The following is a 562,598-nucleotide window of genomic DNA, read 5'->3' as shown; positions in this document are numbered from 1 at the left end:
ACTTTCTCTATGGGGTAGGATGTCAGTAATTAAAATGAATGTGCTACCAAAAATGTTATTTTTGTTCCAATCAATTCCAATAATCAAAGGGACAGCTATATTTAAGGAGTGGCAGAAAATAATTTCAAGATATATCTGGCAGGGGAAGAAATCAAGAATTAAATTTAAATTGTTAACTGATACTAGAGAAAGAGTGGGATTCGCCTTGCCAGACTTGAAGTTATACTATGAAGCATCTTGCCTCTATTGGTTGAAGGAATGGATGTTGTTAGAAAATACAGATTTGTTGGACTTAGAAGGATTTGATAATAGGTTTGGTTGGCATGCATATTTATGATATGACAAAAGGATTTGGAAACCACATATTCCGAAGATCTCTATATGAAATATGGGATAGGTATAAAAACCTATTAGAATGTAAAACACCATGGTGGTTGTCACCTTTGGAAGCAATGAGTGTAAAAAAGATAAATATGAGTAAAAATTGGGCCACATATGAAAAGTTAGTAAGAGAAGAAGGAAATAATTGGAAAATTAAACCTTATGAAGAGGTAAAAAATATGTAAATGATTGGTTGCCCTATCACCAAATGAAATGTTTAAAGAATATTTAAAGAAACATGGATTTGGTTATACTAAGTCAAAATTTGAAATGGAAATATTAAATAACAATTTTAAAACATTGTCAAAAATGTATAAATTGCTGTTGGAATGGCATTTGAAAGATGAAGAGGTTAAGCTGGTAATGATACATTGGGCCAAAGACTTTGGTTACAATATACAGTAGTATCTCGGGTTACAGAAGCTTCGGGTTACGTGTTTTCAGGTTACAGACCCGCCGAAACCCGGAAGTACCGGAACCGGTTACTTCCAGGTTTCGGTGCTTGTGCATGTGCAGAAGTGCTAAATTGTGTCACGTGCATGTGCAGAAATGGCGCTGCGGGTTGCGAACATGCCTCCCGCACGGATCACGTTCGCAACCCAAGGTTCCACTGTACAGTTAAAGGACTGGGAGAAATTATGGAAAGAAGGAACAAAATTTACTGCATGCAATGCTTTGAAAGAAAATGTAATGAAAGTGATGTATAGATGGTATATTACACCAGTGAAATTAGCTATAATGTATAAAATAAGCAATAAATGTTGGAAATGTAAGGAAAAGGAAGGCACTTTTTATCATCTGTGGTGGGAATGTAAGAAAGTGAAAGGCTTCTGGGAAATGATTTATAATGAGATGAAAAAGATGTTGAAATATACATTTATATAAAAAAACCAGAAGCATTTTTACTTGGTATTGTAGGCACTGACATTAAAAGACAAGAAAAAAAACACCTGTTTTTATATGCAACAACTGCAGCAAGAGTATTATTGGCACAGAAATGGAAGCAGGAAGAACTACCGACGAAAGAGGAATGGCAGATGAAATTGATGGACTACGCAGAATTGGATAAGATGACAGGGAGAATTCAAAACCAGCATGACCAGAAATTCTTGAAAGATTGGAGTAAATAAACCTGTTATCTGAAAGATAACAGTAACCAACTGACTACGCTTGTAGGACCACAAGAAGATTTGTAAGGAGAACTATATGCAATGAAGAGATGAAGTTTGAAAATCATTAGATGCGGTTGATGGAAGTCTCAGGCTAAAATAGCCAAAATGTTGTATAAGATGAGATGATATGAGATGATATATGTTCTGTTTAGAAAATATATGTAAAAACTAATAAAAATGTATATGAAAAAAGAAAGAAAGAAAGAAAGAAAGAGAGAGAGAGAGAGAGAGAGAGAGAGAGAGAGATGACCCATAATCGCCTTTGACTGGACTTAACCATCCAGGAGTCCTTTACCTTTACCTTTTACCCTTAAGTACCCCCCGAAATCCGCACTTGTGCTTGGCTTTTTTATTATTATTGTTGGCTTTTGTTTTCATTTATATAATGAAAATGTCTTAATTGCTTTCAGTGCCATATTTCTAGGAGGAAGTCAGGACACAGAAATACATTGAAAATAGTAAGTTTTGAATCAGCCTTGCCCAGACTTGAAAACGGCACCCTAACTCTGCTATGTTGCACTTGCCACAGAACACCGCAGAATTCTTACAGGAGACAAAAGAATACAGGAAGCCGCCTTATACTGAGTCAGACTATGGGTGCCCACTGGCAGAGGAAGAGGAGTGCGGGGGGGGGGAGCGCATCGCCCCCAGCAGCGCAATCCTGGTGGGGTGCCATCGCGGCTGCCCCCTGCCCCTGGGATGCACACGACACCCCTGCGGACGGCACACCACACCCCTGGGACGCACGCCAGCCCTGCCCCGCCTGCTCTCCGCCCCCTGTTGCCGGAGCATGAAGCTCTGCCACTGTGGGTGGGCGCCTCTCGCTCAGTACTGACATAGGCATGGCAGCAGCTCTCCAGGGTTACAGGCAGTGGCCTCTCCCTGGAGATGCTGGGGATTGAACCTGGGACCTTCTGCATGTAAAGCAGGTGCTCTGCCACCAAGCCATGGTCATTCCCTTGCAATCAAAATGCAGTTGTGCATGCAAAGCTCTCTCTGTGTGGCTGCTCTTGGAAGCTTAAGCTAGAGCACAATGCTGCGGCTAGGCTGGCGATAGGACAAAACTACTGCCAACACATGACATTGTTGTTAACTCCTGTATGGACTTCCCATTTGCTACCAGGCCATGTTCAATTTTTCATTTTTATTTTTTGCACTAGAACCATGTGAAGAACTAGGACTACCAAATCTGCCACTGGTTCAGCTTCCGTGCTCTAAGTGTCTATGGTGGGTGCAGGATTCAACTGTGTGTTGTGCCCCCTCTAGGAAACAGCTCCAGCATCTCCTTTTCCCATACCATGTAATTTTGCTCAGTGGGAGACAATTTCCATGAGGTTTTTAAGCAGAAGTAGGATGGCCATCTGTCATGTAGAATCTAGTCGAGATTCCTGCACTGCAGGGGGTTGAACTAAATGACCCTCAAGGTCCCTTCCAAATCAACAATTCTATGATTTTTTTTCTTTTTCTTTCCAAGTGAATTTTTATTGTTTTCCTTACATATTCTTTTCCAACAAATTGTAATAGCACCATACATTCCCTTTGACTCTGCCGAGTCGCGACCCCCCTCCCTCCCCACAATTGGTATATTTATCCTCTTTCCATCACACACATCATTCTCATATTAGTACTATTATACATTGGAGGTATTATGTCAATCCTGCTAGTGTCTTGACCTCTTTACAATTCTTCTTTAAATATTCAATAAATTTACTCCAGTTATTTTGGTATCTTTGATCTCCCTGGTCCCGGATCCTCCCTGACAGTTTGGCAAGTTCTGCATATTCTGTCAACTTCGCCTGCCACTCCTGAATAGTTGGTATATCTTGTACTTTCCATCTTTGGGCCAGAAGGGTCCTCGCGGCAGCTGTAGCATACATGAACAAATTTTGATCTTCTATTTTAATTTCTGTTCCTATTAAGCCTAATAGACACGCTTCCGGTCTTTTGGGGAAAGTATATCTAAATATTTTTTTGAGTTCATTATAAATTGATTCCCAATTTTTTTTTACCTTATCGCAGGTCCACCACATATGGAAATAATCGCCATCTGCCTTTTTACATTTCCAACATTTTCTATCTTTTTTCCTATACATTTTAGCTAATTTTACTGGCGTCAAATGCCATCTATACATCATTTTTAGCAAGTTTTCCTTTAAAGCCATGCATCCTGTAAATCTCAAACCCTCCTTCCATAATCTTTTCCACGCATCCAATTCAATGTTATGCCCAATATCAACTGCCCATTTTATCACTGATTCCTTTACTTCTTCATCTTTTGTATACCATTCTAGCAATAAACTATACATTCTTGATAAAATTTTATCTTTACAGTCTATTAACTCGATTTGGAATTTCGATTTTTTATCTTCAAACCCATTTCTCTTTTTATCTTCCTTTAATAAGTCACTGATCTGGTGGTATTGCAGCCACCCTGTTAACATCTTTTCAATTTGGTCATATGGTTTGAGCTTTATCCCTTGGTCTGTTTTCCTAGTAATATCCTCATATGTTACTCTTTCCCCTTCCATGTTTACTTTTTTTGTTGTCAGCACCTCAATTGGTGATATCCACCACGGTGTCTTTCTTTCCAGGAGGTTTTTATTCCGATCCCATACTTCATATAAAGATTTCCTGATCACATGGTTTAGAAAACCTTTATGTACCTTTACTTTGTTGTACCATAGGTACGAATGCCAACCTATCTATTGTCGTGGCCCTCTAGATCTAATAGGTCAGTATTTTCTAAAGTCGGCCAATCTTTTAACCATATCAAGCACGAAGCTTCATAATATAAAGTCAGGTCTGGTAAATCAAAACCTCCTCTTTCTTTCTTATCTACTAGTATCTTCATTTTTATCCTTGGCCTTTTCCCCTGCCAGACAAATTTCGCTAAATTTTTTTTGCCAATCCTTAAATTGTCTTATCCCTTTTACCACTGGTATTGCTTGAAATAAAAATAACAGTCTAGGTAGTATATTCATTTTTATCACAGAGATTCTTCCTAATAATGACAATTTTAGTCTGCTCCATATGTCCACATCTTTCTTAATTTCTTTCCATACCACCTCATAGTTGTCCTTGTACAGGTTTATATTTTTTGTTTTCATCCAAATTCCTAAATATTTTATTTTTTTAGCTATCGCGATTCCTGAGTCTACTTGTAATTCTTCCATCTCTTCTTTCTTCAGATTTTTTGCTAGCATTTTCGTCTTGTTTTTGTTGAGTTTAAACCCTGATACCTTCCCAAACTCTTCCATTCTTTTTATTGCCTCTTTCACACTTTGTCTTGGTTCTTCCAACGTTAAGACTAGATCATCTGCGAAGGCTCTTAACTTAAATTCTTTTCGTCCCACCTTAATGCCTCTGACTTCTGATGATTCTCTTAGCCTCTTGTTCAAGACCTCTAGGACTGTAATAAATAGCAAGGGAGACAAAGGACATCCCTGCCTAGTACCTTTAGTTATCTCAAAATTATCTGATATGTTGTTATTAATTATTAACTTTGCTTTTTGGTCCGAATAAATCGTGTCAATACCTCTCAAAAAAATTTCACCAATTCCTAATACTTGTAAGTTTTCTTTCATGAAATGCCAAGAAACATTATCGAACGCTTTTTCCACGTCTATGAACATTAATACTGCCTGTTTCTCATTTCTGACTTCAAGGTATTCAATTATATTTATCAGGTTTCTTATGTTGTCCCTTAGATGCCTCCCCGGCAGAAATTCTATGATTCTATGTTGGTAAGGTGTGTGTGAATGCTGCAGCTCTAAGCATTTGGGTTAGGTGGACTCTCCTTCACTGGAGGCGATTAAGTAGAGGTTGGATGGCCAGCTGTCATGGATTCTTCAGCTGCAATTGCTGCATTGCAGGGGGTTGGACTAGATGACCCCTTGGAGTACCTTCCAACCCTACAATTCTAGGATTCTCTGAAGGGTGGGTTCCCTAGCCCTGCCTTTCCTCTTGTGGGTTTGCAACAAAAGGGGTGGTTTGTGAATGTGTGGGCTCCTTATTTTGCATGAGATCCAGTCTTCAATCAGAGGCGCTGTTGCCACCTGCTGGTAAGCAGAATGGAAAGCAGGCGAGGGGAGTTGGCAGATTGGGAGGGAACCTGGGAAGGAGCCAAAAGCAAGTCAAAGATTACTTCCCTTAGACTTGGGTGGGCAGGCTCCCAGCTTGCAGGATCTATTCTTAATGTTGTTTGCTAGAGTGCCAAGATAAACAAACCTGAGCCAGGTACAAAATAGCACCTCACGCCAAGCAGACGTACACGAATAATTAAAGGAGCAAGGGTGCCCCTCTCTGGACGTACGACGTAATCAGCACAAGCAAACACAGAAGTCCCTTCCCACAAAAATCCATTCCTGGTCCCTCTCCTGTCCCCACCCACAACTCTATTAAACAACTTACCGTGATTTGGTGGTGGAGGTGAGGAAGTTTTTAAAGTTGCTGCTATTTCCCTGATGAATCGGAAATGTTTGCAGTGCTGCTCTAAATTCCCCCAGAGTTCTGCCTGTAGTTTCTGCTCTACATCCGTTTCGCCCAAGAACTCCCATCCTGACTCTGGACCAGCCTTTCTCAATCTCGGGTCCTCAAGTGTTATTGAACTACAGCTCCCACCATCCCTGACAACTGGCCTTGCTGGTTAGGAATGATGGGAGTTGTAGTTGTGTAACATTTGGAGTCCCAGGGCTAATAAAAGCTGCTCTGGACCATGGGCTGTATGATTGGCTGGAGTTGATGGGAGCTGGAGTCCAACATCTGGAGGAAAGCAGGTCAGAGAAGTCTGGGATGGACGCTCTCTGGGCCACAGAGGGGCATATGAGTGAGTGAGGTGTTTTGGACTACAACTCCCATCAGCCCCTGCCAGCATAGCTGGGCTAAATAAGACTGATGAGCTTTGAGAAGGAGCAGCCACCATCTGCCTATGAATATTCTGAACACCAGTGGAGAAATGTTAGGGCTGTGAGATTATATGGCAGCCTGTTGCCCTTGAGTTATTGCTGGGGTGTAACTCCCGATATCCCTGCCCATTGGATATGCTGGCTGGGGCTGATGGGTTTTGGGATTCCAACAACCTCTGGAGACCCACAGGCAGAAATCTGCTCTGAGACAGTGGAAGAGACCACCACAAAAACCAGAGGTTGCCCAAAGATTTGCATGCAGCTCTGGGCAGATTTGCGTGTCTCTGGTAATACAGCTGCAGCTGTTTTTTGCGGGGGACATCCCTGCCCCAGAGTCACCCCACTGAGTGGGAGGAGCTTTCAACCCACTGTGATGGTCCAGCCGGAGAGAGATGCCACAAGCAGAAGGTGCTGGGTCTCCCAACTCCACAATGTATTTTATTTCCTCCACCACCATAACTGCCCCATAACTGCAGCAGTACCTCATTCAATATGTTCAGTTGAAGGCAGACAAGAGAGCAAGCAGCCCAGACCCACCAGCTTCATCTATTTGCCCCTTGGAACCTGGAACCATTTGAAAGCATTGCCCACATCCAACCACCTAGTTTTTATAGGATTAAGAACACAAGAAGAGCCCTGCTGGATGAGGCCCATCTTGTCCAGCATCCTGTTCTCACCATGGCCAGCCAGATGCCCCTATGGGAAACCCACAAGCAGGACCCGAGCACAGAGCCCTCTGCCCTCCTGCAGTTTCCAGCAACTGGGATTCAGAAGCACTGCTGCCTCCAACTTCAGAGGCAGAGCAGAGCAGAGCTTCCATCATGGCTAGTAGCCCTTGGCAGCCTCCTCCTCCTCCTCCTCCATGGATTTGCCCAATCTTCTTTTAAAGCCATCTAGGCTGGTCGCCTCCTGCAGGAGTGAGTTCCATAGTTCAACTATGCATTGCATGAAGGACCTCTTTAAAATCTGTCCCGCATCTTCCAACACTCAGCTTTGTTGGATGTTCACAAGTTCTAGTCTTATGTGCTCTATCCCTTTCCTGTGGATAATTTTATAAAATTCTTTCACGTTGCCTATTACTCGCCTTTTCTCTAAACTAAAACACTGCAGCTTTTCCACAAAGGGTGTCGTCCATGCTGCACCTGCACAAGGCATCAGCTCTCCTTCTCCTTTACATCTTCAGGAGAGGCAGTGGAAGTGCTGGACTGTTGCCTTGTCTTGGTAATGGACTGCATGAAATTCTGATGAGACTGAGGCATTGTTAGTGGGCGGTTCCCTAGACTGGATGGATGGGAGTCTGCCTGCTCTTGAGGAGTATAGATCCCCTTTGAATGAGCACCTACATAGTTTGGGGGTTCTTCTGGATCCTTTCCTGTTGCTTGAGGCTCAAGTGACCCCAGTGATGTGGAGTGCATTCCATCAGCTTTGGTTGTGGCCCAGCTGCATCCCTATCTGGAGAGGGACAGCCTAACTTCTGTTATCTATGCTCTGGTAACCTCTAGGTTGGAATACTGAAACATGTTATACATGTGGCTGCCTCTCAATATGCTTCAGAAACTTCAGCTGGTGCAGAATTTGGCGGCCAGGTCACTCACTGGGGTAAGACGATTTGAGACTACAGTGGTACCTCGGGTTACATACGCTTCAGGTTACAGACTCCGCTAACCCAGAAATATTACCTCGGGTTAAGAACTTTGCTTCAGGATGAGAACAGAAATCGTGCTTCGGCGGTGCGGCGGCAGCAGGAGGCCCCATTAGCTAAAGTGGTGCTTCGGGTTAAGAACAGTTTCAGGTTAAGAACAGACCTCCAGAACGAATTAAGCACTTAACCCGAGGTACCACTGTATTACACTCATCCTGGCCCAACTGCACTGACTGCCAGTTCTATTCCAGGCCCAATTCAAAGTGCTGGTTTTGACCAATAAGGCCTTAGAGGGCTCAGGACCACAATATCTCAAGGACTGTCTCTCTTCATATGAACCAACCCAGACCCTGCGGTCATCATCTGAGGTCTTTCTTTATGTGCCCCTTCCATGAGAGGTCTGGAGGGTGGCAATACTAGAACAGGCCTTTTCTGTGGTGGCTCCCCTCTTTTGAGATGCTCTCCCCAGAAAGACGCACCTGATGCATTCATTACATATCTTTAGGCACCAGGCAGAAACATTTCTTTACTTACATTGATTAACAATTGATGGTCTTTTAAATGTGCTGTCTGTGGGAGGGAGGGAGTTATTGGTTTTTTTCTGTTTTTTTCTGTTCTATTATGTATTTTGTGTTCTTGTTTTGTATTTTTATGTTGTGAACCACTCTGTGCTCTTCTAGTGAAGGGCAGTATGAAAAATTAATAAATAATCGCAGCAATAATAACAACCAGCAGGGGGAGTGCTTGCTCCTCCAAAGTTACTTCGTGGCAGTGGCAAGGATTTTCCACCATTCCAGGTACTGTAGTTGTTTTTAAAAAAACACAACCCAAATCAAAGCAATTTTTCACCTTAAGCAACACATCGTGTCTGTCCCAAACCTGGAGTGATTGCCAGCCCCACATATTAGATCTGGGTGGAGTGGCAGGTAATCTTTCTGCAAGGAAGCCTTATTCCACCTAGTGCAGCCCACGTGTTTGGGACTGTAAACTCCCCCCATCAGCTGAAATGCAACCTTGCCAAGTTGGAATACCTACTTTATGCCATATATTTCACCCATACATATCTTGGAAGGGTCAGGCAAATTGATGGGACATGACAGGATTCTCCCCGAGGAAATCATGCGCTTTAAATAGGTGCTGTGTGATTGTGCTCTCTGAGCTAGTGATTGGGTCCCAAGCCCCCAACCTTCCTTCTCCCCCCTCACCCAATCCAATGCTGTGGTGACCGAACAACAACATCAGCAACCACCCAAGAACCTCCTTGCACATTAGAGTGTGTCTCTGTTCATGAACCCAGCTGATCATTAATTACCTGCTTGAAGCGCTCAGCTCACAGTCCCATCTCCAAATAGCATTACAATTTTTTTTACTGGGGCTGCATGCAACAACCATGTATTTAAAATGCATGACTTCCCTCCAAATAACACTTGGAATTGCTGTTCATTAAGGGTGTTGGGAACTGTAGCTTTCAGAGGAAAATGGAGTTAGTTCTGAGAGAGAGGCAGAGGGGTCTGAGCTGAGTTTTGAATGCAGTAAGCTAACAGCACCTGGGGGTGCAAGGGTGCATCTGAAGAGATGATGTGGGAATAGTCCATTTGCTTTGTTGGAGCAGGAAGAAACTGCTCCCGCTTATGCCAACTGTGTGCATTTGTACAATAGCTTCAGACATTAGAGAACTGGCTTAAGCCTCCAGTAGGCTGCATCTTCCGAACCCAGGTGTGCACTGTGACTGGATCTTCTACACCACTAGGGGGAATAAACACCACAATGCAACGCTAGATGCTAGAACGTCATGGTCGCCAGTGTAGATGGCTCTGGAAGAGGATGAGACAAATTCATGGAGGAGAAGGTTATCAGTGGCTGCTAGCCATGAGGACTATGCTCTGCCTCCGCAACCAGGGGCAGCAAATGCTTCTGAGTACCAGTTGCTGGAAACCACAGGAGGGGAAATGGCTCTTGTGCTTGAATCCTGATTGTGGGCTTCCCACAGGCACCCAGTTGGTCACTGTGGACAGAGGCTGACCTAGGCTCCCTTGTACCCTTAACAAGGAGCTGCCTTGGGGCAGATCTACACTCATTTTTTTAAAAAACCTTAACAAATAGTTAAGGAATGGTTCTGATAACCATATAGCCACCTGACATTCTTTTTCAGTGCTCACAATGCGTTGTTGAAGTGTGACACCAGAGGGTGCTGCAGAGCTATCCTGTACCAGAAACCGGGTAGACCGTGTGGAAACACAAAAGGGGGAAAGCAAAGAGGACTCTTCCTGTCTTGACGTTTTAGAATGACATTTCTAATATTGTTCTAATAACATTTAAAAGGTGAGTGTAGATCTAGCCTTGGTGCCTCCAAAGCCTGTAAAGACCATGGACTAGAAACTTAAGAAGTTTGCTTTTCAGTGCCTTTTGCACTCTGCCAGTGACTTTCTCCACGGCCATTAGGGTCTGCTCTGCTCTTCCTCCTCCTCTTGTCAGTCCATCTTCCTTCCTGCCTTCCTTCCTCATCATCTCTGTTTGCTGCTTTCCCTTCTGCTTCCTCCCTCCCATTTTCCTGCTCCTGTAACTCTTGCCCCTCACAGAAGGAGTGCAAGGATGAACAGGTTTCATAGCCACTGCGAACCAGAGTGGAGAGGCATGTTTTTTGCACACACACCCTGGGCCAAAGCCTAGGTACACCCCCTGACTGTGAAAATAGATTGCTAGACCAAATGGGCCATTGGCCTGATCCAGCAGGCTCTTCTTGCATTCTTCCTCTCAGCCTGGTGCGCTCCAGAGGTTTTGGACTGCAACACCCATTATCCCCCCTGTCCTATGGCCCTAACGATGGTGGGACTCATTGGATTTGTAGTATAAAAGACTGGATTAGAACCACTGCACAAAATGGTTGCATTTATCGGCTGGCTGAAAGATCAGCAAGGAACTCAACCACAAAGCCACCACCCTCTTTGTTTCAGCTCCAAGGCCTGCCCCTCTCTCGTCTCCATTCATAAACCTGCAATTTTAAGAGGCTGAAAAGACAGGCAGCGATTGCTGCCGCCCCAGGGGTTTCCAGAACCAGCAAGTGTTGGGGGTGGGTGGCAATGTGTAGATGGGAGGACTTGGCTTTATGTGCCTGGATTGCTCCGAAAAAGGCATAGGAGGTCCCACAAAGTGAGCAGAACGTAGGTAGAAGCATGGCTTCCAGGACCCAAGCCAGTGACTGGTGGGAGCTGCAGCTGGGATAGCAGGAGCGGAATGGCTAATTAAAAACCAAACAACTCAATGTGATTTTCCTATTTGCTGAAGCATCTTGTGGTTATTACAACAGTGTTTTTTTGGCCCAGCAGGCAGCAGGAAACTTGGAGGGAAGGGAGCAAGCCATCTGGGCTTCAGTGAACACACTCTCACAAGGCCGTGCTGGAGAAAGTGGGGGGGGGGGAAGGCTTTTTTCTCCCCCACAGAACTCGCAAAGGTGCTTCATTTAGCAGCAGAGGAAGAGCTGAGCCGCTTCGGAGGCACAACGCAAGAGATCAGCATAATAAGGAAGGATGGGGAGACAAGTTCAGTTCAGTCCACGTTTTAAATGCAGAGCGACCTAATTCACGCTCCCTGAAACAATACGCAACCCCAAGCACAGCTGCCCTTTGAAATTTGCACTTCCAAATATTGCGCGGCAGCTGTCCAACTAAAAAAAGTGCACATATTTTTAAAAAACACATATATTGGTGAAAATAACCAGCAAGCATGTGTTACACCAGGGGAATGTGCATAAGAAGGGTGCTAAAATGCTGATGAATTTTCATGAGGACTTAAAAATGTGAAAATATGAAAATTAAGACTAGGAAAAATAAAAGAAAATGAGATAAAATGAAACTGACAGATCTGTCCATTCCCCATCCATTCACCAAGGAGGAAGAGGTGGGGATTTTAAGCATGAGTTAGGAGTCCTGACAGAGGCCAATATGACAAGGATCCCAACTGTAAACCAGCCTTTTTTGGAGCATGATAGAGCAGGCACTCCAGGCTGCTACAGACGAAGCTACAAGCAGGCCTGTGAGTTTTGCAGCCACACAAGACAAAGCTGGAAGACAAAGGGCTCTTTGAAGCTCTGACCCTGAACAGGTACACTGAACTGGAATGGGGACCCCAGACCCAAAGGCTGAATGTGGCTGCCTCATTCCTTCCTACCTGGCCTCTGAGACTTTTCACAAGTCCGTGCCCCTCACAAACTCTTTGTCAAGTACTTTCACCTAGCTCAGCTGCAACATGTTCATGAACTGTGATGATGATGATGATTTAAGGCTAAGCAGTGCTTTTCTTCTAGAAAACTGGTGCTGGTCCTCACCATGAGGTTGATACAGTAAATGCCACACTTTAAACCAGTGCTTTTACTTCTAGGGGGGGAAAGTGCCATTACTGCGTACCCTTGAATACCCCCAGAAAAAAGCACTGAGGCTAAGGCGTAAACCCTATACAAATCTGGGATTCCCTAAGACAGCTGGATGACTGTACGCCTCCTTCCAGTAACTCCTGCAGCCAAGTTGGCGACAAACATATACCTCTGCTTCCCTTTGCACCACATCAGCAAGGCAGAGAATGGAAGTCTTATCACGTGGGCAGCCCAGGATCTCCAGACACGCCGCCCAGGCTTGTGCCCCAGGGAGGTCACTTCAGTGCTGCTAATGTGGCGGTTTGACTTCACCGCCAGAGGCGCACTCCATTGTCTCTTGAGAGTCGAGACAGACAGATGCCAAGAACATCACTCAGAATTCAGCTCCCCTGTGTCCAATAGTCCCTAATCCCAGGTAAAGTGATCACGGGATCACAGCTGAACTTGCCAACGCAGCATGTAGTAATGAGGGGCTAGTTTCTGCTTCCACGCTCAGTTCATTTACTCTTGAGTTCTGGGACAGTCCCCCCAACATGCTGTTATTTATTGTTTCCTGGCTTATTAAAGAGATTTTATACCCCACCAGGGCAGAGTATGGCATAAAATAAATTAGGGTTGCCTTATTTTGGGGCAAAGCTGTTGAGCTTTTTTCAGTTTTGCCCAAAGCTGCTGAGCTGCCATACGTCCGGAAATTCCCAGAAAAATTTGTCTATTTCCACTGCAGCATTCCAGATATATCTGGGAAATTCCTGACGTACGGCAGTCCTTATGGAACTGCCAACATATACCGTATTTTTCGCTCTATTGGACGCACTTTCCCCCTCCAAAATTAAGGGGAAATGTGTGTGCGTCCTGTGGAGCGAATGCAGGCTCCTTGGCTTCAGCGATAGCAACGCGAAGCCTCTGAAGCGCAGAGGGAACGCTCCCAGTCCCACCAGGAGATGCTGGGGACTGAACCTGATGCCTTCTGCATGCTAAGCAGTTGTTCTACCACTGAGCTATGGCCCTAGCTCACAATATTGCTGTCAGGATAAAATGGAGAAGGTGGAGGCTGAAGTGTGTATGCTCTGTGGAGGAAAGGTGGGATAGAGGTATAAGAAGGAATAAAGTATGTAAACTAGCCTATAAGGGAATAAACTACAGTATATTTTCAACTTACTCTCCTAATAATTTGTATATAAATTATAAAAGTAGTATATAAATTTTGTTAAATAAAAAAAGAGGAAATGTTCAGACTTTCAAACAGTATGTTATGCCTGAGCCTTCACTGCTGAAACTCCCAACAGCATTTTCATGCTCACAAACACCTGATGAAGGAACCATTGTGACATAACCCATTCAAGCAGAGTGAAGGGGCAACAGGCTGTCAACAGTGGCAGTAGTTGGGAGCTCCCAGATATTAAAAAGCCACAGAAAGTCTTTTCCTACTGCCTGAGGAATTAATCCCTTATTTAACGTCCATAATTGCTGGATTGATTTAACAGGACTGGAGCTAACATTTGCTTGGATTTGGCACCATTGATAGGGAACTGCCTGCTGCGTCCTCCGCTCTGAAGTCACCCTGGTCTTTGGGCCTCCAGCACCTTCTTCAGCATGTCCAACCCATCTAAGAGGCGTATGATACTGGTGTTCCACTGGGTTAGGAAGAAGCCCCTGACAGAGAAGCCGTGCTCTACCATCTCAGCCAGACCTTCTGCCTCTGCACCGGCTTGCAACACTCCTCACATTTCACCCTACTTCACGAGGAGCAAGACACAACCCACTCCGCTCAGGAGGTCCAGCAGGCGCAAGGTGCTGCGATTGCCAAATCTCACCGACCCCAAGTTTTTAAGATCCGTCATTGGCAGCGTTGGCCGGAAGAGAGCCTGCAGGCGTGGCAAGCAAAAGAAGACTCCAGTGGGAACAGGAAAAGGGGTGAGGGCTAGGCTAGAGGCAAGAAGGCCCCAAAGCTATTTGCGGGGTGGGGTTGCTTTGGAAGATGCCTTCTCACAATCTCTACCCTTGAACCACGTAAGGACATAAGAAGTGCCTGCTGGATGAGGCCACATTGGCCTGTCTAGTCCAGCATCCTGTTCTCACAGTGGCCAACCAGAGGCCTGTGGAAACAAGAGCATTCTGTATTCCCTTCCTGCATCTTCCAGCAACTACTGTTCACAAACGTTACTGCCACTGACTGTGGAGGTAGAGCATAGCCATCGTGCCTAGTGGCCATTGATAGCCTTTCCTGCATAAAACCATCCAAGTTGGTGGCCGTCACAGCTTTCTGTGGGATTGAGCTTCCAGAGGGGTAGCTGAGCATGCCTGCTGCAGGAAAAACAGGCATTAAAAGCACATTTCTCCCAAAGAATCCTGGGAACTGCAGTTTGTAAAGGGTGCTACAAATAATAATAATAATCAAGCAGTATTTAAATTCTATGGAATAAATAAAAATCATATGAGTGCCCAACTATTAAAAGCACAGGGCTCCATCCCCTGAAGCCAAGATGGCCTTCTGCACATGCCCAGAGGCTGCCTGTTCTTCTCACTCTTGCCCAGGCCATATATTAGCAGCTGTTTGGAGGCCAATAGGAACTGCTGCCGCAGCAGCAATGGTGGAGGCACCAGCAGAATGCCTTTATGAGCAGCTGCCTGGAGCAGGCTTAGCACGGCTGCACTCCAGCCAGAGCCCATTCCAGACCTCCAGCTGGAAGTTGTGCAACAGCACCTAAAGGTCTGCACTGGAGGCAGTCTGCATTCAGCAGAAGCGCTCGATCTGTTGCAAAGTCATGCAGGGCAACCAAGGAAGCTGCAGCCCAGCTGTTGCAAGGCTTGTCAAAAGTGGGGAGCAGGAGCCAAGGCTTCTGTGGGCAGGGCTGCAGAGGGGTCAGAGAGAATTGGAAGCCCCACGCTGACCCCAGGAAAGGGGATAATAAGCTGTGACGTACAAATCCTTGTGAGGCATTTTCTTGTCTGTGGCATGGTGTTCCTCTTATTTACCTATTCCCTGGGCCGGAATAGGTAAATAAGAGAAACTCTGGGCATGCACAGGATGTGTAGCTCCGCACCTGGCGTCTAGGACTAGATGGTGAGCCTTTGAAGGGACCCTACTAGATAGGCTTGCCATAATTCAAAAAGTGAAAATCCGCACACAAGTTTTTGAGCTATTTTAAAGAAAATTCACCATAACCTACACTTCCTACATGGGTTGCCATATGTCTGGATTTTCCCAGACATTGCAGTGATTTTCACCTGGACACTGTTTCCGATGGGCAAATCCTAGCTACATCCAGGAAATTCTGGACCTATGGCCAACCCTATGCCTAAGACCTGACACTTTTTTTTTAAAATACAAAAAAGAAATTAGTCACTGCTTCAATTGCTTTTTTTTTTTAATAGAAAGTGCAGAGCACAACTTCTCCTGGAATCCATGGCCTCGGACCTGGAAGGTGTCCCCACCCAATTCCTCAAGAGTGAAGAACCACTGAAGGGTTTCTGTTGTGAGAGAGAGGTTCTCTTCGCATGCTCAGATGACCTCTTTTTAGATGACTTCTGCCCCTATTCCTGGACTGGAAGGCTCTGGGGAGAAAACCTGTTTCCGCAGAGGGCAGACCCTTGGCTGTAGTTAGGTCAGCAGGTCAGATGCAGAAGGCGACCTGGGTGGTGGTATCTTTATCGGGTTCAGGCTCAGCCCCCGCCGCCCGGCTCCGCTGGTTAATTAGTTGCCCTCTGTGCTGGGCTTAGCATCCTCTCAGTGCAACCAATTACTGCTGGGATAATTAAATTTAATGCAGCAGTTTGTTATCTAAATGTCTCTAATTGCATCTAAGTGGCAAAGAAATGGGTTTTGGTGCAGCCGCTGCCTGGAGAACTGAGTCCGTAAACCCACTCCCCAAAACACACACACTAACTCTTTGGAGAAGTACCCTCACTGGACTCTTAGGTGGGAGGCTGGTTCAGGCTAGGGCTGCTGGGGGCAGGGAATGGTTTGGATGTGGGTGCCACACAGCAGTGGAGGGGGGAGGGTAACATTATTATTAATTGATTAATTGGCTTTATATTCCACCACGTTCCTCCAACAAACTTGAGGTTGTGTCCATGGTCCCACTGTTGTAAACAAAAATTGCCCTTTTCCCTTATGGGGTATCCAAGAGCCCATATAGAGTCCTTACATAGGTTCCCTATTGGTAGGAGAGAATAACAGAGGCCAACCAGAGAATACTGAGAAGCAAAGCAGCTAGTAAGCCTGATCTTTATTGATCTGTTGCAACAGGGTGCTCCCCTTACCCGCAGGAGAGAGGAGGGACCCAGAAAAATGGCATGCAAGGCCTTATAAAGACTTTTCAAATTCCCATCGTGTAGATCCAGACCACCCCCAGAAACATCATACATACATCACAGAAGGGGTGTAGCCTAAGACCACCCCTCAGATACATCACACCTACATCACAGAAAAGGCAGTCTAAAACAAATTTGAATATTGGTTTTCTCCTACAGAAAGGTAGCCGTATCTGACGAAGTGTGCATGCACACGAAAGCTCATACCAAGAACTAACTTAGTTGGTCTTTAAGGTGCTACTGGAAAGAAATTTTTTTTGTTTGTTTTGGTTTTCTCCTGTTGTTGTTTATCTCCTGTCTGGCAGGTTACTTGATTGGATTGCCTGGGGACCCTGGCCATTCTTTAGTAGTGATAAATACTTAGTTCCTGGGCCAGGTCACAGGCTCACACCCTATTCATATCTTAAATGTGTCCTTAAGACAGGATTTGTGAGGAAAGAGACAATGGGGAGGTTTCCCACTTTGACCTAGCAAAGAAAACATTTGGTCAGTTTAGGAATCAAAAAGGTTCCAGGTTGGCCTTCCTGTGCTGATCTATATATGTGCTTGGTTGGTACATTTATGAACATTACAATATATCTAAGACCATAAAATTCCTATCACACCACAACCTCATTTTATCCCCACAACAACCCTGTGAGGTTTGGTGTGCATTTACCACTAAGGTACTGTCCCTTCCTAAATATGAATGTAAGAGGCCCAAACAACATGTGGCGTGAGTCATGTGCTTGAAACAAATGTGCTTTAATTGGCTGTGTTATGTACTGAGTTGAATAGGATCCAAACTGCAGCAGTCTGATTGGTCCTAGAACAATAGGATCCAAAAGGCAGCAGTCTGATTGGTCCTAGAACAATAGGATTCAGAATGCAGCAGTCTGATGGGTCCTAGAACAATGCAGCAGTATGATTGGTTGGCAGGAACCACCCAATCATGCTCCAGATAGAAGTGAATCCACAACTTGATTGGCTTACAGTAGAATTCCGGAATTAGCCAATCATGTGCAGCCCATTGTGTAAATAATGTATATAAAGCAGATACTTTGAGGGGACTTTCATTCATTCATTCCTCCTCACCACTATGAGCTGAATAAAGAGCATGAAATCACTTTGCGACTCTGAGTATATTTCAGGCTGCTTCCACTTTGGAGAAGTAATGGTGCTTCCCAACCAGAATATTGCCTATTTTGCCCCTGAAGGTGCTTTTTCCTGTCAACAGCACCTCCGGGAACTAAAGGAACCTAGGAGCAGAAAAGTGGTTCAGAAGCCTGATATGGGTTGGGAGCATGTTCCAGATCAGGGCCTCATGGCTAATTTTTCTCCAGAACAAAAGGGAGCATGCAAAGAATGCTTCCAACTAAGATGTGAGTGACAAACATCATATAAATTTTAGCCACAGACTTACCCAGTATGGCCTGATCCTGCCTTCGTCAACCTGTTTTTCCTGGCAGACATTTCGGACTACATCTCCCATCATTCCCTGCCAGCTCTGTTGTGCTAGACCACAGCAGTCCAAACACTGGTGACTTCAAGGTTGGGTTACTGCCATGTAGTAGAATGCTGCAGCAAAATTGCTGACAAGAGTGAGACCCAGTCAATATATAACTCCACTGTTCAGAGATCTGCACCAGCTGCCTATCTGTTACAGGGCCAAATTAAAGGTTTTACCATTATCATATAAAGGCCTCAACAGGTTGGGACCAGCTGACTTGAAGGATCGCCTTAGTTAATATATACCAACTTGAGTACTTTGATCTGTGCAATTAGCACTTTTTTCAAGTGCCACATGACGTTTGATTCAAGAACTGATCCTTTCAGTGTAGCAGAACCAACGTATCCAAAACTTGCCACCAACTGAAACCAGTCAGGCGCCTTTACTGTATTGCTTTCAGCACCTTCTAAAAAACATTTTTATTCAGGCAAGCATATCCAGACATGTAATCTTATGATGTATATTTGTTTTAAAACTGCTGGTTTTATTTATATTTGGATTAAATTCTTGCGTCAATTTTCCAATGGTTGATTTTACTTTTATTTTTTAATGTGCACTGCTGAGAGTTTTTTTGTTGATTAAGTGGCAATTATTGTAAAATAAAATAAAATAAAATAATAAAGCAGTGGATTCAATGCTAGACCACAAAAGGAGTTCAGGGTTGCCAGGCCCTGAATTCTGGTTGGAGTTCTGTGTCTTTTTAACAGCCAAAGGGGAAGCAGAAATCCGACAGGTGAGAATTTCTCCAAGTCAGGTAGAGGGGTTCATCTACTGGGGGAAAAACACTCACCCACTTATTCACTTAGAACAATAGAACTTTCAAACTGCTCATTAGCACCAGGCGAAAACGTTCCTCTTTAGCCAGGCCTTTGGCTGACTGACATCCAATGCCCCTTTAAAATGTGTTGGGGTGGTATTGGGTTGCTCTTGCTTTTATTTTTATTGTGTATTTTATGTTTTTATATTGTGATTTTATCTTGTGAACCAATGAGACCTGCAAGTGCAGGGCGGTATAAAAATTCAATAAATAATAATAATAATAAAAAAATGTGTGAGCAGGGATTATTGTTTTGTTTGTGTTCTTATTTTTATTATGTATTTCATGTGTGTGTGTGTGTGTGTGTATTGTGATTTTATGTTGTGAACCGCCCTGAGATCTACAGATGAAGGGAAGCCTACAAATTCAAGAAATAATAATAATAATAATAATTTCTGCTAAAGGGACATCTGCTCTGCCAGGGGGCGGGGGAGTCAGATTCCATAGTGTCTGTGTCAAAATGAGCTGCTGACAATCCCAGTGGAGTTTAATGCTCCTTACTCTATCCCAGAAAAAACTCTTGTAGCGACAAGCAGACACGGAACCTGGTGTTTCATAAGAACATAAGAAGAGCCTGCTGGATCAGGCCAAGAGCCCATCCAGCCCACCAACCAGATGCCCTAATGGGAAACCTGCAAGCAGAATCTGAGCTCCACAGCTCTCCCCCACCCATTTGTGATTCCCAGCAACTGACATTCAGAGGCACATTAACTCCGATAGTGGAGGTAGAACAAAGCCATTGTGTATCTGGTGGCCATTGACAGCCTAATCCACTTCCTCTGTGTATTTGTCTCACCCTCTTTTAAAGCTGTCCACTTTGGTGGTCACCGGTCCCTTTTGTGGGAGCAAATTCCACAGTTTAACGGTGCTCTTTGTGAAGAAGTGCTCTCTTTTGTCTGTCCTGCATCTCCATGGACTGCAGGGGAAGAAATAGCACAGTCATTGTGCCTTTGAGAGCAAGGTGACCGTGGGATTCTGCAGCCGTGTGTTTGTGTGTGTGTGTGTGTCCGGTATAGAAAGCGGGCCTGGAAGAATCTGCAGGATAGAAGCACCTGCCCCAAGCCCTTGCCCTGCATGCTCATTGCTCCAAAAATAAGCATTTTAGGATCTTAGTCATGATTGCACATTAAAATTCCCTGTCTAGTCACAAAGACACCTTGAAGAGGCAGGAAAAAACCCAATGTCTTCACCACTCTTAAATTGCCATATTGACTGTGAGGCTGTTAAAAGGTTGTTAAGGCTAACTGTTAAGTGATCTTGTATATGCAGATTGTGCATGAAGTGTATGGAGTGTAAAGGGAAGGGGTAGTACCTCTGGTGGGGGACACATTGTGCTCCTTTTGGGGTAGCTTGTCTTTTGGGGTAGTTTGTTCGCCTTTGGTCCCCAACCTGCACTCTGCTCTCACCTGGGGCTCCTAGAAGCTGTTGGCATGAGACAGCGGCCACATCCCAGGAAACGGCTTCAATTGGCCAGCTAAACCAGGCAAGGGGAGCTGATGGGTCTTAAACCATTGGTGAGTTAGGGACTTCCCTTGTATGTGAAGGCAGATTGGATGGAACAAACAAGACCGAGTCCAAAGGTCAAGAAGGTGGTTTCTGCATGTTTTGTAGAGGGAAGTGAGGGACAGATGGGGCTTGTTCACCTGGGAAGGTAGCCCATCTAGCAGAAGGAAAACTCTGATCCTAAACCTCTGCTGCCTTGTGGGATATCTTTGGGAGAAGAAAATGCTCAGGAGTAAACCCTACACAAATCCAAAGTCCCTAAGGCGGTTGGATGACACCTTGTATACCTCCTTCTGGCAACTCTTACACCCAGGCTGGCGCCAAATGTATTGCTCCTCCTTCCTTTGGACAACATCAGTGAGGCCAAAGGGGGTGTGTGGTGGTCTTGTTGTCTGGGCAGCTCACGACCTCCATTCACACTGCCCAGGCTTGTGCCTTGAGGTGATCACTTTGGTGCAGTGAACACAGCGGTTTGAGTTTGATTGTCTCTCAGGATAGACGGATGCCAACAACATTTGCAGATTGACACACACACACACCGTGGGGGGGATGCCCCCTCATCTCAATATCTGCAGAAATGGGGAAGGAGAGTCGCAGCCCAGCAGAAGGTTGGCAGAACCACTAGCTTCTGAGCATTACAGTTGTTATGGCAACTGCATCAGAAATAGTCTGTCAATCCCCATCCAAGTTTGCCTCAGGGCTGGTGGACCACATTACTCACATGGGAGGTAGGGCTCTCCATGCTCAGTGGAAAAGCTTAGCTACTGCCAACCCCCCTCATGTAGGGAGTCCCTTGACATGTGTGGCAGAGGCTCCTGGGAACACCTGCCTGCTGGCGTGGAAATTCTCCATTTCATTGGGATGGCAAGAGGAGGATCCCATGTCAGGGAAAATGCACAGGCCACCTCTAAACAGTGGGAAACAGTCTACTCTCAGAATAAGACACCCACTGGGCCCTTCTGCCTCAGAGAAAATCGGAAGAGTCATGGAGAAGTTGCCAAAAAAATAATGAATGAATGAATAAATGAGGGGACAGGAGAGGGTTGCTGAAGCAGTCATGGCAGAACATTCGAAGAGCTCCCTTGTCATATGAAAGGCGCATCAAGTCAGAAGCTGAGCATTGTATCACCCCCCCATTTCCCCCCACTTTTCTTTCTTCTATCATGGAATGCAAGGCAGCATATGTGTGCTTGCAAAACAGTCTCCCATCCAGACACTGACCAAATTTACACCTGCTTAGCTTCGACACATTGGTTGCAGGTCTTTAGGGCACTGGTCCTCAAGCTTTTTTCTCTGGGCCACACTTTCAGAATAAAAATTTGCTCGGGCCTTGAGAAATTTATCCCTTGATGCTCTGGCTCTCAGTATCACTTGATGCTGTTGCTCTCATCTTGAAAATATTTCTACCCGTATTCTGCAATTTATATATAGATATATGGATAGATAGATAGATACTATACTGTTCTATATTACACAGAAATGTTTAAATGATTCTTTGCTTGTCCTTTAATCTTCCTGCTACACTCGCTATCCTCTGCTACCACACCAGGGTGGCATGCCGCAACCTTGGAGAACCACTGCTTTGGGGTCTGAATGGGGTTGGAGGAACTTGGGTCTTCCTGAGCCAGCAGCACCTCTGCACATGCATGAATATTTGGCAGAATAATGCTTGCTTTTGTAAATAATAATAAAAGAAAGATTCTGGAGTGCAGGAAGCTGCCTTATATAGACTCAGAACATGAGTCTATCTAGAGTGGTGTTACTTACACTGGGTGGCAGCAGCTTACTAGAGTTTCAGACGGGACACTGGAGATGCTGGGGGTTGCACCAGGAACCTTCTGCATGCAAAGCAGAGGTTCAATTGCAAAACTACAGCCTGGCTTCCCATTGGGAACAGAAGAGCAGAAGCAAAGAACTTCTCTGAAGTTTCTCCATAGGTAGCATCCCCACAAAAGGAGTTCGGGAAATGTGCTTATATTTCCTCCACACACTTCTAAGCAACCTTTCAAGACTACGCAGGCTTCTCAAGGCAGCTTGCATTAAATAAGGACAACTTCACAATACGCAGAGAGCTCTGCAAGTGTTGTAAAAATCTAGCTCCAAAATGCTTTGCTCTTTCACAGTTTGTTAATATTAGACTGTTTAGCACATTTCTGGTTGAAGAAGCTGGGCTATTTTCATTGGTTGCCAGATGGGTGAAACCTGGAAGGGCTGTTATTATTAGGTACAAATTGAGTACACACCAGGGACTGGAACGCCTTGCGAGAAAAATAGACGAACACACACAAACCTCCAAGAGGAGTACAGTTAGAGGATACAGAATATCAAGCCAGGGAAGCGGGAAGCATCTCAATATTGTTCACTCCTCCTGCCCTCCAAAGCGACTGAACAATTCTCAGAGCTGGTGGTTGTAGGATCTAAAGAGAAGCGCCAGAGCTCAATGGCAGAGCAGCTGCTTTGCATGCAGAAGGTCCCCAATAGCTGGAGTAGGAACTGGCAATGACCCAGATCCACCCAGTGGCCTGGCTCTTCTTCCCCTTCCCTCTCTTCTGCAATGGAGGACTCCATAACCTGAACTTGTTTCAGAGCTCAGAAGGCCAGCAGCTTCCATTTGAGCTTGTTGTGAATTCCTGCTGGAGGTCCATTGCTTGGTGGCACAGCGTCCTCTTTGCCTGCAGAAGGTCCAGGGTTCAATCCTTACCATCTCGTGTTGGGTCTGGGAGAAACCCTTGCCTGAAACCTGAGAGCTGCTGCCAGTTAGGGTGAACCCAGTGGCCTGGCTCAGGATAAAGCTGTTTCCTGCATTCTCGCCATCTTTCTAGCGGATTCTCAAGGATGCTGCTCCAGGACCAGCCCTCAACCTCAACCTTCAGGCCTCGGTTTGGGTTTTTGGGGCAGGATTTGATGATGAGTCTCCGGATGGAGTGTTGGAAGCTTCCGGAGGTCTGGACCCTTCAGGAGCAATGCTGATGCTTTGTCCTTTTTGTCTTGTTTGCTACCTTTCTGCTTCTGGACTTGACCTGCTTTGGCTGCAAGACCCCCACCCCACCCCACCCGCCCAGTCCGTTTGGGCCAAAGTCGTATGCAGGGACCTCTACCACACAAAGACTAAATTAGGCAGTGCACTTCTTTCTGAGTCCCTGTGCTGCTCTCCCCTCCTCTGCCGAGGCTGCTGCCTCGTGGCTGTGCTGAGAACGTCAGCAATAGCACCTGGATAGAACCACAAGGGTCCTCGCTGAGCTGTTATTTGGGGGGACAGGTGGCTACTGAGAACAGGGCTTCCTTCAGTCAATTGCATCGCCTCTCAATTGGATTTCAAAGAAAGCTCCCCTCCCCCTTTCTGTCCATGCCTGGTGTGCCCTGTGCAATGTAGGCCTCCCTGTTAGGACGCTTTGACCTGTGCATGTTGGAGTGAGGGGTCTGGTGCCCGTGGGTCACCTTGGCAGGTGTAGTGTCCAGCTCCGTGAAGCTGGGAGCTTGTTATTGCTCACTTGTTGTTTGTGGTGGTCTGGCAAGGGCCAACATTGATGCTGAAATCCAGCATCGCCTGAGCTCTGCGAGTGCGGCTTTCTCCCAATTGAAGTGCAGAGTGTTTGAGGACCAGGACATTCGCAGGGAAACCAAAATGCTTGTTTACAAGCTATTGTACTAACAACCTTACTGTATGCTTGTGAAACATGGACCACTTATCAACGCCATCTCCAACTCCTCCAAAGATTCCATCAACGGTGTCTCCAAAAATTTTTACACATCGTTTGGGAAAACAGGTGAACTAATATCAGTGTACTGGAAGAAGCAAAGATCACCAGTGTTGAAGCAATGATTCTTCAACATCAACTTCGTTGGACTGGTCATGCTGTGCAGATGCTGAATGATTGTTTTCCAAAGCAACTACTCTATTCCGAACTTAAAAATGGAAAGCGTAATGCTGGTGGTCAACAAAAGAGGTTTAAAGACTGTATCAAGGCAAATCTAAAAAAAAGTAGTATAAACGCCGACAACTGGGAAACACTGGCCTGCGAGTGCTCCAGTTGGAGAACAGCCTTGACCAAAGGTGTCATGGGCTTTGGAGAAACTTGAACTCAGGACACAAGGGAGAAACGTGCTAAGAGGAAGGCACGCCTGGCAAATTCACACTGTGATCAACTCCTGCCCGGAAACCAATGTCCCCACTGTGGAAGGACGTGTGGGTCCAGAATTGGCCTCCACAGTCACTTACGGACTCACTGTTAAAATCGTGTTTATGGCAGACAATCTTACTCGGCTACGAGGGATCGCCAAAGAAGAAGAAAGAAGAAGGTGGTAACTGGGAGCAGGGCTTCCTTCAATGCACATTCAGTTGATCTCTTCAAATTGGTGCAAGGGGATGTGTGGGGCAGGGGTGCCTACTTGAATAAAATATTAGGGTGGGGCAGGTAAGGCCTGCCCCACATAAGCAATCACAAGATGCAGCACATGCATACCATATGAATGGCAGTGCCCCTCAACCTGGGAGGGGGCAGTCCCCTCAAATATTTTATTGCAGGGACCAAAAGGACCTTGGCCCCTAGGACATGGCTCCTATGGTGTTGGTTAAGACCTGCAGCTCAGCAGTAGAGCTTTTGCTTTGCATGCAGAAGGTCCCAGGTTTGATTCTTAATGGCATCTCCAGACAGGGCTGGAGAGACTCCCATTTCATTTTTTAAAAAAATCTTATTAATTTTTCACAAAAATATGTTTACATATTTTGACATAAACCGTAAATTGCTTTATCTGTTGATCGCCCTTCCCTTCCGTGGTTTCCATATTTACCCTTAAATGCTGCATATTCCGCCTGTACTATTCAATATATCCAATTTAACCTATTTGAATTAGAGAGACTCCTGTCTCAAACCCTGAAGGGCTGCTGCCAGTCAGTGCAGGAAACACTGAACTAGAGGGGCCTATGGGCTTGGAATGAAGGCAGCTTCCTGTCCCAGGAAGTGCCCTTGTAGCAGTGGGTAGTTGGCAGAGCCTGGGGCCTGGGCTGCCCCCAAAACTGCCTGCCTGCAATCCTTTCCCTATCCTGGCCCCCTTGCTCTTGAGAATCAGGGGCCACTCCTTCCGCCCTCTGGGGCTCCCCCTTCCCCAATGCACATAGGCCAGTCCATGCATGTGCAGAGTGTGCACTCGGCTCCCTGCTCTTCCCCCACTCCACGCCATTCGCCCGGTGCAACGGACCATGTGCTCGCTGGGAGAGGACTCAGCCCTCAATTCCTGGTTGCCATGGAAACGCCATTAGAAATTGCATTAAAAAGAAATGAAACCGGGAGCTCCTTGGCTGGGCACGAAAGGAGATCAGGGAAAGAGCATCTGTGCGTGCATGTGCTGAGGGACCCGGGAGCCCCTTTCGCTTGGGCTGATGCAAGAACAGAGGGAGGGAGGGATGCAATGCTTCTGGCCACTGCTCCTAGACAGGCCCAACTGTACATGCCCAGATCCATGCAGAATCACCACGTTTGCTCTCAGGGATGTTTGGTGTAGATGGATCTCTTGCAAGAAAACACAACAGCAGTGGGGCAGCGCTGCTTTACTAAAGTGCAGTAGCTCTACCAGCTGTGGGGCAGGCAGAAAGTCAACAGGTGAAGCTTTGCCCTAGGCTTGAAGGAGTAAAAAATGGGTGGAAGGAGCAATAATGTGGGGTTGCCCCTGGAGTACGTGGCGCAAGGTATCCCCATTATTCTTGTACTTTTATATATTAAAAAAACTTTTAAAAAGATGCTTCCTATTTCTGGGCTTTGTTGTCACCCTCTTGCTGGGCAGTGGTGGTCCTCCTCGATTAGGCTGTTTTTAGAGCATATTGCTCAGTGGCACAGCATCTGTGTGCAGGAAGTCCCAGGGGTTCAATTCCCAATGAAAGCTCCAAGCACAGATGCCCTCTAGGTGGAACCCTGAACAGCCTCTGCAAGGCAGGGCAGGCGATGCTCGCTAGGTGGACCAATTCAGCCTCAGGTGGCTTTCTCTGTTCTCCGTTAAGTCAAAATGGTCTTCTGACCCCCTGACAAGGATGCAGGGCAATTATGGGGAGCAGGAGTTGTTCTCTGGGGGCCCAGATGGACGCTGCTGCACTGCTCCCCCACCCTCTTACCACAACAAAGAGCACGGGGAGCCACGGTCCTCCCTCCCCCACTGCTGTGCCAACCCCCACACCCGCCCCAAGAAGCAGACAGGACAGCAGACAGCTAAAAATACCCCTTCCACTTTATTTGGATTTCTTTTCCTCTGCGCAGGTGATTGACAGGGCCACGTAAATACATTCTCAGCCAGAACCGCTCGCCTGCACCCCACCTTCCGCTGCTGGCTCTGAAAGGTACCCTCTGAAGCGGGACAGGGGGGCAGGTCAGGTCTAGAGCCCTCTTAAATGCCCTCTGCACCCTGCCCCCTGAAGTTGAGTTTGCAGCTTCCGGGGGGGGGGGGCAAACAAGCTGCACCAAACCATCCCGGCTCAGTCCCCATATTCGTGACCCCCGCAGCCCCCCCAGCCTCGGTGTCCATCTGACCCTTGGGCGGTGCTCCTGCCTCTCCCTTAATCCTGCGCAGCCCCCACCCCGCCCCATTGCCACAAGCCGGGCCCAGCTCCTGCTGCCCAATGGCAGGGCTGTGCCGCCTCCACCACAGGACCCCCATTCCCCCCCCAGACCTCCAAGACCCCACCCCACCGAATGTCCAAGCCCTGGTCCAACCATATTTGGGCTGTCTGCACCCCAGTCCCCCGGATCGGCCGGCGGCTGAGTTTCTGCCAGCTCTGTCAGAAGCACCCCCCACCCACCAAACGCAGCCCTCTGTGCCTTCCCCCATGACCTTGAGCACCTGGGTTTTGCAGTGGGCGAGGAAAGCCAATTGTGCGTGAACGCAGCACCCCTGCCATCTCCATGGGCACACTGCATTTACACTGCGCTGCCCTGCAGATCTATTCCCTCCCCCCTGCCCAACCCTCCCAGTTGCTCCTCTCTGTGCCCAGCCTGCCCTTGGCTTCCTCCTTCTCCTGCCCCTAATGCCACTGAGGTCCACTGGCCTGATCCAACCCAAGAAGGCAAGGCGCTGGGGAGGCCAGGATAGGTGTGTCCGGCTGGCATGGAGCATGGAGTGGTTGAGGGGGATGGGAGGGTGGGCTTGGCCAAGCTCCAAAAGGGGTTTGAAAACTACGGGAGGTTTGGCACAGCGGGTGGGGAGGGGAACGGGCCAGGTTGGCCAATGCAATTGGGGGGGGCAGCAGCATGGAGGAGAGGCAGGAGGCGGAAGGAACTAGGTCATCCCTTGGGTGCCTCCAGGCCACAGGTTGGTTGGTTGACACGTACAGGAATGAATGGCTGCGGAAGGGCATATCAAAAGTACAAAAGGACCTGGTGGCCTGCTGGGGGCCACTGCTGCCCCAAGGGAAGTCTGGCTGGTTTCTCGGTTTGGCACAGGTCATTGCTGGCAGGGCCACGGCGGTGGGCAGAGGGAGGCTGCAGCACAGATGGGGTTGGCAGGTGCATGTCTGTGTTTCCCAGTGTATGGGGAGGGGTCTCTCTCTCTTTCTGTGTGTGTGTGTTTGTGTATTTGTGGTGTGTATGTGTGTCTAACTGGCTTTTTTTATATCAAGAACACTTAAGTTTAAAATCTTTACAAAGGACAAAACACGGCGTTTTCCGTTAGTGTTTTAAAGAACTAAAGATCTGCTTAAAAAACGTCTCTTGGAAAGAAACAGACGGACAGGAAAAAAGTTTTCTCCACGACACGAAGGAGAGGTGTGAGGGTTGCGGGGGACGGGGCGGGGGGGAAAGGAGAGCCACCTGGACAGCATCTGTTTGGGCCCAGCACCAAGCGCAGGCTACATATCCAGGACACAGCACTGAGGCTTTGGGCACCGGACTGCACCTGCCCAGGGCTCCCTGGCATGTGGTCCCAAGCCGCTGTCTCGGCATGGCAACTCAGCCCACAAGAGTTGTTTTCCCATGGCACTGACTGGTAAATCTCTAGTGGTAAGGAGGGAATGGCAGGCAGGAGCCACCCCAAGGCCCACAGTTGGGGTTCCCCAGGCAGTGCCCTGTGGCTCTGGGGAGGTGCCGGGAGGGGCCTCCAGCAGGTTCAGAGGGCTCCCCGATCCCCTCCTGCACAGTGTCTGGACTCGGGAGCAGGCGGCTCTGGTCACAGTTTTTGGCCCCCTTCTGCTCGGCCAAGACCCTTGCCGGGCCTCCAGGAGAGTCAAAGCACTTGATACAAACGAAATCCCCAAAGGGCGAGTAGTCCAGGGATGCTCGCCACACCTTGCCGCCACTCCCCCCTCCCCCCGGCAGTGCCAGGTCCGGCGAGGGCGCACGGGGAGTGCACGGGTGCTTGGGGCAGGCTATACCCGGGTGGTGGAGTGTGAGTGCGGGAGCCCAGTACTGCTGAAGCTGGCGGCGAAGGTGTTGTAGGGGTGCAGGGTCTGCAGCCCCACCAGGGAGTTGGGGATCATTGTGATGGTGTTGGGCGTCATGAGCGGGATGTCGTCTGGCGAGCGGCGAAGGGTGAGCGTGTAGTCGGGCAAGGCGGCAAGGCGCAGGGCGTCGTGGGGGGCCTCGCAGTCGCCGTGGTGCGCCTGGTTCGCCTGCAGCGATGGCATCTCCTCCTCTGGGGTGTGACCGATGTCGTTGGTGGCGCTGGCGGCCCGCTGCGGGCTGGGCTGACGGTGCGTGTCCTGCCGGCGCTTGTCCTTGCGGTAGTAGAGGGCGGCGAAGGCCAGGACGTTGAGGAAGAGCAGCGAGGCACCCACGGCGATGGTGACGCTCAGCTCGGTGGAGTAGTCCCGGGGGTTCTCCACCAGCAGGGTCCCCGCCCCGTCCTGCTCCGGGTTCCACTTCTCCTGTGAGCCCTCGCTGGTGTAGGCGGTGGAGATGGCTGGGCGCTTGGTGCTCCAGGCCTTGCTGTTGGGCCGGCGGGTGATGTGGGAGTTCTGGGTAGTGTCGGGCGGCGGCACCTTGGTGGTGGTGGAGGTGTAGTGGAACATGTCATGCAGGTTGTACAGGTGCGGCACCAGGTGCTTCCAGAAGGCAACCTTGGTGGCGCGGTAGTGATCTCGCACCCGCGGCTTGAGGCCGATGTGCAGGTAGAGCTGGTCGCGGGGGTTGTACTTGGACCACGCCACCTCCTCAAAGCGGTTGGCCTTGGTGTGGATGAACTTGGTGTCCTGAGGCACCGGTTTGTTGGGGTCCCTGGAAGTGTGAGAGAAAGAGGGAACACAAAGTCAGCAACGTGACTTTGGACAACATTATTATTATTATTATTAGATTAAATTTATCTACCGCCCTTCATAAATGGATCCCAGGGTTGTTCACAGAATAAAATACAAGCTAAAACACAAGTAGATAATTAAACCAAAACAATAACACACACACCCTCCCACAGATACATTTTAAAAAGACTGTCAGATTTTTATTTATTTATCACATTTATATGGCACTTCTTTCTCCTTGGAACTTCAAGGCAGCGTAGGTGGTGCTCCTTCTCCTCCGCACCTCATCCTCACAACAACCCTGTGAGGTAGGTTAAGGTAAAAGATGCCCAAGGTGGTACCCAGTGAGCTTCACGGCTGAGTGGAGATTCGAACCCTGCCCTCCCAGATCCTAGTCCAACACTACGCCAGCTGGGCCCTCGAGGGAGAAAGAACCACTATGCCAGCTTCAGAGGCCTTAGAAAGACAAGTGGCCTATCCGGGGTAGTTAACACCAAAGCAGAAGCAACAAGGTATTAAAACATAGGCGGTTGATTTAAATGGCAGGCCCTGAAATTCTGGTTCTGTAAATCTGAGCTCAGTCTAGAGCAGGGATGGGGAAACTTTTTCAGGCCATGTTCCTGTCTAGGCAAGCTTCTGAGGAAAACATGCCACTCATGGGTGGGCCAGAGGTGAAGTGGGTGGAGCAACATGTGTAGTTCTAACCTCTGTCCAGTAAGCTGTGCATTCACTTCCCCACCCTCCATCTAAACATGCTTGAGATGCTACCAGAGTTCAAGGACACGTCCCAGCCAATCAGAAGCACTAGGGATGAGAGGGAGGGCCATAGCGGGGTGTGGCCTGGAGAGAGAGTCCCAGGGGCCAGATGGAGAGCCCTGAAGAGCCTCATCTGGGACCAAGATTCCCCACCCCTGGTCTGGCAGATGGAGACGAGGCTTTTCTTGAGGAACCACCTTTTGCTTAGCCTGATGGTTGATCCTTTTTATTCTGTACTGCCCACTCCAGTGGGAAGTGGCCCTTTTTGACTTCAAACCCTTTTAACTGAAGGAGGTAGGGATCAGACCTAGGACCCTCATGCCTACACAGCCTAATGAGCTGCAGCCTTTGTCTCAACCTCCTGCTCCATCACCAAAATCAACCAACCTGTTTAATGCACAACTTTGCACAGGGAGGCAGCATGGCAGGAGATGTCTACAGCTTGCAAGTAACACAGCCCCTGCAACCATTACATATCCCTGTCCTGCACCCCCCTCACCTCTTTTTTTGATTGAGGTTCGTCCACTAGGGAGATGACTGGTACCCCCCACCCACTTGGCCCCTGGGGTGGGAAGGGGTGGTGGTGGAAACCTACCCGGTCTTGGCAAAGTTTGTCCAGTAGGTCATGACCACAGCACTCAGCATGACATCGTTCTTGGAGAAGTTGCAGGGGAAGAGATCAGTGGGCCCGATCATGGGGATCCCGAAGACGTAAGGCACCTCGTCCCCGTGGGCGGCGTCGGACCAGGGCGGCTTCATGAGGCTCTGACAGTGGTGGTAGAAGGCGTAAAAGTACGTGGGGGAGCCATAGCGGGCATGCAGGTCAGCGGTCACCACTGAGGGCTCCACCCACTGGTGGTCGGTGAACAGGGCCACCAGCGTCTTGCGGCGCGTCTCGGGGTTGTCCCGGTCAGCCCAGTCCGTGTACATGAACTTGATGGTCTCACGGAGCGTGTCCTTTCCCTCAGGGTAGCCATACAGGTTGTCCACAAAGTTGGAGACGGAGTAGTCGAAGTCGCTGCCCGAGACACCGTCCTCTGGGTCCACCACGCCCTCCACGAACTTGAGCCCCTCGCCTTGGTTGACGCCCAGCATGATGTCGTAGTTGAGGAACTCGCCCTGTTCCATCAGGATCTCCGGGTCGTCAGGGATGACGTCCCCATCAATGACGGGCCCGAAGGCCACATGGTAGCGTGCCGGCTGGATGTCCTGCTCCACCAGCTCCTTGGCGCTCTTCTGCCGCAGGCAGTCCACCATGTCCACCGTGTCCAGCACGTTGCAGCCAACCTTGTCAGCCAGCAGGCTGGTGTACTTCACTGGCTGGTAGTTGACAGCCCAACTGGAGAGGGCAGAGCCACTCTGGATGATGGCCCTCTGGAAGAGGCCTGCAGGTGGGAGACACAGAGGTGAGCAGAAAAGGCTTGAGCATCAACATCAACCTTCTCTCTCTCTCTCCTGCCTAGGCTGAGGAACCCCTTAGGATGCCGCCCTGCCACAAGTGCTGAAACGGCAGAATTGACTGCTGAATTAAGAGGATGTCATGACAAGAGTGTTTACGGTGGAACAGAAACCCCTGAGGGATCACCTACCAAAATATCAGCAATCTATGAAGTTGTGGGCGGGATTTGGCATACGAGCAGCAGATGAATGAAAGACTGAATGGCAGCGGGGTTTAGATAATGAAAATACATGTGTTATGAAACAGCTTATAAAAAGGAGTATAAACCAAACGTCAGGAAAGGAAGGGTGGTGGAAGTCAAGAAGGAACTTGCATGTTTTTTAAAAAATGTATATGGTGACAAATGCTTTGAAATATTGCTGGAGACTTAATAAAAATGATATATGTACACATACAAACACACAAACAATACGCCACCCTGTTTTCCTGCCCACAAACAATGTGGCAGCCATCAGCCTCTGCGGGAAGCTAGCTCTAAAGGGAGAGAACAGTTGATGCTGCCCTGCGGACCTTTGGCCTCTCCTGAACTATTTCTGGGAAACACAAGAAGCCACAAGACACACCCAACAGCCCCTCTTTCTCTTGCTGGGCTCCAGAAATGGGAAGAAACGGTGCCACTTTCTTCTTAGATGCTGGCCTGGCTGCAGAGTGTGGGGCACCCTGGGGCATTAGCTTAAGCCCCCCCCCCCAGTGTTCACTAACCCATTGCCAGCAGCCTCTGGCGGGATGCTCAGGCAGGGCCATGTGTGGCTCCGTCCTGCCCCGCCCGCCACAATAAGCAGTAAGGGGAGGAGGGTGTTGGCAGCGGCCTCCCTCCTGCAGGCAGGGCTCTTGGAGGCTGCAGGCTGGCGGCTTGGGGGTTAAAGCCCCACACCACTTAACCCTGTGCATCCCACCGGGAGCAGCCCTCGCTTCCTGCCCAGCTGGGCCCCGCTCCGTGCCAATGCCCAGTGGCACAAAGAAGCCTTTTTGCTGGAGGGAACACAAGCGGCAGGGGCGGTGGGGGGGGGTGGCGACAGCAACGCAGAGCCTAGGAAGCAGGCCCACAAAGGGCCTGGGGCTGGCAGAGGAATGCTGGGCTGGGTGCCAAGGCCCCTTCCATGCAGCTTGTCCTCTGAATACAAAAAGGCCCCAGGAAATGGCAGCCTCTGCAGCTGAGACAGGGGGAAGGGGCCAGAGGGCAGCGTTCCCTCTGCGGCGGCAGAAGCACTCAGCGCTTGGCCTGGGCTCCCCAAAAGAGCAATGCCACACAGGGAACCGAGGCCAGGCCTCGTCTCTCTGGATGGAGGAGGGAGAAGCCCCCTGGCTCCCGACCTGGGGAGGGGGGTAGATGTCTATTTATAATCGCACTCTCTCTTGCTGCAAAATATCCTCTCAACCAGCTGCATACCTCGTCAGCGTTAATTGCCTCTTGCCTACATTTTCTGTCGGTATTTTAACAACCGTTGCAAGGGCGCTGCGTCATCGCAAGGCTTATACCAAAGCCTTCCAGGACATCCGCCGAGTGGAGGAGGTCTTGAATCAGCCACTCAAGAGCAGTTGGGCATGCTTGGAAGGCATCCGGGCTCTTGCAAGGCTGGGGCAGCTAAAGAGACCGAGCTACGAGCTGGGGAAAATCCCTGGTTTGAATCTTGCCCCAGCCATGAGAACATGATGAGGGCCTGGCTGCTAGTTTGGGCCAAAGTCCAGCACCCTGACTTCACAGCGGCCAGCTGGGGGTCTCGATTGGAAGCCCATATACCAGGCCTGAGCACAACAGACAGCACTCTCCCCACCTGCAATTCCCAGGTATTCAGAGGCACAGTGCCTCTGACCAAGGGCAAAGAACACAGCCAGATCCTCTGGGATTTGTCTAATCCTCTCTCAAAGCTGTCCAATTGAGTGGCCATCGCTGCATTGCAAGAGAGCAAAACTACATGCTGAACTATATGCTGTGAAGAGTTTTTCCTTTTGTCTCTTCTGAACATTCCAACATTCAGGTTCATGAGCGGCCTCAAGTTCTACGGTCACTGAGAGGGAGGAAAAGACTTCTCATCCTCTCCCCCCCCTTTCACACCAGGTGTAATTGTACACACCTCTGCCATGTCCCCTCTCACTCGTTTTTCTTCTTCTAAACTTATTCACACACCCTCTGTCTTTTTTCTTCTGTAAGCCTCTAGCCACTGTTACACAGTGATAATGATGCTCCTCTACCTTACAGAGGTGTTGTAAGGCAGAGTTTTCCAGACTGTGTGTTGTGACACGTTAGCATGTCAGCTGTAGTGTGCAGGTGTGTTGCACGAACGCTTCCTGCACTGCTGCCGGGGCTGGAAAGGGGTTTGTTTAACTTCCAGTTTGCTAGTGAAACTGAATTACTGAATGATGATGCATGTCTAAAAAGTCTGTCACCAGCATGAAAAGTTTAGAAAGATCTGTTGTAAGGATTACGAAGGGGCCCTTCTCTCAGTCCCACCACCCTTACAGGCATGCTTGGGGGGGACACACACGGGACAGGGCCTCCTTGGTGGTGGCTGCTGCCTGACGACTTCAGAACTCCCTCCTGAGAGACACTAGACTGGCTCCCTCACTGTGGTCCTTCTGCAAGCAGGTGAAGACTTCCTCGTGCCAAGAGGCTTTTGGGAACTGACTGCTTTTAAGAAAAGGGCTGGTGCCATGCTGTTTTTATAGTAATTGCTGGAACACACACACACACACACACACACACACACACACACACAATTTAAACTCTATCAATGTTTAATTTGTTTTTCAATTATTATTTTTTTCTGTGTTTTAGCAGTTCTTATTTTTATCAGTAAACTGCCAGGGAAAAAGGCAGGGAACCCACAGGGACCTCCCTGCAGCATCACAACTGGGTCAGTGGGCATATAAAACCAGTCCAAAACTAGCTTCCTCCCACAGCCCTCATCTGCGGATGCTGCCATCTGGGCTGTGAGTCCTGGAAGACCTGCTGCCTGCCTTGCAGGCCTTTTCTCACCTGGACTGGGAGGCCGGGGCCCGGACTGACTCCAGCTGCAAAAGCTGAGGCTCCTGAAAAGACACTTGGGCTGGGGCATTGTTTAGGGAGTGGGGTTTTTTGGGGGAGGGAGGTGTTATTGCTATTATTTGTATCTTTATTTTAGATCTTGATGCACATGTGAAAATTGTTCAGTTTGGTTATGCATTTTTAAATGTTTTATTTGTTGCTTTTGTTATGTCGCAGCTGTGTATTTTCTTTCATGCTGCAAGCCGCCTTGAACATGGTTTGAACTGTGGAAAAATATACAAATAAAACTACATATGCATGCATGTATGCCATGAGAAGAGGACCCTGGGTCCATTCCTTCTGCTGATCATATCAGCAAAGTCATAGCTACTGTTTGAGGGCTTATTTTTTTAAGAAAAGCAGCAAGTTGAAACTTTGGAAGCCCATTAACAACAGAAGCAAACACACAGACACTTTCCTATCAATGGGGGGCATCCTAGGTGGGCACGTATTCTGACCTATGAACAGATATTCCAGTGCCTTTTCGGGAGGAGGGTGGAATAGGGGGCAGCAGCACTGGGGGAGGGTAGTTGTTTTTAAAAACCCTCCCCCCCACCCCACAGGCCCAATATAAAAACCCACTCTTCCTCCCCTACCAGGAGCTATTATGGAAAACACAATATAAGTATCCGCATCCCCCCCCCAAGAGAACTGCAGGTTTGGCGAAGTGGGGGGGGGTTTAAACCCGGCCGACAGTGGCCGCGGAAGGAGAGGGACCCCCTTCTCACAGGGCTCTATCCTCAGTTGACACATCTCTCTTCCTCAGATACAAACACACAGGCTAGCTCTCTCCCCGTATATGTGTGCACACACACGTGGTTGGTTTTTTGTTGTTGTTTGTGTGTGTGTGTGTGTGTGTGTGTCTGTTTTTAACCAAAGAAAAAGTCACTGGGAGCTCTCATCGCGTCACTGTCTAGTTCTGGCCCCCTGGCACTTAACACGTCTCCCTTTCTCTGTGCTCCCAAACCAACGCCGTTTGTTCACTGTGACTCATCTTGGGCCTTCGCCTTGTTGGATGCAGTCCTGACAGCTTTGTGCTTTCCTTCTCCTTAGTCACATGTACTGCCTCCCGTTTCCTGTAAGTTCTGCTTTTATAAAATCTCCAGGCTGCTAGGAAATCTCCTTGTGCAGCCACATCGATCTGCTGGGGAATCGTTCCAGGTTGTCCTTTGCATCAGCACACCACGAGGGTGTGCCTCTCCCATATTTCCCTTCTGAAGAACTACCAGCCCCCTGCTCCCTCCTTTCCCCTCTTCTGTGCCCAGGGCCAGATTTGCTGGTGTGCTGAAGCTCGTGCTATTGAACTTCACATCCTTCACTTGCCAAGCATCGCCCCCACCCCCAACACACACCCTGCCACCACTGCAGGAAAATACAGAACGATGTGATTTTTATTGACATGTAGGTGATCACATTTCAACCTCTTCTGTATACACATTGGCTGGAACCGGAGGGAGCATTGTGCCTCCTGAATTCAGGTTTGGAAGGTGCTGACAGCCCACTAATTAAAGAGAGGAACCCATAGCCTGCAACCAAGTAGCCACTAATACTGAGCTCCCAGGACAGAGATGAGGGAACTGGGAACCCTCCACATGTTCCTGGACAACATCATGTTTCCTGACCATGGATATTGGTGTTGAGTGACATTTGGAGGGTCCCATCTGTCTTAAGACAGAATGTTCTTGATGACCCGGCCTTGAATCAGCTCTGCCGGTTTCCACGGTCAGTTTACTAACCTCATTCTGCCCAACCTTTGCTTCAGTTGTAAGATACTCTCACTGCAACCTGCCAGCCAGGATTTAGAGTAAGTGAGAGCGTGAAGCCTTTGACCTAATTAAAACTCTTGAGTATTGCATTAGTCAGCCCTACAGGTTTTGTAAAATACAAATAAAAATAAAATATTAAGCAGGTATTTTGTTCACAGCTTCCTTAGTTATGCATGGCAAGCTTCCAGACCTGTTTTACAAGGTCACTTGGAATGGATGGATGGGTTGCTCTGGTTCTTTCCGAAACTGAGCAGAAACATCTCACAACAGACCTGACCTGCTGCAGCTGTTCATTTTAGACTTGAAAAATGCCTCTACAGCACTTTTAACCCCTATCGGCCTTGGCTATTTCATGGGCTATCAAGCTGTTTCCCATCACTGCTGCTGATTTCCCCTTTAGGCCCATTATACAGCCAACATTTCTTTTAGCGTGGCTCCCTCTGGGGCTCAGGAGTTTTGCATGCCTCTGTTCAACTCCTCATGCCTGGTATGAATTTGACCCTGGGCAGGTCCTCAGACCATCTTCAGTCCACCCAACTCCTTTTTTCTTCTTGTCACACGAACAGTTCCCTCTGCCACATTTGAACTCTACCGCCAAACCATTCCACACCAGCAAGAGCTGTGTGTTTTCATTTCTTTGCAAGTGTGCAAAGCACAGCACAGGGCACCAAACTCAGCACCCTGAGAATCATCCTCATTACAGAGGTTTTCTAAGAGAAATATCAAATGTAGAATGCTAACCCTCTTTCCAAACCATTCCAAACAGGAGTTTTTAACTTGGTTAAAATATACTACAAACGTGCAGAAGAACCAGGTGCCTGTAGGAAACCCGCCAGCAGGACCCTGATATTTCTAGCAACTGCTATTCGGAAGCATCACTGCCTCTGACAGTGGAGGCAGAGCAGAGCCATAATGGCTAGTGGCCACTGATGGTCTTATCTTCCACGACTTTGTCTAATCATCTTTGAAAGCCATCCAAGTTGGTAGCTATCCCTGCTTCCTTTGGGAGCAAGTCCTGCAGTTTAACTATGCACTGCACAAAGAAATACTTTGTCTGTCCTCTGCCTCTCACATATACATGTGGATTTGCACTGCTGTACCTATGCAACCTTTCAGATAGATTGCTTGTTAATTTCATTTACCCGTTTCCTGTAAAGCAGAGGAGCAGCTTAGGCACTTCCTGATCCCTCAGTGCCGACACTTTCAGGAGCCTTTGTTACCATGCGCCACTCCTTCGTTCCTTAATCTACTTTGCATTTTGCTTAGATCTCCAAGATCTGGAGCAAGGTGAGCCACACACTTAAGGGCATGGTGCCTCTCAGCACTTGCTGGGTTAAAAATGGGGTTTTGTTCTGAACACCAGGACTGAGCAAAGGCCACTGTATTAACAATAATAACAATAACAATAATTTATTATTATTATTATTATTATATTATTATTATTATTATTATTATTATTATTATTATTATTATTTCTACCCCACCCATCTGGCTGGGTTTCCCCCGCCACTCTGGGCGGCTTTCAACAGAACATTACAAATTTCCACAAAAAAAATATTTTCCTATTTACCCCAAGGTCTCTTTGACAGTCTCATTTTGAGTGGAGGGCACTAATTTTGTGATTGATATTGTTAGAACAATTAGGAGTCCGAAATCCTTGCAAATCGCCCAAACCTCTACAAGTAGAGCCTGATCTGCCGACGCCTATGGTATATCTTTGCAGTCAAGATTATGTGAGCGTTAATTCAGAATTACTTTAACAACAAGAGCAAAGAGGCATACACATACCGGTTAAGCACCCTGGAACCTGCCATTCCAAGAGGAGGTAATGCATCAATGGGAGGTGCACAAAGAATCCTGGGAGCTGCAGCTTACCCCTCACAGAGCTACGGTTCCCAGCACCTTTCACAAACTACAATTCCCAGGATTCCTTGGGTTTGGGTGGAAGTCAAGTGCCTTAAATGTATATGGCGTGTTTGTGCACAGCCATACACAAGGATAAGGAGGGGTGAAAAGCACGGCTTCAGAGGCAGAGAAGCCCAGTAATTTCAGGATGGAGATGGGGGGAAATCCGTTCTCTTTCCAAACCCTTCTCCGACGCACTCCACCTACTTGGCAAACGCAGAACTGGGTGCTGGAATGACGCCGGTCTCTTACCCTCGGAGTGGTGCGACAGCGTGAGCAGGCTGACACAGGAGGCACCAATGCCCGAACCGAAGACAGTGATGCGCAAGGGGTCGCCGCCAAAGAAGGCGATGTTTTCGCTGATCCAACGCAGAGCCTGGATCTGGTCCAGCAACCCATAGTTGCCCTTGGCAGCCTGGTCCCCGGTGCTCAGGAATCCTGCAGGCAAGGTGATAGTAGTAAAATGGGCAGCACTGGCCCCAAGGCAATTCTCGCCTGCCCTTGCCCCTCATGCTACGCACTACAAAGGACAAAGGCCACTGCCATGGGTCCCAGTTTCTCAGCTGCGACTGACCTCTTCCCTCCATCCCCTCTCAGTATTGCGGAGACCCCCCACACTGTGCATTTGAAGCACACCTCCTCACCCTGGCCCAAAGAATCTTGGGGACTTGTCATTTACCCCCACAGAACTGCCATTCTCAGCATGCGTAACAAACTGTAGAGTTACTGGGATTCCTTTGGGTGGTGGAGGAGTTAATGTGCTTTAAATGTACGGTGCATACACAGCCAAGAACAAATGGGTGCAGTCTGCTCTGCATGCGGCTGTGGCTCTTTTGGTGTCTGCCTGTGGCGTACAGCCATTTTGGAGGGCTTGCTTCAGGAACGAGCCACCGTATTTTGGGAGAAGTGATGGTTCGTGCTTGTGTGGGTTCTGGGTCAAAACAAGTCAGCCTCTGTGAGAGGGGGCAGCTAGCAGACCCCCTTGTCTGGGCTCAAGACTTGTCCTCTATTCCCTCACAGCTGACCCAGGCCCCCTCTGCCATCTTGGGCCTGCTGAGGGAATCTAAGGCCTCCAGGCCTTAACTAGGCCAGAGCCTTTCCATACTTTGGCGCACTGAACAAAGCAGTTAGCCTGTTGGGGGAATTTTTATCTGGTTCCTTTTGGATGCTTTTTTCTCTTTTTTTGGAACAATTGATATATTTTATAGACATACTTTCCTGCAAGCCGCTTTTGGGCAACGTTTAGAAAAGCAGCTTTTGGACACTAGTGAGTCAAGTGGGATGTTTTTACTTTTTTGTTTTATACACACCCCCACACCCCGATGAATCTTAATGAGCTAGGTGGGGTTTGTTCTTCTCCCCTGATTTTATGGTGGATATTTCCTTTGGTTTCTGGCCCAGGCCTTCCCTCCCCATGTAGTTATGAATGCTGGGGGATACTTGTTTTTATTTATTTATTGTATATGATATATATCTTAAGAGCAAATGTCTCTAACAAACATTAATTTGCTAGGATGCAAAATGCACAAGCTGACCCTAGTGCTCCTGCTTAGAAGGGCTGCCAACTTACTAAAATCTTCTTTTAAAGTAGCAAATGTATCTTATTTCCAGACAGTGCCCCAGATTACCACACAGGCACCCACAAAATCAGAGATGCAGTTGCCATGAACAGTGCAGAAGAAACAGGTCCTCGGGTGGGGACTTGTTAGGGAGGGTGGCTTGTTTGCTTTTTTGTAGGGCAGACTGAGCTCCAGGGTACAGTGAGCAAGACTCCCTTCGGGAAAAGGGAAGGCCCATATTCAGAATGCAAAGGAACGTGGAAGCCGCCTCAGGTCCCCCAAAAGGTCTAGCAATGCTGCCCCTTTAGCGATCACACATTGCCAGTCCATTTCCAGAGGAGGCTTGGCTGCACCCCAGCGATGGGGACATAGAATACTCCCTCTGGTGCAGCTCATTAGCGGCGCTTGCCAGGCCCCGCAGGAGGGAGGAGGTGAGTAAACACGTTTATTCAATATTTAACCGCAGATCAATATTTGCTCTGTGCTGTGTCAGGATGTGTAAATGAGAAAGAATTCCCAAGCAAGGGACCTAACGCCCTTCTGCACAGCCTGCCGGCCACTGCCACAGCTTCTAGCTTGGAGAGAAATGGAGGGTTTGTGCTGGAGACACGTTGCCCATGGAGAAATGCCCCCACGCCAGCTAGACAGCAGGTATGGGGCAGGGTACCTTCCTCCACCACACCTTTTCAACATGCCTTTGGCACGTAGGTGGAGCAGTTGGGCAGGGGTGGAAGAAGGCAAGAGGGTCCCCTGCCAAGGAAACATCATTGGGGCAATGTCTGCGCCCCTCAAACATTTGGAATAAACACCTGGTCAGACATGCCCTTCCCACCCTTCACAAATATGTACACTGCCAGGAGGTGATGGTGTATTTATTAGTATCGAGGTTGCAAAATGCTCTGGCTGCTAGAAAATTAAGGGCGAGGCATTAGAAACCAACCAACCTAGAAGGGCGGGTGGGATTTTCTTTTGCTCCATCATGCACTAATTTATATGATGTCCCTTTTGTTCTGGAGAGGAAGTCTTATTTTAATTCCCCCCCTTCTTTTCCTTATGCATATCATCTGATGGAATGTTCCTGGTGCAATGTGTTAAAATTGACCATATTTTTGTGGGTATCGGACTGCGATAGAGCTAAGGCTCTAAGCGATAAAAGGTTCAGTTCAATTCGCCAGGCCAGGTCCTGGGGTGGTGGGGGTCAGCATGAAGCATAGCATTTGGGGGGAAGGGGTGGCTACTGAGAAGAAGGCGGGTTTGAACAGTCTTGCTTGTATCCAGGCACCAGCTCCATGCAGAGCAGAACAGGACACTCCCTTCCTCATCCTTGCAAAGTTTGCTCCCTAGATGGAAAGGAGCCTACGAGGATGTGATGGAGATAGGCAAGGACAACTTGCTGAATGGCTGTGGTTGTGGCCATCCACCGATGTGGCTCTCACGGTGTCAAGAGAAGCCACAAGGAAACCAGCATGCCTTTGGCCCAGCAGGGAAGTTGGGTCACCCAGATTCTGACCCACTCTGGTCTTGAAGGCACAGGTCGAAGCATCTCTGCCCATCTAGATCCTCATGGCCTACTGCAGCACCTCTTTCCCCCCTGCCCCCCACAGCACCTCTGCCCCCCTGTGAAGCGGGCCCATTGGATCCATACCCAGCACTCCCACACGGTAGTTGAGGGTGATGACGATGACATTGCCGTAGCTGGCCAGCACGCTGCCGTCAATCATGTTGCCTGTGCCTTCCATGTATGAGCCGCCATGGATGTACACCATCACCGGCTTGGCCCCACTGTCTCGGATGTCTGCAAGGGGGAGAAGCTAGAGACAGGAGTCCGACAGAACCACCTCCTCACCTCCAGCCTCATTGAGCCAATGGGGGGCAGCTCCTGGCACAGGGGTGTGGGGAAAGAGGCCCAGCCCACCCATCTGCATCCAGAGAGACCCCGGGCTGATGCTCAGCCCAATGACTTTTCCAGCAAGGCAGCCAGCATGAGGAAACCCTGAGGACTTAGCAGGACGCACAGCTCAGTTGAGTCTCAAAATGCTGCACTTCCAAAGCCAGACCCAGGATGGAATAGGGCCAGGGGCGGCCGGCACAGGACCAGCGTCCCACCTTGTGAATAAACCATTGTGGTTTGCGTTGCCTCCCCTAGGAGGGGGCATGGGGAGCCAGGAAGGGAAATGGGCAGCCCGCTCCCTCCCCCCAGATTTGTGTGATAAGAGGGTGATTTGAAAGGTGAGATGATTGGGGCCAATAAGGTCTCAGGGCCAGAGGGAGAGGACAGAAAGCAAATACTGCCTCTTCGCTCTGCCAGGGAACCAGCCCTTTCCACAGATGCTGCCAGAATTGGCTTGCACCAGAGTGATCCCACCTTGCTCAGCCTCCATCTTCCTCTCTCTCTCTCTCTCTCTCTCGGTGTGGGTGTTGCTCCTTAAAGACAACACATCCATCACAAGCAAGCTTTGTGCTGGGAAGAGACTTGGGAACGCCTCCTCCCAAAAAGCCCACCCATTCTGCTCTCATGGCCCCATTGCATCCACAACAGCTGTGCCTGACCCAGCTTCACGGAGCTGGACTCTACACCTGCCAAGGTGACCACGGGCACCAGACCCCTCACTCCAACATGCACAGGTCAAAGCGTCCTAACAGGGAGGCCTACATTGCACAGGGCACACCAGGCATGGACAGAAAGGGGGAGGGGAGCTTTCTTTGAAATCCAGTTGAGAGGCGATGCAATTGACTGAAGGAAGCCCTGTTCTCAGTAGCCACCTGTCCCCCCAAATAACAGCTCAGCGAGGACCCTTGTGGTTCTATCCAGGTGCTATTGCTGACGTTCTCAGCACAGCCACGAGGCAGCAGCCTCGGCAGAGGAGGGGAGAGCAGCACAGGGACTCAGAAAGAAGTGCACTGCCTAATTTAGTCTTTGTGTGGTAGAGGTCCCTGCATACGACTTTGGCCCAAACGGACTGGGCGGGTGGGGTGGGGGTCTTGCAGCCAAAGCAGGTCAAGTCCAGAAGCAGAAAGGTAGCAAACAAGACAAAAAGGACAAAGCATCAGCATTGCTCCTGAAGGGTCCAGACCTCCGGAAGCTTCCAACACTCCATCCGGAGACTCATCATCAAATCCTGCCCCAAAAACCCAAACCGAGGCCTGAAGGTTGAGGTTGAGGGCTGGTCCTGGAGCAGCATCCTTGAGAATCCGCTAGAAAGATGGCGAGAATGCAGGAAACAGCTTTATCCTGAGCCAGGCCACTGGGTTCACCCTAACTGGCAGCAGCTCTCAGGTTTCAGGCAAGGGTTTCTCCCAGACCCACCACGAGATGGTAAGGATTGAACCCTGGACCTTCTCCAGGCAAAGAAGACGCTGTGCCACCAAGCAATGGACCTCCAGCAGGAATTCACAACAAGCTCAAATGGAAGCTGCTGGCCTTCTGAGCTCTGAAACAAGTTCAGGTTATGGAGTCCTCCATTGCAGAAGAGAGGGAAGGGGAAGAAAGAAGAGCATTGGCTCCTGGAATGGCTCTCCAAGTCCAGTCCCTGTTTGCTTTTCACAGAAGCTGCCCACCATCATGGATGGCGAAGTTGCTCCATGGGGTTGGTGAAATGACTTATCACAGTGGTGTTTCATGAAGAACTCAGAATTTTGACCCCCTGCTGGGAAAAAAGGCAAGTCTGATAATCAGCTTCCAACATGGGTACAGCTGGGTGAAGGTCGAGTTCATCAGTCTGAAGTGAAGCTACAGGTCCTTGTCAACAGTGGGCATGATCTCAATGCCCGCCCACCCACCCACTTGCCTCCAATATATCATTGCAACACCTCCGAAACCTTCCATGATGCAGAATGCTGTTCATGCCTGGTTTCCATTCTGCTGGTGTCTGGGGGTTACAGACACAGTCTTATGGTGGCTTCGCAGCCTCCAGCTGATGCCTCAGTGCCCTGATAAGGGTGGTGGAAACAGTTGGGAAGTTACCACCTAGAAGGAAACACATAATGCTCCCCAAAGCATTATGAACCCATACGGGGGGAAAGCCGGGAGAGGCGTCTGGAAAATGGTTGAACGTCTCTTGACATTTTCAGCGTACCCAAAGAGTGAACCAATACAATGGGGCTTACAGTGTGTCCCCAGCATGGCAGCTGTTTTGTAAAATTTGGTGCCCATCAAGGAAGACAAGCTTATCCCTTGATTGATTATGGATCAGGAGTGGTGAGTGGCAGGCATGAGTTACCATGTGCTCTTTCAAAGGACCACACCACAAGGTATGCAATGGTATCCAACTTGAGCCTTCCAGATGCTGTGGACTTAAATTCCCACCAGTCCCAACCAGCAGAGCCAATGACCAGGCATAACACCTGGAGGGCACCACCCTGGCTACAGTCTCCCAGACTGGCAACCATTCTGTGGTTATTGCACGGCACATGGGGAAATGTCAGATGGCTACTTGCGACTGTTGGTTCCAGGTTTAGTAGCTTCAGCTGTTGAAAGGTGGCTGCACACACACGCAATTAATTCATGAGTGAGTTCTTCATTGCAATGAATCTGCCAGTGCCCCAAAGAGGTGCACATCTTGCAATTCAGGAGGGGGGCCTGGGATGGCCTGCTGCAGTCTCTGGCTTCTCCATCATCCACTGCATCTACCTGCCCTAAATATAGCCGCTGCCTAAGGACAGCTTCATCCTCCACACCTGCGTGTTGGTGTGAGCATTCCATCTGCTGCAGAGTGATTTGACCTGGACCTTGGGCACATGAAGGTCTGTCCCCATTCCCCCCCCCCCCAGATTCTGCATCTCCTGATCGCTTTGTCTGCCCTCTTGGCAACGGGATGGCTGCGTCCTCAGGATGCCTGCCTGGGTGCAAAAAAGAACAAGTCTCTTTTCAGCAATTTTTTTTGCAACAGTCAGGTGACAATGTCCTCCTGCCCCTGGCAGATGCACATCCCCTTCTGACCAACATGAGAGAGGCTGTTTGCGCCGGAGGGGCTCAATCCTGTTCCCCACCCCTCCAGGTATACTTGCTTTGGGAAAAGATGCTGGCAGGCACAGCTGAGTGGAAGGCTACTCTCCCTCCTCGGGGGGGGGGGGGCAGGTGTCAAGTGTGAGAGAGAGAAACAGAGAGAAAGAGCTGTGAGAGACACGCATTGCTGGTTGCAGGGTGCACAGAGGTTCTTCAGACCTGAGCCTTCTCCTGCGACCACAATACATGCTCCCTGCAACAAGCCAACAGGCAGCAGGCCTTTGGGAGACCAGACCTGCTGAGCAGGAAATCCAAAGGGGACACCTTTTTGTCCAAACAGGAGATTGGCGACAGCTGGTATGTAACATTTATCCCAGCTCACCATGCTACCCACATCGCCAAGTGAGACAAGGTGGGGTTGGGGATGGGGGCAGTGAGCAGGCTCCCATAAGCAACCACACGCCCAGAGCTGGGTGCCCCTTCCATCTCCCTCCTTCACTGCCCCCTGCCTGCCCACCCTGCCCACCTCCTTGGAAGAGGAGGCCGAGGCTCAGAGAGCATCACCACCATGCCCCTCCCATGCAGCTGCTCAGCACAAGGAGACAGAAAGACACACACACAAAAAGAAAAAACCAGCGGGGACTTCCTGGGATGGCAGCAAATGAGGAGCGCGCATGAAAAGGAAAGCGTGAGAGAGAAAGAGAGAAAGAGAGCAGGTTCATGCAGCCACAGCCACCTGGCGCGCACACAAATACCTTCGTCTTCATCCCCGTCATTATCCGCTAAGTCCTCGCCCTGTTTCTTAGCGCTGGAGCCGCCTGGGGGGGACCAAACATGAAGGAGACAGAACAAAAAAAAGGGGGGGGAGAAAATGAAGAGGAGGGTGGGGGGAAGGGAAGAAAAACAAAAAAGGAAGAAAAAGAGAAACAAAAGAAAAAAGAAACAAAAAGAGAATTCAAAAATAGCATGATTGCAGAGAAGGTGGCACGTTACCTGGGTAGCGCTTGGGCTCCACACTAAAAAGCATCTTTTTGCCCCCCACTCTCTCTGACCTCCAAAAGCAGCACTGGGGGGGGGGGGGAGGCAGGGGCTGTCTGGAGCAGTTTCCCTTCCATTTCCAGGTGAGGCAAGAGGCTACTCACAGCAAGGGGAGAAGGGCAAGCAGGGACACCTCCTTCAGGGTGCTCACCTGCCTGCCCTCTTCCAGGCAGGGGATTCTGGAAGTCAGGCCCGAGGAAGGCATGGGAAGAGAGGGGTTGATAGAACCCATGGGGACCCTCCACACTGCGGCTTCAGGTCAGGTACCCGCCTGTTCCCTTCCTTATCCCATGGGGGGCGGGGATGACCCCAGGACTGATGCCCGAGTTTTGGGAGGTACCAGTTCCCTTGGAAAAGTCAGCAACCCTCAAGAGACCAGAGGGGAAGTTGTGGGGGAAGGAGAGAGAACTGCCACAGCTGCCTTTGCCTGGGGAGGCAGCAGTGTTGGGTGGATTTACGGGCAGCAGCATACGTGATCAGTGTATCCCTTGTGATCAGACTCAAGTCACCGGTTGCTTGCACATGGGTGCCAGTGAACAAGAAGGCCCTCACTTGCCCATTGCCAACCACGCTGTACATGCACAATTCCAGTGTGTGTTCATGGGAGGGAAGGAGGGAGGGGAGGAAGAGGTGTGTGCGTGCACATTGGTGTGAGCATGCTCACATGCATGTGGCAGAGGCTGGTGGGGCAGTGGGAAGTCCTAGCAAGGGACAGAGAGGAGCACCCCATCTTCCCCAGGTTCCTGGGGATAAGAGGCTGTGTCCATCTCATCTGGCCAACAACTTGGTTGCTCATGGCAGTAGAGCTTTCTATGAACATATGAAGCTTCCTTGGAGTGTTGATGCACCAAGCCCAATATACCACCTACTCAGACTGGCAGCAGCTCTCCAGGGTATCAGGCACAGAGAGGGCGGGGGGGGGGGGCTTCCCTGTCCTCTTGTTTGATCTTTTCTACTGCAGTTGCCAAAGACTGGGACTTTCTGCATGCAATGCATAGATACAATATTCACCACAGGGAGGGCTCATTTAACTTTTCATCACTTTGCGGGGTGGTGTTGTGGAGGAGGCAGGCAGATTGCTACTTTAGGAGAACTGCAGAGAGGTAGTTCAGCAAGTTACTTCTTCGCCTGGCAAATCACAGGATGGCTCCTAGCAAGTTCACACGCATGGCACCACGGACGCCTTTTATTCTCTAATGCCTGAGCATTCTTCATGCGCTCCAGAAAGCATAAATGAGCCACTTGCTGAATCAAAGACATGTGTTCTAGTATGAGTAGCCCTTTCATTTTTTTTTAAAAATCCCTTATTTTTCACTTCCCTTGTGAATGCACACTCCGGAAAGCCACCTAGCACAGACTACCTTTCTGGTTTCCCTTGTCTGAGGCCAGCTTGGTTTTCCAAATGTAGACAGCCAAGGGCTCTTTGCCTTGCAGGCCCATCACTGGCATGGCTGTCAGGAGACAGCTGGGAACAGAACCTTGGCTGTGTTCATCTTAAAAGTTATTGCTTGCTGGAAAACGGGCAAGCCAAAGGATATGCAGAGAGGGAGCCATGGGCTCATGGAGCAGCCACAAGCAAAAACAAGCCAGCATATTTTTACCCAGAAGAACTAGGTTACCAGTTCAGCTTGCAGGACCCATTATGCTGCTCCCCACCACTGCCTCTAGAAGACAGAAAACCCTGACCTTAACCACCCACACAAGAGCACAGGCTAACAGCCCCAGCCACCTAGCCCTATATCACAGAAGCAATGAGCGACTTTTGTCAATTTGTTTTTCCAAGTTTTCATTTTTGCAATGTTCAGTGCATTGGTATTTCCACATCAGTTTGCAAAAATCTTTGGGGGGAAAGTCCTCATTTATCCTAATGTAAAGATTTTGCAAGCAGTTCCCCCAATGCAACACATTTCTGCATGTTATTTCCAGAAACATATGCATTTTAATGCAGACTTGCCCCTAGTTTCTGCTTCCTTGTGCACCTTTCTTTTGGCTGGAGAACTGCATTTCAATATATGGAAAAGCACAAACTTTGGAGGATAGCAGTGCTTTGGTTTGCCTAGCGTCTTGGGAAGTATGAAGTACACAGGTTTGCTTTACAATGTGAACCAAACTGAATTTATCCCCTCCATTTCTACTCTGCACAGGTGTCACTGTGACTGAGCCACAATTCCCTGGTCAGAGGGGATCACCTGCCTACACACTTTGCAGCAAACCATTCTGATTTTCCAGGCTGCAGGCAAGCTAGCAGCAGAAAAAAAAGGGCTACAGTTAAACTAGTGGCCCTGGGCACCACCATCTCTCTCTGATCTGCTGCAACACAAATGGGCTCCCAATCCCCACCCCCACCCCGGCCAAAGCTGTTGGCAACCTGAAACACTTGCACCACCGCGCAAGGGAATCTGCGTAGAAAAGCGTGAGGCAGGGAGGTAAGAAAGACCCTGCAACGCTGGGGGGCAGGAGATAGGCTGGGGCCAGAACAAAGCCTTGCCTGGACTGAACAAAGCTCCCCTGTCTACAGCCGCAGTTCAGATTCCAGGCCTGCTCTGTTGCCATGGAAACCAAGGCAGAAAGAGACTGCATTTCCCATCAAGGAGCACCAGAGTCCCTCCCGCCTTCCACTCACTCCTATAGGGACCTCCATCCTGCCGGGTCTGGGCACAACATCTACCCATTTCCCCTCCTGTTGTCACCCCCCTCTCCCCTCAAAAGGAACGGACTTTTGGAGACAAGAGGAATCCACGGGAGGTGGTAGCTCCTTGTTCCCGCCACCACTCCTCTCCCTGCATCCCCGCTTGCTGCACGCAGGACGTGGCAGCCTTTGGGGACCCCAGAAGGCCTAGACAATGCACTGCATCATTCCCAAGGCCAACTGCCGGCAGCAGAAAGAGAAAGGCACACTCACGCACCCAGGGACCAGTCTCTGCTGATGGGCTGGGGCTGCTGCTGCTGCTGCCACCACGGAGAGCCAGGCAGAGATGGGAGATGAAGCTTCAGCTGCACCAGGCAGAGGAGACAGGCATGCAGGGGTGAAGGAGGGTAGACAAAAACCAGGGGCCTTGGCAAAAACTTCCCATGGCATCTTCAGCAACAAAGCGTGGCCCAGAGAAACAGCCCTTTTATTTGCAAATGCAGTCAAGAGTTGTAAAGGACATGCCTCCCTACTGTGCTCCAGACTGGGGCCTCAGGAATGGCTCATTACCCCACTGCCCTGAAGTCCCTCTGTGTGTGCAGGTGCATGTTTGCAGCAGAGGGTACTCACCCTCCTATGTACTTGCCAGCCCAGTCCTGAAAGAGGGCGGGGGGGGGGGGAAATGGTGCCACCCGACAGCCCTGGGCATTTCATTGCCTTCATTGGCTAGGTGAGTTCCTTTCTCTGAAGTGGAGAATGCAGCCTCCCTCCCCCACAGCCAGAGAGGGTGGGTGAGGAACAAGTAAAAATGATCCCAGTCATTAGAACATAACAGATCTCTCTACTTACAATCAGAATCAGAAGCATGAGTGTTTGTGTTTGAATGGAAGTGTGAAAGGCTATATTACTTGAAATTACCATCTTGGTTCCTTTGTTTGTGAATGGTGCACAATGGTGAGGCCCTCAACTTGAAATCTCACCACACAGGAGCAAAAACTAAGCAATTCATTGAAATGGCACAGAATCAGGGTTCATTCCAGTTTGCAGACTGATACGCAAGACTTGCGTGTCTCTTAAATAATTTGAAGGTTGTTGTTGTTTCAAGTTAACTTTTACAGAGTAGCCAGGATGTAAGGACTAACAGCAAGGGACGCATGCAGCCTGCTTTAACCAAAGCCTTCTAAACAAGAGGCAAGAGAAATGCAAGATCTCATCTTGAAGAACAGTAAAGGCTGCTGCCAGTGGAATGAAGGGTTTAACACTTTCTCCCTGCATTGCAGTCCTGATCAAAAGCACCCCTCCCACAAGCTGCTTCCCAGGGCCACATTATTCCTGTAAAACAGAGAAGGACATAGACTCCAAAGTGGCAGTCAAGGGACAAGGCCTCATGGATAACATTTCCGGCTGCTAGCTTCAGTCAAGTTTCTGCCCTTCCAGCACCAAAACGGCCAATGCAATTCTACTTCAGCATTAGTCAACAGAAAAGTTAACATTTCTGCAGATGAGCAATCCCCATCTCCTTCTCTCATTGGACTTCCTCTCAACAGACCTATAATTACAGAACCAAAGAACTGTAGAGTTGGAAGGGGCCCCAAGGGTTATCTCATCCAGCCCCCTGCAATGGAGGAATCAAAGAATCCCTGACAGATGGCCATCCAACCGCTGTTTAAAAACCTCCAATGAAGGAGAGACCACTGGCTTCCAAGGGAGTGGGTGCAGCTGTCAAACAGCTCTTACAAGCTCATTCCAGTGAGTCTTTGAGCAAATATGGGAATGCTTGCCCAGCTTGAAACAGTGGACACACCTGCACAGGGGCACACTGGAAGCTGTACCAAAGGGCTAGCACACCTTTCTTCAATGGGGTCTCAGTATTCGTGGCTATGCCTCCAATTTCCCCAGGTGCAGGTGACCTGGGAACCTGGCTGGGCCCATCTGAGATCAACCCCTCTGGAGAAATCACTGGAGTATTTCCACTGACACAGCTGTACTGGATATTTCAGTAGACTCAAGGATCCTGAAGGAGCCAAGTCTTGTTCTTCTGCAAAGTTTGTTTCCTAAGCTTGGCAAACTTTGAGGATAGCAACCTTCTCCCTCCTCCATCTTTTCCTTCAAATTTTGCCTTAAAACCCACCTTTTCTTCAAAGTCTTCAAGCACAATCTCCTTGTTCCCATCCTAGGCTGAGTACACAGACGCTCACATCCACAATGTACATTTAAAGAACTCTTAAATAACTTTAACAGCCCTGGCTTCCCCCAAAGAATCCCAGGAACTGTGGTTTGTTGAAGGTACTGGGAACTGTAGCTCTGCAAGGGGTCTCTCAACAACTCTCGGCACCCTTAGAAAACTAGAGTTCTCAGGATTCTTTGTGGGAAGCCATAATTGTTTAAAGTGATATCACAGTGCTTCAAATGTAACCCTGATATAATGTTATGTTCATTTCCCCACTTTAACCCATGCTCCCTTCCCTTGTTGCTCCTCCTTTGCTGAACATTACAACCACATCCTCCTTGGGGAAAGTGACCTGTTCTCCTATCCTTCGTGATGCACCATGCAAGTTCATTGCGCTGCAACAAAAACGAAGTGCACTTACATGCAGTTTGGGGGACTTTGACAACCTCCCAAGTGGTTTCCCCCTCTTCCACCACCCCAAGTGCTTTAGGTCTCTTGCCATGCATAGAAGGATATGAGCAGAGGACATTTCCAGGGAACTTCATTAGCTGTGGAGCTTCCACATTGACACCCTGGGGACTCAGTTGTGGAATAATGGAAATATATCCTGACAGTATTTTTACTGTTGCATTATCCATCTGGAAGCTGCCGTTCCATTGCTAAAGCTGGGCCAAATGCTTGCCAAGGAAGAAGGGAACAGGGTGTGCAGGCCATTCTGGGGCTTTGTGGATCTATGCCGATTTGGCAAGTGCTTGGAAGACCAGAGATCACTCTGAGGGCCCGTGCTGGGAGCCCCTCCAGGCAGAGCTGGATCTCCCCTCCCTCCCTCCCTGCCAGCCAGCCTTTCCTTGCCCGTTTCTGCACACCTGGAGTTAACGGCCCAGCCAAGGAGCTTCAGGAGGTGAGCCAGAGCTTTGAAGTGGCCATGACAATGTGCCAGCGCTGGCCCCTTGAGAAGCAGCCCTGGTGCCCAAAGAGATGCTGTCTGAATAGCCGGGGCAGGCAGAAGCTGGCGAAGCAAAGTGAGGAGTCCGAAGAGGACCAGGGCAGGGTGAGGAATGAGAGCAAAGGCAGCTTGCCTTGTAAAGTACCAGCTGAGGAAGAGAAGGCCAAGCTCACCGTGGCTCAGGTCAGGACCCCCTCTCAGAGGAGATGCACATGCTGCCTTACCCATCTCTGCCACAGCAGGAAGGAGGGGAGATAAGGAGGAAACCCACCCACCCCCAAAGCGAGGCGTGTTGAGAGGAGGGTCTCTTGGGGGAGCGCGTGAAAGAGAGGAAAGGCAGGGAGGGGGTTGCGGCTGGGTGCCCAGGTGTGTTTGGCAGTGCAGCCCACCAAAGAAACTGGGGGGGGCAGCAGCTCTACACAGGATGCAATGCCAGGACAGAGATGGCACACGGAACAAGGCAGTTCCTATGGCAACCAGAGCCAGTCACGTCCCCCCAGCCGCACACCCAACATACAAAGCTCGGGGCCTGGGGGGGGGGAATGCCAGTGGAGGGGGACAGACTCCATTTTGTATGGCCAAATTTCAAGCAGACCCCTGCCCCCTCTCCGCTTTGCTGCTACGCTGCCCCCCCCAAGCGTGACATCCCTGGTCTGCTGCTGGAGAAGAAGCAGCACGTTTTTTCCAGAGACAGATGCTGTTGGGTGTTTCTCACAGCTCTGCCAGTGGGGAGGGCAAAGGGAACCCCCATATCCGAAGGCCCCTCCCCTCCCCGGATGACAGGCAGCCCACACCTACAGGGCAGCTTTGCATCACTAGGAAGACCAGCCCTGATCAGCGTGGGAAGGGCAAAGGGAGAGAGTGGGGTGTTCCAAGGGGGAGCCGCCTCCCTCCCAACAGAAGATGGACGGACAGAAAGACAGACAGATCCCCTCCCCTGTGAGCTCCAGAGGAGGGCCCTCCCCCTCCCTCCCAGAGAATGAGGAGGGGGGAACGCTGCTGTGGATGGGGCAGGCCAGGCGCCCCTCGCGCTCACTCCCTCTCTCTTGCCTCTCTCTGCGCCCCTCTTGCCAGCCCCGCCCCCCCGGCTCGCTACCTACCTCCTTTCCTACATATTTTCTTGTTGGGTTTTCGGGCGCATTCCTTGGAAATCCGTTTTACTGTAAAATGAATAAAAGACTACAAAATAACAGGAGGCTCCAGCGGACGGCGCAGGCATGCAATCCAGCCTCATTGTAACCCCACCAGTACCCCACCACCCACACCCTGTCCCCCCTCCACCCACAGTCTTTCCCTCCCCCCACCCTTGGGACTGACCGCAGGAGGAAGGAGAGGGGGAAATTCAGGGTGGGGGTTGCTGCTGCTCTGGGAGAAAAACTCTGGAGCCAAGAAAAAGTGAGCTGGGAGGGGGGGAAGAGGGGAGGGCACGCTAAGCAGGAAGCTGCCACCTCACCCATGGGGGGGGAAGGGGTCACCAGCCCTCCCCAGTGCTGCTCTGTACAGACAAAAGCCCCCCCCCCCCGCCCTGCCTTCCCCAATGTCTCTATGGCTGGGCTTCCCCTCCCCTTGTGGTGAGGCTGAAAAAAGGTCCTTTCCATGCTGTGCTACTTACGGTTAGAAGAAGGAGAACCCCCTGGAAAGGAAGGGTTAAAGGAGAAGGGCACCCAGCCTCACCACAAAGGGCCAGGTCCTCTTGCGCTCCCCCCCCCCATGCAAGCCCTTGTCACTAACAGTGGCACCAGAGAGAGCGGGAAGTCCTGTAACTCAGCCTTGGTTTCTGGGGAGTTTCAGAAGCAATGCTGTCCCAGCAAGAAAGAGAAAGAGAGAGAGAGAAAGTAGGAAAGGGAAGAGAGGGAGAAAAAGAGAGACAGTCCCTACTCCCTGCCCTCTGCAGAATAACAGCACATGAAACCTCAGAAAAGGGGGGGGGGAGAGAAAGAGAAAGAGAACAGGAAGGAGGGAAGGACAACCCCAAACCAAACTCAGGGCCGAACTTGGCCGAACCTGGGTGCCCGGGAACCAGCCACTCGCCATGAAGATCTGCAGTCAGCCAGAGAGTTTTCTTTGTTTTTGTTTTGTTGTTGTTGTTGCAACACAAGAGAGGAGGCCGTGATGAGGATGAGGATGCCATGGCAGGAGAGGGGCATGATGGGCAGAGGCACAGCACATATGAGACAGAGAGAAAGGAGTGTACGCGGCAGAGAGAGAGAGAGAGAGAGAGGGAACAGGGAGAAAAAATGTCAGCCAGGAGGAGGGCACAATGCAAGCAGCGTGGGCAGAGAGAAGCATCTCCACAAACAGACAGACATGCGTTGGGCGGCCGGGGAGGGAGGAGCAGGAAGGGAAGGGGGTCAACGCTGGCATGCTGCAACCGCATGAGACCAACCACCGAGAAACAGAGAGCCGCCGCGTCTCCTGGAGGCAACCCCGCTGGGGACTCACCATCCTCAGTGGGGATGTAGATGTTGAGGTACAGGCAGTCCTCATTGGGGTCCTGGATGTAAGTGGCCACAATGTCCAGGTTCGAGGTGAACCAGATGGGCAGCATGATCTCGGGGACGGCTGTGTGGATGTTCTGCGGGCACACCGGGGAGAAGTGTGTGGCGTTGCGGATCCCCGACCAGGAGGGGGGTGGCTCAGGGGGCATGAACCGCTTCTCCCCGATGGGGGGCGCTGCGTAGGGGACCCCCAGGTACTGGTCCACGGGCCCCAGGATCTCGCTGGGCAAGGGCACCCGCACGCCCCGCAGCTTCCCATAGTGCGTGTTGACGGTGGGAGAGTATGCCTGGCTCTCCATCTGCACCACGGCCGAGGCGAAGCTGAGGATCCACAGCGCCAGGCGGGCCTCCCAGCCGGTGGCAACTTCGGTCACTTGCAGAAAGGGGGAAAGGAGCGGTGGGCCTCGGAGGAGTGACCACCACATGGTCTGGGGAGGGTAGCACCGGAAGCCAGGCCTCAAGCAGATTCTTGGGGCTCACAGAACCCCCATGGCAGAGAGGGAAGGTTTTCTGAGAGGGGGTGGGGGGGTGTCGTCCAGAAGCAAGGCGGAGCAAGGCAGGTGGCAGCCAGCGGGTTCGTCTTCAGAGTCCTCGGTGTGCCCACAACGACCTCTCCCTTTTGGCAGGTGCTGCAGCTCCTCCGGTGCTGATGGTTCTGTGAGGAGGAAGAAGAGGAGGACACACAGGAGTTGAATAGCCACGGCCTCGTTGGGGGTGACATCAGGCACTAAACCTGCGCTATATTCCAGCATATTTATAGAACTCGCTTTGAAGTCGTGTGGCAGCTCAAATACAATGCAGATATTAACTGTTAGGGGAAAATAAGTAAAACAGGGTAAGCTGCCATGTGAATGCAGCCTAAGATGCACTCTTGCTGATTATATCCCCAATCATTATACATTGCAGCGATGCCAACCTATCAGGAGGTCCAGGCGCTACAATGAAAGAATTGGGACTTTAGCCTGGTGGCACCTAACATTTGGATCTCCTGGCTGCTTCATATCAGACAGGCACCAGACCCCCTCTGCTGTCTTTTTTGCATCTTACTGAAAACTTTCCTTTTTTCAACAAGCCTTTTAAGTGGAGGCCCGTATCCTAGTCTGCAACCGCATTGGACTTTAAATGGCTTGTGTTTTTATCGTTGATGTTTTTATTGATGCTTCTATAATTTTTTAAAATTGTTAATCGCTTTATAGAATCATAAGAGTTGGAGGGCACCCCCGAGGGTCTTCTGCTCCAACCCACTGCAATGCAGGGATCTCAGCTAGATCACACATGACAGGTGGCCAGCCAATGTCTGCTTTGAGATAAACGAAACGGAACAAGATAAATAAGCAACGATAATTTATAGGTTCCAGGTTGGGTGGTGAGCAAGCTTTCAGAGAAACAAACGCTGCATGCCCCCCAAGGAGTATGCCCCCAGCTCCCTCCACCTACTGAGTGGAAAGGGCAGGGCAATTCTGCTCAGGGCAGAAGAGGTGTAGTCCAAACAGGTTGGCCTGGTCAAGCAGAACAAGCCCTGCAATGGCCGGAGACCACACTACTGCTTTGCCAGCCCAACTTGCCCAGGTGCCTTGAAAAGCCTATTATGGGGCTGGTCGGACCTATATAACTGTTGCCCCAGGCTTGGATCCTTCATCTGAGCAATGTAGCTGTGAGAGGAGGTGCTGAGCCAGGGGTAGGGAGCCTTCCTTTGGGGCTTCAAAGGAACAATCAGGAGGTTAAAATGAGCTCCTGGTTGTCCCTTTGCTGGTCTATGGTGCACTCTCACCCACATATCAGCTGAAGGGTTATGGGAGGTCACAGAAGTGCAGGGGAAGCTGCTTCTCCCTTCCAGGACTGCTCCTTGAATTTCCAGGAAAACCAGAGGTTCAGGTGTTGCTGTGCTTTCAAGCCCGATTGCCAGGACTACAAAGTGCAGTGTGAGGCTGTTTTGAAAGCATTTTGTAAATAGTCCACTAATAGATCATTCCACAGTCTGGCCCTAGCTAGTGGGAGAGACGGATTAGAATAAAAAAAGTAGAAGAGAGGCTTCAGGGTTTTTTGGGTCCAAAAGATCGCATTTTTAAGGTGAAAACGGAAGCATATAAGCAAAAGAATAAGGGTATAGCGACAAAGCATCAAGGTAACAAGTGAGTTAAGCAGCTGATTATGTGCAACAGCAGAGCAAAGATGTGAAGGCAGTTCCTCCTCAAAGTGTCCTAACAAATCCCAGGCTTGCAGGTAAATCGACCCAATAAGCTACAGAAACATATATGCAGGTGGAAAGTCAACAGGGGCGTGGGAGCTATTTTGCACAGAATGTCACATGTACAGTGACCTGTCCGCTGAACAGAAGTTGTGTGTGTGTGTGCTCAGTGCAATGAGCTTCTGGTCTTCAGGGAATGAGATTGTTCCTCCTGAGGCCACCACGGGTGGACGACCTGGAGAAGCTGAGAGAGGCAGAGAGGCTGTTGGGTGAGGCCTCTAGGGTTGTGATGGCTTGTGTCCGGCTCCCACAGTATGACAACTTCCTTGCTGCCATGGAGAACAAGTGACTTGGTGAAGGACAGCATCAACTCAGGTGAAGAAGTTATTATTCCTTAGCAGGGACTCATTCTTTGAGGAGGGGGAGTAAGTCGTTAGCCTCTCATGCCAAGGGTTATCCTCCAGAGGCTGGAGCTTTCCTAGTAATGGAAGGAGCCCACCATTAGGGACACAGGTAGCCTGTGTTTGTGATGGGTGTGCAGATTGCAACGTAACAGGCCTGCCCTAGTTGTAGATGTCATAGGTGATCTAAACAGCCTGGTAGACAGTGCTCAGGAGTAGTGTGTGGTCATGGTCCATGTTAGGGAGTTGGGGAAATGCTAGTTGTGCTGTCCAGGAAGCAAAGTATACACTAGTGGCCAAAATTGTGCAAACCTTTTGGGGAAAGGGTATTTCTGAGGTTTGAAGGCTCACCAACACCACTTTTTTGGAGTAATACCATAACATTATATATCAATGGAAAGATATTTAATGAAGAATGTAATGCAGCAAGTTTTGTTCAATTATCTGTATCCTATCAAAAGTTATAGCCAAATAGCCAGAAAAGGGAGGCACAACTTGCTTAGGTTGATATGCAACAGCTTTCCTTCATTTGAATGTAGCCAATGAGCAGGAGTGTTTAGAGAGCCAATCAGGTGTTATGAGCCAAACCTTGGAAATACATTTTTACCAAAAGGTTTCCACAATTTTGGCCCCTAGAGCAGGCTGCTAGGTAGGAGGTTGGTAGCCAGAACCTTCAGGGTAGCTTTCTCAAGAGTGCTTCTGGTGTTCACGTGCAGAACCAGCTAGACAGGCACAGAGATGCAGTCTCAAAGCATGGATGAGGTGGTGGCATCTGAGGGAGAGGTTAGGATTTGTTAAGTCACTGGGCAATGTGTTCAGATGAAATGGACCTGTGCAAAATAAGATGGGCTCCACTTGAACCAGGACAGAGCCAGGCTGCTGTACTTAAAACCAACAGATTTTAAACTGATTGCAGAGGAAGGTTTGGAACAAATTATCCTCACCCACCCCCAGAATGAACATGAAAGGTTTTGGTGCACCAGGCGCACCTTGAGGTATGGTCCGCAAACAAGAGGTAGCGATGGCCACCAAATCGGATGGCTTTAAAACAAGATCAGATAAGTCCATGGAGAATAAAGCTACCAGTGGCTGTTTGCCACAACAGCTATATGTTCTCCCTCTACCATCATGGGTGGAATGCCTCTGAATACCAGCTGCTAGGGTCCCAAGTGAGGAGAGTGCTGCTGCGCTCTGGTCCTGCTTGAAACCACTATATCAGAATCTCTGCTAGAACAGAGTCAAGGAAGCTATTAGAGGTAAGAAGACGTCCTTCAGAGAAGGGGCATCTTGCCCAAGAGGGAACAAAAGGAATGTGGAATTTGGCAAAAAGAAATGGAGACAGACAATAAGGAGTGCAAAGGAAGATTTCAAGGAGCATATGGCTAAAAATAAAGACTCACAACATAAAAATTATTTAGACACGTTAGTAGCAGGAGACGAGTTAGAGAGGTGGTTGGACCTTCGGATGACACCGGAGTGAAAAGAGTGCTCAAGGAGGAAAATGAGATTTTAGAGAAGCTGAATGAACTCTTTGCATCTGTCTCTACAGTGTAAAATGCACCCTTATTGACAAATTTTAAATTGACAAATCACTGGGTCCAGATGGCATTCACGCAAGAGTTATTTAAGAATTCAGATGTGAATTTGCTGAGCTTCTAACAAAACTTTGTATCTTGTCTTTAAGATCAGCTTCCGCACCTGAGAGAAGTAGCCAATTTAGCATCTGCTCTGGGAAACTGGAGGTATGCATTATTAACGATAGAATCATAAAAAACATAGAAGATCCACTGCACTGAAGCAGACCACTCTCACTAACCTTTTAGAGTTCTTTGATAGCTTCAATAAGCACATAGAGGTGATCCAGTCAACACTGTGTCCTCAGACTTTCAAAAAGCTTTCGATACACTACCTCACCTAAGACTCCTGAGTAAGTTTAGCAGTCATGGGATAAGAGGAGAAGTCCTCTTATGGATCAGTAACTACTTAAGCAAAATGAAGGCACAGAGCAGGAATAAATGGTCATTTCTCCTAATGGAGGGATGTAGAATGCCAAGTCCCCTAAGGATCAACATTGGGACCTGTGCTTTTTAACTTCTTTGTAAATGATCCATGGTTGGGGGTGAGCTATGAGGCGGCATATGTGCTGATGATACCAAATTGTTCAAAGAGGTGGGGTTTTTTGTTTTGTTTCTTGTTTTAACAAAGGGATTGTAAGGAGCTCCAAAATGACCTCTCCAAACTGTGTTGGCAGCAATATGGTAAATGCAGTTCCATGTAAGCAAGGGTAAAATGGTGCACAATGGGGCAACACCCCCCCCCCAAGTTTGAACATACAGGCGTACCTCCGCTTACATATCCCTCTGGATACGTAAACTTCGGGATGCGAACACGGCAAACCCGGAAGTATTTTTCCGGGTTTCGCCCCCTGCGCATGAGCAGAAGTGCTCTACACGCCACACACATGCATAGAAGCGCTAAATGACGCCACACGCATGCGCAGAAGCGGTCCTCTGGTTGCAAATTCCTCGGGATGCAGCCGGACCTCCAGAACGGATCCTGTTTGCAACCGGAGGTACCACTGTACTCTAATCAGGTGCACCAACTCCTAGGGGTGGAGGGGTCTTTGACCCCTCAATATTTGCTGGCAGGGGGCCAGCCCTCCTCGATGTTGAGGGGGCAGAGGACGACAAATGCAGTGCGGTTCAGTGGCTGACTCCTCCTGAGCACAAGAGAGGAAGCCCTGCCACACTGGGCTCTGCACTGGGCCTCCTCCCAATGTCATGTGTACATGACATCATGCACATGCGACACAAGTCAGCCCCCCAGTCTTGGGCACGACACAAATGGTATCTGAACTGGTGGTGAATAAGCAGGAACTGGGGTGACCTTAAAGTCACAGTGGACAACATAGTAAATATGTTGACCCAGTGTGTGGCACTTGCTTAAAAGAAATAGCTTGTTTGGGATTATTAGGAAAGAGATTGAAAATAAGCTGCCGCACTTCTTGTAACTGCTTTTCTGGTTCCCGTCCAAACCGATTTGCTTAAAGGTACATCAGAACTCTCTGTGTTCCCTGCTCCCCATTGTTACCTGGCTGCATGTTAAAGCCTTTGAAGAGCTCTGTCGTTAAACCAATGTCTATTTGTTTAACAAATATGCCACTTTTCACAGAGCTCACTTCTGAGTAGAAAGGTTTGGAATTACCCTGTAAGATTCTTTTAAAAAAGATTCTCAGTTCCTCAATGAAGGCATGAGGAACGGTAGTATTAACACCCCACTCAAATACCTTTCATTAAAAAAAAATCTCCACCTTTCCCTCTCCATCATTATCTGGCTGCATGCTTAAGGCTTTGAATAGTTCTTAAACCAATCTATCTGTTTAGCAAATATGCCACTTTCTCAGAAGTAAGTTGCACAGAATTCAGTGGCACTTCGTTTTTCATAGGCAGGTATGGGGCAGCAGAGCAGAGATCAATGAAGACATTTTCAAGCTTGGCAGATCAGAGCTCAACAATAGAACTGAGATTGCTAACAATGTTTTTTGTGATGGGCTGAGAGGTACCTCTAATGCAGGGGTCCCCAAACTAAGACCCGCGGGCTGGATAAGGCCTGCAGGACTTGTTTATCCGGCCCGCGGCGACCCTCACCGCCTGCTGCCGTCGCCCGCTCTTACCGGTGCTGCGCTGCGTGGCTGCCCACTTCCGGGTCGGAGGAGCATCAGAAATAGCTTGTGCTCCTCCGACCCAGAAGTGTGCCGGAAATAGCATGTGCACATGCATATGGGCATGCGCTCCTCCACCCTCCGGCCCACTGCGTGATCGGCACTGGAGACACTGGCCCGAGGCGCGGTAAGTTTGCTGACCCCTGCTCTAATGCAAACTGCATTTTGGAACTAACCCAGGTGGCATGACAAAAAACCCACAAGCGTTAGCTGAGCACAGACAAGAAACAAGCCCCATCCCCAGCTGGGTATCACAAGTGGGGAGAGGTGCTGTTGCACAGAGGTCCTGCTTTCACACCTCCCATTAGGACATTTGTTTGGCCACTGTGAGAACAGGATGAGGGACTACTAGATAAGTCCTCTTTGGCTGTGATGCAACAGGGCTCTTGTTACGTTCTTATGGCAGTCACGAAGGCCTAAAAACGTTCCCTGCTGACTCTCCTTAAGACAATTTCAGTAGTCTAATTCAGCATCTCTCATGGCTTGGTGGTCTCAGCTCACACATAACACTAAGTTATGACTCATTAAACCTTGGTTTTGTACTATGTGTGGACACTGCCCAGTGGCCTAACCATGGTTTGTTTACTGCCAACAGACGTGACCTGAAGCTGTGGCTTGTTGTTTGCTTATGAACCTTGCTCTGCTTTAACTATGCCCTTCCTTTAACCATGGTTTGTTTGGTGAACCCCCCCGGATGCTCACCAAGCTACAAAGTTCACAGGGCAAGAGTGGCCGGAAAACAAAACAAACTCTAGGGAAACAAGCCATGGTTTGTTTGACCATATAGTTTCTTAAAGAAGCCAGCCTTAGTTTTATGAGCAAACCAGGGGTAGTTTCCAACGGTGCTCAGAATAGACCCATTTAAAACAAGTTTTTAGTGTTTGATGTTGTATTGTGTTTTTATCATTTTTCTGGGAGCCACCCAGGGTAGCTGGGGCAACCCAGTCAAATGGGTGGCATATAAATAATAAGCTGTTATTACTATTGTAATGCATGTAAGTTAGTCATGTCCATTAATTTAAACAAGTTTACAGTGGTACCTCGGGTTACATATGCATCAGGTTACAGACGCTTCAGGTTACAGACTCCGCTAACCCAGAAATAGTATCTCGGGTCAAGAACTTTGCTTCAGGGTGAGAACAGAAATCACGTGGCAGCGGCAGGAGGCCCCATTAGCTAAAGTGGTGCTTCAGGTTAAGAACAGTTTCAGGTTAAGAACGGAGCTCCAGAACGATTTAAGTTCTTAACCCAAGGTACCACTGTATTCTGAGTAGAACCTGCACTGGATACAAACCCAGAGCACTGCTTCTTATTCCGCCTGAGAGTCTATTGCTTTTATTTAAAAATATGTATAGATCACTGTTGATCAGAACACTTTCAAGGCAACCTGCACACAAATAGAAATGCAACTTTTAAACAGTGATAAAAGAAAATACAATACAAAAGTTTCAAAACAACCATAACACTGATATAACCAGGAACAGCACGTACATATCTAGCATGGAAACAAAAGACACTTTTAGCAAATCCGTCAAGCAAAAGGAGTACAGTAAAGCAAAGGGAATAACACTTGTGAGAACAAGTGGCTATTCAAGGCCATTCTGAAATCCTGAAATGTGGCAACTTTACGCAGGTCAGCTAGAAGCGAATTCCAGAGCTGTGGGGTCAAAAAGCCTTCCTATTCCTCTCTGTAAAATGCTTTGAGAGAGACTTGACCTGAAAAGCAACAAGCAATTAACTGGAGTCAATCAATCAATGAACGAATGACCCAGGGGCAAGAGAGATGTATTCTGTACATGCTCATATGCCTTCAGCATAACTCTGTAAGTTTCAGGGCTAATCCTGCCAGCTGAGTTTAAGCCACTATCCAAAGTTTTGCACTAGGCAGAGTTTGCAATGTGTTTGCATGGTTCACAATGTGACGCATGGTTCGCACCAACGAAACTGAATCCATGAGGACTCAAAAGGAAAGCACCGAGGGCTGGAGGGGTCTGACACAACCACAGCTCAGAGCCCCCACAAAAGCAGCTCCTGGTGGGTTCCTACATATCTTATTACCTTGCCTCTAAGTTTTGCACATGGAGGGGTCTCTCCCTAACCCACTATTCTGATCATTATTCCCCTGGATCATTATTACCGAACAAACAGCTTTAGTTACAGGTAGGTAGCTGTGCTGCTCTGCCGTATTCGAAACAAAATAAAAAAAAATTCCTTCCAGTAGCACCTTAGAGACCAAGTAAGTTTGTCACTGGTATGAGCTTTTGTGTGCATGCACACTTCTTCATGAAAGCTCATACCAATAACAAACTTAGTTGGTCCCTAAGGTGCTACTGGAAGAATTTTTGTTTGTTTGTTTCAACAGCTTTAGTGTTCCACAAGGCTAATGCAATTTAAGCACTTGACTGGCTTCACTCAGGTGTCTGAAGGTACAATTAGCATCCTTAACTTCACCTTGGAACCCGCCCAGTACCTCCTTGCTCACCTCCCCTGTCACTCGTTAAATAAGGTTTTTGGCCTGTGTCCTTAGTAAGTCCAAATCTCAGATGCAAACATTATGTTCTTCCGCCTTATATTTTAGATAAAAGCTTCGCCATGCCAGGATTTTTATTTTTTTTATTTTTTTTAAGCTCTCTGAATCTGGCAGTGTGAGATGTGTTCCTGTGAGACTTTGTGCTTTACAGAGATGCCAGCCAGGACATGCAAAGCAGCTCAAGTGACACATCTCAAAGCTTATTAAGTTATATATTTTGGAGCTTGGGCAGGAAAGCATCCATCAGTCTACATCAGACAGTGGCTCACCAGTCCAGAAAATGGAAACTTGGTGCATAGTTTCTTTAGTTTGTAGGAAGAAACTGTTCAAAGGAGTCACTAAAAAGAAAAAAAAGGGGCTTCTGATAGGATAGGTATTTTCACTCTGTGCGAACTTTATCCAACTTACGTCTTCTTGAGTTGGAGTTTTATAGATGGGGAGGGGCTGGGATTTTAAAACCTCTTAAAAACGAACACTGGCCTACCTGCAGTACTGCAGTTGTAGGGCATGCCAAGATAATGCACATGACGTGCACTTGGGGAAAGCACCATATATTGATAGCCAGAGTGGCATAGTGGTGAGTGCTGGGATAGAAACCTAAGAACCTAATAAGAGCCTGCTGGGTCAGGCCAATGACCCATTTAGTCCAGCGTCCTGTTCTCACAGTCGGTGACCAGATGCCTGTGGGAAACCTGCAAACAGGATTTGAGCCCAAGAGCCGCTCTCCCCTCCTGTGGTTTCCAGCAGCTGGTTCTCAGAAGCATTGCTGCCTCCCGCTATGAAGGCACAGCCTGGCCATCAGGGCTAGCAGCCATTGAAAGCCCTCTACCTCCATGAACGTGTCTAATTCTCTGTTAAAGCCACCTAGGCTGGTGGCCATAACTATGCACCACACAAAGTATCCTTTCTTTTATCCACCCTGAATCTTTCAACATTCAGTGTCATTGGATGTCCCCAAGTCCTGTCATTATTCTCTAAACTAAAAAGTTCCAAACACTGCAACCTTCGTTTATAAGAGAGCTGCTCCATCCCCTTGATAATTACGCTTGCCGTTTTCTGAAGCTTGGGAAAGCAGAGAAATCCCCGCTCAACTATGAAGTTCACTAGTTGGCCTTGGGCCAGCTGTTATATCTCAGCCTAACCTACTTCACAGGGTTGTTATGAGGGTAAAATGGAAATGGGGTGGGTGGGAGAACCATTTATGCCACCTTAAACTCCCTGGCAGAAAGACAGACAGAAATGCTGTAATAAAAGAAATCAATAAATAGACAAATAAACATGAATATTATTACTGATGACGATGGCAATGGAGCATGTTCTAGGCCCTGCTATGGGCCCTCGTTATCTGCCAGCTCAACCCCTCCTCTCTGGGAGGCACAACCATCCCTCTCAATACCATGGAAGCAGTGGAACCAGGTCAGTGTGACAACTTCAAGAACAAATACAACAGAAAGTAAACACACCTGCTTTTGGCAGCCCTGGCGATAAGGGGGAGGGGAAATTCATTGATCTGGGAAGACATGGGGTGGTGCAGAGTTTGGATGGGTTGGGGAGGGAGATGCCAGTGAGACAACCAGTCTGCTTAGACCAGCAATGCCAAACCTCACCTACAATCACCCCGAAGCATCTCAGCATCATGCATTGAGCCGCAAGGCAGGTTTCCCCTCACCCCAGACAAGAGCTGCCTTCTGCAAGGAAGCAGGCAAAGGGAAAGAAGGAAGTGCAGGTTGCAGAGAAGGGAAGCAGAGAAATCAGGAAGTCGGGAGAACCCTGATGAAAATGGAAACAGACGCAAAATTTGCTAAAGTTTGATTTCTTGTCCAGCAGAAAAGAAACTATTCCGGTGAACACTGACTGGTATTCGCTGTTGGGGGTGGAGGGGTTAAAGTCCACAAATTATAGGGGGGGGGGTTCCCATTTAAATTGCGTGTCCTTAGCATTGAACTAAACGGCCTTTGCATAGAAAGGAATGGTGTGGAATTAATTACGTCATTCATTACATTAAATGCACAGCTTACATAAATAATTAGGTGAATTACATTAAATAGCAGGCAATGAGATGAATAACGTCGTATTTGGCAGGCACCAAACTGCAGTGGAACAAAACAGTGATGGTTGTGAATGGAAATAGCTGCTGCCTTATATCCCTACGGAGAAATACATGTGGAGAAGTCCACCATCTCTCCTTTGGTGAGGCCGTAAGAGGACGAGGTGGAAGGGCCAAGCCAAACTGCTTAAATTGCGCCCTATGTAGCAGGTGGGGACCACTGTGGACCATACCACGTGAGGCTTCCCCACCGCCACTGCTAGAACAATAATACCATTGTACAAATCTGTGGTGCAAGCCGCACCTGGGATACTGTTCACAGTTCTGGATGCCTCGTCTCAAAAGCAGTAAGGTAGAGCTGGAAATGATTCAGAAAAGGGCAGCCAAAATAATCAGCAGGATGGAGCAGCTCCCCTGTGAGAAAAGATAATAACATTTGAGGCTTTTTTGTTTAGAGAAAAGCAGAGTGAAAGGAGACAGGACAGACGGGCTTATAATTATGTATGTTGCAGAGAAAGTGGATTGGGATAAGATTTTTTTCCTTTTCTCTCTTTACTAATATGAGGGACATCAAGTGAAGCGGGATGTTGGAAGGTTAAAGAAAGAGTCCTTTTTTCACCCAGCAAATAGTTCAAACAACGGCATTCACTCACAAAGGACATAGTGATGTCCACCTACTTGGATGGCTTTAAGCAGTAGACAATTTCATGCAGGACAAGGCTATCAGTGGCTCCTAGCAATGATGGCTTTGCTCTGCCACTGCAGTTGGAGACAATTCTTATGAATGCCGCAGGACGGAAGAATGCTCCTGCGCTTTGGTGCTGTGCCCCTTTGTGCCCAGTAGCCATTTGAGAGCCCTTCATGTGTCACATAATTAAACTGTGGAACTCGCCGCCACAGGAAGCAGTGAAAGTGGCCAACCTTTAAAAGGGGATTTAGATAAATTAATGGAGGCGGCCATGACTATGGTAGCTATGCTCTGCCTCCACTGTTGGAGGTGTTAGGCCTCTGAATCCCTGCTAATGGGAACTGCAGGTTGGGAGAGGGCTGTTGCGCTCGGATTTCCCAAAAGAGGCCCCTGGTTGGCCCCTGTGAGAACAGGGTATTGGGCTGGATGACCCACTGGCCTGACTCAGCAGGCTCTTCCTATGTTCTTGTGAGGGCGCTGAGACACAGGAGACGATGGGAGGAAGACATTAATTTCCTTGAATCCGGCAGATGATTCTTTGGGGAGGGCTCAAAAGGGCTCCGCCAAGCCGCTTCTGAATTACTGGAGCATGAGAAAGTGGCCTGCCGGCTGCAGAGGCAGCTCTGGGCAAGTGGCGCTTGCTCACATCTAGAGTGGCTCCATTGAAAGCAGCAAATGTGGGGTAGCGGAGTGGCCGGGGTGGGGGCGGGGAAGCAGACCCGAGGAGCTTGCGCTGCAATGGAGCCAGGACTGGGCCAGGACGAAACCCAGGGAAGCATGCTCGGTGCTGAGCACCACCATGCCACTGGTGCGAACAGGGTCAGCCAGAGAGGCGAGGAGTGCTTCCAGGCAGAGGGCTGCGGCTGGCCAGGTGGCAGCCCTGCCGACCCAGGTTCAGCATGGTCCAAACAAACCATCCAAATGCTCCATTGTGCACAAGCTGGCAGGAGAGATGCCTCCCAGGGGCCTCCCTCTCTTCCTCTTGTTCAGTGCCTGCACGTGCTCAGAGGCCACAGCCTACAAAGGAGGTAGGGGGACATCTTCCAGCCCCAGAGGCCACATTCCATTGTGGGCAGCCTTCCAGGGGAGGAAGAATGGATTGGACCCTTCCCTATGCATGGGAGGCTACATTGCAGCCACATGCAAAATCCAGAGGTTTCCACATCAACACACCCCTCTCTCCATCTGTCCAGGCATGGCCTTCAGAGACTCCCAGAGTCTGGCAGTGTGGCTACAGAAGCACCAGTTGCCTAGGCCAGTGGTTCTCATGCTGTTTCCTCTGGGCCATGATTTCGGAATAAAAACTTTCTCGCGCCACATTGATTTTTTAATTGGTAAGAAATACATTGGAAAAACAAAAAAGGAGCAACTCCGATCAGGGCTCTATTTATACAACACAGAACACAACTACTTTATTATATGATCACAGAGCATCAGAAAGTATAAAAACAAAGCAGGTTACCTAAGAACATGAACTGCTCCCAAAATATAACTATAAACGAGCCTCTTACGTATGTACCTTAAGTATGTAGACAAACTCAGTGAGAGGTGTGAACTTGCTTTTGCCGGGTGATCTCATTTATACGAGGTCTAATTTGAGACAGTCAAGTTCTCGTCTCCTCATCAACACAAAGGAGCCTTTCTCTTTTCTGATCATTCACATGTTCACAACAAAATGTTTTGGAGAACTGTAGAAGAATAGACAATGCCATTCTCCAGCACTCTGAATGGTGACTGCTCTCATTTTGGGGAAAAATTAATCTCTATCCATATTCTGAAAATAAAAATATTTTCATACTATACTACACTGAAATGTTTAAACATTTATTTGATTGTCCTAGAATCTTCCTGCCACGTTTGCCATCCTCTCCTGCTGCACCCTTTGAGAACCACTGGTCTAGGAAACTGCCCAGCAGGAAACCCCAGTAAGACAGGGCAAGAACTGGGAACAAAGGAAATCTGCCTAATACTAGGCTGAACTATTCATCCCGCTGGCCCAGGACTGTCTGTTCCCCAGGACCTCAGGCAAAGAAGAAAGGTCTTCCCTGGTGCCGGCTGCCTGGAGGTGCAGGGGGTTGAACCTGGGGCCTTCTGCACCCAAAGCAGGTGATCTCAGTGGTGGCTGGTGACCATAGGGACTGGGGGAAAGCAGGGAGGCCGGCTGTAGGGGGAGCTGGAGACAAAGGCAGCCAGAGCCAAATGTGCTCCTCCCTGCTGAGTTCTGCAAGGGCAACACTGGGACCAAGGAGGAGGAAGTGGGCAGGAAGAAAGCAAGTGAGCTTGATGGAATCAAGAGGGAGGCTGGTGAGGCAGTGCTCCGTTTGTCCTAATGGAACAGCTTCCATTGGGTGTGCTGCCCCCAGAGCTATGGTTCCGTCTCCTAGGAAGTTTGCGACACTGAGCCCCAAAACTATTGCTACCATATTGGCACAAATATAAGCCACACCCGAATATAAGCTGTGCCTTTAAAACTTGTGGGGGGGGGGGGAGAGAGAAAAAGAAAAAGAAAAAAATACCCAAATATAAGCCAGTCACTTCCTTGCTGCTTCTGGCTGCATACTAGGTGGTGGTGGTGGTGAGCTGCGTTGTTGGCGGTCTTTCCCCTTCCTTCCTCTCCCCCTTCCTAGCCTTGGGGGAGAGGATGGGGGACTACAGACAGGGCAGGCACCGCTTTGCCATGCTCCTGGCACTGTTTGCCCCGTGCTCCTGGCAGCACACTGTAAGATCGCGAATATAAGCCACACTATAACTTTTCAAGGTCGAAATTTGGCAAAACGTGAGGCTTATATTCAGGCCAATACGGTACAAGGTGACATCTCCACAAGCCAACCTGTTCCAGAGGAGTCTGGTGCAGCAAAATGGCATGTCAGGTTTGCAACTCATTGCTCCTGCCTGTCTCCCACTTGCTCTTCTGTGAGTGCTGCCTGCAGGAACACAGCCACCTTCTTCCAGTCACAGTGGAAGAGGGGGAATCTTGGCTGCACACACCCCATACATTTAAAACATGTACTCCCACCCCCAAGTATCCTGGGGACTGTAGCTGGCTAAGGGAGCTGGGAACTATAGCTCTATGCGGGATAAGCTACAGTTCCTAGGAGTCTCTGGAGGGACATGCTTTAAACACATGGTTGGCATGCAGCCCTGGTGTCACCCTGTAAAGTGAGGGCAATGCTATTTCCCACCTCCCACCCATGAATACGGTAGCAAGTGCAGGTTCCAGCAGCAGCAGCAGCAGCTGGCAAATAGATGGGCTGCTCAAAATGGCGCAAGGGCAGGGGAATGGACTTGTGGAGTATCTGCCCACAATGACGCCATGAGTGCTGTCCAATAGGTGCCAAGGCAGCCAGTCCCCAGGGCAAAAGGTTCTTTCCCGGCAACTACATTTAGCAGTCTTGAGTGCTCAGGAGAGAGGGGGAGATGGTTTCCTGACAATGGGACATCTAGGTGGATTAGGGACAGCAGTGCAGTCTGCTTGGAAGGGAGAAACCACAGAGTCTGTGAAAGCCCCAATAATGTGCCATTGTCTGGTGGTATATCGCAATCATTACTTTGGGAGTGGGGAGGCTGAAAACTGTCGCCCCCATTGTAAGAAGGAGCTGCTTAGTCCGGCCTTCTGATGGATGCCTTTTAAGAGCAGCTACAACCCCCCCCGAAAGATGTTCCTTCTTCAATGCTGTCTTTCCTTAGGTACTTCAGAAAGCCAAAGGCTTTTCCAAACTAATGAATAGCTTTGCACATCTTTCCATCAGGATAGCAGTCCATTTATTTATATTGTGGCTGCATGTAGCCCAAGGTGTTACCACCTCAAAAAACCCACTCCTGTCCCTAATCTCAGCTGGAGGAGTAGCTCCTGGTGAAGAGGCACCAAGCTCTAAAGAAAGGCACAAATTATCAGTGTCCACCTTAATTTCCTTGCTTAAGCAGACTCCCTGCTTAACCTCAAGACACAAGCCCCAGCCTACCACTTCTCTGTTGCTGAGCAAAGCAGCCATTTGGTGCCCTCAGTTAAGATGGCCACCATTTCTTCACAGCCATTGGAGAGCACCCTAGAAGCACTGGATCTCAGCCTTTGCGAAGGCAGTAGGCAAGGAATTGCCCTGAAGGGAATTGCCCTGACATGGCTGAAACTGCAGTCCCACAGAAAGCATGTATGGTCTTTGTTTTAAGACTGCCCGCCTACACAACAAATACACTGTTTTAACTGTGGCACACATCCTACCTTTAAGCACATGGCTTCTTCCAAAGAACCCTGAGGGCTGTAGTTTGTTGAGCATGCTGGAAATTGTAGTTCCATGGGGGGTGTTAAACTACAGTTCCCAAGATTATCTGGGGGAAGCCACATGCTTTAAATGCATGAGCTGCACACAGTGTCTAATGCCTGGGTCAGAAAACCAGCTATGGCCACAATGACAAACAAGCAGTTATGACCAAAAACAAACAAACAAACAAACAAACAAACAAACAAAACCACACACCCCAAATCCCACAGCCCTCTGGGAACAGTTAGCTTACTGATGGCCACGTAATACTGCCTGTGTCCAATGGGGTGGGGGCTGTTTATACAATCAAGAGTCAGACACTTTGATCTTCAAGGGTTATCCTAAGATGGTAGTATCTGACAGCTCCAGAATTTTTTGTCCACATTTATTGCTTGTTTTTACATATTTATATAGTGCTTTTAAGGGGGAGGGTAGTTTTACAACAAGGCAGCTTGCAAAACAGCTAAAAATGATTACAACGAAAAAAGCAACAACAAAACAAGTCAGCCTGCCACAATAAAAATCCTAAAAGGCTTTCCTGACTAAAGCCTCTTGGGTTACCCCCAGCCCTCCTGTTCTGTTGCAGAGCTGTGAGCCTCCCCATAGAAGAAACCAGTCCTCCTTCTGCTTCTGCTTGTCTCACGAAGAATTGCTCTCAAAAGGAAGCTGGGTGATATGGAAGAGTGAGGCTCTGCCCCCCAGAAAATGCCAGCAACCTTTCTGGCATCCTGAATTCTGGTGCCAGTTCTGGCGTTGACGCCAGGCTCAAACGATCCAGAGGCTTCTTACAGACTGCTTATCCAGGAGGCCGACACGGGAACCCCTTTCTGCCAGAATCCCTTCCTGGATCCCTTCAGCCTTGGATCCTTTACCAGACTAAGCCCTTGCCTCTATCCCCACTTCCCCATGGATTAAAAACAAGCAAACACAAAACCCCATCCTGGCTTCAGCAGAGCGGCATCCCCTCTGGTCTTCCACAGTTCTCTGTAGCAGGATGGCAGAGAATCCTACCTTTGTCTCCAAAAGCCTTGGCGCCTGATACATATGGAGCAGCTGCTCATGGGCCACAGTGCCAGCCCTGCCAGGAAGAACCCTGGGCTGAGCAGCAGCAGCAGCAGCTACCCCTTCTCTCTTGGGCTGCTGGCATCCCAGCGACCAGGAATTTCCGACCCTCAGAAATTGCTATTTATTTAATCTGCTAGTCACCTAACAGCTCGGTCGGTAGAGCATGAGGCTCTTAATCTCAGGGTTGTGGGTTCGAGCCCCACCTTGCACACAGGATTCCTGCACTGTAGGGGGTTGGACTAGATGACCCCTTGTGGTCCCTTCCAACTCTACAATTCTAAGATTCTATGAAAAACACGGGGGGTGCGCATCTACTTTGGTGTGTGTTCTACTTTGAGTAGGACTTTGCTGGGTACAACCCATGCATTATTATTTTTTGTAAGAAGGACAAGTGTCAAAATTTAAGCAATCGAATCAATGCATAAAGCACTAAGTTCTGCTGGGTCAGCAAATTAGGGTGAGGAATGGGACAAAGTAGCAACTAGAGTGGCAACAACATCAAGGTTTTCTCATTGAGCAGAGTTTTTAGCAAACAGGAGTGGGGTTTTTTAAGCTATTAACTTGCAGTCCAAAGTGTTACAGTCTGTTCTACTAAATGTGGGAAATTCTCTCTCTCTTTCTCTCTCTCTCTCATAGTCAAAGTGCAAGGTAGGAAACAGTTTTATATTTTCCCAGAACTGACCACTCTCTTTGGGCCAAGATGACCCTCTGCCAACATTCAAAACCCCTGACTGCCTATCTAAATATTTACCTAGGAATACTCAAGTGAAGCAGAAGGTCTTTCTCCCAACAGAATGAGGAAGCTGACAGCTCCCTGCAACTCAGATTTTCAACCAAGAGTCCAGCCCTCAAGATACTACAGATTACTTAGATAAGTAAGAAAGACAGGGAAGAACCTCAGCAACCCTCTCTGTAAGATTTTCAGGAATTACCCCAAAGGTTAAGGCCAGGGGTGGGGAAACTCTGGCTCCCTAGATGCTGGACTACAACTCCCATGTGCCATCATCGCTGATCATTGGCCATGCTGGCTGCAAGGACCTATGGGATTTGAAGTCCAAAAGCATCTGGAGAAGCCCAATAGGTTCCCCATCCCAAGTCTCAACCTTTGGGGTCATCCCTGAAAATCTTACAGGGAGGGTCTCTCCCTACCTGTTGGGTATTTTATTACAATCAAAAAGATATAAATCTCATGAAATAAGTAAATGCTGCTTGGGTTAGACCTTCAGTGTAAAGCAAGGCCCATCTTAGCAAGTCAAACCGTGAGGGAATCTTACTTGAATGGCCCACGACTATCAACCGACGCCTAAGGACATGTTGAACGCTGGCTCTGTCTGCTCCAAGGCACAAGCAAACCTGGCCTTGAACCCTTCTCACAAACAGAGGTGAAGTGGCCCAGGGTCTTGGGGAGTCGTGGATCTGTTCCTATTTCTGCACCATCTCCAGCCCCCTACAGCTGTCCAATCAGCATGAAAGGGGAGCCTTTATAGCTGCTGCAAAGAAGCCTTCACACCCAGAGTGAGAGGAGGCGAGTCAGACACGGAGGATTGGTTCCCGGGGTCATTCCAGGGGAGGCATGTGGCAAGAGCCCCGAGGAGGAATCATTCTGTGTGCTCCAAAGCTGAGGAACACTTCAGTTTCAAGAGTGTGGTGTGCAAGTGCTGTTGCTCATGATGGAACTTCAAGGAAAACACAAGTTAAGGCACTCTGAAAGAAGACACTTGAGCACTTCAAACCATTTGCCCATTGCTGTGCACTAGCTCTAGCAGAAAGGTAGTGCGGAAAAATCTGCCCTGATCACTGCAATGCACCCCTCATTATTATCACTGTATGATTATAAGATTATTGCATAATATTGGGTTGCTGTATAATCTTAGAAGGGGGCATGGCTGTGGCTACCATGAAGGGGGCCTTCACTTCTGAATTTGCCACAAGCAACCTGTACCACTTTAGACCCACGTGATGGATTGCTCCTCCATACAGAACAAGAAAAGCACACCCACTGCAGAATTAGGTGTCAGGAAGGGACCCATATATAGCCTTTCCCCCAACATGCTACTTCTGTTATCTGCATGGGCTTTCTTTGTTTAAGGAAGATGTTAAGGTTATGGTGTGAGGCTCTGCTTGCAGTCTGAAGTGGCAAAGGCCAGAGACATGTTCTGCAAGTTTGTGAACAGTGATAAGAAAGTTCACCCTCCTTCCTCACACAGCAATGGGCACGAGGGGTCCCTTCAGGGCCACCCAGTCCTGTCTCAGCAGAAAACAGAAGACAGAAGAGAATAGAAGCATGGGAGACCTACCTGGATATTCTCTGTCGCCTATTGAGCCCCTGGTCAAGTTAGGAAAGCAAAGCTACTGCTTTATTCCATTAGGAATACTTTGCAATGCAAGGTGAAGACTAACAAAATAAGAGGAGCTATACATTGCACACAGTAGACCTCAGGTCTAATCCCCAGTGACATTTCCAAGTAGGAACAGAAACGACTCGAAGCCCTGGGGAGCCACTGCCAACCAATGTAGACAATATTGAGTGAGGTGGAGCCATGGTCTGACTTAGCGTAAGGCAGCTTCCAATGTCAAAGACATTTGCCTAGAGGAACGATCATAGCTCCGTGACAGAACATCTGCTTTGCATGCAGAATGTTCCAGGTTCAATCCCCAATGGCATCTGCAGGTTGGCCTGGGAGACTCTGAAACCCTGGAGAGCAACTGCCAGTCAGTGCAAACAGCGCCAAGCTTGATGGAGCAATGGGTCTGGTTCACTATCAGGTAGCTTCCTTTGCTCCCGAGAGATCCCCAAAGATCTCACCAACAAATAAAGAACAATAAAAGCTAAGCGGCCTATATGTGATTAGGAGAGGAGCCACAGAAAGTAAGAACAGCAACTTTTGAGCCCTGGTGGACAGAGAGGACCACTCCACCTTCTCAGATGCGGGAGACTAACGTGGTCAGATGTGGGGATGGTAAAAGGAAATCAAGAGCTTCATCCTCGTGTTCAAATTTGTCACTGCAGCCATTGGGGAAGTGGCAGGGAACCCCCAGCCTCAGCAGGACACTCGTGGTGCAAAGAGGCATGAAGGGATCCTGACCGTCTTAGCGGAAGGAAAGACCCACAGCAGCAGCAAGCTTCACCTCCCCCCAAAGGCTTCCCAGAGGTTCCTGCGGCAGCTGCTGCTCCTCCAGCATGACGTAAGGCTCCCCGGGGGAGGCAGGCATTTAGCATGCAGCCAGCAGCCTGCCCAGACTTGGTGTAAAGGCCTAGCGAAAGAGGCCTGCTCTTCACTAGCCACAGGTTGCCTACAAATTGAATTTCACACTTGTGCACCCTTGAACAAAGCCCAGGTTGGCTGGAGGGAGGGTGGTGGAGGTGGCTGAATCAGGCTTTCCTGAGTGGTGCTGGCCTGCATACTCACTGGAGGCCCAGCCTTTCTGCCACCTGCGGTGCCCCTTCCTCTGAACCACAAGCACGCCTTGGCTGACCTGCTACTGGGGAGAGAAAGAACTGGCTGAGTCGCAGGTCTGTTTTAGTGGAGGCTGCAGAAAAACCCACCTCCCATTCAGAAGGTCCCAGGTTCAACCCCCGATGACATCTCCACTTAGGGTCAGGAATGTCCCCCTGGCCTGAAAGCCCCAAGAGCTGCTGTCAGTCAGCAGAGATCACTCACTAGTCTACAACTGGAGGGTAGTAGGCACGGCTTGGTCCGAGGTGGGTCGCAGCAGCAGCAGCAGCAGCATCATTTTCACCATGTAAATATATGGTAAAGAATTGAGAAATGCCACCCCCCATGCATGTTTGTGTTAAAAGTGGGTCCTGGGTTCAAGAAGGTTGAAGGCTACTTGCATAGGCAATGCAGAGCTAGATGGACCAATGGGTATATTCCCATGCTCCCAATTGAATCAGCTCTTCATTTAGAACCATGAGGACTAGAATCTTACTTTCTTTTTAGGTGACGGGCCATAGCTCAGTGGCAGAGCACCTGCTCTACACCGAAAAGGTCCCAGGCTCAGCTCAATCTGTGATGGCATCTCCCGATAAAGCTGGAAAAGCCCCCTGCCCAAAACTCTTTCCCTCTCCCTCACACGGCGGCGCCTCCTCCCTCCCTCCTCCTGGCTTCTCTCCGCCCTGCCTAGAGGAGGAAGGGGGCTGGGCTTTGTTGGTGCCAGCAGCAGCAGCAGCAGTGCTCCAGCGGCCGCCATTTTAAGCAGCCCCTCTCTGGAGCCCTTTCGCGCACCGCTCATCGTCCTGCCGCCACTGCCAGCCCCTGCTGCTCACAAGACACAGGTAAGCAGCCACTGGGGCTTGTGGTGCTCTTGCATCATTTTTTCCCTTCAAAATATAATCTGGCCCCCCACAAGGTCTGAGGGACAGTGGACCAGCCCTCTGCTGAAAAAGTTTGCTGACCCCTGGATAAAAGGGCCTTGGGCCAGGGCCAGGACACCTGCTTTGCCTGCCGAAGGTCCTAAGCTCGATCTCCAGCATCTCCAGGTAGGGCTAGGAAAGACTTGAGAGCTGCTGCCAGCCAGTGTAAACAGTACAGAGATAGATAGACCAATGGCCAGAAGCAGTACAAGGCAGCTTCCCATTCTCTTCCTCCCATGTTTGAACAAACTATAGTTTGTTGAGCTGTTAGGCAAGGTTAAAACCATTCTCTGCCTCCAGAGTAGAACTGCTGAGGGAAGGTGCTCAGTGGCGGAGCATCTGCTTGGCGTGTTTCAGGTCTGAGGTCCAATCCCTGGCATCTCCGGGTAGAGTTGGGAATGTCCCCTGCCTAAAACCCTGGAGAGCCGCTGCCAGTCAGTGTAGGCAGTGTTGAGCCAAAGGTCTGACTCAATAGAAGTCAGGCTCCTAAATTCCAGAGTCTTTCTGTGTAGAGTCTGAGACCAGACATGCCTTATTCCAAGCCCACATTGCACTTTAATAGGAAGCATTTCACAATTTCGGCTGAGACTCATTAAGCGAAGCAGGGAGACGTGTCTGGACCAGCCTTGAGCCATCAGCCAGCGGATGATAAGCATCAGCTTAGCACACCAACATGTGGATAGGACTCAGTGTCCTGATATGCCAAAGGAAGTCGGGCAACTGGCACAGAATCTGTATTCTTGGGGAAACTCGGCTTAAATCTCTCCCTCCAGCAAAAAAAAAAAGGGGGGGAGGAGGTTTCTGGCTTTACATCTGTGAAGCTGCAGATAATGCTGCCCAGTGGCCAATCTGCCTGGTGGCTTCCATCGCTCACTAGCCTCTTTCCTTCCAGCCTCTGTGCCACTCTTGGCCATGAAATCCCAACTCCTGCCAAGGCTCAAATCCTGGTGTCAGAGTCAAGCATGAGAGAAGGGAGAGCTAATGCAAAATGCATGAGTCAACGGATTAGTACGCGAACACGGTATTTCTTTTCACAAGGTGCCAAGCGAATCATCCCCGTGCAGAACACAAGCTGGTCACTGAGTACATCTAAGTCCCTTTCCACCTCTCTCTCCCCAGCAAGCAGCCAGCCCACCTGGGGCAGCCACCTGTACAGATCAGGTGTGGGGACCCCATGGCCCACGAGGCTGAACTGTTGAACTGCAACAGCCACCACCCATCCCTGGCCACAGGCCATGCTTGCTGAGGCTGATGGGAGTTGTAGTTCAGCCAAAGGCTTTCCACACCTGGAGGCAGAGGCTGGTTTAGGTGGCAGCAAACATACTCTGCGTTTCAGTGGCACTTTTCTGCATGTTTCACACACAATCAATCCTAGAGTTGGAAGGGACCATAAGGGTCATCAAGTCCATCCCCCTGCAATGCAGGAATCCTTTTGCCCAATGTGGGGCTCAAACCCACAACAATGAGATTATGTTCTACTGACTGAGCTATCCAACATCGGTTGCTCTCAGTAATCTTTACAACAACCACATAGGGTAGGCAAGCAGCAGCATCCCTACATTGTAGACTGGAGGGCAGAGCTAAGAGGAGAGTACTTTGCCTCCCCAAATCTGGACCCTCCAGATGTTTTGGACAATATTGCTGATCAAGAGTGCTTATTCCAAAACACATCTGGAGGACAGCAAGGTGGGGATAGATAAACTTTTTTTTTTGGCTAAAGTTAGGATCTAAAAATTGTCAGCTCATTTGTATACCTCCACAAATTCCTAATAGGATGTATCCTAATTGTAAACTGTTTAGAGAAGAAATCTTGTGTAAAAAGTGGGGTATAAAATAAAGAGGAACAACCGTTTTTTTGAACTGTGAATAGACTGTCCATCTGAGCAAGTCATTATAAGAACCCTGTAACATCAAACATGTGGTGCCTGATTTTAGCTCACTTTCCTCTTCTCTCCTCATCCCGTTTTTCCTTTTGTGTCAAGTCTTTTTTACACTGCAAGCCTGATGGCGTGCTCCGTGTCATTTTACTGCTTTGCAAGCCACTGTGTGAGCTTTTCCAGCTGAATGCTCTGAATGAAGGAATGAACGAGGGAAGGAATGCTCTCAGCCACTGCAGTTACATCAGTTCTCCTGTGGTGGCTGTTAGTCTGGGCTTATTACCCAGACACTGTAATCTGAGTGCATGAGTGAAACCACTGGCCCAGCTGGCTTGCTACTGGACACTCCGGCCAGCAGAAACCACACATCCCTGCCCCGCCCAGCAAAGTCTCAAGCAATAAAGAGGCACTTCCAGGTCTGCTTTAACTGGAGAGGCATGTCCTCCACCACTGAGCAATGGACCATCCCTGAGAAAACACCTTTGCAATAGCACATCACCACAATAATCCCCACTTTTTGGACCATTTGCAGTGGTGCACAACCATCTCTGCATGTGGCAACTGTGACCATGAGGAGCACCTTAAAGCAACCTCTACATCACACCTGCAAAGCCCTTGCTTCTCTGAGGCAGAGAAATAAGCTATGATCTTTAGCTGAAGACTCTTTGGGTGCATCCTGGGCAGGGCCCTGAGGAGCCACCAGGATCGGTCAATATATGACAAGAGCTTGCGGCTCCTAAGGGGGAGGGGCTCAGTGGCAGAGCACCTACTTTGCATGCAGAAGGTCCCTGGTTTGATCCGCAATGGCATCTCCAGGTAGAGCCGGGAGACAACCCTGCTTGGAACGCTGGAGAGCGGCTGGCAGTCAGTGTAGACAATACAGAGCTAGGCAGACCAATTGTCTGATTCAACACAAGGCAGGTTCCTGTCTCTCCAAGCCGTACCTGCAGATGCCAGGAATAGAGCCCGGGACCATCTGGAAATGCTTCCTCCTCCCCTTCCTGTCCGCCTGAAACCCTGCCCGTCAGCATAGACCATCCTGGACCAGGAGTCTCACTCACCATAAGATGACATCCACAGAGAGTGCTGCTTGTTTATCCGACCAAGGTGGGCCTTTCCTTCTCTGACCAACGAAGCCACAGGCTGCATATTCCAAGACATTTTGGTGGCAGCTTGGTTGGCCTAAGGCGTTGCCCTAACCCTGAACTTTGGAATCTTCCTTATGGGCCAGAGTTGTCCTCCTGCGGTTGATCTGTTTACCATCTAGCCTGAGGAACAGTTCTGAAGAACTCGGAAGTTGGCACACTATTTTGTGATGCTGCGGTTGTCCTAAAAAAAGGGGGGATATTGCTCTGATGGCAAGAGAGTGGTGCAGAGAATAAGCTTTTCTGTTGGAATTGGTCTGGCACCATGCACATCCTCCTGCTGTGGCTCCCGTCCACCCAGATAACCTGGCCCCAAATGCAGACTCCTTCCTACAGCTCTACTAAGGTTCCAAACCTGCTACTGCAGCTGGGAGGAGAAACTTCAAATGATACAACAAACACACTCAGGAGAAGAAGGCTCTTTGAAGTCATGTGGGGTATAACCTGCTGCGGACAGCAGAGAACAATGTATGGGAGGGAATCTCTGGCCCAGGGGCCAAAGGGCTCTCTATCAGGTCCTTGGGGCCTTCTCAAAGGTGCACCTCCCACTTGTCCACAGACCCCATTCCTCCCTGGGCCTGTTCTATATGCATCTTGAGAGCTTTCCCCTGGCCAGAGATGTGCCCTTGAGGTCTGTTCATACCGCTTAGTTGCCTGGATGGAAGACAGGTGTGTGCAGTGCTAGGAACCAGCCAGGTGCCGGGTGATTTTGCGACTGACATGGGTCCACTTGTGACCATGTGGAGCTCTCTGGATGCCAGGCTGGCGACTGGGGGAAGCAAAATGTCACTTAGAGAAGGATCTGAAATATTTTCCTTGAAGCTTGAATTTATTTTGTTCCAAATTGTTTAATTTGATGCTTTAATGTGTTGCAAACCACTTTGAGATCTGCTCTTTAAAATATAAAGCACTATAGAAACGAAATTTATCATAATAATAAACTCCAGGGGGGGGGGAGGTGCCTAGACATTCCATTGTGTGGCCGAGGTTTAAGGTGCCGTTTAGCGATTGAATTATAAACCAGAGTTTCTGAGATTGTGTGTGTGAGAGAGAGAGGGGTGTGTGTGTGTGTAGAAACTTGCCTACTGCACACAATGCTCTACCCGCTTTTGCCTCTGGCCCTGCCCACCGCTGGCATGTGGCCCCTGGAAGGTTGAGGTGAAGGGAACGCGGCCCTCAGGCCAATAGGGAGAATGGTAGGGAAGAGGACTTCAACACTCCGACTGCCTCTGAACATATATAGACTGAGTCACACTGAGGAAGGACTAATAGGAGGAGCGCAGAGGACGCCTTCATCTTCCCCACCTGAAACAAAACATGTCTCTCCGCAGCAGGCTCTGTGACTCTCCAACAGTTTGACTTCACCCACAAAGGCACACTCCTCCATCATCTCCTGAGCTAGACAACTTAAGCCTTAGACTGAGCAGAGCCATGACCAAATCCCCAGAAGGACCCAGGTTACCTTGGGTCAGCTAGTCTCACTCAGCCTAACCTTCCTTATTGCATCGTTGTGAGGAGGAAAGGGGGCTGGGTGAATCATATAGGCTCCCTTGAGCTATTATAGACATGTTATAAATAATGCGGGTGGCGCTGGGGTCTAAACCACAGAGCCTAGGACTTGCCAATCAGAAGGACGGCAGCTCGAATCCCCGCGACCGGGTGAGCTCCCGTTGCTCGGTCCCTGCTCCTGCCATCCTAGCAGTTCGAAAGCATGTCAAAGTGCAAGTAGATAAAGCGGTACCGCTCCGGCGGGAAGGTAAACGGTATTTCCGTGCACTGCTCTGGTTCACAAGAAGTGGCTTAGTCATGCTGGCCACATGACCCGGAAGCTGTACGCCAGCTGCTTTGGCCAATAAAGCGAGATGAGCGCTGCAACCCCAGAGTCGTCCGCAACTGAACCTAATGGTCAGGGGTCCCTTTACCTTTAATAAATAAGAGCAAAGATTTTGGGACCACAGGACCCATGGTAAATGGAGGCACCACCTCCTAAAACCATACCTGGCAGGGAATGTCAATAAAGATGCACACAAACACATACAAATAAACTTTGGGTTTGTTTTGTTTTAACCCCAGAATCTGCTCTCAGGTCCTTTTCATGGTAGTATTCCTTCTGCTGCCAATTTATCCTTTTTTGGAGGAAGTGAGAGAAAACAGGACATTCCAGTTAAGCAAGTAAGACTACAAAAGTCACTGGCCAATAAAAAATACTAACCAACCTGCCCCACTATAGTAGTCATTTGTGGCTTTCCCACAGCTTCAATGAGAAAGGGAGAGGACGAACTCTTTCCACACTTCCAAAAGGTTCTCTGCCAGGGCACTAGAGAGGATCCTTCACTGCCTGTGGCTCAGAGGCAGAGCACCCGCTTTGCATGCAGAATGTCGCATCTCCAGGTAGGGCTGGGAATGTCTTTCGCTTGAAACGCCATAGAGTCGCTGCCGGTCAGTGTTGACAACACTGGGGTAGATGGACCGATGGTCTGACTCAGGATAAGGCAGCTTCCTATATACAGTGGTACCTCGGGTTAAGTACTTAATTCATTCCGGAGTTCCGTTCTTAACCTGAAACTGTTCTTAACCTGAAGCACTACTTTAGCTAATGGGGCCTCCTGCTGCCACTGTGCTGCTGGAGCACAATTTCTGTTCTCATTCTGAAGCAAAGTTCTTAACCCGAGGTAATATTTCTGGGTTAGCGGAGTCTGTAACCTGAAGCGTATGTAGCCTGAAGCGTATGTAACCCGAGGTACCACTGTATAGCTCAGTTGGTAGAGCATAGAATCTTGGAATTGTAGAGGGGGAAGGGACCCTGAAGCCATGGTGGAGGAAGCCACTTGGGTGCCTGGGGTGGGGCGAGCCGCCCATAGGGGTGGGGGCAGGGCCAGATTTGATGATTTAGGTTTGATGATGAAGGTAATGGGGCCCTTTATACGTCCAGCTGTCCTTATCACTTTTTTGTGTTGAATATATGCTGTATGGTCACTGATGGACCTAATAGGTATCTAAAGCCATTTGCACATATAAAAATATGTATTTTATCAAAGTAACTGTTGAACTGAAATACAATTAAGAAGTATATTAATAGTGAAATTCTTTTTAATGTTTTTTTGGGGGGCAGGAGAGTGGGGCCCTAAGCTATAGCTTGTTTAGCTTATACGTAAATCTGGCACTGGGCGGGGTGAGCCACCCATAGGGGTGGGGCGCACTGCGGGGCCTCTGGAGTCTCAGCCGCCCTACAGCTGGAGGAGGCAGCAGGCGGACCATTTGGGCAGCGCAGAGCCTGCACGCGCCCAAGCCACCACATCTCTCCCAGGAGACCCCGCGGTGAGTGCTGCCCAGCATTTTGTCACCCCCCTTAGTGGTGACACCTGGGGTTGCCCGCACCCAGCACACACCCCTTCCTCCACCCCTGCCCTGAGGATCGTCTAGTCCAGGGGTCAGCAAATTTTTTTAGCTGCGGGCCGGTCCACTGTCCCTCAGACCTTGTGGCGGGCAGGAGAAGCGGCATGGGGGGGACTGGAAGAAGAGGCGAGGGGGGCAAGTACTCCTCCCCACCCCCAACTGCTGCACTAACTTTCCCAGGGGCTGCCACTGCCGCCGCCACCACCGCCGTTGCTTCTCGTAGGTCAGCAGAGCGAGCTTTTTCTGGCCACAGGAGCACCAGGGCGGTGGCGGAGGGATGATGAGCAGCACGAAAGGGCTGGTTCCGGAGAGGGGCTGCTTAAAAGGGCGCTCAGCCAGCTCAGCCCAGCCCCCTTCCTCCTCTAGGCAGGGCAGGGAGAAGCCAGGAGGAGGGAGGGAGGAGGCGCCGCCATGGGGGGAATGGAATGGTGCGGGAGGGGGGAGGCGCATCCCAAACAAACAGAACCCCCACGCTGATCCACGGACAGTCCATGGGCCAGATCCTGAAGGCAATTGGGCCTGATCCGGCCCGCGGACCTTAGTTTGCTGACCCCTGGTCTAGTCCAACCTCCTGCAGTGGGAAGAGGGTCAGGGTCGTGTGTTCATGGGTTGTACTAGAGCAGGGCTGTCCAATAGGTGGATCGCAATCTACTGGTCAATCGGGCGGTGTCAACAACTCTGGCTTCCTGGAAAAAGCTCAACAGCTCTGACAATGGGTAGATCACTGGCAGTTTTTTAATACTGTGAGTAGATCGCAGACTCTTGGAAGTTGGACGCCCTTGGACTAGAGGATCCTTGTACAGTCATACCTCGGGTTACAGACGCTTCAGGTTGTGTTTTTTTTTGGGGGGGTTGCGGACTGCCGAAACCCAGAAGTACCAGAACGGGTTATTTCTAGGTTTTGGCAGTCGCGCATGCACAGAAGCACCAAATCGCAACCCGCACGTGCGCAAATGTGCTGCTGCGGGTTGCAAACGTGCATCCCGCACAGATCACGTTCGCAACCCGAGCGTCCACTGTACAGTCATACCTCGGTTTACAGATGCTTCAGGTTGTGCGTTTTCGGGTTGCGCACCACGCCAAACCCAGAAGTACCAGAATGGGTTACTTCCGGGTTTTGGCGCATGCGCAAAAACACTAAATCGTGCTTTGCGCATGCGCAGAAGCGACTAATTGTGCATGCGCAGACGGGGCGCTGCGGGTTGCGAATGTGCCTCCCGCATGGATCACATTCACAACCCGAGCATCCACTGTAGTCCCTTCCAACTCCACAATTCTAGGATTCTATGATTTATAGGCTTATCCCGAGATCATGGCTTGAGTTCAGGCAATCTCCAACCCAAGATTAACCACTGTTTGCTGGGGCCTGATTCAGACCCTTTTCCACTGGCCAGTTGCCTTTTGACTCTCACAGTAACCTCTTTGCGAGTCTGGCCACTTACCTCCATGGACAGATCCTTGGACGAGGGCTATGAAGCCCTAGGCTTAGCACATGCGGTTACTGCTGAAGGATTTTGACTACCAAGCCTTGAACCACATCTAGTTCTCAGCTGATCATCTGTGCTTCTGAACAACACCAGCACAATGCAAACATTGCGACTGGCCTGATCCAGTACAGGAGGCAGCTTATTATAGCAGGAACCATGGGGGAGGGGGTTTATGGGGGAAATCTTCTGGGGTGACTGCAATACCCACTGCCATCAGCAAAGCCTTGTGGCAACAGGGTGTGCATGAGGACAACTGTGTCCCTTTCATCTATACATGTGAACTAGACATAAGCTCCCATTCACTTCCATGGAGCAGGGAGTCAGGCTGCAGCCGGAGAATCTCTTTAATCTCCTTCCCATAGCCTGCTATGCTGATGGTCAAGAGTAGAGACACACACAATCTTCCTGATTGCAGCGCTTTCCCTTCGCTCCAGTTGCATTAGGAAAATGAAAAGGAATTTTGTTTGGAACAAGGAAAAGGAATTGCAAAATGGGAACACCCTCAAAAAAGGGTGTAAATTTTGTACACACACACACACCTACCTCAGGGCTCCATCGAACTCTACAATTCTATGATTCTATGATCCGTGAGGTACCCCGGACCTAAGTTTTTGGATAACTCAGCTGGTTAGAGCATGGTGCTGATAACACCAAGGTTGCAGGTTCGATCCCCATATCGGACAACTGCATATTCCGGCATTTGCAGGGGGTTGGACTAGATGATCCACAGGGTCCCTTCTAGCTCTACAATTCTATGATTCTGTGCCATTCTCATAACTTGCATCTAGATACACCAGTGGGAAGCCTGCACAAAGGACCTAAGAGCTAAGAATCATTCTTTCTGCTTGTGATTCCCAGCAAGCGGAATAAAGTGGTGTGCAGTGGGAGCAGAACAGGACCATTCTGGCCAGTGGTCTTCTGTTCCCCTGTGAATTTTGTCTAAGCCTCTTTTAAGGCCATCCAAACTGGTGGCCATCACTCCCCCCCCCCCCCAGTATCCTGGCAGAGAGGCAGCTGGGAGGCTTCAGCAAGTCCTAGTTCACTGGCGATGCCCACACAGCTGTAAGACAGAGCGGCAGGAGCCCCCTTGTCCAGCCAGCCTTCCTCCATCCTTGCTTCAAGAGAGTCTCAGCAAGAATCTCTACCCAAGCGGAATGAGCCCTTTTCTGACAAACACGTGGGGGGTCAGATCGAAGTTACTAGTCCCTCGGGAGGAGAGAGACACCGACCTAATTCTACAGCACGCTGGAGCATATCTTAACACACACCACAGTGTGCTGGCAAGCATGAAGCCAAGGGTAACTGCTACAGCTAGTCCTATCTGGTCTTCCCTTCAGTTTCACTCCTGAGAAAGGGTCAACCTCCAGGTCTCCAGCGCTGAAATCCGGAGGAGACTGGAACAGCCAGTCGGAGGGGCTGCAAAGTTTCCTGCCCTCTGCTAGAGGGAGGGAGTTGTGTAACCATGGGAACTAGGCCGGAAGGAGGGCCAATCAGGTGCCCTCCAGGTGTTTTGAACTACAGCTTGCAGCCGCCCCAGCCAGCATGCCCTGGGTAGCACAGGAGGGCACCAGGCTGCAAAAGGATGATGGGCAGAGTCGGGCTCACACGGCTCAGCTGCAAGGAGGAGATGCCCCTGCTGGAGCCCGTCCCTCTTTCTCTACAGAAGCCCAACACTGCAGGCTTCCCTTCTGCCACTCCTTCTCTCCTCACCCACCAGGTGAGGGGAGGGTGTGCTCGTCTGCACCAACATACGCACAAACGGAGGCAGGGGTACCTAAGTACCTCAACCAGGATGGGACCGGGAAGGCTCCCAAAGGCAGCCAAGAGGGAGCATAGGAGGAAGGCACTCTCTGCACATGCTCACGGGCCCCTGGCTCTCTTGCGCGCCACTGCAGGGGGAGGCTTCTGCGTGCCAAAGGAGTGCCTGGACCAACCTTGGTACGGATGCACAATCCAATGGCCACACTCCCGTAGGGACATCACCAATGCTACTCTTGCCTCCATAGGGAAAGGCAACTACATACTCCCCAACCTTCCGGAGATTTGGGGGAGGAGGGCCGAGCAGGCCGCCGCTCCCTGAGGGCCCTGTCTGCCAGCTTTGGGCCCCGAGTTCCCACCCCCATTAGTCTGCCCGCTTGCCCCGAGGCCCAGGATCGAGGCCAAAGGGCCGGAAAGCGGCGTCCCAGCAGGCCTGGGCCGCCGCGGCAGCAGGAGGGGTGACGAGGCCTGCTGTCGGGGCTCCCCAAGGAGAAGGGGGGAGGGCGCGCGACGGGGACGCGCAGGGGAGGCTGTGCACCCTCGTGGGCAGGCCCTCCAGCCATAATCATGGCGGATTGGGGCCACCCCACGCGCCAAGCTCCCCCTCCCCCGCAAGCACAAACCTCGATGCCGGCCACCCACCCAGACCCCTTCCTCGGCAACAAGGGGCGGGGAATGAGGGAACGAGCGCCCGGTCACGCGCCCCCAAGGCACAGACACACCGACAACCATCGCCGGTTATAGAAATTTCGGGAGGGGGGGAGGGTGCGCGGAGAGGTGATGGAGACGCGCGCCTGGACCGACAGTTGGATGGACGGGATGGCTCCTGTCCGGGGAAAACCGCCCCCACCCGTGTTTCTACCTCTTATGCCTAAAAAAAAAGAATGGGGGGGGAGGCTCTCCTCTATGCCATCCTCCTCCGCACCGTCTCCATGGCAACGCCACAGAGACCGGTCACAGCAGCAGCAACCCCCCCTCGCTCCTCCGCCACCCCCGCACTTGCTCCCATCCTCCACCCAGACCGACGGACATCGCCCCTGAAATGGAGACGGGAATCGGGGAGAGCGCTCGAAGCTGCCGCTGCAGCTGGAGGGAAGGATTGCGAAGGGGGATTCCCGCTGTCTGCAACCCACCCGGCGGCGCTGGGCGGGTGAGGGGGTGGGGGGAAGCCTTCGCTCTGCCTGTCGGTCCTCCTGCCGTCCGTCCGTCGGTCGGTCCATCTCCCTCCCTCCCTCCTTGCTCGGCCACTCACCCGACGCGCTCCTGCTGCGCTGGGCTGGGGCGAGGAGAAGGAGGCGGTAGCGCGGGGCACCCCGCGGCGGCAGCCATGCCGGGCTAGTCCAGTCCGAGCCGTGGCGAGCGGTGGTGGCTTGGCGGCGGCGCGGGAGGAGGGGCGGCTAGGCGGGCGCGGGAGGGCTCCTGCAACGGCCGCCGTCAGAGCCGCCGAAGTCCCCGCCCCGCACGCGCGTGCCTGCCTCCCCTAGCCAGGCGCCTCGTCGTCGGCGTCTTTTGGTTCTCGCCTCTTCGCCCAGCCGGCCCCGAGAGCGCGCCCGGGCGGAGCACGCGGGAGCGAGGGGCGCGCGCGTGCACGGCGGAGAGGGGGGCGAGGAGGAGAAGGGGCTGCTGGGCCGGTAACCCCTTCACCGCCGCTGCCCGATGATGCAAGGAGGGACCACCTCCCTCTCCCCCAAAAAGGGACCCCCTCTTTTTGAGACTCGCCTTTGCGGGGGGAGGGGCTTGTTTCTAGCAGAGGAGGGTCGTCTGGGCATCTCCCCCTCCCGAGATGCCAACCTCCCCCCAGAGCATCCTATTCCTTTTTGTAGCTCACCTGGAGCACAATTCATGACAGTCTCGCCCACCGCCCGCTTTAGGCTCGGCCTATGACTCTCCCCCATTCCCCCTGCGTCCCATGGTTGAGCAAGCGATTCATATTGTACCGAGGGGTGGGGTGGTTAGGGGGCAAGCAAGTTCCTGCTGTGGAACTCTGAGGCTGCTCCTCCTTCTCCCAGAGCCGCCCCCCAGCCTTGGAGGTGAGTCGCCCACGCAGGACGGGAGGTGGGATGGGCTCTGCCTTTGACTCTGTGGAATCCCCAGCCCCCCAGAAGGCGAACAGACTCTGGTCCTGTGCAGGAAACATGGGGACTCTGTGGGAGAGCACCTGCTTTGCCTGCAGAAGGTCCCAAGTTCAATTCCCTGCAGCATCTCCAGGTAGGCCTGGACATGTCCCCTGCCTGAAACCTCAGAGTTGCTGCCAGTGAGCATAGGCAGTGCTGAGCGAGATGGACCAATGGTCTGACTCAATTTAAGGAGGTTTCCTGCACTCCAATTCTCTCCCTCCCTGGTTTGAGCAAGCTGTAGGTTGTTGAGATGTTCAAACGGGCAAAGCAGAATCAGAAACCACTGCTTAGGAAAGTTGCTCACAGGCAGAGCACCTGCCTTGCATTCAGAAGGCCCACCCTTGGCATTTCCAGGTAGGGCTGGACAAGACCACTTCATGCACACAACAGGTGTACCAAAGGTTTGACTCTGTGCAATGCATCTTCCTAAGTTTCGCCTGAGACTAACTTGGCCATGTGAGAGGGGAGATGTTGCACCCCACATGCAGTGCCACAAGCATAGGCACTGGGCAACATGTGGTGTTCATCCCAATATCTGGGAGGTGTCTAGAATGTCAAGGACGGCCACAGGAAGGTGAGCCAGGGAGCTGCTGGTGCTGCCTGCCCCCCACAACACCTGCCACCTGAGGCATTTACCTTAATGGTAGGGCTGGGCCTGATCCTAGTTATAGAAAGGCAGGAGTCCCATGGGGAACCACTGCAAGAATGTGACTGGGACCTATTCCAGATCAATCATCCATAAATGTGATACCATCTGGTCAGCCACTTTAAAAGTTACTAGTTATTGGCTGTTCCAGAAAGTTTACAAGACTCCACAGCCTCTTGACACCTGGTAGCTGTCTGTTTGGGTGCCCACCTTAGGGGAGTGCTGAGAAGAGCTGGAATGGAACAAGGGTCAAAGTTGGAATGCCTCTTGCCACTGGGTTAATGTAGTGCTGTCGCCCTCTGGTGGCTGACACACAGGTGGTGAGTTACTGGTAGCCTATCTTTCTTGTCCTTGGGTGAGCAAGGTTTAACCTATTGGGTCTCTTGGCTTGAGCCCAAGATAAGGACCTTGTTGTTGGTATCCATCTGTATTGGGAGACAATGGAGTTGCCTTCAGGGGTGAAGTCAAACTGCTAGAGAATCACAGTGCATGTTGTGGCTGCAGAGGCCAGTAACTCATAACTCCTGCCTCCTGCGTTGCCTTTGCTGCATTAACAGCACCAAAATGACCTCTCCAGCGTGCAAGCCTGGGCAGTGTGTCTGGAGGTCCTGGGCAGCCCAGATGACAAGACCAGCCTTGCTGATATGGTTCAAAGGAAAGGAGAGCAAGATGTTTGGCATCAGCTTGGCTGCAGGAGTGCCTGGAAGGAAGTGTACAAGGTGCCATTGAATCAGCTTAGGGACTTTACTCTGAATTTGCATAGGGTTTACTCCTTAGCCTTTTCTTCTCTCAAAGAACTTCTGAGTAGGTAACAATATGGCATTCTTCACATCCAGATGCACTTTGAAAAGTAAAAGATATCTAAAAAGCCAGTGTTCTTGATAGAGGCTCAGAATTAGGAATGCTCAAACACAAGAGGAACCATGCTGGATTAGGCCAAGGACCCATTGGATTCACCCTGCTCCTTCCCCACCATAGAATCATAGAGTTGGAGGATCATCTAGTCCAATCATTTGCAGCTGACCCCTACAGGGATCAAACCTGCAACCTTGGTGTTATCAGCACCACACTGAGCTATCCAGGCTGGATGCCTCGGGGAAGCCCAGAAGCAGGATAGGAGGGCAAAAACACGCTCCCAATGCAACTAGCATTCAGTGATATGTTGTGTCTGATCCTGGTGGTGGTTGTATTCAACCTTCATTATGACCAGTAACCACTAGCCTTGTCCCCCACCATGAATTTGTCTAATATTTCCTTATTGCCAAGAGCCTGATCTTTTGGGGAAGACAGTTTTATTGCATAAGCCTTCCTAATGAACACGGATTGTGCAACCTAAAGTTGCCAGTATGTGAGTGAATCCCACCCCAAAATAGTGACCGTCTGGAAGCACCCTTTGTTTGCTCAGGAGTAAGTCCTATAGAATTCATTGGGGTTTACACCCAGAAAAGTTATGATTGCACCCTAAGCTGGGGGGGGGGACGGACGACGACAAGGCTGTGCATCCTGGAGCATATACAGAAAAATTAAATAATCCTCCCATTGGGGTAAGAAACCACGGAAGGTGTTTGATAAGCTTGGTGCATTTCAGAGTGGGAGAGGAACTCTCTTGACCTTCCTTTTGCCACAACAATCTGGAGAGATTCAAAGTCTGGCACACACTTGGGTGGGGGGCAAGCAAGACCCTGCCGTGTGGCCTCCAAGGGCCCATTTATTCATTTAGACGCTTTCTGTTTTGCTTGTTTAGAATATATTCTATGTAAAAATATCATGCAGCATGCAGAAAACTAAAAAACGTTGCAACACCCACGCGCGCACACCCACCCACCCACACACCATAAATACAAATTACTAACAAATATATGCAGATACTACTTCCTTTGACACACCTGTCCATACAACACTTCTCGGCCTCCTGCCTCTTGCCCGGGGGCCCAAACTAACTCACCATCACTGGCCCTAGCTATTATGATTTTAGGCTTACTTTTATGGCACCAAGGTGGGTGGAACTTCCTGAGGCTGCCCCCAGGCATCTGTTCTCAGAGGAAACTGCATCCCAAGCCCCCACCACCAAGGCAAAGGAATGGACAAATCTGGCCCTGGGGGGAGCATTGGAAGAGTCATTTTGGGTAAACTATCATAGATCCTGTCTAGAGTTTTAAGACAACCGGAGACATAAACCAGTAAGGGAGACTCCACAGAGCACCTCTATTTCGGTTAACAGCCAATTAACCTTCCCTTGTCCATTTTCTGCTGTGTGAATTGAGTTTATTCGGATCTTCCATGAAACCGAGCCTGCACGACCCTCAGCTGAAGAGTGCTGGTTTCTGCCAGCAGTTGCATCAGAAGCAATTGACTCTTTGGAGCAAAGGTTTTCCATTTTTGCCCTGGTGGTGCGTCTTGAGCCACAAACAATACGGCTCAAGCTCCACCAAGGTCAGCCAAGACAACCACTCCCCTGATGAGCAGATCTGCCCTTGCCCTCTCTCAGCTATACCTTCAGTCTGAATGATGCCAAGCTGTCAAAAGGAAAGTGGGAAACGCAAGTGTCCTAAGTTGTCTTTGAAACACATGCAAGGGATGTTAGAAGGGCTGGGGGGGGGGGGCGAAATCTGTCAGAGACAATGCAGTCACAAGGGACAGCTTTGCTCCTGCGGGAGGGCTCACCTTCATCTTCCAAAACAGCAGCTTGACAGCTTTTACTTTGAGGAGATGGCTTACACAGTGGGGCATTTTAGAAAAAGTTCTGCTAAGCCAGCCCTGCAGTGTCAGAGGCAGTATGTCTCCGTATACCAGTTTCTAGGAATCGCACATGGGGAGAGCACCACTGCACTCAGGTCCTGCTTTGGGGCTTCTTGTGAGGGCAGGTGCAGGAGACTTTTGGCCCTCCAGGTGCTGCTGAACTAGAACTCCCACCGGCCTTGCCAGCATGTGCAATGACCAGGGAAGGTGAGTGTTGTAGTTCAGCCACATCTGGAGGGCTACAGGTTATCCACACCTGCATTGGGGCATCTGGTCAGTCCCTGTGAGAACAGGATGCTGGATGGGATGAACCATTGATCTGACAGCACCTCCACCAGTAGCCGGAGAGGAGCAACAGCCGGGACAACTGCAAAGCAGGTAAAACTTTTGCCACCATCTCCCTGCTTTGCTTTGCCACTGCTGCCCCTGAAAGGAGAAAAAAGTCACCAGAAACCCTGGACCCACTCATCACTGATTTAAAGCAGATAGCCTGATGTGAAACTTCTGGGTATGATGGGGAGGCTAAAAGGAGGGGGGGGGGGAGAAAAATGTTGGGTTGACATGATGTTGGTGTAGGGGCTGAGGGTTTTTTATCTGCTAGTTAGTGGGTGGGAGTATTGCTTTGTTTATTGTTTGAGTATTACTATTGTTTTCATCACTGTTTAGGGGACTGGTGTGTTGTGTTCACCCAATACGTTGTATGAAATGTCAACATATCATACAATTTCTTTTTTCCTGTGGTATAATGTATTCACATATATTTTTCTTTAATCTAAGGTGCTTGTAGACCTTCGGGTGACATAAATAAACAAAGCAAAATGTTCCTGTTTAGAAGCCATGTATGTCCTTCTCTGCTGGGGAGCACGAAAGGGCCCCATCCATCTCCACAGGAATCTAGATGTGTACCTGCCATCTGGAATTTTGCCTGCCAGTCACATTTGGGCCAAACATTCCCAGAAAGCTGCAAGGGATAATCATATCCACTCTTCTCCATTCCTCAGGCCAGCACCGGTTTCCTTTGATTGAGAGGGTGCTCCGTAGGGACTTGATCCCTCGTCTCCCAGGTCCTAGTCCAACACTCTAACCTCTGCACTATCACTGGCTCAAATGCTCTAAGAACCAAAAAACAAAGAGGGTGTGTGTGTAGAATGAGGGGGTGATGCTCTTTTGCAGATCTGGCATTTCTCTCATCCCTCTTGCCGTTGAGTTCTGTGGAGCCCTGCTTTTGCCACAGAACAAATGAGAAACACAACAGAACGGTCACATCTGAGAAGCACAGAAGGTGATACTGAGGCGATAGCTTTTTGTCAAACAGACCCTGGACCTTTCAAACCCCTCTGCAAGCATTTTAGCCACATGTAGGTTTTGCTTTTCTATTGTCCACCACACACAGGTGATCAGAGCAAAAAGTAGGCTAGGGGGGAGGCTTGAAGCTTTAACTGTTTCAGCTCCATTTAGAGATGTGACAGAAGCTGGTGTAGAAGAAATGGAAAGATGTTTCTTTCTCTCCCTCAGACTGCTAGAACTCAGCGGGGTAATCCAGTGAGGCTGAATGTTGGACTATTCCAAGTGGATAAAAGGAAGCATTTCTTCACATGGCATGTAGTTAAAATATGGAATTTGCTTCCACAAGATGTAGCAATGGTCACCAGTTTGGACAGCTTTAAAAGAGGATTGGGCAAATCTGTGCAGGGTAAGACTGTCAGTGGCCACTAGCCAAGGTGGGTCCATGCTCAGAGGCTGAATGCCTTTCAGTACCAGTCGCTGGGAATCACAAGAGGGGAGAGTTGCTGCTGCTGCTGCTGCTGCTGCTGCTGCTGCTGCTGCTGCTGCTGCACGATGGTCCTGTCTGTGGACGTCCTACAGGCATCTGGTTAGCCACAGTGAGATCAGGACAGTGGACAAGATGGGCCTTGGTGGCCTGATTCTGCCATTCCTATTTACTGTGTTCTTTGCTCAGATTGTTTTTCCTTTTGGGTGCCTGTGAAGTATATAGCTTTCTTTCTTTCTCCTGACTTGAAAGCAGCCCAGTAACATGGCACCTCTCTTATTTCCTGTCCATTACAAGATTCTGGTCCATTCTCTAAATAAACAAGCTCTACGCATCAAAGAAACCAAAACCCGCTAGCTAGCCAGCCAGTTCTGTCTGGCATTTATATGAAGGAACATGCCTATAAGTTGGAATAGTGGAGTTTTATTTGGGAGTTGGAAGGAGGAGAACACAGACATTTTGGACCTAGAAGGTTTTAACAATGTTTTTGGATGGCATGCATATTTGTGGTACGACAAGGTTAAAGCACATAAAGCATTTAAAAACCATATTGTCAGGAAAGCATTGTTTAATGTCTGGATAAGATACAAAGATTTACTGGAAAATAAAACCCCAAGGTGGTTGTCACCAATGGAAGCGAAGGCTCAGAAAAAGCTCAATATGGAGGCCAAATGGCTGAAATATTGGGAAATATTGGAACAAGAAGGAGACAAACTGAAATTGCAGAGTTTTGAGAAATTAAAAGATAAAGTGCGAGACTGGCTTCATTATTATCAAATAAGAGAGGCCTATAATTTGGATAAAAATATTGGCTTCCAGGTGGAAAAATCAAAATTGGAAACAGAACTGTTAGATCCCAAAACTAAGATACTTTCAAGAATGTATAACTTGCTGTTAAAATGGAATACGCAGGATGAAACGGTTAAATCTGCTATGATCAAATGGGCACAAGATATTGGTCACAACATTATGTTTGCTGACTGGGAACAGTTGTGGACCACCGGTATGAAATTTACGGCATGTAATGCCTTAAGAGAGAATATTATGAAAATGATTTACAGGTGGTACATGATACCAGTCAAGCTTGCAAAAATATATCATTTGCCTGATAATAAATGTTGGAAATGTAAAGAAAATGAAGGTACATTCTTTAACCTTTGGTGGACGTGCCCAAAGATTAAGGCTTTCTGGGAGATGATATATAATGAAATGAAAAAGGTATTTAAATATACCTTCCTGAAGAAACCAGAGGCCTTTCTCCTGGGCATAGTCGGCCAATTGGTGCCAAAGAAGGATAGAACTTTCTTTATGTATGCAACAACAGCAGCAAGAATACTTATTGCAAAGTATTGGAAGACACAAGAGCTACCCACCCTGGAAGAGTGGCAGATGAAGGTGATGGATTATATGGAATTGGCGGAAATGACTGGCAGAATCCGAGACCTGGGAGAAGAGTTGGAAGAAATTTAAAGACTACCTTCAGAAACACTGTAAAATTAATGAATGTTAAAATGATGTTGGACTGAAAATAAGTGGCATTAGCAACAAAGTTAATAAGAATATGCAAAAATGAATTGATAAATGGATGAAAATATAGAGTTATAATATGATAAGATATAGAGTTAAGATAAACGAAAGAGGGTAAGGATTTGCTGATTTGATTATTTAAATGGGAATACAAAAAGGGGAGGTGTGAGGAGGCCAAGGAAACAAGCTAATGAGTTTAAAGTTACTAAAAATGGATTTGTTTTTAATTCTTTTTTATCTATTTGTTTTTTGTATTTTTATTCCTCTTTTTTCTCTTTTATGTATTTTTCTGTGTCTTCTTTTTTGTATCTTTTTCTTTCTATGTGACTTTTTTCTATTTTGTAAACTTTTGTTTTTGTAAAATCTCAATAAATATCTTTAAAAAAAAAAAAGGAAGGAGGGGAAGGCAGCAAACACAGAACCAGTCAGAAGAAACTGAAGCACCCACTTCTGGCAGTCGCTGAGTATGAGAAGAGCAATTCAGAGGAGCTAAATTTATGGACAGAAGTATCTCTGTTAAAGTCTATCTGTATTATAAGGCCCAGGTATAACACCCTAACCCAGAAAATAAAAGTAGATTGCTTTGATGTTGGTGAAATTTAATTCCTAGTTTGGATGAAGCCAATCAGCAGCTCTCCACCTTCTGTCTGGTGCACATAATCTGGGACTCTGCTGTGAGAAGCGCTTTAAACAAAAATAAAGTGAGAGGAAAGTGTCAGGACCTTGGAGAGCACCATCGCACAAGTGGAAAATCTACTACCTTAAAAAGCATAACCAGAAAAGATGTTCTTGCCTTTAGAAGACATCCAATGAAGCTGAATGTTGGAAGATTCCAGACATATAAAAGAAAATGCTTCTTATTTTTATTATTTATTAATTTTTTGTACCACTCTTCATCTGTAGATCTCAGGGCTGTTCACAACATAGAAATACAATATAAAAACACAAAATATATAATATAAACAACAACAAAACACAAACCAGTAAACCCATCCTATCCCACAAACACATATAAAAGGGGTATAAGATGTCAATCAGCCAAAAGCCTGACTGAAGAGGAATGTTTTCAAGTGGTGCCTCATGGTGTATGGAGGTGCCCCTCTTTTCAGCTGAGCTTTCCCCAGCCCTGATTTTTGTGAATGTGCAGGTGTGAAAACCTGGACACTCTACCTCTTCCTAATAGGGTTTCCCCCTGCGCCTCCCTTGTGCCAGTTTAACACTCTTCTGAAACGGGCACCGAGCTTGTGTCCTTCCAGATATAGCTGAACTACAGTTCCCGTCATTCTTCACCATTGATTAGGTTGGCTGCAGCTGATTGGAGCTGGAATCCAGAGACATCCAGATGCCCAGAGATTCTCTGCTGCTGATCTAAGCTAAACATAGCAGGTTCCTCTTTGATCCTTTCCTTCTCCTTCCTTATATCCCACCCACCTTCTCAATTTATCAACATTTCTCCTGAAATGCACTTAACACTGTGTTTCAAAAGGCCTCTCAATGTGCCATGCTGAGTGGAGCAACCCATTTGGCTGCCTCCTGTATCTTAGGTACATTCCACCTGCTAATGCATCCTTAAAGCACATCACCTTCTAATCTCGTGTAAGTGGCTGAGGCCGGCATTGCTCTGCCCTGGCTACTGTTGTTGGTGTGTGTGTGCAGGCATGTGTTTTTGTGAGAGAGGTTTGTATGAACATCAGTTGCGGATCTGATGACATGCTTGAGCCCTGATAATAGCTCTCCATCCCCAAAAGGGTATTTGCTTTCCATTCAGGAATGCCTGGTTTTGGAAGAGACAACCTGACAGGCAGTGAGCAAACCTTGCACAGAAGGCGCAATTCCTCTTCAAAGCCTGCAATTGATGTAGGTGGACGGTGCTGTGTCTGCTGCTGAGGCAGAATCTACTGCAGAGCACAAGGGCCAGAGACAATGATTTATCTGGGGCAGCCAGCTGGGGATAGCAAAACAGCAGAGGCAACTCCATTGGTATTTTGCACCACCAGGAGCTCAGTAGATTGCACACATTACTGCAAATGATCAGGTCAGGAGTCAACAGCAAAATAACCACAATCACCCACAGCCAGCCAGGCTGTGGCATAGACAGAGGGAGAGGAAGGCACCTCCTCCCTGGGTTTCCCATGCATAGGAGAAGGAGGAGACTCCACCGTCACATGTGCTTGAGAACAGGATCTTGGCCAGGTGGCCAGAAGGGGGGTGGCATCAGAAGAGAGACTTTGCTGTTGTCTCAGGGGTCCTGAGCTCTGTAAGCAAAATGCAGCGCACCTGGGCTGCCTGTTACCAGGCCTAAAGGGCCAGGGCTTTGCCAGCTTTCCTCCTCTCCCATCCATCTAGGATGAAAGTCTCTGTGCTAGTTTAAAAGAGTACAGCCTCCATTTGGAGAGTGCCAAATAGCATTCCACATGGCATAACTCCATGTGGGTGGGTGCAGTGTACCTTTGTGGCCTTGCACCAGCGTTGACGTCCCTTTCTCCAGTAAGGGGAGTTGGGCTGAGAGCTGTTGTCCAGGTTTATTGTTCGATTCGATTTAAAAGTGAGGAGCAGCCTGGACAGCCCCTCTCCCCACTCAGCTTTCCCACACATCCATGGCTGGGCCTGCGGGATGGCCAACTTAGCGCTGCCTTGCCTAGTCCCGAATCCTCTGCCTGAATTGCTTTGGAAAACCCCAATCAGGTTGCTTTATGACCTGCCCTGTGGGGGAATCCGGAGCAGCTGCCAAGAGGGAGGCTGGTTTTCTCTCCGCATGCACGTGGGAGCCCCAAGAGATGGCCCTTGCTGAGCTCAAGCAATTCATCCTGATTAGCGGCTGCTATTTGAAGGGATAATTGTTACATAATTATTCTGTGTGCTCAAAACACTGCTGTACATCTGTGGTCCCCAGGCCTTCCCTTGTTCTTTTCCCTGAACTAAACCAAGATTTTCCCCCCCCCCTGCATAGAACAGGGGTCAGAGGAGCCATTCTCTGGGCAGGCATTGTTGGAGAGGTTAGGAACAGGCTGTAGCCCAGTGGTAGAGCATGAGAAGGTCCCGGGTTCAATCTCCAATGGCAATATCCAGGTAGAGCTGGAAATGTTCCATGTCTGAAACCCACAGGAGCTGCTGCCAGTCAGTGAAGACAATGAGTGGAAAGTGCTAAAGCAATTGTTCCATCAGCACATCTTTGCACAATGAAACGTTTCCCCCTCTCTCACCCACCCCTGCTCCCCTTAAATCTGTCTTAAATCCTCAACCCTCTGGATCAGATTGCGGGGACAAGGAATGCATGAGGAAGAGGGACTCCCATTGCACAAGGAGAATCCCTTGCGCTTATGGGACTTATTTGTAGAATACCACCCAGTTTTAAGCTAGATGGACCATTGGTCTATGGCAATGGTTCTCGAAGCGTGTGCCACCCTGGTGTGGCAGGAGAGGGTGGCAAGTGTGGCAGGAAGATTCAAGGACAATCAAAGAAACATTTAAACATTTCAGGGAGTGTAGCGTAGTATAGTATATAAAAAAATCATTTTTAATTGCAGAATATGGATAGATATCTTTGCAAAATGAGAGCAAGAGCATCAAGTGATAGTGAGAACAATCCCAGTTGTGATCCAGAGTTGTTGGTTGAACAGAGTGCAACTCTGAGGGCTTTTCCCAAGCAATCAGAGACAGTGCCTGTGTGCCATCTGTCTTTGCTCTGCCAGGTTCACGCCTCTCCTGATTCTGGGAGTCAAGCAAGAAGGGGAGCTTGTTGCAGCAGGAGTGGGAGACACCTGTGACTCTTCACCAGCTTCTTCACTGCCTTTTGGCCTGCCTCCTCCCACTTTCCTGCTTCAGCTTCTACCTCTGATTCTGGATTTCTGTCTGCCACAGACTCTCTCTGCTCATTAAGCCCTGTTACCCCTTCAGCTTCCAACACCACCTCCCAGTCCTCTCCCTCTGACTACTCATCACCATCCCACCACCACTCCCTGGGCTCTGAGCCTTCTTCTTTTGGGGTTCCCTAGCTAGTTCCTCCCACCATTCCTCTGCATTCAACTAGTCCGTGACACTCATGGAGGGTGCAAAGCAGAGCCAGTGAGGGATGTGGCATGGGGAGGGCTCCCAGGGCCATTTGCCCTCCCCAGGCCTGAGGCACCCTATCTTTGCTGTAGAGGTATAAGGATACCTGGTGCAGACACTTTGCTGGTGCCCATCCGGACTGGAAAGGCAGGGAGCCCAACTGCAGGTAGAACCAGAGCCAGAGATAAGCAAAGCCAGCTCATCCAAGTTTCGTCCTCACCCTCCTGCTCTCTGCTGAGTTCTGCCAGGGCACCACTGAGACTAAGGAGGAGGCGGCTGGCTGAGAGCAGTCTGAAGCTGGTAGTACAGTGCCACCCTCTGCCCTAAATAGGCCAGCTTCCACTGGGTGAAGCTGAGCAGGTCTTGGTGCCTGGATAGGGGACCACCTGGGAGCATCCCCACCTAACCCATTGTATGCTGCCTTGAGGTGCAGAAATGGGAGAAATGTAGGATATAAATGTAACAGTTGTTTGATTTTTCCTTCCGAAAACATGACAAGTCTCTAATTTCATCTGACAATGCTGGAGGCTTTGCTACAGCAATAGCAGCAGGAGCAGGAAGATGCACCACACAATCCAGGAAGATGCCCCATGTTTGTCCTCTTTTCTGGAAAGAAGTGTTGCAGAGCAGGTTCTTTGTCTCATTCTGATGAAGACAGATGCCTCACCCATATTTCTGCATGCTTTCTAGGCATGGATCCAAGTGGTTTTCCATTTGCCCCACCGTCTTCCCCAGGAAAACCCACTCTTTACTGTTGAATCAGAGTAAACACGAACCCGCAGCAAACCCAACTGATGTTTGCTGTGATTCAACAATAAGGAGCCGGTTTCTCCAGGAGGAAGTACCTGGACAAGAGGAAGCATGGGTGAGCCCAGACACTGCTATAAGCTTTAAATTGGATCCTTTTACTTAACAACACCCACCATTATTGGTTACGGCAGCAGAGAGGAAGAACAATGTAAAAGAAGCTAAATTCAGGAAGGCCACACATTAACCATTTAGAGTCTATTCCCTCTCAGTACTAATTAATTAATTAAAAACTGTTGCTTATTCAAGCAAGGTGTGAGCTTACTCTCTCCATGACTTGGACAACTGGGCTATTATTATTATTATTATTGTTATTGTTATTGTTATTGTTATTGTTATTGTTTTGTGGCATGGGTGGTTGTGGAACACAGATTTGAGGCCAAGACCAACATCCCGGGTCTACTTAACCTTGAGCCCAGTTTCTGCAGTGCCAGATCAGAGAAAATGATTGTTATCTCAAGGTATTTGTTGGCCCTTACATTCTTGGCCATGGGTGGCGCTGTGGGTTAAACCGTAGAGCCTAGGGCTTGCCGATCAGAAGGTCGGCGGTTCAAATCCCTGTGACGGGGTGAGCTCCCGTTGCTCGGTCCCTGCTCCTGCCAACCTAGCAGTTGGAAAGCACGTCAAAGTGCAAGTAGATAAATAGGTACTGCACCGGCGGGAAGGTAAATGGTGTTTCCGTGCGCTGCTCTGGTTCGCCAGAAGCGGCTTAGTCATGCCGGCCACATGACCCGGAAGCTGTACACTGGCTCCCTTGGCCAATAAAGCAAGATGAGTGCTGCAACCCCAGAGTCGTTCGTGACTGGACCTAATGGTCAGGGGTCCCTTTACCTTTACATTTTTGGCAGAGGTTAAGTTCCAACAGATATCAGGGTAGTTGAAGTCTCCCATGATGACGATGACTACTATATCTCTCATTTTGGAATGTTTGGTAATCTGTTCTAGGAAGGTATCATCCATGACTTCAGTTTGGCTTAGAGGTCTATAGTAGACCCCACTGAAGTCATTGTTGCTTCCCCCTCCTAAAAATTTTACCCCAGTACTTTCAACATGCCTTCCAAGCTGAAACCCCTCACAGGTGTACACATCCTTTACATTTAATACTATTCCTCCTCCCATCAAGTTTGGTCTTTTTTTTTTGGAATAAATTATACCCCTCAATTACTGCATTCCAGTCATCAGTTGCATCTCACCAGGTTTCAGTAATGCCCATTATGCCTTATTTGCCAACCTGTGTTAAGAGCTCAAGTTCATCTTTATTTCCTATGCTCTGTGCATTAGTACAAAGTGAAACGACGAGTCATTCCCCCTCATTACTTTATGGTCCCCCCCCATTCTTGTGCCACAGTCTCTTGTACATCAATGAAGTGATTATCTCCAGTACTTGGTGCCTGCACCACAGCCTCAGGGTTTAGTTTAAAGCTTTCCTTATTAGTTTAAAGCTTTCCTTATCAGGTTTGTAAGTCTCCTAGCAAATATATGCTTACCAACCACTGAGAGGTACAAGAGCTCCCACACCCGCACACAATTAGGATGTGGGGAGAAACATAGTCTTCAGATGCTCCTGAGTTGAACTCTCCACTCCAAACATCCTGGATCATCTATGCCACTAGCTCATGGGCCCTGCCCTATAACCCAGATGGTTGTTTAGCTGGATCATGACAGCAGCAATGCCCAGAGTCTGGCAGCATATGCCACTCTAGAGCCCCAGCTTGTCTATTACGGAGAGTAGCAACTGGGATGAACAGGCACCCAGAAGGACAAGGAGACAGCTCTGACAGTGGCATGCAAGCAGACTGCTCATCCCCGCTGGCTCTGGCACAAGTAGTGTTTAGCAGCAACTTGGAGAAGATGGGAGTCAAGAGAAAAGAGGCTGGGATCTGTCAGTCCAGCTTAATATAGAAGCTGGCTGGTGCTAACGGACAGGGTACCAGCCCATCCTGACTTGTCTTGGCATAGGTACTCATCCTTTACCCTATGTTTGCCACGTCATAACAAACTGGGATCTGGATGTAAAAAGCAATATGCAGTGGGCTAGTTTAAGAATTCGGCACACATACTGAATATGCGCTCCCTAGTTGAGGACTGGGGCTGATGTCAGTCTTCATCTGCCCCTCCCCGCAAAGAGTTCCTGGTGCCCCTGTCTTTGGCCCACATCCTAAGAAGCCCTATGTCCAAACAAAGGCCTGCCTTTAATATAAGAGCAATATAATATAAGGGGTCTGAACACTCATCCCCCAACACTACTTTCTGGGCACGGCCCAGGATGAAGGAGCAGAACCACTGTATAACAGTGCCCCCAGCTACCAGCTCCTCTAGATGGTCCAGAAGGATATTATGATCAATTGTATCAAAAACCGCTGATAGATCCAGCAGAACTAAGAAACAGCTTTCACCTTTGTCCCTAGCCTACTGGAGATCATCGACCACTGCGACCAAGGCACTTTCAGTCCCATGGTGAGGTCTGAATCCTGATTGGAAGGGATCCAAATGGTCCACATCCTCCAGGCGTGCCTGGAGTTGTTCAGCAATCACCCGCTCAATCACCTTGCCCAAGAATGGAAGATTTGAGACTGGGCAATAGTTGGCCATATTGGCCAGGTCGAAAGATGTTTTTTTAAGAAGCGGTTTAATGACCGCCTCTTTCAGCAGATCTGGGAAGGCTCCATCACAGAGGGAAGCATTCACCACCCCGTAGAGCCCATTGCCCAGCCCTTCCCGGCTTGCTTTTATTAGCCAGGATGGGCAAGGATCAAGGAGACAAGTGGTTGGTTTCACATATCCAAGCAGCCTGTCCACATTCTCAGGAGTAACAGATTGAAATTGATTCTATGCAACTCGACCAGACAGGGCTCTAGCACTCTCCCGCCCTGGTCCTGCTCCCACGGTGGTGTCTGCCTCCTTCCGAATCTGAGTGACTTTATCTGCAAAAATCGTTGCAGGAGATCTTGGGGTCTTTACAAATCCCCAATGGTTAAATTGTAAACCACCTGAAAGAGTCTCCTGCTACTATTTTCTGCAGATGCAGTAGAGACAGTGAAGAAAGTCTTCTTTGCCGTCGCTATCGTCACTTGGTAGGCTCGATGTTGAGCTCTAACCAATTCAGAATGAGTTTTCTGCTACCGGCACTCTAGCCATCTCAGCGATTGTTTCATTGCCCTCAGATCCATGGAAAACCACGGGATTTGTCCGGGCTCCATGCAATTGGAGAGGGTGCTTCGGAGCCAGACAGTTGATAGCCCTGGTTAACTCCACATTCCAGCGGGCCACCAGGGAATCAGCTGAAAGGCCATCAACATGGGATAAAGCATTCCCTACGACTCTCTGGAAACCATTTGGATCCATTAAGTGGCAGGGGCGGACCATCCAAATTGGTCCCACCTCCCTGCAGAGGGGAACGGTCACGGAGAAGTCCAGTTGCACCAGGAAGTGATCTGACCATGGCACTTCTTTTGTTTCACTTTTACTTACTGTCAGATTGCCCACGTCACTAGAGGTGAACACCAGGTCTAAGGCATGTCCGCGACTATGAGTTGGGACAAACTTATTCAGGGACAGCCCCATGGAGGCCATGCTCTCCACAAAGTCCCGAGCGGCCCCTTTGTAAGGTTGTGTCGAAATGGGTGTTAAGGTCCCCTAGGACAACCAAACTAGGTGTCTCCAGGAGAACATCCGCCATGACCTGAAGCGGCTCAGGCAGGGAATCCTTGGTGCAGCAGGGAGGTTGGTACACCAAAAGGAATCCTGCACTGCCCCTATTGCCCAACTTCCAGAACATACACTCAGGGAACTGGGTCTTCCCAATAGGATGCCTGATGCAAGCTAGTGACTTCCTAAAAATCACTGCAATCCCCCCTCCCCGCCCACAAGGCCTGGGTTGCTGTGCATAAGAGAAACCTGGTGGACAAGCAGCAGCTAGGACAGGCCCATCTGCTTCATCCAACCAAGTCTCTGTTACACATGCCAGATCAAGTCCTCCATCCATGCTGTGGTCTTTTGATGAAGGGTACTATATCAATTTTAATAATAATAATAATAATAATAATAATAATAATAATAATAATATAGCATCAAGCAACAGCAACAAATTAGGCCCTGGGTTGGGAAGCTCAGCCTGGCACTGCCCTCCAGCTGTTTTGGAAAGCGACTCCCATTTGTGCTGGCTGAAGCTGATGGGATTTGTAGTCCAGAGCAGCTGGTGAAAGCTGGGAGAGGACACCCAGTTCCTGGAAACCTCAGCTCAGCAAAGCCCTTGTGAAGGATCTGCACAAACTCAAAAAAAGCCAGACGCCGATGGTAGATTTTTTGGCAGCTGTTGCTGGACCGGCCAAAGAGCTGTTAGCTGATCTAGATTAGCTGGCCTGGGATCATTAGCCTAGATTAGCTCTGGTGGGTTGTAGCTGAATCCTGATTAGTTCATCTGTGTTGCTGAAATCCAGATTAGCGTCTCTGGCTTTGTTAGCCCCGATTAAAGCTTTATAGTGGGGCGGGGGCGGGTTTGATACACTCCAGTTACAGATGAAAGCAGGGACCAAAGTGCTGCAAGGAAAGGCAGACAGACCATGGGCTCTCTCTGTGTGTGTCTGCCTCCAAACAGAAGTTTGCTTGGATTGGTGTGGGTCACATGGAACTCAGCCTGCCATCCAACAGGTGAAGTTGCCCTGCAGGTGCGCCAAGACTCTGGTTGTTCTGATTGATCTGTTAAGAGTCCGATAATGATGGCAGAAGAAACACAGACATTGGGGTGGGCGGGGCTTGCCTTGGCTTTTTCCATGCCCTTGCAAAGCCCACTCAACCTGAACATTAGTACATTTGCAAGACCTGTTGCCCAGCCTCAGGACCAGATTTGGAGCCTTTCCCTTTTGACTGAGGAGTGCCCCTTTCCAGGCACCTCCTGAATGTTTTGCCCCTTGGCTCTGCTCTGCTTAAAACATCTCGTGTCACAAAGGCAGGAGGTCACTAACCCCAGTGGAATAGGGTACTTGCCATCCACTGCTAGACTCCATGATCCCTGCCAGCTTCAGGGCTGTTCAGCAACAAATATACCTTGTGCATGGGAGCTCTAAACACCAAGTTTTAGATGTGGCCGGATAGCCAAAGACAGGGTGGAGGTTTCTTTGGAAGCAGGCCAGCCTGATTGTGTGCTTGCTTCTGTGTCCTTTCAAAGTCTGCTCAACCGGTATGCTTACACATAAAAGTATTACAAAGGCACTGCTACAGCCTCCAGAAGCTTTCCTCCAAAGGGAGCTTCATAAAAGGGCCTCTGGATTTCAATTGCTCCAAGGTGAGCAGCACAAAACACTGTTTTCTGCCAAAAAAAATGTTGTATGGGCATACTTGCCCTGTTTTCTTGAAATTGTAGTGATTATTTATAAATTTGCTTTTCTCTCCAAATATAAGTAGTAGCATATGCAGACCCATGTCCTCTCTTGGGGCCATGCACAAGTGGCCACACTTGGCCCCATTACGAAAGGGTGCAGGGGGCTCATCTAGCCCAGAGAAGGCTCTGGGGGAAGAGGCTGGTGTGCTGCAGCCCAGCAGAGGTGGCTGCTCCCAGACCTGGAAGCTGATTGAACAGGACAGGTTGGGAAGTGCACAGGAAGCAGCTCTGCCCAGAGCTGTCCCCCCTCATTAGCAGAGAAGTCTGTCTCTTTCAGCTCTGATCAGGTTTTGTGGGCCCAGCCAGCTCACACGTGGTTTGCACGGAGGGCAGCTCTGCAACCCAAAGCTGCACAATACTTGGAGTTCGGGTGCGGGGGAGAGCATTGCAAGTAGGGGGCAACTGAACCCTCCTGGAAACATTTTGACCTGGAGTTAACACAGCCTCCCCACCCCAATGCTGCATGTAGACTGATATACCCAGGCACCAGTGATTTCAAAGCCATTAGATCAAGAAGCCCTGCAAACCTTCCTCTCACTCAAGCAATAGCTGTGGGCTGTGGCAAGTGCCAGGGAGTGAACAAGCACCTTGTTTAAAGAATTCTACCTTGATCTTCAGTCAAAAAGTTTCCATGCACAGCGGGGGTTCCCAGTGTTTCCCCATCCGCAGGAGCCTCTAAGTTCCCCCTTCCCTTGGGCAAGAGATGGGTACCTTTTTCTCCCTTGGAAAGTACATAGAGCTAAAGAATGAAACTGCAAGAGCGGCACTCCTTCCCACCTCTTCTTCCAGCTCCTGTTCAGAGGGAACAGGGGAGAGAGAAGACGCCCAGCCCTCATTCAAAAATCCAAAAGCCCTGAGGTCTAAAAAGCATGGTGCCCCCTAACCTGTGGGTAACATTACATGTGTGAAGCACCCATACTCCCTCCACTGCAAATGCACCTACAAGTGTGCTACCAGGAAGTGGGCCGGAAGCCTTACAGAAAGGAGAGATTTGAGTTTACCCCGTTCCCCTTGCTCAGTTAACTCATGTGCCCAAGCAGTCAGTGTGTCTCACAAGTCATTCTGTATTTTCAGTTACTAGCAACAGAACGTGGGCCCAGGAGCTGAAGCACAGGGCAGCCAATGCTCTGGCGTTGCCTTATAAATCAAGAGTATAGCCACAGCTCACCCATTCCTTTCCCCACTTTGACAGATATGTATTTTACTGAGGGAACAGCTAGGGAGGTCTCTAATATACAATAGGAGAGAGCCAGAGGTGGTGTAGTGGTCAGATCATCAAACTAGGGACCTGGGGGGCCAGGGCTCAAATCCCCACTTGGCCACAAAGATTTCATTGAGTGACCTTGGGCCATCCTCTATCCCACCCTACCAGGCTGGGGTGGGGATTAAACAAGAGGGGTAGAACCATGTGTGCCACCTTGAGCGCCTTAGAGAAAAAGGTGGGAAAATTTGTAGAATATCTGAAAAGTATATGCGACGAACAAATAATGCTAGTGGGATTTAAAGAGGCTTTGTGAAGTGAGAGGAGTATTGTTAAACAGAAACAGGACAGTAAGGGTAACCCAAAAATGCAATATTAAATTTAGAAAATGTGTAAAAATGGGAAAATATGGATGATTGGCAGAGAAGCTGAGGGAAGTCCAAAAAGTTGAAATTTGTGAAAATTGTTTGATATGGCAAATTTGTATAATGGAAAATTCAATAAAAATTATTAAAAAAAAAAAAGAGAGGAAAAGGTGGGATATACAAACAAACAAACAAAACAAACAAACAAACAAACAAACAAACTGCTTTAAACAAAACAAATGATGACATTTGCTACCCACGTCCGACTGCCTCAAAAAGAATGTCAGAAGTTCCCTTTAAGCGCAAAGTTAAATTCTCAAACCTGCATCAAGTTATGCAAATGTGTAAGCATGCCTTTCGTTTGTGTAATTAAAAGTTGCGGCAGGCTGCCTCTGCGTGTCTGGAGCAGATTGAGGACGGGGGAGGGCGTGTAACACCAAAATGCCGCTTCAGCCCCCGCTGAGGCATGGTGGCGCCAGCCGCCTTTTCGGTTTGCTGGCGGATATCCAGGCACTGAGGAAAGGCAGGAGGGAGATGCCTCAGAGCCTTGCCCCCCCACTACGGACACACGACACGCATCGCCTTCTGGAAAGTACGCTCTCTGTATTTGTTTCAGAACATCTGTGATACAGGGTTTCATCCGGTATAAATAAAGTAGAAAATCTTACAATTCATTTTCGTCATTATTTTAACAAAAATACCAAAAAACTTATTAAACCTGAAATTAAAGGCGGGGAGACTCTAGCAATCACACGGGATTCCAAATCACTGGTAGAAAGGGGAGATCAAAAACACTCGTTCGGCATTATTAACCTTCTCTCTGCCCCGGGTGGCAGGGTGCTGCCGCTGCTGCAGAGCAGGCACCCCAGAGGGCGGTGGGGTGGGGGGCAAGCCGTTGGTGGCCCCAAGCAGACAGAGCCCCCCTCAAGTCCACTGCAAGGCCTCTCTCTTTGCTGGGCCTCAGTACCGTACAAAGGGGTTGCTGTTCTGCTGGGTCTGCGTATCTGTTTGGACCAAAACACAAGAGTTAGAATCTACGGATGAGCTTGCAGGCAAGAGAGATGGGTGGGCAAGAACAGGAGAAACAGGAGGTTTGGCCCTGGTGCTGTGCTCCACATTGCTTGGCTTTCTTTGGAGCAGAAGCGTGGCTGGACTTGAGGGAAGTGGGAGCCACCTAAGCATGTCTTAGCATCAAGGAAACTCCTGAAAGAAGCATTCCAAACACCATTGCTGGGCTACATCTGCTGGGCATCTCTGGCAAAACTAAACAGGTGAGGCTTTTAAGGAATCGCCAGTTCCTCTGAGGCATGAGTGATCACTTTGCTCCACATCCTCCTTCTCCCAGGGGTGTCTGTGTGTGTGTGTGTGTGTGTGTGTGTGTGTGTGTGTGTGTGTAATGCACCCTCACCCACAGCTCTCAATGCTCCAGTCAAGCTGAAGCAGCAGCACTCACCTCCCTCCCTGCAATGCATGGCTCTTCCCCGGCACATGGGCATGCGCGAAAGTGTGAAACCATTCCACAGCCCACAATACGGAGCGCTCAAGAAAGGAATCTTGGGCTGCCCTCCTCTCTGCCACCCCACCCCCACCTCGCCCTGCAGAAACTTCTTTTTGCAAAAGTCATATGTATTCAGTAGGTCAGATCACAGCTGCTTAGCACGCTTCCCTTGCTCAACCCTCACAAGCTAGGGGAAGGTCTCTTTCACACAGGGAAACAAGGGCAGCTCCCTCCTGGGAGCCTGGACTGAAACCAGCCTTGCAAAAAGCTGCAAGCTAGATGAGGGACAGGGCAAGGGGTGAGAAAAACAACCCTCCACCAAGAGACTCTTTCCAAGCTGGGGCTTGACACTCTTACATCTTGGGACTCTTAGCTCCCTGCTGCGTTCAAAGCCTATCTTGTTCTCATGCGCCAGGGTGCCATGCATGGCTGCTGATGCTCAATTGGGGAAGAGAAGCAAGGCAGGGTGGCTGACTAGGGACAGGGTCCTGCCTCCTATCACAGAGGGAGAAGAGGGGCCTTGCTGGAGGGTATTTGTGTAAGAGATCACATTTCCTATGATCTTTGAAGAGAGGGCTTTCTCCTGCACTTTCTTCTCTACAGAGCATCTTGAGCGCCACTTCGCTGTTGGCCAGGAGGACCCTGCTGTACTCTCATGCCTCATTCGCCTCCCCTGCATTCTCCACTAGTGTGGAAGAGGGGGCTGTGCCCAGGGGACTGGGGGAGAAGGGACCTGGGCCTTACTGGAAAGCTGTTGCTGGAGCTGCCGAACCAAAGCTGCCGTCTGCTGCTGCTGCTGAGTCTGCTGGAGGCCTTGTCGCTGGAACTGCACAGAAAGGAGACAGGGAGAGGGGGAGTGAGAGAAAGAACAGATGTTAGAGGCTGGGTGGGAAAGAGGGAGAGGCAGCTGCCCTGGGGAGCTGAAGGGGCAGGGCATACTCACCAGAGGCTGCTGAGGAGGGATCCCCAGACCGGGAGGCTGCCCTTGGGCCTGGGCCTGGGGGACGGTGGGGACCTGGGGCTGCTGCTGGGACTGCTGAGGTGGGGGCTGCGGTTGCTGCTGCTGTGGCTGCTGCTGCTGTTGCTGCAGGGGAGGAGGAAGAAAGGGAAAGAAGTACAGCCTGTTAACAAGGCTGGAAACATCATATTGGCTGTGTTCCTTCTTCCACAGGGGCAGTGGCTGCCTCTGAATACCAGCTGCCGGAAGTGGAGAGGCTGGATGCTGCACCCAGGTCCTGCTTTTGGGTCTTCCCATGGTAATCTGTTTGGTCCCTGTGAGAACAGGATGCTGGGCTAGGTGGGCCTCTGCCCTGATCCAGAAGAGCTTTTTTTCATGGTCCAATGTTTTGCACAGCAAGGTAGGAGATGTGTTTCGTTCTCATAATCTGGGGGAACCTATTGCCTTCCAGCCCCAAACAGCAAGGCCAGTAGCCCTAGATGAGGGGAACTTTTGTTCCCATACCATCTGTGAAGGCTACAGATTCTCCACCCCTGTTCTAATGCGTGGACACAGAATGTTCTCAGCTAGGCTGGGAGCAGTGAAGGGACCAGCACAGGTGTCTGCAACGAGGCTTAGCCAAAAGTCATCCATCCTTCCACTAGTGGTGATGTCCGCTAGCATAGGTGTCTTTGAAGAGAAATTTTAAAAAACCCACACGGATGTTTGGCTCATCCACAGTTGCTTGCCACAGAAGCTTAATGGAGCCTCCAGATGCAAAAGCATTGTACCAGAGGTGCAGGACAAACAGCAGAGGATGGCTCTTCCACTGCCATCTGGTTGGCTGGTCACGGATGATCTGCCAAGGCTGTTCTCAGGTTTTACTGAAGACCTATTACTTCCCAACCCGCCCATCCTCTCACCTTGTCTGCAGCACAACCCTTGGGGAGCTCCGAGGAAGATGTCTGGGAGGAAGGAAGGTAAGGCGAGTTGAGTTGCCCACGCATCATATATTTACTGCACATTTAAAGCACATGCACACCAAGAATCCTTGGAACTGTAGTTTGCCCTTCACAGAGATATAATGCCCAGCACTCTTAACGAACTACAGCTCCCATGATTCTTCTTTTTCGGGGGGGGGGTGCCTTAAATGTATGGTGTGTACCCAACCATTGTGAGGAGTTAATGGGGCAACCACATCCAGACCCTATTGTGCAAAACACCAGCTTGTGTTGTGAAAAAAGCCACCTCAAGGTTTCCACTCAGCTTGAAAACTTTCTTCTGACACCAACCAGGCCCCGTTACTTCACAAGGTCTTGAAGATAAGACAAGAACGAGGACAGTGAGGCACTTGTTTTTTTAAAAGAATGTGAAGAAAGGAAGGAACACGAAGAAAGCAGTTGGGGTCACATGACACACCGAGGGATGATCCCCACTTTGGCAGTTTCTTTGTGAGCACAATCCTAACCAGTCTTTACTCCTCCTTCAGGAATACAAAAATAAAACAAGATGAAATATCAAACACATGCAAAATAAAATGAAATCAAGATGTAATTTCTCGAGTAACAATAGGGAGAAAAGCAAGGAAAAAGATCATGGGTGGGTGTTTCTCTATACAACAACAGAGCAGTCCAGTCACGATTTAAATTCAGAATCATTCTTACAGTGAACAGGAATCAAGTTTTCGACAGATGAACATTATTACGTATAATTTCGGTGGAAATTGCCATTTGTTTTCAATAAGGGACCCAGCTCCCCAGGATTTCAGGAGCGGGGGTATCTCTCCATCTGGAGATGTCACTGGGGAAAGAACTTGGGACCCTCCACATGCAAAACAGATCATTGTTTAAAATTCCCATTGTTCTAGGCGCATTTTGCAACAGGGAATTTCATTAGGGTGAGCTGCTTCTGAGCTCTGGGAGCAGTACTGTGCCCAGTGCTTTTTTCCTTAAAAAATGTTTAGGGGTACTCTCATTCCATCTGAGACTCAGGAAACACCATGACAGGAAATGAGGCCACCACTAGGGGTAGTAATTCACCGTGCTACAGAAAAAAACTAAAAAAATTTAAAACTTTAGTTTCTTCTCTCATTAAATTCACAAAATGTTTAGCGGTATGCATAGCCCTGTGTTCCCCCAGAAAAAAAGCAATGACTGTGCCCATGATTTCAGATTAAAACTGCAGAGTGGAAGGAAAGGAGGACCTTTTTCTGCCTCCCTACTTCCAGCCACTCTCTGAAGACTGGAGAAGAGACCCTCTTAAGAATATTAGGGGGGTGGGCAGGGGAAGGACTAGACCATGTGAAAAATGAACATGATATTTTAGCTGCAGTTCATTAATTTTCAGCTTTGTAGTTTTGTTATAAAAAAGTGTGCCTAGATATTCCATTCAGACATCTGAAGGCAGCCCTGTTTAGGGAAGTTTTTAATGTTTTAATTTGAAGTTTTATTCTCTTTTTAATGTTCTGCTGGAAGCTGCCCAGAGTGGTTGGGGAAACCCAGCCAGATGGGCAGGGCAGAAATGATAAATTATTGTTGCTGTTGCGCCCATAACTTAGGTTTAAGGTGCCATTTAGTTCCTAGCTTTCATATCTCAGTTTCTAACACTGAGCTACAAATTTACTAATTTATAGTGAACAAATCAAAATATTAAAATGGCACGCCCAATGGCTGGTGGGGCATCTGAAAGGAAGAACTGAGCAGAAACAAGAGAGGGAGCCAAGTTGGGCAAGAGGAACATGCAACGCAGGTTGGTGGCAGCTCTGTCCTAATGCTTACCCTCAGCATCTGCTGCTGCTGCTGCTGCTGCCGCAGGTACTGCTGCTGCTGGTCTGGCAGGAGCTGGCTGGGTCGGATCCCTGATGGGACGCCCTGAGCACTCATGTGGTTTAACCCGCTTATCATGGCAGCTTGCTGCATTGACTGATGAGGAAACCTGCAACCAGAAAAAGGGAAGGAGAACGTGGCAGTGTGCCTTGTAGCAACCAAAAGGAAAGGATGCCCCAGTTGGTTTGGAAAGAACTCCCTGTGGCTCTTGGTGGTTAGCAGCGCTATAAGTTCTTCTTCAGGAAATCTCCGTGTTATTCCATGCCAACAGAAATCTCTCCCGGAGGGCAGGCCAGATCCTCACTTCCTCCACCTCCTTCTCCTGCTAGGCCAGGTGTGGGGAACCTCAGGCTCTCTGACATTGCTCATTGACTGCTCCCACTACCTCTGGCCACTTGGCCATGCTTGCTTTTGGGAGTTGCAGCTGCAGAACATCTGGAGGGCCAAAGGTTCCCCACATCTGCCCTAGCCCATTTTGGCAGGCAGGTGGAGCCTGACCTCATCACACACACACATCATTTTATTTGTACACCACCTTTCCATGGTTGATACTAGGGCTGGGCGATATCTGGCTTTCAACATCATGATATATCACCAGCTAAGCATTGTGATATGCTGATAGATCACCAATGTCTGAAATAAGGATGGAGCTATGTAGAGGCATGGGCTGGCTTCACGGTTGTTCTCGCATCGTGATTTTTGCATAGCACATGCGTGCACACACACACACACATCATGATTTGCAATATAATGCCAGGTCAAAAATTATGAAACCGATATCATGATATGGACTTCAAAGTGGTTTTGGAGGATATATCAATATATTGCCCAGCCCTAGTTGAAACCAAGCCCAAGGCGGCTCATGTAATTGTGAATGTAACAAAAATAGTCAGAAACAATAAATAAAACACATCAAAAAAGTGCTGTGACACCAGGTGGCAGCTTCAAAGGGGCTTGCTTTCAGCAAGGATCAGCTGATCTCAGCAGGGCTCACTGTCGGCAAGCCCTGCTTGGAAAGGAATAGCCCGGAGCTCACGTTAACCTCCCCACTTTTTGGCTGTTCTTCCCAAGTGTCCTTACCTACCATTGCACATGGCATCAGGTATGGCCGGAGGAAGAAACAGCCTCGTTTGCCAAGCTGGGACCCCATGCCAGCTCTAATTAGACCAACAAGTTGGGGGTTCCCCACCCATGCTTCATTGCCTTTGGTGAATGGTTCAAAATTCAGCCAAGCAGTCCCTCACCCACCACCCCTGCTTGCAGACCTGGTGCCTGGTCCCAGGAAGTACCTCTGGGCCGCGTTCAGGGCGTGTCCGTAGCCAGGTGCCTGCTGGTGGACATAGCCGCTGGGTCTCTGCATCGGCCTGACAGGGTCGACAAAGGCAGGGTTGGAGCCAGGGTGCGTGTTTTGATAGGTCTGGCTGGAGTAGGTGGGGGGCACCATGGCGCTCGACTGAGAGGGGTGAGGCTGGAGGCCAACATGGGAGACGTAGGGGGTGTAGCCCTGCAAGGAACAAAGTTGCGCGCTTTGTTAAAATCAGAGGGGCTGGGCTCCTTCATGAGGAAGGACAGGACCTAAACTAAACTAATAAACAAGACGGCTGACGGAAACAGGAGACAAGAAAGAGTTGCTTGCCAGCTATTATGATATAAAGTCCTCAACCCCCGTTAGAGTCAGTTTACTTGAAAGGTCACCTTCACTCACAAATGCCCACTCAACTGTTTTGATCAGCAGAACTATCAACTCTACAAGTGCCACATAATGTTTGTTCTGCACTTGTAAAAAAACTAGTCTTTTAGTGTGGGAGCTCTTACACTCTGGAACTCCTTGCCCATTGACACCACACAGGCCCCTTCGCTGTGTTCCTTTCTGTGCCTGCTAGAAATTTGTTGCTTAGGGAAACTTACCCAGACCTGTAAAGCTGACCTGTATTTTAATCTGCAGCTTTAGCTTGCAGTGTAAACTTATAACAGCAATTTTGGTTTTTTAGCAGACAATCTCAATGTACACTTTATACCCTTTGCAAAGCACTTGGACGTTTTGTTTACAGTTTAAGTGGTACACAGATTTTGTTGAATAACAACAGAGTAATATCTAAAAAGGTGTGGTGTCGTGTTTGAAATCTGCCGCATAAGGGGCTGTGGGGTTTGCCCACTATGTCAGCAGAGCGCTGGAGATGCTGACCTCCTGACAGATACGCTGGCAGAGCATACCATCAGGAGGACTGTTCTGCCATCAAAGACATGAGGGCAAAATAGGGGTGGGATGTGAGAGGCACAGAGGTGGGCATGGTGAACTTACTATTTCCGTTTCCTATCCCCTTGCCTCCCCCAACCTGATCCCTCCTTTGTCTCCCTTTCCTTTCCATGAATCTGAAGTAATCCCATTCCTACTCCCCCTTTGATACAGATGATCAAAGTGCATCAAGCAAAGGTTCTGGGCGAGAGTCCCAGTGGGAACTGTGGTGCAGACCCCACACACAGGCCCTGTACCTGCCCAGCCCCATCTTACCTGTGACGGCTGCACAGATCCATAGGCCGGGGCAGGAGCCATCTGGCGCACGGGTGGTTGCCCCAACATTCCTTGGCTCTGCTGGAAAAGCAGCAGAGAGGTGTGGCTAGCAAAGGTGGCCCCAGGGAACCTCCCGCAAGGCAGGGAAGGAAAAGCCCATAGCCTGCTTTGGGTGGAGGCTGTGGGGTGCGGCAGGGTGCCAGAATTTTGGGGAAAGCGGGTCTGAGACTCTGTCGAAGGCCTCTGCCAGCTGCACTCAAACAACCAGGCTTGAATCAAGTTGTGTACTTGAGATAAAGACAGCCTGAGAGATGGCAGAGATGGCCACAAATTCTGCCAGCTTCGGAAATAAGTTAAGAATAATTCATGGAGGTTAAGGCTATCGGTGGCCAACTACTAACCATTGCAGCTGTGTACTTCCACCAGTATCAGAGGCGGTATACCTGCAAACGGCACTCCTTCCTGGATGCAAGGACCCATCCCACACCCAACCTGGACTGCAGGATCACCAAGGCACCAACACTTAAGCCCTGATCCTTTGGTCTAAATGGCAGAGCTAGCTGAAAGGAAGGGGACAGTGTTCTTGATCCCTCTCCCCGTCACTCTAGTTCATGGGCTGGGGTGGGGTGGGGTAGGGTGGCTGAGGGCAGGATCCTTACCAGCTTGGCTTGCAGCTGCTGCCGAAGGAGCTGCCCCTGAGGACCAGGTGGCTGCTGCTGTCTGTAGATGGACGACTTGTAGGAAGGGTCGATTCCCATCATGCCCCCCATGCTCGTGGGCAAGACCCCAGTGTAGGGAGGGCGGCTTGGAACCCGCGTTCCCATTGGCATGCGCATCGGCCGGTAAGAGGTATCTAACCGTGGTCCACCTGAAGCGAGGGAGGAAGATGGGTAACGTTACGGACATGACCACCCCCCTCCTGGACCTGGGTTCTCATAAGGCATAGAGGAAGACGTCGATGAGGTTCAGGGTGCCACCCGCCAAGGGAGGATGCTTCCTTTTCGCCGTTTGAGCTAGAGCATGCAGCCTTAGCCCCCACACCCAGATCTTGGAAGGAAAAGCCACACGGCCTTCTCCTCAACTCTGCAGATGAAGAATGCCATGATGGCCAAGATGATCAAGGGTATGGAAACCAAGCCTTATGAGGAATGGTTGAGGTAGTTGGGAAGTTTTAGCCTGGGAAAGAAGAGACTGAGAGGTCATCTGCAAATACTTAAATGACTGTCCCACATGACAGAGGGAGCAAGCTTGTTTTCTTCTGTTCTGAAGGGTAAGACCTGAACCAATGGCCCTTAGATGTTTTTAAGCAGAGGGTAAGATTGCCGGAAGAAATATCAACAACTCAGATATGCAGATGACACAACCTTGATGGCAGAAAGTGAGGAGGAATTAAAGAACCTTTTATTGAGGGTGAAAGAGGAGAGCGCAAAATATGGTCTGAAGCTCAACATCAAAAAAACGAAGATCATGGCCACTGGTCCCATCACCTCCTGGCAAATAGAAGGGGGAAAATGGAGGCAGTGAGAGATTTTACTTTCTTGGGCTCCATGATCACTGCGGATGGTGACAGCAGCCATGAAATTAAAAGACGCCTGCTTCTTGGGAGAAAAGCAATGACAAACCTAGACAGCATCTTAAAAAGCAGAGACATCACCTTGCCAACAAAAGTCCGTATAGTTAAAGCTATGGTTTTCCCAGTAGTGATGTATGGAAGTGAGAGCTGGACCATAAAGAAGGCTGATCGCTGAAGAATGGATGCTTTTGAATTATGGTGTTGGAGGAGACTCTTGAGAGTCCCATGGACTGCAAGAAGATCAAACCTATCCATTCTGAAAGAAATCAGCCCTGCGTGCTCACTGGAAGATCATGAAGCTGAGGCTCCAATATTTGGCCACCTCATGAGAAGAGAAGACTCCCTGGAAAAGACCCTGATGTTGGGAAAGATGGAGGGCACAAGGAGAAGGGGACGACAGAGGACGAGATGGTTGGACAGTTTTCTTGAAGCTACGAACATGAGTTTGACCAAACTGTGGGAGGTAGTGCCTGGCGTGCTCTGGTCCATGGGGTCACGAAGAGTTGGACACAACTAAACGACTAAACAACAACAACAGATGGCTATCTAGCTAGGGATACTTTAGTTGTGATTCCTGCACTGTAGGAGGTTGGACTAGATGCTCCACGGGGTCCCTTCCAACTCTACAGTTCTAATGTGTACATCCCACAATTCCCAGAAGGTGGGGCTGACTGTGGAAGAAGACCCACTTGCCCTTATAAGCTGGCAGGTGTCTCCTACCTCTTGCTGTGGCAGCATCTCTCTGTGCTGCCTATTTAAGAAAGCCCAGACAGGCCAGACTCACTGGGAGCTCTCCAAGGTGCTGATCTGGTTTACCTGAATCTGTAGGGCTCTCTTGATGCAGCTGCACCTACTGAAACACTGTGGCAGGTGTTGCTTTCAGCCAAGGGCCGCATTCCCTTCTGGGCAACTTTCCAAGGACTGCATGGGATTGGTGGGTGGGGTCAGAGGCAAAAGTGGATGGAGCACAGTTAGGCCAGTTCCACTTTCCCTTTCTATCCTCTATCCTGGCAAGCAAGAACAAAGTTCAAGGTTGTTCGAGCCCTCTCAGGAACTGCTGTGGGCATGATTCCTGCATTGCAGGGGGTGGACTAGAGGACCCTTGGCATTCCTTCCAACTCCACAGTTCTTTGATTCTAAGATTCTGTGACTCAGCTCAGGCAGGCAAAAACACTTGTGGTGCAAAGGTGCACCAGTAATGAATGCTACTTGGGGAGATTTCAGAGGAGATGATAAAGAGACATTTAGGGCTGCATTCAACTCCTGAGCTGTGTCCCCTGAAGAAACAATCCCGGATCCTTGCAAAAGTTTATCTCTCACACACAGCTTAGCTAGATGCCAAAATGCAGAGTCTTAGAATCTGGCACAGATTTTAATCTCATTATTCCACAAAACTTTTCTGCTAACCCTCAAAGTGTGTACTCGGAAGGCAGCAGGCAAACCACCTCCACCACTTCCCCAATTCTGCCCTGACCTTGTGGTTTGGATTGTCTGAAAACTTTTTTAAGCTCTGCAGGATTCGGAATAATGCCTGCTTGGGAGGAGAGGTTGGAGCTCTGGGTTTGTAGGCAAGGACTTGGGTCCAATCTGCTGCTCAGCCACCATTAAATTTGCTGGTTGGCCCTTTGGGACAAGCCACTCTGTCTTGGCTTCATGTGGCTTCTAAAGTGATCACCCCACCCCCCCGAAAAAGACCCAAATCCAACAGCAATAGAATTACTGAAAATGCTAGTGAAATAATAAGCAGCAATTAAAAGGGTTGTGAATAGCACAGCAGGCAGCAGGAGTGAAAAAACCAGACCAGCACTCTGGGGACTAGAAGCCACAATATATACATTTATATGGGTGTGTCAGTGTATGCATGCCTGTCTGCACTTTACACATTGTGGGTGGTAATCAACAATGCTCGACTTTGAAACATACCCATTGAAATTAATGAACCAAAGTTAGACTTCTGTGTGTCTGCCCTGTGTTGGAGTAGCATTAAATGCCACCCAAGGAGCATGCACATTCCTGCAAGGCTACATCGCCCAAACTGAGTGTGAACGTATCAAGTATTCCCAAAGGAACCAGGGTTTGGAACACAAAAGTCACAACTGCAGCATGTACAATATGGGTCCAGACTTAAAACCCAACAGTTCTACGTATCCTGGGCTCCCCATCAGGCTCTGTGCCACCAAAGAACAGGTGCAGAATATCTCCCCTTCCAAGGCAGGATCTGGAATGGGCTGAAGCCCCCCACCCCACTCACAAGTCTTGGCTCACCTGCTGGCAGAGGCTGGTTCTGGGCATAGAGGCCCATTGGAGACTGCCCGTAGGCCAGCCGTGACATGGGGTTCCCCGTCTGATGGTGTAGGAGGTCGGTGGGCATGCCACTTCCATAGGAGACCCCTCGGCCTGTGCTCATCATGTAGTCCTGCAGGGGAAAAGGCTGTGAAAAAGCAACACACACAGCAGGGCAAGCCAAGATTGGCAACAACAAAGAAAAGAGCAAGAGAGAGTATAGCACGCTGCTGGGGAACGCTTCTTTTGCCCCACTGGGCGGTGGGAGTGGGGGGAACTCTGAGAAACTGGGAGCTTGCTTCCCTAAGATACCACCCCATCCAATAACAGCAATGGCAGCAGTAGCAACAACAACGTTATTAGTAGCATTCGTAATTAGTAAGAATATTAATATTAGCAATTAACAGTAGTAGCAATAGCAGTAGCAGGAGTGGTACTAATGACCCACCCTTCACCAGTAGGTCCCAGGGGAGCCTACAAAAAATTATAATTATTATTAGCAGTAGCAGTAGTTATCTGCCTTTCACCAGCAAGTCCCAGAACAACACACACAAATGTACTACTCAGCATTGAAACCTGTTTAAAAACATCACAGTTGCAGGAATAGGTTGACTGCACATAACAGGTGCATATATACTGCATATATAACAACCTGGGTGGCCACTGTCAGAACAGGATGCTGTTGGGCCCCCTGTGGCCTGATCCGGCAGCCAGGCTCATATTGAGTTCTTAAGTGGCTGGGAACTGCTTGGCACCCCAGGAAAAACTGCAACGCCCTCTTACCTCGTTCTTGTTGGCAGGTGGGGGCCTCTTCTTTGTCTTGGTCTTCTTTTTGGGCTCAGTGGCAGAGTTGGTAGGATTCGCACTGGTCTTCTCCACCTTGGTCGGCTCAACAGCCTTCTTCTCTGGCTCTAGGGCGACTGGCGTGGGGGGCTCCTCCTCTTCGGGAGGCAGTGGCAGGGGCTCCAGGTAGTAGCTCCGGGGCTTCGGCTTTAAGTGCGTGTGGTACAGCAGCAGCCTCTGCTGCTCCTCGAAGCGGGACACCTTGCGGTCCACCCGCACCGTCCCGAACCAGCCCCAGGAGAGTGGGGCAGAGTGCTTCACGCCTTCAAAGAGGTCCCAGGGGGAGATTTTCTGCTTGGTGGACACCTGCAGGCCCTGGGGAGGGAGGGAAAGGAAGAAAATGGAAAGCCAGCCAACAGCAGCAGGGACTTATCCTCCTTGGTCCAGGTTCACAGGGCCAGAGGAGAGATGCTACCTTCTCCTTGCTCTCACAAAGCGTTGGAAAGTGACTCCTTTACCTGTGCATACAATCATCAGCACAGATACCTGGGACACCCTCTTGCAGCTGCTGTCCATTTCATCTTTTTTAAAAATATATATATATTTAAACTCATTCCTTATCAGTAACAGGATCCCCAGGTGGGGTACAAAATAAAACACATTAGACCAAACACAGTACAACAATTTCAGAGAGGAATTGGATGGTGGTGGGAAACAACACAGAGGTTGCCCAAGAAAGAAATTATAATACCTGAATATGCAAGTTTGTATTGACTAGGCACCAAAACGAAAACAGCGTGCTGTGCTTGCAAGGGGAGGGCACTCCACCAATGAAGCTGTGGGTGGGGCTACGCACTCACCCACACACCCCTTTCCCACACCACCCTACATACTGAGAAGATGCAACCACACCAGGGCTGGTGGTCAGGGAAGCTACTTGCCTCCTTCTTGAAAATGGAGTCAAAGCCAGCGATCTTGTTGCCTTTGGTGTCAATGAGGGAGCCCTGAGGCTCGCAGGTGATCACGTCCCGAGTCTGCTTGGGCAGGGGCAGCAGCTGCCGCACCTTCTCCAGGCTGTCAGACTGGCGGTCGCCCAGCTCCTTCTGCAGAGAAAGGAAGCCACAGAGAGGGCTGTTGAGAGGCCTGGCCTGCAGGAGCTCCTCCTGGGGCCCCTTTGCACTTCGGTCATCCCTGCTACACGTCAAAATCATCACATCCCACTACACTATGGCTTGGGCCAAAATGCTACTTACTCTGTAAGATGGGACTGTCTGCCTGCCTTTCCGAGGAAAGTGGTGGGGTGCATGGCTTAGCCGAAACTACTTAGCCGAAACTAAGCTGTGCAAAAATAAGCATGCAAGCTTGCTCTGCATCATGTCATTGGGAAAATCCCCTTGCTTTACATCATACAAACAAAGGATGAGGAACTTTTTCTCCCCTCTTGGAGAACATGCTAGTGGCGGGCAGGGTCAGAGGTGGAACAATGAGGTAAACATGAAAGTAAAGGACTCCTGGACAGTTAAGTCCAGTCAAAGGCAACTATGGGTTTGTGGCGCTCATCTCGCTTTCAGGCCGAGGGAGTCAGTGTTTGTCTACAGGCAGTTTTCCAGGTCATGTGGCCAGCAGGACTAAACTGCTTCTGGTGCAACAGAACACCATGACGGAAATCAGAGCGCACGGAAATGCTGTTTGCCTTCCTGCCGCAGCGGTACCTATTTATCTACTTGCACTGGTGTGTTAGGTTGGCAGGAGCTGGGACAGAGCAACAGCTCACCTGTTCACCTTCTGATCAGCAAGCCAAAGAGGCTCAGTGGTTTAGACCACAGTGCCACCCAATGAGTTCAGTTTCTACATTTGTACACTCGGCCAGGTCCTAGGAATAAATATCCCTCTCTCTGCAAGAGGTATTATCATAGTTCAAGCACATCTTCCAGCCAGGCAAAAGCACCCAATGGGTGTGTGAAGCAGGCCAGTAGGGGTTGTGGCAGGGGAGAGCCCCAAGAGCCGGAGGGAAGGGGCACAGAATTCCAAGGTGGGCTCCTACTTACTCGGAGTTTCTTGACCAGGTTCATGTAGGCCCGCTTATTTTCCTCCATGCTGCCCTGTGAGATGCTGGACATATCTGCCGCTAGTGTACCATTGATAAGCACACTCAGCATGTCCAGCACTGTGGTGAAGAGCTCGCTGCCGGGTTAGAGCAAGAGAAAGGGGAGAAGGTCACAGGAGGAAATGGAACTGCAGCTGCTGTTGTCCCAGTCCTAACCTGCATTTCTAAACAGCAGGGAACGCTGCTGTGGCCACCCATGCCAAAACAACCACCACCTTGAGTGCCCTCCTGACGTTAAGACCCAAGGGCAAGGATGCCTCCAAGGGCCGGGAGCCTGCATTCCTTAGGCGCATCCCTTCTTCTCAGGCCCTGCTGAAATGACGGGATGATTTGGCACACACACCTCAGCTCCTCCACTGTCACCCAGTGGCATCAGGGATGAACTCAACAAGGTTCAGGCTGAGTCTGCTGCCTTTCCTGACTCAGCACAATTGATGGAGGAAGTGTGTGTGCGTGCGCACCAAAGCACTCACTTGTTAGACTGCATGTCAACAGTGCCACTGCTGATGATATCCAAGAGGAGCACAGCCCATTCTGTGGTCTGCTGGGTGCTGCGCTGCACCGTGTCAAACATGCCCCCCACCTAAGAATGAGAAGAAGAGGCTGCGTTGGCCCGAAGGAAACACACTTGAAGGATGGCACAATGAGCACAACACCTATAGGGAACCCTGATGGAGAGGGAAGGAGAGGACAAGCACCAAGTGTCCCCACCACGCTGGCACAGTCAAGCCACATTAACTAGAACAGACCCTCCCTAGTTTGTGCAAGGCAGAGGAACAAAGGTGAGTCAGGAGAAAAAGGTTGGGTCCAATCCTCAGGCTTATGGTCCTGCCAGCGGGAGACATTCCTTCTTCTTTTTTTCTGGCAGCACTTTGGAAGCCAGAGGAACTTGTGCCCCACCTCCCCTGGCACTTACCAGATTGAGCCTCAGCTTCAGCGCCTCGTGCATCAGCTGCTTCGCTTTGCAGTCATCCTGGTACTGATCTTCTCGCCAGTTGGTCACAATCTAGGTGGGCAGAGAGGAGACTTGCATCTGGCTAAAGGCCAAGCATGGAGTGTCCAGCCCCACAGCCCCAGATCAGAGCAATGCCACCCTTAACATGCTCCTGTGACTCAATGCATGAAGAACAAAACAGGTGCTCAGGCCTTCTTATGAGCAAGAAAATGACTTCAGGGATGACCGAAGTACCCTCCCTCTTTTTCTTCCTCCCTCCCACAACCACAGCCATTGAACATGCCCTGGGGATTTTGCAGGAAAGGCTTTGGGGCAGTAAGTTCCAGGTTCAATCCCTGGCATCTCTAGGTAGAGCAGGCAATGTCCCCTGCTTGAAACGTTCAAGAGTCACTGCCAGTCAGTGTTGACTGACCAATGGTATAACTTGGTAGAAGGCAGCTTCCTATGTCCCTGGAAACCTGGAGAAATGCCACCAGTCAGTGCGGACAACACTAAGTTAGACAGATCAATGGTGCATGTTCCCTGGAGCCCCTTAGCTTTAACACTCAAGCCACCACCTGTGCTCTTCCCAAGAATCATAGTGGGCGTTGCGGAAAGGGTCCCTTTGCACTTCTGATGTGGCCACAGCAAAGATCTTACCTGCTGAACCTGGCTGTACAAGGAAGTGAGGAGGCCCTCGCGCTGCTCATCCTGGCCTTTCAGGCAGGTCAAGACCAGGGACAGAAAAGGCTGCTGGCTCAGCAGGGACATGCTACAGGTGCACCATGGTGCGAAGAAAGAAAGAGAGAAGGGTTGAGTGATGGCTCCTAAGACAGCCTCCCCAAACCCAGCCTCCTTCTCCTTGGGGCCCCCTCACCTCTTCTGTTTCTGGCGGTCCCGTTCCTTGCGGGATGAGGAGCCCAAATGCTGCCCTTTCTCCAGCTCGTCTCCTGCAGCCTTCAACACGTAGCCTTGCACAGAAGTTGGGAGCTTGGCAATGAGAGGGGCCACCAGCCACACACCTGATCTCTCCAAGGAGCTGGGGAAGGCAGGCAAGAAGAGTTGTGGTCAGCCTCTCCTTATTATTTCCTGCAAGCTTCCTCATTTCCTGCAAATTTCTTTTTTTCCTTACAAACTTCCTTGTTTTTTTGCAGGAATCCCTTCCCACCACTGCCCTGTTCTCCTGTGCCTTTTTGCAGACGCTCACCTGAGGATGGGCTTGGCTTTGGTGCTTGCTGGCACAAAGCTTGTGGAGCTGCAAAGGCTGACGATGCCGTTGCTGGCCGAGTTGGTCTCAGCTGACTGCTGGAACACTTCGATGGTGGCCTTGGCAATGTTCTCCAGGAGGGAGTTCATTTCCTGCTGCAGAGAGGTGAAGCGGAGCTTTTGAGCAGCCAACTTCCTCATTTGCTCCAAAGAAGTCCCCATGCCAAAAAGTCTGTTGCCAGTTGTTCACTCTCCAACTCCCTGCCCCAGGCACTTGCCCCTTCTGAGCTCCCTTTGCAATCACATCTGATGCTGGGGAAGAGCCATAGCTCCGTGGGAGAGCATCTGCTTTGCATGCAGAAAGTCCCAAGTTTGATTCCAAGCATCTTCAGACAGGACTGGGACTCCCTGCCTGAAACCCTGGAGAGTTGCTGCCAGTCAATATAGATAATTACAGCACTAGAAGGACCAAGGGTCTGGATTCAGTATAAGGCAGCTTTCTGTGTTACTATGTTGCTGCAGACAAACATGAGGAGAGTGGCCCTTGAATACCCCCATCATTCCTATGCTATCCCCAAATGTGGCACTGGATGCTTACGTTGTTTGCCGTCTGCTTGATCATGAGCTGCAGCTCAAGCAACGACTGTCGCATTGTCCACTGGTCCAGGTTCTGGAACAAAAACAGACAAGCTGCCCATCACCCACCTGCTTGCTGTGGCAGTAAAACTCACTTACATCTCTACCCCTCCTCTACTTTCCCAGTGCAAGACTGAATTTTTTGGCACTCTTTGCTGTTCCAGAATGAATGAATGAATTATACCCCGCCCATCTGGCTTGGTTTTCCCAGCCACTCTGGGCGGCTTCCAATCGAATATTAAAAACACAATACAGCATTAAACATTAAAAACTTCCCTAAACAGGGCTGCCTTCAGATGTCTTTTAAAATTAGGATAGTTGCTTATTTCCTTGACATCTGATGGAAGGGCATTCCACAGGGCAGGTGCCACTACCAAGAAGGCTCCCTGCCTAGTTCCCTGTAACCTCACTTCTCACAGTGAGGGAACCACCAGAAGGCCCTTAGAGGTGGATCTCAGTGTCTGGGCTGATCAATGGGGGTGGAGACGCTCCTTCAGGTATACAGGACCAAGCCTGTGTAGGGCTTTCAAGGTCAGTACCTACACTTTGAATTGTGCTCGGAAACGTACTGGGAGTCAATGCAGGTCTCTCAGGACCGGAGTTATATGGTCCCAGCAGCCACTCCCAGTCACGGGTCTAACCGCCGCATTCTGGATTAATTGCAGTTTCTGAGTCACCTTCAAATGTAGCCCCATGTTTATTTATTCTTCCAGCTGTCCCATATCCTTCTTTTACACACCCCAAAATGCATCTTCCTTACAAAGCTATGAACAGGGCCATGTTTAAAGGAAGAGGGGCTGGGAGAAATTAATTCTGTGCTGATGCAGGCTGATTGTTAAGTGGCCAACCTCAATTATAGAAGCTAAGCAAAAGTGAATCTATCTAATTATTTTGCACCTTGCTTGCACTAGATTTTTAGGAAGAAGAAGAAAAAAAGAAGTCTCATTTCCCAACCACAGAATATCCTCTTGCTAGCATTTCCCATGTATGCAATTAAACATTCCTGCACCCTAAGGGTCTAGAAAGATTTAACAAAAATTAAAGTGAGAGTCTGCTGAACTTAGCAGTGAATTGTAAAGAGCAAGGCTCTCACTGGAGCTCACACTGCCACGACCTTCAATCACAATGCAGGCTTGCCCTGCAGCCCACTGGGAAGTCCATGTTTAGCAATGCCCCAAGGAAACTGTAGCGGCTTGCACCTGTAAGATGCGCTTGATCCTCTGCCGCTGGGGATTCTCGCCCTCCTCGTTGTCGAGCAGCCGGTGTGGGTAACAGATCAGTTGCATCAGCCTTTGGGCCTGGGTGCTGCTCAGGACAGGATCCTGCAGGTCATTGCTGTCTTCACACAAGGATTTCAAGCACCGCTCACCCACCCACTCCTGCAGGTGGAAGAGAGCATACAGGGGTGACAGTGCCCAACTCAGCCTGGGAGGCCTTGCCTCTGGGACCCACCATCTGAAAAGGCTGGTGCCTCTTGACCAGACCACTTTTGCTGGTCTGCACTGGCTGCTGCTCCATGCACACAACCCTGGCATCTGGACACACAAGCTTCTTGGAGGAGTTTGTTTCAAGGAGGTGGCCATGCTTTGCCGGTCACACTTTACAGTTCTTGCAGCAACCTGCCCTGCCAATCATGTTACCAAAGTCACATGGCACAAGGCAATGAGCAGCCTCTGGCCAGCTGAGTCACAGCTGGACTGCTGTAGAGTGAGCCAAGGCTCCCACACTGGGCCCTTTCTCTTGCACTGTAGAGGGAGACACTCCCTAGAAGAGGTGCTTACTAAAGTCTAAAACTACAGGGCAGGGAAGGAGAAAGGACAGTCTAAGTCTGTGGGAGCTTGAAGTTCACAATACAGTGGTACCTCTGGTTACGAACTTAATTTGTTCTGGAGGTCCGTTCTTAAACTGAAACCATTCTTATCCTGAGGCGCACTTTTGCTAATGGGGCCTCCCGCTGCATGCACGCCTCTGGTGCATGATTTCTGTTCACATCCTGGGGCAAAGTTCGCAGCCAAGAGCAGCTACTTCTGAGTTAGAGGAGCTCATAACCTGAAGCGTTCATAACCAGAAGCGTTCGTAATCAGAGGTACCACTGTAGCGTAATGAAAAGAACAGGACCTTGGATAGCTCCAAGGGCACCTGCTAAGAGAAGCTATTGTAAACATTGTCTCTGCAGGGGGCTGATGTCTAAGGGTCGGCTGACCAGACCTGGAGTGTCTCCCAAGAGCTGCTGACTGCTTGGTTAAAATCATCATCCTCATCGTCGTTAGAGGGCCTTCACCTTATTTTGCAGCCTCTGGCTTCTGTGGAAATCCTCTGAATTTGAGGACAGTGGTAGGGCTCTGTCCATGAGGGCCACAAAGGAAGTGCCAGGGGCAATTCCTAACCCACTGGATGTAGACTGAATATTCCCTCATCTGATTTCTCCTCCAAGGTCTCCAGGTTGTGGGTCTCAATAAGAACAGTCCCCTGGTCCATTCATATTCTGGAACTCAACCATGTCCCCAGAGTTTTCTAAGGCAGGTCAATGAACCCATGGGGACCTCACACAACAAGCCAGAACTCTGACTGAAACCTGTCCACCATCCATGTCTCCATGGAACGGGAGGCAGGAGCAATAGAAGGGCAAACGAAGCTCACTGTGCTCACCTGCTGACAGATGCTCCTCAGGACGTACTTGGCATAAACGTCCAGGCTGGCTGTCTCTATGGAGACCATCCGGCTTGCAGGCTTCTTGTCATCTTCCACAAGATCATCCACCCCGGCCGGATGGGAAAAGCCAGAGCCCTTCAGTTCGGCATCCCCTGCAACCAGGAGCAAGGGTCACCCAGGGCAGAGACCCACATGTAACGGCCACATGTTGCTGTGCCTCTCAGGTGAGGCAGGACTGTGCCCATCTCCTCACGTTCCTGGAGACAGGAACCTACATTCCCCAGGCACATACCCAGTACGAAGACAGCCTTCAACACAGCAAACACGGCTCCGTCCACAATGCGGTTCTGGGAAGCAGCCAGCAGGTGTCGATCGCAGGAAGAGCGGATGCCCACTGACGGCTTGCCTGTAGCAAGGTGACAAGGGAAGGGAAAAGCTCTTGCCATGAACAGACTATGAATACTCCAGATCAAGCTGGGAGACAAAAAGGCACCCAAAGGCAATGCAGTAGCTGGTGAACACAGAGCAGCCAGGATGGTGTCATTGTACAGAACATTTAGCCATTGCTTATTGTTAAAGCCTTGGTGCTTGGGAAAGCTACAGTGATAAAAATTCTGGTCAAGAATGGAGCCTTCAGGACATTGTGAGAAGTGTTTGCTGGCCTCCTCCCTGGGACATTGGGCAGACCTTGGTTTCTTCGTGATCTTTTTGGAAACAGTTATGATAGCCCTGTAAATAAGCCTACAAAGTTACTCTCCTGCTTTTTTAAATTTTTTTGTAAACTGCTTTTGGGTTTTTTCTTGACAAAGCAGTGAATGGAATGGAATGGTGGCCAGACCCAACCACAGTGCTCAAGACACCTGCTGGCTCTCAACCTAAGAGGAGCCCCAAGAAGGGTTCCTATCATGCTTAGCCAGCATGACCAATGGCTAGAGATTATGGAAGCTGGAGTCTGATAACTCTTGGGACTGTCACAGGGTCTGCATCCCAGCAATAAATGGAGACTTCCATTTAGCCATCCCAGCTAGTAGCTACTGTGTAGATATTTAGGGCCATCCAGTGCATTACTGTGGCCACAGGGAGTCACCATAAGGCACCAGAGGCCTGACTGGCCACCAGGGCAAAGGCTGGCTCAGTCAATGTGGGAAGGTGGTTTTGACCAGCCATGAGAAAGAAGGGCAGATGTCACCAGCTGGCCAAGTCAGGAGACACAGCAAGCGAGGAAGCAAGGAAGAGGTGGTAAAAGAGAGTCTGTTTAGGATCAGTTAATGGAGTTAAGGGAAGAACTTGCAGACACCACCCCATGGGGGATGCTCTGCCCCATAGGCTGAAGAGACAACTGTCAGCAGCAACAGGTTGACCATGAAACTGCACAGCAGGAAAGAGGGTTTGGGGAGAGCAGCATCCTCCATCAGGGCAAGAAGAGACACGGAAGAGGAAAAGCCCCAAAGGAGCGATCACTTACTGCTGTCCTGCTGGCAGGGGTTCAGCTGCGGGGTCTTGAAGAGGTGGAGCAAAATCCGGCAGGTCAGGCGGGCTCCGGGCTCCGAGTCCTGCTCGCTGCAAGCTGCAGAAAGGTAAAACCACCAGTGGCAACTGATCTGAGCTGATCCTCTACTTTTCAAGGAGGGTGGGCAGGCCTCCATTTGCAAGGCCCCTTCCTAGGAAGCAGGGTCCCAGCCACTGCAAGCAGGCACTCACCAGCATTGAGCAACGAAGGGATGGCAGCACAGCGGATCAGGTCCTCGAGGAGGAGGCACTGGCGAGCAATGAGGATGGCCACGAACGTGGCAAGGGAGTCATGGAAAGACAAGTCACTCACCTAAGGGGAGGAGAAGGCCACAGCTGAGACTTTTTTAATTAAAAAAAGGTTGCTTCTGTGGAACTGGAATCACTCAAGAGCAATCCACACACAAGACCTCGTCACGCCATAGCCTCAGGCTGGGGAGTATTTATCTTTCTCTTTGTTTCTTTCCCTTTCTTTCTTTTAAATAAAGTTTTATTAAGACTTTTCATAATATAATTAAGAAACAAACTGAGCTAAACAAAAAAGAAACAATAAAAAGAAGGAAAGAGATAAAAGAGAAAGGATTAAAAATTACAAAAAGTCCTCTCTCACCTTAACTTTTGTCCCATAAGAAAAGGTAGCATCCTCCAAGCTCTCACCGGGGAGCATCCCTTTCTTCCCCCAGCCTCTGACCCTGGGATCTCACCTTCCCTGCCTCTCACACAGGGTCCTTTACCAACTGTCTGTCACTTTCACCTGCATGCAGTTCTTACCAAAATATAGTACAAGAGAATGTTAAAGGGAATAATAACAGAATAGAGAGAGAGTAAAAAGGTAAAGAAATGAAAAAAGAAATGTCTTGTGACAGAGATTAAAATTCCTGGGTAAAGCCCTTCAAGCAAATGCAGCACTCCACAGTATATATTTAGCTAGCAGCAGACATAGGAACACAGGAAGCTGCTTCGAACTGAGCCAGACCATTGGTCTATCTCGCTCAGTATTGTTTACACTGGCCAGCAGCTGCTCTCCAGGGTTTCAGGCAGATTCCCTACCAGGAGATGCCAGGATTGAGCCTGTGACCTTCTGTGTGTAAAACAGGTGCCTTTCCTCTTTCTAGCATCCTGTGTATTCCCTTGAGTTGCTCCTCAAGGATTTCACACCCTGACACTTCTCCAGGTACCCTCAGCAGCCTCCATGCACACTCTATCCAGCACAACTCCAATGTCCCCACCCCCATCACAGCCCGGGCCCTGCCCTTACGTCCACATTGCAGAGGAGGTCATTGAAGCCACAAGTCCCGTTGTTGGAGGAGCAGCACAAAGCCTTCAGCACACCCAGCCACTCGGCACTGAGTGACTTGCAGTAGCCCGTCAGTTCAGCGCACAGGATCGCGATGTCGTTGACCCTGCGCAAGGAAAGGCATTGGTGGTGGTAATGAAGGCCCCTGGCCTGAATGGCTTCAAAAGAGGCGATTAAGACATACTAAATGGAGAAGAAACCTAGCAGTGGTAATTTGTGGCGGTCAAATGGCACCTCCACGTGCAGAGGCAGTATACCTCTTAAGAGACCTGCACTTCTTTAGGCAGGTCTGTCCAGAAATGTAGAATGGCTCTTTTGATCTCAGTGTTTTGATCCTAGTTTTAGTTTATCAGTGACTTTTAATTATTTCGGAAAGTATTAAATAATTGTTCTCAACTGGTTTCTTATGGTGAATTTATTGGTTTATTCTTTTTGTAAATCACTTCAAGGCTTTTCCACTTACAATCAAGCAGTATGAAAAGCATCACAATTTAAATTTTTTTTTAAAAAAATGCTATATGCTTCTAGGAGGGAGGCAAAAATGTAGGCAAGGCCTATTGGCTTCATACTTTTCTTCTGAAATGCCTGTTGGCCCCTGTAGGAGAAGGGCTGGTGGGCCGGAAGGCTCTGCTCTAGTCTAGCCCATCCAGAGCTCTTACATCCTGAAAAAGTGTCACTAAGAGGAGAGGTAGCCCAGCCCAGAGGCCCAACCAGCCTAGTCCAGCTCTCACCGATCAGGGTCGTGGTGCCCCACACAAACGTGCATGAGGGCGTTGCACACAAAGCTGTAGCGGTTGGCCGGGTTGTCGGTGAGGCTCTTGCCCAGGTTGGTGTAGGTGAAGTTGTGGGCTGACGGATTCTCGATGGTGTCGATCATGAACAAGGGCTCCCACAGCATGTTTGAGTCGGATGGCTCCACGTTGCAGTAGATGGTGTTCTTCACCTTGGAGCAGAAGTCGCTGGTGGGGAGAAGGAAGGAAGGTGGATGAGGACCTTTTAGGTAGGAGAAACAAAACGCACTTCCCTGCGTCACCTCCCTAGATAGCCAGATGGCGCTCACCTGAACAGCTCTCCAAATTTACTCTTCAGGTGGCTGCAGGAAGTGTAAAGGTCATAGAGGTACGCTAGGATGCAGCGTTCCGCAGAAGATCCGTCGGAGCGGTTCATGCCATGCTTCACCACCCCACACAACCTGAAGGGGCAGAAGAAAGCAGGGTGAAGGAGTGGTGAGAGGGTTGGATTAAGTCAGGGAGGGTTCCAATCCTCCACTTGGTCACCTTGGGGCAAGCCACAGTCTCTCAGCCTAGCCTTCTGTCATCAGCGCACCGCCTCCCCATCACCAGTCTGGTGTATAGGCAGCTATTCCCAGGTCTGTGCTCTATGGAGCACTTGCAGCAACAGAGGGCCACACACCCTCCACCAGTTTATGTATCTTCCCCTAAGGCCTGTGTGCACACAGCCGGAGACTACGCCTGTGTGGAAGCTGCTGCTGCTCTTCCCTCTTCAATCCCCTCCTGGTTCTGGGAGACAATGGTGCAAGAAAGGGCAGCGAAACTCCTAGCCCTTCACTTGCCCAACCTGCCTCTTCCTCCTCTTTTCCTGACCAATCCTGTGTCCTGCCTCCCATCTCCAAAGCTTTCCCTGCCTCTGACTCTTGCCTACTGACTAGTACAGGTCCCCACAAACCACTGCCCCCTTCTCATGACTCCAGCCCCCTTTCCCCTGAGGCACACTCATCAGCAGCCTGCCAGTCCCTGACACGATTGTTGTGAGGATTAAAAGTGGAAGGGAGGGGGAGAAACATGTATGCCACCTCGAGCTCCTTGGAAAAAATGGTGGGATATAAATGTAGCAACAGGTTTACAAATAAAGTGAGAGAAACTGTGATGGAAGGCAGGGTGGTGAGGGGAAACTCAACATGCAGGGGGCAATGCAGGGCATTTCCGGGCATTAAGGATGGGGAGCTGCACCAACAAGAAGCTCTTACGCAATGCAAGGCCCCTGACACCCTTAGAGCAGCAGCTGAGAAGCACTGGATTCCTACCCTTCGAATACTTGAGCCATCTGGTCCTGATTCAGGATAAGGCAGGAATGATAGTGCCGCAACACGGCCACGATGCACAGGCACAGGCTGGTGGTGTAGCTGCCCACCAGGTTAGAGGACTTCAGCAGCAGCTCTGCCTCCACCACACTCAGCTCATTCAGCAGCTGGATTCAACACAAGAAAATGTAATGATTAAAGGAGGCATGTGTGAGTGACACAGCACACTAGCTCACAGACCACCATTCCCAGCCCCTTACAAAAGATGTTTCTGTTTCTGTTGACAGAAATAGGTCAGGAGTTGAAGTTTTCCAAAAGAATACTGAGGGGCTTGGAGATGTAGGTCTGTGGCCCCCTCACCCATGAACTCTCTAAGTAGCCAGTGGCTAGTTCCCCATGGGGCTTTGTGCTCACACAGTCCCTCCTCTCTCCCACATGCTTAAATGAATTACTTTTCCTTTGGGGCAAAGCCACAGTTTCATGTAACACCTGACCCAGGAAGCTGTGACTTGCACAAAGCCTCCAAACAAGGATCACCAACCAGCTGCAAACAACAGCTTGGAATCTTGGGTCTGGAGAACACAATCAAACCAGAGTTTGCAGGCCAGGCATCACAGTGGCAGGTGATGGGCCTTTTAAAGTGAAAATGTATCCAAGTTTTGCTTTTTGTTTTGGTAAATGAAGCCGCGAGATTTATCTCAAGGCAGCTCAGCTTCAAGGTTTGCTGGACTACAACTAGCTAGCAGAGCCAGTGGTCAGGGATGATGTGAACTAAAATCCAAAAACAGGTGGAGACTCAGGTTTGAGAAACATTGTACTAAAGTATCTCCAGTATCAGAGACAGCATGCTCCAGAATAAGTTGCTGGGGAGCACAAGTGAAAAGAGCACTATTGCACTCCTGTCCTGCTTGCAGCATTCTCAAGCGAACCTGGTTCACCACTGTACAATAACATGGTTCTGGGCCCTTGGGCTGACCCAGCAGGGCTCTTCTGGTGTTCCTATGGAACAGAGGAGGGAGAAGCAGACTGGAGAAAGGCAAGAAGCAGACTTCTCTTTTATGAAACACAAAAGGCAGAACATGAGAGGAAAGACAGAGAAGATGCTCTGATCCTGGTTGGTGGGTGGAGACAGCTCACTTGGACGCCTCTCTCCAACTGGACTAACAACAGTAAGGTGCAAACAGTTTGTGTACAGTCATATCTCGGGTTAAATATGCTTCAGGTTGAGCGTTTTCAAGTTACGCTCTGCGGCAACCCAGAAGTAACGGAGTGCGTTACTTCCGGGTTTCACCGCTCGTGCAGACGCTCAAAATGACATAACACGCATGCGCGGAAGCGGCGAAACACAACCCGAGCACATGCGTGTTATGTTCTACTCAGGATGCGAACGGGGCTCTGGAACGGATCCTGTTCGCATCCAGAGGTACCACTGTATTACATGCACTTCCATTTGGTGTGTACAATTTTGTTCTGTCTGTTCATTCTCACTGCTATCCTTTCACTGCTATTGTATTTGGTAACATAAGAAGAGCTCTGCTGCATCACCTGACCATTGGAGATGATGGGAACTGTGAGTCCAACCATGTTTGAAAGACGATTGCTTTCTGCATCCCTGACTTAACCAAGCACAAGGTTTCTGGAAGGGGTGGGGTCAACGCATACAGCAGCAGGACCCAACCAAGTGCCATCCACGTGCCTTGGACCACCATTCGCAACAGCCCAAGCCAGCTGTGCTGATGGATGCAGGTGGAGTTGTAGTCTGAAACATCTAAAGGGTATCAGGCTGGAAAGGCTGCTATAAGGAAGATGGGAGGGAGAGAAATGAAGAGGGGACCGAAGCGGCTTCTATCATCAGCCACCAGCTTCGAGATGCCCACCTGGATGGCGAAGTCGATGAGCCCACTGATGTTGAGCGAGTACTCCATCAGGTCGAAGATGAACTGGACGTGCTGCACCAGGGGCAGGTGGTAGGACATCCCTAAGGCAAAGCTGGTGATCTGCTCTAAGACGTTGCGCGATACCTGGAGTTGGGGAGCAGGGGGTCAACAGCCACCAATTACGAAGCCGCTGCCTTGCATCAAGGCAGCCCATTGGTCCACATCGCCTGGGGTGGGTGGGTGTCAGCCCTGGGGGGGTCCAGATGCAGCCCTCCAGGCCTCTCTGTCTGTCCCGGGCCATGCCCCCTCCCCAGGCCACACCCCTCACTGGCCCTGTTCTGTCCCCTCCTCTAGGGACTTTACCTGGGTGGAATGTGTCCTTGCACTGTGATGGGATCTCTTGCTTGCCTGGATGAAGGATGGAGAGCGGGGTGTGTAGGTGTGTCTGGCCATGCCTACTTTGGCCACACCCACCACTGGCATCAACCCCAAAAAAACTTGCACACAATGGAATATGGCCCATGGCCTGAAGAAGGATCTGCATGCCTGATGTAGCCCAATACTGTCTTCACTGACCGGCAGCAGTTTTCTTTCTTTTTCTCAACATCTGCTGCATGAAACTATAGACCAGAGATGCCAGGGATTGAACCTGGGACCTTCTATGTACATAGCACATGCTCTGCCCCTGAGACACATGTGCCTTTCAGTAATCAGCTGAAAGGCACATGACCAAAGGAGATCCCTGTCCTCACACACAAGGCACACACCTGAGAGGTGACAAGGTGCTGGTCAAAATGAGAAAGGTGTTGGAACTTAGCAAAGATGTCCTCGGCTGTCGGGAAGGCCTCTGGCTTGTTCCGTTTCCTTTTCTGCCCCTCCTCTCCCCCTATACAGAAGGAAGGAAGAAAAACAAAACAAAACCACACGGCTGCTGCTTAGCTTTTGCTTAGAAATGTAAGCCCCACATTTTCCATTTGCATAAACACAAAGAGCAGCTTCAGGAAAACCATAAGCGATACAATGTCAGTAGACAATCAATGTGAAAATGGCAATGAGTTTTGCAATTACTCGTTAAGTACAAAAAGCAGCAGTTTACAGTATGGTAGTTGGGAATTAGAAGCACTGTATATTATTGTGCCCCAAAGAACCTCAGCAAACAGAGTGGTTTTTAACCTGGTGCCCGAAACGTATCTCAGAGAGGGCCCCTGAATATCCTGGAAGATAGCATTCCATAGGCTAGGTGCCTCAAAATAAAAAGCCTCCTCTCCAGGTGTGGCTCACCTAACTTTGCAGGAAGCCTTCAGAGGATGACCTTAGCAGGCTGGCAGATCATCAGTTCATTACCAGGATCAAATGAAGGTGGTCAAATTAGTGTTCAAAGCCCTAAATAATTAGGCCCCAGATATTGGAAAGGCTGCTTCCTTCCCTGGAGACCCTCTCATATGTTAAGATCCTCTTGGTAGCTCCACCACCCTCAGAAGTTTAGGGCATGAAAGCAGCCCAGGAGAGTGTTCACTATCTGTGGCAGCACTTAAGCTATGGAATTCACTCCCCACAGAGGCACATGTAGCATCTTCACAGGACAGCTTCCGTCCCATGCTGAACACGCACCTCTTTATTCTGGCATTCTACGCCTGAGGTGTGTGTTTCTAGGAGCCGCCCTATTCTTTTGACTGTAAATTGCTTTAACTGACTTTAATATCTTGTTTTTACACTGCTGTAATGTGGCCCTGGGACCTTACGTGAAGAAACATAACGCAGGTAAGAAATGTAATAATGGTAACAATAAGATGATAGTGATATTGGAGATGACCATTCAGGTAACCTGGTCACAGGCCACTTGGGTCAAAAGCAGTACTCTGAAGTAGTTCAGGAAGCCATCACAATTATTTCAATACTGACCAAATGTGATCTCACCCACAAGCACTGCCATATTTTGAACACATTGTCCTTTCCAGTGTTCAAAAGAAGCCCCATGTAAAGTGCACGATCCCATAACACAGGGTTTCCCAACTTTGGGACTCCAACTGTTTTTGGACTACAATTTCCATCATCCCTGTCCACTGGTCTTGCTAGGTAGGGATGATGGGAGTTGTAGTCCAACAACAACGGCTGGAGACCCAGGTTTGGGAAAGCCTGCTCTTTGGACACACAGGTGCCCCACAGACCTGTCTCTGCTGTGCTCTTCCTGTTTAACACCTTCAGGATATCTTTGGTTATCTTCTTGATGGCATGCCGTGCCTCATCACGCTGCTTCCCAACACCAAAAAGGACCACCAGCCGCTGGTTGCATTCGTGGCTGCTTGACTCCTCCTGAGATGTAAGAGGTTGGAAGGGATGGGTGTCAGCTGCTGATGCCAGGCGGGGAGGTTTTCCAGCTAACAGTGTTAAGAGGCCCTTGCCTACCTCACAAACCCAGTGAAGCAGGGTGTGGGGGACCTCAAAGACATTTCCCCTAAACCATGCTCACCTACCCCACACCTGATGTCAGGTGCAGTGGGCAGGTACTGGAGTGGCTGCAAAGGGACAACTAGGCAGGAGCAAGGTGCATCTCTACCAGCACTGAAACTGCTGCCAAAATAGAGGGAGAAAACCTCAGCTCTAATGGTCATTTCAATGCAAACAGCTTGGTGCTGCAGCAACAGCAAAGCCCCTTGTAAGGCAGTTCCCAAGCGCCTGACCACCAACTGGCTTCCAGGCGCTTGGGAAGTGCTGCACAATGGACTTCAACAGGGGGTTGCCCAGAGAAAGGTCTGGCCTGCTGAACCAAAAACAGTACTCTTTAGTGCAGGGTTGGTGAACCAAGGCAGAGAACATAAAGAATTTTCATAACGTAGCAGACAGTGGGAAATGCTTTTGAGAAAAACGCAAGAGTTGCTCATAGGAAGGTGCCATGTTGTAAATCGGAACTTTTGTCCACCCAGCCCATGATGGGCCTACTTTGTCCCTCAGCACCTATCTATCTAAAGCCTTTGGCTGAAAATGCCAGCAGTCAGACCTGGGAAGTTCTGCATGCAAAGCACACACTCTGCCACTGAGCTGTGCCCTCTCTCCTAAATCTACATGTATAAAGTAGCTGGCAGAGAAAAGTTTATATGGCACATTGGCCATCTTTGCCACACTGCACCATGCACTAGATCAAGGGTGGGAAAGTTGTGCTGTGCCAGCAGTCAGACCTGGGAAGTTCTGCATGCAAAGCACACACTCTGCCACTGAGCTGTGCCCTCTCTCCTAAATCTACATGTATAAAGTAGCTGGCAGAGAAAAGTTTATATGGCACATTGGCCATCTTTGCCACACTGCACCATGCACTAGATCAAGGGTGGGAAAGTTGTGGCCCAGCGGATGATGCTGGACTTCGATCATCCTTTGCCAGTGGCCATGTTGGCTGCTGGGGCTGCTGGGAGTTGGAGTCCAGCAACATCTGGAGGGCCACAGCCCCCACCCCGCTCCAGATCACAGTCTAAGAAGCTGCCTCCAAGTTTCTACTTTGCAAGTTGTTTCCAAGTCACTCTGAGTTCATGTTTCTGAAAAAAGCAGCTAATAAATATTAATCATAATAAGATGGGTGATAGGTCGCTTTGTTTTGTGTCAGTAGTCGAGCCCTGCAAGTTACCATACTACCTTTTTTAAATGGGGGGACAGCCACATTAATGTTTTTATAAATCAGACAGGGGGCGGGGAGAGGAAGCATGCACAAATTCATGTTCTAACTCAGGGCTTTCACATTTCCTAGAGTCCTCCCACCTTCTTCCGAAAGGTGGGAAAGCACTAACTAGCACACTGTAAGAGCCCTCAAACCTCCTTCCCAAAGTGCCATGCTTACTCGGCTTTGGGAAGGCAGCGCAAGCACGGGGGGGGGGGGCATGTCAAATGTTGAGGGCTGATAAAAGAGGCCTTGAAGGCTGCATGTTGGACCACCCTGTTCTAACCCAGAAAGGTAGCAAAACCCAAATGATGCAGGTCATGGGCAGAGAAGTTTGACAAGCACACAGAAGCAGCTTCTGCAAATGATATCTCCCTCATGTTCTTAAGGATGTAATGAGGGGAAAGTGACAGCATCTCAACTACATGGAAGGCAGTGGTGAGGAGGGAATTAAGTGGTGTCAGGTGGAATATGCAGCTTGTCAAACCCCAGATGGATTTCTGCAGTGCTAAAAGTTGGAGAGGGACTGCTGCAGGCAGAAGCCACCTCAAACACCATACTAAGTGGCCTGTTCCCATCTAGCAATATAAATTTATACACAACAGGTGTCTTCCACCAACAGAAACACAAGACCCAAATTATACACAACCTATTGTTCTTGTTTACATATGAAAAACACACACAACAAAGAATCTACTTAGAGAGCCTTAAGAGGAAAAGTGCCAAACAAGATTTCCTTCACTGTAAATACAATGGTGCACACGACATCAAAACACAACAAGACCTACAAATTCTTGGCAGGATTATCTAAAACAACCATTAAAGGACATTATGAATATGATTTTAAATATGGGCGAGCTGCCAAAATCATGGAAGAATGCTTATATAATTTTGATTCCTAAAAAAAGCATTTGATAACGTCTCCTGCGATTTTATGTTTAAAGTTTTAGAATATATGGGTTGTGGAGACACTTATATAAAAGGAGTTAAGGTAATATATACTGACCAGTCAGCTAAGCTGATGGTATATAGCGTTCTGACTGAGAAGTGTAAAATAACTAAAGGAGCAATACAAGGCTGTCTGTTGTCACCTTTATTGTTTATAATAGTTTTAAAGTTTTGGCGCAAAGAATAAGATGTAATCAAGATTAAAGACGTAAGAGTGGAACAGAGACAATATAAATTAAAAGCATGTGCAGATGATGTGGTGATATCTGTAGAAGAACCAATAGAGTCAATCCTCAAAGTATTATAAGAAATTTTTAAAAATTGACGAAGTAGCAGATTAATAAAGGTAAAACCAAACTCTTGCTTAAAAATATAAAGAAGGAGAGTAAGAACAAATTACAAGATGTATCCAGTTTAAAGATTGAAAGAACGGTTAAATATTTAGGTGCATGGGTAACAGCAAATAATATAAATTTATATAGAGATGATTATTTTAAAAGGTGGTAAGATATTAAAAGAAATTTGCAAATTTAGAACAGAATGAATCTTTCATTATTAGGTAGACTGTAGACCATAAAGATAAATGTGTTGCCCAGAATGTTATTTTTGTTTCAATTGATTTCGGTGATTGGCAGGACAGATTGTTTCAATGTATGGCGAAAAGATATCTCCAAATATATTTGGCAAGGGAAAAAACTGAGAATAAAATATAAAATATTGATAGATGCAAAAGAAAGAGGAGGTTTTTCCCTGCCGGATATGAGATTTTATTATGAGGCATGCTGTCTTTGTTGGTTGAAGGAATGGATGTTAGGAAATTCACATATTTTAGACTTAGAAGGTCATGATAATATTTTTGGCTGGCACGCTTATTTATGGTACAAAAGGTGAGAGTTCATAAAGGATTTACAAATCATATAATTAGGAAAAACTTGTATAGAGTATGGGATAAATACAATAATTTATTAGAGGTAATAAATTAATTTTAAAAATTAAATCAAAAATTTTTTTTAATGGCTCTCACCGCTGGAAGCTATAGTGGTAAAGAAAAATAATATGATAGAAGGGTGGGCAACTTATAGAAAACTATTAAAACAAGAGGGAGGAGAATATAAATTAAAAGAATTTAAGGAATTATCAGGGAAATTAACAACATGGTTACAATATCATCATTTGAATGAAGTATTTAAGAAAGATAAGATACGAGGGTTTGGGGAACAAATATCACAACTGGAGTAAGACCTGTTGGAATATAATGTATAAGGTGTCTAAAATGTATAAAATATTATTGGAATGGGAGACAAAGAATGTGTGTGTAAAATCCGCAATGATACATTGGGCAATAGGTATTGGTCATAATATAGATATGGAAGCATGGGAACAATTGTGGAATATGAATACAGTGGTACTTTGGGTTAAGAACTTAATTCGTTCTGGAGGTCCGTTCTTAACCTGAAACCTTAACCCGAGGTACCACTTTAGCTAATGGGGCCTCCTGCTGCCACTGCCAAACAATTTCTGTTCTCATCCTGAAGCAAAGTTCTTAACCCGAGGTACTATTTCTGGGTTAGAGGAGTCTGTAACCTGAAGCACCTGTAACCTGAAGTGTCTGTAACCCGCGATACCACCGTATAAAATTTACAGCATGTTATGGTTTAAGAGAAAATTATATGAAAATGATATATCGTTGGTATCTAACATCGAGTAAACTGGCAAAAATGTATAAATCTAAATCAATGAAGTGTTGGAAATGCAAAGCGAAAGAAGGTTTTTTTTTTATCGTATGCAGTGGTCTTGTTGTTAGGTTAAAGCTTACTGGGAAATTATAATGAATTGAAAAGGATGTTTAAAATAACGTTTGTAAAAAAAACACCCAGAAGCTTTTCTTTTGGGAATTATAGGAACAGAACTACCCAGACTGTACAGAAATTTATTCATGTATGCGACTACAGTGGCAAGAATGTCACTCGCCCCAAAATTGAAAGAAGTCCCAGGAAAGGAAGAATGGATACAAAAACTTATGGAATATGCAGAAATGGCAAAACTTACTGGAAGAATAATAAATCAAGATAACAAACTTTTTATAAATGAATGGAAACGGTTTATTGAATATATACAGTTAAACTGTAAAAAGATTTAAAAATTGGCAGGATTATTGTAATAACCTGCAGTTTCATAAGAGTATACATTTAGAGTAGATAATTAAATGAGTTTGGATATGCAGAAGATATTAAAAAATAAATTTAAGGAACTGCAGAAAGAGGGGGAAGGAAGTCAAACCTTGAAATGTTAAAATGATTGTAAAATTAATGAAATGTATAAATGTGAAAAGTATAAATATTTTTTTAAAAAAGAAAAGACCTACAAATTCTAATGGAGATTACATTTTTCAAAGTGACACAGGAGAAATCTGAATCCATACTACCTGCATGTTGTATTAGTCACTATATCGGTCAAAGATCTTGTTTATAGAATGTAAGCTGATGTTATCATTAAGTGTATTAAACATTACCGGCTCTCTTTATTCAGACAAGGGGAAGACAAATAGAGAATTATGTTTAATTTTATTTATTTATTGAACTTATATAGCGCCCTATACCCAGAGGTCATTGGGCGGTTCATAGAACAAAATCAAAATATAAAACCACAAAATATATAATCAGAATAAAAACAACCACCCAATAACCCCCCCAAAAAAACCACATTTTGAAAGGGCATAGGATGTCAATCAAATCAACCAACGGCCTGGTTAAAAAGGAACGTTTTTGCCTGGCGCCTAAAGGTGTATAATGAAGGCGCCAGGCGAATTCCCCTGGGGAAAGCATTCAAGATGGGGAGTAAATGCAGAGGAGGCCTGTCCTCATGTTGCCACCCTCCAGATCTCTCAAGGAGGAGGCACATGAAGGAGGGCCTCAGAAGACGATCTCATAGGTTCATATGTAAAAATACCCTTGAGGTATTGCAGTCCTGAGCCATTTAAGGCTTTATAGGTCAAAACTAGCCCTTTGAATTGGGCCTGGAAACTAATTGGTAGCCAGTGCAGTCACTCCAGGATCAGTGTAATATGCTCAAACCGTCTTGCTATGGTGAGCAACCTGGCTGCTGAATTCTGCACTAGCTGAAGTTTCAGCTAGCTGAACAGCAGTAGGCAGTTCATCACCTGCCTATTGCAGCATAACTTATCATCAAAAATAAAAAGTAAAATAGTGGAAATATAACACAGGCAGACTCAGTTTGCAACGTAAGCCGTTTAAAAGCAATTTGACAAGTAAATTTTCTGAAACCAGGGTTATTTTCTAAAAGGGAGGGTTAGTCTTTTTTTTTTTTTAGGTGCCAGACAAAAAACTTTCCTCTATAACCAGGTCTTCGGCCTAGAACTATCAGCAGCCTTGTAGAAGTGGGTGGAATGTTTTTAATGTAGGTGTTGTTGTTTTCTACCCGATGGTTTTAATGTATCTAGTGAGCTTTAATTGTCTGCCTGGTTGGTTGGTTGGAAGTGCTCTGAGTTGTCCTGGGCAAGATAAAGCAACTAACAAATTTAATTAATTAATTTAATTAATTGGCCTGGTTGTGTTGAATATTTGTTTGGAACTCGAGTGGCAAGTTTCTTTTGATTTATGAAAGGTTTTGATTGCAAACTGACATGATGGTATGCAAAAATGAATGTGCTTTGTAGGAAAATTTCATATGGATACCAAACAAGAGGCAAGCTTTCCAGCCTAGCTACAACTTAATTGGAGTTCAGAAGAAATAGCTAACTTCTAGTTCCTTGGGAGTGTGTGTAGTGGAAACTGACTTCACTTGTATTCCACTGTTTAGTAAACATGGTATGCATTTATCTGTAATGTGTTGTTATTCACTGCAGCGTATGCTGTGGGTTTCTCACAACTGATAGCATAATACAGTCATTTTATTTAGAGGAGATTAGGTCTCATGCATCTGATTTCTACTCCTGTTCTCTCCATCCAGAGCAAGCCTTGAGCTGCTTCCTCTCCTACCTGTGGAATAGGGAAGTGCATGGAGTACTGGATATGCCGAGGCTGGTCATAGAGGGACGCCAGCATTCCATCTGCAACTCTGTCCTTCAGGAGAGGCTTGATGTCCTTCTCAAGATCCAGTTTCTCCGGAGAAGGGCTGGCTTTGGACTCGCAGTGCATGGGAGGGGAAAACATCTGGTGGGGGGAGAAGAGAGATGCACACGCAGAAGGCAAGGTGAGGTCACTGAACTAGTTGGAAAGGGGAAGGAAAAAGGCTACCTTCAAAAAAAGCAGTCTCGGAAGGACACCAAAGCAAGGTTGCTATAGTCACGTGGCCAACACACCAAACAGGCCTGTCACTCACTGCATTCATTGAGCACCAGGCAGTGCAGTGGGAGGCGGGAGCCTGGGGTAATCAGCTGGCTTCCAAGGATTCCAACGACTTGCTTCTGTCTCTCCCACTAAACCCACGTTTACGCTGTCAGGGCCACCTGACTCCCTGCACGCAACCCCACTTTGGCTGCCACGAAAAGGTGACTTTGGCTGTGCCAAGCTCTGCCCTCATCCCTGGCTGCCTCTTTGAATACTGAAAAAAAACGGGCATTCAGGGAGCAGAATGCTTATGGGCTGTGCCCTCTCTGCAGCATACCAGGCAGAGGAAACCAAAGGCATGCACTACTCCCCCCCAAACACTGGGGTGGGGGGCACACACCAAAACCCCCCATTATTTTCTGAAGTCAGAAGTATAGGACTTAGAAAGGGGCCTGGCCAGGGCCACCCTGGCAGGTCATACCGAGAAATCTGTCTTCTCCATATCATCAAAAATCACGCTGGAGTTGTGGTCAATGTCCATCTGGCACTCTGACAGGCCCGTGTCCTGGGAGAGACAGGAAACAAGGCGCAGCCATTCAGATCCTAAAAGCCCCACAAGCAAGCCCCAAAGTCCCCTTTTTCTCCTGCACTATCTCCTTCTCTTCCCTGGCCCACACCTCCAGCTTCATGCTGCTGCTCCCTTCCACCTCCTTCCTGTCGTGCTCGTCGGCTGTGTCGTCAAAGGGCGAAGGAGGGCGAGGCCCATGCTCGATGGCCAGGTCCCCGCGGGAGATCAGCGTGCACATGTACATGTTGTGGGAGAAGACGTCGTGCCTGATCAGCTCACAGAACAGCAGGACCAGGTTGAAGAACTCCACCCTCTCGTTCTCGTTGCTGGGGTCGGCTGCCAGGGAAAGGGAGAAGAGCAGGTGAGGAAGCAGCAGTGTAGCCACATTTCCCCAAAGGAAGGGTAAGCAAAGGAGGGCAATGCTTTCCCAACTGCCGCCTCGGGGCCTGCCAGGAGTTGAAGGTGAGAGCCCATACACCAGAGCCCATACTTAGCACGGGAGCCTGGGTGTCCAGGAACTGCATGAGGACGTCCTGAAAGACGGGCGTAACGACTGGCGAGAGGGAACCTGAGGAGATGGAGCCTTTCTCGTCCACCACTTCTGAGTCTCCGCACCTCTGGGCAGAAAGGGATGTGGTTAGTCCCCAGCCCCTCAACCGTCAAAACAAAGACCATCCTGCTTCTGCAGTTTGCTGCCTTTGGATGAAGCAAAACCCTGCCCCAGTAACCGAGGGCTTCACAGCATAGCAACCAGGGTATCTTAACAACATCTGTCTCCTGTATGGGCCTCTCAGCTCTCTAAGGATGTCAGCTGACACCCTGTTCTACATTGCCCAGCCTTCAGAGGTTAGACAGGTGGGCGAGTGGCTGCTTTTTGCACTGCACTCTACACTCTCCCCACTTGTGATTTCCAACAGCTGGTATTCAGAGGTACAGTGCCTCCAGTTTTTTGCGACTATGTTCTCTTCCACCAAGTTATGTTATGTTATGTTGCTATGTTATGTTATGTTTTTGCTTAATTTAAATAGAATTCTATTACCGTTTTTATTCTGGGGATTTTCTAAACAGCCTTTTTTTGTTTTTTTAACAGAAGAGTTGGTTATAATTTTGAAGCAAACAAAGCTACTACCATGGTCGTCCACACAAGAATGACACCAATATCCTGGAGGTGATAACAGAAGCTGTTACTAGCATTTTGTCCAAGGACACCTAGTGAGCTTCAGAGTTACCCCCCAACTCAAACTCTGCATCAAACCTTAATAACCAGGTCTAGGTGGAAGAGTGGGATTTTAAGAGTACTTACCCCAGCTTTTCCCAACCTAGTGCCTTCCAGGACTACAACTCCCATCAGTCCCAGGGACTGATGGAGAGTTGTAGCCCAAACATCTGGAGGACACCAGGTTGTGGGAGGATGCTTTCCCCAAATCACTAGATTCCTTGCAAATTTTTCTTTTCTTCCACCCCTACAAGTTCTCCCTACAGCAAGGGTGGTGAATCTGTAGCTGTCCTGATGCTGTTGGACTGCTGTTAGCCCAAGCCAGAACAGCTAATCAATTATGCATCATGGACATTGTAGTCCAACAACTGCTGCCCGGCCCTGCAGTTGAAAGTGCTCCCGCACTCACCTCCGCTTCAATCTCAGAGTTCCGCTTCTCCAGCAGCTTGGCCACAACCATTGCCCTGTGGCGCCCGGATCGCTTGTGGCTGACAGCCCACTCACACAGAAGGGCCACCACTGCGTCATCATCTGGGGAGATCTGCCAGGAAACAGGTTGAGTAGAGCAGCAGTTCTCAAGCTCCCCTCTGCCCCAGACCAGTTGAAAACTGCTGATGGTCCTAGCGGATCACTTAACGATGTTTTTTTCTGCCTGTTGTAGCAATTGTAATGCACTGTACTAGATGCTGTGTGAGTTCTAACTGCATTTTTATCACTTCTTTTATTTCTTATGTAACAAATTCCACAAACTGTGAACAGTAATGCACGAAAACACAATGTCAGAAACAAAAGAAGCTTCTGTTTATTGCTTCTTCTTCTTTTTATTGTGTTTTGGTGCGTTATAGTTAAATATCAATACAAATATTTAACGCAGACATGCCCCAGACCACCTGAATTAAGCTTGTAGACCACCCACAATTTTGGAACCCCTGGTGCAGGGTATCTAAATGTGCCGGGGGCTGGTGACAGGCTCCGTTTCTGCAGACTGACCATGAAGGGGTTCTGAGGTCCTATAGTTTCAAAGAATCCAAAGAACCCACAGACCCTGTGCTCTCCTCCCACATTGCTCAGAGAGAAAATGCTCTAGTAGAGGCCGAGAGATCAGGCCAGGTCAGGATATAAATTCAGGTCTGCAACACCAGCTGTTGCTTTCCTTCAGTCACAGTGTTAAACAAAGCAAACATTAATGCCAGAAGAGGCCTGCTAGAGTGATCCAAGGTGAGAGGATTATGACTGCTCCTTCCCTCCCCCCCAGAAAAGCAAAACTGCAATTGGCTTACGTTAGAAACCATGCTAAACAACCTAAAGTTACGCACACATACACACAAACAGTTCAAACTCAGTGCCACTCCACTAAAGATAAGCAGAACATTAATGACCAAATGCCTGGGGAAAACAAGAATGTTTTTGTATGGTGCCTCAGAACAGAGAGTGATGATCACTAGCTGCTCCTAACAGACTCCTGCATAAAAGCCTTCAGTCCCTTGCGAAAGCTTCTAGAACAGTTTCATTACTCCAGTTTCTAGACTGACGGTGGTGACTTGCTGAGAAGCAACCTTCCCTTGGCCAACGACTGGACTTTCCCTCCGTTCTTGACCCTGGACTGTACTCTGGCTTTGCTCTCTGGAACATCCTGTAAACAGACTCTGAACGCCTGGCACAACCCTATCTCCTGAAGCAGGTGGCACACACTGCTCCTACACCCAGAGGTTATTGACAGCAGCCACTGACCGACCCCCTCCCACTATTCAGCATCACAAGGTGGTTCCGAGTTCTGGTATTATGGGAAAACGGAGGGAGGGGACAGGAACGGACTTATTTCTACCCACATTCTCTGCACTGTGCATGGCTTTTGTCCTATGTGCTTTGACATTGTGAAGCTGAAACAAGAGGTGGTGAACGCTATGGATTGAACTGGAATCGACGCAACGGACCACGGTCTCTACATGAAACCTGCTTCCAACATTCTCTGGCTGCATACACACTATAGAACTCAACACAAATCTGGAGTGGAGTCCTTAAGACAGTTGGAAGGCACCTTGTACACCTCCTTCCGGCAACTCCAGAGCCCAGCTGGTACCAAAGTTTTGCTCTGCTTTCTTTTGGACCACATCAGTGAGGCTGAGAGGGGTTGTCTTGTCATCTGGTCACCCAGGGCCTTCATTCATGCTGCCCTGGCTTAAGCAATGGGGAGGTCACTTGGGTGCTGCCAACACTGTGGTTTGACTTCACCCCCAGCACACTCCACTGTCTCCCAAGACAGATAGATGCCAACAACAACTATATGCACCCCTCAAGAAAAGGGGGGAATCATGCAAACTGCACTTTACCCCTTACAGAGCTACAATTTTCAGCACCCTTAAAACAACACTTCAAAGGATTCCAAGGGAGTGCCTTATGTGTACGTTGTGTACGCAGCCTCAGCCACACAGACAAAGGGCCAGGGCTCAGTGGCACAGCACCTGCTATACATGCAGAATATCCCAGGTTCAATCTCTGGCATCTCCAGATAGGGCTAGGAATGTCCCCTTCCTGAAACCCTGGAGAGGCATTGCCTATCAATGTGGATGTTACAGTGAGCTAGCTGGAACACTGGGATAAGGAATGCTCTTATTCATATCAGCCCTTTATTCAGAACCATGAGGACTGGAACCTTACTTTATTTTTAAGGGAAGGACCAAAGCTCAGTGCAGGACTCAGAGAACTGCTGGCAGCCAGAGTGGATGATGCTGAACTAGAGGGGTAAAGAGGATTTGACTCTGCAAAGGGCAGCTTCCTATGGTGAGAGAAACTGCAGCTGCTTTGTGCAGTAGTCCTCACCTCGTGGCTGTCTTTGCTCGGTCCTCCCCCGAATATCCTGTTGTACAAGGAATCCAAAGAGTTGCTGAAGTCTGATCTCTCGAAGCTGTGGCTATCTAGCACTTCCAAGGTGTGCAGCACACGGCTTATTGTGAATCCTGGAATGGAAGAGGAAAGCAGAAGAGATACAGAGGCCGTCCTGTGGCAGGTGGCAAACTCTCCTTCCTTGGAAGGTTTTCAAGCAGAGGTTGGGTGTGGCCATCTGTCATGCTCTAGCTGAGATCCCCTGCACTGCAGGGGGTTTGATGACCCTGAGGGGGGTCCCTTTTAACTCTACAATTCTAGAACTCCCCAAGTAGAAGAAAAACAGCCAGGCTGCCTGGAGAGTGAGAGGAAAGGCTCATTAACAACCGGCAGAACAGATAAGAGCACACGCGCAAACACATCAGGGTGTGGGGTGGGGACATGAAGAGCAAACCACTCTTCACGTGGGCAAAGTGTGGCATGCGTTGCAGCATGGCCTACCTGCAGTGGCTTCTTGGCATTTGTCAAAGGACCAGCGCACCTCCACTGCCTGGCCCCGCTCCTTGATCTGCTGCTCAATCTCCCGGAGTCTCGCTCGGACCTGACAAGGAAGGCACGTTGGAGAGGATGTGGTGCAACCCCCAGAAGCACGAGAGGGGCTGCCACCATTTAGCCCCAAACACCCGAGAGGGGACCAAGCAGGGTGAGCCAGGGGTGACAGGGAAAGCCTGGTATGTCTCTCCTGCAGCTGGGCTACTGGCCCAGCAAGCCGTGGGAATCGAGACCGACCGAGATGAGGGGCTCCAGGCCCTGGTGCTCACCTGCTGCTCATTCCGGTCCCTGCTGCTCACCTGCTGCATGAAGCCAGCGCTGACCCCAGGCATGGGCAGGTTGGAGGGGGAGATGGGCAGGTGGTCAAGTGGGGAGCCAGTCTTTATTCGGCTGTCGGTTAGGGAGTAATGCCAGACGAGGGCACTGGGGCAACACAGGACAATGCTCTGAAGAAATACAGTAGAAAGAGGGACTGAGTTCCCTGGAAGGTGGGCAGGCTCCTCTTCCCTGTCCTCCCTCTATTCCATGCTTGCTATAAACATCCTGAAGACTTTGGACCATTTCCCCTTTTGCTCCCTTTTGCCCAGTATTAAAAACTCTCCACAAAGCATCTGGTCCCCACAAACCTGCTGTAACCAGATCCAGGTACATGTTAACTAAAATCATTGCATGTTATTTCTGTTTGCCCTTGCCTTGACCTCTCTCCTCATCTCCCCTGCCGTCTCCTTGTCTTGAACTATAGGCCCCATCCAGCACCTCACATTTAAAGCAGTATTATACCACTTTAAACAGTCACAGCTTCCTCCAAAGAATCCTAGGACCTGTAGTTTGCTAACAGAATTCTTAGGAGACCCCTGCTCTCCTCACAGAGCTACAGTTCTCAAAGTGGTTCATACATCAATCCCTCTTCCCAGGGAAATCTAGGAATTGTAGCTCTGTGTGGGGAGCAGGGGCTCCTAGCAACTCTCAGCACCCTTCGCAAACTACATTTCCCAGGATTCTTTGGGTGGGAGGAAGCCATTACCTGTTTCAAGTGGTATGGCACTGATTTATACATATATAACACAGATGGAATTATATATTGTAAGCCTCCCAGAGTAAGGACTTGTCCTTGATGAAGCACCACGCACACAAATCGGATGAGAATAAATTTGCTTTAAATGTGCCCAGCTTGGTTGTCCCCATTTTGCCTAGTACTGCATTCCATCCCACTCAGGGTGACACAGCCTGGCACTGCTTATTCCTTATTTGCCATCCTGTTAAGGTCAGGAGCCTCTGACCAAGATGGTCAAATGCTGCCTTCCAAGCCTGCATATCTGGCCATGAGAATTCTCCTTAGATTGTTTCACTGATTCAACCCTCCTCCAGTGTCCTTGCCTGGCTAGAATGCATCTTTGGACTCTGGTCATGCCTCCTGCTTGCCTGAATGTAGGATGGAGAGAGGTGTGCAGAAACTAAGCTACTGTACAAAGGTAAAGTTTACATTTATTTCTCCACCCACTTATGCTTTGGCCCTGCTCCTCTGGAAGGTTGCCCAGAAGGGAACGGGTCCCTTCGGCTGAAAAGGGTTCTCTGACAACGTGCTAAAATGATCAAACCAGTAAAAGGGCAAATATCTGTAGGATTTCCCAAAAGTCCCTTCTATGAACAACCCTATTCCACCAGTTGCCTAAACCCTCCTGGACAGTAGATGTGCCCGCTTCCCCACCCCCACCTCCTTAAACCGTCCCATCACTCCATTGACCAGGCATCTGCCTCTACCCTGACTTGCCTGGAGGATGCAGCTTAGCCCATAAACCACAGGGCGGTGCTGTGGGCAATGCAGCAGGTCACCGAACGGACTGGGAGGGGGGTTCCCCGCAGCCGGCTGAGGGGTGGGTGTGGATGGAAGAGCAGGGGTGCTCTGCGCCGTGAGGTGGTGGGCAGGGTGCCCACCAATGCTGTCCAGCAGTATGGCAAGGCGGCGGGTGCAGAAGTAGGCGAGACGCCTGGACAAGTAGGCTGACTGCACGAACTCACCGGAATACTGTTGTGGAGAAAGGAAGGAAGGAAAACTTGTTCATTGCCAGGATGGAGGACCTGCCCCTCTCCATGCAAAGCAGCTCTGGACAAGAAGAGCAACTTCAACCCTGGCCAGACTTTGAAGCCGAGGAGAAGGACCAAGGGGGAGAAGGAGCTTCCACCAGGTCACCACACTGCCAGATACCCTGAAGAAGCAATGGCCCCAGGACCAGGCGTCCCCACACCAGCTGCCTGCATCCCTGGGCAGTTCTCTGACTTCCACCTGCTACTCATCATCTTTGCCAGGGACTACTGGAGTGATTGGGCACGCAGGAGTTTCAGAGTCACTGTCAAAGGGCCTGGCTGGCTACTCAGGAGCAGGGGAAAGTGCATGGAAGCCACATGCCCGGATCAGGGCCCGGTTAGAGCCTCCAGCTCCTACATAAGCTCCAAGTCATAGCTGCTTCACTGATGAAGAAACAACTATCCTCCAGGCTCCAGTCTTCCTGACCTGGTATCAGTCAGTGCAAAAATCTTCCTTCACAACAAACATGCCATGGGCAGCCATGCCAGCAGCCATTCTATCAAGGGAGAGGAAGAGATGGACTCATTGCCAAGGCACAATTGAGATCCCAGCTAGCATTTGACGCCTCTCCCCCATCAGCTGTTTCCATTCAAGCTGGTTATTATGAGTAATTTGTGATTTTAAGAACTGGGGCCCAATACTATTTCCTTCCACTCTTCTCTCCTTGTCCCTTTTTCCTTTCATGCCATGTTTTTCAGACTCTTAAGTCTGCAGGCAGGGAGTGTCCTGCTTGTCGTGGTTGTTGCAGAGGAAGGGGGCAAGCTGACCTGCAACAGAAGGGGAAGAAGCAGCTTCAGGAGTTCATCTTCGCCTGGTCGAATCTTCTCAAAACACTCAAGCACCCAGGTCAGGAACTCGTGTCTATCCAGCATCCCATCCTGGAAGCAAAAAATTAGATCTAAGCAGACCTTTCCCTAGATGGGAGCCAGAGCGTTTGAACCTCTGACAAGAGAAAAGGACAAGTATACTCAAAAGGAGCAGCCACACCCTTTCTCTCACCTGGAACATGAACATAGCTAACTTCTCATTGTAGTCCCACTGCTTCACAGAGTACTCCACTTCCTGGGGCATGAGGCTAGAGGGAGATGCACAGGCCTGTGCCAGCAGCTGCCGATGAAAGTCCGAAATCTTCTGCAGCTGCTCCCACAGGAACTTGGTGATGATCTGCGTCCACTCTGGAAGGAAAGAAAAGCTGCTGGAGAGGTAGAAGGGGCTGGGGCTGGGCCTCAAGGGCTGCAAAGAAAAGCGCACTGACGAGGGGGAATTAAGAAGGGAGTTGTGGGAAGCCAAGGCAAGCTGTGGACTCAAGAGGCTGAGCTGCAGCATCAGAAGCACAAGCTGGTCCTGCCCCAGAAACAGGAGAAATAAATGAGCAGACCTGCTCCTGACCAAAGGTCAAGGACAAGGGTGGGGAGCCTGTGGCACTCCAGATGTTGTTGGACCATCAGCCCCGTCTAGAAAGGCCAGCCATCAAGATGAGGGGAGCTATGGTCCAACTACATGTGGAAGCCACAGGTCCCCCACCTCTGGTCTCAAAGCAAGGGTGGGGAGCCTTTTTCAGCCTGAGGACCACAACCTTCCCAGAGTCACATGCCAGTGGTGGGCGAGGCCAGAGGCATAGTGGACGGAGCAACTAATGTCAACTTTGCCCATGTCCAGTAGGCTTGTTTCTACACACCCACTCCCATCTCTCTCTCTCTCTCTCTCACTCTCTCTCCTCCATTCAGGTAAGAAAGAAGAAGTAACTTTCTCCATCCAGGCAAAGATGCTAGGTCTGCAAAGCAGGCTCAGTGAGGGCTGTGGCCTGGGGAAGGTTTCAGGGGCCAGATAAAGAGGCCTCAGTGCCAGGAGCAGGTCAGCAATAACTCATACAAGTTCAGTGAACTCTTTATTCAAAGAAACAGGTAGCTCAGGAGGCCACGCCTAGTGGGCACAACAACCCTTCCTGGTAGAATTTGAACCTATGAGGCAGTTGTGAGGACTGAAGGTCCCTGCCTTCCTACAGTTCCCTAAGTCTCCTCCTCCCCTGGTTCTTTCTCAAGCAATCTGAGACTCTGTTGTCTTGCCTGTCCTTACTCCACCCTCTTCATACCTTTTCTGGTTCTGGGAAACAAGGGGCAGGGAAGAGCTGGTTGCAGCAGGAGTGGGAGACACCTGTGACTCTTCACCAGTCTGACTCATCTCTGCCTCCTGGCTCCAATCCATGCCAGTTTCCTCTTCTGCCTCTGATTCTGGACTTATCTCTGCCACAGCCTCTTCCTGCTCACTAAACCCTGTTATCTCTTATGCTTCCAACACCTCTTATCCCTCTGACCACTCATCATTGTACCGCCACCAATCTCCTGGCTCTGAGCCTTCTTGTCTGAGGGGTTCCCTTGGGGGTTCCCTAGCTGATGCCTCCCACCGCTCCTCTGCATCCATCCCATCCATAATACCCAGGAACCACATTTGGCCCATGCATGGTCTTGAAGAATAATGACGCGCAACAGCTGGAAGAAGAAGAAATCTCCAAGAAACCCAAGCCTGTCTAGTCCCACACTGCTGTGTGGGTCTAGATGGCATTTGCAATGGGGAGAAGCAGTCCTTACCACTGAATGGATCGATGACATGCCGTTTCTTCACTTTAGTTTCTGTGATGGCTGCATAATAGGCACAGGTCATTTTGATCAGCCAGGCTGCCCTCATCACAGGCACGGTGTACTTTGCTAGGTAACCAAAGACCTCCTCTTTCTTACTGAAGATGGGCACCTGACAGAGGGAGGGTGGAGGGTGAGAGCTGTAATTGGAGAGGGGCTGTCCAGCAACAACAACTGCTGGAGCTGAAGGCAGCTTGCTGGTGGATGCAAAACAAACAGTGCTCCTGTTCTGCCCCAGCTTTGAAAGAAGTTAAAAGTGCTTAAAGTCATGGCGTCCCCCAAAGAATACTAGGAAATGTAGCTTTTTAAGGAGGCTGAGAGTCGTGAGGAAACTCCTATCCCCTTCACAGAACTACAGCTCCCAGACATGCCTGGGAAGAGATTGATTGTTGAACCACTGTGAGAACTGTAGATCTAATAGTGGGGGATAGGGATCTCCTCATCTGCAGTACCCTTAACAAACTACATTCCCCATGATTCTTTGGGGGAAGCCATGACTGTTTAAAGTGATACTGCTTTCCATGTATTGTGTAGATGAGGTCTTTGCTTATAAGGAGAAGGCCATATTTGGAAAGTCAGCATATGACCTGGTGCCACAGCTTCTGCCACAGCCATGGAAATCCCTCCCCAAAAGTTCACCAGCCCTTTCTCTACCAAATTCCATGCCTATCAACTCTTCTGAATCACTCTTGCATCTCCAAACTGTCCCAAATAGTTCCTCTTTATCCTCTTCCCATTCAGCCCCTGAACTCAAGTCTGCTCTTCTTTTCTTTTCTAGCCACTATTCTCGGAGACATCTCTCCTCCCGCCCCAGAAAGGGTCTATCCTAGAGTCACAGCAAGGAGGAGCTTATTTAGCTTCTGGGTCACAGTTCAGCCATCCCTACACTACAACTCCCCCCTCCCCTTCTTCCTAGCAGCCTAAGCTAAAAGAAAAAAGGGGAGGGGGAAGTACCTTTTTAGCCAGGTGAGTGAGGGGCTTGGTCCCAGCCAGATCGTTGAACCAGTTGTTAATAGCACTCTGGGAGCGGGCTGTCACCAGCCAAAAGTTATCCTTCTGGTTCACCTGGGGTTTTCGGCGGCCTGTGTCAGGCAGAGTGTTGCAGCGCAGCTTCTCAGCAATGATGCTGCTAAAGTTTGAACTGATCTGGAAAATGGAAAAGAACGAGGTGGTGGAGCTCCCAAAGAGACCCTGCTGCCCACACTCTGCAAAGACTCACTAGCCACAGCACATTCGGCGTTAATCGTCAGCCACATACTGTCTTCATCTCAGCTATGAAAGCTTCGTGCAGAGGATCCAAGACACACTCTCTCTTTTTCTCTCTCTCTCTCTCTCTCACACACACACATGAACACACAAGGGAAAGATAGCAGAACCATGCTCCCAGACCAAAGGCACTTTCCACCTGTATTGAGAAACTGGTAGGTTACAGGATGCAGACCAAGGTGAGTTTGCAGGGTGTCAAAGCTTGAACGTCACACCTTGTGACCCAGCACAAAGCTTTCATGCACACGCTCACAACAGCTCTCCCGTTTCCGCTGCAAATGACCCACCCCTCTGCAATCAGAACACTGGCTCCAAAATCAGGAGAAGCAGGGGATAGCAAGTACACATGTCATCTGACAGGAACACCCAGTAAATAATAATAATTTAGTAACGTTAAACTGATTTCTGTTTTTCAATGTTTTCAATTTTCTTTAGTGTAAATCGCCTTGAGACAGTTCTTTAGAAGGCAAATTAACAAATAGGGGTGATGATTATATATCCCTAGAGCTCCAGGTAGCTGGTGGATAGCACTGAAGCAAAAGAGTACAATGATCGTAGCTCCAAAAAGCCAGTAGAACACCGAAGCTGAAACACTGATGCTGTTCCACAGGACCCAGCCACAATCACTTAGGAGGCTGCAGCAGGTGCACCTTCAGAACGGTCAAGCCTCTCACCTTGGAAGGATTGAAGTTGACATTTTTGGCAGTGCCATGCTCATCCCCAGAGACAGCCGGCTGGTTGTTGAAACCCTGCTTCACATTGAGAGCTGTCAGCTCATCCTGCAGAAGAAGGGGGGGGAAGCATCTAAGACAAGGTGCTTTGGCAGAATCAATAAGGAACAGTTCTTGTAATCACATATGCAGTGGTGGTCAGTGCCCATTGGGACTGGCAGGGCAGAAGGCATGGAGACCAACAGCAGGCAGAGCCAGAGCCAAAGCTAGGCACAGCCAGAATCAAATGCAGGCAGACTGTAAGTAAGTTGACTGGTTGTGAGAGAGGCAGAAAGATGGGGATTGGCTTGAGGTAAGCTGAGGGCCAGTCTCCACTGCTCTGCTTAAGAAATTATATTAGCAATTATTTTTGTCTGATCCAGCAATGCAGTCCTTGTGATTGCATTTGAAAACATTAGGAACTACAGTTCCAACAGGATAGTCATGATGTCATTTATTTGGGAAGTGGTATTCTGTTTTTCAAAAGCAATGTTTTTCTAAGAAGTCTCACAAAAATAAGATTGTAAAACCAGTATCATTAATATCAAATCAATAAAATCCAGAATTAATAAACTTTCTTTTTAAAAAATCAGAACCTAAAAGAGCATATCTAAATCGCTGCAGCAACCAGCATAATGTCACAAAATCCCAGCACACTAAATAAATTTGAAACAAGAGTTAAGAATAAATGAGCCATCAAATTCTCCTAGTCAAAGGCTGATTGAAGCAAAAATGTCTGTACAGCCTGCCTAGAAAGCAGACATGGAAAGGGCCCAAACATATATCTCTAGGCAGGAAGCTCCATATATTCTGTGTTACAAATCATACTCCCGACAACATGGCATCTATCCAATGAAACTTCACGATACAGAAAGTGTAATAGGTCTATATGAGGCTATTAGCTATGAACATAAAAGCTCTGCTGGCTCAGGCTACTTGCTTATCTAATCATTAGAATGTAGGGAGGTTCTTTCTATACCACATCAAAACATGGGTCCATGCAGCTGAGGACGCTTATCTACACCAGTGTTTCTTAAACATTCTCCCAGCATGGAACACTTGAAAATTGTTGACGGCCTTGGCTGCCCACCTAATGCTTTTTCAGCCTGCTGTAGCAAGTGTAATGAACTGTGCTAGTAGCTGCCCGCTTCTTAGCTGTATTCTTTATCACTTCTTTTATTTCTTATATTGTATTACAACCTGCATCCCACAAAATTCAAATTGCAAACATAACAAAATGGAATGAAAGAAATAAAAGAAGTAATAAAGAATACAATTAAATATCAATGTTTAACGAGGACATGCCAAGGCGTACCTGAATGAAGCTTGTGGGACACAGTGGCCCTGGTCTACACTGACTGGCAGTTTCAGAAGAACTCCTGGGTTTCAGAAGCAGGAATCTCTCCCAGCCCTTCCTGTAAATTGAACCTGGGGCCGTCTAAGCAAATGCTCTATCACAGCCCCCTGCCATCCTCCTCTCAAAGCACCACAACCAAAGGTCCATAGAAAGCCTTAAAGCTGGACCTGGCTGCAGCACTGCCCTAAACCCACTTGTGACCCCCAGCAACTGGTTCCCGGAGGCATGCCGCCCTCCAACAGGTGCTACTTTCTAAGAATGGGGAGCTTCCATGTCCGAGCCTCTATTGGGGGGGGGGAGCTGAAGGAAGAGAGAGGCGGCACAAAGCACCCTCCTTGTGAGCTGCCAGGGGAGGGGGGGCGGCGAGCAGCTGGGGGAAAGCAGCGCACCTGCCTGGCATGCAGTCACAGGTTGCCGATGGGCCAGAAGCTGTGTCCCACCAACACCCCAGCGCTACACACACCAAGCACAGCACACTTTCCCTCTGTCTGCTGCTGAGCTCACTCGGCACCCGGCGTGAGACTCATACTCCCAGGGCCATGGTCTCGAGCCCCACACAGGGCGGAAAAAAACATCCCTGCCTTGGAGGCGACTGGGCGAGATGGCCCTAGTCGGGACCCCTTCCAGCCCTACGATTATGTGACCGGGGCGCGGGGAGGGAAACGCCGGCTTCCTTATAAATCTGGCATGGGGCGGGGGGCAGGCAATGCGAACACAAGGGCCCTTACTCGGCAGGGGGCGGTTTGGATCTCAGGTTAGGGGGGGGTCTCTAATTCCCCGCAGGTGGGTGTGGGGCGAGAGGGAGCCCCCTCCCCAACTGGCCCACAGAGGACATCCTCCCTCCTACGACCCACAGGGGTTGTGCTGCTGACCCACCGCCGCCCCCTCCCCGCCGCCCCCCTCTCCCCACCTCCTTCTGCTTGGGGTCCTGCGGGTACACGTCGGGAGGCCCCAGACGCGGCCGCTTGAGGGGCCGGTGCTCGTAGCTGAGGATCCCGAAAGCCGCCATGGCGAGGGCCGCGGGGGGGCAGCCGGAGCAGCGGGCGGTGGGGGGCAGCGAAGCCCAGCCGGGCCCGCCGAGGGGGGCAGACGCTGGCCCCCGCGACAACAAGGGGCCGGCGGAACTACCCGAGCAGGTCTCGACAGCTGCCGGAAAAGCCCGAGCCCAGCAGGGCTGCCGAGGCGCGGGGATTGTGGGGCTGGTCGGACGAAGTCTTCCGAAGGAAGGAGGCGGAAAGCGACGAGCGGGGCCGGAACGAGGGAGGGCCGGAACCAAAAGGCGGGGGCTGCGGTTGCCAGTGGGGGAGGGGAGAGCACGCCGGCTGCGCAGGCGCAGAAGCTTTCCGAGCAAAAGAGGCCGAAAGCAACGGGGCGGGGCCGGAACGAAGGAGGGCCGGAACCATTGGGTAGCGGCTGAGGTTGCTTGCGGGATGGCGGCGGGGAGGGATGGGGGAAGAGAAGGGAAGCGGAACATCGCGCGGCCACGCGAGGGGACGGTGACGTCAGCGGCCGGAATGAGCCTGGGCGGCGGGGGGGGGGTTGAGCGCAACGTTCTTTTTTCCCCTCTCGCCCTCTCTGGAGGCTACGGAAATCGCCGAGCGAGGACGGAGATGCCGATGCTAAGGAGGCGTTTGCCCCCTGCTGGCTGACTTTGGTCGTTGCAGCAAAACTTGATGGGTCGCGGAAGAGGAGGACCAAATCATTTTAAGTCATTAAAAAAAAAAGTTCATGAATGTAAATTCTGATCAATACAGCATTCTTTTAAAAAAACCAACAACGAAAATGTTAAATAAAATATAAAAAATAAATCTTAGAATGCGTATTCTTTTCTACAACAAGATAGGCGCTATTATACTGAAATAAAAATTTTAAGTTACAGATAGGTAGCCGTGTTGGTCTGCCATAGTCAAAACAAAACAAAAAATTTCTTTCCAGTAGCACCTTAAAGACCAACTAAGTTAGTTCTTGGTATGAGCTTTCGTGTGCATGCACACTTCTTGAGATACACTGAAACAGAAGTTGCCAGATCCTTCTATATAGTGAGAAGGTGGGGAGGGGTATTACTCAGAAGGGTGGTGGGAATGGGTGATTGGCAGATAGCTGTGATGAGCCTGTTGACGACTCTTAACGACTGCAATAGGTCTTACAGGAAAAAGACCTATCTCACCCCTTGCTTTTTCCTGTAAGACCTATTGCAGTCGTTAAGAGTCGTCAACAGGCTCATCACAGCTATCTGCCAATCACCCATTCCCACCACCCTTCTGAGTAATACCCCTCCCCACCTTCTCACTATATAGAAGGATCTGGCAACTTCTGTTTCAGTGTATCTGAAGAAGTGTGCATGCACACGAAAGCTCATACCAAGAACTAACTTAGTTGGTCTTTAAGGTGCTACTGGAAGGAAAAAAAATTTTTTTGTTTTAAAAATTTTAAGGTCTTTTATATATAAATGTTCTGATACGGAAGGGGGGGCATGTCTTCTTCACCTTCTTCTTCGCTACAATATATCAATTTATTTCCAATTGTCAATGTCAAAAGGGACTAAAATTCATAGAAAATCAACGTGCCAATTTGCTCAATTTCTCTAGGACTCCATCACACCTCCCCTGTCCTCCATAATCCCTCAAGCAAGGTGTCAAGACCCTAATCCTGTCAAATCACTCTGCCAAGCCTTTCCTCCAGGAAATGCCAGTACATGGACCATTGTCTTCTCATCGGGATGTGCTTATCTGCGCATATCTCCAGCTCTGCATATTCCCCCCTCCCTCCTCCATATGTTAATCCTGTGTAACCCAACCTCTTCTTAATGTATTCATGATGTAATCTGTGTAACCCAACCTCTTCTTAATGTATTCATGATGTAACTGGGATGTATTTTGCACTGTATTCTGGGACATGGAGGGAAGTTTCAAAAGTTTATGTCACCCCTTTCTCGCTGTTCAATCTCGCCTTGAACCTGTTGCGCAATAAACTTGGATCTTCTGCAGCTTGCTCCTGTCTCTGGCTGAGCTCATTTTCCTCCGCAGGGACCCGTGGACTTAGTCCGACGAGCTGGGTGGCAGAGCAGCCTCGCACCCAGATTTTACCGTAACAGTTCATAAATGTACCAACCAAGCATGTACATAGATATGTGGACCACATGTCTGGAGCAGCACAGGGGGACTGCCCTGAAACCATTTTGACTCCCAAACTGACCAAATGTTTTCTCTGCGTGCAGGGAGGGGGTGAGGGAACCTTCCCATAGTCTCAGGAATTGGGAAATCATCATCTCAAAGGAATGGCCAGACTTCCAGGAAAGGCAATCAGATAAGGCATTATCAGATAACCTGGCAGACAGGAAAAACAACAACATTCAAATTTCTATTGTAGACCGCCTTTTCTGTGGTGTAGGTTTGATGTTTGTGGGGGTGGTCTTGGGTTACACCCCTTCTGTGATGTATGTATGATGTATGGAGGGGTGGTCTTGAACTCCAGGGCAGGGAATTTAAAATGTCTATATAAGGGCAGGCACACCTTTGTTCTGGGTCCTCCGCAGCTCTCCTGTGTGTGAAGGGAGCACCCTGTTGCAACAGTTCAATAAAGATCAGGCTTACGAGCTGCTTTGCTTCTCAGTATTCTCTGGTTGGCCTCTGTTATTTTGTCCTACCGATGGAGAACCTACAAAGGACTCTATAAGGGCTCTTGTGTCCCCCGTAAGGGAATAAGGGCAGATTTTGTTATTACAATACCAAGTCTGCACATCTACCATGAGGGCAGTGGAAGTAAATTGTATTTTATTCCTGTGATCATGATGGCAATTAAGTCAGCTTGTTTTTGTTTCCAACTTACCAGGAACATGGAAGCAGTTGTAAAGCAGGGAATGGCCATGAGTGGGAGCAGGAGACTGAAAAGAGACTGAATGCTAATGCTATAAAATTTTAGGGTGCTCTTACACAGCAGACGCACTTCACAGAAAACCAATCCTTCACCCTTCAAAATTTAGGAAATATTCCCTGAGAAAAGTTACATTTTATTTTAGCACACAGAACAATCCCCCCCCTAAAAAAAAATACAAAACCCTGGCCTATTGGCTTTCCTAATCACTCTAAATATTTCCTCTACAGGAGGAAACATATTGGAGAAGCCTTTCACTATAGTTCTTTCACTTCCAAATCCTGTCTTATGGGCATTTTTTTTGTATGACTAGGGTGGGCCTGTGACCTGGATTCAAGAAATAAGATATTTACCATCTGAAAGGCATGGCCAGGTAATTCAATCAGCAAGCATTATCTGGACCATGGGTCAGCAAACTAAGGTCTGCAGGCCGGATCAGGCCCAATTGCCTTCTGGACCGCGGATGGTCCAGGAATCTCCGCATGGATTGCCAGCACACACGAATTTCCCTCTCCCTCCCGCGGCGGCGCTTTTCTCCTCAGGGACGGAGCAATCTTGTCCCACGCCAGGTGCCATTGACAGCGGGAGTCAACTCACCTGCCTGCCCACCTCAGCAGGGTGGCGCTGTGGAGGGGGCGTGTGATGCCGGCTGCCGCTGCGTTTTCTTCCTGTTCCTCCTCCATCTCTCTCAGTCCGCCCTTCCATCCATCCTTCCTTCCTTCCTTCCTTCCTTCCTTCCTTCCTTCCTTCCTTCCTTCTCCACGCCCTTTTTCTGCGCCCCTTCCTTGCATGCTTTCTTCATTGCCACCTGCCTCCCTCCCTCCTTCATTCCTCCCATGGCATTCAGGTGGGTCATTGCAGTGACCATGGCAGCCGCTTGCAGGTTGGCAGGCAGCTCTGACTTCTTCTCTGCGGTGCCTCTTGGGAAGAAGAAGCATCAGCAGGTGGTGGGTAAAAGCTCCGGCGATGTCCCAGTTCCCCTGCCTCCGTCCGCGGCTCCTCCGCCAGGGCTGCTGCTTCTGTCTTCGCCGGCTAATGCAGCCTCCTGCCCTGCCACAGCGCCTGGCTGGCTGGAGAAGCCCAACTGCGACTACTGGGATGACAACTGGGATAGGTAAAGCGAAGCATCTTCAGTCCTCTTTTCAGACAGGTGAAAATCGTTCATTCCTCCCCCCCCCCAAATATAGTCCAGCCCCCCACAAGATCTGAGGGACAGTGGACTGGCCCCCTGCTGAAAAAGTTTGCTGACCCCTTACCTGGACAGACAGGAGACAAGCCACACTCAAATTTCTGTTGTAGACCTCTTCTTCCTGTGACATGTGTATATTGGGTGGTCTTTTTGGGTGGTCTTCAGTTAAGGGGTTGGGCAATTTTAAAAGTCTTTAAAGGTTCTTGTATACCTTGATCTGAGTCGGGGGTAGGCAACCTAAGGCCCATGGGCCACAAGCGAGTCCCTGTATGCTGTGCTAAACTGGCGAAGTGTGGCATGGGGACTCACTTCCGCGGCGCCAGAAACCGCATCTGTGCAACGCAGATGCCGGAAATCACTGGCGCACATGCTTGTGCAATCTGGCCCATGGAGGGATCTCCGCTGGAGTGAACCGGCCCAGAAGTAAACCTTGCCAACCCTGGATCTGGGTCCTTGAGTGGCGGGGAGGGGACAACAACAAAATAAAGATCTGCCTTGCTTTCACTGGATCCTGCCTCCATCCATTCTTCTCTGACCAGTAATGGACTTAGGGGGACATTGAGTCCCTTGGTGGGGAGTTGGGCTGCAAAAGCCAACCCCAAACTTTTCTAGAATGCTAATCAGATGATTTGTAAATGAGACAATACACATGGCTGTCTAACGGGGAGGGGACTTTTACCACAAAAAATACCACTAGTTTTAGACCAGTGCATACAGAAAGTCATCAGCCTTCTCAACAGCAACTGAATCACAAATCTTCAGGGTTAGAATATGGTGTTTTGATATTCTCTCGGGATTTTAATATGTGTACATATACATACTTTGTTCTCAACAAACAGGCACAGAAAAGGCTGTTACAGTTTGTAGATCCAGTTACAGATAGGTAGCCGTGTTGGTCTGCCATAGTCAAAACAAAAAAAAATTTCTTCCAGTAGCACCTTAAAGACCAACTAAGTTAGTTCTCGGTATGAGCTTTCGTGTGCATGCACACTTCTTCAGATACACATGTATCTGAAGAAGTGTGCATGCACACGAAAGCTCATACCAAGAACTAACACAGTTTGTAGATGTTGCTTTGACCACAGAAATGGTAATTATGGTAAGTATACTATACTGTGAAAACAATATTAAACAATATGTAATAATAAATATTTTCCCCCCATTTATACCCAACCCATCTGTGATGTTTCTATGTTTGCATACTTTATAAAATAAAACTAATTTTGTTTTTAGAGGATGTATTTGTGTGTATTCACAGTGTTACTTGTAGACCCAGTAGGTGGCAGTGTGGTGTAGGGAACTATTTTGACAGCTCATGAAATGACAGAGGATGGAATGTTGACCATGCAAGAGCACGATAAGCAATATATAAAATCACATTTCTCTAGGTACATTTTCTAGTACAAAGAAAACACTTCTCCAAGAGGGTACATAAAAGTATACACTAAAGTACATTTGAATCAAATAATCAAATACATTTGAAAAAAGTGGTTGTTACATTGTTACATTAAGATGCATTCTCTAGGCGATGAACATTCTCTAGTCTAGTCAATGAGAGTGGGGATGAGAATGGGGGGTGGGAATTACATTTAGATAAAAGATACATTTATATACATTCAGGAAAGAGATACAGCATTTAGATCAAAGATACATTTAGAAACGTTCTTGAAGTCAATGAGAAAGATACAACAAAAAAAGATACATTCTTAGTAAACAGCACATTCAGAAATGCGTTTCTTGAAGTCCAAGGCACAGTTTACATTCTTGCAGGATATTAAAGTCGAATAATACATATATTTGATATTGGTAGGGTCATTTTCCTTTATTCGCCTCTCTGACCCTGATTCTCTTACGACGTGGCTGCAGCTACAAGGGAGCATCCATTGTCTCTCCATGGCCACCGCTGCCAGCCCCCTCCCTTGGGCAGTTTGTAGCAGCCGCTGGAGAATGGGTAAGGAGGAGGAAAGGCTGCTGCCCCCCCCCCCGGCCCCGCCAGCTCTGACTGGCAGGCAGAGAGCAAGGCTGCCCTGGGCAGGAAGAAAGAGGGAGTGGTGCAGAAGGAATCTTGATTTTTCGAGGGGAGGGGGAGCTTTTTGTGTCCACATCTAATATTGCCCCTTTCTAAACTTTATTTTGTGTGTGTGTGTGTGTGTGTGTGTGTGTGTGTGTGTGTGTCTTTTTGTACATCGACCAAAGCATAAAATCAGGATTAAGGGGTTTTCTCAGTATGGCGGAGGGCATCTGTGCTATGTCCAGTTGATGTAATGATGGCAGCACTCACTCTTGCTCTGTGGGGAAGGTATCAAAAAATGGGGGGTAAAGGAGGGCTCACCCTCCAACAGTTCTCTGATGAAAATAGGGACGTCTCATTCCATAATGATAACTTTACTATTTAAACCCCACACATCTCACTGGGTTGCCCCAGCCACTCTGGGCAGCTCCCAACATATAAAAAATAATAATAAAACATTAAACATTTTAAAAACCTTCCCTATACAGGTTTGCCTCCAGACGGCTCAGGGGTTGGGTAACTCCATACCCTCAAACATTTCTCTGATGGAAACAGGGACATCCTGGATCCTACACTGAGATCTGCCGCCATGGCCTTCAGCACATCAGAACAAGGTTTAATTTTCCTAATGCAGCCAGAAATTTGTGCAGTGATATCCCTTTTTCCTGTAGTATATGTCACATGAAGATTCCCAGGTGTCCAAGGAAGAAAAATATAGGAAACAGGAAATAAGCAGTCTATTCAAGGTGCTGCTCACTTCCTGGAGATCCACTTTCAGATTTATTTGCAATGCTTTCTGTGCTGTGGCTTGCCAAGATACAAGGACCCCTAGGAAGGAAGTGGCTGCCAGCCTGGACAGATGTCACTTGGAGAAAAGTAACTGAGTGGAGAAGCATTCTGGCTGCTCCTTGAAGAGCTATCCCTAGTCCAATGTGCCCCTGCAGCATCCTGGGGCATGTGTGCAGCCACCCGAGTTTCAGCTCTTGTAATTTAGCCAGTGTTTGGAAAGCGTAATAAGCATCTCTGGATCTAAAGACCACACACACCCCATTTCTGCAAACCTATATTTTATAGGGTCCAATGATGTTTTGATTTGATGGGTGGCTAGTTGGGAGAGAGGAATACCCTGCTTGGGACATAAGAGCACTCTGTGGGTCTAAGACTATGAGGAGCAGGCAGTGTCTTCAGGAACCAGCACCGAAAATGCTCTGAAGGCATCCACTGGATCATGACAGAATCATAGAACTGTAGAGTTGGAAGGGACCCCCCAAGGCCATCTAGTCCAATCCCTCGCAATGGCACATGACTATCCAGCCTTTGTTTAAGACCCTCCAAGAAAGAAGAGTCCACAACCTCTCCCCAGGGAGTCTGTTGCACAGTTGAACAGCTCTTGCTGTCAGGAAGTTCTTCCTGATGTTTAGTTGGTGTTATGTACTGAGCTGAATCCTAGGATCCAGAATGCAGCAGTCTGATTGGTCCGCAGGAGCCACCCAATCCAGCTCCAGGTGGAAGTGAATCAGCGACCTGATTGGCCGTTAGGAACAGCCAGGAATTAGCCAATCACGCGGGGCCCATTGTGTAAATAATGTATATATAGCTAGACGTTTCAGGGAAAGTTTCATTCACTGCTACTACAAGCTGAATAAAGAGCATGGAATTCACACTCGACTCTGAGTATATTTCAGTTGGAATCTCTTTTCTTGTAACTTGAATCAGGTCCTAGTCCTGGACCAGGAGAAAACAAGCATGCTCCCTCTTCCATGTGACAGCCCTTGAGATATTGGAAGATGGCTACCATATCTCCTCTCAGTCTCCTCTTTTTCAGGCTAAACAAACCCAGCTTCCCGTAAGACCTGGTTTCCAGACCCTTTAGCCATCTTGGTCACGATTCACAAGGGGCCCTGAGGTTGAAATTAATCTAATCTAGCCCAGGCTCTACCAGTTCAGCTTCTCAGAAGCCTTTAAGAAACTTTCTGCAAAGTTCAGGGAGTTTCCACAGGAAGGCATCATAAGTATAAATTGAGAATCGCACAGCCCACAGTTGCAGATCAGCTTTGAAATAACCACATCCTGTTGTGCTGAGCACTTGTCTCTGGCAAAGCGGAGGCTGCTAGGAGGGTGATGGAGGCCTCGAGGGAACAAAGGATGTTCCTTGTGCTGGTCCTCCTGTTCTTGGGCCGAACCGAGCAAGCCACAGAGAGTTCTCCACAGCAAGGTAACCCACTCCCTATGGGCTTGGAGCTCGCTACCCCTGCTGTCAGGGATTCTTCAGCTGTGATTTCTGCATTGCAGGGGGTGGGATGAAATGACCCGCTGGGTGCCTTGCGACTCTGAGATTCTATGATTCTAAGAGGACGAATGCAGCAACCTCTAACCCACATTCTATCTGTTCTTCAATACTTTCTGCAATGTTGGGGAACGTCCCCTGAGCTGCAAAAAGCTACATTCAGGTCTTGTCAGTTCTTAAGGCTGTGAATCCATAACTTTCTTTCTTTTGTGTCCATAAACAGCTGTTGCACTTATAATGGTAAAACCACAGGGAAATATTTCCTAAAGATTGCCAGTAGGTGGGGCTGGAATGTCAGGCAAGAACAGGGAATGATTTCCACTTAACAATCACTTTCTTTTTGCCCTCGCTGAGTTGGACATAAAATCAACAGGGTGTCGTCCTTGTCAGTGCTTCTTTTGTAATAATTATAATTATAATAATAATAGTTTAGGGGTACTTTCATTTTGACTCAAAAAAAAATCACCATTTTATAGTTCAAATCGGGGAAAATAAATGCAGTCAATGGACAAAAGTACAAAGATTCATAAAAAAAATTAGGGGTATGAGTACCCCTGCGTACCCCCAGAAAAAAAGCACTGGTTGTTGTTGTTGTTTTGATACAAATGTACACGTCTGGGTTAGGGCTGCCTACATATACATCCCCCCCCCAAGCAGACATCAGAAACAGTACAACGACCTGCCTGATATAAATAAGCAGCAAGTTCCTGCCAGTAGTTGCTGCCATGCCTGAGATCATTTCCTTGCAAGTGAGGAATGAATATTATGTGGCACTTTTTGCAACATACATAAAAGGTTAATATACAAAAATACAATAAATAATGGATGTCCATTGGAACAGTAATTAGCACTAGTATTGTTGAGAACGGCCTTCAGCTAAGTTTTCCTCAGAATGGCCCCACTGAGATTAATGGACCTAACTTAGTCATGTTCATTAATTTCAGTGGGTTCACTCTCAGTAAAACTTAGTTGAAAGTCACCTATTACAGTATTTGTTTCATTTATGAATCATTTATGAATCACTGACTGCGATGCATCTTGAAGCTATTTAACAAATTTTAACAAATTATAAAAAATATGTGTAAAACAATTGCATGTTTAGAAACGGTAAAAACGATTGCCTGTACCATAAAAACAATTTAAAATCCAATGCAGATATCAACTTCTAATTTGTTCATCCACAGTCACCAGTTAAGAAGTAAATATCTCCTTCCCTCTCCCAACCAAAAATGTCCTGGTGTACTTTCCGACAGGACTACCTGATGAAATACAACCAGCTCAGATTGGGTAGCAAAAGTAAAGTGTTCACAAGAACTGTCGGGGTGATGGTGCTGAATATTAGCCATTCCTGAGCACTGGGCAATTTAACCATTTACTTGAAGGATCACCCAGCCCCAGATGGGCCTTCTTCACTGGTTTGATTTGCGGAACTGGCACTGTCGAAAGTGTCACATAAAGTTTGTTCTGCACTTGCAAGAAATTGATTTTTTGGTGTAGCAGCAGCTGCACTCTGGAATCCCTGCCTACTAATACAAGGCACATATCTTTGTTGGATTGTTTTTGATGCCTGCCAAAATCCATTTTTTGCATAGGGAAGCCTACCTGGACATGCAATCTTATTATGCACATTTGATTTTCATAACTGCTGATTTCATCTGTGCTCTGTTGTTTATCAAAAGTTTGGCTAGTGTGGCTTATTGCCTTTTTTTTAACCTAACATTTTCAGGTAAATTGCTTTAGGGCAGGGGTGAGACTAGGCTTTTCTTCACACACCCCCACACATTTGTGTGTACACAAACACACAGGCTGGAAGCCTCAATGGTGCCTCTCTGGAGGCTACACCCGAGGCAAAAATCCTGGCTTGCCACCCCCCACCCTAGCTTGGGGATTATTCTTATTTATTAATTTTAGTTATATATTTATGTTTATAAATAAATGGGCAAACAAATGATCCAGCCCCATTTCAACTGAACTATTGTAGCACCCTGCTTGCGGTTAACGCTTAGCTGGAATGAAATATTCAATGCAGCAATAGAGAAATTAAAATAATAATTTATTTGTCAGACAAATAAATGATAGGCACAGTGGTATATGGTTACCAAAGCTCTGCCTGCCCTCCAGCCCTGATGGCCAGCACTTATATTTCCTCAGCCCAGCCCCCTTGCTCCTCCTTTGGCTGCCTCTGTCCAATCAGCCTGGTTGAAATTCCTATTGGCTGTTTGCTAGAACCAATCATAAAAGATACACCCATTTCCTATTACCTTTTATGGGAGACAAAGAGCTATATTTCCCTCTATCCATAAATGGCAGACAAGTAGCCATATATCTTACATTTGCCTCCACAAGGCACCTTAATTACCAGATCACCTTTTGTCCCTGTTGCCCCTGCATTCCAAAACAAATGGCTAAAACAAATGGCTCGTGGTATTAAGTTCTATCTAAACAGAGATCTTACTATTTACCAACTCTTAATTAGTGTTTTTGCAGCTTGATTGTATTCTGTAATATGTAGGGTCAGTGTAACCTTTGCTCCCAGCCTGTATTTCCTTTTTACAACCTTGAGAAACCTGTCTCCTGCTTCTGCTATAAATCAGGGGGGCCCTTGTCCAGGAGAATAAACAACTGCCAAAGTCCCTAGCCAGCTGGTTTTCTGCCTGGCATGAAACATTTGCAAATCTTTAAGCTCATTTTAAAATACAGGCCTTGATCAGATGCCTCATTCCCCCTTTTAAGCTCAAGGACCTTCATCCCAAGTGTCCTTGATAGCTTGACCTTCATCATGTTCCTGAGGTAAAGCTCTGTATAGGGCCATGATATGAGGTAGAGTTTCATTTGAAATCATCTTGCTAATTGTACTTCTAAAACATGAAATGATACATGGCACCATACATAAAACCATTACTACTACCGTCAAGAAAAACAAGCAAGACAATAGTATCCCTTTGAGTCCTGCAACATTAGGTAACCAATTGATGAGCCATCCCATATCCCATCCTTCCCATATTTGTACTGGGACATGTGCTATACTCTCCATCTTTGTAGCCAACACACGGATTGCCTGGCATGAAACATTTGCAAATCTTTAAGCTCATTTTAAAATACAGGCCTTGATCAGCTGCCTCACTATGTGGCATGGTCTGTGCCTGATGTTGTATGTGTAGAGGTAACTTTGCTGGAGAGCTGTGGACAGGTTTTGTTTCAGGAAGGTTTGGTGGGCAGTGAACACAGCATGGCTTCCTTCAGAGCAGGGCTGGGGTGGGGACTTAGGCCTGGGGTGGGGGGCGAAATGCAGCTCTCTGGGCCTCATGGATATCCCCCCCCCCCCAAAGTCCCAGCTTCCATGAGGCCACATTGCTCACTGGCTTTGCTTCTTGAATGTTTTTGCTTGGCTGGAATGTTTCCTCGATCTCTGAAAATGCCTCTTCCTTCCCTAGATGGGGGAAAAGAGGGAGGGGTGGTAGGGGTGGGGTGTGTGTGTGTGTCTAGAAACCAGCATATTGCAGTATATAAAAGTGAAATCTGACATTCATTGCTCCACCTACTTTTGCCTGTGGCCTGTGGTTCCACCCCTGGCAGAACCGTCCAGACTGCACCCCCAGCCACGGACAAATTAGCTCTTCTTTCCGCCTCTCCTCCAACCCTTCCACCCATTCAATTCACCTTCTATTTAAAACAATTTCTTATAAGGCAATAATTGATATTGATATTTATGAACTTATTTTTAGTCGTTTTTGCACCCCCGCATCGCCTGTGCCCCTGGCGGGGGTCCACCTCACCCCCCCAGCTATGGCCCTGCCTGTGGCCCCACCCACCACTGGGGATTTGGCCCCCAGGGTGTTGTCCTGAATGGAATGTGGCCCTCAGGCTGAAACAAACTTCCCCACCCACATCAAGACTCACTCATGGAAGGTCCTCTCTTGCAGACCTGGAGTGCATCGTCTTCGATTATGAATACATGGACTGTGACTGGGGCAGCAAACAGAAGCCTGCAGGAAACTATTCCCTCTACTACTGGTATGTGCCTTCCTTGCGCCTTGCTTCTCTGCTCTACAGGAACGGCTTTTGTCCAAGCTTCAGCCAATGCACCACCAACCTCTCCCGGCCTTCCTCTTTCTTGGGGAGCTTCTTCCAACCCTGAGTCAGACTACACTGGGGACCAAATTAACAGGACAGCATAAGAAGAGCCCTGCTGGACCCGGTCAGGGGCCCGTCTAGTCCAGCATCCTGTTCTCACAGTGGCCAAGCAAATGCCTGTGGGAAACCAAAAAGCAGGATCTTAGCACAAGAGCAACACTCTCTCCTTCTGTGGCTTCCAGAAACTGGTATTCTGAAACATCACTGCCTCCAACTATGATGCAGTAAAACATAGTCCTCATGGCTAGTAGCCATCAATAGCCGTCTCCTCAATTAATTTGTCCGGTCCTCTTTCAAAGCCATCCAAGTTTTGCTCTTTTCTCTAAACCAAAAAGTCCCAAATGTTGAAACCTTTCCTCAGAGCAAGGATTCCTCACCTGGGAGAGAGAACAACGGCTGCTGGTTCATTGGGGTGAATTGGGCACTGGCCCTCCAACCTCAGTCTACCTATAGCCAGCCCCTATCTGCCTGCCTTATCACATACCATTCCACTATTATTATTATTATTATTATTATTATTATTATTATTACTATTACTATTACTATTACTATTACTATTACTATTATTTTATTTATAGCCCCTCCATATGACTGGGTTTCCCCAGCAACTCTGGGTGGTTTTCAACACCTATAAAAACATAACTAAACATAAAACAACTTCCCTATCTAGGGCTGCCTTCACACGTCTTCTAAAGGTTGTATAGTTCCCTATCTCTTTGGCTTGGCAGTTGTGTAACTCCATACCCTCCAACATTTCTCCAGGGAAAATAGGGATCTCCTAAGGAAAAGTGGGCTATTCCAGGACCAAAGAAGAAACAGGGGTGGCTTCTGTAAATCCGGTACTGTCTCTGGAAAACAGGGACACTTGGAGGGTCGGTTATTACACACAACCACCCCAAGGGGTGGCCCTGCCTGTCAGCTGCCTCCTCTTTAGTCTCAGTGTCAGCTTCTGTGCAACACAGCAGGAAAGAGGGCAGAGACAGAACCAGAACAGTGGGCTCTGCCAGTTACTGCCTCTAGCTCTAGCTCCTGTTGGCCTCCCAGCCTTCTGCCCTAGCACAGACACACACACCCAGGTTAGTTCCTTAGGGTAAATGGGGTTCTGCCCCACCGACACCTGCCCTCATCTCTCTCTTGGAATTTGAGCATCCGTTTTGTAACATTTCCTTGACATCTGACCAGAGGGCGTTCCACAGGGCAGGCACCACTACCAAGAAGGCCCTCTGCCTGGTTCCCTGTAACCTCACTTCTTGCAGTGAGGGAACCACTAGGAGGCCCTCAGAGGTAACGATGGGGGTGGAGACGCTCCTTCAGGTATACTGGGCTGAGGCCGTTTAGGGCTTTAAAGGTCAGCACCAACACTTTGAATTCTGCTCGGAAACGTACTGGGAGCCAGTGTAGGTCTTTCATGACCAGTGTTATATGGTCTTGGCAGCCACTCCCAGTCACCAGTCTAGCTGCCGCATTCTGGATTAGTTGTAGTTTCTGGGTCACCTTCAAGCAGCCTGTCCACATCCTCAGAGGTAACAGATTGGAATTGATCCCATGCAATTTGACTAGACAGGAGTCTAGCACTCTTCCACCCTGGCTCTGCACCCACGGTGGAGTCTACCTTTTTTTGAATCTGAGCTACTTTATCTGCAAAAAAAACCCCCTATCTATGACTTTTAGAAGACATCTGAAGGCAGCCCTGTATCAGGAAATTTTAAATGTCTAATGTTTTACAATTTTTTATGTGCTGTAAGCCACCTAGAGTGGCTGAGGAAACCCAGCCAGATGGGTGTGGTATAAAAAAATATTAATATTAGTATTAGTATTAGTATTCAGAAGCATGTTCCACCTGGGCTAGAAGACAAACAACACAGGGCTGTCCTCAAGGTATTCAGGTTCTGAACTGCAGTTCTCTGATGGTGTTGAAAAGGACTAACCCCAAGCCTCATTTTGTTTAGGTATGACTCTGACAAAGAAAAGCAGTGTGAGATTTACCTCCAGAGTGGTGATATTAACACTGGATGCCGCTTCCGTGAGATTAAACTGTTTAAATACTTTCACATTTATGTCAACACAAGTGACGGTACGAAGGTTTTCCAAAAAGAAATGCAGTTGCAGAACCAAGGTATAGATTTCCTGCTGAGCCAAACCAACTTGTGGGTGTTGGTTTTATAAGTGGGAGCCCTATAGCCCGGGGGTAGGCAACCTAAGGCCCAATCGCCTTCTCAATCCGGTCCACGGATGGTCTGGGAATCAGTGTGTTTTTACATGAGTAGAATGTGTGTTTTTATTTAAAATGCGTCTCTGGGTTATTTGTGGGGCATAGGAATCCGTTCATCCCTCCCCCAAAAATATATAGTCTGGCCCACCACATGGTCTGAGGGATGGTGTACCGGCCCACGGCTGGAAAAGGTTGCTGACCCCTGCTATAGCTGGTGTGTCAGAACGGACTAATTCAGTTCAGTGAAGTTTACTGAATTATCTAAAGATCCCTGAACTATGTAAAGGAGCCCCCTTTAATTGCTGGGTGAATGGAATGTGACTAAATTCATTTGCAGCTAGAACTTTGAACAGTTTCTAAGTTCATCCCCTTACATGTTTTGTTTTTTATAAACTATTAAAGCTCTTTGGGATTCTTTTACTTGAAGAAATGTAATTGTTGGGCAAAAAATTTAAGCATTTAACTGTAGGTGTTTGTTTTTATGTTAGTCTCGTGAGGTTCAGGTCCACACTTGTAACAGTCTTCTTAAGTGTATTTCATCCTTCAGCACAGCACATTGTAATATTCTCTCTCCTCTCTCTCTCTCTCTCTCTCTCTCTCTCTCTCTCTCTCGCCGGGAGTTATTTGGATGACCTCAAACTGTGAACTGGTTATTTTTGTAAAGAAACAAACATGAACAGGAATTAGTTCCTCTTTGGACACGATAGACTTGAATTGATTATTATTTTTCAATGAACTTTCCATGCTCTGCCTGCAACACAGGAGAAAAGAGGCCCAAATTCCTCATCCTGTTCTGCTGGGACTCAGAGCTCTTATCTGCATGATCTTATCTGCATTTTCGGCGCTCAGCCCTGATGAAGAGTCCTCATCCTCCACCCACACTTTCCTTTCTGACCTTCGTTCTAGAGATGTATTATGTTGTTTACTCCCACTTCAGATCAGACCTAAGTCACAAAGGGGGGGCTGGAGACTAAATGCGAGCAGGCTGTCCCTTCTCATTGCCAGAGATTCTGGTTTGTTACAAAATAGATGCCCAAACGCTATGCCTAAATGGGCCCAATAAAGCGCAATTAAATTGCTGTTAAGGCTTTAAGGCAATTGTGCCTTTAATTAAAAGCTTCCTTTTTGCAGGTTCTTCCTTTTTATCAATTCCTGTTCAGTGCAGTTGAGGACTTAATGTTGACGTGCCTCTTAATTGCCTTTAATTTGTAAGCTGGTGTCTCCTGCATAAAGGTAAAGGGACCCCTGACCTTTAGGTCTAGTTGTGGATGACTCTAGTTGCGGTGCTCATCTCGCTTTATTGGCTGAGGGAGCCGGTGTACAACTTCCGGGTCATGTGGCCAGCATGACTAAGCCGCTTCTGGTGAACCAGAGCAGCGCACCGAAGTGCCGTTTACCTTCCCGCCAGAGCGGTACCTATTTATCTACTTGCACTTTGACGTGCTTTCGAACTGCTAGGTTTGCAGGAGCAGGGACCAAGCAATGGGAGCTCACCCTGTCGCGGGGATTCGAATCGCCGACCTTCTGATCAGCAAGCCCTAGGCTCTGTGGTTTAGACCACAGTGCCACCCGTGTCCCACCCATGTCTCCTGCATAGAGGAGGGCAATTTCACATCCAAAGACAATGTCAACAATTTTGTACCTTTCATATATAAAATAATTTCAAATCCAATTCAGAAATAGACTGGGATCCTTTACCACATAAAATGTTCTTTGAGCTGAGAATCCAAAGAAAGGATAAGTAATGGGATCTTCTGATCTTCCAGATCATGCTGTTTCTCATGAGGATGTGGAACTGCTCTGTGACTAGGCTGCAGATTTAGATCAGAGGTTCCCAAACTTATTTGACCTACCACTGACTTTTCGGTGTGTGTGTGTGTGGAAACCCTACCTTCTTTAAGTGAAGAAACAGAAAGATGTAGTGACAAAATTGCGTTCTTTTATGCATCTATATTTCTACCTACATCCTAAGATATAGTAAAGAAAGATGTTGTTATAAATAAGACACCTTGAAGCTTGGAGTTCTAAAATCATTTATTAAAACCAACCATAGTAACATTCACATTGCACACTGAAAATTAAGATAGCAAAGATAATATTGAAAGGCATTGCCCCCATCCCACAATGGTGCCCAACCTAGCAGTGAGGGTCATTACGCAACAGATGAATCATGTACGAATGGTTTTTCAAAATGTTCTCTTCTTTATGCTTCCACGGCCCCCTTATTTTTATTCAATTCCCCCTAATTGCACCCAAGGCTACTGCCTCACCCCTGGATTGTTCCAGTGCCCCCCCCGGGGGGGGTGGCATCACCCACTGATTTAGATCCCGATTTGAGCCAAGGGAGGTAGAGTGGCTGTGGCATATACACTGTTGCATATTCTCCCTCTCGCATATACACAGATTTCCTTTCTCTCTCCTAGTGAAACCCAGTCCACCCATTGACTTCCGCTTTGAGGAGAAGAGCAACAACCAGCTGCTACTGTCTTGGGGTTCAGCCAGCCCCAAAAACCACTGCTTGGAGCATTATATCACGTATAAAAGCAGCAAGGACAAAAAATGGCAGGTACTGGTGTTATCTCAGTTGGGAGGGCTAAGTGCAGATTTGCCTTGACCTTCTGATGTGGAAGCCACAGCCCCCCCCCCCATTATAAAATATTGTTATACGGGGGGTTGGGGGTGGGGTGTGTGGCAAGGATTCCTTCAACTCCTGGGTGCTAGATCCTCCCTATAATTCCTGGTTTTAGTAAAAGTTGGAATTGATTAATTGAAGGTTTGATTAAGCTGTGCCAAACTCTGCTGGATTTGGCTTAGGCATAGTTAGCTGAGTGTGGTTCATTGGAGGAACGAAACCAATAATGGCAGAGTCATTAGCTCCTCAAGAAAGCCATTAGGAGGGTGGAGACTATGCCAAGCAAGGAAGGGTGGGGCCCCTCTTTCAGCTGTGTGTAGTGGGCAGAGAAAAGGGTCAGACATGAATCAGAGGCTGCAGCAATGGAAGGAACAGGACCTGCTTGGGATGTGAATGCTCTGCACTCCCTCCATCTAGGCTCAGGCTGTATATACGAGTAAATAAACCATATACCATAAAGATGCCACAGTCTCCACTGTGTGTCTTTGTCTAAAAGGAAACACAGCCTCTGGTAAGTGCCCCTGGGATCTCACACCACTTGGAGACTGGGGTGGTGTGTGTAACAATACAATTCCTCATTTGGTAAGCGTTTCCCAGTTGTGCTCCTTGCCCAAACTAAATCTTCTCTTTTCTTCAGAGCCCAACTCTCATAGGAACAGATTAATCTCTCCCTTTAGGCTTCTCTCCGTTTCTCATTTTTTCTGTCTAAAGTTCAGCTCTTCACCTTTCCTCAGCAGTGTATGGAGACCCATAGCTGCTTTCAGCGAGATTTCAGGGTGGCCCATGGAATCTTGCAGAGTTCTCATGAGATTTCACAGGGCTCTCATGAGATCACTGGTCAGCAAGGCTTCAGCCAGGGTGCACTCAGGGCGGCACTTTCCTGTTTCACCTCAGGCAGCAAAATGTTCTGGGCCGCCCCTTGTGATGGTGAGTTCCATAGTTGTAACTCTCCTCTCTGTGAAGAGGTGCTTTTATTTTGTCTGTCCTGGACCTTCCAACGTTCAGCTTCACCAGACAGCCCCAAGTTCTAATATTATATGAGAGGAAGAAAAGATGTGTCCTCTGCACTGCATAATCATATAAACTTGTATCGTGTCTTCTCTTGCCAACTATTTCTCTGAACTAAAAAGCCACAAATGTTGAAACCTTTCCTCACAGGGAGTTGCTCCATCCCCTTGATCATTTTACTCAGTTGCGGGGGAAGAGCTGCTGGGTTTCGCATGAGGCTGATTGGGGGAGGCACCAAGGGCGGGAGGGTGCTGCTGCTGCTTTCTGTGCCAGGTGCACATTTACCTCTCCGGCATTCCCTTTCAGGAGGTGAAGACCAATGATATGAAGTACAGCGTAGCCAGTGTGGATCCCAAAAAGCTCTACACGTTCTATGTCAAGTCTAAAGTAAGGTCTGTTTGTGCAACCACAAACTTTTGGAGCGATCCAGCTGGTCCTTTATTCTGGGGGAGAAACACCACCAGCGAAGGTACAGAGGATCTTTCTATTATTGTTGGGCAGTCTGTGTTCTGGTATGATGCTGGAATCCACAGAGGATGAATCAGGTCTAGGAGACCATGGAGAGGGAGTTGTGACTAAACAAGAGTTCGGAGCAGAATGAAGCCTTTTAAACCTCTATATCCAGACTTCCTCCTTGAGGCTTCACCTCCTTGGAGAGAACGGAGAATCCTTGAAGGGCCCAGCCCTCTAGCCAAAATAAGCAAAATAAGCATTGATCAAAATAAGCACTGCTTAGGGCATCAAGGGAAGGGGGGGGCACCAGAGAAATTTTCCATTGCCGGATTTACCATGGACCATATGGTGCAGCTGGAAAAAACAAAAGACTCCCACAATAATGAAAAAAAAACACACACAAAATAATAAAAATAATACTGAAACAATAATAATAGAGGTAATGATATAGATTGATCCTGGGAATGCAACAAAATTAGAGTCTGCTAACTATGGTAGTAAACTGCCACTCGGTCCACTGAGACTTACACGATCGTTCAGAATAGCAGTAACAATGAATTGCACATTTATTCAAAAACCCACTTAAAACTATTTGCTGCAATTAATTCAGCAGAACAGATGAACTTGATCCAGTGATAACGGCTTTTCAAAGTCTGGCAGTCATTTAACAAGAAATCTTAGATGCCACACTGAGTTACTGCTTCATTGCTCAGTCCATTCATAATGCGATGGATGGGCTTGATGAGGGGGTGCCAGTTTCCCAATGCCTGGTTCAAAGCCATAGTAGAATCATAGAATGGTAGAGTTGGAAGGGATAGCTCAGCTGGTAGAGCATGAGACTCTTAATCTCAGGGCTGTGGGTTTGAGCCCCATGTTGGGGAAAAGATTCCTGCATTGCAGGGGGTTGGACTAAAATGACGCTCATGGTCTCTTGAGACTCTGCAATTCTATGATTCTATGCAAGAAAGTCACTTAGCAGGAATCTTAAGCCATCACCTTCCCTGCTACCCCCTGAGTGAGTTGTGCTGGTTGCTGATTTGCTATAGGGTAAGGTTCAAGGCCATTTTCCTGATTCAAAAAGCCCTTAGCAACTTGGTCCCAAAGGACCTTAAAGGCTCACTGATTTCTTACACTCTACTTCAACCACTGAGATCTTCCTGGTGGTTCCAGAAGCCCTGCGCTCTTGTTGGCCTTAGCCAGAGACCAAGCCTTTGGTGTGGCAGGCCATGCCCTGTGGAACTCCCTGCCAATAGAGGTTCAGCAGAAACAATCCCTGCCTTCTTTAAGAAATCCCCTGAAAACTATATTGTTTAGATAAGTCTTTGTAATAAGAATTTCTCTTTTTAACCCACCAGCATTTATTGATGTGTTCAGTGATGCTTTAAGTGACATCTTTCTGAATTTATTATAACTTTGTATGTTGTATATCGCCTTGCTCTATATTTATGGAAGTGCAGATTATAAATCATTTAGTTACCTGGAAACTGAGGTTTCTACAACTAAAATGGATTAAAGTGTCTAGCACAACAAATCCATGTTTTTTCCTTTTGGAAAAAAAATATACCGTATTTTTCTGTGTACAAGACATGGGGTTTTTTAAACCAAAAATTAGGTTTAAAATTGGGGCTCGTCTTATACACGGGTAGTGCTGAGGGGTGTTTTCTTAATTTGGAGTCCCCAAAAATAGGGGGCGTTTTATACATGGGGGGCATCTTCTTGCAGATTGGAAGGTGATTGGGAAATGCATCATAAAGTGAGAAAATTGTTAATGGGAAAATGTCTAAGAGATATAAAGACAGCGCAAGCAAGTCAGGGTGAAAGCAAGATGAGTGATTTTTGCCATATGACTTCCCTGCGAATAAATAGGAATAAATGCTTAATAAAGCCCAGATGTAATCTAACCTCCAAGGAAGCTTTGTGAAAGTGAATCATGACAAATGCTGATTAAACAGGTTGTCTGGAGAAGCCCCTAATGTTGCAGGAAACTGTAGCAGCTGAACTTGCAGATAACTATATATATATATATATAAGCCCTAAACAGGATTGTTCCATAAAAAGAAATATTTATAATCGTTCAACCCTTCCACTCATCTTATAAAATGCAGTTTGAAAAATAATGGGTGGAAGAATTAAAGAGATCTGATATTGCTTGCTTCTCCATGGGGGCGATGAGCTGAGAAAGGTGTAGGGAGGGGGAGGCCTTTTTTCGAGGGGTGTTTCACAAATATAAAAACAACCGCTGTTTCAATTCTAATTCAAAACAGTGGATTCTGAAGGGCTTTTCAAAAGTAAGCAGTACTGCCCTCTACTGGGCACTGCGGGGCCTGCAACTTCTAAGATCCATGTTTGAGATTAAAAGTGCTTCCAGATGCTCTTGTTCATAGAGCTTTTGAGTTTGGTTTGGTTTTGCAAGGAGGTAATAATAATAATAATACTTTTATTATTTGTACCCCACCCATCTGACTAGGGACTCAGCTATACAGCTGCAAATATAATGTTTTAAGTGCATTATACAAATGTGACACTAGGTGGCAATGGTGAGCTTAATGACAAATTCAATGCACTTTAAAAAAAAACAATTTTCACAGCTTTTATATATGTGTGTGTGTCTAGATTCTACCTGGGTTGCCCCAGCCACTCTGGAGGGCTTCCAGCATGTATTAAAACATAATAAAACATTAAAAAACTTCCCTAAATAATAATATAAGTCAAGTTATAAGTCAAGCCACTGCCATCTCAGTCTTTAGGGGAAGGCGAAAACGGTTTTGTTGAGCAAGAGCCCCAAATCAGATTTAATAATTGTGCAACCTGAACTTTGCAGTAGGTGATGGAGTCCCACCTTGAAAGAGTCTGCAAGTGCTCCCAACAAATGACAGATCCCTAGGATGCCTCCTTGCTGGCTGAGTCCCACCTGCAAGCTGCAGCAGTGGGACATGGCCTCCCTTTCTGGAGCAACTGCAGAGAGACACCTCTGTTTCCCCAGCGGCACTTGGCTTTAAGCCAGAACTTAGGCAGGAAAGCTGTGGGACCAGAGTTTTCAGAGGCCTGTATTGCTGTGTTTGATGGGCTACCCAGCCCCTCCAGGAACAACACAGCCTCCAACATTCCTTGGATGAGAATAAGGACATTCTATTCTACATCAGCATCACTGATTGACCATCTTCTCCTGGTCTGGTACAAAAGTTTTTCAAGGATACATACGAAACTGTGGAATTTAGGGGAGCCTGAGGGAAGAAGAAAACCCCCAATCAGTAAATACAACTAGCTAGCAGTGATACTGATGTAGAACAGAAGCTACTTCCCTCTTTTCATCTGAGGAATGTTGGATGGTATGGAACAATGTCCCTCGTCTAGGCAGCTCCAGTGACCTAGGGAAGGTAGGGAGATGCAATGTGAGGCTATTCCTCTTTCTCTGGGCATGCTTTCTAACGCCCAGGCTTGTCTCACTCAGATGACCCTCCTGTCTCAATCTGGATACAGAGAATCATCATCCCTGTAGGTTCTGTCCTCCTCCTGCTTCTCCTCCTCTTGATCCTAATGCGCATGGAGAGGTAAGTTGAGCAATCATACTAGACCCATGGCTGACTTTGCTTTGTGGAACATGGGAGGACAGCCTAGCTGGCAACTGGGAACAACTCACCAGTAAAGACGGTTGGTTTCCCCATGCTTGCTCTCTCATCTCTGTTCTATCCAAAACGGCTCAGAAGGTGAATGATGTTCTGTGACAAGCAAATGTTGGCAACTGAGGGTCATGGATGGCTATCATCCAGATCCCCACGTTTCAGAGGCCATTAGCTGCTAGTGCCTCTGCTGGGAGCCCCGGGATTGGCCTGAACAACTGAGCAGCCTTTCCCAAACCTGATGCCCTCCATATATTTTGGACTACAACTCCCATCATCCCTAGCTAACGCCAGGATGATGGGAGCTGAAGTCTGAAGTATCTAGAAGGCCCCAGTTTGTGGAAGGCCCCAGTGGGGGAACTGACCATGTCATCTGTCATCAAGGACAATCAGCAGCAGCAACAGCAGCTGAACAACAGATGGAGGGGGGTGTACAGTACTTCAGATTTCTTGGCACAGTTTCAAAAGCATTTTAAGAGGAAACAAAAATGAGCCTTACAAAATAATGTGCCACAAAAAACAAATTTCATTTTGAGTGCTTTTGCTGCAGACCAAAGGCTAGTTTAAAAAGAAAAACTGGCCCTTGCAGAGCACTGACTTCACTGCTAGCAGCAGAGAAAAAGGGCTTGTCAGTTTGCTCTGTTGCCACTCAGCCAGAATGATTTTCAGTACACGATGAGGTCACTTTTTCCATACACATCTCATCACAGACTGAAAACCAATCCAGCTCTATGACGGAACACAGTTCACTGAGTGGCCAGGACTGACTTTTATGAATGAGCCCCACAAATAAGGCTGATGTTCTTGGAAAGATCAACAGTGCCACCTTGCTGGGGACGGTCGTTGGTTTGGCTCTCCAGGCAATATTCCCTTAGAGGGAGAACTCTTTGCAATTCTGGGCACTCTACCTAGTATCTCTCAAAACAATAAAGAGAAGACCCCCACCTCTAATCAATTTAACTTCCCCACAGAGTTTGGCTGGTACTGATGCCCAGGATTCCCAACCCCAGGAATAAATTTGAAGATCTTTTTACTGCGCACCAAGGCAATTTCTCGGTAAGAAACTGGGCTATGTAGACTATCCTCTCGAGATAATCTCCCAGGCCAGAAGCCCTGCCCCACATGACTATAACATTGCTAGGAAAGGGGTAAGGGGCATGCCTCTGCCCCAGATATTTTTTTCAGTGCTCCAAGTGTTTCTGAGTGGGCGAATGATTTTGGGAGCAATTTTATTGTGGGTGATCTTGGCTAGGATATTAATTTGGGGAAAACATTAATTTAAGGACACATTACCTATTTATGATTTGGGGAGGTAATTTAAAGGTAAATTGGATTTATTTGGACAGGTTCTGTTGGGAAATCAATTGGGGGAGGGGTTAAAGGAATTAAAATGCACTGTCCCAGGGAGGAGTGAAACTTAAGACGAACATGCCTGTGAACATTTAGATGGGAAATTTGGTAGCTTGCGTTCTGCAACCTTTGAAGTCAGAATTTGCATCTCTGCATAGAGAGATGGCAAAATGCCTGCAGACGACTGACTCGGCCAAGCCTCAGATAACTGGAGGCTCTAAGGCTTGCAGAATCCTAGAGTCTAGTTTTGCAAGGGCACTGTCTGTGCACAACTATATCTCTACATTGTGGGTAGCATAGAAAGGCAGAAGAAGATCAGTGCTTTAGTCTTTTCTGGGCCATCACTTGAGCAAGTGAAGAAACTGCCCAGCCCAGAAGAAAAGCCATGGAGGCAGGCATAGCAGAGTGGGTTACCTCATTCCATTCTCAACATTTTCTTTCCCTGCAGGAATGGGCAGGGGTCTCCAAGGATGCAGTGGAGAGCTTCAAGCCCAACTATCGTGAAAGCATTTGCTGTGTCAGCGAGCTGTTCCCTGGTGGGGGCTATTTACCCATCTGCAACAATGCCATGGGCAAGGCTGGAGGAGTGGCTGGCATTCCTGCAGACCCTACCCTCAAGGTCAACATCGAGTAGGGCCTGTGGAACAGCCACTTGTGGGTCTGTCATGCTCCCTGGCTAGGAGCTTCTGAGGCTATTGCCCGTCTTTTTAGAGAACCTTTTCCCAAAAGCATTGACCCCTTAGAAATCCTTGATCCCTCAGCCAGCCCATCTATAGATACAGCCCTGCCAAGTGTTCTTTTACGTCTGCAGGCTTAGGAACAGGGTTTAAGGTCCTTCTTTCTCCAGCACTTGCCTTTTTCCATCCCTTATCTTTCCTCTGCTTGGCCTCCAAGCTGCTTTTGTTTTCAGTTTAGTTTATTTGGTGGTAACGGCACATTTGCACAGTATGTCCAAAACGCACTCATCACACATTTGAAGCACATAACTTTCCTACAAAAAATACTGGGCACTGTGGTTTCCCCTGCACAGAGCTATACAAACTATAGCTTCCATGATTCTCAAGGGGGAAGTAGTGTGCTTTTACTGTATGTTGTGGATCAACCCCTCTAGCCCTCAGGTACATTGTAGGGTTATCAAGTCTTCCACAGTATACATAATATTCACAATATGCATGCACACAAATTGTGCCTTATGAAGTAAGAATATAACAAAAACAGGTGAATGCTCAGAAGCAATTGGAAAATGCATAGTTTTAACTCTGAATTCATCTTCCCTTTAATCGCTTTGGCCTGGTTTTGATGGCTATGGAGAAGAACTTGGCCACATTTTCTGTACATACCACACATTTAAAGCACATGCTTTCCCTCAAAGAATCCTGGGAACTAGTTTCTTAAGGGAGCTGGGAATTCCAGCTTTTTTGGGGGGGGGGGTCGTAATTACAGTTCCCAGAATTTTTTTTGCAGAAAGCCATGTGCTTTGGATGTGCTTTCGGTTTATAGTGTCTGTGCATCCTTAGGTTTGGAGTTGGCCGTTAAAAAAAGAAAGAGAGAATTCTCCCGAGGCTGTGTATGAACACTGTACCTTTGAAGCACATTCGAAGCTCATTCTTTCCCTCAAAGAATTCTGGGCATTGTAGTTTGTTTAGGGTTACTGGGAGTTGTATCTCTGTGAGGGGTAAACTACAGTGCCAAGAATTCTTTGAGGGAAAGAATATGCTTTGAATGTCCTTTCAAGATATAATGTATAGAGGAATTTATTGAGAAGATAAATTGGGATCTTTTAGTCCTATAAAATATGGAGGATAGAATAACATGTGGGTAAGACACTGACATAGCAGCTTTGGTGAGGGAAAACTCTCAGGCGTCATCTGTTTCTCTTCCAACCCATGAAATTTCTGTTGTCCTTCTTCCTGCTGTGCACTGCTTCTTCTGCTTCCTCTGATGACCATATGCAGACACATCACTATTATGCCTAATAAAAAGGATTGATTTGCCTCATTATTTCTCTCTGGCGCATCCTTACAGTCCTGCTACTCATATAACTATGCAGCCCAGGGTGGCATTAAGGCTGTGTTCACATGTTTACTATCCATCCAGTGCACTCCCACCGCTGGTCAGGGAAGCAATTGTAGGCTGCTGTCTGTCTTGAGAGACAATAGAGTGTGCCTCCGAGTGAGAAGCCAAACGACTGCTTTAGTGACATGAAAGAGACCTCCCTGGAGCACAAGCCTGGGCAGTGGGTATGGAAGTGCCGGGCTGCCCATCAATTGGGCTTGGAGGAGGGTGGGGGAACTTGAATGTGGCCTGAAGAGAAGTCCACTGTTATGTACCAAGCTTGGATCCTAGAACAATAGGTAGGTAGGATCCTAGAATGGAACAACTGATTGGCCTGCAGGAGAAGACCAATCAGGCTCCAGGAGGGAAGCAGAATCAGCCAGACAGACGGGACTCATTGTGTAAATAATGTACATAAAAGCCTAAGGTTTGGGGGACAATTCAATCACTGTTTTACAAGCTGCAATAAAGAGCATGAAATCACTGCAGGACTCCGAGTATATTTCATCCACCCTCTCACCTGCAGGCCATATCTGGTCATGATGATTCTCCAAGTGATGATTCTTTGCTGGCATCACCCACATTCTCCAGATCCACGGCCCCATCCTGCTTGCAAGCAGAGAGCAAATTCAGCTCATGACACTCCTGGATATCTGAAAAACAGGCCAAGAGAGATGTGCATGCAAAAGTTTGAAACAGTTGCTGCAGCAGCCACGGGGAATTCTTAACATGGCCTGGGCAGGGTGACCGAGCAGGCAGGGTCAGCATAGCAAGCAAAGTGAGCAACAGCAAGCTCAGTGAGATTTGCCCACAAGGCCTTGAGTGGAGTTCAGCAGCAATGTGTTACTAACTTCTTTTTTCCACTCTGCTCAGAGCCAGAGGAAGACAGCATCATTCCTGCCCTACAGGAAGGAGTTGCCAACAGCAGAGGTCAACATTTGCTCTTTAAAGTTGTTGCTGGCATCTGTCTGTCTCAAGAGACAATGGAGTGCACCTCCAGGGGTGAAATCAAATTGAAGTGTCCTCCCAGGCCCACAAGTTTGGGCAGTGTCCCAGGCCATCCAGACAACAAGATCCACCTGCCAGCTTCACTGATGTGGTCTAAAGCAAAACAGAGCAATACGTTTGAGACCCGCTTGGCTGCAGGAGTTGCCAGAAGGAGGCGTACAAGGCCCGATCCATCTATCTTAGGGACTCCACTCTGGATTTGTGTAGGGTTTACTCCTGAGCCTTTTCGTCTCCTGAAGGTATCCCACAAGCCAGTGGAGTGGAGGTTTATGAAATATACTCAGAGTCGCAAAGTGACCAATCAGACTGCTGCAGTTTGGATCCTATTCAACTCAGTACATAACACCCCTCCCCTCTAAGTTCCAGTCCTGCCCGGGAGGTCGCATTCATAGTCCTCAAGGTACGCCGGCGGCCTACGTGTGCGTTGCGGCCTGGGGTGTTCCCTGGTCCGGGGTTCAGGTTCTGGCTCGTGTTCCAAGGATGCTGGCTGTGATGGGGCTGTTTGGTCTGGCGCAACCGGCTCGCTCAGTCGTGGTTCTGGTTCCGGTGTCCTTTCGGCCTCACGGGTCCTCTCTGTATTTACTGATTCTGCCTCTCCTGCTTGCCCCTGCTGCTCTATGGGCCTCACTGCCCCACTGTTCCCTTGGGACTCCTCTGACCTGTCCTCCTCCTCCTGGTTTTCTCCCGGGAATCGTCGCCGTATCTGGTCGCAGTGGCGGCGCCAGCATTGCCCCCCATCTGTTAGCACCTCATACAACACGGGGCCAGTGACCCTGGTGACTGTGGCGGGTACCCATGCAGGGCCTGCCCCAAAATTCTTTGCGTACACTGGGTCCTGGGCCTCGAAGGTCCAGGGGTTCCTGCCTTCCCCCACCACTACCTCATCCTGAGCTCTATCGGGGTGAAGGCGGTCCAATCTGATTGCAAGGCGCCGACCCATTAGTAGTTCAGCGGGTCTCCGGCCAGTCGTTGAGCTGGGGGTGCTGTGCTGTGCTAGAAGGAATGTGGCAAGGCGGTACTCCCAATCCCCTTGCGTCATGCGGCGAAGGGTGTCCTTGGTGGTCCGCACCATGCGTTCTGCTTGGCCATTGGTGGCAGGGTGGAATGGCGCCGAACAGATGTGGCAGATGGCGTTCTGCGCTGTGAAGGTTTGGAATTCTCCTGACGTAAATGCAGTCCCGTTGTCTGAGACGAGAGTGTCAGGGAGCCCGTGGGTTGCAAACAGCCTGCGTAGTACTCGGATGGCTGCAGACGTAGAAGTGGACGGTACCAGTGCGACTTCCAGCCATTTGGTGTAGGAGTCCACCACTATGAAGAATGTTTTCCCCTGAAAGGGGCCAGCGAAGTCCACATGCAGGCATGACCATGGTGCTCGGGTGGACTCCCAAGACTGGACTGGGGCTCTTGGGGGATCTGGGCGGGATTCTTGGCAGGCCTGGCAGTGTTTGACCCAGGCCGCTATCTCTCCGTTGATCCCCGGCCACCACACATAACTCCTGGCAAGGGCCTTCATTCTTACTACCCCTGGGTGTGTCTCGTGTAGGGCTGTGAGGACCCTTTTGCGGAGGGGCTGGGGAAAAACGACCCTGCTTCCCCATAACAGGCACCCCTTGTGGGCCGACAGTTCATGTTTGCGGGTTGTGTAGCCGGCGAATTCTGGCCCGGGGCTGCTGCTGGGCCATCCCCTCCACACCCAGTCCAGGACCCGGGAGATGACCCTATCTTTCTTGGAATGGTGTGCAACTTCTTGTGCCTGAATGGGGTGGTCGGGAAGCAGCTCCAGGCTCATAACCTCTTGTGCAGGTGCTGGGTCGGGGCCTGTTTCCGGTAGTGGTAGCCTGCTGAGGGTGTCCGCATGGGCCATCGCCTTCCCAGGGCGGTGAATCAGTGCATACTGGTAGCTGGCAAGGAAAATTGACCACCTGAGGACGCGAGGAGACAGCACTTGGGGGGTCTGCTTTTCGGGGGCAAACAAGCCAAGCAACAGTTTGTGGTCAGTCACCACGGTGAAGGGCCGCCCGTACAAGAAATCATGGAATTTTTTTACTCCCTTCACGATTGCCAGACCCTCCTTGTCGATTTGCGAGTAGTTCCGCTCGGTTGCGTTGAGTGTCTGGGAAAAGTATGCCACCGGTACCTCTCTTCCATCTGGGAGTTGGTGTCCCAGGACAGCGCCAATGCCATAGGGCGAGGCGTCGCATGCTAGCACCACCGGCAGCCTCTCGTCGAAGTGTGCCAAGACTGAGTTTGAGACAAGCAAGTCCTTGACTGCCTGGAATGCGGCCTCCTGGCGCTGACCCCACACCCAAGGGGCCCGCTTGTCCAGGAGTCTGTGTAGGGGCTCCGCTACCGCCACCTTGTGGGGAAGGAAGGAATGGTAAAAGTTCAATAGTCCCAAGAAGGCCTGAAGTTCAGTCTTGTTCTTGGGCACTGGGGCATCACAAATGGCCCGTACTTTGTCCCCAGTCGGGTGGACCCCTTCTGCGTCCACCATAAATCCCAGAAAGTCCACCTGCGGCACTCCTAGTAGACATTTTTCCCGCTTCACCTTGAGACCCGCCGTCTGGAAACGGTGCAGAACGGTGCGGAGGCGGTCCTCAAACTCCTCTGGTGTAGGCCCGGCAATCAACACATCATCGAAGAAGGGGGTGACACCAGGAATCCCTTTAAGTAGAGAGTCCATTAGATTCTGGAATATGCCTGGTGCCACGCTGACACCGAATTGCAGCCGCTTTACCCTGAACGCTCCTCTGTGCGTCACAATCATCTGTGCCTCTGCTGTGGCCTCATCTACTGGCAGCTGTTGATATGCTTGGGCCAAGTCCAGCTTGCCAAAAATTTTCGGCCCAGCCAGGGTGGCAAGGACATGGCTGACCACTGGCACTGGGTATGCATGGGCCGTGAGGGCCTTGTTTATGGTACATTTGTAGTCTGCACAGATGCGGACCGAACCATTAGGCTTGACGGGTGTGACGATTGGGGTTTCCCAGGGGGCATTAGGCACCGGCTCCAGCACTCCTTGCTCCACGAGTCGGTCCAATTCCTCGTCTATATGACAACCGGTATGAAATTTACGGCATGTAATGCCTTAAGAGAGAATATTATGAAAATGATATATAGGTGATACATGACACCAGTCAAGCTTGCAAAAATATATCATTTGCCTGATAATAAATGTTGGAAATGTAAGGAGGTTGAAGGTACATTCTTTCACCTTTGGTGGACGTGCCCAAAGATTAAGGCTTTCTGGGAAATGATTTATAATGAAATGAAAAAGGTATTTAAGTATACCTTCTTGAAGAAACCAGAGGCTTTTCTCTTGGGCATAGTCGGCCATTTGGTGCCAAAGAAGGACAGAACTTTTTTTATGTGTGCTACAACGGCAGCAAGAATACTTATAGCAAAGCACTGGAAGACGCAAGATCTACCCACTCTGGAAGAATGGCAGATGAAGTTGATTGCCTGTATGGGACTGGCAGAAATGACCGGCAGAATCCACGACCAGGGAGAAGAGTCGGCAGAAGAAGATTGGAAGAAATTTAAGGACTATTTACAGAAACATTGCAAAATTAATGAACTTTGAAAGATGCTGGATTGAATTTATGTGGTCTCTAGCTGTTATGATAAAAAGAACTGGGATAAATATTGTTTAAGTTATAAAATTTAAAAAGTTGATTGGAAAATAAGGTGTTAGTTAAAAGGAATGTTAAGAGATTAGGATTTGCTGGATAATCAATTTGAACTAGAAAACAAGAAGGGGAGGTATGAGGAAGTCAAAGAAACATGTTATTGAAAATTGATATTGAAATTGATTTGTTTTTAATATTTTTTTTCTTTTTCTTTTTTGTCTGTATAAAATTGAAAACTCGAATAAATATTTATATATAAAAAAACAATTCCTCGTCTATACGGGGTTTCAGGGTGAACGGGACCCGGCGGGCCTTGAGCCTGACCGGTTGTACTGCGGGGTCAAGCTGTAGAGCAATGGGGGGGCCCGTATACTGTCCCAATTTCCCATCGAAAACCCCCGGAAATTCCTTGCATATGGCGTCCACATCCACTTGTAAGCTCGTGTGGTTCACCCCGGTGATGGCTAGCCCCAGTGGTCCAAACCATGCCAATCCCAATAAGCTAATGTAGGGGCCCTTGACCACAAGCAAGTCCAGTTGCCGCGTCCGCCCTCGGTATTGCACCCTGAAGGTCCCCACCCCCATTGTGGGGACCTTATGTTTCTGGAAGGCCCGGAGGGTGAATGGGGCCGGCCTGAGCTTGGGACCCCCAGTAGGACACAGTTTCCTTAAGGTCCTTGCCGAGATTATGGATAGAGTTGAACCCGTGTCAAGCTCCATGCGGCATGGGGCCCCCTCTATCTGTACCTCTACATAAATTTTCTCTATGTTGGGGTGGGGCAACTGGTATACCTGGAAGTCCGTGAGCTCCGTCGAGTTGCCTTGGTGCGTTGGGCCCCGGGACCTGGGGGTCTTGGATTGGTCATCTGATGCCTGGCATTGGGTGGGCCGAGCCCGACACCCCTGGGCGATGTGTCCCAATTTTCTGCACTGCCTGCACTCTGCGTTGCGGAAACGGCAGGTCCTCCTCTTGTGACTTTCTCCACAGCTTGCACAGTTCCCTCCTTCTCGTCGAGGCAGCTGTGGTATGTGGGCTGCTTGAGTGCGCTGCTGTACTCGGTGCACCTCCTCCCTGTTGGATCCTGAGTCGTCGGTGAGGTCTTCATGGTGGACCCTCGGTTGGGACGGCTGGCTCGGCCGTGCCTCTTGCGTCGACCTCTCGGCAGCTTCCGTTGCCAGGGCCTCCTCCAAAGCGACCTGGAACGTTAGGTTCTTCTTAGCGTAGAGGCGTTGTTGCAGCTTCTCATCCTTCAGGCCACCGACGAGGCGGTCACGAAGCATGTTCTCCAGGTGATTGACTATATGGGACTGGCTGAGATGACTGGCAGAATCCGTGACCAAGGGAAAGAGACGGTGGAAGAAGATTGGAAGAAATTTAAAGTGTATCTTAAGAACTGTTATAAAATTAATGAGTGCTAAAATGTCATGGGTAAGGTAAAACAGAATTGCAGGGACAAATAATTGGGTAAGAGAAAAAGGATTAAATAATTGGGTAAGAGAAAAAGGATTAAAGAAAGTGAATTATAAGTAAGTAAAGTGATAAGTAATTGGATAAGAGGAAAAAGATCAGAAATTGTATTATAAGTATTGAAATTAGGGGTTGCTGGGAAAATTTAAAACAGGGATGCAGAAAAGGGAGGTATGGGGAAGTCGTTGAAACAAGGTTTAAGAAAAAAAGGTTAAGAAATTATACGTGTTTGTATGTTTGTTTGTTTATGTATTGTCTTGTATTGTTTTTTTTAATATGTGTTGGAAAATCAATAAAAAATTTATATTAAGAAAAAAAAAAAACGAAGCATGTTCTCCAGCTCTGAGAAGTTGCAGAACCGGGCGGCTTGGCGGAGAGAGGTCACAAACCCAGTTATGGTTTCCCCAGGGGCTTGCCGCTTTGCGTAGAAGGCATTTCGACGAGTCACCACTGAGGGCTGTGGCGAAAAGTGCCCCTTCAGCTGTTCCATTATTGTTTTGTATGCAAAAGCCTTTGACTGTGTCGACCACAGCAAACTATGGCAAGTTCTTAAAGAAATGGGAGTGCCTGATCACCTCATCTGTCTCCTGAGAAATCTCTATGTGGGACAAGAAGCAACAGTTAGAACTGGATATGGAACAACTGATTGGTTCAAAATTGGGAAAGGCGTACGACAAGGCGTACGACAAGGCTGTATTTTGTCTCCCTGCTTATTTAATTTATACGCAGAATACATCATGCGAAAGGCTGGGCTGGATGAATCCCAAGCTGGAATTAAGATTGCCGGAAGAAATATCAACAACCTCAGATATGCAGATGACACAACCTTGATGGCAGAAAGTGAGGAGGAATTAAAGAACCTTTTAATGAGGGTGAAAGAGGAGAGTGCAAAATATGGTCTGAAGCTCAACATCAAAAAAACGAAGATCATGGCCACTGGTCCCATCACCTCCTGGCAAATAGAAGGGGAAGAAATGGAGGCAGTGAGAGATTTTACTTTCTTGGGCTCCATGATCACTGCAGATGGTGACAGCAGCCACGAAATTAAAAGACGCCTGCTTCTTGGGAGAAGGGCAATGACAGGCCTAGACAGCATCTTGAGAAGTAGAGACGTCACCTTGCCAACAAAGGTCCGTATAGTTAAAGCCATGGTTTTCCCAGTAGTGATGTATGGAAGTGAGAGCTGGACCATAAAGAAGGCTGATCGCCGAAGAATTGATGCTTTTGAATTATGGTGCTGGAGAAGACTCTTGAGAGTCCCATGGACTGCAAGAAGATCAAACCTCTCCATTCTGAAGGAAATCAGCCCTGAGTGCTCACTGGAAGGACAGATTGTGAAGCTGAGGCTCCAGTACTTTGGCCACCTCATGAGAAGAGAAGACTCCCTGGAGAAGACACTGATGCTGGGAAAGATGGAGGGCACAAGGAGAAGGGGGCGACAGAGGATGAGATGGTTGGATAGTGTTTTCGAGGTTACCAGCATGAGTTTGACTAAACTGCGGGAGGTAGTGGAGGACAGAGGTGCCTGGCGTGCTCTGGTCCATGGGGTCACGAAGAGTCGGACACGACTAAACGACTAAACAACAACAACAACATGGAACAGTAGTGACGTCTTCAGGTGCAAGGAGAGCCCGGGCGATTTCAAATGTCTCCTCTCCGCAGACGCTGAAGAATATCGCCCTCTTCTTGGCGTCTTCTTCATCGGTGACCCCTTTGGCTTCTAGGAGGAAGGTGAAATGAGAGGCGTACGCTTCCCAGTCTCCAGATGCTGGGTTGAACGGCGAGAAGCTGCTGTCGGTTGCCATTCTGAGTTCCTTGTGTCCCGGAGCTGAAGCCTGGATACACGGTGAGAGGCAGCGGTGCGGCAGGTGGCGGTGCTGCGGTGCTGTGTGTGGCAGTCAGCTCAGCGGGATCCCATCTTCGTCGCCAGTGAAATATACTGAGAGTCGCAAAGTGATTTCATGCTCTTTATTCAGCTCATAGTGGTGAGGAGGAATGAATGAAATTCCCCTCAAAGCATCTGCTTTATATACATTATTTACACAATGGGCTGCACATGATTGGCTAATTCCGGAATTCTACTGTAAGCCAATCAGGTTGTGGATTCACTTCTATCTGGAGCATGATTGGGTGGTTCCTTCCAACCAATCATACTGCTGCATTGTTCTAGGACCAATCAGACTGCTGCATTCTGAATCCTATTGTTCTAGGACCAATCAGACTGCTGCCTTTTGGATCCTATTGTTCTAGGACCAATCAGACTGCTGCAGTTTGGATCTTATTCAACTCAGTACATAACAGTTTAGGATCTGAGTTTTCACTCTTCTACATCGGTTACCTTCCCTGGTGGACAAGCCCCACCTGCTCCCTTGTTTCCCTCTACAGCATGTGCAAAAACTGCCTTCTTGACCATTGGACCCACGGTTGGTCTGATCAGCTCAGTATACTGGAGCCTGTCTTCGCATGCAGGGAAGTCCCTAACACACCGATGGTTTGACCCACTGACTTCCCTCACCTGGTTTAGCCGGCCAATCAAAGCCATTCCCAGGATTGTGGCTGCTGTCTCATTCTGATAGCTTCTAGGAGCCGCAAGTGAGAGGGTGGGGACCAAAGGGTGGCACACCAGAATATTCTGTATCTATTCCTTTGTTTCTTATGAAATACTGCATCTTGATGTGCCTCCCCTCAAAACTAGCTTCAGTTGAGAAAAAGGAACTACCTAGCTGTGTTTTAAGCCACCAATACATAGGCAGCCTAAGACACATTTCCTTTTCTAGTGGGGATCTCTAGTTGTGATCTTTCCCTGCAGTTAAGAACATTGTCAAATTACATGGGAAGGGCCATAGCTCACCGGTATAACTGCTGGTTTGAGTGCAGAAGGTGCCCTGTCCAATCCTTGGCATCTCCAGGTAGGGCTGAGTGAGGTCCCTGTCTGAAACCTTGGAGAGCTGCTGCCGGTCATAGCAGACAATATTGGACCAATGAGTCTGATTCATTATAAGGCAACTTCCTATGTTCCATTCCTGAGCTTCTGCATCTGGACACATTTTTACCTTTTGAACTGGCTTGTCCTAGATAAATGTCACCACCAGTTTTCACTAATTGAAGAATTGAGGTCAAAATTTATACTGCTGTCCAAAACAGAGGGTTTTGTTTTTTTAATAACTGATTGGATTCTTAACTGTATAGATAACAAACAGAAAATATGAAGTCAACATAGAACATCCCCCCATCTGCCATAAGAAAACAGGAGATCTGGAGCATTGCTCCATATGTAAGGAAGTCATACATCAATGGGAAGGGAGGATAAGTACAAATACAAGAATAGAAGCTGGACCTTGACAGAAGACCATAAGAAGATCATGCAAGCCAAATCGTTCTTGCGGTTTCTCACAGATGTTCTTTTCTGTGATTAGAGGTATACATTGCTACAAAAGTTGGGCGCCACCCCCACCCCGACTCTCTGCCGAGCAGCACCAAGATTTCAGAGGGTTCCAAGCACTCACCCAGGGTCTGTGCTCCTTGGAGAATCATAGAATTGTAGATTTGTAAGGGATCATGAGGGGCATCTAGTCCAACCCCCTGCAATGCAGGAATCTTTTGCCTAACATGGGGCTCGAACCCACAACCCTGAGATTAAGAGCCTCATGCTCTACCAGCTGAGCAATTTGAAGAACTGAAGACACAGCAGAAACTCCTGCTTTAAGAAATATGGTTTATTGACCTATATACACCTTCAGTCTGCATGGAGAGAGTCCAGATCTTACAGCATGGTCCTTTCAAGAGGGGCTTGTACTTCATAGCAGAACAGCACTGGAGTCCAAGTCATCTCTCCTAACCAGACTTCAGCCAACCTTCCCAAAATGGATCTCAGTTTTGGCCTCTTTCTGCTTCTTCCCAGCATACCTTGCTCTGAAGACTCTTTTCCTGTCACCTTTCACCCAGTTACTCTGGGAACCTTCTGTCTGCCCAGGCCCAAGATTCCTCTTAGAAGGGCCATCAACACTTTTTGTCACATTAACTCCTTTACCCCAGGTGAGGCCCTGTCTTTGAAAGAAAGCTTTGCCTGTATTTTCCCTCCAGCCTGCAATCTTCCCTTCAATACTCCATCTAACCAAAATCCTGTTGTTGTTGTTTAGTCGTTTAGTCTGCTGCTGCTGCACTGTGAGTTGGGGAAGGCCGCTCCCTCCTCAGGCTGATTCCACCTGGCCCAGGGGGCGGGGCCCAGACTGACTCACCACTGCCACAGCTTAGGAGACCTCATGAGGCGCTGGGACACCACTGCGGCTGCTGCACCGTGGGGGTTGAGGAAGGCCGCTCCCTCCTGTAGGCCCACTCCACCAGGCCTAGGGGGCGGGGCCCACACTTGCCACGGCTACAGTTTTAAGGACACTGGTGTTGCTGCAGCAAATGTTAAAAATGTTTTTATATATTTTAAAGTGTTTTAAAGGGGTTTTTACTTTTTACTTTGTTGTACCACCGTGAACGGTGGTCTGTATATATGTATTTTTATTTTGTTCCGTTTTATGTTGGTTTGGGGTTGGATAGTGAGTGGGGTGGGGATTTGTTTTGTTGGTACAATTGTTTTTGGTTTGATTTGTTTTTTATTTTGTAAATGGAGGTTGGTTTGAGGCTTGGGATTGCTACCATGGAGGGGCGAGGGAGGTATGGCGGTGGGGGCAGATGTTATAGGCGAAGGGGATTGAGATACGGATATGCTCGTACCCCTTCCAATCTGCGCCCCATCCCGAGGGACGAGGGTAGGGTGAGCAAGGATTACTCACCTCCGTCACTGGTGTTGTGCAATGCCAGGTCTATAGGCAACAAAACCGCCACCCTGCGAGACTTCTTCACCTCGCAGGGGGTTGACCTGGCTTGTGTGATGGAGACCTGGGTGCGCGAAGGGGAAACTGTTACCTTACGAGAGATGGCGCCCCCGGGTTTCTCCGTCCTCCACCAGTCACGGACTGTGGGCCGGGGGGGAGGGGTGGCATTATTAATCCGGGAAGATTGTTCTTTCAGGGCTCTACCATCGCCATCGATTCCCGGCATTGAATGGTGTTGGCCTAGTGTGGGGCTCCGAGGTGAGCTTGGCTGTCTGGCTGGTGTACCGGCCACCTAGCACACCAGCAGCCACCCTGTCAGGCCTGCTGGAGGCGGTGGCCGGCTGGGCCTTGAAGTTCCCTAACCTATTGGTATTGGGGGACTTCAACATCCATGCTGATGCCACTCCCTCCTCACAGGCTCTGGACCTGGTGTCTTCCATGGCGACACTAGGACTCTCCCAGTTTGTTTCGGGCCCCACACATCAAGCAGGCCACACGCTAGATTTGATCTTTGGCGCCAGTATAGATGTGATCTTGTCTCCTTCAATGAAGGTGCCATGGTCTGATCACTACGCTCTGAAAGCCAGGATTGATTTTCCACCCCCACCCTGCTTAGGTGGCGAGCCAATTTGGGCTTGCCCGCAGAGGCTGATGGACCCTGATAGATTCCGTCAGGCCTTGCGGGACCTTGCTCCCCCTGGCGACTCATTGACTGAGCTTGTTGAGGGCTGGAATACCCAGCTCCTGGCAGCCATCGATGAGATCGTACCTAGGCGCCCTCTGCGACCCCGCAGAAACTGGGCTCCCTGGTTTACCGAGGAGCTTCGGAAAATGAAGCGGGACCTCAGACGGCGAGTATGGCGGGGTGCCCGTGACGGAGCCTCAAGAACATCTTATAGGGTTTTTATGAAAACCTACGAGATGGCAGTGAAGGCCGCTAAGAAGTCCTACTTCTCAGCCTCCATTGCCTCCGCTAGCTCTCGCCCGGCGCAATTATTTAGTATAATTAGGTCTTTAACGTCCCTTGAAGGACAGCCAAATTTAAATAACAATTTGACACACAGCTGTGAGGCATTTGCGAACTTTTTTGCGGAGAAGGTCCTGTTGCTCCGCCATGACCTCCCTGCCAATTTGGATACAATAAAGGAACTGGAGGCCCCTCGACTGTCCTTGGGTCCAGTATTGGACCACTTTGACTGGATATCCCCAGCCGATGTGGACAGACTCCCCCGAGCTGGAAAGCCCACCACCTGTCCTCTTGACCCGTGCCCGTCTTGGCTGGTTAGAGCGTGTCCAGACGAGGTGCGGGCCCCCCTGGGTGATAACATCAATTTGTCCCTTGGCACCGGGACATTCCCAGGGGAACTGAAGGAGGCAGTGGTGTGTCCGCTCTTAAAGAAAACATCATTAGATCCCTTAGATCTATCCAATTACCGCCTGGTTTCAAATCTTCCATTCCTGGGTAAGGTGATTGAGAGAGCGGTTGCTGAACAGCTTGGTAGGTTTCTGGATGAAACATTGGCTCTCGATCCATTCCAGTCCGGCTTCTGCGCTGGTCATGGGACCGAGACGGCTCTGGTCGCCCTAACAGATGATCTCCGCAGGCAGCTGGATCGAGGCGGGTCGGGGCTGCTGATTCTTCTAGACCTGTCAGCAGCCTTCGACATGGTCGATCACGAACTCCTAGACCACCGCCTTGCCGACGTGGGGATCCAGGGCACAGTCTTCCAATGGCTGCGCTCGTTTCTCTCTGGTCGGGGACAGAGGGTGGCGCTTGGGGGGGAATTGTCATCGCGCCACTCCTTGGTGTGTGGAGTGCCTCGGTGCGATTCTCTCCCCGATGCTTTTTAACATCTTTATGCGCCCCCTTGCCCAGCTTGTCCAGAGTTTTGGGCTGGGTTGCCATCAGTATGCCGATGACACCCAACTCTATCTGTTGATGGATAGCCATCCTGACTCGGCCCCAGACACACTGACCAGATGTCTGGAAGCTGTGGCTGGATGGTTACGTGGGAGCCGGTTGAAGTTAAATCCTTCGAAGACAGAGGTCCTCTGGCTGGGACGGGACAATATGGGATTGAGGGGGCAACTCCCATCTCTTGCGGGGGTGCAATTAGTGCCAGCATCGTCCGTTAAGAGTTTGGGTGTAATCTTCAATACCTCCCTCTCTATGGAGGCGCAGATTACAGCTATAACAAAGGCGGCATTTTTTCATCTCCGCCAAGCTAAGCAGTTGGCTCCTTATCTCTCTCGCCCTGACCTAGCCACTGTGATCCACGCGACGGTCACCTCCAGACTGGATTATTGTAACTCGCTCTACGTGGGGCTGCCCTTGAGACTGACCCAGAAACTCCAGCGGGTGCAGAATGCTGCGGCGAGACTCCTTATGGGGTCTTCGCTGCGAGATCATATTCATCCGGTACTATACCAGCTGCACTGGCTCCCGGTGGAGTACAGGATCAGGTTTAAGGTGCTGGTTTTAACCTTTAAAGCCCTATACGGCCTAGGACCCTCATACCTATGGGACCGCCTCTCCTGGTATGTCCCACAGAGAAATTTACGGTCTGCAAATAAAAACATCCTGAAGATCCCAGGCCACAGAGAGGTTAGGCTGGCCTCAACTAGAGCCAGGGCTTTCTCGGCCGCGGCTCCAATCTGGTGGAACGCTCTGTCACAAGAGACTAGGGCCCTGCGGGACCTGACATCTTTCCGCAGGGCCTGCAAGACAGAGCTGTTCCACCAGGCCTTTGGTCAGGGCGCAGCCTGACCCCCTCCTCTGGCAATCTGCACAGAATTTTGCTTAATGGTTGCCATAAATTTGATTTTAATTTGATTTTAATTAATTTTATAATGAATGTTTTTAGAATGTTGGATTATTTTGATTGTTGTTAGCCGCCCTGAGCCCAGCTTCGGCTGGGGAGGGCGGGATCTAAATAAAATTTATTATTATTATTATTATTATTATTAGTCATGTCCGACTCTTCGTGACCCCATGGACCAGAGCACGCCAGGCACTCCTGTCTTCCACTGCCTCCCGCAGTTTGGTCAAACTCATGCTGGTAGCTTCGAGAACACTATCCAACCATCTCGTCCTCTGTCGTCCCCTTCTCCTTGTGCCCTCCATCTTTCCCAACATCAGGGTCTTTTCCAGGGAGTCTTCTCTTCTCATGAGGTGGCCAAAGTATTGGAGGCTCAGCTTTAGGATCTGTCCTTCCAGTGAGCACTCAGGGCTGATTTCCTTAAGAATGGATAGGTTTGATCTTCTTGCAGTCCATGGGACTCTCAAGAGTCTCCTCCAGCACCATAATTCAAAAGCATCAATTCTTCGGTGATCAGCCTTCTTTATGGTCCAGCTCTCACTGGGAAAACCATAGCTTTAACTATATGGACCTTTGTTGGCAAGGTGATGTCTCTGCTTTTTAAGATGCTGTCTAGGTTTGTCATTGCTTTTATTCCAAGAAGCAGGCATCTTTTAATTTCGTGGCTGATGTCACCATCTGCAGTGATCATGGAGCCCAAGAAAGTAAAATCTCTCACTGCCTCCATTTCTTCCCCTTCTATTTGCCAGGAGGTGATGGGCCCAGTGGCCATGATCTTAGTTTTTTTGATGTTGAACTTCAGACCATATTTTGTGCTCTCCTCTTTCACCCTCATTAAAAGGTTCTTTAATCCATGAATACTGGTCAATTTCAGTTTCTTCAGCACCAGTAGTTGGTGCATAAACCAAAATCCTACCATTTATCAATTTCTAGGGTTTGGGGGGTGTCCCCCAATATTTAATAATATAACAAGGTCCCACCGTATTGTACTAAAAGGCAGTGGCTGTTCTTTACACTGCCATGAATGTAGATTGTGGGTAATCTTTTCTAAAATTGCATTGCTCCAAATGTTTTTATACGGTGCTTGCAAGGACAGATTGCTCAAAAGTTTGTGTTGTTGTACTACCGTTTGCCTAGCAGCAATAAATAAGAATGTCAAAAAGTTCTTTACAGGAACTACCCTGAGGCAGAGTGAGGCAACTGCCTCAGGTGGCAAATCTTGAGGGGCAATGAGTGGAGAGAGCTCTGTGCATGCATCCCATGCGGCACCTCCTGCACCCAGTAAACTACTAGGCCATTGCCCTTGGGGTGCAACAGGGGCTTTTGTACATGGAATGGGACTGGGAGGAGGAGGCAACTTTTGCCCTTTGCTTCAGGCAGCGAAACCCCTTGGACATTTGAAGGACCCCTGGTTCCTTCAAATGTAAGGATAATATAAACAAATACGGGGAGTAAACAATAGTTTATGTAACTGATGAAGAGCTCTTTCTGGACCAGCGTCCAAAATTTACTTACACCAGGACATTCCACCATAGGTAGAAATAAGTGTCTTTCAGGGCACAGCCTCTCCAACAATTGGGACTGTAGGGTGGGTTGATATATTTTAATTGTGTGGGAGTTCTATACTGAATATTGTTCTGAAATGTCTTGCTCAAATCTGTTTTGTTTTCCATGAACATGTTGCAGATGCATTCAAGAAATGATTCAGTAGCCTGGTTTGCACAAAATGCTGAACTGTAGTTTATTAAGCCATAGTTTAGTGATGTGTGAGCTTTGTGCAGCTTAACTGCCAACAAACCATGAATAGAATCTTGTTTGGTTTTTAACTGTGGCTTAGCATTACATGTGAACCCAGCATTATTATTAACCTTGTTTTGGCTTACCACCCCACCCTAAACACTCACCAAACTACAAATATACTAGGGGTATAGCATTTGGGACAGGAGCCATGGTTTGTCTTATCATCTGCTGGACAACACCTGCTTGATTCATGTTTTGTGACTTAATCAAACCATGGCATAGTGTCATGTGTGAAGAAGGCCAGTGACTTTAGGTCACAACAAGGAGCATTCTGCTGGGAAAACTCAGTCAGTAGAGCATGAGACTCTTAATCCCAGGATTGTGGGTTCAAGCTCCATGATGGACAAAAGATTCCTACATTGCAAGGCGTTGGACTAGATGACCCCTCTGGTCCCTTCCAACAATTCTACAATTCTATGATCTTCATTCTTAGAATCCTAGAATTGTAGCGTTGGAAGGGACCCCAAGTGTCATCTCATTCAACCCCCTACAATGCAGGAATCTCAGCTCAAGCATCCATGACGGATGGCCATCCAGCCGCTGCCTATAAACCTCCAAGGAAGGAGAGTCCACAACCTGCTTCACTGAGCTAAATGGACCAATGATCAGATTCGAGATAAGGCACCTTCTTGCACCCCTAATGCAGTGTGGTCTTGAGCAAAAGGGAAAGCAATAATGTTTACAACTACAAAACCCAGTATACTGTGTAATCATAGAACTGCAGAGTTGGAAGGGGCTCCGAGGGTCATCCAGTCCCGAAATCTCCACACACTGAGCAGCAACTTTGTGTTGCTTTTTGCAGCTGCATTAGTGCCAGCAGCCTCCCTCTCCCCCACATTCTCCTTCCCCTTTCTTACTCTGAGCCATTTCTTGCACCCACTTTAGCCCTGTTGGGCTCCCTCTCTCTGTTGTCCCCTGGCATGGATGTAGCCAAGGGGGGCAGCTGCCCCCCTAGATCCACAGATATTATTGAAAAGCATTGAAAGCATGGGCGGGAAAAGGATTTTTGTTAGGGTGGGACAGGCGTCTTGTTAGGGGGCGCAGAACCTCAGCTGGCTATGTATTTTTATGGATTTGAAAGTACTCAATTATCCAAGGTTCTGCCCCACACAGCAGAAACCTGCCTCTGCAATGACCTATTTACGGGGCATTTTCACTTGTGATTTCTCAAGAACAGCTCAACAACTTTGGCTACACCCCCCCAAAAAAAGCCTGGCTACCCCCATGCCCCTTGGCTTTTTTTGCGTTGTTCTTTGCAGCTGCAAAAAGTGCCAGTGGCCTTCCTCTCTGTGTCCTTCACCCGCTAACTTGAAATTTCTTGTTTTTTGCAGCCACTTTAGCTCCGGTGGCCTATTCCCTCCTTTCTCAATCACTTGTTTCTTTTGCTGCTGCTGCTGCTGCTGCTGCCTCCGCCCAACTTCTCTGCCTTGCTCTAACAAGTGAGGGGTTTGAGAGGTTATCCAGTTGGGTAGGAGACAGCAAGACCAGCCAGGAAGTTTGGGCTACTGTCTGTGCCCCCAGTGACAAGCAGGGGCGTCCAAAGCGTGGGGCGTGGGACAGTCACCCCTATTCACACCCACCTTCCCGGGGCAGCCCTGCATACCCCTGCTAGAGTTGGTCATCTCAGTCTCCTGCCACCGCTCTCTCGGCTGGGACAGGGCAGAGACATAGGAACCTGCATTACACTAAGCTGGACTATTGGTCCCGCTCTAGCCCAGAGCTGCCTGCACTCACCGGCAGAAGCTGCCCAGGGTTTCAGACAGAGGTGTCTCCCAGCCCAACCTGGAGATGCTGGGGACTGAACCGGGAGCCTTCTGCATGCAAAGCAGATGCTCTACTCTTGAGATGCGGCCCTTTGCCACTAATGCCCAATTAGTGCCATTGCCTTCCGTTAAGAGTTTGGTGTAATCCTTGACGCCTCCCTTTCCATGGAGGCACAAGTTACAGCAACAGCCAAGGCGACATTTTTCCACCTTCGCCGCATCAAGCAGTTGGTCCCTTACCTTTCCCGCCCCGACCTGGCGACAGTGATCCATGCAACGGTCATCTCCAGGCTCGACTACTGTAATTCGCTCTACGCGGGGGTGCCCTTGAAGCTGTCCCAGAAACTCCAGCGGGTGCAGGATGCAGCAGCGAGGCTCCTCACGGGGTCTCTGCCATGGGAGCATATTCACCCAGTGCTTTTCCAGCTGCACTGGCTCCCGGTGGAGTACAGGGTCAGATTTAAGGTGCTGCTTTTGACCTTTAAAGCCCTTCACGACCTAGGACCCTCGTACCTACGGGACCACCTCTCCCGGTATGCCCCACTGAGAGCCTCAAGGTCCACATATAGCAACACCCTAGAGGTCCCGGGCCCTAAGGAAGTTAGATTGGCTTCAACCAGAGCCAGGGCCTTTTCAACACTGGCTCCAGCCTGGTGGAACACTCTGCCTCATGAGACCAGGGCCCTGCAGGATCTGATTTCTTTCCGCAGGGCCTGTAAGACAGAGTTGTTCCACCTGGCCTTTGGCTTGGAGCCAATTTGATTCTCTCCCTCTCTTTTTTCTTTTCCTTCTCCTCCTGCGATGAGGCTACATTTTAATATTTTAATGTTTCAATATTTTAATGTTGTATTTTAATTTTGTTTTTAAGTTGTAATCATTCAACTTGTTTTTATTATTGCTTGTAAGCCGCTCTGAGCCCGGCCTTGGCTGGGGAGGGCGGAGTATAAATAAAAAATATTATTATTATTATTATAATTTGCCTACAGCTCAGCTGCTCGTATAGCCAGGGATTATGCTGTGGCCTTGAGCAGGCATACTTAATCCTTCTTGCAGCAGAGGCAGACATGAGGCAGCGCCACAGAGCCCTGCGACTATGACATATGCCTCATGGTAGTTCCTGTAAAGAATGTTTATTGATTTTACAAATACAAAGTGTAACTAAACACAAACTAATAATATAAAGAGATTCTCCAAATCCCGCAGCTTCTCCCCATCCCCTCCATGGAGTCTCCTTTTAAACATCTACAACTGCATATTCATTCGTACTTCAAATTTTACATCGAACCATATTGTCCATAATAATTTTTACACTGCAAGTGAATCAAAATCCTGCTCTTGTTTCCATTTAGGAGTGTGCCAAATTTTAACCTTGCACAAGTTTCTGTTGAAATTTGAAAGACCAAAGTCTGTCTTCCTGCTCACAGATTTTGGATGGTGACTCTCTAAGCAAAACAGTCCAGCTGACTGTTTTTCTTTCCTGATTTGTTTCAGAGATCAGCCATAGCTGCAGATGCCTGCAGAGATTTTAACACCACAGCCTCCCTTACATTGTGTTCCATCATCATCATCACCACCATTATTATTTACATTTATATACCACCTTTATATTCCAAGGATCTCAAGGTGGTTTACATGGTTCATGCTTCCTCCCCATTTCATCCTCACAACAACCCTTTGAGGTAGGTTAGGCTAAGAGATGGTGACTGGCTCAAGGTCACCCAGGGAGCTTCATGTAGGGTTGCCATTTGTCCTCTTTTTCCAGGACATATCCTCTTTTCCAGGGATAAAATTTCTGTCCAGGTGAATTTTTAAAATTTGCCAAAATGTCTCTGGCTATACTTTCTGGATGAGACGTAGACAGGACTTGCTTTCCTCTTCTCTTCTCTTGCTCCCCACCAGCAATAGATCACAGCTTCTGTAGCCTCCATATAGTAAAGGTAAAGGGACCCCTGACCGTTAGGTCCAGTCGTGGCCGACTCTGGGGTTGTGGCGCTCATCTCGCTTTACTGGCCAAGGGAGCCAGCGTACAGCTTCCGGGTCATATGGCCAGCATGACTAAGCCACTTCTGGTGAACCAGAGCAGTGCACAGAAACGCCGTTTACCTTCCCACTGGAGCAGTACCTATTTATCTACTTGCACTTTGACGTGCTTTTGAACTGCTAGGTTGGCAGGAGCAGGGACCGAGCAACGGCAGGAGCAGGGACCGAGCAGCCCCATTGCGGAGACTCGAACCGCCAACCTTCTGATCAGCAAGTCCTAGGCTCTGTGGTTTAACCCACAGCACCACCCGCTTCCCCCTACATATAGTAGGGGTATTTAAAATGAGAGATGTCATAGCGTCCTCTTCTTCACTCTTCAAAATATGGCAACTCTAGCTTCATGGCCAAGTGGGGATTCAAACCCTGTTCTCCCAGGTCCTAGTCCAACACTCTAACCATTACGCCACACTGGCTCTCATTATGAGGTTATTCTGAGGTGTCACAATGGCTCCAGGGCGGTTCAGCTGGTCGAGAGCTGCCCAGCTGAACCAAGGGGATTTGGGGAATGTTTATCTGCGTTAAATATGGAGGTAAGGGGGAACCCAATAGACATGGGTTGTAGGAACAGAGGAAGCTGCCTTATACTGAGCCAGGCCATTGGTCCACCTAGCTCAGATCTGACCACACTAACTGGCAGCAGCTGTCCTGGGTGCTAGTCTGAGATCTCTCCCAGCCTCACCTGGATACAAAACACTGGGGGTTGGGGGAGACTTTCCCATGGAAAGCAGACCAGTGTCTCTTCTAGCCAGTGATGTTTTTTCTGGGGGGAAAGGGTGGGGGAACTCACCACAATGTCTGTTTGTTTGTTTATTGTGGGCCCAGTCACAGTGCCTCTGCCCAGGCAGACAATGATCTGGATTAGAAATGGCCACAACTTTATTGATTAGAGATATAGGTGGGTTTTTGGCTCAGGCATTGGGTGTATGTCTGTTCCAGCCCCCTCTGCCAGAAAAAAAATATATATTTAATTTTTAAACGGTAAGGAAACTCAGTCCACACCCCACTCCCAGGCTCTTGCTATATATATATATAAAACCCCTGGCTGTTGTGGTGCGTGGGCTCAGCTGCTGCCCATAGAAACCATCCTTGGCTCCTCTTCTTGCAGACCAACGACAACTCCTGGCGAACATTAACTGCTCAGTCTTACTCCTAATGCATTACCTGCGCGACAAGGTGGGACTGCACAGGACAGGTGAGATGAGTTCCCAAAGCACAAAGAAAGTCGAGCGGCAAACCCTGCCCAGTTGATGGTCAGGAGGCAACAAAGACTGCTTCCCTTTGGTTGACTGCACTACGGATCCTGCAACAGGTAGTGCTGGGTTGGGGGGGGGGAATGACATGCCATCTTATCTCCAGGTGGAAAATATCCTGTGTCCACACTGCTTGTGACTTCTATGTACCAGAAGTACAAACTCAAAGGAAGACCCTTGGGCTCTGTTGACTAAGGACTAAAAACTGGCCACCCATGAAGGTCCTTAACCCATCCTGTATTGAGAATATGTACTTTGGAACTCCCATTTTCTTTTCAGCTCCTGTGGCAAACTTTCCTGTTTCAACAAGTGGAGATTAATTAATCCAATTTTTATCTGCATTGTACCTGCATTGTACCTATTTTGGATATATAAATTGTTTTAATTGTTTTTAGATATGAAACCCACTATATATTTTGGAAGGCTGTTTGTTCGCTACGCAACTGGATGCCTTTTAAGACATCATAACAGAGCTATAATTCCCAGAACCCTTAATAAAATGCAGTTCCCATGATTATTTTTTGGAGAGGAAGACATGTGGGTGAAATTTCTGAAAAGCAGTGCTTTGTCCTGGATCTTAGGCAAGTCAATCAAAAAAATGCAACCCTACCATATGTTTAAAGCACTTGTATCACTTTAGTGGCCAGGGCTCCCCCCTTAAAGAATTCTGGGAACTGTAGTTTGTTCAGGGTGTTGAGAATTGTTAGGAGACCCCTAATACCCCCACAGGGCTGTAATTCTCAAGAGTTCTCTAGGAATGAAGATTGTTAAAGTCTTTTTTAAAAGAGGAGGAAGAAGAAGAAGAAGAAGAAGAAGGAGAAGAAGAAGAAGAAGAAGAAGAAGAAGAAGAAGAAGAAGAAGAAGGAGAAAATTCTATTAAATATTTTTCATAATACAATAAGATAAAAGAAACTAATCTAAATAAAAACAAAAACAGGGAAACAAAGAAGGAAAATACCAAAAGGAAACCCAAATAGAATAATAGAAAAGAAAATAATAAAATAAAAATAAAAAGGATTTCTAATTTGCTGTCAGCAAGAAATTACTCAAAATATTCATTCTAGAATGGCACCCTACTGATAAAAGGCAATATTTTCCAAGTCTTCTGACCCAAATAGATTAATTCATTTTCCTTTTTACACAAAAAGTCCAAAAGGGCTTCTCTAATTATTATTATTAATAAATATCAGCAATAGTCTTTCTGTATCAAACATATTGATTGTTAAATTATGTGGGAACTGTAGTTCTGTGAGGGAAATAGAGACTTCCTAACAACTCTCAGAACGCTTAACAAACTGCAGTTCCCAGGATCCTTTAGGTCGGGGAAGCCATTACTGTTTTCTGTGCTTTTGAGCCCTCCCTGTCCTAATGGACACTAGTCACCACCAATCCAGTTGCAATCCTTTTCTACTTGCCTGAACCTTTCAGGACTTGGGCACACTTCTGCATTTCCACTAAAGACTTATACTCTGTTTTGCATTTAGCCACATTCTGAATAAATTTGACTATTTGAAATATGTTGCTTTCATTGTTATTGTCTTTAAATGTTTGTAGATCAGGCCCTAGGGGAAATCTGGCAATTAAATAACCACAATTACTTTTTCAAGAGCGTATAATGCAAGACTGAGAACTGGCAACTCCTGGTGTAGTTGTGTTCTGTTGGGGCTGACCCACAACCCTTGACCAAAGGAGGAGAGTGTCGTGGACTTGTTGGAGGCAGAAGAATGGTGGGAGAAACCAGTTGGGGAACCCCCAAGGGAACAGGGCTCAGACCCTAGGGAGTGGTGGTGGGATCACAATGAGTAGACACAGGGAGAAGAGGGGTGAGACTGGGAAGAGCAATTGTCAGAAGCTGAAGAGGAAAGAGGGTTTAGTGAGCAGGGAGAGTCTGTGGCAGAGAGAAGACCAGAAGCAGAGGCTGAAGAGGAGAGAGGCCATGGGGCAGAGATAAATCAGGCTTATGAAGAGTCACAGATGTCCCCCCTCCTGCTGCAACAAGCCCCCATCTCCTCCTGTCTCCTAGCCCCAGAAGAGGGCTGAAATGGGCAGAGCAGCAGCAGACTCCACACAGGTGTAGTCTCTAATTGTTTGGGGAAAGCCCTGGTGAGGAACGGACTTAGATGGCTGTGGGGAGGCAGTGACTTTCTGTCTCAGCAACTGATTTTTATGGGGTAAGACCTACCAGGGATGAGCTACTGTGCTCCTTAGGCCTGACAGCCAAGTCTGTGATGGTCGTGTTTTTGCTAATAAAGAGTTAAGACCAACTTTGAATGCTGTGAATGCTCCTTGACAAAGAAAAAAGTCCCTGCTTACACAGAGGAAAGGAGGTGAACCCACCTACTCCACTGCCCCCCCATATCTCTCTGTTCCCTTTTCAGATCCCATCGACTTGTGTGAAGAGAATGGGACCCTGAAGCTCCTATTCCTAGTCAAGTTTCCAGAAGACAGTGCCAGCAAGTTTCTCACTCCCCGTGTGACCTACTACATATGTAAGGTGGAGCGGGGCGCCCCAGGTACATCCAAGGACTAGGAAGCCCCCCTCCCCCACCTGCACAGCTAGTTCTACAGGTGTAGCCACAGCTTCCTGAAAGTCATTGCTTCCTTGGCTCCAAATATTCCCTTTCTCAAGGGTGTGGGGTCAGACATACGCAGGCTTCCCACTGATAGCACAGCTGGCAGAGCTGTTTCAAAGCAAACCCAGAGAGCTGCCTCTTAAATTGCTGTTGCTTTTTCTTGCCCCATGCAGTCATAAGGTCTAGAAACTTAAAAATGCAACCTGACATTTCCTCTGTGGATCTTGCTATGTTTTCTTGTGTTGTGCTAACTCATCCTTCTCCAACATAAGGAAGTGGCAGGGCATCTGCTTAGCATGCAGAAGGTCCCAGGTTCAATCCCCAGCATCTACAGGCAGTGCTGGAAACACCCCCACCCCCACCCCCAGCCTGAAACCCACCAAACTTCTGAGGAGGAGCTGTGACTCAGTGGCAGTGCATCTCCTTTACATGCAGAAGGTCCCAGGTTCATCTCTAGGTAGGGAATATAGGCAGCCCCAAACCCTGGAGAACCTCTACCAGTCAATTTAGACAATACTGAACTTTATGGACCAATGGATCTGAGTATAAAGGCAGTTTCTTCAGATATCTTCAGATATTTCAGACTGCAAATCCCATCGGTCTCAGTCAGCATGGGCTGTAATCCCAAACCTCTCGGAGGACCCTAGGTAAGGGAGGTTTTATTAGCACCTTGACTCTGCCTGCTGATCTGCTGACAATTCAGCTTTATTTTCTCACTGGCTGTGTTTATTATTATTATTATTATTATTATTATTAATTGGGTCATTTGCCACAGTATATTTTTTATTTTATGGGTTGTTTTGTGTAGCACGAAATGGGGAATTTTAAGGTATGTGTGTGAGTGCCTTAGCTGGCATATGCAAAAGAGCAACAGCCATTTCTTGTGTTTCGTTCAAGGTGCCACTTCCCCACCTCTGATCAGAAAGCTGCTTCTTGACTTACACAATATATTATATTGAGCTATACTGTTAGTATTATCTGCTCTGACCAGAGGTGGCATTCCAGGGTCAACAGCAAAGCTTTCCCCATGACCCTTTACCTGCCATTTAACTAGCAATACCAGGAACTGAACTCGGGACCCCAGGGGACTCTGTCATTCTTTGCATGCAGAAGGTCCCAGGTTCAAACCCCAATAGCAACTCCAGGGCTGAGAGAGACTACCTGTCCAAAACCCTGGAGAGCTGCTGCCAGTCAGAGTAGACAATCCTGAGCTAGATGGACCAATCTGGTATGATGCAACTTCCTTTGTCCTGCATGCTTGGCAGGTGCTCTTATACAGAACTATGGGATCTCCCCACCCTCCCCACCCCATGGACTCTTGCCGGGTACTCCATACCTGTTGTACCTGGTGTCTTCCAGAAACTTGTGGACTACAATTCTTAAGGGAAAAGGCAGTCCAAAGCATCTAGACTTGCCAGACAGATTGGGGAAGGCTGCCTTGTACCCAGGTTTCTGAGATCTTACCTCTTGGGAAAGAGAGCCGGTAGGGGCTGGAGGTTCAAACTCCCACTTGGCCACACAGTCTCTGCCTCTCAACCTCACCTACCTAACAGGGTTATTGTGAGAATTAAATGAGGAGGGGGAGAACTTTCCCAATTAATGCAGCCTGATGGAAGATGGAGAGCCTCCAAGCCATCTGCATCAACCTGGACTGCACCTGGAATGGGATTATCAAGGAATGTAAGGCAGTGGCTTCCCCTTTCTTTATAACTGCGGATGCTTCATGGCAACGCTTTGTGGAACTGGCTTTTCTAATCTTTCAGAGACCACAGAGAAATCTCCCTCCAGCTGGAGCCAGGGCTGCATCTGCCACAATTCTGGATGTGCAGAGCAAAAAAGAGAGCACAGGACAGGGTCCTGAGTGCAGGATTTGGCTTTCTGTGAAACTTGGCTTCCATTAAGGAACAAATTCCTAGCCCCTGTAAAAGCAAAAGATACACTCAGAAATATTTGGATGGTGACGAAATCTCAGAAGCTAGAGGGGTGGCTGAAACAGATAGTAGGTAGACTTTTATTCTTCAGTATCATGCTAGTCTTGAGGGTGAGCCAACTGAGAACTCATGGTGCAAAAGAAATGTGTGTGTTTAATTGGCACAATCTGCAGGTTGTCCAGGGGGCAGGTTAGGGAATGCAGCTGCTCTTGGCACCAAAATATGGCTTGGGTTGGGGTGGAATCTCCCTCTCTTTTCTTTCATTGCGCACCTGCTCCTCCTGTTTATCGTCTTCTCCTAATCTAATTGAAAACATTAAAGAATGCTCATAAGAGGGAAGCAGGACTGTGCCTGCCTGCCTCCCACCCACTCAAGGCTAGTTGGTCCATTGTGTGGGGGAGGTCAGGGCGTTTGTGCAGCCGAGAGCTTTCGCAGTAAACAGCTGCGGCTCTAACCATGTAGCCCTTCCTTACTAATGCCAGCTGTGTCGCTTCCACTGGGCTGCAGGTACAGTCCTCTTCACAGAACAGAACACATGAACTCCCCTCTCGGGTCTTTGTGGCGGTGGATTCTTGCGTCCCTCTGGCATAAAGGGTATATGGCTCTTTCCTTCTTATTGCCCTGCAGAAGGGTGCAGTGCAGACTCAAGAGCTGATTTTGACCATCCTCCTTTGAACTCCTTCCTTGTGTGTTCAGGCAGTTCTCCCTTAGGGACACAACCTTCATGGCGCCTGCCTGGGGAAGTTGTTTCCGGGAACTTTAGTTGTGATTCCTGCATTGAAGGATGTTGGACTAGATGGCCCTTGGGGGGTCCCTTCCAACTTTACAGTTCTATGATTCTATGTATGCTCCCTTGAGCTCCTGGGAGAAGAAGGCAGGATATAAATGCAATAAATAAATATAAAATAAATAAAAGGCAAATGGCAATTAGCTGCAGGCTGGTAGAAATCAGCCGTGAGCATTCTCCTGACTTGTATCTAGGAATGCAGAGCACTCAGCCCAAGTTCCATGTTGCAAATGCATTGCAAAGCGTCAAAGCGAGTAACACAAGGTTCTCTCTTTGCAGGGTCGAAACAAGGAAACAGCTACCGGGCCTTTCACCCTATGTACAAGCACCCTCCAGTAGAATTATTGGGTAGGAACTTGCAGGACTTAAAACTTCTATTCTCAGTGTATCAAAGCGCAACTCTGAAACCTACAAAGTCAGGGCAAGTAAAAGTAGCCCCTTTTACATTTCCTTCCCCTGTGAGCAACACCATATAGGAGAAAGGGGCTAGAAAGATGTTTTTCTCACCCTCTCTCACAGTGAAAAGAGAGGTGCTGGAAATCACCATGAATGCCTCCTTCCTTGCTCTCTTAGAATGGCAATGGCGCCCACCTGGGATGTGCTGGAACCAACATCAGATGGGGGGAAGCCTTGCTCTCTCATATTAAAACTCAGCGGGGTTATGCAATGAAGCCAAATGGTGGGAGATTCAGGACATACAAAAGGAAACAGAGCAGAACTGAACTATGGGACTTTGTACTGTAGGATATACTGCTGGCTGCCAACATGGATGACTTTTAGAGGGTTTTAAACAAGTCTGTGGAGGTTAAAGCTATCAGTGGCTTCCAGCCATGCATTTTCTACAGTGCTGGAGGCAGTGTTCCACTGGATTCCAGTTGCCAAGGATCACAAGTAGCAGGGTTGCTGACTCCTAGGGGCTGAACCCCTTTGACCCCCCCGTATTTGTTAGCAGGGGGCTGAGCCCCCTCAGTATTCATTCAAACATCTTGCATGATATCACAATGCCGTACATGACACCCAGAGGTGATGCTGTCATGCAAGTCGGCAACACTGCAGCTCCTCCTCCTGCTGCTGCTGTGGAGCGGAAGCCCCCCCTGGCCATGGTGGTGGCAGGAGGTACAGGAAATGTCAGCCATGGAAGCTGAGCGATGCCCGGGTGGCATCACCTCTGGGCATCACGTCTGACATCCGGGTGTCATGCAGGACGTTGTGGTGTCACGTAACATCAGCTCACCCAGCGCTTTCCTGAGTCAGCGCACCTGACAAATAGGAGGAACTTGCTGTTGAACTTGCCTCCTGCTTTCAGGCTTTCCCATCAAGGCCTCTGTCTTAACAAAATGTTGGACTAGATAGGCCTTTGGTCTGACCCAGCAACCAGGCTCCTCTAACGTTTATTTGTTTTGTTTCATGAAATTTATATAAAGCGCTCCTTGACTGCCAAACCCAAAAACAAAGGAAACCTCAAAGAAGTTTGCAAGAAAGGAAAGTAAAACAATGAAATTATCTGGAAAAGAAAAAGTCAAAAACAAGAAGTATTTAAATATTTAGTAAGCTAAAAAACCAGGTTATAACACATGTCAGCGTTGCACATGTCTGGGTAGGCTTGCTGAAATAAATTCTTTTTCAGCAGGTGCTGAAAAGGATACAGTGAGGGCAGCTGCCTGATGTCAGTATAGTGCTACCTCAGTTTACGAACTTAATCTGTTCCAGAAGTCCGTTCTTAAACCGAGGTGTGCTTTCCCTAATGAGGCCTCCTGCCGCCGGCGCCCTTCCACCGTTCAGATCCCATTCTTAGACCGAGGTAAAGTTCGCAACCCGGGACACTACTTCCAGTTTTGCGGAGTTTGTGAACCAAATCATTCGTAAGCAGAGCTGTACTTAAACCGAGGTACCACTATAGGCAGGTTATTCCAATGTGTAGCTGTTCTTTTGTCCCTGCAAATCACAGACCCAGGTAGAAGGCAGAACTTTTAGATCTCCAAGTGGTGGTATATTCTAGACAGACTTCAACACCTAGCATCTTTTTTTAAAAAAAATAGAACTGAGGCACTGGGTGTCAGAACAAAGGCCAATCCTACCCCCTTACTTTAGGTCTGAGCAGAAGACTGTTATCTTTACTAGAAATTTCTGTGTGAGCCAGCCAACAATTTCCCCAATACCCTCAGAAACCTGAGAGGCAGAATTGTCAACCACTGGATTAAGAACAAAGCAGGTCCCCCACCAACCATACCAGCCTTAGAAAAGATTTCGATATATGGGCACAGCAGACCTTTTTATCCAATAATACAAGCAAGTTGCATAAGAAAAGGGTAGTTCCATTTGAGGAATACTTCGCCAGGAGAGTGCAGGCAGAAAAAAATAAAATAAAACAAACCTAAATTACCTGTCTCTGATCTTTCCCTCATGTTGAGCACCAATCTCCGAGTGGTGAGAGACTCCAGAGATTCCAGGCGATTACCCAGGGTTCGGTTTGCTGGCAATAAGGGACAGCAGAGACTGTGGTGTCTTTATGGCATATGACTTATTCACACATCTATGCAAGCTGGAGGGGCTCACAGCATTAACACCCCAATAAGGTCTTGCTTCTCCCAGTCACAGCCTTTCTTCAAAATCTCCTCCCACCACCTCCCCAATTTTTAAAGTCAACAACTGAAACAGAGCCTATTGCTATCCTTGTTTTTAGGAAACTCTATAAGGCATGGGTTCCAGGCATATACCCAGGGTTCAGTTTCCTAGGAATGAGGTTCAGCGGAGACTGTGGTGTCATTATGACATATGGCTTATTCACACATATATACAACCTGAGCCTACGCTGGAGGGGCTCACAGCTTAACAACCAAGAAAGTCTTCATTGTCCCAATCACAGCCTTGGATTCCAGGAGAAATCAAGCATGGCTCTCCCTCTCTGGCTTGCGCCTGCTTCTAACTTCCAGCTCTCTCTCACACACAACTCTCCACTCTGGCTTTTGTCTTTCTAACTTAACACCTAGTTGAGGGAGGGCTCCCCACCCATTTGCCCTCTGGCACAGAGCCACTTCCTTTGTTACCTTAAAGACCTATACTTAGGCCATTACCAAGAAGCAGCCTGGCTATTCCAATAATCGAGTCCTTGCTGGTTCCAAGAATAGAACTGACTTGGGCATACAGCCTAACCACCCCTCCCCCACCCTGCCCTGCAAACTCACAACACTCTGCTTTGCTGTAGCCTTCCTTCAAGCCCCAACGAGATCCAAGACTCCTAGATTAGACAATAAACCAACATGCAGTCAGGAAATAGGCAGAAGCCTTGTTCCTTTTTTTACTGGTGGTTTTATATCTCTAGCAGGTCAGGCCAACTTTTATCTTCAATCCAGCCGATCCAAGGCTCTTTAGAGGTATCTCTTATTTTATAACGAACTTCAAAAAAGGGGCAGGGGTGGGGAGCCTCCGCAGCTGGACGGTGTTATGAGAATTAGCCGACTCTCATGTTTGCCTTGGACAGGCTAGCCCAAGAGATAAGCAAGCATCCTAAGGCTACTCATCATTTCTACTTTCCCATACTCTCTTTCCTTTCAGAGCCAGGCCGGCCGTTACCAGTCCCAGCACAGAATCCCAGATTCTGACTCTGGAGAGTTGCTACTCCTAACACCGAGAAAAATCTAGGAGGGACCACCAGGGTTCTTCACCAGCTACCAGAGGGGCAGCAAATGAAGAAAGACTCTGGGTCAAAGATCCCCAGCACACTGTGGCCAGATGTGGCATGCGCTGGAGTTTAGGGCAGATTCGGAGCTACCCAGCTCTGTAAAGAGAGGGAAATAGGCAGAAGAAGTGCATGGTAGCTGTGGGCTGCATCAGGGAGATAAGGAGGATGTTGACAGTGTGCATTCAGAGAAGGGAGACCAAGAGGGATCTGGAATCTGTGAGGGCTCTGGAATCAGAGTCCTTTGAGGGTGTGGGCATGTTAGGCTAAGGGGAGACATGATAGCTGCCATCACGTATTTGAAAGGATGGAAGTTTATAAATCTATGCAAGGCATGGAGAGAGAAGATAGGGGGAAGTTTTTTCCTCCTTCTCTCAAAACACTAGAGCTCATGGTCACTAAGTGAAGCTGATTGCTGGGAGATTTAGGGCAGATCATGGAATCATAGAATTGGAAGGGACTCCAAGCACCATCTAGTCCAACCCCCTGCAATGCAGGAATCTCAGTTAAAGCGTCCATGACAGATGGCCCTCCAATCTCTGCTAAAAACCTCCAAGGATGGAGAGTCCACCACCTCCCAAGGGAGACCATCCCACTGCCGAACAGCTCTTACTGTCAGAAAGTTCTTCCTAATGTTTAGTCAGAATCTCCTTTATCACAGTTTGATGCGTGCCCTCCAAAGCAGAAGAAAACAACCTTGTTCCATCTTCCAGGAAATAGCCCTTGAGATATCTGAGGATAGCTATCATATCTCCTCTCAGTTTCCTCTTTTCCAGGCTAATACCCAGCTCCCTCAACCATCCTGCATAAGGATTGGTTTCCAGACCCTTGATAATCTTAGTCATCCTCCTCTGCACACGTTCCAGCTTCTCAATGTCCTTCTTAAATTGTGGTGCACAAAACTGGACACAGGACTCCAGGTGTGGTCTGACCATGGCAGAATAGACCGAGACTATTACTTCCCTTGATCGGAACACTATACTTCTGTTGAATATAGGCAGACTAGAATACCATCAGCTTTTTTTTTTTTTTGCTCATGTTAAGCTTGTGGTCCACTAAGTCCCCTAGATCCTTTTCACACGTTCTACTGATAAGTCAGGTTTCCCCATCTTATCTTTGTGCAGCTGCCTATTCCTGCCCAAGTGCAGAACCTTAGATTTGTTTCTACTGAAATTCATTTTTTCAGTTTGGACCCAGTTCTCCAATCTGTTAAGGCCACATTGAATCCTTTTTTTCTGCAGCATTAGCTACCCCTCTCAGTTTGGTGTCATCTGCAAATTTGTTGAGGTTGGTCTTAAGCTGACCCTCAATTCCTTTGTCCAAGTCATTTATAAAGATGTTGAGCAACAACAGGCTCAGGACAGTACCGTGTGGCACCCCAATTGTCACTTTTTTCCAGGATGACAAGGAACCATTACTGAGCACTCTTTGGGTTCAGTCAGTCAACCAGTTACAGAACCACCTAGCAGCTACAAATCTACCACATCTAGCCCACATTTTATCAGCTTCTCTGCAAAATATCATGGGGGACTTTGTCAAAAGCCTTCCTGAAATCAATATACACTACATCTTCAGCATTCCCCTGATCCACAGAGTTTGTAACTGCATCAAAAAGAAATAAATAAATGAAATTTGTCTGGCTTAACTTGGTTTTGAGAAGTTAGTAATCACAGCATTCTTTTCTAAGTGCTCACAGACTGACTGTTGAATTATCTGTTCTAGGACCTTCCCTGATATAACATAAAGTACTTATTCACTCAGCACATAGTGGAACTCACTTCCCCAGGAGGTAGTGGTGGCCAGCAATTTGGAGGGTTTTCAAAGAGGATTAGACAAATTAATGGTGGAAAGGGCTTTGAAAGGCTACTCTCCTTAATGGCTGTGCTCTGCCTCCACAGCTGGAGGCAGCAATGCTTCTGGATAGCAGTTGCTGAAAACCACAGGAGGGGAGAGTTGCTCTCTGCTCAGATCCTGCTCCATGGTTTCCCACAAGTATCTGGTTGGCCACTGTGAGAATAGGATGCTGGACTAGATGGGCCATTGGCCTGATCCAGTCATGGAGTAGGCTTGTTCTCTGTTGCTCGGAATGGTCTGGAGATATCTATATCTATATCATCTGTCTGTCTGTCTATCATCTATCTCTGTGGGGTGCAGAAATAATTTGATGGGTAAGAGTGCTGGTTGAAATAATAATGAAACATAGGGTTTATTACTCCTAGTAAACAAATCCATTCTGAGTACAAGCTCCTATGTGGCTGTTATGGAATCATGAGGTCAGCTAAAAGGAAGGTCCAACACTAACACTAACTGAAGCAGCAGCAGAAAGGAAGTTAAGCTGAGAGAGAGAAAACGATCAGCAGAAGGAATCAGTGAGGGTCCGAGCCTCTATCCCACCTCTCTAACTTACTGCAAGCATCATTGCTTTGCACCCAACAAGGCTGGACAGCAAGAGAAACTTCAGAACGATCAGAGCTGTTCAACAACAGGACAGCATGCCTTGGAAGGTGGTGGTTCTCCTTCCCTGGAGGCTTCTGAGCATCTGTCAGGGATACCGTAGTTGTAATCTTGCAACACTGAGCTGGGGTAGGGGTTGGACTTGATGTCCTCCAGGGTCCCTCCCAACTGAGAAGAATGCTATGATTTTCCAGTGAACACCAGGTTGGTCTTAAGCTGACCCTGAACTACTTTTCCACACTGTTCTGCCTCTCCAGTTGCTCACTCAGAGCAGGGGTTGCCTTTTAAGCTCAGCCAGTCACTGTCTCTCCCACAGCCTCAGCCCCCACTTCTGTAAAATGGCACCAGTCGGGATGGTCACATCCACATCGTACCTTGAAAGCACACAACTTCCCCCCAAAGAAACCTGGGAACTCTAGTTTGTTAAGGGTGCTGAGAATTATAGTTCTGAGTGGTGAACTACAGTTCCCAGGATTATTTGGTGGGCACTGCTAAAAATGTATGGAGTGGATGTGGCCCAGCCTCATCAGGGTGGTTGTGAAGCAGAGAACAAGTCTGATTTTTTTAAAAAAATGTTTTGGAAATTGTAATTGCTGCATGCACTGTGACAGGCCATAAAGCTGCGTTTGGGTCGATGGTGCAGCCAGCTGGGCTTTTCAACGCTGCAGCAGAAGGTCCTCTTCCCACTGAGCATCTCTGCTTGCCCTTCAGACTCCTTGCGTAACCAGTGTGACATCCTTGAGAAAAGCCGCCTCAAGATTCTCAAGAGCACAGATGGCAAGAAGCCCCCAACCATGGAATCACTCCTGTCGTGCATGGCAGTAGCAAATCAGATGGTGGTGAGGCACTCATTTTTACCTGGGGGGGGGCAGATCCAGTTCATTTTGGCCCCGTATAGCTTGTCTGACGCAACTCCAGGACTTGCCATGCACATACCCCTCTCTTGTCTAGACTCCATCTAGGCAAGCAAAAGGGCTTGTTTGAGCCAGGTAAAAACACCCAGGGAGGGTGTGAAGCAGGGCTGGTGAGAGGCGTGGCCTGGGGAGAAAGAGGGTGTGTCTGGGCAGGGGTGCAGTGCTAGGGGAGAATTCTGCGGGCTTGACAGAGAGGCCTGGTGCCCTTAGTTTTCTCACCTCTGGTTTAGCATCCTATCTCTTTCCATCTTCAGCACCTTGTAGCCTTTGTGATCTTGCCATGAGGGAGCTAGTCTCCTCCTGCCTCAGGGAATTGCCTTTCTTCCCAGGGGTTGTTGTTGTTTTTAATAAAAAAAAATTCTGGGCAGGGTGGGGTTGACTAAAACGTGTCTTTAACAGTAGCACATGTGCATATATATTAAGGTCCCAGGTATAGTTTGTCACTTCAAACCACTCTGGTATTTTTTATTTATTTGTTACATTTATATCCCACCTTTTCCTCCAGTGAGCTCAAGGTGTTACACGTGATTCTCCCCATTTCATCTTCCCAAAAATCCTGTGAGGTAGGCCATGCTGGAGAAAAGAAATGCATTTCCTTCTCTTGCGTTTGCAGTTAATGGATGTGTTACTTTAAACCACAAGATGACACAGTTTGTTTAGCAATGTGGCCAGCACTTATGTGTAGTCTTTGCTTTGTCTAAGTTAACCCCATCCCTAAATGATGAGCTGTGTTTTGTTTGCTGTTCTCTCCCAACTTGTTGAGACAATATGTCTGTTATTTTCTCTCTCTCATCTACACACATCCAGTAAATAGTTGCAGCATGAATAAAGCCTTTGTACTCCAGAAACTGTGTGATTTTTTTCAACTCAGTTCACCCAAGCTGCAAGGTCTGTTAACAGGTTAGGCTAAGAGATGGGTGCTAGCCAAAGGTCCCCCAGTGAGCTGCGTGGTTTTGGGATTTGAACCCTCCTTTCCCAGGTTTTAGCCTGACACTCTAACCATTATGCCACATTGGTTCTTAACTTTTGAACTTTGGACCCAAAACTTTCCCCCCTGATTTCTCTTTAACTGAGTGAAGAATTGCCTTCTTGACTTTTAAATCAGTGGAGGAGGGCAGGGCTGTTGGAGAGTAGATGGATGCAACCAACAGCCAAGGGAAGGGGAGTCTTCAGCCATGTGCAATAGCAGAGAGAATGGTGGGTGAAAGAGAGTTACTTGTTTGGAGCACTGGGGTGTTGTGGGCACACCCCTGCTTTCACCTGAGAGCCAGTGGTGGCATAGTGGTTAGCGTGTCAGATTAGGACCTGGGAGACCAGGGTTCAAATTCCCACTTGACCACATGAAGCTGACTGGGTGACCTTGGGTTGTTGTTGTGGAGATTAAACGAGAAAGGGGGAACCACGTAAACCACCCTGAGCTCCCTGGATATAAAGTTGAGCTATGGATGGATGGATGGATGTTGGGTTCTTGCCACCTCCTCCTCCTTCAAGGGCCACTGCTGCTGCACCCTAAACTCTGTTGATCTGTGTTTGTCTCCTATGCCCAGGGGAAAGCCAGTGGGAAGTCTGGGGCCAGTTCGTCTGGCGGCCTAGATGATGAGGGCCAGCCTCGTAAGACGACCACAGCAGCCAAAGCCAGATGGGAGATAGGCAAGAAGGATAAGCATCGCTGAGTACCGAAGGTGATGCCCAGAGGGAGCTGCAGCCCACCATCACTGTGAATAAAGGCACCTTTGGACCTGAGTCACCCCTGGCTCCTTCTCTTTGGGGGTGCTGCTGGAGTGCTGGGCGGAATGGGGAGCTGCCCTTTGAAGCAAAGCATGGATTGCAGCTGCATTGTCTGTTGAACCCGTTTTGCATTCAGAGACGGAGCCCTCTTATGTGTGGTTTTTTTTTAAAAAAGGCTGATGTCACCAGGGAGCCTTCTGATTGGAGGCTTCAAAGCGAAGCTGCAGCAGAAAGTGGATCTGCCAGAACACGGTGGGAAGAAACTCCCGGCAAAAGGCACCATTGCAGGCAGGCAGGAAGTTGCAAGGGGCTGGGCTGGCTCATCTGCTCTCTCCTGCCCTGGATGCATGGTCCAGTCTGGCAGCACCTGCATCCTTGGCAAACATTCAGTGGTGATCCTTTCCTTGGTGGCCTAGTCTCTGAGAGCCAGGGTGGCACTGCCCTGCCAGATTCAGCCTGCCTTCAGCCAGGCCCCAACTGCCTGCTCTTTCACTTGTAACTGGTCCAGCCAATGGGTGGCACTGCCCGCCAGTTCCCTCCTACTTGGTCCCAGTGCTGCTCTTGCAGAACCTCAGACGTGAGCAGGATGAGGGGGAAACTGGAAGTAGTTGGCTCTGGCTCCATTTACTGCTTGGGCTCCCTGCCTTTTGCCACGCCAGGTCATCAGGAAAGACATGTAGATAGATGTTGGAGGCTTATGGCATGAGTGTATTGCCATGCCTATGAACATAAGGATATAAGAGCCCTGCTGAATGAGGCCAATGGCCTATCTGGTCCAGCATCCTGTTCTTACATTGGCCAACCAGATGCCTGTGGGACATCTGCAAGCAGCACCCAAGCACTCTCCCTTCCTGAGGTTTCCAGCAACTGGTATAAAGAAGCATTGCTGCCTCCAACTGGGGTGACAGACTGAGCCGACCCACCCATGAGGCAAGCAGCGCACCTGCCTCAGACGACAGAAGCACAAGAGAGGCTTTTCCTGTGTGCCGTGTTGGCACTCTTCCTCTCTTCCTGGCGTTGGGGAAGACAAGTGGCAATGCCACCTGCTGGGATACCTCCCCTCTCAGGTGGAGAAGTCAAGCAGCAGAACTTTGCTGAATGCCCTGGCGCTCTGCAAATTCAGAGAGAGCCAGGGCATTCTGGCAGTGGAACTGGGGTGGGAGGGCATAGCAGGGTGCAGGAATTCCCATTTCGCTTTAGGTGGTGAAATGGGATGGGCTGTCCCTAGTAGCAGAGCAGAGCCATTGTGGCCAGTAGTCCTCAGTAGCCTTCTCCTCCATGAATTTGTCCATTCCTCTTTTAAAGCCATCTGAGTTGGTGGCCATCACTGCTGCCTGTGGAAGGGAGTTTCGTAGGTTAACTATGCGCTGTGGGAGACAAGTTGGGAGACAAAGCTGCATTAGGGTGTGAAACCCAATCAAAGCAGGAGTTCTGTTGGTTTTCTGTCCCTATTTGGGGGAAAACAAGGGTGTATGTACTGATTCATGATGCCCAAAGAGGGGAGCTCAGATCTGAGTCAGTGAAGAAATTCAAAATGGAAATCAACCGCCAAGCTTCTAGATCTGGTTTTTTTAAAGAGATGCCCTGGCTACAAAACAAGGTTCCAAATGATGTTTCACAGTGTGAGAAGCAGAGGAGAATAAAAAAAGGATTTAAATAGCTCTTTTTAAACAGCTAAAGCTAATTTTTGAGTTATTTAAATCTCTTCTGACAGCATGGATGTGTCTGTTCAGGAACCCTGGAAGACTAAAAATGGTTGGGTAAATGGAGTTCATAGAACTGTAGAATTGGACGGACCATGAGGGTCATCTAGTCCAACCCCCTGCAAAGTAGGAATCTTTTGCCCAACATGGGGCTTGAACCCATGGCCGTGAGATTTAAGAGTCACATGCTCTTCCAAGCTATCCCAGCTATTTGTTCATATGGCTGCACGCTTGGGATTTCATTGGCTGCTTCCTAGAGTGTCAATTTCTGTACTTTGTCCCCATCTTTAAAAACAGTTGAAATAAAAATCAAAATAGGAAAAGGAAACTAATGCAGTGTAAGTAATCAGGACAATACCTGCTGTGAATATTGCACACCGAGAGAGAAGAGCCAAGCCATCTGCAACCAGAGGGAATAGACAAAGACATCAGGGCGTGGAGAGAAAAGGCACAAGGAAGTCTATATCACAAGGCAATTCATGATGGCTGCTGCATTAACAGGGTTTAAAGCTCCCTGAACATGTGTGGAGAGGCAGGGTGACGCAATGGTTAGAGTGTTGGACTGTGACTTGGGAGACAAGGTTTTGAATCCGTACTCAGCCATGAAGCTCACTGGGTGACTTTGCGCATAGCCCACTTCACTGGGTTGTTGTGAGGATAAAATGGGGAAGAAGAGAACATTGTATACCACCGTGAGCTCATTGGAGGCAAATGTGGCATATAAACACATTAAATTAAAATCAATCAGTCAATTAATTGGTTAATGCCATGTGTTTCTGCATTGCAGGCAGCTGCTGTGTTGGGGCATTGTGTCTCACTGCAATCTGAATCAGGATAGGCACCTACACCAGTTATCCTGGGGCAGGCTATGAGGGTCAGGGGTGTGCTAGCATTAAATCTTGCAATCGTGCAATGGGTTAGCTCAGGGGCACCTGCTGAGGCCCACATCTCTGCAGTTGGGGGTGCTGTGTCAGTTCCGGGAGCCATAGGAGCAAACTCCTAGAGACCGAGGGGTCTTCACACACACACACACCCCAATAAAATATTTGAGGGCCCCCCAAAGCTGATGGGCATTGCCATTTGAACAGTGTGTGTGACCGTGTCATGTGATCAGTTATGCAGGGTGGGGCTTATTGCCCCCCTCCCCAATATTTTATTCAAGTTGGGCCCCCTACCTGAAACCTCCTGCCCCTCTTTTCCCCTCTTCTTGCTATCACTACTTATTCACAAGCTATGTTTAAGAGTAGACCCACTGAAATTAATGAACCTCAGCTAATTGGGACGATTAATTTCAATGTGTCTGCTATGAGGATGAAAAGCATTAAAACCCAGAGAGAGAATATGAATGGGTAACTGGATCAGGAGGTTAAGAACATGAGAGAAGAAGAGCCTGCTGGGTAAAGGCCAATGGCCCATCTTGTCCAGCACCCTGTTCTTACAGTGGCCAACCAGATGCCTGTGGGAAACCAGCAAGCAGGACTCAAGCACAAGAGCAACTCTCCCCACTTCTGTGGTTTCCAGCAACTGATATTCAGAAGAATTGCTTCCTCCGATTCCATCCTGGCTTCTGGCCATCAATAGTCCTCTCCACTGTAAATTTGTTGCTTCCTCTTTTAAAAGCATCCAAGTTTGTGTCCATTACTGCCTCCTGTGGGAGCAAGTTCCACGGTTTAACTCTTTACTGCATAGAGAAATTCTTCGTTTTATGTGTCCTTAATATTCCCACATTCAGTTTCATTGGATGTCAGTGAGTTCTAGAGTTATGAGGGAGGAAGATAAACTTCCCTCCACTTTTCCCATGCCATGCATAATTTTGCAATCTTACCATGTCACCTCTCACCTTTTCTATAAACTGTCCCAAACACTGTGCAACCTTTCTTCATAGGGGAGTTGCTCCACCCCCTTGATCTTTTCGTTTCACCTTTTATGAACCTTTTCCAGCTCTACAGTATTCTTTTTTATATATATAATATTTTTTATTAATTTTCAATACAAATATACATATAATACCATATCAGAATTTATCACAAATTTTCTCTTTTGGACTTCCTTCAGCTTCTCTGCCAATCATCCGTATTTAATTTTTAATTATGCATTTCCTAAATTTAATATTGCCTTTTAATATACCCTCCCGATCTTATTTTCTTTTTTACAATACTCCTCAAATTTTCACAGAGCTTCTTGAAATCCCATAAGCATTATTTGCTCATCTCATATACTTTTCAGATACTCTACAAATTTTCCCCAGTCCTCGATGAACTTGTGATCTCGTAGATATCTAATCTTCCCAGTTAATTTGTCCAATTCTGCATACTTCATCAGTTTCATTCTCCATTCTTCAAGCGTCGGTAATTTCTCCTGTTTCCATTTTTGGGCCATTAATATTCTCGCCGTTGTTACTGCATATTGGAAAAGTTTGCAATCCTTTCTATTTATTTCATTTCCTACAATTCCTAAAAGAAAAGCCTCTGGTTTCTTTACAAATGTATATTTCAGCATCTTTTTCAATTCATTATATATCATCTCCCAGAAACCTTTCACTTTCTTACAGTCCCACCACATATGGTAAAATGTCCCTTCTTTATCTTTACATTTCCAACACTTATTACATGTTTTAAACATTTTCGCTAATTTTACCGGTGTAATATACCATCTGTATACCATTTTCATTACATTTTCCTTTAACGCAGTACATGCCGTAAATTTTATATTTTCCTTCCATACTTTTACCCAGTCATCAAATTGTATATTATATCCAAAATCTCTGGCCCAATGTATCATAACCGATTTAACTTCCTGATCCTTCGTATACCATTCCAACAGCATTTTATACATTTTTGATAAAATTTTATAATCATTATTTATTATTTCTATTTGAAATTTTGAGTCCTTTTCTGCATATCCATTTTCTTTAAAATCCTTTTTGAACATTTCATTAACTAGGAAGTAATGCAACCAATCATATACATACTTTTTTACTTGTTCATAGGGTTTCATTTTCCATTTTCCTCCTTCTTTGCCTATCAGCTCTCCATATGTAATCCAACTCCCTCTCATATTGATTTTCTTTACACTCATAACCTCTAACGGAGATAACAAGTGTGGAACTCTTGGTTCTAATAGGTTTTTATACCTATCCCATATTTCTATTAGAGATCTCTGGAAAATGTGGTTCTCAAAGCCTTTATGATTTTTCTTCTTCTCACACCATAAATACGCGTGCCATCCAAATCTGTTATCAAATCCTTCTAAATCTAGCAACTCTGTATTTTCTAATTTTATCCATTCTTTCAACCAACAGAGACATGACACTTCATAATATAATTTCAAGTCTGGCAGAGCGAAGCCTCCTCTTTCCTTCACATCTACAGTATTCTTTTTGAGGTGAGGTATCCAGAAATTCACACCGTACTCCAAATGCAGATGCATCAAAGATTTGTATAATGACATTATTATACTGGCAGTTTTATTTTCAGTTCTTTTCCTAATAATCCCTAGCATGGAATTTGCCTTTTTCACAGCTGCCGCACTCTGGGTCAGCAGCTTCACTGAGCTTGCTCAGGGTGAGCACCTGCTTGTGGGTACCTGGCAATGACCTGTAATTCCATTTTTGCATTCAGATGAGGGAATGTTGTTACTTAGGGCACAAAGCTTTTGATGTTTCATCACCAACCAATGGCCTTCATAATGAGCAGAAGGGATTATCTATAATGATATCCATATTCTCTCCTGGTAATCTTTCTAAAACCCAGGGATCCTCCTCTACTCATGCAATTGCCGAAGTGTATTTCTGTGCTAGGTGTCAGAATAAAAAAGGCACTCCCGTAATTTTCCTCCTTTTCCGCTGGGTGGGCAAGTCCTTGGGATTTCTGCGCAGCAGCTCACTTGTGAACAAGGATTGCTGGGATGTTCCTATAGTGGCTTCCTGAGGAATGGAGCAATATTTCCACGTACCCACTACTAAAACCAGTTTGGAATGTCAGAATCCTTTGTGCACGTGCAGAGTTCTGTCATTATACCACAGCCAGCACAGGGGCTCATTGCCCAAACTAGAAACTGTGACACAAACTGTGTCTGTTGTTAGATAGCAATAGTGCTTGTGTCCCTGCCCCCCTAATATAATTTACATTTTTAGAATGCTACCAACAGTAAGGAAAGAAATTGCAGGCAGGTATTCATAACATGAATACACCAGTATCAACTGGTTACAAGCTATGAAAACCATGAATAAAATATTGAGCTCTGTACTGCCTTGTAGGATCCAGCAACCAGATGCACAAATATAGGATTTGGGACATCTGCCTTGTCAGCAGTACATGTGAGAAGGATCTAGACCAGAAGTTTAACATGAGTCAATAGTGTGGTGCAGCAGCAAAAAAGCTAACCCAATTCTAGGCTGATTCAACAGAGGTATAGTGTCTTGATCAAGAGGAAGTAATAGTACCGCTCTACTCTGCCTTGGTCAGACCACACCTGGAGTCCTGTGTCCAATTCTGGGCACCACAATTTACGAAGGATATTGCCAAGCTTGAACATGTACAGAGGAGGGTGACTAAGACGATCAACTCTCTGGAATCCAACTCTGATGCGAGGGATGCTTGAGAAAGTTGGGTATGTTTAGATTGCTAAAAAGAAAACAGAGGAGATACGAGATGCATTTTCAAATATCTGAAGGGCGTCACATGCAAGAGGGAGCAAGCTTGTTTTCCCCTGCTCTGGAGGGTGGGACTCAAACCAGTGGATTCCAGCTACAGGAAAGGAGATTCATCTGGAAGAACTTTCTGACAGTAGGAGCTCTTTGACAGTGGAAGGGACTCCCAGAAGAGGTGGTACGCTCTCCTTCCTAGGAGGTTTTTTAGCAGAGGTTGTGGGGGTATCTGTGTGGAATTATTTAGTTGCGATTTCTGCATTGCAGGGGGTTTGACTAGTTGACCCGTGGAGTCTCTTTCACCTCTACATTTCTATGTTTCTGTCATTCTGCAGGGCTCAGGATTTTGGGGTTGTAGCGGGGGGTGGGGGGAGGAGAAGAAAGTGACTGAGCTCCATATACAGAGTATTTATATCGAATGAGAAATTTTACGGTATGTATACGGCAAACTATTGCAGTAATATACATTGGAGCTATAAACGGAAAAACAAAGAGTGGACCGAATAACCAAAATTGTATTGGTTTTTAAATTTTATTTTATTAATACAAGTGTTCTTGCTATTCTTTACAGGTTACAAGCTTCTGAAGACTTCAGTGGGTTCTCCGAGTAAACCAACAGGTATAGGAGGAAGCTAGCCACATGCACATACACATACAAGCGCGCGCACACACACACGCACGCACGCACACAGAGTAACATACACACATGCACAAAAACACACATGCAAAAATAAGGCGCGACTCCTTTAAGAGCTGTCAAGGAATACCACGCTGGAACCTTGGCCCCGCCCCTTTCACCTAAATAGGCGGGGACAAGGCGCTTGACGGGCAGGTAACTTTCCATTCGGACCCACGTGGTTACGCAAGCCTCCTGCCGCAAGGCTCCCCATGCCCCGCCCCGCCGTCCGGGATAGGCCAGGACTCCTTATTCGGCTCCGCCCCTCTGCAGTGTTTGGACAGCGTTGGGAGGTGGGCCACGCCCCTTCTCCTCTTAACTCCAGCTAGGCTGTCCGGGCTTGTAAGCTTCGCCGGTTGGCCGCGGCTCAGAGTCCGGTAGTGGCCGTATCCATGCAGTGAGGGAGGAAAACCCGGCAGGCCGGTGAAAATGATACTCTGCCCCGCTAGCACGGAACATCCCCGCGGAAAACAGTGCCATAGGCTGCAGGTAAGCGGGAGATCCTCTGAGATGCTGGCAGTGACTGTCTTTGCAGGGCTTAAGGAGACCCCCGAGGGAAAGGGGCGTAGAAGTCCCCTCATTTAAAATCACGCTCACTTCGGGCTCACTTCCCGCTTGCACAGCTTAAATGCTGCAGCAGCGGCACGACCAACAAACTCATTCCACAGACCCTCCGCGCTTGCAAATTCCACCACGTCCGTAGAACAACCTCCCCCGAGGTGGCCGGTTTGGGGCGCTGGCGCCGCGTCCGAAGGGGTTCGTTTAAAAGGGATTCTTGTGGCAGCCGGGTCAGAGGAGGGTGCAATTTCTAGAGTAAGCAAAGAGTTCCAAGCCCCGCCGGCGTTTGCTGGCGAGTCAATCGCGCCGGTCGGATGGGGTGCACACGCCCCCTCCTCCAGTCCACTCCTGACAGCGGGTGAATGCTACGGATCCCCGCTTCTCAAAAGCATGCGAGCCGTTGAAGTTGCAGCCGGAACGTGCGTGTTGTGTCCCCCACCTTCCCCCCACAAAAACCCTGCGGTGGACTTTTTCTCTTTAATTGGGGGGGGGGTCCCTGAACGTCGCGCCCCCAGAGTGCCCTTCCCCCACTTGCTTTGCTTTCTTGGCGTAGCTGAACCTCCTAAGGGCAGGAGAGCCGGGGGCGGGCGTGGGGCGTAGAAGGCTCTCCGCTGCCTCTCAGGATTAGGACCCATCAGGAAACGGGCGTCCGGGGGGAGAGGCATGGTGCTTGCCGCCCTGCTTCTCCCTCCGCTTCTTCACATCCATCCGGAGCGGCTGTTTGTCCGGTGCGTCCCTGGAGCGCAGCCTGTGCGCGTTCGGCCTCCGCCGCTCTCTTTGTCCTAGTCCGGGAGGCAGAGGCAGGGATGCGGGATGCTGCTGCCGCCGCTTCTTCTTCTTTCTCCTCCTCCGCCTCCCCGCGCTGCCAATCAAAGTTGTTTTTCTCTTTTTCCTCCTGCGTTTCGTCGGTGGTGCGGCTAGGGGGCGCTGCGGCCCGCTCGCTGCGGCGGGGGTGGGTGGGTGCATAGATGGATTGGGGGGCGCGCCGGCAGGGAGACAATGGGGCCGCTACCGGGACGGGAGAGTGGGCCGTCACTGGTCCAGCTGCTGCTAAGGCTTCAAGAGGGGGCGTGTTCTTTGGGGTTTCCCCGAGATGTTGCGTTTTGGAAAGCCTTTTTAAAAAGGGAACTCAGGGTTTCTGCACCGCCCTGCAGAGACCACCGCACACTCCCCCATTTTGGTGCTGCTGCTGTCCGTGCTTCTCGTAGTGTTTCACTTTGCTTGGAGGTATAGACCTCTCGCTTCCCCAGGGTGCGCCCCCTTGTTTATAATTCTCCCACTTGAAGATGGAGGTTGGCTGGCTTCTGCGTGTCGGGTGTTTGGGGAGATAGGGGTGGGCGAAGAAGCACCCTGGTAAACTGTGCACCCTGCTCCCCCAAAACACGTATCAGCCTCTCTCTCTGTTCTCGTTGTTGTTGTTGTTCCCTTGATGGTTAATCTGCCACTTGTTCGAAACAATTCTGTAAAATGGTGTTGGGGTGTTTTTCCCCTCCCTTCACATCGGGTTGTAAGTTTTTGTCAGGGTAGGCTCATCGGAATGAATGAACCTAAGTTAGTCAGGGTCATTCATTTTAATGGACTCTTCTCTGAGTAGCACAAGCATTTGTAAGAACCGGTTGGCGTTCATCTGCACCTTGGTTCAAAGAATTTCATCTGTTCCCAAAGCAGAGTGGTGGTGGTCCATCACACTTGCATGCATCTAGCCTGCATCCACACCATACATTTAAAACACATTCCTCCCTCTGCTCCAAAAGGAAAAGGAATGCTGGGAACTGTAGTTTAAGGTGCTGGGAGCTGCAACTCTGAGGGGTGAGTGACAGTTCCCAGGGTTCTCTTTGGGAAGAGGGTGTGCTTTATATGTGTGTTGTATATACAGAAAGAGAGGGCATCTCCAGGACCAATAGCTTACTAGATTACTTACTCATCAGGGAGATGGAGAAGGCGTGTATGGGGGGGGGGAGAGCCTAGACCCCTCCTTTCAGAGCATGTTAAAAATAAAGCAGGAGCTGCAGTGAGCTCCCTCTGAACTGGACTCTGGCACAAGACCCCTGTGACTAACTTGCACAGAACTCTGGTGTGTCCGGACCAGGTGGAGTCTCTGAAGTTCCTGAGGCTCGAAGGCCAGGCTTTGGCACTTCCACTGACCCCACTGCCGCATCACTTCCCGGTGTTGCTTTTTCTAATTTTATTTTAGAGTTCACGAATGTTATTTTAAGGCCCTGTTAGACTCTGAAGGAGTGGGGTACCCCGCCTGGATATGTGAAACTGAGTGATTTTCCACTGTCCCGTCCTCCTTCTCTGCTCTGTCTATTTGCCATGAGTTCCAGCCTCGATGCATATGGGTGAGTGAGGGAGTAGTGGTAGAAGAGCCCCAAAGCCCTGGGTGGGTGGGTGGGTGGGTGGGTCGACTTCCCAGATCTTAAATGGTCTGCACAAGACTTGCCTTAATGTTATCCATAGCTCATTGCAGACTGAGAGGGAGAGTTGTTTGTATTGCTGTACAGGCAAGTGATGCTCTCAGGCACCTGCAATTCATACAGTTTTTGCACTATCTGTTGGGTTAGCTCAAAATCTGTTTATGGGGCTCTGGGTGAGATTTGAGCCTGAGCCTCCCCTGAATGATTATTTAAGTGGGAGGCAGGAGCCCCTCTGGCTTGGAAAGACCAGCTGAATATTTCAGGGGGTAGGCTGGAGGGTAAAATGCATGTGAACCTGGACTTTGAGATACAAGGACTTGTAGGAAGGAGCCCTTCATGGCAGAATCACTGATAACAAATGTCTGCTTTGATTAGTTTGTTCAAGGAAGGTATCCGAGGAACCTTGGCTTTCATTAAAAAAAAAAAGTGGGGAGAAATGAGCTTCTAGTCCTCAATAGGGTGTAAACTGACCTGTGCAGTGATTGGTGAAATTATCTGTAGGGTTTGGGGGCTCAATCTAGTGTCTTCTGATTGGGAGGGAAGAATTCAGTGATACATTTTCCTCTACCTTCACTCTTCCCTAGCAAAAATAGATATATCAGAAATTAGTGCAATTAGACTTAATGGTGTATTGCTTCTACATGGTGGCAAAATAAAACTTTTTTTGTGTCAGCCCCCTTGTATCCTGCTTGTGGGTTTCCTAGTGGTATCTAGCTGGCTGTTGTGAGACACCAAGTGATGGACCCTTGCTCTGGTCCAGCAGCCGGCATGCACTTATTTATAGTCCAGAACTGTGTGCAGCCCTGAACCCACAAAGAAAGTGCCCAATTCTAAGTTTTCTTCTAACACCCAGTCAGCTTCCCAGAGAAGGGCATTTTCTCTTTTCTCAGATGATGGGGACACAGTCTCTTTCCACCGAGACCCCATTGCCCCCTACCATATTAAGCAGCAGATTAAGATGCAGTTGGTTTCTCGGGCCAATGGGAATGACCGTTGCTTAGACTTGCTGTTGGGCTGCTTGATCTTTTGATATTGTGATGCTCGGCTTTCTTTAATAATTTGTTGTGTCTGTCGCTGGTTGTATGCTTCTTGTACTGATTTGTGCATTGCAATGGTGACGCACCTGGGAATCTTTGTGTGGTAGAGCATCTCTGTTGCCTGCAGAAGGTCCCAGGTCCAATTCTGGGTCTCTCCCAGGAGAACTGCAAAAGGCTCTGGTCTGAAACCTTGGGAAATTGTTCCCAGTCAGTGTAGAGAAGGGGTGGGAAACCTTAGGCCAGGGGTCTGGATGTGACCCTCCACTCCTGGTTCTGACCCCTGGAACTCTCCCCATGCTGCTCCCTTCACTGATCTTGCTTCAAATCCAAACTGTTTTGTTTGTTTTTTGCCTAGCTGGAATGTACCCTTGAACTCTCATAATGCTTCTTGGTTTTCTGGATGGAGGATATAGAGGATATTGAGGATTTGGTGAGTGTGTGTAGGATCTAGCCTACCATACAAACGTAAAATTTTCAGTCTTTGCTCCTCTTACTTTTGCTTCTGGCCTCACCCACCTCTGGCATGTGGCCCTTGGGAGATTGCCCAGAAGGGAACGCGGCCCCTGGGCTGCAGAAGGTTCCCATTGCAGAAGATACTGAGCGACATGGACCACTGGTCTGACTCAGTATGAGGCAGCTTCCAACACCCCTACAAGTTTAATCAGTAATAAATGCAACTCCTGCCTTTGAGACACATTGCGTTCCATGAGCTTGCAATTTCACTTTCTCGCTGCACCTGTCAACCTCTTCTTGTTATCACCCTCTTCTCCTGTTCCCAAAAAGAGCAGCGGGGGGACACAAAGCACCTTTCTCATTCTCCTCCTTCCCCTCCCTCCCCTCCCGCTCCCTCCCCAGGTAGCAAAGATGAGTGCTGGTGACAAAGAGAGGACTTCCCACTTGCTCTTTGTGAAAGCCCTGGCTACCCGCGGGTGCCTCGAAGCCATAAGCCAGCAGATGGGATATCACCCGCAATACCTGGACAGTTTCCTCCGGATGCAACACTACCTACTGCACATGGATGGGCCGCTGCCATTCTACTGCCGCCACTACATCGCCATCATGGTGAGTGGGGGGGAGCCAGCCCTCAACGTGGCACCTTTGGCTTAAAAGGCCAGGTGCACTCACACTCCAGGCTCCAGCCAGAGCTTGCTCGGCACCTGCCTGTTGGCACAAGGCAGCCTTTTCCAACCTGTTTGGACTGCATCAGCCCCAGCCAGATTAGGTGTTGTAGTCCAAAACTTCTGGAGTAACCAAAGCTGGTTCCGCTGCCATGCAAACGCTCTGTGTGTGTGTGTGTTTCATTTGTTTGCTACAGCTGTTGGTCTCACTCAGCCCTTTCACCCCACACTTCCTCCATTTTATGCACCAGTTTGCTGTTATTGGTTTGGAGCTGCTCATAACCCTGTGTTGTCTCTTGTCCGTTGGGTCTGGTGTGGGTTTAAGGGAGGAGGCAAAAGCAACAGGGTCTATGAAAGGCAGGGCCAACTTAATTCTAGGCTTTGTACCTGTCTTCCTCCCTATGAGGATAAGAATGAGGAAGCTGGCAGCCAGTGCCACCCTCTGCACTAGTAAAAAAGGCGGACACATGGGGTCTGGTTGAAGGAAAGCTGAGGTTAGGGAGGCAGTGCCCCACCTGTCCTCATGGACCATCCTCTGCTGCCCAGACCTTTATAGCACTTGTGCAGTGCCTTAAGGGTGCTGCACAACTGGGCATACATGCCAGTTGCCTTCTTCCTGCATTGCCTCCAAAATAGCCTCTATATGAAAAGCACATTGCGCTAAGCGCATTGTTCAAGATGCCTGTCCTCATGGGCCAAGCAGAACAGACTCCCTTGGGAGATTGTAGACTCTCCTTCTTTGGAGGTTTTTAAGCAGTGGTTGGGTGCTCATCTGTCTTGGATGCTTGAGCTGAGATTCCTGCATTGCAGAGGGTTGGATGAGATGACCCTCAGGGTCCCTTTCAGCACTACATTTCTATGATTCTGAGTGTATTTAATGTGCCTGTTGCATCTCTTGCAGGCAGCTGCCCGGCACCGGTGTCGATACTTAGTGAATCTACATGCACTGCAGTTCCTGAGGGTGGGTGGTGACCCTCAGTGGCTGAGAGGCTTAGAATACATCCCCCCAAAACTCCAAAGACTCAGCGAGATTAACAAGATCCTGGCACACCAGCCATGGCTCATTGGCAAGGAGCACTTCGAGGTAACACTGTGGGGCTGTGCAGAAGGAATCTAGCAGGGAATGGTGATACGGTTGGGAGTCTCCATTCATCCCCATTGTAAATGCAGCAGAGCCTTTGTGCTCACACCTGCTTCTGCACATGCATTAATAATAATAATTCATTTGACTCAAACTTTTCCATTGCAATACTTTTATTATTTTAATAATATTACTAGGATCATCATTATTAAATCTGTATGCTGCCTAAATTGGCTTTTAAGCAAGTTTACAACTTTAAAACCAACTGCACACAATAAACACACATAATACAAAATACACAATGAAGCAATTCTGTCAAAATGTTAAGATAAATGGCAGCCACAACTGAAATACTGGCAAGCAGGTGTGAAGCCTAACTTAAAACAGGCAGCTGGAATAAATTTAAGGGCACGGATTAAATGAAGCATTCTGACAGCTGTGTGAGAGGTTTTCCGTGTCTGGAATGTGGGGTTCCTGGGAACTGAGGCCACTGGCTGCATTCAGAGGTGATTTTCCCCTTCTGTTGCTTCCCTTTCAGAAGCTGCTGCAGATCAGGGAGGAGAGCTGGTCCCTGGCAGAACTGGTCCATGCTGTTGTGCTCCTTGCCCACTACCATGCACTGGCCAGTTTTGCCTTTGGATGTGGCTGTGAACAAGACTTCCCGCCAGACGGCTTGCTGAAGCTTACACTGCCGGGGAGCCTGTGCTTTTGTGAAGTCAACAATGGCTGCAGCCAGGATGTGTTTCATCACAACCGCAAGAAGGTGCACTTGATGCTCCGGGGGCTGGGAAGGGAGGTTGGGGTATACAGAGAAGTGGGCATGGTGAGAAGGCAGGAATATTCTGTACTTGAAACATGGGATTTGTGGCTCAGTGGTGGAGCATCTGTTTTGCATGCAGAAGGTTGCAGGTTCGATTCCCAGCATCTCTAGGTAGGACTAGAGAAATCCCCGGCCTGAAACCCTGGAGAGCTGCTGCCAGTCAGTGTAGACAATACTGGATGCACCACTGGTCTGACTGATCATCAAGACTGTGGTTGGGTGGGGAGGAGCCCTTCTTGGACTGGGAGCCAGCAAAACTCTTTGGTGTTTTCTCCCCCCCCCCCCCCCGCCGGCCTGCAGTCTATGGATTCCTGTGCGGAGGTGGAGTCTCTACAAGAGCGCATTCACAAGCTGAAAGTGGAGAATGAGGCACGGGAGGAGATGAGAACACCTGAGAGGGAAGAAGGTAATGCCTAAGAAGGGTATTGGATGCTGGTGGATGCCAGTGGTGGCAGCCACTCGTTGGGACTGGTGGGGTGGAAGGCAGGGAGGCCAACAGTAGATGGCACCAGAGCCCATGGCATGGAGAGCCAGCTGCTTCTAGCTTCTACCTCTTCTTCCTCCCTGCTGTGTTTGACAAGGCCAACGCTGAGACCAAGGAGGAGGAAGCTGGCAGGCATTGCCATCATCTGGGCTGGGAAAGCTCAGTCTGTAGAACAAGAGGCTCTTAATTGCAGGGGGTTGGACAAGATGACCCTCATGGTCCCTTCCAACTCTACAATTGTATGGTTCTATGACTGGTAGTGAGCATGATGGCAGGCAGGCAGGTGGGGGCAGCTGTAAACAGACTGAGTTCGGTGGGGCACTGCCTGTTTGCCCACATGGACCAACCTCCATTTAGGTAAGGCTGCAGGAGAACATTCTGGGTGGAGACATTTCTGCATGCAGGGAGTGAATGCAGTACTATCATGCATGCACCCACACCCACACACCCTGCTTTTTCTCCAAGGCCCCTCTCCTTTTCCTTTCAACACAGCTTTCTTATTCTTTTTTCTTTTGCTTATATGTACCTGGCTTCCAGCTTGCAATGGTGAAATTTCTGGCACCACAGACATCTCTTGCTTCATTGAAGACCCCAGTTTTGGGTACCAGGATTTTGCTCAGCTTAATGAGAACCAACCACAGATATTCTGTGTGCAGGTACATGCTTATTACATTTTAATTTGCACAACCTTTTAATATTTCAACCTCTAAGCAGGTTGCACATGTCAGCTGAAACCCACGCAAAAAACTCAAAATTCTGCTTTCCGTACTGCTGCTGCTAATGGTAATAATAATGACAGTGATAAATTCCACATTTTGAGTCCCCTAATTCAGCAACAATGAATTTCATAGCGAAATAAACACAAGTAGTAAAAACCACAAAACATGTGGAATATCAAGACACAGCATCAATCTACAATGCAATTGCAGAATATTTCTAGAAAAAATTCACAAATGTTACAAAGGTGCTGCGTTAAAGTGGCTGTGATTGAGTGGTGATGATCCCCCTGAAAATGTCCTGCACAGTTGCGGGGGACAGAATTGGCACAGAAAGCTTGCTGGTCCTCCCCAGCCTGCATTGGGGGCTGCTGGTGGCACCCTCCCTCTGCCTTTCCTTATCTGTCCTTTCTCTCGACCCACCTTTTTTCTTCTTTTCTTTTTGGCAGGATTACTCCTGGGCAGACCATGGCTTCTCACTGGTGAACAGGCTGTACACTGACATCGGGTTTCTGCTAGACGACAAGTTCCAAAAGGTCCAAAAGCTCCAGAGCTGTGTGCTGGCAAAGCGGCAGGGCTGTGACCCAGCCACGTTCAAGCGCAGCGTGTGGAACTACGTCCACTCCATGTTCGGCATCAGGTAACCACTTCCTTCGCCCGTCTCTCCTGTGCTCTGTGGGGGACCAAGCTCTTGTCCAAAAACACCCCCTGCCTGTCCCTCACCAGTGTGGAACTGGTGCACGGGGGGCTTTAGAAAGCAAGCCAGGCCACATACTGTGCTTAATGCAGGGCTGGATTAACCACTAAGCAAAATAAGCACCTGTTTAGGGCATCGGGGGAAGGGAGGCACCACATAAATTTTCCATTGCTGGATTTACCACCATGGACCATACAGTGCAGCTGAACGAGGTTCCACAAAAAAGCCTCTCACAATAAATGAATAAATCACACACATGCACATGCACACACACACGGTAATAAAATAGCAATAATAGAGATTAATAATATACCGTTATTGTTTATATTCTGAATTAGATATATATGGAGGCACTACAGCCCAGCATGAGGAATCATCCCATTTCTCCCCACTCAGCCTAGTCTCTGCTGCACCCATTTAAAGCAGGACTTGGGGAGGTTTTTTTCAGCCCGACGTAGTGGATGAGGCCTGAGGCAACAGCAGTCTGAGCAATGGATGTGATACTTACCTTCTATAAAGCAGGCTACATTCCGACCACCGGGGAATCTGCCTTGTACCGGAGTCACACCTGTTGGTCCATGTAACTCAGTGTTGGCAACTCTGACTGGGTACAGCTCTCCAGAGTATCAGACAGGGAGTGCAATTCGCAGCCTTACTTGGAGATGCCAGGGAAGTGAGTTTGGGATGTTCTGCATGCAAGGCAGGTTCTCTACCACTGAGCCACAGTCCCAGCTCAAAGCAAAACCCTGAGGTTTCAGTATCCTGCCACACACCCTTTCAAAATCTCCCCCACCCAGGAGAGGCAGTGTAGCTGATCAGGGAGACATGCCAGGCAGGGAAAAGCACCTGAGGAGGGTGCATGCTGCATTCTATGGATCTGGGCAAGATCCCTGCAGGGAAGGATTTGGAGCTTCTGCTTCTGCTGTATGTGTGTGTGTTCAGGAACTGGAGAGCCAGCTGCCTTTCAGAGACAGGAGGGTTTGGACCAGATCATTCTCCTGGGCTCCGGCAAATGTTTTGTTTTAGTTTCCTAAGCTTCAGCTGAGGAGGAAGCAGGCAGAATTCCTGTTCGCCCAGGGCATCTTGGAATCTGGCTTGAAACTGACATGTGTTTAGGGTGAGAGAAACTATTCTGATTGCCAGCTCCTGTGTAACTGCTGTTCCATTCCAGGTATGATGATTACGACTACTCAGAGGTGAACCAGCTCCTGGAACAGACACTCAAGCTCTACATACAAACTGTGACTTGCACCCCAGAGAAGTTGGATCAGGAGACGTTCACACACTTTTGGAAGCAGTTCAAGCACAGCGAAAAGGTTAGAGATAGCAGGATTTGTGAGTGGATGGAGGACAGAGGTGTGGTGGTCCAGGGATTGCAGGGGTTGAAGACCCATTACGGTTTCTACCTCAGGGTCCTGAAGCTGCCCAGTCACATGAAAGGGGAGCTTTTGAGCCACTGAGAAAAGGTCTTCTCTCCCTTTGTACTGACTGGAGCCCATCGGGAGTGAAAGGAGGTGAGTTCAGCCACTGAGGACGGTCTCCCAGGGTCACTCTGGAGGAGGAGCATCAGAAGAACACCAAGGAGAAGTTGTTCTCCATGCTCCAAAGCTGAGCATTTAATAACACTGAAAAAACAAGGTGCTGAAAAAACCGCTTAAATTCAAAAGAAGATACTGGAGCACTCCAAATCATTTGCTTATGTACATGCACAGAAAATAGCAGATCTAGCCGAGAGGCAACACATGGAGATACAATGCATCTCTAATTGCTTTTACTGTATAATGGTAAGATCATTGTATAATCGTAGAAGGGGGTGGGGTGTGTCTGTGTGTGTCTGTGACTATCCTGAAGGGATCCTGGCACTTCTGAATTTGCCACCTTATTGCTGGTGGAGAATGTGTATGTGTCTTGGGCAAAGGGGTATTAGTCTGCTCCTTGGTGATGCCCAGGCTGTATCCATTTTACAGGCAATAGTAACAGCAACAAAACCACATCTCCAATGGTGAATTGTTGAGGGGGGGGGGTGAGATGCCCTCTCTTTTTGGAGCATCATGGTAATGTGGTGCAGGCAGTTCTCGCTCAGCTGATGTTTGCATTCCTCCTCGCTCAGCTGATGTTTGCAGTGAATCCAGAATGCTCCCCCACCAGAAAAAACCCTGTTAGAATGGCAGCTGGGAAATTGTTCTGCCTAAAATATTTGTTTTCTCTCCTTGCCCCACCACTCCAACATACTTGTCAGTTATTAAGATGAGGAAAGAAGATACTGCATTTGAAAATTTTTAAAGGGAAGAGGAAAGTGTGGTGAAATTCTCATCCGTAGGGGGCAGGGGCTTTGTCTTCTGTACTTCACTTCTAAGGTGCCCAAGGCTCTGTGTGTATATTGGTCGTCTCTTCTTTCATTCTACAAACCATCACACTCCAGCAGCTTGAACTCCGCAGCACCCCTGGATGCCCCCATGCCCATTAAAGCCCACAGAGAGACACCACAAGAACTCGCCCTTTGGGGCTTTTTTCAGATTAGGAGGCATGGGCAGCCAGAGAGGCTGCAGAATGATTTGCTGGAAAATAAAACATGCGCAATATACCCCTCTTGCAATGAATAAGCAAGCTCATAACCCAACAGGCACAGTCTGCTAAAGACATCTTTATGAGGCAAAAGGACAGAGCTAGAAAACTTTTGAGAAACTGGAGGAGAGATTCCAGCACAGTGCTGGCCTGACAGAGATTTGGACAAGGAGTGTTACATGCACTTTTTGGTCCCCACCAACATGCAGACCCTGCCCTGCTTTTTAATTGAGTGAGCTTTGCTTATGTGCCCATAGTTCTGTGTGTTCTACTGCCGGCTGTGTTCTTTTTTTTTGCCCTGCAAAATCAGCCACCTGCTTTGCAACCTGAGGATCTAACCACCTTGCTTGGCAAAGACATTAATCTCTGCTGCTGCTGCCTTTTCAAAGAAGTTGGCTGGCCCTGTGTATTTTTAAGACCCTGGGGGAATTGGATGTCCATGAATCATTTTCTGTACCAAATGCCAGGTTGTTAGAGAGTTTTTTTTGGTTTGTTTTTTAAAAAAACTTTTATATCAAGACTGCAGGATTGAGGGCACTGGAGAGAAGGAGGTTGGGTTTCTCTCCTCTCTTCTCTCCCCCAACCCACCCCTTCCTAAGTGAGCAATTTAATGTGTCCCAACACAGGAGGGAGGGATTACAAACAATGGTTTGATTAATTTAATAGGCTGTGCTGATCTTGATTTACCACACTTAATTAAAAGTTGATGTGCTCAACCACTGAGCTTATGGCAGGTCCAATAGCTTAGAGAGCTTGGTGGATAGAGAGTATTATGTACATGCAGAAGGTCCCAGGTTCAATCTACATCTACTGCAGAAGGTTGAGCAGCAAGACTGGGGAAACTGCTCTGCTTGAGGTCTTGGGAGTCTGCTGCTGCCAATGCTGCTGCTCTTGAGAATGCTAGGCTAGATGGACCAGCACTCGAATAACTCTGTACTGGGCAGTTTCATATGTTTCTGTCCAATCACAGTTAATGGTGCAGGAGAGATGTTCTAGAGGTGGGCTGGGTGAACTTGAGAACCCACCTGGATCTGTCCCAAAGCCTCCCTAGTCTAGCACGGTGGCTAACCAGCTGCCTTAATGGGAAGCCCGCAAGCAGATGGTGAAAGCACTCTCTCTAGCAGCAGTTCTCAGCAACTGGAATTCAGAGGCATACGGCCTCCAACTGTAGAGGGAGACAGTAGCCACCATTGGTAGTTTGGTGCTCCAATGAGGTTCTTAAAACACTATAACTTGTGAATGAACTCCAATGGAGATGAATTTTTGAAGATTCAGGATGCATGAAAAATGGAAGAGAACTGTTGAGCTAATGTTCTGTTTGTGTGATTCCCACGGGCATCTTATTGGCCACTGGCCTGCTCCAACAAGCTCACATGTACTTAACCCTTGCCCTGTGGTCCAGTCAGGCTTCTTTCTCCTCTAACCATCCCTTTTTCTTCTGCTCCTTTTTAGGTCCACATGAACCTTCTCATCCTGGAAGCCCGGCTGCAGGCAGAGTTGCTCTACGCCCTTCGAGCCATCACTCAGTACATGGTCTCCTAGAGGGCTGCAGGCGAGCACCCCCTGGACTCTGGCTCATGCACCATGCCATTTCAGCGACTTCAGTTACTTGATAGCTTTCCCTTCCCCTCTTAAGATGTGAAGAGAAAGATGCGCCTTTCCTCCCAGCGGTCCTCTGTTGTCTTGTGCAATTGCTGAGCTCCGAGGATCTGGGAGAAAGTACTGGGTCAGATGGCTGGCTGCGTGCAAGGGTGTTTTCTATCCAACAGCTTTTGGAGCCATTTCTGTCCACACAACCCTTTTGCAGGCAGGTGTGTGCTGCAAAGGGTGTGGAAAGCCACATGGTGGCTAGATGTTTTTAATGGGGATGGGTGGGGTCGTCATTGCAATTCATTGTTGGTCCAGTTGTAGCAGCTCTTACTGAGTTTCTGGCGTCCTTTACAGTATTAGAGGACCCTTTCCTTGCCTTGTGCCATTCCTGCTGCTCATAATTGTGCCAATGTCTTAGCCCACTTTGGGTCTTGGATGTTCTGTCAGTTGGGGTGGTCAGTGGCTTTAAGCCAAACTTGTGGAAAAGATAAGTCCCTGGACTTTGAGGGAAGGACTTTCTTGCTTCCTACTGGTCCAGCAGGGAGGAGGTCTGCAGCAGCCTTCTTTAACCTGGCATGCCCTCTGAATGTTTGCTGTACTACAACTCCCATCATTCCTCTGACTGCTGGCCATATTTACAAGAGCTGATGGGAGTTGGAGTCTAATGATGGTGGGAAAGCACCAGGTGGGCCTGCAGTGCTCCTCCCAGTGAGAGAATTCCACTCCATTACTCTTTCTAGAGTTGCCCTCAATGGTCATTTCCTGGCCTCCACTTCTGCTCTTTTTTATATTCCCAAAGTTATACCAGTTTTGCAGTCTGCCTCCCGGCCACCCCAGCTGTCCCAATTGCTTCCCCTTCCTGATGTCTGATTTCATGGCTGCCTAGAAAGAGGGCTGTGACTCCCCAGCACCTTTTGGCTTTGGTTGTAGCAAAGCTGCAGAGATTCCACAGATTCCCACCTTGCACTCCTGAACACTTTCACTCATTGCCCAAGGTGGGTTTCCTCCAATACGTATCCCCTTGTTTTTTACCCCCTCCCAAGGAGCACAGTCTGATGCTGGGAGCTGGTTCTGGGTGGGCCTCCCTGTAATCTATAAATGCTCTTGCTAAGATTTCCCCACCACCGAGCCAGGAGGGCTGGGGTCCCGTTATAATGCTGGCAAATGCCACTCTGGAAACACAGCAAGCCCACTCTCCTTACTGGCACAAGGCGCTACGGTCACCCTTCATTTGGGCAGTTGTGCATGCTTGTTATATATGTGGAGCACTGTGCACATCCTGCACCTTTTGGGAGACTCTCACTTTGTGCAAGGCAGGATGGTGGGGAGTTTGCGGTGGAGAGATGCTGGTGGAAAGGGACCATTAAGAGCTGAAGACATCAGGGAGGTCAGGAGCTGGCTCAGTGCACACAGCGGCAGCTGACCTGTTTACTGTGTAAATGATTTTTTTGTGGGGGGGGGACAGAACATCATGTGGGAAAGAGAGTAAAAGCCTATTTTTGCTATAAATATACTTGTTCGACACTGCACTGAGTTTTTCTTGTCTTTCTTTGGGGGAGTGATGGAGGGGTGTCTTAAACTGCAGTATGTTGCATGCTGAAAGCCTGGCAAAGACAGCTTTGTTGCTCCTCCCTCTACGGTTGGTGTGGTGTTTTATTTGCAAAAAGTGTTGGCAAAACTTTGCCCTGGAATCCATTTGCGGTGTTGGGACTCCGTTCTGGAAATGCAAGATTAATTTTAAAAAGAGGAGAGAGAAGAGTTTATGTGATGCTGCCACTCTTGAAAGTTGAGTGGGTCTCAGCCTCGTCAATACCTGGATGGGAAATTAGCTTATTAACTGGGGCTGGCAGCCACGGAAGAACTTTGAGTAAAGTGTTTTTGTTGTTCCTCGTAATAAATGCTTTTTGTCCCTTGGCCAGTTCACCCTTATCTTTGGCCATTTTTAATGTCTACTCAAGAAACAATGTAGAAGTGGGGGTGCATCACTAGGAGAAGGCTTGATTGTTGACTCCTGAATGGTGGTGGTAGATTTCTGCCAGGTAATGCAGCATGTCCCCTTTTCCAGAAGAAGGCTTCAGCATTTTGGGATGTAATTCATGGGCATCTGCAAGGATTCTTCTTGGTGGGAAGTAAAATATTTCATATTGGCTAGTTACTCTCCAAAAAATTCAAAAGAATGGCCCTTGTCCATTTCCTTCCCTCATGTCTCAAGTTGTGCAGGTGTTAGGCAACATTTGGAAAACAATATTTATACCCTGCCCATCTAGCTGGGTTTCCCCAGCCACTCTAGGCAGCTTACAGCAAATAGAAAATTGTTTCCTTCAGGGTTGCCTTCAGATGTCCTCTGAAAGGCAGATAGTTGTTTATTTCCTTGACATCTGACGGGAGGGCGTTCCACAGGGCAGGCACCACTGCCAAGAAGGCCCTCTGTCTGGCTCCTTGTAACCTCACTTCTTCCAGTGAGCGAACCACCAGGAGGCCCTCAGAGGTGAACAATGGGGGTGGAGACGTTCCTTCTGGTATACTGGGCTGAGGCCATTTAGGGCTTTAAAGGCCAGCACCAACACTTTGAATTGTGCTCGGAAACGAACTGGGAGCCAATGTAGGTCTTTCAGGACTGGTGTTATATTGTCTCGGTGGCTACTCCCAGTCACCAGTCTAGCTGCCGCATTCTGGATTAGTTGTAGTTTCCAGGTCACCTTCAAAGGTAGCCTCACATAGAGCGCATTGCAGTAGTCCAAGCGGGAGATAACCAGAGCATGCACCACTCTGGCGAGACACTCTCTGGGCAGGTTGGGTCTCAGCCTGTGTACCAGTTGGAGCTGGTAGACAGCTGCCCTGGACACAGAATTGACCTGTGCCTCCATAGATAGCTGTGAGTCCAGAATGACTCCCAGGCTGCGCACCTGGTCCTTCAGGGGCACAGTTTTTGCCCCATTCAGGACCAAAACAAAACAAGAAACCCAAAATTTGAAACTATTTTAAAACATTTAAAAACATGAAGTATTTTTGACATTTGCCCCAACCCCAGAGTTTGTTCTGGTGAGTCTGAGCTCTTCAGCACTTGCAGCAGGGCAATGCCCCTCTGGTCTCCCAGGAGTCTTTGAAGCAGAGCAGAGTGAATCTGGTCCCCACCCCCTAGGCCAGGTGGGAAAGGGCCTTGCAGGGAGTGGTCTTCAGCACTCACAGCTGGGCAACGTACAGTGGAAGCACTACATTTCCACTTTAAACAACCATGGATCCTCCCCCAAGTGTTCTGGGAATTGTAGTTCATTAAGATGCTGAGTGTTGGTAGGAGACCACCAAGGCCCCTCAGGGAGCTACAATTCCCAGAGCAGTTTAACAAATCAATGCCTCTTCCCAGGGAACTCTGGGAACTGTACCTCTGTGTGAGGACTAGGGGGTTTCCAAACAACTATTGGCACCCTTAACAAACTAGAGCTCCCAGGCTTCTCTGGCAGAGGCCATGGCTGTTTAAAGTAGTACCATCAAGTTTTCAATGTATGGTATGAATGTGCCCATTCTCTCCTCTTCCTCTTTCTTCCTCTCCCTCTCTCTCTCTAAATGAAGACAGGGAATCTGGAGATTATAATCCATGTTGGGGATAGAGAAGACCTGCCTCCCATGGCATTCCATCTCTGTGTCTGTTCCACATGGTAGACCATTTGCTAGCTTATTACAAATAAAAAAGGAAGAATACATTTTCCTGTAACATTTTTATTCATACAAATTTTTCTAGGCCCTCTCTTCATCAAAAGGATTCTAGGGTAAAATATATATATATATATATATATATATATATATATATATATATATAGATATAGATATATATACATGAATGAAATTAACCTGTGTATCATAAGTGAGCATAGAAATGAAATACATCAAGGCAAAACAGAATGGAACTCAATTCAAAAATCATCCACTATCTAAAATGCCTAGGAAAACAGAAGGATCTTCACCTGGGCCAGTGCTTCTAATTCCAATGTATGGCTCTTTGTGAAGGTCATTCCAATGCTGGGATAGCCTACCACTACCAAAAGGATGTTCTTGGGATAGGGTCTTTCCAAAAGGCCTTGGAAGATGGGTAAACTGGCATGTGAAGAAGCTCTTTTTCCAGGCATAAATCAGTTCTAAAATAGACATATATATGCCAAATTTGGGTGTGCTTACTTAACCAAAACCATTTTTTAAAAAAGGTAAAGGACCCCTGACAGTTAATTCCAGTTGCGAACGACTCTGGGGTTGCAGTGCTCATCTTACTTTACTGGCCGAGGCAGCTGATATTTGTCCACAGACAGTTTTTCCGGGTCATGCGGCCAGCATGGCTAAGCCGCTTCTGGCGAAGCAGAGCAGCGCATGGAAACACCGTTTACCTTCCCGCTGGAGTGGTACCTATTTATCTACTTGCACTTGATGTGCTTTCGAACTGCAGGAGCAGGGACCGAGCAACGGGAGCTCACCCCGTCGCGGGGTTTCAAACCGCTGACCTTCTGATCAGTAAGCCCTAGGCTCAGTGGTTTAGACCACAGTGCCACCCACATCCAAAACCATGTTTAGCAGCTGCCAAAAACAGAACAGTGAAGTTTCAATGGGCAGGGGGTTCCAAAGTATTCACTACCATGCTGAAGGATAAGCATCAGTCTGTTTAGCTGAACCAGCTGACTTCTCTCCCTTCTGTTAGGAAAAGCCTTTGTAGGTAGGCAAAGTTTGGGCTACCAATGTTCTCTTCATCCCTGCCCCCTATAATTATGTTGACAGATCTCCCCACTAACAACCAAAGCAAGGTTGGTGACAAAATAAAAGTGCTATTCTTGGAAGTTTCTCAAGCCAACCACCTGCCCTGAGGCTGAGAACAACCCAAGCTGCATCTCCTAAATTCCTGGGAGTGATAATCTGCCCTTTCCCACAGGGGCATGATTGCTTCCTTCAACTACTTTGCATTTGTCTGTGATGATGACTAAAAGCTCCTAATGGAGAAGGCCTGCATGTTTCATGCAGCAGTTCCCTATTTTCTAAGGGGCAGAAAATAACACTGTTGAGTATTAATGTGAGTTTGTTACATAGCTAGGCTGGAGATAAAGCCACTCAATGGGAAGGTTTCGGTAAATCTTTAACAAAAAGAGGGCCTGAAAGCAAAACGATTTCCTTAAAGCAGGAAGGAAGAGGTGTGTGGGTGGTGTATATTTTGCTTTAGAAATGTTGATTCAGCATCCAGCATCTCCGTGATTTCCACTGAATGCCAAATATTGATTCTGCTTCTGCTGTCAGAATTTTTTTTTTTTTAAAAAGAACAACACTTCTGCATCAGACCAATGATCAAACTTGGCCTGCAGCCTCTTATTATAATTGCCACCGAGATGTCCATGGAAAGACAAGAAGTATTTCATGAAAGGGGGCAGGATGTCCCTAAAAAACCCAAAAATTGTTGGTTGATTGGGTTGGGTAAAGGAAAAACATAAGATAAAATAAAAAGGAATTCTCTGGATGCCTAAGTACTTTTTTGGTCCAAGTCCTCTTCAGCGAGAGAGCCATAGTAGAGATATAATATCACAAAACATGCAGCAAAGTAAAATATGGAAATATAGCCTGTTAGACCTTTAAAATATCCCCTTCTAGGTTACTTCCAAATTTCCCCACCTCCTTTAGCATAGAAAGAGACCACATGTTTGGTAACTTAAAAATGGCTTACTTACAAACTTTTCAATGGTCAGATTCATGTGCTTTTCCATACAGCAGCAAGACAGGCAGCATAACTTAGGTTCCAAAAATGGTAAATGTTTTTAAATCATTTGTATAATAACACAAAGATGGATTGTTTACACCATGCAGTCTAAGCTTGGAGAATCCAAGCACCTGGTAGACTGTGCTATTTTTTTAAATATAAAAAAGAGGTGCCAGAACTTACCATGAACACCTCCCTTGTTCTCTTAGAATGGCAATGGCACCCACCTGAGAGGTGCCAGAACTGAGTTCTGGTGGGTTCGTGCTGAAAATAAGCCCTGCTGGCAGGGGTCACATGATGGAATGTGGGGGATTGAAGAGTTTGGTTTCGCTTCCTCCCAAGGTGGGGAGAATGACCTCCTTAAACCTGGTAGGACAGCTTACTCTATGGTCTTAACCCCTTCATGCATTAATTAGACTTCAGCATGTTGGTTATATGTATGAGGCTGATTTATCCCACAAAACCTTCACAGCAACGCTGTAAGATAAATTAGACTAGCTCCCAAACCTTTTCAGTCTCACCCCCCTTTGGTTCCATAAACTCACCCCCAATGCCCCATACCATACCTCATAAGAAGCATTATTCAGAATAGCATATTGCACAACCCAGTAAGGAAGTTAATAACGCAATAAAATTCAGAACTGTAACAATTGTTTGCTTATTAAAAATCTAATTAAAACTGTTTAGTTTAATTAAGTCAACAAAACTGATGAACTTAATCCAGTGATATTAGCTTTTCCTGCTACCCCCTTGCCTCATAGCACACATCCCTCCCCCAGCTAATCCCACCACCCACTTTGGGAACCCCTGAGTTGGGCTAAGAGAGATTGACCTGCCCAAGGTCACCCAGACACCTTTGTTAGCAAGTGGGAATGAAACCTGTGTCTACTCAGTTTTAGTCTGCCAAGGTCCCATTTTGAACTTTGGCTGCGTTCACAAGGCAGTTAATTCCACTTCCCTGGTAGTTTCCTTGCTAAATTCCCACATTATATTTGAGATATATGATGTAAAAGCCACTTCTGGAAAAATTCATGGAATCTAGTGCTGCATGCCACCCCCAATCTCCAAGATTTCAGGGGTTCCAGAAGCTTACCCAGCATTCCTGTTTTCTTTTGGAATCAGATGCAGTGGGGACTATGTTGTCTTTCTAATATATGGTTTGTTTACACAAATACAGGGGCATAGTGGGGCGGGGGTGGGGGGAGCATGAACCAGGAGCCCCTACACAGGCACCTCCAGTGCAGCATGGCCCAGTGCTCCTTTCCATGGGCACCACTGCATTGGATGGGGGGGGGGTTGTCCATAAAGGGTTGTGCCAGCTGGCTGGGCTTCCCCCTGAGCAGGCAGGCAGGCAATCAGCTCAGCATAGCCCTGCTTTGCTTTTATGGGGGTGGATTCGCTCTGGCAGCATTGGTGGCGAGGGTATGGGCTGGTGCGGCAGGCTCTTACACACACACACAGTGTGTGTGCCCATATGCGCAGGACCACCAGCAACCAACACTATGCTGCTGCACATCTTTGCAACCTGAGCCTGCAATGGAGAGCTTCACAGCATTGATACCCAAAAGGGTGGTTTTGCTACTGCCTTGGATTCAAACAGAAATCACACATTGCTCTGTTTCTCTTGGTCCTCAGCTTGCAGCTTTGCTTCTAGCTCACATCACTTCACTCTCAGCTCTCAACTTTGTCGTAATCTTCCCATGAGTTGATGGAGAGGACTCCGCTCCACCTTCTTGCACAGAACCTTTTCCTTTGTTCCTTTTAGTGGTCTATCACCACACCAGAAGCCAGCTTGGCTGTTCCAGGAATCTGAAGAGGACTCAGCCATTCATCCTAATCCTCCCCCCAAAACTCATAACATCAGTGTACGTTTAGCACTCATTTCCATATTGCTAGATTCTGGGGGGTAAATCTGCTTTCAGCCCCCTTAACCCAGAAAATGTTGGGAATAAAGCAACAAAGTAACAGTATACCAACATACTGTTGTTTCCTGCTCTTATCATGGGGATCTTATTTGATTCCAGAATCCCTTACGACGTCCCTATTTTCATCGGAGAAATATTGGAGGGTATGGAGTCATCCGACCCCTGAGCTATCTGAAGGCAGCTGTGAATAGGCAATTTTAAAAATGTTTTATTTTATTTTTATACATGTTGGAAGCCACCCAGTCAGATGGGTGGAGTATCAATAGTAAAATAATAATAATAATAATAATAATAATAATAATAATAATAATAATAGAATAGGATGTCCCTATATTCATCAGAGAAACGTTGGAGGGTATGGCAATGTTGTCCAATGATGCTTGTTGTTGTATCACAACAGACCCACTGGTGTGAATGAGAGAGATGGGGACAGGGTGCAGATTTGAACCCAGCCCCCCCCCCCCCGCTTCTGTCGTAATCTGGCCCTTTTACCTTGACACTACAATAATTCTGAGTAAACTGGATACACCCCAATGCCTCACTAGCCTTTATTTTAAGTTTCCTGACTAATCTCCATTCAAGATATATGGATAAATTGATTCCTATCCCCAAACTAACAAACAAAACCACCTTTAGAACACTCAAATGCTTTTAAAAGTTATTTTGGCAACCAGTGGCGTAGCGTGGGAGGGTGCAGGGGGGCCCGGCCGCACCGGGCGCAACATCTGGGGGGGGCGCGCTCCACGGGTTAGGGGGCGCAAAATCCACGGGTTAGGGGGCGCAAATTACTTGCCTTGCCCCGGGTGCTGACAACCCACGCTACGCCACTGTTGGCAACCGTTTCCATGGTAAAATTACAGGTGCCCCATGATACTCATTTGGCATTTGTAAGAAATCAATCTTTTAATGTGGTATCCCTACATTAAATCCTATTTAAACACCCTAGGAGCCAACTCCTAGGGGCTAAGGTCCCTTTATGCCCCCCCCAATAAAATATTTTAGGGGGCTGCTTGGTCCCCCAGAGTTGATGGGCACTGCCATTCAAAGGGTGTGAATGTGCAGCGTCATGTGATCTATTACGTGGGGCGGGGCGTACCTGGGTCTATTTTATTGAAGTTGGCACCCCTGGTAAGTGCTACAAGCACTCTAAAATGTTTGACTTTACCCCCCCGATGGTACACTCTTTCATTGTATCTGAAGGCAGGCAGATGCCAGCAATAAGTGTGGCAGCACCCACACTTTGGAACTCCAGGCCGAGCGAAACATCCCCGTGGCAGTAGTGACATCAGGCGGCAAGCCACCTTCGTTGTGCTCTTTCCGGCTTGTGCTAAAAACATTTTCCGTTAGGCAATCCTATCCAGATACGCTGAATGTTCACACGTTTCAATCTGGTTTTTAGCTCACTGATTTAAAAGAACAAAACACCCGTATATTTAAAATAGTTGTTCTTAAATGTTTTTACTGATAATTTTTATTGTTGTATTCTTTTTGTAAGGTTTTGTGACAATCAAGCCTTACATAAGACCTGAAAAATAAATATGATGCTTGTTTTTTCGCCCCAGGACACAGTCGCTCAACCTCCTCGCTCCCATAAAAGGCACAGGGTATTAATGAAAAACGCGCGTCTTCTTCCTCTTCGCCCCGCCCCCTGCCTTCACCTTGGGACGCGCGCATTGCCATTGGACCGTGTCCATGCACGCGTGGCAAGGCCTGGGCGGCGCTTAGGCAAGCATCTGTTGATCGAATAGTGAGGGAAACACATGGCAGGTACTCGCTAAACTTAGGGCACTGAAGGGGGAAAGTTTTGGGTGGTCACTTTTAGTTATCAAAGGATGCTGGCAGCATCCTGGAGGCGGGACGAAACTGGACACGGCATGGGGTGCGTGTGTCCGGGGCCAGAGCCACGTTTCCTGGCTTCAGAGCCTCCGTCTCCCCGGGCAAAGCATTTGCAGCTCTCGCATCCTCTGCAAAGCCCTGGGATCGAGGTTCGAATGGGTGTTTCCCCGTCTCGTCCCGTAGGTTTGGTGTGCCTGGTATCCAGCGCCCGTGAGTGACGGTCTCTTCGGGAAACGAATCGCAAAAGCGAACGTGGCTGCCCTTTGCGGGGCGTTTGGAAGAGTGACATTTCAGCCCTCATGATTTTCTGGGAGAAAGGGTGGGCAGGGAACACCTCCATCGCTCTTTGGGCGCGTGAACCCCGCCGGCCGGCCGACTGTCCCGCCCAGAAAGTCGGAGCCCGGCCCCTTCGCCCTCCTCCGCCTCTTCCCCGCCCACCCTCCGTCCCTCCGTCCGGACAGGGCGGCCCCTCAAGGCAACGCCACCCGCCCAGCCTCCTCCCCTCTTATCTCGGAGAGCGTAGTGGAGATAACGGCGGGGGCGCCCCCCGCCCGGGCCATGACCAGCCGGAGAGGTAAGAGGGTGCCGGGGGGCGGCGAGTTGTCGTGCCCGGGCCCCTGAGGCGGAAGGGGGCGGCTGTGGTGTGCACTGTGCTCTGTGCTCTCCCCGCTCAAGGCCTCTGGACCCCTTCCGCGGCTAGAGAGTGAATGCCCATGAATGGGGCCGTGTCTTTCCCAAACTTATTGCAAGGCAGTAATTTCCTGCTGTCACCTGAGATGGCACCTTTTGATCTTCCTGGCAGGGCTGGTGTGAAGCTTTCCCGGAGACAAAGTTGTGGGAAACCCTTCTGGGGGCACCCGCCTGGCATCCTGTATGGGGTTGCCTCCAGAATTTCATTGACAGGGTTTCTGTGCATGTTAACAGCTGCACCTCAGGGAGAAGCATTTTCAGCAGGGACAAAGTGCTGGAGTCAAAGGCCCAGAAGCCACTCTCTAACTTTGCTACCTGCTACTGTACAGTAATGTGATTTGCACAGCCAGGCCACGATTACAGCCATTGAAGGCCTTGGCTAAGAGACCTGGGGAGGCTCAGACTTAATAGCATCTGATCATGAGAAGCAAAACCCAATTCTTCCCTATATCTATTCAGTGAAAGTAGAACATTGCTGAAATCTTGGCATTGATAAAAAGACTGCTTATAAATTTATAACCTTTATCAAGTTTACAAAAGTATGGAATTAATGGAGACATTCACCACATTCATAGAGGAATCATTGTACTACAGTATATGCAAAGTCAGAACAGTTTCTATCAAGCTCTTTTGGATGCAAACTTCTCAATTATACTATTAAAATCAGTAACTAAACTTACCAGTAAACTTACGATATCTCTGTTTGAGGGTTGAATAAAATAATTGGTTTACACAAGGTGGAATTGTTGGGTATAATTTTGAATAATGTTTTGAATAATTTTCTATAGCTGTTTCTTTTGCAGTTTATTATTAAAACTCCCCCCATTTTTTTTTTGCAAGAGGCTGATGCCCTCTAGTTTATGAGGCTGTGGGCTCTAGCCTGCTCAGCTCATACATAAATCAGGAACTGTGCACACGCATCCAGGTCTGGGATTGTCACTGCCACTGCAGTGCCCATCAGATTTGTGGACTACAACTCCCATAATCCCTGACCATTGGCCATGCTGTCTGGGGCAAATAGGCGTTGTAGTCCAAAATGTTTAGAGGGCAACACATTGGTTACTCCTGGGATAGAGTCCTGGATTGTAGGTGGTGAAATTCAAATCCATGCTCAGTCCCAAAGGAATAAACCTTTGACCTGCCACTGCCTCTCAGCTGACCTGCCTTGCAAGGCTGTTGTGAGGATATAAAAGGGAGGCTGCTTAAAGAGTGGGGTAAATAATATACCGTATTTTTTGCTCTATAAGATTCACTTTTTCTCTCCTAAAAAGTAAGGGGAAATGTGTGTGTGTCTTATGGAGCGAATGCAGGCTGCGCAGCTATCACAGAAGCCAGAACAGCAAGAGGGATTGCTACTTTCACTGCGCAGCGATCCCTCTTGCTGTTCTGGCTTCTGAGATTCAGAATTTTTTTTTTTACTTGTTTTCCTCCTCCAAAAACTAGGTGCGCCTTGTGGTGTGGTGCGTCTTATAGAGCGAAAAATACGGTAATTAACAACTTCTTGCAGTGCTTCTCTATCCCTGGGCAAGGAGGAGCAATGATCTGACTCAGTCCATTCTCCGAGCAGCCTTGGTCTCTTGTCAAAAAAAATATGTAATGGGCGGCTTAGATGCCCTTTATTTATTTCACAAAACTTACATACCGCTCAGCTGTGATAAAACCTTAGAGTGCTTTACAAAAAGAAGAAAACCATAAAAACCTTAGAGTGCTTTACAAAAAGAAGAAAACCATAGGATTATCAGTAAAGAAAGAAAGAAAAACAGTTGAAAATAAGTGTTTAAAACATTCAGAAAATAATTGAGATCAACAGCAAGCTAAAGAGCAGCTTAAAACACATGTTAACATGTCTGGCTAAGCTTGCCTAAAGAAAAATGTTTTTTACCAGGTGCCAAAAAAAGTACAGCGAAGGCACCTGCTTGATGTCAATAGGCAGGGAGTTCCAACCTGCAGGTGCTGTTGTGCAGAATGAGTATTATGTGGCACCTGCAACAGTCCTAGTTCCCCAGATCGGTGCAGTCGAGTGGGCATTTGTAGGGTAAGGCGATTTCTCTTAAAATAGAATGCCCACCCAGTGCCTGCATGGAACAGAGAAGCAGGGTCCGGGTGACTTAAGGTAAGGGCGTGTGTTTCTGCACTTGGAAAGCCCCTTATATTGCTCTGAACTCATGAAGCCTTCCAAAAGTGTGAACTAGTGTCTTGTGGTACAGGAAGAGGGTGAACCCTTCTGCAAGGGTTCTGGGCAGAGAGGTTGTCCCCCCCTACAGCAAACAGCAGACAGCTGCGGGTGAGTAATAAGTGCTTCCCTAGGATGCACAGCCCATGTATGGCAGGGGACACAATGTGGGTCCCAGCCTAAGAATATCAGAAGAGCCCTGCAACTAGACCTGGCCAAAGGCACGTTTAGTCAAGTATCCTGTTCTCCCAGTAGCCAGAAGGATGCCCCTATAGGAAATCTGCAAGCAGGACCTGAGTGCAACAGCAGCGCTCTCCCTTCTTGTGATTCCTGGCAACTGGTGTTTACACTGTTCAAAATTAGCCAGTCACATTGTGCACCTGCCTTTCAACCACTTGTGACCAAGCGAAGATGCCTAGGTGCCAGGATGGCACCTGATATCTCCACCATCTGGGGATCATCGGATCTGGACTGCTTTCACACACTAATACCCCCATCCCATAGAGAGCTGTCAGTTATATTTTATTTGCACAATTGGGACAAATTCCTGGAACCAAAATGCCTATTTCTGTGCAGCCTGAGCAAGAGCAGTCACCATTAAGAAAAAGAGATCGGAATAAGCCAGTATATATGAGGACTGTGCCTGGATCAAGTGATTCTTCGTCTGTAAGTTCTCAAAGCTCACTAGCCAGAATCAATCACAGTCAGTCCATCATTTGAAAAATAAAACTGCCCCCAGCTGCCCCCAAAATGGCAACTAGATATTCCATTTTGACGACTACAACATCGGTTTAAGGAGCCATTTGGCACCTAACTTATATATCTGAGTTTCTAACACAGTGAAGCATGCTGCCTCCAACCGTGAAGGCAGAGCTTAGCTGTGTTCATTGTCCTCCACTCCACGCAAGTAAAGCACGATCCATAGCCCACTTGAGATTCCATAGCAGGCAAATCAATGCTTATGTGGCTGGCTTTGAAACAGAAAGGTTTGCAAACTCCTGGACTAGAAGAAGGAAATCTCCTAACATCTCCAGCTTTCTTCCTGAGGTGTGGTGGCATGTTGTGAGAAGCGATTGTCTCAGGGTCCTGAGCACTTGCAGACACAGCCCTCTTGTTCTGGGATCTGTACCCCCTGCTGGGAGCAAAAGAGCTACAAGGTCAGAGGATGGGCTCAGCTGCCCTCTTGTCTGACTCCTCCCAGGAGCTGGTACAGACGCCCTTTGTTTTAGGGCTGTCCCTCACAAAGGGAAGCCCCCCTCCGTGCGCTGGTCTGGGGGACAGATGCTTCTTGAGGGCAGCAGAACCCACAGGAGGCTAGGGAGGCATCTGAACTTAGCCGCTTGGTTGATCAGGATCTCTGAGAGCCCTTTTCTAGAGTTGTAAGAAGCTCTTTTGATTTGGGGGGGGGGGACAAAATAAAAGTGAGTGTGTGTTTCAAATTAAAAATGCCAAGTATATCAGAATGAGAGTAAATAGTGAGAGAACTCCAGCCTTCCTATAGCCAGACAGCTAAGGCACTGGCTGGTGGTCTGAGGGGCTCAGAAGGACCCTTCACCAGCCTGACCCAGCAGCAGCTGCTGCTTCTTTGGTGATCCCTTGTAGCCGAGTAAGATTGTCTTCCCTAAACATGGTTTTAACAATGAGTCCGTAAGTGACTGTGGAGGCCAGTTCTGGACCCACATGTCCTTCCACAGTGGGGACATTGGTTCCCGGGCAGGAGTTGATCACGGTGTGGATTTGCCAGGTGTGCCTTCCTCTTAGCACGTTTCTCCCTTGCGTCCTGAGTTCGAGTGTCTCCAAAGCCCATGACACCTTTGGTAAAGGCTGTTCTCCAACTGGAGCACTCGCAGGCCAGTGTTTCCCAGTTGTCGGTGTTTATACTACATTTTTTAAGATTTGCCTTGAGAGAGTCTTTAAACCTCTTTTGTTGACCACCAGCATTACGCGTTCCATTTTTAATTTTGGAATAGAGTAGTTGCTTTGGAAGATGATAATCAGGCATCCGCACAACATGACCAATCCAACGAAGCTGATGTTGAAGAATCATTTCTTCAACACAGGTGATCTTTGCTTCATCCAGTACACTGACCCAGCTGCACTGCTGTTCACCACCCTCCCCATGCTTTTGAGAGGCAGTGTTGCTTTTGGATGGGAGTCAGTCTGAGCCCCCATCCACAGGGGGACTCCCTTCCACAATCTGGTTAGGGCTGTAGATCTGTGGGCCAGATCTGTGGGCCAGATCTGTGACTTCCAAAGGGGGAAAGGCCATAACTGAGTGCTAGAGCCTCTGCTTGGCATGCAGAAGGTCCAGGTTTGATTCCTGATGGCATCTACAGGGAGAGAACCCTGCCTGATATCCAGTAAGTGCTGTCACAACCACACCATGCGTATAAAGCATGTTCAAAGGGCACTTAAAGCGCGTGGCTTTCCCTCAAAGAATCCTGGGAGGTGTAGCTTGTTAAGAGTGATGGGGACTGTAGTTTGGTGAGCAGTTAAACTACATTTCCCATGATTCTTGGGGGTGGGGAGTTGTGTTCTTTAAATGTGCATTGAATGTACAGTGTGGATGCAATGTGGATCCATGGTCTGATTCTGTATAAGGCAGATAAACCAAATAGACCAGCAGTATAAGACTTGGTCTAAGAAAATCCTGTTTGTTTGTTTGTTTGTTTATTGATTGGTTGGTTGGTTTTTAAACAAACAAGCACACACTAGAACCAAGTTGCATGGACTTCACAAACGTGGTTCGTTGTAAGGTGGATATAAAACAGGGTTAGGTGAATTTGTGGAGAAGGGCAGCTGTTGGCTGTGACAGTGAGATGTAACCTTCCTTTCCAAAGGCAGTCTACCTCTGCCCACATAACAGGGGCAAACGATGTCAGCAGTGGGGCATGAGGGGGCGTGGCCTGCTGCCTGGTTAGGGCTGGCAGCACCTGCCTGTGTGCAGGCATTGTGCTTTATAGCTCTGATCCTGTCTTGGCAGACACCCAGCGGGCTGTGGAGATCCTGGCAAGGTACCAGGGGAGTCTGCAGTCCCCGGCGGAGCGGCCTCTGCAAGTCTCCATCGAGAAAGTGGTTCACGTCTTCCAGAGCGAGCTCTTCCAGGCGCTGCTAGGTAAGGGTGCCTTGCAGCTGTACAGAGCCAAAGCACCTGGGCATGCTTTGTGGGCAGATGGGCAGGGGGTGGAGGGCAGAGAGCAGTAGCTGTTTCTGCGCCTCTTGCAGGTCTCCCCGTGCCAGAGCTGTTCGTTACACAGGTGCTCGGATGAGCGGCTTCAGCGATTTGTACACATGATCACAGGGTTCTGCGACCTTCTGTCAAGCTGGCAGGAACTAGAGCGGGCTGTGCTGTCTGAGCAGAGCTTCCTATACAGCTGTTGATGATTTACCTGGCCATAGCCATGCCCCAAATCAAATTTGACTGGCAGGGGAAACATTGGTTCCCCCCCTCCCCCCAGCTGGACTATAGAGCAGCTTTTGCTGACCTGATGTCCTCCAGCTGTGCTGAACTGCAACTTATTTATTTATTGCTCCACATACACCTTCCGTCTCTCTCCCTCCAAGGGGTTCTCCTGCCCTTCATTTAATCCCCACAACAATCCTGTGAGGCTGCGCTAGCATGAGGCAGTGACTGGCCTAAGGTCATCCAGTGAAAGCTTCATGGCCAAGTGAGGGAATTTGCACCGTGGTTTCCAAGGACCTGGTCCAATGCTCTGACCACTGCACCACCACTCTCTCCATCAGCCCCAGCGATGGGAGTTGTAGTCCAACACATCTGGAGGGACCCTGGTTGGCGCTTCCCACGGATCCCCCATGCCCTCGGTTCCATAAATTTATCCCCAATGCCCTCACCCATCCCTCTAAGAATTATTATTCATAATAGCAGCTTGCACGACCCACTGCTGTTGGCATCCCTCTGCCCTGAGAGACAGTGGGGTGTGCCTCTGGGGGTGAAGTCAAACTGCTGCATTAGCAACACCAAAGGGATCTCTCGGCGGTGGGGGGGAGCCTGGGCGGTGTGTCTGGAGGCCCTGGGCTGCTCAGACGACAAGACCCCTCTTAACCTCGTCAATCTGGTTCAAAGGAAAGCAGAGCAAGGTGTTTGACACCCACTTGGCTGCAGGAGTTGCCGGAAGGAGGCCTACAAGGCACCATCCAACCATCTTAGGGACACCATTTGGATTTGTGTAGGGTTTACTCCTTAAGGAAAATAATAGCACAATAATATTTTTAAAAAATGAGAATTAGTTGCATGTTTATTCAAAATCCAATTAAAGCAGTGAGTTTAATTGATTCAGTGGTGCCAGCTTTGCAAATTCTGACACCCAATTAGACCCTGCTCCCCAATATCCTTTTAGCACCCCACTTTGTATTCTGCCTCCAGGGGCCAGTACCACCCGCTTTGGGAGCCACTACTCTGTAGCATCAAATGGCAGCTGCTCTATGTAGGACACAGAACACTGTTGGTCTATGTCCCTCTCCTGCCCTCTGGTAACAAATGCTTGAATTACCTGGGAAATTATTGATCCGACCCTCAAGCCCCACTTCCTTTTTGACTCCCCAGTTTTAGCCATATCCTTCTCCCCACCCCAGTCTTCTTAAAAAACAGTAACCAAGGGGAGTGTCCTAAAAGGTAGGGAAGTAGGTAAGGTGCCATTCATGCTAATAACAGTGTTTGTTATCTTTCATTTTCAAGTGCTTTACACAATTTTAGCTACTGGTAGTACTATCAGCAGCCCTGTAGCATGTCTGTATGGTTGTGAATTCAGGGGGATTGGTCTGCACGATGCCCAAATCTCCTCTTAATTCCTGGGGTCCTGGATCTATCAAGGGTTACAATCTAATGGAGGATTCAATTGTTGGGCTAGTCAGGCAAGGGTCATAGTTGTCATCTAAGTACCTTAAGTACAGTTGGTCATTAGTATAACAAAGAAAATGGCTCTGTGCCAGAGAGCAGATGGGTGGTGTTAAGTTAGAAAGACAAAAGCCAGAGTGGAGAGTTGTGTGTGAGAGAGAGCTGGAAGTTAGAAGCAGGCGCAAGCCAGAGAGGGAGAGCCATGCTTAATTTCTCCTGGAATCCAAGGCTGTGATTGGGACAACGAAGACTTTCTTGGTTGTTAATGCTGTGAGCCCCTCCAGTGTAGGCTCAGGTTATGTATATGTGTGAATAAGCCATATGTCATAAAGACACCACAGTCTCCGCTGAACCTCATTCCTAGGAAACTGAACCCTGGGTATATGCCTGGAACCCATGCTTTATAGAGTTTCCTAAAAACAAGGATAGCAATAGGCTCTGTTTCAGTTGTTGACTTTAAAAATTGGGGAGGTTGTGGGAGGAGATTTTGAAGAAGGTTTTGGTGGACCTGAGCCACATTGGCTTCCCCCAAAGGATTATGGGAGCTGTAGTTTGTTAAGGGTGCTGGGAGTTTTCCGGAGACCCCCTATTCCCCTCAAAGCTACAATTCCACTATGTGTGGTTGGACCATCAATCCCTCTTCACGAGGGACTTGGGAACTGTAGCTTTGCAAGGGGAATAGGGGACCGCCTAAAACCAATCTGCACCCTTAACAAACTACAGGTCCCAGAGTATTTTAGGGGAAGCCATGGTTGTTTAAAGTGGTATTGCCATGCTTCAAATGTATTGTGTGAATGTGGCCCTAGAGCAGGAGGATGGACCTGCACCACTCCCCAATCGTTGGCCTAACATTCTGGGGAGAAAAGGGGCTGACCATTCCCAAAAAGAGGCACACCCTGCTCCCCTAGTTTGCAATGCTGCCCTACGAGACCAGTTGGCATAGCAATAAGAGCTGTCCAGAGCCTATGCCCCCTGGGCAGGATACATGAGGGGGAAGTTTGGGGGATACTAAATGGGATACTGTATGTGGGTTCCTATCCAGTTAATTACCAGGCCAAGGCTTGCTCTGATGGCGTTTCCAGGTGGGAGCCACCTGAAGGAGGGATTCAGCCCTGCCTAGCTCAGTGGGAGCAACCAGCACAAGAGAGCAGGGCATGTCTGGTCGTAGCAAAGCCGCCAGCTGCTGCTGTTGCTGCTTCCACTCAGGAATGTGAGACCCCGGGCCTGCGCACAGAGGAAATGCCTGGGCCTCCACCTCCCCACTGCCTCCTCCTCCTCTCAGCTTTTCCTGGCTGAGCTTGGGTAGCTGCCACGCTGCTCCCATTCCCCTTCAATAGGCACAGTGGTGGTGGTGACAGCGACACACCAGCCAACCGTGATAAGTGAGGGCACATGTCAGGTTCTCTGGGAAGCCCCTGCTTGCTGCCTAGGTGGCTTTCCCACGTGGACTCTGCTGCTCCAAGAAGATTATCGAAGGCAAATGTGGAAATGGAAGGGCCATATAACTACTTGGGCTTGTGCTGGTGCTTCTGACTAGGTGTGGGAGTATGGAGGAGGGGGCTGGGGAACAGCAGGCACCACACTGAGAATGTGGTGTATGGAGTATTAGGGAAGGGGTAGTACTGCTGGTGGGGGACACATCATGCTCCTTCTGGGGTGGTTTGCCCACTTTTGGTCCCCACCCTGCACTCAGCTCTTAGCTGGGGCTCCCAGAAGCTGTCTGCATGAGACAACGGCCACGCCTCATGAAACTGCTTCAACTGGCTGGCTAAACCAGGTGAGGGGAGCCGATGAGTCTCAAACCCTTGCTGAGTTAGGGGCTTGCCTTGCATGCGAAGACAAGCTTTGGTAGATTGAGCAGATGTGACCAATAGTGGGTCCAACAGTCAAGAAGGCGGTTTGTGCACGTGCCGTGGAGGGAAACTTGGGGCAGGTGGGGCTCATCCACTTGGGAAGGTAGAAAATCCAGAAGGAGGAATACTCTGGTCCTAAACCTCCACTGCCTTGTGGAATATCTTCAGGAGAAGAAAAAGCTAAGAAGCAAACTCTACATAAATCCAGAGTGGAGTCCCTAAGATGGTTGGATGGGGCCTTGTTCGCCTCCTTCTGGCAACTCCTGCAGCCAAGCTGGTGCCAAATGTCTTGTGCTGCTTTCCTTTGAACCACATCAGTGAGGCCGAGAGGGGAGTCTTGTCCTCTGGGCAGCCCAGGACCTCCAGTCACACCACCCAGGCTTGTGCCCTGGAGAGGTCACTTTGGTGCTGCTAATGCAGCAGCTTGACTTCACCGCCGGAGGTGCACTCCATTGTCTCTTGAGACAGATGGATGCCAGCAACAACTTAAAGTGACCTCTTTTGCTGGCAACTCCTTCCTCTAGGGCAGGAATGATTCTGCCTTCCTCTGGCTCTGAGCAGAGCCCCAGGTCTTCCAGATGTGCAAGAGCTGGGAGTGGAAAAGAGAAGTTAGCAATGCATAGCTGTAACCATGAAGTTGGTTGTGTTGCTGCTGAACTTCCTGCCTTGTGGGCAAATCTCACTGAGCTTGCTGTTGCTCACCTTGCTGGCTATGCTGACACTCCTGACTCAGTCACCCTGCCCAGGCCTTGAGTGTTAAGCATCTCCCAAGGCAGCTGCAGCAATTCTGTTTCCTTTTGCATCTACATCTCTCTCGGCCTGTTTTTCAGATATCCAAGAGTGTTATGAGCTGAACTTGCTCTCTGCTTGCAAGCAGGATGGGGCCGTGGATCTGGAGAATGTGGGCGATGCCAGCAAAGAGGGCTACTTCGAGAATCATGACCATAACAGATATGGCCTGCAGGTGAGAGTGTGGGCTTTTGCTAAGGCCCCCTTCAAGTTCCCCCCACCTCCATCCTCCAAGTCCAAGAGTTGGGGAACCCTTTGTGAAAAGACTGTGGCTTCATCATAGAGAACCTGCCTTCTCAGGTTCAACTCCTGCTATCTCAAGGTAGCACTGGGAGAGACCCCAGAGAGCCTCTGCCAATCACTGTTGACAATACTGAGCTTGATGGTCTCACATAGCCTTCTCCTAGGTGTGCTGTTTAAAGAGCATTTATCCTGATAAACTTGAATAAATGTTTGTGGCTTGGTAAGGCAATGTCAGCTATTTAATAATTCTGATGTGTTTGCACAGAGGTTAGATTATATTGCATCAAGGGATTGTTATCCCACACTTTCCTGTCACTTTCCTTACTGCAAAAAAACAAACAAACCAACTTTAATGGTGCAATCTGAACCCTCAGGTGCCTTCTTCAATTCCACCCGAAAACCAGCCTGGGACTGCCCAGCCTGGGAGAAAGCAACTTCCTATGCCAACCTTCAGTCTCAGCGACTGCTTCATGGGACCTACTGAGATGAGCTGCTGTGCTCATGCTCATTAGGCCTGACACTCCAATAAGTCTGTGCAGATTGCATTTTTTTGCAAATGAAGTGTTCACTCCATCTTGCATGGTATTGTTTACTGCCTGCTTGCTCCTGACTACTATATGGACCAGCCATCTAACACTGCATTAGACGGCTTCATTTGTTTCTGTCCAATCACAGTTAAATGATGCAGGAGAGGTGTTCTAGAGGTGGGCTGGGTGAACTTAAGTGCCCTCCTGGATCAGGCCAAAGGCTCCCCCTAGACCAGCATGGTGGTCAACCAGATGCCTTAATGGGAAGCCCAAAAGCAGATGGTGATAGCACTCTCTCCAGCTGCAGTTCTCAACAACTGGTATTCAGAGGCATACGGCCTCCAACTGTAGAGGGAGATAGTAGCCACCATCGGTAGCTTGGTGTTCCACTGGGTTTCACTTTTGTGCATTCTCACATCCCTTTCTCATAGCATTAGGAATTGTGGATATCCAAAGAAACTGAAGATTGGAAGGTTCAGGACAGGCAAAAGGAAGTACAACTTTGTGAAGTGCATAGTTGAACTTTGATCCCACATGAGTCAGTGACAGCCACCAATGTGGGTGGCTTTAAAAGAGGATGAGACAAATTTATGGAGAATAAGACTTAACAGTGGCTTTTGCCACAGTGGCTGTGCCCTGCCTCCACAGCTGGAGGCAGCAATGCTTCTGCATTCCAGCTGCAGGAAACCACATTAGGGGAGAGAGCTCTTGTGTTTGGATCCTGCTTGCAGGTTTCCCACAGGCACCTGGTGGGTCACTGTGAGAACAGGATGCTGCTCTATTTGGGCCACTGACCTGATCTAGCAGGGCTCATTTCACCTTCTTACAAGTATGAGGATCTGAGCCAGGCAAGGTTGCAATTCTCTCTCAGAAGTGAACTCTCTTTCCCTTCCTTCTGGCTGTTTTCCTTTCCTGTGAGCTGGGAACAGAAGGTGCTTGCTGCCAGCTGAGCCCTCTTCCTCTAACAAAGTTGAAATATTTTGTTTTCAGGATGTCAGGTGGCCTATGGTGTAAAGGTTGGAGAATCCCCAGAGCCTTTATTGCAGGGGTGGGAACCATTTTTAATCAAATGACCACATTCTCTTCTGAGTAACCTTCCAGGGGCCACATGCCGGAAGTATGTGGGGCCAGAGGCAAAAGTGGGGGAGGAGGAAGGAATGTAAACCTTACCTTTGTACAGTAGCTGATTTCACAGAATTATAGAATCATATAGTTGGAAGAGACCCAAGAGTCATCTAGTCCAACCCCTTGCAATGCAGGAATCTCAACTCTTGCATTCATGAAAGATGGCCACCTAACCTCTGCTTAAAAGCCTGAAATGAAGAGAGCCCACAGCCTCCCGAGAGAGTCTGATCCACTGTCAAACAGCTCTTGCTGTCAGGAAGTTCTTCCAGATGTTTAGTTGGAATCTCCTTTCATATAGTTTAAATCCGTTGGTTCAGGTCCTACCCTCCACAACAGGAAAAAACAACCTTGCTCCATCTTCCATGGGTCACCCTCCTCTGCCCATATTCCAGCTTGTCAACATCCTTCTGAAATTGTGCTGCCCAAAACTGGACACTGTATTCCAGTGTGGTCTGACAAAGGCAGAATAGAGTGGGACTATGTCTTGCCTAGACCTGGACTCTGTATTTCTGTTGATGCAGCTTAGATTAGCGTTTTTTCTTTCTTTTTTTGGTGCTTCTTCACACTGTTGACTCATGTGAAGCTTGTGATCTACTAAGACCCCTAGATCCCTTTCACATGTGCTACTGGCAAGACAGGCGCCCCCCCCCATCCTCCTCTCTGTCCTCCACCACATCCTCTATTTCAGCGTGTTGTCCTCTCTGTCCTTCATCCAGATGTGCAAGAGGCATCATCAGAGTTCAAGCACACATTCCAGCCAGGCAAAAACAGCCAAGGGGTGTGTGTGCCTGGGGATGCAGTGCAGCTTGGGGAAGACTCCCAAGGCCAGATGGAAAGGTCTGGAGGGTCACATTTGGTCCAGGCTTGAGACTCCCCACCCTTGCTTTATGGGTTTCTCTTTACTCTTCTCCCAAGAGTAAAGAAGTAGCCCTTTCGCTGCTACCCGGCCCCCAACTCCTGGGGAGACTTTTGCCTATAGACGGGCATGGTATCATCATCCTCATAGGTTTTGCAGATTTGTTGTATCTCAAAAGCCTGCAGAACACCTTTGATGAGACGCCAGTACTGAACAAAAGCAATGAGTGCATGCAGTCAGGTTGACCGGGCTGTGTGCACCATTCCACTTGGGAACTTTGCTATCCATCTTTCCAGCCTGAGAGCAATTGGCAAAACAGTCACAGGAGGGCGCTAAAGGAAGCCCTGTGTTTTGTCTCTCTGCCTTGATGATGCTCAGGCTCATACCTCCTTTCTCTCCAGAGGCAAGAATACTGCCCCAAAGGTCCAGACTGTGGACCAGATTAGCCCCTGACTTCGTTTTGGGACCTTGGCCATTAATGATAGCGCAAGCCAACAACCTAGGAGTTGCTTGTCTCTGTTCTCAAGATGCACCTTTTCCATCCTCCTTTGTCTCACTATTGGAATTGGGAGCCTGCTGCCACCCTTGACAGTGAACATTTGTTGTTGTTGTTGTTTAGTCATGTCCGACTCTTCGTGACCCCCTGGACCAGAGCACGCCAGGCACTCCTGTCTTCCAATGCCTCCCTCAGTTTGGTCAGACTCATGTTTGTAGCTTCAAGAACACTGTCCAGCCATCTCGTCCTCTGTCGTCCCCTTCTCCTTGTGCCGTCCATCTTTCCCAACATCAGGGTCTTTTCCAGGGAGTCTTCTCTTCTCATGAGGTGGCCAAAGTATTGGAGCCTCAGCTTCACGATCTGTCCTTCCAGTGAGCACTCAGGGCTGATTTCCTTCAGAATGGAGAGGTTTGATCTTCTTGCAGTCCATGGGACTCTCAAGAGTCTCCTCCAGCACCAGAATTCAAAAGCATCAATTCTTCGGTGATCAGCCTTCTTTATGGTCCAGCTCTCACTTCCATACATCACTACTGGGAAAACCATGGCTTTTACTATACGGACCTTTGTTGAACATATATATGCCCAAACAATCTTAGCTGCTCTACTGTGCTAGGTGGGGCAACTCAGTCAGATAGGCAGCATATAAATAATTTATTATAACTATTACCATTACTATTCTGAGTAGATACCACACAGGACTGTATATCAGTGGTTGGCAGACTTAAGGCTTGCACAATCTGCCACATTTTTTCTTAGAACCACATGATGGTGCCTTGTATGCCTCCTTCCAGCTACTCCTGCAGCCAAGCTGGTGCCAAACCTCTTGCTCTGCTTTCCTTTGGACCACATCAGCAAGGCAGAGAGGGAGGTCTTCTTGTCTGGGCAGCCCAGGACTTCCATACACACTGCCCAGGCTTGCGCCACAGGGAGGTCGCTTTGGTGCTGCTAACACAGCAATTTGACTTCTCCTCTCCATCAAGGTGCACTTTATTATCTCTCAAGACAAACAGATGCCAACAAGGTATGATCTCCCACCCAAAGCCAGGTTCAAAGGCATGCCATTAGAATTATAGAACAGGTTGCCTCTGAGCAAATTCTGTTCCTAGGAATTTGTTTTCAGTACCAGACCTGAACTAAGGTAGGATAAACAGCTTTTTTCTTGCTATGGCTACAGAATCCTTACATATCTAGTGGGATGCAGGTGGCGCTGTGGTCTAAACCACTGAACCTCCTGAACTTGCCAACGGGGTGAGCTCCCATTGCTGTGTCCCAGCTCCTGCCAACCTAGCAGTTCAAAAGCATACCAGTGCAAGTAGATAAATTAGTATCTACTTCTCGCTGAGGTGGGAAGGTATACGGTGTTTCCATGCGCTCTTCCACTCGTCACGGTATCCTGTGCACCAGAAGCGATTTAGTCATGCTGGCCACATGACTCAGAAAAGCTGTGTGCAGACAAATGCCAGCTCAACTCGGCCTGAAAGTGGAGATGAGCGCCACACCCCATAGTCGAATTCATCTGGACTTAACCATCCAGGGGTCCTTTACCTTGGCTTGCATATCTACTATAAATTACCCACAGACTTTCCAGCAGATCCCAAACTACTTTCTGCCCTTCCCTGCTGAAATTATGTATGCCAGGTGAAGTGTGCATAAGGTTGTAACCTTAGGTTGCAGAATCTAGCTTTTCTTCCAAAAAGGTTGAATTCCCCTTCCATTTCCTTCAGGACAACCAATCTTCAGTTAAGAAAAAAGGCAAGTAAGAGGTGACTTTATAGAAATGTATAAGATTACGCATGGCATGAAGAAAGCGGATAGAGAAAACTTTTTCTCCCTATCATGACACTAGACCTCATGGACACCCCATGAAGCTGAATCTTGGAAGATTCAGGATGGATCTTTAGGATGGATCAGAAAGGACTTCTTCAAGCAGCGTAAAGCTAAACTATGGAACTCCCTCCCAAAGGAGGCAGTAATAGCCCCCAGCTTGGATGGCTTTTAAAGAGGACTGGACAGATTGATGGAGGAGAATGCTATCAATAGCTGCTAGCCACGATTCCTATGCTCTGCCTTCATGGTCAGAGGCAGTAATATTTCTGAATGCCGGTCACTGAAACCACAGGAGGGCAGAGGGCTCTTGTGCTCGGGTCCTGCTTGTGGGTTTCCCATTGGGGCATCTGGTTGGCCACTGTGAGAAGAGGATGATGCGCTAGCTGGGCCATTGGCCTGATCCAGAAGGACTCTCCCAGTGGCCTTATACAGGTATGGAAGGAATGTGAAACTGGTTATGCCTATTACAACTTCATCAATGCAGCGGGCGTAGGGGTCTCCTGTTGCATTTAACAGCGTGAGTGAAGACTGCTTGCCCGTGAGGAGCCCACAGCTCAGCCCCGCAGCCATTCCCCTGGCTTGTGTCCTTGAAGAGCCTGGCTTCCCCCCAAATCTGTGACAGCTGCTGGTGTAACATGAGGGCAGCCAGCGCGAAGTCACTGGTGCGTCACGATAACATGTTTCTTTTTAATGCAGCGGAAGCTGCTTCCCTCACCATGGTTTCTGGGCTGCTGCCTGTGCCATCATTGTGTCTCTCTCTTTTCCTGTTTTACATTTCAGGGGAAGCTGCAAGGACGAGAAGCCTGGGGCCAGGACTCAGGGCAGGTACTGCGGCTGGTGAAAGTGAAAGAGAGCAGGACCGAGTTGCTGGCTCAAGTCTGCAGCCTGGTGGTGGGAGTCTGCAGCACCTTGCCCAAGGTGAGGTTCCTTATCATGCTGGGGCAGGGCAGGGCCCAAAGTCTTGGCCACATTTTGTCCATATATTTAATGCTGTATCGTATCACTTTAAATCAGTCATGGCTTCCCCCAATGAATTCTGGTTGCTGTAGTCTGCTAAGGGTGCTGTAAATTGTTAGGAGACCACGTCCCCTTACACAGAGCTACCATTGCCAGGGCGGGCATGATAGAGTTCTGCATGTCAGGGAGAGAATGACTAGAGAATAGTTTGTCTCCCGCTCTCATAACACTAGAACTTGTGACTATCCAGTGAAGCTGAATGTTGGCAGATACAGGACAGATAAACAAAAGTCCTCCTTTATGCAGTGCGTAAAGTATCCCTCTACAGCTCCTGCAGAAACCGCCTTCTTGACCATGCGACCCATTATCAGTCTCATCCACCAGACCCTGTTTTTTGCACGCAGATGAAGTCCCTAACTCACTGAGGGTTTTAAAAAAATTGTTGTTATTATTATTTTTTAAAAATCAGTTATAGAAAATAAAGTAATGAAAGAAGAAGAAGAAAAAATAAAGGGGGAAAGTGCAAAAAATACATTAAGAAAGAGTATAATACACTAAATATACTCAGTTACATTTCCATACATTATTATGTAGATAAATAGATAATATGATTGTCCTAATACATATATGATAATTAATAACCTACTATATTCTGTATAAACTTGTTCCTGATGTCAGTATATTTGTCCAAACAAAGACTTCGTCTGGAAGCAACCATTCATATGTTCTCATGTTATCAATCCATTGGGATCATATCTTTATTCTCCCAGTTCATCAATTCCAGTCTCTTGGCCACTGTTAGGGTGTGTAGAATCCATTTTTGCTGTCCAATTGTCAGCTTCTATACAATAGGTATATAATTGAAAAGAATATTTTCCTCCGAAAATTTCAAAATTGCCCCCACAGTCATATTTACATAGTCCACAATTTTCTCCCCAAACTTAGTGAGTATGGAGCACTGTAAAAACATGTGTTTCAAAGAGGCATTATCCTTATTACAGCTCCACCAAACAGCGACAAGTCTTAGACAAGTCTTTTTTATACAAACATAATGGAGCCAATAAATTCTAAATATTATTTTCTGTTGTGTAAGTCACAATTTAAGATCCGTTGATACCATTGCTACAGAAGCTAAAACGTTTTCCCACTGATTAGGTGGTATTGGACAATCCAATTCTTTATTCCAATCATTTCTTAAAATCTGTATATCAAATTTATTGATAATAAATATCTGTAGAAAGTGATCAGTGGTTTTTTTTAGTTTCAAAAGATTTATCCAATTGTTCCAATATCTCCAGTGTTTCAGAAGCTGAGAAATCTGCTAGTCCAAACACGGCTGTTAGAGGATGTTATAGTGGCAGATACTGCCATTGGGCTTCATCTGATAGATGATATTTATCTCTTACAACTCATGTTCACTCGCATGATTCCTGTTCCTGACCTTGGACAAATGTGCAAATTGGTGCATTTCCCTTTCCTATTTCCAGATCTGACAGAATTCTCTGACATCCCTAGTCTAGATAGACAAATAGCCTGACCTGATGTAAGGCAGTTTTCTGTGCCTTGGAGGGAAGTGTAAGATGGAAGCGCTTCATCTTGGGGGGGTATCATGTAGGACAATACAGACTCCTTGTGCCAGATATATCATGGAAGCAGGCATGCTAAGGCTTGTGTCCTCACTTTTAGATCTCTCTGTGTTGGACCAATGAACCCCTGAGTGGAGAACAAATGTCTTGCACTGGTATCTTTGTGGTGATTTAGTTTCCTAGCAGAAAAATCCATGGAACATCCTTTTTTTGCAACACAAATGGGAGAGAACCAGGGGGGCAGGGGATGTAGGCTGTCATATCCAAGGCTTGCGCAAGAGATGGCCTTGACGGCTACTACTGTGGCTTCTCTGAGTTTTCCAGGCAGCCGTTATTTCTGGGGCATAGTGGAGTGTGTGTGTGTGTTCGTGTGTGAAATCTACATTTTCCCACAGAGACAATTGCGCCCAAGCTTCCTCCTCCCAGACCAGATTTTGGGATAACCATTTCCTGCTTCTCTCATGGCAGAGCTTTGGGGGCTGTTAGAAGGTGGAAGCGTGCTGATATAATAGTGCCTCTGTAACATACAGTGTGCGTTCTGGAGCTGGGGGTGCCTAGTGGAGAGAGCTTTGAGGTTCCTTTGTTTCTTGGGTCAATGGCAGGAGCTAGGGGTTACTCTCACTGTTGGATTGTTAGCATCTGGAAACAGGCCTTTGCTGTAACAGTGCAAAGGACCCACCTTAAGAAGGACATACCTTGACCTCCCACTGGAACACCATGGAATAAAGTGCACCTATGTGTGTTGGACCAGTGGCGTCATGTGCAGTGTCTCCATGTCACGAAAAAGTGACTGTGGTGACAGAGCTGTTGTAACTGAGCAGGTGGTACCATATCACAGACCTCTGCAAAGTTTCTGGTGTTTGCTTACAACAGGGGTAGTGAACCTTGGGGGGGAATGTGACTCTCCAGTCCTCTCTAGGTGGCCCTTGGGACTCTCCCCAGGCCACATGCCCTTTCCTGCCACAAACACCCCCTCAGCCACACCCACCTCCTCAGCCATGCCTCTCAATGGCCTTGCTTTGAGGATATGTGCCTGACTGGAATGCATCGTTGAATTCTGATAATTCCTCTTGCTTGCCTCAATGGAGGATAGTCAGGGCTGTGTGAAGAAATTAGCCTTCTGCACAAAGGTAAATTTTATATGTGTTGCTGCACCCGGTTTTGCATCTGGCTCTGCCCACCACTGGGAGGTAGGCCTGTCAGAAGGGAATGTGGCCCCTGAGCTAAAAAAAGAAGAAGTTCCCCACTCCTTGCTTAGAGGAACAACAACATGGCAGTTTAGATGGATGACAAGAGCAAGCCAGCAGTAACTCACACTGAGCAAACTAGATTTAACTATTCATTAGCAAAACAGGATCTGCACAGGAGTGTCAGGCCTAATGAGTACAGCAACTAAGGTCTTGTCCCCATGAAGCAGTTGCCGGGACTAAAGGTCCCCGCCCCCCTACAGCTGGCTATGTCTCCTCCTTTCCAGGGTTTTCCCCAAGAAATTGGAAACAGCGCCTGCATGCAGCCTTTTCATGCATCTCCTGGTTCTGGGAGACAAGTGGGGAGGGGGAGCTTGACACAGCAGGAGAGGGAGACACCCATGCCTCTTCACCAGCCTGCCTCATCCCTGCCTCTTGGCCTCCCTCCTCCCACTCTTCTGCTTCAGCTTCTGCCTCTGATTCTGGGCGTCAATCTGCCACAGACTTTCCCAGCACACTAAGACCTGCTACCTCTTCCGCTTCTGACACATCCTCTTCCCAGTCTTCTCTCTCTGACCACTTATCTTCATCCCACCACCTGGGCTCTGAGCCTTCTTTCCTTGGGGGTTCCCCAGCTGGTTTCTCCCATCATTCCTCTGTGTCTAACCAGTGTGTAATAATTGAGGAGCCATCTAGATCAGCCCATGTTTTGTCCCAGCTGGGGAGCACTGGTCTAGTCAAGTGGGGCCTAGTCACAGAACACCAGGAACACCAAGAACACCAGGTCACAAATCACTAGCACAAGCTCCAGTTTTAAGAAGCAGAGTCAGCACAAGCATAGGTCGGAGTGCAACTAGGCAAGATCAAAAGCAACAGAGTGTAAGTCCAGATAAGCAAAATCAGGCAAAGCCCCAAGGCAAACAAACGAGGTGGGTAGCACCATGGATAGCTCCAAGCGGCAACCAAAGCAGACTTGAATGTTGGTCCAAGAACCATCAAACTCAAGTCCCATCTACACCAAGTCATTTAAAGCACTGTAGTTTGTCAAGGGCACTGGGAATTGCAGCTCCGTGAGAGGCAAACTACAGTTCCTAGGATTTTGGGGTGGGGGGAAGCCATGTACTTTAAATATGTTTGGTGGAGATTTGACTTATCAATGGCTATTAGCCATGATGGCTATGCTCTGCCTCCTCAGTAAGTGCAGAATACCACTTGCCAGGAGAGTACTGTTTTGCTCAAGTCCTGCTCCTGACTTTCCCACTGGCATCTTGTTGGCCTGAGGATCCCCACTGTCCCTCCCTCCAAGGAGTGAGTTTTCAGAGCTTGTGTGCCTTGTGCACCCATGTGCTCCCTACACCCACTTCGGATAGTGGGCTGAACAGCTTTTCCCATGCTATCGCCCAACAGCTAGGAATCCCAAGCATTCTGTAACTCACAACCCAGCAGAAGAGGCTGTCGCTTTTTTGTTTCATGTGCCAATGCATCAAATCATCCCAGTGCACTTCAAGCATGAAAAAGGTTTTCTCCAGAAGGTCAAATTCACTAGTTAGTGACCATGCAAAGCCATTGTTGGAGTCTTAAAGGCCATTTTGTGGATTTATCTGCTGTGGTTAATGGTCAGCGGTAGATCACTCCTCCCTGCATGTATTTACTTAATCCTTGAAGAAAAAAACTCCCAACGCTTTTACTGCCTTTCCTGGAGTTCCATTCATTAACCATGCATTTCACAAAGTAATGCTTTCTCTGCTAGCAGTTCTGTGGTTGCACTTGTCATGAAGGTAGGGTCGAGCAGGATGGATCCTGAGGGATAAGCCCACCCTAAGTGAGGTTTTTCATCCAGGGACCAGAATTTTGGGGGTGCACAAGGCAAGAATCATTTCAAAATGCCATAGTTCCAAGGGAAGGGTCATGGCTCAAGTGTTAGACCACCTGCTTAAAATGCAGAAAGCCCCTGGTTCAGTCTCTGGCATCTCCAAGGTGGGCAGGCAGAGACCCCTGTCTGAAGCCCTGGGGGAGCCACTTCCAATCAGTGTAGACCCTACTGAGCTAGATGGGCCCTTAAGTCAGCATAAGGCTGACGGTCTGTGTTTCCAACTGGGTTGGAAATCCCTGTTTCTCTGCCAGGTTGGTTTGGCTTTAGGGCAGGGGCAGAAGGAGCGCAATGGCTCTTCTGGTTCAATCTCTGCCATCTCCAGTTAAGCAAAGTTTCAGGTAGCAAATGACGAGGAAGACCTTTCCTTCCCGCCGGCCAGTTTAGGCAGTGCCAGCCTAGATGGGTGGATAAAACCCAGCTTCCTGTGTTCACCTGTGAAGAGGAAAAGGGCTGATCAGATCAGGGGGAGATGGGGCAAGTGAATTGGCACAGGCGTCCTTGGGGGCGGGGGCAGAGGGGCTATACTAGGCCACAAGTGGATCCCCAAAGCGTTGCTGATTCACGTGGGCTTCTCTCCCCTCCTGACATGTTCCTGCTGCTGCCTAGCAACCCAGCTGCTGTCTGCATCAAGCCAGGAGACAGACTGCGGCTGGGCCCAATCTGTGTGCCTGTCCCGGATTTCTTCCTTTTGGGGAGGGGGTGGGGAGAGGAGAAAGGGTAGATTTGGAATCTGGGGCTGCTCTCTCTTAAGGCTTTGGAAGGAGACGAAAGCCCTCAGCTCACAGAGAATTACCATGCTGTGGTAAGCTCATCAAGTCCCCGTGATCACATGGTGCTATTAATTAGAATTATTACTCCTATTAGCCACAGGGTTTTTCTTATTATTATGGGTAACACTGCAGGCGCAGTCCTCAAGGTCTTGCAATATTCTCACTTGAAGCAGAGGCATTTGAATATTGCTGTCGTCATTCATATATAAAAGGAATTTTATATATACATCTTTATTTCTTTATTTTATATGTACCAAAAAGCTTCAGGGGTGGGGAACCACCAAGAGAACCCCCAAAACATCTCAGTGGAGGCGGTGCATGTTCAGAGGGCTCTGAATGCTGACTGTTAGGGAAAACAGGAGGGGAGGTGTCATGGAATGGCATTACCAGAGTGGGAGACTCTCTGCTGCAACATTTTGTTGCAGCTTCCACTTCTATATGCTAATATTGGGTTCCTCCAGGCAACATGTATATTGAGCATTTGTCCGGATTTGCTTGCACAAAGCTTGCATGGAGGTCAGATGTTACCAACTATTTACTGAGCATTCAGTCTGATTTGTTTGTGGGGAAGAGGTTTGATGACAATGCATCAAGCAAATATTCAAGTGCATTTTCCTCTACTGCATTTTCCTCATCACTTTCCTTCCTGCAAAAGATCCAGTTTTCCAAGGGGAAACAGGTTTTGTTGCACAGGGCCACTGAATGAGCATTGATTGCTTCATCTAAATTTGCCTGGATGTGACTGAATCCCAAGATCACCGCAGTCTGGAAGTGACCAGACGTGAGAGCTCCCCCTGGAGGCATTTACGAAAGCATTCTGCCGTGCGCAGAATGATTTAAGAGTGGAGCAAAGTCTGAACCACATGCTCCTGCTGAATATTTATATATAATATTATACACACACATATAATATTATCACATAATCTTAATATAAAATCATAATATCACACAATCATAATACACAATCACACTCATAATACGATATCACACAATGATATCATACATAAAATCGATCACACAGTCATATCATGTAATATGATCATTAGTGAAGGAAACTAACCCCTTCCTGAATCCAGCTACTCCAACAAATGTTGTTGGTGACCAGCATAAAATGGAAGATACTTCCTTTGCCTCTGCCTAAAATTCATTTTGCATTGACCAGCCTGGGTGTGCAGGGTGCGTTGATGAAGGCTATGATATCCAATGATGCTATTATGATTTGATTGTGTATGTGATATTGTGATTGTGTGATAATGTGATGTTGTGATTGTGTGATCGTATGACATTATGATACTGCAAATGACTGTGTGATATTATGATCGTATGATATGACTGCATTATTTATGTGATTTATGATATTATCATATGAACTTGTAAACAGGGGTGTTTGCAAGGGCATTTAGTGAGGGAGTTTGAGGTGGGGACCCAGAGTGCTGTCTAATGGTGCATGTAGGACCAAGATACAGCAGTGTTTAAATGCCTCCAGGGAAATATGCTCCCGTTTGGAACTCTTAGTAACTTCTCTACTTCAAGTAAGAATATCGTAAGACCTAGAGGACTGTGCCTGCAGTCCTACAAATAATAATAATAAAAACCCTGGGTTTCTCAAAGACAAGTCATGCCAGACAAATCTCATTCCTTTTTTTTTTAAATAGAGTTACAAGCTTGGTGGATCAGGGGAATGCTTTGGATGTAGGGTATCTTGATTTCAGTAAGGCATTTGACAAAGTCCCCCATGATATTCTTGTGGAGAAGCTGGTCAAATGTGAGCTGGACAAGGTATCTCTTAGGTGAATTTGTAACTGGTTGGTTGACTGAACCCGAAGAGTTCCTCATCATCCTGGAAAAAAAGGGGCAAGTGGGAATCTGCAGGGGACTGTCCACCCAACCCACACTGTGCCAGTGGCTAGTTGGCTATCTCTCTGCCTTCAGCTGAGTTGGTCTAGTATCCAAATGGTGGTCACAAAGGGCACAAGATAGGAGGTGTTGTGTCCAACAGACATGGCAGTGAGCATGTTCCCAGTGATGCTGGGAAAGGGCTCCTCCTGCATCTCTGACTTGTGTGCATAGAGGAGGGAAGAAAATACCTTTATCCCCAAATCTGTTGACCCCGCCATGAAAAGGAGGCTTGAAGCCATGGTTGTCTAACCCCTGCTGGGGTTTTTTTGCTGTCTACTGCCCCTCTTTGAGCTTTCTAGTCGTTCCACCCCAGTGGCATGGGGCAGAAGTCTCAGATAGTGGCTTAGGAGAATGAGCCCCACCCCCAAAACCCCACAGCATTTCTGGCTTATTACATTTTCAAGCGTGTCAAGTAACGCACAATATTTCATCAAGCTTTGGGGATCCCTGGGCCAAATTGCAAGCTGGAGAAAGACATGGGCACCATCCCTGCTGCCCCCCATGCCAGCAATTACATGGGAAGGGGGGTGCTTTGGGGGTTTTCAAGCCAAAGTTGTTTTTTGGTGGGGGGAGATTTGGGGGAGGGTAGCAGCTAGAGAAGAGGCAGTTATCTCTCTCCTCCTAAATCCCACCCCCACACACCATAAGTCAGCTCTTTATCACTGTAGATGGATTTGGGGAAAGCCTTCTGTTGGCTACAGCAGGCCTCTGTTATTCTGGGCCATCATGCCGGGGCTTCAACTATATCACATCCAGCAGTTACGGTATGTTCTGTGCGCTCAGCAGAGCAGCCATGATGGATCAAGATGGGTGACACTGCAGCATGTCTATGTCTCTCTTGTACAAGCTTGTTTGGTCCTTTGTGGCTGTAGCACTTGGGACTTTTTAGTGTAGATAAAAGGCAAGTAAGAGGCAACATGATAGAAGTTCGTAAAACAAAGCATGGCATGGAGAAGAGTTTCCCTCCCTCTTTCATAACACTAGAACTCACAGACATCCAGTGAAGCTGAATATTGGCAGATTCAGGACGGATCAAATAAAGTCCTTCTTCATGCAGTACAAAGTTAATCCATGAACTCGTTTCCCCAAGAGACAGTGATGGCCGCTAACCTGGACCGCTTCAAAAGAGAAATAGGCAAATTCATGGAGGATGAGAGGGCTATCAATGGCTACTGGCCATGATTGTTATGCCCTGCCTCCATGGTTGGAGGCAGGAATGTTTTCTAATACTAGCAGAAGGGCAGAGTGCTCTTGTGCTCGGTTCCTGCTTGCCAGCTTTCCTTTGAAGCACCCGGGTGGCCTCTGTGAGAGGAGGAATGCTGGGTGCGGAGGGTCATTGGGCTGATCCAACATCTTACAGTTGTGCACATATTTCCTGCTTCCGATAAGGTTCCAGGAGACCTTGACGTTCCAATCCGAGTTGCAGAAAACAGCCCTGTAGCCTAAACAAAGATCTGTGGTTTTTCTTACTCTCCATTCCACCGACTCTCGGATGAGTAAAAATTGAACCTCACTAGGATCCAGTGATCATTTAGGGCATTGATCAGATTTGGCATGGGATGCAGTGGTGTTGATTGACATCACTGCTGCTATTCTATTCTGTTGCAAGTCGCCTGGAAATCTATGGGATCGAGTGACCAACAAGTCTAATACTTTTTTTTTTTATATAATATTTTTATTTTTTCCATATAAACACAACATACATAAACATACAAAGACAAAAACAGAACAAAAAACATGTATCATTTCATGTCCTAATTTCTTATACCTTTCTTCCCCGACTTCCTCATGCCTCCCTTTTCTGTATTCCAAATTCTTATCGATTGTTCAGCAAATCTTCCCTTATTTTAATTTAAATTTAGACTAGTCTTCCTTATTCTCCTTGTCTTAACCATAGCTAATAGTAACCATTTACTTTCCAGTCCAGCATCATCCTAACTTTCATTAATTTTGTAATATTTCTTTAAATAGTCTTTAAATTTTTTCCATTCTTCTTGCGCTGCTTCTCTTCCCTGGTTTCGGATTCTGCTCGTCATTTCTGCCAAACCCATGTAGTCTATCACCTTCATCTGCCATTCTTCCAGTGTGGGTAGCTCTTGCGTCTTCCAGTACTTCGCAATGAGTATTCTAGCTGCTGTTGTAGCATACATAAAGAAAGTTATATCCGTCTTTAACACCCCTTGGCCGACAATACCCAAGAGAAAGGCCTCTGGTTTCTTGGGGAAAGTATATTTAAATACCTTTTTAAGTTCATTATAGATCATTTCCCAGAATACCTTAATCTTCGGGCAAGTCCACCAAAGATGAAAAAATGTACCTTCAGTTTCTTTACATTTCCAACATTTATTGTCAGGCAAATGGTAAATCTTTGCAAGCTTGACTGGGGTTATGTACCACCTATATATCATTTTCATAATGTTTTCTCTTAAGGCATTACATGCCGTAAATTTCATCCCGGTGGTCCACAACTTTTCCCAATCAGCAAACAAAATATTATGACCAATGTCCTGAGCCCATTTAATCATGGCCGATTTAACCGTTTCATCTTGTGTATTCCATTTCAGCAGCAAATTGTACATTTTTGACAAATTCTTAGTACTGGGTTCTAACAGTTCTGTCTCCAATTTTGATTTTTCCACCTGGAAGCCAATTTTACTGTCCAGTTTAAACGCCTCATTTATTTGGTGATAGTGCAACCAGTCTCTCACCTTCCCTTTTAATTTCTCAAAACTCTGCAATCTCAGTTTGTCCCCTTCCTTTTCCAAAATTTCCCAGTATCTTGGCCACTTGGACTCCATATTTAACTTTTTAACTGCCTTAGCTTCCATTGGCGACAGCCACCTTGGAGTTTTATTTTCCAGCAAATCTTTATATCTAACCCAGACATTTAATAGTGCTTTTCTGACAATATGATTTTTAAAACTTTTATGTGCTTTAACCTTGTCATACCACAAATATGCATGCCACCCAACAACAAGTCTAATACTAATGATATCAATAATATTAATATTTCTTACAAGCCTAACTTCAACAAGATTGAAGAGCAGTGAGGACAGCACTCTATGGGTGCCATGGAAGGCTCATATGCCCCACATTATCAACCCATGCAATGCATCACCTAGTGAATCCAGAGTAAAAAAATGGCCCAGCTGCATCCATGTTATCAGAGGGCCCTGGTCAGTGTCAGCAATGAACCGGTCCAGGCCTCCCTTGCTGCCTCCCTTACACCTGAGGAGCCTCATCTCAGTGGTAGGTGATGATAACGACCACTCCTTACGTGCATTTATGCCAAGAAATGGGGAGATGAGAGAGTAAGAGCAGGTCCTCTTTACACTGCTTTTCTGGAAATAACAGCACATAATGGTTGGGTGCTTCAATGGTAGAGCATCTCCTTTGCATGCAGAAAGGCTCAGATTCAATCCCTGGCAGCTCCAGGTGTGGCTGGGAGAAAACCCTTGTCTATAAACCTGAAGTGCTGCTGCCGGTCAGGGCAGGCAGTACTGGGCTAGATGGATCAATGACTTGAATGGCTATAAGGCAACTGCTTGTATTCACAGCTAACACAGATTTGCATTGTATTTTGGCAGGCAGTTATTGGGTGACAAATTAACTGCAGCTCTTGCTGTTTTATCCTAATGCTACCAGCCATGGGGAGCAGAGCTCCAGAGACATGTGTGTAGCCTACAAAAGCAGGTTGTTTTGTGAGAAACTGAAGTAGCCTTGCAACATTGGTTTTGCCCTGGACTAAATTTGCTGTGGTGCTAAGAAATATGAAAAGTGACGCCACAACTAAAAATACACTTTGGGGCTTAATTGCTAGGAGGAAACCCCCGTGTAGTGCAGGGCTTCCATGCAGATGTTGTCCACTTCTTACTACCAGCTGCAAACTGCAGGTGGAAGCTGAACACATGTGAGCATCTGCAAACCAACCAGAGATGCTCTTCCACACCACCAAGATGGAGCAGGCAAGCCCTGCTGGTGTCAACTTTGTATGCAGTTTGAGAGGAGTAGCTACAAAGGAATCTCAAAAATAGTGAGCAGTACGAAAACAGGTCAAACTCAAAATATGGTTATTTCATTTCTGCATGTGATAGTTGCCTACGTGTGGGGTGCTTCATGTGCCTCACAGCTTCTGCATCCAGGCTATCACACCTTGTCGAATTTGTCTGAGAAAGCTGAGAGAGCAATGCGGGTCAGTGGTTAAAGTGCTGCACCTAGGAGACTTAGGTGCAAACCTCCACTTAGCCGTGGAGTTTCAGTGGGGTGTGGAACCCTCTTCGTAATCCGATGTGGGAACGTTGGGAAACAAATAGGACTGGAGAAGTTAGAAGCCCAAATTGACAGTTTTGTGACCTGAGTCCTTTAATTCTTCCTCAATCACATTTCTCCCATCTTCCTTCCCACCCCCACTCCCCACCAAGTTCCTCAGGATGAGCAGGGAGCTTGCAGCTGCTGAGTTAAAATTAAACTTGTGTAGATTAGCAGCTTGGCCCAACGCCCTCACCTCCCTCTGCGCACCCCTCCCTGCATCTCTCTGGCATCCTCATCTAGCCTCACCCTCCTCCTCACCATCACAGCCTTCACATCCTCTGCGGGCTGAGGATTTCCTCCCCACTCCCCAAAACAACAACAACCCACGACTGATACCTATACCAGGACTCTCGAAATAACGCAAAAGCAACTGCAGGCTAGGCTAAAAGGGATTTTCCTTTTGTGGATCACCACAAAGGAAATGGAAGGCCAGCGTAATTAACTCCAAAGTAGAGAGAGAAACAGTGGTAACCTCCCCAGGGGTGGCACACTCAGAAGTGGCACAATAGGCATTAGCTGAGGGTGCTCCCCCATTCATTCACAGGAGCCTCGTGGGTTTCTACAGTGAGGAGGGAGACTCAGTGAGCGAGGAGCACTTCCCCTACCCTGCACCTGAGTATCTATCTCAGGTGTGGGAGAACTTTTCAGCTCTCCAGCAGGTGCCAGGGATGATGGGAGTTGCAGCTTAGCCACATCTGGAGGGCTGGAATTTTCCCCATACCTAATCTATATGGTGTTTGGTGTCCGGCAAAAGAGTGGCATTATTTGTGAGCCTAGGCCCCCTTCCTGGAGATTTCTGAATTCCTTTCCATCCCATGGGAAACCAAGAGGTTGGCTTTCTGGGGCCCCTTTGCAGCAGCAGAGCTTAGAGTTTGAATTGTGCTCTGCTGCTCCCTTTGATATACATAGCCATGTCTGCTGGAAGGGTAACTCAGCCTGTCACAGCAAAAACAGCAAATGGTCTTGTGGCAGCTTCCAGCATACACAGTTTTGCAGGATTGTAATCACGAAATAGTAAATCTGTGTCATCTTTAAGGTGTGTCACAGTACTCTTTGTTGTTTTATTCACACCTGTGATATCAGATGAAAATGCTGTTGCAATTCATTTTATTATTTATTTAAAAAATTATGTGCTATCCTTCAGCAAAAATGATCACAGGGTGGTGGGGTTTTTTTTAAAGTGCTACGTAAACATAATAATCTACAGTATATTTTGGAATACTGTTTGTTTGCCTCCTTGCTGTGCATTGGGACACTTGCAATAGTCAAATTTTGCATGATGGCTCCTGAGATCAAGGCGGAGGTTTTTGGCTTAGTTTGGATGCAGTTGGATGCCAGCTTGAATCAAAATGGCTAGCTAAGCCTCCAAAAGTTGCACTGATTACAAAACTGCACTGGGTTTTTTGGGGGGGTGGGGGGGAGTTTCTTATAATTCCCAAGCAACGCTGGGTATGAGGCTGGCACTAATACATAATAAACAGAAACGTTAAAGTAATTCTCATAAAATTGTATAATTAGCGACATCATAAAAATCCCCACTGCTGTTTTATGCAGCTTCTTCCTCCATGTATCCACATGGCACATTCAGGAATGTGTGTTGGTCCCTGGGCTGGACTGTGAGGTGGCTGTCAAATGCACAGCTATTGCTTCTGATGAGAAATGTACCCTTCATAACAGACTTATTAGAGGCTAGGCTGCACACATGGCAGAGCTGGGGAAAGATTTAGCCAAACCTCCTTTTCCAAGGTAACAGTGGCAGAATATTTCTTCTGCAAGCAACAGAAAACCTAAAAATGGTTTCTAGGGCCTGGGTGCCTTTAAGAACTGTTGGCTGCTGCAATTCCAGTTCTCCTGCTGATTGGCTAGCGGGTGAGTGGGCAGGGAAGAGGAGGGAGCAGCCATTCAGAAATCTGCTGCATTACGTCCCTTATTTAAAGGAGAAAGAGCAGGGGGTGGCTGAAGGAACAGCCTAGCTCTCCATTGCTACTCTGCTCCCCTCCCATTCACTGTTGGCCTGGCTGCTTTCCCAAAGGTCTGTGTGACATTGCCACACCAGTTTTATCACCCCAGAGTACAGACAACAGATTGCTGGGGAATGTTCTGGGGCTGTAGGGCTGCTCTGGGACTGCCCGGGGGAAGGGCCAATTTTCCCTAAAATTCTGAGTGGTGGATTAGCACATCCTCCAGAGACACCCACTGTTAGAGGCAGACTGCCTCTCAGCACCAGCAGCTGGGAACCACAGGGAGGGAGAGTTGCTGTTGCACTCAGATTCCTGCTTGTTAGCTTCCTACAGCATCTAGGTGGTTGACCACTGTGAGCACAGGGTGTTAGACTAGGTGCCCACCCCCTTAGTCTGATCCAGAAGGGCTTTTCTTTTCTTACTTTCTCTTTTTAAGACAGGTGGCACCTTAAAGCCTCAGCCCATCACCTTGGAAGCCTCTGGCTGGCTAAGCCTGTGAGGTGTCTGTTGCATTATATGAACATTGAGGAATTGCAGTAGTATTTCGCTTTCCCTCTAAGTTGAAACCCAGGAAGTTTTACAGCATCGCTTTCTACTCAAAGCATCTCTCTTGCAGCCATGTGTGTCAGTTTTGGGAGGGCACAGGAAGGTAACAGGCAGAGGCATACGTAGGCTCCCTTGCATCCTTGGTGAGGGGCTATATCAGCCTCCCCCTCCCTTGTGCCCTTGGCAAGGAGCTCTGCCAAGGCACCCAAAGAAGCTTGGACACCTTGCCTGGCCACCCAGAGCAGTGGAAGAATGGCCTGGGGAGCATGCAGGTGGATGGGGGGGGGCTCCTAGCCACTATGAGCCACAGTGGAGAGGTATGAATTTTGCACATCTGCCCCAGGCCTGCACCCTTGGTGGGGGCCAACCTAGGCTACCCTTAGGTACACCCCTGGTATCAGACCCTTCTTTGGGGGTAAGATTGTGAGCTGAGACAACTCACCTCCTTTCTGTCCTCTTTTTCCAGGTTTCATTCTTTCCACCCTTTGTGATTTGGCCCCTGTTTCCAAGCACCTTAGGAGTGTGATGTATTGCCCAACAATCCAGCAGGGAAGGTCAAGCAAACCCCCCTCCCCCAACAGTACGGAAGCTGGTGGCTCTTTCCCCTGAAGCATGATATGGAAGCAGTAGCTCATGCACAAGAGGAAACTGCTACAGAAGAGGGAAGAAGTTAGCTCTGTGATAGAGCATCTGCTTTGCATGCAAAAGGTCCCATGTTCAGTTCCCAGCATCTCCAGGCAGGGAACTGATTCTGCTGAGTGGGGCCCTGGGCTTGTGCCCCAGATTCCTAATCTGACACCACCAGTTCACCTCACCCCACCTCCACCCTTTCCATATTCTAAATGTGGGTCTAGGTTGAGCTGGATCAGGCATAGGCAGACTCAGCCCTCCAGATGTTTTGGGACCACAACTCCCATCATTCCTGACCACTGGTCCTGTTAGCTAGGGATGATGAGAGTTGTAGTCCCAAAACATCTGGAGGGCCGAGTTTGCCTATGCCTGAGCTGGATGGAAGAGGCAGTTGGAATAAAAGCCTTGGAGTTGGTCCTAGCTAATGTCCGAAAATGGTGCCTTTTCAAAGTCTTCATGGCTTAAGAGCACAGCTATTCTATCCAAAACTCAAACAGGTTTATGGCCAAGCACAGCTAACCTAGTGAGATGCAGTGTCGCCCAGTTTGCAAAGTAGAAACATCAATAAATCACACCTTAAATCAGGGGCTTGCAGAACTTTAGCTTAGATGTTTTGGGGCTTTTTAGTTTAAACAAAAGGCAAGTGAGAGGCAACATGATAGAAATGTGTAAAATTGTGCATGGCGTCGAGAAGGTGGAATAGAGAAAAGCATCTCCATCCCCATCGTTTTAGCCCGGACACTGAGGTCCACGTTTGAGGGTTTTCTGGCGGTTCCCTCACCAGGCCCTGTCAGATGTCAAGGTGATAAATAACTGTGTAACCTTTAGAAGACATCTGAAGGCAGCCCTGTATTGGGAAGTTTTTAATGTTTGACACGTGTGTTTTTATAAGAGGATGAGAGAAATTGGTTCTACCTGCACTCTCAGAGGCAGCAATGCTTCTGATTTCCAGTTGTTGCAGAGAATGTTGTTGCACTCAGGTCCTGCTTGTGTGCTTCCCATAGGCCTCTGTGAGCACAGGATGTTGGGCTAGATGGGCCATTGGTCTGATCCAGCCATGGGTGTAGCCAGGATTTATTTTAGGGGGGCAAGCTTTATATGCTGGGTGGGCAAAACCAAGTTATCTGCTATGCAATTGTTCTGTTAGTTAAGTATTTATTTACTTAAATTAGGAGAGACAGCTGCCCCCCTGGCTACGCCCATGGATCCAGCTGGCTCTTCTCACAGTCTTAAAAGTTAATCACGCAGATCTCAGCTTTTGTGGGGCCAGCTTCCGACATTATAGAATGGTGATTTGCTTCTTTCCCACTCACACCTACTAAGCGAGAAGAGGATTGGAGAAGAAATGCAAGTAGGTGGGCTGAAAATGGGTGGTGTTTTTCTGGTAGGTGGGGGAAGAATATGCAGGGAGGTCTGTGCTGAGTGAAGAAATGCCACCTTTTTGACTACTAGCAGGCCTAGGTTTTTTGGGGGGGGGGCAACTAAGCCCATAGATGCAACCTCTGGAGGGAACCATGTTGCTAACCCTGGGCAAAAGGGTAGTTAAGGCTTGCAAGTCGGAATGGAGGAATGAACACTGTGTCCTGGCATAGGAGATCAGAATGCAATAGGGCAGGCCTAGGGATGTGGGAGCTTTAGATTGTTGAAGGGGGTGGGGGAGGGTGGAGTGCCCTCTCTTAGTCCCAGGACTAGTTCTCTGCACAGATTTGTTTGTTCCATTAAATATTCTGTATGTGATCACTGGATAGATCAGACCACTGGATAGATGTTAGAGCATGGTGCTGGTAACATCAAGGGCACAGGTTTGATCCTTGTACGGGGCAGCTACATATTCCTGCATTGCAGGGAACTGGACTAGAAATGATCCTCAGGTTCCCATCCAACGCTGTGATTCTATGCATCCCACCTTTCCTGCAAGGAGCCCAAGGCAAAGTAATAGTTCCCTTCCTCCATTTTGTCCCACAACAACCCTGGAAGGCAGGTCAGACTGGTCCAGGTTCACCCAGTGAGCTGTCCCTGGGCTTCTGGTCTGACTGATCCCTACCTTGCATTGCAGTCCCGTAAACCCACTTGGAACCCGAGGTCCTAATATGCTTAAGAACCCAGCTTGGTGCAGGGGGTTAGAATTCCCTATGAAGACCTGAGAAGTCAAATTCCCTCCCCCGGAGCAGTGACGGCAGAGCTGGCTGGGTGGCCTTGAGGCAGTAGCCTTATCTCAGACTGACGTACCTCACAAGGCTGTAGTGAAGATAAAACGCGTGCGGGGGTTGGTAGGAGAAGCGAGAAATGTCAAGCTAAGGGGAACCTCGGCGGGCTGCCTCTGTGCCTTTAAGGACCCCCCCCCCCATAACATTATCGGCGCTGCCGCCGTCCCGTGCTCTCATTGGCTGCGGCGCGCAGAACGGGGAGGCTGGCGAGCCAGGGATGCGCTCGCCTCCTTCCTTTCCCGTCTAGGGACCGAACGCAGCATCAGCACCGTTCTCAGCATCCTCGCCATCCTACGGCCCGGGTGAAGCCGCCGCTGCCTCGCAGCAGCGCCTGCCTTGGCGCCTGACCTCGCCTGGGGAGGAACGGGGCTTGCTTTGCCTGGGCGACCGATCCACGCAGCAGCGGCAGACGGCACGCAAGGGGAGGCTGCCGCTGCCGCTTCAGTGAAACCTCTCCTTTTTATTCCTCCGGCTTGGCAGGGGCTGAAGGGCTGGGCGATGCGGCGATGCCGCCGCGATGATGCGCTGACGACGCTGCGCCTTCGGAACTAACCGGGGTGTGCGCGCTCGCTGCTTGCCCTCCCCCCGCGCCGCGAGGAGGAAGAGGAGGCGGAGGGGAGGCGGTGGTGGCGGTGGTGGTGGGGGGCTCTCCCCCCATCCTCCCCATTGTTTCTGGGTTGCTGCGCGTAGGCAGGCTCGGCTGGACGGCGACGCCAAGATGCACAAGCACCACCACTGCTGCCGGTGCCCGGAATGCTACGAGGTGACGAGGATGGCGGCTCTCCGGCGCATGGAGCCCCCCAGCTACGGCGAGTGGCAGCAGCAGGAGCAGCAGTACGCGGGCGGGTATGGGGGCTACGGCTCGCAGACCCTGCCCTCGCAGGCAGGGGGCGCCACCCCCACAGCCCGCGGCAAGGGCAAGCTCATCCCCACCTCTCGCTGCGACAACGCGCCCCCTGCGCCCCCGAAGCAGGGCCCGGCCAAGAGCTGCGGAGGAGGTGGAGGTGGGACCCCCAAGATGAACGGAGGCAGCCCCGGCTGGTGGCCCGAGTGTACCTGCTCGAACCGCGACTGGTATGAACAGGTGGGTGACTCTTCGGAAGAGGAGAAAAAGGCAGGGCAAGGCGCTAGTCCGGAGAATGGCATCCCTGCCAGGCGGAAGGGGGCTTTTCTTTTGGGCACATGGCTTACCCACGGCGCCAGGGTTTGTGGTACCCTTACTAGCGTGTCCGGGAGGGCACCCGCACACCCAATCAGCTGTGGGCACCTCTTTGCCCCACTGCTCCATGTCTATCTCCTTCTTATATAATCCAGCTGAGGCTCTTGCCCTCTTTCCCATCTCCCGGCTCCTTCTCCAAGGACCTGGAAGACATCCCCTCCCTTATTTGCCTCCTGCACCGGCAGCCACCCCCACCCCGCGCACACCCCAGCCAGCTGAGAAAATGGATGGAGCCCGCATGCTTTGCGAGGCAATAAAATGGAGGCTGGGTTTGTCCACCACCTTTCCTGAGCCTGCCACGTTCTCCGGGCTGTCATCACCACCTCCCACTCGAGGTCGTCTGGCTTCTGCCAGCCTCCGAGCGGGGGTCAGAATGTGCCAGGGCGGGTGAGCAGGTGGGCCAGGCAGATGCACTCCGATGACCCATCCGCCCCCGCTGTATTCTTCATCCCAAACCCACGCATCCACCTTGGCAACGGAGACCCCTGCTTTGCCTAATCCCATTTCTCTATGTTTTCTCCTGGCGTTTGTACCCTCAATGTTCCCCATTGCCATAGGTTTAAGTGCCTGGAGGACCACACTGGGGGAATGTGGTGTGTGTGTGTGTCGGGGGGGTGCCTCCTGCCTCCCCCTCTCCCGTTTGGCTGTCAGATGGATTTCAGGAAGTGCAAGCATCCCTCCCAAGATGGCAGTGATAAGATGCGCGCGGGTGGGGTGGGGGGGATAGAGAGAGAATGAGAACAGCTCTTCTGCTGATATTGCTGTCCAACCGAGCAGTGCTGGTCAAAGAACGCTGCCATGAAAGAAAGAAAGAAAGAGCCAGATCTGATTGCCTAAAGAAACGTGCCCCCCCCCCAGCCATCCATCAGGCAGAGCGAGGGCTGGCCCAGGTCGTGCACGCTGCATGCACAGTACGCGACGCGAGGATGTGCGCTGCGCCTGAGCATGTGCTGGACCGGAGCAGGCAGAATTGCTCACTGGGGTGTAGTGCGTGTAGGCAGTGCGCTCTGCTAAGCTGCCTCAGACAAGGAAGGAGCGAGCGCCAAGCATCTCTCTCCCTCTTTCTCCTCCTCTGCCGCGCCAGGCTGACAGTCAGTGGGGAGCAGAGCCCGGGGGCGGCGGCTGGTTGGTATTACCTGTAATTGCTTGCCAAGCATCAGAGAGAGAGAGAGAGAGAATGTGCGCGCGTGTTTGGGGAAGGGGTGTCGCTCCCTCTTAGGCAAAAAGGGAAGGTGGAGCTTTGCCCCTCACTGCCCCCTTTCTGCCACACGTGCTCAGAAGCGTGTGTGTGTGTGTGTGTGCGCGCGCGCGCAGGCGTGCATGCGCGGGCAGAAGGCTATTTCCAGGCTATGATGATGGTGGTGATGATGATGATATGTGCTTGCCCTCCGCCTGCTGGGAGCCAGAACCTCCACAAGTTCCTTTCTGCCCCGCTCAAAAGTCAAGCGTATGCGATGCTCCCAAACACCGCCTCCTCCTCCTCCTCTGCAGCTATGCAGCCTTCCCACCCGCTCTCAGAAGGGGGTGGGGGTGGACAACACCCCTCTGAGCACCGACTCCCCTCATCGACCCGGTTATCACCCAGGGCTCCCCTTTTCTGGCCTGTGCTTTGCAGCGGAGCAGCAGAGGCATGTGAGCGGAATCTCTCGCATCTGCCGAGCTCTGAAAGCGCAGCGTGGCGGTCCTGAGGCCTACCTCTCGGGCTCCTCCTGTGCCCCACTGGAGTTGATGTCAGCAAGCCTTATTCATCTATCAACCCTGTAATGTGGGGTCGGACAGGGAAGAAGAGGTCTTTCATCTCCTGCAGTGTTACCTTTAAACATGCCCTCCCTTCTCTATCCATAGGAAAATTCCCTCCCTCCCTTATCCTTAGGGAAATTCTGCAGTCGGGCATGCCAGGTTCTGCAAGCAGAATTAAGTTACGTAAAAAGCTGCCTTATGCGGAGTTAGACCATTAGTTCATCCAGTTCAGGATTGTCTACTCTGACTGGCAGTGACTCTCCAAGGTTTCAGGCTGGGGACATAAGAAGCACTACCTGGAGACTGAGGATTGAACCCGGGGGGGGGGGCATTCTGCATGCAGAGCAGATGCTCTACCACTGAGCTATTTACAGAAGTGATTCCAATGCGAAGAGAGCATGGCCTTATCACAGAGCTGTCACCACTGCACTTTCAGCCCCATCCAGCTCTGGGGGAGGAGGAGGGCAGGTTGCTGCTGCTAGGGAGTGGACAGGCACTTTGCCACTGTTGGCAAGCCAACCTGGAGGGGGGCACAGGTGATGTGACAGAAAGGGGAAGCAGACCCAAAAGAAAGGTGCTTGTGTGCGCATCTATGTTTGTCCTGGAATGTATGCGAGTCCAAGGCATTTGTAATGGCTTAATTAGGTATCTGTGCTTGATATCAATTAGCTCGCGCCCCCTTAATGTGTGTGCATTGGGTCCTAAATATGGGGCAACCAGAGAAGGTTGGCAGTGAATGACAACTGTTAGGATCCCTGCCTGCTGCTTGGATCCCAGGAGGTGGGGTGGGGTGGGGTGGGGTGTCAGAGCACCAGGTGGAGATGGAACTGCTTTTGCCTCCCACCTCCTCCAACGCGGGTCTCTTTCTGAAATGCTGCTTTGAGCCAGAAGATGTTGGCCCAGAAGTTCTGACATTTTTACCCACCTAAGGAGACAACTCAAATATGTTCATGATGCTACAGTATATTGTACCTCCATCCTCAGAAGCAGTATACCTTATGAATACCATTTTCCCGGGGAGCAACAGCAGTAGAAAGCTATTGCCCTACTTGTGGGCTTACCACCCTTAGGCACCTCTGTAGGGACAAGTCCCTCTTGCTCAGCCCTTTAACGCCTAAGGTGCATATTTTTAGAATCCCATCTTATTCTTGTGATTGTTCTGAATGATTTTTAATGTTGCGTTTTAAATCGTTGTCACCCATCTGGTTAGCTCAGTTGGTTAGATCGTAGTGCTGATAACTCCAAGGTCACAGGTTTGAGCCCTGTATGGGTGCATATTCCTGCATTGCAGTGGATTGGACTAGATGATCCATGGGGCCCCTTCCAACTCTATGATTCACACAATTTATTCTCGTGATTGCAAATTGTTTTGAATGGCTTTCAATGTTGCATTTTAAATTGTTGTGACCCGCCCTGGGAATTTGGGGTGAAGGGTGGGTAAATAATGGTGATGGTGGTGATGACGATGGCAGCTTTGTCTACAATGATTGACACCAGTTCTACCTGGAGGTTGAACCTGGGACCTTCTGCATGCAAAGCAGGTGTTCTGTCACTGAGCTAGGACTCTTCCCCTGAAAAACAAAGCAAGATTCCACTCTGCATGGTTCTGAAAAAAGGGTTGATTTAAACAGGGGCATAGGAAGCTGCTACTGAGCCAGACCCTTGATCCATCTAGCTCCATATTGTCTACACGGACTGGCAGTGGCTCTCCAGGGTTTCAGGCAAGGGTTTCCTTTCAGCCCTACCTGGAAATGCCAGGGATTGAAACTGGGGCCTTCTGCATGAAAAGCAGGTGCTCAGACACTATGTTGGTCTGGATTGGTCTAATCTAGTGGGGCTCTTCTTATGGTGGAAGGTAGACTATGCCTGCGCTAATTGTAACACACACTGATTTTTTTCTACCGTGGATGAAATAGTATCATGTCCTTGTATCAAAACCAGGCAGCCAAAATGTGAAAAAGCTGAATTGGCTAGTAGCTGATCCTTAAGACTCTGGAGGGGGCAGACCTTGACCTCGACTTGTGGACATGGAGCACAGGACACTGCCTTAAACTGAATCAAGCCATACCTAGCCCAGTGTTTTCTACACTGACTGGCAGCAACTCTCCAGGGTTTCAGACAGGCAAGATTTCCAGAAGGGACACCAGGAGCCTTGAAGATGCCCATCAACAACTAGCATCTAAACAGGAGACCTGGTTGCTGTTCCCCCCATTGTGACAAGGCACATTTATTTATTTTGGGGTTTTTTATGAATTTGCATCTATGTATAGAGGAGGAACATAGGAAGCTGTCCTATACAGACCCAGACTGTCAGCCCAGCCAGCTCAGCATTGTCTATGCTAGACTGGCAGCAGCCCTCCAAAGTTTCAAGCAAGGGATATTCCCAGCTCTGACTGGAGAGGCTGGGGATTGAACCTGGGGCCTTCTGCATACCAAGCAGGTGCTCTGCTGCTGAGCTATGGCCCAGTGCATCTGAGAGGAACATAGGGAAGCCGCCTTGTGCTGTCAGACATTTGGTCCTACTAGACCAGCTATTGTCTATCTTGATTGGCAGTGGCTCTCCGGGGTTTTTTTTTGGGGGGGGGGACACGGACATCCCAGCCCAACCTGGGGATGCCAGGGAATTAACTTGGGATTTTCTGCATGCAAAGCAACTGCTCTGCCACTGAGCTGCAGTCCTCCGTGTGTGTGTGTGTGTGTGTGTGTGTGTGTAGGCAATATCTAGGTTATAAAGTTTGATTTCCCAGGAGTGGGTGGGTGGCGTGGAGAAGAGCTCCCCCCCCCCATTCTTCTGGTTCCAGTTGTTTAGCTGATGCTCCAGCTGCGAAGTTCTTCAGGGGCAAGAAAGCGAAGAGGAGCCTTGGGTTGGGGGTGTCTCAGGGCATCTGAAAGCGACCGGCCTCTGAGGTTGCCTGAGGCAAAAGGAGTGGGTGGCGAAGTTAGGAATGTGACTTCAAAAAAGAAAAGAAATTTGGGGCTGGTGGAGGCGGCATTGGGGGACAGGAGAGGTGGCAAGGGGGTTCCTGGGGTATTAGAGACGGATGCGCCAGTGGGGGGGGGCAGCCATGGGCAGCCAAGGGCGGCAGGGCTCATTTCCATAGGAAGGTAACTGTGGGGAGGTGGGCGGGGTGGGAGAATGTGAAATTATGGGGACGGAGAAGCGCTGGAGGTGGGGAGGTTGGCAGGGGGAGGTTGCTATGGCTACTCCTGTTCTATTCGGGAGAGGAATTGAGTTTCATCCTGGCTCTGGGAGGCGGAGGCGGAGGCGGGAAGGGAGTTCTCAGAGGAGGATGTGGGAAGGAGGGAGCGCGGGGCGGGAAGGCGAATGGAGAAAGCAGCAGAGCCTGGAGGTGGCGAGAGGTGGTGGGAGGAAGCCCGAGTTTCCCGGCTGGCGTGAGCGAAAGCCACGCGTTGGGCAGGGAGCGGTGCGGGACGCCAGGCTGCTTTGGCGGCGGCACGGCGCGGGGCAGGGGCAGGGGCAGGGGGCGGAGCAAGAAGCCCCGCAGCAGCCTGGGCGGAGTGGGAGCGAGACCTCTTTCTCTGGTGCTGTCCAGCTTGCCTTGTGCCAGGCAGGGCGTCTGCCACGATGAGTTGGTTCTGGCAGTCACCGTGACGGAGGGTGGAAAAGCCCCCACAGCCTCTCCCGGCAAGCTATTTTTAGCGATGGTGGTTCGTTGAGCAGTGACAAAGGAATGTCGGCCCTGGGCCGCCCCTCCTCGCAGGCTTTTAAGCGCGCGCGTTGTGTCATCTTCGAACTCCTGATCGTGCCCCGGCCACGGGTCCCTTGCTGTCTAGGTCGTCTGCTTTGCTCCCCATAAGAGGCAGTGGTGGTCACCAGCTTGGATGGGGAGAGGATGGCCACCAACCTGGGCTTCTGTGTTCTCCTTTCAGGGTTGGAGGCAGAAAATGCTTCTGAATACCAGTTGCTGGAAACCCCAAAAGAGGAGAGCGCTCTTGCTGTCAGGCCCTGTTTGCAGGCTTCTTCTCCTTGGCATCAGAGGTGTATTGGCAAGCTATGGGGCACTTCCTACCTGTAGGGTGCCACTGCACAGTTACTTGTGCTAAGTCGGCAGGGCATAGGAGGAGTATTGGGGGGGTGCAAGTGCTTCTTGCAGCCTTTGCACCCCCTGCTTCAACCATTCTCTTCTCTACCTGAGACAGAGATGGCAAACGTCTGTAGCTCTCCACGTGTTCCTGGAGATGAACTACCATAAGTCCCATAAGCAAGAATGGCCAAGGGCCAGGAAGGAAAGTGGAAATCCAGCAGTTTTTGGAGAGATACAGGTTTCCTAGCCAGGCTAAGACAGTCCCCACCTGCCTAACAGCAGCAGGTGTGGCTCTGTAGCTCCACCTCTTCGCTCCATGACACACCTGGTGTTCCATTTCTGTGATCACATAAAATATAACTTGCCCAGATTCTTACATGGAGGGATGCCACTACACCCCTCCCCTGAATCCTCACTTTAGCCCATTCCAGCCTTAGCTGTGGAAATTGACGAAGGCCAGCCCAGTCATCATCATCTTCATGAACTTCAATAATAATGTCTGCCCTTGTTTTGTGGAATAGTAGAGTGCTCTTGCGCTCAGGTCCAGCTTGTGGGCTCCCCACAGACATCTGGTTGGCCACTGTAAGATGATGCTAGACCAGGGGTCAGCAACCTTTTTCAGTCGTGGGCCGGTCCACTGTCCCTCAGACCATGTGGTGGACGGGGGGGGGGGGGGATGAACGAATTCCTATGCCCCACAAATAACCCAGAGATGCATTTTAAATAAAAACTCACATTCCACTCATGTAAAAACACGCTGATTCCCGGACCGTCTGTGGGCCAGATTGAGAAGGCTATTGGGCTACCCCTGTGCTAGACTAAAAACAACTACTAAACTAATCCAGCAGGCTCTTATCTTTTAAACAGGAAACAACCAAAGATGTATTTGTTTCAGTGGGATTTCCCATATGGATGAATGGGTCTCTGCCATGCATGTCTGTTTTGTTTCCGTCTTGTTTTGCTTTTAAAGGTATCTGTCGGTTTTGAACTCATAAAATCATTAATCGCTTTCTACACAACCGTCTTAAGATGTACAGTAAATGTAGCAAAAAGAGAGAGTTTAAAACACTAAAAAGCAGATGCTGTTCATATTGTTATTTCATTCATGAATCACTTCCCATGAGAGATCTCATAGCGATTTGCGGTATAATAACATAGATAAAACAGTCATCGATAAAAACAGTTAAAGCAATTACTTGCATAATAGCAATTTTTAAAAGAATTTAAAACAACAACAGGACATACAGACGTAAAATCAATTTGAACTCAAAGCAGATGCTGGCAACTAGGATAAAGATTTTTGAAGGCTTGTTGAAAGAGAGGCATCTTTAGCCAAAAAGACAAAAGAGATGGTGGCGCCTGTCTAACATGCAGCAGCAGGGAGTTCCAAAAGGTATGTGTCACCACCCTAAAGACCTGATTCTGACACTGTGCAAAATTGATTTCCTTAAAAAAAAATTTTTTTATTAAATTTTCAAATTGTAACAACAAATTTTCCACAAATCTTAATTGAACAATTTATATATCCATATTTCTCCCCTCCCCCCTCTTTGGCTTCCCCCGTATTTCCGTATTGATTTATTAAACAAATTCTATACCCTGCTGGTTTTACCTCTTATATAGTTGTGAAAGTTTAGTCAAAACCTCCCAATAAGTCCAAACCTTTATACTGTCTTTTTATATAGTTTATAAATGGTTCTGACTCCTTTTAGAAATCGATGTTGTCTCTCTCATGTATCCGCTCTGTCAGCTTAGCCAATTCCGCGTAGTCCATAAGCTTGGCTTGCCATTCTTCCTTTGTTGGCATTTTCTCTGTTTTCCATACTTGTGCTAGTAAAATTCTTGCTGCTGTTGTCTTATATCATGATCTAAAATTCCGAGTGGGAAAGATTCTGGTTTTTGAACAAAGGTTTTTTTAAACATTTTTTTTCAATTCATTATATATCATTTCCCAATATTCTTTAACCTTCTTGCATTCCCACCATACATGAAAAAAGTACCATCTTTCTTTTTGCATCTCCAACATATCTTAGATCCTGTTTTGTACATTTTTGCAATTTTTTTCGGTGTGATATACCATCTATATATCATTTTCAAATAATTTTCTCCTAATAATATACAATCTGTAAACTTTAAATTTGTTTTCCATAATCTTTCCCATTCCTCCAACTGTGTATTATGCCCAACATCCTGAGCTCATTTTATTTGTGCCAATTTTACCATCTCATCTAAAGTCTCTCCATATAGCAAAATATTATATGCTTTCTTCAATAACTTTTTGTTTCCCTCCACAATTTCCTTTTGGAAGTTTGAAATAGTATAACTAAACGCTCTTTTGTTATCTTCTTAAAACTGCTCATTAATTTGTCTGTGATGCAACCAACTTTGTAAAGTATCTTTCATGTTTTCATAACTTTTAAATTTCAAACCTTTCTCCTCTTCTTCTAACAAATCTCTACGTGTTGGCCATATCTTACTCGGACGAAGCCCCAGGCGTTGCCATTTCCTCCGCAAAGCAGACCGGAAGCCTCCAAAATTGATTTCCTAATGGGATGCTATCTTTTGGCTGCCCTCTCCTGAAAGAGCCATTAGGCAACTGCCTCAAGCAGCAGATGTTGGGGAGGTGGCACAAGGTGTTTGGGGACAGAGCTGTTTGTGCCATATGGCCTTCCCTACACCCCCTCCCCAAAGCTTACACGCTGCTTTCAGGTACAGTGCAGGATGCTGCCCCATCATCACCACTGCTGAACAAAGGCTCAACTGCAAGCATCCTGTATGTGGAATGAGACAGGGTGCTGTAGTTATCACACACACACACACACACACACACACACACACAAATTGATTTTAAGGTTAGCATTGATAGAATAATAAAAGAAAACCAAAAACTAATTAACCAAACGTAATTAAAAAATAAATAAATGGCGAGGAGCAGAAGGGGATAGAACAGGTCAGAACAATACATTTTGTAGGGAATTAAACTGAGCTTAATTAATTATAAGGAGACACTTACTATGCCAGAATTGGATAAAGAGGGTCCAGGACTTCTTTTCCAGCTGGAACTCACCGGAGCTCAGCTCCAGCACCTCTCGGGTAGGCGGCATTGCCATTCTAAGAGAACTAGGGAAAAGATCATGGTGAGCTCCGGCATCTATTTTTCTAGAAAATAGCACTGACAGGGTCTATTATTTCAGTAAAGCTATTGTACATAGTTTTGTTGTTTTATGTCTGCTTTATCCCACACTCGAAGGATTTTCGCTTTTCTAGAACTAGTCCATATATATATATATATATATATATATATATATATCTCAGATGTCAATAAAGTCTCTGTCAGTTGAAGATCGGCTTTTATTACTTCAGGCAAGAGAATTCCAACATTAATTGTTTCAGAACCCTTGGGCAGGACTGCATCTTGCCTTTTGCTTCAGACAGCAAAACGTCTAGGGCCATCTCTGGATCCAATGCTCTAGAAACAGACACACCTTGGAATGAGGCAAGTCCCTTCCATGGACTGTCAAAAACCCGCTGGCAGTGTTGCTATGGCTCATATCACCCAGGTTCCTCTTCCTCTCTTTGGGCCATAGCCGCCCCATCCTTGGAGAGCATCTTGCAGGAGGTAGTGATGGCCAGCAGTTTGGGTAGCTTTAAAAGAGAATTAGACAAATTCATGCAGCAGGAGGAGGAGGCTATCACAGGTACTAAACACAAAGGCTATTTCTGCCACCACTGTCAGAGCCAGTATGCCTGTGAACACTAGTTGCTAGGAATCACATCTGGGAAGAACTTTGCTGCACTCCAGTCCTGCTTGTGAGCTTCCCATTGGCACCTGCTGGACAGTGTTCATTTGGTCTGGCAGATCTCTTCTTATTGACAGCTCTTCAAAACCTCAAGAATCAGGCTTCAGAATACCTGGACAGGGTTGGGGCTTTGAAAAGATATGAGTTTTTTTGTTTTTTAAAAAAAATCACACTTGTGGTGTGTTCTAGAAAAGTTTATGTTGCAATTGTAATCTTCACCAGATCCACAAGAGGCAGAGCAATAGCAAATTGTTGATTTTTAACAGCTGAGGGGGGACTTGAGGCTGTTATTTGAGTTGGTGTCATGGGCTGGTTGGATGCAGAGGAATAGTGGGAGGAACCAGCTGGGGAACAACAAAGGCAAGAAGGCTCAGAGCCCAGGGAGTGGCGTTGGGAAGACAATAAGTGGTATGAGGAAGAAGACAGGGAAGATGAGGTGTTGGAAGCTGAAGAGGTAACAGGGTTTAGTGAGCAGGGAGAGTCTGTGCCAGAGAGAAGTCCAGAATCAGAGGCAGAAGTGGAGGCTGAAGAGGAGGGGGACCAAGAAGCAGAGATGAGTTAAGCTGGTGAAGAGACACAGGTGTCTTCCCCTCCTACGATGATGAGCTCCATCTTGTTTTCCAGAACCAGAAGAGACAGGAAAAGAGTGGCGGGAGAGGTTGGCTTCACGCACATAGGTGCCATTTCTGATTGCTTAGGGAAAGCCCTGAAGAGGAGAGGATTTAGACAGCTGGGAAGGATTTAGGAAGCAGGGACTTTCAGTCTCAGCAACTGATTTTCCTAGAGGAAGATCACCAGGAATGAGCTGCTCTGCTCATTAACTAAGTCTGTGGAGATCATGTTTTTGCTAATAAAGAGCTATCTCCATCTTTGTACTGTGTGATTACTGACCAGCACTCTCTTGTGACAGTTGGTAACCCAAGGGAAGTTGATCGTGTCAGGGGCAGGACTGAACTCAGATCTTCAATTTCCAAAACTATGTCCATCCACAGACCTCACTATACAAGTGCCACACAACGTTTGTTCTGCACTAGCAAAGATTGATCCTTCTCTCTGGAACTCCCTGCCTGTTGATATTAGGCAGGTACCTTTACCATGTGTTTCTCAGTGCAAACTCATTAGTTAACTCAGCCTTTGCCAATCTGTTGCCCTCTGATCTTTTTGGCTGCAGCTCCCATAGCCCCCAACAAGTGCTGTCTTGATGAAGTCTGATAAATAATGTATTTGTGTAGGCTGTTCTGCAATCTTTGCTACAATTACTGGTCAATAGTCCTGTTTTTCTGGGTAAAATGCTTTTCGCTGAGAGTGTCTGCCATTATAGCTACTTCTTTATAATCGATGGTTGTTTTGATGTTGGAATTTTGAACTAGGTAAATGTTTCTGAACCCTAAATAGGCATTGGTCACAGGCAGAGTGTTCCTTGACCTTCCTTCCTGCGTTTGCTTTCCCAGAAACATGCCTTGGTCTCCAGGTGGCAAAATTAGGCACTTTGGCGTGGGTGAGAGCAGTAAATGGAGCATTCTAGGAAAGCCCGAGAGACCAGCTGGTTATTTGACATATCCCTTTGGAGTTGACCCTGGCTTTCTCTTTTATTTTTCTGCTGAGGCTCTGTAGTTCTTTTTCCTCCATGCATGGTTTTTGAAAGCTGCCATAGAGCACAGCATAATACATTTTTATTCCTTTTAGTGCTTTTGGAGGTCATGTGTTCCCAGCACAATTTCCTTTCTCAGAATCTTCTTCGGTATCTCTATATCCTGGTAAAAACACAGTGCCCTCCACCCTCTGCACCCTAACCAGCAATCAGTCTGCCGTGCGTCTTCTTGAATCTTGCTTGCGCTAATGCCCTTTTTTTTTTCATTTTCATGTTTATGCCACTCTTCTTCCAACAAACTCAGGACTGTATGTACTGGGGTGTGGGGCCAACTCTCCCATCATTGCCCAGCCAGCATGACCACTGGTCAAGAATTATGGGAGTTTTAGGCAGCAAACACACCATGCATTTAAAGCGTGCACCCACCCACCCACCCACCCTGGAAAACTGTAATTTGTTAAGGGTTATGGGAATTGTAGCTCTGTGAAGGGTAAACTACAGTTCCCAGTATTCTTTGTGAAAATGTGTGTTAAATGTATCGTGTGTACACATGTGGAGTCCAGCAATATATGGAGGGCAATTGGCTCTCCACCTGTGGTATATATGGTTTCTCCTCTGCCCCCATTTTATTCTTACAACAACCCTGTTAGGTAGGCTAATCTGAGAGTGTGTGACTGGCCCAAGATCATGCAGTAGCTTTGTGGCTGAGTCGGAGTTCGAACCTGAGTCTCTCTGATGACAAATTTTAGTTGTTTGGTTTGGCATTTGTACTCCACCCCTCTGTAAAATACCCAAGGCGGCATACAACCCTGAGCAAAATGACACACCACAATGGCTTCCCGTTCATGACTCACTTCATGAGGTTTGCTTTTAAATGCTATCAGTAGGGCTGTATTTCTACTTATGAAATCATCACATGCTTCTCAGGCATGGTAAGAATCTTCCTCGGTTAATTGTATCCTCTGTGGGTATTCCCGCCCCCCCAACATGTAAATCTCCACCCATAATGAATTTCACTGTATTACAGGAGTGGGGAACCTGTGGTCCTCCAGTCGTTGGACTACAACTCCCATCACCCCTGACCATTGGCTGTGAGGGCTGGGGGCTGATGGGAGTTTGGAGTCCAGCAACATCTGGAGCTCACCAGGCACTCTATCTTTGCTGTACCATTTTGTACACTTGGCAGCCTTCTCAGGGAGCTGTATGGTTCCTAGCTGGGATGGTTTAGTTGGTCGAGCATGAGGCTCTTAATCTCAGGGTTGTGGGTTTGAGCCCCACATTGGGCAAAAGATTCCTGCACTGCAATACCCTCCAATATTTTTCTGATGAAAATAAGGACGTCCTATTCCATAACAACAACAACAATAATATTTATACCCCACCCATCTCACTGGGTTGTCCCAGCCACTCTGGGCAACTTCCAACATATTTAAAAACATAAGAAAACATTAAACATTAAAAAACTTCCTTATACAGGGCTGCTTTCAGATGGCTTGGGGGTCCGATAACTCCATACCCTCCAACATCTCTCCTTAGGGATGTCCTACGGAAAAGCAGGACATTCTGGGATCAAATCAGAAACTGGGACGGCTTCTGTAGATCCAGGACTGTCCCTGGAAAATAGGGACACTTGGAGGGTCTGTTTTGCAGGGGGTTGAACTAGATGATCCTTATGGTCCCTTCCAACTCTACAATTCTATGATTCTATTATATGTGCTACATCAGGGGTGGGGGGACATTTTTCATCCCGAGGGCTGCATTTCCTCCTTGGCAATCTTCTGAGTGCCATGTGTCTGTAGTAGGGAGGGAGGAATCAAAAGCGGGAGGAGCAATGAATACTTATTTCACCTTTGCGCATTAGTCTTGCATCTCAAAGCAATATCAGAGATGGAGGCCACATTCTTGCCAATAGAAAATGCTCTGGGTGCAATCCAGGACCTGTGAAGGGTGTGGTGTGAGGAGAGTTCCAAGCATCAGATAAAGAGATATGAGGGGCTGCATTTTGCCCCTGGGTCTTAGGCACCTGCCCCCTATGCTGCTTTCCCTCAAGTGCCCCAGGCTGCGAAGGGTCATTCCAAAACCTTAATCCTATTCTTTCGTTTAGATAGTGTTCCCCACCCTGCCCCCATTTCCCAGGTTCAGTGTCATTTGCAGATCCATGTTTTCATGGCTCCATCCCTTTTGTTAAAACTGGCCTTGATACAGACCCAGCCATCTTTTCCTATTACACTAAGGATATTCATGGCCACTTTCTAGCCTAATCCTGTCAACAGTAAACCCTACTGAATCCCAGAGAGATGTGCTTCCAAGTAAGCAAGCTTAGGATAGTTGAGTTGCTGCCTTTACTTTTCTCCATGCACACAGAGAGAGAGAGAGAGACAGAGAGAAGAAAACAGTGTGGAACCGTGACAGGATCTTAAAGAGCAGACTTGCTGGATCAGGCCAGCGTCCATCTGTCCAGTGTCCTACAGCCAGATGCCTCTGGAAACTCCCCAGCAGGGTAAGGAGGTGATGGCCTTCTTCTCTTCCTGGCTGCCAGCATTTGGCAGTCAGGGCTACAATTGCTTCTCAGCATGAAGCTTCTGCTTGTTCCACTATTGTGGCAAAAAGCTGTGGAGAGATGCATTTTCTCTGAGAGCTTCTGCCCTCTGCTGCTGTCCTGCCAGATTCACCTTTGATCATTCCTTGGCTCCCCCCCCCCCATACCTTTGCTCAACTCCCCCAGTCTGCTGTTGGTGTGACACAACTCTTCTTTGTGCAACTGGGGCTGGAACCGTGTTTCTGTTTCTGCCTCCTGGCTTTGGACGTCAGGTGACAGCAGAGAACCAGTCTGGTGCATCTTACTGATATATAAACAGACTCTCAGCCTTTGTTCTGTCACCTTTCTCATATATATCTCCCCTCTCCCCACCTTCTGAAGGGAGCCAGTGTGAGGCAGTGGTTAGAGTGTTGGACTTGGACCAGGGTGGCCTGGGTTCCAATCCCCTCCATGAACCATGAAGCTCACAGGTGACCTTGCACCATTCATTGTTTGACAACCCAAAAAATTGTCTCATACCTTTATCACTGTGCTCTGCAGGAGACGGTGTCCTGCAGATACCAGCTTATCAGGAGGTCCATTCCTTGCAGTATATGAATTGGGCTTTTCATGTAACTTCATCCACATTATGGAACTGCCTCCATTGCCTTTTCAAAGTCTGTTTAAGATGTCCCCCTTTCAACAAGTCTTCCAAGTGGTGCTTGCTATTGTGGCCGTTACCTCAATTAGTATCTGTCTTGGATTTGAAATTGTTTTAATATGGGTCACTCTTTTAACTCTGTGGGTGTGGGTGGGAGTATAATGGTTTTAGATGCGCTGTTGAACTTTATATGTACGTACGTATGCATTTGCTTCATAAAATTTATATGCAAACAAAACAACAACAACCTTGAAACATACAAGTTTAAAATACTAAAACAGATTAAAATTCACACCAGCTTTTCTGGGTAGGCTTGACTAAACTTGGTTTTCCCCAGGAAGAAGGAAAGAATGCAGTGAAGGCACCTGCTTGATCTCAAGAGGGGGGGAGTTCCAGTGTGTAGGTGCTGCCACACCAAACAATTGAGTTCCTGCAAATGCAGAATGGGCTTGAAGTAGTGGCAACTCCGCTGACTGAAACCATTGAGTGGGTATGTGTGAGTCAAGGCGATCTTGTAGGTAAACTGGTCCCAAGTTGTTAAGGACTTAAAATACTAACAGTAACACCTTGAACTTGGCCCAGTAGCAAAACGGCAACCAGTGCAGATTCCTCTGCTTATCCTTCCCCTATTGTGTTTTTCTTGCCCCTTCTCTCATGGCCCGTTGCCCCCTGAAGCATCTCTCCCCATTTTTTATGTGAGCTCAGAATCCCCTAGAAGCTTTCCCCGGTCTGCAACTTCTTCACAGCCGCACCAGGGACAATCTGCCCATTCGGCTGGAAACCAGGCTGGGATGGGGAGCTCTTCAGGGTCCTGAGTGCTGCCTTGAGCATCTCAGAGAGATTGAATGAGCAACAAGAATGGGAGGCAGTGGCCTGGATGGAAGGGATGTGACAAGGCCTTTCAGCAGCACACGGCTCAGTCCTCAGGGACCAACCTGTTCCCCCTTGGGCAGGGAAAATCTCTTCCGATAGCTGGAAGAATTCAGGGCAGCATTCATCAGCCAGCCTCTTGCCGTCTGAATGGCAGTGGCCATATTACTCTCACACACACCCAGCAGGCATGCGTACATCCTGGCTGTGTTCTTTGGAGGTGCTTGGGCCTCTTCCAGCCACTCCCCTTCTGTGCATGTTAAAACTCCATTTCCCTGGCTTTTGGCAATGTCGATCATGCCAAAATCAGGGGCAGCTTATTTTGTTCTCGGGAATGCTCTTGCCCCACGAAGCTGCTTTATATGGAGCCCAATTCAAGGTGCAGACAATAGAAATCACATCTCCTTCCTTAATACCCTATTAGGTACTAATGCAAGTGGAGGCGTCTCTCTTAATTGTTCCTTTTCAAAAATATTTTTGCATTTTTGCATTTTACAACATTTCAACAACAAAAATTAAATCGAAACAAATGCAACCTGCATTTTCTTCAACTCCCCCCCTGCAATCCCTTACTTTATATCGTAATCTTACTGCATAACCAATTCAAACCTATTTACAAATTTACGTTATTTCTTACTGCTCGTGTTTAGGTCAATCCTGCTAACGTTCTAGAATTGTTTACCATTTGTCTTCATATATTCAACAATTTTCCCCCCATGTAATTATTGTAACCCATCCACTTTAAGGTGAAAGGCAGGTGGTTGTTGTTGTTGTTGTTGTTGTTGTTGTTAATAATAATAATAATAATAATAATAATAATAATAATAATAATAATGGCTTTGACAGGCAGTGGCTCTCACTGTTAGAGAAAGGTCTTCTTCATCACTTCCCAGCTGGTCCTGGAGGCTTGATCTTCTGCTTGCAAAGTGTATGCTCTTAACCACTGAGCAAGCCTCCCTCCTCTTACCTTCAGCAGGTTCTTGTGCTGAACAGCTCCCAACTGCTTAATCAGAAGAGAGATGTAGCCCTGGGTTGGGGCAGGGATTTTGTGAACAGGGGTTTACAATCCCAAGGGGGTTTTGGGCGGGCGGAGGTCAGACTTGCATTGTACTCAACTGCCTGTGGTTTTAAGAAGGCCATGAACGTGTTTTAATATTTGCCAGCTTTTTGATCCACTAGGTGTGGAGAGCTGGAAATTTTCTTTTCATTTTTTTACAGTTACTATTAAAAACTGGCTTGTGTCCTATTTATTATATACGTTTAGTATTTCAATAATGCATGTTTAAATATGCTTTTAAATTGCTCTTTGAACTGTTTTTTTTTTAAATTACAGTTGCTTGGAATGACTGGAAAGCAGGGCTAGAAATTCAGAAATAAATGCCAAATCATTTTTTAATTCTGTTGTTGTTGTTGCAAAAACATTACCCTACAGTACAGGATTCAACTTTCTCTCTCTCTTTGTCTCTTTTCCATGAGATACCTTACATTTGCTTTAGAAGGGGAGGAGGGTAAATTGCCTCAGCACATGCATTGTATGTGAAAGGTGTTATATCCAGCTACCTGCACCAGCAGTGCTTGTTGCAGTTATCATTATTACGATTGATGCAATAATTGATTGCCTTTCACACCCCATGTCTCAAGACAATGTACAAAATGCAGTAAAAAGCAGCATAAAAAGCAGTTAAAAACACAGAGCAGAGATCTTTTCATCCAGCCAAGGCGGCTTTTTGGAGCAAAAATATATTCAGTTGTTTCTGGGAAATGCAGGAACGCTGTTCCATAGAACGGAGGCATGTTTGCAGCCCTGCTCTGGGTTACAAGGACCTTTGGTAACAAGTCCAACGAGAATCACTGCCTGGGGCTGGAGAACTAGCAGTCAGAGTAAACCTGCCTTCTTCAACCTGGTGCCCTCCAGCTTTTTGGACTACAATTCCCATCATCCCCAGCCAGCATGACTGATGGGTGTGGTTGTCCAAAATGGCCAAGCTGGTTGGGGATGATGGGAGTTGTAGTCAGACAAATATCTGAAGGCCCTCAGTTGAAGAACCTGGGGTAAGGCGGTTCCTTAGAATCCATATCCAGAAAGCTTTCGGTTGGTTCCTAAGAGGCAGGGTAATTGCTGGACTGGGGAAAAAAGGTGGATTGATTTCCTGCTGTTGCACAATAGAGAAGCTGGGGGAATTTGCTTCCTGGGGAGAACTGTAGATGGGAATGTGGCTTTTCTGGTGGGGGCAGATTGAGTGGTTGCAGGAAGCCATTCTGAGAAGGGAGGGCCTGGGTTGATTTGGTTGAAGGGATGTAGCTTAGTGGTGGATCACCTGCCTTCAAAAGTTCTCATATTCAATCCCTGGCAAGGCTGGGAGAGAACCCTTCCTGAAACTCTGGAGAGCTGCTGCCTGCCAGTGCAGACAACCGTGGGCTAGATGGACCTGCAGCCGGGCTCAGTATAAGGCAGCGCTTCCTGTCTTCTTATCATGGGAATTTAAATGAACAACCGTGGCTTTTTCTTTTTGTCTCTCTTTCAGGCCAGCCCCTCGCCCATTATTGTGAACACAGAAACCCTGGAGCCTGCCCTCTCTGTAAGTCTGCGTCTTTTCTTGTGCGTTTTGTGCCTTGTCCACAGGGTCCTACAATGTCCTGTGAAGGGAAGGAAATTTCTCTCTCTTGCCAACAGTGGTGTGGGGCTCATTGCCGAAGGTGAAATTAGGCTTTATTTCACCCAGGTCAAACACCCACTTCAGCACACACACCCAAGACACATTTGCCTACACCCACACCCACACAGGCTGCACTTGGGGCAAAAACCAGGCTAGTCCCCCCTTCCCCGTAGCTAGGGCACAGCTCATTGCACAAATCCTGTCTCACAACTCCAAGGCATGGAGAACTTAGCATTCCTGGGTGTGTCTTCCCATATCACTTCTAGATATGGAGTGACCACAATGTGTCAAGAATCTGTGTTATGCATGTGTTAAAAGAAAATAAAAACAGGACTGGGCACTCCTGACAAATTCCACCTGGAAATTCTAGAATATTCTGTTTGCTGGCCACAGAAATCTGTTGCCTTTGGGACATAAAACTCCCAGCTTTTTCTCTGGTTTTGGTGAGTGAGATTAGGGATGGGCGTTTTAGTTTCTCTCATTCTCATTTTTCCAATCTTGAGTTCAGTTCTCTGCATTCCACATCAGTTTAGAAACATTTTTAAAAGGAAATTATTAACACATTTTAGTAAGCATTTTTCCAAAAAAATTGTATGTAGTTTTGCCTAATGTACACATTTTTTTGTATAGCAGTTTCCGCTGTCACAATGCATTTTTGTACATTATCTTCACTAATATATGCATTTTTATGCACGCTTTGCCCCAGTGTATGCATTTTTGGGTGCACCTTACTTGGCTAGAGAACTGCGCTGCAAAATTTGGGGAAGAGGATGCCTGTGTTTCAGGATGCATATTTTTTCCCAAAAAAGTACAAATTTGTAAGGTTTGCCTTTAAATGTGAACTGAATCTAATTTCTCCCAGGTACACTCTGCATTTCAGTGCCCTTCAAAATTGCTGCTTTCCCCCACCTGCTTCCGCTGGTCCCTGGTCTCTGTCCTCCCCATCCCATCTGTCCCGGCCCTTCTCTGCTGATCTAGAAAGCAGAATAAGCGGTGCAAGTTGTGGTTATGTGCAGAATTTTTGTTTAGTTAATGCAGAAGCTGCATCATGCTCCTCTCCCTGGCAGGGGAGGTATATTTGTGCAGAGCCTGCAAAATTCAGAATTGGACTTTTCATGGCCATTTAGTCACCACAATCAGTAGTCCTTTGAGGATGTAATGATGCAACAAAATGAGAACCCCAAAAAGGAACTTGAAGTGGGAGTGAATTGGAATGGGGTTGTCAAAGGAGGGATTTAATAATCCAACTTGTTTGAACCCTAATGGCCCTTCTTTAGGGAAATTCAGATAAATCAAAACAAAACATTTAGATGCTCTGTCTCTTCTAATGTGTTGGATTAATAAATATCTCTTTTGTTTTTCCCCCTTAGCTTCCAGTGCATTTGAATATGTCCCATCCACTTCTTAGCTTCTTGCTGAGGTTGTTAGGATATTCTTCAGATCTCTCCCCCTCCTGGCTGCTGCTTAGCCTGCCTCACCCAGAGTTCCACTTTAAAATACAAGTGTGTCTGGGCACCGGGATTTTGTTTTTTGTGTTTTTTCGCCCCGGTGCACCTGCTCTTTACCACTGAATCAGAGCAAACAGCAAATCTGTGGAAAACCTGGAATGTTGTTTATTCTGATTCAGTGTTAAATGGGGGTTTTTCCTGGGGAAAGTAATGTGGGGGGGGGAGTGCTCAGATGCAGCACTTCAAAGCACAGACCCGTGTTTAGAAAGTGTTAGGCAAAAGGTAAGTGTGGATGAGCCCTTACAATTAGGACATACAGTGGTACCTTGGTTTAATAACAGCTTAGTTTATGAACAACTTGGATTAAGAACGCTGCAAACTCGAAAGTAGGTGTTTTGGTTTGTGAACTTTGCCTTCGAAGCAGAACATGTTTTGCTTCCTGTTGAGTGTAAATTGAGTCCCCCACTGCTATATATGGGAAAGCACACCTTGGTTTAAGAATGCTTTGGTTTAAGAATGGACTTCCTGAATGGATTAAGTTCATAAACCAAGGTACCACTGTATATTTGTGAAGGGAGGGAGCCTTATGCCAGAAAATCCTGTGTCCCAGAAATTGTATCTAATCACAATAATAATCCCAGATACTACTTACATGCCAAGACAGCTTCTATATGGTTTACAAGTATAAAATCAATTATAAGCTATTCACACATAATTAAAGATCACAAAAAAACAATTCCATAAAAAATATCAAAAACATCCATAATTAAAACTTGCAGTAAAAAAGGCTTTTAAAAAGCACAACAATTAAAAAGGCAATTAAAAAAATTAGGTCAGGAAGTTCAAGTCTAGGGAAATGCATCTGCAAACAGGTGTGTCTGCAAGGGTGAGTGGAACGCCAATACTGATTTGGGGCATCTCATATTTCAGCATCTGTTTGTTAAACTTTTCCTATTTGTTTCCCCAGGTGAATGGCAGTGACGGGATGTTCAAGTATGAAGAGATTGTCCTGGAAAGGGTGAGTGAGAGCCAGTGGGCCCTTGCCATGGATGTGGTGCCAGGGCTAGCGCTACTTGTCTCTGGACTGTATTGGGCTTTGTTAGTCCTCCCACGCAGGCACATGCATCCTGGCTCTGTAGGTACAAGCATGGGGAGCACAGAGAGAAAAAGGCAGCCTTTCCCCAACCTGGTGCTCTCCATATGTTTTGGACTACAATTCCCATCAGATTGGATGGCTGACTGTGGTTGATTGAAGTTGTAGTTCAAAACATTTGGACAACACCACGTTGGGGAGGGCTGGGCAAGGGGATCTAACATGCGTGTTCCCTTTTTCCTCTTTCCACTGTTGTGGTCTTGGAAACCAGAGCTTATGGTATTGAGAACTGACCCAGCTATATGTGGTAGGACTGTGCTTTTCAACAGAGGCTAGGAGATTTTTTCATTTTCCACATCAGGATACTGGCAGACTTCAAGTTTTACATTCATGTCCATGATTACTTTCTGTTGAATAAACCTTCAGTGCCCTTGAATTGCTGTATTGTTCTAATTATCGTTAGCATACAAGCTCAGCCTGGGTAGCTCAGTTGGTTAGAGCATGGTGCTGATAACACCAAAGTTTCAGGTTGGATCCCTGCATTGCAAGCGGTTGGACTAGATGATTCTCAGGGTCCCTTCCAACTCTATGATTCATCCCATTTATTTATTCCTTCTTTTTCTTAACGCTTGTCAGGGAAATTCTGGCCTTGGATTTAGCATTGCTGGAGGGATCGATAATCCACACATTCCTGATGACCCTGGCATTTTCATAACCAAGATCATCCCAGGTGGAGCAGCTGCCATGGATGGGCGTCTGGGGTGAGTGTCCTGCCATAGGGTGGATCCTGAGCCTTGTGGGGGGGGGGAGGGAAGCAGGTACAGATAAGGAACCTAAAATGAGATGTTTGTTGATGAACTGTGTGTGCGTGCGTGCCGTAAAAACAAAACAAATTAAAAAGTGTGTCTTAGACTCTCTATAGATACTCACAGCTATTCATTCAGCCATTTCCTGACTGTTAATGCATGGTCGTACCACTCAGACTATTTTTAGATTGTGTTTTTTGTATATGCATGTTTTGTTTCAGTGTACGCTTAACACAAAGTTGCCAACATGGCACCTGTGGGCTCAAGGGCGCCCATGAGGTCTTCCTCAGGTGCCCATGAAACCTCTGAGCCTCCTCACTCACCTCACCCTTGGTCATGAGGTAGTGAGGATGGCTGCCTTTTTCTCTCTTGAGAAGCACATACAGCTGTAGGAGGAATTTGGAAGGGTGACGCTCTTCCCAACTTCCTCTTTCAGCTCTATGTGCTTTTCAAGGTTCAAGTTAATTCTACTGGATCTGACTTTTGCCCAGATCCCTTGGAAAAAGGAAGCGTTTCCATGCATGCCCTTTCTCTTTCTCAGAGATGGTCCTCGTCTAGGGAAGCCGAAGAGAAGTGATCAGAAGTGGAGTGGCACCCACTGCAGCTGCTCAAAAGTCCAAAAGTGCCCATGGGCCCCATTTTAACATGTTGATTTAACCACTTTGAGATTCTTTTTCGTTCTTTCTTTCGATATTTTATTAGAATTTCACTTATAAAAAAGTGATGAAAACAAAAAAAAGAAAGAAAGGAAAACATGAATGGAAATAAAAATAAAAGAAAAATACTCAATTACATTTCCATACATTAATATACAAATGTTTATAGCATTATTATTATTATTTAAATACTAATTTTATTAGTAACTGCATATATTCAGTGTAAAGTCGTTCTAGATATCATTTTATTTATGCAAAGAAAGTCTGTGTCTATAAGCGGTCCATTCATAAGTTTCTAATATTGTCATGTTGTCAAGTCATTGATTAAGGGGAATCATATTTCTATTCTTCCAGTTCATCAGTATTAGTCTTTTAGCAACCATTAGGGCACGTAGAGCCCATTTTTGCTGTCACATTGTCACTTTCCATACAGTAGGTATATAGTTCAAAATAATATTCACTTCTGAAAGTCTTAAATTTTTCCATAGCATCTTATTTATACAGTCCAGCACTCTTTCCTAAAACTTAGTAAGTATGTGGCATTGTAAAAACGTTTGTTTTCAAGAATCATTATCCATATTACATCTCTAGCAAAGGCCTACATTAGATAGCCCTTTCTTCTACAGGCATAAGGGAGTCCAACAAATTCCGAATAATATTTTCTGCTACATAAGTCTTAATATAATCGATACATCTGCTCCCAAAGCTAAAACAATTTCCCATTTTCTGGTTCATAGTAAACATTTGAATTCTTTATTCTAGTCTTTTTTAAAACTCTGCATATCAGAATTTATTTATTCATAATAAATATCCATAAAAAGTAATCCTGGCTTTTTACCTTCAAATGAATTATCCAATTGCTCCAATATTTCAGGGTTCTCTTAAGCCGAGAAGGCTCCCAGACCAAACAAGAGTTATTAAAAGGAGTTACAACTGCAGGTATTGCCATTGGGCCACAACTGGCAGATGATATATTCTCTTAATACACCATAAGTATAACGTTTGATTTCTTCATCTATCAGTTGGCCCAAGGTCAATACCCATACCCTCATCCAGCTTTTCCATATTGCCATATTTTCCACCCCCACCACACCAATTTTAAAAACAGGATTTCCCCCAGAAAATTGATTGAATTTTACAAAGTAAAATGAGGACACAGCAGGAGGTAAGGGTGGAGGGTTTGGGGTGGTTGCTCACCTTGGGCCCTGCACCTGCCCATCTTAGGGCATTCTGCTGGGGAACCACTAAGGAGCGATTGAGGGCCGTTTTCTTTAAAATATTTATATACATACTTATGCTAGCCCTCCGGAGTTCTCCCCTCCCTCACCATCTCCTCTTTGGCTGTTCTGCCCCTGTGGCGCAGGGTGAACGACTGTGTCCTGAGAGTGAACGAGGTCGATGTTTCCGAGGTCGTGCACAGCAAGGCCGTGGAGGCCCTGAAGGAAGCGGGGCCTGTGGTGAGGCTCCTGGTGCGGAGAAGGCAGCCCCCACCAGAGACCATCATGGAGGTCAACCTGATGAAAGGACCCAAAGGTGACTGCCCTGGGTGTGGGCCCTGCTGGCAGTCATGTGCTAGCATGGATCTGGGGCTGTTGCTTCCCGGCTGGTGGATAAACCTGGAGGCCAGTGGTCTCTAGGCCCCTGTCGCGAAGTTGGGCTGCGGCCAGGAGCCAAGCAGGGGTCAGTGCTGGGTGGATCCAAACACCCAGGTGGGTTTGTCCCAGTTGTCCAGGGCAAAGTGGGGTGGTTGGAGCAAGAGCTGCTGAGGTCAAAGGGAAAGGGCCGTGGCTCAGTAGCGAAGCATCAGCTTTGCATACACAAGGTCCTGGTCTCAAGCCCAAGTAGGGTTGGGAGACATTTCCTGGCTCAAACCCTGGTGAGATCCTGCCAGGTAGCATAGTGACAATACCGGGCAAGAGGGACCCATGGTCCAACCTGGTGTAAGGCAGCTTCCTGTGGAAAGGCCTATGGCTCACTGCTGGAGCCCATGGTCTGTGCAGAAGGTCCCAGGTTCAATTCCCAACATGGCCAGGTAGGACTGGGGAGAGACTCCCTGCCTGCCTGCTGCTGGTTGATGTAGAGACAGTGCTGTACAAGAGGGCCTGACTCAGTATAAGGCAACCTCCTTATACTCAGAGAGTGAGGCTGGTCCAGGGAAAGACTAGAGATTGCTCAAAGACACTGGCAGGGATCGTGCGGAAGCTGGTGCTCCTTCTGTGGTGAAGGAGCAGCAGTCCAGGGGCAGGTTCCATCTTACCTGTGCAATCAAGAGCCAGATTCTGCTGCTGAGAAGGAGGTCTCCAGCAGGCTGTCAACAGAGGCACAGACCATCTCTTGGGCCTCCAGAAGGTCATGGCCCTGACTCAGCTCCTTAGGGTTGGATATTGGCAAACTTCCTTTTGATGTAGCAGGGTTCTGTGGCTTTTAGTAGATGACAGAGCCCACCGGAGAGGAGGGGCCAGGGACACAGGTCCCAACACCCCTGTCCCTTGCTCCTCCTCAGCAAACCCTCCAACCCAATGCCTGCAACCTGCTCCTCTAAGAGTCTAGAATTCAGTGACCCAGAAACTCACTTTTTTGCTCTCTCGCCCACCTATTGCTTACTAGTCTTTTTTTTTTTAAGGAAAGGATAGAAATGTGAAAAACTGGGGAGGGATGATGGGCCTAGGGGCAGTAGCCTGGGAGGAAAAAAACAACACCCCAGAGATTTTATACCAGATTACATACCAGACTATAAAAATGAATTAAACAAATTAATGGAGCATCAAGCTATCAATGGCTACTAGCCAGGGTGATTGTGCTCTGCCTCCACAGTTGGAGGTGTTAATGCTTCTGAATACCAGTTGCTGGAACCTGCAAGAGGAGAGATTGCTGCTGCACCCAGATCCTGCTTTCATGTTCCCCACAGGCATCTGGGTTCCCACTGTGAGAACAGGATCCTGGACTTGATGGGCCCCTTGCCTAAGCCAGCATCCAGGCTCTGCTAATGTTCTTACGTGGCCCATGGCAGGCAGATCTCTCCACATCCCAGCGCAGCCATCGCAGAGCTCCCTAACCCCACCTCCTTCTCCCCAGGGTTGGGCTTCAGCATCGCCGGGGGTCTCGGGAACCAGCACATCCCTGGAGACAACAGCATTTACATCACCAAGATCATAGAAGGTGGTGCGGCTCAGAAAGATGGGCGGCTGCAGATTGGCGACCGACTGCTAGCAGTGAGCACCCGACTTGTTTTCTTCGAAGCGTTGGGATGGGTGACAGCATGGATGGCGTCAACTCTCGGTGCAAGGGAGCTGGATGCTGGGCAGTGCCTGCCAATTGTGTGGCCACCCCAAAGCATTTTGCGGCTTGGCATGGCTTCTTAGAAGCATCCGTTCGTTTACTGTGGGAAGGCAGCTAGATGATCTGATCCCGGCAGGCCTCTGATTAGGTTTTTCATTCACAATGGAACACTCATGCTCAGAGGCAGTCTATCTCTGCCGAACTGGGAATGTAAAACTGGGGAGACCTGCGGCCCTTCAGGCCCATCCAATTGCCGGCTGCAGGAAGCAGCATGGGCATAGCCTGGGGGGGCAGGTGCCCCTCCTAGTCAAGTAAATAAATAAAAACAATTGCATCACAGATAACTCAGTTCTGCCCTCGCCCAACATAAAGCCTATCCCCCACAACATAAACCCTGGCTACGCCCATGGGAAGTAGGATACTGGAGTCATTTTGTTATGTTTGTCATTGGCCGTGATAGGGATGGAGCACCCATACTCAGAGGCAGTCAGACACTACTGCAGTTGGGCACTGTGGGATGCATCTGATTTAGCAAGGTTCTTCTCATTGGCCCATCTCAGTTGGCTCAGTCTGTCAGATCTGCAACACTTCTGGCCTATAGACAAGCCTCTAGCTGTTTTCTCTCTCCTGCCCCTGCCATACCCACTCTCTCCAGGTGAACAACACCAACCTGCAAGATGTCCGACATGAGGAGGCCGTGGCTGCACTGAAGAACACTTCGGACATGGTGTACCTGAAGGTGGCCAAGCCAGGCAGCTCCCACCTCAATGACATGTATGCGCCACCTGACTACGCCAGCAGTACGTACCTGCCCTCCCCTGCCTCCTGCTCCTGGGGTGGGAGTCAGAGCTCAGTGGAAGAGAAGCTATTTTGCATGTAGGATGTCATGAGCCCTGTGGAGGTATTCTGGAGTGGGTGTTTGGATCAGAAAGAAGGGCGGAGCTGGGAACTGGTGGTCCTGTGCATGGTCCCAGTGGGTTGGGACAGGTTCTGCCAGGGCATCAGGAAGCCCCAGAGCTGGAGGAGAAGGAGGAGGTGGTTGTGGAACCAGAAAGTGTGGGATCAGTTCCCATGGAGAGTCCCAGCGGGATGTCAAAGTGTCAGGAGCAAGTCAGTAATAAATCACACAGAGTAAGTGAACTCTTTATTAGTAACAAGATCTGCTCAGGCCTAATGAGCACAGCAACTCTTCTTGGTAGGTCTTGCCCCGCTTTCCCACAGCTGCCTACGTCTCCCCCTTCCCAAGCAATCAGAGACTCCCAATGCCTTGTCTCTCTTTGCTCCACCCTCTTCATACCTCTGTGGGTTCTGGGAGACCAGGTGGGAGGGGAGCTAGTCACAGCAGGAGAGGGAGACACCCTGGCTTCTTCACCAGCCTGATTCATCTTTGCCTCTTGGCCCTCCTCCTCTCCAGCCTCTGCTTCTGCCACACTCTCCCAGCTCACTAAGCCCTGTTACCTCTTCAGCTACTGACATCCCTTCTTCCCAGTCTTCTCCCTCTTCTCTCTCTGACCACTCATCCTTGTCCTACCTGAGCCTTCTTCCTTTGGAGGTTCCTCAACTGGTGCCTCCCACCATTCCTCTGTGTGCAAACAGTCTGTGACACAAGGGGAGGTTTTGCTTCTGTGCTGTCAGACACTTCCAGTAAGGCCCCTCCTGTACTGGGATTGTCTCTGGCTCCTCCTCCTATCAGCAAACCTTTGCCCTTAGAGGAGGTGCTGGACAAGACCAGCCCACCCATGAGGCAAGTTGAATCATCGCCTCGAGCAGCAGGAGCCACGGGGACAACAGATCCGGCCTCAGCTGCCAAAATGTATTGGGTCAGTTCTTGCACTAGAGAACATGTCAGGCGCTGAGTTACTGCTTCCCACCCCCCACACAGACCCAAGGAAAAAGGTGGGGGGGCAGATTTCATTCCACTCTTGACCTCACAGAGAACGGGGGAATTTATAGTCCTGGGGCACTGAGGGGGAGAAAGATGGGGTGCTCTCTGGAGTATCCCTTAGCCTAGAGGTGGAGAACATCTAGACCTCTCCATCTGGACTGTGGGATTCTAGCTAAGCCACACAACTGCTCTTCAGGACGTACCTCTCACCAGATCTGCTCAGCAGCCAGCTTGAATGCCTTTGCCTGCCTGGAACTTACCCATGAACTGTGGAAATACAGACTCATAGGATTGTAGAGTTGGAGGAATGTCTCTTCCTTGCCTGGATGGCAATAGAGATAGGAGTGCATGGAAGCCTTTCACTTTTCTGGTGACTGCCATGTAACCTACTGCACAAAGGTCATTCTGCCCACTTTTCCCTTCTGGTCCACGGCTGCCATGTGGGCCTCAGAAGGCTCCCCACCTGGGGCCAGGGCCTTGGCTCTAAACAAGGGTCCCCACCCCACACCTCAGCCCCCTTGGTTCTGCCTCACTGATGCCTCTTCTTTGTGTCTCCTTAGCTTTCTCTGCCTTGGCTGACAACCACATAAGCCATAACCCTGGCCTGGGCTACCTTGGAGGAATGGAGAGCAAGCCAGCTTACCCTGCTCCGCCCCAGGTCGCGCCTGCCCGCTACTCCCCTGTGCCACGCCATATGATTGGGGATGAGGACTTCACCAGGTGAGCAAGACCCCCCTTCCCCACCTCCTCTGCCTCTCCCTTGGAAGAACCTGGTAGTTCATCTCTAAAGAACATGGGTATAACTTCCTCTCCGATAGACATTTGTAGGGCCAGTTCCATTCCAGCTGATTTGGCAGCCATCGAGGCATGCAGAGTCCTGCCCCATTTGCTAACCTCCTTTTTCTTGTTGCTTCTCCCATGAGTTCAGGCAGCTGTGGGGCATGACTGGGGATGTGGGGTGGCTGTATGGCTTCCAGAAATGTGGGTCTCCAAAATGGAGAGTGTGGGGTGAGGCTCAGTATCCTTTACCACTGAGAAAAGAAAAATCAGAATCCTGCACCAGAAAAGGTGGATTCTGTGGACTGGGTGTATTATGCAAATTGAGCAAAGCTGCGTGATCGTCTGCTGCGTAATTGTCATGGAGGACAGACAAGACATCAAAGGTCCAGCCCCAAAGTGCTGGAAGTCTTCTTCAACTGCTTCATCATCATGTTTGAAAAATGGGGATGTGGATGAGGAAAACAACTATTTTTCATGCTCCTAGTACTTAATGCACATTGCTGCAGCATCCCTCCCAAAAACCTTGCAAGTCAGGGCAGCCCTGTAACCTGCTTTCCCCCCAGCATTGTTGGAAATCAAATTGTTGGGGCAAAGGCCTGTACCGGTACTTTGAAAGTGCTGATGAATGGCTGGTTGCCGGGGTTTCCAAAGCCCCGTGCGGGGCTTTTGCAGGTGCCTGCAAACCTCCGTTTGGCTCATTTATGTCATCAGGTCTAAGGCAGGTAGGTGTGACTTGGCCGAAATGGCCTTGCAGCACAGGTGGGGAGTATTTGTGGATCGTATTAGGTTTCCCACAGTTGGATTATGCAGATTACTGAGGTGATGCATTTGAAAACACTTTACACAGTTGAGAAGGCACTTTTTAACTGCTAAACAGAATGATAGTGGTGATACTAGCCATGGTAGCTAAGCCCTTCCTCCATGGTCAGGGCCGGTATTGCTTCTGAATATCAATTCCCACAGCAGGGAAGAGTGCTGCTTTGCTCGGGTCCTGCTCGGGGTTTTCCACAGTCATCTGGTGGCCACTGTGAGAACTGGATGCTGAGCTATTGATCTTTTCTTATCTGCTTATGATAAGGGCAAAACTGTTTGTTTGCTAAAGTAATTACATGCTGCTTTCCCCAAAAAGTTCCAAGCAGTTTTACAGTAACAAAGGTACACCAGCCAACATTTTATTGCACCCTGCTGTGTGCCAGACACTGCTTTGTACCCAGAAGGGACAGAGGCTCTTCTTCTGAGGGCTAACAGTCCTCTAGAGGGGATGGGCAAGACCATGACTGTCTGTGAAGATAAGCAGGTGGGGACTCACTATGGAGAGTGGTTCAGTAAAGTGGGGACTTTCTCCTCAGTCTTAGCGCTCTCCTTGTACAACTCAGCAGGGCGGAAGATGGAAACAAAACTAAAAAAATTTGGCCCTGGGCTCTGCTTGTCACTGGTTCTGCCTCTGTCTGCTCTTGGCCTCCCTGTTTTCTGCCCAGCGATGGGCATCAGCCATCGCTGCTTATTCCATGACAGGGAAAAGCCCTGAAAAGTGTTGGAGGGCATGACCTCCTTGACTCCAGATCCATTATTTTATTCCAAAGCCACATGACTGTACAGATTGCTATTGGCCACACGAGGGCACCGTGGAACTTCCTGGCTAGGAAGAAAAGGGGTCTGTGCCTTGTAGTGACCCTCGGGAGCCTTGGTTTGGGTCAGGGATCCTCACCAGGAAGCAAGTGGGTTGTTTACAGTTTAGAGGTGGGAGAAACAAAAGATTCCCAAACCCAAGAATGTGAGAATGGAGGGGGGCTGGCCCCCAAAATGCACCCTTTTGCTTGGTGGACCAACAATTCTGTGTGTACATGCACATGCACACGCACACATGCACACACACCCTAGACCCTGAGCAGGCTTCATTTCTGACAAGATCACCTTGCATTCAACCACCCAGATTAGAAGGCAGTGTGGTTATCTGTCTAGCACTAGAGAATTCTATCCCTTCAGTATTATTGTGCATTAATGACACTGGCTGGAGCCATATTGGGCCATCCAGCTCAATATTATCTACAGCAGGTATGGGGAACTTTTGACCTTCCAGATGTTGCTGAACTACAACTGCTGCCATCCCTGCCCATTGGCCATGCTTGCTGGGGCTGATGGGAGCTGCAATTCAGCAACATCTGCAGGACCAAAGGTTTGCGGCCCCCACCTCCATGTCTGGTATACATGAAGCAGGAGTCAGTCTCCTGCATTTCAGGTGCAGTCTCACCCGACCACACCTGGAGATGCGAGGGGAATGAACATGGGACCTTTTGCAAGCAAACTGTGTGCTCTGTCACTCAGCCACAACCCTTCATGGCATTAAGAGTAGACTCAGTGAAATATACTCGGAGTCCTGCAGTGATTTCATGCTCTTTATTGCAGCTTGTAAAACAGCGATTGAATTGCCCCCCAAACCTCAGGCTTTTATATACATTATTTACACAATGAGTCCCATCTGATTGGCTGATTCTGCTTCCCTCCTGGAGCCTGATTGGTCTTCTCCTGCAGGCCAATCAGTTGTTGCATTCTAGGATCCTACCTGCCTACTGTTGCTACTGGGCCATCCCCGCCACACCTAGTCCAGGACCCGGGAGATGACCCTGTCCTTCATGGAGTGGCATGCTACTTCCGGCGCCTGAATGGGGCGGTCAGGAAGCTGTTCCAAGCTCATGACGTCATGTGCAGGTGCTGGGTCGGGGCCGGTCTCAGGTAGTGGCAGTCTGTTGAGGGCGCCCGCATGGCCCATCGCCTTCCCGGGCCAGTGAACCCTTTTATACTGGTAGCCGGTGAGGAAAATCAACCACCTGAGGACACGGGGTGGCAGTACTTGAGGGGTGTGCTTCTCGGGGGCGAGTAGGCCAAGCAGCAACTTGTGGTTGGTCACCACAGTAAAGGGGCACCCATACAAGAAATTGTGAAATTTCTTTACTCCCTTCATGATTGCCAGGCCCTCTTTGTCTATTTGCAAATAGTTCCTCTTGGCTGTGGAGAGGGTCTGGAAAAAGTAAGCCATCGGCACCTCTCTTCCATCCAGAAGTTGGTGGCTTAGGATGGCGCCAACGCCATAGGACGAGGCGTTGCATGCCAGCATCACCAGCAACCTCTCATCAAAGTGCGCTAGGACTGAGTTCGAGACGAGCAGGTCTTTGACTGCTTGGAACACGGCCTCCTGGCGCTGTCCCCACACCCATGGGGCCCACTTGTCTAGCAGTCTGTGTAGGGGCTCCGCTACCACTGCCTTGTGGGGTAAGAAGGCATGGTAAAAGTTCAATAGTCCCAAGAAGGCCTTGAGTTCCGCCTTACCCTTAGGTACCAGGGCATCAAAATAGCCTGCACCTTGTCCCCGGTCGCGTGGACTCCGTCTGCATCCACTGTAAATGCTAGAAAATTCACCTGTTGCACTCCGAGCAGACAGTTTTCCCGCTTCACCTTGAGGCCGTCCGTCTAGAAACGGTGCAGGACGGTGCGGAGTCGGTCCCTGAACTCCCCCAGCGATCAACACATCACTGAAGAAGGGGGGTGACACCAGGAATTCCTCTGAGGAGAGAGTCCATTAGATTTTGGAATATGCCTGGTGCCACGCTGACGCCAAATTGCAGCCGCTTGACACGGAACGAGCCCCTGTGCATTACAATCGTCTGTGCCTCGGCGGTGGCCCCATCCACTGGCAATTGCTGATAGGCCTGGGCCAGGGCCAGCTTGCCAAAAATCTTAGACCCTGCCAGGGTGGCGAGGACATGGCTGACCACTGGCACCGGGTATGCATGAGCCGTAAGGGCCTTGTTTATGGTACATTTGCTTCCCTCCTGGAGCCTGGTTGGTCTTTTCCTGCAGACCAATCAGTTGTTGCATTCTACAATCCTACCAGCCTAATAGACTGATTAACTTTCTCCTGGAGCCTAATTGGTCTTCTCCTGCAAGCCAATCTGTTGTTGCATTCTAGGATCCTACCTGCCTATTGTACTAGGATCCAAGCTTAGTACATAACACTCAGAAAGGGCAGGAGCTTGCAGAACAATCCCCTAAAAACTCCATTTTCCACCTTTTCCATTTGCGTGGCACAAAGACCGCTAGGGAAGCAGGGGTTAATGGCGCCTGGCGTGCCTTCTCCCAACACCATGGGCTTGCTGGAGTCTGGTTCATCTCAACCTTTTCATGATGGCTCTTGTAGCCCCCCCCCCCCCCCGCAAGCAGGGCAGAGGAGGGAGGGCTGGGAGAAGCTCAGATAAAATGCAGGCTGCTGCTGCTGTGCTCCCCAGTCTGCACACTCAGAGAAGCTGCCACTATGATCACCGTCAACGTCTCTTCCTCCATGTCTTATGGGAAACGCCCTTTCCAGCAGCAACCCATTGCCAGGCACAAAAGAAGGACCAGGTACCAGGGCTCTCTGTTCTGTACTTCTTCTTGGGGAGGGGTCTGTGAGGCCCCTTGCTGGGTGGGCAAGCAGGGGCATGGTCCAAGCCTTGTTCACAAGCCCTGGGGTCAGTTGACTGCTCTTTGGGCACACTGCTGCTTCCAGAAATCCTCCCGGGGTACACCTGCCTCTTCCAGCCCAGGACTTGGCATCTGCACAGAGTGTCAAGGTAACAGAGCCCTAATACCTTCATTTGTCCAGAGAAAGGAAGAGGCAGAGCTAGTGAGCAATGGGGTTGTATGGGGGGCTTCCAGCTTTGAGGGCTGCAAAGTGAAAGGGGTAGGGCTGGAAGTCTGCATGCATCAGGGGGAGGGAGGAATGGGCAGTGTCCCAGCAAAGGGGGCACTTCAGAGTTGGTCTTTGTTGATTTACATGCCAAAGGGGTGGATGGAATCTTGTTGCTTGCATTCTGCTTTCTATATATTTCCTACAAGGGCACTGGAAGGTATCAGAAAGGGGTGGGGTGTTTTTCCAGCTCCCTTTTAGGCTGTCACTGGAGGGACAGCAAAGAGAAGCCACACCTTCCCTCCTTTATCTCTGGCACCTAAAGGAATTCTGCCTCACAATAGCCACTCGCCAGCTATTCCTCCACCAACCTCCCATTCCCGAACCTTCTCCTTAAGACACAGGTAGTGTCTTTACTTTGTTTTCTTTTGCGACCACCACCACCGGCAGCAGCAGCAGCAGAATATATTCTGCAAAATATACGTCTTTGCATCATTTACACCAGACACACAATTCACCTTTTCTTGGTGCAGAAGTGGGGACTAATCTTTCTGACTTATAGAGTGCACATATCATAACTGCCCAGGGATATAGGATCATGCATAAGACCAGCCAGTCAAGGCAGAGAATGGTATCAGCTTCCCATGAGATGGAAAGGTAGGAAGATTCCTGGTTCATTCTCCAGTTCATTCTCCATACTGGCAATTTGTTTCTGCTCTGAAAAGTAAAATGTAACTCTGTTGGCACACACACACACACACACACACACACACACACACACACACACACAGACAATACTCTTATTGCCCTATTGAAGGTGTTGCCCTACGTTTTTGAGATTTTAGGTCATGGCTGCAGCTCTACCGATTGTTCAGAGAGGGTACCAGTTGTTGGGTGCCAACTGTGTGTTGCACATGGGATGTTGAATAATGTTCAGATGGGCCCTGATTCTGCCCCCGGCTATGTATCCTCTTCATGTTTTCCCTCTGTCCTTTACAGGGAGCCCCGGAAGATCACCTTACATAAAGGCTCCACAGGCTTGGGCTTCAACATTGTGGGGGGTGAAGATGGCGAGGGCATCTTCGTCTCCTTCATCCTGGCAGGGGGCCCAGCGGACCTGAGTGGGGAGCTGCGGCGTGGAGACCGCATCCTCTCGGTGAGTGGAGCATGAGGTCCCTTTACTGGTGTTGCTCTGAGGTCTTATTTAATGCGAGGAGGTGGATTTGGAGAGTTCTCTGGGCTCTGGTACACAGTTGCTGCTGACCTCTGAGCTGGGAAGCAAGCAGGTGGGAGCACCTGCCTCCCGCACCCCCCAACCTATCCTCCAGCCCTTCTCCAGGACTGGAGAGATTCTGCCCCAGGCACTAAGGTGTTAACCCACACAGAGCGGCTTTGCCCACACAGAGCAGCTCACCAGACCGGTCTGGCTTAGCCCAGCCCAGCGTTGTGGAAGCTTGCTTCCTCTTCACTCTGAGAAGAGGGAGGGGAAAAACCAACACGCAGCCGAGAACCTCCCAGCTTGAGCTTCAATGGAGCCTGCGTGTAGGGCCCTGCAGCGTAACGCTTGCCCCTTAAATGCACCGAAAGTGTGCAGAGGCCAGGTAGGCCACCTCCAGGAAGAAACAACCAAGCTTGGCCAGGTCTGGTTTTCACTTCCTGAGAAGCTGTGTCGTTTGTCATGCAGCTGAGCACCTGAGACAAGTTGCTCCCAGCATTTAGGGTGCAGGAGGGGCCTGGGATGTGCAGCTTTGGGGGATTGAGAGGGTTGGTGTGGGGCTGGGGCTGTCGCAGGGCAGGGGGAGGGGTGGAATGTTGCATGGTGGGAAATAAGTGTGCAGTGCCATCATAGGAGGAGCAGGTGGCACCAGCTTCCCCTTTTCAAGGTGAGTTGACAGAGGCGGGGTCTGTTTGTCCAGGTGAATGGCGTCAATCTCCGGAACGCGACCCATGAACAAGCGGCGGCTGCCTTGAAGAGGGCCGGGCAGACGGTCACCATTGTAGCCCAGTACAGGCCTGAAGGTAGGAAACTCCCAGGGGGGACCCGCTCCAACCTGCTCCCCTCGAACCTTTCACGAGAACCAGGATCTCCCTTTGAGTTTTGTGCCCTGGTGCCAAGTCATATTCGGCCAAAGTTCTGAGAGGACAGCCAGGCTTCTGGGCTGCCAAATGCTGGATGAGAATGCCTCAAAGTCAGGATTCGCTGGCTTATTTCATTCCTATCCCACCTTCCTTCCCAGGAGCTCAAGGTGGTGCACAGAACCCTATCCTTCCCAACATTTCCTCACAAGAACTCTGTGAGGTAGGTTAAGCTGAGAGGCAGGGAATAGCCCAAGGTCACCCAGTAAGTTTCATGACTGAGTGGGGATTTTAACCCTGGGCTCTTTAACATGGAGTCTCTGCAGTGCCTGAGATTTGTTGAAAGGAGGAACTGGCAAGATTGGCAGCGGGGATGTGGACGTTGGCCTTGGTAATCACACTGCTTGTTCCTAGGCTTGAAAAATAAGGTTGGATCTCTGTAGCTTAGGATGGGGAACTATTGGCACAGGTCCCAATTAATCCTTCATAACCATTTTTCCCATTTGTGATACTGAAAAAGAGCAGGTAGAGGCACTGCTGCCTCGACTGCTTATCCGAGCCCCCCCCCCCCGCAAGCTCAGCCAGGTTGCCAGTCCCCGAAGAAAGCAGGGTTGAAATCACTTCTCTGCAACTTTGCCTCGACTGCTTCCTGCAAGGATTTCTCCACAGGGAAGTCGATGGCGCAGAGCTGAACCGGCAGCCTTGAACTCCCTAGCCCATCACTTCATGGGTGGGGACTTCTTCCACACAGTTTCTGCAGAGATCACTAGCTGTAACTGCACCACAAGGTTGGTGTTGCTGAACATCACTTCTGGCTTGCATTATTATTATTATTATTATTATTATTATTATTATTAAATTTATTTTTATTAAATATTTTCTTGGTTGACAAAAGTACATGTCTTTTTCAGGTTGTACATTCTTTCTTTCAAATCAGTTACATTTGCTGTGAGACCTTAGTGCTGAGTACCATATAATGTTGGGGAAGAAGAGTGGGGAGACGAGGGGTGGGGTGGTGAGGCTCATATTCTTTTGTATAGTGTACATGTGGCGTTTTGTGTCAGCGTCAGCTGGGTAGGTTTTCTTTCTATTCATTTATTACATTTCCTTGGTAGTGTGAGAGGTTGGGGGCCCAGGGTGTGGTTGGCACTGGCAGAGGAAGGGGAGTGCGGGGGGGAGCGCATCGCCCCCAGCAGTGTGATCCTGGTAGCGCACCCCCACCCCCAGGACGCACAGCAGCCACGCCCACATCTGTTCTCGCCCCCCCCCCCCGGTGCTGGCGCATGAAGCTCCGCCACTGGTGGTTGGTTGGCTGTGGTTGGCTGCAGTGGGATTTGTTTGCATTTGTGACGGGGGCGGGGCTTGTTGAGTCAGGTAAGCCAGATTGATTCGTATGATTCTTGTCGTTTTGTTGTGCTGTGTATGTGATAAAGGGGAGCCATACTGAATTGAAGGCGTTCTCTTCTATTTGTCCCCATGTCAGTTTCAGTTTATTGGTTAGTTTTTCTAGTACAGTGGTACCTCAGTTTTTGAACGTCTCTGTTGACTAATGTTTCTGAACTCGGAACACCATAAACCCAGAAGTAAATGCTTCCGTTTTCGAACGCACCTTGGAAGTCGAACTTCTGAGGTGACTTCCTGTTTGAGTTTTCTGTTTTGAGGTTTCCGTATTGAGTTTTCGGTTTTCAAATGTTTTGGAACTCGAATGGTCTTCTGGAACAGATTATGTTCGAAAACCAAGGTACCACTGTAAGACTGTTTCCCATACAATTTGATACCATTGGCTCATGTTTACTCCTGACAGATCTCTCCAGTGTCTGGCTATGAGGCTTCTGGCTGCTGAGAATAGGTGGGTTATGAGCTCTGCATAATGTGAGTGGGCATTATTAACTTGGACGATGTTGCATAAGGCCAGTTCTGGGGTGACTTCTAATACCTGTTTAATTATTTTGCATATCTCTTGAAGGACTGCTATCCAGAAGGGTTGGATTTTAGGACATTGCCACCACATGTAGAGGTGCAGCTTCTCCAACATCTTAGTGAGGTTCTTGAGCGTATCAATGCCAGTTTCCGTGGTATTAAGTACCACCTGTGAGTTTCAGAGTGAGTTTCCTTCTTTTGGCTGATATGGACAAAGGGAGGTTTAGACCACATTCTGGTCCATTGAGTGGGGCTAATTTCATATCCTATGTCATGCTCCCATTGTTGTTTGATTGTGTCAAGGGGGTTTGTGGGATTTTGGAGCAGCATTTTGTATATTGTGGAAACTATCCCTTTGCCATGCCCCCCTGCTGTCAGGAGAATGTTTTCGAAGCTGATCAAGGGTCCAGTGGCTGCTGATTTTACTGCTGGATTGTTTAACATGGAATGTAGTTGATGGTGTGCTAGCCAAGGTACTCGCGTGTCCCCTAGCTTGTCTTGTATTTCTTGTGTTTTTGTAGAAGTCTTTTAGACAGTGTAGGCCTTTGGCTTGTCATATTTTAATCTGGAGGTTTTGTGCTGTGTGTTGGAATAGTGGGTGATAGGCCAGGGGGGTTAGTGGGGATGGGGATAGTTTGCCTATTTTCCCCCTCCATGCTTTAAACGTGGACTGTGTGAACCTGCTCTGGCTTGCTTTTTAATCTTCTCCTGCCACCTTCTTTGAGTCAGGAACTTGAGAGGCTTCCTTCTGTGACTCTAGTTCCCTATCAGGCGTTCTGCAGTGGTTGCTTTGGGAAGCACATCTGCCCTTCCTCTTCAGCAGGAAGTGTCTGTGTGTTTAGGAGAGAGATCTGAAAAGCAGAAGACCTGATCAAAAACAGAAATGAAAATTAAAAAGTGGTGTATGGCCCACCACTGCATGAGCCCTGCAAGGTGTGGGGCTGCAGGTTAAATAACTTAAGGAAAGCCTGGCTGCTGGTTGAGGCCAAAGGCCTTTCTAGTTATGCACCCTAGTTTCAAGTGGACAAACAAATCCCTGTTGGAAGACTGCAGACAGGGCCAGAGGGCTCTGATGACTTGTGATTCCGGTACTGAGGGGCATACTGCCTCCAACGATGGAGTGAAACACAAAGATCTCAGTTAATAGCCCCAGATAGCTTTATCTTTCATGGAATTGTTCATTCCTGTCTCTGTGACCCCTGTCTGGAGAATGTACTTGGTCCCTCAGGGTCTTTACAATTCAGCCATATAGAGGCCGGGCCACCCATTAAGCAAGGCGAGGCAACCGCCTCAGGTGGCAGGATCCACAGGGGCAGCAGATCTTGGTCTTTATTCTCCCCTTGTTCCCAGTGTAGACCTTCACTCGTCCCTTATTCCTTGGAGGGAGGTGTGTGCTATTTTGTGGTTCACCTCAGGTGCCAAATGTCTTGTACCAGCCCTGAGCCATGTGTTTTGCAGATGTTGTGCCTGATCCTTTGCTCTTGCTTAGAGTTGAGTATCCGCACCCCCCCCATTTACTTATGAGTTTTGGAACATAGCTGTCAACCGTCCCTTATTTGGCGGGAAACTCCCTTATCCCAGCGCCGTTTCCCGCTGCTGTCCCAGATTGATGATGTCCCTTAAATTTCCTGGGTTTCATGCTCGCCCAGCTCGGGAGGGAAGCAGCGGCTCAGGGTCCTCCGCCTCGAGAGAGTGCACTCACAAGCTGCCGCATCTCCGTCTCTTCCTTTTCCCCCTCAGGGGCGCGTCGTGAAGAGACAGGTGGCACAGGTGGGCAGGCAGCCCCTCTCTTGCGAGACTTCCGCCGCGCTGCCAGGGGAAGCTGTAGGTGGCAGCGGGGGCTGCGGCGGTGGCAGCTGAGGAGGCAGCCTGAGGGAGGAGAAAGAGGAGGGGATGGGGAGGGACACAGAAGGGCGGCGCTTCAGTGGCCGCAGCGGCACCGCAACCGCCTCATGCTGGGTTGGGGAAGCCTGGGCGAGAGTCTCTCTCCCTCTCTCTCAAGCAGGGAAGGGCTGATGGAACTCCTCGCACCAGGACGATGGCAGCCCCGATGTGCTGCTTAGCATACCCAACCAGTGCAGCATCTTAATGTAGTGATTTCCCCCTCTGCATCCCTTTCATAACTCTATTTTTATAAATCATTTGTCCATCCATAGTTCAAATTTTTACTACAAGTTTTCTGTCAATCCTACCAATGTATGTAACTCTTTCCAATAGCTTTTCAAATAAATTATAAACTTTCCCCATTCCTTATTAAAGAGGTCCTCTTCCTGGTTTCTAATTCTGCCTGTAAGCTTTGCCACCTCTACGTCAGTTTTGTCTGCCACTCTTCTTTGGTGGGAGTTGTAGACCCTTAGGATCATCTAGTCCAACCCCCTGCAAAAGACAGTCAGTCGCAGCCAAAGCAGCATGGCTCCATGAGTGCGGGATTTCTGTATAAGCTAAGCCAAAATCCCTTATTTTGGCTGCTGGTCCCTTATTTTCAAATCTGTAAGTTGACAACTATGTTATGGAATTTGTGTTTTGGTATGAAGAAATGGGATAAAAATGCTTTTGATAAACATGTGGGGTGGAAGGGGTGACACTATGAATAAGAAGTGCTTCACGTTGAAACTTTATTAACAGCACCAATAATTGGACTTTGGAGTCATATTGCACAGGAGGCAGCAAGGCCTGTTTTAATGATTCCGTGGACGGGGGTGGGGTTGGGGTTGGAGTTGCCATCTTTCCCCTGGCCCACCTTGATGGGGATTTCAGTGCCTCAAACAGCTGTATAGCAGGAAGAAATTCCACAGGTCAAGCTTTCCAGAGGCTTGCAAATGAATCTTGGGGGAAACTGCATCTCTCGCTTTTTTTGGTTGCTGCCTAACAGTTGCACAGGAGCTGTGCAAAAAAAAATAAAAGGTGGCAACCATCTCCCATTAGCTTGTGTGTATGCCTAGGGCTTGTCGATCAGAAGGTTGGCGGTTCGAATCCCCGCGACGGGTTGAGCTCCCGTTGTTCGGTCCCTGCTCCTGCCAACCTAGCAGTTCGAAAGCACGTCAAAGTGCAAGTAGATAAATAGGTACTGCTCTGGCGGGAAGGTAAACGGCGTTTCCGTGCGCTGCTCTGGTTCGCCAGAAGCGGCTTAGTCCTGCTGGCCACATGACCTGGAAGCTGTACGCCGGCTCCCTCGGCCAATAAAGCGAGATGAACGCCGCAACCCCAGAATTGTTCACGACTGGACTTAACTGTCAGGGGTCCTTTACCTTCCCCCCCTTTTTTTCTTTTTTTTGCATTAATACGCATCCAATGTGGGGGGAAACGGTCTGCGGACACAGCATGCAACAGGGTTATTGGACGATAGGCGCTAGCAATTGCGGAGGCGCAGGCGGTCATTGGAGGAAAAAATATTGATTGACGTGGCAGGGGCGGTGGCAATCGGTGGGTCAGTAGACAGAGGTTGAGGTGAGAAGCAGGGACTGTGACCTTAGCGCTAAGCGGAATATCGGAAGTGGGACTTGGAGGAGGGGGGCGGGGCGGCTTTGCGGCGGGGTTGGGATTGGTTCCTGGACGTACTCGGGACCGGCGGGCGGGACAAGTGTGAGGGAGCGCGGGCTTGCGATTGGGCTGGGGGGGCAGGCCTCAGAGGGAGCTCGCGCGGCGATTGGGCGAAGCCTCGGCACACGGGAGGGCGGTGCCTGCATTGAGGGAGGGCCTCCCGCTAGTGGGCAGAGCGGGGAGGGCCGGGCCTCCAGTTGGACGAAGCCGGCTGCGGAGGCGGGGCTTCGGCGTTCCCGCCCGTGCGGGTGGCTTCGCTTTGTGCGATAAGGGGCCCGGCCAGGGTAGGGTGGGCTGGGCGGCGGGTGGGAGGAGCTGCCGCTGATGCGGGAAGGCGCCGCGGCAGGTAAAGGAGGATCCCTTTTTGAAAAAAGAAGCCCCGCTCCTGTTGTAAGTGAAGAAATAGACGGCGGGGGGGGGGGGGGGGAGTGCGCGCCCCACAGGGTAGGCTGGGAGGCGAGTGACCGGCTGGCCCCCATCCCTGTAGGCGGCGGCGGGGGGGCTAGTTTTAGCGTTGAAACTGACCGCTCCTCCCGGGCTGTGGCCAGATGGCCCCGGCGGTGGCTCGTTTATTCCCTTAAGTCTCCTTGAGGCGATGCGCCGGCGAGCTCCCTCAGGCTCAAGGGTGTGTGTGGGGGGGTGTAAAATAATAATAATAATAAAATAATAATAATATTGCTAATGCTGTTCCTGTTAAGCCAGGCGTTTGCGGGAAGGGGGCGGGCGGCACATGCTGGCGAGGGATTCAGCGCCCCTCCCCCTGCTCCACCAAGGTGGATTTAATTACTTAACAGTCATTTTGCGGCGGACCCTGCCTTCCTTACTCCTCGGGAAGGTTGAGGCGGCGTATCTCTCCTTTTATCTCCGCCTCTCTCTCTCCCCTGCCCCGCGCGGCTCTCCAAATGCTGCCCTAACAGCAGCCCTGCGAGGTAGGCTGGGCTGAAATAAAGGGCTCTCTCTCACCCGTGGCGCGAGTAGCCCCAGCAAATAAGGTGAGCGATTTGGACCCTGAAGTCCTGGTTAGCTGCTGCACTGCACTGATGGGTGTATGTAGCTAAAAGATATATATCTAAAATAATAAGCATGGCTGTTGTGAATATGGTTACTCGCCCTCTGCCAGCTGGTGCCCCTAAAGGAGAATAGAAATCTACCTTGTGGCGAGTCAGACCATTGGTCTATCTGGCTCAGTTTTGCTTATCGTTATTAATTCAATTTGTATGCTGCCCTTCATCCAAAAATCCTAGGGCAATTCACAACACAGAAATACAAAATGAGAGCACCAGAAAACAAAATAAGATAAAAACAAACCAATGCCCCCCCTCCCACAAACGCATTTAAAAGGCCACAGGACGTTAATCAGCCAAATGCCTGCTTGGCACTGAGTGGCAGCTGCTGGTCACTGAGCCATGTTCTTTTCCTGCCAGGGAAGGGGCAAATTGAGAGGGGGGAAACAAATTGGCTTGGGCCTGAGAGGCAGTCTCGCCCTTCTGCAAGTCCCCTTTCAATCTGTTCTAAAAACCCCATGGCAGAATAGGTTGCCTGTAAGCATGGCAAGCTGGAGGGAGGGCAGGCTGCAAAGGATTGTAGGTGGCAAACTGAGGCTGGAGTTAAAAGAGCTTCTCTGTAAGAGAGGCCAGTGGCAGCCAGTAGGGATGACGGATGGTTCTACAGGTTCGACTAGCAGAGATCAGCCTTTCCTGTGTTTGGAAGTAACACGCAATGGCAATGAGCTGAAGGAGCTTCTTAGGGGACCACTGTGCCCATGAATAGCCTTTGCATTGTAAGGAGCAGTGCCTCCTTTGTCTTGTGCCAGGCTCAAGCTGTGCAGTGCACATAAAGGCAACAGGTGTCTCCTTTCCTTGGAGAGCTGAGTCCTTGCAATTGGGATTAGTGTGTGGCCTGCGTCCAAGTGTGTGGGTGGTGTAGCCTTGGTGTATGTGCTTGGTGCAAATTTGATGTGAGTTGTGGGACTTGGTTTGAATGGTGGTTGTGCTATTCCCAAAGAGAATTTGTTACACAGTACACAGTCTTTCCCTTCCAAAACCAGTGGCTGTTCGATGCCTGTGATAAATATTTGGTTTTGAAGCTCAAGAACTTTTTAGGAGTAGGGACCCATTTACAGTATTTTGGGCAGAGCTGTGGTTGTTGGTTACCTGTCTTTAATTAGATCTTTGCTGAAAGATTCAAGGATGCAAAGGCTGGTGGCAGTATCATTAGTTATATAGTATTTCACTGACGGAAGCCAGCCACTTTCAGATTGGAGTAAGTGGCTAGGGAGAAGGAATTGCTGATCACAAAGAGAGAGAGATGGCCATATGAACACTGAACTTGTGCTTGAGAAGGATAAACATCACACTGAATGCAACATTTTAAAAGTAGGAGGTTGTGTATTTAATCCCCTCACAAAGTAGTAGCGGGTGGGGTGAGAGCAATCAGAGCTAGCTGTATTAGGCTGAGTAGCAGCTGCTAAGATTCTCCAGAGAAAAACCTGAACAACTGGGATTTGCTGTTTCCTAGCTTTGCATGTTGCTGACCCCTAGCTGCACTTAGTTCAGGAACTTAAATAGTGCACAGCAAAAGGTGTTGCCTGACATGGCCTCACTTATTTTGTCACAGGTGTCTTCCTGTTTTATGCATTATTTTCTCTAGGAAGGTTGTCTGTACATTGTAACTTGGTCATGGATATTTTATGATCCTGTTCTATTCTACTACATACCTCCTTAAAGAGGGTGTGGAAGAAATTCTACAAGTGCAGCAGGCATACCAGGTAAGGGAGATAGAAAAACTGAACAGGGAAGAGCTGTCAATTACAGCCATCCCTTGCTTCTGTGTAGTGACTAGTCCATGATGCGTGTTGCCTGTTAGTGCAGAAAGGGAAATTTGTTTCTACACTTGTATTTCAGGTTTCATTTACAAAGTGAGATTTAGTAAAGTAACCTGAGCCACAATGTGGGTTGGGTGCTTGTGTTCAGCAAAAATGGAGCTGGAGATTTACAGCAGCTGCTAGCTAAATGTTAGAAATGCCATTTGGCTTTGAAGTGTTTGGCCTTACTGAACTGTATAATATGTTTAAATGACAGCTCCATTAGTATCCTGAGTCAGTGTAAAAAGGAGCTTTGTTATTTTTAATGTCATGCTGAAGAGCGTAGCACCAGAGACCTCTGAGAAAAGCCAGCAGCATCTGAAGGGCTTTTAGGTATGCAAACATTTTGCTGTTCAGGGCCTTCTTAAGCTATGTTGCTCCCAGCATTGAGCTTTTGGGCTAGTGGGAACCTGTCTAAAACCAAAAAGACTCTGTGGTTGCCATGAATGTAAGAGACAGACTTCTGAGCTTGTGGAATTCTTCATTACTTTAGGGCAGATGGGGTTTGTAGCTGAGGGCCAACTGGGTGGTTAAATCAAAAGTTCTAAGGTGGCAACTTAAAAAAACCCAATTTTAGCACAGATCTGAATGTCTCCTTCCTACAGTTCCATGATACTGCATTTCTAAGGCAGTTTAACATGCACTTGTGTTAACACTCAACATATAAATAAGAGGAACCCTCAAGCAGCGATTGGCATTACTGTGGGTAGAACAGAAAATAATGGGATTATAAGATAGCAGTGGAACTTCATGCACATTGGCAGTGTGTGAAGACTGGGCAATGGAATATTTGGAATGCAGTTGAACACATTGAAGTAGTGGAGATATGAACTGACCCATAAGCTGTGTTCAGCCTTTAAAATACCCATGCCCGTATTTGTTAGCCTTTAAAGGATGTGATCATGCAGTAAAACAAAACAAACCCCTTACTGTCAGAACCTGTAGTTTTTCTTATTCTGGTTTCTTTTCCCTGCTCCAAGGCTGAGTGAAGCCATGCCTTTCAGTCTCAGGAAAGGGATCAAAGAGTGGTCTGAGCTTGGCAATGATGGTATACAGGTGAAACTCGAAAAATTAGAATATCGTGGAGAAGTTCATTTATTTCAGTAATTCAACTTAAAAGGTGAAACTAATACATGAGATAGACTCATGACATGCAAAGCGAGATATGTCAAGCCTTTATTTGTTATAATTGTGATGATCATGGCATATAGCTGATGAAAACCCCAAATTAACAGTCTCAGAAAATTAGAATATTGTGAAAAGGTGCAGTGGCTATTCAATCCATAGCACCTGCAATGGGTTCCTGAGCCTTTAAATGGACTCTCAGTCTGGTTCAGTAGGAAGCACAATCATGGGGAAGGCTGCTGACCTGACAGTTGTGCAGAAAGCCATCATTGAGACTCTCCATAAGGAGGGAAAGCCTCAAAAGGTAATTGCAGAAGAAGTTGGATGTTCCCAAAGTGCTGTATTGAAGCACATTAATGGAAAGTTATGCGGAAGGGGAAAGTGTGTAAGAAAAAGGTGCACAAGCAGCAGGGATGACTGCAACCTGGAGAGGATTGTCAGGAAAAGACCATTCAAACATGTTGGGGACTTTCACAAGGAGTGGACTGAGGCTGGAGTTAGTGCATCAAGAGCCACCACACACAGACGGATCCTGGAGATGGGCTTCAAATGTCGTATTCCTCTTGTCAAGCCGCTCCTGAACAAGAAACAACATCAGAAGCGTCTTACCTGGGCTAAAGAAAAAAAGAACTGGTCTGTTGCTCAGGGGTCCCAAGTCCTCTTTTCTGATGAGAGCAACTTTTGCATCTCATTTGGAAACCAAGGACCCAGAGGCTGGAGGAATTGGGAGGCACACAATGCCAGATGCTTGAAGTCCATTGTGAAGTTTCCACAGTCTGTGTTGATTTGGGGAGCCCTGTCATCAGCTGGTGTTGGTCCACTGTGCTTCATTAAGTCCAGGGTCAATGCAGCCGTCTACCAGGAGATTTTGGAGCACTTCATGCTTCCTTCCGCAGACGAGCTTTATGGGGATACTGACTTCATTTTCCAGCAGGACTTGGCACCTGCCCACACTGCCAAAAGTACCAAAACCTGGTTCAGTGCCCATGGGATTACTGTGCTTGATTGGCCAGCAAACTCGCCTGACCTGAACCCCATAGAGAATCTATGGGGCATTGCCAAGAGAAAGATGAGAGACATGAGACCGAGCAATGCAGAAGAGCTGAAGGCTGCTATTGAAGCATCCTGGTCTTCCATAACACCTCAGCAGTGCCACAGGTTGATAGCATCCATGCCACGCCGCATTGAGGCAGTAATTGATGCAAAAGGGGCCCAGACCAAGTACTGAGTACATATGCATGCTTCTACTTCTCAGAGGTCCAATATTGCTCTATTTGCAATATGTTTTGCTGGATTTCATTTAATATTCTAATTTTCTGATTTGGGGTTTTCAGCTATACACCAAGATCATCACAATTATAACAAATAAAGGCTTGACATATCTCGCTTTGCATGTCATGAGTCTATCTCATGTATTAGTTTCACCTTTTAAGTTGAATTACTGAAATAAGTGAACTTTTCCACGATATTCTAATTTTTCGAGTTTCATTTGTAATTACTGTGAAAAGCAAAACAAAAGTTCTCACTTGTTCCCAGTACCCTAAGCATATAACCAGGGAAATTAGTGTAGAAGGAACATCCTGATACCTCTGTGGGACTATCTGTTCTGCTAGATATGGCTAGCAAATCCCAAGTGAAAATAATTTTAAGTCGATAGTTTTTAGTCTAAACTTCTCAAAGAAGATGGGCAGGATATAAATATGTCTTCTAACATAAGAAGCAGGCATTACCTTGGAATTGCAATCCCTCCCTCAGGGTGTAGTGATTCTAATGGCACTGCACATCAGATATGCCACCAAGTGCTACTTTGAGGCTTACTGATCAGGAATAGACACTGTAGATAGTCAACATGATCTCTGTCTTTCTGGATCTTGTACTGTATGGCTAAAACTCTCATAAGGATAGTATTTTCTTAATCTTTTAATTGTATTGAAACTTGCAGTTATTTCAGGGAAAAGATTCATTTATTCTTTGCTGCTGTCTTACAATACAATGTGAGCCTGATAGGCTAACAGTTTTGCCTTTAGAAAAAGCAGTCTGTATAATTTTATCGCAGTGGACAATTTATTTCAAGCACTGATGATGAAATGGTATACTGGAGGTAGGAGGTTTTCAATCTGCTCGCTTCTCAGGCTTGTATTTGTGGCAATTCTGTGTGCAACCTGCAGCTAAAATGCTGTCAGCTGCAGAAAGGAAGAGATTAACCCTCCCAGTCAAAATGCACCTCACTGTCAACTTGAGCTGAGTGAGTAAACTACTGTGGTTAGTGTGGGATGATGTATTCTTGGCTCTCTCAAAAACCTTCATGCAGCTTGATGCTCAGCCTAATACTGAAGCTTTGCAGCCAGTTAGAGGTTAATATAGCAACTGCTTCCCTTACTAGCTGGGTTTACCATAGAAACAAATCCTGTAGGAGAGTGGGGGTTGGGTTTACAGCAAACACAAAACCATCGTGTCAAAAACTAAGGCTCATTATGCAAGTGTGGGGGTTGATATGTGGACAGTAGCCCCATTGATTCCAAGTCCAATAGCACTGGGGAACCTGAGGCTTTGAAGACCTTGGAACAAACAGATTTCTCCTGACTGGGTTGGGGTAATGACACCCAGGTTCTTGAACTCATTTTGAACTTTCAGAAGCATTTAGCATGCTTTTGGCCATGGATAGAAGATACCAGCACTGGGCTACTTTTTATTTCCCTGAAAGCATTTGATGAGTTAAATTTGCCTTTTGTTGGAAAAGGGTGCAATTCAAGTTTTCTGCCCTCTCTTTGCCAAGGCTCACTGCTGTTTGGAAGGTTTATGATCTCTTTTACTGAAGTTCCAGCACCTGCATTTTGCTCATTTGAGAGGCTTCTACCTTGTTCACAGCCCAAAGTTATTGAGGCAACTTACAAAATGTTTTAACTAAAACAGACAAGAGTTGCTAGGGATAATTAAAGGTGTATACAAGTTTCTCCTTGCCTGTTGAATCTCTGGATTTCAGTATCTCTCTGAAGAAATACCGTATTTTTCGCCCTATTGGACGCTCCGGCCCATAGGATGCACCTAGATTTTTTTTGGGGGGGGGAATAAAGGGAAAAAAATTATTCCCCCCTCGAGCTTCCCCCGACCCCAGCCCCCGGAACAGGAGCCAGAGCGATGCCGAAGCTGCGCGCAGCTTCAGCATCGCTCTGGGAGCTTGCGGGGCTGGGGGCGGGGGAAGCCCGAGCTTCCCCCGACCCCAGCCCCCAGAACGGGTCCCGGGAGCGCAGGCTGCTCTGCGCAACCTTTGGGAGCCCGGCACGGCTTCGTGCCGGGCTCCGGAGGGTTGCGCGGAGATGTGCCGAGCCCGGGAGCGCAGGCAGCCCTGCGCAACCCTTGGGAGCCCGGCGCAGCTTCGCGCCGGGCTCCGGAGGGTTGCGCGGAGCTTCCTGAAGCCTGGAGAGCGAGAGGGGTCGGTGCGCTTCAGGCTTCAGGAAGCTTCAGGCTTCAGCGAAAGCCTGTATTCGCCCCATAGGACGCACACACATTTCCCCTTCATTTTTGGAGGGGGGAAAGTGCGTCCTATAGGGCGAAAAATACGGCAATCCCAGTGCAGAAATTACTGCATACGTCAGTTGTTAGCTCCTCACAGACAAAGTCTTTCACGTCATGCTGCTGCTATCTCTCATAGTTTATGGCAGATGCAAGAGGCAGCAGGGGAGTGTTTACAAGCTTCATTCCAGTCCTCAAGGTGCCACATGATTTTAGCAGCTTGTGCAGTAGTTCAGAATGTGAACTTGATTTTATAGCTGTTGAGGCAATAGGTTTCCAACACTATAGGTGGGGGAAATGAAGGTGCGCCTTCTTTGAATTCTGTGGTTTTACATATGAAGACATAAATAACAATCATCTGTTCCTTAGCTGGTCTTAAAATTAGGCAAATACAACCTCAGATGAACAACATACACTGTGTCATGATTTTTTTTTAACACATAAGGCCAAAATGGAAAAGCCACATGTGAAAAACAAAGTACACCTTATGATTCATTTGCTTATGATTCAATAGCTTTAGGAGCAATAACATGAAGTAATTGTTGTCTGTAGGCCTTTATCCGTCTCTCACATAGTTATGGAGGAATTTTGGACCATTCTTCTTTACAATGTTGCTTCAGTTCATTGAGGTTTGCTGGCATTTATTTATGCACAGCTCTCTTAAGCTCCCGCACAGCATTTCTGTTGGGTTGAAGTCTGGATTTTGACTGGGCCATTGCAACACCTTGATTTTGTTCTTTTTCAGTCATTCTGTTGTAGATTTGCTGGTGTGTTTGGGATCCTTGTCCTGTTGCATGACCCAATTTCAGCTAAGCTTCAGCTGCTGGGCAGATGGCCACACAACTGACTGTAGAATACTTTGGTATACAGATAAGTTCATGGTCAAGTCAATGGCTGCAAAGTTCCCAGGTCCTGTGGCTGCAAAACAAGCCCAAATCATCACTGCACCACCACCGTGCTTGACAGTTGGTATGAGGCTCTTGTGCTGACATGCTGTGTTTGGTTTTTGCTAAACGTGGCACTGTTCATTATCGCTAAACATCTCCACTTTGGTCTCATCTGTCCAAAGGACATTGTTCCAGAAGTCTTGTGGTTTGTTCAGATGAAACTTCGCAAACCAAATCCATGCAGCCATGTTCTTTTTAAAGAGATGAGGCTTTCTCCTGGAAACCCTTCCAAGCAAACCATACTTGTTCAGTCTTTCTCCAATTGTACTGTCATGAACTTTAACATCTAACATGATAACTGAGGCCTGTAGAGCCTGAGATATAACTTTTGCAATTTCTCTGAGCATTGCATGGCCTGACCTTGTGGTGAATTTTCTGGGACATCCACTTCTGAGAAGATCGGCAACTGTCTTGAATGTTTTCCACTTTTGAATAATCTTCCTCACTGTAGAATCATGGACTTAAAATAGGTTGGGGATGGCCTTAGAAGCATTCTGAGTTTCATGGGCAACAGCAATTGTTTCTCTAAGAGCATTGTTTCTTCTTTCCTCCTTGGCATTGTGTTAAAACACACCTGAATGCTCCAGACCATCAAACTGATAAAACTTCAGCTTTTATAGAGGTGGGCATATTTGCTGATGATCCATTAAGCAAGGGCATTTGATTAGCAGCTCCTGTTTGCTGCTTAGCTTCTTAATTCCTTTGGAAACAGTAAGGGTGTACTTAGCTTTTCACACATGTTTTCTTCATCTTGGCTTTATTTCTGTTGAATAAATCATGACACAGTGTATGTCATGTGCTGTTGTTCATCTGAGGTTGTATTTACCTAATTTTAAGGCCTGCTAAAGAACAAATGATTGCTATTATGTCCTGATATGTAAAGCCACAGAATTCAAAGAGGGTGCACTTTCTTTTTCCCATGACTGTACATCACAAAAGCAATAAACAACTTTTTTCCCACAGTGCTGACTTCTTTGCTCTGAAGGCAGCCCGGTTTAGGGAAGTTTTTAATGTTTGACGGACTATTGTATTTTAATATTTTGTTGGAAGCCGCCCAGAGTAGCTGGGGAAGCCCAGCCAGATGGGCGGGGTATAAATAATAAATTATTATATTGGAGTATTAGGATTGGAAATGTTTGTAGGAAACATATATATACCTTAAAGCAGGGGTTGGCAAGGCTTACTGGGCATGGGCTGGATCACTCCCGCGGAGATCCTCCGTGGGCCGGACCAGCACAGCGCGACTTCAGAAATCGCATCTGCGCATGTCCACGGTACCGGAAATCGCTTCTGCACATGCCCAGACGCCAAAAATTGCACCTGCGCAAAAAACGATTTTTGGTGTCTGGGCATGCACAGAAGTGATTTCCGGGGCCACGGACATGCACAGACGCAATTTCCGGCATCTGGGCATGCGCAGAAGCGATTTCCGGAGCCATAGAAGAGAGTCCCTGCACCATGCTGCACCGGTTTAGCGCAGTGTGCAGGGACTCGGTGAGCTGGAGGCTCGGTTCGGGGGTGGCTCATGGGCTGCTTCCAGCCCATGGGCCTTAGGTTGCTGCCCTCTACCTTATAGCTTTGCAGTGGTATGTCACAACTATCAAACTTTTAGAAGACATCTGAAGGCAACGCTGTTTAGGGAAGTTTTTAATGTTTGATGTTTTATCATGTTTTAAATATTCTGTTGGGAGCCACCCAGAGTGGCTGGGGAAACCCTGCCAGGTGGGCAGGGTATAAATAATAAATTATTATTATTACAAAAAGGGAATTGTAACTATCACCAGGTATAATGTAGGGGTGTGGGGATGTGAGTCTACACTCACACTGCAAAATTCCTAATCTTTAAACCCTTAACAATTACCAAATCAAAATAATCCTTGATGGTATTACCTGTTGCCTAACATACTAAAGCCAAAGGTATAGATAAGTGCGGGCTACTCACCATATATCAAGCTTCATCCACCACCATCATCCTAATGGAAATAAGGCTCTTACCACAGTACTGTAAGACAGAGTTGTTCCACCTGGCCTTTGGCTTGGAGTCAATTTTGTTCCCTCCCCCTCTTTCTTTCTTTTTCCTTTCTCCTCCTGTGATGAGGCTGCATTTTAATTGTTTTGATGTTGTATTTTAATCTTGTTTTTATTTTTTTTTTTTATAATATATTTATTAAAGTTTTCAAATAAAACATATATCAAATAAGCACTTATCGTTGTCCATTTAACATCTTTCAATTGTTACATGGGACTCCCCCACACCTCCCGCATACACTTACATCATTATTAAATTATTTTCAAGCAAATTATCATTTAACTCATCTTAAGATGAGTTTAATCTTGTTTTTAAGTTGTATTCATTCAACTTGTTTTTATTATTGTTTGTTAGCCGCCCTGATCCCCGCCATGGCTGGGGAGGGCGGGGTATAAATAAAATTTATTATTATTATTGTTATTATTACTTACCTGTGTAGCTGACAGCTCCTTCTACCTAGAGATTGATTCCTTTCTGGCTTTTGAGGCTGACCTGTCTTCTTTATTTATGTCTTTCATTTCACTGTGTTGTCTAATCCTTGCTCTTGGATCCAGTAGGATTGAGTTGGTTTTGCCCCTTTTTCCTGCTTGCCCTGTTTCCTGCCACTAGATTATGCGAAGCTTTGAGAACAGGCACTATTCTGTGCCTCAGGGCCTGGAAGTAAAGCACCTGCCAAACTGCAGAGCCTGAAGACTGGTTATTTAACTCCAGATTTCTGTTTAACCATTCTGAATGGAATAAGGACCTTGGAGCCCTTGCTGAGTCTTTGTGGAAGCTGCTTCTAAGTTGCTGTGACTCCAAAAAGCTTAGTTGTCAGTTGCTAGCATGTATTAATGGGCCCAAGAGTCCCTCGTGGCTCATACACTCTTACTACTGTACCTGAAGGTTAATAGCCATGTCTGCCCAATTTTATGTGGCACTTTTAAGGATATTGCTTGACACCTGAATTGGACCTACTACTAGTAGTGACGTGTTTGGTAGAAAGAATCTCTGGGAGCTGCTGTGTTACCAGTAAGAGGCTTATGCTAAACTTGCCTGTGGTTAATGTTAAACCTACTTCCTCCCCCACCCTTCTCTTGGCTATTTCTGCTGAGTACAGGCGGTATTTTCTGTAGCAGGAATTATTCATGTGCCAGTTCGGAAGGAGAGTGGTCAGTCTTAGCTTGGGTTTACGAATAGATAAACTAGGTAGCAATGGAATCATTCAGGGACTGTTTTTCTGAACATGAACAAGGTAGCATATTTTCATCTCTGCTGAACTCATTTGCCTGTTCTAGTCTCTGCTAGATATCAGGGTAGTACCAAGTGGAAATTCTGTCCCATCTTAGCCCAGGTTAAAATGATTTTCAAAACTTCATTTACTGTTCTGCTTGCTTCAGACCCAGATGTTTTCCACAGTTGCTAGAGCAGGAGTGGAACCTATGGCTGTCTAGATATTGGATTAAAACTCCTGTCATTCCTGACCATTGAGCATGCTCACTGGGATGCTGGGAGTCCATCAGTATCTGGAGGCTCTGCATCTTAGCTATGGTAACATTACCCTGAAGCGGGTAATCCAGTTGGGATAATACATGTGCCACTTCCCTAGTGTACAGCCATTAACATTTTCTCTTCACTTATTGAAAGGTCCACTAACCAGTTCTATTACATTCTATAGTGCAGCTTTAGAATCCTACATGGTCTGCTGAAAAGGCCTTTGATAACGTCTCCTGCCTGTTTATGATAAAACTGTTAGAAAGGATGGGGTTTGTAGAAACCATTATAAAAGGTATAAAAGATACAAATATAAAAGTATTATAAAAAATGTACAAACTGCTGTTGGAGTGGGAAACTAAGGAGGAATTTGTGAAATCAAGCATGATTAAGTGGGCACAAGATGTGGGTCACAATATTGATTATGAATTATGGGGAAAGTTGTGGAAAATAAATATTAATTTTACACCTTGTTATGCGATAAAAGAAAATATGATGAAAATGACCTACAGATGGTATTTAACACCCACCAGATTGGCAAAAATGTCTAAAAAAAGAAAAAGGTATATGTTGAAAGTGTAATGAAATTGAAGGATCTTTTATTCACATGTAGTGGTCCTGTAAAATCATAAAGGCATATTAGGAAACTATATATAATAGATTTAAAAAGATACTTAAAAAAACTCTTGGAGATGGTAACAACGGAGGTCCCCCAAAAAGAAAAGAGTGTACTACTCTATGCCACTGCCGCAGCTAGAATCTTATTGGCACAAAGGTGGAGAACAGGTCTAGTACCCACTAAGGAAGAATGGCAATGTAAAGTGTTCGAATATGCTGATCTGGCTGGTCTGAGGAACAGGATAAGAGACAACGAAGATGAAGAATGGACAAGGTTTATTGACTATTTCAAGAACCAGCATAGACAAATACATAGCAGGTCTTGAGTAAAACCAGCCGAGTTGAAATATTTGATAGATAACAAACGATGATTAAAAAGAGTTTAATTATGCAGAGTAGTAGAAAAGCAAAGGAACTAGGAAAAGGGTGGAAGGGAAGTCATATGGTGTATGTATACATGCTGTATTTGGTACGAAGTTGTATGTGGGGGAGGGGCAGGGGAGGGGAGGGAATTAAATATGCTCTATGTTCCTGTTTTTGAAAATGCGAATAAAAAATAAATGGTGTGTTCCAACCATGGGGAAAAAATCCTGCATGGTCTACTACAGCAGTCTAATGGGGATTAACACAGCTAATGGTACAGAGACTATATTACCTGAAGAGGTTTAGTATATTTCCAAACTTTGATCAATGCCTTTTCAATAATTCTTGGCAAACTTGAGCTGACAGGTTTACTTTTTTCAAACATTTGTTACTCTTTTTCTATCCAAGTAAATATAACTAGATGATGATTTAGCCAGACTTTATTATTTCCTAGTGTATTGTTGTGGTTGAAGTGTGGGACTAGGATTCAGGAGACACTGGCTTAAAATTGCACTCAGCCATGAAGCTCTGTTGGTGACTTTTGTCCAGTAAATCACACTTTACTGGTTGTTGTAAGGATTAAATGTTAGATGTGAGGAACAATGTATACTGCCTTGAGATCTTTGTATTAAGTACTGGATATAAATATAATAAATAAAACTCTTAGGAAAGATCAGCTGGGAGTATGTGAATAAAAGCCAAGGAATTTTTAAAAATTGCACAATAGAAGTGGATAGTTACATAAGGTCAAGGGAACCTACCTAGTCACATTCTGCATTAGAAATAAGTAGCATAAATGCTAAACTTTGCATCTATTTCTTTGCAGTCGTGAGCCATAGCAAAAACATTTTCAGTCTGCTTTTTTATATATTTTGCATAAGAACTTTTTTATAGATTTTTATATATTTTGCATAAAAACTTTTCTTATATGCAGCACAAGCCTACCAACCAAGTTAGTGCTGAGTTGGAATTGTTTTAGTTTACAAGTTTTTGCCAAATAATTTTAGTGCATTATCTATAGAGGTCATTAGAAGCTGGAATTGACTTTGCAGAGTTTAGGTTATAATTTTGAGAAGAAATACTACTACTTATTCTTAACATGGTTAAAACGGGTGCTTGACTGGGTACCCAGATGAGAATAAGGCTGTTCACCAAATTTGTGGGTGTGCATGCGCATGTGTGCATGTGACTGCTTATGGCATGTTTTCATGCATGCACATGGTGCAGGAGGAGATATGAGAAAAAACTGCTTTTTAGTAGCTTCTTCTTTACTCAATGAAAAGAGTAGTTTTCAGTTTCTATGTTGCCTGTACGCTACATAGACAGGATTTCTGTTTTTCAATGAGCTGCAAAAAGAAATGCCAATATGATACTTAAGGTTCTTGCTTTTGCAAACAGTGATACCTCGGGTTAAGTACTTAATTCGTTCCGGAGGTCCGTTCTTAACCTGAATGTGTTCTTAACCTGAAGCACCACTTTAGCTAATGGGGCCTCCTGCTGCCACCGTGGCACTGGAGCATGATTTCTGTTCCCATCCTGAAGCAAAGTTCTTAACCCGAGGTACTATTTCTGGGTTCGCAGAGTCTGTAACCTGAAGCGTATGTAACCCGAGGTACCACTGTACTAGATTGTTAGCCTGAGGGCAAGGACTGTAGTGATCTATAGACTGCTCTGGGAGGAGTTTTGTTTTATTTTGTTTCTGCTGAAGAGCAGGTTACAATTTCTTTAAATAAAATAAGATATTCATTTAGATTAAGGTCTGCTTAAGTTGCTGTATATCTATGGATGCCACAAGCACAGGAATTGATGGTTTAAAGCAGGGGTTGGCAAAAAAAATTAGCCGCAGGCTGGTCTACTGTCCCTCAGACCTTGTGGCAGGCCGGAGAAGCGGCACCAGTGGGGGGAAGCTGGAAGAAGAGGCAAGGGGGGCAAGTAGTCCTCCTCCCCAGCCCCAGCCGCTGCGCTTACCTTCCCTGGGGCTGCTGCCACCACCACCGCTGCTGTTGCTTCTTGTTGGGTAGGCGATCCTGCACCCATGATCCTGGGTTCAGATGTCATGCCAGACCAAACCTTGACTGCTGCCATCCTGCACTGACTTAAAAAGCCCAGAGAAGAGCAAAGTGGCTGCAGTTGCCTTCTTGGGAACCAACGTGATCATGCATTCATGCTAAGCCATTATTAGCCATAGTTTTGGTGTGCCAAGGATATCCATGCTACCTCTTCCCTGTTGAAGAAAATCCCTCCATTTTAACAATGAAACCAATGGTAGGGTAAGGTTCTGGGTATGGTGGTGGTGGTCGGGTCAGTGAACCTTGCTATTTTCAAACACATTAATCTCATTAATCGCATTTGCACAGCTCTGATCAGAGTTTGTTCCCAAACAGTACTGTCCATTTGGTTTTGTTCCCATTCCTCTTGTTTGTAGAGGTTATGGGGCTGTTGTCCATGAGACTGCAAGCATTACATTGACTAGTCTGGTGTGCTTTGTCAATATTTGCTTTCCAGGAAAACTTGCCGCGGTCTCTGTAGCATGAGTGTTGCAAGGTACTTAAAAGATTTGTGGCATGGTCCATAGACACAAATTCGCATAAAGTTTTCCTACAGTATATGTGCATGTATTGTATGTATATATATTCCAATTCAGATTTTAGAATCTCAGTGTTGCAGAATTCAAGCCAACAAATTTCCCATCCAGATCTTCCAGATAAATGGATTAATTTATTTTGCACCCTATCTCAGATCATCACAACTTAGTTCCTGTTCAGTTCCTTTACCCCTAATTCATTTCCCAATAGATCCTTCTTGCCATCAGGGTTGAGTCCCTTCCCTTCTAGGTAGTCATCTTGACATAATATCTTACCTGTGACACTTAAAAGATTTTGGGACCTGATCCACTATGCACCCAGCAGTACCACTTGTTCTGTAAATCTATGGACGAGTAGCACCATTCAGACTAGAAAAAGTGTATGTCAACAGGTGCTATTTGATACCTTATGCAGAGTGTGGCTCACTTGCTTTGCATTTGCTATCCCTTCTTCCCCTTCCTTAGGGCTGCTTTACAGGCTAAATTTTAGTGGATATATCCTGCAGACCCACACTGTGTACTTGCTAAAGCTGTAATGGTTTGAACTGGATATTAGGATTTTTCTTCCTGTCACCTGACCGCCTGTTACTTGTCAAACATTCCAAGAATACCACTGTGTCAGCTTATTATAGTTTCATTTTGTAGCAAGGACTGCTTGCCCCCTAGCCTTGCATCAGTAGGTGGCAAATCTGTCACCATATCAAAGTTTCTGTCTTTGGCCACCTTCTATAGCAGCAGGTATCTCCAAACACTACTGCAAGTAGTCATCAGTGGCAAAGGCTGCTACCTAATAGTGTTGGACTAAGATCAGAGGGACCAGGTTCAAATCAGTCATGCAGCTGATTGGGCAGTGTTGGGTCAGTATTGCACCTCACGGTGTGGTTGGCATTCTAAATGGATAATTTATGCTGCCTTGAGCTGCTTGGGGGAAAGGTGAAATAGAAATATTATAAAATAATTCATTGTTTTGAAACAACATGCATACCTATCAAACTTGTTTATAATTTTAAAATATTTGGCAATATATTGTCTAGTCATTTGAGCAACTCCATTATTTGACCGCTCAGATGGCCAGCCTAGTGGTTATAGACTCTTTTTTTCTACCCATAGCACCAGCGTTCAACATTTTTCCAGGCACATTTTGCACTTGGCTGTTGGTCACTTGCAACCAAGTGAAGCTGCCCAAGCACAAGGATGGTGCCTGACGTCTCCACCATCTGGAGGTGCATGCCTGGGGAATCCTTGGATCTTGACTGTTTTGCACTTGAGCAACACAACCTGTGGAATAGAATTTTATGTACAATTAGAATGAATTTCAGGAACCAAAAAGTCTTGTTGAAAAATAGGACTTTTGAGCCACCTGGCTCAAAAATGGCAACTAGGTATTCTGTTATGGCAACTGTAACCGCATTTGGCACCTAGCTTATATCTGAGTTTCTAATACTGTATAGCACATACTTTAAGCATATGTGGAAGTTTCAGTTGCAAGTTGTATTGTCTCCACAGAAATGCTTGTGGCTGACAAATATTCATAGTTGGTGGTGATTTCTGTGAGTTCCATGGAATGTCCCAGCAAACAGCCAGAAGTTCCTATTCTGGAGCTTGCATAACTGTAGATACAATATTTTAGCCAGATAACAACATAAGACAGAGAGATGGATTAGGAAACAGCTGATCTAGATTGGTCAGAGGTATGCAACCAAGTTTGCAGTTTGGGAGTTCTCCTACAATCCGTGCTATTCCTGGAGGATGCAAGGGGCATCACCACGCTTAGGAGTGACTTTTTCTTGTTTGGCCTCTACACACCATATGTTTTCTCAAAGCTACTTTGATGTTTTGAAAGACGGAAGTGGAGGTTTCTTTGTACAGTTGTACCTCGGGTTATATATGCTTCAGGTTACAGACTCCACTAACCCAGAAATAGTACCTCGGGTTAAGAACTTTGTTTCAGGATGAGAATAGAAATTGCACTGCTGTGGTGCAGCCGCAGCGGGAGGCCCCATTAGCTAAAGTGGTGCTTCAGGTTAAGAACAGTTTCAGGTTAAGAACGGACCTCCGGAACGAATTAAGTGCATAACCAGAAGTACCACTGTATGTGGATGCAGCTAGTTCTAGGTTGCTCGTAAACTGCTTGGAAAGATGCACTTCTCCTGTAATCAGAATAATTTGGGGGGGGGGGTTTGGTGTGAAGCACAAATAAGATGATAATCTGCTTTTGATTTTGTATACAGTTGCTGTTTGCATCTTTTGACCTTCATATTTAAGGTTTTGAAGAAAATGCTAATGGTACATTTGAAGAAATATTTAGAAGAGAACTTTTAAGTGATTCATGTTGATTTTTATCTGTATTTTATTGATGCTTTTATTTTTGTATTGTATAGTCAACTTGCAACTTATGTGTGTTTAACATATACACTTTCAACTATGCAGTTGGAGGCTGGCCGATTGAAATTGCACAAATTAAATGCACTGAAGGCATAGAGCTTAAAAGCTCTTTTTCCACAGGGTTTTCCTGGTGCAGAAAGAGTCTTGACTTACTGGGCTTTGGGAGGCTTTCAAGTTCTCCTGAGATCTCAGACAGCCCCGCAAGATCTTGTGAGAGCCTTCCAGAGCCCGGTAAACAAGGTGAACAACTCAGAATTCTCTCTGTTGCTTGGGGGATAAGACCCATTTGACATGCCAGTTCAAGAAAGTAAGATTTCTTACTCAGGGGTGTTTTCAAGATGTATGTATGTTTGTTTATTAACTATATGCAATTTTGACTTTATGCGCTATCCCTGGAACGTGACCTAAGCACAAGATGTGTGTCAACAGTATTACAGTTTGAATTCTGTGGAATGTATACTGTAATATAATAAAATACAATTTAAGAAACAAAAGCAGCAGTAAAAATGCTGTTAAAAAAATCATACAGCATCCAGCACACAGCACATTAGAATTGTTACAACAGGCAGAAAAATCTACATTTTCTGCTAAGGCCACCAACAATTATCAGTTGGTCTGGGAGGGGGGAGTTGGGGAACCACTGGTTTAGATAATCCCTAGAAGCACTGCCAGAGTTAGAAAGCTTTTAATTAAAAAAAAAAAAATAGTCAAAATTCTTAGGCTTTTGTCTGTGCCAGATAGCCAATTCTGTGAAATTCCATGCACAAGAATCTTGGAAGCTGAATGGTCTAGCCTATATGCTGCTGGAGAATGACTGTGCCTCCCAGGAGCAGTGGGAAGCTGTCTCCTACTGCAGGCAGGGTAAGCTGTATAAAATTGGAATATATACAGCTTTCAGGTTCTGCACATCTTCTAAAGGGTATTTATTCTGCTAAATTAGCCCACTCTGAAGAAAACCCCTCACAATCTCTATTCAGCCCCTTACGAAAGTTCTCTGTACACTGAGTGTGCACCTGCTGCTACTACTACTTAACTTTTATTTAGCAACTATATATCCTAGGTACTTATATAGAACATAATTATTTTTCCTAGAAAAAGAGGATGCAGCGTTGAATTCAGAGCGCAAAGCCAAAGGCCCACCTCTCTTGAATACCTTGCTTAACTGTAATATATTGCTATAACCTGTTTTTTAGGGTGGTCTAAATAAAAAGGGTGAACAGGGTACATTAAATCTATTTAATATTGATAGCATCTCCTATGTACTACGTGCATATTCAGTACCTAGGTGCATATTGATGATTAAGAACATATGAAGAGCCTTCTGGAACAAGGTTTCATCCAGACTGTTTCCAGCAGTCGCCAGGTGTTTCTGAGAAAGCTCTTTACCAGAGCATGAGTGCAGCTGCCCTTCTTCTACTGATGTTCAGACACTTGCTGCCTCTGAAAATGGAGGTGTTATGAACCAGCTAATCTTTGGCCATCAGCACTTTCTGTAGCTGTGAATTCCATAAGTTAATTATGTATTGTATGAAAACAGTACTTTCTACAGCCTGTACTGAACTTGCTGTCAGTCATTTTTTATTGGGTGACTGAGTTCTAGTATTGTGAGAGGAAGAAAAAACTCAATGTTCTCTTCATACCACCCACAATGTTTTAAACTGTCATGCACCGCCTTAATTGTAAAGCTCCAAATCCGTTATCCTTTCTTCATTTGGTGTTCCATCCCCTCAATCACTTTAGTTGCCCTTTTGTGTTGTTTTTGAGTGCACAGATACAATTGTACCATGAATCTGATACTCAGTTGCTCAACATTCATCATGAAGGTTGGTCACTGTGAGCTGTCTCTCTAGCACATCTATATGTATTTTGCACTATTGAGCAGGAATGCCATGATCCGACTTATACAATCTGCAGCTTTCTAGGCCCAGATCTCAGTTGGCCATGGATAGCTAATGTGAACTGTCTTCACAATGTGCATTTTGGAGCTTCTTTCTGGTCCCTTGCAGATAAAATATATATTGTGCTTAATTGAATGGGGACACGAGGTGAGCAAAGGTGTTGTATGCCTGTTTCCTCCCTGAACTCACCAGCATCATTTTTCTTGCAGAGTACAGCCGTTTTGAGTCTAAGATCCATGACCTCAGAGAACAGATGATGAACAGCAGCATGAGTTCAGGATCTGGCTCTCTTCGGACAAGTGAAAAGCGGTCTCTCTATGTCCGGTAAGTAAAGTTGCCACCCTTTCTCATAGATGAATACATATTGGTCCTCCTGGACATTTCTTTGAGTGTGCTGTACCAATAGAAGGTCTGTCTGATTTTTTTGGAAGTCTCTTTTTTTCCAGGAAAAGGAGGTATCTTGTCATGCTTAGCTTTGTTCTTTTAGACATCAAAGTTTTTACTGGCACGTGTTGCCTTTTCATTGGTAGCAGTACCTTTCATGGCTCAAGCACACTCAGCAGTGGCTTGGCAGTGCTGGGAGAGTTTGCTACATGCCTTGGGTGTCATTCTTTAGGCCAAGACACTGTGTAGCTAAATTGAATATAGCCATTGTCACCTCTCTGTGACACCATGCTATATTAGTCTGTATTTCCCATGTGTGTGTCCTGTGTGTGTTGCAGTGGTGGATGTTGGCCTTTAAAATTTCAGCGGCACCCTGCATATGTATTTTCCTTGTGTGTGTCCTTTGTGTGTTGCGGTGGTGGACCTTGGGCTTTTAAATTTCAATGGGGCCCTGTGTGACACCAAAATTTGGTGCCACCTCTCCGCTTCTCACCCTCTGTTGTTGTCATTGTTATGGTGCCATCTTGGCTCAGTGCCTAGTGTGAACGAACCACTCCCCTAAATCTGCCTCTGTATCTTGCTATCTGTAGAAAGAAAAGGAATTGGATTGCTATTGCCTTCTGGAAGGGAAGCCATTTTTAGATGAGAAAAGTATTACTATTAGGCAGGCAGCTTTGCAGTATTTTGGCACCTGCTTAAAAAATCAGGCAGGTAATTTTAACACATAATTTATTTTGTATGTTTGTTTTAAAACTGCTTGTTTTATTTATATTTTGTGTGTTTTTTGTAATAGGTCAGCTTGTTTTTAACTTTTTTATATTTATAATGAATATTTTATGTGAACAGGCTTCTTGTTGATTAAGTGATGTGTAAATCTTGTTAAATAAAATACAAAGTTGCTGAGGTCAGCAGGCTACCTATGATTTACCCTAGGTGTGCAGTCTTCTGTGACTTGACCGCTGCCACTTCTCTGTTTGTCACAGGATCAGTGGCGTAGCGTGGGTTGTCAGCACCCGGGGCAAGGCAAATAATTTGCGCCCCCTAACCCGTGGATTTGCGCCCCCTAACCCATGGATTTGCCCTAACCCCAGATGTTGCGCCCGGTGCGGCCCGCCCCCCCTGCACCCCCCACGCTACGCCACTGCACAGGATAACTGCTTTGAGCAGCTAATTGGACAGAACAGCTAGGTAGGGAGGGACAAGATGAGCCTGTAGCAGCAGAGCTATTCCTATGCTTCTTTTCTCTTTGCTTGCTGACACTATGCCTGTGTAAGAGGCTAACAAATCTGTTGCCTCATGAAGATTTGTTGGGCACAAGGATTTCAGAGACTTGGGTCTTCCCTAACTTTGGGGGAGATACCAAACTTAAGCAATCTGATCCAGTTACGTAAAGCACAAGCCAGTTTTGTAGCTGAGAGTTGTTGGCTCATTGAAGTACATGGATGGTTTCAACTGGTTTGTTGCTCATTGCTGCTGGTGGATATGTCTTCTGGAGCTCCCCACCTTCATAGGCACTTTCAGCTCACATAGTTTGCCTTTTTAAAGATAGATTGCCTGTGCTGTAAGGGCTTCTTGTTAACTGTTAAGCTAGCTTGTGTAGCATTCTTGATTGCTCCTGTGATTGAGACAGCATTCTGCAAGTCCTTTTGCACTTGGGCTAACCTGCCCAACCCTTCCGGGTGGGGTAGTTTCGAGCAGGTTTTAACTGAAACTGTTGGAATGGTCTGTCATGCTGCAGGTAGTAGTAATTACTAGGCTTGTTGAAAAATTGTGTTGGGTTGCAAGACAGTCTCATAGTGCACATACGGACCCTGCCTGAGGTACTGCCTAGGTGCCTTACCCAGTACAGCAAATAAATCCCTAAGTCCAACATGGGCTCTCGCCTTCTCTCCTTCCGGGAGAATGCTAAAGGTACTTGCAGGAGACCACAGCAGGTAGGAGTCTGCCTTTCAAAGAATACAGTATAGCAGAAAGTGGCCCCTTTAGTGGGGAGAAAGTGGAATTCTGGAAATGACAGCACCCTAAAGATTGTTAAACTGTTGGGCAAGGTATAACCACTGAAGTCCTAGGACAGGATGGCAAAGAACTTTGGAGCATCCTGCTTGGCAGAAGAAATAGTCAGTTCCACCACTTTTGGAGAACACAAATAGAAGTTGCAGACTTTGAAAGCCACAGATTTGTAGCTGTTAGAGAATCTCACTGATAGAGTGGTACCTCGGGTTAAGTACTTAATTCGTTCCGGAGGTCTGTACTTAACCTGAAACTATTCTTAACCTGAAGCACCACTTTAGCTAATGGGGCCTCCTGCTGCTGCTGCACCGCTGCTGCACGATTTCTGTTCTCATCCTAAAGCAAAGTTCTTAACTCAAGGTAATATTTCTGGGTTAGCGGAGTCTGTAACCTGAAGCGTATGTAACCCAAGGTACCACTGTACTTGAAATCCAGTGTTTCAGAGCAGCTTCTTGGTTATCCTCTTTGAATTAGAGCTGTATTGCCCGTGGCAGAGTCAACAAACTGTTAATGCACAGATTGTTTCTCAGCAGTTTACAAAACATAAAAAGCAATTGTACAACATTCTTAAGATACAGAATAATTAAATATATACATAATTCAGTGTCAATAGCTGGAGCCTATTTGATGGACTTGCTAAACAGTTTCAGCCATGTGCTTCTGTGGAAAGCCCTCTGACAGCACTTTGCTTGAATGCTATGTGTAGTGCTCAATGGAGGCACTTTGCAAATTGTTGCTTGGCTATGGCACTTCCTTCTTCCAAGTGGGCTAGCTAACACTCTGACTGCTCAATATTATGGTTTTTCAAGATAATTAAAGTAAAAATCTTAATTTTAACACTGAGAGCCAGCATGAAGTACTGTTCTAGGACCAGACACTGGGCCACAATTCCATTCCAGAAAGTTGGCCCATTCAGCTGTACTGCACTTCTGAATTGAAGGAGTTAACCCGCTGCTGCCTGCTTGTTTTCTCCAGCCAGCTACTCAGCTGCTGCACAAGAAAACCTGAATACAGTGGTGCCCCGCAAGACGAACGCCTCGCAAGACGAAAAACCCGCTAGACGAAAGGGTTTTCCGTTTTGCAGGTGCTTCGCAAAACGAATTTCCCTATGGGCTTCCTTCACAAGACGAAAGCCCATAGGGAAATCTCCAGGACAGCGGGGAAACGCAGCGCGTCACTGTCCTCGGACCTCCTCCGAAGGCTGGCTGTGGGGCGGAGAGACCTCCTCCCGCCGCCAGCCTTCGGAAGGCTCCTCCGAAGGCTGGCGGTGGGGCGGAGAGACCTCCTCCCGCCGCCAGCCTTCGGAAGGCTGCTCCGAAGGCTGGCGGCGGGAGGAGGTCTCTCCGCCCCACCGGCAGCCTTCGGAAGGCTGCTCCGAAGGCTGGCGGCGGGAGGAGGTCTCTCCGCCCCACCGGCAGCCTTCGGAAGGCTGCTCCGAAGGCTGGCGGCGGGAGGAGGTCTCTCCGCCCCACCGGCAGCCTTCGGAAGGCTGCTCCGAAAGCTGGCGGTGGGGTGGAGAGAACTTTTCCCCGCGCCAGCCTTCGGATGGCTGTCCTGAAGACTTGCGGTGGGAGGAGGGTTTTCCTTCCCACCGCCAACATTCAGAATGCTGTTCTGAATGTTGGCGGTGGGGAGGAAAAACCCTCTTCCCACCGCAAGCCCCGGGAACAGAGGAGAAGCGCTGCGCGCCTTCCCCTCTGTTCCCGTACCTGTCCTGAAGGCTTGCGGTGGGGAGAAAAGCCCTTCTCCGCACCGCCAGCCTGGCAAGCGGTCTCCATAGGAACGCATTAATTGATTTTCAATGCATTCCTATGGGAAACCGTGCTTCGCAAGACGAAAAACTCGCAAGAAGAAAAAACTTGCGGAACGAATTAATTTCGTCTTGCGAGGCACCACTGTAATTGTGGGGCATAAATAGCTTTACTTGGTATATGGATATGTCTCAAGGTGTCCAGTTACAGGAATCTTGTGTGAATGAGAGCTTATCAGAAACAAAGACCTGAGTGCAATGGAGATCTTACTGAAGGGAAGGCCTTAGCTCAGTGGTAAAGCCCACATTTTGTATGGAGATGGCCCCAAGTTTTCTTCCCAGCATCTCCAGGTTGGATTCAGAAAGACTCCTGCCTGAAACCCTGTAGTGCTCCAGCTTGGTTCCCAGGGCTTGGGAACCTTTTAAAGCCCCAGAGCCATGTTCCCTCATAAGGATGGGAGCCACATGCCAGTAGCGGGCAGGGCCAGAGAAAAGTAGCTCAGAGTCTCCTAGTTTAATACAGTAGGCTACATTCCAGCCACACAAGATGCATTCCAGCCAGGCAACGGCACTCAAGCAGGACATGAAGCATGACCAAGTAAGAATCCTGAGAACAATATGGAGAGGGGCTACATTTGGCCCCCAGGTCTGAGGTTCCTTGTGTAGACTAGGTGTAGACCAGGTCTGAGGTTCCTTGTGTGAACTAGGTGAATCAGTGATCTGACTTGCCAAAGGCATCATCCTGTACTCCTAATGTTCTTCATTCCTGTACAGAGCCCTTTTTGACTATGACCGAACTCGGGACAGCTGCTTGCCCAGTCAAGGACTGAGTTTTTCTTACGGGGACATCTTGCATGTGATCAATGCCTCAGATGATGAGTGGTGGCAGGCGAGGCTCGTGACCCCTCATGGAGAGAGCGAGCAAATTGGCGTCATTCCCAGCAAGAAAAGGTGAGTGTTCATTCTGTAATAAGAGCTAGTTTCCAGCTGATATTGCCCACCCTTGGCCAGCCTGCTATCTTTCAGGTGTGCCTGAAATAGCCTGCTAAAAGTAGCTAGTCAGGGAGGGGTGGCCTTTTTTTTTGGCTCTTCACTGATTTATGGCAAGCAAAGTGAACATTTCTTCATGTCCTGCTGGGCAGGGAAGGTGCTACCCATCACAGAGAATGGCTGTGGCTGTAAACTTTGCCCCATCTAATGTAGAACCGCAGACCTGGTAGGAAGAATGGCTAACCACTCATTGTGGTATGTCTGAGAAAGAAATGGGTCCTGGGGAGGGAACAAGGATCAGTGGTGTGCGGGGAGCCACACTTGAATGTAATAATACCTTTTTCTCTTGATGTAATCAGAGTGGAAAAGAAGGAAAGAGCACGGTTGAAAACTGTGAAGTTCCATGCCCGAACTGGAATGATAGAGTCCAATCGGGTAAGTGCTGTTGAAGGGCGGGGGAGGGTTGGCACACAGGAATGGTTAACGAGGTAACTTAATAAATGTAATCATGCACTGTCCAAGGTGGTACAACAGTTAATCTAGATCAGGGGTTGGTGGAATTATTTGAGCCTAAGTTTGGTAGCTGGAGCATCCTTAAGAAAAACTTGTGGACTGGAACTCCTCAGACTTGATTTGTCCTCGGACATGAAGATAAAGCCTAAAGCCCTGCCCCATTAGTCTTGCAGCATCCTGCTTTTGTTCCCCATGGCACAGGTTACATTACTGACTGCCAACCGCAGATGCACTAGAACTGGCTCAAAGTTGTTGACAGAATGCAGGGACTATGAATATACTGAGTGGTGGGGAAGCCACAGACAGGGAAGTGTTAGTGACCCTTCTGGTGATGCAAGGGTTGGGCCATAAGAGACACATCTTTGTTGCTGTGGAAATGCTGATTGGTTAGTCATCTTCCACCATCCCTAAACCCCATTTTTCTCTGCACGTAATTTTTCTCTTATTCCCGTTTACATGTAATTTCCATTATTTCATTTGAGGGGGTAGCTTCCCTGACACTGATCATCATTGCCTTTTCATTTTATTTTTTCTTGCATGCTTTAAACTCCATTGTTTGTTCTTTTTGTTCTTTTTGTTGTTTTTTTCTTTCTTCCCCCTCCTTCCATCTCCATCTTCTTCACAGTCGATCAAAACGAAACGTAAAAAGAGTTTCCGCCTCTCTCGAAAGTTCCCATTTTACAAGAGCAAAGAGAACATGGCTCAGGAGAGCAGCGTACAGGACCGTAAGTAGCAGCTGCCCTGCTCAAATTCTGGCTTGGGAGGTTCCTGTGGCCAAGGAGCAGCATGCTGCTCACAAGAAGTACTGTTCCAGCACCTGTGGTAGTGAGGCCTTGCTGGATTCGGCACTGCAATGGGGACTGCACTATTCAGAAAGGCCTCAGTTTCCCCAAGGCCATGAACAGCCCCTTGGAGTGAGCATTGCTGTTCACCTGCCTGTGTTGAGAGATGATGCAAGTCCAAGAGGTGTTCTGTTCCCTGCTGTCGTCAAGTTGAAACAAGCACTGGTGTAGGAGAGGTTGCCAGTTGCTCCTGGTATCCCCAGTCACTGTTGCTTGCTCTCCCTTACCTTATCTGCACTAGTTATGCTTCCAGACCACCCTTGAAACTTGTGTCCTTTGATAGGGGATCTGCCAGCCTCTTGAGTATGCCACCTTTTCCTAACTTTCTGGTGACTGACCAACATTCTCCCTTCTCTACTGTCATAGGCCAAAAAGCCTGTATAGGGGTACAGTAATGCAGCTTGCTCCAACCGGTGTTTTTGGAGAGCCCAGTCCTGTGGGTATCACAGAAGTTGCTGGTGAAAATGCAGGGCTTTGGTTGCCAGCATACCTCCCTTCTCCGCCCTGTGATGCAAAATAGATTGAGCCAAGAGGCAAAAAGATGTGCACCAGTGTAATACATAAAGGTTGCATAATTTAGGCTACTGAGGCACTCTCTAAAACAGCAATAGTCTTGTAAAGTACATGTGACTTAATGGAGAACACTCTCTTAATGCCATATATATGGGAACAGGTCACTGATGAAAGAACTGCCCTGTGTTTGCTGTCAGGCTCGTGTGGCTTGGCTGCCCCTGTGTCATGGGCTCTAATATTAACCTACCTTAATGCCTTCATACGAGGCAGAATTATTCCAGGACAAATGATTTGTCATCTAGCCCAGTATTGTCTACTCTGACTGGCAGTGCTTTTCCAGTGACTTTCCTTTCACCTGCATCCTTTTTCTTTAAATGAGGAAGTACAAGGACTTGAACTGGGACCTTCTGCATGTAAAGCATACATACTGGCACGGGCCAGCGTGCCTTCTCCTGTCATTGACACTGCAAGAAAAGCAGCAATCAAAAAGCTTGGTTGCAAATGCTGGGCTTGTGGGAGCCAGAGAGTGTATTGAAATGCCTGGAAAAGCTTCCAGTTCTGCAAGAGGTCTTCACAGTCTGCGCTTTGTGCAGGGCTGATATCTGGGGCTAGCTCCTTCCTCTTGTATTGTTCATCTACAAACAGTTTCATGCTGATACCTGCAGTCAGCTGTAGAATTAAGAGTGGCAAGTGTGGATTAATGGGGGAAATGAATGAAATGGACAGAGCCATCTGTTTGTCAGTGTTTTTCTTGGGCTTGTTGCTGGAGTCCATGCCTCTTGGTACCAGTTGCCCAGGAGAATTTTGGAAGAACAAGGGACTCAGTTTGGTGACACTGACCTGGTTAGTCTGGTGGCTCAAAAACACAGGGTCTTATACTCTGCTTCTTCCACAGAGAGGTGGCTGCTCTTTGCAGTTCTCTGTCAGTGATTCTGCTGAAGCACCCCTTTGTCTGAGGCATTCACTAAATCAAGGGTAGGAAACCTGTGGCTCTCCAGGTGTTGTTGAACTCTGAACTCCCGTCAGCTATAACTGGCATAGCTAGTGGTCAGAGATGATGACAGTTGGGAGTTCAGCAGCGCCTGAAAAGTCACAAGTTGTCCATCTCTGGACTAGATCATCTAGTATTAAGCAGTATTAAGTAGGGCTCAGAAATACCCAGAGACATTGGTGCTAAAATGTGTTGGGAAACTGAATAGTCTTGGCCTTCGGGAGGTGGCTGAGCTAGAGCTTTGGGCAGGAAATTCTGAATGCCCAGAGGGTTTGGGGCAGAGAGGATATTTGAAAGTGTTGGTCAGGAGCTTTAACTTCACTTGCTATTGCAGCTCTCTGCCATTCTGCACTCCTGTCACTAATGCTGTCCTGGCTCTGTCTCTCCTCTCCTCTTCTCTTCTCTCCTCTCCTCCTCTCTCTTCTCTTCTCTTCTCTTCTCTTCTCTTCTCTTCTCTTCTCTTCTCTTCTCTCCCCTCTCCCACTTCTGGCTGGCTGTGAATCAGGACTTCCCTGGGTTAAGTGACGATTATTATGGCGCAAAGAACCTGAGTAAGTGAAATTTCACTGCACATGATCACTTTTCATTGCTAGCATGTGTGTGACTGGAAACAAGCTTCTGCGCTTGGAGCAGCCACACCATCCCTGAGCCCAGTCAGACCATGGCCACTTCTGAACATCATGTGGGCCGTAGCCTGCTATGGAGCAAGAGAACTGAGCCCACTTCTAGCCTGTGGCCAGTGAATAGGCTTTGTGAACCTGTCCCTAAAAGACAGCTCACCACTGGAGTGCAGTGAGGAGTACAGTAAACGGGCCAGGACTTCCTGATTACTTGCAAGCAAGTTCTAGGGAAGGATGTTGGCAAGGCAGAAAGGAGGTCCTGGTGTTAGGAAATCCTAAGTGGATGAAGCCTTGCTTTCTGCCCTGTTGGCATTGTCTGACAGCCCCTTTTCACCCATGCCATAGAAATGGGAATCCCTCAGCCTGCAGTATCTTAGGGCAGCCCTGTAGTTTTTTGTCTTGTCTTCACCTGCCTGCTCTGCCAGCACCTACCTTTCCTTTTCCCAACCCCCTCTTGTAACTCTCAGTGATAAGATTGTGCCTTAATGGCTAGGAAAAGGAAGCAAACTAGAAACAGGATTGTATGTCTGAGCTTCTCCTGCCTGTGCTTGGGGTCCCCTGTGTACACCTGCTGGGGATGGGCTACTGGGGGTGGCAGGATATATGTGGTGTTGCACTTTTGTCTTGGCAAGAGATCCATGAATCTTTTTGCTTCTAGAGAGTAGGGGAGACAATATTTCCTCAAAGAATGCACCAAGTTACCATAAGGTGGGGACTTAGAGCATGTACTAACTATCTGTTCAGCTTGCCCTTGCACTGTTCTTCTCTCTCCCACCCCACCCCACCCCTGTTCTTGTCATCATCAGTTGGTGTTTGTCTTCTCTTGTTGCATCTGTTTGTACTGAATCAGGGTCTCTTTCTTGGTTGCAGAGAGCGTGACATCAAACACCAGTGACAGCGAGAGTAGTTCCAGTAAGTGTCCCTCCCCTTTGTCCCATACTTTCTGCATGCAAACCTCAAGATCCTCTGCTTGCTTCACTCTGTGTTGGAGGACAAGACTTGTTTTCCCACCCCTTTCAGGGCTGTTTTAGAGCTAGGTCTCCAAACATGTGTTGGGACAGAACTTAGAATAAATCTTCAACCATGTATTTGTGTGTGTGGATGTAAGATGGATAGGTTCCACAAAGCCACAAACTCTGCATTTTCTTTTTAGTTCTAGGGCCTGAATGCTAAGTAGTTCCCATTCAGATACTGTCCCTGTGGAGTTATAATACCATCTTGCAAATATTGGCGGAATCTAATGTTGCTAAAAGTTCAGTCTGATAACTGGGTAATCCTGAACTGGATGCAAAGATGATGCCCATTTCCCTTGGTACAGAGGCTGCTGCCTGCATTTATTTTGCAGGCTTTGGAATGTGTGCCTCTAGGGCACTTGCCCTTCAGTGCTGGGGATAGCATCCTTTGGAAGATGGCGTCTCTCAGAGGTTCTTCCCTCTAAAGTTGGAGCAGGGTGAGAAGCACATACTGTAGGGAAGGCAGTTCTTCTCACTAATCGTTGTAGAGAAATGCAGCTTTGTACCTGAGAATTGTGTGTGCTTTGCCACTCTGCTCCTGCCACTTTTGGGTGGGTGGGAGGTTGTTGCTGCAAAGACATCTGCAGCACAGGCTGACTGTTTCCTCTCCATTTCTTTCAGAAGGGCAAGAGGACACAATTCTGTCATATGAACCTGTGACCCGGCAAGAGAGTAAGTTGGCAAAAGAAGAGCTTGCTGCACTACAATGAGTGGAAGCTCTCATGTTCCTCTGCTCTGCTTTTCCTGGGTAGTTTTTTCAGAGTTGACTTGAGGCTACACTTTAAGGCTCCCTCATATCTTTGTGGCTATGTTTACAGTTCACTATGCGAGACCAGTGATCGTTCTGGGACCCACGAAAGACCGAGTCAATGATGATCTCATCTCAGAGTTCCCACACAAATTTGGTTCCTGTGTGCCACGTAAGTGCTGGTCCCCTGCAGGGAGAAGAGTGTTCTGGGATAGCCTAGCATGGGTTAATTCAAAGTGAAATGGAGAAACTTGCACCTGAGCAATGGCTGTAAGCCCTGCACCCTGTTTGAATACTTGAATGAGAAGGGATGGAGAGGGCTCAGCATGGCAGCCAGGATTCTGCTGTTCTTTTTTTCAACATACTGCAGATGCTGGGTTGTACAGCCGAAGTTAGCCATACCTGTTCATTTGCCTGAGAAGATGGGGACCCTGAGCCCATAGTTGTGGACTTTGCTCCCTGAGCAACAGAAAGGGCTGATGCATTCCAGATTTGCTATGATCTATTCCAGACACTACCAGGCCTAGGCGTGAGAATGAGGTAGATGGGCAGGATTACCACTTTGTGGCATCCCGGGAGCAGATGGAGAAGGACATTCAAGACAGCAAGTTTATTGAGGCTGGGCAGTTCAATGACAATCTCTATGGGACCAGTATTCAGTCTGTGCGGGCTGTAGCAGAACGGGTAAGTAACTGTGTCCAGGACAACATGTGATAGCTGTGGCTGCAACCTCCTTAGGATTTCTGTCATAGCTTCTCAGGTACTGTTCATGAGTTCTCTCTGCCCTGTGACTGAGCCGCTAGCACAAAGTGCAATACATTCAAGTTAAATTATTGTGGGCTTGGGACACTTGAAAGCATCACTTTTAATTGGGAATAAAACACTGAGGCCCTTTTGGGACTGATGTTGCAGGTTCAGGAGGTTATTGCATGCAAGAGAGTGCCAGCCCTAGAGTGACTCAGACATGATCTGATTTTTGATGTAGCTATACTCACCTAGTGACCAGGGCGTGTGTTGTGATCTTAGAGTGGGATTTTTGTTTGTGGGGGCTTGTTGAAACTGCTTAGCAAAGGCTTGGTAATAACTGGCACCCTTGGTACTGCAGGGGAAGCACTGTATCCTTGATGTGTCTGGCAATGCCATCAAGAGGTTGCAGCAAGCACAACTGTACCCAATCGCCATTTTCATCAAGCCAAAATCCATCGAAGCACTCATGTGAGTAGTATGGCAGCTGTGAATATTTGTTATCCTGCCTGCTGTTGGGAGGGTGTGTGTGTGTGTGTGTGTGTGTGTGTGTGTGTGTGCGCGCGTGTACACGCAGTGGGGAAAAGGGGATGCCATGAAGAGAAAGTGGCTGCCTCTTCTGCACTTGGGTCAGCTTAGGGGGCACTGCACGCTCTATCAACACAGCGCTTGCCTGTTGGGATTCCAGAATCTCCTGTACCAGCCATCGATAGGCCCACCTTAGAAAGGAAAGCTTTCCACAGACAACTATAATTCCTGATCACTGGGTGTTCTGGCAAGGGCTAATGGGAATTGTAGACCAACATCACCTTCTGTTCAGGCTACCTATCCCTGAACTGAAGACTTACAGCTTCAAGCGACTTGTTTCAATTGCAGCATTGCCAGTGGAGCTGTACACAAGCCTATTTTTGGATTTTGCACTCTTACACAGTGGCCAGAAATGTGCCTGGGCTTGTGCCAGGTCTCGTGTATTTGTACTGAGTCTCTTCCATTTGGGCTGGCAGGGAGATGAACCGGAGGCAGACATACGAACAAGCCAACAAGGTATTTGACAAAGCCATGAAACTGGAGCAGGAATTTGGAGAATATTTTACAGGTGAGAATCTAGACTGTTCCTGAATGACTGGTGATGACATTCACACTCACATTTTTTGTGAAGAAAAGGGTACAGGCAGCAACCATTTTAGGTTTGTCCAATTGGTGTGCAGGTCCTTCTGGACCTGGAAAAGGGCAGAATGGGGGCAGGGCAGGGCATATGAGGCCTGGGAGCAGAACCCCATGTGAAATGGTCAACACCTGTACCTGTGCTCACCAAGGATTTTAAAAGGAGGAGACTTCAAGGCACAGGCTAGGCTAGGCTGGAAAAGTGTCAGGGCTGGCAATCCTTTGAAAAGGTTGCAGCAATCTCCTGCCATCTCCATCAGGTTTCTAGCAGGGTACAGGGTATCCCTAGGAGGTTACAGCAGATGTTACATGGTGTGCTTTAGAAAAGGTAATGCAAGATGAAATTCACGTGTTGGTGTCTTTTAAAGTAGGCTGGCTCAGAAAGCTGTTTCCAGTGCTGAACAAGTAGTGCAAGTTGGTTCTGCTGCAGTTAGTTGCTCCTGAAACCTGTTCTCACGCACAATACAGAAGCACAGGGATAGAGATATTATTGGCTTCCAGCAATCTTTTGCTTGATGCCACAACTTAAGTTGGATGTTAGAATTTGAACTTGAGGAGGCGGTACAATTCCCTCCTCAGGTAGATAGAAAGGAGCTTGCCAAGTTTGATGTCTCTTCTACACTAGTAAATAACTGTTTTTGGTTTGTGTTTTCCAGCCATTGTACAAGGAGACTCTCTGGAAGAGATTTACAGTAAAATCAAACAGATAATAGAAGACCAATCTGGGCATTATATTTGGGTCCCATCTCCTGAGAAACTGTGAAGTCTCCACTTTCCAATCAACTTGTGAGAAGATCAGAGACCCCTCCCCCAGCCCCCTGCCCTTGGGGGCGGGGAGCATGAAGACCATCCCTGTCCCTTTTTTAGATGGTTGACAATTGAGTTTTCTAGTCCTGTTTTCTTTTTCTTGGGATGGACCAATCTCCTTCATCAAGTGACTGTCCCCACCCGTTCCTGCATGGACCTTCCTGTTGCTCCTTTAGAAATGGAGGCAAACCCCATTTGAGAGTTTTGTGTGTTTTTTTAATTAAAAAAAATTACTATCAAGAGTTAAAATAAAGAAGCAAGATGGGAGGTAGCAGATGAGGACTAGCTTAAAAGAGCCACCAAGGCAACAGATAAGGACACTGTCTGCCCCTGTAAACATGCTGAGGACTGGCAACCTGGGGCAGCTTGCAGTGTTCACCCAGCACTGTGATGGAAGGGAAGGCAACAGAATGCATATAAAATTAAAAACATGAGGGGGGCTGCTTAAGTGGTACTTTGTTAATGCAAGAATTATATTACTGTCATATCTCAGCCATGTGGCCTAGAAACCCTATTGTGGCTGAGGGTGGATTTAAAGGTACCAAGTGTTTGGTTTCTTTGGGTGCTGCTGAGTGTTTTTTTGGAAATCCAATTTTGTAGGGAAGGCTGCGTTTGGAAAGAACTGCAACTGGCGCTGTGGCTGTGATGTGTGCAGAGAACCCAGGACCACATGTGAAGCTTCAGCAGTTGATTTGAGCACCATAAAGCAAATTGAAAATGCTACCTATTGCACATTGTTTTATGTCACCTGATGTGTTTGCATGAGAGGTTTCTTCTGGGTTTTTTGGGGTTTTTTTAAGCTGGCGTTAAACCAAAATCATGTTTGTGTTGGTGTGTTGGCTTTTCATTATTCCCAGCTTTTTATTTTAATAATGAACTTAACGGGTATACAATCCAGTTTTTTATGTTATTTTTTAAGATTGTTCCGTTGTAAATAGATTCCAGACTCAGACCCAACCTACAGACCATGTGGAATGAGCACACCAGCTGTTCTTTGTTGTGCTGGGGTCACTTCCCTGTAGGGAGACTGAACTCCATCCCACTGACTTTTTTCTGGTGGAATAACATTTTGAGATCCATACAGCGAAGCTGAAAGCAGCAGATGACAATGGGAAGAGAATCTGCATCCTAGATGGATACAATATCCCAACCGCATTCAGAACAGACTTCTCTGGAAATCCTTATTCTAGCAGAATTTTGTCAAATTCTGGTTGTAACACTTGGAAGCCCTTCCTGACAAGTGCATCACCAGGGGCTCAGTGAAGAACACCATCCCTCTTATTTTGCATTTCTGTATAATTTCTGTTCCGAGATGAGCCCCCATTACCCCACATGGCCAACCTCAGCTTGCAGTTCTTCAAGACAGGAAAGGGTAGGTGGAATTCAGAATGCACGCTGTTGTGAGGCACAGACTGTTAGTTTTACATGTACTGAGGCAGTTGCTTCCAGGAAGCCTTGATATATGCTCATCCTAATCATGTCCGTCAATGTGTAAGCTGTGTGGGTAAAAAAGTTTTTTGTTTGCCCGCTGAGCAAGAAAACAAGCTGGATCATTATTGAGAGAAGTTTTCAAGCACTCCCTAGTTTGGTACAAGCCCTTGCCTGTTAATTCAAAAGGAGATTTGCTCGTTTTCCCAGTCTTGCCCCATCCAGCTCTCGAATCAGGCACTCATAGGCATCCGTTTTCCATGGAATGACAGCAATGGATGTTATGGGAGGAGACCCCAGTGTTACTGGTCCTAAGGGAGTGAGTAGGACTCGGCCTCAGATTGCAGCAGGGTGATGCTGCCCACTCCATAGCTGGTAGGTAGCTCTGTCATTCATTGTGATATTTGTGCACGGGCCTCATTGTTAAATATGGGTGAAAACTCATCCTGTGGAGATTCATTCTGGTAAGCAAGAAGCTGTTTCCACATCGGCTGTGTTGCAAGAAACCAAGTGGAACTTTGGTAGCACTGGAGCTGCTGTTTGCTGGCAGGACTATGAAGAATAAAGATGAGGGAACTGTCATTTACAAGTTCCTGGTGGAGGGAGTTTGGACAAGGGGCTGCCACATGCGACTTCTACTCAGCCGGCACTGCAAGGCGCATTCTTGAGAACTGGCCTGCACACAAAAGCAGCAGCTTCTGAGGTGGCCAGTCTCTAGGTTCTAACTCCTTTTCTTTTCTAATAGCCTGTCGCCTTGTCTTCTAGGCCCATGGAGAAAAGGCCTATGTACCCATGGCATAGCTGAAAGTATCAATCATGACACTAGTTGGTTTACCAGTGTTTCTTCCAAGGAGACATATATTTTTAATAAACAGTTGCAATGAACTTGTCTGCTGAGGATTTATTCTGGGGCTATGGCTTGTCATCAATGTATTGGCTGCCACTGGCTCTGGGGGCCTAGTCTAGGGTAGTATACTTCTCACCACAAATCCAGGAACACATACTTTCCTTTCTCATGCACTGCTCCCGTTGTGTTGCAGGTTCAAGGTAAATAAAAGTTGCTGTGTGTTAGTCTGCATGTTGACCCACAAGGAGGCAGTCTATCAGATGGCCTACACTGGCAGCTAGAGAGGAACTGGAGGAGACCCCCTTCCAAGGGTGGCTTGATTTGTAGTCCTGCCTAGTGTGAATGGAACCACCCACCCACTTGTAGGAAAACGGTTGTTCAATACTTGTATAAATTTCTGTAGGCTGGTAGCAGAGGGACACACCTCAAGCAATGACAACAGTAGTTCCTACTATGTCCTATACAGATCCTGCATGGTTCTTGTCCTAGCTAGCACAGGCCAGTGACAAAATGAATAGTTGCCAGCTTACTGAAGGGATGAGGCAAAAACACAATTGAGTGTTACTTTCCCCTACGTTTTGCACAGCTGCTACTGCTTTCTAGTTTGTGCCTTTTGAGTGTAGGAATGGGATGGCCAACATGACATACCTCTCACTACCCTCAACCCCAGCTAGCATGGCAGCGCTCCGGGGTGGTGGGGGCTGAAGGAAATTGCTGAGTACCCTGGTGTAGAAACTTCTTGCTTCTACCAGGTGGATTGAAAGTTAAACCAATAAATAGGAAAACACAAATGTCATTGCAACTGCTAAACTATTTTATTCATTGTACAACCCCACTCCAGACAAACATCTCTAACAAACTAGAAGGTAGTTTATCTCACCTAACATGACACCATTGCTCAGCTGTATTCTATCTGCCCAAAGAATTGTAGTATACTCCTATGTTCCAAGCTCTAACCATGAGCCAAAATATTTATCTGGTTTGGGCAACAAAATGACTGGTGAGCTGAGTACAGCTCCAGCTGCCTTTGCTGTGGACTTGATTTCTGTCACTTATTTGGAGAGGGTCCCTTTGCTCCTGGAAGTCTGTCCATCAATACTTGGTAAAAGGCGGTCATCTGTGGGCAGAAATCACACAAAAAAGACAAATTAGTGTCATGCATTGAATGCTGGGAGTCTAATGCAGTTTGAGCCCCTTGTATTTAGGTCAAGCAACTTTCTAGGAAAACTTTGGGGAAAACTTGACCCAAGATATTGTGTCTATCTGCCTATTCCCCCATCCACCAGTGGCAAATTCCTTAACCCAAGGTCCCTTCATGATTAACATGGCTGATCTCAGCTAGTGATTCCAGGATGTAAAAGAGACTACCTACCATTTAGCATATTGCATCCACTGCATGCTATGGTGTTTGCACCTGCTCAATACAGGCCATCTCCCTGCGTATTCTAGAACCACAGTTAAGCTGTTTCGTTCATCCTTCCATACCTTTCTCCTGTAGCTGGTACATATATCTCTCAGGTGATTCAAGAAGAACATTGCTACGCGACACCATTGCTCAGCTGTCACATATCTGGCCAAAGTGTTGTAGTATACTCCTATGTTCCAAGCTCTAACCATGAGCCAGAATATTTCTTCATCTGGATAACTGGACCGCAGCACCTGCCAGTAACGAGGAGAAAACAGCACTGATCAGGGTTTTCACGTTGAGGCTGTAGTTCTAGTAGAAACTGAAAGAATATGAGAGTTTGATGCAGCACAATAGCTTTTGAGGAAATCTGGCAGGATTTCTTGAGCACTTATGTTGGCTACAGACAAATTTCGGTTCAGAAGGACCTGGGCTACAGCTCAGAACAGCTCAGCTCACAAGCCCCTACCCAACCACATGAAGCAGTGCATGTCAGTCCCCCGAAACCTTTTAGATATTGAGGCCATATATCATTACTTAGACCTGGCAAGGTCTATAGTGCACAGGTGGCCACTTCTAGTGACTCCGGAAGAAAGGAAACCCTGACAGCTATGAATTCCCAGCCCAACTGCCATTACCAGGAAAGAAGCATGTGGAAATAATTTTGATGGCACTTCCTCCTCACCATGCTATCCAAAATCTTCAGAGCTTCTTCAAAGTAGCCCTGTGACTCCACCAGTGCATATGGATCTGCTCCAGGCCCATCAGATGGCAGAGTAAGCTGAATCAAGCTATGTATACATTTGCTGAATATCAGCAAAGAAAAGGGAAAGAGAAATCAATGCAAGCATGTGTAGAAAGCCCTTCTGACTCATCTGCAAAGCAGTTGTCAGTTTGACACTCCTCCCCAAAGAAGCACACAGCAAAGTTTATCCAAGGGGACAGTAGATTCCTTTCCAAACTTCCAACCTCTTCAAAGGGTGAAGTATAAACACCCGGGCAGAGCCCTTCACTACCCAGTGGTATCAATTGGGTCACTCAGATGGAGGAAGGAATGCAGGTGGGTTCCTTTGCTGGGAAGAATGTAAGGAAAGAGGCCTCATCAAGGACTTCACTTACAACACGTACCCCATCTCATTAAGAAAACAGCTGCGATAAGTGGTAGCAGGTACCCATTGGGATTTAAAGGGCAGGAAGGCAGGGAGACTTAACAGTTGGTGCGGCCAAAACCAATGACAGGCAGAGGCAACTAACTCTAGTTTTGTCTGCATCATCTTCCCTGCTGAGTTCTATTTGAGCAACACGGGTTAAGTAGTAGAATGCTGACAGTCAGTTCCCCTCCCTGGACTTGTAAACAAGGTTGCAAAGCAGATCGCACTGAGATTCCGCTGGCCAGGATGCATAGCCCTTAGTGTAGCTCATCCTTACCTGAAAGTGAGTCCATCGAAGGGTTCACATTTGCTAATAGTCAAAAGCTTCCTGAGGGCCTTCTTGGCGAGTGAAGGGTAGTAAGCCGGTGGAGCCATGGCCAGCGCTGGAGAAAGGAAGGCAAGACAAGAGAGTCACTTTCAGAAGTGCGAAGCTCTGTTGCTATGCTATGTTACATCAGTCTGCCTGGTGAGGAAAATGCTGACTGCACCAGTCAAAAGCACAGGGGAAGCTGAAAATCTTTCCTGCTTCAAATGTTGCCGTTTACCTGAGCTGGTATCAAACAAATTCAACCACCTCTTTTGATCAGCTGGTGGCCACTGTAGCAATAATACTGCCATGGACAAAAGACTGCCAATCGGGTTGCGGGGAGCGGAATGCCAGATACTGGAAAGCGAACTGTCTGAGTGGCAGAAGCCTGTCTTTCTTCCACTACCACTAACTCTGGTCCAAAACTTCTACAAGGCAGGCTGCAGCTGAACTACTAACAGGAAAGCAAAAGAAATGGTTGTGGCAATATGAGGCCCGTGAATGCAATAGTTTGCCCCACAGAGATCCAAAAGATTAGTAATTCACTGGGCTGTGGAGCACACATGGTCCCACCAAGCAAATGAAATGCAAACATGGCTCTTACAGGCAATTGATTCCAGCATCTTAGTATCGATATTGGGCCTTTCCAAAATTGTATCCAGAAGACTGGTTACTTTCGGATCACCGAGCTTGACTCTTGCCTCAAACTCATACAGCAGAAGTAACGTATCTGATGGGTCTTCAGAAAAGTTGCCTTTTGAGTAGAAGGAGAGTCACATGTTAGCTGGTCGCTAAATCAGCTTGTGTACTGAGGTTGGCAGACCCCTAAATCAATAGACACTTAGCTGAAGGAGAATATAGATCCTTTGCCTTTGCTATACAGTCATACCCCGGGTTAAAGATGCTTCGGGTTAAAATGTTTTCAGGTAGCGTCCCACGGCAACCTGGAAGTACCGGAAAGGGTTACTTCCGGGTTTCGCCACTTGCGCAGACGCTCAAAATGACATCACGAGCATGCGCAGGTTGCGTTCTGCTCTGGTTGCGAACGGGGCTCCGGAACGGATCCCGTTCACAACCAGAGGTACCACTGTACTAGTTTCTGTGGGTAAGATACAAATCCGGGATACAAACTTGGCCCTGCTACGTAGTGGCAAAAGGTAACTGCTTCAGGCAGATGATTTGTCATTAAACCCAACAAGCAGTCTGATATTTACACAAATATCTGAAATTTGGAAGCCAAGACTACACACCAAAATATTATTTTGAGTTTGACATGTCTTCTGTGAAGGGTAGTGAAGACAAAGGCTAGGAGCTTGTTTCAGTTCTAAGGCTAACAAGCTTCCTTAGCATCAAGGTGTTTGCTTGCAAGTTTCCATCACGAATAGTTTCATCTGCCGTCTTAAACCAGGAATTTCATCCGCAGTCTGCCCCAGGAATTTTAAAGAGAGCACTGGATGTCCAGGGGTACAGGTAGTCCTCAAAGATGGTGACTACCATCTGAAGCAGGCTTGAACCTCTGAAAAGATCTCAGCTGCAGGGGCATTTTTGGTCTCCTCTCACCATATGTCTCAGGGTCAAGCTTTTTTTTATTCCTTCCAGCTCTTCCACCAACCACCACATATGGCTTAACATTTGTAAGCAGCAACTATAAGTAGTATACTTACAAAACTATGCTTGCAATCGACACTGACTTGGGCATAAATTGTATTCAGTTCAGTGGAACTGACTTCTGAGCAAATATGCCTAGGTTCCAAGAAACTTGTGCAGCAATAATTCATACCTGCCCACCCAGCTCTCCAGCATCATGCTTTTGTTCTTCATTCTCCTGGGCTGCATGTATTTCCTGCATCCCAAGAGAAGTCACTGTACCAGCGTCTACCAAAGCAAATTGAGAGTCCCACCCACCTCTTTGGGCAGATATATATTGTGTCAACAGCAGCACTTTGTATTGCATAATCTCCAACTCACCAGTTTCTTTCATATACGTCCCGATATCCCAACAAGTCTCTATGTGTCCGAGGGCCTCCACCAGTAGTTCATTCTGATTTGAAAACAAATATATAATTGTGGGGGGGGGGGACTCCACTTTTGAACCATAACAGTTGCACTATTCTCTGGGTAAGGCAGTTGGGGTGGGGTGTTGCATTCCGTACATAGGATTTTAGCTCCTTGACTTGCTCAAATGCAGCTGCAAAACTCTCCAGATAAATTCCAGAGGGGAGGAAGTGTGCAAGTTTGTGAAGTGGGAAGGGCTAGGAAGATGGCCTGGATATCCCATGAGGAAGTCCAGTTTACCCAGAGTCCTCCAAATGTGATTCTAATGTTTCTAATTGATATTTGAAATTGCGTAGCTTATTGGGGGGGGGGGTTGGAGCCCTGCTTATGCTGCTATATGAAAAGTGGTACATAAATTCCCAGATTTCCAAAGAGGAAGTGGGCGACTGTCCTCTCAGCATCGAATCCACATCAAACAGTAACTCGGCTGTACCTTCGAGCTTGCATAAAGCATTAGCCACAAAAGGGAGGGGTGTAGAATTCTTACTTCATCCAAACTCTACCTGGCCAGTAGAGCTGTTCCGTCCCATTTCAAGACCAATGGCAATAGCCATAAGCAGGCATAATCTCTGGTCAAGCATAACGGTTTTCTCAGCAGGACAAAGCCGAGCAAACTGCAACAGGAAACATTTAATAGAAATGTGATTGTTGTCCCTTTTCTTTGGATGCCAGAGGGTTTTCTCTCCACAAACACACTCCAACTCTCCCTCCCACTCTCCCTCCACATTGCAGAGCTCAAGTCTTCTACCTCTCTGCTCCCGCCAAATCTGACCCTCCTAGGTTCCTATGAAGGGCCTGGACAGAAGCAATAGGAGCTCTGGAGCGCCAAGTGCTTGAGCGGCATGCCCAAGCCCTTTCAGGTATTTACTGCAGCATTCATCTTCAAAGCTCACAACCAATCGTTGATGTTCTGAGCAAAACTGAAAATAGTTCAGCTAGGCCTTGTTTACATGGTGACAAAGAAAGCCTTCTAACAGTATCTTTCATGTTAAACATGGAAATCAAGGCAGGAAACAAAGCCTTATGAGGAGCGCTTGAAGGAGCTGGGTATGTTTAGCCTGCAAGAGAGGAGACTGAGAGGAGATATGGTAGCCATCTTCAAATATCTTAAGGGCTACCACAGGGGCAAGCTTGTTTTCTCCTGCTCTGGAGGGTAGGACTCGAATCTATGGCTTCAAGTTTCAAGAAAGGAGATTCTGACTAAAAATTCAGGAAAAACTTTCTGACAGTAAGAGCTGTTTGGCAGTGGAAGAGACTCCCATGAGAAGTGATGGGCTCTCCTTCCTTGGAGGCTTTTGAACAGAGGCTGGATGGCCTTCTGTCAGGGATGCTTTAGCTGAGATTCCTGCATTGCAGGGGCTTGGACTCTACAATTCTATGAAACATGTCCTGCTCCTGCCATTAAAAGATCTACCACCTCTTAGCCACAGGCAGTATGCAGAGTTCCACTGAAGCACAGATAGGATGCTGAAGCAGCTTGGTAAAAGGAAACTTGGTGATATTTTCACATTCCCCACCTGTGGCAATGTCACATGGTCAGTGAATGCTGCCCTAGGGAGGCTGAACTAACCTGGAACAGTTTCTCAAAGGTTAAGCCAGGATGATCCACTTATTCCCTGGGAAACCCCCTTCTTCTAAACTCACTTTCAAAACAGGGTCTACGGATCTAAACAAATTCTCTCAAATTTGCAATATTTACCACCATCATGACAATGATTAATTGGGATGTTTGTGGTTTCCCCTAAACTTACCAGCCCATCCTAGCATCTCAACTATAGCCTGAAAGACTCTGAATGTTGCAGTGAAGACCATGCCTAGCAAACCACCTTTCTGAAATACATACTGTTACAAAGGTTGCAGCATGCCACCCCCAATCTGCCATGTGGTAGCAAGGCTCCAGGGGGTTCTAGCTGCTCAGGCAGGGCAGTGTTTTCATTGAGAAACCTATGTGTCTTTAGGAAATATGGTTTATTGGGCATGTATTTACACCTCGGTCTACACTGGAGAGTTCAGGGCATTAATCTCAAGAGGGGATCAATAAATAATAATTATAATTATACCCCACCCATCCAGCTGGTTTTCCCCAGCCACTCTGGGTGGCTCCCAAGAGATTAAAAACAGAATAAAACATCAAACATTAAAAACTTCCCTAAACAAGATGGTTCTGCCCTGCATGACCTCTTGTCCAGAGTTCTGGCTCCACCCTTCTCCTTCCCAAAGACACTTTCGAGAGAGAAAACCGAAGCCTCGTGTAAAACAACACCTTTTTCCTGTGGGCACAGCCTGCCTGCTCCCCTCTTTTCCTATGCCATAGAAGCTGAAATCCTAAATCTTTCTCTGCCCACAGTAACCCTGGGAACTCTCCCCTCTGTCCAATGCAGAAAATATCTTGCCCTGGTGGTTTCACTGATGAGCCACTATTTCTTAATAGCTACCCTCAACCAGCCTTGCCAGCATGGGCTAAGTCCAGAAATATCCATGTTTGGCAGAGTTTACTTAAACCTTTGTTAGTTCTAGCTTTCACTGATTCTACCAAAATCTATGACGATACACACAGTCCTCTACTTGGAAGCTGTTGGAACAAACCATTAAACTTATTTGGCAGCACTTATGTGCATTTAACCTGTGCTATTTCAACCATATACCAAGCCAGGCAGAGCTTCAAAGTTCACCCTGGGTATACTTGGGGATACCCAACACAAAAATAACTTTCAAGCTCTCTGCTTTGCTGGGGGCGGGGGGACGGGGGACAAGGCTCACTCAGTGTACCAGCTCTGGGATGCTCTTGCGAGATCTTGCAGGGCAATCCAAGTTCCTGCGATATCTCATGCAAACATCCCAAGGCTTTCAGAGATGGCATACTGAGATGACCTTGCCTGGCAAGCAAGGTGGAGAATCTAAGAGCTCTTTCAGTGCTGGGTCCACCTGGGTTACCGTGTATGTGTGGACCCTTTGGAACCGAACCCCCATGTAAAATGTGAGCAAACTGTTCAGAACCGCATCTGACCACAATTGAAAAAAGGATTTTTGGATTTGGATTCCAAGTGGATTTGCCAGATGGCTGGGATACTCTTGTCTGCCTGCTGCCCACACTCTGTTATAGCTCAACACGTTCCTTTACACTTCAACAGGACACAGCAACCTGACTTCTCCAAAAGCTTCTCTACCTTAAATAGATCTCTGCTGGCAGTAAATCACAAGGCTGCTTCTACATCTACTGAATCCCCAGCTAACCAATGTTTATTAGTGTCATCATCATCATCATTAGTTATTTATTATTACAATTTATTACCCACCCTTCACCCTAAGGTCCCATGGCAGGTTGCACCAATTGGAACAACAACATGAGCATTAAAACACAATATTAAGCAATATTAAAAACAGTTTAAAACAAAATTGCAAAAAATAAGCTAGGTCCTAAAAATAAACGTCTAAGTGTCAAAACCCAGGGCGAAGAGTTTAAAGCACTCCTCAGAATGGAACAGAAGTGATTTTGATTTCCACCCCAGGCCACTAAGTTTAAACACAGTTGGCTCAACAAAATATTTTCTTATTAACAATTCCAGGTTGACATACTGAGTATTAGTGAAAGTTGTACAGTAGGACTTAAAGCTGGTAGGACCTCTTCTCCCTACGTGATAGAGTTAATTATGGTTCAGTAAAATCAGTAACAGATTTGCAGCAATGGCAAACTTGCCAAATCACAGTAATCAGCTGTTAGCTTTCTGTGACCTGGTTCAGTAACATGGCACACAATACATGACTGACACACTCAAATCTGGGAAGTACCAAGTGACATGCTCCGAAGAGCTTTTTGTTTGTGGACTCTCGCTGAGCTGAAAATAAAACCATTCATTGCAGCACACAGAATGTTGGCAGAAGCACATACCTTGAATGAAATTAGAAATAAATCCTTTGTTAGTCTCAGGCAGCCCCCCGACATGGTAGCAAAGTTCCAAGCTTAGAGAGCAAGTAAGAAAGAACAGGATTTAAAACACACCACAAAAAGCAACAACTCTGCTTTGTCTCTTCTGACAGGTTAAGTAGGCTCAGTATTAACTTCAAATATGATGTGACATGCATTTAGGATCAACTGGAAACAACTAGTCGTTTGGCATCAATATCTTATTTCAATAGGTGATCATTTTGTCAATTAAAACGTTTGTGCCACAAAACAAGATTCTGACTATAAGCAGAGAACTCCACAGAGACCCCTTCAACTATATTGTTACTATACAACCTATGTTGCCTTTCCCCCTTTTTGGTCTTTTTGAATCCCTCACTTCTACTGTGGAATTAATGTTCATGTGACAAAAAGGTCATGTAAATCAGTTGCCATGAGTAACTGCTGAGCAAAATCACCAGGGTGCACACCTTAAATGTGCAAGAAAACCCACACCGTTCATTGTATGTAAGCAACAGATTTACTGCAATCTGTCATTGCTGTTCCTTATTTTTTGGTGACTGAAAGGGAGAGTTGTGACCCCTTTAAATGTATTTTATTTTCATTTTAAGTATCTGTCCCTAGAGGGAACTGTGATGCCTTTTGGTTAATGATACACTGCTAAGACCACATCAGCAAAATCTTCCCACCCTATTCTCCTTAGCTTATAACCTTGTTGCTCTAAGTCTAGGATTTGGCCTCTAAACTGTTAAGAGAAGTGAGGGGAATTTCAATTCATCCCAGAAGGAGCTGGTTCCATGAAACCCTAAGACTACCACTTACCAGTCCTCCTGAACCATTGAACTTCACTGACTCTTGTTTCAAATGTCGTCATGTCCTTTCCGAATTCTTCATCATATCTATAGTATGCTGGAGCAGGAATATGCAAAATGATAAAGGAACTGGGACTTTGAAAAAATAATCTAAGCAAGCTTCTGTCATGGAATTGAACTAAACAAGATGTCTTTTTCCACCAGCACCCCAAATTATTTTGCACTTGCTAAGTGAGTGAGAAGTGCTATAACATAGCAAGCTACATACCTGCAGTCAAGTATTTTAGAAGGTTCTCCAAATCAGACGTTCTAAAAATGAAGTAGGGGAGGAAGTTACCAAACTTGCTCTAAACAGTGCAATGTAAGAGATAAAATGTGATATTGGACCTAATGTGAAGGTTCATTTTCGACAAGGAATGTCAGGTGGCTTCTCTCTCCCACTTGCTCCATTAAGCAGGTCCTTACACAATTAAGTATCTTGACCTCAACTGGGAAAACAAGCTCACTCTAGTTTCAGAGAGGCAAACTGAAAATGCAAAAGCACATACCAGGAAAGAGCGGCCTAACGAGGGGAACAAAAGCCAATAAAAGGCAAAATAGAGGAGAGGGAAAAACCTCTAGACATAAAAATTTGAACAATGCTCCCTCAGAATAGAAAAGCCAGAAAACAATTTAGCCCTGTGCCATCTTAACAGTGCAGACTAGAGTCCTTGAGATGCCAAATCTGCAGCCTAGAACAACAACAAACTCCTAGGGCAGGTAAGGTCCCGTCCATTCCCTGAAGTAAACAAACTTTCACAGTAGGTCCAATGTCACATCTTCCTGCAGGGAGGAGAGGATTCTCGAATGTGGTACTGAAAAGCTTACCAGACAGGCACCCATCTACTGAGACAGTGTAGAACGTGCCTGCTGAAGGAAGCCTCAGCAGATGCATGCACCCAGTTTTTAACAGGGCTTGACTGCCGAACCTTGCGAGCAACCCTCCCATAACCTCCCTCAGGGGCTGCAGTCAGGGAGACAGCTCCCCCAGCCTCCCCATCAGAGAAATCTGCTGGGAAATAGAAGGCTACCAGGCCTCGTAGCAGGCTGGGCCATCTTTCTCAGTAGATACGCTCTCACAAAGAATCCAGAAAACTTTATTTCTCCTTAACCAACAAGAATGACAGAAACCTTCTGTCACCCGACTTGCATAGGGAGTTAGGCAGGAAAGAATTGGAATGAAGTTGCCCTACAAATCAAGAAAAAGAGATCTAACAAACATAAGGACCTGGCCTCTTTCTCTTTCTCCTGTTCAACCAAAAGCTCTTTTCTTTCCTGGTCCCTCCAAGTCGCCTCTTCGTTCAAAATCCTCCTGTGGTTTGCGGGTTCTTCATCTAATCCTCTAAGCAGCCCAGTCCTGGCCTAGTGGATCAAGTGGCAGGAGGGACAACCCATTTGAGGATCCCCTCCTCCCTTCAGGAAAATGTACTTTCTCGCAAAGTTCACCTCTCACTGTTGGGAAAATGGTGAAGAACTGCAAATGCATTAACAGTTCATATTACTGCATCTTCCCAACAGCCTTGAGGAGCGCTGCTGTTACTGTAACTGCACAGGTGGAGAGCAAAGGCTGACAAACAGTGCCTTTGCTACTATCACTCCTCATCTGGAGTCCATGGCTGAGATGAAATTTTGAGTCCAGTTCCAAAAGGCAATGCAGCAGCAGAACTTCGAGCTAATTCTGCTTTACTGGATTCTATCTTTACTTTGCAAATCAGTTCAAGCTGGTCACCTAACCTTCTTCACCTACACATTGTACAAAGTGAATAACAACAGCTGTAAGAATGAAGTGCAACTCACATTTCTTCTCCAGTCTTCCCATTGATTTTGTACATTATAAGTGGAACCAAACACCTGTACGCAAAATAAATTACAGCAAATTATTCTTAGTAATCCTATTGACTCGAAGCATCAGCCTGTCCTCTGGAAAGGCCATGCCACCTCCATGCATCTCATCGTTATCATTTATTCTGCAATTCTGGGGTGCAATCTTATACAGAAGATCCACTGCCTGAGCTCTAGGATTTGATGGAACGTTTAAAACTATATTATGAGGTGTCCTGTCTTTGCTGGTTGCGGGATTTGATTTTGTTGAAAAATACAGATTTATTAGATCTGGAAGGACATGATAATAGGTTTGGGTGGCATGCATATTTATGGTATAATAATAATAACAATAACAACAACAACAACAACAACAACAACAATTTATTATTTATACCCCGCCCATCTGACTGAGTTTCCCCAGCCTCTGGGCGGCTTCCAATAGAGTGTTAAAAACAATACAGCATTAAATATTAAAAACGAAAGTACACAAAGGATTCCTCAACCACGTGATACAGAAATCAATCCACAAGGTATGGGATAGATACAAAAACTCATTAGAGCGAAGAACACCATGGTGGCTCTCCCCATTGGAAGCAATTTCAGTTAAAAAAGTAAACATGAAAGGGTATTGGGCCACCCATAAAGAATTGCTGATAGAGGCAGATGGCCAATTAAAATTGAATAAGAGGAATATTAACAGATTGGCTACAGTATTACCAATTAAACGATGTTTTTAAAGTAGATTTTAAAAAAGAGGGTTTATTACAGAAAGATCAAGATCTGAAAGTGATCTGCTGGAAAATAAGGTGAAAATATTATCAAAAATGTACAAACTATTGTTGGAATGGCATACAAAAGATGAAGAAGTTAAGGCAGTGATGATACACTGTGCTAGAGATTTTGGGTATAAATATTCAGCTTTTATCTTGGGAATAGTTGTGGAAAGAGGAAATAAAAATTACTTCATGCTGTTTGTTGAAAGAAAATTATATGAAAATGATGAACTATTGGTACATAACCAAGTAAGATTGCAAAAACGTATAAAACCAAATCAAATATGTGTTGGAAATGTACAGAGACAGAAGGTACATTTTGCCATATGTGGTGGTCATGTCATAAGGTAAAAGACTTATCGGAAATGATTTATAATGAATTAAATGTTTAAAAATACATTTGTTAAGAAACCAGAAGCCATCCTTTTAGGTTTAATAGGTGAAGAAATACCAAGAGAAGACAAAAGACTTTTTTATGTATGCAACGGCGGCAGCGAGAATGTTACTAGCCCAAAAATGGAAAGAAGTAGAATTACCAACAAAGGAAGAATGGCAGATGAAATTGATGGAATACGCAGAAATGGAGAAATTGACAGGGAAGATCAGAAACCAAGAGGATCAAGTATTTGTCAAAGACTGGAGTAAATTTGTAGTTTACTTAAAAAACCATTGTAAACAGTTAAAATCATTGGTAGCATTGAAATGACATTTGTAATGTGAAATTGATTGTGATAACTAGGGATATACAATAGTTGGATAAAGCTTAAGATGCAGAAAACTTAAACTTTTAATATATGAACCCATGGGAGGGAGCGGATGAAGTCTGAAGGTTCAGAGAACCTTGAAATTTGATGTTTGAATTGGTGAGAGATAAGGCATATAAAAATGTGAAAACCTAGTAAAGAATGTATAAATATTAAAAAAGGATTTGATGGAAGAAGCCCTGCTAACATCGGCAGAATCTGACAAATGCCACCAGCATAACTGATCTGCTGGCAGAGCTTCCCCAATATACTGGAAGAATGTTCCAGTGGTGGAATGGCTGAAACACGTCAAGAAATGCGGGTGGGAGTAGGTAGTGCAGGGAGAAGCACAGCCATGCCATAGCCTGCACCTTTTCTATCCAAGACCCCTATTCAACAGTGGAACTTTTTAGCCCTCGTTGCAATAAATGCCCATCCCACCAGCTAAATGAGAAGGAGGGGTTTAAAAATAACCACGGCAGAGTTTAGCATATGGGGGAAGCTTACCTACGAAGGTGACCCGGAAACTACAGCTGATCCAGAATGTGGAAGCTGTACTGCTGACTGGGAGTGGCTGCCGAGACTATGTAACACCGGTCCTGAAAGACCTATATTGTCTCCCTGTACTTTTCCGAACACAATTCAAAGTGTTGGTGGACAACCTTTAAAGCCCTAAATCACCTCTGGCCCGTAAACTTGAAGGAGCGTCTCCAACACCACTTTAAGCCCAGATGCTGAGGTCGAGCACTGAGGGCCTCCTGGTGGTTCCCTCACTGCAAGAACTGAAGCTACGGGGAACCAGGCAGAGGGCCTTCTTGGTGGTGGCATCTTCCCTGTTGAATGTCCTCCCATCAGATGTCAAGGAGATAAGTAAGTATATAACTTTTAGAAGACATCTGAAGGCAGCCCTGCAAGGGGAAGCCTTTTAATGTGTAATGTTTTATTATGTTTTTATATATGTTGCAAGCCGCTCATATTGGCTGGGTCAACCCTGTCAGATGGGCGGGGTACCAACCAACAAATTATTATTATTATTATTATTGTTATTGTTATTGTTATTGTTATTACTACTACTACTACTACTACAAAAGCCCACTCAATCACACAGCATGCTACTGCCAGTATATAAACCCCAGACAGGGAGACCAGGATTCAAGAGGTCAGCTGAGAGGGCTTATATCACAGGGCTGTATCTTTCTAGCCTCATGCTGTAAACACTTAGGTGCTCACATGGAACAATTCTGTAATAGGTAGGCATGGAGAAAGGGTACTTCACACACAAAGGGAGCACTTTGCGAGAAAACAACCTGGCCTCCCATCGCACAGGGGAATTTGAGCACTTTGCTAACCATTATGTGCCTAGGCTCCTAAGAGGTACTTCACCTCAGGGCTCCAGAACACAGAAACACAACACCAGGCTCTGTTTCAGCAACTAGGAATGCCAGGGCAGAGCACCTACACAAGCACATAAGGGAAGGCAGAATGCATCCTGCAGGGCATAACTTCTGCAACTGTCCCCTCATCTCTCTCCCCCCCCCCCACATATTCCATGTGTTTCTATCCTACTTGCCTATGGTTCAGACACTCCCCCCCCCCCATTAGCAGGCAGCGGTACCTCTAAACTGTTGCTTTTACGTGGTTATTTGCATTTTCTGATAGTGTTTTCCCCTTTTCACCCAGGCTGAGCGTGCATTGGATTTGGTGGCCTTTTGGACAACGTAGCATCGCAGTTATCTCTGGTCCCAGAGTAATATAAGTATGAGGTTGCTTGGTAAGAAGAGGCTGAGCATCCCTTCCCTGTTCAACTCCAGTGGGGCCCATTGCGCCTCCTAGGGTGCAAGGCAGGGAGCCCAAGGCAATGACAGCCCAAGCCACCCCTTCCTTAGTTATAAGAAGGCCGGTGAGGGCCGGGGTCAGGCTGAAGTGGATGGAGCCGTGGCCCACTGGCCCTAGCAGACTAGCTCCACTGGTGGAAGTGTTCATCTAATGGCAAACATCAGCAGTAAGCCTCCAGGAACCAACAGGCACACATTCAGAAGAACAAGAATCAGGGATATCTTTTAAGAATTGAATTCCTGTCTGGGACACAAGTAAGGAATTTCAGCTATGAATCAGGACTGAGGGTTTTTCCACTCGGGCAACAACACTGGATCTATTGCATTTCAAATATTAAGAACATTTTAATGACAAGGAAGTTAGTATAGTTCTGTATTTTGTTACTCACTTAAAATCTGCAGCTATTAGTCCACAGTCATCCAAGTGCAGAGATAAACACTCCAAGGCCTTTATAGCTGCACAATGTTGCCTATTCTGCAGGTGGAGAATGACGTTAGTTAATCAGTGATATAACATATAAAGATAAAGAACATGTATCATTAGTTTGGTGTTACGAATAGCTTAAATACAAAAATATTTTTTTTATTTCTGTTTTGCCATGTCAAACAGCTGTCAGGTTACAAGAGCCCCCAAATAATGGGGAACGTTTCAATCAAAAGTACCGTATTTTTCGCCCCATAGGGCGCACCGGCCCATAGGGCGCACCTAGTTTTTTGGGGGGGAAATAAAGGGGAAAAAATTTATTTCCCCCCCAGGCGTGGGACTGGGGCGGGGGAAGCCTGAGCTTCCCCCGACCCCAGAACAGGCTGCTATCCACAAGCCTAGGGAGCCTGGTGGGAAGTTGCGCCGGTCTCCCCAGGCTTGCGGATATCTGCGCGAAGTCGCGCCGGGCTCCCATGGCTTGTGGATAGCTGCGCAAAGCTCGAAGCCTGGGGCGTGCTGAGTTCAGCGCACCCCAGGCTTCAGGATGCAGGCAGCTCTCCGCAAGCCTTGGGAGAGCTGCGCGACTTCGCACAGCTCTCCCACGGCTTGCGGATAGCTTCAGCGAAAGCCTGCATTCGCCCCATAGGATGCACACACATTTCCCATTCATTTTTGGAGGGGGAAAAGTGCGTCCTATAGGGCAAAAAATACGGTATAAAACACAGAATGGAAGCCAGAATTCATTTAATACAAGCTGAAATGTGAGAAACTGCAATATATCACATCAGACGGCAGGAGACTGAACTACTGGACTACTCCATTTGTTCTTTTGGAGGTCAGCTCCATTTGAGGCCTCCCTCCATCCAAAGGCAGGCAGGCAGGCAGCCTTTCCGCCAGAAAGCAGCAGAAAGGGAGATGGGAAGCAGGGGGTTCTCTGCCAAATCTGCTGAGGGCTCCGGCCACAGCCACATAGTTTAAAGCACACGGCATAAAACATAGCTGATTATCACACAGAGTAACCCACTCAAATGAATGAGCAGAGCTAAGTTAAGCCCGTAAATTTCAGTGGATCTTCTCTGAGCAAAACTTAGTTGCATACGACCTATCACTTACTGCAATAAATTCGGGGAACTGCATTTTACCCTTCACACCGCTACAATTCCCAGGACCCTGACAAACGACTGTTCCCAGGATTCCTTGAGGGAGGCCATGTGCTTTAAACATATGGTGCAAACATGATCCAGCTGTATTTGCGGCCCCCTCCTGGGATGCTTCTGTTCCAGCTGCTTATTATAACCTTAAAAACTGGATTTTTATTCTGTTTATTAAATCTGTACACTGCCCTTCATCTGCGGATCTCAGGGCAGTTCACAACAAGCACAAAATATATAATAAAAACAAGAACAAAAAACCAACCAACCAACCTCCTCTTCTTTTTTGTGTGTCGTATCTTTCAGATTGTGAGCAGGAACTGTTCTTTCTTATTATTATTCATCTTATATAAGCCACTCTAGGTGCCTTTTCGGCTGAACATCAGGATAAAAATGTTTTTAAACAACATCTTCATCGAACATATTTTAATTGAACCACCTCTTAACTGGAAGAGGAGTAATGAGATAGAAAATAACAGTAGGTGGCTGAATTCATTTTAAAAGGTTAAAAGTATCTCCATATTCATAAAAAACACATTTATGTTCCGGGCAGCTGTAGGCTATGACAAAAGCCTTTAAGTAGCCGCAATGCAACAACTCTCATCTTTTGGAAACTGCAAGAGCCCCGGGTGGAGGAGACAGGATAGCTAGACAAAGGCTGCAACCTTAAATACACTTGCTGGAGACTGAAGTCCCACTGAAGGCAGGTGGGACTTGTTTCTCAACAAGCACCTGAGAATGCCACTCTTAAGACTGCATTAGATGTGCTGGTTTAGAAGTGAATTCTTCTCATGTTTTATTTTCACTTTTTGTCCTGCAAACAGTTTTTTCTAAGCAACGGGATACAAAAGCAGCTTTGGTTGAAGGAAAAAAAAACACACAAGCAAATACCGATCCAAGGACAGCCAACTTTCATTCCCCCCTTCCCCATAAAGATGTATTTGGTAGCAAGGAACAAAGACCACTTCTGCTGAACTGCACCACACAATTGCAGACTGGAAATGAAGCAGCTGGTTTCTGAACTAACAGGTCGAAAGTTTCCAGTTTCCAGATTAGGGAGTGCACCTGTGGACTGCTGGGTGTTACCAGAGCTCCTTTCAGGGCATAAAAAGCAACAGATGGCTTGCCACCATTTTTAACTGAGGATGTGGAAGGAAGTGCCACAGCTCAGTGGTGGAGCATCTGCTCTGAGCTCAGCTTCAGTTCTCAACATCTGCAGGTAAAGGCTACCTGAAAACTCTGGAAAGCCATTGCTGGTCAGTGAGGATAGACAGTACTGAATTAGATTGGCCAATAGTCTGAGTCTGTGTAAATGCAACTTCCTAAGTGAATGCAAGTACCGTACTTTCCCGTATATAAGACGGGGGTTTTTTACTCTAAAATAATGTTAAAAAATGGGGGTCATCTTATACACGGATAGTGCATGGGGGGGACTGGTGATTGGTTGCAGCCATGAGCAGAGCAAGAACTTGTCAGTGGCGCGGCTGCGGTAATTGGGCGGGTGATTGGTTGCTGCTGCAAAGGCTGCTTTGGATTGGCTGCTGCTGTGTCAATTGGGCGTGCAATTGCTGGCTGCTGTTGGCTTCAGCGATATGAGCGATTGTCAGCATTTGTCAGTTGAGTTAGTGATTTTCAGCATCCCCCCCCCATTTTCTTAAATTTGAGTCACCCAAAATAGGGGGCATCTTATACACTGGAGCAACTTATACACAGAAAAATATGGTACTTGCTGGGCATTCACATACAATCAAAGGAATTTGCTGTCACAGTGCAAGACTGGAGTACCATGAATTCAAACATAGCAGAAATGAAATGTCTTGGCACAGTCTCTGGTAAGCAAAGGCAATTAAAAGTTCATCAAGTGAGGTCCTCTTATAAGGGCCACGGTCCCTGGAAGTTCATTTAAATGACTGCCTGGGGCAGAGCTTTACAGGTGGTGGCACCCACACTTTGTAAATACATTACCCCCATGAAACTAGGATGGTGGCAACAACCTGCTCTTTCAGGAGCCTCCTTAAGACTTCTTAAAAGAAAAGAAAAAATCAACAGGCTTTGTCCGGATAGCATTGCTGGAAATTGTCTATGCTGACCTCACAGACACAAGTTAACTCTGCCTTAACTCTGTATTTTAGTTTTATCTTCTTATCTCTCTTTGTACACTACTGCAAAATTTTCATATGGTGGGAGGTGTATAAAACAAACAAAAAGATGCCCGCGTTACAGGGGGTTGGACTAGATGACCCTTGCGGTCCCTTCCAATGCTACAATTCTGCAATCTAGATACCTAGGTAGCGCTGGGAGAGACATGGGAATGTAGGACGCTGCCTTATGCTGAGTCAGACTATTGGCCCATTGACCTCAATCTTGCCTATGCAGATTGGCAGTGGCTCTCCAGGATTTCAGGCACCCCAAACTTCAGGTGCCATTGCAGATTGAGCCAGGGACCTTCTGAATACAAAGTACACTCTGAGCTATGGCTGTCCCCAGGATATGTTAGTCTGTTTTGTGTACCCGATCTCAAGCAACCATGGAAGTATTTATTAAACCCATTTAATCTTGTAAGTGGGAGCTCTCCCACAGAAGCGAAAGGGGTCAAATGCCACACACTGATTTATGTGCGCATGCACACCAGCAAGGGCTACTAAGAACAAAGCCAGAGAAAGAAAACCAAATTTTCTAGACCCAATGCATTTCTCTGCAAAGTAGACCTGTGGAAGTTTAATAAAGAAAGACAAGCTGCAGGTGCTTCACTTATATGAAAATCAGGACAGAAAATCAGGACAGAAGCCCCCCAACTTTTTTTTTTTACCTCTAAAGCAAACTGGGCAGCTAATTTCAGGAGGTTAGCCAAACTTCGTTCTGTCATCCAGGTCGTTGAGTCTGGGTCCGTTACGGCCCTTTCCATTTCATCAATTGCATGGGAAGCTTAAAAAAATGAAGAAGAAGGTGGAGGTGAGGGAACAGGGAAGACATTAATGATAGGCTGTACTAGTTCATACAAGAGTGGTTGTGGTTTCTCAGATCAGCAGCTGGTTGTTCAAGGCATACAGGTGTTCTATCCTGAGGCAACAAAGTGCTCCTATAGTTGTGGAAGTACATGGCTTGTCTATCCACTGTGCTCATTACTATGGTTACTAAACCCCTAATCTGATCCCTTCAAAGGCCAGGCATTCCATTTTTTTGCCAAATAATCCACAGATGGAGTGTGTTTAGCTCTGTATGTATAACCAAAAGCAAGGACAAACCAGGACAGATCTGCATACGCTGAGCTATATGCATAGATGCAACCCACATAAATAACAACTCTAATGTAACTGGAGATATCATGCATCTCACTACAGCACAGAGGACAGTGAGCTGAGCTCAGCAAAGTCCAGGGGTAAACAGGCAGATCCACACCACATGTTTCAAGTACCTTTAACACACATTTGAAGCACATGACTTCAACCCAAAAATTCTGGGAACTGCAGCTTTCTCCTCATGGAGTATAATTCTCGGCACCTTTAACAAACCACAGTTCTCAGCAGGGCTTTTTTCAGCTGGAACTTACTGGAACTCAGTTCCATCACCTCTCAAGTGGGCACTGTTGCCCATTATAGGAAAACAAGGGAAGCACTCATGGTGAGTTCTGACAACTCCTTTTCTAGAAAAATAGCACTGGTTCTCAAGATGATATTATGGCCTTAGCTTTTGTAACATGATTCTACTGTATGAACCAGCATGTTAAGAGTTCGGATATTCCTCACTCCGATAGATTTCTCTGAGTGGCTTGCTAGTCAAATCAGTTTGGAGACTGTAGCAAGTGTAAAAGTTCTCTAAAAAGCAACTGTCATCCTTACACAAAGAAACAAACTTGGATTTAACGTGGTATATTTGAAATCCCAAAATATACCATCCTGATTCCAAATACGTGACCAAATAACTGTGGTCAAAACCACTGATGGTATACACACATAGGGATAATAGTTACAGTTAGATTTCATATAAATACTCCCAATAACTGCAACCAGGAAAGAAGCATGCTATCAATATAGGAAACCCTTATCTAATCATGACTATGTATCTCTTTTCTAAGATAAGAGAGGGTTTCTGGCATTCCCAGATGAGTGTCACTGACCATGGCACTCAAAACAGAGAGCCAGTATGGTGCTGCAGTCATACAGTGATGTAATAGGACCTGGGAGACCTATAAAATGGGAAGAGGAAGAATCATGTAGGCTACCTTGAGCTCCTTATAGGATATAAAGGGGATATAAATGCAATAAGTGAGTAATAAAAACACACAATCTTGAAACCTCTGTAGCCCCCTTATCATTCTGCTAGATGACATGTTCTGACGTAACAGATTCCAAAGCCTCAGATCTCGTCACTATAATTGCCAGTGAATTCTGTCCCTCTGTAACATCAAGAATGCTAAGCCAAGTTGCTCAAGCATGCTATTATTCCATGAGATAATGTTGGGCAATCCCACTCACACTGACCATTCACTACTTCACTGCTAGGATGTGACATGGGCCTGTCTCTCTCCCCTTTAAGATGCTCTAGGTTTCAATTTCCATAGGGTCAAATCCACACTGTAAAAAGTGGGTGGTTGTGGCTTCACTGCACCTGTTTGGCAGTCCTACATAGAAGGGAGGCAGAAAGCAGAGTTTCCTCTGCGTAACTTGCATACCCTTTTCAGCAACAGAAATCTATTCCTGTAGAAGGCGGTATTGTTACAAATATAGCTGTGGACAAGTATAGAGAAGACAACGAGACAGCTTGCTGAAGTTAGAAGCTGTAATGTTTAATGAGTTTAAGGACAGAAAACTACAGAACCCAAAGTTCCCTACCCACTTTTACCTCTAAGTCCTCCTGGGCAAGATAGGAAATCCCAAAGCAGAAAATATGACTAAATATTCCACCACCTTCTGTTTTTACCTGCTGTCACATCGTTCTCCAAGATGGCAATTTTATAGAAATAAAAATAAGTGAATATGCAGTTGGGATGATGCCTCTCTGCTTCCTTCAAGGCCTCCTTAGCCTGCAGACAGAGGGATTAGCAGGATTGCAGATTAAGTATTAAAGCAAGGACAACTAACAACAATTAAACACACAGGATGCACGGAACACATTGATATTATTTACATCATTTCACAGAGAACTTAGGGCAAGAGCCACCAGCCTGGCATCCAGGAAGTCTTCTAGTGGTGGTCCTGGGCAGGTGCCCCAGGTTTCGAGCTTTCTTTTATTTTATTTTTATTTTTTAAGTCTCTAGCCCTCCTAGAAAGAAAGTTAGGAAGCAAAAAGTGCATGTCTGTTCCAAGTGATTTCTGTGAAATGAAAATGGTGTGTGGCTACCTCGTATATCTTTCCTGGCCCTGAGGAAATGTTTCCTGTTGCAGGGGATTGGACTAGATTACCCTCAGAGTCTCTTCCAACACTACAAGTATGATCCTATATTAGGCAGCACCAGTATCCGGGAGGGTGGGCGTCATCTACATAATAAGGACTAGCATGACATGGTTGACGTCCAATAGTAAACATAAAGTTGTCTCTAATTTTGTATCATATGACAAAAGCAGTCATTTTGTGTTATGCCACGCCTCCTTTGTGGTAGCCATTTTGTGACTGGCACCCCCGTACGCTCTCAAAATTCAAAATGTGCCTATATATTTGAAGCTGTTGGCAACCTTTGACTTGGGGGTTCAAAAACCAAAGGGAAAAACTATTATCATCATAAGGTTAGATTAACCGCGCAAGACAAAAAACTTACTGTTCTGTTGCTTCATTTAGGGTTACCTTTAGCCAGTTTTTGTTGTTGTTAATAATAATAATATAACAAATAAATTACTTTTAACTGTGCACAGTTTGAATGCATACATATGGCGACAGTCTGTTAAGTAGTATGAAATAATTAATAATATTTAGATTGGGCATGCCTGCTCAGTACTAAATCCCATTGAATTCATTAAAATGTGTCACTGCAGGCTTGCAGCTACTGGTCCAGGTTGAAGTCTCGTGTTGATAGGCAAGGCTCTGAATAACGTGGGGTCCAGGATATCTTAACCTGAGCCCTTATATTCCAGCCTGATCATTGAAGTCATCTAGGGCAGCGCTGTTAAGTTGTCTCCCATGTTACAGAGGCCCAGCTGGCCTCATTCAGAAGTTGGGCATTTTGTCTCGCAAGTTCTATGCTAAAATATCTCGAGCAGCCAAGCCAGCTGCCTGAGTGATTGCTTTGTGTTGTTACTATGTTGCCATATACTGATGTTTGGGCAAGAGTGTAAATACTTTTGCAAATAAATAGAACAAGAGTGCAATCCAATGCTCTGCTGTGCACTGTAGGTTTCTAGCAAAAGGGGCTGCCTCCGCTGCTGCAGCAACTATGCAGGTGAAAAGAACAAGCAGGACATGAGAGCTTCCTATTAGAGGCTTTTGAGGTGGGGAGATGAATTGGAACCACGTGAGGAAGGGCCATGCACACAGCCTTGTTTCCTGAATAGCCAAGTGTAAGCACAAGTTTGTGACCACAGGTGACGGTCAGAGGATGCCAAGAGCTTTTATGAGCAAGGCAGAACTGGCTGCAAATGATGTTCCTTTAGGTGTTTGCAGTATAGCCTTCTGTGCCTTTGCAACAGACCACATGGGTGATAGAACCATAGCTTCAGCTATCAACTACCAAACAAATATATGCAAGGAGAAACCTCATTTTTCAAATGAATTAATGTTAAACTTTAATAACCTAAACACAAGGAGGAATTTGGACAAGTACCCTTCCCTCTCTGAAGGCAAATGATTTCCATCACTGGGTGATGACAAGACATGCAAAACCTGATTGCAGCCCTTGCTCCTGACAACCTTTTGTTGGGCTGGCATAACATACATCTCCAACATTAAATTAATAAAGAAAAAACATCCTTCTTGCGGGATGGGTTTTAATAGATAGGAGAGGATATATTAACTGCAATTTATCTCTCTGGGCACCCACGTGTGTGGGATGAAGAGAGTTTAAAAGTCCCACCCTTAGCAGCAAAATTAAAGGAATTGGCTGTCAAGCCTTCTTTTAATTAAGTCCAGCTGCGAAGCGAGCTGACTTCCTCTTTTCGTTTACCCCCTTAAAAAAGAAATCAGACAACTGGAAGCTGCCTTAAAATATGATATACTTACTCATAATCTTGCACTGGTTCTCAGCTACAGCAGCAGTAAAATACATATATTTACAGTAAAAGCAGTCTCAGGCATACTGCCTGATCTGGAGCAAGTGGACACCTGTCCTCCTGCACAGCTGGTCAAAGAGCGGGGTGCGGGGGGAATACATCTTTGATTGTTCCCACTCAAGAGAGGAAGGGAAATGACGTCACACACTCTACTAATTGCATTTCTATGGTCTGAGTGCCTGCCAATCAGCCACACAGCTCTGTGGCAGTCAGCTCCTAATCTTACTATGTAGCAAGAATAAGCAATGTTAGGTTTGGCTGCTACATCTCCCACATTTCGAAAGGAATATTTGCCCGTACCCCTACCCCACAAAACACCCCAGGCCTGATAATATTAAACAGAAGCAAATTTTAAGACTTTCCATAAGTTCATGGAGAAGGTTAAATTGGAAAAAACATCAGCACCTGAGGCTGGAGAAATACCTTGAGAGGCTCTTTCAAGCGAAGAAAGCAAGCAGCCATATTCCTTTCCAAACTTGCAATGTTGTTCTCTATTTGTCTGCCTGAGCAGAGTTTGAATGAGTAAGTGTACCACTCAAGGGCTTCATAATACTTTTCTTCCTAGAAAATAAGCATTGTGTCTTAAACTGATTGTATTCTGTGAGTTCCAGGCTCATGGGTTGTGAACAAGTATGCAGCTGTTCTTTATCAATAGGAGGTTGGAGAGCATGGTGACTTCTCAAAGCCAAGCAGGCTAGGATAACACTGATTATTTAGATCTCAGAGTTGGGGAACCACCTGCATTTTGAAAGGTATGCACTGCAATCCAGCACAACAATCCTTGCTGAAAACCACTAACGCAGCCCTTGAAAAATACTGGCTTAGGAACCTCGAGTATAAAAAATGAAAGAAGCTGCATTTTATTTCATTTCATAACCAGTCCATGTCTGCTAAACTTATTCCTGTACCTGTTTATTTTGAAAGCTCAGATACCCAAAATATTGGCAAAGTGCAGGGTGAGTGGGAAGGTGTTCCAAAGGAATGCTACATTCAGGGTTCAGCCCACAGACGGCTTGCATTCACCATACATAAGGAGTTAACGACATGTGGTAGTCAAATAATAATAATAATAAAATTAATTTATATCCTGCCCTCCCTGGCCAGAACTGGGCTCAGGGCAGCTAACATCAAAAATATATAATACATTAAGACATAAAATTCAGCAATCGACTGAAATACAGCTTAAAATCGGATTAAAATCAAAATAAGATCAGATGGCTAGCAGCAAATTATAACTATAACTATAGGGGTTGGGAACCTTAAGTACTCACCAGGCTCAGCTATTTGGATGAGCCAGTGAGAAGAGTTAGAGAGGCCACCTGTATGCAGGGTCTTGTAAAAGGAGAGGGGTCAGACTGAGCCCCGACCAAAGGCCTGGTGGAACAGCTCCGCCTTGCAGGTCCTGCGGAAAGATGTCAAGTCCCGCAGGACCCTGGTCTCTTGCAACAGAGCATTCCACCAGACTGGGGCCAGGGCCGAAAAGGCCCTGGCTCTGGTCGAGGCCAGTCTAACCTCCTTGAGGCCCAGGACCTCCAAGATGTTATTGTTTGTGGACCATAAGGTCCTCCGCGGGGCATACCAGGAGAGGTGGTCCCGTAGGTACAAGAGTCCCAGATCGAATAGGGCTTTAAAGGTTAGAACCAGCACCTTAAACCTAACCCTGTATTCCACTGGGAGCCAGTGCAAGAAGAAAACAAGAAGAAAAACTTTGCATGGCTCCAAACCTTATAATACTTGGTAGCTCTGTCCCACAGAACATGGTGCAGGTGATCCAGTGTTTCAGGACGAAGAAACTTTCCTTGGTTGTGGTCTGAAGAGACAAAGTTCAGCACTTCACCAATTTTAGAGCATCAAACATATTTGCAAGGACAGGAGCAAAGTGCACTCTATTAAAAATCCTCAAAGCCAAACTAAAACGTGACCTTATCTAAAGCTGGACTCTTGGCATCTTACATAAAGCCTGGTTCTAAGAATGCTCAATCAAAGTTAAGTCCTACCTGTTACTTTCACCCAAGCAAATATGCTTAAGATAATCTTAAGGGCGATATATCCTGAACCAGTGTGGCCCATTCCTGACAGGACAGCCAGGGAAGAGGAGGACGACAGCATTTGCAGTGGAAAAGTGGGTCAGGGATTCAAAACCACCTTCCTCTGCCCCACTTTCCCCACAAACCCACCAGCTTACATTTGTCTAGAAGCCTAGGTCATTGTTAATAACTGGGCAGAGACAGAAACTATCTGGCCTTAACTGTTATCATATGGAGCTGCTGAAATTGATTTGTGGGCTCCCAGTTCCCGAAGTTCCTATATCTTGAACTGGAATGGCATGTGGGATGGCAAAAAGGAAGTTGCTGCCTGGGGGCTGCAACAAGGAGAAGGGGACCATTACTGAGCCTGAAGCCCCTTAAGGACCACCTGATCCCTTATACTCCCCTTCAGTCACTGAAATCCTCTGATGGGACACTTTTGGGGGTTGGCCTTCATCAGGGACTGAGCGTTTAGTGTGCAGGCCCTGCCCTGTAAAACTCCCTGCCAGTAGATGTTTGGCAGAAACCACCCCTTGCCTTCTCTCAGATACCTCTTAAAAACTGCCCCTTTTAGACAGGCCTGACCAATATGATTTTTTCTTTTTACTGAGTTACCACCAAGGAGCATCAAAAGAAAACAGGCACAGACCTGCAATAACACCTTCAATTATATTTTGGGCAAGCGACTCATTCATTGTCTGTATCAGGAGTTCAATCTGAAGAAGACTGATTTTGCCAAAATCCGGGAATCCTTTAAACCTCTCAGCAAGTGAGTCCAAAAAGTCTAGCGCGGTGGCCTGCCTAGATATGCAAAGAACATGCAAACAGGTTGGGCATATGGACTGCCAGTCACTGGCAACGAGAAAGGCAGGTAGCATTCATGAACTGAGTTTCCAATAGCAAAAGAACCTAGATTCCTATCCACCCACATTGCCCTCTAAAGGGAGAAAATTTCAGTCACTCTCTGATGCTCTCACACCAAAAGCGTCATGAAACACTGCCATCCTGACAACAGACCGTTTAGAACTGCATACACCAAATGTATGTACACCTGCAATAATACTAATTGCAGGCCTCAATCTGCTCACCCAAACATCTCTCCAAAACGGTTTGAGCACCTAAATGTGCCCAGATGAAAGAGCCATTGCCCCTTTATTTTCTCATCATTCCCAATACTCCTGTAATTTTTCTCTTAAGGAATTCTACCATGACAAGCCATGTCATAATTTGAGTTCCTTTGTCTTCCTTAGCGTCTATTCTGCTTGATGAAAAACTACTACTGGTCAGGATCCCTTAGATAGCTGTACCTCTCATGCTCCAGAAGCAGTTTTGCTACATCGACAAAAAAATCTAGGGTGAACCCATGACGCAGAAGTTCATCAATAGCTGGAGAGGGAAGGAAGTGGCAAGGTTAGTGTGTCACTGAAAGCAAAGGGTGGAGAGGAAGATAAAATCAGACAAACAGAAACATCAATACTGTTCAGGTTTTGATTTCCAAGTGCTAATCACAGAATCCAGATAGGCAGGATTGTAGCTGATTTGATTAACTTGGGTGGGGTCTCAGAAAATACTGAATGTGCATAGTATAAAAACAAATATTCCTCCAAATCTATGCTAATGGCACTGAAGAAGGAAAATATTCACGTGGGTGAATATGGACTGAGAGTGCAAGCACCTGTACTGTAAACAGCCATTTTTCTACTTTGCAGTTCATACTCTTTGTTAAAAACAGAAGAGGCTCATCAACTAAAACACCGTGCAGTATAAAATGAAGTTGCCTCTGTTGCCATAGATTAAACAGTCCTGGCACTTTCCCTCACAACTCAACCTTCCTTTACAGGCATGATGCCACATGTGACTTATTTTGAACCAAGGATGGTACCTGCGCCAAGTTCTGCCTCTAGCACATCACCTTTCAGGAGAATCCTAATTTTCAAGAACAAACCAGCTGGATGCAAATCTTCCTGTAAATCAAGAAATCAAGACATTATTTTGACAGCCAAACTATTCTTCACCATATTCAGGATATTTTTAACTGGCTGCTGTCAGAGCTTAGCTTATTCATAACTCTGAAAGAATGTCAAGGCCCTCTCATCAGCACTCCCCAAAATATATATTCTAAATAATCTCCTAGAATAATTTTAAACATCCTTAGCAACAAGTCAGCCAGCACTGCGATTATAATTTCTCATCCCAGAGCCTCAAAACTATATTCTTTATTTTTTTCAGAATTCTCATATGGAGAGTGGGAGAGGGGAAATTGCCTCTTTACTGTCTCCAATATCCCGTCTTCTTCTGAGATAGCAGAGACCCCAGGAGTATCAGCTGCCCGTCACACCAAAGATCATTTAAAGGGGTGAAGGAGGATGCTGTTCGCTCTCTGCATTCACACCATACATTAAAAACACCTGACTTCCCCCCAAAAATCCTGGGAACTGAAGTTTACCCCTACAAAGTTATAGTTCCCAGCACCCTTTGGGGGAAGTTATGTGCTTTAAATGTATGGTGTGCAGACACATCTGCTCTTTTGTAAACAAAACAAATAAACTCCATACTTCCCCACACCACTCCCACGCTGGCATCGGCCACAATCAGATAGACCATGGGTAGGCAAACTAAGGCCCGGGGGCTAGATCTGGCCCATTCGCCTTCTCAATCCAGCCCGTGGATGGTCCGGAAATCACTGCGTTTTTACATGAGTAGAATGTCCTTTTATTTAAAATGCATCTCTGGGTGATTTCTGGGGCATAGGAATTTGTTCATTTCCCCCCAAAAAAATATAGTCCAGCCCCCCCACAAGGTCTGAGGGACAGTGGACTGGCCCCCTGCTGAAAAAGTTTGCTGACCCCTGAGATAGATGAACTAAGAAGGAGCAAAGAAGGATGGAAGCCACTCTGTCGCTACAAGGGGAAGAGGGGATAAAAGGAAAAGACTCCTTTGCCCCTGGACAGGGCAATAATAGCAGGTAAATTACTCTTCCAAGCACATTATGCAGCTATTGCTTTGAGAGTAGGAATTGGTACTACACTGCTAATAAAGCTGCTGCACAGAGCAGCCCTGAATTCTCATGTCTCTATGTGAAACAGCAAAGGGCCTCACACCTTGTAAGGCAACCCTGAATTCTCCATTCCGTGTAAGAAGTCTTAAATGTCTGGCAACTGTGCACAACCTTCATGGAAAACCAGATGCATTGTGTCAAAATCACTGCATAACCCTGTGTTCCTGCTAAAATCATACAGCCATAATGGTTCAATATAACATAACTCTTAGCGTCAGTGACAAAATTTTCATAAAGATCAAACAATGTTCACAATGCAGTATACAAGCTTTCAAGTTACAGAGGACTCTTCTGCAGACCAAAAGTTCAAGATTACCCAGGAGGGGAGTTAATGGAAAAACGAATGCTTCCAAATGTAAGTTTAATGGTGAACCCTTGTTTGCAGGTTGTTTGAGTCATAAGGTGAAGATAGAACAAAATTTTGTTTCAGACTGAAATGTAGAGTTTAGTGATAAAATCAAAGAGGCTTGGGGGAAAGATACTGTTTCTGGAGTAGCTCCACTGACTGCAGCACTTAACTCTCAGCAGAAACAAATCCAATCCATATGCTTAGAGCACAAGCAACTCACTCAATCCCATGTCTTTCAAACAGCTGTTTGCTCCCTCACCTCGTTAGCCATGGTGACAGCCACAAGAGCTTTGTGTTCATGACCTTCTATGCCTGAATCCAGATAGACATTACTTAGTAACCGCAGTACTTTAGCCTACAATTAAAAATAAATGAATATATAAGCTCAAAAGGCTGGCATAAATGAATCCATTCTAACCCCAGAGGAAAACGGATTCCTCCATTGGGCTACATGTGGTTTACAAAGATTTCTCACCTGCATTGCTTTTCCATTGGAGTATTTCCTATCCATCTTTCCAATTTCATAACTCTGGCTGTTGAAAAGGGGGGAACCGACAACAGACTAGCTGATTATTCATAGCATAGAAAAGACCCACTTGGCTATATTCACAGGAAATAGCATACTGTGTAAGAATAGCTATATCCAGTCCACGGTACCAATTTTTCTCTTATTGCTTTACATGAAATGTTCCACAGTGAAGAAATTATACTGTAGATTATCCTCTGCAAAGATGGTGAATTCAATGGGGTGTCATTTACTAATCACGTGAAGATTCCCCAATGCTCTGAATGGTAGGTGGTCCTCCTCTCCATGGAGGGCTCTTCAGTCATAGACCCATCTCCCCAATTCAGCTCACACGAAAGTGTTCAAGTCTTATTTCAAATGGCAAATTTGAAGCTGGCTGTCTACTCATAAATGAATATTGTCAGGAATAAGTGTCCTAGCCTGTCCCTGCCATCTCAAGGGACAAGTTAGAGCCTATGTCAGCAAACGTACCAGCAAATAAGCAACCTAGTCAGCTGCTTAAAATCCAACATGAATTATATTTTGGGACAAGATGGGATTCAAGAATGTTCACCTCTTCCTCTACCAGAGATAAATTCATGATGGAGCTTTTCTGTGAACACTGTTTACTTTAAAAGATGTACAGTGCAACCTCATGTTACGGACAGGATCCATTCCGGGTTCCACACAGAACTGACGCAAGCCAAAATGCCGCGTCTGCGCACGCATGCGGCACAATTTAGCGCTTCTGCACATGCGTGAGCGACAAAACCTGGAAGTAACCCATTCTGGTACTTCAGGGTTGCCGCGGGACGCAACATGAAAACACGTAACCTGAAGCAGATGCAACATGAAGTGTGACTGTACTGGTGTAATCCCCTGTTCACTGGCCATGACAGGTCATGGGTTCCTCAACTTTGGTCTAATGTCTGCTTCCTTTAAGAAAAAAGCAGCTTTGGGAGGGTTCAATCTGGAGTGCAGCAGCAGAAGGAAAGAGTTGCTGTACCCTCTCGGGTCACTGTTTCTCTTCATCAAACCACCCAAGCTGCTGTCTCCACCTTCGAAATGCATGCTAACTTCCCTTGGAAAAATGCTCTCATAAGACTAGATTTTCTGCAATTGCAAACAACTTTTTAAGCCACTAGATGGTGCCAAACGACACAATTCAAACCAACGCTTGTTTGCCTTTGGTATATCCGAGACAGGACATTCTATCTCTATAGCCTAGGGGGGAAAAAATGCCTGCTTGTCCTTTTTGGGGAGGAAAGGGCAGCATATGCTATCGGCAGGTACCTTCTGTTGCAACATTTTAATGCTTGAGGAAACAATTTCTATTCAGTCAGGCTTATGCAGGTGGTTCAGAAGGCATCTTTCAATAAAAATTTATGATGTTAAGATTTAAATGGTTTTTAAGTGGTACCTCAGGTTACAGACGCTTCAGGTTACAGACGCTTCAGGGTTACAGACTCTGCTAACCCAGAAACAGTACCTCGGGTTAAGAACTTTGCTTCAGGATGAGAAGAGGAATCGCGTGGCAGCAGCAACGGGAGGCCCCATTCAGCTTAAGAACGGACCTCCAGAGTAAATTAAGTTCTTAACCTGAGGTACCACTGTAAATCGCTCCAATTATTTAACCAATAGTGGTACATAAATATTTTTTATAAATATATACTGAATAAGCAAAAGACTACTCATGGAATTACCAGAGCCAAAAGGAGCTCTCTTCATATCTCTTCTGTGTGTATCCTTCCACACCAAAGTTATAGCACAGACGGGAGAGGTAACAGGTCTGCAAATATACGAAACAAACATACTGCTGTGTTAAAAGGCCAAGATGTGTGTGGAATAGTTGAAACATTTCCCCTAATTTTCAGTGAAGCACCACTGCAACAGAATAGAGTACAAATGCATTAAAAACTACCATAAAGACAGTCTTATGGCTACTCACCTTTTGTGGCAGGCTCATCAGAATGTTTTTGCACTGAAGAACACATGTGACTGCTTTCTGATGATTTCCTTCAGCAACTGCCTGAGAAAGCAAAAGAACAGGCCAGTAAACTGCTAGGTTGTGCCACAGGTCAATTTTAAATTGATGTTTCAAAATTCTAGAAAACTATGTTTGTATTGGAAACACGTTCACAGAAAGAGTGTGTCAAGTTCTATGAATTAAAAATGTTGGAAGCCAGTGAACTGCAGAAAGCACATCATATGAACAATACGAATGAAGACGACACTCATTACATTGCCATAGCACTACCACAGCAGCTTGGCATTTATTTTTTGCACCAACGTACCGATTCAGCCTGGAAAGAGATAATGTTGAACATGCCCTTCTCTATATCAGATTTGTGTTCACAAATATCAGCCTCTCTAGGACTCCTCTTTTTCAGCAGAGCGTAGAGTTGTTTCAGACTCTGCAAAATGAAGCAGGTAATATGCTTAAAAACAACCAACAAACCATGGTATTTGCTAAAAACACACCAAAAAAACATTATTGCACAGGAAGGCACAAACTTACATCCAAAGCAATCTCAAAAAATTCATTGGCAAGATCAGATTTTCCAATATTCGCATAGCTTTTCCCAGTCTTTGTAGCCATCTGGATCATAAAATAAATTCGTAAGTTTAAAACAAAACATGGACATTGGCCTCTATGGAATCCTACAAAACCAGTACATATTTTCAATAGAATAACAGAATCGAGAGACCTTTACAACAGTTTGGCTGGTTTAAATTAGAGATCGTGATCCTGGCTTATGGCTTTTTGAGCTGAGACCAAGAATCAAACCTGCATGCTCACCCACCATGCGTAGCCTCATGCCTCTGTGCACCTGCTTAAGTGCAACGGTCACATCCTTCCCGGACAGCACTACTGGGAGTGAGAAGGACTGCATTCTGAAATCATGGAGCATCGCTGCCATCCAGCGCTAGACAATGCTGAGCTAGATGGACCACTGGTCTGGCAGTGCAGGGCAACTTTTCTGGTATCTTGCCAGGCTCTAACCTGACTCAGGACGATTCAACCTCTTAAAAAGACCCAGACTTCCCAGGAGGAAAGAGCAGTCCAACTCCAGAACTGGTCCGAAAGGCCTCAATATCCATGGAGACACCTCACCAGGCCTTCCTCCAAAGGCTGCCTGGAGGACCCACAGGAAGGTTCCCTGACTCATATGCTTCTCAGTCTGAGTCTGAATCACCTCCCAGCTCCAGACAGCATGCCAGGAAGGTCAGGTGGCCACTCAGTAAAGGACCCCCTACGTGGAAACTCAGAGGAACATAGCAGCTCATGAGCAAGGGGGTCCTTGGCAGTAAAGGGCTGCTCAAGAGCAGAATTAAATGCACTTGGTCCTGGATGGAGTTTGAGAGACCAGACTATGCAAGTTCTCAGTTGATGACTAGCAGCTGCTGAAGCAACACACATCTTTCAGCTCCCAGACTTTTCTAACCTGACTTCTTTGCCCTACCTCTTGACATTATAGACATTGGTTTATGACCTTTTGACGTTTGCTTCTCCTGGGCTTCCTGTTTTGGAGGCTCCTCTGGCTCTTGACAAGCGCTGTTGTTTTGGATCCCAGCCTGTGGCTAATCTTGTTGCACGCAACTACCCTACCCAGTGCTCAGGACCTGGGACTTCAATTTGGATGGAGGACCCAGGGCCGGATGGTCTTACCTCCAAATACTATAGATCTCTGAAAGACTGGTTAATTCAGCCACTAAAGGAGGTTTGTAATGAAATTCTGGAGGGGAAAAAGGCACCAGAGTCGTGGAAGGAAGCTTACATTACACTTATACCGAAAACTGAGTCTGAAAAGACACAACTTAAGAACTACCACCCCATATCCCTGCTTAATGTGGATTACAAAATTTTTGCTGATATTTTGGCTAACAGATTAAAAAAGGTATTAGCTGAAGAGATATATAAAGATCAAGCCGGCTTTCTCCCAGGTAGACATTTGTCTGATAATACGAGGAACATAATTAATATTTTGGAGAAGCTGCAAGTGAACATCAATACCAAAGCAGTTTTAATTTTTATAGATGCGGAAAAAGCTTTTGATAATATTTCTTGGAATTTTATGAAGAAAAATCTTCAGGGAATGGGGGTGGGCCAAGGGTTTGAAAATGGTATAAGTGCAATTTATTCAGAACAAAAAGCTAAGCTAATAATCAATAATGTGATGACAGAGGAATTTAAGATAGAGAAAGGGACACGACAAGGCTGCCCAATTTCCCCATTGCTTTTTATTTCGGTCCTGGAGGTTTTGTTAAATATGATTAGAAGGGACCGTCTGATTAAAGGTATTCAGGTCGGAGCCAAACAATACAAATTGAAGGCTTTTGCAGATGACTTAGTTTTGACGTTACAGGAGCCAGAATCTAGTACGAAAAGAGTATTAGAACTGATTCAAGAATTTGGTCATGTGGCAGGATTTAAACTGAACAAGTCAAAAACTAAAGTTCTTAGAAAAACTTAACACCGATTGAGAAAGAGAGGTTTCAGAAGGAGACTGGTTTAACATCAGCTAAGAAAGTAAAATACTTGGGGGTTAATATGACTGCTAAGAACTCAAACCTATTTAAAGATAACTATGAGAAATGCTGGACAGAAGTGAAAAAAGACTTAGAAATATGGTCAAATTTGAAGCTTTCCTTGTTGGGTCGAATTGCAGCTATAAAGATGAATGTATTGCCAAAAATGTTATTTTTGTTTCAGTCATTGCAAATTTTGGACAAGATGGACTGTTTCAAGAAGTGGCAGAAAGATATTTCTAGATTTGTCTGGCAGGGCAAGAAGCCCAGAATAAAATTTAAAATACTAACTGACGCAAAGGAAAGAGGTGGATTTGCCCTGCCGGACCTTAAACTTTACTATGAATCAGCAGCATTCTGCTGGTTGAAAGATTGGCTGCTTCTTGAGAACACAGACATTTTGGACTTAGAAGGTTTTAATAATGTTTTTGGGTGGCATGCATATTTGTGGTACGACAAGGTTAAAGCACATAAAGCATTTAAAAACCATATTGTCAGGAAAGCATTGTTCAATGTCTGGATAAGATACAAAGATTTACTGGAAAATAAAACCCCAAGGTGGTTGTCACCAATGGAAGCAAAGGCTCAGAAAAAGCTCAATATGGAGGCCAATTGGCCGAAATATTGGGAAATATTGGAACAAGATGGAGACAAATTGAAATTGCAGAGTTTTGAGAAATTAAAAGATTAAGTGCGAGACTGGCTACATTATTATCAAATAAGAGAGGCCTACAATTTGGATAAAAAAATTGGCTTCCAGGTGGAAAAATCAAAATTGGAAACAGAATTGTTAGATCCCAAAACTAAGATGCTTTCAAGAATGTATAACTTGCAGTTAAAATGGAATACGCAGGATGAAACGGTTAAATCTGCTATGATTAAATGGGCACAAGATGTTGGTCATAACATTATGTTTGCTGACTGGGAACAGTTGTGGACCACCGGTATGAAATTTACGGCATGTAATGCCTTAAGAGAGAATATTATGAAAATGATATACAGGTGGTACATGATACCAGTCAAGCTTGCAAAAATCTATCATTTGCCTGATAATAAATGTTGGAAATGTAAAGAAACTGAAGGTACATTCCTTCACCTTTGGTGGACGTGCCAAGGATTAAGGCTTTCTGGGAGATGATCTATAATGAAATGAAAAAGGTATTTAAATATACCTTCCTGAAGAAACCAGAGGCCTTTCTCCTGGGCATGGTTGGCCAATTGGTGCCAAAGAAGGACAGAACTTTCTTTATGTACACAACAACAGCAGCAAGAATACTGATTGCAAAGTATTGGAAGACACAAGATTTACCCACCCTGGAAGAGTGGCAGATGAAGGTTATGGACTATATGGAATTGGCGGAAATGATTGGCAGAATCCGAGACCTGGGAGAAGAGTTGGTGGAAGAAGACTGGAAGAAATTTAAAGACTATCTGCAGAAACACTGTAAAATTAACGAATGTTAAAATGATGTTGGATTGAAAATAAGTGGCATTAGCAACAAAGTTAACAAGAGTATGCAAAATTGAACTGCTAATGGATGAAAATATAGAGTTTAATATGTTAAGATACAGAGTTAAGATAAACGAAAGAGGGTAAGGATTTGCTGATTTGATTATTTAAATGGGGATGCAAAAAGGGGAGGTGTGAGGAGGCCAAGGAAATAAGATAATGAGTTAGGGTTACAAAAATGGATTTGTTTTTATTCTTTTTCTTACTTTATGTATTTTTCTATGGTTTTTTTTTGTATTTCTTTCTTTTTATATGATTTTTTAAATTTATGTTTTTGTAAAACTTCAATAAATATCCTTTTAAAAAAAAACAATTTGGATGGAGGACTACTGCAATTTGTTTATACCAAACTAGAGAAGTGGTGCAGTACTGGTCTACTAATCAGGACATGAAGCCACACCCGTTTCATATCCTAGAAAGTAAGCCAGGAATAAACCAATTCCCCATTTTGGGTGTAATGGGGAGCTGTGGTTTAAACAAGCCGTAACAGAAGTGTCAAAAGCAGGTGCATGCAAGGAGGAGCAACAGGGGAGCATGTGAGCACAACGTCTATCATCGGGTTTATTACCTATAATTTATTAACTGTGGTAATAAAGTAGTTCATTAGCCATGTTAATAAAACTGATTGTTAAATGTGAGGTAGACCCTACCTGACATTCTGCTTCATAAAAAACTGCAAACAGCAAATACTTTAGAATTATTATAAAATATAGTGGTACCTTGGTTTACAACCTTAACCCGTTCCGGAAGTCCAGTCTTAAACCAAAGTGGACTTAAACCAAGGTGTGCTTTTCCATAGAAAGTAACGGAAAATGATTTAATCCTCTCCAGACGATGAAAAGCAACCCCTAAAACAGCAACTCAATACAGTGGTACCTTGGGTTAAGTACTTAATTCGTTCCGGAGGTCCGTACTTAACCTGAAACTGTTCTTAACCAGAAGCACCACTTTAGCTAATGGGGCCTCCTGCTGCTGCTGCGCCGCCGAAGCATGATTTCTGTTCTCAACCTGAAGCAAAGTTCTTAACCTGAAGCACTATGTCTGGGTTATCGGAGTATGTAACCTGAAGCGTATGTAACCTGAAGCGTATGTAACCTGAGGTACCACTGTATGAATTTTACTATCTAATGAGAAAATTGATCCATAAAATGAAAGCAATAAACCAGACTGCAATCTACTATCCAGCATCAAAAACTGGCAGTGATCTACCCATTGCCATTGGAGGGACAAGACGGGAGGGGGGAGTTTAAGGGGTGTGTGGAAACACTCAAACTGGAGGAGCAAGGAGCGCGCATGGGGTGCTTGTGGGAAAGGAGGTGGCTAACTTGATGCAGGAGAGGGGCTTAAGTGGGGAGGGAAGGAAAAACACTGAAGGGATGAGGAGCATGCATGGGGTGGGGGGGGGGGGAGGCGGCTAACTCACTGAGGGGACGCTTCTGCCCAATGCCCCAATCAGCACGATCTTTTGAGATCTCCCTCTTCTCAAAGCAGCTGAGCTGCAGATTGCTGAGGGGACGCTTCCCTCCCAAGCTTCTGTGGGGCTTGCTCTCCTCCCGCAGCTGCAAGGGAGAGTTGTGAGCCTTCCAACCATATGGCTGGCGGGCAAAGCCTCTGTGGGGATTGCTCTCCTCCCGCAGAGGCTTGGGAGAGAGTTGTGAGCCCGCCAACCCTGCGCTGAGGGAGGAGAGCAATCCCCACAGAAGCTTGGGAGGGAAGCTGCATGCCTGCCAGCCATATGGTTGGAAGGCTCGCAACTCTCTCCCTCACAGCTGCAGGAAACACCCCCTTCTCCGCTGCCAGACAACGGAAGTGTGGCACCCAAAACAGAAGTGCAGCCACAAATGGAGTTCGTTCAGAATCCAAAAAAACCACACAACCTGGAGCACTCATTTCCAGGTTGTAATTGGTTGTAATCCAAAATGGTCGTATACTAGGCTGTTCGTAAACCGAGATACCACTGTAAAGGTAAAGGGACCGTTAGGTCCAGTCGTGGCCGACTCTGGGGTTGCAGCGCTCATCTCGCTTTATTGGCCAAGGGAGCTGCGTACAGCTTCCAGGTCATGTGGCCAGCATGACGAAGCCGCTTCTGGCAAACCAGAGCAGTGCACGGAAACGCCATTTACTTCCGGGGCAGTACCGATTTATCTACTTGCACTTTGACGTGCTTTTGAACTGCTGGGTTGGCAGGAGCAGGGACCGAGCAACGGGAGCTCACCCCATTGCGGGGATTGGAACCGCCAACCTTCTGATTGGCAAGCCCTAAGCTCTGTGGTTTAACCTACAGCGCCACCCATGTCCCTGAGATACCACTGTACCTGCATTTAAATATTTGAAACAAAACAACCAGGTATAAACAAGTGTGGATCCTGGCACTGGCAGAAAAAACTTACTGAACAATTAAGAATAAACAGAAACGATTTTGAAGATGACTTTTGCAGCACAGGGCTTTGGATTAAATTACATATATTAGTAAGCAAAGAGGAAGGATCTCAATGACAGGGATTAATGGCTCCTTATGGACGGATACCTTGGTATAAGATGTTAAAGAAATAAAACTCCACTGGACTCCAGAGAGCTATTCAACCGGACTGGAGATTCAGATACCAATTGCTCCATAGTTATGGAACAATACAGACAGTAAAACAATGTACTGAACATTTATGGTTGGGGAAGGGGCTGGGATTTATACTCCATGATTGTATACATTATAAAAGAACAGAAGTGAAATACAAAACATCTAACCACACATTTTGGTACGTCATTTGAGTCATTAATTATTATTACTGTTTAATCATTGCAAACGTTTTCTAAATAATGGATATATTTTCCCAGGCAAGTTTAAAGAAACTTTGAAACACATTTCTTTGTGTCTAGCACCCTCTTAAGGTCCATGTAGCACCAACTGAAATCTATCAGTATAAGAAAAAAAAGGCAACAGTTGCAACTTTATAGGCTATTTAGTTTTGCAACATTTTGGGAAGCTGAATCAAACTTTAGAGAGTAACAGTATGTTATTTAGTTGCAATTACCAAAATCTGCCTCCGCACTTTCTGCTCAGAAGGATTATCTCCTTCAGAGGACTTCATCAGTTTGCAGGCCACGTGCAGCACTGTAAAACAATATGCACATGCTTAAACACCAGACATATGTTATCTATTGCTGCCAACACCACTAAGTACACTAAACATGGAAGAGGTCAGCATATTTCCTTGCAAGTAGGGGATGGGGAAGAAATTTGATTCTGTTTGCACTTAAACATAGCCACACTTCAAAATCTGCACTTCTCTGAACTTTCTAATGCAATTATGCAACCAAGTAAAGTGTAACAAAAATGCATATACTGGGGTAAAATGCACATAAGCATGCATATACTGGGGCAAAAAAAAAAAAGATACAAAAACGCATATATGGGGTAAATTGTGTCACAAAAATGTGAACATCTGGCAAAATTGCATACAAGAATGTTTATATTAGGAGAAACTCTAAGCTAGAGACGTCCAACTCCCAAGAGACTGTGATCTACTCACAGAATAAAAAACTGGCAGTGATATACCCATTGTCATAAAAAGACTGGCGGTGATCTACCCAAAGTTGTTGAGCTTTCTTTAAGAAGCCAAATTTGTGGAGCTTTTTTAAGAAAGGCAAAATTGGGGGCTTTTGGGGGCTTTTTTGTAAGGAGATCGCTGAGGGGCCAGAGATCAACCAGGATCTACCAGGAACACCAGTAGATCACAATCTACCTGTTGGACATGCCAGCTCTAAGCCTAAGAATCTGATGATTTGAAGGCTTTAAAAAAATGGTATTCATGAACTGATGTGGAAATAAGCAGAGCTGAACTTAAAACTGGAAAAGTAATAAACAGAGACCTGAGGCTGTCAGATTTGCACATCCTTACTAGCCAGTGAGACATGCTTCTTTCAGTACACCAGTCACCCTGTCCTAATTTAGGTCAGTCTCTAGGTGGCAATTAAAGAATAATAATCATAAAGTGTGCTTTCATTTAAAAATACAAAACCAGGCAGTGGTACCCATAGCAAGTCTGGAGTCCTTGTCATTTGCAGTACCCCTTCACCCTTTTGAGACTTATACAAATTTCAAAGTAACAGGAAATATTTTACTCTTTTCAGTAAATGCTGAGTGTTTATGGCAGAGATGTCATACATACACTGAACTTTCTGCACATCAGCCATAACACAGTTTTTATTTCTTGCCGTGGTCCAATTCCATAAACTGAGTGCAGTTTCTTCAACCTATGGGGGTGGAAATTGCAGCCTGTCAAAATCCATACAAGCCATTTGAAATGTTTTCTAGGAAAAGCATCCCAATTATCAGAGCTGTACAATCCTCCTGGAAACTGGAAAAAGGAGGAATGGGAGCTTGTCACACTGTTAAGCACATTATGGTATCCATTCCATAAAACAGATTTGAGATGATGATGTAAGTGAATAAAAAAACAGAAGACACCATATGTTCTCCCTTCCGATAATCGCTCTTGATTATCACTTCTGTCACACACATGAACATACAAGCTGTGTCACATCAAGATATTTTATCAGCCACAAACACATTCTACCCTAAAGAATATTGCATAACATGGACTCATGCATAAGGTTGGAACGAACTTTTCAAGGACATTTAGATCCCCAAGAGCCCACAACCAGGTGACTGCCCCTTCTGAGGTAACTTGAATGGGAACTTTTTGGTTTTGGTGCCCTATTCACAGAATGCTTTCTTCAGAGAGACCCTTTAGGAAACAACTCTTTTATCTTACAGTGGTGGATGGTGCCCACTAGGACACGAGCTGCAGGCAGAAGACAAACAGCAGATGGAGCCAGAGCTAATGACAGAACAGACAACTTATTTCAATTTAGTCCCCATCCTCCTCCCTGCTTAGTTCTGCTAGGTTATCAATGGGATGGCGGAGGAGGAGGAAGCCGACAGCTGGCAGCCCTTGGACTGGTTGGAAGTAGGAAGTCGAGGTTGGCAGAGAGTGGACTGTGGTTGGTGGGGTGGTACCTCGTTTGCCCTAGTGAATGAGCCTCTGCTACAGCTTCCGACCACAGGCAAATACATTTTTTAAATTTATCCAGGCATTTTAACAACACATTGTTACGAGTTTGGAAAGGGAGTCAGTCTGGATGATACCCCCTGTGCCTTCTCTCATCATCTTTAACTGCTTTCTTTCAGCTTTAATTTTCTCCTCTTTTTTATTATCACCATCATCATTTAAATTTGTATATCACCCTATACCAGTGGTGTCCAAACTTTTTTCAAAGAGGGCCAGATTTGATGAAGTGAAGGGCCAACCAAAGTTGTTGAGCTTTTTTTTATGATTTTACCCTAAAGTTTTTTTTTAAGGATTTTACTCTAGCAAATAAAGTGCCACAGGGGCCAGATTAAACTGACTGTCAGGCCCCCGAAACGGACTTTAGACATGCCTGCCCTGTGCCTACAGATCTCAGGGAAGTTGACATGTTTAAAATATGCTTGATAATTATTTCTGTATACGGTACTGTTTTTGTTGTTCTCTCAAGCTTTAATAAAAATTCAAATGCAAAAAAGATGCTTCCCGGTGCCCCCTGTGGTGATTTGTGCGCATGTGCCCGTTGGGGAGCAGCGCTAAATTGCCTAAGAGCCAGCTTGCCAAACCCATTCCTTTGCAAAGGAATTGGTTTTGACTTGACTAGTTAAGAGCTACGATTAGCGTAACCAAAGAAGTCACTCTGTGCCCACAGAACAAATGGGCAAGCCTTCCTAGCTACTAGGAAAACAAAACCAAGCCTTTCCAGATATCCAAAGAACAATAGCCAGAGATGTGAGTCTGAGCTGAGCTGGAAGATGTAGACACAAAGACATGCTTGATCTGTGCTTGACCCAAAGCTGCAACTAATGGAGAAGAAAGGTCTTTTGCAGTGTTAGTACTGTGACCCCTCCCCCCATCCTATGTAGAAGTTGCATATGTGAATAAAACCATATATGCTAAAGACACCACAGTCTCTGCAGACCTTCATTCCAAGGATAATGAATGCTGGGGAAATGCCAGAACCCCTGCAATCTTTCTCTCTGTTAACTGGGGTGGCATGTAACAGTATTTTAGGTTTGTTTTAATGTTGTCGGTGTTTCTTCTGCTATCTAACTGTTTCTGGCCACAGCTGCATTTCCTAATACAGTGGTACCTCCAGTTACGAATGGGATCTGTTCCAGAGGCCTGGCTGTATCCCGAAAATTTCGTAACTGGACGACCGCTTCCGGGTTTGTTGCAGCCGTAACCTGAAGATTCCAAAACCTGGAGGTAACGCAACACGAGGTTGTATTGCTCATTGTTTCAGGCTGCAATCATAAGTAACCCAATTAAAAGGTAAAGATACCCCTGACCATTAGGTCCAGTCGTGACCGACTCTGGGGTTGCGGCGCTCATCTCGCTCTATGGGCCGAGGGAGCTGGCGTTTGTCCGCAGACAGCTTCCGGGTCATGTGGCCAGCATGACTAAGCCGCTTCTGGTGAACCAGAGCAGTGCACGGAAATGCAGTTTACCTTCCCGCCAGAGTGGTACCTATTTATCTACTTGCACTTTGACGTACATTTGAACTGCTAGGTTGGCAGGAGCTGGGACCGAGCAATGGGAGCTCACCCTGTCGCAGGGATTCGAACCGCCGACCTTCTGATCAGCAAGTCCTAGGCTCTGTGGTTTAACCCACAGCGCCACCTGTACCTGAGAATAAGTCCCATTAAATTCAGTGGGACTTATTTTTGAGCAGGCCTTTAAAAGACTGTACTGTTCACTACTGAGTAAAAGCCGGGTATTAAAAATTTATCTAACAGTGAACATCAGTCTACACCCAAATACCAAACAGATTTCTAGGAAGACAATTTCCCCCAACTTCCAGTCCAACTTGTTTTTAACAAAACTGTCTCTGTGTCTACCTTGACCGTCTGAATATTGGTAATGGATCCTTTAGTCACTGTCTCTGTCTTTCCGAGCAGAGTGTCTACATCCACTACAATCTCTTTTTTCATCAGTTCTTCAATTTGCTCTGAAAGAAAAATAACAAGTAAAATAAGATTACAGAGTAGACTGAAGGCAGCTAGCTTATTTTTTCTCCACATCACTCCAGCAACAAATAGGGCTTTCCAAGGGAAGCTGAACAGACAGATATGCTATATGGAACTTCTATTCAGGGTTGGCATCATAGGCTGACATTGTCTGGCACCTGCCAAAGCCCACACCCCAGAGTGGGAGCCCCCTGGTTCTCCCCATCCTTGCTGTTCCTGCCTGTTTACCTGCATCCTCTGAGCATGCAAGCAAGAAGGCATAGGCAGCCTCCATATGTCCCTTGTCATGATAAAAATGTGCCTTGCATCTTTAAGTATTATTTTAGTAAGCTGGCAACCCTAACAAACATAAGCACTAGGACCAGCCTGTGTATTTGGTAACCTAGTGAGTTAATGCTTGTTAAGGACATTTGTGCTTATGACATATTCACGTATGCTTTTAAAAACCCTTTTGCCCTTTTCGTTATTAAGTTACAGTAACCATGATGCCAAACTATGACAAGAACAACGAGAAGGCACAGCTGCCTTCACTTAACTTACCCTCTCCTTCCAAGCAGTGGTGTGGATTAGACTAAAATACAGAGTGCAACAGGGTGGCAGATGCAATCTGCTAAGGAAATCATCTGCAGAGGGGCAGACTGCTTCACTGAAATGAACAGCAGGAACGAAATAAAACAGCATGGAGGAAAGGAAGCAATGGCTATTACCCAGAGTATTTAACATTTTACCTGGACCGAAGATATTAGTTTTATGCAAATATTTTATATACCTTTTATTTCCATAACTGGGTCAATTATGTCCAATTCGTCCACGGAGAAAAACGGCTTTTTTAAAAAAGGGGGGGAGAAAAGAGAGAAGCATTTCAGTTTATATTCCTCAGTTATCCCTTCAGTTTATATTCCTCAGTTATCCCCATCTACAGATTCTGTTGCATTCTTTCCTCCAGTGATTCACAAACTATTACTAGATATGACTAGAAACCTGCAGTCCGAAAATAAATAAAAATGGCTGGTTAGTTCCAAGTCAGACTGTATCCATCTTCCTTTCCCCTGAAACCTTATTCTCTGCCTACACCTCTCAGGTTCCTGATTCTCAGTCCCTAGCCTATTTTGCATCCTTTTAGCATTATTATTAATTTACATACCACCTTTTTCTTCCAAAGAACTCAAGGTGGTGTGTGTGGTCCTCCTGCTCCCCATTTCAAAGTAGATTCACTGCACAAATATTAGGGCACTGATGCTATACATAAGGAGTGGGGTCCAATCACTTTAAGTGTGTAGGATTTTGGCCCCTGCAGTACAGTGGCACCTCAGGTTAAGTACTTAATTTGTTCCAGAGGTCCGTTCTTAACCTGAAACTGTTCTTAACCTGAAGCACCACTTTAGCTAATGGGGCCTCCTGCTGCCGCTGCGCTGCCAGAGCACGATTTCTGTTTTCATCCTGAAGCAAAGTTCTTAACCTGAGGTACTACTTCTGGGTTAGAAGAGTCTGTAACCTGAAGCATCTGTAACCCGAGGTACCACTGTATCAGGCTTGTGCTCAGTGCCCAGTAGCACGGAAGGCATTCCTAGAAGATACTCTGTAACTAGGGAGTTCTTATTTCCTCCTTGTAATACACCATGCTTTCCACAAGGAGCTCCCAAGAATCACATGACATACTGTGTGCTGTTCTCCCCCTCACCACTGTATTCCCACACCTCTGCGAGGCAGATTTGGCTGCAAAGTGTTGACTCGCCCAGGATAACCCACTATTAATATGTGTTTGCCATCAGTGCTCTACCCAGTGAGCATCACAGCTGAATGAGGATGTTTTTAACTGGTATCTCCTTACTGGTATCTCCCAGCCCAGCAAACAGCACACCAAGCTGACTCTCTGGAGAGGGGGTCTAACAAATGCCTCAGAGCATGTGCAGTGTACATTTCCTTTCTGGAAAGTGTTTTTAAAGTGTTTTTTTCATCTTCATTATGAGTTGCCTGGAATTCTCCACATGTAGAAGGAATAAAAATGCTAAAGCATTTAAGGAAGTGTGGGTTTTATAACAGGAAGGTAGGAAGTAGCTTCTTTTCAAGGGCTTCACTAAGACTCCCCCTCCTTAGGAACAGCTGGGAAAAACAGCAGCGAAATTATTTATTTATATTATTTTTTTAATGCATTAAATTTCACAGGATGAAATTACTGAAACTTTAGTTTGTTGACTGAAACTACTGTAGCACTGAGTTTGCTGTTTTTATGTCTGAGGGGCCAGTTTTCAATGGCTTGCTTTGCTTTGCATTTCTTCTCCCACCCATGCATTTTATATTTTATCATTACTATTTCTGAGGGGCCATTTTCAAGCCCTTGCTTTTCAGTTTTTCTCCCACCCATGCATTTTTAAAAGTTATTATCATCATTAATATAATCATTATTACTACTACTACGTCTGAGGGACCAGTTTGCAAGACCTTGCTTTTCAGTTCTCCCCCCCCCCACCCTGACATTTTATATTTTTTTATTACTATTTCTAGGGGCCATTTTCAAGCCCTTGCTTTGCAGTTTTCCTCCCACCCATAGTTTTTAATTTTTATTGTTTGAGGGACCAGTTTGCAAGACCTTGCTTTGCATTTCTTCTCCCACCCTGGCATTTTATATTTTTTTATTACTATTTCTAGGGGCCATTTTCAAGCCCTTGCTTTGCAGTTTTTCTCCCACCCATACTTTTTTAATTTTTATAATTGTTTGAGGGGCCAGTTTGCAAGACCTTGCTTTGCAATTCTTCTCTTGCCCATGTACTTTATTTTATTTTTATTATGCCTGAGGAGCTAGTTTGCAAGTGTTTGCTTTGCAGTTTTTCTCCCACCCATGCATTATATATATATTTTTTATCACTATTTCTAGGGGCCATTTTCAAGCCCTTGCTTTGCAGTTTTTCTCCCACCCATAGTTTTTAATTTTTATTGTTTGAGGGGCCAGTTTGCAAGACCTTGCTTTGCATTTCTTCTCCCACCCTGGCATTTTATATTTTTTTATTACTATTTCTGAGGGGCCATTTTCAAGCCCTTGCTTTGCAGTTTTCCTCCCACCCATAGTTTTTAATTTTTATTGTTTGAGGGACCAGTTTGCAAGTGTTTGCTTTTCAGTTCTCCCCCCACCCTGGCATTTTATATTTTTTTATTACTATTTCTAGGGGCTATTTTCAAGCCCTTGCTTTACAGTTTTTCTCCCACCCATAGTTTTTAATTTTTATAATTGTTTGAGGGGCCAGTTTGCAAGACCTTGCTTTGCATTTCTTCTCCCACCCTGGCATTTTATATTTTTTTATTACTATTTCTGAGGGGCCATTTTCAAGCCCTTGCTTTGCAGTTTTCCTCCCACCCATAGTTTTTAATTTTTATTGTTTGAGGGACCAGTTTGCAAGTGTTTGCTTTTCAGTTCTCCCCCCACCCTGGCATTTTATATTTTTTTATTACTATTTCTAGGGGCTATTTTCAAGCCCTTGCTTTGCAGTTTTTCTCCCACCCATGCATTATATATATATTTTTATTACTATTTCTAGGGGCCATTTTCAAGCCCTTGCTTTGCAGTTTTTCTCCCACCCATATTTTTTAATTTTTATTACTGTTTGAGGGGCCAGTTTGCAAGACCTTGCTTGGCAATTCTCCTCCCCACGTACTTTATTTTATTTTTATTATGCCTGAGGAGCTAGTTTGCAAGCGTTGGCTTTGCAGTTCTTCTCCCACCCTCGAATTAATTCTTATTATTATTAACATTCTTCTTAATTATTCTTATTACGGCTGCGACGCCTGAGGGGCTTTTCGAGAGCAGAGGCGGCAGAGAAGGGCACGCGAACGAAAGGGCGCGGCCCCGCGGGAGGGCTACTGTACCTCCATGTCGAACTCCATGTCTGACTCCGCCGACAAGCGACGCGCCCAGCACGCGGCAAGACACGCCTCCCCGCTCGCTCCCTTCCCGCCTTCATTTTATACTTTCTGCGCCACGTGCTTCCGGCGGGGGCGGCGGCGGAGGACCGGAAGAGAAGAGGGAGAAGAAGGAAGGCCTCTGACGAGTGGGGCGGGGAGAGGGAGAGAGAACTACACCACCCGGCAGCCCTTGCGGCACGGCGGGCCCGCCCCTCTCTGCCATTGGCCGGCTTCTCTGCCGGGCGGCGAGGCGAGCAAGAGGGCTCCTCGAAAAACAAGGAAGGGTCTCTGGGCGCGACGGAGGAAAGGCGAGGAGGGATGTCGGGGCTGCTGAGCGCGACGCTGAGCGGCCTCAACAGCGACTCGTACTGCGAGTTCAGCACTTATCGGGACCAGCAGTTCAAGGTAGCGCCCGGGGCTCGCTCTGCACGCGCTCAGAGGCGCCCGTGCCCCGCGGGGGGTCCCTTCTTCCGGGGGGGGCCACCCCGTCCAAGCCCCCGCCCACCCCCTGCACGACGCGTGGCTGCAATGGGCGCAGAGCGCCGGGCTCCAACCGACGGGGCTATTCCAGCCATGCCTGGAGCCTTTTCTCCCGCTCCTTTCAGCACCATAGACAACAGCACCAATATCCTCTTGGGATTTCTCTCATGGGTTGATGTTGTTTCTTCCCTTTTTTCCCTCCTTAAAAAACAACAAAAAAAACACGACCCCGTGTGCTTTTTTCTTTGTCCTCTGAAATCCACTGAGGGACGACGGTACGTACAGGGCCAGATTTAGATTTGATGAGGCCCTAAGCTACTGAAGGTAATGAGGCCCTTTATATGTCCAGCTGTCCTTATCGCTTTTTTGTGTTGAATATATGCTATATGGTCATTGATGGACCTAACTGGTATCTAAAGCCATTTGCACATAACAAAATATGCAGAATGTAGGCCCCCTATATATAGAGATGAGCAAACCGGTGATATTTTAGGGAGCAGGCTAGCAGGTGGAGCCCATTACTTACAGCATAGGAGCCTACACAACACAAAACACTGTTGCTGTATGTAGGTTTTATTTTATTTGTTTTTTTATCTTACATCTTGGAAATGTACATCCAGGGGTTTTTTCCCCTTTAATTTTTTGGGGTGGCTCCAAGAGAGTGGGGCCCTGAGCTATAGCTTGTTTAGCTTATACGTAAATCCAGCACTGGGTATGTATGTATTTATTCCGCTTATGGTTCCCACAAAGCACCCTGAAGCAATCAACAAAAAAAGCACATTTCGGATCTGGTACAAAGGCTGATATGCATCTCCACCTGAAAGGCTCATTGGAAAAGGAAGCTGTCCAACAGGCACCTTAGAGACAGTAGTGAATGTGTACTTTTTAAAATAACAATAGATACTCTGTAAACAAAATCCCTTCTTCCAGCTTTATCTTGCCCATTTAATGTTTAAGCCATTGCGTATGCACTGTGCTGCATCTTGGTTTTGCACAACTCTTAAAACCTGATGGTGCTAAGCAATGTAAAAAGGAATATGTGGGTTTTTAGGTGACATTATCTATGCTTCTCCCTTTTTCTTTTCCTTTCCCAGGGAAGTTGTGACCTGCAAGAAAAAACTCTGAAAAACTCCTGCACACTTTATGTAGGCAATCTCTCTTTCTACACCACAGAGGAACAAATTCATGAGCTCTTCTCCAAGTGTGGGGATGTGAAGCGCATAGTCATGGGGCTAGACAAAGTGAAGAAAACCCCCTGTGGCTTCTGCTTCGTGGAGTATCCTTACCTTCTATTAATTGAAGTAGACTGTGGGCGGTCTCACTAATGTTTTTTAAGCATCATGGGACATGAAGCAAGGTTGCGTTCTGGCCCCCCCTTTTTTATTTTTATATTAATGACTCGGTGCCATATATAGGAGTCAGTGCAGATGGGAGGTGCTGCATGTTTATCATCACCATCACCATCATTTATTTGTGTGCTCTCTTTCCATACTTAAAACCATGTTCTATACTTGCAACACAAATTGATTTACCTAATTATCAAGAGCATAAATCGTTATAAACACTAAGAAAAACACATGGGAAAATAACAAATTTGAGCAGTTTCCACATAAATGATAATATTAGAATCATAGTATCATAGAGTTGGAAGGGACCCAAGGGTCATCTAGTCCAACCCCCTGCAATGCAGGAATCTCAGGTAAAGCATCCATGACAAATGGCGATCCAACCTCTTGCTTAAAAACCTCCAAAACAGGAGAGTCTGTTGGCTATTTGCAATTTAGTAGTGCAGCAGAGAGCTTGCTGGGGCAACCGTGCATAACAAGGAACTCAAAATAACTTTTTAAAAGGTTTTAATAACAAAAACAAAAACTCCTTTTACACTAAAGATAACAACAAACATGACCCAACCACCGACCCATCCCCAGGGTAATGGGAGAGCTGCTCCTTATATACTAACCAATTGCTGACACAGCTTGATTAACACAACTCAGCAGCACCTGCTATGTTTCACAGCTGTAAGACTGGGTCTCGTTATTTGCCCTAGCCCTGGCCCTTAATGGCATACACAACTTGTGAAACAATAATGAACCTTCACATTTTAAAGTGACCATTCAACAGAGTCCACCGCCTCTTATGGGAGTCCGTTCCACTGTAGTTGGAATCTCCTTTCTTGTAACTTGAAGGCATTGGTTTGAGTCCTACCTTCCAGAGCAGGAGAAAACAAGAATGTTCTCTCTTCCATGTGACAGCCTTTGAGATATTAGAAGATGGCTATCATATCTCCGCAGTCTCCTCTTTTCCAGGCTAAACATACCATGCTCCTCATAAGGCTTGGTTTCCAGACCCTTGATAATCTTGGTTGCCCTCCTCTGCACACGTTCCAGCTTGTCAGCATCCTTAAATTGTAGTGCCCAGAATGGGACACAGTATTCCAACTGTGGTCTGACTAAGGCAGAATAGAGTGCCCATGATCTGGGCAATATACTTCTGTTGATGCAGCCTAGAATAGTATTAGCTTTTTTTGCTGCTGCATCACCCTGCTGACTCATGTTAAGCTTGTGGTCCACCAAGACTCCTAGATCCTTTGTCCCTATTGAAATTTATTTTGTTAGCTTGTACCCAGTTCTCCAATCTGTTACGGTTATTTTGAATTCTTATATTAAAGATACAAATATTAATAGCAATAACAAAACTCTAAACAATACCCCATCTCAGAGACTGTTTGGCAGCCTCAGCTTTTGTAGCTGGAGTCATTCAGGGCCCTGTGCTTCCAAGCTAAGTGAGGAATGACAAGGAAGGCAAGAGAAGGTCTTCCAGGACTCATAGCCAGGCTGTTGGCTGTCTGTCCCCGTCAGCAGTCTAGCTGCTGCATTCTACTCCATCTGGATTTCCTGGACCGCACCCTCAGGCAACTTCACATAGCATGGCATGGTTATTATGTTTACCTGCTAACTGAACTTGTGGAGGTTATGAGCTGTTTGATTTTCAGCTTGCCTGTTCTCCCCTTCATCGGCCTATAACCAGCTGGCATAAACCCTCTAGCAATATGAATTTTCTTTAAAGTAGCGTTCCAGATACTACACGAGAGCAGAAGCAGAGCATTCCATGCGGTTCATCAATGGAACCCGTCTGGACGACCGCATCATTCGAACAGACTGGGATGCTGGGTTTAAGGAAGGGCGGCAGTATGGCCGTGGGAAAACAGGTGGCCAGGTAAGGGTTGCTCATCCATTAGAGTGCTCTACCAATCTGGAATGAAGTGGCAGCTGCACACCAAAGCCCACCCCCCCACAGGGCTGCAGGAATACACAGTTATGGGTCTCATTTTATGGGAAGGCAAAGATTTTATCTTCTGTATTCCTGGAGCACAAAGGTGAAAAGCACGCTTTCCCCCACCTTAGTGCAGGACTTCCATTCCCTTGCAACTCACCAAAACTGCCATAGCTTTCTCCAGAAGCATTCCAAGTTCATTTCTTATTGTATCCACCAGCATTCCTTTAGCATCATAAAGACCAAATCATTTGTTGGGAGCAGAAGCAGGCTTCATCAGAGTTCTGTACAGCTCTACCTTTACATATGTTCAATTAGCATTGATGGTGCTGCTGGAATCTTGCTGTTCTCTATCAAAAAGTGGCCTATCAGAGTTTTATTTGAGCTGGCCTACGACTGGTCTTACTCAAGCTTTAAAGGCTGCTCTGAGAATTTAGTATTTGACCTGATTTCATCTGGATATGTGCTCTGCCCAGGGTTCCCACCCTACATTCTCAGGCTGGGGTTTGCTGGCTAAATGCCCTGCAAGAGCAAAGTCGAATTTCATTATAAAATCTTAAGAGTTGGAAGGGACCCAAGGGTCATCTAGTCCAACCCCCCGCAATGCAGGAATCTCAGCTAAAACATCCATGACAGATGGTTATCCAACCTCTGCTCAAAAACCTCCAAAGAAGGAGAGTCCACCACCTCTTGTGGAAGTCCGTTCCACTGCTAAACAGCTCTTTCTGTCAGAAGGGTTTTCTGAATGTTTAGTCAGAATCCCTTTTCTTGCAACTTGAAGCCATTGTTTCAAGTCCTACCATCCAGAGCAGGATAAAACAAGCATACTCCCTCCTCCATGTGACAGCCCTTAATATATTTGAAGATGCTATCAGATCTCCTCTCAGTCTCCTCTTTTCCAGTCTAAACAGACCCAGCTCCTTCAAGCTGTCCTCATAAGGTTTAGTTTCCAGACCCTTGATCATCTTGTTGTCCCTCCTCAGCACACGTTCCAGCTTGTCATCATTCTTCTTAAACTGTGGTGCCCAGAATTGGACACAGTATTCCAAGTGTGGTCTGACTAAGGCAGAATAGAGTGGTACTATTACTTCCCTCGATCTGGGGACTATACTTCTGTTGATGCAGCCTATCTTTTTTTGCTGCTACATCACTCTGTTGACTCATGTTAAGGTTGTGGTCCACCAAGACCCCTTGATCCTTTTCACATGTACTGCTAGTAAGCCAGGTGTCCCCCATCCTATATTTGTGCATCTGGTTCTTCCTGCCTAAGTGCAGAACCTTACAGTTGTCTCTGTAGAAATTCATTTTGTTAGCTTGCACCCAGTTCTCCAATCTGTTAAGGTCCTTTTCATTTCTGATTCTGTCTTCTGCGGCATTAGCTACCCCTCCCAGTTTGGTGTCATCTGCAAATTTGATAAGCATCCCCTCAATTCCTTTGTCCAAGTCATTTATAAAATTGTCAGTGAGCAATGGAGGAATTTGTCAGATCTTACACTCTTGGCAGAGCTTGAGTCCCAACAGGTATCAAGGAAGTTGAAGTCCTCCATGATTATTTTTTCTTTCCTTTTTGAATGTTTGGTAATCTGCTCTAGTAAGGCATCGTCCAAGTCTTCAGTCTGGCTTGACACCCACAGTAAGGTCACTGTTGTTTCTCCCTCCTATAATTTTTACCCATTTACTCCCAATCTGCTTTCCATGCTCCAGGTCATAGATTTATTCACAAGTGTACCCATCCTTTATGCTGCTACTCCTCCCATCCTGTTTGGTCTATTCCTTTTGAACAGGTTATGCCCCTCAGTTCCTACATTCCTGTTATGTACTGAGTTGAATAGGATCCAAACTGTAGCAGTCTGATTGGTCCTAGAACAATAGGATCCAAAAGGCAGCAGTCTGATTGGTCCTAGAACAATAGGATTCAGAATGCAGCAGTCTGATTGGTCCTAGAACAATGCAGCAGTATGATTGGTTGGCAGGAACCACCCAATCATGCTCCAGATAGAAGTGAATCCACAACCTGATTGGCTTACAGTAGAATTCCGGAATTAGCCAATCATGTGCAGCCCATTGTGTAAATAATGTATATAAAGCAGATGCTTTGAGGGGACTTTGATTCATTCCTCCTCACCACTATGAGCTGAATAAAGAGCATGAAATCACTTTGCGACTCTGAGTATATTTCACTGGCGACGAGGATGGGATCCCGCTGAGCTGACTGCCACACACAGCACCGCCACCTGCCGCACCGCTGCCTCGCACCGTGTATCCAGGCTTCAGCTCCGGGACACAAGGAACTCAGAATGGCAACCGACAGCAGCTTCTCAAATCTTCCATTCTTGGGCAAGGTGATTGAGCGAGCGGTTGCCGAACAACTCCAGGCACGCCTGGAAGAAGCGGACCATTTGGATCCCTTCCAGTTGGGATTCAGGCCTCATCATGGGACTGAAACTGCCTTGGTCGCACTGGTTGATGATCTCCGGCGGGCTAGGGACAAAGGTGAGAGCTGTTTCCTAGTTCTGCTGGATCTCTCAGCGGCGTTTGATACCATCGACCATAACATCCTTCTGGACCGTCTTCAGGGGCTGGGAGCTGGAGGCACTGTCATACAGTGGTTCCGCTCCTTCCTCCTGGGCCGTGTTCAGAAAGTGGTGGTGGGGGATGAGTGTTCAGACCCCTGGGCTCTCACTTGTGGGGTGCCTCAGGGTTCTGTCCTCTCCCCCATGCTTTTCAACATTTACATGCAGCCGCTGGGAGAGATCATCAGGAGGTTTGGGCTGGGTGTTCATCAGTATGCGGATGATACCCAGCTCTACCTCTCTTTTAAATCAGAACCAGTGAGGGCGGTGAAGGTCCTGTGTGAGTGTCTGGAAGCGGTTGGAGGATGGATGGCGGCTAACAGATTGAGGTTGAATCCTGACAAGACAGAAGTACTGTTTTTGGGGGACAGGAGGCGGGCAGGTGTGGAGGATTCCCTGGTCCTGAATGGGGTAACTGTGCCCCTGAAGGACCAGGTGCGCAGCCTGGGAGTCATTTTGGACTCACAGCTGTCCATGGAGGCACAGGTCAAATCTGTGTCCAGGGCAGCTGTTTACCAGCTACATCTGGTACGTAGGCTGAGACCCTATCTGCCTGCGGACTGTCTCGCCAGAGTGGTGCATGCTCTGGTTATCTCCCGCTTGGACTACTGCAATGCACTCTACGTGGGGCTACCTTTGAAGGTGACTCGGAAACTACAACTAATCCAGAATGCGGCAGCTAGACTGGTGACTGGGGGCGGCCGCCGAGACCATATAACACCGGTCTTGAAAGACCTACATTGGCTCCCAGTACGTTTCCGAGCACAATTCAAAGTGTTGGTGCTGACCTTTAAAGCCCTAAACGGCCTCGGTCCAGTATACCTGAAGGAGCGTCTCCACCCCCATCATTCTGCCCGGACGCTGAGGTCCAGCGCCGAGGGCCTTCTGGCGGTTCCCTCATTGCGAGAAGCAAAGCTACAGGGAACCAGGCAGAGGGCCTTCTCGGTAGTGGCACCCGCCCTGTGGAACGCCCTTCCAGCAGATGTCAAAGCGATAAACAACTACGTGACATTCAGAAGACATCTTAAGGCAGCCCTGTTCAGGAAAGTTTTTAACGTGTGATATTTTATTGTATTTTTGGTTTTTATGGAAGCCGCCCAGAGTGGCTGGGGAGGCCCAGCCAGATGGGCGGGGTATAAATAATAAATTATTATTATTATTATTATTATTCTCGCCGTTCAACCCAGCATCTGGAGACTGGGAAGCGTACGCCTTCCTCCTAGAAGCCAAAGGGGTCACCGAAGAAGAAGACGCCAAGAAGAGGGCAATATTCTTCAGCGTCTGCGGAGAGGAGACGTTTGAAATCGCCCGGGCTCTCCTTGCGCCTGAAGACGTTGCTACTGTTCCATATAAAACAATAATGGAACAGCTGAAGGGGCACTTTTCGCCATAGCCCTCAGTGGTGGCTCATCGAAATGCCTTCTACGCAAAGCGGCAAGCCCCTGGGGAAACCATAACTGGGTTTGTGACCTCTCTCCGCCAAGCCGCCCAGTTCTGCAACTTCTCAGAATTGGAGAACATGCTTCATGACCGCCTTGTCGGTGGCCTGAAGGATGAGAAGCTGCAACGACGCCTCTACGCTAAGAAGAACCTAATGTTCCAGGTCGCTTTGGAGGAGGCCCTGGCAACGGAAGCTGCCGAGAGGTCGACGCAAGAGGCACGGCCGAGCCAGCCGTCCCAACCGAGGGTCCACCACGAAGACCTCACCGACGACTCAGGATCCAACCGGGAGGAGGTGCACCGAGTACAGCAGCGCACTCAAGCAGCCCACATACCACAGCTGCCTCGACGAGAAGGAGGGAACTGTGCAAGCTGTGGAGAAAGTCACAAGAGGAGGACCTGCCGTTTCCGCAACGCAGAGTGCAGGCAGTGCAGAAAATTGGGACACATCGCCCGGGGGTGTCGGGCTCGGCCCACCCGACGCCAGGCATCAGATGACCAATCCAAGAGCCCCAGGTCCCGGGGCCCAACGCACCAAGGCAACTCGACGGAGCTCACGGACTTCCAGGTATACCAGTTGCCCCACCCCAACGTAGAGAAAATTTATGTAGAGGTACAGATAGAGGGGGCCGCATGGAGCTTGACACGGGTTCAACTCTATCCATAATCTCGGCAAGGTCCTTAAGGAAACTGTGTCCTACTGGGGGTCCCAAGCTCAGGCCGGCCCCATTCACCCTCCGGGCCTTCCAGAAACATAAGGTCCCCACAATGGGGGTGGGGACCTTCAGGGTGCAATGCCGAGGGCGGACGCGGCAACTGGACTTGCTTGTGGTCAAGGGCCCCTACATTAGCTTACTGGGATTGGCATGGTTTGGACCACTGGGGCTAGCCGTCACCGGGGTGAACCACACGAGCTTACAAGTGGACATGGACGCTATATGCAAGGAATTTCCGGGGGTTTTCGATGGGAAATTGGGACAGTATACGGGCCCCCCCATTGCTCTACAGCTTGACCCCGCAGTACGACCGGTCAGGCTCAAGGCCCGCCGGGTCCCGTTCGCCCTGAAACCCCGTATAGACGAGGAATTGGACCGACTCGTGGAGCGAGGAGTGCTGGAGCCGGTGCCTAATGCCCCTGGGAAACCCCAATTGTCACACCCATCAAGCCTAATGGTTCGGTCCGCATCTGCGCAGACTACAAATGTACCATAAACAAGGCCCTCACGGCCCATGCATACCCAGTGCCAGTGGTCCGCCATGTCCTTGCCGCCCTGGCTGGGTTGAAAATTTTTGGCAAGCTGGACTTGGCCCAAGCATATCAACAGCTGCCAGTAGATGAGGCCACAGCAGAGGCACAGACGATTGTGACGCACAAAGGAGCGTTCAGGGTAAAGCGGCTGCAATTCGGTGTCAGCGTGGCACCAGGCATATTCCAGAATCTAATGGACTCTCTACTTAAAGGGATTCCTGGTGTCACCCCCTTCTTCGATGATGTGTTGATTGCCGGGCCCACACCAGAGGAGCTTGAGGACCGCCTCCACACCGTTCTGCACCGTTTCCAGACGGCGGGTCTCAAGGTGAAGCGGGAAAAATGTCTACTAGGAGTGCCTCAGGTGGACTTTCTGGGATTTATGGTGGACGCAGAAGGGGTCCACCCGACTGGGGACAAGGTACGGGCCATTTGTGATGCCCCAGCGCCCAAGAACAAGACTGAACTTCAGGCCTTCTTGGGACTATTGAACTTTTACCATTCCTTCCTTCCCCACAAGGCGGCAGTAGCGGAGCCCCTACACAGACTCCTGGACAAGCGGGCCCCTTGGGTGTGGGGCCAGCGCCAGGAGGCCGCATTCCAGGCAGTCAAGGACTTGCTTGTCTCAAACTCGGTCTTGGCACACTTCGACAAGAGGCTGCCGGTGGTGCTAGCATGCGACGCCTCGCCCTATGGCATTGGCGCTGTCCTGGGACACCAACTCCCAGATGGAAGAGAGGTACCGGTGGCATACTTTTCCCAGACACTCAACGCAACCGAGCGGAACTACTCGCAAATCGACAAGGAGGGTCTGGCAATCGTGAAGGGAGTAAAAAAATTCCATGATTTCTTGTACGGGCGGCCCTTTACCGTGGTGACTGACCACAAGCCGTTGCTTGGCTTGTTTGCCCCCGAAAAGCAGACCCCCCAAGTGCTGTCTCCTCGCGTCCTCAGGTGGTCAATTTTCCTTGCCAGCTACCAGTATGCACTGATTCACCGCCCTGGGAAGGCGATGGGCCATGCGGACACCCTCAGCAGGCTACCACTACCGGAAACAGGCCCCGACCCAGCACCTGCACAAGAGGTTATGAGCCTGGAGCTGCTTCCCGACCACCCCATTCAGGCACAAGAAGTTGCACACCATTCCAAGAAATATAGGGTCATCTCCTGGGTCCTGGACTGGGTGTGGAGGGGATGGCCCAGCAGCAGCCCCGGGCCAGAATTCGCCAGCTACACAACCCGCAAACATGAACTGTCGGCCCACAAGGGGTGCCTGTTATGGGGAAGCAGGGTCGTTGTTCCCCAGTCCCTCCGTAAAAGGGTCCTCACAGCCCTACACGAGACACACCCAGGGGTAGTAAGAATGAAGGCCCTTGCCAGGAGTTATGTGTGGTGGCCGGGGATCGACGGAGGGATAGAGGCCTGGGTCAAACACTGCCAGGCCTGCCAAGAATCCCGCCCAGATCCCCCAAGGGCCCCAGTCCAGTCCTGGGAGTCCGCCCGAGCACCATGGTCACGCCTGCATGTGGACTTCGCTGGCCCCTTTCAGGGAAAAACATTCTTCATAGTGGTGGGCTCCTACACCAAATGGCTGGAAGTCGCACTGGTACCGTCCACTTCTACGTCTGCAGCCATCCGAGTACTACGCAGGCTGTTTGCAACCCACAGGCTCCCTGACACTCTCGTCTCAGACAACGGGACTGCATTTACGTCAGGAGAATTCCAAACCTTCACAGCGCAGAACGCCATCCGCCACATCCGTTCGGCGCCATTCCACCCTGCCACCAATGGCCAAGCAGAACGCATGGTGCGGACCACCAAGGACACCCTTCGCCGCATGACGCAAGGGGATTGGGAGTACCGCCTTGCCACATTCCTTCTAGCACAGCACAGCACCCCCAGCTCAACGACTGGCCGGAGCCCCAGTGAACTACTAATGGGTCAGCGCCTTGCAATCAGATTGGACCGCCTTCACCCTGATAGAGCTCAGGATGAGGTAGTGGTGGGGGAAGGCAGGAACCCGTGGACCTTCGAGGCCCAGGACCCAGTGTACGCAAAGAATTTTGGGGCAGGCCCTGCATGGGTACCCGCCACAGTCACCAGGGTCACTGGCCCCGTGTCATATGAGGTGCTAACAGATGGGGGGCAATGCTGGCGCCGCCACTGCGACCAGATACGGCGACGATTCCCGGGAGAAAACCAGGAGGAGGAGGACAGGTCAGAGGAGTCCCAAGGGAACAGTGGGGCAGTGAGGCCCATAGAGCAGCAGGGGCAAGCAGGAGAAGCAGAATCAGTAAATACAGAGAGGACCCGTGAGGCCGAAAGGACACCGGAACCAGAACCACGACTGAGCGAGCCGGTTGCGCCAGACCAAACAGCCCCATCACAGCCAGCATCCTTGGAACAGGAGCCAGAACCTGAACCCCGGACCAGGGAACACCCCAGGCCGCAACGCACACGTAGGCCGCCGGCGTACCTTGAGGACTATGAATGCGACCTCCCGGGCAGGACTGGAACTTAGAGGGGAGGGGTGTTATGTACTGAGTTGAATAGGATCCAAACTGCAGCAGTCTGATTGGTCCTAGAACAATAGGATCCAAAAGGCAGCAGTCTGATTGGTCCTAGAACAATAGGATTCAGAATGCAGCAGTCTGATTGGTCCTAGAACAATGCAGCAGTATGATTGGTTAGCAGGAACCACCCAATCATGCTCCAGATAGAAGTGAATCCACAACCTGATTGGCTTACAGTAGAATTCCGGAATTAGCCAATCATGTGCAGCCCATTGTGTAAATAATGTATATAAAGCAGATGCTTTGAGGGGACTTTCATTCATTCCTCCTCACCACTATGAGCTGAATAAAGAGCATGAAATCACTTTGCGACTCTGAGTATATTTCAATTCCAGTCATGAGTCTCATCCCACTAGGTTTCAGTAAAGGCTATCAGGCCATTATTGTTAGAAAGAGTCCTGTCAGAATGGACTTAAGACAAGACTTGGAGGCTGCAGACAAAGTGAGAAAAGCAAACTGAGTCTTCTAGGATAAATAGTTAACCCTGTGCTCTTCGGAAGAATCTCTAGGCAACCCAGCCATGTTGGGCTATGAAGCAAAACCCACTAGTATCCCAATGTTCTTTTCCACCTAGAATACTGGCCACCATCAATCTGGTGGGCCTTGCCTCTGCTCTGGTCATATGAGGCCACTTAAAACACGCACAACCCCCATACCTTCTTGACATCAACATGCCCAGAATATTGGTCCTTGTATCTGCCTCTGTAAGACGTTTGCCTCATTTTTCTCCTCTTCCAGGTACGAGATGAGTACCGGACAGACTACGATGTGGGCAGAGGTGGCTTTGGCAAGATTGTTCAGCAGCAGAAGATGAACCAGCAGACAGTGATCTACTAATGGCTTCTTCGATGGGGTAGATAATAATAATGAATTAAATAATGAATTAAATAAACCTGATCTCATGATATCTACAGTAGCCTGGAGTGATATGACTGGAGTAGGAGAGGGAAGAGCAATTTCAGAGGTCCTGTCTTAATTAGCTTTTAAGACACAACTCCTTATAATGCGCTGGATTGCCATTTCTGCACATACATGGCAGCTAAGAGGGACTGGGGAGAGTCTGGGTTTGTCTTTGGAGTAACTTTGGAGAATCATGGATCCATGATTCATAGGTCCATGGGTCCATGATTCTCAGGTCTATAAAAGGCCCCTTCCACATACCCAGTTCCATGCTCTGGACTTGGCCTCAGTTGCTGGTGATGTTGATGTACAAGGTTTGTTGAGGCTCCTGAGTTCTACTGGGCAGCTGTCCTCATAAGATGCATTGAATTACTGGGAACAAAATAATTCCCTCCCATTTGTGAAAAAAGGGGGGGAGACCAAAGTGTGGCACATTATGGCCCAGCTTCTTCTCTTGTGCCATAAATTTCAATGCATCTATCTTATTTTCATCCCTGGCACATCTTCACCAAGAAGGCAGCATTCTGCTTAGCTGCCATTTTGTTTCATTGATGTAACTCAATTTTTAACCCTGTATTATTATTTTTTACCCTCACCCCGAATTCCATTTGATTTGCTTTTCCTATTTGGGGGAGGGACCCAGACAACAAAAATCCCACACAATTTAAAAACAATGAAAGCAAATTAAAACAGTTCAAAATACATTAGAAATGACTCGCCCCCAAACACACTGATCAGATGTCTGGAAGTGTGGCTGGGTAGTTATGTGGGAGCCGGTTGAAGCTAAATCCTTTGAAGACAGAGGTCCTGTGGCTGGGTCGGGACGATATGGGATTGGGGCGGGCAACCCCCATCTCTTGCGGGAGCTCAATTAGTGCCAGCACCGTCCGTTAAGAGTTTGGGTATAATCTTTGACACCTCCCTTTCCATGGAGGCACAGATTGCAGCTATAACAAAGGCGGCATTTTTTCATCTCCGCCAAGCTAAGCAGTTGGCTCCTTACCTCTCTCGCCCTGACCTAGCCACTGTGATCCACGCGACGGTCACCTCCAGACTGAATTATTGTAACTCACTCTACGTGGGGCTGCCCTTGAGACTGACCCAGAAACTCCAGCGGGTGCAGAATGTCACAGCGAGACTCCTTACAGGGTCCTCGCCACAGGATCACTTTCACCAGTGCTATACCAGCTGCACTGGCTCCCAGTGAAGTACAGGATCAGGTTTAAGGTGCTGGTTTTAACCTTTAAAACCCTATACGGCCTAGGACCCTCGTACCTACGGGACCGCCTCTCCTGGTATGTCCCACAGAGGACCTTACGGTCTTCAAATAAAAATATATTGGAGATCCCGGGCCGGGCCACAGGGAGGTTAGGCTGGCCTCAACCAGAGCTAGGGCTTTTTCGGCCGTGGCCCCGATCTGGTGGAATGCTCTGTCACAAGAGACTAGGGCCCTGCGGGACTTGACATCTTTCCACAGGGCCTGCAAGACAGAGCTGTTCCACCAGGCCTTTGGCCAAGGCACAGTCTGACCCCCCCCCTTCTGTAATCCTCATAGAACTCTAGCCCAATGGTTGCCGTTAATTTGACTCTGAATTGATTTTAGAATGTATTTCAATTAATTGATTATGATTTTATGTAAACTGTGTTATTTTTACTGTTGCTAGCCACTCTGATCCCGGCTTTGGCTGGGGAGGGTGGGATATAAATAAAATATTATTATTATTATTATTATTATTATTATTATTATTATTATTATATTTTAATAACATTCCTCTCATCCCAAGCCTTTGGCTAATTAAGCAATCTATGGCCTTTTAAATGGGAGGTAGGGAATGGTGGGTGTGGGTGTTTTTATATACCGTATTTTTCGCTCTATAAGTCGCACCAGACCATAAAACGCACCTAGTTTTTGGAGGAGGAAAACAAGAAAAAAAATATTCTGAATCCCAGAAGCCAGAACAGCAAGAGGGATCGCAGCTCAGCGATCCCGCTTGCTGTCCTGGCTTCTGTGATAGCTGTGTGCAGCCTCTCCCCGGCAGCGGAATGAAGGCTCCTGTTGCCCGGGAGAAGCTGCGTGTGGCTAAGGCTCCCCCAAGAGCCACGCTCCCTTAAAAGAGCACGCGGAACATGTGTGCGGCTCTTGGGGGCTCTCCCTTCTCGGGGAAAAGCCCCCAAGAGCCGCACACACACTCCACTTGGCTCTTTAAAGGGAGCACTGAGCAGAGCCTCCCGCCTGCATTTGCTCCATAAGATGCACACACTTTCCCCCTAACTTTTTAGGATAGGAAAAGTGCGTCTTATAGTGCGAAAAATACGGTATATAATGATTGATATATATGTTTGTGTTTTTATATAGTAAGCTGCCCTGTGATGCTAGGATAATGGGCAGTATAGAAATTTGGTAAACAAATAAAATGATAAAATGAAATAAATATGAAATACTAAAAAAGTGTTTTCTTCATGCTGTGATGCATTTGGGTGGGGGCAGAAGACCAGGCGTGGCCCCACTATGAGGCACTGCAAACTGCCTGTTGTGGCAAACTTCACTTAACTTTCGGACTCTGCTGCCAAAATGTCTTGTGCCTAGTCTACGGTAGGGCTGTCACTAACCTAGCCCTTGTTCCCATCTCACCAATGCTTTTTCCAGCTGGTCTTTCAAGAGTGGCTCCCTTTAGCTGCAGTACCCTCACCTTGATCATTTCAAGGAGAAAAGGACTGGTTCTACAGGCTATCTTCTTCTGCCCCAGACCATGAAAGTGTTATTGTTTGTTGTCTTAGAAGTCTTGCGATCTCTAAGAGCATGCCAGGATGCTGAATCCCTCTTAAGCCAACCTCCCCAACCGCTTCTGGACTCAGGAAGGGGAAAGGGTGGGTCTGCTGGCACCGATGAGCCTGGCAGCTGATGACAGCAGCCAAGAGCTTGCATCATTGGCAGTGCTGCAAAGCATCCCGGTTAACATAGTCTGGTGTTCACACTTTTCAGAGCAGCTGAGAGTTCCCTTGTGTTCTCCCAAATTGCAGCTCTGGATAAGCACACAAAGGTTAGAGCCCAGAGCTGTAGCATCCTGGCACAGAAGGTGGGGCTGCTCTCTGCGTGGTGCTTTCCTCTGTGCTGGAGGCGGAGGGTCAGGCAGCAGCCACTCCTGTTAATGCTCTCAGTGTGGTCAACATTTTGTTTGTTTTACTGATCTCATTACACCAGCACCTTTTATTTTATTTTTTTACAGTAACTAAGTGCGCTGAAATGACCCTGGTGAAACTTTTACTGACAGGCCTAGGGCCATTACTAGGGGAGCAGCTCAGGGGGTTTGAGTCCCAAGGCTTTTCTGCCACTTCCCAAAAACAACGGCAACTTTATTTTACATAGCAGCTGGAGATCCTGCAAAGCAGGGTGTTTGTGGGAGCACAGGCAACTGCCATCTCAGTCCACTCAGGAGTCTGTGCTCTGAGGTGTACTTTTGCAATCTAGCAATGCCCCTAAATGAGACCAAGTGATCAGAAATTAATTTCTGCATGACAGCACTGCTGTTAAAGGGGCAGGGAGCAGTTGAAAATGTTGACAACACTGTTCCGGAGGTCCCGTAAGAGCCAGGCTGCTGGATCAGCCTATCTAGGGCAGCATCCTGCTCTCACACTGGCCGACCAGATCCCCAGTGGGAAGCCTTCTGCAAAGCCTGAGCACAACAGCACTCTCTCCACTTGTGGTTCTCAGCAACCTGTATTTGGAGACAGAAAACAACATTGGTGGCCTTCTCTCCCATGAGTTTGCCTGAAGTTATTTTAAAGCTTCATTAACCCCTAAATTTTGGATTCCTTCCAAACTGATGCCAAAGTTTTGTGCTGCGAATCACGCTTTGTGACGTCACCGCACACACCCCAAAACTGAGTAATTGGCACAGCAAACCGGGGTTACAGGTTAACATCCAAAAATCAGCGAAACAAATGCAGAACTTTAGCCTCAGCTTGCAGCAGATCCAAAATTTTTGGGTTACACATTAATGAAGCTCTGTTTTAAAGCATCCCATGTTGGTGGCTATCACTGCCTCTTGTGGGAGCAAGTCCGTTTGATTGTTTGTTTGGTTGGTTGTTTCATTTGTATACCCCCCCCCTTCAGCTGCAGATCTCAGGGCGCTTCACAGCATAAAAACACAAAATGCATTAATAAGAACAAGAACAAAAACCATTGACCCCCACCCCCTCCTACAAACATATTTAAAAGGATGTTAATCAGCCAAAGGCCTGGTGGAAATAGAACGTCTTAGCCTGGCAACTAACTGTAACCTAACCATGCACCCTGTTGAAGAAGTATTTTCTTCTCCCATCTCCTCCTGGCTTGGTCCAAGCACCTTTCAGTGACTCACAGTGCTGAATCCCCTCTGAGCTCCAAATATATAAAAAAATAAACTTGTCCAGTAGCACCTTAGAGACCCACTAAGTTTGTTCTTGGTATAAGCTTTCGTGTGCATGCACACTTGCCAGCCCTTTGTAAAATGGATGGGACTTGGAGAAAGCTTAAGGAGGGCTGACACACCCACTGATTAAGAAAATAGTTCCCAACAGAGGCATCTTCCAGAGTACATCCCTTAAGGCACAGACGCCTATATCATGCTGCATCTTGTGAGGCTAACTAGACACCCTGCTATGCACTGCATCTGACCTGAAGCTCTTTTGGCAGAGGTGCTGAGAGTCTGAAATTGGAGTGCCAGAAGTCCCGCATCCCTGCCTAGAGCAGAGGTGGGTAGCTTTGTGGTCCTCCAGATGTTACACCCATCAACCCTTGCCATTGGCTACATTGGTGAGGTTGATGGAGAGTTGCAGTCCCAACAACATCTGGGTCAGGGATAGGAATCCTTTGGCATTCCAGAGCTTGTTGGACTGTGCCACCCATCAGCCCAGCTGGTTTGGTTCCCTGGATGTCCCTGGTGCTTAACTGCTAAGTAGCAGATGGACAGCAGCTCTGAGGTCAATAGCTGGTTCAAGAACGGATCTTGGGAGCAAGAAGGAAGAGTCTCCCACTCCTCTCAAGAGGAGAAAAACAGCAACATTTCTCTCAGCAGAAGAGGAAGCAGAGCCTGCACAATCCACAAGAAATTCAGCACCGCCGTACTAACTGGAAGACACAATTGCCCTCACCACATCCTCCTGAAACAACAGGTCTTGGAGTGGTGGTGAGGTGTTTTAATGTGATTGAGCTAAGCCTATGAGGACAAGAGAGGGAAAGAAGCACCTAGCTCTCTCTTCTACACATTTCCCCATCTGGAAGCAGCAAGATCCCAGCTCTGGTTTCCCCCAGAGCTTGGAAGTGAATGAATGAATGAATGAATGCATCCCCTCTAAAGCAAGAAAGGCAGAGTGAATTGCGGGAAGGAAACAGGCCTGCCTCATGCTGGGGAGCAGCTGACGCAAGGAAGACGCAAGGAAGAAGCAGCCTCAGAGGTCAGAAGCATCCATCTAAAGAGGCTTATGTGCAGGGAACAACACATTGCTTCTTGACATTTTACTGCTGAAGGCTAATCCTGCGCATCTTCACTCGGAGGTAAGACTCACTGTTCATTTTAAAGGTATTGGGAACTGCCCTGCAAACTAATGCTAAAGGGTGATCTATAAATCAGTCTGGAATGAAACGGCAGAGGTGTTGGGGGGAACACAGGATTTCTATAATTGCATGCAGAAGGCCCCTGGTTCAACCTCTGGTATCTCCAGTTATTAAAGGATCTTGTAAGGCGAGGCTGAGATGGAGAGGGAGCCCTCTCTGCCTGCCTGAGAAGTGTTGGATCCATTGCCTGGTGGAGTAAATAAAGCAAGGCCAGCTGGGTCAATTGGTGTGGATTGGCACCAGGCAGCTCAACAGGCTCATTAATCTCTGGAGAATGGTAGCTCCTGGCAGAACATCTGTTTCCTATTCACAAGGGTTCAGTTCCAGGTAGGGTTAAGAGAGATGCCCTGCCTGAAATCCTGGACAGCTGACAGCTGTCAGTGTAGGAAAATGGTCAGACTCATAAGAGTCTGCTGGATCAGGCCAGCAACCCATCTCATGTGCCATCCTGTTCTCACAGTAGCCAATCAGATGCCTGCGGGAAACCCACAAGCAACACCTGAGCACAAGAGCTCTCCTCCCTCCTGCATTCAGAAGCGTTGCTGCCTCTGACCATGGAGGCTGAGCAAAGCCATCCTGGGTCTTAACCTCCCATGGCAGTAACTTCAGGTAATAAGCAACAGGGCCTTTTCTACTGCAGCCTAGTTTCCCCCCAGGAAAGATACATGCTCAGTGGTGTCATAGTTGAAACCTCTCCACTTTCAGACCTGTAGGGAATTATTTGCTCCCCAATAAATAGGATTACTAGAAAAACCATGCAAGCAAGGTGTTCTTGTATAGATGTGTCTTCAGTGCTGGGAAAATACCCTGGGTAGCCCGGAACAGACCACAGAATCCGGAAACCAAATAGACGGACATTTATTTAGGCATTGCAAGGCCAGTGTGACACAACCTCAGGCAGCAAGTAGTGAGGCATGGCACACCAACTGCGAAAACAGTACAGTACAGGCATTTATACACTTACAAGCAAAGGGGCAGGCGTGTCCCTATATGGCAGTACTTCCTAATAATAATAATAATAATAATAATAATAATAATAATAATAATTTATTTATACCCTGCCCATCTGGCTGGGTTTCCCGAGCCACTCCACTAGTTTATTGTGGTTTAATCACAAAGCATAGCAACTTTCTTATATTTCATTCCTTCCTTTGTCCTCAACAGTTATAGCAATAGATGCTTTGCACATGTCATTCCGTCCTCGTCTCATGGCTCTCTTGTGCACACAGCCTTCATGTTCCAACCTTCACCTGCTCAGCCCTTCTCACATGCATTTCGATTTTCCTCCTATAATTCCTGTAACTCCCAATAATTATCCAACAAGACCGTAGGCAGGACTGTCTCTCCTGAAGTTTCCAGCAACTGGTATTCAGAAGCATCGCTGCCTCCGACTGTGGAGGTAGAACACGGCCATCAGATTTAGTAGCCACTGAGAGCCTTTTCCTGCATGAATTTAAAGACAAGTTGGTGGGCATCTCATTCCTGGGTTAAATTTTTTTTTTTATAAGATATTTATTAAGATTTTTTAAAGTATTACAATAAAATAAAAAATTAACAAAAATACAAAATAAAAATAATTAAAAACACACAAATTTTCCATTGCTTATTTTCCTTTAGCTTGTTTCCCAGACCTCCTCATACCTCCCTTTTTTGTATTCCACCTCAAATTGTTGGTTCAGCAAATCCTTACCATTATGTTTTTACCTATTTATAACCCTTTTTCATATTCTCTTAAGGCATTACAGCTGGAAACCACTTAATTTCTATCCAACATCATTCTAACATTCATTAATTTTACAATATTTCTGTAGATAGTCTTTAAATTTCTTCCAATCTTCTTCCACCAACTCTTTTCCCTGGTCTCGGATTCTGCCAGTCATTTCTGCCAATCCCATATAGTCCATCACCTTCATCTGCCATTCTTCCAAAGTGGGTAAATCTTGTGTCTTCCAATACTTTGCAATAAGTATTCTTGCTGCTGTTGTTGCGTACATAAAAAAAGTCCTGTCATTCCTGGGTTAAATAGACTAAACGCATGGGCGTAGCCAGGATTTATGTTGCTGGGGAGAAGAGGGGGCAAGATGTCATCATCCTCTGTCAGGCTCTGCCTAGCAGATCAGAATGAAATATCTCCAACAGTTGCTAAGTGCACAGAAAAAAATATGCCAAAATCTTCATTCATTTGAAAACAAGGAAATTAAATAAAAAATTAACATCAGGGGGTGCCTTTCATGCAGTTTACAAGTATATTTTGCAAAATTACAAAGAAAACGTCTTTTTCATCTTATTTTTAAAAAAATCTAAACTAAAACAAGTTTTCTTGGATTTGCTGAAAAACTTTTTCTGTGTACTTAAGCTTATTATGATAAAAGGGTTAAAGCTCCAAACCTTTTCCCTGGTCTTTAGCAGGAACTTCCAGGTCTTTAGCAACTTTCCTTTTACAATTTACCCCCCCCCCCCCATAATTATTAATTTAATGGGCACAGTCTAACATCACAATATTATTTTACACACTGTATAAAGGAACAGCATACCAGCTTAGCTGAGAGTTTGGCCCGTTGAACAGGGCATTATTCTGAGTAGGCCTCTGTAGGATTTGTGCTGCGAGTATTCTGTAGGAATAAGAAACATTGGGGAAAGCTTTTTTTATGGAGGGATTTAGTGGAGAGAGACAGAGGTCATAGAATCATAGAGTCGAAGGGACCATGAGGGTCATGTAGTCCAACCCATTGAAATGCTATGTGTGGTTCGATTCGAACCAAGGACCTTGAGATTAAGAGTCTCATTACCAACTGAGCTATTTGTCAGACGGAGCGCTGCTTTATCTTTCTGGAAGGAGAGGCAGCCAGTGAAGCTGTGGACAGAACTTCGCTCGGTCAGGAGAAGAGCATGAGACTCTCAAGGTCGTGGGTTCGTGCCCCACGTTGGGCAAAAGATTCCTGTATTGCAGGGGTTGGACTAGATGACCCTGGATCCCCTTCCAATTCTATGATTCAAACTGTTCCAAGGAAGGGGCAGGCTGTCTCGGACACGTGCCATTTTGCACGGTGGTGCTAGCGCTGCCCGCTTCGTTCACACGATGCTGTTCGCTGGGCAGAGGTGCCACACGCGTGCTCCTCTCTCATCTAGAACCTTTTGCCTCCAGGAGGCGGGCGCAGCTTTGCCCCCCCCCCCCCATCGGCCCGCCCCCTCCGGTTCTCGCCACTTGATATTGCTGGCCGCCCGCCCTCGAGTCTCCTTTCTGGGATTCGCTGGCTGCTGAGCTGCGGGAGGCGCCGGATCTGCGCTGCTTCGGCTGGTGAGAGGCGGGAACAGGGCAGTGTGGGGGCGCTGGGCTGCTGAAAGCCGGGGAGGCCGCGGCTCGTTCTCTTCCCCTCTCCTCACTCACTCACTGCCGAGTTGCTGCCTCTTTTGCAAGCGGAGTGCCGGGTTGCGTCAGCGCCTCCCTACCGGGAGCGCGCCGACCAGCCAGGCAGGAGTTCAACAGGTGTAGCTTCGGTTTCCCGCGAAGATTCGGGCGCTATAACTTTTTAGGGCTTCCTCCCGCCGCCTCCTCTGCGCGGGGAGGCGCGCTCTGTCCATGCTCAGACACACACACACACACAACCCCGCTTCGTAGAGGCGCCGCGTGACCTCCCCCCTTCCCTGAAAGAAGGTTCCGCATCTGGAGCAAATTGCGCCCTGGTGCCCCGCAGGTGGGAGGGCGGTTTGGGTTAGCTTGAGGCTGCCCCCGTAAATATCTGTCTGCAGGGCAGAGGGGAGTGGGACGGCATCGAGCTCGCTCCGGGAGGTTGCATCATCCATCTTTTCCCTATAGTTTAGGGAGTAAGATCCGGTTGTGAGAAAGATCTGAGCACGCTTCTCTCTCTCATTCACACCTTTTCCTGCCGACATCCAGGCTGGAGTATTCCCTGAGCTGCTGTTGATGTTGGTTCCTACCCCAAGCAGCAGACATCCTTACTGGCGACCAGGGCTGTTTTCCAAATCCACCACCCCTCCCCTGCCCTTTGGGAAGGTGGGCAAGGCAATTGTAGACAGACATCTGTCCCAGTATGTTCTATGTATGTTTGTGTCTCGCCCTGCAAGAGTGAAGTTCAGATTGGGGCGCTTTGGGATGAAAAATCAAATCAGATTCCTGAACATGGCAGAGGCAGCCGCTGTAAGGAGACTTGCCAGGAATTCGAAGGAGGGGAGAACAGTAGCCAAGACAGAGATCGTATCATTCCTGTAGCATTTCCATAACAACTGCCAACCCCTTCTATTGTGTTCACTCCAGCTTACTCTGCCTTACTTTGCTTTTTTGTGAGGGTCTGATTTAACTGATTCTCCTAACCTGCCAAAATGCCCGCCCCTGCCCCACCCCGCCCCAAAATAATCATGGAACGCTGATATACCAGTCACCCAACTTTCCTGTCCATCAGTCTGATGCTGCCGCTACAATGTTATGTATGCATTTTTCATTGCATTAATTTCATACATGCGCATTTTCTTGTTGGCTATCTTATCTATATCTTGCTTTTACACTTAAAACCAATGTCTAAAGTGCCTCTACAAAGAGAATATTGGGAAGACTCTGCCCGTATGATAGAATCATAGAATTGGAAGGGACCCCAAGGGTCATCTAGTCCAACCCCTTGCAATGCAGGAATCTCAGCTCAAGCATCCATGACAGATGGCCACCCAACCTCTGCTTAAAAACCTCCAAGAGAGGAGAGCCCACAACCTACCCGAGGGAGACCGTTCCACTGTTGAACAGCTCCTAGTGGATCTCTGGGGTGGGGAGAGAATGCAAGCAAGCCCAGTGGACGTTGGCTTGCTTCTCTGGACCCTTCAGTCGTTGGTGCTGGCTTCACAGCCGGACAACACCTTTGTAAGGAACCAACCATGTTGTCATAAAAGAATGGCAGGCTGACACATCCTCTAGAACTCTTCATTGCAAAGAGTAGGAGGGGGCGGCGGTTGAGGAAAAACAAGAAAGCAAAAAACTACAGATTTGGGCGGGGTGTTGATTCAGACTGTCCAGGCCGTGGGAAATTCCTTGTCCAATTTCTGGCTTTCAGCTGCTAAATTAAAAAAGAGCGTGGGTGCGGGAACTGAGCTCTGTCCGGAACAGCCCCTGGCACTATTCGGTGCTTCTGGCTGCAGCAGTTGCTTGGCTGAGTCCTGTCTCCGTAGTGCCTAAGCAGAGAAGGCAGTGCCTCCCTTTGCTGCCTCTGCATTGTTGTAGCTCAGTGGGTAGAGCGCAGCGCTGATAATGCCAAGGTTGCAAGTTCAGTTCCCAAATGCATTGCAGGAGCTTGGACTAGATCAGCAAACTTTTTCAGCAGGGGGCTGGTCCACTGTCCCTCAGACCTTGTGGGGGGCTGGACTGTATTTTGGAAAAAAATAATGAACGAATTCCTATGCCCCACAAATAACCCAGAGATGCATCTGAAATAAAAGGGCACATTCTACTCATGTAAAAACACTCTGATTCCCCGACTGTCCGCAGGCTGGATTGAGAAGGCGATTGGGCCTTAGTTTGCCTCCCCATGGACTAGATGGTCCTCAGGGTCCCTTCCAGCCAGTGCCAGATTTATGTATAAGCTAAACAAGCAATAGCTTAGGGCCCCACTCTCTTGGAGGCCCCAAAAAAATTAAAGGGGAAAAAAACCGGATGTACATTTACAAAATTTTAAGTTAGAGCTTAATAGTTATTTCACTATTAACATCTTTCTTAATTGTATTTCACTACAGTGGTACTTTGGCTTACCACCATAATCCATTCTGGAGGTCTGTTTGTAAACCAAAACAGGTTGTAACCCAAGGCACGCTTTTGCCAATGGGGCCTCCAAAAAAATTCGTTCATAATCCCAAAAAAAAGGGGGGGTTGTAATCCTAAAAAAGGTTGCAAACTGGGACACACACTTCCAGGTTCGACGTGTTTGTAATCCAAAATGTATGCAAACCAAGGTACCACTGTATTAATATACTTCTTAATTGTATTTCAGTTCAACAATTACTTTGATAAAATACATACCGTATTTTTTGCTCTATAAAGGCTCACTTTTTCCCTCCTAAAAAGTAAGGGGAAATGTGTTCGCGTCTTATGGAGCGAATGCAGGCTGCATAGCTATCACAGAAGCCAGAACAGCAAGAGGGATTGCTGCTTTCACTGCGCAGCGATCACTCTTGCTGTCCTGGCTTCTGAGGTTCAGAATATTTTTTTTCTTGTTTTCCTCCTCCAAAAACTAGGTGCGTCTTGTGGTCTGGTGCGTCTTATAGAGCGAAAAATACGGTATTTTGTTATGTGCAAATGGCTTTAGAACCTATTAGGTCCATAAATTACCATATAGGATATACAGTGGTACCTCTGGTTGTGAACAGGAGCCCTGTTCGCAACCTGAGCAGAACGCAACCCGTGCCTGCGGGTTGCGATTTGCCACATCTGCGCATGCGCGAGCGGTGAAACCCGGAAGTAGCCCGTTCCGCATCCTGAAAATATTTAACCTGAAGCAAACATAACAAGAGTGTATTCAACACAAAAAACAGTGACAATTTGTTGTTTACAAAGGACAGCTGGACATATAAAGCGTCCCATTACCTCCAGTAGCTTAGGGCCTCATCAAACCTAAATCCGGCCCTGCTTCCAGCTCTACAATTCTACAGTCCTGTTATTCTAATCCACAGGTAACTCCCGTATTAAACGTGCCCTCTTAAAACTGGTGCAGCTTTATACTGTGGGGGGAAACATTAACAATACTCACTTGAAGGCATATGCCTCCGAGCATCATTGCTTTTATGTAGGTCCTGCTTGTGGGCTTCCTGGGGTAATCTGGTCAGTCATTCAAGAGGAGGAAAGTGCTGGATTTAGAGAGCTGTTGGCCGGATCCAGCAAGCTGCTCTTAGATTCTGGTGAAATCCTGCTTACGGAATGTGCTAAAGGCATGCTCTCCAGCATCTTCTGGACTCCAGCTCCTGCCAGCCCCAGCCAGTGTGGCCAGTGCTCAAGGATGATGGGAGTCATGGTCCAGCACCAACCAAAGGGCAGCACATTTTCCCGTCTCTGCATTGGGGGGTAGCAGCTTCCAAAATCCCTTTGCAAAAAACAATTGCCCCCTTACTGGAGGCAATGCTAATATCTGTGTTCCTTAGATACACTTGGCCTTGCTGGGAAGTAGCAGGCCGGATCCCAATCCTGAGGCTATATTGAGAACAGGATGCATGAACAGGTCAGGGGGCTTCCAGGATGAGGAGTGTCTCAGTGGGGTGTTGGAGTAGGTTTAAAGGGCGCTTGTGGTGCTAGCCTCAGGATCCCATCTCGTCTGTTTATCCTGCTATTGTTACCTGTGGCACTTAAAACTCCTAGGTCTTTTGAAATCAAGGAAGGGTGGGGAAAACCCCTTCATCCCTGTGTTTGAGCATGACTTCTGCTCAGGTTTGCACCCTGGGGGCTACTTCCTGCCTGTGCCTGCCATAGCTTGGTGACGAAGGATCTGTCTTGCCTGCAGAAGGTCTAGTCTCCAGGCAAAGCGGAGAGAGCGCCTGCTCTGAAACCCCAGAGAGCTGTCACTGCAGATAGCTCCAAGCCAGATGGACTGTGGTCTGACTCTACATAAGGCAGCTTCCGATGTTCCTCGGCAGTGTGGTAGTGGGGAGCAGAAGAGGGTCAGTTGGCAAGCAGGGGAAGAGGAACTGTAACTGTACCCAGCATTCCTCAGTCTATTTGTGCCCAGGAATCAGAGTACAGTACAGCAGACCTGCTCCCAGCTGCTTCTGACTTGCCTTGCCATTTCTCCTCTTCCTAGAATATATCTGTGGGGAAGAAGTGCTTGATATTAACTGAGCAGCAAGCAGCTTTTGAAAACAGCCAGGTGGGTACTTCCCTTTGCTCCCAATTCAGCTCTGCGAATGTTTCTCCTGTTTGTTCTTATCCCTATTGCATGACTTCCACCGATAATATCGGGATGAGCTGAGCACTTCCTTGGTTGCAGGAGGGGAGTCTGAGCCCATCTTCACACTCACACACACACACACACACGCCCTACTCAGTCAAGCAGGAATTTTTGTAAGCCTCTGAATGACACTAAGAACACTTCAGGAAATTGTGTGCAGTCCCAGCCAGGTGTGTGTTTGTGTCTTGGGTGCTTGGAGTGTTAAGTGCACCATCTCCCAGATTTTTTAATAACTTGTGAGATGAAAGAGCCAGTTGTACAGATGATGCTCTTCTTCCTTCTAGCAAGGGGACATGGGTGGTTTAGATCTTTTCTTTGGTCCTCTGCTTCAGATCTTTCTTGTGGAGCAGCTGACTTTAAAGCAGACCTCATTAGCACCGCATTATAGATTAGCTCCTGGAGGTTTCAGAGAGTTGGGCAAAGTGCTCTGAAATGCCTCAGAGCTGCGGTTGAGTAAATAGAGCCCTAGTGGGAAGGAATCCCTTCTGGAAATTGCTCCAGTTTGAAGGCTAGTAGACTAATCTCTTCCTGGTTTGGGTTTTTTAACATCTCTATGGTTTCTGCCTTCCTCAACATGGGGATGATGGGTGGCTTGAATTGCAGCTCCCATCAGCCCCCTGCTAGCCTAGCAAAGAGCCGGGAATTATGGAAGTTATAGTCAACATCTCTGATCTACAGAGCAAATTGAGGGGCGGGGTAATGGGTGAATGCAGTTAATTGCCTTGAGGCACTTCTTGTTTAGTTGTTTAGTCGTGTCCGACTCTTCGTGACCCCCTGGACCAGAGCACGCCAGGCACTCCTGTTTTCCACTGCCTCCCACAGTTTGGTCAAACTGAGGCACATACAATCTTTTGAAACACAGTGGTGCATGCTTAAACTTGGTTTTAGTCAAGCCTGAGAGCCAAGGATTTTCTCTCATCCATTCCTTAGGGTCTATAACATACTGTGTGTCATTTATGGCCTTCCTGAGCTGGAGTGTGGATCAGTTAGGTTGCTAAGCCAAGTGGCAAGGAGAATGCACTTTTACGAACATGGGAAACTGCCCTATGTTACTGGTCCACCTAGCTTAGTGTTGTCTGTACTGACTGGCAGTGTCTTTCCAAGGCTTCAGGCAGAGGATTTTCTCCTTGCCACACTTGGTGATGCTGGCGGCTGATCCCAGGACCTTTTCCATGCCAAACACATGGCTCTGCCTCTGAGTTGCAGACCTTCCCCAAGGAGGGAAGTTCTGCGAGTGGGAGAAGAAAACCCAGTAACCTCTCTTAATCTCTCTGCAAGAGACATGACACCAGCTAGGACCAGCCAGTGGCATTGCATGACTTGGGACCCACCCAAAGCACATTTCATTCCGTGCCCTGGGTTGCCTCCAAATGTTGTGTAGCCTGTAGCTTAATAAGCCATGCAGAGGGACGTGTGTGTGTGTGTGTGTGTGTGTGTGTGAGAGAGAGAGAGAGAGAGAGAGAGAGAGAGAGAGAGAATCCTTCGCAGACTTGTCGAGGCAAAGTTAAATGAGTTGAGCAGCTGCAACAGAAGGAAGAGGGCTTGCTTTTCATCTTCAGTGACTGGCTGATGCAGTTGGCTGCCTCTTCCTGCAGCTCCTTGTAACTGTCCAGGACTTTTGCCCTCATCAGTTCACGCTCAGATGACTCTTCCTCTGTGACCATCCCTCACTGAGAAAGAGGCCACGGTAAAAGTGTAACTGCTCAGTGAATCATTCCTGCCCAAAATGGGAACCGGCGAATTGGCAGGGTGATGCCCCAGTCTGTCACGGGGAGTGTGGCTGTGCCTATGCTACAGGCTATTACTGGGCTGTTCTTTATCTGATGTTTCCGACAGGGCTTCCAGAGCAGCATGAAGGGTCTTGTCTGCAGGGTAGGGACTGCTGCTCTCCAGGGAAGAGATCGGCCTGAGGTTCTATACTCTTCTCTCAGAGTCTTTGCAGGGTGGAAGCCTAAGGCACCAGGAGTGGGAACCTGGGAGGGTGACTGGAATAAGTGACAATTGGCATATTGAGTGGCCAGCTGCAGTGGGTACAAGCCAAGCACCCCATGGGTTCAGGAGGGCCCCACACACTTTTCTCGGCCTTCCCGCAGTCGCCCATAGACAATGGCAGCAAATCTCTGCTCTCCCCTGCAGTGGCTGCCCACCACTTTTGCTGACCCGAAATGCAATGCCTTTGCCTATATAGCTAGGTGATTTCGGCATTGCATGGTGGCCACCATGGAGAAGAGCCAAGCTTGGTTCTTATTCAAAAGTGCATTGCCACTGGAATGCTGCCCAGTGGAGAGCGGCTGGCAGGAGAGTCAGTGGGGTGGGGAGTTATTGCATAGAGGTGGCCATGTTGGGGTGGCAGTTGTAATGGCAGCACTGTGCCAAGGAGCCCCTGAGATCTGGCACCAGCTCTGCAGCAAGGGCTCTTTCAAGGCCTCAGCTCCACTTGAGTGTTGCTCTTCCCACAGGCAGCTCTGCTTGTCCTTCTGAAGGTGTGTGCTGTTTCCTTAATAAGTTACGCCTCATGAACGGCTGCCATCATAAGGAGACCACCTCTCCGTGTCTGCGCCTCCCTGTTGGGACTCACGATGGGAGTAGCAGGTGGTGGAGCTCTTCAGGGGGTCTGGCATTGCTTGGGCTTGACAATTACGTTTCCCTCTGGAGCAAACAGATTTAATGAAAAGGAGCAAATGGGGGTGGGGAGGGGAAGGGACTGAAAAACAAGCAAACAACCAAGACCTGTTTCTTGCATTTTGCAACTTTCATTAATGCACCTGTGTTATTTTTTTTAATCAACACATCTTTTTATTGCGCAGGACTGAGCTATGGTCTCAAAAGTCCTCCTGATCAGGAGAACAAACAAGGAGATCTAAGAGCTCAAAATGCTAATTCCACAATAAACCAACTTTTCAGTTAAGCTTTTAATTTTAACCCATCCTGTCTTCAGGAGATTGTAAGATAATGCATTTGGGAAGAAAACTCTGAAACGAACCATTAATTCTTGGTACCCGCAAGACACCCCTTAACCGATAACACATGAGTCGTGTTTGTTTGCCAAAGTCTAGATTATTGTCTTTGTCTCCGTAGCTCATTAAAGTGCAGCTCCCACATTCAGGTGAAAATTGCCAACTATTTCTCCCTCTGTCTCTCTTTAAAGGAATGATGGTTTGTATTTCTGACAGCATCATGCCACTCAGGTGCCTTACCTACCTCTGGCCTGCTTTTGCCCCCTGAACCTTAAATCCAACATGTAAATACTGGGAAACAACCAATATAAAGGGAAAATAAGAAATGGGAGGACATTTTTATATATTTCATTTATTTCAAAATATTTGGGCAAAATCTTCCCAATGCAGCTTACAGAAGAGCAAAGACATATAGACTGTAATAAAACCACAATCCAAAACTAAAAATAATTGCTATTACATTATTAATAATTTGTCAGGTTTTCCATGAAGGTGTCTGAAAGCGACTTACAAGTAGAAACAAGAAAATTATGAAATATTAAAAATAATTATTAAACATTGTATAAGCATTGGGGCAGAAAAACAGTAGCACTTAAAAACAACACAGGAACACTGCATATTAAAAAGCAGTGTTAGCAGGGAGGAAGTGTTCAGACTCTTGTTTAAAAGTCACTAGAGTCAAACCTTGGCTTCTGAACGCCTTCGTTATCGTGCATTTTGGCTCCCAAACGCCAAAAACCTGGAAGTAAATGTTCCGATTTTCAAACGTTTTTTGGAACCTGAATGTCCGACACGGTTCCGCTTGAGTGCGAGAAGCTCTTGCAGCCAATTGGAAGCCACGCCTCGGTTGTTGAACATTTTGGAAGTCGAACACTCTTCTGGAACGGATTACGTTCAACAACCGAGGTTTGACTGTAACGTAGAAGCCATGCATACTTTGCTAGTGTGAAGGAGAGCCATATGCACCTGTTTCTAGTGGCCACAAGTTTGATGGCAGGCCCCCATGCAGGGCCTTTGAGCTTAATCTTAAGGCCTGAACTGGTGTGAGTATCCAAATAACCTGGTCCCAAACCACTCAAGCCTTTAAAGGTGAACACCAGCACTTTAAAGTGGGCCAAGAATCAGGACATGAACAGCAAGCCAGTGTAATAGGTGTTGTGCTTTGAATAGCTAGTCCAGTCTTTGTCAGCCTGGTGCCCTCCAGATGTTTTGGACTTCAGGTGTGGCTGGGGCTAACATACTCTCCAACATTTCTCTGATGAAAATCAGGACATCCTATTCAACAACAGTTGTTGTTGTTGTTGTTGTTGTTGTTGTTGTTGTTGTTGTTGTTGTTATACCTCGCCCATCTGACTGGGTTTCCCCAACCACTCTGGGAGGCTTTGAACACATATAACAACATAAAACATTAAACATTAAAAAAACCTTCCCTACACAGGTCTGCCTTCAGATGTCTTCTAAAAGTTGTATAGTTACTTATCTATCTCCTTGGCTTGGGAGGTGCATAATTGAGCCATACCCTCCAACATTTCTCCAATTGAAATAGGGACGTCCTAAGGAAAAGCAAGACATTCAAATGAGAAACCAGGACAGCTTCTGTAAATCCAGGACTGCCCCTGAAAAATAGGGACACCTGGAGAGTCTGGGCCAAGGAGAGTTATAGTCCTAGTTGTAGTTCTGTTGTGGCCCAACAAGCATCTGAGCAGCTGTATTTTGTACAAGATAGATTTAAAGAGCATCTGTCCAAGGCAGACTTGAATAGAATGTGTTGTGGTCATCTAGTGTGTGTGTAATGATGCAAGGACCACTTCCTCCAAATAGCTTTCTGTATTTCTAGAGAGCCACCAGCAAAGGCTTTGCTTAAGGAATGGGTCTGGTATCCAATCTGTATGTTTCATATAGCTTTGTGAAGAACCCAGAATTTGAATGGCATATTGTGCTTGTGTAGCTGGCAACTTTGCTTTTTGGCTGCAGAACTGAATCAAGCTTGTTCTCTGGAGCATGGCTCCCTATTTGTAGCCCAGTGAAAAGATCTAAGTTGGCAACCCTGTTTCTAGGCCGCCCTGTGCATGGGCATGGGCTTGCAGGGTGGAGTGCTGTGCTGTCACCACCACCCAAATTAAAAAATCAAAATCCCTGAACATAGAAAAGTAGGATATAAGGGGATTTCTTCAAATATGGAGGGATCTGCCAGCAATCTAAAGTGATAACAGCGCAGAAATAGATTTAGACCAACAGAGCAGCCTAACATTAGCCAGAGAGTGGGCACCTGATGCCAACAGGGAAAGGGAGGCACAGCTTCTGGCTCCTGCCAGTCACAGCCTTTTCTTGCTTTCTTACCCCAGGCTTCCTTTTCTTCGGCAGTAACCTAGGTTACGCTAGTTTTCAGCTGGAGCTGGGGCCAGGCAACCATGACCTTCTCTGGTGCTTCCTTCTGCTCAAGTAAAATTATTATCTATTAATAGGATCAGATGAGCATTGGAAGGCACAATTAACTTCCTTGCTCTGGCAGTGAAATGTGAGTTCAGTTGCTCTTCCGAGGAGGAAGCGTTTAATTATGTGTTTTGCCAACCCAACTGCCATCCTCGTAGATAAGCTAGGGCACTTCTGGGCACTGATTGCAGAGGGACAGCATTTTGCTTTGGCACCTTTTCTTGTTCTGCTCTGTCAACTCCATCCCTTCAACCAGAACTTGTATGATCACAGAAGCTGCAGTGGTGCCTTGATGTGAGCAAGGCTTCTCTGGGTAGGAGGCTGGTAGTTTAATGTTTTCAAAGTGGTGGGAAGTTATGAGGCAAAGCTCCTGGGTTTACTTCTCCTTTGGATGGGAGAGCACTGTGAGTTGTCTTGGATCCAACATCCAGCATGCATCGATGAAATCTTATATAATCAAAACCCATTGAAAAAGCCTGAAAACACCCTGTTCCACCCCTGTTCTGCCTTTTTAGAGATTTTTCAGTGATGTTTTTATGATGTCTCCAGGTCACATTGGGGTTCAGTGCGATGCACATATACACAGTCGCACACATATTGCATGCGTGTAAACTGGGGGCTGTGTTGGGAAACTGTGTACGTGCAGCTACTCACAAAGAGTCAATTAAGGTTTGGCAGACAGCCAGAAGGCAATCTGAAGGAGTAAGTCTGCCTGGTGATAACAGAGGCATGGAGACAGCTCCCTGACTGGTCAAGCTCTCTCAAGGGAGTGATAATTAATGACCCACTAACTGGTAATTCAGTGGTTCAGTGTGTCAGTGAGTGTAGGAGTTGTGAGTCGTGTCAGAGAGAGCTAGCAAAAGATCCGTGTTCTGTTCCTGTAAATAGTCCATTGTATATAATAAACACCTAACTACAAGTTGCTGGTTCCTGCTTTGTCTATCCTGTCTGCAGCCAAGTCGCCAATTGCTTCTGTGGATTCTGCATGTATTCTGCTAAGGTCCTGCAACTAGTTGGAAAGTTGCGAAACACCAAATAGGTTTTGCCAATAGGCTGCCTGTATGCTATTTGTATAAACGTTAAATGTTGTTAAAGATAGCTTATTAACTTTGCTCCACTAAACATGATTTGGTTTTCCCCACAGCATTGCAGTTTGCATTGAAATGCAATTTGCAAAGGTGGTGATTAAAAAATAATAATTCACCAGTGAATGAAATGAAGATGATGGTGCTGAAATATGGTCACAAAATATTACTTAAAGATGCTGCACTTTGAAACTAAGTGTTGCGGGCAGAAATTTCTAAGCAGGTGGAGCATTCTGCAGATGGAATGATTTCCTGTTGCCGCTTTTCACGAGTGGCACTACTTCTTAAGGACTCTTTTATTCCATCTTTTCCTTTTTCCGACTCTCTTCTTCACAGCCCTTTCTTTCATCCTCATTTTCATTTGGTCTCGTTCTCTGGATGGTGACTTGGCCCAGCTCTGTGGTACTGCTTTGCAACAAGGACCAGATTGAACCTGGAGAACCTGCCCCTTGAGATGCTCCTCCAATTGAGTCCTTTCCACCCCAGCTTGCTGTGGGCAGGTGGGGAGATAAATGGCAACCCGCCCTGTCTTCTGTAGCAAGCCCATTCAGATTAAAGTGAGCAGGCTGCTGCATCTCTCCAAGGTTTGCTGCTAACTCTTAATACGCTTGTTGTTTATAATCCTTTGTTTTATAGGGAAGGGCCCCCTAATGATCCATAGTGGACTCTCTGGCACACTTCCCCCTGTCCCAAATATCCACAAGGCACAAACCCTGAATTAGAAACACCATGAATTAGAGACATCTCTCCATATGAACTGACCCAAACCTTGTACTTGTCACCTGAGGCACTTCTGTATGTCCCTGAGAGGTTCGGAGAGAACACAAGAACAGGCCTTTTCTGCAGTGGCTCCCCAACTGGGGAATGCTCTTCCCAGAGAGGCTCGCCTGGCACCATCATTACATGTCTTTAGATGGCAGGTGAAAATGTTCCTCTTTACCCAAGCCTAGGCTATTAAATAACTTATGGCCTCTTAAATGTTGGGGGGTGGGGAAGGAGATTGTTAGTATGACTATTGTATTATTATGCTTTGCATTATGTAATTATTATGCTCTGTAAAATATGTTCTTAATGATGTACAGCACCCTGGGAGCTTTTGATAAAGGTTGGTATATAAATTGAATAAATAAAATTAATAGAATAATAGGATTGAATAGTTGCAAGGTACCTCCAAGGGTCATCCAGTCCAGCCCCCTGCAATGCAAGAATCTCCACTAAAGCACCCCCCATGACAGAGGGCCATCCAGCTGCTTAAAAACCTCCAAGGAAGGAGAGTCCACAACTTCCCGAGGGAGTCTGTTGCACTGTTGAACAGATCTTGCTGTCAGAGGCAGTAGCTTGCTGCTCCTCAGCAGTCTTCTGTGGCCTTCTGCTCTCCTTCCACGCCCACCAAACTCCAGACCCAGCCAGTGAGTTTTGCATTATCAACTGCTTTTTCTCAATCAAACTAAAAGGCTTCCTTAAATAAAAAAAAATCCGCCCCCACGTTTATTTAATATTAAAACAAATCCTAAAAAATATGTAGGAACACTAAAAGGTTTCCTAAGCAGCTTAGCCAGCCTGGTAGTTGTCCAGCCATCTCATGTCAGCTCCTGCTTGGATTCCCTCCCCCCCTGTCAAGCAGAGCTTCCCATCCTTCATGACGGCAGCAAGTAGTGGCCTCCGGTCCTGGCTGACCAGCACTGGACTGTTTCTAGGGTAGTAGGATTCCTAGACCAGAGCACAGCAGGCAAGTTTGCTTTTGTCTTTCTAGAAATGGTGCCATGATCACGGCAGCCTGGAACTGCTGAGTGTGTGTGAAGTCAAACGGTTACATAAAGAAAAACAAACCAAAGCTGCTGGCTTTTGTAAGCTGTGTGCACTTGACTTTCTCCTGTTGCACTGGAGTGTGTGATTCTGGAGGTTTATGCTAGGCTTGGTTGCAGGGGGATGGGAGGACGAAGCTGTCCTGGTGTGTTTGTCCAGGGGTTCTCCCCCTCCCCATGCACAGGCTGAACAGGCACTTTGGTTTGTGGGAAGAAGCAGTCGCTGGTAGCCAGGGGGCAAAATCTTAATACTTCCACCTGCTGAGATCATTTTTTGGCACTGTTCCCACAACAGACCCAGGCTTGAAAAATGTGTTTCCTCACATAACTTTTTCCATTTTTATTCCGCTCTGCTGGAAATGGAAGTTTGAGTTCCTTTGGCTGATGGCGCACATCCATCAAGGTGACACTTCCCCTCCTGTTTGTCAGGAGCCAGGAGGGTGACGCAAAGGACCAAAGCAATGTTATTGCAACTCCCACGCTAACAAGATGCTTCCTTAACATTTCGGCTTCAAAGGGTAAACTCTGGGTTCCATCAAAAGAACCCTGCAGTCCCCAATGGTGCGGTCTGTGGCCATGATCCGGACGTTAAGGAACTCAACAGGGAATTGTTAACCCACCAAGGGTTCATAGCAGACAGTTACACATATATCCTCATGGCCAGCTCCTCTTCCTGCTGCTCATTTGCTGGGTCAATGTTTGTTTGTTTGTTTAAAACAATTTTCACTGGTTTTTAAAATAAATACTAGAACCATTAAACACTTATCCACCAGTACATCTAATGGTGTTTGTTCCATCTATTGACTTTAGACATAAGCTTCCATATTCAATAATAGTCAAACGTATTACGTAACATAACCTCTCCACTGAGAAGATTCAGCGGTTAGTATAACAAGGTCTTGATTTGGGTTGGGTCTTGTTTGCAGCTAGATCCCCTCTGTTCTTCTGAGTAGACCATTCCTCATGAGGGGACCTCTGGCGACAGAGCCATCTGGCAGCTTCTAGGGAGGCTCCAGCATTCCAGAGGAGAAAGGAGTTGTGGGCTTCCCATAGGCATCTGGTTGACCTTTCTGAAAATGGGATGCTGGAATAGATGGCCCACTGGGCAGATCCAGTAGCCAGGCCCTTCAACCAAGTCCACTGTAGCCTTTACTCCTGAGGCCTGGGGGGCAAATCACATCAAGGCAGGGCTTGGGATGTGGTCAGAGAGATTACTAGGAGGCCGAAGTGAAGCATCCATGTTGGGGGTTCCTTCACACCCACAGCTGTACTAGAAGGGGCCCCAATCCTCTTCTTCTGAAAAGATGCTCCTGGGTTCTGGGATGTTAGCTGGCCAACTGCAGAGGGCGTCTCTTTGTCGATCTTCTCTTTGTACCTTCTGCATGCCAGTTTCCTTCCATTGATGTAAAAAACTATCTCTGGGTTGGGAAACATTTTGCACATTTTCTGTGTCTCTAAAGGAGCAGGAAAGGGAAGGAAATAAACCAGAGATAGATCCAAAAATATTAGTACTGGCTTCCCTGTTGCCAATATCTTTTTCATAGCTGGTTTTTGCCTGTTGTTGCGCCTGTGATTCCTTCTGCCAACCACAGATCTGTTAATGGCACAGGACTTACCTTTTAGTTACATGTTGCCAAATCCTGGTTTTTCTATGCTTTCACTTGTGGGTTCTCCAGGATGCTCATAAATAGCGCTTTTCCCTGTTAGCAAACAAAGCAGATGGTCTGATAGCAGATGGAGATGGTCATTAGTCTTCATAGATCAATGCTGCAGAAAGAGGAAACGAGAGGGCCTCTGCTTTGCTCTGTCTCCCGACAGTGCAATCAGTCAGCTTGATAGACAGGCTGGGTAGATGGCATCTTTATTGATTCCTTGAGGCAGCACAGATGATGGAAATTCTGCAGTTGGCTGGTTATATACAACAAGCAGGACCTGCAACAAAATGTTGCTGAGTTGCATCCCACTAAGCTGTAAGGTCAGAGCTGGTTAAATGTCAGCATGGTTAGGCATCTGCTAGACTGGAGGCTCACATCCCAGCACGGGGTCCACTGGCAAGAGCACCCTGGACCTGCTGCAGTGTGTAGGTAAACTCAATTGAGGGAGGGGTGTCAAGGGTGTCTTGCCTAAAGGGTCTCCAAAATCCAGAGCTGGCACTATGTTCAAGCAAGCCAGTTCCATTTCTCCCCTGCACACTCCTACTTTTCCTATTCTTAATTTGCAACTGATACGCAGTGTTCTAACAGCTCCTGGAAGCCACACTGTACATGCTTCATTCTCATTGGGCTCTTTCAGGTGTTGTAGAGAGTTGTTTCCCAGTGTTGTACCTCTATATACCTTGAGGCTTGCTGACCTACCACTTTCTTCTCCTGTTGATACTCAGCCTATTGAGTTTTGCAGGATGGGTTCTAATAGGTAGGAGAGGATGTATTACCATAATTACAACTTATCCCTCCAGGCACCCACGTGTGTGGGTTGAATGGAGTTTTGAAATCCCACCATTGGCAGCAAAATTAAAAGCATAGGAATTAGGCTATAAAACCTTGCTTTGAGCAAGTCCAACTAACGAAGTAAGCTGGCTTCCCCTTCTTATCCCGCTTAACAAAGAATCAAAACAGTAAGTAAGTTGAAGATATTTTTTACTTCCTTCAAGGTCTTGCCCTTGTTTTCAGCAAACAGCAGGCAAAAATAATTCTAGGTTAGAAAATGCATAGTTGAATTCTAAAACACAGTCTACACTCAGGGAGACATCCATCTCCACTGAAGACATGGTGAAGGAGATATCCATCTTTCCATCAAAGAGAGAGTTACTGACAGGAAGGAGAAGGTTTTTTTCCCCCTCATTTCTTCCTGCCACTGGAAGCAGGGGAAATGACACCACACAGAGCTCTCTCTCTCCACTAAATGCATTCCTATGGTTTGAGTCTGCCTATATAAATTTATAGCTCTGTGGTCATTAGCCCCTAGACTTACTAATTAACAAGAACAGGGGTGCCAACTTGAATAAAATATTGGGGGGGGGGAGGTAAGCCCCGCCCCACATAATCCATCACAAGATGTGGCACATCAACTTAGGGGGTGCAGCCTCCTCCAATATTTTATTGGGGAGGGTACTTAAAGGACCCTAGGAGCTGGCTCCCATGAACAAGAATATGCATTGTTAGTTTTTTGTTTTGTTTATACTGCAAATCTCCCACAAGTTTGCTGTTAGAAGGATTACAGGGAGATGTTTCCCCTGCTATAAAGGTAGTTATTTGGGACTGAAGCAGTTGGTGTATATACATACTTTGATGTTCCTACAAATGTTAAGACTGTGCACCCCTTGCTTGGTAGCCTGTGATAGGTAAGAATTGCTGTTGGGCAAGCAGGCAGGGAAGCCTTTGAAGAGGAGCACAGTTTGGATCTTTACAGCAAATCAACTTTGGTGTGCTGCATTTCCATGGCAGAAACACTGGGAAATAGAATGGAAATGCTTTGTGGGAATGGAGTGAGTTGAGAATTGGGGGTTTCACTTGTGCTGGCACTAAGACCAGGCAGTGTGGATGTCATTAGCCCAGCCTTGTAAAAATAACCACTCTTCTGTTTGCCCGCGATGAGACTGTTATGATTTGTCTGAGCCTAGTGCAAACTTTTCACAAAGAGCACAGATGAAATCCTTTTTATCTTTTGAAAAACAGACAAGGAAAACCTAGTTTGTGTTGAGCAAGCAGAAGATTGGCTGGTATCCTTCAATTTCTTCTGGGTCTCTTTGTTTTGGATTCCTGGGGGTGGCTGGTGGGAATTGTAGTATGGAGGGTGCCCCAGAGCTTTAGTTCAGGTTCTCTGTCTGTCTGTCCTAGAGAAGCATCTGATACAGAAACTCCCTGTTCAGAATGCTGCTGGTGTTTTTAGTTCCGTACACTGTTTCTGATTTGGTTACATCAATTCTGGGAAGACCAGGAAGTGCCACATAGGAGATATGGGCTGATTGATTGGTTATTTAATTTCTTATTCCACTTAATATGTTAAAAACATTTCTAAGCGGTGTACAGAAAACTGAAGCAACAGCAGACAACTTAAACAAAATATTACAAAAATGCACAGGTAGATATAAAAATGTTACATTAATTAATATGAAGTTAGAAGTACTTATATATAAGTCACTATTATTTCATTGATATTGCTTACATTAATTTATTCAGTTACATCAGGATCAATGAATTTATTTTTGTCAGTGACAGCCAACACCTTTTCTTCTTTTTCACTCTTACTAAATTTGCCATCAATCAATCAATCAATCAATCCATAAGCATTATCTACAACTTCATTCCTTGCCTCCATGGGATCACTGTCTTAGCCCAAGCTCCATTGACATGGAGCTATTTCCCCCTCTGTGCTTGGTTAGGTGGGACTGAAACCACCTTGTGATTTCAGTACTTTTCAAGTTGCCTTCATTTATTTGTGAAATCTTGAGAGCACTTTTTAAAAAAAAGATGCTGTCTTTTGCATCTACACAGGACTTTTAACAGCAGATTCAGAAATGTGGGGTGCAAGTTTTGTCCTGTGCATCATGTGCCAGACTTAACGCTGACCCCAAGGTCTCATTCCGCCTGGCCCATAGCTGGATGTTCTGGACTAAAGTTTGTTATGTTGTCTGTTAACCAAAGTTGGTTTAAACTTTGGTTAATAGCTGAAGATATCTTCCTGCCTTTTTATCTTGTGTAAACACTATTAATCCCAAGAGCTGCCTTTTGCTAACCTTCATGGACACCTGCAGGGTATGTGGATTTAATGTGTAACCACCATCCCTTTGGCTTCTAAGCTAGCCTCTGGCATTTCCAACAGCAACATTTACCTTAAATACTCTGGGTTGAGACCCAATGGGGTTGCATCCAATGCTAGTCCTACTTGGAGTAGACCCATATAAATTAAAGGCACAAATAACATTGGCCCGTTCATTCCAGTGAGTCTACTCATGAATAGAACTTGGTTGACCACAACCATTGCCTGTCTGTATACCCTCTTGAGTATAGGTTCTATGAAATTGTCGTGTGTGAGCTTAGGGTCCCCCCCCCAATTGCCGTAATGTCACTCAACAAAACAGATGCCTGGATAGGAGGCAATTTGTATCCCCATCAGGGCCCTGGCTTCTGCCCAATCCAGTGCTATGCCTAATTTAATCCCTCCCCACTTTTAACGCTAATGCCAAAATCACTAGGGTCTTGGAGGGCTGGATCATGCCCCTGAACTGAGAGTTAGCCACTGCTGCCCTAGACTTGAAAGCTACAGTCTAACCTAAGGTAAAGGCAAAGGGACCCCTGACCCTTAGGTCCAGTCGCGGATGACTGTGGGGTTGCAGCGCTCATCTTGCTTTATTGGCTGAGGGAGCCGGCGTACAGCTTCCGGGTCATGTGGCCAGCATGACTAAGCCGCTTCTGGTGAACCAGAGCAACGCATGGAAATGCCGTTTACCTTCCCGCTGGAGCGGTACCTATTTATCTACTTGCGCTTTGACATGCTTTCGAACTGCTAGGGTGGCAGGAGCAAGGACCGAGCAACGGGAGCTCACCCCGCCGGGGGGGATTCGAACCGCTGACCTTCTGATCGGCAAGCCCTAGGCTCTGTGGTTTAACCCACAGCGCCACCTGCGTCCCACACAGTCTAACCTACTTGATTTGAAAAAGGGCCAGTGAAAATTCCTCAACTGTCCTTGGGTTACAGGTTACTTAGATTCTGGCGGGATGAACATCGTGCTTTGGAACTGGCACTCCCTGATTGCTTGCTTCTGCCCCTCATAACAATTTTTATTTTATTTCAGTAACAATTCCTGCCTTACTTGCAGCTTATGAATAAATAAACACTGCCTTAAAACAAACATAGGTTGGCTTTAAAAAATGCTCAAGGTGCTGGCCCTGAATGGCTGAACTTGACCACAAAGGGAAGGAGGAGTGGAACACCATTATGGGGTTCTGCTGGGGAACAAGGAATTGCCTGATTCCAAGTGGTATAGGGCTCCAGCTTCCTCAGCCACATTTTTGCATTACCACTGGCATGGTACTGTTACATCTTAAAATCCTTACCCACATTCTTGCTGGCGCACACCCCATATTGCTGGCTCTAACACTGCAACATTCTCTTCTCTTAGATCCTTGGGAAGCATTGGACATTTTACACAATTGTCCAGAATGCTGGAGAAAACCATGGCAAGCTTCGGCAAGAAGCTGATCCGGCAGCGCACAGTGGACCTCAGCTCTGATGAGACCCAGTTAGCTCGTTGCCTCTCTACCCTGGACCTGATAGCTCTTGGTGTGGGCAGCACCCTTGGGGCTGGTGTCTACGTTTTGTCCGGGGAGGTGGCAGTGGACGACGCAGGCCCTTCCATCGTGCTCTGCTTCTTCATAGCGGCTGTCTCATCAGTGTTAGCTGGTCTGTGCTACGCAGAGTTTGGAGCCCGAGTGCCCAAGGCTGGCTCTGCCTACCTCTACAGCTATGTCACAGTTGGGGAGATCTGGGCCTTCACCACAGGATGGAACCTCATTCTCTCCTATATGATAGGTATGTGCCGTTTGGCTCAGAGTAAAGGAGGTGACTTTGAATGAGCAGACAAGAATGATTTCACCCTGAGATCAGGTGCAAAGAAACAAACCTGTTGCATTGCCTGCAGCAATGCATCAAAGAAGCACCCTTCTCAGCGCCCAAACCCCTCAGGAGTAGGGGGCCACCTAGACTTACATTACTCATTACTTACAGATTCAAATAGCATAACAGTTCAGTCACGGTTGAGAAATAATTTTATGCATAGTTTATTTAAAATATTTTGGGGGCCGTTTCCCCCCGACTGAACTATATCCAAAATAATTTTACTAAAATTACTAAAATATAGAGAGGAGGGATACAGTTCAGAAGGAATTAATATCAAAACAGCAGCACAGAACTAAAACTACTAAACAGCCAGGAGGTTTAATTTGCCTCCTAAATGATGTTGTGGCTCCTTTACTACTCAGAGAGGGGTGATTCTCAAATGAAGCTTCAATGAAAAAAAAAAAGCCTCTGTCCGGTCACTACCCATCTAACCTTACCTAATAGAGACACCTGGTAGAGAACCTTCTCAGTAGGCATTGCTTCCTGGCCAACAGTTACTATCAGCAACCTCCTGAACCAACTTAACTTTCCAAGTAGTCTTCAAAGGCAGCCCTGCAATTCAGTGTATTGTAGTAGTCTAATCTGAAGTTTACCAAACAAGAATAACAGTGGTCAGGCTATCTATCCAGAGAGGACAAGTAGCATTTTGCTTTCTTCTGGAACAAGTGGCTCATCTTGATGGTGTGAGTTGTTCTCCCATATTCATCTCAGGCATTTCTCTGTGGTGTGCTGAGGCTCATTCACTCTGTATGTGGCTGGAAGTGGCCAAGGTTGTATTTGTTAATGAAGGGCTCTCCTTTTGGTTTCCAGGGACAGCAAGCGTCGCTCGTGCCTGGAGCTCAACCTTTGACAACATCATTGGCGGCCACATCTCTAATTTCTTCCACAATCATACTGCCCTGCATGTGGAGAATGTGCTGGCTAAATATCCTGACTTCTTTGCTCTATTTCTGGTTTTGCTGCTTACAGGTGAGGCAATCTCTGCAGCGGTAAGGATCTTCTTCCCTGGCAATAATCATAGAATTGTAGAGTTGGGGGGGGCATGAGGACCATTTAGCTCAACCCTCTGCAATATGAGAATCTCAACTAGATCACACATGACAGATGGCCATCCAACCTCGACTGCTTATAAACTTCTAAGGAAGGAGAGTCCACCACCTCCCAAGGGAGTCTGTTACGCTGCTGAACAGCTCTCGCTGTCAGGAAGTTCTTCCTGATGTTTAGTCGGAATCTCTTTTCTTGTAACTTGAAGCCATTGGTTCAAGTGCTATCCACCAGAGCAGGAGAAAACAAACTTGCTCCATCTTCCAGGTTACAGCCCCCCTCCTCAAGTAGCTTACTTGTCTAACCTCCAAAGAAGAATGAAAGAGGGAGAGAGCCTCAACAGATCTTAAATCAATGCAGAGGTGGAATCAGGGTTCTCCTGAAATATGCCAATGACAGACTGTTTATGGAGCCCTGTATTTCGGAGCCCCATGAATAGGTTCTTGTGCCCTAGAACACGTTGTAAAGGTGATCATAATCGTTAACCCAGCAAGCCTGGAGGCCTGCTCCCAAGAGACTTGCCATAAATCTGTGCACCCATCTCTCACTCTCTTTCAGGTTTGCTGTCGTTTGGTGTGAGTGAGTCTGCCCTGGTGAACAAAATCTTCACAGCTATCAACTTACTGGTCCTGAGCTTTGTCATCATTGCTGGCTTTGTGAAGGGAGATGTCAAGAACTGGACCTTATCCAAGGAAGATTATCAGAACCACACATGGAAACACGAGGCTGGAAGCAGGTAAGGGCCCATCTCCCCTTGCATAACATCTGCCTGACCTTCTCCCCAGGCTTCTGTTAAGTTTAGCATGGGAGGCAGCAGCCTGTCCTTCCCTGTGGAGAATAGTTTCTGGGTGCAGGTGGCCATCCACTCACTGCTCCCAGTTTTTATTATGGTCCTGTGCAGCACATGGTTTTAGGGCAATGTGACTGGTTTCCCCTCTCTGGGCACTGAGCAGGCACCAAGCAGAGAGGGCATCCAGTAAGCACTTGTCCCACTATAGGAAGGAGGCCTGAGGACTCCAACAGAGTCCTAGAGTCCTCCTGTCTCCTTCCCTTAGCCTAGTTAGTGCTTTTTCCAGCTTTGGGAAGGAGGTGAGAAGGCTTTAGGACCCTGTCAGACCCCTTGCACATTCTTCCTAAAACCTGACAGTGCAACAGTGGGGGCACTAAATTTTGGCCTAGCTCAGGGCACCATAGTACCAAAGTCCGCACCTGGCTAAAGCAGGGGTGAAGAGGAAAGGAAGTAGCAGCAGAGAGGAGCCAGTTTGGAGAGGCCCTCATGGTTCATGGATCAGCTGTTCTAGGGGGAGATTTAATTCATCAAGTATACATATTCCTGAGTGGCCCATCAGGAGGTTGTTCTCCTACGTTTTGGCTTCCTTGAATGTTGCTGAAGTACATCTTTCTTTCTCTTGCAGCATTGGGCGCTTTGGCAGTGGTGGCTTCTTTCCCTTTGGCTTTGAGGGGGTCCTCTCTGGGGCTGCCACGTGCTTCTATGCCTTTGTTGGATTTGACTGCATTGCAACCACAGGTAGAGTATCTGCATTTGAGGGGTGTGGCGAATAGGTGAGAAATTCCCTTCTGTATTTCCACATACCCTGGAGCACAGGCAGGTGTGCAATCAAGAGAGAGGGAAATGCCACGCTCAGCAACTGGGGGTGAGCTGCGTGCATCAACAGGGCCCTCTGGCATCTCTGCTCTTCTCCCAGGGCAAGGCTGAGCTGCTGTTCCGTACTGTGCTTTCAGCAGGAAGTTTCTGCTTGTGATCTGGGGAAATAAGTCATTCGCAATGCAACTCTGTGCAACAGTGCACTGCCTCACCTGGAAGTTCCCAAGACCCACTTCACATGAAATAGTTCTCCTGCCTAGAGATGTTCTTTGCCAGAGTAGTAGATTTGCAGGGCAAGTAAACAACCCCTGCACTGTGCAGATTCACATATTTGAAGTAGTGTGGTGTGGTGTGAGTTGTGTGTGAAGGGTGGGGGTCCAAGGCTGTGCCTGTCTTGGGTATAGTAAATGAGAGAGGAATTTGCTGGAATCTCATCTGAGTTGTTCTGTTCAGTCTGCATTTTAATGTGAGCCTAACTCATTCAAACAAGTTACATAAATCAAAACACAGCTGCCTTTTCTGAATTTTGGTGGCAAAATTCTCCAGCAAAAAAAAGGAGGGGGAGTGCATATTAAGAGGAATTGCAGAGATGCAGTCATCAGGGCAAAACTGTGCACACAAAAAACATAGATATGGGGACAAACACGCATGAGAAATGTTGTGGTGACATTTAAGAAACAAGCACAAAATAATGTGGAAATGGGACAAACTGAATTTAAGATTAAGAGGTGCAAGAAACTGAAGTTGATAGTTTTCTTCTGTCTCGACCCCTTTCTCCAGGTGAGGAAGCTCGGAACCCGCAGCGCGCCATGCCCATCGGCATCATTGCCTCACTCCTGATCTGCTTTGTGGCTTACTTTGGGGTTTCTGCTTCCTTGACCTTGATGGTGCCTTACTACTTGGTGAACAAGGAGAGCCCCCTGCCTGATGCCTTCAAGGCTGTGGGGTGGGAGCCAGCCCGCTACGTAGTAGCTATTGGCTCACTCTGTGCCCTCTCCACCAGGTAAGCGATAAGGAAAAGCAGCATGCACTGAATTTTCTACTGCTGTTACATAGGAAACGCGAAGAGCTGTGTTAGCTTCAGTGTCTGATCCTCATAGTATTGCATATGTGGACCCAGTATTATTATTATTATTTAATAATAATAATAATAATAATAATAATAATAATAATAATAATGAATTAATTAAATTTGTATACTGCCCTTCATTCATAGATCCCAGGGCAGTTCATGACATAAAAATACATAATAAAAATAAGAACGAACAAACAAAGAATCCCCGCTCCCACAACACATTTTAAAAGGGCATCAGATGTCAATCAGCCAAAGCCCTGGTTAAAGAGGAACATTTTCGCCTGGCGCTTAAAGGTGTATAATGAGGGCGCCAGCTGAACCTCCCTGGGGAGAGCATTCCACAAATGGGTTGCCACTGCAGAAAAGGCCCGTTCTTGAGTTGCCACCCTCTGGACCTCTTGTGGAAGAGGCACACGAGGAAAGGCATCAACTGATATTCTCAGGGTTTGTAACAAGAGAGGCGCTCCTTGAGGTATTGCCGGTCTGAGTCGTTTAAGACTTTCCAGGTCAAAACTTGAATTGGGCCCAGAAGCTAATTGGCAGGCAGTGCAGTTGGGCCAGGATCAGCATAATATACTCAAATCATCTTGACCTGGTGAGCAATCCTGGCTACCAAATTCTGCACCAGCTGAATTTCCAAACCATCTTCAGATGCAGCTCTGCATACAATGTGTTTCAGTAATCTAACTTAGAGGTAACCAGAGCACAGACAACAGAAGTTAGGCTCTCCTTGTCCAGATAGGGGTGTAGCTGGGCCATTAGCTGAAGCTGATGGAAGGCACTCAACAATACCAAGGCCACCTGAGCCTCAAAGGACAGCAATGGGTCCAGAAGCACCCCACAAGCTGTGTAACTACTCCTTAAAAAGAAGTGTAACCCCATCAAGAGCATCAGTTTATTGGCTCTCATCCAGTCCGTTACCAAGGCAAGACAATGGTCCAGCACTTCCACTGCCTCACCTGCAAATAGCCTTTGCCAGCCCTACCTGATGAGCCCAGGGACTGAACCCAGGACCTTCTTCATGCAAATTGTGTACTCTGTGGCATCCCCATTCCCTTCATCTGCCACAGTTTTCCTCTTAGTTTAGTTGGTTTCAGCATTTAAATCCTACTATCCTACTGTTGGAAGAGCAGCTAACAAACAGAAGCTTGCCCAGTGGAGAAAATGCCAAAGAGCTGTAATCTATAAAACAAAAGAGCAGATAAGATAAATCAAATCATCAGTGATACTTTAAAAGACCAGCTCTGGTTTTAAAGCAGGCAACACAAGGAGTCAAAAGGCTATTAAATGCCATTAAAGACTCAAGTGAAGTGGGCTCACTTTGCCTAGTACCCTCAAGGGTCGTACCAAAGTGTAAGGCAAATGTGTCTCAGGATAGAGTTCCCTGAGCATGGGCACAACTACAGAGAAAGTCCTTGCCCCAGTAGCTGCTTACCTGTCAAGCGTAGTTCAGCAATCAAAGCAAAACACAGTGTCAGTGAAGTTAACTCTTTATTCAAGAAACCAAAACGGTGCAGACCTAGTGTTCTTGGTAGGTCTTGCTCCAACAAGGCAGTTGCAAGGACTGAAGGTCCCCGCCATCTCCCAACACTTCCTAAGGCTCCTCCTCTCCAGGTTCTTTCCAAAGCAATCGGAAACTGCACCTGTGCACACCCCTCCTCTGCTTTGCCCTCTTCATTTCATTGCGTGTTCTAGGAGACCAGAGGGTAGAGGAGCTGGTCGCAGCAGGACTGCTCCCTCTAGCTTCCACTTCCACCTCAGAGTCTGAACTGCCCCCTGCCTGTTCCTGCTCACTAAACTCTGTTACCCCTTCAGCTCCTTCTCCCAGTCTGCTCCCTCTTTTCCCTCTGGCCAGCACCATCATCCCACCACCAGTTTCTGGGCTCGCCATTGGGTGTACCTCAGCTGGTGCCTCCCACCACTCTGCATCCAGCCAATCCATGCATTATCTAAGCTTGGGACGTAGCTGCCTCCATCCTAGAAGATGGTATGGTGGATGTGGGAGTAGACAGTGTTTTGGACACCCTGGGCTTCAGGCTCCTTAAGTCAGGCCATCAACTTGATTTGAACCCAGAAGCAGACCATGAGGGTGACTTGTGCTAAGGTGGCCACAGACTCCGTTCATGAGCTGTTGGCCATCTGCATTCTCTTCGTATGGAAGTTCTCAGATATGCCCAGGTCTTGATTTTATGTCTCTTCCTGCCCAATGCAGCTTGCTTGGTTCCATATTCCCAATGCCACGGGTGATCTATGCCATGGCTGAAGATGGACTACTCTTCAGGTTTCTGTACCGGGTCCACAGCCGAACCAAGACTCCCTTAGTGGCTACTGTTGTGTCAGGCATCATTGCTGGTATGGATATCTTAGTGGGTCTTTGTCCTTTCGCCCTCTACACTTCCATCACCATTACCGCTCCTAGTGGTGCAGCAATAAAATTGCTAGCAAATTTGAAAAGCTAAGCAGAGTCTAGTATAGTTTCAAGTTGGATGGGGAACTAAGTGTTGATATACTTGCAGTGCAGGGGATTGGACTACATGACCCTTGAGGTCCCTTACAACTCTATGATGCTATCCATTGTGGCGTAATGGTTAGAATGTTGGACTCTGACCTGGAAGAGCAGGGTTAGAATTGCCATCCAGCCATGAAGCTCCCTGGGTGACCTTGAGCCAGTCACCATCTCTTAGCCTAACCTACCTCAAAGGGTTGTTGTGAGGATGAAATGGGGAGGAAGCATGAACCATGTACACCACCTTGAGATCCTTGGAATATAAAGGTGGTATATAAATGTAGTAAATAAATAAGTAAGCCAGCCCATGAGTCATGTGGGGCTATTATCTTGCAGGTCTAATGGCATTTCTCTTTGAGCTGAAGGACCTGGTTAACCTCATGTCCATTGGCACTCTGCTGGCGTACTCCTTGGTTGCTGTTTGTGTTCTCATCCTCAGGTGGGTACTTCTTGGAGTGAGCAGCACTCCACACAGAGTTCTCCAAGCCATGTCTAGGCCTGGTGGATGCCCCTTTGCAGAAGGACTGACAGGGAATTGCAGTTTCCTTTTACTTAACTCTTCTGCCTTTGCTGATAGATACCAGCCTGACCTGTTCGCTCCCTCCAAAGACTTGGAAATGCTTGAGATGAATGGAAGCGAAGAAGAGAAGGTGGTGATTAATCTCTCTCTCCGTGATGGCCATGTGGCCCTAAAAGACAAGTTCACCTGGAGGCGCCTTTTCTGCCCTTCCGGAGATGTTCCAACTTCCATCTCAGGGCGCATTGTCTACATCAGCAGCACAGTTGTCTGTAAGTCCTGGCATGTGCAGGGTCTAAACTGAGCATGTTTGCTCACCTGGATGGGCGAAGCCGGAGTGCACCGCAGGGGTGATGCTGAGCCCCTGCTGCTTCCCAAGGCAGAGCTCCGGTTTGGCTCAAAGCATAAGTGTGCATGTTTTGACTCCGATATTTCCAGTTAAAACAGGAATGAGGAACCTGTGGCCCACCTATTGTTGGTGGCTAGAGCCATGATTCTCAAAGGGTGTGGTATGCCACACTGATGTGACAGGAGAGGATAGCAAGTGTGGTGGGAAGATTCAAGGACAACCAACATTATATTTTGGGAATGATATAAGTTCTTCTGTAGCTGAATTGTTTTCTACTTTCTGGATGTCCCATATTATAAAGCAGTTGTGTTCTATGTTATAAATCAAGTACTGCTGGGAGTTTCTTTTTGTTTTCCAATTTATCAATAAAAAATTCAGTGTGGTGCAAGCAAATTTTTATTCTGAAATTGTGGCCCAGAGGAAAAGATTTGCGAACCAGTAGGTTAGAGTTTAGGCAAGGACAAGGGAGAGCAGGGGCCAGATCCCCAGTAACCCTGGACCAGTCGCTGTCTGGGTTGTGGTGAGAGTAAAATGGAGGGGGCACAACTATGTGTGCCACCTTGAGCTCCCTGGAGGAAAGGTGGGCTACAAATTGAATGAATGAATGAGCCTTCCATCTTCTCTGGCCCCCAACCATGCAAGTTGGGGCTGATGTGAGTTGGTGTCCAGCTTCTAGAGGTCTCTGCCTTGAGGTAAAAGATTCTCAGGTGGAACGATGGGGCAGTTTTCAGCTCTATAAATCTGGCTTTTGGTGGTCTTGTCTTGCAGCTCTGATGATCACCACTCTCTGTGGCATCTTGGCACAACAGTCGGCAGCTCTCATGCAATGCAGCATTGGCTGGGTCGTTGCCTGTGTGGTTCTCCTGGTTGTTTCACTCGTTGGCACCATCATCATCTGGAGGCAGCCAGAGAGCAAGACACGCCTCACTTTCAAAGTAAGAGTTCTGGCCAAAGGGCTGCCTTTACTTGTGGGATTTTGGGGCACTTGCATGTGGCAGAGCTGGATTACCTCAAACTGGCACATCAGCGCTTCCCAAGCAATCTTCTGCCATTGCTGGATCTTTTGGGGGAGAGATAAGCCATCACATCTTTCTCCCATTTCAGAAGTAGTGTGTGTGTGTGTGTGTGTTTACTTCGTCTTTCCCTCCTGGACATGATTGCTTGATGGGTCATCTCTCTCTCCCTCTAAAGTTTGGGAGTATTGTGCCCTCTACACTGCACTTAAGACTTTAGTTCAGCTTGCTTTACAGGACCCCTCTGGTTCTTGCTGGCCTTTGGCTAGGGTTAGGGGGAAGGTGATAGGGCTCAAGATGTCCCTTCAGGAAGTGTTATGTTCCTGCCTGCAGGAATAGGCTAGGACTTTCTGTTCATTGTCAAATTACTGGAGATGGAAGGGCAGTCCCAGAGATCCATTGGATGATCCTTTGTTTGCTCCCTTCAAACCTTGAACTCTGATGGGGGAAGTGGGGGGGATTCCCAAGTACAGTACATTCGCATCTTACATGCATTTAACTTGTGTGATTTCAACCTTGTGTGGTTGAAGTCCACAAATTAATTTCACACACGTTCAGTGGCATAGCGTGGGGGGTGCAGGGGGGGCCGGCCGCACCGGGCGCAACATCTGGGGGTTAGGGCAAATCCATGGGTTAGGGGGCGCAAATCCACGGGTTAGGGGGCGCAAATTACTTGCTTTGCCCCGGGTGCTGACAACCCACGCTACGCCACTGCACACGTTGGACAGCTTAAAAGCTCCTTTGCACTGGGCTTTCTGATGCAAAAAGAGCTTGCTCATCAGGCTCTGGGAGGCTTTAAAAAACTCGTGGGAACTTGGACGGTCCAGGGAGGTCTTGTGAGAGCAGCCCAGAGCTTTAAAAACTCTCTGTCTTGTTTAGAAGATAAGGATGGTCATGCAGGGGCAGTTCCAAGGGGAGCAGTTCAGGTGTATGCGTTTCTGCAGATATGTGCCATCCCCAGAACGTAAACTCCATACAAGGCACAATTGTACTGTAGTATAGGGAGAAATGAAGAATTTGCAATCTGCTCTAGGGGAACTGAGTGACATCCCTTCTGCAATAGCATCTGTTATGAGAATCCTCTTCTTCCAATTGTGTAAAAAGCAATTATTTCCCCAACCTACCCCAGCAACTGCAACTATCCCTAGAGATAACTGCTGCTTGTTGTAGGTACCTGTTGACCTGTATCTATGATATCACTCATGACTTAGCATCACAACCTGCCCCCTCTATGCCAATGAAATTTTGCAAGCAACATTCTTCTACCTCCCCACAGCTTCCATCAATGCAATCTACTTGGATGCAGTCTTCCAGTTGAGTGCTCAGCCACTGTTAATTTAAAAGCAGCACCAGCCTCCTGCTTCATTCTGTAAAAGAGCAAGACAACAGTCTCCTTCTGCACAGCCTCACTATTTCAAGAACATGATGGAACTGATGGGAGGAAAGGATTTTCAGGAGAGGATCTTTAGAAAATATTGAGAAAACCATTCTTTCCCCGTGCTGCCTCTCCCCTCCCCTTAAATACCATTACTTGGAGACTGGAAATTTGTACAGGAGGCACAATATAGGGGTTGGTCTAAGACTGTGCTTCACCAGCTCCTGCTTTTAGGCCCCCCACCCCACTGCCTGGAAAGGCCCGATTGAAGACCAGGCTAAGCTTTAATCTTAATGGAAATTGTGGGTGGTAGCTAGTTTTCCCCAAAAGGCAAGGTGTTTTGCATCCTCTTGCATTGGGCCTGTTTGTCTTTTACAGGTCCCTGGCCTGCCACTGCTTCCCCTCTTCAGTATCTTGGTGAATATCTATCTCATGATGAAGCTGGATGCAGGTACCTGGGCCCGTTTTGCTGTCTGGATGGCAATAGGTAAGGAGCCACCCTGTCTGCGAAAGCTACCATAACAGGAAACAGTCCCAATCTCACTTGGTGGTCCATTGCTTGGTTGCTAGGGAAGGCTGGCTGTGGATGCTTTGTGACCATTGGGCTCCATTTCTCTTCTAGGCTTTGCCATCTATTTTGGATATGGGATCCGCCACAGTGTACAAGGACAAGTCACTCCACAGTCTCAGATAGTGGCAAGCAAACCTCTCCAGCGGGCACCCTCCGACCTGAGCCAAGATAGAGATATCTGAGAAGAGGATGTGGTTCTTTCCTTGTCCCCACCTCCTACCCACCACAGGTCCCCTTGAGCTCCACCTGCCTCCTATGCCACCCTAGGACAAGCAGATGACAAGCTCTTGGGCAAAAGGTCTCTCCAGCATGCTGTAGTATATCCAAGTCAACCGTGTCATTCTGTAGAGCAGGAGGGGAGAGGAAGCACCAGCAGGAAGTGGGGCAGACTCAAGGGAGAGCTGATTCTTCTGCTCTTGGGGCGAAAGACAACCCTTGAGCAAAGAAGCTGCCCCTCCCTTCATGTCTGTGTTTATTCTCTTTGGGCCGTGTCGGCAAGAGGTTGCCTTTCTCACATGTAGATGTTTGTGAAAGTGTCAGCTTGTCTGCAGTCCAAAAACATGTCTCTAGACCCTGAAGCTATAAGTATTTGTTGCTGTCCTGTTCATTGTTTGTATAACGTCAAAACATTGATGTTTTGTACGATTAAAACTCCAAAGGACCATTTTTTAAAAAATAAAAATGTGTTGTTTTTTTGTTATGTTGGTCATACTTCATGTCAATTTACTTTCTTATAAATCTCTCTTTCAACACACCTAAAAGTTAAAATACATGGCTCCATAAAACACACAATTATTCTGGGGCTTCTGGCAATCTGGTCTTGGGCCATTCAGTAGTCCAATGTGATGGTGCGGCAGAAACACTTGAATAGATTTTGTTCCACTGCAAAGGAACATCTTTCCTTTTGCCAACTGCTTTACCCAGGCTTGCTTCTTAGCCAGAGGCCACACTGGTAAAGCAAACTTGGTGTTGCTTTACAAGCAGAATAAACCACCCTCCCTTCCACTAGCACAAGTCAAACATTCTGCAGCACGAGGCAAGGGCCTGTTTCTTGATACCATAGCACTTTTAAATGATGGTGCATTGCATGGGATTACAAATAACAAGGCATAATTGAAATCTTTTTCTGCAATGGCCCTGCTCTTCACTCAGCACTTTCACATTTTTGCAACCCGTATGCATTTACTATTTCATTGCGGGGGGGGGGGCATAATTCTACTTGTCATAAGGATGGGAAACATTTCTGCACTGAAGTTCACCTTATGAAGCCTGATTCCTAATCTCTCTCACTTTGCACTGTCAAACACTTTCAAGCTTGTTTTGTGGGGTAGCAGCTCCCCCTGCCCCCTCCAGCTATTCCAATGATTCAAAGGCTGAATCGAGTGCAAAGATCAGGATGCAAGTGCTCTGATTCAGGATGAGCCTGAATGGAAGACTAGTGCAGGTCTGTGGTGTAGCCCGGCCTGCATTCATGTACCTTCGTCTCCGTCAGCTGGACCAAGGTAGACTCTTTTGTGGGCAAGTTGATTAAAATACAAGTTAAAAGATTAAGATACAACATTAAAACAATTAGGGAGCAATCTCTGCATAGGAGAAAGGAAAAAGAAAGAGGGGGAGGGAATCAAACTGATTCTGAGCCAAAGGCCAGGTGGAACAACTCAGTCTTAGAGGTCCTGCAGAAAGAGATCATATCCCGCAGGGCCCTGGTCTCAAGAGACAGAGCGTTCCACCAGGCCGGAGCCAGTGTTGAAAAGGCCCTGGCTCTGGTTGAGGCTAATCTAACTTCCTTAGGGCCCGGGACCTCTAGAGAGTTGCTATTTATGGACCTTGAGGCTCTCCGTTGGGCATACTGGGAGAGGCGGTCCCATAAATACGAGGCTCCTAGGCCGTGAAGGGCTTTAAAAGTCAAAACCAGCAACTTAAATCTGACCCTGTACTCCACCGGGAGCCAGTGCAGCTGGAAAAGCACTGGGTGAATATGCTCCCATGGCAGAGACCCCGTGAGGAGCCTTGCTGCAGCATCCTGCACCTGCTGGAGTTTCTGGGACAGCCTCAAGGGCAGCCCCACGTAGAGCGAATTACAGTAGTCAAGCCTGGAGGTGACCTCCATGAATCACTGTGGCCAGGTCGGGGCGGGAAAGGTAACGGACCAACTGCTTGATGCGGTGAAGGTGGAAAAATGTCGCCTTGGCTGTTGTTGTAACTTGCGCCTCCATGGAAAGGGAGGCGTCAAGGATTACACCCAAACTCTTAATGGAAGGCAATGGCACTAATTGGGCCCCTGCAAGAGAAGGGAGTTAGTCCCTCATCCCCATACCATCCCAACCCAGCCAGAGGACCTCTGTCTTTGAAGGATTTAATTTCAATTGGTTCCCACGAACCATCCAGCCACAGCTTCCAAACATCTGGTCAGTGTGTCAGGGATCGAGTCGGTATGGCCATCCATCAGCAGATAGGGCTGAGTGTCATCAGCATATTGGTGACAACGCAGCCCAAAGCTCGGATAATCTGGGCAAGGGGGCGCATAAAGATGTTAAAAAGCATCAGGGAGAGGATTGCGCCCTGCGGCACTCCACACACCAAGGAGTGGCGCAACGACAACTCCCTCCCTAGTGCCACCCTCTGTCCCCGACCAGAGATAAAAGAGCACAGCCATTTATGGGCTATGCCCTGTATCCCCACATCGGCGAGGTGGTGGTAGAAAAGATCATGATCAACCATGTCAAAGGCTGCTGACAAATCTAAGAGAATCAGCAGTCCTGACCCGCCTCGATTTAGTTTTCTGCGTAGATCATCTGTTAGGGCGACCAGAGCCGTCTTGATCCCAAAACCAGGACGGAATCCGGACTGAAATGGATCTAAAGACGATGTTTCCTCCAGAAACCTACCAAGCTGTTCAGCAACTGCTCTCTCAATTACCTTACCCAGATATGGGAGATTTGAAACTGGGCGGTAATTGGATAGATCTAAAGGATCTAGTGAAGTTTTCTTTAAGAGCAGACACACCATTGCTTCCTTCAGCTCCCTTGGGAATATCCCTGTGTCAAGGGACAAATTGATAATTTCAACCAGGGGGGTCCGTGCGATATCTGGACACGCCCTAATCAGCCAAGACGGGCATGGATCGAGGAGGCAGGTGGTAGGCCTAGCAGCTTGGAGGGTCTATCCACATCAGCAGGGAGTATCCGATCGAAATGTTCTAACACTGGACCCGAGGACAGTCAAGGGGCCTCCAGTTCTGTCACTGTATCTAAATTGGCAGGGAGGTCATGGCAGAGCAACAGGACTTTCTCCGCAAAAAAGCTCGCAAATGCCTCACAGCTGTGGGTCGAATTTGTGCTTAAATTTGGTTGTCCTCCTAAGGGTGTTATTGACCTAATTGTTCTAAAAAGTTGTGCTGGGCAAGAGCTAGCGGATGCAATGGAAGCTGCAAAGTGAGATTTCTTAGCAGCTTTCATAGCCATCTCATAAGCTTTCATAAGCGTCCTATAAGATGTTCTTGAGGCTCCGTCACGAGTCCGTCACCATACTCGCTCTAGCCGTCTGAGATCCCGCTTCATTTTCCGGAGCTCCTCGGTAAACCAAAGGGCCCGGTTTCAACGGGGTCGCAGAGGGCGCTTAGGCGCAATCTCATCGATGGCTGCCAAGAACCGGTTATTCCAGTCCTCGACAAGGTCATCTAATGAGTCGCCAGGAGGAGCAGGGTCCCTCAAGGCCAGACGGAATCTATCAGGATCCATCAGTCTTCGCGGGCGAGCCCAAATATGTTCGCCACCCGAGCTGGGGAGGAGCGTGAAGTTGATCTTGGCTTTCAGAGCGTAGTGATCAGACCATGGCACTTCCATAGGGGGGAGCATGATCACATCTATGCCAGCACCAAAGATCAAATGCAGCGTGTGGCCTGCTTGATGGGTCGGGCCCATAACAAACTGGGAGAGCCCCAGTGTTGCCATGGAAGTCATTAGGTCCAGAGCCTGTGAGGAGGGGGTGGCATCGGCATGGACATTGAAGTCTCCCAAAACCAGTAGGTTTGGGAACTCCAAGGCCCAGCCCGCCACCACCTCCAGCAGGTCTGACAGGGTGGCTGCCGGTGTGCTGGGTGGTCGGTACACCAGCCAGACAGCCAAGCTCTCCTTGGTGCCCCACACGAGACCAACACATTCAATGCCGGAGATTGCCGGTGGTGGCAGAGCCCTGAAAAAGCAATCCTCCCGGATTAACAACGCTACTCCTCCCCCCCGACCCACAGTCCGCGATTGATGGAGGACAGAGAAACCTGGAGGTGTTATCTCATGTAGGGAGATTACTTTGCCTTCCCGTACCCAGGTCTCTGTCACGCAAGCCAGGTCAATCCCCTGTGACACAAAAAAAGTCACGCATGGTGGCGGTTTTATTGCCTATGGACCTGGCATTGCACAACACCAATGATGGAGGTGGGTAATCCCTGCTAGCCCTACCCTTGTCCCTTGGGACGGGCCGTAGATTGGAAGGGGTTCGAGCATCACTGCATCTCAAAACCCTTTGCCGATAGTGATATTTAGCCCCACCACCATTCTTCCCTAGCCCTTCAGTAGTGGGAATCCCAGACCCCATACTAGCCTCCCCAATAGAGGGGTAAGATCTCCTCACTAACAAGTCATCTCTGGGCCAGGACTCTTGGGTCAGAATGGTATGGGGAAGAGGTGAAAGTTCAATAGGGTAATTATCCCTAGAAGATAAAACCCAACCAACCGCACCCTGTTCCCATAGACTCTAATGCATCTCTGTGATGTTACATTATCAATGCACACTTTAATATAGGAGAGTATGGCATCTGTGTATCTATGCAGATCTTGATATTCAAACACACTCCAATCAGTGCTCTCAAAACAATCCTGGAGCTGACTAAGAGCACTCTCTGGCCAAATTCTAACTGTTTTTATAACTGACTGAATTCTTCTCCTGAGAGGGATGTACTTCAGACATAGAAAAACTGAAGAATGGTCGGATGAGCCTAAGTGGGGGAGGGGATTGCCCTGTATGCCTGTTTCAAATTGGAATACGTGAGATCTAGAATATTCTGTCCTCTAGTGGGAAATTTCACAAACTGTTCAAACTTAGGGAAAACCGTCTTTAGGCAGGCTTGATTGAAGTCCCCTGCCACAACAAGGGCGCCCTCTGGGTGGATTTGCTGCTGCTCGGAGATGACGTCATATAGTTTAGAAAGTGCCGCACTGACATTAGCATCAGGTGGAATATAAACAGCTAGAATAATTATGACAGTTACTTCTCTAGGCAGATAAAATGGCCGATATGTAACTGCCATCAATTCTAGATCTGTGGAGCAATACATGTAAGCTACTTTGCTGTTAACGCACCAACTATTGTGTATGTAAATACAGACTCCTCCACCCCTAGCTTTACCAGAATCACTGTTTCTATCAGAGCGATAAATTATTCGATTTATCAACTCAACTACAGCATGCGGTACTGCCGAATGTAGCCAAAGGGAGCTTCTTCGATGTAGTTTGTTAATCTTTAGATAGATCTTAAGGGCCAGGAAGAGTGTTCACAATGAGATGGTAAATACTACCCATCCTTCCTTCCTTTATTGCTGTTTATGACCTCCGGGTTTGCTGAATGCATTCTTCCTTTTTAGTTCTGTTTTATTTACCCCAGAAGTATGCATGCTTAAATTAGTTTTGTAGTGTAACTTTGTCCCCACATGGGGTTTTTTGAAATGCTCAGAGGAAATCTGATTGGTTCTTACGAACACTGGGTAAAAAGTTCTTTTGTGAATAAAACGACGTGGGCCGGAGGGTGGACAGGAATTTTTATTATACGCACTCTTCCCAGAGTCTTGCTGGTTCAAGCCTCTGTGTGTATTTTATTATCAGAGTCCAATCCTTCCTTTACTTTGGGAACGCCTCAAGTGGTGCCAAGTGTGAGGCAAAGCTAAAAGAAAACCTCAGCATGTGAGGCAAACCTAAAAGGGAACCGCGTGAGGTTTGTTAAAAAAACCTCAGCATGTGAGGCAAAGCTAAAAGAAAACCTCAGCGTTTGCGGCACAGCAAAAGAAAACCTCTGCAAAAGGAAGCCCCCAGGATTGGACTCTCCTTGGAGCTAGCAACCTGCTGTCCGTCGGTCACGGTGGATCATCTCCTGCAAAACGATTCCCGAACTTAGGATCTCATTCGCTCAGAATGAGCCCCAAAGACACGCGTCTATTACCCTTCAGGTGAGATCATGGGAAGCAAGCTTTCACATGTGCAAGAAAAGCATAGGAATAATTTGTTATTTTTGCTAGCTCAGGCAGGGCATGATAAGCATTTAGCATCCCTAGTAGAAAAAATTGTTGTTAGAGATTGCTAGACTGTGCCCCTGGTTTCCAGAGGGGGGTACTTATGACATTTAAGAAATGGAATGAGCTGGGAGATGCACTCCATAGACATTCTGAGGCATCTGTACAAGTCTTGCACACCTGGCATTTGTGTAGAGATGCAGTTGGAAAGCTCTCTAACCCTTTGCTCCAACCACCAGCTCTCTCTGTGAATGCTCCCACATTGTTGCAACCCATAGCTGCCTTTAAAAATACCATAATATTGTGTGTGTGTCCCCCTCAGCCTCTAGATTTCTAGCCTCTCTCCTCTGAGGTTATGCCAAAGGTAATTCCACTGGCACATTCCTTTGCCAAAAAATTGCCTGGGTTGAATGTAAATTCCATGTCACCTACTTATTTAGTGGGCAATCCTCCGCAAGGGGCTCAGACCACAGTGCAAACATTGATTATTCCAAATATGGCAGAAGGAAGCAGTGAAGAAAAAATAGCTGATACCTTACCATTATTAGCAGTCTGTCCTGTTGTTCAGAATGCACAGGAACAGAGAGCCCATGAATCATTGCCCTTTGCAGTTTTTAAAGAACTGAAGCGAAGTGTGACAGAAAATGGCTTGCATGGCATTCTTGATGGGCTAAGAGGAGCCAGTACTTTAATTCCAAACCTTGAAGCCTCTGAAGTCTTAATGAAACAATTGGCTTATGAAAATGAAAATGCTGATTGCAAGACTGCTCTTAAAGCGATGCACCAGAAGCCAGAAACAGAGATTGCTCAAATGATTAAGCCTTGCCAGAATATTGACACTGAGACTCACAAATCTGCCCTCCTAGCAGCAGCTTTGTCTCCTTTAGTTCATCCTGCTAAAGACAGGCAATGCCACTGACAGGTGGCCTTCCAACCTAGGTTAAATGGGAGAACAAAGACTGTTGTGCCAGCTGATTGTCAGTCTTCCACATTAGCAAAGACAGTTGCTTTTAACACACTGTCTCCTGTGGCAGCTCTGCACCATGCCACTATGGTGGTTTATAAAATTAAGACATAGCATACAGGTCCGATTCCACCTCAGATAGTGAGACTCATTCTTCATTGTTTATTGCAGACTTTTCCTTCTCCTTTCCTCCCTGAACTTAAAATTCCTAATGAATTTACTTTACAGCAGTAGTAGAATTTTGGGGCACTCGTACGCGTGATTTTCCTTAATACATATTTTACCTACAGAACTCCATTTTTCCCCAGACACTGCTGACAGAATAGTGATTTTAGAGTGGCTGCACTCTAATTTGCCTAACACTGAATTTGATATTGCTGTTTGTTCAAGAAGTCTGTGTGTATTTTATTATCAGAGTCCAATCCTTCCTTTACTTTGGGAACACCTCACACGGAACTTCCTTCAGCTTCAGTAAGGCCTAGCAGTGCTCTCATTCACCATTTTCGTGCCTGTATAGCTGTAAACCGGAGTTCTCTAAGGCACCACGGCATCTGGAACATCTTAATAGGCTGACCCAGGCTGGCTCGTGTTAATCTGCAAGCAGATGCCTGTATCTGCACCTGGAACATAAGTAGGGTCAAAGGGAGATTGGGAGCCAGAGATCTTGCTTTTCTTACAGGAGCCTCTATTCCCCTTGTGGGGTTGTTGATGGGGTGTGAGCTTGCAAGGCTAAAAGGGAGCTGTTGTGGACTTACCCCTGCTAACTGCCCCCAATTAAATATAGTGGACCCACCGCACAGTACACCAATTAAATGAATTTCTGCAATTTACCATAGGCTATCTTGGGGGGGGGTGAAGGAAACTTAGTCAAGAAGTCTCACACAGGAGTTGATCAAGCAAGAAAAGTTTTATTTACAAAAAAAGAGGTTGGTGAAACAAAGTTGGGTCAGGAGATGTGTTCTTTCAGGAAGAAGTTAACATTACCTAAACTAAATACAGTGGCACCTCGGGTTAAGTACTTAATTCGTTCCGGAGGTCCGTTCTTAACCTGAAGCACCACTATAGCTAATTGGGCCTCCCGCTGCGCTGCGGTGTCGCAATTTCTGTTCTCATCCTGAAGCAAAGTTCTTAACCCGAGGTAATATTTTTGGGTTAGTGGAATCTGTAACCTGAAGCGTATGTAACCTGAAGCGTATGTAACCTGAAGCGTATGTAACCCAAGGTACCACTCTATAAAGGATATCACACAGTTGTATATGCACAGCTTTTCTTACACTTCAGTTACTAAAAAATCACTTGGTACACTTCAGGTACAGTAGGTGTTATGAGAATTATAAAGTCTAAGATATAAAATAAATGTTCATAAATGTACCAAGCAAATACATAAGTATATAAACCATGTGTAGTGAAGTTGGGAAATCTTTGTATGCTGAAACTTTGGTTCATGCAGGAGTGAGGCATTGTGGGAGAGTAAAAACTGTGGAATCCTGGGGAATGTGTATCTGGTTCTTTAATTGTAAAACACTCTGTCTTAGAAGTGTAAATCAAATTGCCTCCTGACTCTAGGCAAGATGCTATGTTATCTGTCCTAGTCTTGTATTCTTTAATACCCTTACATGGGTTTGGGATATACTATATTTTGTGTGCGTCCTATGGCGCGAATGCAGGCTCCTTGGCTTCAGCGATAGCAACGCGAAGCCTCCGAAGCGCAGAGGGAGCGCTCCCAGTTCCACCAGGAGATGCTGGGGACTGAACCTGATGCCTTCTGCATGCTAAGCAGTTGTTCTACCACTGAGCTATGGCCCTAGCTCACAATATTGCTGTCAGGATAAAATGGAGAAAGTGGAGGCTGAAGTGTGTATGCTCTGTGGAAGAAAGGTGGGATAGAAGTATAAGAAGGAATAAAGTATGTAAACTAGCCTATAAGGGAATAAACTACAGTATATTTTCAACTTACTCTCCTAATAATTTGTATATAAATTATAAAAGTAGTATATAAATTTTGTTAAATAAAAAAAGAGGAAATGTTCAGACTTTCAAACAGTATGTTTTGCCTGAGCCTTCATTGCTGAAACTCCCAACACCATTTTCATGCTCACAAACACCTGATGAAGGAACCATTGTGACATAACCCATTCAAGCAGAGTGAAGGGGCAAAGGCTGTCAACAGTGGCAGTAGTTGGGGGCTCCCAGCTATTAAAAAGCCACAGAAAGTCTTTTCCTACTGCCTGAGGAATTAATCCCTTATTTAATGTCCATAATTGCTGGATCGATTTAACAGGACTGGAGCTAACATTTGCTTGGATTTGGCACCATTGATAGGGAACTGCCTGCTGCGTCCTCCGCTTTGAAGTCACCCTGGTCTTTGGGCCTCCAGCACCTTCTTCAGCATGTCCAACCCATCTAAGAGGCGTATGATACTGGTGTTCCACTGGGTTAGGAAGAAGCCGTGCTCTACTATCTCGGCCAGACCTTCTGCCTCTGCACCGGCTTGCAACACTCCTCACATTTCACCCTACTTCACAAGGAGCAAGACACAACCCGCTCCACTCAGGAGGTCCAGCAGGCGCAAGGTGCTGTGATTGCCGAATCTCACCGACCCCAAGTTTTTAAGATCTGTCATTGGCACCGTTGGCCAGAAGAGAGCCCGCAGGTGTGGCAAGCAAAAGAAGACTCCAGCGGGAACAGGAAAAGGGGTGAGGGCTAGGCTAGAGGGAAGAAGGCTCCAAAGCTATTTGCGGAGTGGGATTGCTTTGGAAGATGCCTTCTCACAATCTCTACCCTTGAACCACGTAAGGACATAAGAAGTGCCTGCTGGATGAGGCCACATTGGCCTGTCTAGTCCAGCATCCTGTTCTCACAGTGACCAACCAGAGGCCTGTGGAAACAAGAGCATTCTGTATTCCCTTCCTGCATCTTCCAGCAACTACTGTTCACAAACGTTACTGCCACTGACTGTGGAGGTAGAGCATAGCCATTAGGCCTAGTGGCCATTGATAGCCTTTCCTGCATAAAACCATCCAAGTTGGTGGTCGTCACAGCTTTCTGTGAGATTGAGCTTCCAGAGGGGTAGCTGAGCATGCCTGTTGCAGGAAAAACAGGCATTAAAAGCACATTTCTCCCAAAGAATCCTGGGAACTGCAGTTTGTAAAGGGTGCTACAAATTGTAGCTGTGCGGTAGAAGGGTAATCTACTTTTATAAATATTATAAAACCCATTCCTGCAAGTCATGTAGTCTGGAATAAACTCAGTCACCCCTCCCATCATTAATTGTTTCTACTAGGTGGGGAGGGGTGTTGGATCTGCTTCCCTGCCTTGAAGAAAGGCGCAGGTCAGATGTGTGCCCAGACCTGGCCACGCTTCGCAAGAGAGGTGTGTTGGTTCAAGGTGGCCACGCTGCCTGCAACTTGCACTCCTTCCTGACGTGTCTTCCCCAAACCCCTTCTTCCAGAGGCTGTGTTGACGTTTTCCATCACGTGGAACACAAACTGGCGGAACTACCTCGAGGCTCAGGCAGTGGTGGAAACCCTCCTCAAGCATGAGACGCCAGAGAGCCTCTTGCAAGACGAAGGGATCCAAGCAGCTGTGGAGTCTCTCCTACCATACACGGCACTTCCAGAGGCTGGGCCGGTTACTGCAGGCCTCCATGTTCCTTGATTTCATGTGACAAAACATGAAGTTGCCTGACGCCGCCAAGTGGGATGGAGAGATGGACACGTGATGAGCTTTATTTATTTATTTATTTATTTTATTGAGGACAAATTAGAAAAAAATACAAATATACAAAAAAAGGAAAATACATGTAACCAATAAAAAGTTAGAAAACATTTTACCTCTTCTCATATTTACAATTACCGGTATTTACATCTCTACAAAGCAATATTCACAATAAAGAAAAGAAATGAAAGGTAAAATATAAAAGAAAAGAACAAGAAGAAGATAAAGAAAAGGAAGAAATAAGATCAAGAATGAAAATTTTAAAAGTAGATAAGTATTCACTATACACAGCCATTTCCAATCTATATTTATCTTCAATTATGTATTCTCATCATATCCTTATCTATCTTAATTAAAATATTTTTAAAAGACTTCCACCGTTTGCCTCACACGTTTTTAGTAGTCCATTTGTCAAAACCTCTGTTCTTCATATTTTTCCTTTGGGTTTCCTTAATGTCTCGCTTTTTTATATTACTCACAAGATTACTCTAAACACAACCAGATTTTAGTAGCCGAGCCCTGGTTTTGTAAGTAATCATTTAAACACTCCCATTGCTTCATGACCATAGAAAGCAGCGCTCCCCCCCCACCGCCAGCCCCACAATCTCGGGGGGCTGCGGGAAGGCAGTGTGCAGCCTTTGCGCTGCTCCCTGACCTGGTCTTTGAGGCTGGCGCTCTTTGAGCAGCGCTCCCCCCCCCAGCCCCAAAGAGAACCTGAAGCCTCTGGAGCCCAGCGGGAACTCCCACCGCGCTCCTGAAGCTTCTGGTTCCCTTCACTGAAGCCTGGAGAGTGAGAGGGGTCAGTGCGCTCCGGAGGCTTCGGGTGAACGCTCCTTGAATGCGCAGAACGCACCTTGTTTTAGACGGGGAGAACAAGAAAAAAAACTTCTACCCCTCACTGCACAGCGCCCCTTCAGCGAAGCGGCTAGAGAAATGGAAGGGGCTCCGTTTCTCCTGCCGCTTCGCTGAAGAGGCACTGCGCAGAGAGGGGGAGAATTTTTCTTTTCTTGTTCTCCCCCTCTAAAACAAGGTGTGTCCAATGGTCCAGTGCGTCCTATAGAGCGAAAAATACGGTAGTTCAAACTCCCGGGATGAGGTCGGTAGAGGGGCATGCTGTGTAAGTTTGCGTTTTGTAGTCCCCTCTCACTAGACCTCATCTGCCTGCATATCCTCAGCCAGGCAGACTGAGAGGGTTACCTGCCAAGGCCTGTGCCAAGTTTCCCACTTCTGAAGCTCAATAAAGTTGTGGCCAATTTGAACCCATACTCTGGTCTCTTGTCTCATCATTTGGGGTAAAGGGGTAGGTACCACAGACAGGGTTTAGCGTGTGTGCCCGCAAACAAAGTTCAATTGTGTGGGTCTTCTGACAACCAGGAGTTATTGTATCATCATACAGCCATTGGCAAATTGGTAATTAACCCAAAGAAATGATTGGTTCCTAAACCTGTATTCCACGTGGGGTTCTCAAGGATAAAGGTTTGGGGAAATCAGATGCAAATTGCAGACCATCTTGCCATGCAAGTCATCTTGCCATGCAGACCACCTTGCCCTGGTGTTCACCTGAGGGTGTTTGACCAGAAGAACGGATTTTGTGATTTTTTGCTAAGCTTTGAACTGTTGATCCTTTGTGTGTATGTTTTTAGTTAGTGATATTTTGCAACATTTTTATTTTCTTGTTTGTAATCTTTTAAAAAATGTGCAAGCTTTTATTCTTTGAGTTGCTTTTTCAATAAATTTGGAAAAGGACTTTGGCCTTTTGTATGTTGTGCCTTTTTCCGGAGAAGCTAAACCAGAGCCTGACCACTTGGTACACACTACCTGTTGGATTTCTGTCTGCGTCATGGTAAAGTGACACAGAGTTGGGCAACCCAGTGAATATTGAAGGGGAGTTCTCCTCCTTGGATTCCTTTCGAGGGTTCACCCGGATAAGGAGGTGGTGGCAGCTTACTACTGTTTTGACTTGTGCCTCACAACCCCTTTGTGCACCTACCCCTCTCTCTGCCAGGTCTTGCTGGAGCTTGGAGGACTGGTTGGGGGGGGCGGATAGCGCATGCGATCGCTACACCATGTGCCTGAGACAGAACTGGAGAACAATCCTGCAGCCATTTTTTACTCTCCCAAATTGATCTCAAACATTTCTCTGCAAGGGGGAAGGAAAGGGGAAAACCTCCTGTTGTCTCTCTGATCACAAATCCTGTCTTAAGGGTGTATCTGTGTATGAATAGGGTGAGCCTGTGACCTGGATTCAGGAACTGAGTATTTACCATCACAAAAGAATGACCATACTGCCCATGTAAATGCAATCAGCGACCATTATCAGGTATCTGGAGGACAGGATTTCTGCTGTAGACAGTGATGTATGTATGATGTCTTGGGGGGGTGGCAATTTCAAAAGTCTATATAAGAGCTTGCACATCAATGTTTGGGGTTCCTCCTCCCTCCTGTGAGCACCCAGTTTAATAAAGATCAGGCTTACTAGCTGCTTTGCTTCTCAATATTATCTGGTTGGCCTCTGTCATTTTTTCCAACCGATAGGAAACCTATATAAGGACTCTATATGGGCTCTTGGGTACCCCATAAGGGAAAAGGAGCAGATTTTTCTTATAACAGTAGGTGTTCAGGTTTCTAGAATAGGTGGTAAAATGCTTAACTCAGTTCATGGGCCTAGCCAGGGGAGGCAGGTGGCAGCTGCCCCCCCATCAAGTAAAACAGTAGAAATACTTAACTAACTGACCAATCACTTCAGTTCTGCCCCCCCAACAAAAGTCCTGCCCTTTCAAAAAAATCCTGGCTACACCCATGACTCAGTTTCTGTTATTTCCCTCTCGTTTGTTCACTTAGTTAAGATAGTTTAATACTTTTGGCAGAGCACAGCTTCCTTCACCGCTTAATTCTTTGTTTCATGAGGGAAGGGCAATTTTTGTCAGTTTCCCCCTCTTAGCATTCCCACTCCTGAGGTATTCCAGTTACTATAACAGACCCTTTTTGCTGGCCTGGGAGGCTTCTTTTCCTAGAAGAACCCTCCCCTCTTGACTGCAATGAGATCCAGGGAGTCCCTGTTCCCCCAGCTCCTGCCTCCCCAAGCTCAGACTCAGCCCTCCAGGGAATTCCTGTCTGAATACTCTCCCAAGACGCTATCTAAGCTATGAAGCTTCTTCCTCTAGCGATAGATATTCTCCTCAGAGGTAGGGCTGCCACCTTTGTTGTGGCAATACAGGATAGTGCAGTGCGGATGGTAGAAGATTATTTTTTTCATCTGTTGCTGAAGTGACTTCAAAGCAAGTCATTACAATCTATTGCAGCCTCACAGGATGCCCCCTATGGAAGTTGTCACACACACACACACACACACACACACACACACACACACACACACTCCATGTGCACATGAGTTTGTAAATCTATCTGTGCTTGGCTTAAATGCATGACCATTCGCACCTTTCAAGCACATGCATTTGGAGAGGACTTCACACACACACACACACACACACACACACACACACGACCTGAAATTATGGGACAAAACTGTATCAATACGAGATACAGCATTTTACATTGAAATATGAACAAATTCTGTGCCATACAGGACAGGTGGAAACCCTGCAAGTCAGAGCAGGTGTTAAACTCAAATTTGAACCAACTCTCTCAGACAAACCCTATCCTAATCCCTATCCCCCACCTCAAATCTAGCCTTATCTCTCAAACAAAACCCTATCTCACTCCAGCTCTTGCTCTTTCCCTTCCCTAGCCCAGTCCAAAAAATTCTCCTCAGAAACGGCTTTTATTTTCCCTCCAAAAGTGCTTCTCCCCCCCCCCTCCCGGCTTGTTGTAGCCAATCAGAAAGGGGCTCCTGCCCTCTGGTGGAATTCTGAGGCACTGCATTGCCAGACTGCTGTCTGTCACAGGAGCCCATGGAGATGGACTCTGGCCTATTTCAGGGATAATTAGTTTAAATGATATTATTGGATGAGCAGAGTGTGACGCCTTGTGGAGTAATTCTGCCTCTGCTGCCACCAGCAAAACAGAAAGCTAATAGAAATTATCGGCAGGGTGAAAGCAAACAGAGCTCAAGCCCCCAAGAATGGTTGTATGTTCAGATATATTGATAATCTTCAAACCAATCCTTGACAGGGAAAAGGAGCATAATGTGACACAGACTTGCAAAGCGATGCAGTTTCCCTTCCCTTCCTTATTTGTTGATGCCTTTGGGGAGGAGGAAGATCTTCAGCAAATCTGCTGCTGCTTTCTCCACCTCTTCTTCCCTGCAAAGGGGCACCCAGTTCCCTACCAAGAACCTAAGAAGCCTTGAGAGTGTGTGCCATCACTTGCTGGAGCTCTCTAGTTGTTTGGGGATGCTGAAGGTTCTCACATATCACCAAAGGCAGCAGAGGCAGATATTAAGACGAGACCTGGATTTGGCTAGCGAAAAACCCCAGAAATAAATTGGGAGCTCACAACCATGCTCTTGACTGATATTAGGATGGAGAGGGAAGGCTCAGGCAGATGATGAAGAAGAAGAAGAAGAAGAAGAAGAAGAAGAAGAAGAAGAAGAAGAAGAAGAAGAAGGCGGCTTGTCAACAGGGGGTCCCTACCCGGGACGCCTGGTGAACTTGAGCTTTCGCTGTATTGCTTTCCAGAGTAGGGAGCCTTATCCTGCTGGGAAGAAAGCAAGAGGCTAACTCCAGAGAGAGCTCCCAGCTTAGAGGGTCCCTTGAGCATATATGATGTGGCTGCCCGGAGCCCAGGGGGGCCGCCTTGAATAAAATATTGCGGGGGCCTACGTAAGCCCCATCCCACATGACACAGTGCGCACACACCATTTGAATGGGAATGCCCATCAACTTTAGGGGGACCTGGCTCCTTCAATGTTTTATTGTGGGGTCTGAAGCCCCCACGGCCCTTAGAAGTTGGCTTCTGCCAAGAGGCTCATGCCAGCAGCTGGCAAAAGGCCAGGGCATTGGTGAGATGGATGCCAGATCTTTGTCTGCCGTCAACCCACTCTGCAAAATAAGCTAATCAAGAGCCTCTGGCTCCAAGCTGGGGGTGCATTTCTTTTTTTAAAATGGAAGGCACATGCTCACCCTCTTCCCCTACCCCCAGGTTATAAATAAGGTGCAATAAGCTCAGGTTTCATTTTAGTCCCTATTGGCAGTACTCTCGTGTTTGTGCTCCATTCCTCTATCTAACTCTCACAAATAAAAATACTAGGGACATATTTCTATAATGACTGGCAGCTGATATGAAAGCTCTAACTTGGGACACCATGGCCTGAAGTTGGGACCTTCTTATGGGAGGCAGATGCTCTCCAACTTCATTTTGGCCCTTCTGCAGAATTATCTGAAGACCAAACTATGGATGATTTGTTACTGAAAACAAAATATAGATTATATTATTAGACAGGAACACCAACACTGACACCTATGGAAGCAGCTCCCTTATCTTCTGGGACAGCCTGGTTTCTCCTGCTTGAGCATGAGACTCTTTATCACAGAGTTGTGGGTTCAAGCCCCACCTGGGCAAAAAAAGTCCTGCATTTCAGGGGGCTGGACTAGATGACCCATGTGGCCCAACTTCACAATTATATTATTCTATGATTTAAAGCACAAGCCAGGTGCTTTCTGGTATGAAGCAGATTACTCCTCTTTGGACTGCAAAAATAATCCTTGGAATTCCAGCAAAAGCTCAACAATTACACTTTTCTTTTGTGTATACACAAACACAGCATGTGCCTATAGAAGGGGATATATAAGGATTGTATTGCATAAACCTGTTAATAGCTCTAGTCCTGACTAGGGCTGGGCAATATATCAATATATAATCCAACACCAGTTTGAAGTCCATATCGTGATATTGGTTTCATAATTTTTGACCTGGCAATATATTGCAAATCATGATGTGTATGTGTTTGCAATCAACAATCTTTATTGAGGTCAAAGACCAGACAGCAAAGTTAACAAAAACAACAAATGCCACAACCACATAAAGAAGTGGATATAATTAAAAATTCCCTATAAATTTATTTACATTAAAAATAATACTTCTTCAGCTAAAATCTCTATTCCAGAGATTAAAATCAGTACTCATTCACCAGCAATCCCTGTCACAACAGCCTGTCTTGTCCTCATTGCTATAAAACAGAATTTCACAGCAGGCTTGATGATATCCAGATCTTTATCGGCAAGAAGGTATTTAACATGTTTCCTCTGAACAGCCAGGTAATTTTCTTAATAATGGTAAAATTAGCTCTCTTTAGGTATCACGATACAGCAGGCAATATAGAAGAATGTGCCCAATGGATTAAATCTCTTTAGAGTTGCCTGGACATAATCTTTGTTCAACTGGGATGTTATGATATCTGTCCTCTAGTAGTGCTGAAGGGAGAGCATTAAAACGGGCTCTGGAAAATGGCCAATGATGCTTAGGGTTATCCAGTGCACATAGCCCATATCTGGACTGGAAATCATTGCCGCACACTTGAAACGGTCCAGTCTAAATTTTTAAGACAGATTCTAGCCGTTCCACCATGCGCACCAAATGCGGCCCTACGGCTGGAGACTGGTCTCCTCTCCGTCGAAACCCGGACCTGGTTAAGAACATTCAACTATTGGCTTCGCTTAAATTTAAACCCATCCGGACTACTACCTCTAGTAGCACGAGATGCTCATAGAAGTCGGTGGTCCAAAGTAGTGCATCAAAAACTACTTACATGTGGCCTCCAAGCACAGCACCTCCTGAAAATGGGTCTCGCTAAGGCAAAAACCTTTATTGACCAGCACATGAAGGATATTGAGCAGCAGAATAATCTGGCCTATATTAAGAAATTTGGTGCTTGGTACACTTATCTGCCCCCCTCCCACTTTGATTTTCGGGCACCTTATTTGTCTACCTTAACCATTCCAAAACTCATGTGGGCCTTTACACTGGCCAGAATAAATATGTTACCCTCAGCTGTTCTTGAAGGTAGATATCAAAAAATTTCATTCGAGAACCGGCTCTGCCCCTGTGGAGCTGGCTACGTAGAGACTGTGTCACACGTTCTCTTGTCTTGCTCCCTATATAAAGATCTCAGGGATGAGACCATCACGCCGCTCCTATCTGCCATCCCGGGCCACTCTTGTGAAGCCAAATTGTTCTCACTCCTAGCCGATCAGAACAGCTCGACAACAGAGAAGGTTGCCAAATTTATCGAGAGAGCAATGAGACTGAGAGCTGCTATCTGAATGACATCAGTGTCGTCACCTGGATTCCTCGCCTAGGATCTTATTATTATTATCATTACGTTTTATTATTATTATTTTATTACCTCTGCCAAGTTTTAAGTACTGAGATTATTAATTTATCTGTATCTGGTTATTATTATCTTTCTCCCTGTCCTGACCATCCCTCCGAGGTTATATTTATATTTATAATCTTTCAATTTGGCTGGTCTATTCACTTAAACGACCTGGAACAATCTACCAGAGAAAAGGCCGCCGCCCATGGGACAGAGGGTCATGGATGAATGATAATCCAGCTTCTACCTAGGGTTTTAATAGGTCATAAGATTTTATGGTAACTATATTCGTAATGTATTTTTGTCGGTGTTTGTCCTTTGATGCTATGGCCTGTTGGCTATGCAAATAAAGTCTATTCTTCTTCTTCTATCCAGTGCACATAAGTAATTTGCTGGATGGGATCTTTGGGGTTCATGTAGAGATTTATAGATTTTAGAAGATTGGGTAAAATCAGTTTGGAATTCTATGTCCCATATTTGTTCTTTGATTATATTTCTAGCCCTTCCCATTTCCAGATATTCAAGAGAAAGGCTGTAAAAGAACAGTTTTCTTGAACTGCTCTTCCACCATTTTGTTTGATAGTTATCAACCAGCATCAAGGGGGGCAGCCCAGTTGGGGTCTTATTAAGTCTTAGCCATGTGTACAGAGTAAATAGGCACACTTGGCTTCAGTCCTATATAGGCCCATCTCTAGTCACAGGACTGCATTATAGGGATTTGGAGAATTGACCTTAGGAATCCTGATTGTATTTTTCCATAAGGGTCCAAATTAGAGAGGGGGACTAGTTGTGCACCATATAATAATTGTGCCATAGGTTTTGCAGCAAATAGTTTGATAGCAGCTAGCACAAAATTTCCTCCCTTTACTCAGTGGAATCTTAAAATTGCTACAGTACTTTTTTGGGCCATATGTGTGTTTGCAAAAACCATGATGTGGGGAAAACCGTGAAGCTAGCCAATGCCTCTACATAACTCCATCCTTATTTCAGACTTCATGATATGTCATTACATCATGATGTTTAGCTCGTGATATATCGTAAAGTTGAAAACCAGATATCGCCCAGCCCTAATGCTCATCTTGTGCTTAATTTACTCAAATCTTTCTCTCAGAGCTGCAGAGAATTCACAGGTAGAAGACCCAGCATACAGAAGCAGGTCCATATCTATGGGAACACTTGATGTGATGGCATAAGAATCCCTATGGACAATTTTGTAGAATTATACTGAATTTCACAGTAGTAATTTTACCTTGGGAAGATAAGTGCCTCCATGTGCGGGGTAGTGGGGGTGATGGAGAGAAACTTATACAAATACTAAGAATATTGCTCTGGGTGGCTATGCCAAGGATTACAATAAAAAGGTGAAGTATGATGGGGGAAAGCAAACAGTGGATTCTTAGAAGCAAGTTAAAGTCAAGCCCTGCTGATGTTCCTTCTGCTATGTCTCATTCAAATGATTAAGGAGACCTATTCACGGAATGTGCTCATTCACAGAATGTAATCTCTATTCAATACAAATACGCAGAATGTTGCCAATCTTTTTAAATGACCTAATAAAATACATAGAAATATATCTGTAACAAACATTGTGACATGTCCATTACAGCAGGAAAAGTCAGCTTGACCGATAGCCTCTTGCGAAAGAGTGGATTGTGCCTGCCTGTACGAGCCACAGGGCTAGACTCAGTCCAGGCAAGGGCTGTAAAATGTGTTGCCTAAAGCAGAGTCCTTCAGTTTTCACTTAGATAGCTCTGCAAATTCCATTTACTGAAATCTCTCCCTCCCACAAAACCACTCTTGAAAATGTAATTTGACATAATGCAATGTCTAAACTAATTGCTAGGACTGGAGAGAAAGGAAACATATAAGCTTCTGACATTGGCGAGAAGCCATTCCCCCTGCCTCTCAGAGCAAGCTTCAAGGCAAAGGAGAGGTTGCCCTGACCCCATCCACCAATGACTATTCATTAATCCATTTAATGAAATATGTATGTATCGCCGGGTTAGTCATCCTGACTTAGACTGTCAACACGGCATTCAGTTTCATGTTATGGAGACAAATTCCTGCTTTGCTCGGTTAATGTAACCAGCCTTGATTCTGAGAACTGCTGGACACGTCGCTTTCAAGTAAACAGTCTTACCTAACACTCAAGCAAATATAGAAGCACAAAATGGAAATCTGGGTTTCGCAATTGCTTATATAAATTGCACTACCTAAAGTTTTGGATTATGCGAAATAGAAAAGCCACTGTTTTAAATTGGTTCTTTTTTGGCAATTTAAATAGTTAAAGTGGACTTGATTAAATCAATCCTCCACACACCCAGCTGGCAACAGATCCCAAATCACTGGGGATCTCTTCAGCCACCATCAAGCTTCCAAGTGTGGATGTCTTTGCCTGACATGAATACAAAACAAGTTATTTTACATCTCCATTCCAACATAAAACTAAAGCCTAGAGCTTTATTCTCCCCCTCATCTGGAATATGGTCCATAGCTGTCAACGTTTCCCTTTTTTAAAGGGAAATTTCCTTATTCTGAATAGGATTCCTCGCAAGAAAAGGGAAAAGTTGACAGCTATGATATGGTCACTTCCAGTCCCGTCCCAGCCAAAGCAGTTTCCCCCTCTGTCATGCAGTGCTAGGATACCTCATGTTTTTCAGCCGTAGAGGACGGCTTGTATGACAGTTTTTTTCTGTGGAGTGCTGCCTCCCTCTGCTGGTGCAAGCTGTTTCTCCAGCAGAAAAAAGGCTTCCTGGTAGATTGGAAGTGGCCATCCCCGAATTCTCTAGGCAAGCATGCATGCCACACCTCAGCCAAAAGAGCTGCTATAACTCAGGAAAAGAGCACCTGTGCTGTGGCTCTGGATGGCCAGCATTCTGCTTGGGGAAGCCCTGTCTCTCGAATTCAACTATCCCACACAAGGCCATGCAGCCAAAGAGCTGCCTCACCAGGCAGTTACAGTTTCCCCTGGCTGGTCAACATAGTTCCTCTTCCAAACGCACACAGCTTCAGTCCAGCACCTATTTCCTATCTTTCTAGGAGAAGTGTTAAGATCCACTACCACTGCTGAGACTGCTTTCCTTGCACACTTACTTTTGTCTGACCGAGATGACCTCTGGTGGGATCCTTCACCTAATGCTTTCTTCTTATTCCCAGCTGCAAAAACCACAAACACCAATTTAGGAAAGGCATCAAGTTGAGTCCTAAGGCTGAAGGCATCTCCATTCAGACCACAGCCTGATGAAAGTGTTGTGGTCAACACCCCACACACAATGGAAAGTTGCTGGTTTCCACCTTCATACTAGCATGCAGTGTAACAGCTGTTGAGGAAAATGCGAAAAGCTCTCACAGCCTGCTACACAAACCATAAGAGTCTACCCAGCCCTCTTCCTCCCCTATCCCAACATATAACCAGCTCTTGAGTTTATAAATGAGTTCCCTCTTTCCCCAACCCGTTCCATATGCATCCTGACCCAACTATCAGGATTTGCGATCTGACCAAGTTTAGGTGCCTAACTCTACAGTACTGCTGATACACCAGAGAGGCAATAGCCAGCCACTCACTAACCTAACTGCAGCCTTGCAGGAAAAGAATATAAGATCAGTCAGATATTTTGCGGTCCAGAGGATGCACACCCCAACCTAATTAGCACAAGCACCCATTAGAAATTAGCATAAGCAGACCAATCCCATGCAGTAGTCACCCTTGGACCCATAAGCCAAGCCAATTCACTGCCCAAAGCTGCGAGTCGTGTTCCTGAAAATACTTTGCCAAATTTAATGAGGGGTTGGTTAGGAGACTCTTTGCTCCTGGCCAAATCCTTTGCTTTGACAAGAAGTCACATGGCCCAAATATCAGAGGAGACTGAAAAGGAAGAGAAGCTGACCCCACCCACTGCTCTCTTCTCCCAGGCATTTTAAGACGCAAAGGACTCACCTCTACCTATGTGCCACAAGCCTGAATTGAAAACAGTTCCCACTTTGGTGTAACAGGGAACAAACATGCAGATGACGAGTTCTGAGGCTCCCCCAACAAAGCCATTTTCCTGGGCCCACATGTCACCCTGCTGCAGGCTGCCTACCCACAGGGAAACTGCACTATTCTCCCCACAAACCGAATAGGATGTGGACTATAACTATAACTTCTTAACTTGTGAGTTCTGTTGAGCCACTGCTGCTTCCTCAGTTTAAAGCATGGAGGCTCAGGTAAGCCTTAAGCTAGAAGCTGCCTTCTGGAAATGTGGCATGCAGGAGAAGGACGGACCTCAGGATTCGCTGTCTGCCTTCCACCTCATGACATCCTTCCCCAACCTAGTACTTTCCAGGTGTTCCTGGGCTCCATTCTCATCAGACCCATGCAGCACGGCTAGGGGTTGGGGTGGGAGCAGTTGTCCAACCAGCTGGTTAAACTCAAGGTGGGCATTACAGCCTCAAAGTGCTTTCCCCACTTCTCTTTCTGCATTTACCTTGGCCAGTACCTGGCCTTTAGCCTGAGCAGCTCTGCCTACAGACTGGTTCCTTCTGACAGGGAGACCCTGCTTGGGAAGCCCAGTAGGAGCAGCAACAGAAAGCTCCCTCCACAGGGAAGAAATCCCCTGAAATGATTTCAGGGAGCACCCTTGGCGCTGGAAAGACTTTTCTCACTTTCAGCCTCAGACTGTGGGGTAAAGTTGACTAAGGGTGTCAGTACATCCCCAGGAAGCTCTTCCTCAAAAGTCAGGTGAGTAAGGAAGGAAGAAAATTCACCAGGAGTGGAGGCAGCCTGGAGTTGTAACCCTGAATCTTCTGCACCACAGAGAGAGGTGGCTCTCCTGAGGTCATTAATAAAGGCATCATGCTATTCAGCCTGCATACACAGAGCTGTCTGCTGTAAAAATGGAGAAAATTTCAGAGGAATCCAAGAAAAAGCAATTTCTGAACTTTCTGTCAGACATATGAATGTGCAACTGCAACTTGATGGTGTCAGGTTTGAATATGAAATACTTGAAAGAAAGACAAACCTGCAATATGACTATGGCATTCTCAAGGAAATATTAAAATTTGAGACTTATCAGCTAACACAGCAGCTCACCAATAAGAAGCAAGAATGTGAAGCACCAAAAACTGAGCTTTGGGATGTATTGGGAATATTGGAAAGTGAAAAAGAACATAATCAGAAATTGCAAGAAGATAAAGAGCATAATTCCAGGGAACATCTGAAAATTTTTCAAATTGTGGACCTAGAGAAACAGTATTCTTAAATGGCATCAAGATGTGAGAGGAAGCTGGAGCAAAATTTAAGTGCTTCTGAAGTTGTTGCTTCTCTACAGAAAACAATTGTGCTGATAAGGAAATTGTATCAGACATGATGAACCAGATCCAGGTATTAATGGAAAACAACAAAACCAACTTGAAGAAGTAAAGACAGGAAGAAATATCAGTGCCACAAGTATCCAGATATTAAAGGAGAAAGAGAAGGAAATTTCTGAATGAAAACTTGTTGGGAGAAAAGCAAATAAATTTCCTTCTCTTGAGTTTGTGTGGCAAAGTTTGTAAAAGCTGAACCATTCTGTTTGTTCTTCTCTCCAGACAAGATGCTGGCTACTTTCTGTCTCTCATCTCTACTCATCCTGTTAAAAGTCCCTGCTTGAATAAAGCCTTCAAACACCAGAAACTGTAAGTGATTACTTCAATATAATTCATCCATGCTGCAATGGGTAAAGCATAAGAAGACATACTAAAAGTTAAATAAGAGTTAGAAAAAGTCCTGAGTGACCACAGAAGCAAAGAGACTGCCTTTCAGAAAATGCTTCAAGAGGTAGAATGAACAAGAGCTTTGAAGGCATTCCATGAGCAAGAAGACACAAGAGCAAAACTGGAGGAAACAGATGAAGAGAGAGCAAAAAGTGAAATGGAGATGTGCTCACTAAGTTGAACAAATGCTGCTGGTAAGGAAGTTGTGTCAGGCCTGATGAACCACATCCAGGGGATGAGGATGTCAACTAGCCAAAAGACAGAGTGCATAGAAGGGCTCACAAGTGAGCTGCAGGACATATAATGTAAGTATAATTTGCTTTGGCTGCAAAAGAGGAAAGCAAAACAATTATAGGAGGTCAGGAGAGGCAAATTGAAAAGTTGAGAGAGGCCTTGGAGAGAGTACAAGATGCTGAGAAAATCAAGAAAGAGCTTATTTGTGAAGAACTACAATGTATTTCTGAGCAGCTAAGCAGTTTAACAGAAGCTTCTAAGAAACATGCAGTACTTCAGCCTGCACAAAGCAGCCAAATTAGGAAAGAATAATGAACCCAAGAACTTCAGGAACAGATGCGGACAAAAGGACAGAACTGGAAAATAGTGAATATGAAGCTAAAGTGCACCAAATAGACCTGTTTATTGAATCTGTATTGGCAACACTTCCACAGAGCCCCCAAACTCTTCCCAATAGTCTGGTGAAACTGTTAGAGACAATCAAACAGGAGATGGCAGATACTTTCTGAAGGCCTGCTTTCCTAAGGCTCCCTCACTGCGACTTTCTGAGGAGTGCCCAGAAGGTTTCAGCCTCCCCCCACTCTGGAAGAATGGCAGACGAAATAGATTGACTTTATGGGACTGGCAGAATTGACTGGCAGAATCCGTGACCAGGGAGAAGAATCGGCAGAAGAAGAATGGAAGAAATTTAAAGATTATTTGCAAAAATATTGTAACATTAAGGAATACTGAGTGATGTTGGATTGAAATTAAGGGGTGGTCAGCTGTAATGGTAAAGAATATGAAAAAATAGTTCTTTTTTGTACATAAGTTAAAGTATAAGTTACAATAATTTAAGAAGATGGATAGAAAATAAGGTTTATAGCTGTAATGCTATGAGATAAGGATTTGCTGGATGAACAATTCGAACTGGAATACAAGAAGGGGAGGTATGAGGAGGTCAGGGAAATATGTTATTGGAAAATATGATATGAAATTTATGTGTTTTTAATATTTTTTCTTTTTATTTTTTTCTCTTTTTTCTTTTTCTTTGTGGTTTGTATAAAATGGAAAATTTTAATAAATATCTTTTTAAAAATAAAAAAAGAAGGTTTCAGCCTCCCACCCTTGACATGGAGAGGTGGCTGCAAGGATGCAATGGCTGCACACTCCCTGGTGAAGTTGCTGTGGTACAGGACGTGGATGTGGAGGAGGGTGGTGGCGTGTCCAGGGCATCACAGTGCCAGGTGCTAAGGTGGCACTGCAGGGCAGGAATCAGGCTGTGGTCTATGGCAAACTAACCCTCTCCATCCTACAAGACTGGGTGATGGTTTGCCTCTGTCATGGTCTCTGCATAGATCTTGGGAGAACTCTTCCACTCCTTCCTATGGAGGCAATTTCTAGGGGCAGTTCCTCTGCAGCAGCCTCGGTTTTGGACCCTACATGCCCTTCCAGATTGGTCCATGCTCCCACCAGTAGGCATCTTCCTGTCTCAGGTAGTAGGCTGCTTTCCCCAGTCAGCTGAGCCATGATGAAAGGGTGAAGATCATCTACCAGAGGCCCACCAATGAGAGGTGATAGTGTGACATTGGATCTCCTGTGAAGGTTCATTTTCTGCACAGGATGGAGGGGATCCCTTTGATGGGTTGTTGTTCCCACTTGCTCCATAGGCAGGAATATGCAAATTAGGCAGATCTTACCGTCCAGTACCTCAGGGACTTCCCTTGCATGCAAAGACAGGCTCTAGTGGATTGAGCAGACAAGACCAATTGTGGGTTTGACGGTTAAGAAGGTGGTAACTGTGTGTGCTGCAGAGGGAAATGAAGGGCAGATGAGGCTCATCAACCTGGGAAGAGAGCCCATCTAGGAGAAAGAAAACTCAGATCCTAAGCCCTCACTGTCTTGTGGCTATACTCATTTGTTAGAAAAGCTTCAGGACCCTACACAAATCCGGAGTGGAGACCCTAAGATGGTTGGGTGGCACCTTATACACCTCCTTCCAGCAACTTCTGCAGCCAAGCCGGTGCCAAATGTATTGCTCTGCTTTCCTTTGAACCACATCCGTGAGGCCAAGAGGGAGGTCTTGTCGCCTGGCAGCCCAGGACCTCCATGCACACTGCTTTACAGTTGAGCCCCAGGGAGGTCACTTCAATGCTGCAAATGCTGCGGTCTGACTTCAATCCTGGAGGCACACTCCCTTGACTCTTGAGACAGGCAGTTGCCAACAGCCAACAACCTCACAATGGGAGGGCAATGCACTCCCAGTTAACAATGCAATCCAGCTCAGAATAAAATATCATCATCATCATCATCATCATCATCATCATCTCCTCAGGGGAAAGCATTGCATCCCATAGGTACAAAGCACCAGAAAAATGAGAAAAATGCAAGAACCTAATGCTCTGAGCCAAAGGTGAAGATATTCTCTGGAAGGTCTGCAGGTGCTATCTTGGCGGTCAAGATAACCCCAAAACTAATTGGTAGTTGTGGTGTGACTAAGCTCATATATGTTTCTTTGGTTTGATGTATGCTAATAAGCTTGCTTTGATGCTGCGCTTATCTGTGGACCTTGGGATGCTGGGCTCTAGGCCTAGAGAGGGGAAAAGCTTTGGGCAGTTGCCACCTATGGCTTCACCAGCCAGGTGTGATGGGAGGTTTAGGGTATATTGATGTATGCTGCTTTGTGATTAAAATATGTATAATTGTGTGGGTACAGACAAGCCATCTCCTTGCTGCATTGTATGTCCTGCATCTGGAAAGGATGGGAATCCTGGCAGGCTGGTTTGCTGTAAATCTGCACCTTCTTTTAATAAAGCACTAGAACTGTTCACTCTGGCATTTGGGGCATCATTTTTTGGCATCCCTGCACCCAACCATTCCCATAAGCCATCCTTTGGGCCAGTAGATCAGGGCACTTCAACCCTTGAGGAAGAGGAATGTTCAGTAAAAAATAAAAGAAGTAAAAATTTGAACTGAAATTAGGAGTATTTCAACACCGAACAAGAATATATGCAATTAAAGAGAATACCCAAAAATAAATTTTAAAAAATCATATGAACCAATTTGCCCACCCCATAGCCAAAACTAGCCTAGGGAGGATGGATCCCCCTCAATCCCCAGCAGAAAAAGGACCTTCACGGGAGGTCCAATGTCACATTTTCCTGTAGGGAAGAGATCAAATGGGATTTGTCAGCTATTCAGATGTGTGGGAATAGCTTCTGACCCTACCCCATTGGTAAGCCACTTGCTATAGTGGAAGAGAATATCTGACCAACCTAGAAGAGCCCAAGGCAACCTGATAACCACTCTTTCCTGGGCCAAAAGGAAGCTATGAGAATGATCTCTGCCCTCCAGTGCCTTACTTTCTGGAATGTGTGCTGAATCACTACCATTAAGGGGAAAGCATACAAGAGACCCTTGCCACAAGTGCTCATGAGGGAGCCTATGCCTTTTGCTGTTGGACACTGGAACTTTAAAAGAAGCTGCTCACCTTGTTTTGCTCAGTTGCACAGGTCCCCATAGGGCTGACCAAAGCGTGCCACTATCTGTTCAAACACCAAGGGCAGAATACTCCATTCCGTCCTGGCAACTCAGCCAATGCACCTTGATACTGGACACACCTAATACGTGTTCTGTAGTGATAGATGTGAGGTGGTTCTCCAACCAGTTGAGCAGACATGTTGCCTCCTGCAGTGGTGTCAGGGATCTGCCCTGATGAAAAATATGAGCTTTTGCACAAACATTGCCTGCGTGTATCAGGACACCCATTCCTTCCAGGTGATGGTAGAAGGCCAAGAGAACTAGTCAGATTGCCCTCAGTTCCAGCAGATTCACACTCTGTATCCTTTCATCCTATGCGCAGAGCCCCAAGGCATGAAGCTCCCCTTGTGGGTTCCCATGCCCTGTAGGCTGGCACCCAGTTATCAGGACCCTGGATGGATCCCACATCTGCCATCTCTGTAGGAGTGCTGAAGAGAGCCACCATTGGAGGGATTACCTGGTAAGGGCAGAATGCCTTGTTCTTCAATGCAACCAATATGTAATCTCTTCCTGGAACAGAAGAATCTGCCACTGCAGGAGTGATGACGAGACCATGGTACAATGTCCATGCATGAGACTATGCTCCCCTTCAGTTGGGTCAGATGTTGAATACCTGGACAAGGTGACCTCAGGACTGCTTGATCCTCTGTTTATTTTTTGCAATCGCTCCTGTGACAGGGAGACTAGGCCTAATCTCATGTCTAGCATGGCCCCCAGATACAGCAGCCTCTAAGAAGGCATCATGTGCGAGTCTTCCATGTTCACAAGGAAGCCATGGTTGGGTAGACATTCTACAACTTCCTTGAGCCCTGCTGAAGAGAAACAGTGGCTGTGTGCCCTCCAAAACCTCAGCTCTCCAGGCTGGCACAGGTCTCAGCTGCCTTTTTGCAAACTTAGCTGACTGCTCCTCCACAGCCTCTGCCAGCTCCTGGGATGCTGCTCTCCAGTACCTTACCAACAGCTTAGCCTGCTTCACAGGGTAGCTGTGAGGATACAACCAGGGGGAACCATGTTCATCTCCTTAAGATCCTTGGACAAATGGCAGAATGCAAAAAAGTAGAGGCCATGCACACAGTATACCTTTAAGGCACATTTTAAACACATTCCCTCCCTCAAATAATTCTGGGTACTGTAATTCACCGCTGCTGGAATTATTAATTCCCAGCAACCCTTAACAAGCTGCAGTGCCCAGAATTCTTTGAGTGTGGAAGTGTACTCTGAATGTATTTTAAAGGTACAGTGTGCATGCAAGCCAAAGTGTGTTGCAATGCCTGCTAAAAGAGCTGAGAGAAAAGTGCTAGGAAGCTATGCAAAGCTTGGAAGAAATGTGGGGGAAATGGCTGCAGTGTCCATGGATCTAGGTTTGGCTGCAGCAGAGACTAGCCCAGCTGGGCAAATGGGTAACTGCCCCACCAACTTCAGACAGTGCCCCGTCCACCACCCAACCTGCCTTTTTACTCGTCGCTAGCCCATGGGGTGCTGCTGTCAGCTCCCTTCATCTTACTTTCAGGTTACATACACACTATATCTTTAAAGCAAATTCTTTCCCCCAAAGAATTATAGGCACTGTAGTTTAGTGTTAAAATTCCTAGCAACTCCTAGCCAAATGCAGTGCCCAGAATACTATGTTGAGATTTCTGCACTGCAAGGGGTTGGACTAGATGACCCTCAAGATCCCTTCCAACTCTACAATTCTATGATTCTAAAAGAATGTCATTTAAAGCCAGTGTGGTGCAGAGGCAACAACCCAGAAGACCACAGCTTAATGTTGCCCTTGTGGAACTCAGCATGGAGGACGGGGGACAAACTAGTATCAGTTGCCTTTGCCTGTTGCTCCTGCTGGTCTCTCTGCCTTGTGCTGACTGTGAGTCCCAAGAGGCACCAGAGACTACTGCCTGAGAAGACCCAAGTGCAAATAAACAATAAATCCTCAGACTCAATCATCACACAAATGACACGTTTGACATGTGAGAGAATAATGACTCCTTTCCAAAGCTTTACCCAAAAATACTTAGAAAAGCCGGTGACTGATAGAGGACACAGACATATTGGCTTCACAGTGGTTTAATATGAACAAGTCTTGGACATTACATAAAACAGTAAACTGAAGACATAGTTTGCTGAATTACAAGCCCCACATCAGTATGGATATGTATGTGTGTGTGTCTGTAAATATAGACACACACACAAAAACACACACATACAGCAGCAAGAGCCTCTGATCTCCAGACTTGTGCACCAAATGAAGGAAGGAATTTGAAGAACTCATAGCTAATGCAGATCCACAAGGCAGCAGCAGGCCGCTTCCAACAGGAATGTTAGCACCTCTCCAGCAGCAGATGAGAGTGGTCTGTGCAGAGACAGTTTCTGCATAGCCATTGCTTTGGGAGCCCAGAGAAGAGAGTTTTCTGCTATCCAGTTACCCCATAGGTGGGTGGTGTATATCCACAACCTCTTGCCTGAAACATGCAGAATTGTATATACCAGTTCTTTCTCCCCTCCAAGACACACTTGTACTGCTCACTCCAAATAGTGCAAACTTCAGAACAGGGAACTTTGTGATTACAGTCACTTTATTACTTAGGTTGATACGACTCTCTTCCTGCCCCCACCTCTTGCAGGTCAGAGTTTTGGAGGGATCACAAAGTTTCTTGTTCAGGTCAAACAAAGAGGCTGTGCAGATACCATGGTCATCTGCAAGACCTCCCAACAGATTAAATATTAAACGAACAGTAGGGAACTTTGCACCATAACCCCAAATGGACACAGACAAGAGGCCAGATGAAGTTATCCACTGAACACAGAAGCGGCATGCGAAACATCCCTTAGTTTAGGTTCCACTTGCTCCATCTTTTAACTTGCCAAGGTGCAATCCTCAGAGAAAACACTGCTCCACAGGTTTCACCATCAAAAGCCAGCCACCAAACCTTTCCTGCCCAGTCCTCAACATGAACCCTGCTTCTGAGACGCCACTGTTTGCTTTGCCCATGCATTTACAAGAAGCCATTCTGCTACCAGAAGTTGTGGCTCCCAAAGGGTGCCTTGTTCTTTGGGTTGCAAGTCTGCCTCTAACTCTACAAAGCCCAAAGGTTATTGGGGTAGGATTAGCAGCTAAAACCTCAAGGCATACTGAAGGGGTCACTTGAAGTCCCTCAGAAGGCCTTACTGCTCAATAAAGGGAGCTTCCAAACTGCTTTTGGTCTACAGTCCCCTCCTAGCAAGTTAAGGGAAAAACATTTTTTGCTTCCCACTTTTAATCATTCTGGGGTGATGGGCACAGATGCTAACAAAAAAACCCTGAAACATCTCTGCAGTAGCCAAGAAAAGGAGCCTCAGTACCATGACTTCCCTAGGAAAGCTGTGGCAAGAAGCACACTTACACATGCTGGATAATCCTCCATATTCTTACACAAAGGAAGAAAAGCAGCTCTGATGTACGCTGCAATACCTTACACTAGTCTCCAGTTCATTTTCAGCAAGCTTTACCTATCCACCAATAGGCACAAGCTCTTCCCAAGTTCTCACCTTTTTATGCAGAGACCAAAGACCAACAGAACCCAACGCTGCTGCCTAACAAGGGGTGGGATGGGGTGGGATGGCGTGGTGGGCACACTAGACAAGTGAGGAGGTTTAAAGAGAAAAAAGCTGGTTCGGAAGAGGGGCAGTGTAAAAATAAATGTCATTTTTGCACGGGGAGAGAAAATGGAGAATGCCAGACTCCTCTACTGACGGACTTTCCCTGGGATGTAATTTCTATCGATAGTCTCCTCCTGCAGGAACATGTGTAAGCAGCGCTCGTTCTGTGCCAGCGGGTGTCCAGCAATTCTGCCAAGAACAAGAAGAAGTGTTAGATTAGCAATCAGCTACCCAATTCTGTACAAGGCAAGGCAAGATCATGTTGTGCAACAGCAGCACACACAAGCACCCAGGACACTTGCAGCATTGTCCATCTATTTTGGCTGGCCTCTGTTATTTTCATTTGCCACCAATCCCATCTCTCCAGTCTTTGGAGGCACTCAGCACCCCCAGCATGCATCCTCCCCAGGAAACAGGCCCAGGAGGGCTTTTCATCTATGAATTTGTGCAGGGATGTAGAAGGTTGTGCTTCTAAAGTTCAGCATCCAGAGACAACTGCCAGATTCTGTGTATGAAGTGTAGTTTCCTTGACAACTGGATTGTAGACCCTTCAGTTTTGTCTGCGCTACAAACATTTCGGTTTTGTATCAGAATAGCCATCATGTCTCTCTTTCCCCACAAGCAGATTTTCAGAACTGTAGTCTGATAAGTTTGTGTGATAGGGCTCATCTTAGTAGTTTACCAGGCAGAAATGGCCCAGCTGCTGAATCACGACTGTATGTGGTTTAGGAAGTGGGCATGGCTCCCTACTTCCTCCCTGAAAGAAGCAGCTGGAGAGTGGTGGAGCCTTATTACAAGGGGTTGGGATAAAGTCAGATAATGGGAAGATATAAGTTGATAGTCTCTGGCTAGTAACTGTTTCTGTCATGACTATAAATTTAAAAAATAATAATTTAACAATAAACCAGCTTTCTCATTTTAGCATTTCTAGCAGATTTGAGGCAGCATAACTGCAGGCTCTTCACCACTTAAGGCAGCTTTTGCCAACCCAGTGCCCTCCAGATGTTCTGGAGCCCTGGCCATCACAGCCACACTCCCAGCAGGCCCAGCATCCTACAGCCCTGCTGGCTGGGACAGATGGTAATTGTAGTATAAAACATCTGAAGAGCATTAGGTTGCTGCAGAGTATCATAAAAGCACTCTTTAGAGAACTACAGTTCTTAGGATTCCACATGAAGAGAAGACCAATGGTAAGCTTAAGATGATGCCTAGAGTTACTGGCAACCACGATATGCAATCTAGTCACTACACTGTGCAATGACACGTCCTCCTCTCCCAGAGTCTTTCACTTCCCCAAGTATTGAAGACCCAGGTGTCACTCTTACTTGTTTATGAACTGTTCTAAGCCCTGTCTTCTTTCTTCTATGAAGGACTCCTCAAAGATGCCCTCATCTCCTCGGAAAGGAAGCTGGCGCTTCAAGGCTTTGCCAGGCAGTGGAGGCACTACAATCTAGAAACATTGAGAGCATGACTTAAGAGGGGAGCAGAACCACTCTCCTTCTGCTGCTTGATCTGTTAGGGTCACCACTAGATCCAACAGGGAAGAGTAGGAGAGCTCTCTGCCACAGGAATGAAGAAGAAAGTTATCTATTGATCTATTTATGATGCATACAGAGTGGATGTTCATTTCCTGTACCCACCTTACTGTCACGCTCTAGCTCATTTTTCAGCCATTCAAAGTCACTATACCGTCGCCTCACACAGGACTCTTTCAGTTTGAAGATCGGCAGATTTGTCTGAAAGGAGGCAAGAGAAAGTTCTAATTGACAACTGCTTTATTATTATTGATTTATGAATCATTCCCCATTAGGCATACCAAAGCAATTTGCAATATAACAAAAACTTATGCAAAACACAAAACAATGTGCAATTGTTTTAACTAACAGTTTAATGTAACAACTGCAGATACATAAAATCAATTCAAATCAAATACAGTGGTACCTCGGGTTAAGTACTTAATTCGTTCTGGAGGTCTGTACTTAACCTGAAACTGTTCTTAACCTGAAGCACCACTTTAGCTAATGTGGCCTCCTCCTGCTGCTGCCGCGCCGCCGGAACACGATTTCTGTTCTTATCCTGAAGCAAAGTTCTTAACCTGAAGCACTATTTCTGGGTTAGCGGAGTGTGTAACCTGAAGCGTATGTAACCAGAGGTACCACTGTACAGGTATCAACTGAGATAGACATTATAATAATAATTTATAATAATTTATTTCTACCCAGCCCATCTGGCTGGGTTTCCCCAGCCACTCTGGGCAGCTCCCAATCGAATATTAAAAACACAATACAGCATTAACAGGTATCTTTTAAAAGTAGGATACTTGCTTATTTCCTTGATGGGAGGGCGTTCCACAGGGCAGGCGTCACTACTGAGAAGGCCCTCTGCCTGGTTCCCTGTAACCTTACTTCTCTAGTGAGGGAACCAGAAGAAGGCCCTCAGCGCTGCATCTCAGTGTCCGGGCTGAATGATCAGGGTGGAGACGCTCCTTCAGGTATACAGGACCGAGGCCGTTTAGCACCAACACTTTGAATTATGCTCGGAAACGTACCGGGAACCAATGCAGGTCTCTCAGTACTGGTGTTATATGGTCCCGGCGGCCACTCCCAGTCATCAGTCTACCTCCCACATTCTAGATTAATTGCAGTTTCCGAGTCACCTTCAAAGGTAGCCCCACATAGAGCGCATTGCAGCAGTCCAAGTGGGAGATAACTAGAGCATGCACCACTCTGGCAAGATCGGCAGGTAGGGTCTCAGCCTGCATACCAGGTGGAGCTGGTAGACAACAGCCCTGGACACAGAATTAACCTGCGCCTCCATGGGCAGCTGTGAGTCCAGAATGACTCCCAGGCTGCGCACCTGGTCCTTCAGGGGCACAGTTACCCCATTCAGGAACAGGGAGTCCCCCACACCTGCCTGCCCCCTATCCCCCCAAAACAGTACTTCTGTCTTGACAGGATTCAACCTCAATCTGTTAGCTGCCATCCATGCTCCAACTGCCTCCAGACACTCACACAGGACCTTCACCGTCTTCACTGGTTCTGATTTAAAAGAGAGGTAGAGCTGGGTATCATCTGCATACTGATGAACACCCAGGCCAAACCCCCTGATAATCCTTCCCAGCGGCTTCATATAGATATTAAAAATAATGGAGGAGAGGACGGAACCCTGAGGCACAAGTGAGAGCCCAGGGGTCTGAACACTCATCCCCCAACACCACTTTCTGGATACGGCCCAGGAGAAAGGAGCAGAACCACTGTATAACAGTGCCCCCGGCTCCCCGCCCCTCCTGACGGTCCAGAAGGATGTTATGGTCGATTGTATCAAAGGCCGCTGAGAGATCCAGCAGAACTAGGAAACAGCTCTCACTTTTGTTCCTAGCCCGCCAGAGATAATTGATCAGCACGACCAAGACAGTTTCAGTCCCATGGTGAGGTTTGAATCCTGATTGGAAGGGATCCAAATGGTCTTCATCCTCCAGGCATGCTTGGAGTTGTTCAGCAACCACCCGCTCAACCACCTTGCCCAAGAATGGAAGATTTGAGACTGGGCTATAGTTGACCATGTTGGCTGGGTCTAAAGGTGTTTTTTAAAGAAGCAGTTTAATGACCGCCTCTTTCAGGGGGCCAGGGAAGGCTCCCTTGCAGAGGGAAGCATTCACCACCCTGCAGAGCCCATCGCCCAGCCCTTCCTGGCTCGCTTTTATTAGCCAGGATGGGCAAAGATCAAGGAGACAGGTGGTTGGTTTCACTCGTCCAAGCAGCCTGTCCACATCCTCGGAGGTAACAGATTGGAATTGATCCCATATAACATGACTAGACAGGACTCCAGCACTCTTCCACCCTGGCCCTGCTCCCACGGTGAAGTCTACCTCCTTCCGAATCTGAGTGACTTTATCTGCAAAAACTTTGCAAAAGTATTGCAGGAGATCTTGGGGTCCCTACCAGGCCCCGGTGATGAAGGTGGTTCCGATAGATTGCTAAGCACCTGAAATAGTCTCCTGTTGCTGTTTTCTGCAGATGCAATAGAGGCGGTGAAGAAGGTCCTCTTCGCCGTCGCCATCGCCACTTGGTAGGCTCAACGTTGAGCTCTAACCCCAAGTTACTTAGAAGGCTTGCTGCAAGAGGAATACTTCCAGCAGGTGAAAAGCAACAGAGAAAACACCAGTCCAACATGCAACTAGAGGGAGTTTTAAAAGGGTAGGTATTACCACAGCTTAGATCCAATTCCAACATTGTGTGGAATAGACCTCCTGATAGAACTGTATCTGCAGGATGCTCTCTCACATGGGACAGTGATTGGTTGGGTATGTATGTTGGGATGATACAATCTTTTAGTAATCTTGATCCCAAACTGTAGAACTTTCTATACCATAGCTAGCATCACGAACCTAGCCCAACTGGCAGTCTAACTGCAATTATTTCAGCAACAGCATAATAAAATGGCAATATTTCGGCCCACTGAGCGTCAAGCCACTGCATTCTGCACAAGCTACAGCTTTCAGTTCAGCCTAAAGGGCAGCGCCACGTAGAGCACATTGCAGTAATATACTCTTCAGTAGCAGTTCAAAAGCACAAAGTGCAAGTAGATAAATAGGTACCGTTCCGGCGGGAAGGTAAATGGCATTTCCGTGCACTGCTCTGGTTTGCCAGAAGCGGCTTAGTCATGCTGGCCGCATAACCCGGAAGCTGTACACCGGCTCCCTCGGCCAATAAAGCGAGATGAGCGCCGCAACCCCAGAGTCGTCCGTGACTGGACCTAATGGTCAGGGGTCCCTTTACCTTTACTCTTCAGAAGCAACTGCTTCAGCTAGATAGCAGGCACAATTATAGTGCAGTGGCACAATTGCTTTAATGGCAAGGCCCAGGACAACCACTTCTAGATACTCACCCCTTCTAGCTATTCTACAATACAGCAAAATCCTGCCCCTTGCACTCAAAAATCCTTTCCACTAGTCAAGAGGGTGTTTCAAGAGCTCCTTTCTAGGGAAGGAACTTAAAATGCAACTAATTGCTTGAGAAGGACATGTAGGTCACAAATGCCCATTCTGCAGAATTGTCATCTGTTCCATACCAGTAACTAAAATTACTTTTGGTATGCTGAGTTGACTGGTCCCCCCTATTCCAATCCAACTAGTATTTTAGATTGTAAGATCCTAAGGGCAGCAACAAATGCTTTGCTAATCTCACTGTAAAGGGATGAAGAACCTGTGGCCCTCCCAGGTGTTTACTGGACCCCATTATCCCTGACCATGGCCATGCTGGCTGGGATTGATAGAAGTTGGAGTGCAGCAACATATGGGGGTCCATAGGTTCCACACCATGATGTAGGCTACTGTATTGTTGTTGGCCTCTGTCTGTCTCGAGAGACAATAGAAGAGTGCATCATCGGGGTAAATCACGGGGAGAGTTACAGCGCCTGCTGTGGCTGCAGAGAATGATAAGGGAGAGACATGTTTTGTTGCAGCTGGGGCAGATGAGGGCATGTGGTTTCACTCTTACAGATGCACCCTTGTGTTTCTTTTCTCTGCATATGTAATGTTATAGTTGCAATCCATTACATCAGTGGTTCCCAACTGGTGGTCTGTGTGATCCACCCAGGGGTTACGTAGCACCATTCACATATTAAAAACTACCATAGAGGTATCAAAATTTACAAAGGCAGAAGGTCAATGGCTTGCCTTTTGAGCCCCTGCTTTACATGATTACCAGGGAGCAAGTTTCCCTGAACTCAGTGTGGCTTCTCAACACATATCTAGGAATGCACATAAAATAAAGGCATAGGGAGGCGAAAGGAGGGGAAAACACTAACCCCCCACACTCCTCAGTCTCTGCTTAAGTTGATTCTTCTCCAAGGCTGCCCCACACAGCCACAATCGGGATCCATGGTGACATCAGGCAGGTGTGCACCAAGGATGCACCAGATACTACCCCAAATCAAAAAAGAAACCAAGCCCGTGCTAAAGGCTTAGCTGAGAGATCAGCAACCTTATCGAAGGATGGGCCAGTCAGAGGATGGGCCAGAGCATGTGTGCATGCGCGCTCTTCCGGGTCAGAGGAGCGCCTGTGCGCACACGCTATTTTTCCAACGCTCCTCTGATCCAGAAGTGCGCTGGAAATAGTGTGTGTGCACGTGCACAGGCACTTCTTCATCCTGCACGCATGTGCACACACTATTTTCGGCACACATCTGGGTCGGAGGAGCGCCTGTGCACATGTGCACAGGTGCCATCAACCCGGAAGTCGATCCCCACGGTGCGCCGGTAAGAGTGGGGGGTGCCAGGGGTCGCCATGTGCCAGTTAAACAAGACTTGTGGGCTGCTACCGGCCCATGGGCCTTAGGTTGCCGACCCCTGGCTTAGCAGATTCACGCCGACTTACAAGCCCATTCACTACTTGCAACATTCTGTGAGGCGGGATCAGCTTGAGCAAGCAGATCTATCCTCAAGCCCATGTGTGCTTTGTAGCAGAGTGGGCAGCCTCTCCCAACCCAGGGCCACCTCTTTATCCACAGAACGATCTAACCACTATGCCACACCACCCCTTTATACTGCACCTACCCCATGGCCTCCATGTAACTATAACATTCCTGCCTATCCTGCTTACAGGAACAGGGTAATTAGAAATAAATATAAATGATTTTTTAAAATGAATTAAAATGAGGGTCGGAAACCCCCCCTCAAATAAGGCAGGTATTGGGCGTGGCACGAGGGCGCCCTATTCCGTTCCCTCCCATTGACACCCCGCCCACTAGAAGACCCCCCGCGGCCCCGCCCCCTCCTCCCTCACCCCGCCCTCGCCCCCTCCCTTACGCACCCTCATGCGGAGCTCGTAGCTGGTGTATCTGGCCCGCCCGACGCCCACGGTCTGCGGGTTGAAGATGTCGATCTCCAGGAAGTTGCTGGGCGGCCCGTAGGCGTCCGTCAGGTCCTGCGGCTTCGAGTTGAGGCGCCGCGTGTCGGCCACGGCCGCCTCGGACATAGCGGAGAGGGAAGGAGGGGAGATTCTGGTGGTCAGAGCCGCCTCAGCGGAACGCGCCCTGCCGCCGCTGCCGCCAGCTTCTCCTCACAGCCGCGGCGCCGCAATACCATGGCGCCGCCCCGGAACCTGCGTGGGGAGGCGCCGCGCCGTGCCCGCCCTGCATAACTCCGGTGGGGATTCATGTTCCGGGGCCCGCCTCCTCCCTCTGACAAGCCGCGCCGGCCCCGCAACGCGCATAAGCAATAACGGGCACATTGGTTAAGCGGCGGAGTTTATGAGTTATCTACGGCGCGTGGCTGCGCGCCACCGAGCCCTGGAACCTGTATGGCGCAGAAGTGGTCAGTTTATGGTGCGGGGCCGCCGCTAGGTGTCCTACTCCGAGCTCTGCGCCGTGAAGTGCCTTGCATAACTGGCGGAATCATCCATGGCGCGGGGAGGCTCCTGGGCGCTGCATCCCTGCGCATGCGGCGCTGGCGCTGCTGGTGGAACCGGTGGGGAGCGTTTTGTTGTTAGCCCCCGGTTCGATCACTACTATTATTATTATTATGCATTTTAACTTGCATTAACGCCCCCAAACCCGCTAAGGATGAACTCAAAGTGCCTCGCAATCCGAAATCCATAACACAAACAAACGTTACAAAACGCTGCGCGGCTGCAAATGTATCAGCAGCACATATATGAATAAAACAAAACAGGTTTCAGTGGCAGCAGGTCTTTCTTATGTTTTTATCACCGCTCTTCATTTGATTTACAGTATTTATTGCAGATGGTGACAGAAGTCACAAAATTAAAAGACACCTGCTTCTTGGGAGAAAAGCGATGACAAACCTAGACAGCATCTTAAAAAGCAGAGACATCACCTTGCCGACAAAGGTCCGTATAGTTAAAGCTATGCTTTTCCCAGTAGTGATGTATGGAAGTGAGAGCTGGACCATAAAGAAGGCTGATCGCGGAAGAATTGATGCTTTTGAATTCTGGTGCTGGAGGAGACTCTTGAGAGTCCCATGGACTGCAAGAAGATCAAACGTATCCATTCTGAAGGAAATCAGCCCTGAGTGCTCACTGGAAGGACAGATCATGAAGCTGAGGCTCCAATACTTTGGCCACCTCATGAGAAGAGAAGACTCCCTGGAAAAGACCCTGATGTTGGGAAAGATGGAGGGCACAAGGAGAAGGGGACGACAGAGGACGAGATGGTTGGATAGTGTTCTTGAAGCTACCAGCATGAGTTTGACCAAACTGCGGGAGGCAGTGGAAGACAGGAGTGCCTGGCATGCTCTGGTTCATGGGGTCAGACACAACTAAACGACTAAACAACAACAAAAAATTATTTGTGATACATCGTTATCCAAATATTTTTCAATAAAAACAACATATCACAGTGCAAGAAGCATTCAGTAGCTGTAGCTTGGTAGAGCATGTGCTTTGTGCAGAAGGTCCCAGGTTCAGTCCTCCACATCTTCAGGGAAGGTAGCTTATGTCCCCTAACTGTAACACTGGAAAGTTTGCACTAGTCAGTATATAGACAATGTTGAGCCAGATGGGCCTGTGGGCTGACTCTGTATGCGGCAGTTTCTTATGTTATTAACTCAGTGGTGAAGTGCTTGTTTCACATGCAGAAGGCCCCAGAGTCAACGCCCAAAATCTCCAAGTAGGGTTGGGAATGTCCCCAGCCAGATACCCTGGAGAGATGTGTAGACAGTACCCAGTAAACAAGGTTGGGCTATTTTCATAAGGGATGCATAATGGGCTTTTCCTGTATTTGTATGAGAATATCATTTGTATTAGAAGGTCATGATCCCACACACCATCCAAAAATTGTAAGATTGCAGGATCCCCAAAGGGGTGCTCTGCGGTGACCTGGCTTCAGGCACCAGGCCCATTGGTAGACCAATTCTGTGTTACAAAGATGTCTGCAAACAAGACATGAAGGCTGGCAACATCAACTCTGCTATGTGGGAATCACTTGCAGATGACCACAGTGCTTGGAGACAGGCTATGTAACCATAGCAGTGACGAAAGAATGAATGACCTCTGGGAGAAGCGCAGAGAGGAGAAACACCATGATGCATCTGCAGTAACACAATTGGATCCCTTCATCTGCCCCAGCTGCAACAAAGCATGTCTCTCCCATGCCAGTCTCTAAAACCACAGCAGGCGCTGCAACCTTCCAACAATTTGACTTCAGCCCCAAAAGCACACTCCTCCATTGTCTCCCGAGGCAGATGGATGCTCACAATTAGAATGAAATAATTACACTGGCTAGTGTGCACACTAGATTTCAAACTTTCTATAGTTTTGGCTTTCTGTGGTGTTCTATATAATTTGCAAGTGACACATAACAACTGGGGGGGGGGGAGGTGAAAGAGCTTTAATGGTAAAAGTATGAAATTTGCAGCCAGAAGATGTGGCTCCACAGATGATAACTTGCCAGTGGAAAGGCCTTCTCCTTTGTCACCATCTTCTGAGCCTCCCTCGAAGGAGGGACCTGGAGAAGGGCTTAGATGAAGATCTAAGTGGCCAGAGACTTTCATTTTGGGAGAGACATTCCAGGAGATATTGGGGTCCTGAGCCACAAAGATCTGTGCTAACACAAAATGGACACAGCTTAGCTATCGAAGGGGTGTTGTGCAGTATACTTCTGATTACCAGTTGCTGGGAATCACAAACAGGGAGAATGCTCTTGTGCTCAAGTCCCATTTGAGTAATTTCTGGGGCAGCTCCCCACATGAACCCACCTGGACCCTACTTTCATCATCAGAGGCCTTTCTCCTTGTACCCCCCGAGGGAAAGGTGGCGTGTGCCAACACAAGAAAGGTATTTTCAGCAGGTGAATCAGCAGTCTTTAGGACATTCTGAATCCTAGAACACTCTAGGAATTGTATCACAGTGAGGGGGAAAGGGGCCTCCTAACAACTTTAATCACTCTTAAGGAAACTACCCTCCCCATGATCTTTTGGGGGAAGGCATGACTGTTTAAAGTCCAGGCACTGAGGTCCAGCTCCGAGAGCCTTCTGGCAGGTCCCTCACTGGGAGAAGTGAAGTTACAGGGAACCAGCAGAGGGCATTCTTGGTAGTGGTGCCTGCCTTGCAGAATGCCCTCCCATTAGTTGTCAAGGAGATAACCATGTCTTCTTGAAGACATATGAAAGCAGCCCTGCATACAGAAGTTTTTGATGTTTTATTGTGTTTTTATATTTTGCTGGAAGCCACCCACAGTGGCTCAGGGAACCTAGGCAGATGGGTGGGATATAAATAATAACATTATTATTAAACTGGTATGATGCTGGTTTAAAATGTACACTTCAGGTGCCCCTTCCCCTCTTCAGCAAGTTTCATGGCTGAAGAGCTGACCTTTGCTCACCTTGCACCGCAGGCAGCATCTGTCCTGAGTTCCTCCAACCGAGGAATCTCATCCTCTCCAGAGACAAGCTGAATCTTGCAGCATTTTCTCAACTTGAGCGAAGCTTGCCTCGCCGCCCCCCACAGAAGCAGTTTTATTCACATGTGAAAAACTGCAAATGTATTTTTCAATTTCTAAATGTCTATCTCATATGGAGAGAGAAAAACCACACGCAGAGACTTTGTGTAGAATAGTAATAAGCACACACACACACAAGCGAGAGAATTTGTGTAGGTTTAATCGATTAATAAATCAGTTGGCTAGCCGTCGTCTAATCAATCATTGAAGACGCCTTTAATCTGGCTGCATCATCCACGCGCGGGAGGGGGGCGATTAGACAGAACAGCCCCGGCAGAGCTTCGCCGTGGCGGGCAAAGGGGGGAGTAGCAGCCCCTGGACACACCAGCCAAAGGAGTGGGAGCGCAGCGCCGCCTAGCACGGCGCACTTGTTTTGGATGAAGCTGATTGGTTGGTTGCTTATGTAACGCCGGCACGGTGGGGCGGGGGGGAGGAGGAGGAGAGAGACAGAGGGTAAGCGAGAAGTTGGAACTCTGGGATTTGTAGTCCCTCCTTCCTCGAAAGAAAGTCTCGCGCTTGGCCTGACGGGAAACTGCGTCCAGCTTCGAGACGCTTCCCCCCGCCCGCTGTCGCCTCGCTTGGGGGACTACGGCTCCCAAGGTGCACCGGGCGCGCACGCGCGGGCTCATTTCCAACTCCCCCGCCCCTTTCCCCGTCTGTGATAAACAGTGCCGCCGAGGCGCCTGCTCTCGTGGCGGAGCGCTCAGTTCTGAGCGAGAATCGGCGGCGAGCGGGAGGGCTCTCAGGGCGGGCGGTACCACCGGGAGAGAGAGATCGAGGCGCGGGCAAAGCCGCCGCTCGGGCCGCGCCACCTTCGGGCGAGGACCGGGGGAGATCGCCGCGCGGGTCCGATCGTCGGCGGGTGATGTGGCGGCGCTGAGGGCGGCCGGAGACCCGGAGCGTCGCCATCATGGCGGAGCCGGCGGGGAGCCCCTCAGCGGCGGAGTCTCCCTCGGTGGCGGCGGCTTTGGACCCGGAGTTCCCCCCTCAGAGCCGGCCGCGCTCTTGCACTTGGCCGCTGCCCCGGCCGGAGCTGGCGGCGGCCGACACGGAGCCCGGGGCAGCGCCCGGCAGCGGGCTGGGGAGCCCTGAGGAGCCGGCCGGGGTGGCGACGGCCGGGGCGGCAGCGGCCGCGGCGCCGGGAGGCGGCGGCGGGTCCGGCGGAGCGCGGAAGAGCGGCGGCGGCGGGTCCGGCGGCGGGGCGCGTCGCAACGCCTGGGGCAGCCAGTCTTACGCGGACCTCATCAGCCAAGCCATCGAGAGCGCCCCGGACAAGCGCCTGACGCTGGCGCAGATCTACGAGTGGATGGTCCGCTCCGTGCCTTACTTCCGCGACAAGGGCGACAGCAACAGCTCCGCCGGATGGAAGGTGAGTCCCCGGGGTGGCGAGGGGGCAAGAAGTGGCTTCGTGGGGAAAGGGAGACAGCAGAAAACCAGCCGACAACAACAGAGCAAGAGAACACGCCGCGGGGTTGATTCGGTTTGTTATCCACCTACGCCGCTTTACATTCGTAAAGCAGCTTACAAACAGAAGACAGCAACAGCACAATGTGTCCGCCTAAGTTACTGTACTCGGAGTAGACCCATCGGAATCAGCTAACCCAAATTGAGCCGTACCCAGTTATTTCGGTGGGGCTGATCGGGAGCGGGGGTGGCATATTAGATGCAAGCCTATATCCACGCCGCTTTCCATTCGCATGAATTGCAAAGTGGCTAGCAAAGCGAAAACAACAACAGCATAATGTGCCCCACTAAGTTACTGCACTTGATATAAACCCATCAGAATCAGTGGGCCGAAATTGAGTCGTGCCCAGTTATTTTGGTGGGTCTGAACTGGAGTGGAGCTGGCATATTGGATGTGATCCTGTAATTTGGGCAGTTCTTCTGCTTAGTAAGGCCACAAGAGAGTGTGCAGGATCTTAAGTTTTCTCCGGAACCCATCCAGCAAGGTGGTGAACAAAGCATCTGGGCTCTCTCGACCCTGCCACCTTCCTTCTCCAGTTTGCTCTGTTCACCATCTAGCCCAGGGGTCCTCAAACTTTTCCAGCAGGGAGCCGGTCCACTGTCCCTCACACCTTGTGGGGGCCCGGACTATATTTTTTTGGGGGGGAATGAACAAATTCCTATGCCCCGCAAATAACCCAGAGATGCATTTTAAATAAAAGGGCACATTCTACTCATGTAAAAACACCAGGCAGGCCCCACAAATAACCCAGAGATGCATTTTAAATAAAAGAACACATTGTACTCCGGCTGCCAGCCGGATTGTGAAGGCAATTTGCCTTAGTTTGCCTACCCATGATCTAGCCTGCCTGCTGAACAATTCTGAGGAGCTCCAGTGCCTATGTGATGTTTTTGCCATTCCAAATAATAGCAAATGGTTCAAATTTGGATTTTGGATACTTTTCTTATGGTCCATTGTGGCTACATTTTATGCACATGGATGATAGTGGTTGCTGTGGTGTGCTTGAGTGCTGCCTCCTGTGCTCTTGTTTCAGGAGCCATTGCAACATTCCTGTAAGGTAGGCTAGTATTATCTTTCCTGTCTTGCAGAGATGGAAGATTGAGTGAGTGTTGTTGACCGCTGAGTATGGTGAAAGGGAGATTGAAGCTGACTGCTTCCTGATTGTTTGTTGCTAAGCTACATGGAGCTATGACACTTCTACCTTTTCTTCCTTATCTCTCTTTCCACATCCCCCAACATCCCTGTGTTTATTCTTATATACTACATTTCCAAACCATTTTTCTGCCAGGGCACCCAAAGGCATATAGTGGCATGTGGTTTAAAAGACAAATACAGAATGCAAATACAGGAGGAGAAAAGAATACCTTTTCTTGGCAGGGTTTCTGTATCATCCTGAACCAACATTTTAATGCTTGGCAGATTATGCTTCCACCTTGCTTTACCAGCAACATCTTGACTTTGTGGCTTTTCATAATAAAAGTTTTAGGATACTGCCCCTTTGCTTTTAGAATTTTCTTGAGACCAAAGACCTCAACAGGTGACACTTTTTCTTGACAGAGCTGCTGTGCCAGTGTTAAAAGGCACTTGAAAGAATTAAAAGGTGGAGACATCAGGGGATTGGGCACTGTCAGATTTTTACATGGAACCGTGTATAGCAGAGATTTTCAACCTTTTTGAGTCCATGGCTCCCTTGACCAGCTACATTCTTTCTACGGCTCCCCTCTGGGGAAACACGTTCTGGGTCTCAGAAGCCCAGTTATGTCACACCCTCCCTCGTAGAGTGTTCCCTCAGCCTCCTCTCCCCTCTCCCCAGGAGTTCTCGGGGCAGCCGCCGCCTCCACCCCTGGTCTCTGAGCTCCCCCCCACAAACAAAGGTGCCTGCTCCCTGGCCTGCCCCAGAAGCCCCATTCGCCTCTGGAGCTTGTAGCCAGGGCTGCTGCAACAAACAGCCACACAAGCCTTTGGAAGGTTGAGAAGCAAGAGGGCATCAGAGGAGGGAGAGAAGAAAAGAGGGACAGAGGCCAGTGTTGCCTGTGGCACCCTGGCTATCATTCAAGGCACCCCAAGGGGCCACAGTACACTGGTTGAGAACCACAGGTGTATAGTATTGCGCTGGGATTATTAGTCAGCCTGCAAGCCAATTTCCAGTGCCAGCTAGGGAGGCATGGGGAAAGCATTCATCTCTTGCACAGAACATGAATGCGGAGTGTTGGAGAGAGAGGATAGTAAATAAGCCTTGACCGTACAAAGGAGTCTGCTTCCTCTTGCGACCGGTTGTGGTAGGGACTTTGGAGCTCCTAGATTTTAACTCTTCTACAGTTTTTGATCCACATGGAGAGGCTGCTGGATTTGACTTGGTGTATTTCTACATGTGCTAGTAATGTTGACTGCTGCAGGGTGGCTCTCTGAACAAAGGGGTGGATTGGTTCAGTCTCCTTTTTCCTGTGTCACAACACTGGCCTGATTACTGTGTGATGTCCCAGATACCCATAGTTTAGCTGAATTCCAAGGGCAAACAGTTAACAGAGGATAGCCCTTTCTGAAGCTGTCATCTGTGCTGGATTAGGGAAATCTTCTTGCCAGAAATTGGGAGGATGATAGTAAAAACGCTGACTTTAGGGACTGAAAATATTCTGGAAATGTTCTCTCATCCTCCCCCCACCTCCTTCCTGCACATACTGTATTTACTCAAATCTAATGCTCACCTTTTTTGGCCAAATTACATTGCAAAAAATACAGTGCGCATTAGATTCGATGGCACATTTACATTCTCCAGCAAATCCTTTTTTTGTTTCAAGGTCCTGAAAATTGAGGTGCACGTTAGATTCAATGCTGCATTAGGCTTGAGTAAATATGGTAGCTGATGTCTTCTAAAAACATAGTTTTAGACAGGAATTTGGGGAGATGGGGAGAAGGAATTCCAGCTTTGTTCTGTTCCATACAATTTTCTCTTATATGAATTTCTTTAAATAATCTGTTAGTTCAGACATGCCTTCTTCAGCCTGGTGCCCTCCAGATGTTTTGGGTTATGTTTCCTATCAGCCTGACCGTGCTTCCTGAGGCAGATGAAAGTTGTACCCAGAGGGCAGCAGGTTGGGCAAAGGTGGTCTAGAATGACTCTTTTTACCTAGGCAAACCTTGCCTTGGATCAGCCTAAATATTTATCTGGGCCAGCAGTGCCTCTGATAGTATCTAATAAAGGGTAGTGAGCAAGTATTAGGAGATGGACTTGGGGGTTTTCACAGCCGACTACTTCCCCACCCCATGTGTGTCTTTTCCTTCTTCCTCCAGTGTGACCCTTAAGTTCACTTTGTTTCAGCACTTCCAAGAAAGGCCACTCCCTGCCCCCTTTGTAAATGTTCTCAGAGATTTCTTGGAAAGGCACAAGCTCGATCTGGAACTCTAGGCCAAGCTGCTGTGGAAGACCAAGTGTCACTTGAATAGTTTTCAATACTGGGCTTCAGTTCTTTGTCACCCAGCTGCGTTGATACTCAGTATAAATAACTCCTTCATAGCATGCATTCCTGGCTCACACAACCCTTCCTTCAGAACAAGAACTCCGGGCAGAGAGGGAACATGCATGCTCTGTGCTGAGGAAGTTCAGTAAGGCTGAAAAGGCACTTAGAACGATCACTCTTTCTTTCAGATATGAGCCTTATTTGCCCTAAAAATGGGAAATGCCTGTATTAAAGGGAGTTGGCTCCTTTAGCGGCTTCATATGAGGTAGCTGTCCCGCTCTCGCAGGCCTATATAGAATCCCAGAATAGCACCACATGCCAGAATGATCTACTCCTTGCAAGCTCGCATTTAAAGTACAGTGGTACCTTGGGTTACATATGCTTCAGATTACATACGCTTCAGGTTACACACTCCGCTAACCCAGAAATAGTGCTTCAGGTTAAGAACTTTGCTTCATGATAAGAACAGAAATTGTGCTCCGGCAGCGCAGCGGCAGCAGCAGGAGGCCCCATTAGCTAAAGTGGTGCTTCAGGTTAAGAACAGTTTCAGGTTAAGTACGGACCTCCGGAACAAATTAAGTACTTAACCCAAGGTACCACTGTAGTAACAAAAAAATACTCTTTTGCTTTTGAAGCACATGGACTTGCTTTGATTTCGGAGTTAATTTCCCCTCTTTTGCAAATACAGACAACTACCCTGTAGTTTATTCTGTGGTGCAGAAGCTTGCCTGAGGATGTCCCATAGGCTTCAAGGCTCAGCAGAACTTGAACTTGGTTACCTGTGTTCATATCTATCACACTGGCTGCCTTTTGTTTCTTTAGTCAATTCTCATTGTCCTCCACCCCCCTCAAACCCCATCTGCCAAGTAAATGAAGATGTTCTGTTAGTGAAGGATGAATTAACAACAGTCCTACAAGCAGACACTGAACAGTTTCTTCCTGTCCTTTATTCTGCAGGATTCCCTTGTATGGATAGACAGTTAATGAAAGGTTTTGTTCTAAAGCAGTTGAAACACATGTTTTGGCAGTGAGAACTGTTTTGAGCTGTCACTTATGCCAGGCGTCTCCCATACAGGTGTCAGGAATATGGTTAAAGTCCCTTTCCCAGTGCTTGTGCTTTTAGCACGGGAAGCACAAGGATTTGCCAACAATATTGTGCCTTAATATTTATTTATTTTCTATCTTTAGAGAAGCATTCTGTATCATGCCAGTGAATCTGAGCACTGTACTTAGGCCTGAACAACATAGACTATAAAATTAATCCCACCCAATCGACTAGAATGTGGTCTAACTCCCCCCCTTAAATCCATCTCAACTAAAAGAAAATACCGTAGATTCCGGCGTATTAGGCGACTGGGCAGCTTCCTCCCAGTGTGGAGCCCGCCGCCCACTGCTGCTGCCCAGCAAAGCTGTTGCCGCTGCAGCAGTGGGTGGTGGGCTCCATGTTGGGAGGAAGCTGCCCAGCGAAGCTGGCTTAGCATCACTGGGCAGCTTTGTCGGACAGCCTCCTCCCGGGGCAGAGCCTGCCACCCACTGCAGCCATACCCAGTGTATAAGACGACCCCCGACTTTTTAACCTCTTTTCTGGGGTTAAAAAGTCATCTTATGCGCCAGAATCTATGGTAACTCACCCTGAAACTCACTTACCAATGGTATCTAACACAAGGTAAACTAGGGCTGAGGCGCCCAGGATCCTCACCAAAATGCTGGAGAGGCTGCACCTCCATAGGCACATACCTTCACATGTGGTGGGAATGTCCCAAAATCCAACCAATCATACAAGAACACCAGTCATACAAGAAATATGCAAAATAAATAAGTAGGTATTAGAAGTCACCCCAGAACATTGTCCAAGTTAATAATGCCCACTCACATTATGCAGAGCTCATAACCCACCTAATCTCAGCAGCCAGAAGCCTCATAGCCAGACACTGGAGAGACTTGTCAGGAGTAAACATGGGCAAATGGTATCAAACAGTATGGGAAACGGCCTCACTAGAAAAGCTAACCAATAAACTGAAACTGACATGGGGATAAATAGAAGAAGATGTTCTCACTCCAGTATGGTTCCCCTTCATCACATACACAGCCCAACAAGAATCTACCAACAGTGTACAAATCATTCTGGCTAACGACCAAAAAATCCACCCTCTCACACACATAAACAACTCTCAGTACAGCCAACCAAAGACAACCAACCAAACTCTAGGCTACCCCCAACCTCTCTCACCACCAAGGAAACATAAGTGAACAGAAAGAGAACCCATACAAGTGACGCTGACACAAAACTCCACATATACACTAGGTAAAGAAAATAAGCATTACCACCTGACCCCACCCCTCTCACCATCCCCTCCCTCTTTCCCCTTCTTTTCTTACCGACCTTATACTGCATGCAACACTCATGTCTCACAACAAATGTAACTGATCTGTAGAAAATGCAACTTGAGAAAAGAGACAATGCACATATTTTTTAAACTAAAATCTTCAATAATTTTTTTTTAAAGGGAAGGATGTTATAGCATTCGTGTATGTCTGTAGACTCTTGTGCAATTTTCTTGATGAATCATGAAGCATTTTAAATCTTTTCGGCTTTGAATGCTGCTTGGGTAAAGCTATACTTTGTATCTGTTAAATGGAAGCAAAACATTTCTATTGGTTTCATAGTAGGACTGTTAAAAGATTGGCATAAGATACCAGATTCTGCCCCAATCTTATAGAAACTTTCATACGTTGGCTTATTGCACCAGCTACTGTCTCTTTCAGGAAACTGCCTTAAGGATCCCTACACTTGACTGACTGAGCTCAGGCAAGATGGGATTGGCAAGTCCAAATTAATAGGGACAAGGGGGAAATTACTAAGTAGTTAGGCTGCATAAATTTCAGGGTAATGATTTATTGGTTATCCCCACTCACTGTGGCTGTCTTCACTCTTGTAGAGTCACCTGCCTCTATCAGAGTGCAAGCTTATAAGCTTACAGGGGAAAGTGGCTTTCTTTTAGAATGGAAACCCACAGATGTAGCAAAGAGAACAGTACAGTCATACCTCGGGTTGAAGTTGCTTCAGGTTGAGTGTTTTCAGGTTGTGCTCCGCGGCAACCCGGAAGTAACAGAACGCGTTACTTCTGGGTTTTGCTGCTCGTGCATGCGCAGATGGTAAAAATGATGTCATGCGCAGAAGTGGCGAATCACAACACGCGCAGACGCGGGTTGCGTTCTGCTCTGGATGTGATCGGGGCTCTGGAACGGATCCTGTTCGTATCCAGAGGTACCACTGTACTCTGAAAAAATGGTATGTGAGAATCACCATACACCAGAAATCATCAAAGTTGATTTCCTCTACTTAGCTTGGACATCCTCCTTGTAAACCCAGTGTGTTTCTTCATTTGCAAGGCACATATTGGGGAATGCCAAGAGAGGCACTTCCAATTTTTCATTGATCAGAGGCTGTTCTTGTGTGCTGCTTTATGCCGGTGTGGATAGCTGTTTGCTTGGCTTCTTTCTGTGTATGGAATTTTATGACTTGTATCATTCCCAAAACAAGATGCTTTAAGTAGAAGATTTGGACATAATTCTCTTGGGTAGGTAAGAACCAAAGAGGTAAACTATACTTTGAGCACTGCTTCATATTAAATGTTGATGTTCAGGAGTAGGTGTGGTACATTGGGAAGGGTTCTCCAGGAACACCTGGGCCTGTCTGACTCAAACAGTTCTGTTGAAGCTTTGCAAAAGTTATGTTTTTGATATGCAAGTTACATGCATATTGGTGGGCCCAGCCTACAAGCATCTCACTTACAGTGCATGCCAGCTGGCAGATGAGATGGGTGATGAATGGAAATACAATGTATTAGAAAAAGATGAGGTGGCAAGCACAGTAGCACAATCCTATCCCAGTAATATCTTTGGGCATCTTTGCTAGGGAATCCACAGAGAGTTATCTGCTCTGAGGTGTTGTCAGCCATGCCTATTCCTGAGTGAACTCTAGATTAAAAGCAGGGTGTGCTTAACTGAACAAGGACGGAACAGGACAAACATGCCCCACCCCAGAGCCATTTGGGTGCAGAGTCCCAGAGGGCACTTTCCCACTCCCTCCTCACATTGCTTGCTCCTCATAACTCAGGCTGAATTGTCTTGGAAAATCTTGGTGCTGTTTCTGCCAGTTTTTGAAAGAAGCTGTTTTCCCTGAAGAGAGCATGTGTAGAGGTTGGCCTGCAGCTGTACTGAGCCCCAGAATAACTGCTTCCAGGTGCTTATACTGTGCCACCAGTTGTCCATATGAAGTGACTCTCCACCCACTATCTTTTGGCTTTTGTGCCTCTTGTCCATAAGACTTGATTTTGGGTTAAACATTCTACAGAACATGTTGTGCACAGCACCAACTTTTTACTCCCTTCCTGGCTGTGAAAGGAGAACTTAACTGGCACTAGGATCTTTGTATGAAAAGATAGTAGATTTGCCTATGAGCTGTGTGTGATGTGTCCTAGGTTTAGGTAAACTAACTTATTTGCAACTTAGGAACCTTTAGTGCTTTGCATTATTTAGGGTTAGTGTTGGAGGAAGGGAGGAAGAGCAGTGTTCTTGTGCTTTTAACAGTTGTGGCAGGCAGAATGTCAGCAGGTTAAGCTTGTTCTAGTACGGAAATACTAGGAACTTAGTTAGCATAACTTTTGATGACCTCCTTCTTTGCAGACCTCAGTAGTATGGAGGTTAGAATCCCACTGTAAGGTAGAATAATCACTTGAGAGAGGGAGGCTTGTGCTCTGCGATGTTGTGGGTTGGAGAAATTTCAGTTGCAGGCTTGTGTACCATACTTACAGATATAGGAAGAACGTGTCTGCTAGATCAGGCCTAAAGGCCAATGTAGTCCAGCATCCTGTTCTTGTAGTGACCAACCAGATTCCTTTGGGGAACCCACAAGCAACACCTGAGTGCAACAGCCACTCTCCTCGTATATTCCCTAGCAAGTGGCATTCAGAGGCATCCTGGCCATGACAGCTTTGAGGGAAATAACCTACTGTTACTGTGGTAACAACTTTTTTGTCAAGTTCTTCCTCAAGCTTCACTTTTTTCTGTGAAGCCTTTCTTCCCCAAGTCTTTTCTAACAACTGCAAAGCTAGCTAATTGTACTTACCCGTTGTCATCTGCTGCCCTTGCCTTCTTCCACTGCTCCCCTTTCTGAGTTAGACTTTAGATTGTAAGGATCTCATTTGCTATCAAACATCACCTACATTCAGTGGCGGAGCTTCATGCTCCACCGGGGGGGGGGGTGGAGAGCAGGCGGGGCGGGACTGGCGTGCATCCCGGGGGCGTGGCACACTACCTGCGGGGGCGTGGTGCCCAGCACAGGGCAGGGGGCAGCTGCGATGGCACTCCACCGGGATCATGCTGCCAGGGTGGTGCGCCCACCCCCGCACTCCTCTTCCTCTGCCAGTGCCTACATTAGCACTCTGTTAAAAGGTAGGTAGCTGTGAGGGAAGGGGTGCTTTCTAAGGCTGAAATTCTTCCAGCTGCATTGGAGAGAGTGCAAGCTGCTGCTTTGGAATGGAGGTAGGGCTTGCCATTTGATATGGGAGGTGCCTTTCATTCCTCCCAGGAAAGTCGATGAGTATTTGGCACATCAAACTTTATTTGAAAACATCATTTTCTGTCTTCCTGGTGAGGACAATTTGCCCCCAGCTTGCTGCCAAATTCCTCACACATTTGAGGAGTTCCAAACAGGTACTAGCACCCTGGCATTAAGAACCACACCAGAGGTTCCTGAAAAACAGTAAATATGTGCTGTCAAAATAGTATTTGCTTTAAGATGGTTGATGTGTGAGGCCTTTATTGGTTTTTCCTCTGCCCCTCATCATCACAGAACTTAGAATCACAGAATTGTAGAGCTGGAAGAGACCCTGAGGCTCATCTAGTCCAACCTCTGCAATGCAGGAATATGCAGCTGTCCCATATGGGGATCGAACCTGCAACCTTGGCATTATCAGCACCATGCTGTAAGCAGCTGAGCTATCCAGGTTGATGTCATAAAATATATTTATAATTCAGAAAGTTTGAATTAGGGTTGGGTGAGGGTAGAGTTGAGGGTCAGCAGAGACTGAGCATTAATAATAAGAGCCTGTTCAAGACTGTTACCCCATTAAAGCTGTACTATCTATTAACTACACTTCGATACAAATAGTATTTATTTATTTATTTATTTATTTATTTATTTATTTATACATACCCCACCCATCTGGCTGAGTTTCCCCAGCCACTCTGGGCGGCTTCCAATCGAGTGTTAAAAACAATACAGCATTTTCAAATTAGAACAAAGGGTGGGGAAAGTATTTTCAAATTTGGTGCTTGATTAAGTAACTGAGATACTGTTGCCTCCCCCCTTCTCACACTCAAAGAACCACTTACCACAGGGGTCAGCAAACTTTTTCATGAGGGGGCTGGCCCACTGTCACTCAGACTTTGTGGGGGGCCGGACTATATTTTGAAAAATAAATACCCTGCAAGCCGGTCCCACATCTGGCTCTGGACCTGGCGGAGAAACGCACTCTGCATGCGCTCAGAAGCCTGTCTCGCGCTGCCCGCCCCCGCTGTTGTTGACGAGCAGCAGCTGCTCCATTGGCCTTGGAGTTCCCAGGTGGCGTGCACCACGTGCTGCAGCCCGTCATCCAAGGCCAGGGGGGCGGCAAGCTGGGCAGGCAGCACGCAGCGCACCCTCCAGCGCGGCTGCTGAGTGTGCCACCTGCAGCAGCGCCGAGCTGGACACCAGGCATGGGGCCAGCAGGCGCACCAAGCTCTGGCTGAAGCCCTGCGATGTGCCCGTCACGATGCCCATGGCATGGCCCAGACCTGCCACCTGCCCGTGGGCCTCTCCATCCATGGCTGCACCGGGTTTACCTCAGCGAACTTCCTGCAGCCAATCTGAAGCTGCGCCAGTGTCGCCGCCTGCCCGGAGGCATCCATGGCTTTGGATTGGCTGCAGGAGCTTTCTGCAGCCAATCCAAAGCCTTGCCAGCGTCGCAGAAGTCAGTCCCTGCGCGGCGAGGCATCCGTGGCTTCTTTTCAAGGAAATGCTGTGCCGTGCCAGTTTAGCTCAGTGTGAGGACTGACTGAGCGGGCAGCAGGGTCCACGGGCTGGATTTACGAGTCTGGTGGGCTGCATCCGGCCCCCGGGCCATAGTTTGCCGACCCCTGACTTACTATAAATGATCAGGAAGGCTTTGTGGTTGGTATGGTATCTGATTTCCTAATCGATCAGTTATATTGCTATATTTGTTTTTGAACACACACACACTCACATATATGGGGTATATAGATTTTGCGCAACTCTGCCCAGATTTTTTTGTTTGACCCCCTCAGGACTCCTCTTGTGTTTTACTTGCTGGCTTTTGTTTTCTTCTACTTTGGGTCCTGATGTCTCTTAATGACTAGATTTAGCTATTATTGTAGAAGCCAAGTATGATAAGTCTGTTGTACCAAAAGAGCACTGTGCTGAAACTGGTTCTTTTAAAACCCTATAAAACCATAAGTAGCTCCAGCTCACTATAACTTTACAGACAGTCTCCTTCCATGTATTCCATGACAACCAGCAATTAGAATGAAATTGGATTGCCCTATTAGTAGCTTCATGAAACTCACATGTACTATGTCCAAATGGCGAGGGTATAGCAAGAGGCATTCAAGGTGGCTGTTCTTCCCTCTGAACTCTCTCTGAAAAATGGCCTTTTTTGTTTTGCAAAGAGGATATATGGGTAGCCTGGGATTAAACCAGTAGGAAGGTATTTAAATTGATTGTGTCACTCTGATGTATTTTATCTCTTTCAAAAACAAGTGGATTATCTGCTCCGCCACACAGAGCCTTGGAGGTGTAGTGGAGTGCTTGGACTGTAAATCTAGATACGTGTAATAGAAAGCACTTCTCACTAGTATTCTCAGCAAAATGTAGAAAAACCAAGCCTACCTAGGAACGCCCTGTGGTGGCTTGTTTTTGTGAATGTTCAGACAGCCTTTGTGTGTGGTTGAAAGTGCTGTTGGAATCACTTTGTCACAGAGCAATAGAGTAGGGGGAAAGTGAGTGTTGGAAACATGTTCACTAAATGGGAGCCTGCAAACCCTCAATTTGCGTTAAATACCATTTAGCTAGAAACGTAGTTGAATCTAGTCATGTGGTAGTTCCAAGCTTTTTATCTTTTCCCAAGTTTGCTTTGGATGCTCCAAAGATTGATTGCTCCGTAATAATGAGAAAATAATAATAATAATAATACAGTGGTACCTCTGGATGCAAACGGGATCTGTTCCGGAGCCCTGTTCGCATCCTAAAGCGAACGCAACCTGCTTCTGCGCGAGTCGCGATATGCCGCTTCCGCGCATGTGCGCGATGTCATTTTGAGCGTCTGCGCATGCGCGAGCGGCGAAACCCGAAAGTAATGCATTCCGTTACTTCCGGGTCACCGCAGAGCATAACCTGAAAACGCTCAAGCTGAAGCATATTTAACCCGAGGTGTGACTGTAATAATAATAATCCTTTATTTAATCTGTAGTTTCAGAACTAGTATGGTAATTCTAAACTGGGCAACCCTTGAACTCTGGATTTTTAGAGAACGTTGTGTTGGGGTTCTACCTTAACTACCTCCTGGATATTCTTACTGGGGTGACTGTGGCTAAGTCACTGGGTTGCCTGAGCCACAGTCTAGTGCTGAAGGGACATTGCTTGGTGGTAGAACATTTCTTTGCATGCAGAAACCCCCAGGACCAGTCTCCAGATAGAACAGGAAATGACTGTTGTCTGAAACCCCAGAAAGTTGTTGCCAATCAGTATAGACAGTAATGAGCTAGATGAACCCAAGGGTAGTTTTCCATGTTCTAGCTGTCTGTGCTGTCATGCCTTGGTTTCTGAACTTATTAAAACCAACACACTAAAAAATACTGTACAGTATTATCTTCATCAGAGAAGCTAAGGCAGGGGTCAGCAAACTTTTTCAGCAGGGGGCTGGTCCACTGTCCCTCAGACCTTGTGGGGAGCCTGACTATATTTTGGAAAAAAAATAATGAATGAATTCCTATGCCCCACAAATAACCCAGAGGCACATTTTAAATAAAAGGACACATTCTACTCATATAAAAACACCAGGCAGGCCCCACAGATAACCCAGAGCTAAGGTATGGGTAGGCAAACTAAGCCCCAGGGGCCAGATCCGGCCCAATTGCCTTCTAAATCCAGCCCGTAGACAGTCCAGGAATCGGCGTGTTTTTACATGAGTAGAATGTGTGCTTATATTTAAAATGCATCTCTGGGTTATTTGTGGGGCATAGGAATTCGTTCATTTCCCCCCAAAAAATATAGTCCGGCCCCCCACAAGTTCTGAGGGACAGTGGACCAGCCCCCTGCTGAAAAAGTTTGCTGACCCCTGAGCTAAGGCTTGATAGTTTCATCCTGTAGTTCCCGAACAGTTCTGCTGTTGGGCCGAGGACATCTCTTGACGCAAGGCTTAGCACACTGTGGTTCTGTCTGAGGAGGCCCGTTACCCAGAAACAAAACCTTACTACTATTCCTAGGAAGTTACATGCTGTTCTAAACCTCTTGGTTTCAAGTCACTCTGAAGCATGTGGAGCCAAAGTCTTGTGGTTATGCAATTAAACTGCAGTCGTTCCTTTTGGGGAGGGAGGGTGGCTCCTGTTGGTCAGCTGGTTGACTCACTCCCTGTGGGGCGGGGCTGTGCGGCAACTTGCAGCTTGTAAACCACTGGGAGGGAAAATAATTATTCCATTCTAAATCAAGGGCAGCTATGGCACAACTATGGGGTGGTGGTGGGTTTTTTTTTATTTGCAAAAGCTGCAGAAGAGATATTTGGAAGCCAGAGACCTCCAGGCCATAGTTGTCAACTTTTCCCCTCTCTTGCGAGGAATCCTGTTCGGAGTAAGGGAATTTCCCTTTAAAAAAGGGAAACGTTGACAACTATGCTCCATGCTGGTGTAGCTGTTTGCAAAGGCTTTGAAAACAGCATTGTGTATTGGAATACACAAACTTCTGGTGGTGTAGGCACAGTTGAGGTTAATGACCAGTTCATGGAATTGCTTATTTTGTCACTAAGTCACTGATCCAGAATGCTTCCCAGTTTGAAAGAGAAATCAGCATTTTCAGGGTTCACCCATGAGCCAAAAGAGGCCTAGGTCAGTTGAAATTGAGGACTTTTGTTTTAATGGCCCCAGCTGGGCTATCTTCTATTTCACTTGGGCTTGATGGGAAAAGTGTAAGCTATGGGAATAGTTCTCTGAATATTCCACACAACTGGAGTTGTAATCTTCCATTGTTAATGCCTTCTTGGAATTTGATCTGATATCAGCCGAGATGGCCACCCAGAAGAGACGGGAATGTGGCACAACACAGTGATTGGGTTGGCAGCTGATTCCCTTGGCAGTCAAAAGCTGGTGATTGCAAATCAGTTGGGAGTAGGAAACAGTGTTAGAAACTCAGATAAATAAACTAGGTGCCAAATGGCTTCTTAAACCAAGGTTGCAATCGCCAAAATGGAATGTCTAGTTACCATATTGGGGCCAGATGGCTCTAAAGTAAATTTTTTCAAATGATGGACTGACTGTGATTGATTCTCAGTTAAACATCTGGCTGGTTCAGATGTTTGAGCTTTGAGAACTTAAAGCAGAAAAGTCACTTGATTCGGGCACAGTCCACATATATATTGGCCTATTCCGACCTCTCTTTTTTTAATGGTAACTGCTCCTGCTCAGGCTGCACAGAAAAAGCATTTTGGTTCCAGAAATTTATTCTGATAGTGCAGATAAAATCTAACTGACATAATTCAACAGGATGGGGTATTAGGGTGTGAAAGCAGTCCAGATCCAATGATCCCCAGATGGTGAAGGTGCCATCCTGGTGCCCAGGCATCTTCACTTGGTCACAAGTGGTTGGAAGCCAGGTGCAAAATGCACCTGGCGCCTGGCTAATTTTGAACACTGGTAGGAAGGCAAAGGATGTAGAGGGGGACTTACATGCAGAGGATTGAAAGAACAACTTTTTACGTAAATGTCTTATTGCAGTTTTTATAATAAAGGAAAACATTCAAATTGTTTAAACAAAAAAATTTTTTTCCTTCCAGTAGCACCTTAAAGACCAACTAAGTTAGTTCTTGGTATGAGCTTTCGTGTGTATCTGAAGAAGTGTGCATGCACACGAAAGCTCATACCAAGAACTAACTTAGTTGGTCTTTAAGGTGCTACTGGAAGGAAAAATTTTTTTTTGTTTTGACTATGGCAGACCAACACGGCTACCTATCTGTAATTCAAATTGTTTGAAGAAGATAGGATAAAATATAAAAGAAGGAAATAAAAAGAGAAGGGGAAAAAAGAATAAGGAGCATACAAACATAAAATGCATATTCATGTTCTCAAATGTTCTTTGCACTCAAGTAAATGATTACAGTTTCATTTCAATGAATTTGTAAAGACATTAGAAATTATCCTAAAGTATCCCTCAGTAACGATGCTCAGGTCAATGGTAGTTTTCAATCATGTTACATTTGCGGCACATAAGAAAGAAAGGAAAAGCAACTTTCTTGGAAAGTGCCTTTTTTGTTGGTTGGATTACATCTCTGTCTCATTTGGTTAGATAGTTTTTCCATGAGGGCAGCTGTGAAAGGACAACTCACTGCATGACTGTTGGCTCACTGCTGTACCCTGCTTCCTGGATATTCCTTCATATTTATGTTGGTTTGAACTTCCCAAGCAGAAGTTCCCAAACATTTTTGCTTACAGTGGGAAAGGCAAATTGCCTTTTCTGTCACCTTAGTCTCTGATGTCAGTCTTAAAATGCTGGGTGCAGTTTTTTTTCTAGATTGGTATAGGAAAAAAAAGGCATGTTCATGGACTTTTATGCCAAGCAATGCCTCTTCCTTTTTGTTTTTTGCTAAAGTCTATGTTGAGCAAGGACACAGAACCTGTGACAACTTCCCCCTCCCCCAGATCTTGTTGCTCTTGAATGTCCATCACTCATAAACCAACATGATCAGTGGCCAAGGGTGATGGGAGTTACAGACCTGAAATTCAGTGTGGGGCTTCATGACAGAGGGCATTCTCAGTCCAGGCTCCTCTATTATGGAATCTGCCCCCCCCCAAACAAGGCTGGCACCCACTATTATGCATTTTGTGAGTTTACCCAGGCCTTTGGATTAATTATTGCTGCTGATTTGCTCTGAATGTTAACTCTTTTCATCATTCATTCATTTGTGTGTTACGGTGCTTAATGTAACTCTCTGGGATGCACATTTTTTAAAAAAATAATGAGTGGGCTAAACATAGTTTAAGTACATAAATTAAATATGGGGGTGAGAGTAAAAGATTGTCCATATCTGCTTGAGAGAGGAGAATGGTCTAATGCAGGGTTTCTCAAACTTGGATCTCCAGTTGTTTTTTGACTATAGCTCCCATTATCCCTAGCTAGCAGGACCAGTGGTCAGGGATGATGGGAGTTGGAGTCCTAAAGCAGCTGGAGACCCAAGTTTGGGAAGCCCTGGTCTAATGGCCTGTATGGGAATGATGCTAACACACTGCCCTTTCCCACTTCCTTCCAGAACTCCATCCGACACAACCTCTCCCTGCATAGCAAGTTCATTAAAGTGCACAACGAGGCTACAGGGAAGAGCTCTTGGTGGATGCTGAATCCAGAAGGCGGCAAGAGTGGAAAGGCCCCACGGAGGAGAGCGGCCTCCATGGACAACAGCAGCAAGCTGGTCAAGCCCAGAGGAAAAGCCCCCAGGAAGAAGGCAGCCATGCCAGTGGCCCCGGAATCTACTGCCGACAGCCCAGGCTCCCAGTACTCCAAGTGGCCTGGCAGCCCTTCTTCCAGAAGCAACGAGGACTCAGATGTGTGGACCAGCATCCGGCCTCGGACCAGCTCCAATGCCAGCACCATCAGTGCAAGGCTTTCCCCCATCCTAACTGAGCCAGATGACCTTGGAGACGAGACGCTCCTTCCATCCCTTGTCTACTCCAGCGCATCTAGCAGTGTCCCACCCACAGTGACAGAGGAGCTGGAACTCATTGACGGCCTGAATCTGATGTCATCAAGCTCATCCTTGCTGTCAACTCAGCAGCCTTCTCCAGGCGGTCTGGCACAGAGGAATCCCAGTTTCTCCTTGCGAAGCCAGAGCTCAGCTGCTCAGGCGTCGTCATTTGGCAGCTCCCTCTTCAACCCTGTTGATATCTCTCTGCACAGCTCTGCCAGCCACTTCTCTGGCCCACAGACCCTGGAAGCCCTCCTGACATCCAACTCACCACCACCCAGTGATGTGATGATGACACAGGTAGATCCCATCCTCCCGCAGAGCGGAGGCAGGTTGAACAGCCAGACTTTTCTGCTTCTGGGGGAGCAGTCCTCCAAAAACAGGATGAGGCCAGTTAACCCATTAAGAAAGCTTCCGGAGCAGCAGCTGGAGTCGGTTGGCACTGCTTCCTTGCCGACTGCATTTTCAATGGCATCTCCTCAGAATACAGTCAGCCTGTCAGCTTTGAAGGCACCGGGCTCCACACAGCCTGCCCAGGCGGTCCAGCTGGGCACCCAGCCATTTCTGTCTGCAGCTACATTCGCCCCCTGTGGAGGCAATCAGGACAGATTGCCCAATGATTTGGACGATATGTACATGGAAAACCTTGAATGTGATGTGGATTACATAATCAACACTGACCTCATGGATGGAGAAGGACTGGACTTCAATTTTGAACCCATTCCATCTGCTCCCAGCTATCCCAACACGTCACAGGCCTCCAACCATACCTGGGTACCCAGTTAACTTCAGGATTGTCAAAGGTAGGTGGATGTATGCAACCCACACTTCTCCAGCCTGGTGCCCTCGAGATGTTTTGCACTACAACTCCAATCCCTGCTCTTTCCTATTTCAGATTGTCACAGGTTCTGAAAAGTCACAGTGGTGAGGGTTACTCCTACTATCAGGAGTGAGCCAGTAGTAAATCACATGAAATAAGTGAAGTTAACTCTTTATTAGAACAACAGGATCTGCACAGGAGTGTCAGGCCTAATGAGCATTAGCAAGTTTTCTTTGGTTGCAGAGACTGAAGGTCCCTCCTTCCCACAGCTGCCTAATTCCTCTCCTCGCCCAGGTTTCCCCAAGCAATCTGAGCCTGCACCTGCATGGCACTAATTTACTGCCTTGGCCCATTATACCTGAAGGAGCATCTCGACCCCCATTGATCAGCCTGGACACTGAGGTGCCTCCTCCAACAGTCTTCTGTTGGTTCCCTTACTGTGAGAAGTGAAGTTACAGGGAACCAGGCAGATGTCAAGGAGATAAAGAACTACATAACTTTTAGAAGACCTCTGAAGGCAGCCCTGTATAGGGAAGTTTTTCGTTTGATATTTTACTATGTTTTATATATGTTGTAGGGACACGGGTGGTGCTGTGGTCTAAACCACGGAGCCTAGGGCTTGCTGATCGGAAGGTTGGCAGTTCAAATCCCCATGACGGGGTGAGCTCCCGTTGCTCGGTCCCTGCTCCTGCCAACCTAGCAGTTTGAAAGCACGTAAAAGTGCAAGTAGATAAATAGGTACCGCTCCAGCGGGAAGGTAAACGGCGTTTCCGTGCGCTGCTCTGATTCGCCAGAAGCGGCTTAGTCATGCTGGCCACATGACCCGGAAGCTGTTTGTGGACAAACGCCGGTTTCCTTGGCCTATAGAGCGAGATGAGCGCGCAACCCCAGAGTCGTCCACGACTGTTACCTTTACCTTTATATATGTTGTAAGCCTCCCAGAGTGACTGGGGAAACTCAGCCAGATGGGTGGGGGTTACAAATAATAAAATTATAATTATTATTATCATTATTATTATTAAAAAAAAATTATTTCTCCTCCACCCTCTTCATGCCTCTCCTGGTTCTGGGAGACTGGGGCGGGGGGAGGTTGCCACAGCAAGAAGGGGAAACAGACACCTGTGACTCTTCACCAGCCTGACTCATCTCTGCCTCTTGGCTTCCCTCAACCCACTCTCCTGCTTCAGCTTCAGCTTCTTCCTCTGAGTCTGGACTGCTCTCTGCCACAGACTCTCCCAGTTCTCTAAGCCCTGTTACCTCTTCTGCTTCCAGCACCTCCTTTTCCCCATCTTCTCCCTCTCATCGCCATCCCACACCAATTCCTGGCTCTGAGGCTTTTACCATTGGAAGTTCTCCGGCTGGTTCTGCCCACCATTCCTCTGCATCCAATCAGTTCCTGACACCTACACAGGGCTGAAAAATAATTCAGGTACTGAGGTGCTGAATCAGAATCTCCAGCTTTGGTTTAATCCCACCAGCTGTTCTGCCATAAAGTGATTGCATGGTCAAGCTAACAAACCGTGAGTGCTTAATACCTTAGAAAGTGTGAGGAACACAAGGAGTATGATATAATAATTCTCCATTCCATCCATCTCAGCATCTTTTTGATCTTGGTGCTGCTGTTAATATGGGCAGCACTAGCTATGACATTAAATTAATTTATTACATTGAATGTGTGCATTCTTTAAATACATAAAAGCTAAATAGCCATTGAGGGACCCATGAGAAGAATTTGGTCTAGACTAGAGCAGGGGTGGGGACGCGGGTGGCACTCTGGTCTAAACCACAGAGCCTCTTGGGCTTGCTGATCAGAAGGTTGGCAGTTTGAATCCCCATGACAGGGTGAGCTCCTGTTGCTCGGTCCCAGCTTCTGCCAACCTAGCAGTTCGTAAGCACGTCAAAAAGGGCAAGTAGATAAATAGGTACCACTCCGTCAGGAAGGCAGATGGCATTTCCATGCGCTGCTCTGGTTTCGGCAGAAGCAGCTTAGTCATGCTGGCCACCTGACCCAGAAAAACTGTCTATGGACAAATGCCGGCTCCTTCGGCCTGTAAAGCGAGATGAGCCCCGCAACCCCAGAGTCATTCGCAACTGGACCTAATGGTCAGGGGAGGGGTCCTTTACCTTTTAGCGCAGGGATAGTCAACCTTTTTATACCTACCACCCACTAATGCATCTTTCTTGATGGTAAAATTTCCCTACCACCCACCAATCCTCGATGGAAGGAGGATTCAGTTTGTGCCATAGAACCCCCTACCACCCACCTAGAATCCTGAAACACCCACTAGTGGGCGGTAGGGATCGGGTTGACAACCCCTAGCCTAGAGGGTGGGGGCCTGGAATGGATCCAACGAGAGTTTTCCTGCAAAATCAAAAGGCAGCAGAGGGGAGTTCTTAGGTTCATAGCAGTGGGGAGGCTTAACCCCCCCCCTAGTGCAGGGGGACCCACACAGCAACTATTCATATTTTTCAAAATAAATTTAATAAATGAATACTAAACGCATTACTGTAATTCATTTAAAATCATGTGTTTGGCCCCCTTCTCCCCCAAGTATTTGCCCTAGATTTTGTGAAGTGAAAGCTTGTCCAGTATTATGGAAGCAAGTTGTCCCTTTGTAAATGTGTGATTCAGATTCTGGGAGGGTTGAGAGTGGGCAAATTATTATTTTATTGGATTTCTTACCCACCCTTCACCATGAGGTGCCAGGGTGAGTCACAACAATTTTAAAATATGACATTGAAACCACTTCAGATGGATAACAATCATGGGAATAAGGTGGCCCTAAAATATATATCTTAGGTGTCAAAGGCCAGGGTAGTGGGGAGTGTATTTAGGATCTGACAAAAAGTACATAATGAATGTGCCAGACACACTTCTGTGAAGAGGGTATTTCACAGCTTAGGGGTTGCCACAGTGGATGCCCTTTCCTGTGTTGCCCTCCACCAACTTCTGAGGTCACCTTCCTTCGCCACCACCTCATGCAAATGTCTTTAGACAGGGTTGTGACCTGTTAGATGGTGGTTTATTGTGCCTAGCTCTAAACCTGTTTTAATGTCACTGGGGCTACAGCATAAACAGCAGCAACAGGCACCCAGATGGTTGTGTCAAAGGTGCCTCTGTTCTAGCAAAGCATTTGGCCTCCCAGGTTTCTTGTGTTCAGAGCATTATCCTCCATCCTGAGACACAATGAGGTTGTAGAGCAGGTGTGGGGAACCTGTGACCCTCCAGGTGATGATGATTCCACTGCCCATCAATACCATCCAACATGGCCCATGGGTTAGATATGATGAGAGTTGTAGCCCAATGACATCTGGAGAGCCACAGGTTCCACACTCCTGACATAGAGTAGAAATGTGCCCCAAACTCTCCTTTCCTTCTCGGTTATAGACAGGAGTTTTTGCCTAAGAATGAGTTCCTAATCATGTTGGCAAAACTGAGCCGAATTGTGTATGGCAGGTGTTGGGAGCAGGATTTCCTAAAATGCTTATGCCCTCTGTACAGCACAAGAAATCCTGCTTCTTCCTCAAAAGGAGGGCGATATATGGGTGTTATGGAGTTCTTCCCTGCTGGCTATTTTCCTTATGCCTTGTAAGTTATTGCTGGCCCCATTCTTCTAGCCAGGCATTTTTGTGTGTGACAGTACTTAGCAGTATGGAGTGCTGGCACCTCTTCTTTTGCTGCCCATGGCAGCCACTTTGTGTGGGCACCCCACGGCACTTTTTTTTGGTGTTTTATTTAGAAAAAGAGCAAACCAATAAAGTTATCAGTAAAAGCTGTTAGCAACAAATATTTAAAGCATTCAAACACCATTGACATAAACAATAAAAAGAAAACAGAATAAAGCATTATGCATGTCTGGGTAGGCTTGCATTACCTAACAAAAATGCTTTAAGCTGGTGCTGAAAAAAGCTCCCTGATGTCTGTAGGCAGGGAGTTCCAAGGCCACCCACCTGTCATATGGCATCAGACAATTCAAAGTTACAGCCACAGGAGCAGACACTGGCTTATTGCCAATCTTAGTACTGTAGTCCCACAGTGCTATGATTGGGAGAAGCGTTTCTGCTAGCTTTTCAGTGATAAAAAGCTGCCGCTAAGGCTTATATCCAATCTTAGCACCACAGACCTAAGACTGGAGATAACCTTATTGGATCTCCGCACTGTGATGCTACACGCTAAGATTCAAGAGCTCCCTTATCTCCACTCTTGGCACTTGTAGGTAAAAGGTAAAGGGACCCCTGACCATTAGGTCCAGTCGCGGACAACTCTGGGGTTACGGTGCTCATCTCACTTTATTGGCTGAGGGAGCCGGCGTACAGCTTCCGGGTCATGTGGCCAGCAGGACTAAGCCGCTTCTGGTGAACCAGAACAGCGCACGGAAACGCCGTTTACCGTCCCGCTGGAGCGGTACCTATTTATCTACTTGCACTTTGACATGCTTTTGAACTGCTAGGGTGGCAGGAGCAGGGACCGAGCAACGGGAGCTCACCCCGTCATGGGGATTCAAACCGTCGACCTTCTGATCGGCAAGTCCTAGGCTCTGTGGTTTAACCCACAGTGCCACCTGTGTCCCGTATCTCCACTCTTGGCACTTAGGATGTAGATCAGATAATAAATCTCCACTATGCATGTAAAGTGACTGCCAGCTGGGCATCATTTGCCCAAAAGGGCCTTGTGGGCCAAATTCAATGGTCTGGCAGTCCTATTTATTCATGCAGGCTGGACATCACCAACTGTGGCAAAGATGGAAACTGACCAATTAAGAGATGCTTTTATTTAAGGGTCAGCCAATTGTGGACAAGCACATAAAAAATACTTTGCCTTCAAAAGTGTGCCATGTGTGGCCTAAAATAAAAAAGGAGTCAACTTTCGTAAAGAACTTGTGAAGCTGTCTTTTCAGATTCATTGGAGAAAATCCACTATTTTCTACTCAGAATGGCTGCAGTTTTCCAGGATCAGACAGAACTCTTTCCCAGCTGTGCTGCCTGAGAATTCTTTACCTGGAGGTGCTAGGGAATGAGCCAGGGCCTAATGCATTCCATGCATTCAGTGAGCTATCATTTCGCAAGGGCCCCTTTCCATACTTCTCTGCCTGATCACCTGGATGCAGTTACTACCACAGGCAGTAAGGTGACTGACAGGCTGTTTGTAGACTCAGAACAGTAACTTCTCTGTAGCATTGCTTTCATAGATTTAGTGCCTGCTTCGGTCTTCAAGACAGTATTGCTAGCAAACCATTTCACATGTTTGATTCTGTTTCATACTTATTTTTGAGGATGACCAGGACGTGGCAGAGAAGATGAGTTAATCCTCTCCCCCTCCCTCCTGGCCCAAAACTAGGGTAACCAGAAGTGTACGATACTTGTGGCCATATGACAGATGTGATGGGCAGCTGTGAGCTGTCGCTCTGTCTCACACCATCCCTCATCCCTTCCTTGAGTTCTGCTGAACTCTGATTTCTATTGCCATGTGCAGATAAGGGTTCTTTGGATGGAAGGTGCTGATGGGCAGGAGGGTGCATATATGGAAGAAGGAGACTTCAGGAAAGTTGGAGCAGAAATGATACTGACGGCAGAATGAGCCTACGTAACAGGATGCATTTGAGGCCTTGAACCAAGAGGGGAAAAGAGTCTGGGCTTCCAAGAGGTTGTAGTAATTACACAATGCACAATCCCTGGGGCTTTGGGGCTAGAAGCAATCTGACAGTTGTGGATTAATATGGAGCCTCTGTTGGGGGCAGATTAACCTACATTTGCCTAGTGTGGGAGTCCTGAAGCTCACAAACCTCTGTGGATTCAGGCTTTGGCTCTAAACTGGGAATCAGACCTTCAGAAATGGAGGTGCTCAAGGAACAGTGATACTAAATATCTGGAAACCGGAGTTCCCTCAAGGCTGGATGTTTCTTACTCTGTTGTGTGTATTTTCTGTAGTACATCCATGCGCAGTAGTGCACTAAGCATCTTCTCTCTCCCTCCCTCCCCCCCACAGTGCCCTTCTGGTCCTGGAGTTATTGCACTCCCAGAGGAGTCTGGAATGCAAGGAGCACCTGGTGTCCGTCTTACTGTTCTGCAAACCAGCTGGAAGCAAGGGCGAAGCAAATGGCAACTGGAAGAGAGAGAGATCCTGTTAAGTGCCACATCTTTTCCTGAGCCTACTGTTAAGCCCTGCAAGCCCCATCCAGGAGCCTGAGAAGAGGCCCAGGAAGTGCTCCACCCATGGCCAAAGTCACTTCCTGCCCTTCATAAGCATTCTCCGGATTGATGGGGTTTTGGCCTGGCCGCGATAGGTCAGAGAGCTGTCTGAAGGGGGAGGGCATTGAGCTGGCATCACCCCTCCAGCTGATCTCAGCCTCAACTCCCCTTTGACTTGACACCCTGTGGATGGGGTGAGAAGATGGTCTGTGAATCATGTGGCTGTCTGAGTTGAGAAGTCCCTCCCCTCTTGAGCACTTCCCTTGTTCCCTTTTCTGATGGGAGCAGGTGGTGGTGGAGGAGGAGGAGGAGGAGGAGGCTGAGGGAAGTAAAGTTGCCCTGTTTGGGGTGGTGGTGGTGGGAAGCTGTAGAACTCATTATTGACTGTGCACCTGGCCTACAGGTGCCTTCTGGAAGTTAAGGCCCGGTCTGACCTTGTGAAGCCCTCAGCTATGTGTTCTTGGGCAGCACTTCCCTGAAACAATGGCTCCCCCAAAGCAGGCAAGCAGGTGCTAAAAGCTGTTGCTAAGAAACCAAAATGACTTCTCTTTGGGTTCATTTCTGGGCTGTTTTGTGTTGCAGCTGAGAAATGGAAAACCCATATCTGGCCTTAACCAGAGCCCTGATCTGCATTTTCCCTTTTTCTAGTCCAGAAGGGCATTTTTCTACAGATGAACTATTTTGGAGGTTGCTTTTTCTTCTCCTCCCCCTGACATGGGCAGAAGGCAGGGCTTTCTGTGGCAGCCTTCAAACTGTATTATTTGTGTCTCTGTATTATGAGTGCCTTTCCTTCCCTCAGAGATGGCGCTACTGGCAGTAGCTGTTGCTTTTCAAAACTGCATCAAGAACAATGTGGCAACTCCTTGGGTGCATTTGCTGGGGAGTGGGAATGGGAATGGGGAGAGAAGGGCACGGAAGCAGCTTTGTTCTTTGGAACTGGGGCAGGTGGTGGAGTTGCACGTTATAGATAATTACCTGCAAAGCTAGCAGCAGATTAAATAGAAGCTTTTGTAAACCTTGGCGCGGGGTTGGGAAGAACTGTCTATATTTTAATGCAGAATCCTATGACGTTATTGGCTAAAAGTGCAGCCTGTTTTCTTGCAGCTTTACACCTTTTGATACCAGACAAAACACTAAAGCACACAAGGCCCAGGGATGGGTCTGAAGATGGGATTATGGGACAGCTACCCTGCTGGGGGGTGGATGGGTAGGGGTCCTCCTTTCAACCTTGTGCTTTTCAGTAGCTAATTATGAATTGCCAGCAGGACATGTTGGGGTCCTCTAAGCCTTAGAATAGCTGGGTCACAGCTGCCACTGCGGATGCCTTTTGAGCCCTTGCCCACTTTGTGCAGAGCCCTGGCAGAGTGGTGGCTGGCTCAGGCCCACCTCTGCTGAGCAACTGTGACGGCCTTGGGTGGGTTGCCTGTTGGGAGCTTTCACTGTTAAGCTTGGGAGGCAGAACAAATAAAATAACATCTAGGATTCTGAGGGTTGGGGGACCACTTTATTGCCATGAGAAAAGTACCTTGAGGAACCAGGGAAACTCTAGAGGAGATCTGGTAGCTCCTTGGATAGATGGGAGAATTAAGGGTGTCAGAAATGGGGACTGGGTGGATTCCTGTCTGGTATGGGCCCGCTCAGGAAAGGGGCGATATTTGCAGACTATTCTTTCTGCCCTGGGGATGTTATGTTTGGAGTCTCACTTGAGCTACTGTAGGCAGGTGGGAGCAGGTGAGGCTTCAGCCCCCTGAAGCACTCTCAGGAAGGGCAAACAGCACAAACCTTCTCTTCAGCCACTTACTTTCTAAAAAACTTTCCTCAGAGTCTTCCTTAGGTTAACAAAGGTCCTTTGTGGTTAGCACAGGGCAAAGGGTGTGTTCTGAAGCACATGTGCAGAATATGTCAGCTAGGGAGGCATGACTTGAGGAAGCACCCAGCTCCCCCTGCTTGTACCAGCAGCCCTGGTCCTTGGTAGCACGCTCTTGCTGTTTCCTGCTGTGACCTCCAAGCGAGTCACACTAGGTGTTTGCAGGTTCAGCCCAGGCCCTGTCACCTCCCCTAGCTTAGAATGGCACTCCTGTCCTCTCCCAGCACACATGTAGAGCAGTTCCCTGACAGCCATTGCTGTAGTAGTAAGCCTACCTTTAAAAATGAGGGAAGCCAGCAGAGTTGAGCAGCAAGTGCAGTGGCAGGAACTAACCTGCTTCTGAGCCAGGGTTGCTCAGGGAAGTCGCCTGCCTCACTTTGCATGGCAGGCCTCAGCCAGGTTGGGCTCGGGGAAGAAGCATAAGTAACATGAAGAACTGCATCCTCATTGGCTAATTGTGTAAGAACCGCCACTGCTCTGCTTCACTTCTATGCCCGAGGTGGGGCTACATCAAAGCCTTAGGGCCGTTCACACTAAAAAAGGGGTCAGTTGGTGATCTAAAGTACACGAAGGATGAACTGATCTGCATTAAGCAATTGTGAGCAGCCTCCCAGAACCCCTTGCTTCTTGTTGCCTTTTCCTCCCCAGCTGCTTCAGAGGACTCTGAGTAGGAAGGTGGGGCTGGTTTTGGTGCCTCAGAATAATTAAAAATGAAGGCAACAGAGTGTGGTGCAGTGGTAGAATGCACTCCTCTTTGGTGATCTTGGGCTCCTGCTAAGTTAGCTTGTCAAACAGTCGGCGGGGGAAGCTTTGGTGATTTGGGAGCAGCAGGGTGGAAGCTACGTGTTGGATATTTGTGCGTCTCTCAGGGTGGGCTGCTGAGGCCTCTTCTCCCCAGAAGTAATATCTAGACACAGCAGGTGACCTTCGGCTGGCCTCTTTCCAGGACAGACCCGTGGACTCCATGGGCAAAGAGGTCCATGCTGTGTGCCTGTTCTCCTTGGACGGCTGCCCTGCTCTGGTACAGTTGATGGCTTGGGGAGAAGCTGGTTCAAAACAGGCTTTTCCCTGTTTCTCCTGAGGAAGTGATCCCTCATGCTAATGCTCTATTTTGCTTTTGTCCCTTTTGTAACCCGCTTTGAGGTTTTTTCTACAATCAAGCGGTATATAAATTTTATGAAATAAATAATAAATAAATTGTAGCAATACAGTCTCTACCAGCGATCCCCCCCCCAAACTGTGTGGAATGTGCTGGAGGTCAAAACGTGACAAATAAATATCTATAATCTCTATTATCTGCCAGTGTCATAGCATTTCTTGCTTCCTATCCCTGTAATAGTCAGGAAACAGGGATTCTGGTGAATGTGTCTGCCAATTGAGTATGGGAGAAGCTTTGACCCCGTGGCAAAGGTTGCTGTGCTGGGTGCGATCATCTTGCCTGCTGGTCTGGGCCTAGTATTGGAGATAAAAGTCCATGGTTCAACACATGCTGGTTGCAAAGCTTAAGCCTGGGGCAAGTTATGGCACAGCGACTGTGTCTGAGCACAGTGTGGACTGCATTTGCCATACCAGTCAGTCCATGCAGTGAGTCTTCCCCTCACCACAGGTGTTAAGTTGGAGGTGGGAGCTGCAAAAAAATAAACGGTTCTGTTATGTGAGTAAGGATCATAAGTTGGCCTGCAGAAGGACACATCTATTTAGTTCAGGACTTGCCTCCCAAAAGGAGCCACCACCCAAGTGCTCTCATTGTACAGGGAGAACCAGCTCTGTCTGTTCTGATGGTGGAAGTTCTGTTCTTTGCTAGTCTGCCTAATAGCTGTTACTAAACCTATTCCTCAAGGGAATAGTTTGTGCGTGTTGCATCTGGCACTCTCCACTTCCACCTGAGAAAGGAGGTGGGACCTGCTCCAGCTCCAGCTCCAGCTTCACCCAGGAGCACCTGAGAGAGAGCTGCTTCTGAGATGGAAGGAGCTGAAAGCCAAGTGCAGCAAGGAAATCCAACAGATTAGCCACTTCTGGGGGCAGTTGATGCATTTTTGGAAGAGAGAAAACCCGACTTATTAAAGGTGAAGGGCGGAATTATCAACATATTGAGTGACTTTGCCAGTGGCCAAGCTCCCAAAAGTGTTGGCAGCAGTGATTCCATTCCTTGGATATACAGTGGTACCTCGGGTTAAGTACTTAATTCGTTCCGGAGGTGCGTACTTAACCTGAAACTGTTCTTAACCTGAAGCACCACTTACCTAATGGGGCCTCCCGCTGCGCTGCGGCGTCACAATTTCTGTTCTCATCCTGAAGCAAAGTTCTTAACCCGAGGTAATATTTCTGGGTTAGCGGAGTATGTAACCTGTAGCGTTTGTAACCTGAAGCGTATGTAACCTGAGGTACCACTGTATAGTGAAAAACCATTTTGCAAGCCCCCAAAAGCTACCCAGCAAGCCTTTTCATTTTTTTAAAAAAGCAGTGAAATAACTGCCTTGTGCCATCGGCATGATTTAGGCTAGTGTGACAGCAGAGTTGGTTCGCTCTGCTGCCTGTAATTTCTCTCTTGACAAATTGGGAAAGGGGAGGGTGCAAGCAGGAACAAGGAAGAGGAGCCTCCCCTCCTGCTTTGTGGAGTAAACGAGTGAGCAGCTGTGGTTCAGCCAACAGCCAATGACTCCTTGGGGCAGGCTGCATTCCAGCACAGAGAGCTTCTCTTTGTAGGCCAGCACATTCCATTTTTTTCCTCCCACCAGCAAGACTGGGAGCAGCCTCTGCCTGCGGCCTCTGTCAAGACAGCCGCCTGCTCTCTGTGGTAGTCAAGGTAGGTAGCTGCATTTGCCTGTTCCACCCTCAGGAAGCCGAGCCAGCTGTGACCTACTGTCTGGTGCTGTACATAGCCAGATGGAGCCTATGCAGGTCTGTGGAAAACATGAGCTCTATAGACTGGTCTGATCACTCCAGTCAGCCAATCAATGTCTTATCTGCAAAGCTGCATGCTGTATCCTGAGGTGCTTTTAAACCTCAGCATTTTGCATAAAGAAAAATAATCCTAAATCATGCTAATACAGAAACTTGGCTCAGTTAAGTGTCAGTGTAGCCAAGGAAGGGGCCAAGAGCTGCGTATGTTACTGGGGGAAAAGAGTTAAAAGTGGGTATTTGTAATGGAATACTCCTGCAGGCCCCATGGCCTCCTCCGGCAACTGGAACAGCTACACAGCATTCCTGGGAAGGTGTTCTGGGACTCACAGCTGCTCTCTTGTGAGCACCCGGTAGCAGAGTAAAGCAGCGCAGACAGAGGTGAGGAGGTATCTGGGCATAGCTACTTTATTTCTACCAATTACAGATTAAAGAACATAACAAACAAACATAACACGTATGAGAGGAGCAGCCCTCATACAGACATCCTGTCTTGTCGCAAGACAGAGCCAGAGCAGAAAGAAAAAGTACAATACTGTAGTACCAGAGACAGAAGTCACACAGACAGGCTTCCTTTCTCACGGAACAGAAAGTAAACAATAGGATCAGATGATCCTTAAAATGGGAGGAGTGAAATACTAACAGTTTGCATACATTCTTCTCTTATTTTACTTATACTCTGCAGTTTAGGTCAAGGATGGGGAACCAGATGCTGACCTCCAACTTCCACCAGCCCCTGTAAGCACTGCCAGTGGTCAGGGATAGTGGGAGGGAGGAACTCAGAAACCTCTGGAGGAACACAGGTTCTTCATCCGAGCCTTAGACACAGGAAAGGAGACAGATGGGTTTGGGGGAAATAGCTTGATGGAAGGGATGGGGAATGTGACTTTTTAGTTGCTGTTTGACTCCCAGCTCCCATATGCCCCAGGCAGCCTGTCCGCTGCCCAGAAATGATGGGAGTTAGAGGAAGATAGAATCGGGATTCAAGATGACCTGTACAGACTGGGGAACTGGACAAAACAACCAACCAACATGAATTTCAGCAGGGGACAAAGTCAGGGGTCTGCACTTAGGCAGGAATCATCAGATGCACAAATATAGGATGAGGACATCTGGTTTGACAGCAGCACATGTGAAAAGGATCTAGGGGTAGACGTCAAGTCTAACATGAGTCAACAGTGTGGTGCAGCGGGGGGGGGGGGGAGCCAATGCAATTCTAGGTTGCATCAAGAGAAGTCTAGTGTCCCGATCAAGAGAAGTAATAGTTCCAATCTCTTCTGCCTTGATCAAACCACACCTGGAATACTGTGTCCAGTTCTGGGCGCTACATTTTAAGGACATTGACAAGCTGGAACATGAGCAGAGGAAGGTGACCAAGATGATAAAGGGTTTGGAAATCAAAATTTATGAGGAATGGTTGAGGATGTTGGGTATGTTTAGCCTGGAGAAGAGAAGTCCGAGAAGTGATATGATAGCTGTCTTCAAATATCAATTAAGGGCTGTCACATGGAAGACTGAGCAAGCTTGTTTTTTGCTGCTCCAGAGCATATGACCCAAACCAAACTGCAAGAAAGGAGATTCTGTCTAAATTTTAGGAAGAACTTTCCGATGGTAAGAGCTGTTCCATATTGGAACGGACTACCTCAGAAGATGGTGGGTTCTCCTCCACTGGAGGCTTTTAAGCAGGTTGGATGGCCATCTGTCAGGGATGTGATTCCTGCATTGCAGGGGGCTGGACCAGGTGACCCTTTGTGTCCCTTCCAGTCCTACAGTTCTGTGATTCTATCCTTGGTTAAATACAGAGGAAAGGCCCCTTTTGCACATGATGGCAACCCTGTCATTTCTAGTTAAAAGGGTTAGGTCCTAAGCTAGATGGATAAATAGTCTGACATGGTATAAAGAAGCATGCTATGTTCTCTGTGCTTGGATGAGAATAAGGTTTTTCTCTCCTCAAAAGTTCCATGATTGGTGGTGGCAAGCTGCAGCAGCAGCAGCCCAGATCTTCACTGCTTCCAACAAATCAGCAGTTACTGGAGATGCGGTGCCACCTGGTGGTCAAGAATTCCAGGAGCGATTTCAACTCCCACTCAAACACAATACGCAGGACATTCTCCATCTGGCTGGCCAGGGACATGTTTTCACTTATGTGAGCACTGGTACAGTCTGTTATAGTTAGCGCTTTGGCTGCTTAAGCAGTAGCCCATCTCTGCTTGAGGTTAAGTGGTAGCACATTTTGGCAGAGCTGTAGCTCATACAGCTTTTGACTTTAAGCCTTGTTTGCCTCTGAAGCTGCATTATTGCTTCATTCCCATTGTGCCATTGAAGTCAGTTGCGTGACACCTTGCCCTTAGCAGCTATGCTGAAAGTTCAAATGGGTCTTAAGGGCAGCCAGATAATTGTGTGCCCTTTCCGTGAGACGTCTGCTGCTGCTGCTGTCTGAACCTAAATACCTCCTAGAAGCACTGTGGAAAGTTTCCTGTTAAGCGGGTTCAGATTCCATGCTAAGCATTTAGTATATAGTTTCCTCCTTTAAGCTGTGCCATCCAGTGGCGTAGCGTGGGTTGTCAGCACCCGGGGCAAGGCAAGTAATTTGCGCCCCCTAACCCGTGGATTTGCGCCCCCTAACCAATGGATTTGCCCTAACCCCCAGATGTTGCGCCCGGTGCGCCCGGCCCCCCCTGCACCCCCCACGCTACGCCACTGGTGCCATCCTCTCCTTCACCACAAGATCTTTGCCCATACCAAAGCAACATTTGCAAGCCTATGTTTTTAATAAAACTTGGACTGCAACCTCATTACAATTTATTTAAATCAACTCACTTCCAAAGCAGGTTAATTAATCAGCAAACTAAAACTGCACACCAGTAAAAGTGTTTTGAAAACAGTAAGTATGCTTTCCCTCTAGAAGAGAAATTGCTTCTTAAGATGGTGCTTTGTCACAGGAAGCCTGCTGCCCAGTTATGCAGGTGTGTAAGTCCTATTAGCAGAGGCTTAGGGCTGCAACATTTTTTGCAACTTCTGATCTTTATCAAAACAGCAGCAGCTCCTTCAGCTTATTAAAAGAACCATGGTGAAGTTTCAATAAAAGATCCTTTCTTGTGCTTGATGCAGCATCCCTCAAGGCTGTCTGAAAATCTGCAGCCAAGAAAGGAACCTCTTTCAAGCCCTTAGTCTCAGGAACAAGTAGGAGCTATCTATAGCACTCTGTACCTACAGAGAAACAATCTTTTCACATGCTCTGCGGCCAAACCTTGGTCTTGTAAACTGGTTCCAGGCCCAGATAAGCTGATGGGCAGCAACTTTAGCCTTGCCTTTTCATGGGGATTGGTGGCACAAATGAGTTCTGCACAAGGAACTTTGCCGCTTGCCAGATTGGGAGTGCTGGGCCCTTAGAAGTTGGTCCCTGACACAGCAGAGGAGGGTGTAGCATGGCAACATATGAGGTAGTTTACTGAACCTCCAGGAAGCATTCTGCAGTTTTTCACACCCTGCATATTTTGGCTTGGTTCTACCTTAGCATAACACATAGGGAAGAGCCTTGGGGTTATGTGGTACCCATGGTTTACTGAAATGAGTGAAGATCACGAACCACAGCTTGAAGCTGGCTTCTCTCAATACATCACAGTTAATACCACAGTTTGTCCACCTTCAGGTATAAAATGAAAAATTGCAGTTTAAAGTGGAAGCAGGCGCTTGGCACATCTACAAGGTGATTGAAGAGGATGGGGAAAGTGTACGAGCCTGACACTTGTAAATGCTTTCCCCCCCTTTAATTAAGTGATGTTTATTCAAAATGTGGTCGTTAATTCTGGTTAGTGAACAAAACACTACTGTGCTGCTACCACCAGAGCTATACCCGGAACCTCTTTTATTCAACATGTCAAAAGACTAAGAAGTTTGCTCTTCCCGCTAAAAGACACAGTTTTCTGTGAAGAATTCTGCAAGGGGTTCTTGAGCAGGGGAAAGATCTCAAAGTATCTTTAAAAGTATGCCTGTTTGGCTAGAAACACAGGTAGAACAGATTCATGGGGAGGGAGGGGGTGCCTCCCTTCCCTACAAGGCACTGTTGCGCAATGAGATACAACAGGCTGGCACTTTTGACACAGACAAAGCAGGTTGGGATTTGGAAGGGATGGCGTCACTCTTGTGGAGAGGCTGGCGCTGGGCTGATCAACTCTTGTATATGTAATGTTAAGCAATGGTTTAGTGTAGCTCTATGCTAGATCACAGCCTATAGCAGCCTTCACCAAAGTGGTGCCTTCCAGCTGTTTTGGATTACAACTCCCATCTGGCTGGGGCTGATAGGAAGTGCAGTCCGAAATTGCTGGAGGGCACCAGGCTGGCAAAGGCTGAATGAGAGCCATGTTTGAGATGCAAAGTGCCTAGCTGCAAGAAAGCATGTACTTTCTCTTCGTCCTTGTCCTCCACACCCCTGGAACAAGAATTGCAGCCTGACTCAGCTTTCTCAAATCATGCAGGGTGTTTTATTGATAACAGTTTCAGAAGCACGTAAGAAAAAAGAAGATTTCTATCACCTCCCAGACCAGGGACAACACTTAAACCTTCAGATGGACCTTCAGATGGAATCTCCATTTCTTTGCCACAACTGGTACAGTCCTTTCCCGGCAGTTTCAGGATCTAGGCCATGCTGAGAGAGATGATTGCAGGATAATTGCAGAAGTCCTGCTGTGCTCCCCAGAGGCCATGTGGCGGCTGTGCCTCTTGGCTCCAGGGGACAGAGGCCACCACAGCCAGGTCTCAGCAACAGCCAGAAGCCATCCCCAGAAAAGACATTTTGAAAGGTGAAAACTGCCCTGCCCATTCACCAATGGGAAGGACAGGTCCTCTGCTCTGTTTGTGCTGATATGTCACTCAGACAACAGGCTGTGGATCTTTGTCAGGAGCACATCTGAGTCATAACCTGGAAGTGCAGAAAGGAAAAAGAAGAATGTCAACACAGGAGATCCTGGGTAGGGGACTACTAGCTTTATGGTCTATTCATTGTGGGCCAAGGTGTTTGTATGTTTTAAACAGTCAGGCTCCGCCTGCAGGAGCATTGTGGGTGAGAACCATGTACGCTACCCTTAAGCTCCTTCGAAGAAAGGTGCAATATAAATAACTGCAGCCTCTGCCCACTGATAGAGTTGTTGAATAGAATTCAAGTCACCCCTGTCAGTTTGCAGGTACCCCAAACGATTGTGGAAAGTGGATCGCACAACACACACAAAATATAGCAGAAATATCACACCGATCTGAAGGCCCAACGTCTCCCTTTACCTTGTGGCTCTTTTCTTCGGGACCATTTTCTGTAAGGGGAAGGGGGGGAATAAGTTAGCTCAGAGACAGGTGTGCCCTCCCACCCTCAGCTTCATCGCTAGTGTCTGTGGTTCTGCCAGAGACAAGGGAAGTATTTTGATCTTGGTGGAATAGAGGAAGCTAGGATATATCACACCAGCCATTAGCCGTGTTGCAAATACAGGGGGATTATTTTACCCGCAACTTATTACCAACAATTCCAAGAAAAAGAGGAAAGCAACCATCCAATGGAGCTCAGGAACCTGAAAAAATATTTTAGGTAGGTCAACAGTGTCACTCAGTGTTGAGGCCATGTTTGGATCAGGGAAGAGCAGGGCAGAGGTGAGGTCAGGGCTGCAAGGACACACCAGCAAGACTGGCAGATTGGTCCATGACATCAGGTGACTGACAGGTGGGTGGCGCCCAAGTGAATACTCTTGTGCATTGGTTTTCCTAAATGCCCCCTTGGTAGGCAGAGCCTAGCCCATGCTGTGAAGACATGGCTATATAGCAGGGAAGACGATCATCAGTGGCCCTCACAACTCCCATCAGCCCCGGGCAGAATGGCTAATGGTCAATGAATCACGGGAGTGCCACAGGTTTCCCCAGCCCTGCTATGTTAGGGGTTGGCAGCTGCAGGACGCCCTGCCCATGCAGAAGGGAGCTCCTCACACTCTACTCACTTCAGCAAGAAGAAGGCCCAGACAATCAGCAGAAAGGAGACACAGTCTGTCACAATCCAGATCATTTGGTATGTGGCACGAGGCTGTGGAGAAGGGAACATGGGGAACGGAGGTCATTGGGGTGGGAGAAAGGGCAAACGGGCAGCTGCCAGTTTCCCCGGGAAGCTGCCTACACGGGGGGGGGGGGGTGGTGGTGATACAAGTCTAGTCCTTCCCTGCCCCAACCAGTCTTACCAGTAGCCAGAGGGGGCGCTCCATTCCCTGCAGCACCTGGCAAGCGTTAGTGGTGACAGAGTTGGCTCCTGCGCACCACAGGATCGAGAAGAGCCACGGGGCGTTCACCACGTACAGGTTCACAGAGATGTTGTCACGGCGATACTCCCTAGGGAAGAAGGTGGGATTCATGGCACCAAAGCAGAACAGGGAAACTCCTGTGAAGCCTCTAGGGAGGAGAAACCCCAGTGCCTAAGATACGCTGAAGGGAAAAGACGGGCTCCCAGAGGCAAAGGCAGAGAGGGAGACTCTGAGCGTAAGCCCCACAGTTTCTACCCACAGAGTTTGCTGCCGTGTTCTGGGACGATGCTCAGGGCTTATCATCTGGGGTTAGATATACACTGGTACCTCAGGTTAAGTACTTAATTCATTCCGGAGGTCTGTTCTTAACCTGAAACTGTTCTTAACCTGAAGCACCACTTTAGCTAATGGGGCCTCCCGCTGCCACCGCGCTGCCGGAGCACGATTTCTGTTACCATCCTGAAGCAAAGTTCTTAACCCGAGGTACTATTTCTGGGTTAGCGGAGTCTGTAACCTGAAGCGTATGTAACCCGAGGTACCACTGTATCCTTTGCTCAGCCCCAAAGGATGCCAGATCCCCTGCATGCCCTGTGTGAGAGCATCCAGCAGACAGTGGTGGGCTTTGGGGTCTCAAGTTTCAGCGGCACCCTGTGTGACACCAACATTTGGCACGCACACACCCTGGCCTGCATTCTAAATAATGGTTGCAGTGCCACCGAGGCTCCACGTCCAGTGTAACTGAACTGGTTGTGCTCCCCTAAATCCACTTCTGCTGCAGATACCATTCTATCAGGAGGTCTATTCTGCACCATGTTGGAATCAGGCCTTTAGTGTGGAAGTATCTCCCCTCTGGAACTCCCTCCCACTGCATATCAGAGGGGCACTTTCTCTATTGCCTTTTCGGAACCTGCTAAAGACATTCCTCTTTGAACAAGCTTTCTAAGTGGAAATCTTTATCCTGGCGGATATCTGGCTTGGATCTGCATTGATTTTGTGCATGTGCTGTTCTAAATTGTTCTCCTTTATGTAGGATTGTGTCCAAAGTTAGTTCCACTCAAAGTGATCCAATTGAAATTAGTGAACGTGATGAACTTGGGTCTATTGATTTCAATGAGCTTACTCTATATTTCCAAACTTATCCATGGAGTAACAAAAACTTGAGACTTTTTTTTCAAAAAGAAAAGACGCTGTCTCAGGATGCTCAAACTATCTTTGCTAGCCAACTCTCTCTCCTTGACCTATGCCTGGGACAGACGCCAACCTGCCCCACTGTCACTGCCCTCCCCCCTGCGCATCGCCCCCCCCCAACTAACCGGATTTCAGTGCTGCTCAGATTTTGGTAGGGCAGGTTAATACGCATAAGGTCTTCTGTTTCATTGCTCAGCTTCTTCCGGCCATAGACCTGCTGGAACCTGGGCGCCCGCTGCTTCACCCAGTCTCGAAACTCATCAGGGAGCCACAGGATCTGGGAAGGAGGGAAATGGTAAGCAAGAGATCCCTCCTCACTCCCACTGCTTCATGGGGAGCAAGACCTACAAGAGAGGACTTGCTGTGCTCATTAGGCCAGACACTCCTGTGTAGATCCCGTTTTTGTTAATAAACAGCTACTTGCTCTATTTGCTCAGTGTGATTTACTGCTGGCTTGCTCTTGCCTTCCTTGTTGTTTGCATTCAGGCAGAACTTCTCAAGGCAAGCATGCCAGCCTCATCCCTGTCCACCCACTTTCCCCACCAGCTCCAAGGGGAAGCCCACTGTGTCCTGTCAAGCAGTGAGGACAACTCACCAGCTCCGGGGAGATGTCTGAATGGAGAATAGTCTCCACAGTGACATTGACGAGGTCCTCGTAGTGGGGATCCTCCTCGGGACGCAAGTCAAACATGACGGACACGTTGTGCCTCTTGGCCTCAACCAGCAGCTGCTTCAGAGACAGAACACGCTGTGCCTGTGCCAAAGCTCGTTCTGCCTTTGAGAGGCTTCGTGCTGTGGGGAAGGGTGGCTTCTGGTAGGGGGCAAGAAGGGAGTCAGTGAGACAGGACATTGTAGAGCACTGCAGCTCCAGGCTTCTCCAACCCAGGCTTAGTTCCCCATTGAGGCTGAATAGGCAATCACCACCCATCCATTTTTGCTGCATGCAAGGGCTTCCCCAGTCAGACCTAAGGATCTTGCTCCCTACAAGGGAACATAATGAACACTGTACCATTCACTCCTATGGGACAAGAGAAAGTAAGAGGGCAATTGCACTTGAGAGAATGCTGTTTCCATGGTCTGGGACTGGTAATCACAATAATATTCATTCAACAAGATATTTACTGGTATTCAGCATTGCTCAACAAACCAAAATGTAAACAATAGAAACAGTTTATTGATGATAACCATTTTGACAAGCAGTTGCAAAGCAAGGGTATGTGATACTAAACAAGAACCAAACCAAACCAAAGGCCTCTTGAAAAAGAACAGTGTTTTGAAAGTGTTTGAATAAGCCTCCCTTGGGAGAGAGTTCTGAAGTATCAGCGCTGCTCAAAGAAAGCTCTGGTCTTTTGTGAAGGATACTTACCTTCACAGTAAGACAGAATTTGGAGCAGGACCACATCAGGATATCAAAGGATTTACCCAATTAGCATGCAGTCCACAGAGCTCTGCTACCTCAGAGCAGTCATCTGCACAGCCTATTGAGCACACGGGCTCAGTAGGGATCAGATCATCATCAGCAAATACCACAGCCCACATGCCCCTATTGGATTCATTAGATCTGGTCCTTTTGAGGGACTAAGCCAGGCACCAATCACCTTTCTGGGCCCACAGGAACATTTGGAATTTTGAGAAAGTACCATGCGCACCAGTCACAAAATGTTGGTGTGTGTGAGTTGCAGGGAAGCATGGCGTAATGCAAATTGGCTGCCACACCTAAAAGAGCAGAGAAAGCTGAAGGCAAGCCCCTGCCAGCATCACTGGGAAGGTGTGTGTGTGGGGGGGAGGCATCTTGACAGAGAGAAGCCCTTTGCACCTCTCCTCTGTTCAGAATGGAAAAGAGGGTGGGTGTCCAATTCGGGAGGGTATGTCCAATGTAGGAGAGGCTGAACTGGTGAAAACAGGGGCTGAGCAGGAAGAGCTAAACATCTCCCATGTATTGCGGATTTTTGAGCAGATATACACTAAGATCTTTGCAGGTGCCATAAAGGTACAGATGGGCACAATGGAGAAGCCCACGTTGGCAAACCCAGGTCTGTGTATTCTGGTAGTAAGAATTATAGCCAGATATACAGCACCTTCTTGTCTGTTCTCCATCCCACACAACAGGAAATCATTTCCCACCGTATTGTATCCCTTCAGAGAGCAAATGTACAGGGAGCAACCAATGCTATACCACTCATGCAAGTCAGCCCAGCAGCACCCATTTCACCCCACCAAGCTTGCACAGGGCTTGACTTGGCACCACCACACAGCTCTCACCTGCAGAAACCAGCTGCCAGCATCAAGTTGCTGCAGCTGCGTCCAGTTGAAGGAGCTGGCATTGGACTGGGCTTGAGCAGGGAAAACCTCTTGCACATTTGTGGTCCGGATGAGCTTCTCGTCATGCATGATGAAAGGGACCCCATCGGCACTGCCAGGCGAGAAAGAGAAAAAGAGCTTGGTCTGGGGAATGGAGTCATCTCTACTGCCAGAGGGAGAAGTTGCCTTGGGGGACCAGGAAGCCTCCTCATCTCCCACAGACAGCTGATCTGCCACCTCCGCTCCCCTTACCTCACCAGGACATCTGTCTCCAAGACGCTCACTCCATAGTCAACTGCCTTCCGGAAGGACATCAGAGTATTCTCAGGTGCAAGCTGGATGGAGATTAAAAATGGACATAAAATGACAGGTGCATTTGAACGACAAAGGTAGTAAGGTTGGTGCTGGGTGGCAAGTAATGCTTAGTGGGGACATGGGAGAGGACCTTCTTGGTGGCTGCTTCCAAACTTTGGAAGTCCCTCCCTAGAGAAGCTAAACTGCTGTCTTTCTGCTAGCCGGTGAAGACTTTCTTGTTCCAACAGGCCTTTGGGAACTGACTGCTTTTAATGAAAGGGCTGGTGCTGTGCTGCTTTCATTGTAATTATCTGCATAGATTTTTGTATAATTTTAATTCTACCAATGCTAAATTGTATATTAATGATGGATTTTTCTATGTCTTTTCTTGTTTTTATCTGTAGGCTACTTTGAGTCCTTTTGGGGGGAAAGGTAGAATATAAATCTAACAAGAAGAAGAAGAGGAGGAGGTGGAGGAGGCGGTGGTGGAGGAAGAGATAAAGCACCCCTAGATCCCTTTAGTCAGTCTCCCTGTCCCCAGTTGGATATGCCACCTATTATCCTGCTTCTTGCTGTGCAAAGGAGGTGCTGGCTACTCACCATGGGAGCTCCACGGTGCCCGAACAGAGCTGGCTTGGGGGGCAGCTGGCTGTACTCCAAAAGACAGGGGGAATCAATACCCAGTGGGGCTAAGTACAGAGCAAACACTGCACCCAGATACAACAGCAACAGAAGAGTTCTGAGGACTGTGGAGACACAGACAGATGGAAAATGCAGGTAAAATGCAACGGCAGTCTTGGAAGAAGATAATAGCAAGCTAGACCTTCATTACTAGCATTGAGAAGACATTCCAGGTAAGATATCAGAATTGGGCCCCCAGCTCTTTGGGATCATCCTAGTCTCTTCCCACCACTGAAGTTACTTGTTTCTTCAGAGTGGAACTCTAATAATGCAATGGTGCCACCTGCTAGAGCCCTAAAGAAATAGCTGAGCACCACACTGCAGCATGCAATACTGCCAATACACAAGAAGTAGGGCCCCTCCATACTGGCATTTTATTTAGAATGTAGTCTGCAACATGCTCTTGGCACAATAGTGGTGCATTAGTGCTGAATTTAGTCTGCTTTGTTAGTTGTTCTGTGATGCTTCCCCACCGCTACTATGTCATTGTTGTCTGGAGGGGCTATAAAACGACAAAAGTGGGACAACTTTTCCTTCACTCTCCCAGTTTTGGTACAAATAAATAGGATTTCAACAGGATATGCACTGACTGGAAATGAAGCAGTATGACTGCCCCAAACATCTGCAGGTGCAAACAGTATTTGAAGTGAGATTGTGTGTAATTGTCCGAGTAGCCTCATCACAAGCCCAAATAATCATGAATGAGTGGTAAAAAAAGACACTAGGGCTGGATCGACACTGATCTGGAAAACTATATATTTCCCAATGCAAGTTCTCATTGGCAACATTTCGCTGCTCTACAGCGCTATCCGGTGTCACATTTAAATAACACATTTCTAACGTTTTAAATGTTGAGGGTAGATTAGTCCTAGGAGGGACCCCGTGTGGCCTTGAAACATTGTCCAACACCTAAGGAAGACTCCGAAATGCCTGCTGTAGGGGCCTGTACTGGGAGAGAACAAGAATAGCTTTGGCCTCCCTGGTACCTGAGCAGGATGTACGGTAAAAGCAGTCAGCCACTGGCCAGGCAAGCAGTGTCATGCCCACCACAGCTCCGATGTGCAGGAAGGGGCCTGTTGCCTGGCAGGGCAGAAACAAGAGTTAGCCATTGGTTTGGAGTTTCCAAGGGAGTCGTATCAGGCTGCAGCAACATGGAACAAATAGAGCAGGTAAAATGAAGGGGCAATGCCAGGGAATAGGCTGGCCCTGAAGCTAAGCTTTTAACCCAGAGTTCCCTGCAGGATAATGGCAGAGGGCATCAAGGGCTGGAGTCCCCACCCAGAAGGAAAAGCCACAGTTAGTGTTAATTGCTGCAAGATGCTTTCACAAGGAATGACTCATAAATTAAATAAGTGAGCTGGAAATTAAACTGTACTAAGATTATAAGCTTTTGGTAAGAGGCGTTGAGGATTATAAATGAACTTCTTTATGGCGATATAATCTTAACCACTAAATATGTTTTACTGGAGTGTCTGAAATGCATAGCAAATGTGGAAGGTTTGGAACTTGCAACACTGCAGCCAGAGTGGCCACAGCAAGGAACTGGAAATCAGATAAACCAGCTGACACCTTGCAATGGTAATAAAACATATGGAATATATAGCACTGTTGACAAAACTTGCATGTTATAAAAGAGATGCTGAAGGATGTGCACAAAACCAATTTTATTGAAAAATGGAGTATGTTTGTTCATTATTGGAATGCAAAATTCCAAAACAATGTTCAACCTTATCTAGTATTCTCAGTCTTATAATTTGACATTTTGTTTAAAATATAATAATGAGCAAGGATGCCTGATTATATAATGCTCCTTAAACCATAACTGACATTTTGTATATACATGATATTAAGACATTATATATCTATTATTTATTTTTGTAACCCCTTTGTTTTGTGATATAAAACTTGGTCAAAATGTGCAAGGGTATTCTGTGTTCCAATCAACTTTGCCTCCTCCTGTCCGGTCTTCATCAGCCATAAGAACCACCGGCAGATTGCCTGACTTGCTTCGTACCCCCTGTACTGGGTAGGATGCTAAAGGGCAGGGGGTATCAGACTTTTCCTGGGGGTCTACCTGTGCTGTCAGTTGTCTGGCCGACAAGGTCCAACAGGTGCACAAGAAACTGTTGCTGAATGTACCCACTGGGTTGGTTCACAAGTTAACTGCTGTGTAGAAGCTGCTATGAATCATTCCATGTTTCAGTTGCTGCTGCAAGCGATGCCATGCGCAGCAGCTCAGCAAGAAGGGAAGGCAAGGAAAAAAACACAACCTGTGCCAAAATCACATGGCAAACACTTGTTATATCCCAAAAGCTCACCATTCAATTCATTTTTGGGCAGCGTTCATGTGGCAGCTGTGCCATGGCTCATATTCTCTGAGATCATGCCATCAGCTGTGGATTCTTACCTGCAGGGAGATGCGGGCACTTTCCCATTGCTCTTCCCACTGAACCTCCACCCCCACAAAAGCAGAAGCCACCACAAGTGCCGTCAGGATCAGGAGAACCTGGAAGGAAGAGAAGACAGCATCAAGTGCCTGGGGGCAGGGGGGGGGGCAATTGTATTCAAGCCACTTTAAGAGCTTTATTTTGAAAAGGAGGCAGTATGTATAGACCAGGGGTTGGCAAACCTTTTCAGCAAGGGGCCAGTCCATTGTCCCTCAGACCTTGTGGGGGGCCGGACTATATTTTGGGTGAAAAAATGAACGAATTCCTATGCACACCAGGCAGGCCCCACAAGTAACCCACAGATGCATTTTAAAAGGACACATTCCACGCAAGAGCACCATGCAGGCCAGACAGCACTGTAGATGATAAATATTAAAATTAAAAATTTTTCTTACCTGCACTGATGATAGTCATTGTTTGGATGAGGGGGTCCTTGCCTGGGTTTGGTGCTGCATTGCGGCCTGCTGGGCCTCCTGCTGCTAGCATCTCTTCTGCGCTTCGGGGGTGGGGGCCCCACCTCTCTCTTTTCCCTCCCCCCATAAATCTCTTGCCCCTCCCCCTCCCTGGGTAGTGCCTCTTTTCCTGCCAGCGGCACCTCCTCCCCCTGCTTTTCCTCATTCTGAAGGAGGACTTTGCATAAGAACATGCGGCAGCATCCCTCTTTTTTGTCTTTTCCCCTAGGGAGCTCAGAAAGCGGCTGGGCCGGGTTAACGATCCTTGCAGGCCTGATCCGGACCGCGGACTGTAGTTTGCCGACCCCTGGTATAGACTGTCAAGACCTTTCTGCAAGGACTGTACCACTTTGGTTATTTTGTACATTGTTGCAACTAAATAAAGCTATTGGTTTCTCACCATTCTGGAAAAAAGTGTGCTTGCTTTGGCAACACATACATTAAAAAAAAATTTGGGGGGGAGTGAAAAGTAGGGAGCTGCAGGGTTTTGTTCTGGGCCTAGTGTTGTTGAACATCTTTAGAGAGATTGTTTTGCATTTGGAATGGGAAAGTAATCAGTTTGCTTGTGAGTGTTTGAGAGAGAGAGAAAGTGAGTAACAGAACACAGAATCATAGAATGGTAGAGTTGGAAGGGATCCTGAGGGTCGTGCTGTCCAGTCCCCTGCAATGCATATTTTTTTAAAAAAAATATTTTATTAAGGGTTTTCTTGTTTTACAGTGTAAGTGTAATGCCTCGTATTTTTTTTTCTTCCATGTAACATTTTTACAAATCTGTTTCATTTGATGAGGCATTAGGGAGAGAAGAAAAAAAAAAGAAAAAAAAAAGAAAGGGGGTGGAGGGAGGGGAGATGGATGGGGATGGGGTCGGGTAGCGGTGTTTCTGTTATGCTTAATGTATGTAGAGTTTGGTGTCAGCGTGCTTGTGTTGTTCACTTTGTTCCTTTGGGGTGCAGTGAGGCTTCTCTCTGGGGAAGCTGATGTGTGTATCCTTTTCACTTCCACCTGTGTTCTACTTGCATGTTTGTAGGGAATGGTGAATATGTCAGTTTCAGTTTATTTTAGTTTCCTATTTTTCTAGTCTTAAGCTCAGTTCCCTACATATCCAAATCAGTTACAAGTCCTTGTGAAAAGCCGTGAAGCATTTTAGTGCGTATTTGTATGTACACTTTACTGTATGCATTTTTGAACATATTGCTTGGCTGGAGAACTACACAGAAAAAAATAGAGAAATGTAAATTTCAAAGCACAGCAGTATTTTGGTTCTCACATTGTAGTCATGTTTCTATTAAATGTGAGGTGAATCAATTTTTTCCTCCATCCTTACAAAACATTGCAAGCCCCCAGTGTCCTCTCCCCTTCAATGGTATTGTTACATTAGCTCATTACTGACTTTATTGGAAAAATATTTGTTAGTTTATAGCACTGGCTTTATTGGAAAAGTCTGGAAATCTGTGGTATTTTTGCTTACAGTGCCTTATCATTTTAATTGTTTGGTTTTTATTCTGTAAATTACCTTGTTATCTTATAATAGAAGACAGTCTCTAAACATTTTAATAAGGAAAATAAACTTACATAGTGGCATCAATGTGCAAGGCACTGTGCAAAGTGAAACCCTGTCCCAAGGAACTTACAGACTAAAATGTAACAGGAGAAATAGAGGAAGGAGAAGGAAGTGGAGGACCACCAGGCCGTTTTGGGCCAACCACACCCACCTGTCATTCACCTAACATCAAATGACATCAGGTGAAGAGATCTGCTGTACTTTATCTCAGCACTAAGTGCAAAAATAAATAAATGCATGCTCATTTGATACTGGGAATCCACCTAGTTAATGGTGGTGATCTGGTGTGCAGCAACATTATGCAGCAGCAGCACAAACCTTTGTGTACGATTGTGCCTTCCACAAAGGAACCTGGTAAGAAGTTGTAATTGTGCGTGGGGCAGGGGTTTACCTTGTGTATCCAATGGAGCTTCAGGGGCTGGTGCCAGAGCTGCAGGCAGAGTGCCAGAACCTATAATTAAAATGGGAGAGTGATGTGACTTAGCACCAAAGAACCCACTTTGGATTCTGGGACAAGGACTGCAGGAGGACCACATTCTCATACGAAGATGATGGTGTTGACACCACTCAAAAATAAAGAAAAGCCATAACTCTGCAGTTAGGCAACCTGCTTTCTATACCCAAACCCTTCAGACCTGTATTATGAAAGTTGCAGATACTTTCCTATTTGCATTAGAAATTCCACTGTCACAAAAGTCTCAGCCACTAACCACTAGACACCCTTCTCAGAACCTTCCTTCTGGCTTCTGAGATGTTCACTTATACAGTGGTACCTCAGGTTACATACGCTTCAGGTTACAGACTCCGCTAACCCAGAAATAGTACCTCGGGTTAAGAATTTTGCTTCAAGATGAGAACAGAAATCGTGCTCTGGCGGCGTGGCAGCAGCAGGAGGCCCCATTAGCTAAAGTGGTGCTTCAGGTTAAGAACAGTTTCAGGTTAAGAACGGACCTCCAGAATGAATTAAGTACTTAACTCGAGGTACCACTGTACACTGGTATTCCCAATGTGCTGATTTAACTTTCTCCCAAGAAGCTCTATTAAGTTTTATGAAATGTTGGGCTTAGATATTGCTGGCTCTCCCAAAAAACTGGAGTTCCCAGACTTAATCACATACTAGCAAATTCAGATAGATAGGTATGTCTTGTGTGACAAACCTGCTTTTCCCAAAGACCTGACTTTTTCTAATAAGGAAAGTGATGGGAAAATGTGCTGGAGTATGGGATAACCCTTGTTCTGATGCAACATCATGTAACCTCTCCTCTAACAAATCAGGATAAATGCTCTACAAATAGGTTATATGGCCCTTAGTAGACAGAACAGCATGTTCCCAAATGGGTTTTAAGAAGTTGATTTCCCCCCACCCACCCCCAAAGCGAGACCAGGGAATTCTGGAGGTACGGTGCAGGCGTCCTATTAAAAGAGCCAAATAAAAAGGGTGTACCAGGAGCAGTGAGGAGAAGGTGACCAGAGTCGTTGTTCCAGACAGCATCACCATCGACCAGTCAAGCCACCATCCTGTCTTGCGGAAAATGAATCTGTTGGGCAGGGGAAAAAACCCGAGGTGAGGAAGGGTTATGACAAAGGGAGCTGGAGAGAATCTTAGGTGGGGGGGGCACCCCGGGCCTTCTACTCACTCATTGAGATTGTGGAAATCATTGAGGGTGACAAAGGCAAGGTAGAACCAGGCCAGGGCGAAAAGGCACACGCAGAAGATGAAGAAGAACCAGGCACAGTCGCACTGTGAAGAGGAGGAACAGGTTAGAAAATGAACCACCGGCAGATGCACCTCAATAGGTGGCTCTTGACTCTTGGATGACACACCCTCTGGCCTGGAAGCCCCACTTGCAGCTCCAGATGTGCAAGGCTGGCTGTGGCTACACAGTGGAGGGCATGCCCTAGGCACACGCTTTAGGTGGTCATATGTGAGATCAGACAGGAAAGTACCTATGACAGGTTCCTTTTCAGTGACATTGCTGTGGAATTTCCTCCTACTGTTAGCCTCCTTCTCCTTTAGTATCTGGATCAACCTGGTGACTTCCAGATGTTTTGGACTACAATTTGCATCAGCCCCAGCCACTAAGGGATAATGAGAGTGGTTCCCACCAAAACAACTGGAGGGAACCAAGTTGTTGAGGGCTGATTTAGACACTTCCTGGAAATTGTTTCAGCAAGCTTTTGGTTTTATTTGTTACCATCTGCTGTGCCTGTGGTACTGCATTTGTTTTTTATCTGGTGCCATTAAGCTGTGGCTGTGCACACACTCCCATTTGCTCTAGATGCAGCACACCACTGGTTTGGGAAGTGGTGTACATATGATGTTAGTCCTTCTCCTTATTATCACCATAATCACCGATTAATCGCCTTCTAAATTGCCATCTCAAGGCAAGTTACAAAAAAAAAAATTTAAAACAGTTTTTAAAATAAAAAACGACAGCTCCGAATACATTTAAAACAGGACTATCCGGCATCAATCCTGTCGTTCCTTATAAAATCTGAACTTTGGTATGTCTTCCCTCCCCAACTAGCTTTGATCCAAAGCGAGAGAGAAAATATTCAAATAGCTACGGTATATTTAAACCTGAAAATTTGTACACAACGTGTTTTAATCTTGTAAGCCAGTTTGTGTCTCCACACAGAAAAGTGGGTTAAAAATAACGAATGAAATTATGCTTTTGCCTTGCTTGCTCTAAGGCTGAGCTGCGGCACTGACAGCAGATTCTGATTTATAGCCCACCTTAAATCAAGCTCTGAGGACAGCTTAGCCTTAGACTGAAGATTAGATAATAATTTTGAAAGTGATTTGAGGAGCTTTACACCCCTTGGGGAACATACATATTTCATTAGTTCTGAAATCATTTTGCTGATGTGCCTTGAAATGAAGATCTTGTATTTTCTTCCATGCTTTTGGCTTCTTCTTAGTAAGGGTAGATAGACTATTTTGCTGTTAATTTGGATTTTGTCTTTAGTAGTTTTATTCCCAAGCTTTAGGATTAATTGTTGGCCCAGTTGTATAATACTGAGCTGATTGTTAGGTGTGTTTCGGTGGGCCTTTTGAAATGTTGATTCTATGTTTATATTTTGGCAATATGTTTTGAATTGTTAATGATTACCTTGGAAAGTAGATGCTAAATATTTTACTAGGTGTTGTTATATTACATTGTTATTGCATGGTATACTGATGCTTTAGGAGCTGGTTTACCACAGAAAGGCAACATGCAGATAAACTGAAGCCGGCCAAAGCGCACATAAAGCCCTATACATGGAGGCATACCTGAGCAGAATATATACATTGTGAGCAGCAATCCCTCTTTCAAATGGCCTTCAACTCTCTGGAGGGAAAAACATGCCATCTGTCTCCAGCCCTGCACTGCTTAGAGGGCCTACACTGCAGGAGGGGTGGGAAGCAGAAAGAACACTTTCCCCCATGGCCAACCCCCCTGGCTTCCTCCCACCCACATTCTCAGGAACTCACTTTCCTCTTCTCACTTTTGCTGAGCGTGCCACCCCAGTGGTGGAGCAATCCAGTCGGGTGCCTGGGGCAGGGCGCATGCCCTGCGCCCAGGGGCGGGGCCAGCCACCTGTGGGGCAGGGCGAGCCAGGGCAGGACGCCCCGCTGGGCCTCTGAGGAGTCTGCCTGCCTCCTCCCACTCAGCTGCCCTACAACTGAGGGGGAGGCGGTGGGCGGACCTTTGGGGGCAGTGTGGAGCCTAAGGGCACCCAAGCCACCGCAGCACTCCCAGGAGAGATGCGTGGCTCGGGCATGGTGCAAGCCCCGTGGTGAGTGTCGCCTGGCATTTTGTCTCAGTGGTTACACCCGGGGTGGCCCGCCCCACCACACCCCTTTCCTCCGCCCCTGTGTCACCCAGTATACAAAGGGGTGGAGCTGGAGCCACAGACTCTGTGGCTGCCCGTGGCTGCTACTTCTTCTAACTCCCGTTGCCTGCCCACCTCTGCCCATCCCTGCTGTGTTGCAATGGTTTGTTTTTTAATTATGGTTTTAATGTAGTTGTTGCAAACCATTCAGGGATTCTAATTAATAGAGGGTGGTTTAGAAATTTGTAATGATAATTATCATGTGGGGTTTCCCATGGGCCTGGTCTGGAAACTCCATCTAGTGCAAAACACTGCAGTTAGGCTGTTGATGGAGATGGTTTATCACCAGCACATTACTCCAGTTTTCAAAAGCTTGCACTGGCTGCCCATAGGCTACTGGGTAAAGTTCAAAGTTCCTGCATTAATTCACAAGGCCCTTAAGTACTTGGATCCCGATCCCTGCCTGATCCCTGATGTATTTGGGGGAATCGCTGTTAGGGGTCCCGAATGGCACTGCCTGCATCTGCCAGGAGCCAAGCGTTCCCGTATTGTGGAATTCTCTCCCGACTGAGACCAGACAGCAGGGCTGGGCGATGTATCAATACATCATCTGAAGTTGGTTCGAAGTCCACATTGTGAGAACGGTTCTATAATTTTTGACATGGTGACATATGACGATTCACAATTTGTGAGGGTGCTATGTAAAAAACTGTGAAATGGGAAAAACCATGAAGCCAGTCATCGCTTCTCTTATGTTTCCTGCTGCCCCTGTTGCTCTCTGTACTATAAAATAACAGTTGTAATGATATGCTAAAGGTGAGTAAACCCCTTAGACCCCTAAGTAGTAGCAGTTGCCAAGACATTGCCTTATTTGCCTCTACATAGTTACATCCTTATTTCAGATATTGTGATATATCAGTATATCACAATGTTTAGCTGCAGATATATCACAATGATGAAAACCAGAAACTGCCAGCCCTACCAGGCGGTCCCTCCCTCCCTCAATGAAGACTTCTTTTCTAAAAAAAGAAATATTCAGCAGGCACTTTAAGTATGCTTTTTATTATTGATTTTAACTGATTTCCCCCTCTGTATTATATATATATTTGTAACCACATTGTACATTGCTTAGAAAAAGGGTTTTAAGCAGCATTAAAAATTGTTGAACTAAATAATGATGAAGATGAAATGATAATAATGATACAATGAGGACCAGGGTACTTTACAGGCATGGCTACATTCCCCCACTGTGCTGGGAAACCAGTTTGTCTTTTGCTGTCAAGAAAGAGAAGGGGGCCATGATTAGTCAGTAAGAGGGAATTCCTAACACGTCAGGGCAGGCAAGCCATCTTTCTCTGTGAGAGTCAGGCAGACCGACCAATTCCAGCACCAGGTCTCCTGGAACTTTTGAGAGCACAGCACTGAGTGGGCCAAAACTGAGGGTGCTAGGAGAGGGTGGTTAGGGAGAGAGAGAGAGAGAGGGAGGGAGAGAGAGAGAGAGAGAGAGAGAGAGAGAGAGAGAGAGAGAGAGTGAGTGCTGGAGGATCCTGCCATATTGGACATTAGGGAAAACAGGTCAAAACACAGCTGCCTAAGAACAAAGACTTCTGTTGAATTTTTGCTGGAGCTTCTGTTTCTTTCCTCCCTCCTATTCCTTTTTCCTCGTGTGTCATGCCTTTTTAGATTATGAGCCTGAGGGCAGGGACTGTCTTGATTTTTGCAAGTCTCTCCGAGAGCCCTTTTGGTGATGGGGTAGGGAATAAATGCTGTGAAAAATGAACTTTAAAAAAGCCCTTGACAGAAAAAGGGTCCATGGCTGGCACCCCCTGCCCCTCTTCTCCAGGACATGCCAGTGCTCTCCTCATGCCTCATGACGCAACAGAGCCACGCCAGCCAGGACTCTCTAAACACATCCCTACAGATGCTGGAGAAGAGTTGCCCACTCACCTTGCTGGTTACCAGACCCTTCTTGTTATGAGTCCAACGGCAGCTGTAGAGGCACAGCAGGCAGGTGGCACACCGGCTGCAGCAACCTGTGTCCTTCACCATGGTGCGTCAAGTAGTGGAGAACACCAGGCCCTGCTGGGGGGAACACATGTAGCCTATTGGTACTGCATGGTAGGGCACGTGGAGTTTGCAGGGAGGAGGCAGATAATGCAGGAATAGGTGTGGCAAGGGGGGGGGGGGGGATAAGGAAGGAAAGAAACCACGCTGGCTTGAATGGGTCTTCAGCCTTCCGCCTCTCCTGCTCTTTTCCACTCAACAGGAACAGTTGCGGTTTGCAAAAGGGAGTGCGGAAGTGTGTGAAGTTCAACGAGATCCCAAGCTCCGTTCCCCCACTGTCATCACCCAGCGCAAATGTTGCGGGTGCAATACCAGAAGAGGCTAATCTAGATCAGGCACCAGGCCAACGGAAACCTGCGCACGGTGGCGGCAGCGGGGGGGGGGGGGGAGAGAACTCAACCTGCCTGGTGAGTTGCACCCCGGGCACCCCACCCCAAATTTGCAAGCTGGGGCAGGCCCACGTTGCAAGGAGTCGGGTTAGTATGGAGCTTAATCGTACCTCTCTCCTCCAGAAAGTGAAAGATAAAGAGGCAGACACAACACACGAGAGCAACGGGACAGGAGGGTGCGGGGAAACCCACAAACACAGCCCCTCCTTCCCCTGCTTCTGGTGTTGTTAGGGTTTATACTCGGAAGTCACATTTTGGAGAGGAGAGTCTGCTTCCTGCGTACTCACTTAACCCTACTTACTAGCCTCATTCATTCATTTCTTTCACGCACAAGCAAAGGCTATTCCTGCATTCCAGGTCCCTCAAACGGCCTGCTGTTAAGCAGCTCTGAGTGGAGCGCTTGGAACCCCTATGGAGGGTCTGTTTACAGAACAGGTGAAGCACATGAAGGGTGGAAGCCTGTTACTTGCAGCTCCTCCTCCTCCAGCTGCTGTGAGAGCAGGATGCTGGACTAGATGGGTCACTGGCTCTTCTTACGTCCTCAGCTGAATCAAAACCCAGATTCCAGCACATTCAAGCTACCTAACATCAGCCACACAAACAGTGCAAGGAAGACATGCAGACCTGCTTCTTTTCCCATTAAACCCTGTCTCCATGTCCCTCTCCCCATCCTCTGTCCCGCCCCCCCCCAGACTGTATGGCCACTGGGGCAGGGACCTGCATTCTTGCTCTTGGGAAAGTACGATGTATACAAATGGCACTGTAACAATAATCACAAATAAAAACCATAATGGCAGTATACGGTACAGTGGTGCCCCGCAAGACGAATGCCTCGCAAAACGAAAAACGCGCAAGACGAAAGGGTTTTTCATTTTTTGCGTTGCTTCACAAGACAATTTTCCCTATGGGCTTGCTTCACAAGACGAAAACGTCTTGCGAGTTTGTTTCGTTTTCTCTTAAAGCCGCTTGAAGAGGTGCAGTTGCGACGGACCGTGCTTCGCAAGACGAAAAACATCGCAAGAGGAAAAGACTCGCGGAACGAATTAATTTCGTCTTGCGAGGCACCATGTATTTCATAATGATGATGCCAGTAATACCTATGAGCCCCCAAAATGCTCTTACAAATCAGAAGCCTGCTTTAATTGGGTTAAGTTTCTCCCCATGTCAAGATAATTGCTTTGGGAAAAGACGTATCCAGTGCCTGGCATAATACGCACAAGTGTGTTTACCGCAGTCACCCATAACCAATGTCAGAAGAAGCAACAACAAAAATGCATATGATCTTCCTCTTCACACATGGCGATACAGCTCTCTCTCTCTACACGGGGATGGTCTCTGCATCACGTAATGTGTGGAGCAGTTGAGAGATGCAAAGGCGCTGCAGTTGTGAGAGGGAAGGAGCACTCCCGCCCTGCCAAGGCCCCTCAGGCATGGGGAAGGTGTTGCTATGGATACCAGAGAGACTTCAGGCCTTGGTGCACAGGGGCATGTGGGGCAGTGGTGGGGGTGCAGGAGGGGAAAACACGACCATTTGGCTACTCTGCTCACAAAACACCAGCCTTCTCAGGCCACCTTATCTGAGAGTGCCAGGGTAAAGGCAGGTGGGCAGAGACGATGCGGAGACCACCCCTGGTTTGGTTGCACTAGGCATGGAGCCTGGGGGACACCACAATTTTTATTTAGAATGGAGTGTGAGAGGCAGTGGGGCACTGAGGTTTGGTGTTGCACTGGGCACTGCTTAAATTTGAGACTGCAAGTTCTGCCACTGCAGGTGGGGACAGCATGGCACCCACTGAGGGGGGCAGAAGGAGCTGCCAGGGGTGGGGTGACTCTGCAAGTCTTGCAAAACCGGGCAGGCATGGCCCCAGCTTATTTCCGGGGGGGGGGGGGGAGAGATTGCAACATTTTGAGGAGTCATGTGTTTAGAAAAAAACTCATTTTCCTTCTGAATAAAAGTTTGGCTGTACAAAATAATTTAAAGTATGAATGATCAAGATTACATTAGTCAGAGGAAGGGGAGAGCAAGCTGGGAAATAAACTAGTCTTAATTGTATCCTCTCCCTCCCCCACCCTCTCCAGCCCAACTTCACGCACAATCCCTATGTGGCACAGAAAGTGGAGGAATGCACATGGAATAATTGCATATAATTATTAAAGAAAACCCCATACAGTGGTGCCCATTCCCATGATGGGGGGGAAAGGGGATATCATGGTTTCGTTCTTTTAAAAGAAAGGAAAACTTGGAGAGAAACTTCTTGACCCACCTTGAGAATCCCACACCAAATATTTACCCCATCTAAAGCTGGAAAGTGAAACTAAAATGCGTATTTTCAGAAGACAAGATAGCTCCTTTCTCCAGCCCCTTCCTGCCGTCCCCACAAAAACAACCCAATTCCTACTTTATTACCATCCCCTGTTTTTGCTGGGTGGGCTGGAGAAAGGAGGGACCCTTCTTTTCTATGTCCCAGAAAAGAGCCTATTTTGCTTCAAGGCAGTTTGCCAGTGCCCAGTTTGCAGCACCTCTGGTGCTCCTCCCAGCCCCCTCACTCACCTTGACCAAGGCCCCAGTCCCCTTGGAGGACAGGCTGAGAAAGAGCTGGCTGATCAGATCTCCCTTCTTTTGCAGGCAGTCCGATGAGGCACTTTTATCTGACAGCTGCTTTTATTCTTCCAAGCTGAACTTTTGCTGCTGATGCTCCTCCTCCTCCTCTCCTCCTCCTCCTCCTCCTCCTTGCTCTGCTCTCACCGGCTGTCTCCTCTCACCTGCACAGTAGCTGGCATGAAACCCGTGTGTGTGCCACCTATGGGCAGGGCCAGGCAGGCTAGGTGCACTAGGGAGAGGCAAGAGCGCCTGAACTGGCTGAAGGGCTGCAGCTGGAGGCCAAGGAAGGTGCCGCTTTTGTGCCACACTCTTCAGCCACTCAGTTCACAGGCCAGGGGAGCTTGTTCTGTGGCTGGCTGGAGAGGCCCAAGGTGGGGGGCGGAGGGTGGGGGGAGTCACTCACTCAGAGCCCAGACCTGAAGTTTGCAGGCAGCCCACGCTCGGAGTGGAGGAGACGGAGGAGGGAGCCAGACAAAGGAGAGGGCTGCCCCAAAAGGAGCGAAAAGGAGCTCTGCACCACCCAGGCGGCTCATTCCACTCTGTCTTCCTCTGGCAAGCAAGAGGAGCTCTAACAAGCATACGCAAGTTATTTCAGGACCAAGGGCAAGAAGAAACCCAAACAATATCCTCTCTTGTAGTAAAACATTCATAAAACTTAATTGTCTGACCATTTGTAGCCCTTTAATGATACTCCTTCACATCTTCCTCCTCAAGGAGAACCTCTGCCTGCCTAATAGGTATAAAAGCTTCCCTGGGGGGTATGGGCAGTTTCTGAGAAACTTAAGTTTTTATTTATGCATTAAAATGATGTTTATATATCACCGCTCAAGGCAATTGTTCACACAAAGCAGCATCATAGAGAATAACCACACAACACACAAAGCAATATACTAAGATTAAAACTGGCAGCATAACCCTTTAAAATTAGCAGTAAAACTTCATCAAGAAAAGTAACTTAATTAAAAGATTGGAATAATAACATATTAAATGTATGTTCTCTTCTAACTCAGCTTGTGCCATGGGGGAGAGCATCTAGAACTAAGGGGTAACCTCTGAGAAGGCCATGACTCTGGTACCAGTCAACCTAACACAGAAGCCTTATGAGGAACAGTTGAGGGAGCTGGGTATGTTTAGGTTGGAAAAGAGGAGACTGAGAGGAGATATGATAGCCATTGTCAAGTATCTCAAGGTCTGTCACATGGAAGATGGAGCGAGCTTGTTTTCTCCTGCTCTGAAGGGTAGGACTCCAACCAATGGCTTCAAGTTACAAGAAAGGAGATTCTGACCAAACATCAGGAAGAACTTTTTGACAGTAAGAGCTGTTCCACAGTGGAATGGTCTCCCTTGGAAGGTGGTGGACTCTCCTTCCTTGGAGGTTTTTAAGCAGAAGTTGGGTGGCCATCTGTCATGTATGATCTAGTTGAGATTCCGGCACTGCAGACGGTTGGAATAGATGACTCTCGGGATCCTTTCCAACTCTACAATTTCATGATTCTACTGTTATGAAGTTGGGTTTTGGGGGGGAGGGAATTGAGATCTTTCAAACCCCTGGACCCAGCAAGTATTAAAATATAAGACAGGCTAGCTTCCTGTGTTGAGGTGCTTTTCTGGGTGATGGGTCATTAAGAGAACAAAGGAAAGTGGGGTCTATGCTAGGCAGAAAATGGGTGGGGCCCCTCCCTCAACTTGCAAAAGTGAGGACAAAAGACAGAGTTTAGAGTTGAGTTATGTGACCTAGAAGCTGGAAAGGAAGAGAGACAGCCATAGCTGATTTCTGCTATGGGAGAAACAAGTCCCTCTTGGGGTGTTAATGCTATGGGCATCATAGGCTCAGGTTGTATATATGTGAACAAACCATATATCTTAAAGACACCACAGTCTTTGCTGAGCTTCATCCTTGAAGGAAATATGAACCCTGGGTAAGCACTAGAAATTCCAATAATCTTATACTGCTCAGAGATTGGGCCTCATAAGATGCAGATTACTTAGGCAAGGATTTAGAACAATTTAGGCAAAATATATAAAGCAGGTTTGGGAGTTTCTGTGCTATGGAATAACAACTGACCATCTACAAGTATTCTGTTTTTATAATATGAATTGCCCATTGACGGAGCCAAGAAGAGGTGTGAATTAATGAACTGAAAAAAGAGTATCTTAACCCAGTAAGATTCCAGAGGTGAGACATATATGCTGTCAGACTTCAGTCTTTCAAATTTCAGTGGCGCCGTGTGCAAGGTTAAAATTCAGCATGCTCCTGCCTCTCACCTTCTGCTCAATTCTGTCATAGTCGTAGGGCTCTGTGGCGCCCTGTGCAGTGGAACTGATGACGCTGCCTCATGTCTGCCTCTGCTGCAAGTAGGATTAAGTGTGCCTGCTCAAGGCCACAGCATAGTCCCTGGCTATGCGAGCAGCTGAGCTGTAGGCAAATAATAATAATAATAATAATAATAATAATAATAATAATAATAATAATTTTTATTTATACTCCGCCCTCCCCAGCCAAGGCCGGGCTCAGAGCGGCTTACAAGCAATAATAAAAACAAGTTGAATGATTACAACTTAAAAACAAAATTAAAATACAACATTAAAATATTGAAACATTAAAATATTAAAATGTAGCCTCATCGCAGGAGGAGAAGGAAAAGAAAAAAGAAAGAGAGGGAGGGAATCAAATTGGCTCCAAGCCAAAGGCCAGGCGGAACAACTCTGTCTTACAGGCCCTGCGGAAAGAAATCAGATCCTGCAGGGCCCTGGTCTCATGAGGCAGAGCGTTCCACCAGGCCGGAGCCAGTGTTGAGAAGGCCCTGGCTCTGGTTGAAGCTAATCTAACTTCCTTAGGGCCCGGGACCTCTAGGGTGTTGCTATATGTGGACCTTGAGGCTCTCCGTGGGGCATACCAGGAGAGGCGGTCCCGTAGGTACGAGGGTCCTAGGCCGTGAAGGGCTTTAAAGGTCAAAAGCAGCACCTTAAATCTGACCCTGTACTCCACCGGGAGCCAGTGCAGCTTGAAAAGCACTGGGTGAATATGCTCCCATGGCAGAGACCCCGTGAGGAGCCTCGCTGCAGCATTCTGCACCCGCTGGAGTTTCTGGGACAGCTTCAAGGGCACCCCCGCGTACAGCGAATTACAGTAGTCAAGCCTGGAGGTGACCGTTGCATGGATCACTGTCGCCAGGTCGGGGCGGGAAAGGTAAGGGACCAACTGCTTGATGCGGCGAAGGTGGAAAAATGTCGCCTTGGCTGTTGCTGTAACTTGTGCCTCCATGGAAAGGGAGGCGTCAAGGATTACACCAAACTCTTAACGGAAGGCAATGGCACTAATTGGGCATTGGTGGCAAAGGGCCGCATCTCAAGAGTAGAGCATCTGCTTTGCATGCAGAAGGCTCCCGGTTCAGTCCCCAGCATCTCCAGGTTGGGCTGGGAGACACCTCTGTCTGAAACCCTGGGCAGCTTCTGCCAGTGAGTGCAGGCAGCTCTGGGCTAGAGCGGGACCAATAGTCCAGCTTAGTGTAATGCAGGTTCCTATGTCTCTGCCCTGTCCCAGCCGAGAGAGCGGTGGCAGGAGACTGAGATGACCAACTCTAGCAGGGGTATGCAGGGCTGCCCCGGGAAGGTGGGTGTGAATAAGGGCGACTGTCCCAGGCCCCACGCTTTGGACGCCCCTGCTTATCACTGGTGGCACAGACAGTAGCCCAAACTTCCTGGCTGGTCTTGCTGTCTCCTACCCAACTGGATAACCTCTCAAACCCCTCACTTGTTAGAGCAAGGCAGAGAAGCCGGGCGGAGGCAGCAGCAGCAGCAGCAGCAAAAGAAACAAGTGATTAAGAAAGGAGGGAATAGGCCACCGGAGCTAAAGTGGCTGCAAAAAACAAGAAATTTCAAGTTAGCGGGTGAAGGACACAGAGAGGAAGGCCACTGGCACTTTCTGCAGCTGCAAACATCAACGCAAAAAAAGCCAAGGAGAGAACAGGGAGAGGGAGCCCAGCAGTGTTAAACCGGGTGCAAAAAATGGCACAAAGTAAGACAGGGGAAGGGAAATGGGGAGATATTGGCCACCAGCGCTAAAGCAGAGGCAAAAAGCCAAAAACTAAATTGGGGGAGGAGGGACTATCAGCATGGAGAGGAGGCAGGATGGCAGAGGCAGAGGGAGATGAAAGCAATGGTGCCCCCCCCCACTGTTTGATTAGCCTTGCACCCTCTTGAGCTTGTTTGGAGGTTCTAGCAGGGGAGCGCAGCTATCGTATACCCTTGACCGAAGAACGGTACACTCCTTCTATCTGGGATGGTCGTGCTCTTCCACCGAGCGCGCAGCTTCGGGAGGGACGCACATGGAGCGGTGAGGGAGGAAGGGGACACCCGCCTAGCCAGCCAGATCAGCCGAATCAACCCTGGCGATCAATGGGGTGACAGATGTCGCAGTCAGATCGCCCTCACATCCTAGCCTTGCACCCTCTTAGGCAGGAGTTGGCAAGGTTTATCTTGCCTGGGCTGGATCGGTCCCGCAGAGATCCGTCTGTGGGCCGGATCGTGCGTGTGTGCGTGTGCGAGCGAGCGAGCGAGCGAGTGAGCATGCCCGTGATTTTCAGCATCTGCGCGTGTGCAGACACGATTTCTGGTGCCGAGGAAGCGAGTCCCTGCACCGCGCTGTGTCGGTTCAGTGCAGTGCGCGAGTGGGCAACTCGGTTCAGGGGCGGCTTGTGGGCCAGTCAAATGACCTCCACGGGCCGCTTCCGGCCCAAGGGCCTTAGGTTGCTGACCCTTGCTCTTAGGGATAGCTCTGGAGACATGATATGTAAAGCAAGCCGTGTTCAGAGCCTTGAGGTTGATGCCAAAGCTGGATGCAGGAGCTGAGGATGGAAGATTTCAGGGTAACCCACAAAGTCAAAGGCCAGCCTGGAATTAATGCTGGAAGGTCATTCCTAGGGAAGGAAAGACCAAGAGCAGAAGACCAGTGGCGGTAGCAGCCAAGCTCATCTAGTTTTAGGGCCATCATCCTAGTGGCGCAGCAATAAAGCTGCTAGCACATTTGCAAAGCTAAGCAAGGTCCAGTATGGTTTCAAATGGGGTGGGCAACTGTGTGTTGAGAATCCTGCATTGCAGTGGGTTGGACTAGATGACCCTCGGGGTCTTTCCCAGTTCTACAATTCTATGATTCTATTATTCTTACCTTGCTCCTTGCTTATAGCATGGGTCATCTCTTGTACATTGTGTTTTCTCCCTCCAGGTGGTCTTCTCCCTTCTCCAAAATACACCCTTCCTCCAAAGTACTGTAGACCCCTAATGAGAGAGCCTTCTGGTAGCCACTGACTCTGGGCTTCCTCCCTGGTCTGCCACTGTCATCATTGGCCCATGACGGGGACTTTTCTTTTTTAAAAAAATAATAATTTTATTTATATAATTTATTTTACAACATACAACCCCCCCCCCAACTTTATAAGATATAAGGACTTGTTAGAAAATAAGATATAAGGACTTGTTAGAAAATAGAAAATAAGATATAAGGACTTGTTAGAAAATAAAACCCCAAGATGGTTGTCACCAATGGAAGCGAAGGCTCAGAAAAAACTCAATATGGAGGTCAAATGGCTGAAATATTGGGAAATTCTGGAACAAGAGGGAGACAGAATAAAACTGCAGAGCTTTGAAAAATTAAAAAATAGAGTGCGAGACTGGCTCCATTACTACCAAATAATGGAGGCATATAATTTGGACAAAAAACTTGGCTTCCAGGTGGAAAAATCAAAATTGGAAACAGAATTGTTAGATCCCAAAATTAAGAATTTGTCAAGAATGTATAACTTGCTGTTGAAATGGAACACTCAGGATGAAATGGTGAAATCTGCTATGATTAAATGGGCACAAGATGTTGGACACAACATTATGATGGCTGACTGGGAACAGTTATGGACCACAGGTATGAAGTTTACGGCATGTAATGCCTTAAGAGAGAATTTAATGAAAATGATTTACAGGTGGTATATGACACCAGTCAAGCTTGCAAAAATTTATAACTTACCTGACAACAAATGTTGGAAATGTAATGAGACTGAAGGTACATTCTTTCACCTTTGGTGGATGTGCCCAAGGATTAAGACATTCTGGGAGATGATTTATAACGAAATGAAAAAGGTATTTAAATATACCTTCCTGAAGAAACCAGAGGCCTTTTTCCTGGGCATGGTCGGCCAATTGGTGCCAAAGAAGGATAGAACTTTCTTTATGTATGCTACAACAGCAGCAAGAATACTCATCGCAAAGTATTGGAAGACACAAGATTTACCCACCCGGGAAGAATGGCAGATGCAGTTGATGGACTACATGGAACTGGTGGAAATGACTGGCAGAATCCGAGACCAGGGAGAAGAGTCGGTGGAAGAAGATTGGAAAAAATTTAAAGACTATTTACAGAAACACTGTAAAATTAATGAATGTTAGAAGGATGCTGGAATGAAGTTATATGGCTTTAGCAGAAATGTTACAAAGAATTAAGTAAAAATAGATTGTTAATGGACTAAAGGGAAAAATAAGGTTAGATTGTGTTAAGATAAATTATAGGACAGAAAACTGAGGAAGATGGAAAGGATTTGCTGAAATAGCTAACTGAACTGGAATACAAAAAAGGGAGGTGCGAGGAGGTCGCTGAAACAAGTAAATGAAAGATAAGATATGGAAATATTGGATGTGTTTTTAATTGTTTCTGTTTTTGTTTTTGTTTTGTTAAGATAAGTAGTCTTTTTGTTTTTCTTGTATTGTATTGTATTGTATTGTTCTGTTTTGTTTAACTCTTTTTTTTCTTTTTGTAAACTTTAAACTTTTCATAAATATTATTTTAAAAAAACAAAACCCAACTTTAAAAGCAAAAGGTTTATCATATATCTCTTAATTCGACTCCCCTCCCGCCCTTCTGCAGTTCCTTGTTTTTATAATATTTTAATGCATTTCCAAATTAAACCAAATTATCATTTTTCCCTGTGTTCCATAGACTTCCCCTCACAACTGCTGCATATTTTTATATTAAGCTTGCTAATGCCTTAATTTGTTTATAATAATTTTGTATGTATTCTATAAATGATTTCCATTCTTTCTTAAAAACTTGATCATTTTGATTTCTTATTCTTTTGGTAACTTTCGCCACTTCTGCATAGTTGTTTCTGTAACCATTCCTCTTTTGTTGGGACGTTTTCTGCTTTCCATCTTTGGGCAAAGATCATCCAGGAGACCATGGCTGCCAGTGGCGTAGCGTGGGTTGTCAGCACCCGGGGCAAGGCAAGTAATTTGCGCCCCCTAACCCGTGGATTTGCGCCCCCTAACCCATGGATTTGCCCTAACCCCAGATGTTGCGCCCGGTGCGGCCGGCCCCCCCTGCACCCCCCCACGCTACGCCACTGATGGCTGCATATATAAATACATTTCTATATTGTCTAGGTAATTCTCATAATTCTCAAAAGAAAAGCCTTGCAAAAGTTATCCTAAACACGACGGGGACTTTTCAGTGTTGGCTCCCCATTTGCGGAATGGCTTCCCTATTGAGGTGCATGCACCTGTGTCCATCAATATTAACTTCCAGGAATTTTTTTTTTAAAAACACATCCCTGCACTATTCCTGGCCACCCCAAAGATCACTGAATCCAAGAATGTTTTTGAACGGCAACTGCTTTTAGAAGTACGTCATCTTCTTCAGACTGCTTTAATTGTTTTAGGGTGCATTTGTTTTTATCCTGTTTTTATCCTCACGCAAGTCACTGAGAGACAGTGATTGGCCCAAGGCCAACTTTTGGGTTTGACAAGTTCCCTCATGCCGCAAGGACTATAGTTCCCAGCATCCCCCAGCGCGCCCACTGAGCCTCCAGCTTCCCTTTTGTACCGCTGCGCATGCTGGGTAACGCAGTCCGCTTAAAAGCAGCTCTTTGAAGTCAGCGCAGGGCTGCCGGAAGTAGCGGCACGCTGGGTATTGTAGTCCATCTGAACCGTTAATCGCCATGGGAACTGCAAGCCGCGATGCCCTTCTGCCGTCTTGTGCTTTGGTTGTCCCTGCCGCCAAGGGAGCAGGTGGCTGGGCCTCTCAGAAGGCCTGGCCGGGGTCTTAAAAAGCCGTGGCGGAGAGAAAAGGTCATCAAAGAAGCGCAAAGAGCAACATCCCGCCTTATGCCTCAGGAACTCCGCGCAAGGTGTGCTGGGAATTGTAGTCTTTTCCATACCTGCCATGCTCTTAATACTGAAGTACTGTATTAATTGGGAGTAAATTTCATGGAGCGCCCTGGTTCCCAGAACACGTGGACAGCCAGCTGTTTATCTTTAAGGCTTACACAGGACTCTTTGTCCTATATTACTTACTACTACAGGATTCTTTCTCCTAACTTTAACATTCATTCATTCATTCATTCATTCCCCGCCTTTTCCTCTAATAGCGACTCCAGACTTCTTACAGCTAAAAATGAGAGCAGCTTAAAACATAGGGGGAAAAGGTCTCATTATAAACAATGTAACACACACTTTTTTTTAGAAAGAGAGGTGTCGGACACCTCTGCTATGGTGCCCACTTGAGAGGTGCCGGAACTGAGTTCTGGCAAGTTCCGGCTGGAAAAAACCCAACTTCATAAGTGGTACCTCAGGTTACATACACTTGAGGTTACATATGCTTCAGGTTACAACTCCACTAACCCTGAAATATTACCTCGGGTTAAGAACTTTGCTTCAGGATGAGAACAGAAATCGCGCAGCAGCAGGAGGCCCCATTAGCTAAAGTGGTGCTTCAGGTTAAGAACAGACCTCCAGAACGAATTAAGCTCTTAACCCAAGGTACCACTGTATATACAATATCAAACTATAAAAAACCACAAATTGATAGAATTATATATAGGGGTGCATGAGGTGCTAGTGGAGGGGCAGTTCCTCTGGTGGGGGACACATCATGCTCCTTCTGGGGTGGTTTGTCCACTTTTGGTCCCCACCCTGCACTCATCTCTCAGCTGGGGCTCGCAAAAGCTGTCCGCATAAGACAGTGGCCATGCCTCATGAAACTGCTTCAACTGGCCAGTTATACCAAGTGAGGGTAGCTCTCAAACCCTTGTTGAGTTAGGGACTTCCCCTGCATGTGAAGACAGCTTCTGGTAGACTGAGTAGATGAAACCAGTAGTGGGTCCAATGGTCAAGAGATTGGTTCCTTGCATGTGCTGCAGAGGGAAGTGAGGGGCAATTTGAGTTCATCAACCTGAGAAGGTAATTCATCTAGGAGAAGAAAAGCTCTGATCCTAAACATCTGTTGCCTTGCAGGATATCTTCAGGAGTAGAAGTAATCCCTACACAAATCTGGAGTCCGTAAGGTGGTTGGATGTCTTCTTTTACGCCTCTTTTGAGATTCCCGCATTGCAGAGGACTGGACTAAGCGTCTCTCGGGGTCCCTTCCAACTCTACAATTCCATGATTCTGTGATTTCTCATGGCAACTCCTGCAGCCAAGCTAGTGCCATACATATTGCTTTGGAACACATCAGTGAGGCCAAGAGGGGGTCTTGTCATCTGGGCAGCCTTCATGCACACTGCCCAGGCTTGCACCCCAGAGAGGTTATGTTGGTGCTGCTAATGCAGTGGATAGACTTCAGTCTTGGAGGTGCATTCTATTGCGTTTTGAAACAGACTGATGCCAACTACCTCATAATGGGAGGGCAATGCCTCCCATTTTACAAGATAATCCAGCTCAGAAGAAAATATTATGTTAATCTCAGGGGAAAGCACTGCATCCCATGGGTACAAAATGCCAGCTGAGAAAAATGCAGGAACTTAATGTGTTGAACCAAAGGGGAAGATGTTATCTGGAAGGTCTGCAGGTGCCATCTTGGCAGTCAAGATAACCCCAAAACTAATTGGTAGTTGTATGACTGAGCTCATATTTGTTTATGTACTCACCTGATTGATGTCGGCTAATTGGCTCACTTATCTTTTGATGTTGGGATGCTTGGCTCTAGGCCCAGAGAGGGGAGAAACTTTGGACAGCTGTGGGTGAGAAAAAGCTAGAGTAAACCCTATACAAAACTGGAGCCCCTAAGATAATTGGGTGGTGCCTTGTATGCCTCCTTCTGGCAACTTCAGTGCAGCCAGGCTGGTGCCAAACAAAGTAGCTGTAACCATGGATTTGGTTGTTTTGGGGCTGAACTCCAAGGCCTTGTGGGCAGTGGCGTAGCGTGGGTTGTCAGCACCCGGGGCAAGGCAAGTAATTTGCGCCCCCTAACCCGTGGATTTGCGCCCCCTAACCCTAACCCCCAGATGTTGCGCCCGGTGCGGCCGGCCCCCCCTGACCCCCCACGCTACGCCACTGCTTGTGGGCAAATCTCGCTGAGCTTGCTGTCACTCACCTTCCTGGCTATGCAGACACTCCTGACTTGGTCACCCAGCTCAGGCCTTGAGTGTCAAGAATCTCCCCAGGCTGCTAGAGTAACTGTGTTTCTGTTTCCATTTGTGTTTCAGATATCCAGGAGTGTTATGAGCTGAACTTGTTCTCTGCTTGAAAGCAGGATGGGGCCATGGATCTGGAGCCTGGCACTATCCAAGAACGTGGGTAATGCCAGCAAAGAGTGATACTTGGAGAATTGTGACCATAACAGATACGGCCTGCAGATGAGAAGGTTTAAAATACCATAGATTGCTGAATTAGCCAAAGGCTTGTCACTTAAAGGTAACAAAGGTGCCAGGTGAGCTTCCTTGGAGAGAGTATGCCAAAACCAGGGAGCCATGACAGAAAAGGCTCAGTGTGGCTGCCCTCCAGACCTTTTGCAAGGAGGGCACATGAAGACAGGCTTCAGAAGATAATTGCGGGGTGTAGGACAGTTCCTTTGGGGAGAGGGAGTCCTTGAGGCATTGGAGTCTTGAGCCATTTACGGCTTTATAGGTCAAAACCAGCACTTTGAATTGGGCCCTGAAACTATTTGGCAGCGAGTGCTATCTGGCCAGGATTGGTGTTGCCTGCTCAAACAGTCTAGTCAGCTGGCTACCGAATTCTGCACCAGCTGAAGTTTCCAAACCATCTTCAGACACAGCCCTATAGTAATCTAGCCTAGAGGCTTCCAGAGTGTAGACAACAGAAGTTAGGCTGTCCCTGTCCAGATAGGGGCATAGCTGGGCTACCAGCTGAAGCTGATGGAAGGTACTCGGCACCACTCAGGCCACCTGAGCCTTGAGCGACAGGAGTGGATCTAGAAGTACATCCAAACTGCGTACCAGCTCCTTCAGAAGGAATGTAACCACATGAAGGGCAGGCCACTTTCCATCCATCAGTTCTAGGGAACCACCCACTAACATACATGTATAGTTACATATAATCATCATAATGGTGACAAGGGACTTGTGTCCTCTCCTTCCAGCTGCATTTGGATCACCCAGAGTCTGATAATAAGTACTGTTGTATGTAAGTCACCTGGAAACCAGGGCCAGCTGAATGCTACTTTCAAGACTTTGTCCTCATGTTAGGGTTGGAAACACTGTAATACAGAGCTGGATTGCCTTGATTGTGTGACATATTTGCTAAGAACATCATGGTGATTAAAATAGAGGTATTCCTTCAGAAACTACTGTAGTTTGACTGCCTCTTCTTTAGCTAGAGCTAATGTCAAAGGCAAATTCCACCCCTGCTCCTCATCATCAGGGCCGGATTTAGGTTTGATGAGGCCCTAAGCTACTGAAGGTAATGGAGCCCTTTATATGTCCAGCTGTCTTTTGTCAACCACAAATTGTCACTGTTTTTTTGTGTTGAATATATGCTATATGGTAATTTATGGACCTAATAGGTATCTAAAGCCATTTGCACATAACAAAATATGTATTTTATCAAAGTAATTGTTGAACTGAAATACAATTAAGAAGACGTATATTACTAGTGAAATACAATTAAGAAGTATATTAATAGTGAAATAATTATTAAGCTCTAACTATATGCAGGTTTTATTTTATTTGTTTTTTCATCCTCCCCGGCTCGGGTGGCGAACCTATTTGGGCTCGTCCGCGAAAACTGATGGATCCTGATAGATTCTGACAAGCCTTGCGGAACCCTGCTCCTCCTGGCGACTCATTAGATGAACTTGTTGAGGACTGGAATAACCGGCTCTTGCACTTCCGGGTTAGCGCCAATGACAAATGGCGGAGTTCCTCCGATCGGAGGAACGGGCTCCGTGGAAATTGGGTCTTCCCGTCGCAGCGAAGGCGGGGGCCCGCTAGAAATCCCAGGCGGAGAAGCCTGGGAACGTGGGGTTCGGCAGAGCACCAAGAGCGCCTCCCCTACTCACGAGGAAACCCCTTTTTGGGGCTCCGGAGTGAAGTGGGGTGAGCAGCGCGGTGCTGCGAACTGATCGCTATTTCCATGGAGGGAAGCCGCGCAGCCATCGCCGGAGAGTGCTGACTTTTTCCTGATGACATTCGGACTCTAAATCAAGTATCTGTGAGTAAAAACGGAGAATTGGATCAAGAAATTTGCAAAACTTTTGAATTAGGCACAAGCGGGAAGGTTTAAACAGGAAGTCCGCCTTCCGCTTTTTGTATATAGATTGAAGCAAAGACCTTGCAACCTAATAGCCTGGAAGACTGCTTTAAAGTTGGAAATTTCCTGCATTTATAACCAATAAAACCCCCTTGGAAAGCAGGAGAAAAGGGGGGGGGAATTTGACTGTCTAATTCTGCAGGAGGAGAGTAAAGGAATCTAAGTTTCCATCGTCCCAAACCTGGGGACGGGGTGTCGGGACAGAAACTGCCTGTGACGTCCATTGATTGAAAGTGGAGTATTTTGACAGATAGTTAAAAAAAGAAGAGAAACAAATTAACTTCAACGCTACCTTCTGCATTTCTGTATTTTAAAGATACAAAGTATTTGAAAATTGAAAGGACTTGAAATCGAAAGTAATTTTCTTTGTTGGATACTTTTTTTTTTTTTTTAAAGTGGATACAAATAGAAATTGTGTCCCCTAGAGGGAGCTTGTCAGTTTGCTGTTGCTGTTTATTTGGACTCTACAGCCGCAAGATTTGGATCGTGGGACTTGCTGTTTGACCTTGATCAGAAATGAGTTGGAAGGAATGTTTGGTGTCTGCCCTTGGCATGACAAATGCCCTGCTGCAGCCACTGCATGAGAAAATGAATTTGATGCATGAAAAATTGGACTTGATGAGTGCTGTGGCCAATGAATATGATTTAACAGGGAATAAGGTTAAAGAAGTTATACAACGACCAATTCAAGAAACTGGCTTGACAAAACAAGTCCAAGGGCAGATGAAGAAGGAAGAGGTAGTAATTACTCCTTAAACAACACAAATGGAGGGATTCAAAGTCCTGCAAGAACAAAAGTTACTGCGTTGGAAGATCGAACTTGGAGAGTGCTGGGATGTGTTTGAAGTAAAGGAAGGTCTTAACACTAGTGGGACTATGAAACAGGTGAACAACTATCTTTTGGATAAATATTTTTTCGATTACAAAGATGACAGGGAGTGGGACTGGGGGGAAGGGGCCAGTCTGATAAAGGAAAATGGAAACTATTACTGGATGGAAACCTCCGGAGACCCACTCCCCAAGAAATCAACAACAGACAAAGAAGTGCGTAAGCATAAACAAGGTCAAGAAACTGTGCAGAAGGGGCCTAGAAGAGACTTAAGGGCCTTGGACATAAGAGCACCAGATTGATGGACTGGATGCAATGGACTGAAAGGACTGACATGACCCGAAACCAGGAAGAAGGGATGTTGGATAAAAATTAGAGATATCAAGGGAAATTCTTTTGTTAATTTTGGAATTAGTCTAACATTAATGAAACACCAAGGAATATGCCGGAAAGGAACTGAATTGGCTTTAGTAGAAATGATT

General features: G+C 47.3%; 12 protein-coding genes and 4 long non-coding RNA genes across 64 annotated transcripts; 9 read left to right on the top strand and 7 right to left on the bottom strand.

Moving 5' to 3' along the window:
• Nucleotides 1-13,647: 13,647 nt before the first annotated feature.
• LOC310754705 lies at nt 13,648-16,248 on the top strand. Its single transcript, XR_014543960.1, has 2 exons — nt 13,648-14,382; nt 15,844-16,248. It is a non-coding gene; the product is annotated as an uncharacterized lncRNA (long non-coding RNA).
• Nucleotides 16,249-26,792: 10,544 nt separating this feature from the next.
• On the bottom strand, nt 26,793-86,869 carry NLGN3 (neuroligin 3). 6 transcript variants are annotated; one of them, XM_083596639.1, is made up of 8 exons: nt 86,673-86,857; nt 54,446-55,156; nt 53,104-53,163; nt 45,976-46,038; nt 41,921-42,070; nt 38,969-39,154; nt 31,157-31,946; nt 26,793-29,785 (listed from the first exon to the last, which is right to left on the bottom strand). In XM_083596639.1, the coding sequence occupies exons 2-8, from the start codon at nt 54,924-54,926 to the stop codon at nt 28,939-28,941; spliced, it is 2,577 nt and encodes an 858-aa protein (XP_083452765.1). In that variant the 5' UTR covers nt 54,927-55,156; nt 86,673-86,857; the 3' UTR covers nt 26,793-28,938. The 6 variants fall into 6 exon arrangements, with proteins under 6 accessions (XP_083452765.1, XP_083452768.1, XP_083452766.1 ...); XM_083596642.1 differs by lacking the exon at nt 41,921-42,070; XM_083596640.1 differs by lacking the exon at nt 53,104-53,163.
• Nucleotides 86,870-106,606: 19,737 nt separating this feature from the next.
• MED12 (mediator complex subunit 12) lies at nt 106,607-156,216 on the bottom strand. Of its 12 annotated transcripts, none has more exons than XM_083596736.1 (45): nt 155,701-156,050; nt 153,398-153,502; nt 152,412-152,603; nt 151,410-151,569; nt 149,821-149,996; nt 149,589-149,699; nt 148,507-148,761; nt 147,005-147,181; nt 146,685-146,784; nt 146,181-146,317; nt 143,770-143,901; nt 142,635-142,761; nt 142,254-142,480; nt 142,058-142,141; nt 141,286-141,459; nt 134,862-135,006; nt 133,461-133,579; nt 133,057-133,101; nt 132,694-132,837; nt 130,820-130,983; nt 129,836-129,967; nt 129,507-129,734; nt 128,737-128,881; nt 127,671-127,791; nt 127,435-127,536; nt 126,262-126,375; nt 125,967-126,121; nt 124,517-124,696; nt 123,280-123,351; nt 122,683-122,837; nt 122,353-122,514; nt 122,136-122,247; nt 121,458-121,547; nt 121,015-121,124; nt 120,483-120,618; nt 119,376-119,537; nt 118,435-118,809; nt 117,634-117,784; nt 114,455-114,663; nt 113,796-113,876; nt 112,573-112,787; nt 111,236-111,392; nt 108,465-108,605; nt 108,266-108,347; nt 106,607-107,027 (listed from the first exon to the last, which is right to left on the bottom strand). In XM_083596736.1, exons 1-45 carry the CDS (start codon nt 155,797-155,799, stop codon nt 106,984-106,986), a joined length of 6,504 nt encoding a protein of 2,167 aa, XP_083452862.1. In that variant the 5' UTR covers nt 155,800-156,050; the 3' UTR covers nt 106,607-106,983. The 12 variants fall into 12 exon arrangements, with proteins under 12 accessions (XP_083452862.1, XP_083452866.1, XP_083452867.1 ...); XM_083596740.1 differs by having other exon boundaries at nt 113,796-113,873; XM_083596741.1 differs by having other exon boundaries at nt 147,035-147,181; nt 155,701-156,041.
• A 7,686-nt stretch (nt 156,217-163,902) lies between these two features.
• IL2RG (interleukin 2 receptor subunit gamma) lies at nt 163,903-182,097 on the top strand. Its single transcript, XM_083595637.1, has 8 exons — nt 163,903-164,078; nt 168,074-168,164; nt 170,234-170,400; nt 172,920-173,062; nt 174,443-174,605; nt 178,041-178,140; nt 179,181-179,265; nt 180,008-182,097. The coding sequence occupies exons 1-8, from the start codon at nt 163,985-163,987 to the stop codon at nt 180,191-180,193; spliced, it is 1,029 nt and encodes a 342-aa protein (XP_083451763.1). The 5' UTR covers nt 163,903-163,984; the 3' UTR covers nt 180,194-182,097.
• LOC310754129 lies at nt 180,984-210,331 on the bottom strand. Its single transcript, XR_014543638.1, has 3 exons — nt 209,892-210,331; nt 182,135-182,267; nt 180,984-181,531 (listed from the first exon to the last, which is right to left on the bottom strand). It is a non-coding gene; the product is annotated as an uncharacterized lncRNA (long non-coding RNA).
• LOC310754114 (uncharacterized protein CXorf65 homolog) lies at nt 201,396-216,298 on the top strand. Of its 2 annotated transcripts, XM_083595673.1 has the most exons (6): nt 201,396-201,497; nt 202,073-202,159; nt 204,596-204,730; nt 207,788-207,856; nt 214,353-214,480; nt 216,103-216,298. In XM_083595673.1, the coding sequence occupies exons 1-6, from the start codon at nt 201,473-201,475 to the stop codon at nt 216,226-216,228; spliced, it is 570 nt and encodes a 189-aa protein (XP_083451799.1). In that variant the 5' UTR covers nt 201,396-201,472; the 3' UTR covers nt 216,229-216,298. The 2 variants fall into 2 exon arrangements, with proteins under 2 accessions (XP_083451799.1, XP_083451800.1); XM_083595674.1 differs by lacking the exon at nt 207,788-207,856.
• Nucleotides 216,299-223,153: 6,855 nt separating this feature from the next.
• Nucleotides 223,154-237,920, top strand: LOC310754028 (sestrin-1-like). Of its 4 annotated transcripts, none has more exons than XM_083595455.1 (10): nt 223,154-223,799; nt 227,678-227,752; nt 228,178-228,384; nt 229,342-229,524; nt 230,060-230,284; nt 230,642-230,747; nt 231,363-231,481; nt 231,991-232,181; nt 233,410-233,554; nt 236,256-237,920. In XM_083595455.1, exons 2-10 carry the CDS (start codon nt 227,723-227,725, stop codon nt 236,343-236,345), a joined length of 1,296 nt encoding a protein of 431 aa, XP_083451581.1. In that variant the 5' UTR covers nt 223,154-223,799; nt 227,678-227,722; the 3' UTR covers nt 236,346-237,920. The 4 variants fall into 4 exon arrangements, with proteins under 4 accessions (XP_083451581.1, XP_083451579.1, XP_083451582.1 ...); XM_083595454.1 differs by lacking the exon at nt 223,154-223,799 and adding an exon at nt 224,836-226,210; XM_083595453.1 differs by lacking the exon at nt 227,678-227,752.
• Nucleotides 237,921-246,290: 8,370 nt separating this feature from the next.
• DLG3 (discs large MAGUK scaffold protein 3) lies at nt 246,291-355,688 on the top strand. Of its 20 annotated transcripts, none has more exons than XM_083595368.1 (24): nt 246,329-246,453; nt 251,726-251,857; nt 256,281-256,414; nt 262,094-262,231; nt 298,211-298,264; nt 300,758-300,808; nt 301,520-301,644; nt 303,709-303,878; nt 305,421-305,557; nt 306,280-306,424; nt 308,070-308,229; nt 313,952-314,108; nt 314,869-314,971; nt 340,496-340,610; nt 345,205-345,381; nt 345,780-345,855; nt 346,559-346,658; nt 349,770-349,811; nt 350,534-350,584; nt 350,731-350,832; nt 351,172-351,344; nt 351,766-351,875; nt 352,409-352,500; nt 353,225-355,688. In XM_083595368.1, the coding sequence occupies exons 1-24, from the start codon at nt 246,438-246,440 to the stop codon at nt 353,329-353,331; spliced, it is 2,667 nt and encodes an 888-aa protein (XP_083451494.1). In that variant the 5' UTR covers nt 246,329-246,437; the 3' UTR covers nt 353,332-355,688. The 20 variants fall into 20 exon arrangements, with proteins under 20 accessions (XP_083451495.1, XP_083451494.1, XP_083451510.1 ...); XM_083595382.1 differs by lacking the exon at nt 346,559-346,658 and adding an exon at nt 348,785-348,830 and having other exon boundaries at nt 246,335-246,453; XM_083595384.1 differs by lacking the exon at nt 351,766-351,875.
• A 755-nt stretch (nt 355,689-356,443) lies between these two features.
• TEX11 (testis expressed 11) lies at nt 356,444-402,272 on the bottom strand. 6 transcript variants are annotated; one of them, XM_083595360.1, is made up of 30 exons: nt 402,166-402,272; nt 399,075-399,131; nt 398,177-398,286; nt 395,418-395,502; nt 394,281-394,360; nt 387,730-387,810; nt 387,506-387,625; nt 387,160-387,240; nt 386,915-387,000; nt 385,182-385,239; nt 384,966-385,061; nt 383,182-383,263; nt 382,607-382,685; nt 381,949-382,100; nt 380,997-381,082; nt 379,696-379,833; nt 376,994-377,096; nt 374,883-374,998; nt 370,888-370,973; nt 367,121-367,174; nt 365,553-365,593; nt 365,295-365,381; nt 364,458-364,528; nt 361,072-361,182; nt 360,482-360,554; nt 359,118-359,267; nt 358,484-358,589; nt 357,741-357,861; nt 357,193-357,309; nt 356,444-356,563 (listed from the first exon to the last, which is right to left on the bottom strand). In XM_083595360.1, the coding sequence occupies exons 1-30, from the start codon at nt 402,182-402,184 to the stop codon at nt 356,549-356,551; spliced, it is 2,661 nt and encodes an 886-aa protein (XP_083451486.1). In that variant the 5' UTR covers nt 402,185-402,272; the 3' UTR covers nt 356,444-356,548. The 6 variants fall into 6 exon arrangements, with proteins under 6 accessions (XP_083451486.1, XP_083451484.1, XP_083451485.1 ...); XM_083595358.1 differs by having other exon boundaries at nt 356,444-356,767; nt 357,136-357,309; nt 399,075-399,129; nt 402,167-402,249; XM_083595359.1 differs by lacking the exon at nt 387,730-387,810 and having other exon boundaries at nt 356,444-356,767; nt 357,136-357,309; nt 399,075-399,129; nt 402,167-402,249.
• A 70-nt stretch (nt 402,273-402,342) lies between these two features.
• On the top strand, nt 402,343-416,415 carry LOC310754054 (nuclear cap-binding protein subunit 2-like). 2 transcript variants are annotated; one of them, XM_083595509.1, is made up of 4 exons: nt 402,343-402,607; nt 403,777-403,958; nt 405,760-405,898; nt 414,529-416,415. In XM_083595509.1, the coding sequence occupies exons 1-4, from the start codon at nt 402,521-402,523 to the stop codon at nt 414,625-414,627; spliced, it is 507 nt and encodes a 168-aa protein (XP_083451635.1). In that variant the 5' UTR covers nt 402,343-402,520; the 3' UTR covers nt 414,628-416,415. The 2 variants fall into 2 exon arrangements, with proteins under 2 accessions (XP_083451635.1, XP_083451634.1); XM_083595508.1 differs by having other exon boundaries at nt 402,393-402,607; nt 405,772-405,898.
• A 7,047-nt stretch (nt 416,416-423,462) lies between these two features.
• On the top strand, nt 423,463-453,870 carry SLC7A3 (solute carrier family 7 member 3). Of its 2 annotated transcripts, XM_083595419.1 has the most exons (13): nt 423,519-423,584; nt 428,074-428,139; nt 442,622-443,031; nt 443,929-444,087; nt 444,721-444,898; nt 445,578-445,690; nt 446,549-446,771; nt 449,056-449,195; nt 449,686-449,788; nt 449,927-450,138; nt 450,984-451,150; nt 452,982-453,090; nt 453,226-453,870. In XM_083595419.1, the coding sequence occupies exons 3-13, from the start codon at nt 442,662-442,664 to the stop codon at nt 453,354-453,356; spliced, it is 1,905 nt and encodes a 634-aa protein (XP_083451545.1). In that variant the 5' UTR covers nt 423,519-423,584; nt 428,074-428,139; nt 442,622-442,661; the 3' UTR covers nt 453,357-453,870. The 2 variants fall into 2 exon arrangements, with proteins under 2 accessions (XP_083451544.1, XP_083451545.1); XM_083595418.1 differs by lacking the exon at nt 428,074-428,139 and having other exon boundaries at nt 423,463-423,584.
• Nucleotides 453,871-482,942: 29,072 nt separating this feature from the next.
• SNX12 (sorting nexin 12) lies at nt 482,943-491,665 on the bottom strand. The gene is made up of 4 exons (XM_083595510.1): nt 491,343-491,665; nt 486,171-486,266; nt 485,856-485,980; nt 482,943-484,719 (listed from the first exon to the last, which is right to left on the bottom strand). Exons 1-4 carry the CDS (start codon nt 491,505-491,507, stop codon nt 484,617-484,619), a joined length of 489 nt encoding a protein of 162 aa, XP_083451636.1. The 5' UTR covers nt 491,508-491,665; the 3' UTR covers nt 482,943-484,616.
• Nucleotides 491,666-495,653: 3,988 nt separating this feature from the next.
• FOXO4 (forkhead box O4) lies at nt 495,654-523,089 on the top strand. Its single transcript, XM_083595430.1, has 3 exons — nt 495,654-496,357; nt 512,487-513,721; nt 519,725-523,089. The coding sequence occupies exons 1-2, from the start codon at nt 495,899-495,901 to the stop codon at nt 513,702-513,704; spliced, it is 1,677 nt and encodes a 558-aa protein (XP_083451556.1). The 5' UTR covers nt 495,654-495,898; the 3' UTR covers nt 513,705-513,721; nt 519,725-523,089.
• A 6,067-nt stretch (nt 523,090-529,156) lies between these two features.
• On the bottom strand, nt 529,157-549,246 carry GDPD2 (glycerophosphodiester phosphodiesterase domain containing 2). Of its 2 annotated transcripts, none has more exons than XM_083595432.1 (16): nt 548,712-549,246; nt 545,655-545,786; nt 541,529-541,632; nt 541,336-541,429; nt 540,283-540,342; nt 537,839-537,937; nt 536,418-536,511; nt 535,351-535,496; nt 534,709-534,791; nt 534,418-534,568; nt 532,751-532,966; nt 532,281-532,432; nt 530,908-531,055; nt 530,674-530,756; nt 529,973-530,001; nt 529,157-529,616 (listed from the first exon to the last, which is right to left on the bottom strand). In XM_083595432.1, exons 2-16 carry the CDS (start codon nt 545,754-545,756, stop codon nt 529,564-529,566), a joined length of 1,614 nt encoding a protein of 537 aa, XP_083451558.1. In that variant the 5' UTR covers nt 545,757-545,786; nt 548,712-549,246; the 3' UTR covers nt 529,157-529,563. The 2 variants fall into 2 exon arrangements, with proteins under 2 accessions (XP_083451558.1, XP_083451557.1); XM_083595431.1 differs by having other exon boundaries at nt 545,655-545,789; nt 548,712-549,245.
• Nucleotides 549,247-551,086: 1,840 nt separating this feature from the next.
• Nucleotides 551,087-556,395, bottom strand: LOC310754066. 2 transcript variants are annotated; one of them, XR_014543585.1, is made up of 3 exons: nt 556,304-556,395; nt 553,930-554,126; nt 551,087-551,178 (listed from the first exon to the last, which is right to left on the bottom strand). It is a non-coding gene; the product is annotated as an uncharacterized lncRNA (long non-coding RNA). The 2 variants fall into 2 exon arrangements; XR_014543586.1 differs by lacking the exon at nt 551,087-551,178 and adding an exon at nt 552,228-552,950 and having other exon boundaries at nt 553,205-554,126.
• A 427-nt stretch (nt 556,396-556,822) lies between these two features.
• On the top strand, nt 556,823-560,665 carry LOC310754068. Its single transcript, XR_014543589.1, has 3 exons — nt 556,823-556,930; nt 558,036-558,825; nt 560,119-560,665. It is a non-coding gene; the product is annotated as an uncharacterized lncRNA (long non-coding RNA).
• Nucleotides 560,666-562,598: the final 1,933 nt, after the last annotated feature.

This window comes from Podarcis filfolensis, assembly GCF_964270895.1.
Source record: "Podarcis filfolensis genome assembly, chromosome: Z".
NCBI lineage: Eukaryota > Metazoa > Chordata > Lepidosauria > Squamata > Lacertidae > Podarcis > Podarcis filfolensis.
This window is presented reverse-complemented; position numbering and strand designations above follow the sequence as displayed.

Coding starts and splice junctions, on each gene's coding strand:
- NLGN3 (XM_083596639.1), bottom strand. CDS start 54,926: ATGTGGTGGTCACTCCTCCGAGGCCCACCGCTCCTTTCCCCCTTTCTG. Junction 46,039..53,103: donor GAAAATATGTAGGAAAGGAG/GTAGGTAGCGAG, acceptor GGTCCCCCCCAG/GCGGCTCCAGCGCTAAGAAA. Junction 42,071..45,975: donor TGACGGGGATGAAGACGAAG/GTATTTGTGTGC, acceptor TCCCCCTTGCAG/ACATCCGAGACAGTGGGGCC.
- MED12 (XM_083596736.1), bottom strand. CDS start 155,799: ATGGCGGCTTTCGGGATCCTCAGCTACGAGCACCGGCCCCTCAAGCGG. Junction 146,318..146,684: donor ATGCCAAGAAGCCACTGCAG/GTAGGCCATGCT, acceptor CTTCCATTCCAG/GATTCACAATAAGCCGTGTG. Junction 132,838..133,056: donor CAAGGACACATTCCACCCAG/GTAAAGTCCCTA, acceptor CCCCAACTCCAG/GTATCGCGCAACGTCTTAGA.
- IL2RG (XM_083595637.1), top strand. CDS start 163,985: ATGGAGGCCTCGAGGGAACAAAGGATGTTCCTTGTGCTGGTCCTCCTG. Junction 178,141..179,180: donor ATCCTAATGCGCATGGAGAG/GTAAGTTGAGCA, acceptor ACTTCCCCACAG/AGTTTGGCTGGTACTGATGC. Junction 179,266..180,007: donor CGCACCAAGGCAATTTCTCG/GTAAGAAACTGG, acceptor CTTTCCCTGCAG/GAATGGGCAGGGGTCTCCAA.
- LOC310754114 (XM_083595673.1), top strand. CDS start 201,473: ATGTTTATCTGCGTTAAATATGGAG. Junction 207,857..214,352: donor CCCTCCAGTAGAATTATTGG/GTAGGAACTTGC, acceptor CTTGCCCTTCAG/ACTCCTTGCGTAACCAGTGT. Junction 214,481..216,102: donor CAGTAGCAAATCAGATGGTG/GTGAGGCACTCA, acceptor TCCTATGCCCAG/GGGAAAGCCAGTGGGAAGTC.
- LOC310754028 (XM_083595453.1), top strand. CDS start 223,740: ATGATACTCTGCCCCGCTAGCACGGAACATCCCCGCGGAAAACAGTGC. Junction 232,182..233,409: donor CACTCCATGTTCGGCATCAG/GTAACCACTTCC, acceptor GTTCCATTCCAG/GTATGATGATTACGACTACT. Junction 233,555..236,255: donor AGTTCAAGCACAGCGAAAAG/GTTAGAGATAGC, acceptor GCTCCTTTTTAG/GTCCACATGAACCTTCTCAT.
- DLG3 (XM_083595368.1), top strand. Junction 314,972..340,495: donor AGCCCAGTACAGGCCTGAAG/GTAGGAAACTCC, acceptor TTTTTCTTGCAG/AGTACAGCCGTTTTGAGTCT. Junction 349,812..350,533: donor TGACAGCGAGAGTAGTTCCA/GTAAGTGTCCCT, acceptor CATTTCTTTCAG/AAGGGCAAGAGGACACAATT.
- TEX11 (XM_083595358.1), bottom strand. Junction 361,183..364,457: donor TATTTCTAATTTCATTCAAG/GTATGTGCTTCT, acceptor TTCCTGTTGCAG/TTTGCTCGGCTTTGTCCTGC. Junction 359,268..360,481: donor GACGTATATGAAAGAAACTG/GTGAGTTGGAGA, acceptor TCTACTCAAAAG/GCAACTTTTCTGAAGACCCA.
- LOC310754054 (XM_083595509.1), top strand. CDS start 402,521: ATGTCGGGGCTGCTGAGCGCGACGCTGAGCGGCCTCAACAGCGACTCG. Junction 402,608..403,776: donor ATCGGGACCAGCAGTTCAAG/GTAGCGCCCGGG, acceptor TTCCTTTCCCAG/GGAAGTTGTGACCTGCAAGA. Junction 405,899..414,528: donor GTGGGAAAACAGGTGGCCAG/GTAAGGGTTGCT, acceptor CTCCTCTTCCAG/GTACGAGATGAGTACCGGAC.
- SLC7A3 (XM_083595418.1), top strand. CDS start 442,662: ATGCTGGAGAAAACCATGGCAAGCTTCGGCAAGAAGCTGATCCGGCAG. Junction 446,772..449,055: donor CTCTGTGCCCTCTCCACCAG/GTAAGCGATAAG, acceptor TGCCCAATGCAG/CTTGCTTGGTTCCATATTCC. Junction 449,789..449,926: donor GTTTGTGTTCTCATCCTCAG/GTGGGTACTTCT, acceptor CTTTGCTGATAG/ATACCAGCCTGACCTGTTCG.
- SNX12 (XM_083595510.1), bottom strand. CDS start 491,507: ATGTCCGAGGCGGCCGTGGCCGACACGCGGCGCCTCAACTCGAAGCCG. Junction 485,981..486,170: donor AGCTAGAGCGTGACAGTAAG/GTGGGTACAGGA, acceptor CAATGTTTCTAG/ATTGTAGTGCCTCCACTGCC. Junction 484,720..485,855: donor TTAGAACAGTTCATAAACAA/GTAAGAGTGACA, acceptor TGTTCTTGGCAG/AATTGCTGGACACCCGCTGG.
- FOXO4 (XM_083595430.1), top strand. CDS start 495,899: ATGGCGGAGCCGGCGGGGAGCCCCTCAGCGGCGGAGTCTCCCTCGGTG. Junction 496,358..512,486: donor ACAGCTCCGCCGGATGGAAG/GTGAGTCCCCGG, acceptor ACTTCCTTCCAG/AACTCCATCCGACACAACCT.
- GDPD2 (XM_083595432.1), bottom strand. CDS start 545,756: ATGGTGAAGGACACAGGTTGCTGCAGCCGGTGTGCCACCTGCCTGCTG. Junction 536,512..537,838: donor GTGCCCGCATCTCCCTGCAG/GTAAGAATCCAC, acceptor CTGCCCTGCCAG/GCAACAGGCCCCTTCCTGCA. Junction 530,002..530,673: donor TGGGCCTTCTTCTTGCTGAA/GTGAGTAGAGTG, acceptor TTCCCCTTACAG/AAAATGGTCCCGAAGAAAAG.